The 494,484-nt window shown below is 45.6% G+C and overlaps 3 protein-coding genes and 1 long non-coding RNA gene across 8 annotated transcripts; 1 reads left to right on the top strand and 3 right to left on the bottom strand.

The window, feature by feature from the left end:
• Positions 1 to 8,946: 8,946 nt before the first annotated feature.
• LOC113593677 (uncharacterized) lies at positions 8,947 to 62,562 on the bottom strand. Of its 2 annotated transcripts, XR_008291116.1 has the most exons (8): positions 62,450 to 62,562; positions 55,148 to 55,206; positions 54,112 to 54,495; positions 25,393 to 25,495; positions 22,986 to 24,631; positions 15,077 to 15,120; positions 13,029 to 13,157; positions 8,947 to 10,975 (listed from the first exon to the last, which is right to left on the bottom strand). It is a non-coding gene; the product is annotated as an uncharacterized LOC113593677 (long non-coding RNA). The 2 variants fall into 2 exon arrangements; XR_008291117.1 differs by lacking the exon at positions 15,077 to 15,120.
• An 88-nt stretch (positions 62,563 to 62,650) lies between these two features.
• Positions 62,651 to 277,339, top strand: MELK (maternal embryonic leucine zipper kinase). 3 transcript variants are annotated; one of them, XR_008291115.1, is made up of 20 exons: positions 62,651 to 62,807; positions 69,633 to 69,728; positions 72,212 to 72,297; positions 74,232 to 74,348; positions 77,767 to 77,910; positions 79,848 to 79,916; positions 81,694 to 81,786; positions 86,297 to 86,395; positions 105,347 to 105,415; positions 106,999 to 107,097; positions 117,943 to 118,029; positions 125,188 to 125,319; positions 129,173 to 129,295; positions 134,844 to 135,075; positions 138,375 to 138,471; positions 140,066 to 140,234; positions 203,682 to 203,897; positions 230,656 to 230,889; positions 269,802 to 270,458; positions 271,880 to 277,339. XR_008291115.1 is itself a non-coding variant. In XM_027039452.2 (18 exons), the coding sequence occupies exons 2-18, from the start codon at positions 69,671 to 69,673 to the stop codon at positions 151,488 to 151,490; spliced, it is 1,956 nt and encodes a 651-aa protein (XP_026895253.2). In that variant the 5' UTR covers positions 62,652 to 62,807; positions 69,654 to 69,670; the 3' UTR covers positions 151,491 to 151,836. The 3 variants fall into 3 exon arrangements, 2 of the variants coding, with proteins under 2 accessions (XP_026895253.2, XP_014934963.3); XM_027039452.2 differs by lacking the exons at positions 203,682 to 203,897; positions 230,656 to 230,889; positions 269,802 to 270,458; positions 271,880 to 277,339 and adding exons at positions 149,064 to 149,167; positions 151,313 to 151,836 and having other exon boundaries at positions 62,652 to 62,807; positions 69,654 to 69,728; XM_015079477.3 differs by lacking the exons at positions 203,682 to 203,897; positions 230,656 to 230,889; positions 269,802 to 270,458; positions 271,880 to 277,339 and adding exons at positions 149,064 to 149,167; positions 151,313 to 151,836 and having other exon boundaries at positions 62,652 to 62,807.
• LOC106981227 (14-3-3 protein epsilon-like) lies at positions 102,792 to 104,450 on the bottom strand (the record flags this gene model as incomplete). The annotated part of the gene is given in 2 exon segments (XM_053205439.1): positions 102,792 to 103,976; positions 103,978 to 104,450. Coding segments are annotated over 2 exon segments (759 nt in total), but the record flags the coding sequence as incomplete, so codon positions are not given.
• Positions 277,340 to 277,362: 23 nt separating the features above from the next.
• PAX5 (paired box 5) lies at positions 277,363 to 471,200 on the bottom strand. 2 transcript variants are annotated; one of them, XM_027039454.2, is made up of 11 exons: positions 470,370 to 471,200; positions 456,823 to 456,988; positions 451,239 to 451,436; positions 443,544 to 443,608; positions 439,971 to 440,099; positions 407,161 to 407,336; positions 368,286 to 368,342; positions 362,149 to 362,278; positions 323,753 to 323,854; positions 290,409 to 290,495; positions 277,363 to 284,197 (listed from the first exon to the last, which is right to left on the bottom strand). In XM_027039454.2, the coding sequence occupies exons 1-11, from the start codon at positions 470,413 to 470,415 to the stop codon at positions 284,121 to 284,123; spliced, it is 1,233 nt and encodes a 410-aa protein (XP_026895255.1). In that variant the 5' UTR covers positions 470,416 to 471,200; the 3' UTR covers positions 277,363 to 284,120. The 2 variants fall into 2 exon arrangements, with proteins under 2 accessions (XP_026895255.1, XP_014934980.2); XM_015079494.3 differs by lacking the exon at positions 368,286 to 368,342 and having other exon boundaries at positions 470,370 to 471,196.
• Between the last annotated feature and the right edge of the window lie 23,284 nt (positions 471,201 to 494,484).

Genomic DNA, 494,484 nt, shown 5'->3' with positions numbered 1-494,484 from the left:
CTACACCACAGAATAACACTCTGCAGCCTTAGCAACTGAAGGACTCCAGATAAGGTAGAACTCAATGATAGTTGTTACCATGCCCAGCAAAGGCAGAGGAAATAGGAACACCAAATGGAAGGAGCTGGAGCAGGAAATGATGAATTTAACCCGCAATATCACGTGACTATACTCCTTCACCAGCACACACAAACACCTGTGAAACACCTCTGAGGCCTCCCTGAAACACCTAGGGGTGTGTACCTCAGGGTGTGTGTGAGAGCAATAGAACGCATGCTGCTCTTTTTTCTTACTGTTACAACGCTAATAAGCATAAGGTTCTATTTCCTTAGGCTAGATTCCTAAAAGAATTGCTATGTCTGGGCGCCTGGGTGGCTCAGTCGGTTAAGCCTCCGACTTCAGCTCAAGTCATGATCTTTGTGGGTTCAAGCCCCACATCAGGCTCTGTGCTGACAGCTCAGAGCCTGGGGCCTGCTTCAAGTTTTGTGTCTCTCTCTCTCCCTCTGCCCCTCCTTGCTCATACGTGCTTTCTCTCTCTCTCTCAAAAATAAATAAAAATAAACATTAAAAAAAGCCAGAGTTGCTAGGTCCATGTTTTTAAAGGTTTTACTTTCCGAAAACTATCACAATTTATTTATTTAATCATTTATTTATTTTTACCTAAATATAGGGGATTGACTTGATCCTCTTCCTCACTCGCAAAACTTCTCACATTGACTTTATTTATTATTCTCTTTTATCCGTATTCTCCAATCTCATTCCCCTTTTCCACCATAGGAAATCATTCCAGTATGTTAAGTATATATCTTTTTGTTTGTAGATGTTTATTTAAAATGTGTATTATTGTTTTAGATTCATGTATTTTTTTCCTTAAGTAAATAGTACTGTAAGATAGATTTTTTTTCTTTGTGTTCTTCCTTGCAGTAACATTTTTTTTAAGTTTATTTATTTTGAGAGAGAGAGTGCACACGAGCAGGGGAGGGACAGAGAGAAAGTGAGAGGGAGAATCCCAAGCACACTCTGTGCTCAGTGCAGAGCCCAATGCAGAGCTCGATCTCAGGACTGAGAGACTGAGACCTGAGCCACTATCAAGAGTCTGACACTTAACCAACTGAGCCACCCAGGGACCCCTGGAGTAATAGGTTTTTAAGATCGAGTCCACTGCTTCTAACTATTGACTAATACTCCACTCACCACATTTTGCTTAAGGACTTCTTCAGTTATGGACACACAAATTGCTTCTCACAACCAAAAACAACACTGTGAACATTTTCATGTGTGGCCCTTATGAGAACGATGAGAGAATTTCTCTGGGTTATATATCCAGTAGCAGAATTGGATATTTTACAGTTTTTTTTCTCTTTTATGTCATTTGATTTTCATTTTTTGATCACTGATAAGAATGCGTGTGTGTGGTGTGTGTATTTCTTTAACCACTGTATTCTTCCAGGAATTTTCTGATCACATCCTCAGCCCTATCCTCCATTGATTCTTTAAAGACTAATTTAGCCAGTAATTGATTGTAACACATTGAAAAAATGTGATACATGAGTCCACTCATGAATCCACAATGATACTTGAAGAGAAAGAGAGAGAAGAAAGGGAGGAAAAACTCATTTACCACCAATGGAAACACTATGACACTAACTCCTTTGTCAGAAAATTGGTAGTTAAAGAGAAAGAATGAAGCATTTAATGTGTCATTTTAGGAAGAAATTAGGTTCATCCCCAATTGATGAGGGAAAACTCTTCTTTGCAGAAGAATGTCAGCTAATAAATGTGGGACTGATAGAAATTCGTCATTTTGCGATCTCCAATGAGATAATTGATTCAGGTAAGAATCATCAGTGAATGTTAAACTGTTAAAAATAAAGCAAGAAAAAGGACAAATTTATCCTTGTATCTATATCCTACCACTCACTTGCACCAGGAACACTTCCATTTTGCCTTTGCTCCCACCACTCTATTGAAACTACAATGCTTGAAGGACAATACTGACTTCTCAATTGTGAAATACAAGGACCTTTCTCATCCTCCATGACCTCTTTATGGTATTCGACATTAGTGGCCACCTCCCTTTTCTTGCAATTCTCTCCTTTCATCCACAAGAGACTGCTTATCTATTGCTGTGTAACAAACCAACTTCATATAAAATGGCTTAAGACAAAAAAAAAAATGTGTTATTTCTTGTGGTTCTGCTGGCAGACTGGGCTCAGTTAGGTGGTTCTCACAAAGAATCTATTACAAGGTGGAGTGCTGGATGTTAGGATGTCCTTGGAACCACAGTAGAGGGGACGGCCGTCTTGCCAGCGCAACCCAATGAAAAGCCCCTAGTAGTGTGCCAGAATGAATTGGAGGTCAACCAATCACCAAGTGACAGCACGACCTGACGTGAAAAAGGGCCACCCGGACCTAAACCCGGAACCGCTGCAGCTTAAGAACCCCACCCCACCACACCTGGGTGCGACTTCCTTGACTCCTCTCTCTCCCTGAGTCATGGAACCTCGCCTGAGACCTTAGCTCCCAAAGAAAGCCTTTGACTGCTAAAATTTTTTAGCCTCTGACTCCTATCTTTACCCTGCCTCACGCCTGACCCTAACACTGGAATCATCTGAAAAGTCAACTGGGCTAGATATCCAAGATGCCTTTCTCACTCATTTGTCTGGTACCTGGCTAGAAGCCCTGGGGCTTAGCAGGGCATCTCTCTCTCTCTCAATGCTGCTAGCTTGGGCTTCCTAACAGTATGGTGGTCTCAGGATAGGTAGACTTCTTACCTAGTGCCTGGCTTCCCCTAGAACAAATGTTCCAATTGTCCCAGGTGGAAGCTACCAAGCTTTTTATGAGACAGCTAATGGTCTCTTTCACACCCATATGCATCATCCATTATTTCCAGCAACGGTTTCTTTTTTTTTTTTTAATAGTTTCATTTTTTTTTAAGTTTATTTATTTGAGAGAAAGAGAGAGAGCATGAGTGGAGGAGGGGCAGAGAGAGAAAGAGAGAGAGAATCCCAAGCAGGATCCACACGGTCAGCATGGAGCCCAATGCGGAGCTCAGACTTAGGACTCCATGACCAGAGCCGTGAGATCATGACCTGAGCCCAAATCAAGAGTCAGACACTTAACTGACTGAGCCACCCAGGTGCCCCCAACACCCCCAGCATTGGTCTTTAGAGGAGAAAAAGAACGTGAAGATGCTTCAAAAGTTGAGTATAAAACCCATCCATGTTTTTATTGTTTCATTTTTAAATACGTATGTATCCATATCTAACCCCAAAGCAATTTTTAAACACTCACTTTTTACCCAGGTTTTGAAAACATTTAACTTAATTTTCATAGAACCGGGAACTGTCTTTCCTTTTGTACTTGTATTTCTGCAGCTTACTTAATATTTAATTAAATAACGTAATTTCAGAAATAAATACAACTAACATAAACAAGTTTGGGGGCCATGTACCAGAAAGCAGAGTATTGGCTGTGAATGTTCAAGCACACAGAGGCATAAATTGGTATACTGTACACATAGGGGATGGAAAGCATTAGTTAATCAGTTAAAGGAGTTCCTAATCTATCTTTTATTGAATCTTTTGAGTTGGAAGCAACATAAACCACCTCAAGAAACTTAGAACTTATTGGCTCTTATACTCTGAAGTCTGGGATAGATCTCGCATGACTTGATTCAGGGGCTCATATGCACATCAACTCCCAATTTTCCTCCATCTCTCAGCTTTGCTCACCACCATGTTGGCTTCATAATGAGATTCTCTGTTAGTAACAAGATGGTGGTGGCAGTTTCTAGCACAGAAGAGAGAACATGTATTCCTGTCAGCAATTCTAGCAAAAGACTCCATACTTGTCATTGGCTGAGACTGGGTATGTGCCCACCTCGGTACCAATCTGTGGCCAGGGCAATGTGATGACCTGATGGATTAGGACTCAGTCTCATGCCTTCCTGGAGCCTTATGTAACTCCATGGACTGAGAAAAACTGCCTTGGAGTGTTCAAGCATGCTGTTATGGAAGTCCAGTCCTACAGTAACATTTGAAGGAAGAAACTGTGTGTTGCCGAAGGGCAAGTATAACATCCTGTTCCTCTCTGCACTCCCACCCCACATACATAGTACTCTGCATGTTTCCTGCACAGCAGGCATTGCTTATTGTGACCTAAAATCACAAGCATCTTTCTCTTCATTTACTGTGCACCTTAAGGCAGTTTGTAGGAGATTCGCCCTTGGTGTACAACATGCCAGTCCCCATTTGCCTGAATTTTGTTATCTTTTGATCTTTCATGCTGTCAAAAGGCCTCAAAGCATAGATTTGAATGGGGTTTGGACTCAAGGACTCACAGAGCTGAGCTCCATTGTAGAATTCCCTGAGTAAAGTCTTTCCTCTGTATCTCAAGTCTTGCGTGTTCCTTTATAATGCTGGTTATGGCAAGGCGGCTGTTTTAATTTCACCTTCTGGGTTTATACTAGAGCCATTTTTAAGGACTATCCTTGGGTCTTTCCCCTAGTTCCCCCCACCCCACCCCCACCCCTTCCCTTGTCCCTCCCTTCCCTGCAGCCACAGCTGCCTGGCTCCAGGGCACTCAGACGGCACTGTCGCCTAGGCAACCCAGAAGGGGGCTTCAATCTACTGTCTCCCCAGAGGGGCTGGGCTGGCCCTAAGCCAGGAAGAGGCAGGGGGCAGGGGACCTGACTGGCCCAACGCAGGGCATGTCGGGAAGTAAACAGACCACTGTTGTGCTGCCCGCCAGAAGGGAAGAGGGAGACCAGGAATGTCATGGGTGTAATTGTCTGAGGGTTGTACAAGCAGACCACCACGGAGAATATGGCCGGCTATGAGAACAGGAATGGGACAGGAGAAAAAAGGCCTGATTCATCTTGGGCTCAGATCTGCAGTGTGGTGGTTAAATGGCTGAGGCTCTGTATTAGTTTCCTGGGTGCATGACAACAAAGTATTACAAACTGGGTGGCATGAAATAGCAGAAATGTATTGTCTCAGAGCTTTGGAGGCTACAAGTCCCAAATCAAGTTGTCAGCAGAGCCACACTCCCTCTGAAATCTGCAGAGGTATGGTTCCTTGCTTCTTCCTAACTCCTGGTGGTTTACTGGCAATCTTTGGCCTTCCTTGGCTTGTGACTACCTAACTCCAAACTCTGCCTTTGTGGTCACTTTGATGAGATTTGGGGGGTGATGGTGGGGGTCAGAGCCAACAGCCAAGAAAGAATTCTTGAAAACATCTTTGGTGCAAAAAAGGCGGCGATTTTATTAACACATGGGGATAGGACCCATGGGCAGTAAGAGTTGCACTGGGGTTGTGAAGAGTGACTGATTACATAGCTTCAGTTTGGGAAGGGGTTAGGGACAGCATAAGTCTCTAAAGAATTTTGGAAGCAAGGTTTCCAGGACCTTGAGGGGCTAGCTGTTGTTAGGAAAATATCATTTATTACTGTTTAGTAAAACCTCAGTCATGAAATCCTTCAGATGTATATCAGGGGCCATATGCTTGGAGTATAACTGCCAACATATACTTGGGGGTTAAAGATAAAGGAGGTTTACAAAGGAATTCTTATGTGTCTAAGGAGACTCACAGGATCCTGGGCGGGTCAGGATAATGTTAAGCCACAATTCCCTTTCATCTCTAGCAAAGTGTCATCATTGAGGCAGCTGAGCTCCCAGAGAGAGATCATCTACTTGTTTCAAGACTTGTCAATGGGCCGTAGGCAGTAAGGGAATTTAATTTTTTTTTTAATTTTTTAGATATTTATTTTTGAAAGAGAGAGAGAGCAAGGGAGTGACAGAGAGAGAGGGAGACACAGAAACTGAAGCAGGCTCCAGGCTCTGAGCTGTCAGCACAGAGCCTGACACAAGGCTAGAACTCACGAGCTGCAAGACCATGACCTGAGGTGAAGTCAGACGCTCAGCCAATTGAGCTACCCAGGTGCCCCAAGGGAATTTAAATTTTTCATTTGCCTTTGTTTCCCACATCACCATGGCAAGCACGTAAACCCCCTCACATCTTGATGAGGGTGATATTAGGGGTCCAGAAAATGGAGTCTATAGGTTTCTGGAGGTTAGGCTATGGATAAGATTGCCTTTTTCTTGCAGTTTACTGAGTTGTCCGTAAATTGAAGGAGACTCCTGTCCTGCATGACCGTGATCTCTATCAGCCCCCCCTCTATCTTCTTGGACAGCCAAGAGTGTCTGAGGAATACCACACATATCTCACCTGCAAGGGGGTAGCTGGTACTTTGCCCTCAGCTTGCCCCAGACTCCCTCATCAACTTAGCCTTCTCTCTGTCTCTTTACATAGCCTCTTCTTATAAGGACACCAGTCATATTGGATTAGGGTACACCTAATTCCATTATGACTTCATCATAATTAATTACATCTGCAACAACTCTATTTCCAAACAAGTTCACAATCTGAGGTACTAGGGGCTAGGAATTTAACACACCTTTTTTTTTTTTTTTTTTTTTTTTTTTTTTTTTTAAGTAGGCTTTATGCCCAGTGCAGAGTCCAACGTGGGGCTTGAACTCACAACCCAAGATCAAGACCCGAGCTAAGATCAAGAGTCCAATACTTAACCAACTGAGCCACCCAGGTGCTCCTTCAACAAAGGCTTGGAAAGGTTGTTTGACTAGATGAAGGATGGCCTAGAACACCAGGCTGAGGAGTTTGGCTTTTATTTAGCAGAAGGGAGTCATGAAGGGTCTCATAGCAGGCAGCAGTATGACTACCTGTGTGACTACCTATGAGTTTCAGGGTTTTTGTCATTGGGTACTTTTTATCTTTTTTTTTTATGTTTATTTATTTATTTTTGACACACGCGCGCGCACACACACACACACACACACACACACACAGAATCCAAAGCACGCTCCAGGCTCCAAGTTGTCAGCACAGAGAGAGCCTGACACGTGGCTTGAACCCACAAACTGTGAGATCATGACCTGAGCCGAAATTGGACGCTCAACCGACTGAGCCACCCAGGTGCCCGTTATCTTTTAGTACCGGTGAATGAGCCACTTCTTTCTTCAATGCATATACTCCAACTGCCTGTTCAAGTCACAGGCCAACCACAGAGTTGAAGCATGGCAAAAGCCTCCAAAACGAATAGCACAGAGCTTGGTATAGCTCAGAAGTAAGACTGCCACTTGCTAAGTAAGTCGGACTCAGTCGCTGCATCAGTCAGACAAGAATAATAAGAGTTTCGCTCTTATAAATAATAACCTGTTTCACAGAATTGTTGAAGGGATAAATGAAGATATATATATATATATATATATTTACTATATAATATATATACATATATATGTATATGTATATATATGTATATGTGTGTGTGTATATATATATATTATATATATATCTTGGAAGAATGTAAGATAGCAAAGTAGGAACTCAACAAATGTTCATGATTATTATGCAAAGATGATCAGTTCATTTGGTGAAGAAAGGCAGGAAAAGCAATTATTATTAGTGTTGCTTGTTACACTTTAGACTCTGGAACTACCACCCTTCATTTCTCCCCTTCAGAAATAACAGTCTCTCACATTTGCACAGCACTTTTCAGTTCTCAAAGTACTCTGTCACCCATTCTCCTCTCCTTGTAATCTTCACAACAATCTGGTGAGGCAGTCAGGGCTTTTTCATTATCATTTCCATTTTGCAGATGAGAAACTGAGACCCAGATAGCTTAGGTTATTTGCTTTCAATATGCTTTTCTTCTGTAACACATATGACAAATGATTCTTTCAAATGCCCATGTGTAATTCCTGCCCCATCATTACCGCTTTCTCTCCCAAGGAAAAACATGTGATGCTGTGTTAAGAAGGGTAAGTTGAGGGGCACCTGGGTGGCTCAGTCGGTTAAGTGTCCAACTCTTGATTTCAGCTCAGGTCATGATCTCACAGTTTGTGGGTTCAAGCCCCACGTCAGGCTCTGCACTGACAGCTCAGAGCCTGCTTGGGATTTTCTCTCTCCCTCTCTCTCTGTCTCTGTCTCTCAAAAATAAATAAATAAACATTTAAAAAAAAAGAAGAAAGGTAAATTGAGCTATATGTAATTGATGTGGGAAGATATCTCAGATGTATTGTTTTGTTTTGTTTTGTTTTGTTTTACGTAGGCTTCAGATCATGCCCTCAGTTGGGATCAAGAGTCAGATGCTTGCGTGGCAGGGCACCTGGATGGCTCAGTCAGTTAAGCATCTGACTCTTGATTTCAGTTCAGATCATGATCTCACAGTTCACAGGTTTGAGTCCCATGTCAGGCTCTGTGCTGATGGCACAGAGCAGGCTTGGAATTCTCTCTCTTCTCTCTTCCTCCCTCTCTCTCTTTCTCTTTCTCAAAATAAATAAATAAACTTTAAAAAAATAATTGAAGCGTTAACCAAGTGAGTCACCCAGGTGTCCCTGATATATTGTTGATGAAAAAATTCAGATTGCAAATTTACTGTTTATAGCAATATTCTATGTATATTTACACATGCATACAGTTGTCAGGAAGGCACATCAAAAACTGTTAGCTCTAGAAACAGTGGTTAACTCTAGAATTGGGGAGTAAGATGTGGTACAGTGGGTTAGGGAGTTTTCACTTCTACTTTATACAATTTTAAATAAACATGTGTTATTTTTATAATGAAAACTTAATTCCATTTTGAAAATAAAATAAAGCATTCAATATATAAGCAACATCATTACAGGCATACCTTGTGATTTTCTGCAAGGACATACTTCATGAATATGCATAGACTCTGGGGTGCCTGGGTGGCACAGTTGGTTAAGCATCTGACTTCGGCTCAGGTCATGATCTCACAGTCTATGAGTTCGAGCCCCGCACTGGGCTCTGTGCTGACAGCACAGACCCTGGAGCCTGCTTCGGATTCTGTGTCTCCCTCTCTCTCTGCCCCTCCCCTGCTCACTCTCTGTCTTTCTCTCAAAAATAAATACACATTAAAAAAAATATGCATAGACTCTCTGGAATGATATTTAAGAAGCCAATGATAGTGGTTGTCTCTCAAGAGGGAGACTGAGGAACTGGTGTTTGGAGTCAGAAATGGGAGTAAAATAGATTTTTCACTGTATACAGTTCTATAAGGCTTAATTTGTAACCAAATGCATGTATCACGAATTGAAAGGAATTAATAGGAAAATATTAAAAGCTTCAGTGACTTACAATTACCAATGAATAATTTGTGGGGTACTTCATGACAGATCACAACATACCATGCTTCCCACTGGATTAGATACTAAGCACAGTGCTGAGATCCAAACTCAGGACTTTTGACTCCAAGTGTGTGGCTTTCTAACACTATATTATTCCCAGTGTGATTGCTTCAAAGGCTGCACCCCTCTACCCCTGACACCCTCCAGGCCCACTCCCCAGGCTCAACAAGCCATTATGGAATTAACTCCCCAACCAGTCTTCAGCTAAATTTTTTTTCAACCACCTTTTTTTTTTTTTAAAGAGAGAGAGAGTATGCATGTGAACGTGTGAGAAGGGCAGAGAGAGAGAGAGAGAGAGAGAGAGAGAATCCAAACAGGCTCCATGCCCAGCATGGAGTCCAACTCGGGGCTCGACTCCATGACCCTGGGATCATGACCCAAGCCAAAATCAAGAGTCCAACACTCAATCAACTGAGCCAGCCAGGTTCCCCTCAACCACACTTAAAAAAAATTTTTTTTTCTTAAGTAATCTCAACACCCATTGTGGGGCTGGAACTCACGACCCTGAGATCAAGAGTCACATGTTCTACCAACTGAGCCAGCCAGGTGCCCCTAGCCAACCACACTTCCATACGGTTTCCTTACTCTCTTTTCTCTCATTGAGATAGAACTTACATGTAGTAAAAGGTACAAATGTTAAATGTTCAGTGAATTTTTATGTATGGTGTAACCACCATCCAGTTCAAAACATAGACTTTTGGAAGGCTCCTTTGTGCTCCCCTCCAGTTAATATCTCCCCCAAATGTAACCATTATCTAGTTCCTATCATCACAGATTAATTTTGTCTGTTTTTGAACTTCTTATAAATGGAATCATAAAATATTCGTTGGTGTCTGGCTTCTTTTGCTTAACACTATTTCATGAGATTTATCCATGTTGTGTGTAGCAGTTGTCTGTCAATTCCAGGAGTGGAAATGCTGAACCCAGATGGCATACATATATATACCTACCTTTATTTATACCGCCAGAGCTGTTCAATATAGTTTTTCAATGTATACTCCTACCAGCAATATAAGAAAGCTCCAGGTACTCCAAATCCTCACCCATACTTGGTATGGTTAGTCCTTTTAATGTAATCCATGGTGATGGCAGTCACCAACTCTATTTTGACACCCCCCCCCACTTGGTTCTCTGGTTCCCCCATCTGCTCAGTCCTCTGATATGACAGCAACTCAGTGGACTCTTTGAACTTCTGACCAACACTTCCTGACCTTCTTTCCTGGAATAGAACCCTATCCTGCTATGAGCCCAGCCCCTGATTGAATCCTTGTGCCCACCACGAACAAATCTGATCTCTGCCACAGGCTGAGACCTGATTCCAGCACAGATGGAGCCCTAACACTAGTCACAGACAGGTCTCTACCCTAATCACAGATTATATTCATAGCCCACCATGATGGAGCTGTAATCACAGGGTGAACCCTGATCCCAACTGAAGTATAAGCCATGACCTCAGCGGCAGATTGAGCTCTCATCTTAGATATAACATGAGCCCTGACCTAACTCACAAACTGACCTGATCCAAACTCATACTGATAAATACAAATGGCTGAGAGCAATGTTAGAAATTATTAGAGAATATTAGGGGTGCCTGGATGGTTCAGTCGGTTAAACATTCCAACTTCGGCTCAGGTCATGATCTCGCCATTCCTGAGTTCAAGTCCCGTGTTGGGCTTTGCCTGGAGTCTGTTTCAAATTCTGTGTCTTCCTCTCCTTCTCTGTCCCTCCCGACTTGCACTCTGAGTGTCTCTTAAAAATAAACATAAAAAAAGAGAAATGATTAGAGAATATGAAATCGCAAGAATAAAATGCATTGTGAAGCGAACTACTATATAGTCTTTCCTTGGTTCACTTCAAATTTTAATTCTGACTGAATTTCGCTAAGTTAGGGAAAGAAACTATAATCAACCCCACCCTGACATGTTGTAAAGAACAGGCTGGAGGCGGGGGAGTGTGGCTCAAGGAAGCCTAAAGCTGAGCTAGCCCTACAGATGGAGATGGAAAGACGGGTAACCTTCTTCCTGTCCTCACAAGATGGCAGGTTTATTTTAAGGGTGTTTTTAACAGCTTAAAAAAAATGGATTCAAAGAACACTGGGGGAAGCCTCTGATTTTTGGGCTTCTGCCCATGGTGCTTTTTTTTTTTTTTTTTTTTTTTAACAATGGTATTTAACTCCCAGTGAGATTTGTTCTTTCATTACCTTCTGATCATATTGCTTTTCATATCCCCTTCTTGCAGTGGCTGTTGAAAAAGGAACCAGAGTCTTCAAGAATGAATGCTTGGAGGCTCTGTTTGCCCTTCATCTGCTAGTCAGCAGCAAGTTGAGAACATAAGTTTCACTTTTTCTTATGGCCTGGAGAAAAATCTTAATTTCACCCTTAACACCAGGAGAAGGGCATCTGAGTGGACTGTGTCCTGTGCAGGATGGGTGAACAGTCTACAGGGCAAAGTGGACCCTTCACAGAAGTTGTCTCTCTTGGACAAAAGTCCTGATTGTTTTGGGATGTTTGATTTCCTAAACAATAACTAGGTAAGACAACTTGTGAAAAGGGGCCACATGGTATCGTGGACAAGCACTGGGCTGGAAGTCAGGAGACCTGAACAGTTCTGCCACCATATGTAACCTGCTAACAAATCCCTTCTCTCTATATAGGCCTCCTCTCCATTTATAATAATGAAGTCTAGCTGTTTGTAACATCTTTTACATACATTATCTCATTTAATTCTTACAACAATCCCAATAAATTGGGAACAGTTATTATTTCCATTTCACAGAAGAGGTAACAGAAGTTAGGAGAAATTAAGATTCACCCAAGGTAACATAATAGTCATTTGGTTTGGTTTTGTTTTAGTTAAATGTTAAGAGTGAGGCAACTCTTTAATGTTGTTATTTGTCATAATTTACTCATTGGCAAACACTTACTAAGCATTTTCATACAGCAAATACTGTTTTTGACTCAAAGAGCAATTCATTTTCAGACCTAATCTCCTTGGTTAGTGTGTCAGCTGAAGAGAATATGAATATAGCATTTTCCCTTTCTCCTCCTTTCAGGACAAATTTGGGTTAACTTTATGTTCTGTCTCCCTGGAAATACAATAAAGGTACAATGAGGGCTATGATATTAGGCAGCATTGTTTGTGGTAAAAATAACTCCCAATTGGTAAAGTGCATATAAGTCAGGATATCTAAGGTAGGAAGCCATGACTTTGGATCTCCCTAAGTGCAGTAAACTAATCTCCACAGGGAATCTGAAAGGTGTGTCCATAGGATGCAAAGTATTGATTCTTATTTAAGATAGGTCATTTCTAAACTAAGGTTGTCACTACATGCACTGATGTAATCTTAACTCCTTGTACCTGAGCTGTCCCCTTGCAGGGGGAGGCAAAAGAAAACTAATTATTAGATTACTACAAGAACTACTGAGGAGAAGTACCAGATGCTGTTATCTTGGGCCTTTGTGAGTTAATTTGATGCCATGTAAGGCCTATAGTAATTAAGTGAAACTCAATACCTAATTGAGCCCAATGACCGTGAGAGTAGACATTTCAGGGGTGAATCCAGGTCAAATAATTTTGAAGATAGGATTCAACCCCTGTTTTTTCTGACTCTAGAGACGAGGTTCTCCATCTTGTCTATAGATTGGACTCAAATTGAAATAATGTTGAACACATTTGCCACAATGGACACAGCAATGGAAACGAACAAAATAGTGCTACTCACAACATGAGTGAATCTCTCCAACTTAATGATGAAGGAAAGAAGTCAGATGCAAAAGAGTACATACTGGATAATTCCACTTACCTGAAGTTCAAAAACAGGCAAACTCACTAGAATAGTGGCTGTCATTGACGGGTGAGTGTTCACTGAATGGAGGCACATAGGAGTCTTCTAGGTGGCTACAAATATTCTTTATCTTGGAATCCTTATGCACTGTTGGTGGGAATGTAAATTGGTACAGACAACGTGAAAAACAGTATGGAGGTTCCTCAAAAAATTAAAAATATAAATATTATACGATCCAATAATTCCACTACTGGATATTTACCCAAAGAAAACAAAACACTGATTTGAAAAGATATATGCACCCCTATGTTCATTGCAGCATTATTCACAATAGCCAAGATACTGAAACAACATTGGGTACCTAGGTGGCTCAGTCAGTTTAAGCCGCTGACTTTTGATTTCTTTTTTTTTTTTAATGTTTACTTATTTATTTTGAGAGAGAGAGAAAGCAGGGGAGGGGCAGGGAGAGAGAGCATCACAGAGCCTAATGTGGGCTTCAAACTCACAAACCATGAGATCATGACCTGAGTGGCAGTCAAGAGTTGGACTCTTAACCAACTGAGCCACCCAGGCACCCCCTCCCCCCCCCGACTGTCGATTTCTGCTCAGGTCATGATCTCATTGTGGGACGAAGCCTTGTGTCCGGCTCTGTGCTGACAGCATGGAGCCTGCTTGGGATTCTCTCTCTCGCTCTCTCTCTGCCCCTCACTTACTTGGTCTCTCTTTCTCTCTCTAAATAATTTTTTAATTAAAAAAAAATATGGAAACAACATAAGTGTCCATTGATAGATGAATGGATAAAGAAGATGTACACATAGATAATGGAGTATTATACAACCATTAAAATGAGATATTGCCAACTGTGACAACTTGGATGGACCTAGAGGGTATTTTGCAAGTAAAATAAGTCAGATTGAGAAATACAAATACCATATGATTTCACTCTAAAAAACAAAATAAATGAACAAACAAAAAGTAGAATCAGAACAAACTGATGGTTGCCAGAGGCAGTGGGGAGGGAGTAGGTAAAATGGGTGAAAGGGAGTGGAAGATACAAACTTTAAGTTATGATGAATAAGTCATGAGAATAAAGGGTACAGCATAGGAAATATAGTCAATGATATTATAATAGCTCTGTTTGGCGATAGATGGTAGCTACACTTGTGGTGAGCATAGCATAACGTAAAGAGATATTGAATCACTATTTGTATACCTGAAACTAATGTAACATATTTCAACTATACTCAAATACAATTTTTAAAAATTCTGTATCTTGATCTATGTATTGGCTACATGGGTGGGTGAATATATTCATAAAATATGTAAAGACAGAGTTAATCAGGGAACCCAGAAACAGTAAAATAGGCTGGATCAAGGGTGGGTGGGGTGCTTAATGGGAGGTCAGGCAAATTTGAGGCCTTGGGCTAAAGGCTAAATCTTCTAGGAAATTTCTTTCTGACTCTGCAGGGTAGAGAGTGCAAGCTCCATTGTGCAATAAGTGAACAATGTTTTAACTGGAAAGACGCAAGGCTTTGAGGAGAAGAGAAATAGGGGAATGGGACCTGAATGTTCAACTCCCAAGGAAAACAGGGAACAGAACCTGGGGCTGCAACCAAAAGGCAGCCCCAGTGTGCCAGGGGTTATTAATATGAAACACAGGGAAGTAACATTTTGTGAATTTCAAGTGACAATTTTGGGGATGATGGTTTACTTTTCATGTGTCTCTCTTTTTCCCTCATCTACTTTGTAAGAAGTTTAATTGCAAGGGAATTAAATAAAATAATTTATAAGGCCTTATTTTAGTCAGTACAAAGCCCAGACAGCACCTGAAGTTAGGTCCTGCCCATGGTTGAAATGGATTAATTAATTCCTGGCTCCAGGATGGGACAAAATTTCTGCCATGAGGGCCAAATTGGAAGGGAGAATCCAGGAGTCATGTCTTATAAGAAATTGCTGAAAAGATGGAGGTCATTGTCCTAGAGAAGCAAATACCTCAGAGAAAGAGACAGAACATGGGAAGTGTCTCTAGATAGCTGAAGGTTTTCCACATAAGACAAAGGACTTACTCAGAGTGACTTCAGAGGGGAAACAGGACCAGTGAGTAGAAATTCTGGAAAATAGAGTGCAATGAGAAAAACCTTTCATGAGGAATTGGAGATTTTGCAATTTTTCTAAAATGCAGTTTATTCATTTGCTGGGCTAAGCTCTAGGATACAAAGGAGAACATGACCCACAAGGTCCCTTAAAGAGCTTATTAAGTGTGGCAGAGACTACAGATTGTCTAATATTTATTCTCCTTTCCTACTAACAAAATTCTCATTTTGTTATGGACTGTAATATGTCCAGCTAAAATATCACATTCCCTGACTTCTCCTGCAGCAAGGAATGACCAGTAAAATGTAAACGGAAGTTGTAGGGTGGAATTGCCAGGGCACGTTCTTAAGAAGGACTGAGTTAGATAGTGGAGGTACCATTATAACTCTCCCCTTTATTTCTGCTGGGAATGCAGATGTGATGACTCAAGTTTTAGCTGCCATCATGAGTTACTCTCCACATTTGAATCCATTAAGGATAGTAGAAGAGAAAGACATAAGGATTTTGGGACTCTAATAACTGTGAAGTCTCCATATCAGCTCTATATTGATTTTCTTTGAATGTCTTTTATATGAAAGAAACAAACTTCCTTATTTTTAAGTTATTTAGGTTTTCTGTAATTCACAGTCCATATTAATCCTGATTCACTACGCAAAACTTTTTTCAAACTAAAATTGTATACAATGACAATTGAGATGTCTCTTAGCTCAAACAGCTGGATACCATGACTACTATTCTCCTAGGACCCAGTATCCTGTTACCTTCTGTAGGAAAATTTCCCAGATTCTTTAGGAAGATTCAATCTCTCCCTCCTTGGTTCTCTTACAACACTTTGTTTATTCTGCTAGGATAACACTAATTAAATTGAGTCTTATGGCATGTCCCTGACACATACATTTATGATTACTGTTCATAATTGGTTGCACAGGCATACCATGAGGAGAATGTTGAAATGGGGAGGGCACCTATGGTGCTGTCCAAGGTCCTGAACCTTCAAGCCACACTAGGGCAGTTTCTCGAGTCTCTGAAACACTAATTCTCGCCAAATAATTCTGGCGAGGTAAAGAAAAGGCAATAGCAGGCATAAGCAATAAGAGCTGAAATAAAGAAGCAAACAGACAGAGAATAGAGGCTGCTCTGAACACAGCCACTGAGAGGGGGTCAAAGAAGAAAAATTAAAACACTTTTGAGAATTTCAAATAATGTCATCAGAGTTAAAAAAGATTGACAACCAAAGATGCGTCATAAATTGTTCTAAGTGATACAAACTGTGCGAGTTTGATATGAACAACTATATTTGTGCAGAAGGGAAACAGATTGTCATCTAGGTGGAGATGGCAGGAGGAGTGCTCTTCACTGGATTTATATCAGCATGCTTATGCTTTTTCTTTTCAATCATTATGTTTCTTTTTTTTTAATCTTGATAAATAGTTTGTAATTTTTATAAATACTGCCACACAAGAACTTGGATTGTCACTTATGTTTTACAATTTGTGCTGCTGATTTCATGTATTTTTTAAATTGATGACAAGAAATGTTTTCCCTTCCCCAAATTTGGAGAATGGGGTATTCTATCTTCACTTCCCACCTCTTTACAACCCATTTTCTCTGTTTGGCTTGACTAGCCAAGTGAGTTCCTCCTGTACAAGATTTTTACAGTGCTCTTGATTCAAATTCATGCTGGGTGTTTAAAAATGCATTATCTCAGTTAATCCTCTCAACAGCCCACAATATCAGTGTAATTATTCTCATTACAATTAGATTCATGTCATGGATCTCTGAGGCTCTTCATGAATTGGATAGCCGAAACAATGAATAGTAATTCATAAATGCCAATGGTCTTTTGTAATTTACCTGTCTCTCTCCCAAAATAGCCTATAGAAACTTTGAGGTCATGAACTATATCTTATTCATCATTATATTTTCAACAATGTCTAGCATGGGTTCTGACACATAGTAGGGGCTCAAAAGTATTTTTGGAATAAATAAATGAATTAATAAAATATACAATAATTAGCATTGTATTTAAATCACTTAAATAGGATGCACTTATGAATAAAAGATCAAAGATACACAAGGGAAATCTCAAAATAGTCTTAACTGTGGTGAAAGGATTAGAAAAACATCCTATATGGCATATCTACTGTGTGAAATAATGTATTCTTGAAAATTAAGACAAAGAACAGAAATCGTGAAATAATCGTCCTTCACATCTAGGTGTCACTCCTGTGATGAGCCAAAATGATTTAGCCTATTCTAGAGAATAAAAGGATAAGCCCTCCAGTCCCATCTTTTTCTCTTCCCTCCTTTCTTCCATTGTCTCCCTTCTCCTTTCTCTCCTTCCCTTTGTGTTCCCATTTTCAAACATTTACTGTGGTCCTACTGCATTAATGCACTATGAGGATTTCATCCTACTTTCAAACAGCTTACTCTCTAGTCAAGAGAAAAAAAATTCACAGATACCGGTATCTATAAACATAGTGGTAACATCTGGCTTTATACAATAACATGAAATCCACAATTTTCCCCAGAGCTGCCCTCTTGCCCAATGTGAACCCTGTCTTGGGAGACTTGCCTGATCTTATCTCCTGAGTACAGGAGCAAAGAAAATTCTTTTTCTCAGTCTGTAAGTACCCATTTTATCTGGCTGAATTACAATAACAGCAAGGCTTTCCTCTGGGAGTAAGAGCTAGGGAAAGCTTCAGAATGGTATCTAAAATGACTAAAGCTACTCAAAAGAAAGATTGTTAACAACTGGATTGTAACAATCCAACACAGATTGGACAACAATGCAACAAAGATGGTAACAACTTTTTAGCTCTTCAGGTCAACCCCCCTCAATTCTCAGATCTGGAAGCTGGGGTCCAGAGAGATGAAAGGATCTACCCTCAATCACACTGTAAATCAGTGGCAGTGCCAGGGCTCAAGTACAGGTTTACAGACTCCCATTAAGTATCCTTTCTATTTTCCATTATTTCTTAAAGTTCCCAAGGTTTACTCAGGGCTAATGTGTATAGCCACAGCTTTGAACAGCTCTGACATGACCATGATGTAAATGGCACCCTTAGAGTTTTGCATGCAGCAGCCTTGGTTTCACCGATGTGCTCTTGAGATTATTTTAAGCAGTGCAGAACAAATGTTTATAGATACTATAATTATCCATTTATTTTAATATTTAGAACACATAAAGAGCACATCAAAATTTGGCATTACATATAGGGACACTATATAAAGATTTAAAGTTCGTCTTAAAATTTAAGTTAAAAAAGTAAATAAATTGAAATGAAAACAGGGTTTTTTAAAAGTTTATTCATTTACTCTGAGAGAGAGAGACAGAGAGTGAGAGAAAGAGAGAAAGAGAACGCGTCTTCATGGGGTAGGGGCAGAGAGAGCGAGAGAGAGGGAGAGAATCTCAAGTGGGCTCCTCCCTGTCAGCATGCAGCTCTATGCAGGGCTCAATCTCACAAATTGTGAAATCATGATCTGAGCCGAAATCAAGAGTTAGATGTTCAATCCACTGAGCCACCCAGGTACCCCAAAATTAAAACAGTTTTTTAAAGTGCTGTAAGTAGTTCAAGAATGTAGCAAAAATAATAAAAGTGGTATAGAGATTACTGACTTTTAGGAAACCTTGTTTTTTATATCATGCTGCATCCTCTGAGATAAGATAAAGGACTTTGACACATTTACCTGCTCAGGACATTATGAGAAGATAAAAAAAATTTTTTTTTGAGAAGACAACTTTTTTATGTGAAAGTGATGATTAAATAGTTGGAAAATACGTACATTTAGCAGAAACAGGTTAAACACAGTTAGGAGAGGATATTTTATACTTCATCCAAGAAGGATAGAAGGGAACTAGGTGGGAGAATTAGGCCTGCATTTTAGCCTGTAGTGGAAATGATATTTTCAAATATGCATTCATGTATTAGCAAAGGGTCAGATAGGAACCCTGTGACCTCTTTTCCTATAACTGAATGTGAATATTTATCAGACGAGCTAGGTTCAAATCGTGCTTCTGCTACTTCCCAGCTTGTGCCCTCTGTCATGTCCCTTAACCCATCTGAATTTACAAAAAAGCTGTGTGGTGAGGATTAACTATGAGATTGTAAAAATGCCTTGAAAGGAAGAGTGAGAGAAATCCTGAAGGAGAGAGGAAGAAAAAGAGAATAACGAAAGAGAGGAAAGCTAGGTTGGAGAGACTGTAAGAATGGTAGCTGGTAAAAGTGTCTCAGACTTTATGTGCCGAAATAGTCATTCTTGTCACAAGCTGCTAGATTCTCTTCTTATGAAAACATTTCTAAGGTGGCAGATGAATGTATTTTTAAAAAATTTCCTGAAACATAACACTCTAACAGGATGTGTTAGAGAAATGCCAAGAAAAGAAGGCAGAAGGAGGTAAAGTCCTTGGATGAAGAGGAAGATAAAGTGATTTATGTACGGACCTACAGAGGAAGAAGTCTCTCCTCCACAAAGTCCTCCTGACCCGTTGGGTAGATTTGACTATCTCCTTCTTCGACTCCCACTACACTTACACACCTTCTACTAGGGTTGGTGCAATGGTTTAGGGACTTCTTTGTCATTCCCACTAGAAGTAAAGCCCTTGAGTGTTAGGACTGTGTCTTCTTCACCTTGTGTATTCCCAGTTTTTCCCACGGAACATGGCACATATATGCCTCGCAAATGTTTGTTGAATGAATGAGCCCGGATCACGGGACCTGAAACCCTGTCTCTTGAGGGATGAATGGTGTGGTTCAAGGAACACTTATCCTGGAGAAGAGATAAATCTGGGGAGTTACATTCACTGTTTTCCAATATCTGAAGACTATTTTTTGGAAGTATATTTAAAATGGGCTCTATGGTTCCCATGGCACAGTTAGGTCTCAGAAAGCAAGTCTGACTCACTGTAAGAAATTCTATCCATGAGAACTGGCCAACAATGACATGGCCTGTCTCAAGGGGGCAAGAGCTTATTGCAGCAGAGACTAGATACCATTTTTCAGACACTAGATTAAATGATATCTGTAGTCTGCCTGTCTTCTATTCTTCATATGAGTCTCTTCTCTTTTGCTTGTTAAGTTTTTGGCTGATTTAAAACATTTCCCCCACTGGGCATCTATATCTATTCTTAGAACCATAGACCTCAGAGTTGGAAGGAACTTCAGAATTCATTTGGTCCAATCCCTTCTTTGTACCACTTTACATGGGAGAAAACCAAGACCCAAGTCAATTAGCTATATTAGGGTGGATGATAGCCTCACAACCCAGATCTCCAGGGTTCTCTTCATTGCTGACCAAGATATGGTACCCTTGTGTCTGAGCAGTATGACTCTCTTCCCTTTTCTTGCCCCTGCATCTTAGAGTCTCTCAGCAGGTACTCCGTTCCCCATTCTCTCACATCAGAATAAAGTTCAAAGAGAATTTGGAGAGTTAGTAAAGACGTATCATAATGAAAATGTCCTGATTTCTTTTTTTTTGATAAACCATATTGCAGAGTAGCTAAGGGCCATGCACTTGGAGGAGAACACACAGCCAATGCACTGTAGAACGTACCCACCATCTCCATGAGCTCTGGTGCTGGGCTTCATATGCCCAGAGGCAGAGGAAACCATTTTTAATTTACATGAGTGATATATGGGATTGAAACTTGAGGGTTATAGAGACCTGGATTCTAGTTACTCCACTTTTCTAGTTGTGTGATATTGGGCAAGTTAATTAACCCTCTGATCCCCAGTTTCCTCATGTTTAATATGAGAATAACTACACCTCCCTCCCAGGGGAGAGGTAAGGCTTACGTAAAAACAACAACAACAACAACAACAACAACAACAACAACATATATAAAACTCTGAGCATAGTCTTTTTTTCTTCCTGTCTTTTCTCAGATATAAAAATATCTGAGACTAAACGTTCTCCTCAACATTCCAGCCTCTTCCCTTTCTATAGGAAACAATCCTGCTCAATCCCAATGTCGATCTCCGTGAAAACTTGCCCTGCACTCTAACTAGGTGACAATGCATATCACTTCCCTCTACAAGCTTGTTTCTCCAGCTGTAAATGAAGGCAAGAGAGGAAGGAGTGTCTGCTTTCTATTTATAGCAATCTGTTAACACAAGTATATCCTAATTTTGAGATGTTAAGAAATAAAAGATGTATAAAAATTGGGTTAGAATGCTATCTAAGGTCCCTCCCTGCTCTGACATTATTTGAGCCTGAGAATTTAAATCTCCCTCTCATCCCCACCCCCACTCCCATTTCCTTTTTCCATTCGTACCCTCTTTTTGGCCTTAGAACACAGAACTCAGCAACAGTGTGCTGTGCAGGTGGAAGGATTTTAAGAAATTTAGCTTTCTCCCCTGGACCCCCAGTAGGAACCAGTCCCAGAAATTGCTGTGGCTGGAATGTAGGGAAGCCCAGAACAGATCTGGTTGCTTCACTCAGCTGGAACACAGCCTATCTTTTAAACTTGCACACTTTTCTTTATGATTTCACTGTGTCATCTTCAGCCAGTATGCAATTTCCTTTAAGGAAATCCAGCAGCTGAGTTAGAGAACTACAGACCTAAAAGGATATAAGCTGGATTATAAAGGAACCAAGTTTCTACAGAAGCCTTGTGACACACCGTGTTCCTGTTCTGGTCTCTGGTTTTGGTTTCATTTTGTTTTTGTTTTTGTTTTGTTTTTTTGTTTTTCCCTTTTTTCTCAAGAGCCGAGTGGCTTAAGCTTTTCTGACCAAATGACATTAATTACCGTTTCTTCTTTGGCCCACTTTAGTAAAGAGAGGCCACAAGCTAGTTCTCCTAAAGATTTATAATTAATTTAAAAATTAGGAATACATATGAAAAGGCATTTCTGACTTCTGTGGAAAAACTTACACAGGATCCAGTAACAGTGAGGCCGTATTTCCTCATGGCAAAAATTGGCCTAGACTAAGTAGCAGCTGCCTTCTTGGGGCCTGGCTCTCCAGTTGACCTGTGTCTGTTCCTCCCTTACATCACCTGACCTGCACGGTCAATATCAAATTTATACTGTTAAAGATAGCCCACTTCACTAGAGCCTCATCCTTGCAGACAAATGAGTTTGTGACTCCAGGAACAGATCATAACTGTGAATATCTGTGAATCACCAATCATACAAAGCTATTTGTAGTCAATTAGAAACATTTTAAATCCAGTTGATGACATTACAAGTGTCTGGATCTGGCACACAAAAGGCACTCACTAAAGAGTAGTTTCTACTGGGGTGCCTGGGTGGCTCAGTTGGTTAAGTGTCTGACTTCAGCTCAGGTCATGATATTGCGGTTTGTGGGTTCGAGCCCCGCGTTGGGCTCTGTGCTGACAGCTCAGAGCCTGGAGCCTGTTTCGGATTCTGTGTCTCCCTCTCTCTCTGACCCTCTCCCGTTGATGCTCTGTCTCTCTCTGTCTCAAAAATAAATAAATGTTTAAAAAATTTTTTTTTAAAGAGTAGATGCTATTAGTAGTAGTAGAAGTAGCATTATTATAACTTAACTGAGGCGTGTGTCGTCATTTTTAGGGCAGAATTGGGTCAGTGGTGCCTCTAAGAGAAACACAAATGAGACTCTACAAGAGCAGAAATCTTTACTGAATGCCCTTGGAAACAAGATGGGAATTATATCACAACACATACGATTATTTCACGAAACTTCTCACTACAAATCTCTCCCCAGAGCTCCATCCTTCAGGGTGACAGCTCATTTCATCTCCATCTCTTCCCACCACTCACCTCCACCCATTTGCCTCCTCTCTCCCCCTTTCCCTGCTTCCCTTCTTTCTCCTGAAAAGCATTCTGATCTGCTCTCAGCTTCTGTTATGCTCCTGTTTCCAGGGAAAAGACAGTAGGCAGAGTATTTGTAAATACTTACATTTAGTGTTCTCTTCTTTTGTCTTTATCTCAATTATTAATATTTAAAGAATAATTACTGAGAAACTGCAGAAATCCTTCATTCTTTGTCAAATATGGCAGAGAAGAGTTTATATAATTTAGACTGGGCTGGATTGATAAGACCTATGATAGAGGCCCGTATAAAGTACATTAAGGAGGTGGAGATGGGGGTACAAATGGAGGTAAATCCGTGAAATCCAGGCAATGCCCCACTTCCTCTCACTGCTCTGCTCTCCCAATACGTCACCCAGCAACTTCACAATGAGTTCAGAAAAAGGAGTGGGAGTTTCAGGCGAGGAGGATCATTCCTAGCTGGCTTCTGGGAGAAGGAGGGGCCTAAATGACGCTGAGTGGAATTCTGCCATCCAGAGCTTCTTCAGCCCTTCCCTTTCCTTTCATAAATCCCTGCTCAAACCCCTGTCCACCCCCACCCCAATAAATAGGCGGTTTGGTGGGATCTCTTTGCAAACAGACTGGAAGTGTTCTCAGCAGGAAAGCAACTACTCTTTTCACTTCCTTTCCTTTGCCTAGGGGTCTGTGGTGGGTGCAGGCTTAGGCCAAGAGGAATACAAAGCAATCTTTTTCTTTTTTTAATTTTTTTAAAATGTTTATTTATTTTTGAGATAGAGACAGAGCGTGAGCAGGAGAGAGGCAGAGAGAGAGGGAGACACAGAATCCAAAGCAGGCTCCAGGCTCTGAGCTGTCAGCCCAGAGCCGGATGCAGGGCTCAAGTCCACAAACCCCGACATCATGACCTGAGCCAAAGTCGAAGGCTTAACCGACTGAGCCACCCAGCCACCCCTAAAGCAATCTTTTGAGAAATACATTAGAGAGTCTTGGAACAACTCTCTGGTTGGGAATTTAAGGACTATGTGTTTCCTGTGTGACTTCAGGCTAGTTGCTTTCCTTCTCTGATTCTCAATTTTCTCTTCAACAAAATGGAGCTGTAATCCTATCTCTGATTACCTCACAAGACTGTTGGAAAACATATGCTGTAAAATGAGGTACTCACAGGGGAGTTGTCTCCTTGCTCTAATCCTGCTTTGCCACCCACAGTTACCAACGTGACATCTCTTCTTTCCATGATACTTGAAGACTCCTTCCCATTGTTTTGAGGGTTTGGCAGTCTTTCCTAGTCTATGTGAAAATAGTCATAGTTTCTCCCTTGGATGTTGCTATTGTGAGATATAGGTCTAGTTTTTCAGAAAGACCTAGAGATGAAGTCTGTGCCTTTTGACTCAACAGACCCGGGGCATATCTCCCTCCTTCATTCATTTATTCATTCATTTGATTAGAGGGCAACCATTGCTCATCCAACACACTTTCTTTTAGCCTTTAATCTGCCTGCTGTGATGGGGACAGACTTAAGCAAGTCCGGGATTCAGGGTTCTAGGAGCTTGGAGTCTTTCAGGGAGGCAGCTGAGTGACCACAGTTTGCAAAACATAAGATAATGGTGGCAAAGGGTCTCTATGAGCTTGCAGTTAAGATGTTGGCCTGAGACTGGTGGATTCATTTCCAAGATAGACTCACATAGCTGCTCAGGAGGCTTTAATTTCTTGCCATGTGGACCTCCCCTTGGTGCTGCTTGAGTGTCCTTAGAACTTGGCTGCTGGCTTCCTCCAGAGCTAGTGATCCAAGAAAGAGCAAGGCATAAAAGGCTGTCTTTTGTGACATCGCCTTGAAAATCACCCTCCATCATTACCATGATATTCTATAGGTTACACAGACCACCCAATTCATTGTAGGAAGGAGTGGAGAGGAGAAGGGAGAAGAGGAGAGTCACTGGGGGCCATCTTGGAGGCTGGTTACGACATGACCCTTGAAAAAATCTTTGGATAACTAAATATTTGGGTTCTCTTGGTCCTTTCATGGAAACTCTCTCAGTACTGGTACACTGTCTCTATTCCGCCCCTCATCACACCTGATCTTGAATCTCTGGCCCATCACCATTTTTACATGTGTATAAAAATTCACCCTCGTTAACATAGAGTAAATGGAGGTGGGGTGATATCAAACAAAATGCAACTTTCAGCTGCCTCTGACTCCATTTCTGACACTCCACCACCTTCTGAAAGCTCACTTTCCGGACACTCTATTCCTAGCTCCTTCTCTGATGGAGAGCAGGCTCAACATATCTTTTTGCAGTCCTCCGTGAATTCTGCTAAGTAATGTTTTCCCCACATTATTACAGAAGTGTTTATAAAGTGGGAGCCCAGAGTAGTTAATGACTGTATGAGGAGGAGGGAAAAGCATTGTTAAAGAAGGAACCTCCTTATCCCAGGTTTCTTGCATTCCTATGCTGGGAGTTCCTTAAAGGGAGGAATAGTAGCTTATGTGACTGGTGAGTTTGCAAGAAGGAATAATATATACAAGGCTCAGCACTTACCTCTCTTTTTTATCCTTTGGCACAAGCCCAGATGAACCTGGCAGATATTTTAGTCCATACTTTGACAACTCAAGTATTATAGGAGATCAGCAACTGCCTGGAGCTGAGTGAGGAAAAGGTCACAGACATATTAGGAAAGGGTATAGGATACTCAAGGTATGTTGATGGTTTTACAGCTATATAACACTGTCAAAACTCACCAAAGTGTACACTATAAGTATGTGCAGTTTGTTATGTCAATTATATGTCAATAAATGTGGAAAAAATTAAACAGATAAATGCAGAGAGAATTATGAAAAGAATTTTATAATTATGAAAAAGCATTTTATATAATTACATGATTTTATTATAAAAACCAATGGGAGTCACCTATAAAATTTATATACATGTACATAGAAAATGGGAAAAAATTGTTAACCAATTTAAAAATCTTTCAGATAAAAGCATCATTGTTTTTTAACTCATTTGTTAAAATTATTATAATTCCACATCTTCCAAATAGTTTGCAAGAAAAGAAAAACTGATTCATATGATGAAAGATGGATATTTACTAACCTGAATTTCAACAAAAAGCAATGGGAATATACAACTGAAAGGGGAAATCAAGTTTTGATATAGTCTTGGGTTTACATATCACCATGAGGCATCTTTTTTAGCTATGACAGCCTCAAAATAAAGCATCCAAAGAAGTTGAAATGAGAACAGACATTTACATTTCTATATCACAAATTATTTTTAAAAAATTTTCAAGTTTATTTATTTTGAGAGAGAGAGAGAGAGAGAGAGCAGGAGGGGCAGGCAGAGAGAGAATCCCAAGTACGCTCTGCATGCTGTCAGCGCAGAGCTCCATGTGGGGCTCAAACCCATGAACCTGTGAGATCATAACCAGAGCCAAAATCAAGAGTCAGATGCTTAACTAACTGAGCCACCCAGGTGCCCCTATTTTTTTAAAAATTTTTAAATAATGAAATTCATTTAACCACATGGTACTGAATATAATATCATCGCTAACAAAAATGTTTTTCTATAACTAGTAGATAAAATAAAAATAATTTAAAATAATCTTAGAAACAATACTTGTAATAGATAAAATAAAACTTTAAATACTTTTTAAAATGTCTGCCTAACTGTACGGCCAAATATTAACAAAGTCATTTGGCCTCAAACATAAGCCATATTCTCTTAGACTTTATTAATGATAAAAATGACATTTGTTATTCAATCAGCATATGAGATATGTTATCAATCTACATATGAAATAGTTCTTAATGGGGCCTTCCAGGTGGCTCACTCAGGTTGAATTTCTGACTCTTAGTTTCTGGCTCAGGTCATGATCTCATGGTTTGGTTCATGGGATCAAGCCTGAGTCAGGCTCTAGCCTGGAGCCTGCTAGGGATTCTCTCTCTCCCTCTCTCTCTCTGCCCCTCCCCTGTTCTCTTTCTCTGTCAAAACAAATTAAAAAAGAAAGAAAGAAAGAAAGAGAAATACAGTAGTTCCCAACTGAGCAGGGAAAATGTGGGAGTCATTTATTGACCTCCCCGTAATAGTAGTGACATTTTGCTTGATTTTTGAAGACTGGATAGAAGGTCATCAAATAAAAATGTGGGAGAGGGCATTACAGGCAGAAAGAGGAGAATAATAGAAGATATGTAAACATTAAGGAAAGAACCTAGTCCATGAGGGAAATGCATAACTGTGGTATTTAAGATATTTAAGGTATTAACTGTGTATGTTGGAAAGTGGCAGGATAAGAGGCTGTTGGGCTAAGCCCTGGGTCTAGATCCACATTAGACATATGTGTCTTGAAAGTAGGAGTTCCCACTGATTTCCTGGTACTTAGAACAATGTCTCACTGAGGGGGAAAAAATAAACGAACATTTCTATTATGTTTAATGAATTTGAATGTTTCCCTGTGGGTGATAGGGTTTTAGTTCTTCAGCCTTTCTTTTTCTTCTGTGAACTAGCCCATATATTTTTTTAAAGTTAGCCAGAGCTGGTTTCTGTTGCTTACAATCAAAGCAACAGTCTCCTCAACTGATTCAGTCTCCTCAATATCTCTGCCATGCAGTATATCAAGGGCCTCCAAAGTCCTTTCAGTAGTGGGCCAAAGTTCAGAAATCTCTGGGTGTGCAGCCATGGCATTTAAACTAATAAACATGGAAAGTTAAGAGGGTCCATGCATGTACTAGATGGAAGTCCAGTGTGTGTATTTAAGTCAAGTGTGTGGAACATATGAATGAGCAGAAACATTAAACACAACCTTTAGGAAAAGACAACAGCCAAGTGCAAACAAAAAGAAAGCAGAGTATGCATTATTCATATTACAAAATAAACTCAAGGAAAGCAAACTCTATTTAGATATTTACAAAAGAGAGAGCACTACATAACAAAGTTCATACAAATGGGCCAAATCTCTCCTTACAAGAAGATTAACAACCTTAAATTTCTTTATTATAGAAATAAGAATGAAAATACCTAAACTGAGCAGTCAGATTAAGAAACATGACAAAGAGAAGGGAGTAGACAGAAAGAGAAAAGTGTTTGGCTGCAGGCAGATTCATGTGTGTGGAGTAGGGGGATGAAGAAGGGACTCTCAAATGCACAGATCATATGGTCAGAGAGGTTCAAGGACAACCCAAAAAGCTCAGTGTCACAGAAGCAAGGGAAACTGTTTTAATGAAGAAGTAATGAGTTACAGGGGTGCCAGACTGGCTCAGTTGGTGGAGCATGTGGCTCTTGATCTGGGGTTGTGAGTTTCAGCCCCATGTTGGGAGTAGAGATGACTTAAAAATAAAATCTTTTTTTAAAAAAAGAAGTAAGGAGTTGCAGAAATAAAGGAATGATCGGGGCACCTGGGTGGCTCAGTCAGTTGAGTGTCCGACTTCGGCTCAGGTCATGCTCTCGCAGTTTGTGGGTTAGAGCCCCGCGTTGGGCTTTGTGCTGACAGCTCAGAGCCTGGAGCCTGTTTCGGATTCTGTGTCTCCCTCTCTCTCTGCCCCCCACCCCCACCCCGGCTCACACTCTGTCTCTCTCTCCTTCAAAAATAAATAAACATTAAAAAAAATTTTTTTTAAAGGAATGATCAATAGTATCCAATGCAAAAGAGAGATCCAATAAGAAAATTACTTAAATTACTACAGAATTTGGCAATTACTAGTAAGAAGTCACCAGGGTTTCTTCTGCACTTCCCACAGAAAGGAAAGACTTTTGCAGAATTCAAAGAAAGGTCTTTGAGGCAGTGGCCAGTTCTTATGTTTGCCATTCAGCATCTCATTAGCCTTCTTATGGTAAGTGTGCTCCAATTTTTCTATGAAAGAGACATCACTTCTTTCTTCAGCCATGTGATTTGGGTGAAGCAGATACACCTCTATGTCCAGGGGTTGATTTGACAGACTATGGGCTGGATAACTTAATGCTCTTTCCAACCCTCTTCTCCCTTGCCTGCCTCACCTGTACTCAGTTTCCCAACCACCTTAAGGTGAGCAGTGGCAATGTGATCTATGGCACCAAAGAGATATGATATCTCGACAGACATGATAACTAGAACGGGAACATCCATCTTTTTTAAAAAAATTTTTTAATGTTTATTTATTTTTGAGAGAGACAGAGACAGAATATGAATGGATTAGGGGCAGAGAGAGAGGGAGACACAGAATCCGAAGCAGGCTCCAGGCTCCACGCCGTCAGCACAGAGCCCGATGTGGGGCTCAAACTCACAGAGCCGTGAGATCATGACCTGAGCCGAAGTCAGACGCTCAACAGACTGAGCCACCCAGGCACCCCTGGAGCATTCATCTTTTGGAAAAAGTGGAAGGATCAAGAGAACCACAGCTCTACCTGTCTGAAACCATGGAAGCATGGGATGACACCAGTAGCTGTATGATCCCAGACTTTCTGTGCTATGAGAAATATAAACCCCTGTCCTCCTGTCCCTTGTCCCCTGTAAATTCTGTTCTCATCGCTGAATTAATCTCTGTTGTAGAAGACCTGTGACTTATGATGATGCTGACCTTGCCCCTGGTTCCGGAGGTGGCTGTGTGACTCAAGCCCATGGCAGTTCATGCAGTACATTTTCTTGATGACAGCAAATTGCTCAGGGATGGGCACCAGAGCAAAGTCAGGACAATTAGAGCCAAAGAAACTCAGTTTCTAGGATGTTCGTGTAAACTGTCATAGAAGCATATTTCTCTTTTCCTGCAGTAACTGAGCAAGAGATGGTGTGTAGGTGGAGCTGTGGCAGCATCTTGCCACCATGAAGGGAGAATCTGTCTGAGACTCAAGCTAGCATGGAAGAAGCTGAGCCCAGAGATGAAGAAAAGAGAAACTGGGTCTGAGGACATAGCTTGAGATTTATTCAAGCCTTATTTGGGGTCACCCCTACGCCTGGAGTTTTCATATGTGAGTCAATAAATTTCCTCTTAGTTTAAGCCAGTTAGTCTTGGGGTTTCTGTAAATGAAATTGAAAATGATTGTATTTTCCAGTGATGGCTGCATCAATATATTTATCCCACTGCACCAGTGCTTTTCTTGCAATGACTGATATCCTTTCCACCAAGGTGGGGTCTGTGTTCCCATCCCTTGAGTCTGGGTGGGGCTTGTGACTGCCCTGACCAGTGGAGGATGGTACAGTGATGCTATGTGACTTCTGAGGCTAAGACGTAAAAAGGTACAGATTCCATCTCTCTCTTTCTGTCTCTCTTCCAACGTTCGCCTTTGTAACCCACCCAGTATCTTGTGAGGAAACCTAATCCACTTAGAGAAGCCATGTGTAGCTGCAACCCACAAGCCCAGCTAAGGTATCAGCTGAGAGCCAGAATCTATCACTAGATGTGGGTGAATGAGCCTTCAGATGATGCCAGCCTCCAGTCTTCAAGTCTTCCAGCTAAGACTGAGACATCACAGAACAGAGAGGCAAGCCATTCTGGTGGTGCCCTGTGGTGCCCTCTCTGATGTCCTGACCCATAAAAAATGTGAAAGGTAATATATGATTATCATTGTTTTCATGCAAACTAAGTTTTAGGATAATTTGTCCTACAGTAATAGTTAAACTAATACAGAGTTCTAATTAATAGAATTCATCTTCTATGTGAGAGTGGTTTAAGAAGAATAGTGGAACGAGAAATAAGATTGCAGAGTGTGAGGAGTGAGTTGAAGATGAAGAACAAGATCTGGAAAGTAAGCTATTCTGGAAAATGTCCATGAAATCATGTCTGTGGGATTAGGAAAGGACTAAAAAACAAGTCTGAATCCAAAGCAAACAGCAGCCTTCATACTTCCGCTCATCATCAGAGGGCCAAGGCTCTGAGTTTGAAAGAATCCACGAGGAGGATCTTTGGCTAACAGGTTCTGTGCATTCCTCTGGATTCCATGAGGCATTAAGCATCACAGGTGGATCGGGGAAACCCTCAAGAAGAAGGCATTTATTTGAGAAGGATTGTCTATTCAAAACCTCTAGCAGACTCCACCGCCTACGATAAAGATCAAGCTCTTCCACCTGGCATTCAAGGGCTTCCTTGACATTTCTGTTTCCCAACTTCTCCTTCACATGCTCCACACTCCAGTAGAACCACAGCACTACAAACAGCACTACTTGATATTCTCCAAAGTGCCCTTCACTCTGCCACCTCTGAGCCATTGCCCTAATGGGGAAAGAGCTCTGGGGCACTAGCTGTGGTGAGAGGGCTCTTGAGAGCCAGTATTGGTTCTCACCTTGCCAAAGTCAAGAAGTTTCCTGGAGAGAGGGACCAACTATGTGTGGTCATAGGGCTTCCATTCTTCTTCTCATATAATTTTTTTTTTTTTAACGTTTATTTATTTTTGAGACAGAGAGAGACAGAGCATGAATGGGGGAGGGTCAGAGAGAGGGGGACACAGAATCTGAAACAGGCTCCAGGCTCTGAGCTGTCAGCACAGAGCCCGACGCGGGGCTCAAACTCACAGACCGTGAGATCATGACCTGAGCTGAAGTCGGCCGCTTAACCGACTGAGCCACCCAGGCGCCCCGTTCTCATATAATTTTTAAATACTTTACTTATGGGAGTATGATTTACATAGAATAAGATGCATAGACCTTAAGTGTACAGTTCTTTGAGTTTTGACAGTGGTAACCACCCAGGTGAATAGAATATTAGAATATTTCTATCACTCAAAAAAATTCCCTCATTCTCCTGTCCCTTTCTAGTCAACCCTTGTGTAGCTCCCCTCCCTGCCCCCAGAAAACAACTACTCTGATTTCTTTTTCTTTTCTTTTTTAATGTTTGTTTATTTTTGAGAGAGAGAGAGAGAGAGAGAGAGAGAACCAGAGAGGAAGGGGCAGAGAGAGAGGGAGGCACAGAATCCGAAGCAGGCTCCAGGCTCTGAGCTGTCAGCACAGAGCCCAACCTTGGGCTCGAACTCACAAACCGCGAGATCATGACCTAAGCTGAAGTCGGACGCTGAACCGACTGAGTCACCCAGGCGCCCCAACTACTCTGATTTCTATTACCAGAGATTAGTTTTGACTCCCTTTGAATTTTTTTTTGGATTTTTTTAGTTTTTAAGTAATCTGTACACCCAATGCGGGGCTCAAACTCACAACCCCAAGATCAAGAGTTGCACACTTGGGTGGCTCAGTTGGTTAAGCGTCCAACTCTTGGTTTCAGCTCTGGTCATGATCTCATGGTTTGTGGATTTGAGCCACGCATCGATGCTCTATGCTGACAGTGAGGAGCCTGCTTGGGATTCTCTCTCTGCCCCCTTCCATGCTCTCTCTCTCTCTCTCAAAATAAGTAAATAAACTTCAGAAAGAAAGAAAGAAAGAAAGAAAGAAAGAAAGAAAGAAAGAAAGAAAGAAAGAAAGAAAGAAAGAGAAAGAAAGAAAAAGAGTCGCAAGCTCTACCAACCGAGCTGGCCAGGCGCCCCTAGTTTGGCCTCTCTTTGAACCTCGTATAAATGGAATCACACCATATACATTCTGTGTCATTCATGCTTCTTTCCCTCAACATAATGTTTCTGAGATTCATCTGTGTTTTGCGTGCGCCAGTCATTTGTTCCTTTTTCTTGCTGAGTAGTATGCCATTGTGTGAATACAACACAATCTGTTAATTCATTTCCTTGTAGATGGACAATTGGAGTTGTTTGCAGTTTTTAACTATTGTGAATAAAGATACTATGAACATTCTTGAACATTCTAGTGAACATTGGTTTTTATTTCCTAGGAGGGGAATTGCTGGGTCATTAGACAAGTGAATATTTGACTTTATAAGAAACTGCTAGATGGTTATTCCAAGTAGTTGTGCCATTTCATGCTCTCACCAGCAGTGCACGGGAGTTCCAGTTGCTCTATCCTTGCCAATATTTGGTATCGTCAGTCTTTTGGAGTTGTCAGTGGGTGTGAAATTGTATCGCATTATGGTTTTAATATGTATTTCCCTGATGACTAAAGATGCTGAGAACCTTTCATGTGCTTATTCATCTTGTTCATATATTATCTTTTGCGAAGTGCCTATTCAAGTCTTTTTTCTATTTTTTAAATTGATTTGTACCTGCAGCATTCTTTGTTGCCAGGGTTATAGACACAGAATCCAGAAGCCCACCTGGAATTCACCGGGCCCTGGCACACAGGTTCAAGGCCAGGTGTCTATAATCAAAGCATCTGAATCTACTTAGGAGTCAGGCTACACAGAATTATGCAAGTGTTTCGAATTGTGTCATTTGGCATTGGACATGACACCCGAACAAAGGGCAAAAATTCTGAATATTATATTATAGTGGTGGTTCTCAACCATGGATACACATTATAATCACCTAGGGAGCTCTCATACTCCAGAGGTTCTGATTTAACTGGTAGAGGTGCACAGTCTGGGCGTTTAGAGTTTTAAAAGCTTTCCAGATGATTCTAATATGCAGCCAAGGTTGAGAATCACTTATCTAAAAGGAAAAGCATTCATTCATCACTGGGCATCTGCTATGCTATTTTTGCTAAGCTGTCAAGCTAATTTACACAAAATTTTAAGCCTCTTTTTCACATAGGTAAGTGGTTTGGAGAAGCCAGAGATTTTAATTTATTTATCAGTATCAAGTATCAAACTGCAGAAAATGGACCGTGATCAGTTACTTCTCTTCCTTGGCTTTGTAATTTTCTCAAGGCCTCATCTCATTTATAATAATCCTGTTTGAAATGAGGATTTAGTCTTCACAGTTCTAGACACATTCACACAGCAGTTAACAGGAGAGATGTAAGAATCATCTTTATTCTTGTCTTAAGCTGATGTGGAGACATCCTACGTATTTGTAACTAATTGCCAAGTTCCATCCCACCAAAAGCCAGATTTCCAATTTGGAAAAGGTTATGTCAAAGTTATAATCTAGGGTAAGGGTCAGCAAACTGTGGCCAGTAGCCAAATCCTTCCCATAGGCTAAACGAAGTCTGATTGTTTTGTAAATGATGCAAAACTGTGAACTAGAAATGGTTTTTACATTAAAAAAGTAATTATTTTTCAAGGAGACAGAGAGAGACAGAGCATGAGTGAGGGAGGGGTAGAAAGAGAGGGAGACAGAATCCGAAGGGGCTCTGGGTTCTGAGCTGTCAGCACAGAGACAGATGCAGGGCTCCAACTCACAAGCTGTGAGATCATGACCTGAACCAAAGTTAAAAGTTGGACACTCAATTGACTGAGCCACCCAGGAGCCCCTCAAAAGTCTTTTTGAAAGAGTAATAACATTTATTTGAAAGAAGTCATGGTTATTTGTCCAATAAAATATTTAGAATCTTTATAAAAGCATTTCATTATTTTGTGGGTGAGTAAAACGCTACAGATATTTTTGATGATTGAGAATTTGCCTGCATGGTATTTTGCAGTGTTTTATTATGGAGAGGCTGCTTTCCTCGTTGTATTCTTCCTTCTTAGGATAGATCCACATATTCATATCTATGCATTCATGGGGCCATGAACATGTCTTTCTAGGGATGCCTTTCTTGCTGTTCATCCCTGTATGATGAAGAAGGGAGGTGGGGGAGAAGGAAGAAGTTTCTGGTAGGCAGCAGCAAACCATCATTGCAAGCAAGGTAAAGACTACAAGGAATCCCATAAGCAGGATTTGTTCTGTGGTTTCCCAGTTCGCACAGTTAGTCCTGGCACCATTTATCCTGCATATCCACAGAGTTCTCCAAGATTACTTCACTGTGGGAATCTCCTAGTTATGGTTGCCACTTCTCTTCCCAGGCTGAAGCCACCACAGAGCAGTGAAAACTTAGGGGGTCCCCTTCAGGCTATCATGGTCCTAAATGGTACCTGTTATTTGCAGGGGGCTCAGGAGTATATTTAGCTTTTAGTGCTCTTGATGTGGCTGTGGCTTGTTTCCAGTCTCCAGGCAGGCTTGCAATGAGATGTGTTATCCACCTGGGTGGTCTGGTACAAAGTACAGCCAAGGGAGGGGTCAAAAGAATTTCATAAGGCTGAATAAATAGGCTTGGCAGGTCTTTCTCTAGAATTCCTTTTGTAGATCCAGTTCTTCCAGCTGGAATGGATGTGATGGTAATGGAATCCAATCTTGGCCTGGAAGCCCGCTGAAGCCCATGGTCTTTTAAATTGCAGTTTGCATGTATATTGTAATTTGAAATGGCTCCACTATTGAAGCCTGTCTTGTTACAAAGTTTACTCAGTCCTTGCTTTGCAGGCTACTTGCCAGAGTTTTGGGGGTGACACAGAATATGTGGTTGAAATTTGACATGAGGGGCGCCTGGATGGCTTAGTCAGTTAAGTGTCTGACTTCGGCTCAGGTCATTACCTCACAGTTTGTGAGTTCGAGCCCCGTATCGGGCCCTGTGCTGCCAGCTCAGAGCCTGGAACCTGCTTCAGATTCTGTATCTCCCTCTTTCTCTGCCCCTCCCCTGCTCATACTCTGTCTCTCTCTGTCTCTCAATAATAAATAAATGTTAAAAAAAATTTGACATGAAAGTTTTTATACACATGTTGGAAAGTTAGTCCTGTAAAGTAGGAATCTTGCTCTGTACCCCTAGATCATTGGTTCTCAAACTAGACCACATACTGAGATTGCCTAGGGAACCCATGCCTGGGTGCCTCCCTCAGAGATTCTAGTTTAATTGGTCTCTGATATGACCTGGCCATCAGGAATGTCAAAAGTTCCCTAAGCGATTTCAATGTACAAACAAATTCATGAACCACCAATTGCATTCTCATGACTCAGTCATTTTCGGACTAAAGTTTCAAGATCCTGTGAATGAGATAAATTCTAAGGGTTAATATCATTTTCTTCTGAATAAAGTAAGATTTAAAAACCAGAGCTGCATTATTTTTTCCAGCAGAATGTCAGTAGAGCTCAAAGTGGGAAGTCAAAGTGAGCATGGTCTAACAAGCCTTGTTACCAGAAGAACCTTTTTTAAATAGACTTATAAAAGACTCAAACCCAAACTGAATGATATCAAAACAAACCACAGATGTGTGGGCCACATTTTAATTCCTACAATGATGGTGTACAGGTGGTGAGAGGGTGGGCTTTGGAGTTAGAGGTCCACAATTATAGTTCTGGGTTTTCTGATTGAGCCAAGATACAGAACAGCATGGAAGGGTTTTTTTGGGGGGATCTTGTGTCCATGAAATACAGCCATATCAACACTAAATCATTCTGCACACCTAGAAAACTGATTTGAGGATTAACACAACAATCTGCACAACCTGAACCACAGAACTCAGCAGGTACGCAGGGCAGAGAGGTAAACTGGGGGAGAGAGAAGCTATGAAGGGCAGGGAGCTGTTTTTGCTTGTGGAGAAAGGACAGAGATGGGAGGGGGCAGGGAGAATATGGGAAAAGCATTCCCCCCCCCCCCCACCAAAGCAGCCGGAGAGAAAGTGGAAAAGTGGAAACAGCCACAGGGACTGAACTAAAAAGGGAGAAAGGAGAAAGGAGAGGGTTTAAATTCCATTAAGATTGAATAAACAGGGGGGTGCAGAGTCTGAAACTCCGCAGCTCGATAACTGGTGGTGCTCTGGTGGGAAGGGCAAATCACCAGGAGTAGAGTGAAGTCCAGGGTCTTTGGTCCACGAGGGGAGAGGTGGTTCCCCTGCTAGGAGGACATCTGGCAGAGGCTCTGTGGACCCGGGAGAACAACCACATTCGCTGGTACTGGAACAAGGTCCTTGGGGGGGGTGAAGCCTGGGTGCCAGATGTGTGTCGTGATTTGCCATAATCCCTGAAACACTGCTGCCACATGATTGCGTGAACTTTTTCTGGGGTGGACTGGTACCTGGCCACAGTCTCTGGGCATTGGCAGCAGCACAGTCCTGCAAACGTTCCTGGGTGTGGCTGGCACCCGGCCATTGCTAGGTGAGACCCTCCCGCAGAGGGGAAGAATGGGTCAAAGCCTCAGTACCTCAGAAATAAGGGGTCGGGAAACACAGCCGCATCTGAGATAAAACTCAGGAGGGAGGTGCTGCCTGGGGCTTGGTCACGGACAGTGTAAAAGTGGGAGTGGATGAAAGTCAAAGACAAAGGATGGTTGCGTGATTGCTGATCTGGAGAACTGAGTTCTGATACTAGAGACTGGGTAGCGGGGTGGCGCCATTTTCACTGCTCCCACACGTGCGCATGTGCACCTACAAGCACCACAACAATCCACCCCAGTAAGTTAAGTAGCGCCATCTAGTGGAGAACAAAGCCATTACACTAATCCCCACCCAACTGGGTCAACCTCACTTTTCAGGAACACAAGTCTCTCTGCCTGCTTAATTTACGGACTGTAAAGCACTTCATAGTTTGACTTCTAGGGTAAAATGAAGTAATTTCAATCCTATTTCAGTCTGTTTGCTGGTCCATATATTCAATTTTCTTTTTTTTCTCTTTTTTTTTTGTTTCTTTTCTTTTTCTTGAACACAGAAAGAGAAACAATTTATTTTTATTTTCAATTTTTATTAAAAATATTTTTCTTTAATTTTTTCTACTATATTTTTTACTTTTGTGTAAATTTTTTCAAATTCTATTTTACTTCCGTCATTTCATTTTATTCTATTTCATTGTATTTTTTCAAATTGTCAAATGATTTCCTTTTTCTTTTTTCTTTCCCCTTTTTTCTCTAATCTATTAAGCCCCTTTCAACACCCAGACCCAACACACCTAGCATCATTTATCTGATTTTTTTTGTGAGTGTTTGTTGTTTTTAATTTTTTAATTTTAATTTTTTAAAATTTTAATTAAAAAATTTTTTTCCCTCATTAGTTCCTTTTCTCCCTTCAAAATTATGAAACGAAGGAATTCACCCCAAAAGAAAGAGCAGGAAGAAACAACAGCCAGGGACTTAACTAACACAGATACAAGCAAGAAGTCTGAAACAGAATTTAGAATCATGATAATAAGAATACTAGCTGGAGTCAAAAATAGATTAGAATCCCTTTCTGCAGAGATAAAAGAAGTAAAACCTAGTCAGAATGAAATAAAACATGCTATAACTGAGCTGCAATCTCCAATGGATGCCATGGCGGCTAGGATGGATGAGGCAGAGCAGAGAATCAACGATATAGAGGACAAACTTATGGAGAATAATGAAGCAGAAAAAAAGAGGGAGACTAAGGCAAAAAAGCACAATTTAAGAATTAGAGAAATCAGTGACTCATCAAAAAGGAACAACATCAGAATCCTAGGGGTCCCAGAGGAGGAAGAGAGAGTAATAGGGGTAGAAGGGTTATGTGACCAAATCATAGCAGGAAACTTTCCTGACCTGGGGGAAGACAAAGACATCAAAATCCAGGAAGCACAGAGGACCCCCATTGGATGCAACAAAAACCGACCATCAACAAGGCATATCATAGTCAAATTCACAAAGTACTCAGGCAAGGAGAGAATCATGAAAGCAGCAAGGGAAAAAAAGTCCCTAACCTACAAGGGAAGACAGATCAGGTTTGCAGCAGACCTACCCACAGAAACTTTGCAGACCAGAAAGGAGTGGCAGGATATATTCAATGTGCTGAATCGGAAAAATGTGCAGCCAAGAATTCTTTATCTGGCAAGGCTGTCATTCAAAATAGAAGGAGAGATAAAAAGTTTCCCAGACAAACAAAAATTAAAGGAGTTTGTGACCACTAAACCAGCCCTGCAAGAAATTTTAAGGGGAACTCTCTGAGGGGAGAAAAGATGAAAATACATACATACATACATACATACATACATACATACATACATACATACCAAAAGCAACAAAGACTAGAAAGGACCAGAGAACACCACCAAACTCCAACTCTACAAGTAACATAATGGCAATAAATTCATATCTTTCAGTACTCACTCTAAATGTCAATGGACTCAATGCTGCAATCAAAAGACATAGGGTAACAGAATGGATAAGAAAACAAGATCCATCTATATGCTATTTACAAGAGACCCACTTTAGACCTAAAGACACCTTCAGAATGAAAGTGAGTGGATGGAGAAAAGTCAACAAAAGAAAGCCAGAGTAGCCATACTTATATCAGACAATCTAGACTTTAAAATAAAGACTGTAACAAGAGATGAAGAAGGGCATTATATCATAATTAAGGGGTCTATCCACCAAGAAGATCTAACAATTGTAAACATTTATGCTCCAAATGTGACAGCCCCCAAATATATAAATCAATTAATCACAAACATAAAGAAACTCATTGATACTAATACCATAATAGTAGGGGACTTCAACACCCCACTTACACCAATGGACAGATCATCTAATCAGAAAATCAATAAGGAAACAATGGCTTTGAATGACACATTGGACCAGATGGACTAAACCAATATATTCAGAACATTTCATCCTAAAGCAGGGGAATATACATTCTTCTCCAGTTCACATGGAACGTTCTCCACAATAGACCACATACTGGGACACAAATCAGTCCTCAAGTACAAAAAGATCGAGATCATACCGTGCATATTTTCAGACCACAACACTATGAAACTTGAAATCAACCACAAGAAAAATTTAGAAAGGTAACAAATACTTGGAGACTAAAGAACATCCTACTAAAGAATGAGTGGGCTAACCAAGAAGTTAAAGAGGAAATTAAAAAGTACATGGAAGCCAATGAAAATGATAACACCACAGTCCAAAATCTCTGGGACGCAGCAAAGGCAGTGATAAGAGGGAAGTATATAGCAATCCAGGCCTTCCAAAGAAGGAAGAAAGGTCTCAGATACACAACCTAACCTTACACCTTAAAGAGCTGGGAAAAGAATAGCAAATAAAACCCCAAACCAGCAGAAGACAGGAAATAACAAAGATTACAGCAGAAATTAATGCTATCTAAACCAAAAAGCAAAAACAAAAAACAAAAAACAGTAGAGCAGATCAATGAAAGCAGAAGCTGGTTCTTTGAAAGAATTAACAGGGGCACCTGGGTGGCTCAGTCGGTTAAGCCGCCGACTTCGGCTCAGGTCATGATCTCGCGGTTCGTGAGTTTGAGCCCGCGTCAGGCTCTGTGCGTGCTGACAGCTCAGAGCCTGGAGCCTGTTTCAGATTTTGTGTCGCTCTCTCTCTGACCCTCCCCTTTTCATGCTCTGTCTCTCCCTGCCTCAAAAATAAATAAAACGTTAAAAAAATTTTTTTGAAAGAATTAACAAAATTGATAAACCACTAGCCAGTTCAATCAAAACAGTTCTGGGTTTTCCGCTTAGGAGCTCTGGGATCTTTAATGAGTCATTTGGCCTCTCTGAAGTCTGGTTTATTCATCCCTGAAATCACTGTAACAATGGTTACTGTAGCGGCTTTTTGCAAAGATTAAACATGTTGATATGTACTATGCTTTTAATTATAACACACGGCAATTATGCTATCATTATTATTGATTAAAAAATAGGAATATTTGGGGCGCCTGGGTGGCTCGGTCGGTTAAGCGTCCGACTTCGGCTCAGGTCATGATCTCACGGTCTGTGAGTTCAAGCCCCGCGTTGGGCTCTGTGCTGACAGCTCAGAGCCTGGAGCCTGTTTTGGATTCTGTGTCTCCCTCTCTTTCTGCCCCTCCCCTGTTCATGCTCTGTCTCTCTGTCTCAAAAATAAACGTTTAAAAAAAATAAAAAAAATAGGAATATTTGTTATCTGGACAGCATCCAACTCACCCCAACCCGTGTTTAATGAGCATCTTGAAAAACTTTTTTTGGGGGCGCCTGGGTGGCTCAGTCGGTTAAGCATCCGACTTTGGCTCAGGTCATGATCTCGTGGTTTGTGAGTTCGAGCCCCATGTCGGGCTTTGTGCTGACAGCTCAGAGCCTGGAGCCTGCTTCAGATTCTGTGTCTCCTCTCTCTGCCCTTCCCCAACTTGTGCTCTGTCTCTCTATGTCTCTCAAAAAATAAATAAATGTAAAAATTAAAAAAATATTAAAAAAAAAGAAAAACTTTTTTTTTAGGTCTTTATTTTGAGAGAGACCAAGTGTGAGCAAGGGGAAGGGCAGAGAGAGAGGGAGATACGGAATCTGAAGCAGGCTCCAGGCTCTGAGTTGTCAGCACAGAGCCTGACATGGGGCTTGAATGCATGGACTGTGAGATTAATGAGTATCTTTGATGTAATATTCCTATACATATCAATTTTATTTTCATAATTTCTTTGTTTTTATAGCAGAAATTGCAAACATACCCCAAAGCAGAAAGAATCATATGATTCGGTGCTTCTCAAGCTTTAGTGTTTCTATGATTCACCTGGGGAGCCTGTTAAACTGCAAATTCTGACTGAGTAAATTTGCAGTGGTGGCCTGAGACTCTGCATTTCTAAAAGGATTCCCTGTGACACTCAGGTCTGCTGACCACAAATAGCATACATATGTGTTGCTATCATAAAAGACCTTAGTCTGGGGGGCTTAAACAACAGAGATTGAATCCTCACGATTCTGGAGGCTGGGAAGTCTGAGACCGGGATGCCAGAATGGTCTAGGTCTGGTGAGAACACTCTTATTGGCTTGCAGACTGCTCTTTTTGCTGCATCTTCCCATGGCAGAGAGAAAAAGCTGTGATATCTCTTCCTGTGCATATAAGGGCACAAATCCCATCATGGGGGCTCTACCCTCATGATTTCCTCTGAACTTAATTAACTCCCAAAGGTCCCACCTCCTAATACTATGGTGCTAGGAGTTAGGATTTTAGCATAAGAATTTTATTTTTAAAATTTTAAAATATTTATTTCTGAGAGAGAGAGCGACAGAGCACAAGTGGGGGAGGGGAAGATAGAGAGGGAGACACTGAATCTGAAGCAGGCTCCAGGCTCTGAGCTGTCAGCACAGTGCCTGATGCTGGGCTCGAACCCACGAACCCTGAGACCATGACCTGAGCCAAAGTCAGACATTCAACCGACTGAGCCACCCAGGTACCCCAAGAATTTTGGAGAGTCACAAACATACAGTCCATAACACAAGGGTAAAACGTACTTCTGAGCACTATTATTCAACTTCAACAGTAGTTAATTCCTGGCCAGTTTTGTTTCTGCCTTCTCTTCATTTATCCCCACCCCAGTTATTTTGAAATAAGTCCCAGATTCCTGTCACCACACGTATATTTCAGTATGTATCTCTTTAGAAAGAGATACAGTCATACCTTGGAGATATTGAAGATTCAGTTCCACATCACTGCAATAAAGCAAATCTCGCAAAAAGTGAGTCAAATGAATTTTTTGGTTTCCCAGTGCCTATAAAAGTCATGTTTACCCTATACTATAGTCTATTAAGCGTGAAATAACATTGTGACTAAAAAAACCCACAACAATGTACATACTTTAATCAGGAAATATTGGTGGGGCACCTGGTGGCTCCATTGGTTCAATGTCTGGCTCTTGGTTTTAGCTCAGGTCATGATCTCATGGTTTCATGGGTTCGGGCCTTGTGTCAGGCTCCGTGCTGACAGTGCGGAGCCTGCTTGGGATTCTCTCTCCCCTTGTCCCTTCCTTGCTTGTGCACTTTATCTCTCTCTCACAAAATAAATAAATAAACTTAAAAAAAAACTATTAAAAAAAGGAAATATTGCCGAAAATTGCTAACCATTACCTGAGCTTTCAGCGAATCACAATCACTGATCACAGATCACCAGAACAAACACAATACAATAATAATGAAAGATGAAATAATGAAAAAGATCAAAATATTGTGACGATTACCAAAATGTGACACAGAGACACAAAGTGAGCAAATGCTGTTGGAAAAATGGTGCCAAGAGACTTGTTTGGCCCAAGGTTGCTACAAATGCCCATTTTGTAAAAAAACCCAGTGTCTGCAAGGCACAATACAGCAAAGCACAGTAAGACAAGGTATGCCTGTGTCTTTGAAAAATATAACTGCAATACTAACACTGCCCCCCCCTAAAAAAATTCGACAGTGATTCTTTAATATCATCCCTATCCAGATAGCATTCATATTTCCCTGATTGTCCCATCAATGCTTTTTTATTGTGGTATGTTAATTTGTCTCCTCGGTCTCAATGAGTCTGAAGATTCCTATTCCAGCTTTTTTTTTTTTAAAAGACGCTAAGGTGAGAGATTTCCATAGTCTCACTTGCTGCCCTCCTGAAGTTGTTTTAGTAAGTCTCTTTCCTGTATTTTCTGTAAATTTTAAGTTGGAGCCTGAACCTTAATCAGAATCAGGCTGGATTTTCTCGGCAAGGGTACTTCATGGGTGGTGCTATACATTTCCTCAGGACGTCCTTAGAATGCCTGTGTCTTTCTATCTGTAGTCTTTTCAAAGAAGTCCCGCTAAACAATGGAATCCATGATTGGGGTATGCTGCCACCGGGTGGTAACAGCACACATAGTCACAGGTCGGAGCGGTGAAGCAAGAGAAACACTTTTGGTGTAAGGTGCCAAAAGGCTGGACTTGTCTTCTTCACTGAAACTTTATCAAATTACCACTGTTCTTAAGCATGACGCTTAAAAACTGCTTTTAAAATAACCGAAGGCTGTGTTTTTATAATAATAGCTACAATTTATTGAGTCCAAGAAACTTATATCTGTGATCTCATTTAATTCTCATGATACCCAAGAATATTAAATCATGGTGTCCATAGCAAAACAGCAGTGAGGCTGAGATTTGAGGTCTACATTCGTCCTCCTAACCATTTCTGTGCCTTGCTGCCTTCCCTTCTGGTCTATCCTCGCTCTGCTTGCTGTCCCCTACCCCGTGCCCAGCTTACAGCTGTGCTGATTTTGTTTGTTTGCTGTTTGTTTGTCCTGCTCCCCTCCACCTCCCAATCCATTCTCCATCCATCTTTGCTCTGGGAAACTGGCTTCTGTGGCTTCTATCACCAGGCTGCCTGAGCCACTGCCTTCCAATGGCTTCCAACCGAGTTCAGCCCAATTTATTCTTTGCGCTTCTTCCCTACTTTGCAGTGTTTCTGAATGGCTACTACCCTCAACAACTACGGCTTCCGCTCCAGGTGGTCCTCCTCCGTAGCTTCTCACCCAGCTTCAGTTAATACAGTTTGCTCCTCTTGCCCCTCAGACCTCAGGGTTTCGACAACTTCCTGCTATTCTGTTCCCTGGGAGTCTCAGCTTCCCCTTTGGTGCTTCTCCACCTACTTTAGTCAATAGTACCTTCAGCGACAAATCCCCCCCAAATCCCAGCTGAGGGTGCTGGCTGTTTCCCGCAGGGATTCTCTTCATTCACTTCCTCACCTCTCATCTTCTCCTCAGCCCACTTCAGTGAGGCAAGCACCCTGGCGTTTCACTGAGAAGTTACTGTGGTTTCCACCTTTCCTAGCCTGTGGTTAATTCTCAGTTCTCATCGTACTTTTCATCCACTAGGAGCTTTAAAGAAAACAGTTTTTAATTTGAATATAATTTACACACAATGTCCCATTAGTTTTGGGTGTACAACATGTGATCCGACAAGTTAAAAAAATTTTTTTTTAATGTTTATTCATTTTTTGACAGAGAGTGAGTGGGGGAGGGGCAGAGTGAGAGGAGGCACAGAATCTGAAGCAGGCTCCAGGCTCTGAACTGACAGCACAGAGCCTGATGTGGGGCTTGAACTCTAGGACCGTGAGATCATGACCTGAGCCGAAGTCGGACTGAGCCACCCAGGTGCCCCTAGTGGTCTGACAAGTTTATACATTATGCTATGTTCCCCACAAGAGTAGCTATCATCTCTGGCCATACAACACAATTACAGTATCATTGATTATATTCCCTATGCCGTGCCTTTTATTCTGTGACTTTTTCATTTCACAAGTGGCAGCCCATATCTCCCACTGCCCTTCACCCTTTTTGCCCATCCCCCACCTCCCTCCACGCAGGCCACCATCAGTTTGTTCTTGGTATTTACAGGTCTGATTGTGCCTGAACTGCTTCTGACACCCTCCTTGAATCACTTCCTTTCCAGGCTTCCCATCGCCACTTGGTTGACCTTTGTACCTTCTCAGCCACTCCTCTTCCTGACCACATCTTGGTGGCATGTTCAGGCATTCAATTCACAAACCTCTTCTCCATCCCTACTCTCTTCATATTCATCTCATCTAGTCCTGGAGCTTAAATGCCACCTCTGCTCAGATCACTCTCCGGTCTCTCTCTAGTCCCAACCTATCCCAGAGCTCCAGAACCACATATCTAATTGCCTACTTGCCATTGCAAAGTTAATTCTTATTTTTTTTAATGTTTATTTTTGATAGAGACAGAGCATGAGCAGGGGAGGGCAGAGAAAGAGAGGGAGACACAGAATCCAAGGCAGGCTTCAGGCTCTGAGCTGTCAGCACAGAGCTGGATGTGTGGCTTGGGCTCACAGACCACGAGATCATGACCTGAGCCAAAGTCGGATGCTTAACCAACTGAGCCACCCAGGAGCCCTGCAAAATTAATTCTTGATTCTAGACCCCCTCCCACCCTACTCCAACATACTACCTGCTGCTTAGTTGATGGCATCACCACTCACCCAGATGCTCAGCTCAAAACCCCTGAGTCATCCTTGACTCCTCTCCTCTCCTCACTCCCCAAGATCTACTCCATCAGCAAGTCCCATGGGGCCTGCCTCCAGAATGTGTCCAAGATCTCGACAACTTTTCACCATTCATCGCTGCCACCCATACCCAAGCCGCCATCATCTACTAGGACAGCAACTGCTTTCTTGTTGGGTCTCACCACTTAAGCTCTTCTCCCTTCCAGTCAATTCTCCACACAGCTGCCTTCTGGTCTTTTAAAAATGTAAATCAGGCCATGTCACTTCTCGGTTCATCTTGACCTTCCCTCACACCTGGAATGAAATCTGAAGTGCTTCCACGGGCTGCAGGGCACTACGCCATCTGGTTGCTCCCACCTCTCCCCCTAACTGCTGGCCTTCTGCTCTTGTTCCCTCTGTGCTGGCCACACAGGCCTTCTCTGAACATGCCAAGTTTGGTCCTGCTCAGAACCTGTCTCTGTTGCTCCCTGTGGAATGTTTTGTTTTGTTTTGTTTTGTTCCTATTTCTCATGGCTATTTTTCATCCTGCAGACCTTTGGTCTCCTGTCATCTCCTCAGAGGGGCCTTCTCAGACCAACTTATCTAAAATAGAGACTCTCCCTCCACTTCACTTTCCATCCCCTGTCCCTGCTTAGTTTTCTTAGGCAGCAAGGGTCATGTTCTGAAATGAAATCACTTCTATGTTGATGTATTTGTTCTCTGACTCTCCTCCTAGAGCAGGGACTTACAGGACCTCAATAACTATTTGTTAGGTGGGTTAACGAGTGAGTGGCATCACTTTTATCTCTGTCTCCACATACAGCAAGTGCTTGGTACATGTTTGCTCAGTGGAGAGCCTTGGAATCCAGACCCTTATTTGGAAGGCTCTAGGCCTGCTGCAGGCCCCTCCCAGTCTTGGGGGTTGGAGTTGTGTGAACTCACTGGGATTCCCCAAGGGCTCTCCATGCCCTTCTCAAGGACAACATGGTATCTTGGCCATGGGGTTGGGGGTTTGAGAGAACTGCCAGTGAGCCTTCTTACTGTGGACATGACCATTTCAAGCCCTCCTGTTTGTTCCTCAGTTCAGTTCTACACAGAGTCCTCTGCTGGCCCTGCTATGGGGAGCCAGAGCCAAGAACGCTTTGCTGTGAGGAATTCATGGCAAGATAGGATATCCAACAGCTGTCACAGGAGGCAAGGGGACTCAGTGTACAACAGAGGTGGAACAGTCAGGTCCAAAGGTGCTTGATCAGCCGTCCATCTGTTCCCAATATTCTGGCCTAAAACTTTCTGATCTTGGACCTGCTGGCTCACATTAAGTTGGAAACACTCCTCAGGGTGAACAGGTTGGGCTTTTCCTCTTCCAACCCAGCTTCAGGGATTCTGGGAATCCTGGCTGGTATGGATAACTTCTGAACTGGCAGTGAAAGCTATTTCAAGATTTATTGGTACCCAAGGAGGGTGATCTGTGGGCTCAGTTACCATAGATGACCCTCCAGCTGGCATCTTCTGATGGTCATGGCTCTCAGGCACACACAGTATGGCAGCCAGGTTGGAGCTGAGAGACAATGCAGGATAACTTTTTTCCTTGGCAGGGGTGAATGCTCATTCACTCACATGTCATTAAAAATGTAGTGAGTTGTTATATGTGCTGGAATATATATTTTTTGAGATGTTTAACAGTATTCCTTTCTCCATGTGTTTTACACCCTCCTCTCAAGTTATTCCCCTATCCACCTCCTCCTTTTTTGTTGTCTATGTCCCTAGGTAAGGGATGTAATAGAAATTAAAAAAAAAATCAAAGGAGTCTTTCTTGCTTTGCTGTCCAGAAATATATGCCTTTCCATAAATAGAGTAGACTCCAAAAATAGACAGAATCTCTATGAGAGAGAGCAGGGCTTTCCAAACCCTACCCTCAAACAAAGAAGAGGTTTCCCTGCAGCTGGGAGAAAGAAAAGACAGAGGGGAAGTAATGAAGATAGAGACCGTGGTGGTGTATGGAGGGACAAGCCCTGCCTTCCAGACAGAGCCTCAAGGGGCAAAGTTTAAGCTTGGGGATTCTTTCACTCCAAAAAAGGAGGAGCCTGATTTCCACACTCTTAGATGGCACAGAAGGGAAGAGAGCTTCCAGACTGGAAGGTTCTTTGCTGTCAGGAATGAGAGACATAGTGACAATCACTGGCATGGGCTGATGACCAATGGTCAGATGCTCGTCTCCATCATCCTAATGAAGTGGAAGAGAAATTGTGGGGTGGGCTCCAAAAGCCTGAGATTACATCTCTGCTTCCTTAGCAGAAAGGGAATTCAAACTCAAAAGTAAGCTGAGCTTTCACACACACACACACACACACACACACACACACACACACCCCTTACATTTCAAAAAGAAAGTTTATTGAGCTCCTGCTGTGTGCCAGGCTGGGAGCAGGCACACAGACATGGTCTCTGGCCTGTGTCTTACAGAGTCTCTCAAGGGGAGCAACATTTGAGCGGCCAAGCATCAGCCTTGGTGTTAAGTGGTGTATTGGAAAGGTGTGTCTAAGGCCGTATGATCACTGAGGTGAGTGTGCATTCTCCTGAGAATTACAGCTCAGGCTTCATAGACTCATAAGATGCCATTTTCAGGGTGCTCACAGCAGTCACTAAACCCCCAGAAGACTAGTAGGGAAAATCGGAGTTTGTGGATTCACACGAGGACAACAAACCTTTTGGAACTGACCATTGGAATAAAATTCAAAAGGTACTGTCAAATAACAAAACTAAAACAATTTAGTAACGAGCTTGATGTCCTTTGTGCAAAGGAAAACAATCCGTATATTGGGGGAGTATGGTGCCTCACAAGCAGTGAAGCACTCTTCCCATGGATTTGGGGCAAGAGTGAGTTTTACAGAGCATTAGAAGCAGCAATACTGAAACAGGGCATGACTGGCTAGGAGGCTGGGGGTTTCCTTCTAAGGCTAACAGGTCCCTAAAAGGTATCAGGTTTCCATGACAGGTGTTCTTGTAAGTGCAGGCTGATTTAGGCTTAGATCTGTGACGTGGGTCTGGCCACTGGGGCGTCCTTCATTTTGTGGGTCCTGACACACCAATGAACTTTATCAGGACAAAGCCAAAGTGGTGAAAAAATCTTCTTTTTCTCCCCTTTCCTCTAGACAGTCAGTGTCCCCCAGAGGCAATCTCAACTACCAGTTTATTTTGGCTAAGCTTAAATTGAAAATATTTCCCAGGGGGCGCCTGGGTGGCGCAGTCGGTTAAGCTTCCGACTTCAGCCAGGTCACGATCTCGCGGTCCGGGAGTTCGAGCCCCGCGTCAGGCTCTGGGCTGATGGCTCAGAGCCTGGAGCCTGTTTCCGATTCTGTGTCTCCCTCTCTCTCTGCCCCTCCCCTGTTCATACTCTGTCTCTCTCTGTCCCAAAAATAAATAAACGTTGAAAAAAAATTAAAAAAAAATTTCCCAGTTTATTGCTTTTCAGTTTATTTGTCTTTGTCATGTTGATGTTTTAACATTTTTACATAGGCTATTATTTTTAGATCTAAAAATTAGTTTAAAAATGCATGCAATAACCCTCACATAAATGTTCATAACAGCTTTATTTGTAATAGCTCCAAACTGGAATCATACCAGATGTCCTTCAACATGTGTGTACACACTCACACACGCATACATGCACATGTGTGCGCATACCATGGAAGGCTACTCAGCAATAAAAAGGAATGCACTATTGATACTTGTGACACTTTGGATGAATTTGTTTTGCAAAATGTGACCATTGGGGATATGGCAAAATAAGAAATATACATTTGCTGTCTGCCTACTCCCCTCCCCCTTCCCTGGCACACAGTTCCTAAAACCCTTGGAATCTCTGAAGAGGTAAAGGTATTTCTCTATGTTAATGAGATGACTAATGGCTGGAGTCTCCTGGAAAGCCCCTAAGGATGGAGAGGCTGGTTTTTGCCAGAGGAACCAACCTTGTGATTAGAGAATTGGGAATTTCAGCCCCATCCTCCAACCTGGAGGCTGGGACTTGAGCGACTCATGATTTAATCAATCATACCTACACAGTGAAGCCCCCATAGAAAACCCTAAGTGAAGCATTCTGAGAGCTTCCGGGAGCATAACGCCTGGAGGTGCTGGGAGGGTGATGTGCCTGGAGAGGGCCTGGACGAGCTGAGCCCCCTCCCACATACCTTCCCCTAGGCATCTCTTCAGTTGTATCCTTTTAGAATAAACCAGTAATGTAGTAAGTAAACTGTTTTCCTGAGTTCTGTGAGCTGCTCTAGCAAATTATCAAACCTGAGGAGGGGGGCATGGAAACTCCTGATTTATACCTGGTTGGTCTGAAGTACAGGAGGCCCGGACTCCAGACTGGCATCTGAAGTGGGTGGGAGTCTGTGGGACTGAGCTCTTAATCTGTGTTGTCTAATGCTAACTCCAGGTAGGTAGTGTCAGAATATATTTGAATTGTAGACATTCTGCTGGTGTCAGGGTATTTAGTGTGAGTAGTAATATAGAAAAATAAAAAAAGAGGTTTTGTTTTTTTGTTTTCTTATTTAGAGGGAAACAGAGCAAAGCATACAAGGGATCTCTCTGCATTCTCTCTCACTACTACTGCATGTGAATCTATAATTGTCTCAATAAATATTTCAACTAAAAATACACACAATAGGGGCTCCTGGGTGGCTCAGTTGGTTGAGTGGCTGACTTGGGCTCAGGTCATGATCTCACTGTGAGTTTGAGCCCCGCGTTGGACTCTGTGCTGACACCTCAGAGCCTGGAGCCTGCTTCGGATTCTGTCTCCCTCTCTCTCTGCCCCTCCCTTGTGCATGCTCTATCCCTGTCTCTCAGGAATAAATAAATGCTTAAAAAAAAATACATGCAATATAGTAGTAAAGTAAAAACTAAGAGTCTTCTCTCTATACTCTAATTCCATTTTCTAGAGAGAATGTTAACACTGCAACGAATATCCTTTCCAGACATTTTCTTATACTTACATGGTTTTTTAAAAAATGTTAAATACTTGGGGCGCCTGGGTGGCGCAGTCGGTTAAGCGTCCGACTTCAGCCAGGTCACGATCTCGCGGTCCGGGAGTTCGAGCCCCGCGTCAGGCTCTGGGCTGATGGCTCAGAGCCTGGAGCCTGTTTCCGATTCTGTGTCTCCCTCTCTCTCTGCCCCTCCCCCGTTCATGCTCTGTCTCTCTCTGTCCCAAAAATAAATAAACGTTGAAAAAAAAATTAAAAAAAAATGTTAAATACTAAAAAAAAAATTTTAATGTTTATTTATTTTTGAGAGAGCGAGCATGAGTGGAGTAGGGACAGAGAGCCAGAGAACCAGAGAGACACAATCTGAAGCAGGCTCCAGGCTCTGAGCTGTCAGCACAGAGCACGAGGCAGGGCTCAAACCTATGAACCGTAAGATCATGACCTGAGCCAAAGTCGGACACTTAACTGACTGAACCACCTGGGCGCCCCACTTATGCACATTCCCAAACAAAAATGGGGCTGTGCTATTTATCTATATAAGTACCTTATTATTTTTTTTACCGAAAAAGCAGACATTCTTCCATGGCATTTAGGGTTGCCAGACATAGCAATTAAAAATAAATATTATACCCTGTGAATATTGAATTTTAGATAAATAGTGGATAATATTTTAAATACAAATATGTCCCTACTATGTTCCTTTTACCTGGAAACCCCAGTGGCAGTATACTTACCTAATTCTTTTGAAAAACTGTTTGCATAATATTCCAATGTGTCATATTTAGCCTTTGCCTATTGATGAGGGTGCTCTTTTGGTCAAGGTGTTCATCATCATTCTTATTAATTCATAAAGTCTCTTAAATTTGTGTGTACCTTAATCTTTAATTGTTCAAACTTCTCTCATTCAATTCAGCAAACATTAACCCAACTACAGCAGGAAAAACCTGGGCTTTGGATCCCTGGCTCTGCTTCTTACCAGATAATTAAATTTCTTGAGCCTCAGTTTCCTCATCTATAAAATGGGAATAGGAATATCTGCTCTGCAGGATTAGAAATAACGTATATACAACCCCCAGAACAGTGTCTGCAGAGAATGGAAGCTTAAGAGATAAACCATTGTTTAAGGTAATGTTAAGATCCTGTGGTAGGTGCTAAGAGGCTAAGGAATAAACAGAATTAAAGAAATATATTCCTGATATTGTTTGCTTACTTTGTATTTTGATACAATTGCAAACTTATTGGAAAGTTGCAAGAATAGAACAGAACAAGGAACTCCCACACACCTTCCACCCAGATTCACTAATTCCACATTTTGCCCTATCATCATCATCATCGTCATTCTCTATCTCTCTCTCTGCTTTTCCAAGAACAGGGACATTCTTTTACATAACCAGTTTCATGATCAAAATTAGGAAATTTAATAAATTCCCAAAGTAGTTTTCAAAATCAAATTTCTAAGGTATTTTAATAGTTTTTTTTAGAGCTATCTCCTTTTCTAGCAGGACTATGGCCCAAAACTTAATTTTGTGTGGCTTCCCAATTTCTCTTGGATGGGATACAGGAATGTTTTTTAGCTTGGGGTCGTCTAACCTGGGCTTAGTCAGGAAAGCAGCATTGCTATGAAGGACTGAAGCCTTTGCTTCCCCGTCCCCACTGATGACTTAGCCACATGTAGTGCTGACATCCAGGCATCCATTCTGCCACCACAGAAGCACAGTTCCTACCCTGCTTTGCCAAGCCTGGATTCTCCTATGCTGGTGGAGTGGCTGCTTGGTCTTTCTCTGAAATGCACATCTGCTCATCTCCCTCTCCTGGTCAGCACCCCACCCAACTCTAGCCTGGCACACAAGGCCCTTCAAGGTGAGTCTCCGCTTACCTGCTCTTCCTTTCTTGCCACACCCCCTGTTCCCTGTGTTCTACCCAACCCCGTGTTCTGCCTTTCTCTGAAGAGACTTGTATTTTCTTGCCTCTGTGCTTCTGCATACATACCTTGCCCTGCTGTCTGGGGAATGTTCTTCCCTTGTCAGATTTTTTTTTTTTTCTTTTCTAAAGGCCTAACTCCAGTACAAAATATTTCATTCCCCTGGTCAGAAATTATTCTTCTCCTCTTTGAGCTCTAATCAGCATTGCTGTGTGCACTGATACTTAGTACTTTTGTGTGGCCCTTTATTAGAGTTGGTTGTCTATGAATTTGAATCTGGCTCTTCTGTCTGTGAGCTAGAGAAGCCACATCTCGGGCAGAAGCCACATCTCTTTTATTCCTTTCTCTGGCATTGCCCTGAACAGAGGGTCTGGCATAGGGTAGGCACTGGTGACTGATGGAAGAATGAATAGCACATATTACCCTGAGTGAGAGGGCAGACATTTGGATTAGAGATGATGTATGTAAGTGCACATTATCTGCTCAAAAAAATCATAGTGGATTTTATTATTGCTGCTAATGGTGTAATTACTGGTAGAGACGTTACATCCCAAATGGCCAGACCCACCCAGTTAAGTGACTCATGAAACAGGGAGCGGCACAATCGTAATCCGACCTCTTTCTTATTGGAAATAGGCCGGCAGAGGATCAGCCACTTCCTTCAGGCCTCGCAACTCAGAGCCCTGCCTCCTTGTACTGAACTGTTTTGCCTTGTGGCATAATTACTCTCCTTAATTCAGCAATATCCAAACTCTTTAAAATATGTATACTCAAAATAATTTTGAAAAAGTAGACATCTAAATTTTCTCCTAATTTTGAATGGTCAAAGGATGTAATTTTTGGATTATTATAAATATTTCTTTAAAAAGCTGGATTATTATGTACATTTTAGAATAAAGCTGTAACATCACTCCTTTAAACATCCACTTCCACTGGACTGGAAATACTGAGTGATTTGATACCCACCATCATCCATTAAAAAGTTACACAAATAAAAATACACAGCTTCTTTTTCTTCTTCTTCTTTTTTAATGTTTATTATTTTGAGAGAGAGAGAGAGAAAGTGAGCACACAAGAGGGAGTAAGGGAGAGAGAGAGGGAGACAGAATTCCAAGCAGGCTCTGTGATGACAGCACAGAGCCATACCGGGTTTGATTTCACCAACTGTGAGATTATGACCTGAGCCAAAATCAAGAGTCCAACACTCAACCAACTGAGCCACCCAGGCACCCCCACAGCTTCTTTTTAACACTTCTTCATTTCTCCTTTTTTCTCCCCTCCTGACTCATATTTCTATTCTATCTTAATGTAATTTTTTCTGCTTGAAAACCTCTTATCCAGCACCCTATTTTACTTCATTGCAGTAAAAAATTATATATGTATAACATATATGTATATAATTAATATAATTATATGTAAATACACGTGTGTACAATATATTATATATAATATCTTCATGTTATATACTAATATTGTATATTATATATTATATATTGTACACATAGAGAGGAGCCAAGATGGTGGAACAGCACGGAAGCTTTTTGTTTATCTTGCGTCCATGAAATACAGCCAGACCAACACTAAACCATCCTACACACCTAGAAAACTGATTGGAAGATTAACACAACAATCTGTACAACCTGAACCACAGAATTCCGCAGGTATGCAACACAAAGAGCTGAACTTGGGGAGCAAGAAGAACTGAACTTGGGGAGCAAGAAGCCACGAAACATAGGGAACCCCTTTTGCGGGCAGAGAGAGGGCAGAGACTGTGGAGGGGGGAAGCATATGGGAAAAGCACCCCTCCCCAAAAGTAGCTGGAGAGAAAGTGGAAAATTGGAAACAGCCACAGGGACTAAACTAAAAAGGGAGAAAGGAGAAAGGAGAGGGTTTAAATTCCATTAAGACTGTAAACAAGGGGAGCGCAAAGGCTGCAACTCTGCAGCTCGATACCTGGAGGTGCTCTGGTGGGAAGGACGAATCCCCAGGAACAGAGTGGGGTCCGGGAGGTTCTCAGGCCACACGGGGAAAAGCGGTTCCACTTCTGGAAGGACATTTGGTAGAGACTGTTGAAGCCACCTGGTCCCAGCAGACCCCAGAAGGCAGCCACATTCGCTGGTGCTGGGGCAAGGTCGTTGACGGAGAAGCCTGGTGCCAGATGTGTGCTGTGATTTTCCATAATCCCTGAAACGCTGATGCTACACTGTCTCGTGATCTTTTTTGGGGGCGGGCTGGCACCTGGCCGCAGTCTCAGGGCACCAGCAACAGCACTATCCAGTGGGCATTCCAGCTGACATTCGGCCATTGCTCATTCGGCCATTGCTCGGTGAGACCCTCCTGCAGGGGGGCGGAACGGGTCAAACTGCAGTCCTTCCGAAGTAAGGGATTGGGGAAAACAGCCGCATCTGAGACAAAACTTGGGAGAGAAGTACTGCCTGGGGCCTGGTCACGGAGAGTGGAAAAGCGGGGAATGGATGAGAGCTGAAGATGGAGGACCAGTGTGTGACTGCTGATCCGGGAGAACAGACTGGGTAGCTGGGTGGCGCCATTTTCACCATTCTTGCGCATGCGCACCTGCGGGCACCGCAACAATCCACCCCAGTAGGCTAGCAGCGCCATCTAGTGGAGAACAGAGCTGTTACACTGAGCCCCACCCAACCGGGCCAACTTTGCTCTTCAAGAAAACAAACCTCACCGCCGGATTAATTTATGGACTATAAAGAGCTACATGGATTGACCTCTAGGGGAAAATGAAGCAATTTCAGTCCTACTTCAATCTGTTAGCGGGTTCATCTATTCAATTTTTTTTTCTTTTTCCTTTTTCTCTTTTACAATTTTTTTCTTGAATACAGAAAGAGAAAAAACTCAATATTTTCAATTTTTATTAAAAATATGTCTTTAATTTTTATTACTATATTTTTTACTTTTGTGTAAATTTTTTCAAATTCTACTTCCATCATTTTATTTTAGTCTACTTCAGTGTACTCACCTTTTCAAATTTTCAAACAATTTCCTGTTTTTTCTTTTTCTTTTTTCTCTTTTTCATTTCTTTTTCTTGAATGCAGAAAGAGAAAAATTTCCTTTTTACTTTCAATTTCTTTTTTAAAAATTTTATTTAATTTTTATTACTATATTTTTTGCTTTTATGTAAATGTTTTCAAATTCTATCTTACTCCCATCATTTTATTTCAGTCTACTACAGTGTATTCACTTTTTCAAATTTTCAAACGATTTCTTTTTTCTTTTCTTTTTTTATCTTTTTTCTTTTTCGTTTCTTTTCTTTCTTCTTAAATACAGAAAATGAAAAAATTCATATTTCTTTTTAATTTTTATTAAAAATATTTTTCTTTAATTTTTTCTACTACTTTTGTGTATATTTTTTCAAATTCTACTTTACCCACATCATCCATTTTAGTCTACTTTACTGTATTCATTTTTTCAAATTCTTAAATGATTTCCTTTTTTTGTTCTACCCCTCCCTTTTTTTTTTCGTTTCTCTAATCTGTCAAACCACTTTCAACACCCAGACCAAAACACACCTAGGATCTAGCATCATCTATTCGATTTTTGTGTGTGTGTTTTTAATTTTTAATTTTAACATTTTTTAATTTTAATTTTTTTAATTTCAATTTTTCTACCTCGTTAATTCCTTTTCTCCCTTCAAAATGACAAAATGAAGGAATTCACCCCAAAAGAAACAGCACAAAGAAATGACAGCCAGGGATTTAACCAACACAGATACAAGCAAGATGTCTGAACCAGAATTTAGAATCATGATAATAAGAATACTAGCTGGAGTAAAAAATAGATTAGAATCCCTTTCTGCAGAGATAAAAGAAGTAAAAAATAGCCAGAATGAAATTAAAAATGCTATAACTGAGCTGCAATCATGGATGGATGCGGTGGCAGCAAGGATGGACAAGGCAGAACAGAGAATCAGTGATATAGAGGACAAACTTATGGAGAATAATGAAGCAGAAAAAAAGAGGGAGACTAAGGCAAAAGAGCATGATTTAAGAATTAGAGAAATCAGTGACTCATCAAAAAGGAACAACATCAGAATCCTAGGGGTCCCAGAGGAGGAAGAGAGAGTAATAGGGGTAGAAGGGTTATGTGACCAAATCATAGCAGGAAACTTTCCTGACCTGGGGGAAGACAAAGACATCAAAATCCAGGAAGCACAGAGGACCCCCATTGGATGCAACAAAAACCGACCATCAACAAGGCATATCATAGTCAAATTCACAAAGTACTCAGGCAAGGAGAGAATCATGAAAGCAGCAAGGGAAAAAAAGTCCCTAACCTACAAGGGAAGACAGATCAGGTTTGCAGCAGACCTGTCCACAGAAACGTGCAAGGCCAGAAAGGAGTGGCAGGATATATTCAATGTGCTGAATCGGAAAAATGTGCAGCCAAGAATTCTTTATCTGGCAAGGCTGTCATTCAAAATAGAAGGAGAGATAAAAAGTTTCCCAGACAAACAAAAATTAAAGGAGTTTGTGACCACTAAACCAGCCCTGCAAGAAATTTTAAGGGGAACTCTCTGAGGGGAGAAAAGATGAAAAAAAAAAAAAAATATATATATATATATATATATATATATATATATATATATATAAATAAATAAATACCAAAAGCAACAAAAGATTAGAAAGGACCAAAGAACACCACCAGAAACTTCAACTCTACAAGCATCATACTGGCAATAAATTCATATCTTTCAGTACTCTAAACGTCAATGGACTCAATGCTCCAATCAAAAGACATAGGGTAACAGAATGGATAAGAAAACAAGATCCATCTATATGCTATTTACAAGAGACCCACTTTAGACCTAAAGACACCTACAGATTGAAAATAAGGGGATGGAGAACCATCTATCATGCTAATGGTCAACACAAGAAAGCCGGAGTAGCCATACTTATATCAGACAATCTAGACTTTAAAATAAAGCCTGTATCAAGAGATGCAGAAGGGCATTATAATCAAGGGGTCTATAGCCAAGAAGACATAACAATTGTAAACATTTATGCACCAAATGTGGACGGACCCAAATATATAAATCAATTAATCACAAACATAAAGAAACTTGATAGTAATACCATAATAGTAGGAGACTTCAACACCCCACTCACAGCAATGGACAGATCATCTAATCAAAAAATCAACAAGGAAACAATGGCTTTGAATGACACATTGGACCAGATGGACTTAACAGATATATTCAGAACATTTCATCCTAAAGCAGGGGAATATACATTCTTCTCCAGTGCACATGGAACGTTCTCCAGAACAGACCATATACTGAAACACAAATCAGCCCAAGTAAGTACAAAAAGATCGAGATCATACTGTGCATATTTTCAGACCACAATGCTATGAAACTCGAAAACAACCATAAAAAATAATTTGGAAAGGTAACAAATACTTGGAGACTGAAGAACATCCTACTAAAGAATGAATGGGCTAACCAAGAAGTTAAAGAAGAAATTAAAAAGTATATGGAAGTCATTGAAAATAATAGCACCACAACCCCAAACCTCTGGGATGCAGCAGAGGCAGTCATAAGAGGAAAGTATATAGCAATCCAGGCCTTCCTAAAGAAGGAAGATCACAGATACAGAACCTAACCTTACGCCTTAAGGAGCTGGAAAAAGAACAGCAAATAAAACCCAAAACCAGCAGAAGATAGGAAATAATAAAGATTAGAGCAGAAATTAATGCTATCGAAACCAAAAAAAAAAACAAAAACAAAAACAAAAAAACAGAACAGATCAATGAAACCAGAAGCTGGTTCTTTGAAAGAATTAACAAAATTGATAAACCACTAGCCAGTTTGATCAAGAAGAAAAAGGAAAGGACCCAAATAAGCAAAATCAAGAATGAAAGAGGAGAGATCACAAGCAACACAACAGAAATAACAATAACAAGAGAATATTACGAGCAATTATATGCCAATAAAATGGGCAATCTGGAAGAAATGAACAAACTCCTGGAAAAATATACACTACCAAAACTGAAACAGGAAGAAACAGAAAATTTGAACAGACTCATAACCGGTAAGGAAATTGAATTAGTAATCAAAAATCTGCCAAAAAACAGGAGTCCAGGACCAGATGGCTTTCCAGGGGAATTCTACCAAACATTTAAGGAAGAGTTAACACCTATTCTCTTGAAGCTGCTCCAAAAAATAGAAATGGAAGGAAAACTTCCAAACTCTTTCTATGAAGCAGCATTACCTTGATTCCAAAACCAGACAGAGACCCCACTAAAAAGGAGAACTATAGATCAATTTCCCTGATGAACATGGAAGCAAAAATCCTCAACAAGACATTAGCCAACTGGATCCAACAATACATTAAAAAAATTATTCACCACGACCAAGTGGGATTTATACCTAGGATGCAGGGCTGGTTCAATATCCACAAAACAATGTGATTCATTACATCAATAAAAGAAAGGACAAGAACCATATGATCCTCTCAATAGATGCAGAGAAAGCATTTGACAAAATACAGCAAACTTTCTTGGTAAAAACCCTCAAGAAAGTAGGGATAGAAGGATCATACCTTGAGATCATAAAAGCCATACATGAACGACCCAATGCTAATATAATCCTTAATGGGGAAAACCTGAGAGCTTTCCCCCTAAGGTCAGGAACAAGACAGGGATGTCCACTCTTGCCACTGTTATTCAACATAGTATTGGAAGTCTTAGCCTCTGCAATCAGACAACACAAAGAAATAAAAGGCATCCAAATCGGCCAGGAGGAGATCAAACTTTCACTCTTCACAGATGACATGATACTCTATATGGAAAACCCAAAAGATTCCACCAAAAAACTGCTAGAACTGATTCATGAATTCAGCAAAGTTGCAGGATATAAAATCAATGCACAGAAATCGGTTGCATTCCTATACGCCAACAATGAAGCGACAGAAAGAGAAATCAAGGATTCAATCCCATTTACAGTTGCACAAAAAAACCCATAAAATACCTAGGAATAAATCTAACCAAAGAGGTGAAAAATCTATACACTGAAAACTATAGAAAGCTTATGAAAGAAATTGAAGAAGACACAAAGAAATGGAAAAAGATTCCATGCTCCTGGATAGGAAGAATAAATATTGTTAAAATGTCAATACTACCCAAAGCAATCTACATATTCAACGCAATCCCTATCAAAGTAACACCAGCAAAAAAACCCCACCAGAGCTAGAACAAATAATCCTAAAATATGTATGAAACCAGAAAAGACCCCGAATAGCCAAAGCAATCTTGAAAAAGAAAACCCAAGCAGGAGGCATCACAATTCCAGACTACAAGCTATACTGCAAAGCTGTAATCATCAAGACAGTATGGTACTGGCACAAGAACAGACACTCGGATCAATGGAACAGAAGAGAGAACCCAGAAATGGACCCACAAACGTATGGCCAACTAATCTTTGACAAAGCAGGAAAGAATATCCAATGGAATAAAGACAGTCTCTTCAGCAAGTGGTGCTGGGAAAACTGGACAGCGACATGCAGAAGAATGAACCTGGACCACTTTCTTACACCATACACAAAAATAAACTCAAAATGGATGAAAGACCTCAATTTAAGACAGGAAGCCATCAAAATCCTCAAGGAGAAAGCAGGCAAAAAGCTCTTTGATCTTGGCCGCAGCAACTTATTACTCAACACGTCTCCAAAGGCAAGGGAAACAAAAGCAAAAATGAACTACTGGGACCTTATCAAAATAAAAAGCTTCTGCACAGCAAAGAAAACAATCAGCAAAACTAAAATGTAACCGACAGAATGGGAGAAGATATTTGCAAATGACTTATCAGATGAAGGGTTAGTATCCAAAATCTATAAAGAACTTATCAACCTCAACACCCAAAAAACAAATAATCCAGTGAAGAAATGGGCAAAAGACATGAATAGACACTTCTCCAAAGACATCCAAATGGCCAAATGACACATGAAAAAATGCTCAACATCACTCATCATCAGGGAAATACAAACCAAAACCACAATGAGGTACTACCTTACACCTGTCAGAATGGCTAACATTAACAACTCAGGCAACAACAGATGTTGGTGAGGATGCGGAGAAAGAGGATCTCTTTTGCATTGTTGGTGGGAATGCAAGCTGGTGCAGCCACTCTGGAAAACAGTATTGAGGTTCCTCAAAAAACTAAAAATAGAACTACCCTACGACTCAGCAATTGTACTACTAGGCATTTATCCAAGGGATACAGGTGTGCTGTTTCCAAGGGACACATGCACCCCCATGTTTATAACAGCACTATCAACAATAGCCAAAGTATGGAAAGAGCCCAAATGTCCATCGATGGATGAATGGATAAAGAAAATGTGGTATATATACAATGGGAGTATTACTTGGCAATCAAAAAGAACAAAATCTTGCCATTTGCAACCAGGTGGATGGAACTGGAGGGTGTTATGCTAAGTGAAATTAGTCAGTCAGAGAAAGACAAAAATCATATGACTTCACTCATATGAGGACTTTAAGAGACAAAACAGATGAACATAAGGGAAGGGAAACAAAAATAATATAAAAACAGGGAGGGGGACAAAACAGAAGAGATTCATAAATATGGAGAACAAACTGAGGGTTTCTGGAGGGGTTGTGGGAGGGGAGATGGGCTAAATGGGTAAGGGGCATTAAGGAATCTACTCCTGAAATCATTGTTTCACTATATGCTAACTAATTTGGATGTAAATTTTAAAAATTAAAGTTAAAAAAATTATATATTGTACACATATATATTGTACACACATATATATTTGTATATAATTATATTAATTATACATATATTACATATTATGTACATAATTTTAAAAGAAATTTAACATTAATTATTGAGAGACAGAAAGATACAGAGCATGAGCATGGGAGGGGCACAGGGAGGAGGAGACGTGGAATCTGAAGCAGGCTCCACTGCTTTGAGGTGTCAGCACAGAGCCCGTCACGGGGCTGGAACTCACAAACTGGGAGATGGTGACCTGAGCCGAAGTCGGACGCTTAACCAACTGAGCCACCCAAGGCGCCCCTATATATAATGTTTTACTGCAATGAAGTAAAATAGAGTGCTGGATATATATAATGTATACTATATATATATGTATATACACACACACACACACACACACATATATATATTGTACAAATGTTATATATAGTACACATATATATTGTATATATAATTTGTTACTGCAATGAAGTAAAATAGGCATATACAATATAAGTAAAATAATAAATACCATATATACAATATATGTTATATATTATACAAATATATATTATATATGGGTAGGTAGAGCAGAGAATTTTTAGGGCAGTGAAACTACTCTGTATGATACTATAATGGTGGATACATGTCATTATACATTTGTCTAAACTCATAAAATGTACACACCAAGAGGGAACCCTGATATGAACTATGGTCTTTGGGTGTCAATGTAGGTTCATCAGTTGGAACGAATGTACCACTTTGGTGATTTGATGAGGGATATTAATAATGGGGGTGGCTATGCATGCGTGGGAGCAGAGTGTTTAGGAGCCCCTCAAACTTCCTGTGAACCTAAAACTGCTCTAAAAGTCAGGTCTATTTTAAAAATACATATGCAGGGGCACTTGGGTGGCTTAGTCAGTTAAGCCGTGGACTTCGGCTCAGGTCATGATCTCACAGTTCCCGAGCTCAAGCCCAGCGCTGGGCTCTGTGCTGACAGCTGAGCCTGGAGGCTGCTTTGGATTCTGTGTCTCCCTCTCTCTCTGCCCCTCCCCCACTCACACTCTGTCCTCTCTCTCTCAAAAATAAACATTAAAAAAATTTTAAAAATGCATATGCAAATTTATACTTAATGTTCTTTCCTGTGGCTATAATTTTTAATTTTTTCTTCCAGATAGAGTTACCATTACCATTGTAATTCATACAGCAATGAAAATCACATAAATAATGACCAGATAGTGAACTGTTTAAGAAAGATTTCCAGTGTGATGCTGGGTTAGTGATTTTGGTACCCTTAATAACCTAAAGGACAATTAATTTGGTCCCTGAGGGTTTTACCGCTGGTGGCAATACCTTTTAGTGTGATTTGGAGCGGTGAGAGTATACTAGTATTTGATGGGTGAGAGAAGGGCCACTAGGCAAGGGGAGGACGAAATGAGAACCATAAAGACCAGCGACTTTTCTGCAGATCAATTTTAGGAAGCAGGGCGTAAGAAGGTAGAATTATGTGGAAACTTTGTACGTCCACGCCCCCTGCAGACTCTTTACATACCCTCCGGTGAAGGCGTACCCCGTCGGAAGACCAATACGTCACGTCACAGGGCCTCGCCTAGTCGGAGAAAAACTGGCCGCCCGGTTCCCTGCCCAGCCCTTCCGGTCCCGGTTAGAGCGCGCCCGCGCGTCCCCGTCTCACCCGTTCCCGGCGCCGCGCGAACCCCCGCCGCGCCCCGCCCCTTCCGGCCCGGGAGTTTTGATTTCCTTGGCGGGCGGAAGCGGCCAGAACCAGACGATTCCAAAGCTTACCAGGGGCTCTGGGCGCTCGCTGCTTCGCTCGGGACGGCTGGCCGCCTTCTGTGTGCTTCTACCCGGCCCCGCCCCCCCGGCTCTCCACCCCTCTGCCCCTCAGGTCAGTGTCTCCCGCCGTAGATGAGGGCCAGGGTCGGAGCTATGCGCGGCGTGGGGGAGTGGCGGCGCGAGCCGGGCTTGTTCTTGGCTCTCCGGAGACTGGAGAATTTCCCCGGAACCCCACCTTGCGAACCCACTTCCCGGTTGATATAGTCAGCCTTTCCGACGCCCCAGTTTTCTCCTTTGTGAGTGGGGATAATGATCCTACCTACCTCAGGGTTACTGAGGTGCAGGCAAAGCGTTTGCCGCTGAGGAGACTGCGAGAGTTGTGAATTTCCATGCCTGCCACGTTTCCGTGACCCTGTCTCCGCGAAAAGAAGTTGAAGGAAGGGTTCCAAATTAATTCTGTTCGTACAACCCAGTTTACTGGGGCAGTGCAGTTCAAAAGGAAATGTGTTGTGTGTTACCACCCCCTTTTCAGAGTCCAAATCCTTCCTCTTCCTTCGCCTTCCCAAAGTAGTGGCTTAAGAGGCTCACGCAAAAAGGGATATGCCCTGACTGCCAAAGCAGTAAAAGGAGCAGCACCACCAAGAAACCGGTGGGAAAAAGGGAAACTCCTAGAGGCGAGCGTCCCAGGCAAGCACCTTGGATGAATAATCATACTTGAGCTTTACCTTTGGTATTTCTCTTTGGTGGTGGAACGGGGTAAAGTGGCGGTGGGTTTCAGAGGTACCTGGAGTTTTGCTTAGAAGCCAGTTTCCCCTTTTTTGTTCATATTTTGGTTTCTGTTTACTGTGTTGTTTGGGAGAAATCAGAAACTCCTTTACTACACCCTCACGGGCTTGTTTCACCAGTGGATCTATCTTTCCTCCTTATCTACTGTGGACCCACCAGATGGGCAAATGAGTCCCTGAACGTCTTTAGGAATGAATGCCTCTTCGTTGGTGCTCTCAGAAGCCAATGCAAGGGAGCAAGACAGGATGTTAAATGTATCAATTACAAGGCCACATTATAAGCTATTCAGTATTCTACTTCTCATTTGAAAGATCTTCAGCATCAGTATCTTACCAAGCTCATAGATGAAGTAAATGTATTACCCAGCAAGTAATAGCATAGACCAAATAATACTATTAGTAGGAAATTGCCCCTAATTTGTTGCTCTTCTGTAAAATTTAATAATAAACCTATTATCTAAGCAGTGCTTGTTTCCTCAGGGAAGTGCAACATCCCAATTGTTTATGCCCCAGTTCTTCTATTTAGTCACACTCAGAGGACGTTCAGGTAACTGATTGGAGTCTAGTTTTCTTCGTTATCCACAGGTGAGAGGCTGCTTGCCACATTGATCATACATCACCTTTAAGCAGATACAGAATTGGGTTCCTCCAGCCCTGTTCTTCTTGTGTTGTATATTTCCAAACTTTTGAGGATAAACAGGGCACTTAAGAATATTTGCAACCAGCTCCACATCCACAAAATTTGAAAACCAAGTAAAATCTGTTGTCATTAAAGCAGTTTGCCACGCAAACACCAGTTTTCTTCCAAAAGCAGCAAAAATGATGATCCCTGGATTCAGTAGATATAATTTAGGCCCACGTTTGTATTACTCATCCAAAAGCATGGTGTAATAGGAGGGTGGGGGGAGTAGATAAAAAGGAAAGAGAAAGGGAAGGTGCGTGGTTCCATCTTAAATTGGCACAAGTTGATCTCTGCTAGTTGACTCGAGGCCATGACCTGGAAGTTCAAAACTCACTTGGGAGAAATCTATTAAGAAAAGTTAATGGTGAATTCTTACATTCCTCATCGGGGTATGTGACTTTCAACATCATACAAATGATTTTCTCCTTTTGAGCGTGGCAATTGGAATCGCCCAGTCCTTTATATGGAATTATATATGGGCAGTGGTGGCAAGTAGGATTCTTACATTTTGTGAAGCTTTTGCCCATTTCCATTTCTTTGTCTTTAGGCTTTGAAATGTCTCTTTGTGTTTCCTCTTTAACCCATGTGTTCTCAATACCCAGTATTAGTTGGGCTTTGCTCTCTAATGAACCTGATTGTCTACTTTTATAGCAGGCAACTTTGTAAACAGATTTATAGCCTGACCTTCCCCCATTTCTAATCTGCTCTTTGTCCTCTCCCTCATGAAGATCCCAAAGATTTCCTTTCTTTTTCTTTCCTTTCTTTCTTTTTTTTTTTTTTTAAAGATTTTATTTTTCAGTAATCTCTACACCCACTGTGGGGCTCAGATTCACAACTGTGAGATCAGGAGTCGCATGCTTCACTGACTGAGCCAGTCCAGGCACCCCAGGAGCCCAAAGATTTTTTTATGTTGACTATACCTTTACTGCTGTTGTTGCCTATTTTGAAATTTCTTAGTTCCTATGTTTCCTGCCTTTTTGGGGTGGTTCCACTTCATTCCCATCTTTGCCCCGCTGACAAATACTCTTTTAAAGATTTCTTAATTAGTACTGCTGTTAAGGATATATTTTATCCTGTGCCTTAGGTGCCAGTGAGAATAAATATGACCACTGTGATATCTCCTTGCCTGAAGTAACTTGCCACTCCAGTGGAAGTAGAACTGTTCCATTGTGGGGGCACCTGGGTGGCTTTGACTCTTGATCTCAGCTCAGGTCATGATCTTGTGGTTTGTGAGTTTGAGTCTGGCTCTCTGCTAATGGTGCAGAGCCTGCTTGGGATTCTGTCTCTCTTAATCTCTGCCCCTCCCCTGCTTGTGCTCTCTGTCTCTCTCTCAAAATGAATAAATAAACTAAAAAAAAGTTCCTTTGTATATCCCCAACTTTACTGTGGCCTGACGTTGCTTCTTCTGTTGCCCAACCCCATTCATGCAGGTTCAGCTAGATTAAAAATTCAGTCTGCTTATTAAGTTGGTCCAGTGCCGTCTCTTCCTAGGAAATGGCTACTCTTTATTGGATCAGAATGTCTTTTGCCCATGATCTTTATCTTTCTTGCTATAATAGCTTTGACATTGAAATTAAAACTATTTTTTTTTTAAGGCTGATGTTTTTCCTTGAGTTTGAATTTCCCTTCCAGAGCTTCTGCTATAGCATTCTGTTCACTGACCAAATTTTTGAAGGCTTTATACTCACTGACCATAATTTATCTTTTATCTCTAAGCAAAATGATTCATGGAATCAGAGTGCTTTATGCATTTTAAAAGGAGATTTAAAAGGATTTTTGAAAAAATGTCCTTTGAGGCTCCTGGGCTTTTTTTGATTATTTCATTCAGTTTTTTCTCTACTTTGATTTAAGAAGATGCCCATCCTCACTGTGTTAAGGACCTCCTTTTCTAAAATTTTTTTTAATGTTTATTTTATTTTTGAGACAGAGACAGCAAGCGAGCATGAGCGGGGGAGGGGCAGAGAGAGAGACACACACAGAATCCAAAGCAGGCTCCAGGCTCTGAGCTGTCAGCACAGAGCCCAATGTGGGACGTGGGGCTCGAACTTGGCAACCGTGAGATCATGACCTGAGCTGAAGTTGGACGCTCAACCAAATGAGCCACCCAATCACCCCTCTCCTTTTCTTTTATAAACTTACCACACTTCTGAGGTTGAACGTGCATTCTAGATCTTCCAAAGTCATGACCGTTATTAAGGCTTAGTAACATGCTGGCCACTCAGCTCTGGATGAGACAGGACGAAGAACAGAGAATGTGAAGGTAGTGAACATGGTGCTGGCCGCCCATCAATCTGAGCCTTCGGTGGCTTGCTAGAGGTCTGCCTGTCGGTGAAGGGAGACTATCTGGTTCTAGAAATGAGCGCCAATACCAGGTGTTCACTACTGAGAGGCAGTAATGAAGTTTCCAGGTGGAACTTGCTTCCCAAGTCCCAGTTGGATATGCATGTACTCACTTAATTTTTGAAATGTTAGCGAGAATGGGTCTGAGGATCCTGAACCCTATTCTGTCACAGCTACTCCACTGCTAAGTCACCAAGGGAGATTTGTGCATAGGGGTGAGGCCAGGCAAAGGGAGGATTTCATCTCTAGCTGGGCATTGGCTTCAAACCCCTTTGTGAACTTTAGAGTCCTGGTGTGCTGTGCTGGCCTAGATGGGACATTCTTTGTGCCTGACTCAGTGATCTCCGCTTTCCTGGGCCTTCTGATTCCTGCTTGGCTTTCTAAGGGGTGTCAGGGCATCTCCTCCCAAGGTGAAATCCCTAGTCCTGTCCTTCCATACCACCCTCCGGAAAGGAGAGTCCCTTGAAGAAACCATTTCTCTGTAGGTTCAGAGATCTTTCACCCCATGTCTACTCATAATGAAAGCTCCACTTTGCAACGCCAGAACTCATGTCCTAGGACTTGACCTATATATAAATGCGCACTTTTAGAAAATTTTAGAAATCTGCTTCCTAGAAATTATCTTTTACTATTTTACCTTTTTCTTCCTTCTTGGCTTCTATGAAACGGTATTCTTTTAATTCTTACTTTTCTGTTTCTTTCTGCCTTTTCCCGCTCCTAGATATAGGTCTGGTGTGGGCAAGACCTTAGCTGTCTGCATTTTAAAGATTTGTCTTTCACTTTTAAGTCTTTGTACTAACTGTAACTGATTTTGTGTGTGGTGTGAGAGAGAGATCCAGTATTCTTTTTTTTTCATGTGGCTAACCCATTGTCCCTGCTCCAAATCTGCATTTCCATTTGCTGGTACCTCTAAAAGCAGTTTCAGTTCAGTACATGTCAACTTTTTTTTTTTTCCCCTGGAATCTTTGCACCTAAAATTCCCTCTTTTCCCAGTGCTCATCTTCTCATTCTTTTTGGGCTAATGACTCCTGTTAAGGTCTATCGACCAAAAACCACTAAGAACACATCTGTAGTAAAAAATATTAGGTGTAGTAAGCTTGCTGCAGCAAGAGAAACCATACTTACTAGGAATTGAGAAGGGCCTTCTAGGATCTGAGTTTATGGTGGTGATTTTAAGAAAGGATTAGGGAAGCAAGAACCCATTTTAGAATGGATACTGTCAAAGAGCTGGGGCATTTCAGCACATGGGTATCTTAGGAAGCAAGAGGTGGGAGGATGTCATGGATGAGAAAACAGCAATCAATGTAAGAAAGGATTATTATTTTAACCACCTCCAATTTGATTGCCTGAGGGCTGATTTTCTTTTTCTCACTTTTCATCCTTTGAATCGGATCTTGACTTAAATATTACCGTCTCAGCAACCCATTCTCACCATTGTTGCTTATTTCTTTCCCAGTACTTATGACAAATTTTAATTATTTGCTTACTGTCTTTTCCGCTAGAATGCGAGATTCATGAGGGCAGGAACCACCTTTCTTTCCTTCTGCATTTTAAGGCTTAGTGCAAAGCGCAGGTCTGGCACAGCATAGGTGCTCAGTAAACACATCTGTATGATAAATGAATAAACAAAAATTCAGGGTTGACAGTCTGATTGCAGTAGCACTTCTGTCAGATACTGCTAATCTCTAGTTAAAATCAACTAAGAGCATATCTTCCACAAATAAGACAAAGCTGATAAGAGTGTGACCTTATGCAGTCATGTACACAATAGGGCCCTACTTGTCCTTGTTTTTTTTTTAGATTCTACCTTATTTTAAAATGCAGGAAGACAAAATCAAACAATATCTACCAAAGACGTTTTTACAACTAATTTTTATATATTTTTTGTTACATGCTTGAAAGTATAGCTGACCCTGAACAACATGATTTTGAAATGTGTGAATCCACTTATACATGGATTTTTTTTTTGGTAAATAGGGTATAATACTGTAAATGTATTTTCTCTTCCTTATGATTTTCTTTTTTTTTTTAAGTTTATTTATTTATTTTGAGAGAGAGTGCATGTGAGCAGGAGGTGGGGGAGAGAGAGAGAGAGAGAGAGAGAGAGAGAATGAATGAATGAATCTCATGCAGGCTCTGTGTTCCACACAGGGCACAGAGCTCCACATGGGGCTTGATCCCACGAACCTTGAGATCATGACCTGAGCCAAAATCAAGAGTTGGACACTTAAGTGACTAAGCCACCCACATGCCCCTTCCTTATGATTTTCTTAATCAATTTTCTTTTTTCTAGCCTACTTTATTGTGAGAATATAGTATATAATGCATATGAAATACAAAATATGTGCTAATTAACTATGTTATTGATAGGGCTTCCTGTCAACAGTAGGCTGTTCGTAGTTAAGTTTTAGGGTAGTCAAAAGTTATATGTGGATTTTCAACTCTGCAAGGGAGTTGGTGCCCTTTACCCCTGCATTGTTCGAGGATCAACTGTATATGTAACATACATAAGTTGAGCATAGCAATAAAATATGTATCTCATATATTTTTTTAATTGTATATCATTGGAATCTTAATTTGCATTTCCCTGATAACTAATAAAATTGAATGTTTTTTCATGTTTTTATTGGTCCTTTGTGTTTCTTTATGAAATGCTTTTTATTTCATTTGCTTATTTTTTCTTTTGGGTTGCCTTCTATATTGTATATAGTATGTTCTGGATAAAAACCCATTGTTTATAAGTGTTACAAATATTTTCTCACATTTATGATTTTCGTTTTTTTTAAGGATGTCTTTAAATGGGCAAAAGTTCTTAGTTTTAACATTTTTTTTTATGATTAACACTTTATTTAAAAGATTCTCTTCTGTCCTGAAATCATGACAATATTCTTTAAAAATTTTTTAAAGTTTATCTTGCATATATAAGTCTTTGCTTGATCTAGAATTGATTTTTATGTGTGGTATGAGATAGGAATCCAGGTTTTTTGTTTGTTTGTTTGTTTTTTTACCATATAGTAAATCAGGTTTTTTTTGGGTATCATTTATATGCCTAAGACTTATTTATATTTGCACTTATAAGGTAATCTCATAGTAGTTCCTTTTTCGGTCATATACTATTTCTGTCTTACAGGTTCCTTTTGTGATTTTGTAGAAACTTCCAGGAGGACTATGAAAGATTATGATGAACTTCTCAAATACTATGAATTATATGAAACTGTTGGGACAGGTAATCTTTTTTCTTTCCTGGAGGCAGAGGACAGATCAACTATTTGGGAATAATAGTGCATTTGGGCAGTCATGAGCTTTTCAGTTTAACCTGTGTAGTTTTAAAATTCTTCAACTTACTTTAGAAAGAAAAAGCAGAGCAAGAGAGGAGAACAGTAGCAGGGGCCTTGTAGGTCATTTTATTTAGAATAAAAGTCACTGGAGAGTTTTGAGCCAAGGAATGATCTATCTGATTTTGTTTCTGCTTTTTTCTTTTTTTAAAAATTTTTTTATGTTTTAATTTTATTTTTGAGACAGAGACGGTGTGAGTGAGGGAGGGGCAGAGAGAGAGGGAGACACAGAAGCCAAAGCAGGCTCTAGGCTCTGAGCTATCAGCACAGAGCCCGATGCAGGGCTCGAACTCATGGACTGTGAGATCATGATGTGAGCCAAAGTCAGACGCTTAACCAACTGAGCCAACCAGGCACCCCTGACCTTTGTTTTTAAGGGTTACTCTAGCTGCTTGGCTGTGAAAAGATTAGCTGGGAAAGGCAGGGGTAGAAGCACAGATATGTTAAGAGATTATTGCATTAATTCAGGTGAGTGATGGTAGAGAATATGGTGACTTGGATGAGGGTGATAGCAGTGAAGGTAGTGAAAGGGGTGTGATTCTGTACGTATGTGTGTTTTAATTTATTGAGGTATAAGGGTAAAATATGCAAAGTGCATTAGTCTTGATGGAGTTTTTTGTTTTTTGTTTTTTAATTTTTTTTTTAACGTTTATTTATTTTTGAGACAGAGAGAAACAGAGCATGAAAGGGGGAGGGTCAGAGAGAGAGGGAGACACAGAATCTGAAACAGGCTCCAGGTTCTGAGCAGTCAGCACAGAGCCCGACACGGGGCTCGAACTCACGGACCGTGAGATCGTGACCTGAGCTGAAGTCGGACACTTAACCGACTGAGCCACCCAGGCGCCCCTGGAGTTTTTTTTTTAATGTTTGTTTATTTTGAGAGAGAGAGAGTGAGAGACCATGTGCGTGTGCGCACAGGGGAGGGGAGAAAGAGAGGGAGAGAGAGAATCCCAAGCAGGCTCTGTGCTGGGGGACCCAGTCTCACAAATCGTGGGATCATGACCTGAGCCAAAATCAGCGTCGGATGCTTAACCAACAGAGCCACTCAGGCGCCACTTGATGGAGTTTTACAAACACGTCCACCTATATGTTCCATGCTCAGATCAAGACAGATTTCTAGTCAATACCTGTCTGTTTGCCCCAAGGTAATGACTGATGTATTTTGAAGACAGAGCCAGTGGGATTTGTTAATGGGTTGGGTATGTAGTGGGAGACAAAAGAGAAGGGCTAAGGATGGCTTCCAGGTTTTTGGAAAATGTTGAGTTGCCATTTACTGAGATGGGGAAGACCATAGCAGGGACCACCAGAGCTTCTTTTTATTTATTTATTTTTAATGTTTATTTATTTTTGAGAGGGGGGCAAGGGGCAGAGAGAGGGGGTCAGAGGATATGAAGCAGGCTCTGTGCTGACAGCAGAGAGCCCAACATGGGGCTTGAACTCACAAACTGTGAAATCATGACCTGAGCCAAAGTCAGATGCTTAACTGACTGAGCTACCTGGGTGCCCCAGGAGCTTCTTTTTCAAAATATGAAGTTGGCAGTTTGTTTTAGATACCAAAGTGTAGACATTTATCTAGCATTTGATCCAGTTTTGAAAAATCATATCCTTTTGATTCAGTTTTATTTATTTAAAAAAAAATTTTTTTTTAATGTTTACTTATTTTTGAGACAGAGAGAGACAGAGCGTGAACAGGGGAGGGGCAGAGAGAGAGGGGGACACAGAATCTGAAACAGGCTCCAGGCTCTGAGCTGTCAGCACAGAGCCCGACACGGGGCTCGAACTCACAGACCGTGAGATCATGACCTGAGCCAAAGTCCGACGCTTAACCGACTAAGCCACCCAGGCTCCCCTGATCCAGTTTTAAAACAGTAGATGTTTCCCATTGTCTTTTATCTCAACAACTTTATATTGTGTTGTAGCAGTTTTAATTATAAAGCAAATTTATTTGCAATGTTACTTGTAAAGCAAATTTCTAAACAGTGAATTCCGTTTTCCTACTTCTTCATTACAAAGTTAAAGATTCTATCGTGGTAAAAATCTTCAGCTAGACATCGGATGAGGAGAGGTTAAAGTCATGGCTAGTGCTTTGGGAGCGATAGGAAGAAAGAGCCACAAACTTCCAGGAAAATATGGATTTATAGAGCTTTTTAGAAGCATATGGAGGGGCACTAGGCTGGCTCAGAGCATGCAACTTTTGATCTCGGGTTCAGTTTGAGCCCCATGTTGGGTGTAGAAATTACTTAAACATAAAATCTTAAAAAAAATAAAATAAAAGCATGTGGAGAGGTATTTGTGCCTGAGTCCTCAGGTTGCTCTGATGATGATTTTAGGTTACTCTTGCTTATCTCTTCGTAACACATTTTTCTATACTTAGGTGGCTTTGCAAAGGTCAAACTTGCCTGCCATATCCTCACTGGAGAAATGGTAGCTATAAAAATCATGGATAAAAATGCACTAGGGGTAAGTTAAAATTATTTAAAAAATATCTATAGATCAGTTTTGTAAATTAAAACCTGAATTTGCTCTATGTTCTAGTTACTACTTTCATTAGAATGATCTTTCTATAGCTTGTTGGGCTTGTTTTTTAGATTGCAAGTTATGTATAAATCTCTGGTTTTAAAAAGTAATCTGGGGAAGGGGTTACTTTGTCCTTAATTTTAATGCCAGGCCATGGTACATATCTGGTCTGTGTAGTCCATTTTCCTACAGATGTTTCATAGTATTACAGGTGTTCCTGGATATTAATATCTCCTGTACCTTCTCACGATCCCCTTACTAAGTGTTGATCTCTTTTATGATAGATAGATGTGAGTTCTAGAATTTTATTCAAATTGACGTTCGAAGTTATATCATTAAGTCCTTTTTGTAATCAGCCTCTTGCTCATATACATGGGTGTTTCCAGGACTGGGCTGATTGTTACCTCCTGAAACAGCTCATTCAATATGTGGTTTTGGTTTTAATGTACATAAAGTTTATTGTTTTTATATTAAGGGAAGATGGGTCTCTTTTGATGGTCTTTTGGGCCTATTAAACCCTTTCTAGTGTTTGAAGTCACCCTGAGTGGTCTTTTGTTTCTAATTTTTTTATTGTTGCTCATATCATTTGGTTTCTTAGTTTTGGTCTCCTGCTGAGAATTTACTAGTCTCTTTGTATATATCTGTGGCTGTTTCTTCTTTTTGTTTAAAAAAAAATTTTTTTTAATGTTATGTGTCTTTGAGAGAGAGAGTGTGAGCAGGGGAGGGGCAGAGAGAGAGAGACAGACAGGGAGACAGAATACGAAGCAGGCTCCAGGCTCCAAGCTGTCAGCACAGAGCCTAATGCAGGGCTCAAACCCAAATACTGCGAGATCATGACCTGAGCAGAAGTCTGACACTTAACCTAACTGACTGAGCAACCTAGGCACCACTGTTTCTTTTTTTTTGAAGATAAATTAGAAAACAGTAAAAAAGTTTTTTTCTCTAACCAAAAATCTGAGTGTTAAACATTTTTTTTCTTGTGGATTGAGTTAGCATTATAACTATTAGTAGTGTACCACTGAGTAAAACAACACAAACATTTTATAAATGTTGGTAATTATCAAACATAAAAAGTAACATTTTTTAATTTAGTGAAGATTTTAATAAAGTAAGATTTTTTAATTAGACACATAGGACTTTTTTTTGGACTCCCTTGTTGGAATGAGACAGAATTTAACATCAAGTGTTCATATCTATTTACTTTTATTTTTTTCTTATTTTTTATTTTTAAGGATGTAAGTGTTGGTTAACATGAATAAATAAGTCAGAGAGAATGTGAGGAGTTCTAGTACAGCAGTGTCCCTCAATTCTTTGAACTACTTCCAAATTATATGCCAAAATACAGTGACCTAATCAGAAATTATTTCTAATAATCCGTCAACTGACAATTCAGGCTCTCCTTCAATTTTTTTTTAAGTTTATGTATTCATTTATTTTGAGAGTGTGTGCGCATAAGCCAGGGAGGTAACAGAGAGAAAGAAAGAGAGAATCCCAAGTAGGTCCCACGCTTGCCAGCACAGAGCCCAAATCAGGGCTTAATCTCACAAACTGAGAGATCATGACCTGAGCCAGGATCAAGAGTTGGAAGCTTAACTGACTGAGCCATCCAGGCACCCCCCTGGAATGCTAACCTAAGGGGTTCTGAGACTGTTTTGATTTTTCTGGACATTGTATTATTCACCCATATCAAACTGTCTTTCATAAAACCCTCAAGGCCTTTCTTTATGTACACACAGATAATTTTTGTTGTATTTTTCTGTGCTGTTGAACAATTTGGCTATTGGTTGCTTTTGCTACTCAGTATTAAAGCTTTTGTTATTGGTGCTTGGAGCACTTCCAAAATAGGTTTATTGCTCATGTACTGTGTTTTGTCACAGAGTGATTTGCCCCGGATCAAAACGGAGATTGAGGCCTTGAAGAACTTGAGACATCAGCATATATGTCAACTCTACCATGTGCTGGAGACAGCCAACAAAATATTCATGGTTCTTGAGGTTAGTAGTATGGTCTAGAGACTGAAAGGTATTTGGTTTCTGTCTTAGTCCACTTGGGCTGCTATAACAAATATCACAGACTGAGTAGTTTATGAACAACAGAAATTTATTTCTCATAGTTCTGAAAGCTGGGAATTACAAAATTAAGGGGCTGGCATGGTCAGGTGAGGGCCTTCTTCCTGATCCATAGCTGGCACCTTCTTGCTGTGTCCTTAACGGTAAGAGGGACCAAGGGATCTCTCTGGAACCTCGTTTATAAGAGTCCACTTATACACAGATTTTTTTCAGTATGGTATTGTAAATGTATTTTGTCTTCCTTATGTGTTTCTTTTTTCCAGCTTGCTTTATTATAAGAATATAGTGTATAATACATGTAACATATAAAATATGTATTAATTGACTGTTTATGTTATTGGTAAGGCTTCCTGTCAACAGTAGGCTTTTAATAGTTAAATTTCAGGGAGTCAAAAGTTATGTGCATATATAAAAAATTTAAAAATAGAACTACCATATGATCCAGTAATTCCACTATTGGGTACTTACCGTAAGAATATGAAAACACTAATTCAAAAAGATATATGCACCCCTATTTTACAGCATTATTTATAGTAGTCAAATTATGGAAGCAGTCCAAGTGTCCATTGATAGACAAATGGATAAAGAATATATGGTATGTGTATGTACACACACATACACCACATGCGCACACACACTGTGGAATATTATTCTGCCATAAAAAAATGAAATCTTGTCATTTGCTACAACCTGGATGGATCTAAAGAGTATAATGCTAAGTGAAATAAGTCAGAGAAAGACAAATACCATATGATTTCACTCATGTGGAATTTAAGAAACGAACAAAAAAGAGACAAACCAAAAAACACTTTTTAAAAAGATTTATTTATTTTGAAAGAAGGAAAGAACAAGCGAAGGAGGGGCAGAGAGAGAGAGGGAGAGAGAGAGAATCCCAAGCAGGCTCTGCACTGTCAGCATGGAGCTTGATGCAGGGCTTGAATTCACAAACTGTGAGATCATGGCCTGAGCTGAAGAGTCAGACACTTAACTGACTGAACCACCCAGGTGCCCCTCTTAACTATAGAGAAAAACTGATGGTTACCAGATGGGAGGTGGGGGGGGGGGGGTGAAACAGGTGAAAGAGATTAAGAGTACTCTATCCTGATGAGTACTGAGTAATGTTTGGAATTGTTGAATCACTATATCCTACATCTGAAACTAATGTAACATATATGTTAACTATACTGGAATTAAAATTAAAAAAAAAGTTACATGCAGATTTTTGACTGTGAGAATGGTCAGCACCGCCAACCCCTGTGTTGTTCAAAGGTCAACTGTACTTACATACAAATCCCTACATGTATTTTAGGTGTGTGTGAATACATACATCTGTGTGTTTTCATATATATATAAATATATATACACACATAGGTGGCTTATTAGTTTCTGTCACACAAGTGGTTGCCTACTATAATATTCTGTACCTTTTTTTTTTTTTTTAATGCACTTAACATTTTAGCTTGGAGACCATCTGTGTATATTTGTAGAGGTTTTTAATGTTTTTGTTTCACTTCATTTTGCATTTCTTTCTTTGTGTATATAAAGTAGGCTGTTTATATAAATCTTATTGGATAGCATTTAAAAAATTGAGGTATAATTTTTATATGCTAAAATGCACACATTAGGTATACAGTTTGAAAAAGGTAGACATCTATGTACTTCCCACCCCAGCCTAGGGATAAAACGTATCCATTATGCCCGAAAGTTTTCTCCTGACCCTTTGAAGTTAATCCCTATAACCCTACCTGCCCACTGTACTTCTCAGTGACCAATGATTTGATTTTGGTCACCATAGGTTAGTGTTACCTGTTGTAGAACTTGATATAAATAGAATCATACAGTCTGTACTCTTTTGTGTTTGGTTTCTTTTGTTCAGCATAATGCTTTTTGCAAGTCACTGTATCAATGTATACTCTTTTATATCTTGCTTTTTCACTTAATACTGGAGATTGTTTCATATCAGTTTGTAAAGAGCTTCCTTTTTCTTATGGCTGCATAGAATTCCATTTTATAATGGAATTTAAATAGTGTGAACATATTTGGGTTGTTTCCAGGCTCTGTTACAAAACAATACTGCTGCAGTGGATAATCTTGAAAGTGTATCCTTTTTTAAAGATTTATTTTGTTTTTAGAGGGCGGGAGCAGAGGAGAGGGGTATGGGGGAGAGAGAGAGAGAGAAAGAGAGAAAGAGAGAATCCCAGGCAGGCTCCACACTCAGCATGGAGCTTGACACAGGACTTGATCCCATGACCCTGGGATCATGACCAGAGTTGAAATCAAGAGTCTGACGCTCAACCGACTTAGCCACCCAGGCACTCCCAAAGAGTATTGCTTTTGATGTTAGAGTATATCTGTAGGAACATTTTCTAAATGTGGAACTATGAGGTCAAAAGCTATAGATATCTGTGATTTTAATTGGTACTGCTAAGGTGAAATGAAATCTTGAAGGGAAACCCCAGTTTACAGAAAGGTAGAGTTGCTCTGGAGAAGGGATGGAAAGCTTAGAACTTTATATTCTGGTACCTCTTCTCCTGTAGCTTCTTATGAACCTCTGTAGAACTGGGCTCCTTCTGGTACAGACTAAATCTCTGGTCTTCAGGATGGAAAGCAATAATTGCTTCTGGGGTGCACCTGGCTGGCTCAGGTGGTAGAGCATGTGACTCTTAACCTTGGGTTGTGAGTTTGAGGCCTACATTGGGTATAGAGATTACTTAAAAATAAAATCTTTAAAAAAATCTTTAAAAAATTGTGCTTTTTAAAAATTGTTTTTGTTTTAGGGAACTACACTAAATATGAGTGCATTAAGATGAGAATGGGTTTTAATACTTTGCTATAAAAATATAAAACCCTGAGTGAACTTAAAAATCACAGCGTCAGGGGGTGCCTGGGTATCTCAGTCTGTTAAGCATCTGACTTTAGTTCAGGTCATGATCTCACAGTTCATGAGTTTGAGCCCCATTTTGGGCTCTGCGCTGCCAGTGCAGAGCCCGCTTGGGATCCTCTGTCTTCTTCTCTCTGCCCCTCCCCTGCCTGCATGTGCACGTGCTGTCTCTCTTTCAAAAATAAAATAAACATTAAAAAAAAAATCACAGTGTTAGTTGGTTCTACTTCTACTTACTGGTCATAAAACTGCTTGAGACCAAGAGCTGTTGTTCTGTGTCCTGGAGTAATTGTTGACCTGTTTGATCGTGACAGTGTATTTTTGACTATTCTTCACTTGGTTCCCTTGCCTGTAAGTTGAATTAAAGATATCTCTGAGTTAAGTATAATTTTTTGTTTTAATTCCTCTGAAGTGATTTTTGTCAGTAGTAATCATACCTGCATGCCTCTGTTGTTATTGAAGTATTGCCCCGGAGGAGAGCTGTTTGACTACATAATTTCCCAGGATCGCCTATCCGAGGAGGAGACCCGAGTTGTCTTCCGTCAGATAGTATCTGCAGTTGCTTATGTGCACAGCCAGGGTTATGCTCACAGAGACCTCAAACCGGTAAGTGACTATCACAGATGCTCACCTGAGAGTTCAACATCATTTACCAGTTTTTACTAGTGTTCTGCAGGTTCTTTCTGTTTAGGGTCTATCTTGGCTTTGCTTCTTTTTTTGTTCCACTGATAATGTATCACTTTTCTTTCTTTTCTTTTGACTGCCGGTAGGCTTTTTTGGATCTACCTAATTGTTGATATTCTGTATGTTTGTCAGTTGTGGGTGACATTATGAATGTCTTTGTAATCAACTGGGGAATATAAACTTCAGGATTTTATCTCTAGGAAAGAAGAGTTTTGAGTATTTTCTTTGAGAATATTGTCATTGAGTATTTTCCCTTTAATACTCTTTTCCTGACCTCATCTTCCTTTAATTTTAATTCCATTACATCTCAGAAAGGAATAGTTCAATGGAATGAACATTCTCTAATTTTCAAGGACAGAATAAAAATGCAAATACTTTTAAGGCTGCAGGCTCTGACTAATATGGATGGTAGTGAACATGGGTTTTATGTTACTTGGTATTAGGGCCAGGAGTCTAGAATTGGTTGACAAAACATGGCAATGTTACTTTCCTTTTGCCTCTGTTTATACACAGCCCTCTGATTTGAGCTCATTCTTTTGGTTTGGTACACGTTGTGTTTGCTTGTAGTTGAATCTCAGGGTAACACAGAGGGGATGGTTTATGCTGAAGTGTCTCAAGGGGAAGCAGAATAGTTCTCGCCATTCCTCCTCTTTCCCTTTCCTTACTTCTTGTCATTTCATTCTTTTTTAGTGATTTTCATTCTGTTGTTCCCAGGCTGCTTGGTATAAACGATCTTAAATCTTATCTATTGGTTTTGCTGCTGCCTGGACTGCATCACACAGAGCCTCCAGCAGCAGGGCCTGCAGGCAGAGAATGTAACTGTGACAGAGGGCTTTAGAAGAGTGGAAAGTGCTTATTTTATGGAAGCAGAGGTCTGCGTTACATTTACTGAATTTGGAAAAGTGTAAAATATTTGTAACTTTGTTAGTGAAAAGCTAGATAGCTCTGTTGTCATCAGCCAGCTCCATTTGCATCATCCTCCAGCTTCTGTTGAATATCTAAGATGTCAGGCCTGTCTTATTGCCAACGTGTGGTGCAAAGCTCAAGATGTCTGTAACCTTATTGGCCAAACTCCAGGAACACCTTTATTCATCAAAGAAGAAACAATAGGGGCGCCTGGGTGGCTTGGTCGGTTAAGTGTCCGACTTCGGTTCAGGTCATGATCTCACGGTCCGTGAGTTCCGTGAGTTCGAGCCCCGCGTTGGGCTCTGTGCTGACAGCTCAGAGCCTGGAGCCTGTTTTGGATTCTGTGTCTCGCTCTCTCTCTGCTCCTCCCCTGTTCATGCTCTGTCTCTCTCTGTCTCAAAAATAAATAAACGTTAAAAAAAAAAAAGAAAGTAACTGCTTTCTAAAAAAAAAAAAAAAAAAAAAAAAAAAGAAACAATAGAATGGGAAGGCCAAATAGATGATCCCCAGTCATCCAGACTCTCAAGTTCATTAACTGTACAAGCAAAAATCAAAAGTGCAGCAATATATGCTGCTTCAGAAGTATTCATAACTGTTGAGGTAAAGGGGAAGAGAGGAAAAAAAATCTCTGAAATTCCAACCAAAATACATTGTGTTTGTATCTTTTTATTTTTGTACTTTTTATAATGTTTGCTTTTGTCCTGAATATATATATATTGTATAAAGTATTTCCCCCCCCAAAAGATGTCACTCCTTGAATAAAGTCCCACAGAATACTCAAGTTTACTTTCTATTTTTAAAAACTTACTATGGGAAATACTCCGGAAATAAATGTCTTATATGTGGAAAAAATAAATCTTGTTCATTTAGAAACTGTTTTTAGAAATGGCTAGAGGTAGGATGTGATATAAGGAAGTCAATATACAGTTATGAAAATATCTTTGTTTCCCCAGGAAAATTTGTTGTTTGATGAATATCATAAATTAAAACTGATTGACTTTGGTCTCTGTGCAAAACCCAAGGTAAGTACAGAAATAAAAATGTATTTATTTCCTTTGTAAATGTACCTTTTTAGGGTATTATCTTGCAGTGGCTTCCACTTAGCCTTTGTTGAGCGTGGTTGCAACCATTGAGAAGAATGTTAAATTGCATCCCCTTTAGAAGTTCTCTAGATGATTTGAATAGGTAGCCAAGATTGAGAACCACTGCTCTAGGTCCAGGGTTGGCCCTGCTGAAGCCCCCATGGATGTGCTGTGAGAGAATTTGCAGTGCTGAGGTGACATGAGGTCATTACAACATGAATTCTAAATTGATTCTATGTTTGCAGTTTGAGTATGTTGCCACTAGGTGAAGCTTTTGTTCATTTAGATAGGAGTTTTGGGAATTTAGTGCAAATCTATTCTTTGTTATCCAAATGGTTCTATAACTAATGGTTACGTTTTGAGAGGCAATCCTCTTTCCTTATAAAAGAAGAAGGAAAAAGTCCATATGCACTATTAAATGTATATGGGTATATATTTCCTTAATTTGTACCCCACAGTTAAGTACTGGTGTTCTCCAGCGTACCTTCTCTTTGAGGTGACTTTGAACTTTCCAGCTGCGCTGTCTGCAGAGCTCCTGTGTGACTGCCTGTTGGAGGCTTCCTCCTGAGTTCTCTAATGATGGTACTCACAGTCTCTAAAATGAGCTGTCTACACTCATTAGGAATGTTGAAATTGCAGACCTGTCTTAGCCCTTTGTAGTCCCATGATTATTTCCTGCCCCAATCAGAATTAGCTAAATGCAAAGGGAAGCAGATTTTGCCCCTTCAGCTGAATGTCTGATTCTTTCTGATTTTCCTCTCCTTCCCTTGGCTCTTCAGAGATTGTCAGTGGAGCCTTGTGTCTGGGAGCCAAATGCTCTATGGCATTTTTTTGATCGGCAGTCGTATAAAGATAAAACATACTTTGAGCAGATAAACTGGTTTAAGTCATGTTCTCCACAGGAGGCAGTGGAGAAGGTTTGTGACAGACTCCATTAGCTTTTATTTATGGCTGCCACAGATTCGACACACACAGACACCATCTGAGAAAGCAGCCTTGGCTGGGAGAGGATTGCCTCTGCTTTCTGCTGAGAAGTTCACTTCTGGGCACGTTGTTGCAGTTGTAAATGAAATTTCGCAGTTTCACAAGTCATTTGCCAGTTGTAGGACTACACAAATGTTGGGTAGTCGTATCATGTTCATTATGTCTTGATGTTTCTGTGCGAGAGCAGAGGATGTCGAGCAGATTCTCATTTTCACAGATCTGGAAGTTCAGGTGTTTTTTATTTGTGTTACGACTGGGTCTAGAAAACAGACTCCTAAGGCACTGTTCTATGTAGCAGATTCCTCTCTTCCCTCTAAGGAAAGAGAAACTTTTCTGTATCTGTAAAGATTTGATATTGGAGATAGAGTCCAGGAAAGAAATAGTCCTTTTTCTTGGAGTACTTTGGAGTGGGCAGACATGGGTGCTTGGATGTTTGTTAAGCTGATTATTTTGTGAATGGATGTCTAGGAGAGTATGAACCTGACTTGATTGAGCTAAGGGGAAGAAGATTTTGTTCATGTCAGGTTGTAGTGGTATTGGAAATCCGGAGAAGAGTAAACTACACGTGTTTGCATGCATATAGCATAGTATGGGGTTGGCTGCACAGAGTCTCTCATTCTTTGAGATAATTCTTCATCTAGTTTCTCTCTGCTTGTGCCAAAAGAATGTTTATCAAGGTTTCAATTTCTTCAGGGCCGTAATTAAGGAGTATTTCATTTTTTCTTGTTGGCAGGGTAACAAGGATTACCATCTTCAGACATGTTGTGGGAGTCTTGCTTATGCAGCACCTGAATTAATACAAGGCAAATCATACCTGGGATCGGAGGTAATTATTCATTGATTAATTCAATATGTAATCAATATACATTTATTGGTGACCTGTAGTGAGTCAGACATTGTGCACTGGGGATATTACAATAAGGTAAGAAATAATCTTGTTAATCAAAGAGTTCAGTTTATTCAGAGAGTAAGACTTAAAGTAACACATGAAATGAATAACTTGCAATAAATATAATAATATATATTATACTTATGAAGCAAAGGTATATTTCTGGTATCCTTGTTTTGGTTACTTTCATGTTAAAACAATACGTAGTTTAGACTGGTTAGCCCAGCCAGGTAGAGCACAAGGCCAGGGTTGCAGCCTCAGTTTTCAGAGATGCTTCCTGGTTAGCTCTGAGAAAACTTGGACTTTGTTCATAGCCAGATAGTTATCTGAGGCCAGCAGTCCTTTGCAGGAGGCCCAGGCTCAGAAGGCCTGGGCACTGCCTGTTTTACTTACCATTAGCTACTGCGAGCCCGTCAGTCCTTTCCATTCTGTGGAGTACGAATACTGCTAATATTAGTATTATAAGACAAAGTTGAGTTATCAAAAGCTCAGGAAATGCTGGATTGAATAATTTTTTTAGTTTAGGACATCTCTAGATCTTTAATATGTTCTCATCCAATGTGATCCTCTGGGAGGGGAGCATCATAGATAGCAGCTGGCCTTGATTTTACTTGCCTACAGAGTCCATTTTTTATGTGCTGCATCTTTTGGAACTAGTGTTATGTTGGAGAAACCTTGACATATGCCCATTTACTTAATTGTAACAAGAGAAGATGGGAACTGACTTCTTTTGGTGATTTTTGATGTGGATATAATCTCAAACTTACAGAACAGTTGCAAATATGGAATGAGGAACTTCTGTATACATTTAGTCCTATTCACAGTTGTTGGCATTTTTTTTCATTCTGTTTGCTTTTTCATTCTCCTTCTATGTTTGTATATATGCATATTCTTAACCAATTAAGAATAATTTTTAGACATTATTCCCCTTTATCATTAAATACTATGTATATATTTCCTAAAAGCAAGGGCTTTCTCTTTTATACCTACACTATAGTTATCAAAATCGGGGATTTAATATTGATACAACTTATTTAATTCATAATTCATAGTCACGTGCTGTTAATTGTACCACTAGTGTCCTTAGCTATATTTTCCCTCCAGTCCAGGATTCAGTTCAGGATCACGTATTGCTCCTTTGGCCTGCTTTTTCATTTTATTAAAAAAAATTTTTTTTGAATGTTTATTATTTTTGAAGAAGAGAGAGAGACAGAGTGTGAGCAGGGGAGGAACAGAGAGAAAGGGAGACACAAAATCCAAAGCACGCTCCAGGCTCCGAGCTGTCAGCACAGAGCCTGACACGGGGCTCAAACTCACAAACCATGAGATCATGACCTGACATGTCCGACCTGACAAGTTGGACGCTTAGCTGCCTGAGCCACCCAGGCACCCCATCCTTTGGTCTTCTTTAATCTGGAAGAGTTCCTTATCCTTTATCTTACTTGACCTTGACATTTATGAGGAATCCACTTATTTTGTAGAAAGTATCTCAATTTGAATTTATCTGATGCTTATGATTAGATTTAGCTTATGCCTTTTTGGCAGAAATACCACAGAGGTGATATTGTGGCCTTCTCAGTGCATCATAGGAAAAGGAACAAACTTTTACTGAGCATTTATTATAGTCCTGGAATCATGCTAGATCCTTTTCTTGTTCAGTTGTGGTATAAATACATATTACATAAAATTTACCATCTTAATTTTAACTATCTTAACCATTTTTAAGTGTACAGTTCAATAGTGTTAGGCACATTTAGGGGCACCTGGGTGGCTCAGTCGGTTAAGTGCCTGACTTCGGCTCAGGTCATGATCTCATGGTTGGTGAGTTTGAGTGACACATCAGGCTTTGTGCTGGCAGCTCAGAGCCCAGAATGTGCTTCGGGTTCTGTGTCTTCCTCTCTCTGTCTGCCCCTCCCCTGCTGATGCTCTGTCTCCCTCTCTTTCTCAAAAATAAATAAATAAAAAAAAAGAAATAGTGATAGACACCTTTATATTGTGCAAGCAATCTCCAGAGCTCTTTTCATTTTGCAAAATGCAACTCTATACCCATTAAATAATTATTCTATTCTTCCTTCCTCCCACCACTGGCAGCTACCCTTCTACGTTCTGTCTATATGAATTTGACTACTCTAGGTACCTTATATCGTGGAGTCCTACAATATTTGTCTTTTCGTGACTGGCTTATTTCACTTCACACAGTATCCTCAAGACTCATACATGTTGTAGCATGTGTCAGAATTGTTTTCCTTTTTTTTTTTTTCAAACATTTGTTTATTTTGGGAGAGGACGTGCGTGTGCACAGGGGAGGGGCAGTGAGAGAGGGAGAGAGAGTCTCAAGCAGGTTCCGTGCTGTCAGTGCAGAGGCTGACATGGGGCTTGAACCCACAAACTGTGAGATCATGACCTGTGCCGAAATCAAGAGTCAGATGCTTAACTGGCGGAGCCATCCAGGCGTCCCAATGCTAGATGCTTTTTATAATTTTCATTTAAATGAAATCCAAAAATCCTTTGGAGTGAATACTGTCATTCATTTCATTAAGGTAAGAAGTTGAAGAAACTGAGGCTCAGAAATTAAGTGCCTTTGCAAGGTCACAGACCTGGTAAACAACAGGTCAAGATTTGAACTGAGGGAGGCTTTACTGCATACCTGTACATTCTCTTTCTCTCTCTCTTCTAAATTATATGGTAATTTTTTTAAATAGGCTCCACACCCAATGTGGTGCTTAAACCCACGACCCTGAGATCAAGAGTCACATGCTCTACCAACTGAGCCAGCCAGGCACCCCAATAATTTTTAATAGAATTTTAAAAGCATTTTTAACCGCTTTTATTTTAATTTTTTAAAGGTTTATTTATTTTGAGAGAGAGAAAGAGAAAGAAGGAGGGGCAGAGAGAGAGAGAGAGAGAGACAGAGAATCCCAAGCAGGCTCCATGCTGTCAGCACAGACTCCCCCTACACTGACTTGATCTCATGGTCTCATGAGATCATGACCTGAGCTGAAACCAAGAGTTGGATGCTTAGCCAGCAGAGCCACCCAGGTGCTCCTTTCCTTATCTTTTTGTTTAACCTCAGATATAACCTCTCTGTTGACCTCTTCTTGTGGCATTTGATGAGGCCATGCTAGCCCAGTATTTCCTGTGCAGCCTCTTTGCTTTGAATTGAACACCCTGGTCAGGGGTGCCATACTATCCAGGCTGAATTTATAGATCAATTATTTGACATCTCTGAGTCGTAAATAGTTAATTTCTGACCTCCTGCAACTGGGAAGAAAAAAACGAGGTGTTTGCCTGAAAGTAGATCATTCACTTGGGGCATCTTAATAATTTGATGTGACTCGGTAGACAGGACCAGGCATTAGATTTGGGTTACTAAGTATAGGTATTACTTAGATGTGATGCCGCTTGAGTTATTTTAACTCTTGTTTCTCTCCTCTGCCTACCCCTCCTGCCTTAAAAAAAAAATGCTGCTCTTTTTACCTCTTAAAATTTTCCTAAGTCTCAAGTGATAGTGGGAGCTGTGATTTCTCCTCAGTCAGCAGCCGTGTCATTATTGACTAAGGCCAAATACCGCTTGAATTAGTAGTTCGTGCTTAGGACTCACGGGACACATGGATATCTTATACAAAGGTTAAGCTCCTTTCTGGGATTTTGAGATTTGTAGGGGTGTTTGTGCTGGCAGGCTAATTTCTAGCTTCTATATTTGAGAAGTCAATCGTTGAACTTTATTAAGTTTTCTTTACGTAGAGAGGAATTTACAGCACAGCTTAGTTACATTTATAGATTATCAGTAGTAAATTTTAAGGCTTGTTTTGACATCCTCATGCATGTTTATATAACCCTCAACAGCACTACAGAATTGTCTTTCAGAATCAGAGACCTGGCCTCATCTCCTTTCTTTCTTTTTTTTTTTTTTTTTAATTTTTTTTTTAACATTTATTCACTTTTGAGAGAGAGAGACAGAGGGTGAGCAGGGGAGGTTACAGAGAGAGAGACACAGAATCTGAAGCAGACTCCAGGCTCTGAGCTGTCAGCACAGAGCCCGACGTGGGGCTTGAACCCATGAACTGCAGATTCATGACCTGAGCCCAATCAGATGCTCAACCAACTGAGCCACCCAGGTGCCCCCTCATCTCCTTTCTTATCATACCCAATCCAGCCCAGCCAACTGGGAATTATTTTCTATTGAACATTACAGTCCAACACTGGAAGAGAGTGCACTGAACTAAAAGTCGGGAGACCTACCTGGGTAGCCTGCCATTGACTGGGTGACTTTGAACAAGCCTTCCTTTCTGGGCTTTAGGTTCCTTGTCTGTAGAATGAGCAGGTTGAATTGGATGATCTCTGCACCATTTTTCAGCTCTGTGAAGATTCTGTTAAGTGTACTGTCGCTTAATATGTCTGTAATATGTTCTCAATTTTTAAAAAATTATTTCTTTCTCCCACTCAGGCAGATGTTTGGAGTATGGGCATACTCTTATATGTACTTATGTGTGGCTTTCTACCATTCGATGATGATAATGTCATGGCTTTGTACAAGAAGATTACGGTGAGTGTTACAAGGCATGCGTAGAATTTCACTGTAACAGTTCTGTTAACTATTTGCTTCTATTTATAAGGCAAAAACAGGCAGAAGTAATGTATGCTGTTAGAAGTCAAGATGGTGGTTACACTTTGGAGGAGGGGAGTGACTGGAAGAGGGGTATGGAGGGGGATTCTGTTCTTTCTTGATCTGGATGTTGGTTATGTGTGTGTATTCAATTTTTGAAAACTTGCCATGGTGGACCCTCAATACATATACTGTTCTGTATGTATATTATACTTCTGTAGTAAAATGCTTAACAGAACAAAAACAAATGGGAACACAAACATGGAAGATGATTTTTCTGGTAACAGTTTTTACTTTGTATCCTGAAATGATACCTTAGTAAGTTACTGTGTTAAATCACATTTTTCTGTTGGGTTCTGATAAAATAAGAAACTGCTTCTTTTTGAAGGTAACATTTGGCTTTAAGGTTTAATAAAACCATAGTTAAGAGTGCTGTAGGCTTTGTTAAAATCATATATATCAGAGACAGAAAGATTTGTGGTTGTGGGGCTTGGGGATGGAGTGGCAGTGGGGAGTAACCCTTAATGAACACAGGGTTTATTTTGGGGGTGATGAGAACATCCTGGAATTATATGGTGGTAATGATTGCACAACTTTATGAATATAAAAACTAAAAATCACTGAATTGTACACTTTTAAAGGGTGAATTTTATGTTTGTGACTTAAATTCAATTTAAAAACCCCTCAAAACCATATATACCAAGGAAACAGTAAAATTCATTTTAAAGATTTAACATTCAAAGCAAGCTAACACAAGATATGTAAAGAGGAAGAAAGAACACCATTTTGTATCCCTGGCAAACCAGGATCAGACCAACAGGGCAACTTCTCTGTGTGTGACTTGAATTCAGTTCTGTTGAACAAATATTTCCTGAAGGTTTTCTTTGTATAAGATACTGGAAGGCATGAACAAGAATCTGTGAAACTTGATCGTTGTCCACCAGGGCCTGATTTCTTGTTGGAGACAGATACAAGGCTATCTAAAAAGGACAAAGGGTCAGGGATGCCGTATTATTACAGAGATATAAATGAATGTAATACAGGAATGGGTGAGGGGTTTGGGAGAACATGTTAGAGGAAGTGAGGTTTGAGCAAGGCTTTCATAAGGGGTAGAAGTGCTTCAGAAAGGGATGTGGGAGAGAGCATGTTTGGTAGAGTAGACAGTATGAGCAAAGACAGAGGATAGGAGAAGCATGGGGGAAGATGGTCGGATATTTTATGTGGCTGGACCACTGGGTCTCTAGCACCCTTTAGGTAGGGAGACTACCTAAATCAGCTCGCATTTTGGGGACACGGTACACTGAATTGAAAGTGGTAATCCCAGTTGGCTCATTGCTTGCCCTATAGAACAAGTTTAAAGGCACTGAGTTCAATCTTCAATTTTTAAATTTACTTGACTTAATAGTTGTTTCCTATATCCCCTTCTCCCAGAAAAACCTTTAAAATCTATGCCAAAATTAGAAATCGAATTGTAGTAGTTTCAACTCCTCGAAGGCTAGGAGTTCTAATTCTGCAGAGTCAAACGGAAGTTAGGTCGACATAGCTGTTACCACTGCTTTGGGGAACTGTGTGTATATGCTTCTTCTTGGGAAGAAGAGATGGATGAGGCAGGAGGCTGGAGGCCAGCTTCCTGGGGCTGGCTGGGGTAGCCAAGACAGCCTGTATTTCCTCCCATCCCCTCTCAAGAAGCCTCCCCTAAGCTTCGCAGGGTAGCAGTTGTTGCTTTGGCTGAACTTGCTCACTGTGGCCGCAATTCTGACTACACAGAGCCACACCCTACTGTGTCAACAGCAGGATACGGGAGAGAGCAGCGTTAGGATCGCTTCGTAGCCTCAGCTTGCTTTAACAGAAGTAGAGTGGGAAGGAGGCTGGTCTTTGGGCAGCTCAGCAACAATTTTCCAGTTACGCTTTTTTAGAAAAATATTAGGTTGGCCTCTTCAATTATTCACTCTTTTTGCTACTCTTTTCTGTAAAGCAGAGCTATGTTTCTCGCTCTGAAAATAATTTTAGTATTATAAGCTACTAGTATATTTTACTACACTCTTTTTTTGGGCATTCCATGTCAGAAATAAGCTGACAGACAAATTTCTCCAAAGATGAACTGGAATTGGATCTGTTAGGTGGTGTAGCATGAAATCTTACACCTTTTAGAATTCTAGAAAGTGTGGGGACACATAATCATAGAATTGCACTGTTGGAAAGGATCTTATAAATCATGTTTTCTCACCTCTGCTTTTTGTTTCATATTTAAATCTTGACTAAAACATCTGCCTTAGCTTTGTCCATGTAATTTCTCTCAGGGTGGGGGAAGCCTTAGATACTGGATGTAGAACGGTGGTTCACAACACTGGCTGCACATTAGCCTCACTTGGCTGCTTTAAAATATATTGGGTCCAGCCCTCAGAGCAATGAAATCAGAATCTCATTGGTATTACTAAAATCCAGGATCTCTGCTTTCTGTCTGTGGCCAGAATTTGGCAAGTTACTTTGCCTTTCTGAGCCTTAGTTTCTTCCCCTATAAAATGGGTAGAATGATAGTTTTTACGGTATAGGGTTGTTAGGGTTAAATGAGTTAAGCCATGCACAGTATTTAGAGTAGTGCTAAGTAAATGTATTTTTTTTAATTTATTTATTTTTGAGAGAGAGCATAAGCAGGGGAGGGGCAGAGAAAGATGGAGACACAGAATCTGAAGCAGGCTCCAGGCTCTGAGCTGTCAGCCCAGAGCCTGACGCAGGGCTCAAACCCATGAAACCGTGAGATCATGACCTGAGCCAGAGTCAGATGCCCAACCAACTAAGCCACCCAGGAGCCCCCCAAAATTATATTTATTTATTTATGTATTTATGTATGTATGTATGTATTTTTAATGTTTATTTATTTTTGAGAGAGTGAGAGCATGAGCAGGGGAGGGGCAGAGAGAGAGGGAGACACAGAATCAGAAGCAGGCTCCAGGCTCTGAGCTGTCAGCCCAGAGCCCGATGTGGGGCTCTAACCACAAACTATGAGATCGTGACCTGAGCCGAAGTCAGACGCTCAACCAACTGAGCAACCCAGGTGCCCCCAAAATTATTTTTAAATTAACAGAGTCAAATTTACTTTTTGTGTATGTGTACAGGTCTACAAATTTTAACATGTATCTAGATTCATTTAACCACCACCACAGTCATGACACATGTTTAGACTAGTCCATAGTCTTTTGAAGGTATAGGTAACATGATTTGCTGATAGATAGGATGGGAGAAATAACCTGAGCGATTAGAAAGTTGGAGCTTCCATGAACTGAGATGGGGAAGACTCTTGGTAGAGCAGGTACAATCAAGAGCTCAGTTTTGGACACAAAAAAATGTGCCCAATTTGTCTAATTTCTCAAAGTTATTGGTATAAAGTTATTTACCTGTGACAGAGTATCAGAATTTTATGTACTTTTTCTGCTTATATTCATATAAGGAATTATGTATTTTATCTCTTTATGCTATTCCCTTTCCAGTTTTTTTCCCACAGATGGGAGCATACAACAAACACTGCTCTGCATCTTGTTTTCCTCCCTTCCCAGTGGGTCTTGGAAATCATACCCCTTCAGAACAGCTCAGAATAGAATCGAGGTATATACATGTACCTTAATTGTTTTAACCAGTCCTAGGTTAATGGACATTTAAGTAATTTCCAAGTAGTCATTTTTTGTACATTGTGAATAGATCTGTAAGAAAATTCCCTGAAGAGTTTCTGGGTTAAAGGGTATGTGAATTAGTAATTTTGATAGATATTTCTAAATTGCTTCCTGATGAAGTTCTATCAGTTTTAGCAATAGCATGAAAATGTATGTTTCTCTATATCCACATCAATAAAGTGTACCTTTTTTTTTTTTAAGTTTCTTTATTTTGAGAGAGAGCAAGAGTGAGTGCATGCACAAGTGGGGGAGGGGCAGAGAGAGAGGGAGAGAGAGAATACCAAGTAGGCTCTGTGCTGTCAGCTCAGATCCCAACATGGGGCTCAGTCTCACAACTGTGATGTCATGACCTGAGCCAAAATCAAGAGTTGGATGCTTAATCAACTGAGCCACCCAGGTGTCACTGAGGCTAATTTTTAACAGTAATGTGCATAAGTCTGTATTTCAAATAGTCTTGGTAATTTCAGGGTTTGAGACAACTTGTTAGATTTGTTTAGGTCTTTTTTTTTTTTTTTACTTTGTGTTTTGGCTGGTGGGCTCACACTAACCATTGAGGTGTAAACTCTGGTAATATTCACTTGTGCTTATATTCCTAGTCTTTAATCTGTGGGTTTTTGTTTTTTTTTTATAAGAATCTTTATAAGCCATTTGGCTATTTTGTGAGGATTTAGTTTAAATTAAGTACTATGATCTGTAATTAATTTAACTGGGCTCAGGTAAAGCACAGTACTTTGCAGTATATGGAGAGTGGTGCAAGATGGAGCCACTCTCTGTCTGATGTCACTCTCAGTCAAGGAAGAATTACCATATATTATAGGTTATATAGGACTAGTGAAGGTGCCAGTGCCAAATGATATAGCAAATATTAATAAAGAGTAATTTTTGTTTTTAGATAGAACATGAATATAAATAGAAGTCCTAATACACTCTTTCCACATCTTACTGTATCTTTTTTGTATGTAAATTTTTAAATTTTCATTGCTTCCAAATAGTATTTTGTCTTGACTTTTTTCCATACCATTATTTATTTAGTTATTTTTATTGAATTATAATTGGTGTACAATATTATTAGTTTCAGGTGTACAACATGATTTGACCTTTGTATACATTGCAAAGTGATCACATCAATAATTCTAGTTATCATTCATGACATACAAGTTAATACAATATTATTGCCTGTATTGCCCATTTTGTACATTACATGTACTTACATTACATGTACATTACATGACTTATTTTAAAACTGGGAGTTTGTACTTCTTGATCTCCTTCACCCATTTTGCACTCTCCCTCAAGCAGCTCTCCCCTCAGGCAACCATCCATCTATTCACTGTATCGATGAGTTGGGGTTTTGTTTTGTTCTGTTTGTTTTGTTTTTTAGATTTAAGTAAAATCATACAATGTCTTTCTCTGACTCATTTCATTTAATGTAAAAACCTCAAGGTCAATGCTGTCACAAACGGCCAGATTTCATGCTTTTTTATTGCTGAGCAGTATTCCATTGCATGTGCATGCACACAGACACACACACACACACACACACACACACACACACACACACACACTCTTTATTCATCTGTTGATGGGCACTTAGGTTGTTTCCATATCCCTGCTATTTGCTAATTGCAAATAATGCTGCAGTGAACATAAGGGTACATATATCTTTTCCAATTAGTTTTGTTTTTGTTTTCTTTGGGTAGATACCCAGAAGGGGAATTATTGGATCATGTAGTAGTTCTGTTTTTCAAGTTTTGAGGAGCCTCCGTATTGTTTTCTATGGTGGTTGCACCAGTTTATATTCCCACCAACGCTGCACTTTTTTCTACATCCTTACCAAAACTTGTAATTTCTTGCCTTTTAGGTAATAGCTATGTTGACAGATGTAAGGTGATATTTCATTATGGTGCATGTGTACTTGAGACAGATGTGTATTTTGCTGTTGTCGGATAGAATGTTCTATATATGTCTGTTAGGTATATTCAAATGTACCTGACAACAAATGTCTGTTGTTCAGATCTACAGTTTCCTTATTGAATATCTGTCTTTATGATCCACACAGTGATGAGATTTGGGGTATTAAAATCCACTACTATTGTATTTCTGTCCATTTATCCCTTCATGTCCGTTAGTATTTGCTTTATAAATTTAGGTGCTTCTGTTTTAGATGCACAAATAGTTCAGTTGTTATATCCTTTTGTTGGGATTGACCTCTTTACGTAGTGTATCTTCTTACATTCCTTCTGGGGTGCACATGCCCCACCTTTGAAGACCACCATTCAGGGAGAATGGATGGTTGACTCTATATATTCTTTTTTTTTTTTTTTTTTTTAAGTTTAAGAGAGGGGGGAGGGGCAGAGAGACAGGGAGAGACAGAAAATCCTAAGCAGGTTCTGCACTGTCCATGCGGAGCCTGATGCGGGGCTTGAACTCAGGAACCATGAGATCATGACCTGAGCTGAAATCAAGAGTTGGATGCTTAATCGACTAAGCCACCCAGACATCCCGACCCTATATATTCTTTAGTAGACCCTCAATTGATGTAATCTCTCTCAGCCAAGTTATTGAGTGTGTCAGTAAATTAGGGATTATCGTCCCTGGAAATTTCCTGAAGTTATGGCTATGCTAAGGGCAAAAGTGACTGTCAGTATAACCAGGGCTAGGATTGACATTCTTTGGTGAACATGGAGTCTTCTAAGGATACTTGGCTTCATGATAATGACTGTTTGGGAATTTCAGTAAGACATTATGCCATAAAGGATCACTACAATGATTTTATCCAGGAAAAGGTTTGAATTCTCACCTTGGCTGTACAAAGTCTTAATAAAGATATCTGACTTTGAAAAGTCTAATTTCTATATACTCCGTAGATAATACACCTAGTAAAACAAAATGAGGTACTGTATGGATTTGCCAACTATAAACTTTAATTTTAGAATAATTATATCTCTTCTTTATAGTGATGAGTATACAGGCTGTAATCTTTGATTTGCAATGTTAAAACGATGTAATCCACATGTAAGGACACTACTTGGCAGGAGGGCATGCATTCAGCTCTTCCAAGTAATATCCAGCCATTAGGGGCAAGTTAAACAGAAGAGGTAGGTGGGCCAAGGATTGAGGGGGGGATATATTGTTGTCTTATCCTATTAGAAAATACTGGTTGATCTGTCAGGAAATTTTTCCTACGGACCCTGACTCAAGTAAGTAGCATGATGCAAAATCCTTACAGATATGTGAATAGCTGGGAATCTGTGTTGCAGCTTAACTTATTCCTTTCTAGGGTGCTAAAGGCAAGGAAAGGTTGGTTGAAACTTCAATCAGTCTTCTTGGCCAGGTGATATAAAGTAGAGGATGGCAAACTATGCTACAAGCCAAGTCTGGCCCACCACCTGTTTGTTTAAATAAAATTTTTATTGGAACATAGCCATACCTGTCTGTTTATGTGTCATCTGTGGCTGCTTTTGCACAACAGTGGTGGAGTTGAGTAGTTGTGACAGAGATTGTATGGCTCACAAAACCAAAAATATTTACTATCTGTCCCTTTTCAGAAAAAGTTTGCTGACTCCTGGCTTAGTTGTAGTGACCTGTAGCAGAATGATCTTTCCCAGAGCCTGCCTGGTCTTTTCCTAGAAAATTGGTCTGAAATGCCCAGGCTTGTAGCTTATCAAGAGCTGACATTTAGTTAGTTCTTTTTATAGTGAGACATTTAGTTGATTGTTTTTATAGTGAAAAACAAAGCATATATGGTAAAATGCTAAAACAGTACTAAGAAGTATATAGTTAAACCCCAAAACATCCTGCTCACCTAGCCCTCTGTTTTCTTCCACAGAGACAACTAGTTAGAGATTTCTTCTATACGTTTATAAGAATTATTTGTACTTATGCAAATCTTTATATATCTGTATATATCCTTTGGGATTATATAATCTGCACAGTGTATGCATCTTGCCCCCTCCTCCTCTTTAATTTTAATACTTTGAAGATTGTTTCATATTGGTACTTAGCAGCATGTGTAGGTTTTCATTGTTTGTTTAATGGCTGCATAGTATTTATTGTGAAATTTCCTTTATTCTAAGTTTGTGGACGTCATTTAAAAAGTTTTTTAATTACACAAGTAGTGTGTGAAAACATTCTCCGTATAAAGAACTAACACATCACTGGTAACTGAAGTTCTCTTGGCCTCTCACATAGGTAATTACAGTTAACACTTTGGTTCTTCCAGATGTTTTATTTCTATTTGTAGTCATTTATATTTTTTTCTTAATGTAAATTGTATCATACTGATATTATTTTATATCTGTCTTTCTTTACTCAATATTGTATGTGCCATTGTACATATAATATTAACTCATTTTTACAAATAGTTTAACCATTTTCTTGTTGAACATTTTAGGTTATTTTCTAATTTTTTCACTAATATAAGTGATGCTCAGTGAGCATCCCTGTGCATATCTTCTTGCATGTGCATACTGAGTAGTAGAATTGCTGGATCCTAGGGTATGACATTTGAAAACTTAACAGATATTGTCAAATTGTGCTCCAGCCTTTTTTCCCCCACATTACACTTCCACCAGCAGTGGTTGAGAGTAGCTGTTTCCCCGTGCTGTCTTTAACATTATTATTTATAAAAATTTTGGATATTTATAAAACTTTTGGATCTTGGTCAGTTGAATGGGTGAAAATGGCATTTGATTTTTTAAAAATTTATGCCATCTGATGTTTTATTCATGTCTTTAGTAATTAGAGTTTGAACAGAGTTCCCATATATTCCTCACCCAGTTTTCCTATTATTAACATCTTACATTACTATGGTACTTTGTTACAACTAAGGAACCAATGGTGGAATATGACTATTCACTAAACTGTTCACATTATTTCTGTTTCACTAGTTTTTCCCTATGTCCTTTTTCTGTTCTAGGATTCTTTCAGAATATCATATTATATTTAGTTATCATATCTTCTTAGCCCTCTCTGATCTGTGATAGTTTCTAGGGATCTTTATTTTTAAATAAATAACGACTTACTTATTTTAAAACAAGTAATTTGTTGTCCTAAGACTTCTTACTCAATAGTCCATCACTTTCCTATTGATTTGAAAGGATAGTTTTATTATATATTGAATTTCTACATTTACTATTTTTCATGGTTTTTAATTTTCTGTCTATTTTTGTCTGATACATAATTATTTTAGTTGCTGTATCTTTATAATACCATTTCTTTAATGTCTCGTAGAATTAGCCTTTCCTTATTCTATTTTTCCTTGGTGTACTGTTTGTGCCACTTTGCATGTTTCTTAAACATCTCTAATCCAAATTGTCGATTAAAAACCTGAATAGAATAAGTGTTTTGAGAATTGGGTTTTGGTCTGTATAAGGTACACTTAACCTAGGTTTTGTGGTCTTATCCACAACGATAAACTGACTATTAATGCCTTACTGAAATTGAACTTTATTACGATGTTCCTCATTTACCAACTTAACTGTAAACTTGGCTTTTTTTTTTTTAAACCTGTCTGGACCTAAGTTTCCATACTGTTTATTTGCCTTTGCTTGCTGCTCTTTCAAGTTCACATTTATGTGGCAGCCATGGCATCGGTACCCTTGATTATTAATATATTATTTCACTGCTACAAGGTGAATGCATCAACACGTAATAATCTTCAGTGTTCTTTACATTTATTTATTTGTTTGTTTATTTTAATCCTTTGGGAGGGTAATTTGATATTTTTGGTAAATCAAATATTTCTTCTGTGGAATAAATATGGTATAAAATGTCTAATTCTTGTTCAGTAGAGATTTAACCTTCCTAATTAATATTATTTACTAATGCTGTATATTCTTTGTTTCCCCTACTCTGAATTTCATCTTTTAGTTTTTCATGTATTTGCAAGTTGAAAATTGATTCAAATTAGGACTTTTATGCATTATTGTGGAATTTAATTTCACACATTATAGATTTTGAAATTTATTGTAATCTTGGCTCAGAACTATTGTTCCGAGGCGCGGTGTAATACAGTCTGCTGGTTGAATCTAATTAAGGTGTCGTATCACTTGCATGCAGTATGTATCTTTGTCTAGAATGTTCTAAAATTCCTCAGTTGGGAATAACACTTCCTTCGGTTCTTGGTCGATAGAAAACCCCAGCAATATTTGATATACTATATGTAACTATTTAAGAAGCAGACTTTGTTTATCTTTTGCATTTTTTGATTATTTTAACCAAGATGCTCAGTTGCAGTTTCTAGCATGATTACCGATAGATTGGGCATTAATCTTATTAATGTCACCTATATTCATTTACCATCACCGTGTTCAAAGACAAGCATGACCATACTCCAGTTTGGGGTACACAAATATTATAGAAGTATAAATAATTTAGTAAATGAAAGTTGAATAGCTTGCAAGTAAAATTGCTTTCTAACAAGTATAATTTATAATTTTAAAGAAAATGAGCACATTATCTTTTTATGAGATTATATTTTACAATTATTGAGTTGACTATATACTGTAATTATGTGTTGGAGAGATGGCCTACCTTTCTTACAACCATGTGAAAACGAGCAATTTCAAGCTGTCTAGAATTCCCAGGATTATCTTGCTTGGCCCACAGGGTTTTTTCCCCCCTCTTTCTTGGTTTCTGTCTCTATTACCCATTTCTTGCTCTCATTTGCAAGGTAATCGTCCCTTAAATAAACAAGAATTCTCTAAAGACTGAGCAGAAACCAGGGTTAAGTTGCACAGCCTGGCTGACAGGGCCTTTTGTGGACATGTTCTTCTCCAGCAGAATTGCTTGTCTCGAGGTCTTTTCTATTTGCTTTTTGCGTATGCTTCCAATATTTAAATAAGGAGCCTTTTCTCCCTGTTTACGTCTAGGCTTCCTTAGACTTTCCAGCACAGTACAATAGAATAAGTATTGTATGTCTCTCCTACTCCCATCTCCACCCCTTTTTACAGTGTTTTCAACTTAGGCACTATTGACATTTTGGACTACATGATTCTTTGCTGCGGGGGCTGTCGTATGCATTGCAAGAAGTTTAGCAGCGTCCCTGCCCTTTACTCACTAGATGCCAGTAGTAACTCCCAAGTCATGACAGTAAGAAATGTCTCCAATTGCTAAGAGAGTAGATCTTAAAAGTTTTCATCATAAGAAAAACACTAAGCAAACAAAACTAGTAACTATGTGTGGTGATGGGTATGAACTAAACTTATTGTGGTAATCATTTCATAATATATACATATATCAAATCATTATGTGGCACACATAAAAAAGTCTCCACACAGTGCTAGATGTCTCCTAGCAGTGGGGAACAAAATCGCGCCAGCTGAGAACCAGTGCCTTATGATATTGAACAAATGCTTGAATTCCCTGGCTGAGACTTAGATTCTTCATCTGTGTTATGTGGTTAATAATCCTTGCTTACTGCACAGGTTAAAATACAATAAAAATGTATTTTAAAGTATCATGTACAAATAAGAGGTTGGGTTAAGCCTGGCAGCAGAACTCGGCTCTGAATTCCGTTTCTGTCATATCCCAGTGCAGAGAATGAAGCTGAGAATGTCAGGTCTTGGTGATGGGTCACAGGCCTCATGACTTCCAGTAGATGGTACTCTGCAGAGCTCTTCTGTCCAAACAGGGAAAGTGGGTGGGTACACTTCAGGAAGTAAAAGGAGCAGCGCTTGACTAGATGATGTATGTGTTCCTTCCCAGGCTGTCTGGTGGCAGCTGCAGTGGGGCAGGGCTCCATTGGGAGGACACGTGGCATTCCTCAGAATGACTCTAGCCTTTCTTATGATACTGAGTATTTAGCACTCTGGCGTGCATGGTTTTTGGCCAGCCTACCCATCTCTGGTCCGTTACTATTTTGGGCATCCCTATCTCCTTCCTATGTATTTCGGGTTCAACAAACATTTATTGTGTCTAATGTGCAAGGCATTGTGTTGAGTGCTTTCACATATTCTCTTTTACTCCTTTTATAATCCTATAGGTGGAATTACTTGTTTCACAGGTAGTAACAACAGTAGTAGTGATGCTAGTATTAGTAGTAGAGGCAGCAGTAGTAGAAACTAACATACATGGAGTTCTTACTGTATGCCTGGCACTGTGCTCAGTGCTTTTCTGTATTAAAGCACTGAATCCTAGCAACATTTTTTTTGTGTGGGCACTATTATTTTGCTTCTTTTTACAGGTGTGGAAACCAAGGCACAGTGAAATTCAAAGGCTCATCCACACGGCTAGTAAGAGGTAGATTTTGGATTCGAATCTAGGCAAATTGTCTCCAGAGCCTATTTTCTTAGGAAACAATGTCAGAGAGATTAAGTAACTTGTACAAGTTCATGGAACTACTATGAAGTAGGCTGGGATTCACATGATGACTCCGGTCCATCGCCGTTTCCAGTGTGCCAAGCACCACACTTATCATTCACCTGTTCTTGCCTCTTTCTGGGTAGGATAGCTTCTGTGGTGCTAACTTATAGCACAATAAGAGGATCTATTAGAAGATAGGTCATGAATTCAAGATGGGATGATAAAAGGGGTGATAAAAAGAGGCAGAGAGGAACTTGGAATCAGCCTGGTGGAGCTTTTCTTATTCAGTACTTTGGTCTGGAAGGTACTTTCTGAATTTAAAGTCATAACATTTCTTTTATTTTGATAGATCTGGTGATGGGCCTATTATCTGTGTTGGAGCAGACCAGAAAGGGCCAGAACCTAGAACCAGACTTATCCCCGGGGTGGGCAGGTGCTGGTGGGAGAGAAGTATGCGAGGAGTTAAACCCTTATAGATGGTGTATTAGTTTCCTAGGGTTGTTGTAACAAAGCACTGCAAGGTAGTGCCTTAAAGTAACAAAAATTTATTCTCTCACAGTTCTGGAGGCTAGAAGTCCAAATCAAGGTGTCGATAGGGCCATGTTCTCTTTGAAGGTTCCAGGGGAGAATCCTTCTTGGCCTCTTTCTAGCTTCTGGTGTTTTCTGGCAATCTTTGGAAGTCCTTGAATTGTAGACGCATCACTCTAGTCTCTGCCTCTGTCTTCACACGGCCTACTTCCTTGTGTGTTTGTGTCTTTGTGTCCAGATTTTCTTCTTTATAAGGACACCAGTCATACTGAATTTAGGGTCTACTCCTACCCAGTATGACCTCATATGGATTTAATTACATCTGCAAAAGACTGTATTTTAAAATAAAAATGCATTCACAGGTTCTGAGTGGACATGTGTTTTGAGGACAGCATTTAACCCAGTGCAGATGGTATCCAGGGAATAAGCAGCAAAAGGCTCCACAATCAGCTTGAGGGGAGACCCACCAGAGTACATGGGGGTTTTGACCAGTGAGTGAAGCATGACAGAGGATATCTAGGAACAGGTTGTGATCAGAGATTCAGCTATGTCAAAACCATTTATTTGATCAGTGTAAGCAGATAGGAGAATCTTTACCCTAGGCCGGTCTTTACTTTCTTTAGGACAATGGCAAGAGCAAGCCAAACTGTTTGAGAGAACAGGCAAATGATCAGGTTGTTAAGAAAGAGAACAAGTTAAGACACCCAGGATTTGAATCATGAGAGGCCTTGGTCTCAGGAATAAGGAAAAGCTCAGGCATGAGGGTGGGACCAACTAGGTCAGGGCCAGTCCCACAGCAATTGATTTACTGCTCAGTCCTAGAGAGTTGGCAGAAGCAGCTAAAAATCCCCACTTCCTAGGGATGTGCCTGGAGACCAGGTGGCATGGAGCAAGGAGTGAATGAAAGTCTTTATCAATGTAATTTGGAAACAGATTGTCAGTTTTCAACACTGGCTAGTGTTAAGGTGCCCTAGTAAGGTGTAAGTAATAGTGGGCTCTCTGGATGATACTGAGTGTGCTGGACAAAGGATCTTGAAAAACTTAATGATATTAAATGTCATTTGTAAAATGAAAGAAAGCTCTTATCCCTGGGAAACACTAGCCTCTCTGCTCTAATCAGAGAAGCTGAGTCAGAGACTGAGTTGTTTTGACATTGACACCTTTTCTTTTTTTAAAAAAAATTTTCTTAATGTTTGTTTATTTTTGAGAGAGAGAGAGAGCGAGCACGAGTTGGGGAGGGGCAGAGAGAGAGAGAGGGAGACAGAATCTGAGAGAGAGAGCTTCAGCACAGAGCCCGATGCGGGGCTCAAACCCAGGAACCCTGAGCTGATGTTGGATGCCTAACCGACTGAGTCACCCAGGTGCCCCATCGATACCTTTTCTTTTAAAATTTATTGCTTGATAATGCTTCTTTGGAACTTTGATTATTTCTTTAATACAATTAAAATCCAGCCTGCCATGTAGTTCTAGGACTCTGAGCAACCCATATTGTGTCTGTTTCTCCTCTTACCTTGGAGTTGGGCTGGTTTCTGTGAGGATTGTGTCCTTATAAGAACAGAGAACCCCAATGCTTGTGCTAGTCAATGGCTTCTCCATCTACCTGCCTCTACTCTTCTAGCCTTATTTAAACACTAGGCTTTATGCACGCACGTGCATGTTCATGTGTGCTTGCCTTTGTCTCCCTGGATGTATATCATATTTATTTCATTTTTTTTTTTTTTTGGGAGAGAGAGAGAGGGCGTAAGTGAGTGAGGGGCAGAGAGAGAGAGAGAGAGAGAGAGAGAGAGAGAGAGAAGTGGGGTTTACCTGAAGCGGGCTTGTATTTACCTGAACTGGGGATCAAACTCACCTGATGTGGGACTTGAGCTCATGAATCGTGAGATCATGACCTGAGTCAAAATCAGATGCTTAATGACTAAGGCACCCAGGTGCTCTTGTATATTATATAACTCAGGATCCTTTAAAAAATTTTTTTTTGACATTTATTCATTTTTTGAGAGAGAGAGACAGAGCATGAGCAGGGGTGGGGCAGAGAGAGAGGGAGACACAGCATCCAAAGCAGGCTCCAGGCTCCAAGCTGTCAGCACAGAGCCTGATGTGGGGCTCGAACACACAAACTGTGAGATCATGACCAGAGCTGAAGTCGGTCTCTCAACTGACTGGGCCACTCAGGTGCCCCTCTAATTCAGGATCCTTATTCAGTACATTTTGTCTTCTGTCATTAGTTTTGGTGACCCTCTAGAATTTGCCAGTAGTCTATGTCCCTTAGTTCCCAAAATTATCATAAGCAATTCTGTGATGAATGTTACTGTTCATATATTTTATATACCAAATTGTTTGCTTAGGATAAATTGCTAGAAGTGAAATTGCTGGATCAAGGATATGCAGTTTTGAATGTTTTTTAAATGTATTTCACAATTATTCTCCGGGAAAGCTTATATTCTCTAGTTGTATATATATAAGCCCTCTTGTTCCTGAACTCTTAGTAATACTAAATGTTTTTCTTAAGTTTGTCAGTTTGATAGATAACAGATGGTACCATATTCTTGTTTAAATTATTACTTTTTAATTACTTATTTGGACATATTTTCATGTTTATTGGCCATTTAAAAGTTCTTGTTTTAGGAATTACCTGTGAATAGTTATTGCTCATTTTCCTTTGGAGTGTGCTTTTCATCCTCTTCCTTCATTTATTAAACAAATATTAATTGAGTACCTTTTCTGTGCCAGGACCAGGTAGTATTCTTTGTGAGCAGCCCTGATAAGATCTCTGTGATTAAGGAGCTTACATTCTATTGTAGTGAGACAGAAAATAAACAAATATGTAATACGATGAGTGGGGATAAGGACTGAAGGTAAAGTAGGCATGAAAGGGAGGTAGCAAATGATTGTGGGGGATGCTGTGTTATGAAATGGGTCATGGGAGTCCTCACTGACACCACTAGTATATAAGTGGAGACCTGAAGCTAAAGGCAAAAGCTCTGCTGATTTTGGGGGAAAGCATTATAAGACAGAGGAGATAACCAGTGCAAAGGCCCTGAGGTTGGACTGTGTTTGACATGTGACCATAGTTTGGTGAATGAAGGGGAGAGTTAGGAGGCGAGTCTGAGAGGCAGACTCAGCAGCAAGGAGTTGAATGGATGTGGGGATGTAGAGCATGCATGCAGGGCTTTGGAACCAGAGTAAGGTATTTGGATTTTATTCTGAGTGATCTGGGGGAGCACTGAAGAGTTTTGAGTGGTGAAGTGGCATATTTTAAGAGATGTTTTAAGAGAACATTGGTGGTAGTAAGTGGAGACTAGACTGGGAGGTGGTCAGTAGTGGAATCTGGAAGATCAGTCAGGAGCCTCTTGCAATATGCCAGATGGGAGACACTAGTGGTGTGGTGGAAGTGACAAGTGATTCTGGATAGATTTTCCAACATAGAACCAATGGATTTTGCTGATGGAGATGATGTGAAGTGTGAGAGAAAGAGGAGTTAAAGATGACTCTGGTTTTTGGCCATTTGAGGAGATGGGGGAAATGTGGGCAGAACAGGTTGGCTGGTAAAATCTTAGTGATTTGTAAGAGCTTTTTATGTGATGAAGTTTATTAATATTTAGTCATTTAGGTGGAAAAAGTTTTTTTTTCTCAATTTGTTGTTAGTTAACTTTGTTAGTGCTGTTTTGTTGTACAGAAATGTCAACTGTTAGTCTTTACAGGTTTTGGTTTTGCTGTCATGTTTAGAAAGATTCTAAAAATAATCACCTAGTCTCAATCCTCTATGGTTTTGTATTTGCATTCACTCTTTAATCTGGATGGAGTTAATTTTGGTATAAGCTTAATTAAAATCTTAATTTTTTTTGGCATTTTTAATTTAGGTTTGTTTTATTTAAGTTTAATGTTAATTCCATGCTGTGTTTCAGTAAGAACAATTCAGATTCTGTATCTGTGGCTCCAGTCAGATATCCAGTAGTACAAATTAGCTTCAAGTTACACATACTGAACAAAAGAGGTTGAGCGAGCGAAGTAGGGAAGGGGGGGCCCTGGGGGAGAGGGAAGGAGAAGAAACAAAGAATTGAACACGCATGCAGGCTTTTCCATACCACCTTCAATGCTAACCTGCTTTAGAGGGAGAGTGAAAGTAGGCAGGAATGAGCAGCCACGGATTGTTGAACTGTTACCAGCACCATGCTTTTCAGCAACATTTCAGCAGAGTTTGAAACACTTTTTACAGCAAAACCATTACAACTCTCCGAACAACTTTTAACCACCTCAAGCTAACACCCAATTAATTTTAAACATTGGTATAAAACTCAATTTAAACAATTAGAAAAAGGAAAAATAATACCACAATGCCTCATAGTGTGATTAACCTCTCTCTTAGATGCTCACGTCACCTAGAAGTCTAATAGCTTTCAGATACCATTTCCATTTCTAATGGTGATCTTGACCCACCTGGCAGGAGACAATACAGTAATGCTGAAAAAGCCTCTATGCAGTCCTGTTAGTGTCTTAAAGAACCTAAAAGCTGGGACCAGTAAAATCCACAGAAATTCACTCTTGCCTTTATGAACTTTTGAAAATGGTTAAAAAAAAAAAAAAAAAAACCCAGCAGGGCAGGAACCTAAATTCTGAGACCAAATGTAAAAGTCAGATTTGGTGGTTCTCAGTGACAATGGGGGAATTTCCAATGGGGGTGGGATGGGAAGGAATGGGGTGGTCAGAGATGGTTTCTCTTGTTGGCTTTTATGTCTCACTGATTTTCGTCTTCCACATCCTGCAGCGCTTCTTTATTCCGCTCTTCACCATCACCCTGCATGTCTGAAGTCCATAGTGTCAGATTATCACGTAACAACTGCATGATAAGTGTAGAGTCCTTATGGCTTTCTTCATTCAGCGTATCCAGTTCTGCAATTGCATCATCAAAAGCTGCTTTTGCCAACCTGCAGGCACGGTCAGGGGAATTAAGAATTTCATAGGAGAATACGGAGAAATTGAGAGCAAGACCTAGGCGAATAGGATGCGTTGGTGGAAGTTGTCATTGCAATATCACTAGCAGCTTTATAAGCCACTAGGCTGTTCTCCGCAGCCTCCTTCCTGTCATTTCCTGTGGCAAATTCAGCCAGATACCTGTGGTAGTCCCCTTTCATTTTATAATAGAAAACCTTGGACTCGCCAGTGTTAGCTGCTGGAATGAGGTGTTTGTCCAGTACATCCAGAATGTCACAACAGATTAACTTTAGCTCAGTCTCAACCATTTGCCGATATTCCCGAATCATTTTTAGTTTGTCTTCTCCTCTCTTGTTTTCTTCTTTCTGTTCAATGCTGCTGATTATTCTCCAGGAAGCTCTTCTGGCTCCAATCACATTTTTATATGCAACAGATAGGAGGTTTCTTTCTTCAACTGTCAACTCCACATCCATCCCTGCTACTTTCTTCATCGATTCCACCATTTCGTCGTATCGCTCAGCCTGCTCTGCCAGCTTCGCCTGGTACACCAGATCCTCCCGATTAGATTATCCGTAGCGGAAGTGGCTCCGGAAGGGTCTGCGCGACGGATGGAAGCGGATAGTGTGTCCGACTCTCTCAGCCTCTCGCTCCGTGTCTGGGCAGCAAAAATGGCGGCGCCTCCAAATCTTAATTTTTTTCAAATACTTAACCTTTTATTCTAGCATCATTAAACAATTTGTTCTTTGCTAAGAGAAATGATTGTATCATTGCCTCTGAATTGGGAAAGAGGGGTATGTGGCAAATTGTGTGAAAAGATATTTTATTGCATATTAGTGTTTGGCAAGCCCCTTGTCTTATCTTTGGCTGATGACTTGGTGCCTATAATTTCTGATTATCCTAGATTGTAAACATTTGTCTCCTGAGTCTCTTCGATCCCCAAAGAAGGTACTTGGCTTAGAAAATGGCTTGCATCAGTTTCCCTCATTGATTGTGAATTCTGTCCTGTGGATGAAATGTGACCTGTTTTTAACCACAGCTTATGACTTGCCACCAAATACTATTTTCTACTACTTAATTTTTTGTCAACTGATAATTGTTCTGAGATTATGAACTAAAATTTGCTCTAGCAATGCAAAAATTGACTACAATGTATACTTGTTGTCCATTGAATCACACTACAGATTCCAAAGCCCTCCACATTTATGTATTCCATACATTCTCTCTGCTCTAGTCCTTCTCTGATATGTGGATAATTTAGAGGGGACGATATTTAATTTACTGAATTTTCTTCTTTAGGGTAAGAAATATATTTCCTATGTTGTTAATAATGTTTACCAAATCTTATAGTTGGGTTAAGTCTTCAAGCTTGGAAGTACACCTCCAGCATTTTGTTACTTAGAAATTTATTTCAAGGCTGATTGAACCTAAATCTCTTAACTGTTTCTTTGTTTTTTTGTAGCGAGGGAAATATGAGGTTCCTAAGTGGCTCTCTTCTAGTAGCGTTCTGCTTCTTCAACAGATGCTACAGGTAAACTTTGTTATTTATATTTAAATAATAGAAGTCTACTGCAGTTGTTTGATCCAACTTTAAGATGTCTGTGGTGCTGCTGTATTTGGAAGACAACACCGTTTTCCTATTGGCTTAAAAAAATTCCCTACTGCCCTCTACTAGATACTTTCTTTTCTTTTTATTTATTCTAAAGTTTTATTTACTTAAGTAATCTCTATACCCAGTGTGGGGCCTGAACTCTCATGACCCCGAGGTCAAGAGTTGTATGCTCTTCCAACTGAACCAGCCAGGTGCCCCTTTTTGAAAATGTATTTTTATTTTATTTTTTTTAAGTTAGATGTTTTCTTAATTATGTTGCAAATGCATTTTCTTTTAGACCTCTACCATGTCTTTGCTGATGTGGTTTCTCTTCCTTTTTCTTGAGCATTGTCTGTCTTCTCTGACTAACTTGACCACCGTGTTCCATTTTCTTGCTCCCGCTCTTGCACATTAAGTGTATAGTAGATAGGGAATAAATGCTTGAATGAGCTGTTACACAGTCAAGTGGACCCTATGAACTAATGCGATGATTCTCAAGCTTTAGCATGTATCAGAATTGCCAGGGGCTCGTTAAAACACAGACTGCTAGGTGCCACCCTGAGAGAGTGGCTGATTCAGTAGATCTGGGGCAGGACTAGGAATTTGCCTTTCTAACAAGCTACCAGATGCTGCTGATGCTGCTGGTCTTGGGACCACACTTTGAGAACCACTGATTTAGGGGAATGGCTTCTGAGGTCTAGGTATCCACCCTGGCAATCAGTAGGCATGCCACTAACCTGGTTCTCATCTGTCAAATGGGGATTCTGACACTGGCCTTACTGCTATGTAGTGTTATGAGGGTAAAATGAGATAAATAGGAAACACTTTGAAAATAGGAGTACCTTATTAGTGCAATATTTTTTTCATTATTATGTATTCAGAATATCTTCCAGTTTTTCCATCTATTAAGCCATCTCCAGTTTTTATTCAAAATTTACTTCAGGCTCACCCACCTTGATTAAGTAGGGCCAGACCACCAAATGTCCATAATGAGATTGAAAACACCTCATCTTTCTTCTGGACTCCAAAAAACTTAATCTTTGTTGATTAATTCTCCTCTCCTCACATTTGAAAATTACAAATGGAAAAGAAAGGTGTGCTTTTCAACTTGTTCTATGTGATTGTAAGCTCATCAGAGGTAGAGATTGCATATTCACTATGAATGCCCTGCATTGTGGCTGCTTGAATATTAAATTGGTGAATATTTCCTGTGAATAGGTTTTCCAGCAAAGACTATTACATCATACAATAGATTGACTGAACTTCATGAATAATGTCCATACCAATGAAGTTCATGTTTGTTAAACATTATCTTCTAAGCCCGTGTTGGTTGCTATAGTTTTCTTGCCTCTATTGCCTTTTTTAAAGAATTTATTCCAAGGCCATTTTAAGGTCTTTGACAGCATTTTTGTGATGATAAAAGTTTACATCTGTTCTGATGAATTTTGAGTTCTCAGGAGTAAAGGAGTTCTGTGTTCCCTATTTGAAATGTTAACCTCTAGCTACTTCTCAATGGCCACTAGGTGGACCCAAAGAAACGGATTTCTGTGAAAAATCTATTGAGCCATCCCTGGATCATGCATGATTACAACTGTCCTGTTGAGTGGCAAAGCAAGAATTCTGTAAGTAAAATGAAGTCTGGTAGAATTTTTCAAAAAACCTTGTTTGATCTTTCTGTGGATTCAGGAACTACATTGACGTGGTTTAAATATAAAAGAAAATGTAGTTTGTAGACTTGTTCATCAGATTGGTGTTTGTGAGGCTTGTAACCTAATTATATATTTGCCTGTAAATCTCTAGGACAGTGGCTCTTAACTTAGGCTGCACATGAGAATCATTGGGACCTTAAAAAAAAATGTCAGGGCATCTGGGTGGTTCAGTTGGTTGGGTATCTGACTTCAGCTCATGTCATGATCTCATGATTTGTGAGTTCGAGCCCCGTGTTGGGCTCTGTGCTCACAGCTCGGAGCCTGGAGCCTGCTTCCGATTCTGTGTCTCCCATCCCTCTGTCCCTCCCCAGCTTGTGCTGTCTCTCTGTCTCTTTCAAAAAAAATAAAGAAATATTAGAAAAAAAAATGCCTGTGCCCCATCCCAGAACAATTAGTGGATATTTTTAAACCCTTCCATGTGTTTCTTGCCTGTAGTCAGGATTGTGAACAGTGCTCTGGAAACCAAAGCAAGTTGCCTAACTCTGCCAAATCTATTTATTTGTCTATAAAAAGCAGATTAAACCAGTTCTGTCTACTTCCCAGAGTAGTTATGAGGTTATAGTGGTTCTCAAACTTTTAAGTCAGAGGACTCCTTTATACTCTTAATATTTATTGATTGATTCATTTAAAAGTAACAGTAGCAAACCTATTATATTTTGTCTCAAATTAATATCTTCTGAAAAATAACCTTAAAAAATAAATGTAGCAAAAAGAGTAGCATCTTTGCAAGCTTCTTTGTAGTCTAGCTTGATAGAAGACATTTGGATCTCATCTGCTTCTGTATTCAGTCTGTTTTGATATGTTGTTTTGATTGAAGCATATGAAGAAAAAGCCTCACAGATATGTACTAGGAAAAGAGATAAACACTTTAAAAACTTTTTCAGATAATTAGGGATATTCTGTGCTAGTCCATTAAAACTTGACAACTGGTAGTTTCTGAAAGGTTACTTGATTGTGGAATATGAAAGCACATCAATGAAGCTGTTGTACTCTGTTCCATTCAAATCCATCGGTCTGTCCATTGGATTCCTTCCTCATGTAATATTATGCATTCGTCATTTGGAAACTATTGGTTCACTGAGTTATGCATATCTTCCAAATGTTAACACCTTTCAATCATACACTAGAAAAAAATCATATTCCTTTTTTTTTTTAAAGTTTATTGATTTGAGAGAGAGAGAGAGAGAGAGAGCACGCATGTACTAGTGGGGGAGGAGCAGAGAGAGGGGGGAGAGAGAATCCCAAGCAGGTTCTGTGCTGTCAGTGCAGAGGCTGATGCAGGGCTCGATTCCACAAACCGTTAGATTGTGACCTGAGCTGAGATCAAGAGTTGGATGCTTAACCGACTGAGCCATCCAGGCACCCCAGAATCACATTCCTTAAAATCACTATTGATCTCATCAGAAAAGTCTTTAAGATTTGGAAAGCTGTTAAACTAATAGTGGCAGATACAAATTTTTCAAAATGTTAATTTTTGCTTGAAAGCTCAAATTATATCATTGGCAGCAAATACTGTCAGTTTGTTTTCCTTGAAGTGGCAAATTCATTTTGTTCATTTTTGAGAAAATGCCAAATACCCAAGTCTAAATAATTATAGTTTGCCATTGTTCTTTCAAGTAAAAATGGTGTTTTATGAAGAAAACAGGTAATTCAACTCATAACTCAGTTACACAGGCACTTTTCCTCTAAGAACCATCATATTTTGGTGTACATAAGTGCTTTATGCACAGTTCCCATTTTGTCACACAGAATGTAAAAAATACATGTACTCAGTGTCCAAGATTTAATAAAATTAGTACTTTTTACTGCTTCATCAATGATATTTTTTTTTTTTTTGAATGTTTATTCATTTTGAGAGAGAGAACGTGCATAAGCTGAGGAAGGGCTGAGAGAGAGAATCCCAAGCAGGCTCTGAGCTGTCAGCACAGAGCCCAAAGTGGGGCTTGATCCCACGAAACATGAGATCATGACGAGCCAAAACCAATAGTCGGATGCTTAACTGACTGAGCCACTCAGGCGTCCTACATTAATGATCTTCTTAATTGAAACTGACTTAAAAAAATTTTTTTTGAACTGTAAGTGCATGACAAAGAATATAGTATTTTAGTATAGTTTGGTGCCACTGCGTTGATTTGTACTAAGGCACAGCAGTGTTACTCATCATTGCTTTTGCACCATCACTGCAAATGTTAACATTGTGAAAAATGAAAAACAGTATTATTATAAAAAATAGTTTTGACCTTGGAGATCCTCAAGTGGTCTGTGGACTACACCTTGAGAACTAGTCTAATATATATATGAAATATATATATGTGAGCTATTTAAATAATTATCATTATATTAATATTTAAGTCTTTTTTAACCAATAACAACTTGAACTTGGCAAAAATGTGATTATTGCGAAAGGATATGTGCTTTGATATTAACTATTAGTATGTAAAATAAAATCTTAAAATTTAGTGACTTAAAATAATTATAACCTCTAATTTTGTGGATCAGCAATTTGGGTTGGCTCAACTGGGCAGTTCTTGCACCCGTCTTACCTGGGGTCACTCATGTGTCTGTAGTCACCTGTGACTTACTTGTGGCTGTATGGTCCAAGCCTTACTCAGAAGATCAGCTGTTTGTGCTGGCTGTTTGTGGGGCTGCATTGTGTGCAGCAGGCTAGTTGGGGCTTCTTGAAATGGTGGCTGGATTCCAAAAGAGGCAAGAAAGTGGGAACGCTCTAATACTTTTCAAGCATTTTCCAAGTCTCTGCTTGCATCATGTTTGCTTATATCCCAGTCACCAAAGTGAGCCACCTGGCAAAGCCTGGAGCCACTATGAAAGGTGTGCCATTCTAAGTCCAGACAATTCTTATCCCCTATGTATAGATAAGGAAATCAAGAAATGAAAAATAATGACTTAAAAAATAAATTTGAAAGAGTGGCATCACTTTACATCTTTGCAGATTAAGTCCGACTTAATAGAAGACACTTGGATTTGTATCTGCTTTTGCATTCAGTCTGTTTTGCATTCTGTTGTTTTGATTGAAGCATATGAAGAAAATGTAGCCTCACATAGGTATGTGGTTAGAAAAGTATTTTAATACTTTAAAGGAGAAGTATTTTAATGGCCTTTTCAGATAATTTGGCATGTTCTCTGATAATCAGCTAAAACTTAGGCAGCGTAGTGGGGTATGTGCATGGGTCAACAGAATAGCTTGGATGTTTCTCAGACATGTCACAGTATGGACTTGGTACAGCTGTGAGGTATTTGCTTTCTGGAGTAATCACCTTAATCCATGCAGATACTCTTCCCAGTGGCTACCTGGTCTTGGAAAAATAAATGAAGCTTGTTTTTAGCTTCTTCTTACTAGTTTGCCCACTGTTAGAAATCCCTTCTGATTCTCCTATGACTGTCAGCTCCTAACATTTTTCTTCTCCATGTTCCCTTCAGTCCTCCAGGACATCTTTAGTATTTATTGAGCAAATGCAGTTAGAGAAGCAACTTAATTCTTTTTTTTTTTTTTTTAAGTTTTTATTCACATTCCAGTTTGTTAACATACAGTGTAATATTAGTTTCAGGTGTACAACATAGTGATTCAGCACTTCCATATAGCACCCAGTGCTCATCAAACAAGGGTACTTCTTAATCCCCATCACTTATTTAACCCATCCCCCCACCCACCTCCCTTCTGGTATCCATTAGTTTGTTCTCTGTAGTTAAGAGTCTGTTTCTTGGTTTGCCTCTCTCTCTCTCTCTCTCTCTCTCTCTCTCTCTCTTTCCCTTTGCTCATTTGTTTCTTAGATTCCACATATGAATGAAATCATGTGGTATTTGTCTTTCTGTGACTGACTTACTATGTTGTTGCAAATGGCAAGATTTCATTCTTTTTTTATGGCTGAGTAATATTCCATTGTATATATATATGTATATGTGTGTGCATGTATATTTACGCATGTGTGTGTATATATATATGTATATATATGTGTGTATATATATATACGTATATACACACATACCACATCTTCAGTTGATGAATTGATGGACACTTGGGATCTTTCTGTAATTTGGCTATATGCTGCTATAAACATTGGGATGCATGTATCCCTTTGAATTAGTATTTTTGTATTCTTTGGGTAAATACCTAGTAGTGTGATTGCCAGATCGTAGGGTAGTTCTATTTTTAACTTTTTGAGGAACCTCCACATTTTCCATAGTGGCTGCACCAGTTTGCATTGCCACCAACAGTGTACAAGTGTTCGCCTTTCTCCACATCCTTGACAACACCTGTTGTTTCTTGTGTTACTGATTTTAGCCATTCTGAAAGGTGTGAGGTGATAGCTCATTGTAGTTTTGATTTGCATTTCCCTGATGATGTGCAGAGTTGAGCATCTTTTCACATGTCTGTTGGCTCTCTGTGTGTCTTCCTTATAAAAATGTCTATTCATTTTCTGCCCATTTTTTAATTAGATCATTCATTTTTGGGGGTTTTGAGTTTGGTAAGTTCTTTATATAATTTGGAAACTAACCTTTTATCAGAATATGTCATTTGTAAATATCTTCTCCCATTCCCTAGGTTGTCTTTTAGTTCTATTGATTGTTTCTTTTGCTGTGCAGAAGCTTTTTTATTTTGATGTAGTTCCAATAGTTTATTTTTGATTTTGTTTCCTCTGCCTCAGGAGATATATCTAGAAAGAAGTTGCTACTGCTGATGTCAAAGAAGTTACTGCCTGTGTTCTCTTTTAGGATTCTTATGGTTTTAGGTTTCATATTTAGGTCTTTAATCCATTTTGAATTTATTTTTGTGTATGGTGTAAGAAAATGGTCCAGTTTTATCCTTTTGCATGTCGCTGTCCAGTTTTCTCAATAGCATTTGTTGAAGAGACATTCTTTTTCCCATTGGATATTCTTTACTGCTTTGTTAAAGATATAATTGTGGATTCATTTCTGGGTTTTCTCTTCTGTTCTGTTGATCTATGTATCTGTTTTTGTGCCAGTACAATACTGTTTTGATTACTATAGGTTTGTAATATAACTTGAAGTCTGAAATTGTGATGTCTCCAGCTTTGTCTTTCCTTTTCAAAGTTGCTTTGGCTACTTGGGTTCTTTTGTGCTTCCATACATATTTTGGGGTTGGTTCTGGCTCTGTGAAAAATACTTCGGTAGTTTGATAGGGATTGCATTAAATGTGTAGATTGCTTTGGGTAATATAGACATTTTAACAATATTTGTTTGTCCAGTCAGTGAGCATGGAATGTCTTTCCATTTCCTTGTGTCTTCTTCTTCAATGTCTTTCATCAGTATTTTATAGTTTTCAGAGTACAAGTCTTTTACCTCTTTGGTTAGGTTTATTCTTAGATATCTTATGCGTTTTTGTGCACTTGTAAATGGGATTGAGTCCTTAATTTCTTTTTCTGCTGCTTCATTATTGGTGTATGGAAATGGAGCAGGTTTCTGTACATTTTTATCTTGTGACTTTAGTGAATTCGTGTATCAATTCTAGCAGTTTTTTGGTGGGGTCTTTTGGGTTTTCTATATACAGTATCATGTCATTTGCAAATAGTAAAAATTTGACTTCTTCCTTGCCAATTTGGATGCCTTTTCGTTTCTTGTTATCTGCTGTGGCTAGAACTTCTAGTATCATGTTGAATAAAAGTGATGAGAGTGAACATCCTTGTCTTTTTCCTGACATTAGAGGAAAAGCTCTCATTTTTCCCCATTGAGGATGATATTAACTGTGGGTTTTTCATATATGGCCTTTTATTATGTTGAGATATATTCCCTCTAAACCTACTTTGTTGAGGGTTTTTATCATGAATGGATGTTGTACTTTGTCAAATGCTTTTTTCTGTGTCTACTGGTCGTATGGTTCTTATCCTTTCTCTTATTGATGTGCTGTGTCACGTTGATTGATTTGTGAATATTGAACCAGCCTTGTAACCGACTAATAAATCCCATTTGATCGTGGTAAATGATTTTTTTAATGTATTGTTGAATTTCGTTTGCTAGTATTTTATTGAGAATTTTTGCATCTATGTTCATCAGCAATATTGGCCTGCAGTTCTCTTTTTCAGTGGAGTCTTTATCTGGTTTTGGTATCAGGGTAATTCTGGCCTCATAGAATGAATTTGGAAGTTTTCCTTTTTTATGTTTTGGAATAGTTGGAGTAGTATAGGTATTAACTCTTTAAATGTTTAGTAGACTTCTCCTGTGAAGCCATCTGGTCCAGCTCTTTTGTTTGTTGGGAGTTTTTGATTACTGATTCACTTTCTTTGCTGGTTATTGGTCTGTTCAAGTTTTCTATTTCTTCCTGTTCCAGTTTTGGTAGTTTATATGTTTCTGGGAATTTATCCGTTTCTTCTAAGCTGTCCAATTTGTTGGCATATAGTTTTTCATAATATTCTCTTTTAATTGTTTGTATTTTTGTGGTGTTATTTCTCCTCTCTCATTTGTGATTTTATTTATTTGAGTCTTTTTTTGATCAGTCTGGCTAGAGGTTTATCACTTTTATTAATATTTTTCAAAGCACCAGCTCCTGGTTTCATTGATCTGTTCTATTTTTTTTTTTAGTTTTTATATCATTTATTTCTGCTCTAAAATGTATTATGTCCTTCCTTCTGCTGGCTTTAGTCTTCATTTGTTAATCTTTTTCTACCTCCTTTGGGTGTAAGGTTAGGTTGTTGAGCAGCAACTTCATTCTAACAACTATCAACACTGAGAGCCTAAGAAAAGCAGAGTGTGCAGGTGTGAGAACGGTGCAGTAGCAGGGCGGGGAAACTGGGATGTGCCCCTTGTGAGGTGGAGGGAGTGGGTGGTGCAAATGCCTGTGTTCAACCATTGGGGGTCATTGTTTCTCCATGTGTGGGAGGGCTTTGCATGTCTTCTCAGCCGTAATCCTAATAGAGGATCCACTATACTTGCAGTAGAACAGATGCCTAAATGAAGAAGGTCTCTGATTTCACCAACACAAAAATTATTTTAAATTTGGGTGCAGTATAAAGTAAAATATATAGTTTTGAGTGTTCAAAGAATTTGTAAATTTTCTCATATCTTAGTATAGTAATTGTTTTTTACTGAATACTTACTATAATCATATAGTGTGCTATTATAGTAAGAACTCTCTGTGTATTATACCACAATGTAATACAGAGCCCTTAGGGTATTACCTATAAGAGTCAGGTGATATTCTATGGCTTTGTGTTTTTAACTCTTTTAACTCATTTAATCCACATACCAACCCTCTGAGGTAGATAGTATTGTTGTCCCCATTTTGCAAATGAAGCAACTGAGACACAGAATCATAAGGTAACTTCCCCAAGATCAAACAATTAGTAAGTGTAGAACCAGGATTTGAACCTAGACATAAGGCCTCCAGAATGAAATGGATCTGGTAGGTCAAATAATTCAAATTTAGGGCCTGCATCCTGCATAGCTGTGGCCTTTGTGACGAGGACCAGGCCATGCATCTGGTTTCTGTTGAAATAGCTATTGGAGCAGCGTCATGGAGAGGTGGCACTGTGGTGTGACAGAACAAACTCTGGGCTAGGAATGAAAAATGCCAGTCTTAGGTACATCACAGGAATTTTTCTGAGTATTTTCTCACCTCTAATGTGGGTATTCTAACATCAGTCTCTTGTGTATATTTGGGTTATATTTTCCCCTTTATAGAGTGCCTTTACATGTTGTGTCATTCATCTGTCTCGCCTGCCTTATAGTATTGCTTCAGGGATCAAATGAGTTATATACAGAAGAGCTATAAGGGTTTATTGTTGCTTTTCAAAGTATTTGCTTTTTCTCCCTCATTATTATGTTTTGTCAAGAGTGAATTATAAAAAATAATTCAGATTTACTTGGATATTTAATGTATAGGTGCTATTCTATAACTCTATGCATGATCTCCTTCTATCATTTTCACACATAACTCTAGTACCCAAGTGTTGTATCAAATAGAAGTTATATTCAGTTCCATTTTCTGCCCTACTGAACAGGAAATGTAGTAGGCACGGATAATCCAAAATAATTGGCTAGCTTTTGGTATTCATTTTTGTACTTAATTTAACTTGAGTCCGTGTGGCTGAGAATTTAGAGTACGGATCTTCCTTGACTTAAAGGGTTACACCCCAATAAACCTGTCATAAGTTGAAAATATCTTAAGTCGAAGATGCATTTAATACACCTAACCTGCTGAACAGCATAGCTTAGCCTGACCTACCTTAAACATGCTCAGAACACTTACATTAGCCTACAGTTGGGCAAAATCATATAACACAAAGCCTATAATAAAGTGTTTAATATCTCTTGTAATTTGTTGATTATTGTACTGAAAGTGAAAAACAGAATGATTATATGGGTACAGAATGGTTGTAAGTGTATTGGCTCTTTACTCATGTGGTCGCGTGGCTGACTGGGAGCTACAGCTTGTTGCTGCCCAACATCACAGAGAGGATCATACCGTATATTGTTAGCCTGGGCAAACATCAAAATTCAAAATTTGAAGTATGGTTTCTACTGAATGTGTATCACTTTTGCACCATTGTAAAGTTGAAAAGTCATAAGTTGAACCATTGTAAGCCTGGGACCATCTAAAAGTATTGAGCCTCTTTGGAAAACCCAGCTGGAGACAAGCCAAATCTATATATTTAATGTTTATTTATATTCGAGAGAGAGAGATAGAGACAGACAGACAGAGTGTGAGCTGGGGAGGGGTAGGGAGAGTAGGAGACACAGAATTTGAAGCAGGCTCCAGGCTCCACAGAGCCCGATGTGGGGCTCAAACTCTCGAACCATGAGATCGTGACCTGAGCTGAAGTCGGATGGTTAACTGACTGAGCCACCCAGGTGCCCCTAGACAAGCCATAGTTTTAAGACTTGATGTCTTGTCTACCACACTCTTCATTCGTTCCAGTTCAAGAGTCCAGTAAAGAAGCTAGCACCTTCTTCCTACCCTTCCCTCCTTTCCCACACACACCTGTGGTAAAGGCACAAAGTAGGAGGCTATGGGAGAGAGAGAAAGATTGTTTGTTTGTTTGTTTGTTTGTTTGTTTTTAGGATAGTAACTTACAATTATGGAGGGAACCCCAGAAATATTTTCCTTCTCATTTGAGCAGTGGTGGCATCAACTGGTGTCAAAGAAGATGCCCAACTGGTGGTAAAGTGTCTGGGCTTCTGAGGTTGGGACCTTCCTGAAGGGGGAATCTATAGTAGGGGAAACTGCTAAGGTCAAAGCAATACAGTGAAAACTTACCTTAGCATTTTGGACTTTTATAGAGCCATTAGTATAAGCGTCTGTGTCTCCACATTCTCTGTAGCCCATGAGGTTGTGCTTATACAATGTTGTTTCCAGTGTTCTTCTATTTTCATGATGGCAGCATGACTTTCTCTTGAGTCCGTTATTACAAGTGTGGGGTCCGGAACAAGGGAAGGTTCATGATATTGCTCTGCTTTGCGCTGGGCAAACCTCTCTTGGCATACTAGGTTTGGTTCTCAGCACTTCACACTGAGGGTCAGTGACAGCCTAGTGTGTGTGATCTAAAGAAAGGGCCAAGATGGTAAGGGACGTTAATCATTGGAATGGTGGTTAAAGGAAGTGGAAAAGAGAAAACTTGAAGAGGAAATATTCTTATAATAGGAATATTCAAATTTCTGAAAAGCTCTTACACCAAAGAGGAAGTAAAATTATGATTGTTAGTAAAATTAGTTAACCACTTTTTGAGAGTCTGCTCTGTTTAGATATTGTACTAGGCATTCCACGTATGTTGTATGTATTGCAAGACAAAGTTCCATTTCTATTTTATAGATGATGGAACTGATCCTCCGAGAGGTATAGTAACCTGCTGAAGGCCACACAGTTATTTAATGATTTCACAATTCAAACCAAGGTTTTTCTGATTCCAAAGCCTGTTAGCTGTAAGAGTGTATGGACTCACAGCAAATACAGATCATAGGGAGACAGACCTTAGGGGACAGGTGCGAGAAGCTAGCCATCCCTGTTCCCTGGAGAGGAGGGCTAGGGCAGAAAGTGAGAGATCACTTATTGGGACTGCTGTGAAGAGAATTCATACATGGAGAAGATGACTTTAAAATTACATTCCTTTGAATCTCTTCCACTGTGATCTCCTGAACTCCTGTTCCAGGTCCAGTCTAGGCCCATTTGGCCTTTTGGTTCTCAGTGATTCTCATTTGGTTCTCAGAACCTACTTCTGTCCCCTTGTGCATGGGTCAGCATACTTGGATAACTTCTATCCTGAAGCAAAATAAAGCTTGTACAGAGGCTGTTTTTTTTTTTTAAATCATGCTTTGCTAGTACCTTCAGCATAATGGTGATTGTGTATCACCTATGGCACCATCACAAGGGCTTCTTGGATTGTTGTGGAACCCAAACACAGTGCACGGTACTGCAAGTTTGAGCCACTCTGACCAGTCTGTTGTGTAGCTGCTGATTTTAGTGCCTAGATGCTCTTTGCTGAAGATGCCATGCTGGCCTTACCATGTAGGGAAGGAGCATGTAGGGCCTTGGCTAGATAATAGTTTTAGCAATCGATCACATGGTGATGGAATGTGAAAGGCTGGGAAAGAACTCTTCTTGAACTGCTTATTGTCATCTGTTGATATCTTAAAAAATTCTGGAGAATGTTTATTGTTACTGAAGAATTTGACGAACTCCTGTTTTTTTACATATTGGCATTGATTTTACAAGGCAGTTTTGCTAGTTTAAAAAGTTTAAAAACAAATATGTTTATAATTTTTTGTTAATAAAATTTGTTTTTTTTGTAGCTTATTCACCTTGATGAAGATTGTGTAACAGAACTAGCTGTATATCACAGAAATAACAGGCAAACAATGGAGGATTTAATTTCATTGGTAAGAAATATGACATGAATTTGAGAATAATATCTTTTGTTTTATTGTTCTTTATTGATAAAAGAAATTTCCTGATAAAGTACATGGAAAATAGTATAGCGTTTTTCAGACCTATGATTTTGTCATGGATGTAACTATTCCACTCAATTCTTTTCTCATGTCTGCTGGAGATCCTCTTTAAAAATGACATTGATTTGGGTCTGACTCTTGATTTTGGCTCAGATCATGATCTCTTGGTTCATAGGATCGAGACCTACATCAGGCTCTGTGCTGAGCATGCAGCCTGCTTGGGATTCCCTCCTTTCCTCCCTCCCTCTCTCCCTCCCTCCCTCTCTCCCTCTCCTTTCTCTCCCCCTTCCTCCCTCCCTCCACCCCCCATGCATGTGCACTCTCTCTCAAATAAAGTTTAAAATAAAAAAATATGACATTGATTAAAGAGAATTACAGTGGGAAAAAAAAATAAAGAAATAGAAAAAACTAGTCCACAGAGAATTGACAGAGTTCTGATTTTACTACTTGAAATTCTATACATGGAACTATGATTCTGCTGTAGGAATAGGTAAACACAAAGCAGCTTTCTTCTTACCCGAAAGCAACTCAATAGCACCACATCACCCCTAAGCTTGTGAAGCAAATACCATGAAATCATTATCAAGTTATTTCAGAAGCTTAATCTCTAGATCATACATGTGTTTTTTTTTCCTAGAGATGGAGGCACTCATAGTTGACTCCGAGTATAATTGAACTTGATAGGCAGGGATTGAGCCCAACTTTGCTCCTGGTTCAGTACTGTCTTTCATTGTCTCTGATTTGTGTTTTGTTTTGTTTTTTTTCTTTCCTAATTTGCAAGGTAAAGACTTAAGCAAAAATTTTTTTTCTAAACAAAGCTTTGCTAAGCCACAATTCTTCTCAATGAGGAGGAGATATAAAAAATTTCTTTTGGATGACATAATAAGCAAAGGTTCCAGAATGTGTATACAAAACAGAATGATAATGTGTTTTGCATGGAAAATGCCTTTGAAGGAATGACAAGAATTGGGAATTGCTGCAAGGCCCTTCCTTAGTCTTTTATAATGAGAACTTGAAGTTTCCGTTTAAGCAACTTAAAAATAAAAGTATGACTTTTTCTTTAGGATGATCTTTCATAGAGACTTTCAGGTACCTAAGATTTCTTTTAAATTTTTCATTTTAGAAGTTTTTAAATGCCTGCAAAAGTAGAACAGTTTAACAGTGATCTTCCATGTACTCATCATCCAGGTTCAACAGCTAATGACATTTTGCCAGTTTTATCTATATCCCAGTCCCCTCTCCCATTTGCCTTTTCTAACTAGGATATTTCAAAGCTCGGCCCAAGACATCCTGTCATTTTATTGAGAAAAGATTTGGTGTGTGATCACAGACTTTTATTTATTTATTTTTAAACGTTTATTTATTTTTGAGAGAGAGAAGAGAGAGAGCTGAGCAGGGGAGGGGGAGAAAGAGAGACACACACACAGAATCCGAAGCAGGCTGTAGGCTCTGAGCTGTCAGCACAGAGCCCGATGCGGGGCTCGAACCCCCAAACTGTGAGATCGTGACCTGAGCCAAAATCAAGAGTCAGATGCTTAACTGACTGAGCCATCCAGGTGCCCCATATCACAGACTTTTAAAATCTGAATCCTAAAAGTAATATACGTAGAATTTCAAGAACTATTGAAAAATTATCTTTAAAATAGTATCCTTTATGTGATCTTTACATAATTTTCAAACTTAAAAGTGAAATGGGAATAGGAATTATTTTCTTTCCTTCTGATACAGGAAAAGTAGATAATGAAGCACGATATTGTTTTCTGGTGTTACATCTCTAAAGCTCTCAGTGATTCTGAAAGCTAGGCACGAACAACATCAAGAATGCTGTGAAAAAAAGGAATAGTTTTTCTTCCTTTGGACTCTTCTTTCATTCTTAAATGTCTGCTTATACTTACTTTCCAGTCCTAGGGATGAGTAGAATATAGGCTATTCATTCTAAATGTGAGATTCTCAACCTTGTGTGGATCCTCTGGGAATCTAAACTAATCCTGATGCCTAGGACCCATCCCCGGAGATTACGGTTTAATTGGTTTAGTGTGTGGCCTAAACATCAGAATTTTTAAAAGCTTTCCCAGTGATTGCAGTATGCAGCCAGGAGTTGAGAAGTACTACTCTAAATTCTTGCTATTCAAAGTATGCTTTGACCAGCAGCATTAGCGTCACTTGGTGCTTATTAGAAATGCAAATTCTCAGAGCCTACTTCAGACTTATTGAATCAGAATCTGTATCTTAATAAAATCCCTAAGTGATACATATGTACATTAAAAGTTGAGAAGCATTGGTCTCAGTCAGTGGTTTTCAACTGGGAGTGATTTTGCCCCTCGGGACATTTTTGGTTGTCACAACTGGGGTGTGTGTACATGATATTGGAATCTAGTGGTTAGAGGCCAGGATGCTGCTAAATATCCCACAATGCACAGAACAGACCCTCACAAGAAAGAATTATCCAGGTCAAACATCAGTAGTGTTGGTTGGAGAAATCTTGGTTTAGGTAGTCTCAGGGAATTCACATTGGTCCTAAGAACTTTCCAGTTTAAGGAGCCTCAGGAACAGCAGGTTTGAGATCAGCTGTGTCTGTTATACTTGTTTTTGGCACCTCAGGAGCTTTGCCTTTACTTTGGGGTCTGGTTAGACAGGACAGACAGAGATCAGGTTAGTGTGATCCATCCTGGGATGGTGCTGCTGATCTTTGTGCAGAGAGAGAAACACTATTATTGTCAAACATTGGCCTCCTAGAAGTCCCGCTTTTATATTATATACATGAGCACTCTTAATCTGCTTTTTATATGCAGCAGTTAGAGTTTCACTGTGTCATGATTTCGGGCTATCCCGCTGTAGCCTGCCCGAGAGCTTCCAGTAGTGGTGCCAGAGCTTCCTTCCACCTGATTGCTTTCCTTACTGCTCCCCTCTTCTTCCAGCTGTGAGTGTCTGTGATTTGTGGGGGCAGCCAGTCATCTGGTATGGAGACTTCATTGAAGGTCACAAGTGCATATGAGAACCAATTCAGACCAAGACAGATCCCTTCCCCCATCCCTGTAGTGCAAATCTCCCTGTATTCTGGTGGCAGAAGTTTAAAGGCCTCAAGGACCAAGGTCAAGGGAATGATAGTGAGCCACTCCTCAGTTTCTCAAAACACTCTGTACCAGTAACTTGCCTGCCCTCAGCCCAGGTGCCTGGGCAGTTCTTTAACATTTAGCCTGTGTGAGCAACAGCTGGGGATTTTTAAATGTTTTTTCTTTTTTTTTTAAATGTTTTTAGTTGTTGTTGTTGTTTTTAGAAATGCAACCTTCTTCATAATAGGTAAACCTGTTGGAGCTGCCTAAAAGATAATGGAGACATTGGTTGTGTTAGACTTGTGGATTGACATCACCTGAAAATGTAACTAATGTGCTGACTCATCTGTTATTGAACACAGAACTCCCCTGTGTATCTGATTGTGACGAGTTGTATGCAGTGGCTATGGCCAAAAAAAGTTATAAAAAGGATGCTTTTTTTTTGCTTAGGGGTAAAGAGGGGTTAGAGTATGGTTGTAAAACTCTAGGCAGCTTTAGAAAACTCCATCGAAAACTGTCCAGGTATTGTTTACAGTGCCTGGATTGTGCCAGACCATTGTTGGTACGCAAATGGCAACTTGTTTCTGAGCCATTCTGTAATCAGTTTATGGCATCTCTTTCAAAGAGGTAGGGCTATCATCCGTGAGACCATAGATGTGGCAGGTGGGGAAAAAAAAAATCTTGAATGTAGTTTTTGGAAAGTGGAGAGTGGTTATAACTACATAGTTTTTACCCAGTTCCCAAGTACCTTCTCCATGAAACCTTTTCTGACCTTCCCCTGATCCTGTCTGGATTAAAGGCAACATTCTGTGATAATTTATCACAGTATTTTATACCTCTTCCACTCGATTGGTAGGTCTGTTATAGATTTCAAAGCATACATGATGACTGTGGCCATCTAAAATATTAACTGATAAAATTTAATAAAAACAGGGTTTTTATTTAGACCTTTTTGGTAGTAGACCTCTTTGGATCATGTGCCTTTTGAGGAGATACATGCATTAAATATTACTCAATGTTGGGGCGCCTGGGTGGCTCAGTCAGTTAAGCGTCCGACTTCGGCTCGGGTCATGATCTCACGAGCCCCGCACTGGGCTCTGTGCTCACAGCTCAGAACCTGGAGCCTGTTTTAGATTGTGTGTCTCCCTCTCTCTCTCTACCTCTACCCTGCTCATGCTCTGTCTCTCTCTGTCTCAAAAATAAATAAACATTAAAAAAATATTATTCAATGTTATTAAAATTTAACGCTCTTATAGGGTAGAGTCTCCTAGTCTTATGAGTGCATTATTTAGAAACTTTCAGTTATACATAATGGATTGAACAGATATGTTTACATCCAACACTTGCTAAAACCTCACTAAAATAATAATAAAGGGGTAAAAAGGTAAAACATTTCACAAGGGTGATTGGAATAAAAGAGGAGACAAAAAGTAATGTGAGTAAAATTTTGGGAGTTATAAAATAGGTAAGTGGCAGCTGACATAGCATTTTAGAGAAAGCTGAAAGCTAAGTGCCTGCATTGGGAAAAGAAAATAAAGAAATTGATTAGGACCTTAGGCTCCAGAAAAGCTTACGAATTAGAGGTACTCAGAACCTCTGAAGTTAGGGAAGTAAGTAGGGCAGAACAGGAAGATTGGTTGAAAGTCTGTATGAGAAACAATTGGACCCCTAAATCCCTTTCTTTACCTTGAGCTGCATGATAGCCACGTCTTCCTCACCCCAGCGGAAGATAGGAGATATTGACCAAGAGGCACTGTTGTACCACACACAGCTTGTCCATTTTGAAATGGACGCATGGGCACATGCAGTCCTCATATTTAACAGTGAACCACTACCTCTAACCCCTTTCCCTCTTCAACTCTGAGAATGCTGGAACCAGGAATTTATCCTGTTTGCAGTGGGGGTGGGGAAGATATTGGAAGACTCATTTCTAGGGAAAAGCCAAGGGGGAGGACCTACTATACCTAATGGTTGGGAGTTTAGATTCCTGTCTGTTCATTATAGAGGGAAGCCCCCAAGCTGATGAGCAGCCTCAAACTACACACAGACCCTTTAATTAGCTGTGCTTTATAATTCCTGCCCTTTAAATAGAGACAGGCAGCCAAGATTACTAGACATTTGAGGAAAGCCTGTAACATGAAAATCAGAGATCAAAACAAGTGGTGGGGACCAGGGGTGGGGGAAGAGAAAGAAAAGTAAAGATATTCAGAAATAGAAGATAATGCAGGGAGTGGAAGAAAATGGCTAAGAAATGATAATTAATATTCTCAGAGATAAGAGAAGCTATTTCTTTTTCGAAATAAGAATAAGATGACTAAAAAGGAACATTTCAAGAGATAGCTCTTGAAAGTTTAAGATATGACGACAGAAATGAAAAGCTTAGTAGAAATGATTGAAAATGAAATTAAAGGAAAATCTTTCAAAAGTAGAACTTAAAGACAAAGAGATGCATAAATAGAAGAGAATGGGTAAGAAAGGTCCAACATACAAATAATAGAAGTTGCAGGAAGACAAAACAGAAGGAAGAAGGGAAGAAAGCATCAAAGAAATAATACAAGAAGAAATATTCCAGAACTGAAGGTTTCTAAGGTAGTAGAACTGAGTTTTTAAGAATGAAGGGGCTTAGCCAGGGTTTGGAAATGTGGATGAAAATAGATCTCCACAAAGTGGAATTTCAGAAAACTGGGGGAAAAGGGAATATCCAAAAAATATCTAGAGCCAAAAACAATCCCCAAAAGATCATAAACAAAGGCTTGGAATCGGAAAGACTTTGGATTTTTCATTAGTTATATAAGAAGTGAGAAGACCATGGAATAGTGTTTTCAAAACTGAAAATTATTATCATCCTAAAATTGTATATTCAGCCAAACCAGAATCAAGTGTGAGGATGAAATGCAGTCAGTCACCAGGCATGCAAGATCGCAAAAAATTTACCTCCCATCCGTCTACCTTCAGGAAGTTACTGGAGAATACATTGCACCCAAACAAGTGACCAAGAAAGAGGAATCCTTAGGATCTAGGAAACTGGGGACACATTGTAGAATAGAGGTGAAGGGAATCCCTAGACTGGCAGTTAAGTTGCAGGTTGAGAAAGAAGCCAGTCCAGAGTGGAGCATGGAATGCACACATCAGGTGGAATGTCTCCAAAATGGCAGCGGAGTGGGGGCCAGATCAGCTGGTATATGTGGACATGTTGAGGGGAGGTGAAGAGTGCTGGAGAGTGTGCAGATGAATTAGTAAGATGAATAACTGCCTCTTTTTTATTTAACTTCAGGAAAAACCAAGATATTAAAGAAGGAAATGCGAAGATAGTACCCTGCATGGTTTAAGTGCAATTCCATATTGGTTGTTAAGATGTTAGAATACCTATATACTCACTGGTAAAGAACTGCTACGAGTGCCCTCCCTGTAGCCCATTACCTCCCTTAGGTCCCGTGGGCACCTCCCTCCAGTCTCCCCTGGAACCCAGTGATTAAAAGGTTAATAATTGTCATGGCACAGGTCCCCCAGGACCCTACTCACTCTCAGCCTCTGTTCTAATTGCTTAGAGTCAGGGTACCAATTAAATATTTCGAACATTACCCTTACTTAGTTGTGAATACTATTTACATAATCATAGTAGTATAAATATTGATTTAACTAAAAATTGTCATAAAATTATAGTGGGAGGATACAGGAGGAAGAATGTATGGGGCAGGAAGGAAAGTTCTTATTTTCTATACTAGGAAATTCACAGATAATATCTGAAGCTGAAGAAAAATTTTAAAGCCATTTAAATTTAAATTAAATTATAAGCAACATAGAAACATAGACAAAATAGCTTAAAGTATTTAAAAGTGGTTCCCTCTGGGGAGTGGAAAGTGTGTGTGTGTGTGTGTGTCTGTGTCTGTCTGTCTGTGTGTGTATGAGAGAGTGAAGGAGACATGGTACAAGGGACGGTTATTTTTTCTGAATGGAAAAAAGTTAATGTAAAATAAAGCATTATTTCAAAAAACAACTTTAGTCTTGTAAACAACTTTGATTTTCTTTTTTCCAGTGGCAGTATGATCACCTCACAGCTACCTATCTTCTGCTGCTAGCCAAGAAGGCTCGGGGAAAACCAGTTCGTTTAAGGCTTCCTTCTTTTTCCTGTGGACAAGCCAGTGATACCCCGTTCACAAACACCAAGGTAAATGTTAGAACCTTTTGTGTGAACACCGACTGCTCTGGCCTCACGCCTGCTCCATTCATGAGTGGGTCCACCACTGGTGTCAAGGAGCCAGAGGCAAGACATTTTATGATTTAAATATTTTTGGTGAGGAAAATGGGACATTCAGAACTTGAACTCTAAAAATTTCAAAGTTAACATGGCATGGAAATAATCCTCTCTTCCCCTTTGTTTTTCACGAAAATAATTTTTGAGTGTTGTAGAAGAATTTTAAGTCACAGATAAGCTAAAGGAAAATAGAACTTATGCATAAACCTACTCCCTGTAGATAATATAGTTTTATTTGACTGTGACTTTCCATTCTTCTTTGGTGTGTTTGTTTATATAATTTATTTAAAAAAAATTTTATTTTAAATATTTAGTTTTGAGAGGCAAAGTGTGAGCGGGGGAGGGGCAGAGAGAGAGGGAGACACAGAATCTGAAGCAGGCTCCAGGCTCTGACCTATCAGCACAGAGTCTGACACGGGGCTTGAACTTATGAACCACAACACCATGGCCTGAGCCGAAGTTGGATGCTTAACTGACTGAGCCACCCAGGTGCCCCTATTTATATAATTTATGTATATAATTAATACAAGTGCTTTTAAAGGACACTTGTATTATTGGGTTGGGGATAAAAATTTTTAAAAATTATTGGGAGTAAGATTTCTGAAAATAGGATGTATTGTCTTTTATATGACATGAAATACTTTAATGAATATTTTGATACTCATTTATGTTGATGGTTTAGGTTTTTGTTTTGAGCAATAGTTATAGCTCATATAACTCAAATACCTTGTATGAATTTGTTGTGACCATATTTTTTCTACTTTTGTCCTTTTTGTTTCATTTTTCTTTGCATTAGTGTTTAGAATGATGGAGAAGCTTTACATTTTTGGAAGCACCATGTCATTCCTAAGAACTCCCATTAGTCTCTATCTTCTGAGTTTTTGTTACCTCCCATGGTTTAAAATACTGCCTTCCAAATCTTTTGCTGGATGGGTGTGGGAACTTTGGAATATAATCAGTCTGATTAATTTAGGTTGCAGTTTAAATTATTCTAACACTAGGAAATTGTACTTTTATTATTCTCAGAGAGAGAGGTAGTTAGCTCTCTTTATTTAATCCAGTATAGCCCAAATGACTATGTGTGAGGTGATTTTATTTCTCTGCCTCTCAAAATTATGTCAAAAGAAAAGCTACCCTTTTCATGATCTTGTGTTGAATCTCCCTCTGACCTCCCTGAATTCCTTTAATGTTTTATTTAGATCTCTCTCTCTCTTTTTTTTTTTAATGTTTATTTATTATTGAGAGACAGGGACACAGAGCGTGAGCAGGGGAGGGGTAGAGAGAGGGGGAGACATAGAATCTGAAGCAGGCTCCAGGCTCTGAGCTGTCAGCACAGAGCCTGATGCGGGGCTCGAACTCACAAACTGCAAGATCATGACCTGAGCCGAAGTCGGTCGCTTAACCAACTGAGCCACCCAGGCGCCCCTAGATCTCTCTTTATGGCACTTACGAATCATGTGCTACAGGTATAGGGAATCTTATGTCCCTTCCAGACCCTGTCAGTCTCTGCCTCTCTCCTTTCCTCCCTAGTTGGTCTTTTGGCCAAACTAAGCACTAAAAGTGCCAGGAGCTTTACTTAAAAGTGTACGGGTTTTTTTTTTTAAGTACCAGGAGCTACACTTAAAAGTGTAAAGGGATCTCTGAAGTGAAATAATGTCATTCCTGGGATGGTTTTCTAGTCTATTCTTGGAGAGTTTTGTTGGATTGGTGAATACACCATGCCCAGACAGATCTTTTGCCCATGGACTCCATGAGTTGTCCTGTCACTCATCCTGCCCACATTTCCAGACCCTTTAAACTTTCAGACTGAAGTGAAGATCTTGGGGTCAAAGAGAACACAAAATCATGAACTCTGTTTCTGATCAAGGTAATTGCAGAATGGCATTAGATAAGTCTGTACCTAGAATAAACTTCAGCAAAATTTTTACATTTATAACACCTTTGTTAACAGTTCTGAGATATTTTCCTAAGCCATTGAATTTTCTTACATCTGGATTGGCCCAATCTCAATTCATCTGCTTCTAAGAATTATGAAGTATTCAAGTATCTGGGAAGATACTTACTCTTCTCTTTCAACTAATGAGCATTGACCCTGATCATGTAATTATTTGGGCATTATTGAATCAATTTTTATGGTAGGTAGATATTTTAATAATAAGAAATAGTGTAGAAATAAAATTTTGGGTTATTTTCTGCTTTTTACGCAAATCATTAAAACTTGAAACATAGTTTCTTTGTACTGTTCTCCCCTTTGGTAGAATCACCCTTTTTTCTCTGAGGTGTTGTTTATAAAAAAGTAAGTAATCCTGAACTGCTAATCAGCAGATGGCATTTTCAGCAAGACAATAATACAGTCTGATCCAGGAATCAGATTGGTTAAAGATTTGGTTTGGCTAAAGATTGAGAGGTCAAGAGGGCGAAAGTAAGAGGAAGAGAAGGAGGGAGTGAGTTGGGAGGGTAGGTGAGAGCTAGATTGTAGAGAGCTTTGAAATGCCATGTCAGAAGGGTTAGACTTTATGCTATAGGTAATGGGAACCATTGATTTTTGAGCAAGATAGGATAAGTCACTTGACAGGACTGTAATTTTGAAAAATGTATTCAGTGGTATATAGACTTGTTCAGTTAGGGATGTGTGTGTGCTGTTACTCTCTATGGCAGTGCTCGGGATGGCCATCGTTCGTTACTTTTCTCCACTGAGCCTAGATTTAGCTTTAGTATTTTTCTCCGGCTAGCACTCCATGTAGCCAGTTCTAGTTGATGATAATTGGAGAACTCTGTCATCCCTGGTTGAGAGGGTAGAAACACTGGTGGCACAGACCATACTGTCTGTTTGAATAGTTCAGGTCTGAGAAGATGTGTCCTTGAATTAGAACAGTGGTAGTGGGACTGGAAAGTAAATGGTGACGTATGAGAAATTCAAGTAAAATTGTCTGGCTGGCTTAACTAGATGTTGAATTTCGGAAATGGAAGGAGGGAGAAATAAAAGATCCAATTACACTCCATAGTCTTAGAATTTAGGGTGTGTCTAGTATACCCTTAGTTTATGGAGGGGGGGGGAGATAAATGACTGTGGGGGTATTGTTAGCACAGGACCCCAAATACTCTGTCCCCAGCTGACCTGTCTTAAACCTAGTTTATTCCTACTGGGAAAAATTGCTACATATTCTGCATGTATTTGCAAAAAAAGAAACCTGTATTTCAAAGTCATTTCTTTTATGTTTTCTACTTTGTGACAGCGCTTTTTTTTTTTTTGAAACATTTATTTATTTTTTGAGAGACAGAGTGAGCAGGAGAGGGGCAGAGAGAGAGGGATTCACAGATTCCGAAGCTGGCTCCAGGCTTGAGCTGTGAGTACAGAGTCCAATGGGGGGCTTGAACTCACGAACCATGAGATCATGACCTGAGCCAAAGTCAGATGTTTAACTGACTGAGGCACCCAGGCACCCCAGAGCTTTTTTATTTGTAGATTTGCAGTCGAGTTGTTTCTCTGGTGTTATAGTGATTATCTGATAATAAAGCCAAATTTATCTTTGGCTAAAGAGTATATATGTAAACATGTTCCAAGACATGTTTGAGAGTCAGAGATTCTCCTCATAATTTGTGTTGGCATTTTTGACTTCCTGTTTCCTGTCCTGGACGGTGAGCTCCTTTAGTATACTATCTGATTTGTTTCTGCTTCCAGGGCCTTGCCCTGTGCCTCGAACATAATCTTTTAAAAATTGAACCATGATGGCGTTGTCTCTGAGTTCTTCTATTTTTTGAATAGTCAAAGAATCTGAGTCTAGAAGATATGACAACAAGTGATGAAAATGATGTGGCTGGATTGATAGACTATGACTGGTGTGGAGACAGTTCATCAATAGGTGTGACCACCCCACAAACACCACAGGTTGGTTATTTATTTTACTATTTAAAGCAGTGTATGTTGCCTAAATTATAAAAACATCTAGACTCTAATGTGAGTATGTGTAGTAAGTCTGTGTAATATACGGTATTGGGTGTGTGCTTGCAAATTTAATGAATTCCTAAGCCATTGAAGACATTAATGAGAGATTTGTTGGAATATGAACAAAAGGGAAGCCATTTATTTCCAAGTTGAACAAAGCCAATATTCCATTTTAGAGCACTGTTCCTCTTTTCGCTTGTCTTTTTTCCCCCTGCCCTCCCTTCCCCTCCCCCTCCCTCTTTCCAAAAATGACGTACAGCTTACATATAGTTAACTATTTGTTAACACTGTTTTAGTGTGCAGTTCTGTGTGTTTTGACAAATGCATACAGTCCTGTGACCACCATCAAAATCAAGAACAGTTCTGTTGCCCCCTCTCCTAGAGTCCCTCATTGTAGCCAACTCCCTATTCCCCCCCAACTCAGAGCAGCAACTGATCTGTTTTCTTCTCCTTTTGATAATCTTTTTTTTTTTTTAATCTTATTTGGCATTTGTTGAACTTATTGGATGTACAGTGAATGTTATTTCTCCACTCTCTCTGAGGGGGCCACGCAGAGTGCACTCTCTTTGACAGCAGTGAAATACAGGAGCAGGTGTGCATGTTTCTACTCAGGGAAGCTCACTAGAGACTTAGAATCCAAAGTTTTTACTGGGGCCGGTTACACAGGCTCTCTATGTTGGTGGAATTCGTCACAATCACAGAAATTCTAGACTTCTAGAAGAAAAGCTGTCGTTCATCATAAATCACACTGCTTGTAGTCTGTACAGTCTGGTACAGCAGGGTTTGGTGCTCCAGCCATACAAACAAACTTATCCCAACAATGTTGGGAATTTTCTAAAAGCTGGGTTACCCAGCTTCCATCCAGGACCTGCTAGGCTAACTCTTGTGTGCAGCAGGGCCCCTATTACATATATGTAAGAGTGCTATCACATATATACTTAGGAGTGGAATGAGTATCTTCAGCGTTAACAGATAATGCCAGTTTTTTCCCCAAAGTGGTTTTATTAAGTATACTTCAACCAGAAGTAGAAGACTGTTCCCATTGCTTTACATATTTATTAATACTTGATATTTTGGGCTATTTAATATTTTAATATTTAAATATTTTGTAATCTGGTGAGTATAAAGTTATATCTCCTACATTGAAAAGTTCATTCTTTCACCACCAGATCTACAGTGGTGCTTTGATCATATATCAAGTTGTCATAGGAGTGTATCTGTTTCTGGGCTATATTTTGTTTTATTGATTTTTTTTCACCACTACTACACATCTTAATTACTTTAATTTTGTAATAGTTCTTCTCTCTGGTTGGCCAATTCTTCTTTAAGAATGTCTTGGCTATTCTTGTCCCTTTGAATTTCCATATACATTTTAGAATCATTTGGACAAACTTCACATACACTCAAAAATTGAAATTGCATTGAATTTAAGATTCAACTTGGGAAAAGTTGAAATCTAGACCCTCAAATCCCCCTATCCATAAACATAGTATGTCTCTTCCTTTATTAGGTTTTAGTTAATTGCTTTTAATAAAGTTTTATAAATTTCCCCAGAAAGGTCTTATATTTTTATTAGATTTATTCCTAAATACTCTTATTTTTTTATTGCTGTTGGGAGTGGTAGGTTTTTTAAAATCACAGTTTTGTATCTGTTACTGGTGTATAGATATGAAATTGATTTTTGTGAATGATCTTATATTCAATCACTTTCCTAAACTCTTAAATTCTTATAATGTGTCTGTATATTTTTTTGAGTGTTCTGTGTACAAAAGTATATCATCTATGGGTGGCAGTTTTGTTTCTGCTTTCTAATTCTTTTATTAACATTTAAAAAATTTTTTTTTTTTTGAGTGATAGAGAGAGAGACTGTGAGTAGGAGAAGGGCAGAGAGAGAGGGAGACACAGAATCCAAGCAGGCTTCAGACTCTGAGCTGTCAGCACAGACCCTGATACGAGGCTCGAACTCATGAACCATGAGTTCATGACTTGAGCCAAAGTCAGATGCTTAACCAACTGAACCACCCAGGCACCCCTCTTCCTTTCTAATTCTTAAACCTTTAATATCTTTTGTTTTTTTTTTTTTTTATTACTGCACTTAGTAGACCTAGCAATATAGCAGACACTGTTTTTCCAAGTTGTAAAAAAGAATACTTCTTTTATCATTAAGTATGATGTATGTTCTCCCTCTCCCTCTTAAACCTTTCCCTTCCCACTCTCCCTCACTCTCCTTCTCCTTGTCAGCCTTCCTCTCTCTCCACTGCACCTCCCACCCTGTCTTTTTCAAGTTAAGACCTGTTTTTCATTTAGTTCTGGTTTGCTAAGATTTGTTTAAATTTTTCTTTTATAGTGTTTGTTTATTTTTGAGACACAGAGTGTGAGCAGGGGAGGGGCAGAGAGGGAGGGAGACATAGAATCTGAAGCAGGCTTCAGGCTCTGAGCTGTCAGCATAGAGCCTGACGCGGGACTTTGAACTCACCAATATGCGAGATCGTGACCTGAGCCTGTGTTGGACACTTAACCAACTGAGCCACCAGGCATCCATCCCTAAGATTTGTTTAAAGTCATGAATCTGTATTGTAGAAAATACCTATTGAGAAAATCATCTATTTTTGTTTCTTTCACTAGTTGATATAATTAACTACATTAAATAATGTAGTTTGTTATATGTTATATCAATAGTTATGATGTTAAGCCAGTCTTGTATTCTTTATATAAGCCCAGTTTACTATCTTTTTAATACACTGCTGGGGTTAGTTTGCTAATGTTTTGTTTAGAATTTTTGCTTCTTTGTTCTTAAATGAAAATGTCCTATAGTTTTCTGTCTCATATAAGTCTTTTTTTCTTTTGAAAATTTTAGTTTTATTATTACAGACATTATACATGGATACATTCATCTTGTAAAACATTTAGACAATATAGAACAATGTCAAATAATGCATGAAAGTCTTTCTTCTCCTCTACTTGCATTCTGTTCCATCCATCCATCTGATTTTGGTATTGTGATTATAGTAGTCTTCTAAAATGAATTGGGATGTGTTCCTTTTTTATTCTCTGGAATGGTTTTTAAGAGCTAGGATTGTATTTTCCTTGAATGCACATAGGACCATGCAGAAAGTATGAATTTGGTCCCTAAACTTATGTGAAATTGCAAATTATTAAAGGAGAATTTTGCTTCTCCAGAGTTAAGCCTAGGACAGACAACATTGTTGTGCTGTCCTCTTTACAGGGCGGATTTATATTTAATTCACAGTTTGATTTTAGATTTTTTATTTTATTTTATTTTATTTTTTTATTTTTTTCAATATATGAAATTTATTGTCATATTGGTTTCCATACAACACCCAGTGCTCATCCCAAAAGGTGCCCTCCTCAATACCCATCACCCACCCTCCCCTTCCTCCCACCCCCCATCAATCCTCAGTTTGTTCTCAGTTTTTAAGAGTCTTTTATGCTTTGGCTCTCTCCCCCTCTAACCTCTTTTTTTTTTTTTTCCTTCCCCTCCCCCATGGGTTTCTGTTAGGTTTCTCAGGATCCACATAAGAGTGAAAACATATGGTATCTGTCTTTCTCTGTATGGCTTATTTCACTTAGCATCACACTCTCCAGTTCCATCCACGTTGCTACAAAGGGCCATATTTCGTTCTTTCTCATTGCCACGTAGTACTCCATTGTGTATATAAACCACAATTTCTTTATCCATTCATCAGTTGATGGACATTTAGGCTCTTTCCATAATTTGACTGTTGTTGAGAGTGCTGCTATAAACATTGGGGTACAAGTGCCCCTATGCATCAGTACTCCTGTATCCCTTGGGTAAATTCCGAGCAGTGCTATTGCTGGGTCATAGGGTAGGTCTATTTTTAATTTTCTGAGGAACCTCCACACTGTTTTCCAGGGTGGCTGCACCAGTTTTCATTCCCACCAACAGTGCAAGAGGGTTCCTGTTTCTCCACATCCTCTCCAGCATATATAGTCTCCTGATTTGTTCATTTTGGCCACTCTGACTGGCGTGAGGTGATACCTGAGTGTGGTTTTGATTTGTATTTCCCTGATGAGGAGCGACGTTGAGCATTTTCATGTGCCTGTTGGCCATCCGGATGTCTTCTTTAGAGAAGTGTCTATTCATGTTTTCTGCCCTGATTTTAGATTTTTTAAAATAATTTTTTTAATGTTTAATTAATTAATTAATTATTATTTTTAATGTTTATTTATTTTTGAGACAGTGCAAGCAGCGGAGGGGCAGACAGTGGGAGACACAGAATCTGAAGCAGGCTCCAGGCTGTGAGCTCTCAGCCCAGAGCCTGATGCGGGGCTCGAACTCACAAACCGCGAGATCATGACCTGAGATGAAGTTGGACGCTTAACCGACTGAGCCACTCAGTCACCCCAATGTTTATTTATTTTTGAGAGAGAGGGAGAGAGAGAGAGGAAGAGTGGGAGGGGAAGAGAGAGAGGGAGACACAGAATCTGAAGCAGACTTCAGGCTCTGCACTGTTAGCACAAAGCCTGATGTGGGGCTCGAACCCATGAACCATGAGATCATGACCTGAGCCAAAGTCAGAGGCTTAACTGACTGAGCCACCCTGGTGCCCTAGTTTTGTTTTGTTTTTTAAGTCTATTTGTTTTGGAGAGAGAGAAACCACAAGTGGGGGAGGGGCAGAGAGAGGGAGAGAGAGAATCCCAAGCAGGTTGTGTCCTATCAGCAGGGAGCCTGACAAAGGCTTGTCGTGATCGTGGGGCAACCGTGAGATCAAGACCTGAGCTGAAGTAGGATGCTTCACTGACCGAGCCACCCCACCCGCCTTTCATTTTAGTTATAGCCCCCTCTGGCTTTTCATGAGCACTTTGGTTCTAACTTACCACCTTGCATAGGCCTAAGGCTTCCATGGCTGTTAACGTCCATGCTGCCGGTTATCTGAGGTGGTAGGTAGATGGCCTTAGAGCAATGGACAGCTTCAGCCTTTATTATATCTCTGGATTCGTGCTCCTCTTCTTTAGCCTCTGAGGATTTTCCTTACTTTTTTGCAAGCTCAACCATAAATCCAAAATGATTAAAAAATATTTTGTGTGCAACATTTCTGTTAAGAGTATTTTAACATGGTTTTTCTGCTGTAATCACTAAACACTTAGTTTTTGGTACACATTAGAGACAAACCATGGGAATCTAGGCATGGGAAACAATTCCTCAGGGATTTAATTGTGACCATTCTCAGTATTGCCTGAGATCTGGGTGTGTTTGATTTAACACTCAGCCTAAAACATGTTGAAAATGATCTGTCAGTAGAACAGACTAAAGTGATCTACGTGTACTAAAGAGAATTGAATATACATTTTTAAATTTCCTGGTATTGCCAATAATATCCTTTTGAGAGTATTTCATTTTAGTAAAAATGGTGCATGGTAATTTGCAAATGATTAAGGCATGTTGTAGAGAAATTGACTTTTCTTCTTCTTCATTGTGCTTTATCCAGTAACTTTTTTTTTTTTCCAGTTTGCCAAGCATTGGACAGAATCAAATGGTCTGGAATCTAAATCATTAACTCCAGTATTATGCAGAGCATCTGCCAATAAATTAAAGAACAAAGAGAATGTATATACACCTAAGTCTGCTGTAAAGAATGATGAGTGCTTTGTATTTCCTGAGCCAAAGACTCCAGTTAATAAGAACCAGCATAAGAGAGAAATACTCTCCACACCAAATCATTACACTACACCCTCAAAAGGTATTTGCTATACGTACTGATCAGGGTAAAGTACCTTCAAATTCTATTCTTACCATCTAAGCACATAATAGGTCGGAAATGGCTAGCATTGCCCTCAGGAATTTATGCTTTTTTTTATCCTATATTATTTGCATTGGTTGAAATGAAAGCATATTAGTCAAATTCTATTGATATTTTTTCTCTTTTTCACATATGTAAAGTTGAAGTACAGCATCATAGAATATCAAAGCCGAAAGGCAAGTTAGAGCTCATTTCATCCACCTGTTTTTTTCACAGCTGAAGAACACAAGGCTCAGACGAGTGATTTGCCCAAGGTCATATATCCAGATTTAGACTTTGTTTTCTCCTTTGCCCCCACTTATGGTGACTAAAACTGAAGTCTCTGCTGAGCCCTGAGATCTCACTCATCTGGATCTCTAGTTCTGGTATCTGATCCTGCTCTTGCTCATATTTCAGAAGCACTCATAGTCATGTCCTTCTAGAGATCTAGATCTGCGTCCAGATATTACAACTTTCTCATTGCCCTTGGTTTCCTTATCAGCTCAGTCTTCACCAATTATTTAAGTGGTTTCTTTTATGACACCTCAGTGTTTTCTTGCTGGCCTCATTTGGGCACATTCTATTTTGTCAGTTCCTAGAACTGAACCCAGTTTTCTAGTGCTGGTCTCATCAGGATAAGACTGTAAGCATCATGAGAGTAGAGATTCTGTCTGCCATTTTTGCAACATGGCATAGTATATGGTAGGGGTCGTCTTTATTGTCTGGTACTTAGTAGGTGCCCAGTGCCTGGTATATAGTGGGGCCATATCTGTTGAAAGAAAGAATGAATTAGAGCCTGAAGGGGTTTTATTTATTGTGATCTAGTCTATGTCACTTTTTAAAAAAATTGTTATTTTTAGAGAGCGTGAGCGTGAGTGGGGGAGAGGGGCAGAGGGAGAGAGGGAGAGGGAGAGAGAGAGAGAGAGAGAGAGAATGAATCTTAAGCAGGCTCCACGTTCAGCATGGAGCCTGACACAGGGCTCGTTCCCACGACCCTGGGATCATGAACTGAGCCCAAATCAAGAGTCGGATGCTCAACTGACTGAGCCACCTAGGTGCCCCCAAGTCACTTTTTAAAATGACTCCTAAACCTTTTTGGCCTTTTTTTCTAGCAATTGTAACCTACTCTTGTTTTATGTTAAGAGCCTAATGAACCCAAACTCCAAGACCTTGCCATGTGAAGTACTGCTAAATCATGTCCTGCCATTGTGCTTCTAATTTGCTAATGGGCCTGATAGCCAGTTCCAGAGCTCTACTTCTTGTAAAGATATTATGATCAACTTTGTCAGAATATTTACTGGAAGTTCTGTTATTCTGTTAACTGCATTATCTCGTTCATCAGCTCAAACAACACTTTCCCCAGAATTGTGAAGCTAGCTAGTTTGGTGTGATAAGCATGTATAGCTGCCTGGGGTTGTTATGAGGGTTCAGTGAGGTAACGTTTGGATACTAAGGTCAGATGTTACTAGTAGTAGCTGCTATTGCATTTTTTTCCTAATGGGGTATTTCTCTTCTGTTACTTGTTAATATAGCTACAGTATTGTTTGTGAATCGGGGTTGGGTAGGGAGATAAGATGGACTTTAACTCATTGAGGGCTTTTTTTTTTTTAAATTTTAAATGTTAATTTATTTTTGAGAGAGACAGAGACAGACTGTGAGTGGATTAGGGGCAGAGAGAGAGGGAAACACAGAATCCGAAGCAGGCTCCAGGCTCCGAGCTGTCAGCACAGAGCCCGATGCGGGGTTCAAACCCACGAGCTGTGAGATCATGACCTGAGCTGAAGTCGGAGGCTCAATAGACTGAGCCACCCAGGCGCCCCAGAGGGCTTTTTTTTTTTTTTTAAGCCTTTGATGCTTATAGTTCCTTCTATTATTGAGTATGTGTTTTTAACTTAAAAAAATTTTTTTTTAAATGTTTATCTTTGAGAGAGAGAGACAGACAGAGTGTGAGCGGGGGAGGGACAGAGAAAGAGAGAGGGAGACACAGAATCTGAAGCAGGCTTCAGGCTCTGAGCTGTCCGCACAGAGCCCGACACGGGGCTTGAACCCACAAACCACGAGATTATGATCTGGGCTGAAGTTGGATACTTAACCAACTTAGCCACCCAAGCGCCCTGTGTGTTTTAACTTTTTATGTAATTCTGAAAGTTTTGAAACATGGATAGTTTGGAGTTTATAATCTTAATGTATCATCAGTTTGCATAGAAAACTTCCTCTCAGTTTGTGAGAAAGATTGTGTTGGTCTAAAGTTATTATTGGCTATTTTTCTTTAAACATAAGAGCCACCTACAGAAGCTACTGGCTAAAGCCCCGATTGATAGCTTCCATTAGTGCTGTGTACTTTACTTTCTTTCATCTGAGTCATTTTTCACATAAGCATTAATCACTTAACCTGGTACAATACAGTCAGCAATACTTCATCAACGAGTAACTGTGTATAATAGTAGATACTCCTTGTATACAAAGATGAAAATATTTTCAGAGATATTATTTTCTTGTTCTCATGGAACCAGTGAAAATAGTCCTGATAGTCATAAACAAAACAAAACAAAATATTTAATTTCATCTTAAAAACTTGATATCATATGCTTGTTATAAAGTGTTGTTCCCTCTAAAGGGTATGCAACTTTTAGATCATAAACAAAAAGTTAACTAAATAGTGGTAACCAGATTTGTTATTGTGAATTTGTCACAAATTATCTGGATACAAATACCCTACTAGAATGAAACACAAAATTCTAGAATAGAATTTATATTCTAGAATAGAAAAATAACAAAAGCTCACACTGTTTAAAGCTTTTGTCAAGCCTTCACGGGGACTGTTCTCTTTGCCTAACAGGAGTTGAGTAGGGCAAAGAATTGAATGAATACCTCTCAATACTATTTTCAATTAAAAGCACAAATTGGATCCTTGTATAAATACAGATTGACTTTTGTTTATAGAAAGGAGAATCAGTAGTCATAAAATCTGTATTTATATGATCTATTTAAATTTGTCATATAATATTTATAATAAAATTTTAATCATGGACTCGGTTTTGTAGTGAAGGAAAAGAAGAGCCACACATGCAAAGCCAAAATGATTTTGTTTTTATTATAAATCACATGGAAATAATTCTTTAAATAAGTAGAGCCTTAACACCACTGGCCAAGTGATTACAGTATTTTTGAGTCAATGAATAAGTGATGTATGCATTATTGACAGAAATTTTGAAACCATGTCAGCTACATATGGTTTGTGTTTGTTGTTTTTCTAATAGCCAGAAACCAGTGCCTGAAAGAAACTCCAGTTAAAATGCCAATAAATTCAGCAGGAACAGAGAAGTTAGTGACAGGTGTCATTAGCCCTGAGAGGCGGTAAGTGTTCTGTTTTTTAGATTCTTTGATCTTTAGTATATGTAGCCAGATTTTCTTTTTTCACGTATGATCAGCCTGATTAAGGTAACAAGCCATTGTGTAAATTATGTCGGAGACTGCAGAAATGTCTAGCTGAATGTGGATGGTCTGTGGCCATTACTGTAGCTGTTGTTGCTGCCTTCCTCATGGGGAAGAAATCTGAAACTCTTCAGCAGTAGGACTGGCATCTTAATTTACAGCAGCTTGGGAAGACAGTGCTCTGGCCCCATCCACATAGTCCCCTTTCTGAGGCCCATCTTTTCTGATGCTTCTCCCGGTAGAGTGTAGACATCCACTGATAGCAGTTCTTCATATAGTAAAGATACCAACTGGTGTGTCAAAGAAAACTCATCCCTCTTGTATGGACATGGACAGTTTGGCAGCATTGGCGTCCCTTCATTGTCTTTATTTTTTAATTTTAAAAAATGTTTATATTATTTATTTAAGTAATCCCTGCGTCCTGTGTGGGGCTCAAACTCATGACCCTGAAATCAAGAGTTGCATGCTCCTCTGAGCGAGCCAGCCAGACACCCCTCATCGTCTATAATAGCTATTTTTTATTTTTATTTTTAAATGTTTTTAAAGTTTATTTTGAGAGAAAGATAGTGTAGGCACATGAACAGGGACAGGGGCAGGGAAGAGAGAGAGGGAGAGAGAATCCCAAGCAGGCTCCACACTGTCAGCACAGAGCATGACATGGGGCATGATCAGACACTTAACCAACTGAGTCACCAAGGCACCCCTATAATAGCTATTTTTTATTTATTAAAAAAATTTTTTAATGTTTATTTATTTTTGAGAGAGAGAGAGACTGAGTGTGAACAGGTGAGGGGCAGAGAGAGAGAGGGAGACACAGAATCTGAAGCAGGCTCCAGGCTCTGAACTGTCAGCACAAAGCCCGATGTGGGGCTCAAACCCACAAACTGCAAGATCATGACCTGAGTGAAAGTCGGATGCTTAACCGACAGAGCCACCCAGGCACCCCAGTGTAATAGCTATTTTTTAAAGCAGGATCCATTTTGAGGGCAGTTGAGGAAATTAGACTGTGAACTAGATATTAGACAGTGCTGTGGCATTATTATCAATTGTCTTGATGGTATTGTGGTTATGTAGAAAATGTCGTTATTTGTTGGGTATGTGTGCTTAAGTGTTTCAGAGTGAAGTCTCATGGTATCTTCAGATGGGTTACCTTTAGATGGTTCAGCAAAGATGTGCATATATTTAATGTATTCATTTATATATGTAGAGAAGGCAAATGTGGTTAGACATTAACAACTGTTGAATCTAAGAGGATATATATATGGGGTTCATTGTACTCTTCACCCAACTTTTCTGTATATTTTTTTTTAAAAAGCTAGGGGAAAAATAGTTTTGCCAAGGGGCAGTTGGCTGAGGGGAGGGGTGATGGCTGTGTTCCAGTGGGAGATGGCTTTTGTGCTTCCTGAGTAGTGAGCTGGACTGGCCTTGGCATTCGCCTTGGCATACTTGAACGGCTTGTGACAGCCCCGACTGGCAGGAGGCCCAGTTTTACTCATGGATTTTTTTTCTTTTTAAGATGTCGCTCAGTGGAACTGGATCTCAACCAAGCACACGTAGAGGATACTCCAAAAAGAAAAGGAACCAAAGTGTTTGGGAGCCTTGAAAGGGGGTTGGATAAGGTTATCACTGTGCTTACCAGGAGCAGAAGGAAGGGCTCTGCCAAAGATGGGCCAAGAAGACTAAAGGTAAGTGCACTGGAATTGTTTAGTATGGATTTCAGAAGCTGGCTGCTAACCAGACTATTTTTCTTTTCCAAGAGAAGTACTGAATGAATGAACGAATGAATGAATGATTTTTTATTTTATGTGTTTTGATGCAGTGGGCTTTGAGAATGCAGAGGTAAATTATACAAACTTGCTCTTTCCAAGGAGCGAATAACTATAATCCAAATATTCAAGTGGAGAGATTAATCACAGCGGCAATATGGAGGCAGGGAAACATGGGGCATATGGAGGAACTGAGAGCTGCCTTAAGGATGGGGACTTGAGCTTAATTGTCATATCTCTGGCATGTAGAAGAGTCTCTGACACATGGATATCTCTGTAGGCCCTCACAAAATATTTGAATGCATGGGAAGTGAATTTGAACTTTGAGTGTGGTGTATGTGAAGAAAATACTGAGCAGCACACTGGGAAGGTAGGCTGAGAGGTCCTCACAGGCCTAAGAGGTTTGGAACTTTGATAGTCCTGTCATGCTTTCAAAAGGCTTAATGTGTCAGTGGTATGGGCAATATGTTCAATGGGGAAAGGAAAGGAAAAAGAAGTGATTAGTAGATATAAAATACTTCTTACTCCCTTGGATTCTCTCTGAGCATTCCTTCAAACATCTAATGAATGACATTTTTGTTTGGGGGAAGTAAGAGGTAAAGGTATAAATAAGACTCCACTTGGAAATGACATAGTCCATGTCATTGAGGATCTCATAGAGTGGCAGTGAAGACAGGCAGGGATATTACTCTGTGCTGTAATAAAAACATGTTCCAAGAGGAGGGAAGTGGAGATGGTAGTGTTCTCTGTGATTTGGGGACTGGGTCTTTTCAGGTTTTGCACTGAGACTCTCATTTGGGACAAATCTGGGCCTGTTTGGGGAAGGAAAATGATGAGCTGTTGGATAGAAGTGTGCTTCCGGGGAGAATATTCAGATATGTCCTGTTTTAAAGTGGAAGAAGATAGGACTTATCCATTAATATCTGTTGCCTGTTGAATTTGTATAATGTACTGAAAAGTTTTGCATATGGCTGTTTATTAGGTATATTTTGTTCTTTTGTTCTAAGATTTCTGTAGATGGAGACAGTTATGAAATATTTCAAACACTGACATTGGGATCAAGAACACCATAGTGCTGGGGCGCCAGGGTGCCTTGGTTGGTTAAGTGTCCGACTTCAGCTCAGGTCATAATCTCATGGTTCATGGGTTCGAGCCCCACATTGGGCTCTGTGCTGACAGCTCAGAGCTTGGAGCCTGCTTCAGATTCCATGTCTCCCTCTCTCTCTGCCCCTCCCCTGCTTGCGCTCTGTCTCTTTCTCAAACGTGAATAAACGTTAAAAAAAAAAATTAAGAAAACCATAATGCCATTTTCCTGAAAAACATTAGATAAAGAAAATTAAGGAAACATGTCCAATCATATACATTATTGAGAAGCTAAGCAGTTGTCAAATACTAGTGGATAATACCCTAAAAATGTTCACCTGTGTAAATTGGTTGGCCCCTGAATGCATTTTCCAGTAGGAACTGCTAAGATGTTAGTTGATTTTCTAGGGATTCTCCACTACTTTCCGGATGTAGGAGAAAACACACAGATTGGGAATGAGAAGACCTGAGTTCTAGCTTCAGCTTCGTACTTTGTAGCTTGGATAAGTCGTTTTATCCCTGCCTGCCTCAATTTCCTTATTTGTAAAAACTGGAGATAATTTCTACCCCAGCACCTTCATAGAGCCGGGATGCATAAACAAAGCTGCCTCTGTGAAATATACGTGAATGCTCTATTATATAAGGTATTCCAGTTTTTTTAAAATTTTTATTACTGAAGTATAGTTGACATACCATGTTACATTAGTTTCATGTGTACAACATAGTGACTTCATGATTGTGTACATTATGCAGTGCTCACCATGATGAGTGTGGTTATCATCTGGCACTATACTATGTTATTAAAATGTTTTTGACTGTATTCCTTATGCTGTACTTTTCAGAGAGAGAGCATATGCACAAGTGGGGAAATAGGGCAGAGAGAGAGAGAGAGACAGAGAGAGAGAGAGAGAGAGAGAGAGAGAGAGAGAAAGAGAATCTTAAGTAGGCTTCATGCTTAGTGTGGAGTCTGATATGGGGCTCTATCCCACAACCCTGGCATCATGCTTGAACCTAAATCAAGAGTCAGATGCTCAACTGACTGAGCCACCCAGGCATACCACAGGTGTTCCAGTGTTGAGTGAAATTATCATCCATGTTGAGCATTTTTAACCCCAATGTAGCAGAACCATAGTCCTCATTAACACACATCTAACATCAGAAACTTGATCTAACTTTGGATCTGTAACCCTTTTAAATGGTTTAAGTTTTTGCAGAACTGCAGGCCTCGCTTTAGGAAATTTGTTTCATTTTTTCTACCTACTTCTTTTTATTTTTTAATGTTTATTTATTCATTTTTGAGAGAGAGAAAGAGAGGCACAAGTGGGAGAGGAGCAGAGAGAGAGAGAGGGAAACAGAATCTGAAGCAGGCTCTGAGCTGTCAGCACAGAGCCTGACACGGGGCTCAAACCCACAAACCGCGAGAGATCATGACCTGAGGCAAAGTCAGACTCTTAACCCGACTGAGCCACCCAGGCACCCTTCTACCTATTTCTCACGTTAAAAAATTATAAACTTAGAAAAGTTAGAAGGATGGTACAAAGAACACCTTAGTTTGTTAAGATGAAGATCACGTATAGTTAAGCCTCTTGTAGGCTTTTTACAGATTGTTGAAAAAATCTGAAATTTGAACAGATAAATTAGGATTAATTTTTTTAAATGTGTATTTATTTATTTTGAGAGAGAGAGAGAGAGAGTGAGCATGTGCACAAATGGGAGGGGCAGAGACAGAGGGAGAGAGAGAATCCCAAGCAGGCTCCATGCTGACAGTGTAGAGTCTGACATGGGGCTCGATCTCACAAACCATGAGATCATCACCTGAGCCGAAATCAAGAGTTGGATGGCACCCAGGCGCCCCAGATTAATTCTTTATTTTACACAAGGAATCACTTAAATTGTATTTGGAAGTGTTCTGTTTATTATCTTGACAAAGCCAATTTAGTTTGGTGAAACAGCCCTGGATGGGGACCCAGCAGACAGAGAGGGTCCTTGTCATAGCTGTGCCACTTGTTCCTTTTATAACTTGAAGCTGGGTCCCTGAACTCTGGTCATTGAACACTAACCTGCAGATGGGCATATCATCTGCACTGCTATTTATCTGGTATTTTCTTTATACTGACTCTTAAAAAAAAAAAAAGATTTATAGAGGTATAATTGACCTAAATAAATGACCTGTACCTCTTAAAAAGGTGTGATTAATGTACTTTGGCATTATATAGACACCTGTGAAACTGTCAACACAATCAGGAGGACTAGCTTTTTAAAATCTTAAGTCTATTTATTTAAAAGTTTATTTATTTATTTTGAGAGTGAACGAGTGAGTGCAAACAGAGGGGCAGAAAGAGAGGTGAACAGAGGACCTGAAGTGGGCTGTGTACTGACAGCAGAGAGCCCAATGTGTGGGCTCAAACTCATGAACTGTTAGACCATGACCTGAGCTGAAGTTGGACTCAAAATTTTAATTTTTTTTTACATTTATTTTTGAGAGAGAGAGATTGAGAGAGAGAGAGAGAGAGAGAGAGAGAGAGAGAGAGAGACAGTGCGAGTAGGGGAGTGGCAGATAGAGAAGGAGACACACAATCAGAAATAAGCTCCAGGCTCCGAGCTGTCAGCACGGAGCCTGATGTCGGGCTTGAACCCGTGAACTGTGAGATCATGACCTGAACTGAAGTCAGACTCTTAACTGACTGAGCTACCCAGGTGTCTGATCTTAAGTTTACTTTTAAAGAAACTGTATGTTACTAGTTTTTGCTGATTATGTTTTTCTAAATCAGATTGGAACAAATATATAAATACTAAATAAAAATACAGTTAACCCTTGAATGACATGGGTTTGAACTGCATGGGTCATTTACATGTATATTGTTTTAAACAGGTATATTGGGAAAATTTGGGGGGACTTGCAACAATTTGGAAAAACTCAAAAACGGCGTGGCCTAGAAATATCAAAAAAATTAAGAAAAAGATATGTAGATATTAGTCTATTTGATCATTTACCCTACCATAAGATATAAACAGATATAAAAAGTTAAAATTTATCAAAACTTATGCACACAAACACGTACTGTACATGGTGCCATTCACAGTTGAGAGAAATGTAAACAAACTTAAAGATGCAGTATTAAATCATAACTGCATAAAATCAACTGTAATACATGCTTTACTACTGTAATAATTTCGTAGCTATTCTTCTGTTGCTCTTGCGGTGAGCTTGTGTTATGAGTATCTGCTTAAAAACGCTGTGTGATGCTAATCGTCTCCACGTGAGCAATTGGTCCCTTCAGTGAATTGCATATCACAGTCAAAAATGATCTTTTGTGGTTCTTGCATATTTTTCACTTTTAAATACGTTTAAATCGTATAAATCACATGTAGCTCAATGCCATACACCTTGAGTAACACCAGGGGACCTGTATGAAGTGCCAGTAGTGATGCTGGATGTGCTCCCGAGAAGCAGAGAGAAGTCATGACTTTACAATAAAAAGTTGAATTGCTTGATATGTACCATAGATTGATGTCTGTGGCTGCGGTTGCCCACCATTTCCAGATAAATGAATCCATTGTTTAAAAAAAAGAAAAGGGAAACTCATGAAGCCATTGTGGCAGCTATGCCAACAGGCACAAAAACCTTGCATTTTTTGCGAAATACTTTTTTTTAATCTCGTATTGAAAATGCAGCTTTAACGTGGGTGTAGGTTTGCTGTAAGAAGGGCATACCTATAAGCTTTATATGATTTGAGAAAAGATGAAGTCATGTTATGACTACTTAAAGCAAAAAGAAGGTGAGGTATCTAAAGCTGGAGAATTTAATGCCAGCAAAGCATGGTTTGATGATTTTAGAAAGAGATTTGGTTTAAAAATGTTAAGATAAGGGGCGCCTGGGTGGCTCAGTCGGTTGAGTGTCGGCTTGGGTCATGATCTCGCAGTTGACTAGTTCGAGCCCCGCATTGGGCTCTGTGCTGACAGCTCAGAGCCTGGAGCCTGCTTCGGATTCTGTGTCTCCCTCTCTGTCTGCCTCTCCCCCGCTCATGCTCTGTCTCTCTCTGTCTCAAAAGTAAAGATAAACATTAAAAAAAAAAAGTTAAGATAACAAGAGAATCAACTTCTGCTGACCAAGAGGCAGTAGATACTGGTTCCCAGATGCCATTAAGAAAATCATTGAGGAAAAAGAATATCTTCCTGAACAGCAGACAAAATTACCCTATTCCGGAAAAAAAAAAATGCCACAAAAGACATTGACTAGTAAGGAAGAAAAAGAAGCATTAGCCTTTAAGGCAGGAAGGGATAGGCTAGCTCTACTATTCTATGCAAATGCAGTTGGGTTTATGATCAGCACTGCCCTTGTCTTATAAAGCTGCTAACCCCTGAGTCTTGAAGGGAAAATATGACCATCAACTGCCAGTCTTTTGATTGTACAAGAAGGTATAGACAATGAGAATTCTCTTTCTGGATAGATTTCATCAATGAAGTCAAAAAGTACCTTGCCAGTAAGGGACTGCCTTAATTTTTTTATTTCATTTTATTTCTTTTTAGAGAGAGGGCAGGGGAGAGGGGCAGAAGGAGAGAGAGAGAGGGAGAGAGGGAGGAAGGAAGGATCGATCTTAGGTAGGCTCCATGCTCAGTGCAGAGCTGAACGTGAGGCTCCATCTCACCACCGTGAGATGATGACCTGAGCCGAAATCAAGAATCCGAATCAGATGCTTAACCGACCGAATCACCTAGGTGCCCAAGGACTGCCTTTTAAAGTTCTTTTGAACAAACTGAGGGTTGATGGCGGGTGGGAGGGAGGGGAGGGTGAGTGATGGTATTGAAGAGGGCAACTTTTGGGATGAGCACTGGGTGTTGTATGGAAACCAATTTGACAATAAATTTCATATATTAAAAAAAAAACAAAAAAAACCCCCCAAAAACCAAAAAAACAACAACAAAAAAAATTCTTTTGATATTGGACAATGCCACTGACCACCCAGAATCCTATGAGATCAACACTGAAGGTGTCGAAGTGGTGTGCTTGTCCCCAGACATGGCATCTCTAATTCATCCCCTAGAAGAGGGGGTCATAAGGACCTTTAAGGCTCATTACACACAGTACTATGGAAAGGGTTGTCAGCATTATGGAAGAGAATGTCATGAAGGTCTAGAAGGATTACATCATTGAAGATGCCATTGTTGTAACAGAAAAATCATGAAAGCCTAAGCCTAAAACAAATTTCTGCTGGAGAAAACTGTCCACATGTTGTGCATAACTTCACAGGGTTTACGGCAGAGCCAAACAGAGAAATTATGAAAGAGTTTGTGGATATGGCAAAAAAGGGTGTTTATGGGGCTTCAAGATATGGGGAGAAAGTCAAGAGCTGATAGACACCACGCCAGAAGAATTAACAGAAGATAAGTTGATGGAGATAAGTGATCTGAACCAGTGACACGATGAGGAAGAACATGTAGAAGAAGCAGTGCTAGAAACCAAATTGACATTAGACAAACTGGCAAAAGGGTTTTGATAATTCAGGACTACTTTTTACCTCTTTTATGACATGGAGCCTTTTATGATATGGGCACTGAAACTGAAGCAAATGATAGGAGGAGGATTGGTACTGGACAGAAACATTTTTTAGAAAAATGAAAAAGCATGAAGTCAGACAAATTGCGACCTATTTCCAGGAAGTTCCACCAAGTGTGCCTGCCCCTTCTCATCCCCTTCTACCTCTTCCACCTCTGCCACCCTGAGACAGCAAGAACAACCTCTCCTCCTCAGCCGACTCAACATGAAAAAGAGGAGGATGAAGGACTTTATGATGATCCACTTCTACCTGATGAGCAGTAAATAATCACCATGGCATACACTTAATAAACTTACCTGTGGTGTATGTGTGTGAGTGTCATGTGAACGTGTAGTAACTGTATGACAAGAGCCACAGGAGACGTTTTTGTGCCATCATCATCATTACCTAAGTGTTCCTCATGTAGAACCTTGTGTGCAAGACTCATATGGAAGTGGATAGCCTATCTTTACTTAGACACAAGGTGAGTGGTATTTAATATAAAATTAATAATGTGTTAGTTTTCTTACTGTTTCATGACTTTGTTTTCAAAGAATAACATTACTGTACAGTATGCTTCTCTTGTCTTTGGAGAAACTGCTTATCAGCCTATCATCACCAGTAGGTGTTTTTAAAAATATATATAACAGTGTTTCTAATACTGTATTATGAATGTGACTGTATTACTGTATCCCATAAAATTTTATAACCATTTATTCATTAGTGTGTAGGCTAAGCTACTGTGAAGCAATCATATTGATTACACCAGGCTACCATGAAGCAGTCATATTGCTGGTTTTTCGTTATCAATGCATGAGTAAATAAATAAATATACCTGTAAATAAATATGAATTTCTTTTGCATATTATCTTTTCATTTTTGATATCTAGTGTGAGTAATACATGTAACATCTGTCATGTTTTGTATCATATAAGACAGTATTTTTGTAGGTACTAATAGAAGATAGAGGATTCATCTTGTAAACAGTGTAAACTTACAGTATTGATAAATATGGTACAGTACTGTAAATATATGTTCCCTTCCCTTTTTAAAAAAAATTAAAAAAAAAATTTTTTTTTAATGTTTTTATTTATCTTTGAGACAGAGAGAGACAAAGCATGAGCGGGGAAGGGGCAAAGAGAGAGGGAGACACAGAATCCGAAGCAGGCTCCAGGCTCTGAGCTGTCAGCACAGAGCCCGACGCGGGGCTCGAACTCACAGACTGTGAGATCATGACCTGAGCTGAAGTCGGACACTTAACCAACTGAGCCACCCAGGCACCCCTAAAAAAAATTTTTTTTAACGTTTATTTATTTTGAGAGACAGAGAAATAGAGCATGAGTGGGGGAGGGGCAGAGAGAGAAGGAGACACAGAATCTGAAGCAGGCTCCAGGCTCCCAGCTGTCAGCACAGAGCCCGATACGGGGCTTGAACTCACGAACCACGAGATCAGAACCTGAGCTAAAGTCGGACGCATAACCGACCTAGCCACCCAGCCTCCCCCTTCCCTTTTTATTTTCTTAACATTTTCTTTTCTCTAGCTTATTAAATTGTACGAACTTAGAATATAATACACATAACATACAGAATATGTGTTAACTGATTGTTATGATATCTGTAAGGCTTTCGGTCAACAGGCTATTAAGTTTTGTGGGAGTCAAAAGTTATTTGTGGATTTTTAACTGCATGAAGAGTCAGTACTCCTAGCCCTTGCGTTTTTCAAGGGTCAGGTATATATTCAAACCACATTTCTTGGGCCATTTGTTTCATCTCTCACAGTTTACATCTTAGGACAATTAATGTTTCTGGCATAGCACAAGAAGGGAGGAACAAGTAAAGGTCAAACAGATAGATGTTAATATTTATTTCATTAAAAAGATTGGTAGGAGAAGAGGATGAAAAGTTAAAAAGGATGATATGGATGTACTTACTAGTGAAAGTTAATTTCCAAGCTTTCCAGTGCCATCTTATTCCAGCTTACCAAGAATTGGTTGTAAATGCAGTATTTTTCTGGAAATGCTTCCATTTGAACTGGTGCTATAATGATTTTGGGATCTCTGAGTTAGGTAGGAAGGTGTTTGTGTTGATGTAAAGATTTACTTCATACCCCTTCTTTTTCTTTTTTAAGCTTCACTATAATGTGACTACAACCAAACTAGTGAATCCAGATCAACTCTTGAATGAAATAATGTCTGTTCTTCCAAAGAAGCATGTTGACTTTGTACAAAAGGGGTAAGAAGCACACTTAGAGGCTGTTGCATTTATTACTTGATATCTTTTGAGCTTTGAGAAGACATGTATTGATTCTTCTCTTTTTAAAAAAATTTTTTTCCCCACCTCATTTTCATCAAAAAAGCTTTTATGGCAGTGTCATTGTTCATAATTTAGCTTCTTTGGTTTTGTATGAGCTAGTGCCATATTGTCACCACTTTCAAAATTAGACTTTTCAAAATAGGAAAAATCTGAACTCCTTCCAGTTTTTTTTCCAGTCGAGACACCTCAGACCAATCAGGGGTTTATAGAATCCTTTTGTTTATGACTTGCTGTTGGACAGGACTGGGTTTTCACCATTTTAGGAAATTATTTCACCTTAACTCTTTCCCACCGTTCAGTGAGCTGCCGGCAAAGCCTCCGTGGCTGTGATCTCATGGTCTGAATGGCCAGACCTCTTCTCGTTACCTAAGATGTTCATATTTCTAAGTATTTCCAGTTATGTCTTTCAAATTTCATTATTGAGGCAGATAAAAAGAGCCACTAATTGATATAAAAAACATTTAACTAGATTTCAACGTTCAATAAAAAACATTTAACTAGATGTTCAATTTAGAGGAAGATTTTAAAAAACAATCTTTTGCAAAAGTAATTTTACTTTTCATTATCTGTACATGTTGGTAAGCATTCCTTACCTGGACCCTGACTTTCTTCTTTAGACGTCATCAGAACACATATAACTCACTCTGACCCGTTCTTCACGCTTGCAGTTTAGCGGTGGTTCCAGAACCTCTAGCCAAATCTATGTTAGAAAGCCTTCAATAATTCCTTCAGCATGTGATCTTTCTATCAGATCGCCAACTAGCTGTTAACCAATAATTTATCCATCTAACTTACTCATCAACGGCAAAGTGTCTGCCTTGATCCCTTTTTTTCCCTTTTTATCTCTTCTGTTTGTTTTTAACTTCTTTGTGACAAAGAAGAACATCAAAAGCTAAGTTTTTCAGGGATGTGATGTTACTAATCTCAGGTATATTCTATTATTATCTTTTTTCATTCATGAAGAATTGGCTTTTCTCTCCATATGACTGAATTGCCCTATGCTTCATCTTCCCGTCAGGAACCTTAACTACAGAATACTTCTTTTGGCATGTCTGATGATGACTGCTCATTTTTAAGAGATGAAGACCCCAAACACATAACTAAGTAAGAGAAAGAATGATATTTTGTAAAACCTCAAATACATAACAGATACAAGTAATTTCTCCACGCTTCTGTGGAACAGTACCTAATCACGTGCCCCACATATTTAGGGAACTGATATTTAAAATTGATCCTGTTGTCTATTATTTAGTAAGACAAATAAAATGAAAATATTTTGCAAACTAATTAAAAAGTTGATTTACATGAATTCAGTTTATGTAACTTTGCAAGAACATACCTGATTCTTAAGTCTTAAGATGTCTTTAAGGCTTCATTTGGCCTGGGCTTTTCCATTTTCAGAATTGTTATATGGCAGTTCTAATTTTATTTCTACACACACACACACACACACACACACACACACACACACACCATGTGTTTCAACCATGGAAATGGACCATCTCCATGGGCTTTCTGTTATAACTCTGCCATAAAGTGTAATGATCATAACCTCTTATTACTATTAGAAAACCTCAGAAACACATACCCTTCTGACAGTTGGTGGCTTCAGCTTTATTTATATGAAAGAATTTTCTGATGAGGTGCATACAAAAAAATATTCTTAATCTTCCCTGTGCTTTCCTTTGTTGTGAACATTGTGGAAATGGCCTACTGTTCATGGATTACACTGTTGAAAGAGTTGCATAAGGAAGACCAGAAGATTTCTTGAGCATAAATGGCATTGGTAGCTATGAAAGGAAGGCTTTTCTTTGGACAAGAGAAAGTTCTGGTAAAGCCTTTCATCTTTATTCTTTCTTAAGATCTTAGTTCAGCTTTTGCAAAAACACTAGTCATGCTCCATGATTAAGGTATAGCTAAGTCATTTGGAAACTGTAAGCAGTAAGATATTGCTTAATGAAATAATGGTTCGTTTTCTCCACTGGCCTCCTATGGGCTTAGAGATTTCTTATACAGAATATTCATGGTTCTGCTACTAACTGGCTTCTTATCTTGTTTTCATAGGTATACACTGAAGTGTCAAACACAGTCAGACTTTGGTAAAGTGACAATGCAGTTTGAACTAGAAGTGTGCCAGCTTCAGAAACCCGACGTGGTGGGTATCAAGAGGCAGAGGCTTAAGGGTGATGCCTGGGTTTACAAGAGATTAGTGGAAGACATCCTGTCTAGCTGCAAGGTATAATTGTTGGCTGGTTTACCCCTGCTGGATGAGTATGGGTGTGATACAGCCTGTGTGGAGAATGGTATGATTGGTTTGATTTTTAAAGTCCATTGGAACTCTAGACTTGTTTCTAAAGAGCTGTCTTAAAGACAAATATCTTTTTGTTTTTAAACAAAAGATATTTTGCAGATGAGTCTAAGGCAAGCCCATCTGTCATTATCTATTACTGTCTTTTTTAATCATGTGGTTTTGTATATTAATAACTGTTGACTTTCCTAGATTCACTTCCATATGTGAAAATAGTCTCTCAACTATGTCTCCTTTTAATGTGTAATTTCTTTCTGAATAAAATCATTTGTGAATATGGCAGGCTTCTCCTTTTCTTTGTATTTGGTTTTGATACAAATAAAACCTCAAATGGCTTCCTGACAATTAAGTAGAGACTATTTGGAGATGTTTTATCTGTTATCAAATATGCCTTGGGCAGAAAAAAACAGATAAGAATTCATTTGCATAATTTTTTCCTGTCTCTGATTTAAGTAGGATTTATTGAGATCGTTAACTAAGTCACAGCTGTGGTTACCAGAGTTAAACAACACATTTAATATGTTGAATAAAAGCGTATTGACTTCAGTAAGTGTGTTCGGTCAACAATGATAAGTATCTGAACTATGAGCCCCTATGAAATGTTACTTTATGGTAATTTTCCTTAAGTCTCAATGTTGGCCCCAAATTTGTATTTTTATTTCATTTTATTGGTCTCTAAAGGCTAGCACTCAAGTTGTATTTGTATGGATTTTACCAATTAAACTAGTTGGAGAAAAAATAGCTGACTACTTCTAGTCAGTAGTGAGGGAGTATTCTGTCACTCATTTATTCAGTAAACATTTACTAAATGGTTTAGGTCCTGGGGCTGAAGATAATACTGTCTAGTAAACTCAAGGAGTTCAGAATCTATTAAGGGGAGATGCTTAAACTAGTATTTATAGCATAGAGGGGATGACCAACTTTGTCTGGAGGACTAAGTGTGATTTTTTGGAGGAAACAGTATTTGTCTTGAAGGATATATAGACGTTCATCAGAAAGAGAAGAGGGAATATGACATTCTTGACAACAAGAAGTGTATGTGCAAAGGCATGGAAATCTAAAATGGTCATGCCGTGTTGAGGGCGGAGGCAGAAGGTGGTGCAAGGGGGAAATAGTAGGAGACGAGGGTTAAACATTGAGTTGGAAGTAAGTGACAAAAGAATTTGAAGGAACCTCAGTGCTCCAATAAACTGTTTTGGCAAAGGGAAGACGTTCAAGGGTTTTACATTTTTTATAATAGCTCTATTGAAATATAATTCACATATTGTAATATTCACCTCTTTAAAGTGTACAATTCAGTGGGTTTAATTATAATCACATTTGTGCAGCTATCCCCATAATCTAATTTTAGAACATTTTCATCATGTCAAAGAGAAACCCTGTATCCAGTAGTGGTCACTCCCAGTTCCCCCACCTTACAGCTCCTGGCACCCACTAATCTACTTTCTGTCTCTGGATTTGAGTATTCTGGACATTTCATATGAATGGACTCATACAATATGTGCCTGTTGCGTCTGGCTTCTTTTTCAAGATTCATTATTTTCTATCATGTGTCACTACTTCATTCCATTTTACAGCTTAATATCCCATTGTATGGATATATCACATTTTGTTTATCCATTTATCAATTGGTAGACATTTGGTTTGTTTATACTTCTTGGCTATTGTGAATAATGTTGCTGTGAACATTTGTGTACAGATTTTTGTGTGGTCATATGTTTCCAGTTCTCTTGTGTGTATGTATACCTAGGAGTGGAATTGCTGAGTCATTTAACATTTTGAGGAACTGACGAACTGCTTACCATTTTATGATCCCACCAGTGATCTATGAGGGTTCTAATTTTTCTCCGTTCTCTATAACATTTGTTATTGTCTGCCCATTTTATTTTAGCTCTGTGAAGTGGTATCTCATTATGGTTTTGATTTGCTTTTCCCTAGTGACTAATGATGTTGAGCATCTTTTCATGTGCTTATTGGTCGTACATCTTTTTGGAGAAATATCTATTCAGATCCTTTGGCCATTTTTAATTGGGTTGTTTATCTTTTTATTATTGAGTTGCAAGAAGTCTATAGCTCCAGCTATAAGTCCCTTATCAATTATATGATTTGCAAATTTTTTCTCTCATTCTTGTAGGTAGTTTTTTTACTTTCTTGATGGTATCTTTTGAAAAACAAAAGTTTAAAATTTTCTAAAGTCCATCTATTTTTATTTTTATAAAACATAAGAGAAGAATCACTCTTCTATCCCAATGGCAGATGGCATGGTCTGGAACAGTGTTTTTCAAAAACTTTTCGCCGTGAACCACAGTAAGAAGTCTGTTTTACTTTGGGATGCATTACACATAAATATATTTATAAAACACTGCTTAGCCTTACTATAAGCGTGATACTATTTTCTATCCTTTTTTCCTTTGTAAACATCTATCTTACAATTGCAATCCTTACATTGTAGTTTTTTAGTATATTTACTTTAAAAATTAAAATTAAAAACAATTTTTTTTGGTATTAATTCAGCCTAGAAATGCTGTTATTGGCTCCATCAGACTGGATCAAGTAAAAACAGACACCCTGACTGCTATTTAGCCTAAATCTTCCTTTTCTTTAAGGAAAAGAAATGTTAATGTTTGCCATATCATCTAAGATCTATCACTTAGCTCAAATATTATAGAACCACTTGGAAAATTAAGGGAGTATAGTTGTGAGTTGAGGAAATGAGGCTGCCTTTGTTCGTTTAGATTGTTGGTGCTAAGCTAAATGTGCATAGTTTTAGGTTGGCTTCACTTTCCGTTGTCCAGCCACACCTGGACTTCTTTGGAGGGTGTGTGTGCATTTTATGTCCAGAGGAAGGCAGTGTGAAATGGGGAGGGAGCCTCTGAGGAACGGTTGAAGGAATTGGGAGTTTGGGGAACAACTTAGGGCACCAACCTCCGAACACCTGAATGTCTGTCATGAAGGGAGAACATGAGGCTTGTTTGGGTGACAGTGGCAGACAAAGTCCAGTGAGAAGTTGGAGGTAGAGGTTATATCTTATTCATCTTTGTGGTCTCAGCATTTACTCAGTATATACTTATGAAGTTGAACCATATTGAAGTTAAGCTTACAATAAAAGGGCTTTCAGAAAAAGTCCAAGCTACCTGACAAGAGAAAGGGTGCTAGGAATTTGGTGGTTTCCCTGTCATTGGGGGTGTTCAGACATGTTGGACAGCCATTCATAGGACAGGTCATAAAAGGGATTTAAGTATTGAACTGAACCAGTAGTCCTGAACCTCCTATCTGAACCTCTGTCTGTGATCCAGATGACAGTGTGGAAGATAATGAATCACTTGTTTGCATACAGGGAATAGAGTGACTGAGAAACTTTGGCAGCAGCAGTTTAGGTAATATTGAATATTTTACAAATTGGGAATGATAGAATGGTGAATGAGTCGTATGAGCAATAAAGGATTGTGTTTGTTGGCTGTGATAGGGAAAAAGAGAGTAATGATCATAGTACCTAGTATTTAACACCCACTATGTGCCAGCCGCTGCACTGGATGATTTATGTCAGGCATTAGCAGACTATGGCCTATGGGCCACCTCTATAGCCTCTTCTGATAGTTCTATTGAAACTCATCTATGACTGTTTCTGTGCTACAGTGGCAGAGTTGAGTAAATGTGACAGACTGTATGTCCTGCAAAGAATATTTACAATGATAAAGTGTTTACAGAAAAAGTTTGCTGACCCTTGATTTAGATAAATGTTTTTAAATCTAAACATATGAACTCATTTAGTCTTTACACTAACTCTGCACTGCATGGTTGGTGGTATCCCTTTTTACAGAGGAGAAAGCTGAGTCTCAGGCAAAGTAATGACTCTCTCAAGGTCGTAAAACCTGTAAGTGTATTGGATTTGAATCAGGCATGACAGGCTCCAAAGTCCATGTTCTTTCCTATACTAGAAACAGATGTAATACCTCTCTCCTGAACTTGTATCATATAGGAAAGCATTATTATATATGATACTTATCAAAAGATTGCTTCTTTCTATAGCAGCAATCTTATACCTGTTAAGATGTAGGAAAACTTGGCTAATTCAGACCTTATTACAGTGTAATTTACTACAGCTGAGTGTGTTATGTGATTCTTCTTGGTGAAAGTAATTAGTAAGAATATAGTCTACTAAGGAAATAAGAACTGAAAGACTTTCAGCTTCTTGGTTCCACAGTGATTTTATGCATTTTTAAAGAGCTTGTTTTTGATTATTATGTAATATGGACCTGTAGAATTATATATTTTAAAGCCTTTCTGTAGGTTCTGGGTTAGGATCCATTTCCTTACATTTTCTAATTTCTGGAGGCTGCCCACATTTCTCAGTTCATGGCCGTCTTCCTCCATCTTCACATGAAGGCAAGTTGGGTCCTTTTTGCATCACATCACTCCCTCCACAGTCACGTTTCCCTCTGACTCAGAACTTTTCTCTCCCTCTTCCACTTTTAAAGACCGTAACGATTACATTGGACCCACTCATGTAATGCAGGAGTATTTCCCTGTCTTAAGGTTAGCTGTTGGCAACCTTAACTCTGTTTGCAAGCTTAATTCTCTTTTGACATGTAATATCATATTCCTAGATCCCAGGAATTAGGATGCAATGTCTATGGTGCAGGGGCATTCTGCCCGTCACAATTGTCAACTGATTTTTGACAAAGACAACTCCGTGGGGTAAAAGAACAAATGGTGTTCAACAAATGGTGTTCAGGGGCTCCTGGCTGGCTCAATTGGTAGAACATGCAACTTTTGAACTTAAGGTTGTGACTTCGTGGGTGTGGAGATTCCTTAAAAATAAAATCTTAAAAAAAAAAAAAATGGTGTTCCGCTAATTGGATATCCACATGCAAAAAATGAAGTTGGACCCCTCACACCATATTGAAAAAATTAACTTAAAATGGATCAGAACCTAAATGTAAAGGCTAAAATGATAAAAATTCTTAGAAAAAAAAATGTGGGAGTAAAAGAAACCTTTGATTAGGCAATGGTTATATAGAGAAGATATGAAAAGCAGAAGCAACAAGTGGAAAAATAGATACATTGGACTTCACCAAAATGAAAAACTTTTGTGCTTCAGAGGACACCATCAAAAAAAAAAAATGAAAAGAGAACCTACAGAATGGGAGAAAATATTTGCTAAATACATCTGATAAATGACTTGTATCCAAAATATAAAAGAATTCTTGTACGCCTGGGTGGCTCAGTCGGTTAAGCGTCCAACTCTCGTTTCAGCTCAGGTCATGATCTCACAATTTGTGAGTTCAAGCCTTGTAGAGGGCTCTCTCTCTGTGCCCCTCCCACACGCCCCTCCTCTCAAAATAAATAAATAAACCTTAAAAAAAAAAAGAATCTGAAAACTGTACGAAAACAGCACAAAAAATGGGCAAAAGATCTGAACAATACTTCACCAAAGTAGATACATGGATGGCAAATAAATGTATGACAAGATGCTCAACATCATTTGTCTTTAGAGAATTTCAAGTTAAAATAAGATGCCACTACATACCTATTACAATGGCTAAAATCCAAGAAATGGACAATACCAAATGCCGCAAAGGATGTGGAGCAACAGGAACTCTCATTTACTGCCGCTAGAGTGCAAAATAACACATCCACTTTGGAAGACAGTTTGACAGTGTCTTATAAAGCTAAACATAACTTCACTATGTAATTCAGTAATTGTGCTCCTAGGTCTTTGCCCAATGGATTTGAAAACCTAGGTCCACAAAAACTTGTGTGTGAATGTTTATTCATAATTGTCAAAAATTGGAAGCCACAAAAATATTCTTCAATATGTGAGTGGATAAACACACTTTGGTACATCCATGTAATTGAATATTTTTCAACACTAAAAAGAAATGAGGTATCAAACCACAAAAGGACCTGAAGGAATATTAAATGCATATTACTAAGCGAAAAAAAGCCAATCTGAAGAGGCTACCCATTGTACGATTATAATTATATGGCATTCTGGAAGGGGTAAAACTGTAGAGACATTAAAAAAAATCAGTGGTTGCCAGGGGATGGGAAGTAGTATTGAATCAGTGAAGCATGGGAATTTTTAGGGTGGTAAAACTATTCTGTATGATACTGTAATGGTGGATAAGTACTATTACACATTTGTGAAATCCTATCGAACTTTATAGCACAAAGAGTAAACTCTAGTTTGTCTGAATCTGTTCAGGCTGCTATAGCAAAGTACCATAGACTGGATGGCTTAAACAGCACTTATTTAAGGGGCTCCTGGGTGGCTCAGTCTGTTAAGCATCCTACTTTGGCTCAGGTCATGATTTCACGGCTCGTGAGTTCAAGCCCTAAATTGGGCTCTGTGCTGACAGCTCAGAGCCTGGAGCCTGCTTCATGGTCTATGTTTCCCTCTCTCTCTGCCCCTCCCCTGCTCATGCTGTCTCTCTCTGTCTCTCAAAAATAAATAAACGTTAAACAGCACTTATTTTTCACAGTTCTGGAGGCTGAGAAATCCCCCAAGATCAAGGTGCTGGCAGATGCCTGCTGCCTAGTTCAGGCAGCTATCTTCTCCCTGTGACCCTACATGGTGGAAGAAATGAGGAAGGTCTCTGGGTCTCTTTTGTAAAGGCACGAATCCCATTCATAACGGCTCCATCCTCATGACCTAATCACCTCCCAAAGCCCTACCTCTGGACACCATCACATTGGAGATGAAGTTTCAACATATGAATTGGGGATGGAGGGCAGACACAAACATTCAGTCTGTAGTATTACTGTATGTGAATTACATCATTTGAGAAGTTGGGCTATCTCAGGAAGGAATGTATACTGTGACAAGAGAAACTATTAAAAAATGTATGAAATAACCTCACTGAAGGGGGTGGGGGGAAAGGTACAGATCCGAGTAACTTTGGAAGTGAGGAGAATGTGTAAGAATCAAGACAAAAGGAGTCACACATAAACATTGATGACAAAATGGTTTCCCATGAGAAGACAGGTTAACAGTTCTGATACTTGTATACTGGAATTGAAGTAGATGGATGGTAAATGGTAGAAGCTAGATTTCTCACTGTTGGAGTGGGAATTTACAGATAAGCAAAGGAAGGGGGCTAGAAAGATCGATGCCCATGTGGTGATGGATTAGGGAAGGAGACATTAGTAAGAACTCATTTACCTTAATATAGATACAGATGGTTGCATATAGAAATAGTTATAGATATGTATATATTTACAACTTAGTGTTTCTTTGTTCTGTTAGCTGAGAAGGTCTGAAAGGCACTCTGGTAGTAACAAGCAGACCTACTGCCCAGATCTTGGTTTTTCATACCATTCTCCAATAAAAGGTACTAGGACTCCTTGGAGAAATGGCTGACCCTAGGACTGAGGCAGGAAATATGCAAGATGGGTCTGAAACAGTGCCGGAAAGTAAGGAAATGCTGATAACAGCAACACTCACCTTGATGGGAATGTGTCAGTAAGTGGAGAGAACTTGGAGCTGTTGGCAGATTTTTAAAAATGTAAGATTTTTGAAATGACAGTTATTGTGAAAGCTCTGTTACGTCTGAGCAGAGAGACTTGGGCAGTTGCTTGGCTTCGGGAAGCTTTAGGTTTTCAGCTGTTAAAGGGGAAAAAAAACTGACTCATAATACAGGATCTGTCCAAAGTAAGCCCAGAAGATGAGTTTCACAGCATCCTAACTGCACTCTATGTGGAGTGGTCTTGTTAAAACATAAATCTGTTATGCATGCCCATTCCCAGTCCTTCCACTACTGATCTTAATGCCTTCCAAATGATTAGCCTGTTGACTCAAGGCCATTTGTTGAATATGCATTCATTCTTGACTCACTTTTAACTTCATTTAGTTCAGTTATTCAGTTGACATTTATTGAAATTGAACTCCACAGTTGGTGCTAGGTGAGACATGGGAAAGAATACATGTATTGTACTGCCATCAGGGTGCTTAGGGTGTCCATGAGGAACCTGTTGGATAGCGCCAAGATGCATTGAAGTTCTCACATGCGGTTTGGGCGTCTCCTTTCCACGGGATCCTCTAAGCCAACTTCCCAAGAGCCACTTGTTTCTCATAGCATATGAGAAGGGTCTAGAGTATGACCTCTTGTTCCTACTTTAAGCATTTTGAAGACTTCTCTAAGACCAGCTCTGGCGTTTTGTATCACTGTGAGACTGTGCGCTTTAGCAGGAAGAACACTAGATTCTGGAACTCAGGTAGATGGACTTCAGAGCTGATTCTGCTTATGACCTTAGGTAGGTTTCTAGCCATCTCTAGGTTTGTTTTTATAAACATGATACACACATGCAAACACATACAAACCTCTTAGGGTCTCTCCTAGCTGGTGACACAAATGACATTGATGTTTGATGTGTAATTAGGAGTGACGATTTAAAGTTTCAGCTATGATAAGTAGCTCCAACAGAGCAGCTACAAACACCTCACCATGTGACATAAGTGTATACTAAAAATACAACAGTCCTTACAAAGGACACTCTGGCTTATCCAGAGGACACTCATCCTCTATATTTAGGTGTTTATTCTGCTGATCTGTTTGGTGTTCTGAATTCCCAGTCTGGTTTATACATGCTGAGAAGCCTCAGGCATTCACTTGATGGAGAGAAATAACTTGCATAGGAAAAATATTTAGAATTACTTAGCACAGAGTTATAGAGCAGAAAGATTTAATTCCAAGGGAAACCACAAAGTTTGGTGGTTGATGGGAAATTTCTTGCATTTGTTCTAAAAGACATAAATCATCCAGAAGTCTCGTGTAGTCAGGGTGTACACAGAAATGAGAGTGATACACTTTGATATTTTAATGTCAGAGCTGCAAAAAAAAAAAAAGCCTTTGGAGAAGGGTATATCTCTCAGGATTTAATATTTTTATTTTAATATTTTAATGTATTTTTAATGTTAAATTGTATTGTTTTGGGCTAGATATTAGAAGGAGGAAACATTGATTTATACAATTTCAGAGCTGAAAGTGGCCCTTGAAATAAAAGCCTACTGCCCTTCTCCCCACCCTACCCTGTCCCTGCCATGTCCTTAGCTGAGAGGAGGATCTTTTTTTTTAGAGAGAGATGGAAAGAAATCATAGGGGACAAGTCCAGGGTGACAAGATCCACCATCCATCATTGCTCCTGACCACGAACAGTTGGAGCCTTTCTCTTTACTCTGTGGGTTTTTTTTTAATTAACCTTTTTTCATTTTTCCTACTTTAGAATTTCACATTATAGTCCTTTGTTCATTCTCCTCTTTTCTCTCGATAATGAAAATGGATATAATATGAACTTAAACTCACTTGCCCTGGGTCATTGCCAGTGCTTAATAAAAGTGTATTAGTATTTGTAGTAATGATAATAACCCGCAGATAATGATGTCGCTAAAGACCAAAGGGTCCCCTTGCATGAGAAGCCCCCCCTTTCAGTCTCCTAGCTTTGCTGGATTTAACGGAGACCTTGACTGCTTCAGATAGTCATTGTCCCTTTTAAATTATCAAGGTTTCATGGAGACAAGCATTCTTCACTTAAGAGTTTTCCAGACTGTCTGATGTGCTGGGCTCTGGATAACCTTGTTCCTATGTCATCATATGTCATGCTGCCTCTTGGAAATTGTTCCCTGATGTTTGCAAAAATGAACTACTTAAGGGAAAACCAGAAGAAATTCCCTTTGTTCACTTACACACACACACACACACACACACACACACACGCACGCACACACACCTCACTATTGGAAATGGTTACACTCAGATAAGTGAGTCAGGGTCATGAGGAGATTTGAAGGTGTGTGATATGAGGAATGGCAGAAGGAATGGAGATAGCCAGACTTTACAGAGACAAGACAAAGGAGCAGATGTGTGCATCCTCAAAAATCTTCAAAAATCTGAAGATATGTGGAAGCGCATTTGGACTTTCTGGGTGGACCTATTGGGTATAAAGAAGACCAAAGGTATGGGTATAATAAGCTGGATTTGGTTTGATTCGAGGTAGGCCTTTCTTCTTAGTTGTCTAAGAAGGAAACATGCTTGCCCGGAAAGTGGCCAGTCCCTTATCCCTGGAGTGCTCAAACAGCAGCCTCCCAACTGGGACTGTTGAGGGTTATAAGGAGTAGGTGATGTTTGAAATAAATCCCTCAAGGTTCCTTCTAACCCTGAGGGGCAATAATTCTGTTAGGTTCTTGCTATGAGAATTGAGGATCCAATTTCTACATTGTGGAGAGGGGGCCCCAGGGTTTCTTGGTAAAATGTTCAAGTCTGGGATCTGGGCTTAAGAAGGGGAAAATGGCCCTTTCCAATGGCCCAGTATCTCCCCTGGCCCCAGGGTTATATGAGTAGATCTAAGCCCTGGACAAACTGCAGCCATTGCCAACTACATGTCTGAAGAAGAGCGGAAGGAGTTGAAGAGACACAGGAGAGGAAACAACAAATCATCAAAGTTAAGAGAGGAGGCCTTTGAGGGAAAGATAGACAGCAGTCCTGGAGGCTTCTGAGAGGACGAGAAGGCTAAGGAATGAGAAAGGGGCCTTGGATTTGTCAAGCAGGAACCAGGGGTAGGTTCAAGAGTGTGCTGGGACAGAAGCTTGACCTCTGGAACACAAGAGAATTGCTGAGAAGTAGAGGCAAAAAGTTCAGATGACATGTTCATGGATTTGGCTGCAAGAGTGATTGGATGGAGGCTAGACAGGTAAGACCTATGCAGATGAAGACTGCAGGCAGGAGGGAAGGAGAATGAAAATGAGGAGAAATAGCTGATGTTGGAGGCAGAAAGGATGCTGGGTAGGGGAAAAGGATAGAGAGTGAGAGATCATTTCTGTTTCTCGGATCCACAGATAGACTCCATGCAGATGGGTTTAGGTTTAAAGGGAAGGGGAGAAATCCTTTGGTCTAGGGGCACCTGGGTGGCTCAGTCAGTTGAGTGTCCGACTTCAGATCAGGTCATGATCTTGCAGTTTGTGGGTTCAAGCCCCTTATTGGGCTCTGTGCTGACAGCTCAGAGCCTGGAGCCTGCTTCAGATTCTGTGTCTGCCCTTGTCCTGCTTGCTCTCTGTCTCTTTCTCTCTCTCTCTCTCAAAAACAAATATTAAAAAAAAATCCTTTTGTCTAAAGAGGATATGGAGGGGTACCTGGGTGGCTCAGTTGGTTAAGCATCCCACTTTTGATTTTGGCTCAGGTCGTGATCTGTTTGTGAGTTCAAGCCCTGCATCGGGCTCTGCACTGACAGTGTGGAGCCTGCTCAGCATTCCCCTTCCCTCTCTGCCTCTCCCCCACCTCAAAATAAAAAAATAAACTTAAAAAAAATAATAAAGAGGATATTGGAGTGTCACTGTGGAGGGAACTGCCCAGAGGTACAGCATCTGAGGGTACCATTGTCATGCTTGTTGCTGAGCTCAGTGACTGCGTTGGCTGTTCCCGGCCCCTGACACTGTTGACCATTTCCTCCATTTGGAACTCTCTCTGCTTTTGATTTTATTCTCTTCTGTTTTTCCAGTCATTCTTCAGCCTCACCCTCTGTCTGCCCTTTAGATGTTAATTCCAGGCTTCTGGCTTTGACCCACTTCTCTTCTTGCTCTTCACATTTCTCGTTTCTCTGTGGCTCATGGTGGCTCCCAAATCTGCATCTCTGGCCCAGACCCCTCTCCTCTCAGCTCCATCTTCCTCCTTACTCCACCTTCACCACATAGCTCCATTTGAATCTTCCATAGGCACTTAAAAGGCAACACTTCTAGACCCACACTTATTATACCCCCAGACTCTATTTTTTTCCCGTAGTCCCCATCCTTAGGGTGACCATACATCCCGGGTTGCTGAAATAGTCTTGCTTGAAGCCTGTTGTCCCAGCATAATTATTAATAATCTGTCTTTTCCTTTCAGAAATGTTCTGGTTTGAATGATATGTTATAAGGTCACTTTACCCATTTTGGACAACAGCATGACTGCTTAAATGCCCAGGCCAGAAATTTCTTGCTGTCTGAAACCTCCTCTTGCTCAATTCTCATGTTCCATATCATTTGCCTCATTCCAGTAGGCTCGGGCAGGGTCCACCAGATGACGTGGACAGTGTCTTATGCACTTGGATAGTCCAGTGCCAGGCAGAGAAACTGGCCTATAGAAGATGCTCAGTAAACGTCAAGTAAAGCACATGAAGATGGAGGTAAGGGATGGAATTAGAAGCCATAGACTGTTAGCTCTGGAAAGAGTGAGCTGTTAAGCCTATCTACTCATTTTGTAGATAAGAAAATTAAGGCACAGTGTGGTGAATGGACTTGACCAAAGTCATATGGCCCATTAATGGCAGGGTCAGCGTTGGACTCCAGATCTGCCAGAACCTATCTAAGGTTCTTTTCTAGGTGGTTTAAATCTTCTTCATTAAGTAGAGAGTAGAGGGACAGCTCAGCAGTCTGCCTTCATTAGACCCTGTGTGTGTGTGTGTGTGTGTGTGTGTGTGTGTGTGTGTGTGTCCTGAGGGTTCGGGGATGTGGCATGGAGGGGAAGAATAGATATTCTTGCTTCTAGTAATGTTCAAAGGAGCTGAGGAGGCCCGTCAGGGTTTATTTGGGAGGTGCTACACTGCATTTCCGCTGGAGACATTTTCACTTTCTTAACATTGCCAGACCAGGTTAAAATAAAATCTGATCTGACAGTAGCTCAGGTGGAGTGTTTTGTTTTTGTTTTTAAACAGAGAATCAGATGCTGCGAAACACATCCTCAGTAAGGCGGGTAATGGGAGGCTATCATATCATTTACTGCTCAATCTGACACTTTTTTGGTGGGCGTGGGGATTCTGGGAAAGAGGATGTCTGCCCACCTTCAGTGAAGTCATTCCCCCTTCTTTTAGTTCACCTCCAATTCTTCCCTTAGCCCGGTCTTGGTAAATATATAATTTGATTTAAAAAAAAAAAATCTCCTTTCTTAACTTTGAGTTCCTTATTTGTAAATGAGTAGGTTAGACTAGATACTCTCATAGCTGCATCTAGCCCTGAGTTCCATCATGTTAAGGCTCCACTGCCCATTGCTCGGAGCCGACTTAGACATTCGTATCTACCACATGTATTTCTAATACACACACACACACACACACACACACACACACACACGCACACACACACACATTTAAACCATCAAAATCTATGTCTCTGTTTTGTTCTTGGCCAGACTGAATCTCTCCCCTCCTCTTATAGTTGATACTTAAATCCATCATTCCTTAAATGCCCAGTCCTCTTTCTTTATAAAACACTCTAAAATGCTTATTATTTCAACCATTTATATTTAACATTAAAGTTTAATCATGAAGTTGTTAACCATAGAAAATTATTAAATAAGTGAGTTTGGAATGAGCATAGAACAGCTGAAAAAAATGAGTGAGTATTTCAGAATGAGTACTTTGGAAAAGAAATTTATGCATAGAAAACAATGGAGAATTACAATTAAGAGCTCTGGGGATCTCAAACTGATTTGTCCAGCTATTACATAGTCATTTCAATTTAAATTAAAATTGTAACTATTTTCTAGTCTACTAAAAATATGAGGTGTCACATTAAGAGTTTTAATGGTGCGTTCTCTGGGGAATGCAAAAATGTGAGATTGTAGCACATAAATAACTATATAGTGAAGAGTGAATAAATTCTCTGCCAAAAATGAATATGATAAAAACAGAAATGACAGTGGATTATTTTATTCCCTCTAGTGAAGCGCAGCTCACACATTAGAGCAAAGAAACAGTTCACAGGGTGTCTAATTCCATATCACTTTGTCAGAGCTGATGAAAAGAACAACACAAAAAATTTTAACTGGTTGATGAACTCAGGCATAAATGAGGCCATATATTTTGTTCCCAAAGTAAAAAAAATTTTTTTAGCCATAGAAAGCAGGTTGATATTAATATTTGATAGCCCTGATTCATAGAAAATTGGATTAGTCAAGGTTTTAACCACTGTAGAACATGTTTAAGGCAATCAAAAACTTCTGGAGGGGGAAAAAAAAAAAGATTAATGTCAAAGTAGATGTGGCTTCCTGGAGTAGGTTGAATCCTGGCGCGCACATGTGTGTGTGTGTGTGTGTTCATGTGTGTTCATGTATGTTAGAATGGTTGGTTAGAGTGTGTGAAAGGTCTGGTGATAGGACACAGAAGATTTGGGATTACCCTAGTATAGTGAATTATACACGAAAGAAGTGACATCTGGACATCTGGATAATGGAGAGAGTTAACTGAAGTAAGAACTAGGGGCAAGAGAGTTACTATAATTAAGTTTGGTTGAGCTTCCAGGTAGCTAGAATAAAAAGGAAATTGGTGGGTTTCATAAATCTTGTCGTCGTATCAATGTTTTCCTGTTCCTAAGCTCTTGGAGGAATTTGTTGTTTAGAGCAGTGGTTCTCAAACTTGAGTACACTTAAGAATTATCTGGCCTCTAGAGATTCTGTTTAATTTGTCTAGGACGGGACATGTGCATCAATATTTTTTTAAAAGCTCCTCAGATGGGGAAAAAAAAAAGAAAAGAAAAGCTCCTCAGGTGGGTTTGATGCACAGCAAGGCTTGTGGGTTAGTGGTGTAGAACCTCACGGAGAATAAGTGAGTAATTGCTGTTCAGCAGAAGATGCAGAAACTCTTAATACAACCAATTATCATATTGATTCTTAATACAAGAGGAGTATTGATTTGTAGTTCAGTGAAGGCATCTCTAAAACAATTCAAATTTAGTTTTCCTGCCACATAAAATTACAGGCATCTGTACTTTGAGTAATCCATTCCTGAAAATCAGACATTTTGCACACACATGCTAAGTGGGAGCCAATTTTTATTATTTTAAATAGGAAAAAAAAATGCAATATGCTCCATGCAGTCCAAATCCCTCAATTAAATTTACTAAAACAATCAAATGCCTTTATAAATTTGAGTTACAAATTATCACATTAGGATATGAAAAGGCTTACAACATTCCATCCTGTCGTGAAATGATAAATAAGGTTTTGAGCAGTCATCTGTGCACGGTGACAAAGCTCCTTTTCCGGCCAGCTCCGTCTGAGACACACCTCCTTTTTATTGTTTCCTGATGTGCTGTTCGAAATTTTGTGAAACTCTGATGGTCTACCAATTGTAGTTGGAAGAAATTTGAGGCTTTTCTCAAGCATAAGGTCACAATGAGTTTTTGTGATAAAGTGTTCAATGAGTTAAAATTTTTTTTCCTTTATGAATATTAGCTTACATATTATATTGAAAGATATGTATATTCTATGATATTTGGGCATTCCTATTCCAAGAGGCATTCTACCAATAAAATGCTAAACAAGGAGAATTCTATTTAGAAATGTACTTAAGGGGCACCTGGGTGGTTCAGTCAGTTGAGCGTCTGGCTTTGACTCGGGTCATGATCTCGTGGTTCGTGAGTTCAAGCCCCACGTCAGGTTCTCTGCTGTCAGCACAGAACCTGCTTCAGATCCTCTGTCTCCCTCTCTCTCTGCCCCTCCCTCCCCCCCCTCAAAAAAAAATAGACATTAAAAAAATGTATGTAAAAAGTTCAACCTGGATAATCAGGGTTGAGAATTGAATTAGTGAGGATCTTTTTTGGCTGCAAGTAACATAACAGCCTCCCTCATTAAAGTGGGTATTCATGGCATGAAGTCCAGAGATGGAAGGTCACAGAGTTGGTCCAGCAACTTAATGTTGTAATCAAGGGCTATGGCTATTCCCACCTGCTTGATGCTTTACTCAATTCATGGTATTTGTGATGTCTCCCCTCTCAGTCACAAGATGACTGCAGCAGCCCAGATACCATGCCTTCTGTCAGCAGAGTCCAGAAGTAGGAAGGGAGGGCAGTGAGAGAACTCATCTTATTCAGTCTGTCTCTGTATCAGGAGCAAAGTCCTTCTCACAAGCCTTGAAACAGAATTCTAACATCTCATTAGCAGAAATGGGTTATATGGCCATCCATAGCTATAAAGGAGACTGGGAGAGTGGTTATCTTGCATCTGCAACCTCTATCATGCAGGGAAGATGGGGGAGAGGAAAGGCCAGTGAGAAGGTCAATAGAGTCCGAATTCTATCATTAATGAGCTGTGTGTCCTTGGGCAGGTCTCTTACCCTCCATAAATTGACAGGGTTTTCTGACAGAACATTTGCTTGCATTTTAAGACGTTACTTATAAAGGTTTGTCTTGATTGGAAAAGAATCTCTTTGGAGATAGTCAGGACACCTTGGCATATAAAAATTGCTAACAAGTTCTGCAGCAAAGAGAACAATTTAACTGTCCAACCCAGTGTTTCTAAAATGGATTTGACTGTAGAACCTTTTTTTTTTTTAATGTTTACTTATTTATTTTTGAGGGAGGAAGGGAGAGAGAGAGATAGAGCACAAGCGGAGGAGCAGAGAGAGAGGGAGACACAGAATTCGAAGTAAGCTTCAGACTCAGAGCTGTCAGCACAGAGCCTGATGTGGGGTTTGAACCTATGAACCATGAGATCATGACCTGAGATGAAGCTGGAGCTTAACTGACTGAGCCACCCAGGTGCCCCTGACTATAGAACCTTTTATAGAAACCAGGAACTTGTGCATCCGGTATTCTATGGAACTCATCAGGAATCACTGATGAGTGAAGTTTAAACTTCAGTTAGACTGAAGTTTCTTAAAAATAGGGTCTTCATCTCTAAATGTCCCAGAGTCCGCAGCAGTTTCCAGATACACTACTTATCCCTCAGGCAAGGCTTTAACCTCACTTCCTCAGGGAAGATATCTCATCCATCCAAACTAGGTTAGTATATATCCTGACCTATATTGGCATGTATCCCGTATAAATATATCCTGTCCTCCTCCTTTATGACACCTCAATTGCAAAAAATTGTGATTTGTTATTATGATTATGTACAGTCTGTCTTGCCAGTGGACTGTAAGCTCCCTGAAAGCAGCGGTACTGTCTTATTTACTGCCTTGAACCCACTGCCTACTGTAGTGGCTAACACATACATGCTCAATATATATTTTTAAATGAATGCCTCACACATGGTGGACTATGATCCCAGCACTGATGCCCCAACCATTCTCTTTTAGGATTGCTGCCTCCCACTCCATTCCATCTGTAAGGTTGTTCCCACTAGTGATTGGCTCAGGAGATGGGTCCCTGGGCCAGTAAGCCCTCTCTTAGGGCTTATAAAATTTGGGAAAGAAGAAGGGCCAGATTTATTTCTTCCCAACGGTTGAAAACATAGGTGGTAAAACTCAGGAACTGTTGACCACCATATTTCCTTCTGTTTGAACCAGAGAAGTGGAGAAGACGATCAGGGAAGACAGAGAGAGAGAGAGATGATAGATAGATAGATAGATAGATAGATAGATAGATAGATAGATAGATAGATAATACAGAGAGAGAGAGAGAGAGCGATACAGAGACAGAGAAAGAGAAGTCACTGATACCCAGCCAGAGAAGGGAGATGAAGACAGTGCTAAGCAAGACTGAGCTGCTAGGTTTTATACCTGGGACCCTGCCACCTTCTCATTCTTGGGTTTCATGAGACCTTCTTTAATACTTCCTCTTTTTTGCTTAAGCTTATTTGAGTTGGTTTTTGGCTTCTTGGGAATCCTAACTAGTTTAATTTGCCAAATGAATTAATTATTGAGTATGGATAAAGAAAGGAGATCTAGGGCATTTGGGTTCATGAGTGTATATAAAACAGTCAGCAGAGGGACCGAGTTGAATTCAAACTTGGTGAACAAGGACGCAAGCAGAGCGTGCCAAATTCAGGATAAGGAAACATTCAATCTATTTATGTACAAGGTGGTTTTGAGGATCAAATGAGTTAGGAGGCGTAAATGTGCTTTAAAAACTGAAATGGAATTTTTTCAATACACCCAAAATATGCAGTCGGGGGTGGGTAGAGGTAAAAGACTATAAAGAGCCCCAACCACAGGCCTTACCATGAAACCTGATGGCCATCATTCTGCAGCCGTCATCATCCCCTTGAATGCCTAGACCTCTCCTGCCTCCTCTGCAAAGAGCACTCAGCCCCACGCTGCCACAGCACCTGGCTTGTCTGCACTCTGCAGGTGTGTTCAAAGTCATTCCGCTTCTTATTCCTTGTCTGCCCTACCTGGAGACACTCAGACTGTGTGAAGGACACCATCAGGGCCACTGTGGGGTGACTCTGGTGACTGAATAATGCATGAAACCAGCAGTGGCCAAGGGGGAGCCTTCCGAAGTGGGTGGTGGGTTGAGGACAGGGTCTGGTCTCCATCTGTGGGGACCCGACTTTCCTATCCATGGGGTTTTTCAGATTGATGGCTCAGTCCATATGGATGAGGTTCCTTTAGTAGGTTTCCTGAAATGTTTATTAGCCGTGCTGGAAACAGGTATGGACTGACAAATTAGACAGCAGTGCTTAACGGTTTGCAAAGGATGTTCATGTCCCTCCAGTTCATTTCATCTGGGCCTCACAAATGCTCTGGGAGATAGAGGGGTCAAGGGTTGTTGCCTCTCATCTGTTGACAAGGGAACTGAGACCCCAAGAAAGCATGACTTGCTCAAGAGAAGATCAATCTTCTGGGGTGACTTATTTTTTCTTAATGTTCCTAGATTAACTGAATTCACAGTATTTTTCTGTTCTTAAAGCAAATTGGAATGCTTTGCCTGCTCTCCTATTCCTATTTAATGTTTTTAAAACTCGTGGTGAAGTATACATAACAAAATTTATCATCTTAACCATTGTTAAGTGTATGATTGAGTAGCATTAAGTACTTTCGCAATGTTGTGCGTCCATCACTTCTAATTTCAGAGCTTTTTCGTCATCCCACATAGAAACCCTGTACATTAAACATTAACACCCCAACCTTCCTTCCTGCTAGCCCCTGGCACCCATCATTCTACTTTCTTCTCCATGAGTTTGCCTGTCTTCGGTCCCTCATGTAAGAGGAGTCATACACTATTTGTCTTTTGTCTCTGGCTTTTTTCACTCAGTGTAATGTTCTCAAGGTTCATCCGTGTTGTAGCATGTATCAGGCAGGATAGCCTTCCTTTTTAAGGCTGAATAATATTCCATTGTAGGTGTATACCACATTTTGTTTATCTGTTCGTCCATTGATGGATCTTTGGGTTGCTTTCACCTTTTGGTTCCTGTGAAAAATGCTGCTGTGAACATGTGTACAAGTATCTGTTAGAGTCCCTTTCAGTTCTTTTGGGTATATGCCTAGGAGTGGAATTGTTGGATCATGTGGTAATTCTATTTAACTTTTTGAGGAACTGCCATACTGTTTCCACAGTGGCTGCCCCATTTTTACATTCCCATCATCCTTTTCTATTTTTAAGCCAAAATTCATCCTCTGCCATGGCTCTCCAGCATCTCCCATTCATCTCCACTCCCCAAACATCCACCCTGTGTACAAAGCGGATGTGCCTGTCCCACTTATTAGAGAAAAAAAAAGTTGCATTAATAGTTAAAAGTGTGGTATTACGCTGGGTCTGGCAGTAGGTGATTGATGGCCTCTATTACACCCCATTAGATATTTTATTCTTGTTAAATGAAGAGCAGCCAACTTTGTCAAGTATTTTTAGTTCCCTCTGGTCTTATTGGTCCGATCTATTCTTCAGGATGGCCTGTAAATGGCCACATATGGCTGAATGTCTGCAGGACGGATGGCCGTGCAGCTGGCGTTCATTGGCCACCAATTTACCCCGGCCCCCTTCATTGTGAGCCTGACAGCGCCAGGGAGCCTTGTAGATCTAACCAAATATATCTATTTTCTAATTGTCTATTTATCACCTTCTGGGGATGTGTGGCCTCCTATCTGAAGGCAAAGGGGGATGGCCTTGAACAATGATCCTTGTCAAGGCTCTCGCTCGCTCTAAATTAGGGCCTAGTTGCTAAATAACTAATTTAGTCCTGCTATCAAGCTGAAAAAGTGGGTATTCAGCGCAAAGTGCCAGCTGGGGAATTGATTATGTCTTCTCTCAGCGAGTGTGATAAACCTGCCGCCGAGCCACTGTGGAAGGCTGGAGATGGCTCCCCCGGGGCAGCAGCATTTCATCATGGAGAATTGGCAGGGGGTGCCAGGCCCACTGCCCACGTGGCAGCTGAAGTCCGGGGCAGAGGACCTGCCCTGTCAGAGTGCCCACGGGGAGTCTGGCCAGCCCAGCACCCTCCTGGTCTGTGGCTTCTGGTTGGAGCCACGGGGACGTTTGCATCTGTCAGAGACAGGACCAAGGTGAGAATTAGGGAGGGGAGAGGAAAGTCATCCTGACAGCCCCAATTCCAATTAGAGTGAGATTATGGAAGGTAGCTCAGGCCTGGGGTGGGGGAGGTGGGAAGAAATAAAAGGGAATAGGAGCTTCTTAGGATATGTATTAATAACAGCTGCCAGATTGGAACAGCCTGCTAGCTGAAAATAGAGAGTTATGGTTTACTGCCTGAGAAACCTAACAACAACAAAAACAATAACAGCCGTCAATTACTCAGCCCTCCCTTATATCAGGCACTGTGCCAGGAATTTTCAGATCTTTGATCTCTTTGAATCTTCTTAGTATCCAGACAGATCAGGGTTCCTAGCTCAGTGGTACCTGGGGAAAAGGAATTTCAGAAATGTTACCTAATCAACTTGTTGAAGGCTGAACTCTGCTGGTAAATCTTTCCCCAACTCAATTTTTTTTTTTTTTTTTACAAATGCCCAAAATGCCTCTATCATTCCTTTACTCAACTGGTCTGGGTGCTGGGGGCCAGAGTGGGGATTCAGTCAGACCAGGCCCTGCCTTCATGGAGCTGATCTTTCAGTGGAGGAGACAGACCACACCAGTGGCTCTCAATCCAATCAGACCCAAAGGCCCCTGTGTAACTCAAATGTTTTGAATGGCACCTTTATCATGCTGAAATTAAATCACAGATAATACATTACACTTATTTGCATAATTAAAAATCAGTATATCATTTTCACTGTAACTTAATGGATAAGTGAAAGTAATTGTAATAAAATAATGTGTATTTCAGTGTTCATATGTTTGGTCATAAGTGCACCAGAAAGCATCATGACACATTTAGATGCTTATACTTACTTATAATGAATGTTTGAATTTAACAAAGGAGATAATGTCAAACTGAATGCTGATGACTTTTACTCTTTCTCTTTGACAATTTGAAATAAGGGCTAAAAAAAAAGATATTGGTCAATATATTTAGAATTGCTTTGAATGTGAAAGCTGTAAGTTCAGACAAGGTAAAAGATTCAAACACCATGAACGTTGGTATCATTTTCTGAAATGAGAAAACTCCAAATTAAAGAAAGTAAAATAATCTTTGTGTTTCCATGGTGGTTGTATACCTGGGAAAGCCAGTGTAAGTTAAGCCAAACATAGTGTTCTTGTGTTTGTGTGTAAGATGGAGTTTGAGTCTAGGTTTAGAGAAATGTTTTTTTTTTCTTTTTGAGAAAGAGAGAGAGCACAAGAAAGAGTGCATGAGTGGGAGAGGGGCAGAAGGGGAGAGAGAGAGGGAGAGGGAGTGGGAATGGGAGAGAGAGAGAGAGAGAGAGAGAGAGAGAGAATCCCAAGCAGGCCCCATGCTCAGTGGGGAGCCCAATACGGAGCTTGATCCCGTGACCCTAGGATCATGACCTGAGCTGAAATCAAGAGTCAGATGCTCAACTGACTGAGCTACTCAGGGACTCCAATGAGAACTATAAGTGATGTTTGACCCACACAGATGTTATAAGTTTGCGACACAACCCGTGCCTTGCCTCCCGATCATTGGGGGTTGGTTCTGCCCCACTGAGAATCACTGGGCTATATAAAAGACAAGTAAATAAACAAGAAAATAATAAGCAGCAGTAACTACAATGATCAAAAGAAAACTGAGTGGTGGGTTAGAGAGTGTTTGAGTAGCTACTTGGATTGGGAGGTCAGGATTTCTGTTTTGGGTTAAGGGGCCCCTCTCAGCCCAGATGTTCATGGGGAGGAAGAGGCAGAACAGGCATAAGCATCCTTTGGATGATTCATTACTCCATGAGGGCGGGGATGGGGGAAAGAGGGTCAGGAAATTAGCCTGGCTGGAGGCCCAGAAGACCCAGATTGGGAGCTGCTCTACCAGTTACTGAGTGACCTTGGGCAAACCATTTTTTTCTTCTGAGCCCCAGTTTCCTCATCTGTCAAATGGAAAGAGTGATGATCTCATTGCGCATTGAGCAAGTGCATTGTACGCCCTAGAATTTGAACAGGCTTTAGTTTGCAATGGGAAACATTGGGAACAACTCAAAAACTTCCAAAAAGGAGGACTGAAAACAAAGGCATGACAAAATCACTTAGTAGAGCATTATGTAATCATTAAAATGTTGTAAAATAACAGTTAATTCTGTAGAAATGTTCACATGGTGAGAAAAGCAAGTGACAAAATGATATGGAGAGTATGGTCCTTTGTTTGTAGTTAGAAGAGGAAGAGTAAGCAAACAAAAAACTAACCAAAAAACAAACAGAAAAAGAATTGGAAAGATATATACTGAAATACTAACTGATATTATCTCTGGGAATTAGAGTTGATTGTAATTTTCTTTTTGCTCCACTGTATAATGAACTGTATCATTTTTGTATTAAGAGAACAAGCCACAAACACAATTTTTAAGATGCTTGTCACACACCAAGACCCATGCTAGAATTACTGGTGCTGCGTCTGGGTTGGGGGGCCAGGATGCCGTCTTCTTTCTTGCATTTCACATGTGCAGAGAGAAACACTGTGGCCACTTGCTGTCCAGTGAAGCTATGTCCTCCCCAGAAGCAACTGGCTCTCTTTTTGTATTACATTCTCTGCCTTCAGAGCTTGAGTCAGGCAGCTCCAGGGACTAACAGACAGAGCTTATGATATACCAGATTCTGAGCTAGGTGCCATTATTTTAATCCCGATAACCCTATGAGGTAGATATCACCCCCATTTTATAGGTAAGAAAAAGAAAATTAACGGCTAGAAGATTAAATGAATCAGTACTTGCCATATGTCTTCTAAGTGGAAGAACAAAGATTTTAACTCAGGATTTGTAGCTCTGAGCCACCGGCATACATTTGTAACCACTTGGGAGATTAATTATTGGCCAAGTTTCCATGTCTCTATACATGCGGGTGAAAAATGTGTCGAGCTTCCATGTTGGTAAACACCCACCTCACAGCCTGGCTGGGAGATAGGGGATTAGAGAAGGGTCCAGTGCTCTGTGTGTACAGAGGACGCACGTGGTTAACATGACTTCCTTTCTCTGGCTTGGGTCTGTGTCCGAATTACAGCCCTGCCACCAGGCTGCCTCTGCCCAAACTGGAACCCATCATGCTGGTTCCAATGAAGGAAACTAGAGACCTGGGAGGCAGCCCCTATTAAGCCCCAACGTGGAAGGGGGGTGGGGGGGGGTCTCTTGAATTTAGCCCAAGGCTCCAGTATCCAACTGCTCTTCCACCCAGCCACTCACTCATTATCATCTCTGAGAAAAGGGAGATTTACCTTCTGTGCAAGTCCTTACTCAGTTCTCATGTTATGAGGCTTTCTCTCATGTAATTTTGACCCAAAAGCACTATTTGGGGAGGACATACTCATCCCCAATAACTCCAGTGTGATGCTTCCAATGCTTATAAAGCAAAAATGGAGACAGAAACACTAAGCACAGATTTAGTCATTTTTCCTTATAATTGCAAGTATTGTACATTATAAACAAGCCTTTTAAAGATCACTTTAAAAAACAATACACTAAGTGTTTACTTTGCAGAGCTCGTAAATAGAGAATGGGTACTTGGGGCTAGGAGTGTCATTTCCAGTGACAGCATCATCCACAGATCCAAAACATCCTGTATCTTCAATGATTTGGATGGAAGTGAAGATGATGCGCTCTGGAAAGTGGTGTTAGATGACTTGAAAAGTGGCTCTAGGGGTGACAGAGATACCAGTGTGAAAGAGGTATGTGAAGAGAATGGATATAATTGTTTCATGACTTAAATGTGAGCCGGGAAAAAAAGCAATGTCTCTAAATAGCTTTCTAATTAATATAAGACTTGAGGTTAACATGTTAATTTTACTGAACATATTGATTTATAATTACTACTTTCCTATATTAATATATTTTATGTAAATTACTTCACATGAAACTAAATTTTTAAGTTTATTAGTAGTTAGAGCTTTGACTATCCCATCCATATTGCTAGAAGTTGATACATGCAAGTTGGTCAAAGCTTTGTTTTGGAACTCTCTGTTGGCAAAAGGCAGATCTGTCTATACTGGGGTCGTCACACGGATAGGCATGTTTACTGTGGGCCTACTATGTGCCAGGCGTGGTGTCAGGCACACAGTGAGGGAGCCCTGGGGGAGGAGAAACCAGAGTTCCAAACCACCACCCGAGTCCTGAGGGTCTGTATGGGAAGAGGCCTGATTGAACCCCTTAATCTTTGCCCTCCCAAAAGGTGAAATGTATTCTGCTGTGGAGAGGATGTACCCAGCTGCTGGGGTAGCCTGTCTAACATGGTGTTGGCATCAGTGGGGTTAACCGTTTTTGCTCAATGCTCCCTAAGATAATTTTGCAAATCTATGTCCGTTCTTGAGCATTTTAATGTTGACGTCTAGAATATCGTAAACAATTTGAAATAATTTTAAATAAGCAGTTTTAAATAACTACAAAGGATATAATGTCTGGTGTATTATAAATATATAAACTGTGAGATAAGACTCTCCCATTGCTGTTTAAATGTGTCCAATAAAATACAAATATCATAGCAATTTGATACCCACCACCATCCTCTTAAAAAATACACGAATGAGCTCTTATTTAACAGTAGGAAATTGTATTTCCAATCCACTTCCCCTACAGAATTTTATTCTAATGTAATGTATTTTTATGCTTGAAAGTCTTTTATTGATTTTCCTATCATACTTCTCTGCAACAAAAAGATGTATATAAATTGAACTTTTTTATTTCCTAAGACCATAAGCCTGTAAGAATTAAAAAAAAAATTCTTCTGGATTGAGTTATCATTTCAACTATTAGTAATACAAACCTGATAAAAATAACATGAATGTACTGCCAATTTTGATAAATAATTATTAAAGAGTTAAAAATTATTAAACAGAACAGGAAAAACTTCTCTTAATGGGGGCATATAGCCATGTTTTCTGTCTACTACAAAACTCCACGGAGAACCATTCATATAGACTGCGATATAGATGACAACCCCTGGAATTATGCAGTGAACAACCTACACAACTGTATGTGGGAGGCCTGGATTTGGGCAGTGGTGGTTATAATGCCTTGATTAAAGGTGACATTGAGAACACCATTTGTTGAAGTGTCCCTTTATATGATGCCCCAGGTTTTTTGACGAAAAGGACAATGCAACCATAATAAGCTTCAGGGTGAAAAGATACATGAGTCTGTTTGTACAGTAGAAGAAGGGGGATTATAGAAGGTAGGATGGGAATGGAAAGCTGGCATGATGTTTCCATCACAGGCAGATCAGTTTTAGGAAAGAAATTCATATGGAAGTGGGGAACCAGGAAATTGATTCCCTCAAAGTTATCTTTGCTGGATATGCCTTGGAAAATTTTTATAGCCCCAGGGGGCTGTGAACCCCTTGGGTATCTCCACAGTCCAGCCGGTCATGCCTGCAGAGCTCTTTGTGGTGCTGACCAGACTGGAGGCTTTCTGCCATTAACCAGCTCCTCTGCCTCGTGGTCTTGGCAGGCACTCTCAGCCAGGATCCCCAAATCCACTGAGCCCACTGCAAAGCCCAACCCTGTCTGTGGGCCTGGTTGATCCTCATACCGCCCTAAGAAAGAGCATGATAATAGCTCCCACTTGTTTAGAATTGAATAAATTCCAGACAATATTCTTTGCATTTTGCTAATCTCATTTAATCTTCCCTCAAACCCAATAAAGTACGTCCTATTACCCTCATTCTACAGACAAGTGAACAGAGGCTTCCATCTATGAAATAACTTACTCAACATCACAAGTACATGTGGAGAAGGGTGCTTTCAAACCTAGTGCAGGTCAGCGAAGCTCTGAAGCCTGAGCCTTTTTCTATCCTACCATGTCTCTTTGAAACATGAAAGGAACTGTTTTACTTAGGAGGCTGCTACGAGCCAGGTGCTTTGCACATTATTGAACTTAAATCTCACTACTATCCTACAAGGTAAATACTATTACCTTTTTGTTGCAGATGAGGAAAATGAAGCCCAAGGGAATAAGCGGTAGAGCTGGAGTTGACCCTAGGTCTGTCCATTGCCTAAAGAACAGTCTTTTTCCCCTCCTGGAGGCAGCTTCCTGGGCTGGGCTGACGACTCTCTAGCCACTGCCAATCCCATGACTGAACAGGTCCATTACCTTTACTATAAGCTCTTCGGTATGAACTACCTTGGATTTCCCTACAGAGAATAAGAGATATAAAAACAGTAAAACCGCCTTTGGAAAATTTGGCCTCTGAGTCCATTTGGCCCAGCCCCACATTTCCCACAATTATTTAATTTAATTCTGAGAATGCTTTGGAACCCTGGCCATGTGCCAGGTACCAGCTAGACGCTGCTAAAGGCACTGGGGATAAAGGGAAAGGTGGTCTCTGACCTCAGCTGTTGCCACTTGACACGCGGTCTTGTCTTAAATTTCCACAAAGACGGCGGTCAACATGGGGTTGCAGCAGGACGTGGAGGAGGAGTTGATTGTGATGGGGATTTCGGGAAGACTGTATGAACATGGCAGAATTTAAGCTGGGGTATCACTGCTGTTTGGTTAATTCAGTCAAAACAGGTGAACCAGTCTGAAGAATCTAGAGAAGGTGGGGCCATGTGTCTAAGCCTGGAGTGCCTGAGCCTGTCTGGTCTGCTGACTGGGAGTTCCTAGGTCATGTCTGTGCAAGAGCTCTAAGCATAATAGTTCCTTGGGCAATAGACTGCTAAGCTCTTCATGGTATTATTTTGTGAAAATAATTCCAGCTAAATACACTTTGGCTTCTCACAGGACTAGGACTAGAATTAGCTCTTGACCAGGCTACTCTTGTCATTTCCCTTGCAAGTAGGATTACTCAGGGGTCCTGCTGAATGGAGCCACCTCAGGGCTCTGTGCGTGGGGATTTCCAAACTTGACCTCCACAAAATCCTCTGCCCTAGCCTGACAGCCGCTGCAGGACCGCTCCTGGGCTGGCCCTGGGACAACAGTGCCTCCCTGGGGCCCCTGCAGCGGGAAGTAGGACCTCCTCACCAGGGCCCCTCTTGCCTGTTTCCCCCGAACCACACCCACACAAGTGAACCCCAGTCCCCTGCAGAGTGGACACCTCCAGTTACAGGGGCAGTGTTCTGTAGAGGGACCCCCATGGCCAGGACGTGGGGAAGTGGGGGTCCTAGTCCTCAGGAGCACCTCAAGGACCTAGCTAGGAAAGAGAGGCCAGTGCTTCCTCAGGCAGAACCCACTGTTGGAGTATATTTTTTCTGTAATCCTGGGATATTTGACTTCTCTGAGGAAAGATAAAGTGTTGGGCCACACTTCATTCCTAATTTCTTTCTGGCAAACCTCTAGTTCTGTCATGCTGTTTTTGTTTTCCTTTTATTGCCATTAAAAGGTTTTTGTTGTTTTTTTTTTCTTTTTGGGCAACTATAGAGTTTGAAGGTAATGAATTCTGGTCATGCCTGTGACATTAGTGCCATTTACTGAGTTCCTACCAAGTACAAGGTACCTTTCCCGGGATATCTCATTTCATTCTGCAAAGTAGGCAGTGTTGGCCCCATTTTACTGATAAGGAGACTGAAGCTCAGAAAGATGGGGTGACTTACAAGATCACAGCTCGTAAGTGGTAGGGTGAGAATTTGATTTTAGAAAAGTGCCTGACTCCAGAAAGTGTGTTCTCTGCATGGAGACTCTTGAGCTAGCTCCTCTAGGCCTGTCCCCTACCTGTCAGCACCCCTAAGATATAACCCCTGTCACTAAACCCAGCTCAGAGTTGGATGGAACCATGACTAGATGCACATGTGGCATGAATGCAGCATAAAGATCAGTACCCACCTTGCTGTGTGGCCTTAGGCAGGTCACTCACCCTCTCTGGCCCTGAGGTTCTTCCACTATAGGAAAAGAGCAAGGAATGGATGATTTCTCAGGGACTTTGTACTTCCATAGTCCTGTGCTTCAAATGCCACAGTAAATTTAGGAGCTTTGTGGAGCTATAGCCCATCTGATATTCTCCCCAACTTGACCTTTTCTTAAATTCATTTCATTAATTCTCTTATTCATAAGAATGCGTTTTCATTTCATGGTTCCTATGTTTAGTGCTTTCTCCTGATGATGCTTCTCTTCCCCGGCATAATTTTTTGTTCCATTAATTTCCAAGGACCATTTTGCCAGATCAGAGTGTTAAGAATCATTCACACCTCTTCCATTTGTCTAACCAACCGCTCATCCATTTCTCTCCAGAAATAATTGTATATGGTTCAATAAGTTTATTGTTCAAATCTGTTTACACTTCAGGATGCATCTCATCAGGATTTGCTATAAAGGGTGGAAAGCCAGTTTCCAATTATCATTATTATATCTGTTTCTCCAAGTTCTCCAAATATACTTTTTCCTCATCTTCGGGAGCTATTTTTAATTTTTTAAAAAATGTATCTTTCTTTTATCCCAAAGACAGACTTTAAACAAAAAAAGCACTAATTCTTTTCAGTGTTTCTTTGCCTCTGTTTCCCTGACTCACCAGGGCTAGCGAATCATCTGGGTGTGATGCTGGGCTTTTTCTGGCTCCAGCCACAACTCCTGCCTTTATTTTGAGAAGTTCCCCATCAAGGGCACACCGGATCTTTGCGACTCTCTCAGGCTGCAGGCACAGTGGGCAAAGGAGGTCTGAGAGGGAAAGGGGGGTGGGGACAAAAGAAAAAAAGAGAAGCAGAAACGGAACTCCAGGAGCAAGAACAGGAGAGAGAATTTGCAAGTGAAGACACTGCCTGGTCTCGGGACAGCTGGCAAAGGCAAACCAGTTCCCTAAGTAGCCCCAGGTCTGGCTGCTCCTGAACCCACCTCCAGGTAGAAGTAGAGCTTGGGGTTTTGAGGCCGGCAAAGTGGGTTTCAAGGCTGTTCTGCCAATTAGTGGCTAGGCAGTGTGAGTCCATTCTGTCACCTCTGCCTTGGTGCCTTAACTGTAAAAGTGGGGATAATAATAGTTCTTCATAGGTTAATGTGGGGATCTAGTCATATAGCCATTTATTCAGTTATTTATTAGGTTCCTACAGTGTTCCAGACTCTGTACTGATCAAGGAGGAGATAGTAGAGAGCAAACCCCAGGCCCCATCCTTGTATTTATGGAATTGAGCTCAGGGTGGGATGACATATTAATATGTTAATTACTCATAAAAAATTTACCAGGACTATGGAGGACCCACGATGCCCTTTGGGGAACTCTGGGAGTATACCAGTTGAGGGGAGGGGAGAGCCAGCGGGCAGGTGTGGCTGTGGGGTAGAAAGGATGGGGAGCCCAGGTCCATGTGAGGCCGGTGGGAGAGGGCACCAGGCAGGCCTGTACGTGATAAGTACAGTAGTGCCCAGCTCTGAGTAGCTGCTTCTCTGAGTACTTGAACTGTGCAGGCTTCCCAGGGACTGCAGCCATTGCCCTCTAAGTGCAAATGGAGCTATTTAATGCCTCCTGCCCAACCAAGGGATGCAGTGATAGACCCAGGAGGAAAGAGCTGGGGTCAAGGGTCCCAGTGGTTGGGGCACTAGAAATCTGGATCTATCTGAATTCCTGAAGGGGCCCAGCTTCAGGAGTGCCCGGAGTGAGGTGACATAAAGCAGGGCCACGAGATTTTCTGCAGCTGTCCTCAGCTGTGGTTTCAACTTTTGGCCCATATCAGAACCACCAGCAGAGTTTATTGCAGATGCAGACGTCTGGGCTCCATTCCTGGAGGTTGGTTTTTCATGTTTGGGCCAGGGGCCAAGAATCTACATTGTCATGAGAACCCTAGTTTGGGATCCCCCAGAGGAGCACTGCCCAGTGGCAGCTTGGCCTTCTGAACAAACTGGGGCCTTGTCCAGATTCCTGCAACCTCAGCGGACCTAGGAGGCTTCTCGCTGGACAGGACTGTTCCCACTTTGGTTCGAATGTGCTAGTATTAGCAGTTTCCCAGAACCTGAAAACATTGAGCTTCTTGTCAAAGCCACGTGGCAGCATGAAGCCAGAACTGAGGAACCGTAGCCTGGTCCCTAATTTCAATGAGCCCAGCCAGATGTGTCGTAAGCTGTGGGAATGGTCCAGCAGGTCCACTGAACATCCAGATCTGGCATCAGTGGGTGGCAGACATTCAAGGAAGGTGGGACATGGACAGCTTCCTTGCCTCTGATGAGTGGTGAGCCACCACTGATTCGGAGAGGGACCCAGCCCTGGGAATCCTGCCTGGCCTAGGGTCTGTTCAGGTACAGGCCCTGGAGGAGGTGGAGGCAGAGAAGGACAGAGGGAATAGAGGACTCTTAGACCTGGTGGCAGGGGGACCAATTTATCCTGGTCTTTTCCTAGTTTTAGCTCTGAAGTCCCATGTTTTTGGAGATCCCTCAGACCAAGGCAAACCCAGATTGTTGGTCATGCTATTTGTGGATAAGGGAATGGCATTCTCCTGGGAAAGCTGGGTTTCTTAGTGGTCACCACAGACGCTGTCTACCGTGACTGTGTGATCTTGGGCAAGTGTCTTAACTGTTCTAGGTTTTCATTTTCTGACTGTCGTATGGGAATAACATTCCTTCCTGCATAGGATTTTGTGAAGGAGTAAACGAAATGATGTACATAGAACCTTGGCACATTTATTCATTTGACAGATCTGTTTTGGCCACTATTGCCATATTTCACCAAATTTCACTGAATCGAAGATGCATCAATTGTATGAGGCACAATGGTTGACCAATTAAGGAAAAAATGCTGCCAATTAAACTTTGACTTGCAGTTGATCGCAAGGTATATAGCCCATTTCCAGAGATGTGAAATGTGAGAAGATGCCCACCTGAGAATCTGTGAACCAGGTAGCACACTGGGAACCACCGAGGCCACAGGGGTGAACCAGGCTTTGCAGTCTCTGCCTTGGCTCAGTTTTCAGCACAGGGCAAGCTTCCAGGTGGAGATATTTAAACAAACAAAAACTAAAACTAAAACTAAACAAAACAACAACAAAAACCAACCCTGAAGTGTAATATGTCTCTGAAGAACATGGCCAGTGTTCTGTGTTCAATTTAAAACATCACAATGGGGGGCGCCTGGGTGGCTCAGTCAGTTAAGTGTCCAACTTCCACTCAGGTCATGATCTCACAGTTTATGAGTTCGAGCCCTATGTTGGACTCCCTGCTGTCAGCACAGAGCCTGCTTAGGATCCTCTGTCTCCCTCTCTCTCTGCCCCTCCCCTGCTTGTGCTCTCTCTCTCTCTCTCTCTCTCTCTCTCTCAAAAAAAAATCACAATGGGAGGCACAGTTTCAGGCTATGTGGTGTGCGGGAGAGAAAATTCTCCGGTAGAACTCTGAGTCTCATGTGGAAAAGAAGTTGATTCAGTTCTGACACCCTCCTGGCTTTGTCCTTCGGGGGCCCCCTAGATTACAGGGTGACAATGGCCTCTTTCCCAATTCCAGGAAGCACTTTCCACCAGTGAGACTGCCTGGCTGGAGCCAGCAGCCCGCACTCACTGCCAGTGCCAGACTGGGAGGGCAGCGACAGGTGTCAGAGCTTCACTGGGATTGGATGAGACCATCCTGCCTTCTCCACCTCTGCTGTTTTCCCTGGAGAAACGCAGTTTTTTTTTCCCCTTCATTGTCGGTTTGCTTGATGGGGAAATTACATCTGCCAGACTCAAGAACTGATCCGTAGAACCGTAACAGCACCTCCACTCCCCCCCAGTGTGCTTGATCATCTTCCAGAGGAGGCTTCTGGAAGGTCAGGTGGTGGGTCGTTCGGCCCTGTCATGAGGGAGATGCCAGGGAGGGCACCTAGTCTCCACCTGGTAGCTCTGAGTTAAATGCTTTGCGGGGTGGAGGGAACCCAAGCTGAGATCGCTGTTTGCTAGGAGTGTGGCCCACGAGGCATTCAGGGACAGCTTTATGTAATCTCATTAGCTGACACTGATGCCAGCAAGAGGGGAAAGTGCTCAGTGCGGGCTGAGGCTGGAGCCACACTTGGGTCCCTCCTGCTGAAAGTCTGGGGTGATGGCGGGAGCAGAGGGGCAGAATTAGAAACCTGTCCCAGGACCCTGGGACCCTGGTTGAGGGTAGGAAGTCATTCTAAGTTGGGATGGGATTGGAGAGTTGCCCTGGTAAAGATGCAACGTTTGAAAATATACACTTACTGTGTTGTTTTTTTTTTTCTGACAAGTTTTATTGTTTTGTTTTGTTTTTACTATAGAAAATCTGGAAAAAATGCAAAGGAAAAATAACATAAAATAAAATGAAATAAAATAAAATAAAATTAAATTAAATTAAATAAGATAAAATAAGATAAGATAGATAAAACAAAACCTGGCAACCCCACAATCTAAAGTCATCCTTCAAAATTCTGGTGTGTTTTCTCTGGGTATCTTTTTCTAAATACAGACCTAACTCATACATCTGAGGGGCCCCGGGCAAGAGTACTATTGGTATTCCCACCTACCACACGTTTAAATATTTAATGTTTAAATCATTTTTCTGAGAGTTACTTTTATTCTAAAATATGCAAAATTATTAGGATGAAAAGGCAAAACTCAAATTACAATTAGTAAATATTAAAAATTTAGATCAAAATTATTTTAATAAAGCTGAAATTTAGATTTAATTTTTAAACAGTTGATTAAATTAAATAAAATATTAAAAATATTAAAACTATGCTGTTTTAATGGCCAGGGTTCATCTAGTTGTCCATGTAAAGGGTTGACATCATGCCTCATCCATATTTGCCTAGATCTACATATATACAGATTTAAGGGTAAAATGAATTATTTAACATTGTGGGCGATTTCTCAGCTGTTACATACAGCTGTCCCAGGTATTGTGCTAATTAGTGAGTATTTCTGGAACCATGAATTAGAACATGAAGAAAAGCAAAGAAACGGACCCTTGGCACTACAGGGAGATGATACTAGGCTATGCAAGAAAGGATTGCATTTCATGCTATCTGAGAGAAGGTATTTGATGAATTAATCTGTCTTTTCTCTTACTTAAGCACGTCCGCCGCTCAAATCTTCCCTGTAGTCTGCAGTGGTGTCTGTGATGTCAGCAGCAGCAGTGTTGTGGCACAGGGACTCAGTCCTCTTTTGTTTCAAGGACGGAGGGCAAGAGATTGAGACACATCTCCTGGGGTTTGAGTGATGTTAGTGGACAGTTGATCTTTCTGGTTATGCTTTGCAACACCGGGCCCCAGATCCTAAGTAACAGAAGTGCCCATGTCTTCTGTAATAACTGTTTATATGAATGTGTGTGTTTAAGAAATGCAGAACAGCCTGAATTGTGGGACCTAAGGCAGAGACCACCCTTGCTGAGATATAAAGTCCAAGGATATATATGTATAATAATATGTATATAATCGTGTATGATTTCCCCCCAATTTTCTGTCATGAACACTTTCTTTATATTCTTCTGAAAATTTATTTTTAATATTTATTTTTAGCAATATTCCATAAAACAGACCTATCATCATTTATTAAACCAGACCCCCTACTGTTGAAATTTATGTTGTTTTCAATTTTTCTCTCTTATAAACAACACCACAGTGAACATCCTTACGCACATCTGGGGTACATTTCCGGAAGCATCGCTAGGTCAAAGGGGACGTACATTGTGTACATAGAATTAAATCAAGAGGGGCCCCTTTAGAAGTCCAATGGTGAATTGATAAGCTGTTTTATCCTTTGTTAAAGATTGGTCCCAGGAAGACTGACAGCACTAGAATTGGCCCAGGGAATGGCATATGGTGTTTTGGATCCTCTCTGTGTGAATTTGGGCAAAGTTCTTTCCGTCTGGGTCTCTGTTTCTCCATCTGTACAAGGAGAAGTTGAACTAGATTTTTTTCTCAGAGTCCTTGCGATTGGAAGCGCTCTGATTCTGGGAGGTTTTGCCTGCTGGGTGTGAGCAGAGCCCAGCTCAACCCTGTGGGACTCCATCCATAAGACCACCCTGCCCCCTGCTGGCCAGTTGCCAGATGCCAGTCCTGTCCCTGACTTGCGAGAGAGGCCCTGGAATCTTGCTGAGCTCATAGAAAGTCAGCTACCCACTGTGAAAGCAGCAGGTTATGAGAGGTTGAGAAGTGGTTGCTGTTTTCTTATCAGAAATAACGTTCTTCGGGCTGTGCTCCCAAGTGTCTCATTTCATCTATTTGTTCAGCAAACGTTTCTAAGTTCCTCCTTGGTGCCAGGGCTGGGAACTCATTTTTGCCCTCGAGGAACACACAGTTGAAGAAGGGCAGAACTGGCCACATGTCACTACCATATACAGAGCAGAAAGAAAGATGTAGAGAAAATGCTCCAGCATTTAGTGATTTGGCTGTTTCTGGGTTCTTAAGCCCTTGATATTCATTTATTTGGATAAGGAGCCCAAAGAGATAGCTGTTCTGGGTTGAATGGTGTCTCTCCTGGAACCTGTGAATGTGCTATAGGGTCTTTGCAGATGTATTCGAGCTAAGATGGCATCATGGTAGTGGGCCCTAGTCCAACAACTTGTGTCCTTATAAGAAGAGGAAACAGAGACACACGGGGGAAAAGGCCCTGTGACAACAAAGGCAGAGACTGGAGGGATGTGTCTACAAGCCAAGGATTGCCAAGGATTGCCAGGAGCCACCGGAGGGAAGCCAGGGAGAGGCAGGGAAGGATTCTTCTGTAGAGCCTTCAGAGAGAGCATGGCCCTGGCTGACACCTTGATTTGGGACTTTTAGCCTCTGGAACTGTGCTTGAATAAATTTCTGTTGTTTAAAACCATCCAGTTTGTGGATATTAGCCCTGGGAAATTAATATCACCGTGACTCCCTGGGGATGAAAGTTGGCACACCCAGGAGGACTGGGGATCTAAGTGAGAGAGAAAGAAAGAGGGAGAGGGAGAACGTGTGAGTGGGAGAAGCTGGAAGGCCCCAGTTGTGGCCCCAGGCGGCTGCTGGGTGTTGGTTTGTTTGCCTAGAGAGAGAGAGAGAGAGAGAGAGAGAGAGAGAGAGAGAGAGAACATGTGAGTGGGAGAAGCTGGAAGGCCCCCAGTTGTAGCCCTAGGTGGCTGCTGGGTGTTGTTTTGTTGGCCTATATAGGAAAGCATTGGAATGGACCAGTTACAGGTTAAAATGTTTCATTTCCTAAAATTATTCTTTGGACTATGCCAAAACTTTTTCTTTTTCTTTTTTTTTTTTCTTTCTGAGATCAGAACACTTTTCTTAAACAAAAGCAAACATAGCACCCCATATATAAAAGAGGAGGTTTTGTGTGCCCGTTATAGGGTCCTGGGGCTTGGTGGGCACTGTTGAGAGCTCCTAACCCATGTCCAAGGGTGCTGAGGTTTTGCTTGATCCTGTACCTGCCCCTCTGGTGTTGAGAAGAGTACAGTTGATGTCAAATGGATAACAACCCAGAGGTGAGTAACTTTCTTCATTATTTAACAGGAAGATTTGTTTCGCCCGTAGGGTTCACAGAACTTTCCCATGGCCTCATAGAGAGTAAGTGTATTTGTTTCCTGTGGCCGCTGTAACAAGTTCCTGGTGGCTTCAAACAACGAAATTTATCCTCTTGTGGTTCTTGAGGTCAGAAGTCCAAAATCAATTTCACTGGGCCAAAGTCAAGGTGTTGGCAAGGCCACACCCCCTCAGGAGGCTCTAAGGGAGAATCTGTTGTTTGCCACTTTAGTCTGGGTGGTGGCCGCCAGCATCCCTTGGCCTGTGGCCGTCTCTGCCTCTGTGGTCACATCGTCACATGTCCCATGTCAAATCTCTGCGTCTCTCTTATAAGGACACTTGTGACTGCATTTAGGGCCCACCTGGATAATCAAGGATGATCTCTTCATCTCCAGGTCGTTAATTTAATCATATTGGCAAAGTCTACTTTGCTATGCAAGGTAAGATTTACAGTCTAATTCAGGAGTTAGGACCTGATATTTGGGAGGGCCATTTTTTTCTTTTACTTTTTTTAAATTTAATTAATTAACTAATTAATTAATTAATTATTTAACATTTATTTTTTGAGAGAGAGAGATACACACAGTGCAAGTGGGGGAGGGGCAGATAGAGAGAGGGAGACACCGAATCTGAAGCAGACTCCAGGCTCTGAGCTGTCAGCACAGAGCCAGACGCGGGGCTCAAACTCACAAACCCTGAGATCATGACCTGAGCTGAAGTCAGATGCTTAACCAACTGAGCCACCCAGGTGCCCAGGAGAGGGCCATTTCTCATCCCACTATACAAGTGACATGTCTATGAGTGAGTCAGTGGCAGAGACATACTCAGCCAGTCACCTCGTCTCTTATCCTCATTACTCCCATCTTCCCTCTCTGCTCAGTAAAGAAGCTGTAGAAGGAATTTGGAGCCCTTTTCTGGGTGACAGGTGAGGGAGGAGGCTGTCTACCATCAGCCTTCTGTTGAGCTGGGGGCACACAGAAGGCAGAGCCATTCCCGTGGAGAAGCACAGAAGGAGGCCCAGCCAGGCAGCAGTGTCTGGAGGGGGGCTTTTGTAAAGGTTCATCTGACCACAGAGGAATTTGCATGAGTTAGATCCTGTGTCAGAAGCTTCCCCTCTGATGTAATCCCTCAACAACCCTCTGAGATATTATCTGTCTACAGGCTTCAGAATATCCATTCGGGTCTGAGTTTCTGTTGCCCTGAGCTAAGAAGCATGCTCTGAGCACAGGGTTAGAGCACTGGACTTGAGTCTGGGAGCACAGGCTGCTTTTCTAAGTTGTTTTATGCGCAACTCATTACAGTTCTCAGAGCCTCTGTTTCCTTATCTGTAAAATGGGGCTGAGAATCCTTAACCCTGCTGGGTTGTTATGAGGTTCCAAGGAAATCATGTCTTGTACCCCCACTGCCTGGAGAGGAGGGGCTGGAGGTTAGGTTTCCATGGACTAGCAAGCTGTAGGCAGTCTTCTGGATGAATGAAGGTGAGAACAGGGGTTGCATGTGTGCCTATTCTGGGCTTGGCACAGATCAGATAAGGGCAACTGACTCATCTTGAAGGTGCCAGCAGGCAGGGTGGTGCATCCAAGGGGATCTAGCTCTAGCTGATGGCCATTTAGATCAATTCAACAGATATTCAGTGGGTAGCTCTGACTGGGTGGTGATGGCAAGGCATGGTAGCCCCTACATCAGTGACCTCTAGGCCATGAGGAGGGATGGGTATGTAAATTATGTAAGAGAAATGTGTGGCCAGAACTGGGAGAGACAGAAACAGGTAAATGGCGGGGAGGGGGGATACTGAGAAAGAACTGATCAACTCTGACCTGGCACAGGGGCCTCAGGGAGGGCAGTGGGCTCCTAATCCTCTATGTGGCTCAGTTTCCGTGGCATTTGCAGTTTGAGCCTCACTCCCACCTTGGGGAGACAGAGTAAGGATAGTTATTAGTACCATAAATAACTTTGATTCTTTTATTTATTTATTTTCTAATTTTTTAAGTGTTTACTTATTTTTGAGAGAGAGAGGGAGAGACAGACAGAGCACGAGCAGGGGAGGGGCAGAGAGAGAGGGAGATGCAGAATCCGAAGCAGGCTCCAGGCTCTGAGCTGTCAGTGCAGAGTAGGGCTTGAACTCACGAACTGCGAGATCATGACCTGAGTCAAAGTCAGACACTTAACCGACTGAGCCACCCAGGTGCCCCACTCTGATTCTTTTAAAATTAAGAATGTAACGACCACTGTAGAACATGTTGAAGATGCAAATAAGCAAAAAGAAGAAAATTAAAAAATCGCTTACAAGCCCATTGCCTGCTGACTCTCCATCGTCAATATCCTGGTGTATTTCCTTTTAGTATTTTGTTCTGCATAGATTTCATGCTACCTCCTGTCTTGTAGCCTGCCTTTTACCAAACTAGACAGTGAATAATTTTGTGTTACTAATGATTTTGGACAGTTAAATGTTAAATTGGATATATAATATTCATTCTTTAGCTAATTACTAAAAATCAGATACTTACATTGTTTCCTTTTTAAAAAAACTATTATAAGCAGATTCTGTAATAAAATTCTTGAAATTTTTACCTCTTTGTTCACTCAGTTAATTATTTCCACAGGACAAATTCCTGGGTTTGGAGTTGCTGTGTCAGAGGGGAAGCTCATTGTAACAGCCAAATTTGCCCTCCACAAAGGTCCTTCTGATTTATATTCTCAGCAACAGTGTTTCAAAGTGCTGGTATCTCCCCACATTCACCAATGCTGGCTTTTATCACCTTTTGATTTTTGTGAATTTGATAATCAAAAATGCCCCCTGGCTGGTTTAATCTATATTTCTAAGATGATTAGGATTTGGAACATTTTTTCCTGGGTTTATAGGGTGTGTGTGTGTGTGTGTGTGTGTGTGTGTGTGTGTGTATTTTTCCTGGCAAAATGTCTGGTTTGTGTTTCTTTGATCTATTTGTAAGACCATCTGACATACCAGGACAGGAAATAGTGACCCTCTTTATTGATGAGGAAGCTGAGGTTCAATGAGGGTAAGTGACTTTCCCAAGGTCACTTGGGCAACTAAGTGCTAGAAGCTGAGCCCTCCATCCTGGGCTTTAAGTCACTCTCTAGCACTGCACCCACTGCGTCTGCTGATAGATGACCCTCTTCTATAGTTCTGGGAGAAAAAAAATCAAGCCTGCCTTGTTTCAATTTAGTCTTGATTCTTAAAATAATCTATCCTGTAACATATAGTAGTGTTAGCAGAGAAAATATGTTCCGCCACTTACTGCTAAAGGAGCCGGAGTCCACAGTGAGCTGTGACCCTGTAAGAGCGTGCCCTCCATTCTGATAAATCAGGTCCTGGAAGGAGATTAGTGCTGACGGGTCTGGGGACAGTTAGCACGATTATTAACAGGACACCATGGCCGAAGACAGCTGGCTCAGCATGCACGTGTGCTCCTGGAGACCCCAAGTCAGGGCTAGACTCTGGGAGCAGACTGGACTGGGGGTTGTTCACCCACCTAGCCACACCCCCTAGGGATGGCTCTGCACTGCCCATTCACCCACCCCATTTGGCCCTGTTCGCACTGTGGCCACTTGTAGTGCCTGAGGTTAGAAAGAACTTGGTCCGAAACGTGGCTCCACCATGGGTTTACCTGTGCCCCTAAGCACCTCCCTGCTTCTCTCTGCCTCAGTTTCCCCACCTGTCCAGCCAGGATTTTGGGCATAATAATTTCCAAGAGCCCCTCCAGATCTAGCTCCACCTGCCCTGTCCACCTGTTGCCTGGCCTTTCCTGTCTGATCACCTGAGAAGATGCAGACCCACAAACGTGCTCAGTGGGACCTTGCCATCCTCTCACCCAATTCCAGGTGACAAACTGCTTTGCACGAAAGGTGACTTTATCTTTTCCTCCAGAGCTTACTTTCTCTTTTGAGCTATCTTTAAGCTGCATGGCTAGTCTCCATGAATTACAAGCAGTCTCATTAATCTGGGGTCTCTCTCCCCACTCTTCATCCATTAGATGGTGTCGAAATTTGGGGTGGGGCTCACTTAGTGCCTTGACATAAGAGAGTTGGTGGCTGGCTGTGTGCTGAGAGACACCCATGCCAACTGTCAGCCCTTGAGACACATGGTCCTACAGGCATCAGTGCTGATGCCCACAGGCTGTGGTTATCCCTCCCTCCCAGGGCAGACCTCTCCAGAAGTGGGGTGGCCTCAGCTACACTAGAGGCCGCTGGGGCATGGGAAAATCCAGCCGCCCTCTCATGAGGCAGGAAGCTCCCCAGTCTTCCCGAGGCCCTCTCAGCTCAGGCACACCACACAGCCATCTCTGCTCCATGCCCGCACTCCTACGTAGGCGCTCTACCAGGCTTCCCTGGACTCCCTCTCGGAAGAGGCCCAGGCCCTCCTCGCTTTCAGATCTCTGCAAATCCATCTGAGATTTCTGTTATGCCTTAACCCCCCCCGGGTTTGGCTGGGTTCCTGGCCCTTCTCAAGGACCCACCCCTACAGCATCTGACCTCTGATCCTCTTCTCTCCTCCAGCCCAGGGAGTTTTTAATATTCGTTGGGGTGGAAAAAAATGGCCAATGAGGCATCATTCTCAATCCTTTTGCCTTATACTTTTTCCCTTGTTCTTCGTAATTGCTCTCTGATTCTGCCGAAACAACCTTCTTGTCTGTGGTGCAGTGTGGGTGAGGCAAGAGCAGAAGTCATAAGGAAATATGGAAGCAGACGCCCCGATGTAAGGCCCGGATGTTTTCTGGCCACACTGAGACAGAACACTGAGAGGTTGTGGAGAGTTAGCGGCAGATCTGTGGTTGACCTTGGTTTACCCACTCTGCCTTGCTCAGAGCCACGCTCACGTGCTAGAAATCCAGCTTTTCTTCAGATGAAAACCATCCTTGTACATGGGCTTCCTAGTCCTCTTGCTTTTGCTGCAAGGCCAAGCCCCAGGCAGTCAGAGAGCTCCCCATAGTCCCGGCAGCTGCCCAGATCATGTGTCCCAAGAGGGTGACTCGGCACCATCCTGGCCTGCTGCCCCTTCTCAGAGCTCCTGACATGCCTCCCCTACCTGCCTCCAGCCTGCATCAAAGCATGGAGGCAAGTGTGCAGGTTGGGCTGCAGTAGGCCGGTCTCCTCTCCCGGCTTTGATCAGTTAGCATCTCCCGATTCATCTCTGGGCCTCATACTTTATTATTGCGGTTTTTACCCTTTATTGCTTACTTCTATTACTATACAAGCAATGCACATGTTATAACATAGGAAAATACAGATAAGCCAAAAGAAGAAAATAAAAACCATGCACAATATTGATATCAAGGGAAAACCCTTTGAACATCTTGGGGCCTGTCCTTATCTCTGCGTGCTTGTTTTTCATTCTGACAGAAAAAGGATCAGACTATATACATTCTTTTTTATTTAATATAATCTTTAGGTCTTCACATTCTACCAAATATACTTCTGTGATATCATTTCCAACAGCAACATCGTATTCCAGTAAGCTCTGAAATGTAGCCAGCCATCCCATTTACTGGGCATTTAGGTATTTCTAATTTTTTTTATATTATTAAACTGAACAATATGAAATTTCTGACATTTGGTTGCCCTTGACCTAAGAATGGCAATTTCAGTTGGTTTGACATAATGTAAATAATACTATGATGAACATCCTTAAGACTAATCTTCGTATGTTTTTCAATGACTTGCTTGTATTCCTAGACATTTCTAGAAATGCATTTGCTGGACCAAAAAGGATGCATACTTTTAGGCAGACCTACCCTTTAGTACACTGACCTCCAGGTATGTGTCCAAAGCAGACAAGAGAACCAAGGGATGAGGGTGAGGAACAGTTTTAGGAGAGGACTGTTGGGTGTCCTGGAAAGAGGCTTGGGCTTGGTTTCAGATGATGGACAGAAGTCCCAGCTGCTTCCTGCATGAGGCTGTGACCCTGGACCAGTTAGAGACTCACTCTGGAGAGCAATCAGCAGGGTTTTCATAATGGGACAACTGGTGTTTGTGTCAACAATATGGGTGGTTTGCCTAAGGTTTGGGCATTCCAAACTCTGTTGGACTTCCGTCATCCTTTGAAACTCTTTGCCTGAGCTTAGGACTCTCTGAGCCTTGAGATCAGAAATCCCCTTTTCCTGGGAAAGGTGATATAGAGATGAGGGCTTTTTAAAGGACTCACAATCGCCTCCATGGTTTTGAATGTTTAAAAATGCAGCTTGGCCTTGAGGGTGGACCCAGGCCTGGCTGTGGAGGGAGGTTCTGATGGATTCTGAGGCGGCAGGCCTCCTGAACCATTGAAGCGTGCAGGCTGAATTTTAAAAATAATTGTCCTTTTTAATGATGTAAAACATGTCATCTAGATTAAAAAATAAACACACTTTATTACTTTCCCAGTCCTTTCTTCCTCCCTCCCAGGGCCAGATGGGGATTGCTTGAATATTTCTGGCGTATTTCACATATTTAATAACGCCCTTGGAGGTTCTTCCAGATCTGATGAAATGTGGGATTGAACTCTGCCCATAGACACTGTTCACAGAAAAGAACGCTGGTGGTAGGGGTGTGTGTGCGTGTGTGTGTGTGTGTGTGTGTGTGTGTGTGTGTGTGTTGGGGGTGGGGACCCATCCTATTTTGGAAGCAGCTGGGTCTACAAGTCAACAATTTTGAGCAACAAAGCAAATTGTCCCACCCCGCCGCCTTGTGCCTTTTGAGGGGGTGGGGTGGGGAGACAGGAAAAAAGAAATCACTGCAGCTAAGCAGACTAGAGCAGCTTCTGGAGAGAGTCAGGCCTTCCCCGACAGCTTTCTGCTAGCTCTCTTGAGCTGCAGCGAATCCAAGAAAATAATTAAAGCTTTAATTTATTTATACATCTTCTCTATAGATATTATAGATCCAACAATTGCCGCCTCCTAATTTATGCGCGCGGAGCCCCCCCCCCCCCCCACCCCGGAGCCCGCGGCGGCCGAGCGCGTGCGGGGCCGCCCGCAGCAGCAGCGGCGGCGGCGGCGGCGGCGGCAGCGGCGGCAGCAGCGGCGGCGGGCCGAGGCCCCTTCCGAGCGGCGCGGCGACGGTCGAACAATGGCCTGCGGTGGCGAGCCCGCCCGGGCCGCCTCGGAGCGGGCGCACCTGGGTGATGGGCACCTCCCGAGACTCCCCGGGCCTGCGGGCCTGACAGGCGCGAGGCGGCTCCTTAATAGACTGCGGGAGTGTTCTCCGGGAGAAGTCTGCGGCGGTCCCCGAGGAGAGATCATCAGGCAGAGTGGTCCCCGGAGCAGGATTTATTAGCAGACAGGATGGGGAAGTTGATTAGCCTCCGCGGCTGAACGGACATCCTGTCAGACAGGCCTCTTAATCCAATCACTTACCTGTCGAGGGGGAGCCTCCCGCCTGCCGCCCGCCGCCCGCGGGGCCCCTGCTAACCTGCTCGCCGCAGAGCGGGAGCTGCGGGCCTCGGGCGTGGGCCCACCGAGGCGACAAACGCGCGAGGCTCGCCGTCTCGCCCTTGCCGGACCTGCTCTCTCAGTCACTGGGTCTTGCTGTCGAGGCAACCTCAAGGTGCGCGCCCTGGCGGTGACCCTCTCCTGCACGGAAACCTTACCTTTGGTGGCTCCCTATTCCCCACTCAGGAAAATACCTGCTCCTGGGTCTTGCCTCACCTGACCCTGAACCCCCTTTCCAGCGTCATCCCCCACGGCTCCCTCTCCCTGTGGCCTCTGCTCTGTGCAAACCCAGCTACCCTCCTCCTTTTTCTGAATCCTGTTGCTTCCCTTGCTCCAGTCATGGGATTTGGCTAGAATGCCCTCCCTCTTCCCCGCCTCCCCACCCCCCCCCCCCCCCAAATCCAACTTGTCCTTGGAGATCTGACTCACAAGCCTCATCTCCCCTAATTTCAGCTCTCCTTCCTCTGTGCCCAGGTAATCTCTCCCTCCTGTAAAACTTTGTGCACTCTAGCCCCCCAGTCCTGCCTCCACCAACTTCCTAGCTCTGTGACCTTGGCCAAGTGACCTCACCTGTGCTTCTCCCTTCTGTAAAACAGCATGATAGCAATAAGTTCCCCATAGGTTTGTCGTGAGGACAGAGGTTTGTGAGAGGACGTGTGTAGAAAGTTGCGTGTAATGCGTGGTGCATAGCAGAGCTCAGTGCTCAGCATGTGTCTTAGTCTGCGTTGGGTAGTGCTGGACCTATTACCTCCTTCACTGCTCCAAGTTCCATTATGATGGGGGCCAGACCTTCACCATCTCTCGCCCTCCCTTGTCTCTACCTGCCCCCAAGACCAAGGACAGTGCTTTACAGATAACACTGCTAAATGTTTGTTGAGTGAAGGAAGGAACCACTGCCACACTGCAGACAAAATATTGTGAATCATTTCAATGAGTGACCCCAGGAGGCCCCATCCTGGTTGATCTGACCACAGCAGAAGCAGAAAATTGAGGGACAGGGCCCCCATCTGCTTTTGTGTGGTGGGCATTGAGATGTGTGTGAGTTCTTGTCAAGAGTTTAGGAATTCAGACCCTATTGATCTACTGCATCTTCAAAGCCATCAATCATCATTAAGAAACAGGACCTGAGCCCCTGGATGGGGTGGCTGATACTGGGTAATTTAGAGGATTTTACACACAACACACACACACACACACACACACACACACACGCACACACGCACACACACACACACTTGGCTAAAAGAGGTCAGCTAAGACAAGCACTGAACAGTTAGCAGACAGGCAGGGGAAAACCTGGGGAACTTGTAGAGACCAAGGGTAACTGACCAGGAAATACATCAAATTCCACTTCCAAGTGGAATCGCAGATTTTTGTGGTTGGTTGTAACTGTCTAATGAGCATTTCACTTTGGTAAATGTGGATGCTGAGGTCTCACCCTAGTCCTGCCACCTCCTACTGATGGCTGCCTTTCACAATTCGTCAGTTTTGCCTGGGTCAGTGTCAAGGTCACTTGTCTGTGGTTTGGGCCATCTTCCTTATTTCCTTAAAAAAGAAAAAAACAAAACAGAATAAAACAGAATAGCATTTTCCTGGCCTGATGACTGCATCAGGCAATGTTCCCATGCCTTGATGTTTTTCAGATTTCTAAACATGCCCCGTGATCTTGATGTGACAGAACACACCCCTGGAATTCAGAGCACCTTGGGCCTGGTCAGGCCCTGCTACTGACTAGTTGTGTGATCTTGGTGGGGAGGCAATCAATCTCACTGAATTTAGTTTTTTTGTATCCATCAAATAGTGTAATATTTGGCTTATCTTTATAGGAGGAGAAACTGAAGTTTACAGTGAAGTAATTGATAGGAACGTGATTTGAAGAACACAGTACTATACAAAATTAAAGCAGAATTGCTGTCATAAAATCATTCCTAAAATATTGATTGCCCTCAATGCTAGGTGCTGGGAAAGTAGAGGTGGTCAAGCCTCAGCCTGTCCTCAGTGGGTTCACCAGTAATGTGCTAGGAAAGGGCAATGAAACACCCCCTTCCCAGTCCCTGGGGCTGGCAAGGCTTCACAGAGGGAAGGGATTAGAATAGTTGAGGAAGAGGATCACAGGCAGAAGGACAGGAAGTTGTGGGTGGGAAAGTGGGAAGATGAAGTGGGAAAAGCAGATGGAAGCCAGATATGCAGGGCCTCGTAGCCTATGAACGAAGCTCACATCAGGGAAATGACAGAGTCAGGCGCATTCTGGAGTTCTGGGAAGATGGCAGCCTGTGTGGAGCATGGGCTGTGTGGAGCCTGAGATGGAACATAGGCTGGAGAGGAGACAGGAGACATGAGGCAGGGAGGGAGCTAGTGCAATGTCCAGGGGAGAGATGGTGAGGCCTGAGAACCTAGGAAGTCTGGGGCCCACCTGCTGACCCTATGGCCTGGGCAGAGAGTAAGAGGGAGCAGAGGCAGGGGTGAGGGTGGGTGAGGTGATTCGGGAATCCTATGGAGTAGAGCTGAGGAAACTCTCCTGCATTATAAACTGAGGCTGGGAAGAGGGAAGGGGAACACTCATCCCAGCCCCTCCCACCCTGAGTCTCCCTCTGCTCAGCCTGTGGGCACTTCCTTGTGACTCTAGAACCCTTCTGGATAGGCAGGAGTGGGTAAGATGTGACGCCAGTGAGACTGATGTTGCTTAGGAAAAAAATCCTGTTGTTGAGGGAAACACTTCAAGTTTCCAAGATGATTATGGCTTTAAATCAGAGCCATGTGCACAATGTAGATTGGGTGTTGTGAGGCACAGGTCCCAGTTTCTCTGCCTCTTAGGGGTTGACTTCTCCATATAAGGCAAGGGGCTGTGGCCCAGCTCTGAGGAGAATAAACCATGATTTTCCTGAGTCACTGAACCATCATTTGAAACCAGGGGCCTGGCTCCTGAATATTCTGAGGTCTGGAAGTTGTCCAGTGTGAACTTGGGACTGTGGGGGCTCCTTGGTTCCCTGTGCAGAGCCCCCTGCTGCTCCTCTGTGCCCCTCCCCGTTCCTGCCAGGGGCTCTGGGCAAGAGCAGCAGGCAGACCCCTGTGCCTGCTCACAGCCTGAGTGAGGGTGGAAGACGAGCCAGTGTTCTGAACGGGAGGAGTGGGGAGAATGATCACCGCTCTGGTCTCTCCAGAGTGTGATGTTGGCTGGCTGTGCTCAGGAGCCCTGGCTGTGGGAAGAGGAGGGAAACCACTGGTTGGGGTTTCAGGGGAAGGGTCAATATTTTAGTAACTTCCGTATCCTCAGCACAGACTAGGTACTCAGCAAATGTGTTGTTGGACCAAAGACTCGCTGAGGAGGGGTAGTGCAGGTAGCAGAGCAGCAGAAGGGCACTCCAGACGGAAGAAGCCGCATGAGGCCTGGAGGTGGTCATAGTGGGAGATGGAGCTGAAGTGTGAGGGTCAGAGAGCTCAGGGGTGGAGGCACATAGGAACCACCCTGTTCAAATTCTCTCCTCATTTTGAACCCATTCTAGGGCAGCCTTCCAGGAGATATTCTGGCTGCCCTTGAATGCCTCTGGAGGCAGGGGGCTCATTCTTCCCTTGACATTTCTTTGTGTCTTAGAGCATCTCTGACTATGAAAAAATGAATTATTTTTAAAACTAAGTGGGCACTGATTCTTTTAGGGGCCCCTGCTGTTCCTTAAACTGCCTGCTTCTTTGGTGCCACATTGCCAAGGGCCTTGAGTGCCAGGCCGGTGTGTGTGTGTGGGGGGGGTTGATCTTTATTTTGCATACAGAAGGAGTCCTGGAGGCCTCTGAGCAGGAGGACTGTGAACAGGCTGAGCTTTACACAGGAAGACAACCTTCCTGGCCAGGCTGGGGCTGGAGCCCTAGTAATAAGGCAACCGATGTCTGTCTGTCTGTACCTATTCATACCCATAGCATTAACTAACAGACTTGAGGGCAGATAACCAGTGATAACCATTTCTCTTGCACAGGTGCAAGGCCAGTGGCCATGGATGGGTATGGATTGAGAGGAAGCACATGTAAAAGTTAGTATGTTAGGTTTGTCCCAAATCTGGGCATCACGGAAGTCAGTGCCCCCCCAAACCCCACTGGGCCCCTGACATCTGTCCTTCTGCAGAATCAGAGATGGCAGTCAGGTGTAGGAACCTGGGATCTTGCAGTGAAGGGCATCTCCAGTTCTCCTCTGGACCTGATAGAGACAGGGGGCTGGAGGGCTGCAGCAGATGGCAATGGTGAGGATTGGCACTTGGTGGGAGAGGCGGTCAGCCCTCCACCCTGAGATCAGGGCTTCCCCCACCCCAGGATCCCTTCTGACCTTTGTGTTCTCCAAAAAAAAAGTCAAGGTGATGACAAGACACATCTATCGCATCTCAGCCATCATTGCAGTTGAAAGATGGGCCCGGAGCAGGTGGACTGCTTCAATTATGATGGATGAGGACGGTGACAGCTCTCGGGAGAGCCACGGGAACCTGGCAAGTGTTCACTCAGCTATGACTCCTCTGGTAGCAATTTGACAAGATCAGAGCACTTTACAGAAGTGGCAAGTTTGGGGACCTCGGGGTTTGCTTGGCCCGGGGACTCTGTCTGCGGAAGCCCTCAGCCAGCAACGCAGGGCAGGCTGCCCTCCAAGGAGGACCAACCCTGGGGAGGCAGGAGCAGCTGGTGGGAGGGGCTCTGCCTCATGAGGCCTCAGGGCCCCGGGCCTGGGCCTGGAATTTGCCTGCTTCAATCCCTTCCAGCTGCTGACCGGAAGACCCCAGCATAGTTACAGCCACAACCTCCCAGACCAACTGGGCATCTTTGAGCCAGGCCGCCTGCTGGGTCCTGGGGGACAACGGTGGACAGTGAGATTCACATCCTGCTTCATGGCACTTTCTGTGTAGACTTTAAGTGAGGGGAGGGTCTGGGGCCAGACAGCCCCATCTGTTATTAACTGTGAAGCTCCTCTTTGAGCTTCAGTTGAATCACCTCTTTTTAGGTATGGTGGCTGCGGCTTCGGTGAGGTAACTTTCAAAAAATGTCCAGCTTGTCACAGGTGTTCAGCCAGTGCTGGTTTTCCTCCCTCACTGACACCATTGTCCTCTGGCACATTTCTTTATTCATTCAGCAAACCGGCCAGAGCACTTCTGTGTGCCGGGCATTGGGCCTGGCCCCAGAGAATTCGCTGTGGTCCTATAGATGAAGGACTCACATCTTGATCTGCTCAGGGAATGAGGATGCGGTTGGATCGGGTAGTCCCTTGGCCTCACCACCCCTTGGTGGTTGCTGGGTGGAGGTGCCCACCTTGCAGACTGATGGCCAGCACAGCCCTGGCTGCAGTGCTCCTGGACGCCTATGCCTTCCAGGTACCAATAGGCTCCTCTGCATCTGTTCTGCTCGGAAGTCAGGATCTGAGAGTTCCTCACACCAGAGGGTCATCTCCCTAGAGTTGGGGGGACCCCTGGTGTGGGCATTTCACCTTAGAGGTGGTTCTGTTCCTCCAATTCTTATTAAGTAACTTCTGTCTGCCCTGGGGGTAGGGGTAGGGACTGGGGAGGACTAGAGAAGACTCGGGTCCTGCCCTCCGGGGGCTCTCAGGCTGCAGAATGGGAGTGCAGCATCAGGCACTGAAGACCATGCATGAGCTGGTAAGGTGGTCCAGTAAGGCATGGGCGAACTCTGAGGGGGGTGTTGTCCGTTCTGGCAGGGAGTCAGGGAAGGCTCAGAGAAGGGGCATTTTCTCTGGACTCAGAGGGATACCCCTAGAAGGAGCTGAGGAAGCTCTGCACTCAGGCAGGCAAAGCCTCCTGGGCAATTCTGCTCCCCTAAGCCTCAGTGTCTCCATCTGCACAGTGACAGGGCTGCCTCCAGGGGTTTGAAGGCCCTCCTGGCATAGACATTGGTGGGTTCATCCCATCACTTTCCCCTCAGAATATATTCCCAAGGGAGCTGGCCTATATCCTCCTCAGTAATTTGGGAGTGACTTTACTCGGGACTTCCCTCTGCACCCCAGACATACCTCCCCCCTACCCTGGATATATGCCATAGTCCTTTTCGCTTGCTTTGGAAGATTCTTGGTGTAGTTATGCCCCCAGAGATATTGAATTACTACTTTTATGTGTTTTAACAAATGCTTGTCATTTTGGCTGGACAAGAGGAGATTTAATGATGATGACAAGAATTTTTAAATCGCTCACTAGCTGTGTGTCTTTGGGAAAGTCACAACCCCTCTGGGCCTTAATATGCTCCTCAGTAAAACAGGGGTGTCAGTCCTGCCCGGCCCCATCCTGGGATTGGGTAAAGTGCCATCTCCAGGAAACAGAAGAGGAGACCTGGGGAGGGAAGGGTGGTGGGGACAGATAGAACGAGGGGCCAGCGTGCCAAAGGGGCTCTGGCCTGTTCTTTTAGCTTCTTGTTGGCTGCAGGTGGCTGTGACAATCTGAGACTCCTTGTAAGTGGTGGGAGGGGTGGCTTGCAATTTTTGCCTCCCTGACCCCTGTGACCAGATAAGGACAGGGCTGGTTTCTCTCTCAGGCCACTCAGAGTACTGCTCATCGGAGACCAGATCTTCATCAAGCTCGGAGGAGCCCACAGAATCAAGCCCACAAGCTTACTTGGGCTCTTACCTCCTTCTCCTTTTGTTGCCTGGTCTTTACCCTAACAGAGCAGAGCTTTGTTCCTTCCGGGCCAATGGAACAGGCCCAATTCAGATGCCACAGACTAGGTCTGCAGGCTGAGAGGATCTGGTCACACTCCCCCCGTGCCCACCCCCTCCCCACCATGTCTCCGTCTACTATCCAAAACTCTTCAAGTCCTTCTGAGACCGAGTCTCTTTCAACTTGCCAGGTTCATGTTTCATGTTTCAAAGAACACAGGCTTAGGAATTCAGCTGACCTGGGTCTGATACCTGCCTCTGCCCCTTGCTAGCTGGGTGACATCGGGCAATCATTTGATCTTTCTGGGTCTGTTTCCTCACCTGAAAAGTGAATAGGGCCTATTTCAGTGGGTGGTTGTGAGGAATAACAAGAGAGCATATGTGGTGTTTGAAGAACCTTTATGGTGTTTATACTCAGTCAAGTATCCCCCTTCCCCAACAAGTACTCCCTGCAGGTCCCAGGGCTGCACCTCTGTGACTGAGCATATGACCAAGTGGAGCTAATCACAGTCCATCCTTGGGATTTTATACTCTAGCTGGGGAAACCAGGCCTCTTTCCTCTCTGTTGTAAAGATATAAGATGTAATCTTTAAGATGCCTGCAGACATGGCTCTGGCCTTGGGGACAGGGACTCATCAGAAAAAAACAAGCTGAAGAGAAGCAGAGAAGTGCGGAGAGAGAGAGAGCCCTGTTTGCACTTGAATCCCTGGCCCAAATAATCTGTCCGTCCAGCATCAACCCTTCTGTCCTGCAGTTGCACCACTTGAGTGAATGCCTATAACAATTCCTTTTTGGATTAAGCCGCTTGGAGCTGGTTTTCTGTCATTAGCAATATTATATTCATATTTATATTCATATTTATATTTATATAAATATACTTAACACAGAAGCTGGTTATACAACAGCTCAGTAAGTGGAAGCTCTCAGAATTAACTGAAGTCAGGCCCTGTGTGGCTTGACGTTGGTGCTGAATTTCCATCCTCGTTGACCTCTGGCCACCTTGTCAAGAGAACTTGTGTATCCTCCCTGCCACCCAGCCCAGACTCTAGAGCTGCCTCCGCAAAGCACGAAGCTGGCAGCAGCTCAGGCCCATGTAAAACAGCACCATGGACAGTGGCAGCCCAGACTACAGGCGCCTGCCACAGGACACAGACACAATCAAGCGGCCGACATCCTTCCCCATGTCGCCGCCTGATAATGAACAAGTAATTTATGTCCAAGAGTCAGTGGAGCCTGTCGCAGGCCAGGGCTGAAATGTTACTACGAGGGATTCCTATGAAGGTCATTGCCCTGCTCTTGTTGCTGTTAAGGGTTGTCTGTAAATGGCGTCCCCTTGGAGGTGTCCCCTTGTTCTCCTGGCTTCTTTGGGGGGAGAAGGGTGCACCTATGAGGAGCTGGGCTGGGAAAAGCATTGGGCTTCTTTTGAGCCACGCCCTTGCAGTGGCCCTGGGAGCCTTGCAAAGTTTGACTTTAAGTGGTCCACGGATGAGAAAGGGAGATCCAGGGCAGAATGGTGTGTGAATGGCTGTGTGGGACCTGGGAATGGGATCTGTGAATGGGAAGGGCAGGAATTGGGCATCTCTCTTTGAGGACAAAAAATGGCTCCTAAGACCTACCGTGTGAATTAATTTGAATCAAATGTTAGATATGATGGGAATAGTGTTCTGGGGACAAGGTAAGAGAGTATCTCTTTAAGAGCATGAAAAAAGGAGGGGTGCCTGGGTAGCTCAGTCAGTTAAGTGTCCAGCTTCGGCTCAGTTTGATCCCCACATCTGCTTGGGGTCCTATTTCTCTCCTTCTCTCTCTCTGCTCCTGCCCTGCTTGTACTGTCTCTCTTTCTCAAAATAAATAATAAAATAAACTTAAAAAAAAAAGCATGAAGAAAGGAAAAGGGATAAAGCTGGGCTAGTGAGTAGGTGAATCACTCAACCCCTTCTTATGGGCCTTAGCTACCCTGCCTGTTCCTGGACTAGAGAGTCTTCCCCATCTGGAATGAAGGCAGAGCATGTTTTAACAGTCCCATTTCATGGATGACAAAACTGAGGCTCAGAAGTTAAGTCATGTAGCTTTTATGTTGCAGAGTTAGGCCTTTAGCCTTTGAATAAGCCAGTGCTCCATTCATTGCCCAGCCCTGTCTGCTATTCACAGAAATTGTGGGACAAGCAGTCGCATAGGGTCCTCCCCAGCAGAGGCTCAGAGGCCCCCTGTCTTTCCATCATTTCAGAGCAGAGGCCCCTCTGGAAGCTGAATGGCTGACTTCTGTTATAAGAGGGGAAGGCACCCCTTGAGAAAGGCCCTTGTCTCCTCGAGGAGGTTTGGCTGCTTGTGTGTGCAATGCCTCAGCTCAGCTGGGCCAGCTTCCATGGAGGGTCTGCAAGTGAGATCAGTCTCTGGTTCTGCACCATGGGGTCCCCTGTCAGAGGCCTCCTTTCAGCTCCATCCCCCCTTTCCACATTGGATGCTGCGGTTTCTGGCCTGAGACATGATCAGTGCACCCTGAGCTGAGTGCTGTTTTCTTTTCCTCCCAGGTGAGGACGATGTTTAAATTTACTTGAAGGTCCTATGAAGGGGATGAAAAGTAAATAACAGAGTGGGAACTTACCTACTAGAAAGAGAACATGCTAACTCAAGCCCAATGAGCCCTACTTGCTGCTCACCTCACCGCCATGTGGCCTGCGCTTCTAGAAAATCTCCCTTAACCCGGCTTTTCCTGGATGTCTTCTTGACAGAACTCTGGGAGGCAGGTAAGACCTGGATTATCAAGACTGCTTCACAGATAAGGAGATGGGGCTCAGAGAGAGAGAGAGTGGAGGGGACCGGAAGCTGGGCTGTGGGCCCTCACACAGGGCCTTTTCTTTTGCATCTCTGCCCACCCCAGCCCCAACAGCAGGTGCAGAAAGGGCTGCCCAGATGCACAGGGCTCTGAGGCACCCAGTCAGATGCTCCCTGAGCAGGGCTGGGGGAGGCAAAATGTCTCTATAATGAGCACTTTCATCTGCAAGGGCATCCCCATCACCAACTATTGGTTTTTATTTTTAATGGAGAGATTTGTAAAAGGGGTGCATATTTATTTTGAAATATTGGGAAAGTAAAGATGGAAGGGGTCTGATCTCACCCTTACCTCTCCTGTCTGGCTGACAGTCCTTTCCTTGCCTATATCTCATGACCATGCCCTTCTCTATTGCTTGCTAACCACTTGCACCTCCCGAGTCAGATAGACTGAGGCCAGTGTTCAGCCCCTCCACATTCTAGCTGTGTGACCTGGGGAAAGTTACCTAACTTCTCTGAGTCTCCATACCTTCAGCTATAAAAGGGGGGTAATAATTAAGGTGACTGTTGAGGTCATCCAGACTGGGACACTAGGTCAGGACAACAGGCATAAAGCAAGATTGTTCCAGCAAACCAGGATATGCGGATGCTTAGTGCTAAGAGGAGTTACCTATTCAGGGGTTGTTAAAAGGATGAAATGATAAAATGCACAGATTAATGAGCATAAAGCTGAGAGTTCAAGTTCTCAATATAAGACAGCTTTCCTGTTATTATTTTGCATTCTTTCCATGCCAGGACATGTGGTGACTTTCTTTTTTTTATTGGTTATTATTATTGGCATTTCATTTTTATTTATTATTGGTATTTTTAATAATTTATTGTCATGTTAGCTAAAATATAGTGTATACAGTGTCGTCTTGGCTTCAGGAATAGATTCCCACGATACATCACTTACATACAACACCCAATGCTCATCCCAACAAGTGGCTTCCTCAATGCCCATCTCCTATCTTCCCCTCTCTCTGCTCCCATCAACCTTCAGTTTGTTCTCTGTATTTAAGAGTCTCTTATGGTTTGCCTCCCTCTCTTTTTGTAACTTATTTTTCCTTCCCTTTCCCTATGACCTTCTGTTAAGTTTCTCAAATCCCGCATATGAGTGAAAACATATGATATCTGTCTTTTTCTGACTGGCTTATTTCACTTAGCATAATACTCTCCAGTTCCATTCATGTTGTTGCAAATGGCAAGATTTCATTCTTTTTCATTGCCAAGTAGCATTCCATTGTGTATATGTGTATATATATGTGTGTGTGTGTGTGTGTGTGTGTGTGTGTGTGTGTGTGTATACACACCACATCTTCTTTATCCATTCATCAGTTGATGGACATTTGGGCTCTTTTCATAATTTGGCTGTTGTTGATAGCTCTGCTATAAACATTGGGGTGCATGTGCCCCTGTGAATCAGCACTCCTGTGTCCTTCCTAGTAGTGCTGTTGCTGGGTCATAGGGTAATCCTATTTTTAATTTTTTGAGGAGCCTCCACGCCATTTTTTCAGAGTGGCTGCACCAATTTGCCTTCCCAGCAATAGTGCAAGACAGTTCCCCTTTCTCCACATCCTCTCCAACATCTGTCGTTTCCTGAGTTGTTCATTTCAGCCACTCTGACTGGTGTGGCATGGTATCTCAGTGTGATTTGTGTTGAGCATCTTTTCATGTGTCTGTTAGCCATCTGGATGTCTTCTTTGGAAAATTGTCTATTCATGTCTTCTGCCCATTTCTTCACTGGATTATTTGCTTTTGGGGGGTTGAGTTTGGTAAGTTCTTTATAGATTTTTGATACTAACCCTTTATCTGGTATGTCATTTGCAAATATCTTCTACCATTCTGTTGGTTGCCTTTGAATTTGGTTGACTGTTTCCTTTGCTGTACAGAAGGTTTTTATTGTGATGAGGTCCCAATAGTTCATTTTTGCTTTTATTTCCCTCGCCTTTGGAGACATGTCAAGTAAGAGATGCTGCGGCTGATGGTGACCTTCTTTTGAGGGAGAATAAAATGTCTGAGCTGAGACTCCTCACCTTCAGCTCATGTGTAATTCCACACAGTGTTCAGTGTTGGCATTTGATTCTCTTTTAAGGCTGGGTTGGGAATGATCCTGATGGCTCTGAAGTGCCCCTGCCTGGAGGCCTTGGGCTATGATGGGATGAAGTCATATATGGTCACTGGCCAAGATCCTGGAGGGCATACATCTGAATTGGGGATGAAGGCCATGTTTGTAGGAGTATTCCTCTGTCTTCTGCTAATACTTGTCATTGCTTATGACAGGATGTAGGTTGTGAGGTGGGCGGGTGGTGGGAAAGACCGTGCTGCTCAGTTAAGCCTAGAAAATGCTTCTGGAAAGGTCACTCCTGGGAGTTGGTCTTGGGGGCTGGGATTGGATAGCCCTGATGCCATACCCTGGAGAATTCCAGAGAAGCTGCTGAGGGGTCCCGGTAATTCAGAGAAGCCACAGAAGAACAATTAGGAATCCTTCATCCCTGGGTGTTGTTAACCACAGTTACCATCTAAGGCTGGGCCTTCCAGTCTGATGCAGGTATATACGTGTGCTCTAAGGGAAGGCATTTCATAGCTCAAGGTGGATACACCCAGATGTAACTTTTTTTTTCTTGTAAGTGCCCCGGTTTCCTCACTTGTGCTCCTGTTCTGCCTGATTGAAAAAAAAAAAAATCAATCTAGTGATTTCTTATGGAAGTCATTAATATTCAGGGACTTCTCAGTGACTTCAGGTTTTAGAGCTTTGTCATGCTCAGGATTGTTCCCTCATCAGGATTTTCTGTCTGACCCACCCTGTGGGTTGAGACTAAGTGGTGAGAAGGCACTGTTACTCATCCTCTATCTCCTTGGTCCCTTCTGGCCTGTGTAGACAGGTCCCTTTGGGCTGAAAACCCACTGAGTATGGCTGCAGCCAACTCTGAGGGTCATTCTGGCCACAAAACTCTGATTGGCTCACAACCTTCTCTTCCAGCCAACTTCAGTGCCCACTTTGGGAGCCATGAGAATTTTCTGAATGTCTTGCTCTGTAGTCTGGGGCTGCAGAAAACTGTGGGGTTGGGGGCAGCACTGGCTGTCTCATGTCTAGGTCTACCACATCACCCACCCTTTCTCTAGCCACTGCTTTCTTTCCAGCACTGGGTGCAGGCACACAGGATCTCTGCTCTGGGGTCTCCACGCTTGTCTGGGGGCCTCTAGCATTTTCTCCCCTCCTGTGAGATTTCATTTGAAGAGGGTGGATGTCAGGGGCCTGAGTGCCTTTTCTCTAATCTGGGTGGGCAGGTGGATCCTGCCTTGTCTATCCTACACTTGGGCCGTAGCTCCTGAACTTAAAACCTAAGAACTTGGGACTTTTATTCTTTGGTCCTATTCAGACAACTGCCCTCTGGGGTAATGATGAGAGTGGAGTGGGGCATGAACGCTCTCATGTGGGGTGGGGGCCATGGAACTAAAGGAGTACGAGGGAGACAGTGAGAACAAACTGATTAATGTCTCAAATTCATGTCTTGTCACAGGGATGTTAAAAATAGAGTAGTATTGCATATACTCTTTTATTAACTTCTTTTATACATCATGAATATTTACCAGGGTCATTATATGTTCTTTTGTAATATCATTTTAGTGACTGCACTGCATTTCATTGTGTACAAGTCTCCGAATCAAGCCATTTCCCTTTTGTTGGACGTTCAGGTTGTTTTTCACCTTTTTTAGTCTCAGAAAAAAATGCTGGGACAAGTTTCCTTGGACATAATCTTTGTGCACATCTCTGTTTCCTCAGAATACATAAGGATGTTTATTTTAACATAGCCATGGGAGGATATTCCCACCTCATCTCAACACAAGCTCCTGTGCACATCTCCACAGACACACATGCACACACACACGCACACACATGCACAGGCACACACTGCCGCACACAGTCTTGAGGTTGTGTCTGGCACAGCGCTCGGCACAGAGCGGCTGCTCCAGTGAAAGTGTTCATGGTTCTAAGGGAGCGGGAGACACGGGGCTGTGGAAGGGGGGGCAGGGGAAAGGGATCGTACATATTCTGAAGAAGATGCCCAGAACTTGGCTTTGAAGGAGCAGCGGGGTAGAAAATAAACAGAGACAGAGAAATGGGTAGTTCAGGCAGAGGAAATGGTGCAGGAAAAGGCCCAGAGGTAGAAAAGTGTGTGTTTAGGGAAAAGCAAGGAGTCTTGTTGTGGAAGGGCATGGGGGGTGCAGATGTCCAAAAAAGACAGCTTTGAATGTGGCAGAGTAGAACCCCCAGTTCTTGCCCGATTATGAAAACTCTCCAGCCGGGAGCGATGCAGGTGCGCTGGGAGTATGGGTGAGTATAGTTGTCAGATAAAACACAGGATACTGTTAAACTTGAATTTCAGATATAAAAATGAGTCTTTTTTTTTTTTTGTACAAATATGCTCCAAATAAGCATGGGGCACGCTTATCCTAAAAAATGACTCATTATTTATCTGTAATTTGGACTTAACCGGGCATCCTGTATTTTTATTCACTAAATCTGGCAAGCCTGTGTGTAAAGAATGCAGGAATGCTGTAGCGTCAGAGGCGTCATTACCATTTTTTGGGCCATTGCTTCATGAGCAAAGACAGATCGAAGTGTGTGAATCCCCACTGCACCTAAATGCAGATAAACATGACGAACGGTAATGGCTCCAGAGGAGCCAACGGGAGCATTTCCAGGAGCAGGTGAGCGATGGGCATGCTGGAAACGAGCATCTGGGCGCTGGAGCTCAGGCCCCACCTGCCGTTCCTGCAGTGAGAGCTTCCCAGGGAGTCTCTTCTGAAGGAGCGAGGCTCTGATCTGGAGAAACAAGGCTGGAAGTGGCCATTGTGTCCCAGGCTAGCCTACTTAAAGTCCATTCTGCTCATACAGGGCAGAGTTTTAGCAATATTATGAGAGGCTTGTGTGGGGACTTGCCTGGAGCCCAACTTCTATTTGGAACCTTCTTTCTATGGTGATAGGAACTCTGTGGTCCTTGACTGGAGGGGAAGATGGAGGCATCAGAAACGTACCCCCTTCAGTGCAACACTGGCTGCAGTGGTCTCTGGACTAGGAGAGTCAGGGGAGGGAAGAAAGGGGAGGGCATGCGTATTATTCTCTCCAGCAGTCAGACCCTCAGGGGAGGAAGTATCATTTACCATACACCAACTAAGAGCTAAATTCTTCCGGTACATTATCTTAGGTAATTTTACAACACTTGTTTGTGTTAGCCCATTTTACAGAGGTGGAAACTGAGGCCCAGAGTGGTGAAAGAACCTACCTAAAGTGCAAAAACAGCAGAGCCAGGACTTGATTTATGTCTACATAGCTCCAAAATCTTGGTTCTTTTTTTCTGGGTCACACTAGCAATAACTCCCACCATGTGCTTCAGGACTAGATGTCAAGATCCCACATTCCTGACTCTCTGAGCTGCCCATAGCTCCTGATCCAGACTGTTCCAGCATGTACTGGCCAGTCATTTATCTACCAAGACTCTTGCTCTGTGAATGCCAAAACTGGTGGCTCTTGTCATGTGCCCAGGAGGAGCTCAGTGTCGCTCCTTCTTTTCCCACAACCCCTTTCACCTCTGACTACTTAGTCTCTGGGCTTTCTGAGCCTCAGTTTGCACCTGTTCATGAACCTTCTGGAATTATTGGTGACCCCTAGGGGAGAGCTTCCAGGGTGAGGGATGGGGCAGGAACTGAATTGGTTCTCTCTTCCTCTTGGCTGCTCCAGATGTGTCCATAGAGAGGAGAGAGGTGAAAGCCTCACAGGCTACAGCTGTCCAGGCAAGAAGAGCTGGTCCACTTGCTTAAATGCTGATCATTCTACACTGAGCTCATCTGCCTGGACTGTTTGATATCTGATGCCTCAGTAGGCATCAGAGGTCTCATTCCTATGAAGTACTAAGATAGTTGTCCTGATGGGGGCAAGGTTGCCAGATCAGATATAGGATACCTAGTTAAATGTGAATTTCAGATAAATAGCAAATAACTTTTTAGTATAAGTAGGTCTCAAATAATAACCATCTTCCCAGTGATCCTGAGGGCCTATGGCTGATCCAGAAAGGTGACTGGGGTTGTTGCCTTTGTCCCCAAATTGTCCCAAAAATATACTAAAAATTATTCATTACTTATTTGAAATTCACATTTAGCTGGGTGTCCTTTCTGGAAACTGTAGATAGGTGGGTGATCCTCCTTCCTTACTAGTTCAGGGACCCAGGCTCTAACACTTTCTGGACCTGTCACCTTTAACCTGTGGCTGTCAAGGTTCATGATGCTTATTTGCACGAGACTGATGGAAAAGGAATATGCATGGAGGATCACATGGGGTTTATATGTGAATAGACCACATGGTTCTGCTGTCATGGTTCTGCTGTCATTCCATTCACCAGAACCAAGGACATGGCCGTGCCCAACTTCAAGGAACTCTGGAAAATGTAGTCTAGCTCAGTGCTCAGGAGAAGTGGAAAGAGGTTTCACAAAGAGCTGGTCAGTTTCTACTATTAGAAGGGGCAAGGGGTGCTTTTAAAAGAAGGAATGCTGTCTTCTCTAGGGTCATCTTTTTAAGTCTACAGTTTATTTCAGCAAACACTCACTCCAGGAGGGAACAAACCTGTGCCTGTGTTTGTTGATGATAATTCTTCCCTCTGCTTCCCTGGCAGCAAACAAACAAACAGAACATTTATTTCCTCTGTGTTGAGAATAGTTTTCTCTAGACAAAGGCTTGGTAATGGATTATCAAGTTTTATGTTCTTAAACAAGCAGCAGGAGGGAGAGTTAAAACTTGAATCTTGGCATCCGACAGAACTGGGATGGATCCTGGTAGAGCCTGGTATCATCTACTAGCTGTGGGACCTTGGACAAGTTATTTAACCTCTAAGGGCTGCAGTTCTATCTGTGAAATGGGGCTAATGGCATTTATCTAGTTGGTTTCTATGAGGACACAGCATGGTCCAGCACTTGGCGTGTGACTGGAGCTCAACAAACAAGAGTGACCTCCCTGCTCCTGTCCCTTCTATGTTCCTGTACCAGGGCCTTGTCTTGATCCTGAGCTGAGCCTGTCTGGGGGACTGATTGGAGGGTCCTCCAGGAATCTGACTGCAGCACTGCGGCAAATCGATAAACTCAGCTTGGCAATAAGCCTGGAGTCATTAGCAAGGAGTAAATATCTGTCTGAGGACTTTTATCCTGGTCTAAGTCCACCATGGACTCATGTATAGGGCCTGTGGGGAGGGAGCTGCACTGGGTAAGCATGAAAAGGACTGTTCTAATCAAACCTCTGCAAATCACTGGAACACAAGCCTCCTTGCAGCAGCAGAGTAGGGAAGAGGCAGTCCCCAGAGAGATACAGACCGGCTGCGGACTACCTACGGTTCCCAGCACATCTGTGGTGGAGAAGGCCTGGTGGAAGGTGGCTTACGGGTGGCCCCAAAACAGGGGTGGGGTGTTCTCCTATGATTTGGTGGGCGCTGAAGGAGGAGATGAAGCAGTAGCTGATAGGACTTGCTGATAAAAATACATGAGCTTTCCGGGACCAGTTAAGGAGGTACTGAAAGCAGCTAGAAATTTGGAATTATCAGGTGAAGGGAGTACAATGAATCATTGAAACATTGGCATCAGTAATGATGTGATTCTATTTTAAACCCAGAGCTGGCATGGCTGGGCTAACCCAGGTTACTTTATCTTCGTCAAAGAATACCTCCCCCCAAATGGTACATATATACAGCGAAATAAATTATTCAACTATAAAAAAGAAGGAAATCTTGCCATTTGCAGCAGCTTGATGGACATGGAGGGCATTATGCTAAGTGAAATAAATCAGACAGGGAAAGACAAATATCATATGATCTCACTTATAGGTGGAACCTGGAAAAAAAAAAACCCAAAATAAAAAATGATCTTGTAGATACAGAGAACAGATTGGTGGTTGACAGAAGCAGGGGTTGGGAAGTGAGAGAAATGCATGAAGAGGTCAAAAGGTACAAACTTCCAGTTATAAAATAAATACGTCACAGGGATATGATATACAGTATGGTGACTATAGTTAACAATACCGTATTGTATATTTGAAAGTTGCTGAGAGAGTAGATCTTAAAAGTTCTCATCACAAGAAAGAAAAATTACAACCTTGTGAGATGATGGATGTTAACTAGACTCACTGTGAGCATTTCACAATCTATACAAATATCAAATCATTGTTATGTATCTGAAACTAATATAACATTATATATCAATTATATCGCAATAAAATTTTTGTAAGTAGTTTGAAGGAAAAAAAAAAAGAATAGCTCCCTCAACCAAGTCTGATTGTTTGTTGCATGAGTGTGTCCCCCTTGACTCCCAGCCCTCAAATGGTTTGCCTTCCCCTTGGGGGTCTCTGCCCTTCAGAGATGGTTTGCCAGCTTTGATTCAGACTCAACCTCTCCATTCTTTTCCTGCTTGCACCCCACAGCCCTCCTCGTGGAAAGATTGTCTTCTGGTTTCTGAATCATTCATTTTGGTTGTGTGGCTCTTGCCTGGCAGAGCTTTTTCTGTCTGAAAAACTCCGATTGCAAATAGTTCAATAATACATGTCCTCCTGAGTTTTAAGATTCGGGCTTATGTAATTGGAAATCTGGATGTGAAGCAAGTTAAAGTTGATGCCAGAAAGACAGTAAAATAATTAATCACATTGCTCTGTTTAATAGATTCAAGGGCACAGGGACAGCTTTTCAGCCAGGGTGAGTCCTCAGGAGTGGCCCTCACTGTCATGGTGATCTTGGCAGGCCCTGGGGAGAGGGCCCCAGAAATCAGCCTCAGGGGTCAGAGGATGGGGCCTCCTCAGGGTGTGCTCACAAAGCACACCACAGCCCTGCTTATAAAGGTGTCAGGCGTCTGTTACCCTCTGTTCATCCCTCCTTCTGCCAGCAGCTCCCTGTCCCTGGATTCTGGCATGGTGTGTATTTCCTTATGCACACGCAAGCCTGGTCCAGCCTGCCCAGCTGACTCTCTAGATGCAGTGCTCTGATTAGAATAATCCCTGTGTAGCTCACCAAGGACGTTTACATCCACTGCCTTGTTCTATCCTCACAACGCTCTGCGAAGCAGGCAGAGCAGTTATTCTTTCCCTCCCTACTCATCCTAAGGGAAAACGGAGGCTCTGCTGGGTTCTGGGGGAAATGGTCCATTTCACATCTATCTTCCTCAAAGTTACGCAGCTGGTTGGGAGAGCCGGGTCTTACATTCCCCTTTGGGTGACTTCTCAGCCTGTGCTCTCTTGGCTCTGCCTCACTGGCTGTCGGAGGGATCAGGAGCACAAGGGCATCCTTGAGGAGGGCGTCCACCTGAGGGAGGGCCAGCCTCGAGCTAGAGAGCTGTCATTATTTGCACATATGTAACGTGCCAGGCGCTATTCTAAACCACATTCACACATTACTTTGTTTATTCTTCAAATCACCCTCTGACATAGCTGCTGTTATTATTTCCATTTTATAGATAAAGAAATGGAGGCACAGGGAGGGTAGGACACTGGTGCAAGGTCACACAGCTAGTAAGTGGTAGTGATGGGATTTGAACGTGTGTTCTTAATCACTGTATCCTCCGGGCTCCTTGGAAACAGATGAGCAACATGGAGGAAGGGTTGTTCTCTCACATGACTTGGTGCTTCAGTGTCTAGCCTGGAGCCTGGCACAGAGAAGGGGTTCATGAGGTATTTATTGGAGAACTGGAAAACCCAGCTTGGTGGGGCGCTCCTGCCTCTGGACTGGCCAGCTCCTCACCGTCTTCACTCATTTATTCTTATCACAAGTGTTTCCTGATCTGTCAGGCCCTGTCCTGGCCCTGGGGACACAGTGGTGGCTGAGCCGGTCTCTGCTTCTGTGGAGGCAGGTGGGGTCCGGTGGGCCAGCTGATAATAAAGGGGTGTGGTAAGTGCAAAGATGGGAGCACCGTGGGTGCCGAAAGAGGGCCATCTGACTCAGCCCAGAGGGGGCAGCCAGGCGAGAGGACAGTATGTCAGGTGGAGGCGACAGTATCAACAGGCCTGGGGGCAGGACACAGTGTGGGGAGAGTAGAATGCACACGAGGCGAAGCTGCTGGGGGACAGAGTTCAGGGCTGGGAGTGGCAGGGGATGACCTGAGATTGTCAGGGCGAGCGACATTTTAGGAAGCTCTAGAGAGAAACGGGAGCACACGAGGTCAGCAAGGACAGAACGTGGCATGGGAATTCGGGCAGTGGCGGTGGTGGGGGGGAAGTAGGGGGAAGACTGGGGCCTGGGTTGGCTTATGTTTGTCCCTCCCAACCCCTGCCCAGGCCCGGGCCAGTTTTATGGTTGTAAGTGAGCTCTGGCAAGGGGCTGAAGCCATGGATTTGAGACCCGCAACCAGCACCTGCCTTTCAGACCCTCGTGCCCTGTGAGAGGAGCAGCTCTTCTTTCAGGGTTTTTGGAACATTTTGCCTTTGTCTGTCCCAGGTGACTTCCGAAGTGAGTGCCCTGAGGGCAGGGAGAACCCAAGGCAGCCGAGATAATCTCTGAAACCAGACTGATGTGGGTTTCAATCTCAGTCCCACCACTTAGAAGCTATGTGACGTTGGAGAAGTAATGTCCCCTTTCTGAGCCTCGGTTTTCTTATCTGTAAAGGGGAGGTGATAATGATGCAGCTCTTATAGCACTTATGAGGCTTTTTAAAAAAAGTTTTAAAAATCTATTTATTTGCGGGGGGGGGGGGGCAGGGAGAGAATGCGCAAGAGCAGGGGAGGAGCAGAGAGAGAGAGAGAGAGAGAGACAGAGAGAGGGAGAGGGAGGCAGACTTGATTGGGGCTTGATCTCATGAACCATGAGATCATGACCCAAGCTGAAATCAGGAGTCAGACACAGTTGTGGGCTTAAATGAGCTCTATCTGGGAAGTGTCTGGATGGTTGCAGGTCACTCCCAAGATCTTTGCCATCATGTCTTCCTGTGTGGGCCAGCACATAGTAGGTGCCCAGGAAGTAATTAAGAGGTTGCAAAGGGATGCTGTTTGCCTGGTTGAGTACCTGAGGCAGATAGGCCAGGGTGACCGGGGCTTCTGAGGTGGGGTGTCTTCCAGAGGAGGGTTGTTGGGGTTGGGGGCTGGTGCTGGGGGAGCAGCAGGGTCTGATATCTCATCCCTCTGAGATGAGCAGTCTCTGATGGGGCTGGTCCCCTCTATCCCCCCATGGTCCAGTGCCCCAGTCCTTCCCCAGCAACTGTGTGGGGAGGGAGGCAAGGCTGCACTGCACCCCCATTCTACAGAAGGGGGAAGCAGAGATGCAAAGAGGCAATGAGACTTGCTCAAGTTTCCTCTGGAGGCAGGAGGGAGGTCTGGGTTCCTCTGTGGGGATCACAGAGGACCTCGAAGTCACCTTGTGGCAGGCTAGCGCACAGAGAGTAGGTGTACAAAATGAGCACTCCTGCCACCTGTAGTGAGGGATTTGCTGCTCAGGTGAGGAGGGCCTTGCTTGAGGTGATGGTGAGCTCCCAGCTTCCCAGCATGCTGCGAATGGACTCTAGCCATCCTGGGGAGGGAGGAAGCCCAGGCCCTTGTCCTGCACAGCTGGCCTGTGTGTGCTGCGAGCTCCCAGAATAGCAGGAAGAGCATGATGACCAGCTCGCTTGGGATCTGGAAGCTGAGGATGATGCCCAACTCCCAGCTGCCTGGGCAACCTGGGGGACTGGGTAACCTTGATGACTGAGGAACAGGGCTTAATCACAGGATGGCGGAGGGTGAGGCTAGCATGTGTGTAGAGGGGCTGTATCTTCCCAAATTCCTTGAGGGGAGGAGGGTATTCAGCTAGCCTTGGTCTCCTCCTGGGTCCTGTGGGGAAACCTGGTGGGGGAGGAATGACCCAGGGATGGTCCATCCAAAGGTGCTCCCTGAGGTCTGAACTGGAACCCACCTCTGTTGAATCTGACTCATCTATCTACCCACAATTAGTTATTCCCATAATAATTGTTAACAGGCTGAGTCAAGCACTGTTTAAGTATATCACATATATAATCAACCCAGTCAATCCCTGTTTTACAGAGGGGAAAACTGAGGCACACAAGGATCAAATGGTCCAAGGTCACACAGTTCACAAGTAACAGAGTTGGGATTTGGAGCCTGTTCCTAACCCTCACAAGTTACTCCCTCCCACCCACCGCCACAGAGGGCCACATGGATCAGACAGAGCTCTTGTCTTGAAGCAGCTCATCATCTGTTTGGGGGCCAAGAGAAGAACAGGTGAAGTACTATGGGCCTTCAGAGAAGGAAACAGTACCATCGTGACAGGTGTGTGTGTGTGTGTGTGTGTGTGTGTGTGTGTGTGTGTGGGGTTATGGAGCAGGTGGCATGGGCACTTAGACACAGAAGTGGGGAGGGCATTCCGGATAAGGGAACAGCATGAGCAGAAGTATAGAGGCAATAAAATGCTGTGAATATAGGCCTGGTTAGGATATTGGGAGTGCAAAATATTGTCATGAGAAAAAAGATTGGGGGTGGTTGGTTAAAATTGTGGAGGATGCTGATTACCAGTCTGCGAATAATGGGATTTGTTCAGAGAGTACTTGGTAATGACTGCAGGGCTTTAAGCAGGAGAGTGTTGTGGTCTGAAGTGTGTTTCTGGAAGGCCAATCTGGCAGTGATGGGTGAAGACGAATTAGAAGGGCACAAGTGTCAAGATAAGAGAGAGGTGGCCTGAATGTGAGCAAGGAAGAGACTGGCCCAAGAGGGGCATGAGATTACAGTCAACAGGGCCAGAGCAGGAAGAGCTGGGGACTCTGGGTTGTCTGCTCAAGAAAACTGAGAGGTCAAAGATGCTACTGATAGAAAAGGGGAAACAAGTTTGGGGAGACTTGATGTTTCTCTGACCAGAGCCATCCACTCAAACACTACCTGTTCAGTCGGGCTCAGCTTTCTTTCCTTCCAACAGTGATTACTTTATGGGAAATCATCACAGTCACATATTTGTTTTTTGTGTTTGCTCAACTAGCCTGTAGGAGAGCCTTGTTCACAGAACTATTTCCAGTACCTAGTACAGTCTGGCACATAGTAGGTGATCACTAAATATTTTTTGAATAAATAAACGGATGAATGACATGTGTTGTGTTTGAAGGGAACTGTGGAAAAAGTATACAGCTGGACTGAAAATCAGGAAGGACATCTGAACAAACAAGAAGCTCCCACACTTGGGGTCAGCAGCCCTAAGCCCAGAGTGTCAGAGACAGTCCAAAGAGAGAATGGACAGGAAGCAGAAGTTGAGGATTAACCTTGGGTGGAGGGCTGTGAGGAAATTCGTGTGTGTGTGTGTGTGTGTGTGTGTGTGTGTGTGTGTGTGTGTGTATGCGTGTGGTCACTGGGCTACCAATTTGGGACAATGGACACCTGACTGGACTGGTTCACTAGTTGTGCCCCAGTGCCTAGTACAGAGTCTGGCACCAATGTGTTCGGTGTTTGTTGACTGAATTAATGTGTGAATGTGCTCTTCAGCCCTGAGTGAATCTTCCTGTGCATTAAGAGGCTAGAGCAGGAGGCAAAGGTTAGCCTGTGAACTGGGGTCAGTAAGGTTGCCTCAGCTGCACCTGTGGTCTTTCCGGATTCTGGTCAGGAATAAGTAGGTCCCCGCTTGGAGTGCTCCCATTTGGTCCCCACCCTGGCTCCCAAGTGAGCAGAGCCTGGCCAAGAGTGCAGAGGTGGAACTTCCCAGTGGGTGGCCAATGAGGAGGTGCACTACATTAAAGCCCGCCCCGGAACTGAGCTGTTGGCCTGCTCCGCCCACCAAGGAAGCCCCGCCCCAGGCTCTACCCAGCAGGGTGTGGTGGCCAGACCCACCACAACTCTTCAGGGTGCTTGGTCCTTTTTCGTTTAGAGAGAGGCCTTCAAGGATTAGTTTTGTGAGTCTGGTTCCGTTGTTCTTTCGTTCAACAAAATGTCAAGCGCCGTTCTAGGTACCGAGGATACTGCTTCAGACCCTTTCCTTAGGGACTTTACAGTCTATAAGAATGGAAAAAGGAAGTAAACCAACTCTCAGCTTACTCTACAGTTACCCACTGTTGTAAGTGTGACAAGAAACAAAATAATGGGGGCATAATTTATATTGAAGGCAACATTGGAGCTGGCCTTGAAAGGATCTCATTCAGTAAGCAAAAGATGGTTGGACGTTGGAGAAAGGCCTGGAGCTGAAATGCATTTGCTACATTGAGGGCCCAGCAGCCAGGCTGCAGGGGAAAGCCCAAGAGGAGGGGAGAGGAAGGCAGGTAATGCTGGACTCTGGCCGTTTTCAGTTTAGATTTTTTCCAAAAGATACTAGGAAGGCACTGAAGATTTTTACAGGGAAGGGCCATGTGTTTTTAAAACATTCACTCTGACTTTGTGTGTAGAATGGATTGGGGAAGAGGAAGAAGATTTTTATTGGGGGGTCTGATTTTCCCGTTCACCATAACTGGTAACTAAAGGGCATCTGAGACAAGGCAATGTTCACAACCGTGAGCTGAAGGGCTGTGCATCGGAGGAGGCACAGATTAGCCCTAATCCTCTCCAGAAATACATGTGTTCACCAGGTGGCCTTGGGAAAGCAACTTTCAGGACTCAGATCAGCAGTGGAGGGAGGAGAGAAAGGACATGGAATGTGTCACAAACCACACACACCTCCCACCCAGGTGCCTCCCACAGTCAAGTGTGTTCCTTACGTACTTTCTGAGGCCAGTTTTCCTTTCCTATTACAATACTGCCACCCAAATTTCCTCTCTAGTCCTGGTTAGTTGTGAAACAGAACTCAGGTTTCTGGGTTCCTCCATTCCTGTGCTATGGTGTTCTGGTTTCTGAGAGTCATTTGCCTACCAGAAATCTGGCTACCTGGATCCATAGCTGAAGCAGAGTCCACACAGTCCGCACAGCAAGTGAAAAATGTCCTGTGTAGCCGGCCAGCCATGGTTGGACAGGAGGTTGCACTGAAGATCTTCTAGACTGTGGAGACCACAGGAGCGGAGACGGCCTGTTTCTACCCATCACTACATTCCCAGCACCCAGCCTGTAATGTGATAAGTCCTTAATACATATTTGTTGCATAGAATGATGCTTTATCATGTTTTTTTCAAGTCTAAGGCATCATCAACTATAAGAAATACTGTGATTTCATTTGTAACTTTGCAGGAAATACAAAGAAGGGGCTGATGTTAAGTATGCACATCGGTTGTAAGAGGCATCCTGACAATAGGAATGCTAAAAGGGGAAAAGACAATACATGCATGCTAGAGTCGGGCACTTGTGTGATAACAATCATCCTTCCCTACACCAACTCTTGCGGCCAATTCAGCTGTCAAGAGCCCGTTGTTTTTCCTTCCCCTGCCGGTGCTTGTTTTTATGTAGACACATCCCTAGGCCTGTGGATGTTTTGAGCCCAGTTTTCCTTTCCTCCGGGAAGTAGCCACCAGCCCCCAGTCAGCAGTTGTGCATGGATGAGCCCCCTGTGTCATCTCGCCATGACTTTGTGAAGGACCAGCCCACAACATATTTTCTTCGGAGTTTATAGGAATAATGGAAGTGACACAAAACTGCAGCCAGACTCAAATGAAAGGACAAATGTAGTTGGCCAAAATGAACAATTATAGGAAACAAAGGGAAAATAACGATTAAAGATCTTTCATTACAGCCAGCTAATTATCATGAGTTCTGGACTTAACTGTTCAGGCATAGAATTAAAAACCTTAATTATATTGTCACCTTTGTCTCTCAGCTCCCATTGCCACAAATGAATCCATTTACTGTAAGTGCCGCTGATGAGCAGAAATTGATGGCAGTCCCAGCGAGGTGGGAGAGGGGGCCCCGGCGCGGTGGTGGGGGGTGTGCACCAGGCAGCACTACCAGGCCCGCACAGCTGGGCGGCAACTGCATTCCAGGACATTATAAATTAGAAACACTTTTAATGAGACAAATACAGGTTTGATGGATTTTATGATTTCTTCTCCCCTTCAAACCGCTAACAATGCTCCTCCTCTTCCTTTCTATTAGAGCCGGCCTCTTGTTAAGTGATTGCATTAATGGTCTTTGGAGACAGTCTGAGTGTGGGAGGACAAGGGGGACTTCCCTTGCGAGGGTACTGGAAGGCTCTTCTCTCTCAAGGAAGACAATTCCCAGCTGTTGTTCCAAATGGGGGCCTTTTAAGGCCCGGAGCAATGAGTGGAAACGTGAGCTTACTTTGCGAGTGAGCGAAATTGGAAAAGAAAGATGCAGGATGGTTGGGAAGATAAAATCCTCAAAACTAGCCAGTTTCTTGGTTTGAGAAGCCAGCCAGTTCAGTGAGCGAAGCCAGGCATGGCTACAGGAGGTGGTCAGGTGGTCAATTTCTTGACTTCAGGGTGAGATGGGGTACAGCTGGGAGTTAAAACCTCAGAGTTATAATCAAGCATGGTATAGTGGTTACGGACACAAACTCGGAAGCCAAACTGCCTGGGCTTGACTCCAGGCTCTACCACATTCTGTGTGACTCTGGGCAACTTACTTAACTTCTCTGGGCCTTGATATCCTCGTCTGTAAGGTGGAGCTATTGATAGTACCTACCTCATCGGACTGTTATGAGGTTGAAAAGAGTTAATATGCATAAAGCACAGAACAGCACCTGGCGTATCGTAAGAACTACGCGTCAGATATACCAAGTGAAAAACAGCCCTGAAATTCAAGTATTGTCTTCATTTAACAGCAGTGTGACTTTGGACATGCTACTTAACCTCTCGATTTCTTCTATAAAATGGGAGGAACGGCCATACATACTTTGGAGGTTTCCACCGTGGAGTCAATGAAAACACGGGAGTGTATTAGCCACTACATACTGTCACTGTGTTAGCCCCAGCTCTGCTATGAGCCTGCTTGGATTTCAGAGCTGTGGGGAGAAAAGGCAGGTACGCAGTCATGGAGAAACTTGGCGTAAAAAAAAGCTGAAAGCCATCCGCTAACACACTCAGTGGCTGTGGGTGTCTGGGGCGTGTGGGGGTTTCTGCGGGGCAGACACCGGGGACACAGCAGATCAGGCGAGCGGCTGTCCTGACTGGAGACGAGTCGAGGTCTCTGGCTCTCCTGCGCGTGTGGAGAAGGGGTGCAGGCCTGCCCTGGCACGGGCACTCCTATCTCCCATCTTTGGAAGAGTCGGGAGCCTGTGTTGCCATGGTGACGTGGAGGCATTAATGGGATGGAACTCCTCACAGGGCTGGTGGTGGGATGGCAGCGGCAGCTCCACGGTGCGAAGATGCCCAAAACAAAAGGGGCGTACCTCGGCCGTGCAGGGTCACGGCCAAATCCAGCTTGGGAGATTTCCAGCTTTGCCGCCCAGAGAGCAGGAATGAGATTCACTGCTGAGGGGCTTTCCTTCTGTATCTGGGCACCCCTTCTGCCTCCGCCGGCCAGGATAAAAGACTAGGATAGGGGAGGTGTCAGGGGGATGCCAAACAGGCTGGGCAGGGGGATGAGGGGGGTGTAGAGAGAGGCAGGAAACAAGGGACAAGGGAGGAAAATTCCCACTCTGGGGTGAGTGTATGGAAGAGGCCCCCTCCTGGCCACCCTCCCCCCCCCCCCCCCCCCCCGCCCATTCCTCCATTCCTCAGGTGAAGATCCCTGACTGCCAGGTCTATGGGTGACCAGAGGCTTTTAGATCCTTTATCACATGTGTTTCTCCCCAAACCCTGAAGGTAACCAAAGCAAAATTTGTTATCCCCATTTTACTGTTGAGCAAGCTGAGACCCAGACTCAGTGTGGTGATGAGCCTTTCCTGGAGCTGGGAGCAGACTGGGATCAGATCCTGTGTCTGTTTTCCTTATAACCATGATAACTGGCAGGACTTGGGGTTTGGGGGGTAGGCTGAACCCTATGCTGCCTTCACTCCAGGCCTTTCTGTCTTTGTGGCCCCGGCTTTCAGCGCAGAAGCCCAGGACCCTTCTTCAGCCCTTGGATCAGGTCCCTACCAAGCAGGTGAAAGCCTCAGCTTGCAGTTACTCCGTTGGCAGGCCCAGCTCCGCCCCCTGAGCTGCGTCCCGCCCACTGACAGGGGTCGTCGCGCAGAAAAGCTGGGCTGGAAGGCAGAGAACTGGCTCTTACCCTTTCTCCCCCACTGAACTCCCTGTGTGCCCATGCGTCAGCTTCTTGCCTCTGAGCCTCAGCTTTCTCGTCTATAAAATGGGGCAAACGTGACTTGCCTCTCACCTCACAGGTTGGCTGTGGATGTTGAAACACTTAGGTTGTAAAGAGGCAGGAGTTGGGATGGCAGCAGGTATGGAGGGTTGGCTGCTACCACCGTGGCCCCAGAGGGTCTGGCCCTGTCCTCCTGAGGATTCTTCCCCATTGGGCTCTCCTCTTCTCTGCCCTACACTTTCCTGTTTCCCAAACTTCCAAGACTCTCATACATTTGTATCTCTTCTCAAATGGTTCTTCCGTCTATAACTCTGCCTTTCCTGTCCCCAGCCTATCAATGCCAACTCCCTCTCTGGATGCTCTTATGATTCCCCCACCTCTCCCCAGGAACTGTCTCTCCTCTGTGTCCCACTATACTGCAGAATCATCTGTCAGGACAACCGAGATACTGTATAGCCCCCATTTCCCTACTAGTAGCTCCTCTCCTTGGCTAGACTAAGCTTCTGAAGGACTGGTGTTTGCTGAAAGCCCAATGTGGGTGGTCCTCACTTTACAGATGTGAAGGTTGAGGCTCAAATTAGGCAAGTGTTTCACCCAAGTGCCCGCTGCAAGCTGGAGGCAGAGCTCACCGTCTCTGGCCCCTGGTTCAGGGCAGTACTGCTTCCCCTTATTCATGTAGGTCTCACAGTCAAAGCCAGGTAAGTTGGTAGGAGTCTACATTTAGTCGCAGATAATAGAAGTAGCCTTAGCTGTTTAAGAAGAAAGGGATTTAAGACAGGAAACTAGGTACTTACTGTTCGTTTGGAGGGCGAGCAGAGTAGACCCTTGGCCGGGTCTGCAGAAATAACTCCTAGAACAACACTGCAGAACCGACCTGCCAGAGGAGCCCCACCTCTGCCACAGTCAGGAGAGTGGAGGAATGTGCTGGATCCATAGCTGCAAAGCAACAGTGCCTTGACTGTGCTTCTTGACGTATGACGGCTCTTGCAGATAATGTAGCATGAGCTGAAGGGGCAGGAGCAGCAGACACGCAGCCCTGCCTCCCCCTCACCTGCCACATGCACTACTCAGGTGCATCTGATTGGCTGGACCTAAATCACATCTGGACCCTCAGCTGCAAGGGCATCCAGTAAACGCAGCTTTGGGCCTTCTTGGCTCTATAGCACAGGAAGGCCAACTGGAAGGGACTGGAAAAGATGTTGAGCACCAAGCCTCTGCACCCACCCTGCACCCACGAGGCTGAGCTAAGGCCAAGAGTCCAGGTCCAAATTGGACCAGGAGGCTTATGTACCTTGCAAGAACCTGCCCTTGGCCAAAGCTCCCACAGTATCCCTGTCTTAAGAAAAGAAGCACTATACTTTGAGTTCAGCATCTTGGGATCCTGAGCTCTATCAGTAACTGGCAAGGGACCTTGGACAGCTCACCCACATACATACACGTACACACCCACATGCAACTTTCAGTGGGGCGTCCGTGAAGGACTGATGGGGAACAAACTCTATAGCTTAATCTCAGGCCGAGCCCGTGTATTACAGTCATGAAGATCTTGGTCTCGGAGATCAGGCCCCTGACCATCCAGGTCACCAGTCTGTGGGCCCACCTCATTCTGCCGTCATCAACGTGAAAGCCAGGGCCCAGGCATGGTGAAAAGCACAGGTGTGAATGCACATCTGGTTGGCAGCTAAGCACCCACCCTTTGTACTACACCAGAGCGACTTCAAAGCTGGGGCTGGGGCTCATGGCCCCCCTCCTTAACCGAGACAGGAACTGGTGCACAGAGAGATAGGGTGAGGAACATGCCCCAGCCTGAGACCAGAGGCAAAATTCTCTTCTGCCACATGGTAGCCTCTAAGCCTCAGTGCTCCCATCGGTAAAATTGTCTTCCTATCAGTGCCACCTCAAGGGTCATGAGAAGGATTAAGAGACACAATCCACACCCAGCAAGCAGTATAGAACCTCGCATTCAAACAGGCTCAATAAACATCTGCTACACTGTCGTCAGCTTGTGGGCTTCAAGCCACAGTCCTTACTGATGTGTCTTAACCAGTATGTCATCATTCCTCTGTCTCTCCTGGGAAGGCCACTGCAGGGCTGCCCCTGAGCCAACAAGCATGTGTTGATCATTTAGAGCCTGACAAGGAGCTGACCCCGGGGTCTGAGGAAAGGAGTGAGCAAGTGAGCAAACTGGACCACAGCTTCTCGGCCCTTGGCTACACACTGAGAAATACCGGTGCCAGCCCCACTGGCAGAGATGGGATATAATTGGTTCAGGCTGGAAGTCAGGCACCGTGTTTCATTTGTTATTTATTTTATGGCTTCCCAGTGATGGCTTCGTGCAGTGGGAGCTGAGACCCACTGGGCCAGGTGTCCTGATGTGATCTGCTGGGTTAGGACAGACTAATAATGAGCTGTGCATCTATCTTACCAGTGTCTATGCTTCGCCTCTCTGAATCCTTGCAGGATAGGAATTAAGATCCCCATTTTATGGGTGAGGAAATTGTGGCTCATGGAGTTTGGATGACCCTGATCCACGGGCCTGGAAGATCAGCGAAGAGACAGAGGGGGTAACTTTTGCGGCCTTGCTTTGTTAATATCCCCAGGAAGAATTACTAGCAATAGAGAATCCTTCTCGAGGTTCAATTCTAGCCTTTTTGCAGGAGCTGAGTTTGGGGTATCTACCAGAGCCATGCTGCCTGTCCGGCCTTCCTTCCTCTGATCCCAGCCAGTCCTTGTCTCCTACTGTAGGGGACATGGAAGGGGCTTCGCCGTTCTGCAGGGCAGGCTTCAGCCTGTCCAGGCCCAGGTAGACAGGTCTGATGTGGGGATGACAGGACTCCTACTTGGAGCCTAGTGTGGTTCCTTGCAGGGGACCCATCTGTGTGGTGGCTTCTGGAACTCAGCTGGCCCAGAGAGAAGGTTGTCACTTGGGCCTGGCCCTCAGATTGGCTGCTAGGTCCTCCCAGTGAGGATTTCACCTCTCTCCCAAGACTGGAGCACATTCATTACCCCAAGTGTCTCAAACAGTGAAAGAGATGGGATTATAGATGGCACCGGGAGAAAAATGGAGATTTAGCTCCCGAGTAAATGAATTTATCTATTCCCAGACCCGGGTCGGACAACGCTGGCTGGAGGAACTCATTTATCTCTTTGAGAGATGATTTTAGAAATATAGTCATGGACGTGTCAGTGCGGTACTTTCCAACTTCAGGGTGAGATGGGAAGAGCCGAAGTGTCTTCTGCCACTGGAAGACAGCAGGAGGCCCCGCGGTGACCAACTGCTCTGCCTGACAGCGGGGTCCAGGCATCGGGTGCTAATTACCACATCCTCTTCTCAACTGGAGTCTGTGTTGTTCCCCTTCACTTCCTTTTGATTATCTCAGGGCAATTTTGAGAGAGCCAGGGACGAATGTAAGCAGAGCTGGTGCGCACATTATTACGGCCTCTCTCTGGGCTTAAATGGCTCTCTTGAAAATAGGCCTTTTTATTTATCTTCTCTTCTCCTCTCTTTAAATTGTAGCCCAGCCCTAAAGGCGTGGATTGATTGTGCATTTCCTTTGCCTTGGAATGAGCCTGTTTATCACTTCTGTGGGTCTGAAAATAGGAGAGGAGGTAGGGATGTAGGGGACATCGCTCCTCCCACCACCCTCTCCTGCCCGCTCAGACCAAAGGCAGCTCTGCCTCCAACTTTGAGTTTTACAGAAGCCACGTGCAGTTTGCATTGGGGACTGGTAGGTGCAGAGTTCCTGCGGTGGTAACGGGAGTAGTTCCAGTTTATTTCCTTCAGAGCAGATGGACCTCAGCCCCACAACAGGTGCTATTAAAGGCCAGTTTAGATGAGGGAAGCAGCCCCAGAAAACCTCCCGGCCGCAGGCTGCAGGTGGAGTCAGAAGAGATGGGCTCTGCCCCCAGGACAGGGGGCACTATCCTGCCAGTGACCTAGGAATTTTGTTCCAGGACAATCATCTTCACCCTGACTTCTGATCTGGGAGTTAATGCCAAAGCTGCGACCAGAGGCTGGGTCACTGACACTTTCTACAACATCCTTCTAGTCTCTCCTAACCTTGACTTTGTCAACACTTTAACTCTTTTGACAACTTTTTTGGGGAGGATTGGAGTGACAGAGCCCACACACTGTGCCTTGGCTTATGCCCGTTGCTGATTCAGATGGTCCTGCACGCAACATGCTACTGTGGCACAGGGCACTGTGGGTGGACTTCCAGTGGCAGGAAATAATGCCAGCTAACCTGTACTGCTACTCTATATGAGGCCCTGTTCACAAGTGCTTCACATCTATCGACTCATCCTCTCAACAGCTCTATGATAGCGTATTATTATCTTCACTATACAGATGAAAACCCTGGGGGACAGAAGGGTTTTGTCCTTTCCTCTGGTCACACGGCTAGTGAGTGGTGAAGCCAGGATCAAACCAGGCAATCTGGCTCCTCAGCTGGAGCTCTTAATCACCTCCCCAGGGAACCTGTGCTGGACCTTGGGGAATGTTCCTTGGGTGGCCGGACTGCCACTGCCCCGGGCTTGGCCCACTTATTTCCACCTGGCCATATTCTAGCCTCTCTACTGGATGCCATATTTGTAGTATGGCCATCCAACACCCTCTGCTCCAGCCTGCGGTGACCATTCTAACACAGAGAGCTCTTCTGCACACCAGTGCCCTCAGGTCCCTCCCCACCTCCCTTTTATGTCCCCCAGTCCTCTGATTCTGGATCCTCCAGACCCTTTTAGTCTGGTCTACCTTTCACGGGTTCTAATCAGCCAAATAAGAGGATCCACCAACTTTTCCAAACAATGGATTTCCCTGCTCGGAGCGTTCTTCCTTCCTGGAACACCTGTTCTCCTTCCCCAGCTAAGCTCTTTCCTCCATCACGCCTTCCCAGACCCTGAACATATAAGCACTAACCAACTGGGTGCCATGTGTGACGGTTGCTTTATTTGTAAAGGAAGTTTTATTGTTTTTTTTGGGGGGGGGGAAGAAATCTTAAAAAGAATTCAAGTGTATTTAAGAAAATTTGAAAAATATGGACACTCTTTCCGAAGAAAATAAAAACAACTTGGGATCCTGCATCTGCTGTCAATATTTTGGCATGTATGTATTCAATCTTTTTTTTTTCACTTTTTTATTGTGAAATATTTCAAATACAGACAGGATAGAGAATAATACCTTTCCCTGGGCATCCACCACCTCTTTCATCAATCCAGTAATTTTGTTATGCATATGTGCAAATTTAGTTTTAAATACTTTGGGATGATGGTGTACAAAATGTCCACACTGTTTTGAAAGCTGCTTCCTCCCCATCCCCCACTTCATAAATCACACATACTTTCCCATGACTGACGAGTGTTCTTTGAAAATATGTGCAGTAGCTTATTCAGTTAACCAATCCCCTATTTCTGGACATTTGTAGGCATATATAACAGCATATAAAAATATCAATTTTAATGCATCTTGGCGAGCATTGAGTATTACCATTTTTAGAAGATATTGTCAGTTATGAATGAAAAGAATGAATGATAGGAGCTCTTTCTTGGGAGTGATAGGGTCTCCTTGAAATGTTGTCATCACATTGCCTTTCTCCTTGTGGCCAGCTCAGTTGCCACTGCCTGGGTGAGTAAGTACGGTGGTGCTTGGGGTGAGGTCAGAGCAGAAGGCTGATTTCTCGGGGTGGCTTTTAGTCTGCAGCCAAGTCTGTAAAGTGACCATGCAGCCAAAGTAATGACCCTTCTGTGGGCCAGGCTAATGTGCTCCTCCCTTGCTGCTTGGATCAATACCATACTTACTGCAGATTAGCTAAATGAGCCAGCGCAGCTGGGAATGAGCTTCTAGAGACAATTACTATGGAAAATGCAGCCATATTTTAGTGGGCACCACATGCAGGGAAGCTTTTTGCAAATATCAATATATATTTGCTTGCTTGACAAAAACAGATCAAACCAAAGTCAAGAAATTAATCCAAATGGTCGGACTGTAAATGATCCTTGTTGTGCCAAGTGTGGTGAAACCTTGACCTTTTCAGTGGTTGCTGTTGTCCAGATTGTGCTGGAAATAACCAGCCTGGCAAAACTGGCTGTTGGTTGGCCCATGCTCAGGTCTGCACGTTCATCTCGGCTAGAAATAGTGATGATGCTGACAATGAGAGCCATTCATATTTGCACAGTACTGCCTCACTCATTCTTCACCGCAACCTTGGAATGCTCAATAAATGCTTACTTGATAAATCCACTCATTCGTTTCACTAATAATTACTGAGTAGCCTATGGGTAGCCTGGCATTGTTCTAGGTGCTGGGGAAACAGTAGTGAACGAGGCAGCGTCCTTTTCAGTGGAACTTGCAGCCTTGTGGGGCGAGACTGAGGATAAACCAGAAGAGAAGCAAATCACTGTTAGGGGAAGTGCTGCAAAGAGAGGGAGGTGGTGATGCCTCATTTCAGCGGGTGGTTGGAGAGGGAGGCTTCTCCAAGGAGGCGACATTTAAGTTGAAATTTGAAGAATGGGAAGAAACAAGCCAGGGGTGAGCTGGGGCAAGAGGAGAGGGGGTGTTCCAGGCCGAGGGCCCAGCTTGTGCGAAGGGTGAGAGCTGGCAAGGAGACGGAGACCATCAGTTCAGGGAGCGCAGAGTGGCCGTGCGGGGCTGGGGTGGCAAAGAAAGGGAAGGACAGCATGTCCTCAGGCAGCCAGAAGCCAGCACACACGGGGCCCTGTGAGGCACGGTAAGGAATTTGGATTTTGTCTTAAGGGGGCTGAGGTGAGAAGCCATCAAGGGGCTTTATAAAGGGGAAGGATAAGACCCCATCTACATTCTAAAAAGCTCACTCTAGGTCCTGAGTAGGGAATGAAAAATACCCTCTATTCGTTTGGCTAGCTGGTTCCAGAAGAATAACAAATGTAAGCAGCCGGGCTGGCCAGATGCGGGGAACCTCAGGTAGATCCTCTGAAGGGCTTTCTGGGATTTGAGGACCTGCCAAGGCTGCGGGCTCTGGTTCTGGCTTTTGTCCGATTTCAGGTCTCGTCTCAGTTTCTCTTGCCTGTGGGAGGGTTTGTCACCGGCATGATTCTTGGCTCAGTTAAATGAAAGGCAAAGAATGGAAGGAAAAGGGAGAGCTGGGAACCCTCGAGTGCGTGTAGCAGGAATATCCGTCGTGCCCTCCCAGGCTGGGGTGCTCCAGTGTGCTAGTTTTCACCCCAGAGAAGAGCACGGGAGCCCCTTCCCACTCCCTGCTTGGGGCCCTGGGGCATGTGGGGAGGTGTCCTCCAAGGGGGAGCCCCGCAATGAGTTGGGCAAAGGCTCTCCCTTGCTCAATCATGGGGCTGTTGCTGACCAGGGTTCAGGGAGTGGGTGGTCTGAAGTTTCTCTCTCAGGAAGAGTGGAGGGCTTCTGGCCAGAGCCCCCTGGCCCTCAGGCTGTGCCTGGGTTCTTGCAGTCACCACCCAGCACTGCCCTGGCCACAGCCCGCTCTTGGGCAGCCATCTGTGATTGGCTCTGGTGTCCTGCCTGGGACCCAGCAGCTCCCCTCTGGTGGCTCCCCAAAGTCTCCTCGGTTCCCACCACACCTTCCTTCCTGCTCCACATGGCTGTCAAGTGGAGAACTGCCTCAATGCCTCTCTCGTGTTTGCAGACAGGCTTCCATTCTAGACCAAGAAGTCTGGAGCATGGGGAATATGAAGGCAGGAGGACGAAGATACCAGTTCCCTTTAAGCTTTTAGCAAAGTATACAGTCAAACAAGCACTCAAATGTTTAAAGGGTCAACACTGAAAGACTGGGAGTAGAATGTACAACTTCCACAATGATAGTAGGGAAGGGGCTGGAGAAAACATGGCCAAGCAGGTGGTTAGATGCCTTAGGATATAGCAAGTGATAGAGAATGGGGGAGAACTCAAAAGAGAGAAAGAAAGAGAACAAGTTGAATTTCATTTCCTTAACAGGCTGAACATTCTTATCCAGCCCCAGGAAACCTGGAGGCATAGTCTCTCAGGAGGTTGATGGGTGTGGGGAGGCCATGACAGGCATCTCTAGTGCCCGTGTGTGCCAGTCAATGACATACACATCTGTTACTCCACAGTTTTAAAGTCCTTGGGGGCAAGGTCTAACCCAATTCGTCTCTTTATGTTCTCAGAACAGGGAGGTCCAGCTCCTGCAGAAGGACTATGAGTGTGTATTATTGTTATCCAGCGCATGCTTCCTTTAGGCTCTTTGGCCATCTTCTGAAAGCAGTGAATTCTGATCCCACTCTGAGGGTAAAGGAACAAAATGAACAGAGAAGCTCAGGGACCCATGCGAATGTGAACCTGCCATGGATGAGACCAAAAGACAGAAGACTCTGGGTTTGGGGGCATATGAAGCTTTCTTATCACACTGGCTTCCTTTTCCAGTTCCTTCCCTCTCCTCTTTTGACATTTAGTTAGCAGGTTGAAACAGAGCAGTTCCCTGAAAGGGATGTGTGAATTTCCCCTTGTGAGTATAAGAAACTTGAGGGCCTCTATTAAATTCTCTCAGCCCCAGAGCATGGGGAACCATGTGAGACCTCTGACGTCCCAGAGCTGTGGTGACAATGGTAATGTCCATCGTTCTCAGGAGCCTTCAGGATGAGGCATCGCAAAGATGGCTCGTACCCAGACCGGTGACCTCCAACAGAGACACGCCAGGAAGGTGGAAGGGGCCGTGCGGCAGGATCATGTTCTGGACTGGAAAGTACGTCTGCTCATTACCTGACCTTTACTAAGTACACCAACTAATGGAGCGAGAGACGTGAAAGATCTTCACAGGCCATGTGGAAATGTAATTCAAACCCAGCTCGAGGAGGTCACCGTAAGTTAGATTAATTTTCATCCAGCCTTTCCTTACAAAGCTAACCTTTGCCTTACAGAAAAGTTCTTTAAAAAGAGATAAGTCAGCGTTTATTTGGCATTTGAAGGAGTTTTAATCCTAGCAACCCTGTTGGAAGCGTCCCCTTTTTTGGGGGATTCAGGCCAGGGAACTGTTTACTGATCCTTTACGTCAAAGATAATTGTCCTGGGTTTGAAATCTATCAAGTATTGGAAATTCAAATTAAGCCATTTGTGAAGTTCTGTTTAACGAGGGTTATCAACTGCGAGAGTCATTTATTAGCAGCATGTGTCGGCCTCCTGGCCTCCTCTGCCACTCCTGCAGGAGCCGAGGCCGCTCTCCAGGTGCCCTGGGCTGCGGTCGGTGGGCCCTTTCTTTCGTCCGGGCACCTCTGCCCCACAAATGATGGCACCTGTCACTCTGCCAGTCCCCCACCAGTTCTCTCTCCATCCTGACCCTTCCGTGTCTTCTCTTCCCCTTTCATCTTCCACTCTGTCTCTCCTCTCCCCTCTCTGTATTTCCTGTCCCTCTCTTCTGGCTCCCGTCCTGTCTTTCAGTTTCCTGCCTCTTTCCCACTTTGGTCTATATCCATCCCTCTCTGCTGTCAGCGTTAAGACCAACAAGCTTTACCAAACCATCTCACATCAGAGGCCTCTGAGACTCTCTAAATCCTTCAACATGCTGCAATTTGACAGCAAGAGATCCTGTTATCGAAGTTTATCACCCATTTTTTGTTCCTAGCACTTTTTATTTTGGCCTGAAACTATCTTTCACCTGCTACAGGCTGCCTCCTAAGCGCTGGGTCTGGGGCTGATGGTCAGTTTCCCATACCTCTTCCTTGGCTCTCTGGGTTCTCTGGAGTGTGACCTTGTGTTCTCTCAGCTCTAGACTGGAAAGTTCTACTGCTCATCGGAAGCCTCCCTTCCTTTGGAGCACTTTAACTATCTGTTCACAAGATTTTGTCAGTCGTGAGGTTTCTTGTAGGAGATAAAGGGCCAGATTGGAGAGATGCTTGGAGAGAGATGGTTGACTGGACCTGGAGAGGCATGTGGGAACAGGAGACACTGGAGAGGCATCCTCTTTCTCCTCATCCTCTCCCTTCCCTTCCCTCTTTCCCTCCTCCTCCCTCTCCTCCCCTTCCACTTCCTCCCCCTCCTCCTAGCCCTCTTCCTCCTCCCCCTCCTCTTTCCCTCTTCCCTGTTCCCCTCCTTCCACTCCCCCTCCTCCTCCCCCCCTCTCTTTTACATGTCTTCCAGTCAACCCTCAAATCTTTGTTCATGCCCAGTCCCCTGTAAAACCCCATATGAATTTCTTGCATGTTTGGCTTCATTCCTCTTTCTTCTACTTCTCTCTGCCTTAGACTTAGGAGGGAGAATTTCCCTAATGAATTTTTCAGAAAGCTCCCTCCAGCCTTCTTGCTGCTCCTTGCTAGCCACTCTCTGCCTTTTGGTCCTTGAGGACCAACCAGAGAGCCAGTGTGTCATTTTTAAGAACCTTGGTTTGTTTTAAGGCAAGGAATCAAGAAGGCCACCCCCTGGTGGCAGTGTACAGGGAATGGGGGTGGGGGTGAAGACGGTAAGGATGACAAAGCATCTGGGAACCAGGCTGTAGAACAAAGCTCTACGGAGCTGGGATGCCTCCAGGGTGGGTTCGTTGGCAACAGAAACCCAAATCAAAAGAACTTGAGCTCTGGATATTTCTTGGCTCCTGTAATTGGCTTCTAGCCATTGGATCCAGAGCCTCCACAGCGTCATCAAGACACTACCTCTCTTGAGAGGCAGTATTGCCTAATGGCCAGCCAATGCCTGCATTCGAATCCTGTCCCTGCCTCTTATAAGCTAAGTGACCATGGGCAAGTTACTTAACATCTTTGTACTTCCATTTCTTCATTTGTAAAACGGGGGTAAAAACAGTACTACCTTATAGGGCTGTGAATATTAAGTAGGTTAATGTATGTAAAATGCTTACACACGGTAAGTGCTCTATAAGTATATGCAGCTGTGTTAGTGTCTTGGGGCTGGCGGGACAAAGCATCACAAACTGGGTGGCAAACAACAGCAATGTACTGTCTCGCGGTTCCAGATGCTGGACATCAAGATGTCGGCAGGTCCACAGTCCCCCTGGAAATGTAGGGGAATCCTTCTTTACCTCTTCCGAGCTTCTGGAAGTTTGCCAGACATGTTTGGAGATCCTTGTCTTGCAGATGTGTCACTCCAGCCCTCTGTCTTCATGTGGAATTCTCCCTGTGTGTCTTCACAGCATTTTCTCTCCTTGCACATCTGTCTGTGTGTCTAAATCCTTTCCTTCTTATAAGGACATCAGCCATATTGGATGAAGGCCCACCCTCATGACCTCATTTTAACTTCATTACCTCTGTGAAGACACTGTTTCCAAATAAGTCACATTCAGAGGTACTGAGGGTTAGGACTGCAACATAACTGGGGGGGAGGGAGCACATTTCAGCCCATCACAGCAACTATTATTCTCTCTCTTGCTCTTGCTTTCTTTCTCCATCCCCTTTAGTTACCTCGGTGTTGGCTTCATTCAGTGACACATTTTCCCTAGGCTTTGGCAAAGATGGTCATTGCACTTCTGGGTTTATAGTCCACCGTCTTAGCACTGTATCATTTGTTCTAATAGTTTCAGCGAAAGTCCCTGATTGTCTCTGTCTCTGCTTGGACCGTGTTCCTGCCCTGGAGCCAAGTCCCTATGACCAAGGGGATGTGGCGCTCACACTGGCCATCTCTGGAGCCAGGGGTTGGGGTTCTGGCCATTGAAACTGAGTAGATTATGAGTTGGGAGGTGGTCACCCAAAATGAGCTCCCGGATCGTGCTTCCCAGAGAAGAGGTGCCGGGCAGACATGAGAAATACATGAGCTTAGCGCCTTGAAAGAACACAGTCAAGAGGCCTGTAAACTTGTCTCCCATTCTTTCAATGCGGTTATCTGAAGTCAGACTGGGTTTATTTGGGGGAAGATGGTCAAAGAACTGGGGAAGACCAATGGACAGGAGGACAAAAGGCAAATCTGAGCTCAGCGTGAGGAAGTGCTTTTGATGCACAGAGCATTGCCTTGAGAGGGGTCGTCATCCTATTCCCAGAGATGAACAAGAGAGGTCGTGCATTTTATTGAGAATGCTGTAAACACAGTTCACACAGGGCAGAGGGAGTGGACTTTACCAGTGAATTTCAAACATTCATTACCGTGACCCACGGAAGTGGATTTATATTTTGAATCAACACACACACTCAAAACAAAAGTTTCATAAAGCAATTTTATCTTTACTACAAGCAGTGCACTCTGACCTAGTCCCTTCTCTTCTATTTCATTTTAAAAACACTCTTACCTCAGTAAATTGATTTCCCAGGCCGGAGTTTGGAAATCTGGACTAGATGACCTCTGAGGTCCCTGGCAGCTCTGTGATTCTGGGACTCGATGACAGGTGCCATTGGGCCAAGAGGGAGGAGACGTGGTTTGGTATTACTGAACATCACCAGTATGATTAGTGGTGACACTGGGACTGGGGCGCAGCTCTCTGGACACCCAAATTAGTGTTCCTTTCATACAACCTGCCGGCTGACTTCTAATTGTTCTTCTGGGCCTTCTCCTCCATCTTTGGGTGACGGCCCTGTCGGCCTATGAAATAGAGCATTTGTGACCACATCAGCCCTTTGCCCAGACACCTTCAGGAGTTCTGCCATTGTCCACAGGGTAGAAGTCCAATGTCTTCATCTACTGAACACCCTGATTCTCCCAGGAATCTCTCCCACTGTTTCCCAAAGCTCTATCCCTTTGAGCTGCCCCTCCCCCTCACCCAGGCCTTCAATCCCATCCTCCTCTGGGCCTGGGTGTCCTTCCTCCCTTTTCCTTGTCCACATTCTCCCTGCCCTACCAGGAGCAGCACCATGCCCCTCTTCTGGGAAGCTCCCCTCTTCTGGAGGGGATGAGCCCACATTCCTTAGTGGAGTCTGGGAACCAAGCCTTGTAGACCAACATGAGGCCCCCGCTGTCACTCTGGGTAGCACAGAGAGACGCTGGAGGGCTTTGAGAAGGTAACTGGACTCATGCTGTGAAAGCATCGCTCAGGCTGCCATGTGGAGAAGAAAGAGTAGGTGAATGAGGAAGCAGAGGGAGAGCAGGGAGCCTGCTTTTCCAGATGAGGATGGAGGTGGCTCGGACAGGCTGACAGTGTGACAAGTGGTCTGATTCTGGACAGATTCTGAAAGCAGAGCCAATTTGGTTTGCAGACAGATTTGATGTGGGACTTGAGACAGGTAGAGGAAGCAAGGGTGATTCTGAGGATTTTAGTCTGAGCAACTCAAAGGGAGGAGCTGCAGTGAACTAAGACGAGGAAGCCTGGGTATAGAGGCAGCCAGCGGGGAGCAGATGCTCCGCTCTGTACAAGTTAAGGCTGAGACCCCGTTAGCCCTCCATAGCTGAGGCAAGTGGCCTGCACACCAGGGACCAGAGGGCAGGGCAGAAGCACTCCAGGGCTGGATCAATCGGCATATAGACTCTCTGTTGGTGGGGTGTGTGTGCACACACATGTGCGTGTGAAGGATGTGCAGGAGCAGTTGGGGTAACCCATGATGGCTGTCCTGGACTCAGGGCTGCCTTTTCCTGGTGTGTTTGAGGCCAGGCGCCAAGGGAACATTTCAGGGGCTGCCCATGCCCCCCTAGAATGCCACGATGGGCTCAGCAGTGATGGGCCCCTGTCCCTGAAGTGAGGGACTGAGGAGTGGTTTCGACACTGTGGGGTGGGACAGGTTGCCTCCAAGGTCCCTTCCCAGTGTGATTCTGGGATTTTCTGCAGCACCAAGGGCTCCTCCCCCCTCATTCTTCTGGGTTCACACACCTTGCCCTTGCCCTGCCTTGTGTCCGGTTTGTTCTAATGTGGAGATGTTCCTGGTACTTCCCTCGTTTTATTCTCAGTCTCCTCAAACTTTTGAAAGATATTAGTAGCGTGCAACCTGAAGAAGAGAGGGATGCTGACAAAATGAAATCTGACAAAGATAATTGCGTGAATCCTTTGTAGCTCAGCCCTGAACATGGCTCCACACTGTCAGTTTTTATTCCATTCAAATCTGGAGTCGAACGTCCGTCTGCAGGTGAGGCAGTGCTGGGAGATGAGGAGGACAGGAGAGGGGGCGCAGGCCAAAGGCAAGATTTAACCCCCTGTGGCAGGAGCCTTCTGGGGACAGGGCCACAGCCCCATGTCCTGGGGGCTTCCTTTGGCCTGGGGACCACGAGAGTCTCTGGGATGAGCGGAAAGACAGACAAGTGAAAGGCTTAGGGGACCACCACAGTGGCACCACCTGCCAGGCTGGGAATCGCAGCCTTAATGAACATTGAGTTTCTTGATGAAACGGGCATAGGCTTGTCCCCGGTGGGTGAGAAGAGGGAGCCACTGGCAGGAGGGGGGGTCATAGTGACCTTGCAGAATTGCACTGCAGCCGCGGTCCGCAGGGTTCCCTGCCGTCATAGCTGACTGGGGCCACCACTGCTATAAAGCATGTCTGTCGTGTCCAAATGCTCTCAATCCAAATTTCCCAGCTGTTGTTCATTGGACTGTACCCCAACACCCAGGCTTGTGGTCTTTTTTTGGATCAGGAGCCAGTGCTCTCAGGGTACTTGGTGCACATGTCCCCAAGGGTGGACCAGTGGTTGAGCCTTTATCTGTCCTGGCCCCTTGGCCTGGAGTAACCTTCCTCAGTGTCCCAGTTTCCACCCTGTGAAATCCAAGTCACCCATCAGCACTTTACTCTGGGCCTCAGAATCTTTCTCAACACAGGCTCTAAGCAAGTGCCACTGAACAATGAGCATTGATAAGAGAAATGAAGCATATTTAGCATCCCTGATCTAGAAAAAGGACCAAAAACTTAACCAACATTAGTGTTTTAGTGATGTTGGAATTTAGTTTACATGTAACCTACGCTGTGGGTATCAGAAGTTGGTCTGGCCCCTGTTATGACAAAGTTTTTCATAATTGTTTGGTGATGAACATTTGATCATTCTGTGTGATATTCTTAATTAAGACCACTGAGACGAAAGGGGCTGATGGAGAAGCCATCCTCCTGGGGGTCGTGCTGAACCACTCCTTTGCTGGTTAACACTATGAGAAAAGCATATGGGCAAACACCTGAGTTCTCCGAATTAGAGGTCCAAACATCTAGGTGATTATGTCTTATCAATCACTTCAGTGAACAAATCAGTCAAGCCAGTAAAACTGGCCCAAGCCCTTATCCAGGCAATTTTCATAGAAATCGGCCACCCAGCGCTAGCTAGGGCCTTTCCTTACTTCTTTATTTGGGATGTTCTCCTGGCCACCATTGCCCAGAATAATATCGCACAGAGCTAGGGGTGTACTGGGAGGAAGAAGGTGTTTAATACAGCCGAGTCACCTGAGATGGCTTTCTGGCAAAATGAGAGTAGTCGGATTGGAAAAGTAGCAAGTCAAGGTGCACTGTCTATCAGCTAATTCTCACAGCTGTGGGGTCCTTTTTTTGTAATGAGGGCTTGTGCCCAGTCACATTCCAGAACATTCTGGAGACTTGGTGTTTGATTCCACAGCTTTGAATGAGCACCCACAAGAGGTTAGACTTGTTGGAGATCAAAAATATGGTCTAAATGTGTGTCAAGGGACTCCTTCCAAAACTAGTTATCACCTGGTTGGTGCCAGGCACTGGGCAGGTGAACTAGGTGAGCGGGAGTCAGCTTCTGCTCTCAGGAACCTCACATACTAGTAAAGGTTGAGCCTGGGATGCACAGAACTGTAAGACAGGCAGAATGCCCAAATAGAGATGCAGAAGCTATTTCATGGGAGTCTGGGGGAGGGAGAGCCCAACTCTGGGGAGTGTATGTGTATGTGCATAGATCTGGGAAGATTTCAAGGAAGTGGCGGCACCGAGCAGAGCCCTCACAGCTGGTGAGGGTTTGGAAATGGAGAGGAAAGGACACCCTTCTGTCCTTTACTCGGGACCTGGCACACTGGAGATGCCCAGGAAATGCTTGATAATGAACTGCTGAATCCCTGAACTTCTAGTTTTCTCCTTTGGGCCCTTTAGGCCATCATATGGTATTTACAAAAGTCAGTTCTGGAAGCAGGATGGGCAAGACAGACACAATCCATCACTTTATCGGAGCTCTGTTTTGAGACAATGAAAGCCTGGTCAAAATCATTTGGAGGCAAGGTACAGAAACCTACTTGGAGGGCAGGTAAAAAGAGGAAGTTAGGAAAACACTAGAGACTCCATGAGCATCCAGTTATAAAAAGTGTGGACCTCACAGGAACCGGAAAGACCTCAGGTGTCTAATTTTTCCACTTGGTCACTTGTCCATTCTCCCCTCTACCACAGAATGCTTGGTTTCTTTTCCATCTCTTGGACTTCTATTACATTCTGTTGGCTCTGCAGACTGGCTTTTCTCCTTGTTCATCTTCTCACATATAACCCATCAAGACATCCCCAAAATGGTACCTTTAGCCCACAAGCCTCCAAGGCCTTCTCACTCCATTCCCTATGGCTCATTGGCCAGTGTCAGTGTCCTGGATCCAGAGTCTCAGGAGACAATCTGCTGGTGTCAGCTTATGTTAGATATCTGCCCAGTCAGCTGGGAGCAGGGACACAGCCATCACACATTGTGGATGTCCCCTTCCCAGCTATTTTTCCAAGAAAAAGGTAAAGAGGAAATGATGGGCTTCTCCAGCAGGAAGAGTATCCATTTCCTGGGCTTCCACACCCAACCTTTCATGGACTTGAACTACACAGAGGGTGGGTGCTATTCCTACCACTATCAGTGTGATTGATAGTAACATACCATGAATAGCTTAGCAAATGCAAGGATAGTTGTCTTTGTCTAACACAATCTACCTGGCATCTTTTCTCCCTAGAGTTAATCAGGCAATTTTAAAAGAACAGTTTATGATGGCACTGAAAGAAGGAATTATGGGAGATATTTCCCCCTCCTCACTGCCAGGCCAGCTTTTAAATGTTGATACCTGCTCTCCTAGGCTCCTGGGTGGGAGCTGATGTCTATGTGCTGACTGCCCCAATGGAGACACAGCCAACATTTGGACCTCAGAGTGCAGATTCCTACAGAAATAGATATTAAGTGTTTGTTCTGCGCCCGTAAAGCCTATGTAATAAACGTTTTGTGGACCCTAATGGCCATTTAATACAAGCTTCTCTACATTCATGTGATGGAAAACAGATCTAGAAGCAAAACTTTTCTTAGAGCTAAAAGGAGACTCTTAGTAATTCTCTGCAATCCTGCCTCCTGCGGGAGGCCCAGGAGAGAAAGGAATGTATTCAAGGTCACACAGCTCTTCAGTAGCTGGACCGGCAGCTGAACTAACAATGGAGCTGCATCACTGGTAAGTAAACAAAATTCCAAGTCCCTAGAACTGTGTAACAAATAGGTGGTTGTTTATCTTGAATATTGATGTTTGAGAAAAAGCAGGTTGAATTAGATCGTAGATGATTGTCAGATACCTTCATGAAGTACCAAAAGATTTCCAAATACCAAGTATTTTAAATAAATTCAATGTTATAATGCATGAAAACCTTCTCTCTCTAGATTGATAGATACAGAGATAATTTTATTATATAAAGTATGTACAGATATAGATAGGTAGATAGACATATCTGACATATATATACAGAAAGGAAACAACTAGTGCTTTATTTTGTCTGTTCCTTTTAGAAGCTGAAATTACATTTCCTTCTTATCTAGAGGAATGTAGAGCAGTGTTGCATAAACATAGAACTTTCTGCAAATGATGGAAATGTTCTGTATCCAGTACAGTAGCCCCTAGCCACATGTAGCTATTGAACGCTTGAAGTATAGGTAGTAAAAGAGAGGAGCTGAATTTTTAATTTTATTTAGTTTTAATGAATTTGAATTTAAATGTGAATAGCCACTCATGGTTAGTGGCTATCAGTGGACAGTGCAGCATAGCATTACTATCAAGCTTATTAGCCAAAATACACTTGGAGCTCTCAGGTGGACCAAAACGAGATAGAATGGGGAGAGCAAAAGATAACAGAGATGAAGAAAGATGTTTAATTAAAGGTGACCGGATGAAAGTTAGGGAGAATGCATGTTTATATATGAGAGGGCATCTGAGTTGGTGTAAACCGAGTCATTAACGTTAAGAGGCAAGGAAGGGGGGTGCTGGATATATTCAGTATTCTTGCGTGGGCTTAAATGAGCAAGATGGTGAAACAGCAATGATTAGACAGTTCCTGTCTTGGCCACCAGGGGCCCCCATTGGCTCAGCACAGTTTGGTTGCTGAGGTGAAGTGTGTGTGATGGGAGAAGGAAGGTGAGACTCAGAAAAGAGTGGGGGTAATGGCTCATCAGTCTGTGGTAAGCAGTGCTCCAAGTACCTTACAAATAACAATCCTATGAGGTATGTCAGTACCATTTTATCACCCCCATTTTACAGATGGGCAAGTAAGGCACAAAGGAGATAGGTAACTTAGCCAAAGTCACAGAGCAGTGAACTTCATAGTCAGAAAGTAAACTGAACCACCTGGTTCCAGAGTCTGGGTTAACTATTATGCTCTGCTATTCCCACGAGGAGCCTGCCTCCACATGGTTCTAGGCCAGCCTAGAATGTGTAAGTATATTGGCACTCAACTGGATTATCTTCATTCATCCCTTAGCATTAAGCTGTTGTGAGGGTACATGAGATATTGTATTCTTTTTACCTTTTTTTTTTTTTTTTTTTGCCTATAGCCACTTCTCATTCATTTATGCACTCATGTATTTTTTTTAATGTTTATTTTTGAAGGAGAGAGAGACAGAGTGTGAGTGGGGGAGGGGCAGAGAGCGAGGGAGACACAGAATCCGAAGGAGGCTCCAGGCTCCGAGCTGTCAGCACAGAGCCTGACTATGTACTCATGTATTAACAAGTAAACATGAAAGATGATACGAGCTGAGGATAGGAATATGAAGGATCAAAGGAGCCTGTCCTTGGAACTTACAGCTCAGCAGGGGCGACATAAAATGGGCAGAAATACCTGCCACACAGGGTATGAAGGGCTGACTGTCCAGTATGAAGGGGCAGAAACAAGAGGAGAGAGGGCATCCCGACAAGGTGGATTGTTTCAGAAGGCTTCTTGGAGGAGGGGGCCCTGGAGCTGAACCTTGAGGACCAGTAGCATTCAAACACGTCCACGTGTCTCCATTTGTGGTGTCAGTGCCCTCCTGCCGCGCACTGACAAACTTCGTTGTTGCTGGGAGGATGACCTGTGAACTCAGCCTCGTCCGACCCTAACGGCCCCTGGTGCCAAATCCCTCACTGTCACAGCCTGGTGTGCTGGTAGGAAGCACACTGCCCGGGCTCCTCCCGCCTCCACCGCACGCTGACCTCTTTCAAACTCGAAAGAGCAGCGAGAGCTTCCCTCCAAGGCCCGACTTTCAGCACAGGTCTGGCCCGCACTCCGGGCGCCTGGATTCCTCAGAAGCCGGCTCCCGGGGCCTGTCCAGCAAGGCTTGGAAGCCCAGGTCCCCGCAGACCTGCTAGTTAATGAGTTCTGCAAAAACTAGGTCTGTCTGTAATCGAAATGGGAGTCCAAGCCTCGCACGGTCCCTGAATTAATTCAGTCGTGTTAGAAAAGGAGCCAGGCAGTGCTTCCGCCGCTGCCTGCAGGACCCACGGAAGGGGTTCCGTGTGCTGTTACTTCCATTTTGGGACCCGTTGTTTTTCATCACTTCAGCACAATCTGGAAAACACTCTCCAAGTCTATTATTCCTGTCTCCTGCTGCCACACCGAGGCAGTTGTTAACAATGCCCTCTGCCCACCCCAGACCCCTCCTCTATTTAAATACCAGTCTGATGGGCAAAGAGAGCATTTGATGACTGCTCCAGACTAAAAAGTTCCTATTATTTTATTCCCTTCTTACTCTCACTCAATTTCCTTCCAGATGGGGACAGGTGGGTATAAAATAAATGGGGCTGGAATTACAATTACAAGAAGACAGGTTCGGATGCAGCAGGGAAATTAGATGTGGCTGGGAAATTTGTCTAGGGCCCGATGGGTATGTCCCCTGGGGGTTTGCAGGCCACCACTACCACCACGCCCAGCCTGGCTGTGCTCTGAATGGTCTGAGAATGGGGAATCAGAGTGACCAAACTTCCTCCCCCGACTTTAGAGTGGTCTGAGTATCCTGACTACAAGAAAGCAGAAATTCAGGAAGGATATCTTCTCTCCTGTCTTTACTCAAATACCATCTCCTCCGGGAAGCCTTCCTGGATTACCCCTCCTCTGCACTTCCCCCTCACACTCTGTTTATATCTCCATTAAATGTGTTATTGGTCTATGGTGCCCTTCTGCATTATGAGCCTGTCTCCACTGTCAATGGCTGGTGGCTTCCTGTACAGAAGAGGCTTTGGTGACAAGTGTGTTGGAGAATGACTCTTCTCTCCCCCTTGCTTGCTGTGTGACATTCTTTATGTCTCTGGTCCTCAGCAACTTCGTTTGCAATATAGGTGACAAGACTCACCTTACAAGGCTGTTATGAGGAATAAATGAGATACCAGCCCTCTTCTCTCTTCCTCACAACCCTTTGTATCCACTATTATTAGGGCACTGGGGTTCTGGAGCCAGACTGACCTGGCTTTGAATTTTGGATTCCACCATTTTCTAGCTGTGTCTTCAGTTTTGCTGCAACCTCTCTGCGTCTCAGTTTCTTCATCTCTAAGATGATAATGATAACCCTGTCTCATATACTTGTTGGGAGGGTAAAATGGGATAGTGCATGTCATGTGCTTAGCCTAGGTCTGGCACAGAATAAACACTCGAAAGGTTAGCTATTATTATTGTTATTGTTGTTATTAAAATTGTGAGCTGGTGGGGGCAGCAATACCAGCCCTGTGGTCAGTGAGTGTTGAGTATGAAGAAAAGGAAAATGTTTTCATCCTAAACTGGGGAGCACTGTGCAACTGTAATGCTCAATCATGTTACCCTTTGTCAATCAGGGATGATTGGGACGTGATGCAGGTAATCAGAGAATATGGTCCTGGAGGTGTACCCGGGGGTACCTGCCCCTTCCTGGTTGTCACAGTGCCCCTCAGCCTCCCAGCTCTTCTAGCCTCTGCCAGATGCAGGGGAGCCGGAGGTGACAGATACTCACTCACTGATAGCCAGAAATTTAACCCAGAAGGAAAGAAAATCCATGACTGCCAGCTCACATGCAACCAGGAGCAATTGCTAATGAGTCAAGGTCGATGGCCGGACAGACAAGAAGAACCAAGGGAAGGGTTGGCATCTGCTGAGGATGCTGATTTCCAAGCTCCGTCCTGTGGTAGAGCAGCAGAAATGTGCTTGTGGAGTCCTTGGCCTTCCTTCCAGGCTGTGGTGGCCTGGGGCTGCCCAGAGCCGTACCTTGGAGCCATGGGCTGTGTCCGTGTTTGTGTCCATGACTGTGTCTGTACCTATCATAGCTAGAGTTTCAGAAGGGCTTATTGTACACTAGTTTACATAGACCAGACTATGTAATATTCAGTCTTACCATGACATAGATACTAGTTTCCTTACCATGAAATGGGGACAATAGGCCCCACGGGCATTAGTCAGATCAGCTAAGTTATGCTGTGGTAACGGGCACCTCTCAGGTCTCAGTGGCCTGAAGTGTCCCCGGTAACATTGCAAGTCCTTCCTGGATCAGCCACGGGCACTGGGTCTGTGCCATTGCCATTGTTACCCTGGGGCCCAGACTCCCAGAACAATAGTCGTGTGGAACGCTACTGGTCTCTTGACAGAGGGTGAGAGTGGATCATGCACCATCATGAGGCTTCCTCCTGGACGGTACTGCTGCTAACGTTTCACTGGCCAAAGTGAGTCATGTGGCTACCTCTGACTCCAGGGGGTGGGCATGTGTAAGACTACTAAGTGCCTGGAAAGAGAACTGGAAGTATTTGGTGAACAGCAAAAGGCTACCATGTTACTGTCTAATGCGGTTTTGGGATTGAATGAGTTCATATACATCATATACTTAAAATAGTGCCTGGCCCTCAGAAAGCTCTGCATGGATATTAGCTAGGAACAACACTACTATTTCTATCATTTGTTTTAAAGATGAGTAAATAGCACAGAGAGGCCAAGTAACTTGCCCAAGGTCACACAGGTAGGGAGCAGAGATTCCCTAGGGATTATATTCCTAACTGTACAACCCCGCCCCCAGAGCATCAGGCCCACTCTGAGAGCCAAGGGTGGGTCAGGATGGGCATGACGTGCTCTCAAAGAACACCCAGTCTATTGGAGGAAGAAGAGGGAAGCTATCATTTAGTGAGTGCCACAAACACAGTCTCACGGAATTCTCACAACAGCCCTGAGGTAGGGATTATTATTCCCATGGCTGGGATGGGGAGACTGAGGCTCAGAAATGTGAAGTGATTTGTTAAAAACTAAAGGCTAGTGGAGGGTAGAACCAGGATTTGTGTCCCACCTTTTGGATTCTAAAGTCTGTTGGACTCTAAACCAACGTGGCACATGGCCAGTGGCTTCTCGGATGCTTTCACAGGGGACAGCATTGGCTGTTGGAGGGCACTTGGGGTGAATTCAGAGATGAACAAACCCCATGGTATTGACTCGCTGTGGAAGATGTATAGGGGAGGCTCTGTGAGGATCCCTGAGGAGGCAGACATGGCTTCCAGTTGGTGAAACCAGGCAGGCTTCAAGGAGGAGACAGCATTTTCCCTGGGCTTTCTGGATTGGATGTACAGTGATGATGGGGAGGAAGTTGCAGAGGAGGGAGCCATGATCTGGAGAAGCAGGACTTCTGTTCAGGTTGTTTGGGGAGCCAGACTGTGGGCTGTTTGGGGGAGAAGTGAGACCAGCATCAGACCTGATGACAGCGGGATGAGCACTGATGGGTGCACAAACCAACTTCAGGGCCACTATCTATGTTGGAATCACAGAGTAGAATGTGTCTCATGACATTCCGGCAGATGACAGCAAATGTCTGGAGGAAGGGGTACTCTGCTGGCCATCTCTGTGCTCAGATGTTTTCTCTCTACCCTTCTCCTTCTTCTCTGTGACCTAGAAGGCCGAAGTCCGTGGCCTGCATCCACCAGGCTTCCTCCTCTCTGGCTTCCTATGTAGCCAGTGGGAGGCGCCAGCACAAGACGGTGGGGTGGGGGGGTGGCAGAGAGAGAAGCTGGGGTATTTATCCCCTCAGCTGCCCCCCCTGCTGGCTTGGTGGTGGCTGTGCCTATGAAGGTCCACTGCTCCTGTCAGGTATCCCTTACCATAGATGCAGCCTCCTGACGTCCCTTCTGGCCCAACAGTGGTACCACGGCTCCCTTCTGCTGCTAGGGTGTTCCACCATCCCATGCTGGTTTTTCTTACCCCTGGCCACACCTTAATAAACAACCTTTTCACTAAACTCTCTCCAATCAACTCTTTGGAGTGAGCCCTCTGTCTCCTTCCAATACAAGGCTCTTTCCTAATTGACACAAAGATGCCATGGGACTAGCCACAGCTTCAAAAGCCTTCTGACCTTATTCTATGGCATTTGGGGAGTTATTCCCAGCAGGGGGATCAGCGAGCAACCCAGACTCCATCACCGATGCGGTGGCCAAAACAAAAGTGCAGGGATAGAGCAGGGCGTGGTGACATTTTCTGCCCTCCTTCTCCTTCTCCTTCTCCTTCTCCTTCTCCTTCTCCTTCTCCTTCTCCTTCTCCTTCTCCTTCTCCTTCTCCTTCTCCTTCTCCTCCTCCTCCTCCTCCTCCTCCTCCTCCTCCTCCTCCTCCTCCTCCTTCTTCTTTTTTGCAAGACTCCCGGCACCTAGTAGCACCCCTGTGAATGTTTGTCATACTGAGATCAATGAATTCTGCAAGCCGGAGCAGCAGAGGCAGGGGCTTAGGGCATTGGTAACGGTGACCCCCAGGTGATTGTCCCTCGCTGCTCTCCCCTGTAGGTGCCCCCTTAGACTGTGAGCCCTCTGAGGACAATCTGGGCCTCTTCCCTTCCCACCTGTGCCAGCACAGCCCTGTGGAAGCAGACGGGGGTGGCTGGCGAAGTGACCTGAGCTGAGTTGAGCTGGCTTGAGATGGCCTAAAAAACCCCTTTGGGGCAGTCCCCTGGTTTTCACTGGAAGATGAGAACCTGAATCAGAGAGAAGACTGACTTAAAAGGATTTTAGAAAACACCATTTTATTCTTTTTCAAAATGTACAGCAAGTAATCAAGAACATTCCTCCTGAGTCCAGTGCTATTTCCTCTTCAGTTCACTGCCCCTCAAGCCAAATCCCAAGTCTGCTTTAATGAATATAGAAAACTCACTTGTCATTAGTTGGACAAAAGCTAATGGACTGGAGTCCTTGAGGACAGTGGGTCTCTTGAGCAAATTAAACACTCCCCTTGCAGTCTTGAAGCCTATGTTAAATTGTTTATCAAACTCTGCTTTCCCAGGTAGCATTCAGGTGAAATTTCTGGCCATTAAGTCAGAAAATTTTATTGAGCTGGAGACAGTCAGAAGGAGGTAATTTCAAAATGGTTTTGTTTTAAAGAGGAAAAGGCATATTAGTTAGAGTCTGGGGAATGATCCATGAATACACTTCACCTATAGTATGGCTCTTAAACCCTCGCTCATAGCAGACATTACTAATCAACCACATACTCTTTCCTATTCATGCAAAACAAAACCCACTTGCAAACCAGGCCGTAGAAATGGATCTCCATGATTTTGGTAGTCAGAAAAAAGATTCTGGAAATCATTTGGCAAAGGAATGAGCACTGAGCCTGGTATCAGGAACCCTGGCTCAGTTCTCTTGTGGTCTCGCTCTCTGAGTCTGGTTCCCCCTTTGCTCAAAGAGGAATCCCTCCTCGCCTACCAGCTGCGGCTGCTGTGATGATGGTCAAGGTCACGGCTGAAGGATCTTGCAGGGCTATCGAGTACCGTCGTGCCAGCTGGATGGTTGTGGTTGTTCTGGGCACTGCCATTCACACATGCACAAATGAACTCTCCAAGGAATAGAGGTAGGTCTTGGGAGGTTTCCTCCTCATGCAGCTGTTGACGTTCAGGTTCTGTGTGCTGTGTAGCCACGTGTGGCTGTGGGGTGAGGGATGTGACTTGGGAGGAGGTCTTGGATCCAGGGACCCCAGAGCAGGGTCAGAGAAGCAGAGTAGTGGAATATACCACCTAAGTGGCAGCAATTCACGCAACTGCTTATTCATTCAGTCATAAACATTTTCTTCCAGAGCCTGAGCTGGGCTCCGGTGACTGACCAGCAGCTCAAGTTGTTGTTGGCTGACATCCTTCAAGGGTCCTGCAGTCTCATGGGTGACAGGGGCCTGAGAAAGGGCATGGCTCTGGAGAAAGGCTGTGTGTCCTTGGGCAAGCCTTTCACCTCTCTGAGTCTCAGTTTCCTCATCTGTGAAGTGGACGTAATATCTCCTCAGAGGGTTTATGTGAGGGTTTAATATTCCCCCCAGGGGATTAAATGAGATCGTACACCTGGAAATGCCTGGCACGTGGTAAGTACTCAAGGAACGTTAGCCAACTGCCAGGCATCAAGGCCAGTGACACCTCAGCAAATGCTTACGGAAATGGAATTCAGAGATTTTCGGAGCACTGGAAACATTTTTATATTTGTGCAGGGCGAAAACAAATATTATTTGCCCTAAAACTATGAGAAGGATGCTAAAAGAATGAGGCTGTTGGAAAAAGAATAACTTAATTTGCAGATAAAGCATCAGTTTTTTTTCAATTTGTAAGCACTTGTCTCTGTATTTGGGAGGAAAAATGAATTCATCTCAATCAGTCAGCCTGTTCCTGGGTGGTTTGGGGGGAAGCCACCGTCTCTCCAAGACCCAGGAGGCTCCGTGCCGCCTGGAGCAGAGTGACTGGAACCTGGTTGTTTTCATGGTGAGCTGGGACTAGAACATGCTTAATCATAACTGTGCTCTTTTTCTGTGCTCCCAAACCAGGCACAAGTAGGAAACAGCTTTGCGAAGGTATCTCAATCCTGTGTTGGGGAGCTTTCACAGACGGTCAAGGAGGGCATCCGATGGCTGCTCCTGGGGCCACAGAACGATGGCTTGGGAATAACCCATTGAGCACAGTGGGGACATATTCACCCGGGAAAGACAAAGAGTAGATGGTAGGGAATTCCAGGAAGCAGCCACTGTTTCTCTTGATCCTTTCTTCTTACCTTTGTTTCACAGTACATAGCCTGAATTGCCCCCTGAGTATGCCCTGATCATGGTCATGTACAGAAATAGGACTTTGTTGGACATGGATATTGCTGAAGAGGAATCTAGAAACCGGGTCTCCAGTACTCACCTGTCATTCCTGCCCTGGCCCATGAGTAAACGTTAAAACCAGAAACTTGAAAGGTAGGAAGGTCCTAAACATAGATCCCCTTTACAACAACTTCGTATGTCCCTTTGTGATCTTTCTCCTTTCTCTCCCCTTTTCCAAACATTTGGGCTGCCTCGGATTCCACTGGGATTCTTTAAGTTAGGATTTTCCACCATGAGCTGCACTTCTGTAAAGTGAATGTGCAGGTATAACAGTAGCTAAAGACACGAAGACATGAAAATGACCTATATTCCCCAGTCCCTGGCCGCTGACTGCTGTGTAGTGATGGGTAGGTAAGAACACTTAATGAGGCTGAGGTGTGTGGCCAGGGTGGGTAGGAGAGGGGGACATTCAAATGGGGCCAGTGTGTGCATTAGTCTTGCCCTACCTCCTTGATAAAAGGAAAATAGGGATGGGATGGAGGAGTGTGGGGGAGGAGATTCTCCCGGGAGAATCCCGCCCGCCCCCTAGGCATTTGTGCTCAGCCCTGCCAGCTTCTCACCCCCACCGCCCCCAGGATGGAACAAGCTCTGATTGTGTTAAATGTTGACTATTCTCGTGCCACGGCCCCCTCAGGGACAGATTCTGGCAAAGATGATAGATAGACCTTGGAGCAGGAAAGCAGATGATGTTTGAAAGCACAGCGCTGGGGGAGAACAGTCTGGGGCTTAGAGAAGAGAGCACGTTTTGTTTGTTTTTGTTTGTTTCCGCTGGATTTTGTTCAAGGGAGGTGGAGGGGACATTACAAAACGCCCTTTTTGATCTGTGGAAGCTCAGGCCTCGGGTAGCTCCCTGTTAACATCCTATGCCACAGTGTCAGAAGCCCTCACTCTGGGCCGGGCTTTGTGGGGTCACTGGGGATGCAGACAGAAGTCAGCCGTGGCCGCTGGCCTGAGGGCCTCAGTCCGGGGGAGACCGAGCATGCACAGACAGGGATGAGGCGGAGTAAGTCATTCTCTGATAGAGGTGGGTACAGGGAGCTGGGGGATGGAGGGGAGGGGACAACTGATGTGCTTGTGTGTGTGACTGGCAGAAGAAGACAGAAAAGCTCAGGGAGGAGGAGATTTCTACACATTTGTGCCTGGGAGGTCTGGGTGATAAGAGGTTGCTCATGGATGGTGGCCAGTGCAAGGGTCTCCTGTGGAGGAAAGACAGGAATAAAAAGTGGAAAGGAAGCAGGAACCAGTTCATGGTGGCCCTTGAGTGTCAGGCCTCTTTCAGGAGGGCAATGAGAAGACATGAAGTGTTTTTCATAAAGCGAGCAACCAGTGCAGTTGGAGTTTTAGGGGAAGGGTCTTCCCAGATGGGAGAGAGGGTAACGTGCACAAGAGGATGGCCAGGGTTCTGAGTCTGAGGGGGCTCCATTCATTTCCTCCCTTGCCCTTGGGTCCCAGGCTGTCTTTGTAAAAAGCCATGGGGAGTCCAGGAGAATTTCCAGGGGGCAGGGAAGTACTTACTCCCAGACAGAGTGGAGTGAGAGCTTTATCCTTAGAGCATCATTACTGAACCTGCAGGCTGGGATGGGGAAGGTGGTGAGTGGAGAACTGGGGAGGTAGGAAGAAAGGAGATGGTGTAATCCTGTATAGGTGGGAGCACAAGTTTTGAAATCAGACAAACTTGGCTTCTAATTCCAGCTCCACAGCTGTGTAACTTTATATATGTTATTTAATATTTCTGTATCAGTCAGGATAGTCCAGGTTACGTTGCAGTAACAAACAGCGCCAAAATCTAAGTGGTTTTAAATCACAGAGGTTTATCCCTGGTTCATGTTACAGTTTCATTAAAGGTTTGCTGCAGGCTCTACTCATACTAGTAACTCCAGAACCCAGGTTTATGGAAGCTCCTTTTCATTACTGCTTCTACAATGACTAAGGGAACGTGGAGCAAGCATGGTGACTCAGTTACTAGTTCTTAAAATGAGCCACCTCACTTCCACTCTCATTTTATTGGCCAAAGGTTGTTTGGCTGTGCCTAACTTCATAGAGTGTGTGGAAATGAGAATTGGAATAGTGATGGAATAGTGATAGAATTGGAATAGTGACTTTACACATGCACACAATAAGTCTCAACTGCCTTATCTATAAAATGGGAATAAAACTACCAGCCTCAGTTAGGCATTGTGAGTCTAATGAGAGAATGAATGTGAAGGTCTAGTCATACTCAAATAATAACAGCTGGAAAAAAAAAGTGTGGGTAAAAACAGTTTGAAAAAAGGGAGGCATTTATTCCTTTGGAGTTTCCTAGACAGCATGGCCTATTTGCCCAGAAAAAGGTGCTGTGCCTGGAACAGCTATATCTGAAGGTTTTGCTTTGCTTGTGATCCCAGGAGTCCCTGCTGCTCCAGGAACTCCTGCTTATGAAAGGCTTCCCCATTCTCTATGAGTCTCAGGGCTGAGTGGGGGTGTTCTCAGAGGCACCCCCAGGCTTTCTCTCCAAGCCTGTGCATTTCAAACACCGACCTAATGTTTTTGCTGCTGCTGCTGAGGCCCTGTGGAAATGGCATTTCTATTCCAAGAATCAGTTCCCATTCATCACCGTGAAGCGCGATACCTGGGGGGAAATGGTAACTGAGACTTTGTGGGTCTCCAAAGACAGGAATGTGTCTGCACGAGCTGAGTAATTAGAGCAGTTTTCTGCACACGTGCCTAATCTTTATTTAAGACATTTCACTTAGGTACACATCTAAGTTATTCAAAAGTCAGTTAGATTTGAGACATGTATGTCATCCAACAATCTCTCTTCTCTATTTTCAAATAGTTAAATAAGCACCAATAACCATAATTGCAAATATTTATTGGGACTAGGTGCTAAGCAACTGTACTCTGCACCTTATTTGAAATAACCCATTTGATTTTCATAACAACACTATATTCTTTCTGGTACCTGACCTAAGAAACTCATATGACTCCCAAGTTGTTTCCACATGGGATTCTTAAATAATCTTTAAAAGGAAAGCGGTGAATCAATGAGAGTATTTGGCCTGTGAGACTAAGCAAATAATGGCAGCTAGCATGTATATAGAGCTTATTATGTACCAGGCACTGTCCTAAATGCCTCTCACGTATTAGCCTACTAATCGTCTCAGTAATCCATGCAACAGACATTATTATTGCCATTTTACAGTTGTGGTAAGTGAGGTTGGTCAAGATTACATAACTCTCTAGACATAAACATAGCCAACAGGTGGTAGACCCAGCACTTGAAACCAAATAGGCTCTTAACCACTATATTGTACTGTCTCTTGGGACCTAGTAACCTCAATGTCTTTGAGCTACTGTGAGGACTGTCACCTGGAAGATGATGACAGAAAGGCTGTTCACTCACTTTTAGATCAGCAGAAGCAGGACCAACGGTGTCAGCCACACAGGCAGATTTGGATTCCACCTAGGAAAGAACTGTCCTGCATTAGTGTTGCTCACAGATCAGAGTTCCTGGTAGGTAGTAAGCTCCCCATCACCAGAAGTCCTCAACAGACTGGATGATGACCTCTCCCAGAGAGGCACGAGTGGAATCCTTCCTTGGGCTGTAGGTTGACCCAAAATGGCTCCTGTGATCTTTTGACACAATGATTTACTAACAACTGTCAGGACATCTGAGTATGGCAGGAAGTTTTTAAACGAATATATCCTCTTCCTACTTAAAATTGGAAGCAGATGATGAAGCTACATTAGTGGCAAATACAAAGGCCCAGGATACTTTTCCAGAGCTCAGTAGTATCATCAAATTAAACTCATAGCAAAGCTACTCTGACACATGGTAATGATGCAAATAATTGTTGTTACCTGGATGATCAATTAACCTAAGTTCACTTCATTGACTCTAAGCAGTATAATTTTCATTAGTCAAACATGCATTTTTATGTTTTTCTTTTCTAGCTTTATTAATCTACCTGACTTTTAAAGCAGTGCTGAATTGGGAAGTTTTTCTTGATGCGCTGTAGGGTTTGTAGGGTTTTATCTTTCTTGGAGAAGCCGTTAGAGGATGGGAAGCTTGGAGGTGGGGGATCACTCCTTGGTTGGATAGGAAGAGCCAGGCAAAAGCCAAGGACCTGCCTGGTGATCAGGAGCTATGGGTAGGGAAGACCTGACAGGAACATGGGTCAGAGCTTGGGAGTCTGGGAGGAGCAATCAAGCTCTCAGCAGAAACTACAGTGATCCCACAAAATGGCCCAGCCCCTTGGGACCAAAGTCCAGGGCAATGGTCAGAGGTGATAAAATAGGGCAAATGCAGGAGGAATGGTATGAATAATATGTGGCCCCTGCCTCAGCATCTGGGCCTTTGTCTGGATCCCCTGGGGGCAGGAGCCAGTTCCACATGGGTGGGCATAGGTTCTGGATACAAGGGCAAGAAATTGTAATGGATAAGCAAAAAGACCCAGTACAGGGGTCCCAGGAGCTCCTGGTAGTAAATCCAGACCAATGTTTGCAAGCAAACCTCCTCCCTCCCCAAGATCTTACCCCCATGGGGGTGGTGGTTGGGGGTACAGGGCCGTGATTCCAGTCCCAGCACTGTCCCAACAGTGCATAGCTTTGGCAACATCCCTTCTTTCTCAGGCCTCAGTTCTTCATCTCTACAGTGGGAGAATTGGTCCAGACGTTCCCTAAGGACCTCCCAGTTCTAAATCATGATGGGAGTGGCTCTCAAACATCTTCTTCTCCTTCTAAAGGGCTGTCGGGAAGATTAAACCAACCATGAGTCTTTTGCTCTTCTGCTTAAGAATTGAGGATTTCTATGAACTAGAGTTTTTGATGTGCAGTCCCAAGAGCAAACTGGTTCAAGAGGGAATAATAAGCTCTTTTGCCTTGGAAGCTCCTACAAGTAATGATGGATGTCCCGAAGGGATGGTACATCCAGGAAAGTGTCCCCAGCCCCCGAGCAGAAATCATCTCCCCATCCCCTGAATGCCCAGCATCTCCCTAATAGCATTTTCTACCTAGTATTTTGAGCAACTGCTTTATGGGTCGTATATCCACCAACTAGGTCCTAAGCCTCCTGAGCTCAGCAACTGTGTACCTAGTAGGCTCTCGGGCAAGATTTGTGGTACAGCTGATGACTGGCTGGATGACTGGACATCTCTGATTTCAACCAAGTGTCCCACCTCATTTTGTTAGGAAGATCTACTAGGATCTGCACTGCTTAAATGCACAGAAGCCCTCCTACTCTGGCATTCCTGAAAATAGAAAAAATCCACATGGGTAGGAGAGGGGTGTGCTAGGTAGAAACTATCCAGGCATTCCCTGGAATGCAGACTCCTAGAAGCTTTGTTTCTTCCACTGGTGATCTTAATCCTGGTGACACTCCAGAGCAGACCCCTGGGGGTGGCACCTGGGCTGGCCTGGGGGCTTCCAAAAAAGGCTCCATGCCATCTTCTTATGGTTGGAGGCCCAAGAGCTGGGGTTTGGTGATGTTATGCTCTAAATAATAAAAAGTAATCATTGATGGTGAATTTACATTTTGGCAAAGTCTGTGCTCAGCCTTTTACCTACTGAATCCTCGTCACAACCTTATGATGAGAGAACTATTGTCACTCCCAATTCTTAGAGAACTAAGACCCAAATCCATACAGCAAGTGATACTTTTCCTCTGGCACCTCACATGAATCCTTCTCATTCCTGTCTCAGCCTTGAGCGTCCCTTCCTCAGACCAGCCATCCAGATCACTCCTCAATCAAGAGGTCCCCATGCTACCCCATCATTCTATATCCAAAGTCCTCAAAGTTGAGCATGTAACAGAGTCTCCCAGAGAGCTTAAGACATACATTGCTGGGCTCCACCCTAGAGGTTCTGATTCAGTTCTCCAGCAGGGCTGGCTCATGCCTAGGTAAACCAGCCCCAAATTTCTGATTGTGTGCAAAGGGGCTGTTCTGCCATGGTCCGGTCATGTATATCCTAGAAACTACCTGGAACCTAGAGAGGCCAAGAGGCCCGGTGAACAGTGGGGATAATGTTATAGTCACAGCCTCCAGTTTCTGACTACCCACATGTAGCAGGGCAGCTGAAAGCCCAGGAGGAACTGACCCAGCACAGCACCGGCCCATCTGGTACTTGGAGCTGTGTAGGCCCAGTCAGAGGGCCCCAGAGACCCAGGTATGACCAGAGAGGACAGCTGATGGCAATGGGACTGCTGGCTGCATGTTGAAGCATATAGCCTTGTAGATTCTCACTCCTGAAGAGGAAAGCACAGGAAGAAGAAAGCGGAGAGGAAGGACAGAAAGAGGATAATAGAAGCACATCGCGCACTGTGCTTCTCTTTGGCAAACTAAATGCTTATTGAAATTAAGATAAGCTTGACAGACTTTTGTTAGCAGTTTTGGGGCCTATCTGAGAATATCTTGCCTTGAGAGACTTCTATTAGAACTGACTCCACAACTAATAATGTAGTCTCTGTCACTTAACTCAAAAGTCCCTCCTGGACCCGCACAGTGAAGCGTTAAGGAAATGAAATCTTTTTTTTTTTTTTTTTTTTAACATATACAGCAAAGTTTGATTTGTTGAGAACATTTCTTCAACTGACAAGTTACAAGCCATGTCTGAGAGGCCCACTGGGAACTTTCAAATTTTGAGCAGCAGTTTCTAATCACTGATGATCATTAGCATTTTAGTGAATAGATTTTTGATAAGAAAAATCTTTGCTCTGTGGGTAGAAAAAAAAAAACCTGACATTTGATAATGCAAACAGAGTAGCAATTTTAATTAGGCCTGCAGTCCTTCTTGGTGTGGCAAACATTGCACAAGATCCAGATGTTTTCCATCTTACAGGATGTGAACTTAAGGCTGTGTCAAGCCACTGGTGCCAGGCGCTTTGCTGATTGGATCTCCAGGGTGAACATAATAACCACTATTTACTGAGCACTTACTACATGCCAGATTCTCTGCTGTTTCACATGCATGATCTCAATTGGTTCTCAAATCTATCTGATGAGATAACTTATTATTTTCATTCCCATTTTACAGGTGAGAAAACTAAAGACCAGAAAGGTTCACTAACCCAAAGTCACCCAGCTCATTATTGGTGGAGATACTAACCAATGTCTGTGTGACTTAAGAATCTCCATGTTTACCCACTAAGCCATGCCTCCTCTCAGAGTCATGTGACCTCTCCCAGCCTCAATCTGCTAGTCTGTGGGATGGGGGTGTGATCAGTCATATTTCCTTCACTGGACTCTGGCAGAACTCTGAGGAAGGGGTGGCTGTACTTAGAACATTTTTTCCTCTCAGGGAGCTAGAACCTAACACTTTGTTTTTTCCATTGATCCTAGCCTTACCTTCTGGGGTCACCCAGAAGAACCCCGATTCTCTTTCCTGGTGATATTCAGAAATTTGTAATCGGCTCTTGCTGGGCCATTGGATAGATAGATGTTTAGCTTTTCAAGAAACCACAGAACACTTTTCAAAAGGAGCTGTACCATATTACACTCCAAACTGCAATGTGTATGAGTTAGAGCTGCTGTATATCCTCTCCAGCATCTGGTGTTTTAGCCATTCTAGGTGTGCAGTGCTATCTCACTGCAGTTGTGATTTGCATTTTCCCAATGACTAATGATGTTAAAAGACTTTCCATGTATTTCTTAGTCACTTGTATATCTTCTTTTGTGAAGTGTGTTTTCGGACTTTGTCTTTTGTTCATTTTTTTAAAAATTGTGCTGCTTGTCTTTATTATTGAGTTGTAGGGGTTTATGTATTCTGGGTACAAATCTTTTGTCAGGTAAATATGTTGTGAATATCTTCTCTCATTTTATGGTTTACCTATTTCTTTTTTTTTCTTTTTTTTTTCTTTTTTTAGAAATAGAGAGAAGCACAAGTAGGGGAGAGGGGCAGAGGGAGAGAGAGAATCTTAAGCAGGCTCCATGCCCAGTGGCCCCTCACAGAGCCTGATGTGGGGCTCGATCTTACAACTGTGAGATCATGACCTGAGCCTTGATCAAGAGTTGGACACTTAACCACCGACTGAGCCACCCAGGCGCCCCCACGTATTTATTTTCTGAATGGTGGTTTTTCGATGAGCAGATGTTTTAATTTTAATCAAGTCGATTTTCTCACATTTCCCCCCTATGATTTAGACTCTGTGTACTTTCTAAGAAATCATTAGGTCACAAAGATATGCTTTCTGCTTTCAGTTTTACTTTTAGGTCTATAATCCATCTTAAGTTTATTTTTCTGTACGGTGTGACACAAGGTCAGAGTTCTTAGTTTTTCATATGGATATTCATTTGTCCCAGCACCATTTGTCAAAGACTTTTTCCTTTCCTCATTTAATTGTTTTGGCATCTTTGTTAAAAATCAAATGACAATAAATGTACAGACCTATCTCTGAACCTTCTATTCTGTTCCATGGATCTGTGTGTCTATCCTTTCACCAAAACCATACAGTTTTGATATTTTTAGCTTTATAGTAAATCTTAAAATCTGGTAGGTTAAGTCTTCTTATTTTGTAATTCATTTTCAAGGTTGTTTTGTCTATTATTGGTCCTTTGTCTTTCTGAATGTTAAAATCATCTTGAGTGGGCTTACAATGGATCTTTCAATCAATTTGAGGAAAATTGACATTATGATAATATTGAGTCTTACAATCCATGATTTTTTCATTCAATTTTTAATTTACTCAATTTATTTAGGTCTTTTTGATTCCTTTTGGTATTATTTTATAGTTTCACTATAGAATAATTTCACATCTTTTGTTAAATTTTTCCCTAAGTGTTTGATGCTTCTGAATGCTATTATAAATGGTATTTATTTTTAGTATAATTTTCTGATTGTTCATTTCTAATATATAGGTGTGCAGTTGATTTCTATATCAATTTTATATATTGTTACATCTTAAATTCACTTATTAGTTCTAGTAGTTTTCCTTCTTTCTTTGTAGGTTCCTTAGGATCTCCTATGTACACAGTCATGTCATCAACAAATAGAGACACATTTAGTTCTTTCTTTGCACTCTATATGCCTTTTATTTATTTTTCTTGTCTTATTGCATTAACTAAACATTTTCCCTTTAATGCATCTTAAGAAAATCTTGATTTTGGTAAAAGTCAGTCTTTGCACAGGTTTCAGTGTTTTTTGCCTTCATAAAAAAAATCACAAATAATCAGTTGCGAAAATCCCTTCTACTCACAGGGGTAGTGTTTTTCCAGACTTAACAGCAAACTCAAGAACTTGGCTGTCCTTTTTCTTCTTGACATGGGATGAAATTTAACTTGCATAGTAGTTTTTAGAGCTGTTTGCCGAATGTTCCTTGTCTTTCCACTTTCTGGACACAAGATAGCACTGCACTTCTTTGGTAGCTCATGGTTAGGTGGAGCTGTGTGACTGGTTTCAGCCAATATGTGAGTGATGAAATGATATGTGTCATTTCTGCACCAGGGCATTGAACTACTACTAATCCAAGAGTCTCCAGAGCTCTCTTCTTCCTCTAGCACATTAACAAGTGATGTTTGAGATGGAAGCCACTCCATCTGCCTAGATCTCTGAATGCCTACAATGAGCAGAGTCTCCCCAGTCCTCCCCCTCTCCCGTTCCCTCCACTACCACTGACCCACAATGGACATATGGCTTAAGGTAGAAATAAAATTTTATTGTTTTGAGGGACTGAGACTTTTTTTTTGTTGTTATAGTAGCATTACCTAGCCTATCCTGACTGATACAACTTGCATGAAGTTTTAAAGAGAGATGACTAAGCAAAATGATAGGTGGAGGCAATGTAAGAAAACACATTGTTTTAGTTTTCTTTTAGTGAGACAAAGGACATATACTTCCAGAGAAACCAGCAGTGAGCCAAAGCCCAGAATCTTATGTGAGTTTTGAATACAACCAGATCCCCAGTGCCCAGCACATAGTATACATTCAAAAGAGGTAATTGCTTGCATTCAATTAAGCCGGAGTTCTCCCTTCAGCTTGTGCTTGGTAAAGTAGAAGCGTGGCATTTTCCTTCTCTTTCCTGCACTACTTTCTTGCCTGCAAGTGGGAATGGCAAAAACAACTTGTCCGTGAGAATTGTTGGGAAAAATTGTGCTGATTACAAAATGCTTTGCAAAATGTAAAATCCTATCTAAGTGGCAATTTTCTCCATTGCTCTGCCAATTGTAATAAATAAATATTGTTTTTAAAGCTGGCTCCTGGCTTGCTTTCCAGTGACCATCCCATCAAACACTCTAACATGCCTAGGGTTATTGTCCACTCTGGATTTGCATGTGTGTGCATGGCATTTGTGTAATGCTGTTTACCGAGGAGTTGAGTAAGCCCATCTTGTAGCAATAAAACTTGAGAACAATGTCATACTCCATTGGAGAGGTGATGGGTCAGAACAACTCGCTCAGGACAACTGTGCTATATGCTCCCCAAGGGCACAGGAGCTTGTTTCAAGTCATTTCTGTAGCTCCAGTGTACCTGGATTAAGGGATGTCCTCTGTGGTTATTAAAATTTTTCAGTTCTTTGCCCAGCTTGGATTGAGACCCTAGGTTCCTGGTTCATATTATAGCACCATGGGCAGAGTTCTAGAACTCCCATAAATTATGTAACTGCTGACCACATGGTAGGACCATGTTCACTGACCACCTACTATTGACCACATGCTAGGAACCATGAGAGATGTAAAGATTGCTGACATAGTCTCTGATCTCAATGAGCTTCCAGTTAGTAAGGGGCTAAGGGAGACGTTCATTCATCCATTCATTCGTTCACCTGTGCAGTCATTGATCCTACTAATACTAATTCCATAATATTGACTGATATTCCAGGTACCATTCTAGCTACAAAACAGAGTCTCAGCTCTCATAGGAGCATATATTCTAATAGGGGGATACAGACATTTATCAAATAATTACAGTAACAGATACTTTATTCTAAGCTGTGATAAGCACTGTTGAAGAAGACTTTAGAGTGCTGTAAGAACAAGAAAACAAGAGGAATAGACTTTGTCAGGGAGAATCAGCCAAGAAAGACTTCTCTGAGTAAGTGACCTTTGAGTTGAGATCTACAGGATGAATTAAGAGTTGCCCAGTCTGGGTGTTGGTGGGAGGAGGGAAAAGCCAGGCAAAAGAAACACTACATTTAGTACAAGACAGACTATATGATGAGCTACAAAAGAGGGAGAGATAACATGCTAGAGGAGGTCCCAGAACAAGTTTAATTATTACTAGGGGAATGAGAAAGACTGCCTACAAGAGGTGGTGCTTGGGCTGGGCCTGGAATGACAGGAAGGACTTTTGCAGGTGGAAGGAGAAAGTACAAGCAAAGAGCCAGAAATACAAAGAGTAGAGGGTGAAAAATCTAGGACAGACTGTGAAGAGTCTTTAATGCAGACTAAGGAGTCTGGTCCTTACCAACTGTTGGTGGTGGAGAGTCACTGAAGGTGTCAGAACAGGACAGTGATGTAATCAGAGTAATTGAGTGAGAGAGACTTCTTTGTCTCCCTGGAGACAACTTTGTCTGTAACCAGAAAGGATCTCAGAGCCCCTGGCCTCCCTGGAGCCCAGATACCCCCTTGGGGTTCCAGTGGTCAGCTCTCTCTCTGCCCACAAGGAGAAACCCCAAGGTCCTGAGGATACAGTGCAGGAGAGGCAGGGAGTGGGGGACACAGGGTCCTAAAGCTAGGACCTTCTTCCCTAGTGGCAACAGAATGTATTTATGAGCACTGTTTCCAAAGTGACTCAGAGCAGAGAGCTGTGTGTGTGCCAACCATTGTGTGAAACAGGCTGACATGAGAAAGGGCCTTGTATTAGTTTTAGGACTCTTTTATGTGCAAGGGAAAGAATCCCAATTCAATCTAAAACAAAGACTAAACAGAAGTAATTGAGCCATGGAACTGGGTACCTTCAGGGGATTGCCCTGGTTTCAAGTACAGCTGAATCCAGGGATTAAACCAAGTCGTCAGGATTCTCTCTCTCTCCATCTCTTGGGTTTGTTTCCATCTGTCTTTGCAGTTGGACTTCCTTTATGCAGGTGAAGAAAAGAGCTGTTGAAAGTCCTAGTCTTACACTCCAGCAGATAGAGGGAGTTTCTATGTCAGTACGTAAGTCCCAGGGAAGCACTCTGATTGGCCCTGATGAGTCACATGTGCATTTCTTGGACCAATCACTGGTGCCACAGAGAGGAGGTACTGTGGTTGGTACCATCCTGAGATTGACTGGCAACCCCAGCCAAATCACATACAATGGAGGAGAGCACAGCCCCAGTGAAAGCAAAGCTGAGCTAACAAAAATAACCCAGAGCCATTATGGTTCTTTCCTCCGGTTGTCCACTGTAGAGCAAATCATGGGAGAGTATTTATATTCATCCTAGAAATCTGGGAGGCTGAATCATTTAAGGAGAGCATAATACTAATTATATATATTTAAATGAGATTTTGAAGACAGGTATAGTAAATAGTTTCCATATGACAAGATTAATTGAAGTTGTGGAGTTATTTTTTTTAATGTTTATTTATTTTTGAGAGAGAGAGAGAGAGAACATGAGCAGGGAGGGGCAGAGAGAGGGAGACAGAATCCCAAGCAGGCTCCATGCTGTCAGTGCAGAGCCTGATGCTGGGCTTGAATTCACAGCGCAGAGCCTGATGCAAGGCTAATATGCATGAATGCTGAGATCATGGCCTGAGCTGAAATCAAGAGCTGGACGCCCAACTGACTGAACCGCCCAGGCGCCCCTGTGGAGTTGTTTTCAGTAGGGTTTTAGTTGCTCCTCCAAGGGGTTTTGATGCAAAGGGTTTGATGGTGCTTTTATTTTGAGGGAGGAGCCTCAGAGGGAGTTCAGGTGACCTGGGCTCTGCCTCTGGGCCTGCGCACAGCTCACTTTGTGATTTTAGACAAGTCCTTTCCTCTCCCTGGACCTCAGTTTGCCCAGTTTTACAATGAGAGCCATGGTGTCTGCTGGTATATCTGATGGATCTACCACAAAGCCATGGATCTGTCATAAAGCCCACTCCTGTACTATCCGCTCTCTCTTAGTTAAATCACATTGCAGGAGAGACCTGTTGGTCCCACAAGCACAGGATGCCCCAACAAGGAGCACATGAATTCTGCCCCTGCCAGCTTCTATCTGAAGACTTAGAGAGGCTTGTGCTGGGATTAAGACTGAACCAAAGGTCAGTATTCCTGAAGTGCCTGGCCCTGGTCCTGGCCCCGCTGACAGGGGCTCACAAAGAGGGCATTTACCCAACTATGATTTCTAAGAAGCAGATACACAGAGTCATAGAGACTCTGGGCTAGAAGTTCCCACGAGGTCCCTGAGCCAAGACTGCTGTCCTATGCTGGAGGCTCCTCCCCAGTAGCCAGGAGAGTGCTCCTCCAGTTGCTGCTGCACACCTCCCATGACATGGGCACACTTCCATCTAGACCCCTCTGAAGTCCAATCTGCCCTGAAGCTTGCTACAAGTCTCAGTGGCAGAGGAGAGTATCCCAGTCACAGATTTGGGGGACAAAAAGCTCAAGATGTCCGGAGCACTGAGCAAGTACGTGGCAGGAGTAGGAGACGAGGGGCAAGAGAAGGCAGGCCTTGAAGACTAAAAAGGAAGCTGAATTCTGCCTCGAGGGCAAGGGGATACCTCTGGAGGACATTAGGTGAGAGAGAAAGTTGATCCTTCGGAAAGGCCTCTAAACTGTGGTTTGGAAGACATTGGGGCCAAGCTGGTGCCTAAACCCAAGAAAGATGATGGATGCCCACACTATGGAGTTGATAAGAGAAGACCCAAAGGCTGACTACGTGGCATTTGGTGACCCAGTAGTCATAGGATGGCGCCCAAATCAGAGGACAGAAGCTGAGATACCATTGGCTGGGATGGAAACCCAGGGAGGCAGCTTTGAAGGACTAAGTTCATTAGTAGACACAGGGCGTGTGAAATTCCTGGCTGGCCATCTGGAGGTTTCAGGGATCGTAGTGGAGGTCGGAGGTTCAGACCAACTTCTCAGATCCCAGAAGACCCCTGGAGGCCTCAGCAATGCCTTACCTACCCCGGACATCTGATAGAAAGATGGAGTCCAGTTCTAGCTGAGGGCCATCATTTCTGAACAGGGATTTCAGTGCCTTTCTTCCTTTGGGAAGGTTCTTGATCACAGAGTCCTGAAGGGCTCCTGACTCTCTGGGATCAAGGAGATCCTGCAGTTTCCCTTCCTCATGACTGCTCCAGGCCAGCTTGGAAGGTGGGTGGAGGTTGCAGGGGAAGGAGGGCAGGCAGGTGTGCAGGTGTGCAGGCTGCCCAGGGTGGAGGGGCAGGGCTTGCACCAGTACAACCTGTGAGTGTGCGTTCCTGTTTTATTAAACACTCCTGGTGAAGTATTTCTCATCTGCAAGGGGCCACACCAGAGGATCTTAGCACTCACCTCTGCTTAAAAATGGAGACTAGTTCCTTGAGTCTGAATTTAAAGAAACTTCCCGTCAAAGCCATTTAAAAGGCTGAGGAACTGCTGAGAGGGGAGAAGATTGGATCAGAAGCCTGTAAAAATGAGTTTAAATAAAAGAAAAAAAGGAAACAAAATGATTATACAAGCAGTATGTATTTGTGAAATAGAAAGTGCAATGTGTATTGAAGAAAAGGAGAGTGTCTTTCCTGGCCTCCCTACTTTCCTTTAGGTGGTTGCTGGGGTGGGGGGGCGCTGGGTTCCCCACCTTTGGTCCTGGAGGTTTGGCCCAGTGGGGGGAGGGAGGGAGGCTGGGGGGCAGGCAGGGTTGGGAAGGCCACACCTCCTGGTGGGTGGCATGAGCCCTGGATCTGTAGCCTGTGACGTCAGGCTCTGGCTGGACTGCCCCTCTCTGGCCTTGGCTGCTTCCTCCGGAAAATGGGGCGAGGTGCCCGTGGGGCCTCCAGCCAGGGGGCTTAGCTGATGATGGGCATGAGGGAAGGGATCAGGGAGCTGGCTGGAAGCTGGTAATTAATAAATGAAATGCCCTGGGACTGCTGCCGAGCCGCCTCAGATGACATATCTGTCGCGGGCTCGGCAAACCATTAAATGACCATTTTCTGACAGAACGACTTCCCTGCTTGCCAGGACATATTTTCTCTTCTTGCCCTCTTTTCTCCTCCACTCCCCTCCCCCATTTCTCCCTCACCCTGGACTCTGCCCTCCCTGCTGTGCCACTGTCCTGGATGTCTCTCTTTCTGTCTCGGCACGTGTCTCTGGCTATCTCTCCATCTCTCTGCCTCTCCCTGTATATGTGTGTCTCTGTGTGTCTGTCCTCCCCTAGTCTCTCAGTGTCTCTATCTCCCTCTATCTCTGTGTGTCTCTGTCTGTCCCCTGCCGTCCCCCCCACCCGCCCGCCCCCCCCCCATCTTTTCTCTTTGTGGCTGCCTCTCTCTTTCTCAGGTCTCTGGCCCTCTCTTCTCCCAGGCTGCTCTCTCTCTCCCCCACCTCCCCTCCCTCTGCTTCTCCCCGTCTGTATAAGGTTTAACTACCCCCCCCACCCCCCCTTGTCTGGCTCAGCCTACCCCCTCCCTGCCTCCCCCCTCCCCGGCTGCCTGACGGCTCCAGTTCATTTCTGCCTGTTTAATTGGGCCCCGGATGAGTTTGGTCGACAGGGCCATTCATCATGTGGCCGCGGCTGGCGGCGGAGCCCGGGGGAGCGGGGCTGACAGCTCCGCCAGGCTGGGATGCGGCCTGCGTCGGGAAGTTCACATATTTGGGCATTAGTGCAGCTATTAGTTTAACAAGCTTCGTTTATCCTTGTCACTACCACTTCAGCTTCCCATGTAATCATTTGAAATGTAGATTACAGCCAGACAAATGGGACAGCGCAAGACACGCAGGGTGGAGGGAGTGACACGCAGCTCGTTAGGGCCGCCTTCCCAGCCCCATCCCTTTCCAGGCAAGTCTTTGATTAGCTTAATATTCACATGATTTCAGTGGGAAGCGCCAGTCACCTGTGCCAAGCCCCCAGTGCTGGGCCGAGGTGCCCAGGGTGTACCTAGGTGAGGGTCCAGGTCCTGCCAGGGTGGGGTTCCTCTGGTTCAAAGACTACCCACGCTGCAAGGAAACGTGGGTGGCCAGGGCCTCAGAGTCTGCCCTCCCAAAGTGGTCTTCCAGGATGAGATGAGGTGGTTTCCAGACCCTGGCTGTGCCCTCCAGCTCTGATTTTGGCATCGTGGGCTATTGTCTTCTTGTGTGACCTGAACAAGGTCTGGCCTTCTCTGGGCCTTGTGTCCCCATCTGGAAAGTGAGGGTTCCAGATTGGATTGGGTGGGCCTGCTTTTCTCCATTCCCCTGCCAAGACCCCTCACCTTGGTTCTTTTGAACCCAGTTTCCAGTCATTTCTATTCTTTACTCAGTAGATTTAGGGCTCCTTTCAAAATGTAAACCTGTCTCTGTCTGTGTCCTGCTCCGAAGGCCCTCATGGCCCTCAGAATGAAGGCTGAACCCCTTCCGAGGTCTTGGAGCGAAGGTGGGGAAAAGGAAGGCTTCGATATCTCCTACTGCCCGCCCTCCAGCTTGACCTCCTCTGTTTATGCACTTCAGTTCCCTGCAGGCCTGGAAGTTGTCAAATGCCCCGAGCCCTCTCTCAGCTCTGGGGTTTTGTGCATGCTGTTTTCTCTGCCAGCAATACCATTCTCCCTGTGCCCCCTTCCCCAACCCCTTTTCTCAATCCTCTTTCTTATCCTTCTCATTCTTAGTTTAGATGTTCCTTCCTCCAGGAAATCTTGTGCCCCGCCCCGGGGTCCTTCTGCCCAGTGCCTGCCCTATGTGCGTCTCAGAACCCTACCTACAATAGCACTTAGCACGTGCAAACTGTCTGCTTGTGTCCCCCACTGGACTGTGAATTCCATGAGGGCAGGGCCTGCCTAGCACAGGACCTGGCCCTGGAAGCTGAAAGAGTAGGTGGACCACCAGCAGCGCCGTGCCTGAGCAGCCTTGGACAGAGAGGCCCTCACACACCAACATTCCTCGTGCAGCAAGTTCATTATGCCTAGCCTCCTTCTTCCTGACCCCCCGTCCCCCATCCTGCTGACACAGCCCACCTCCCTCCACCCGTACACACAGCTCCAGAAGTCAGAGTCTGGTTCCCTGGGAGGACCTCCTGAATCAGTCAGGGTCCAGGAGAAAATGGTTGGCCCTCTCAAAGAGTTCAACCGAGGAGAGTTTACTGACAGGACTCTGCAGAGCTGTGAGCCGAGCTAGGGAAACCAGTATGGGATAGTGAGGCATCGGTGGGGAGCCATCACACTTTAAGGCCTGAAGGGCAAGGGCGAGGGAGCGTTGTTGCCAGAACCTGGAGAAAGCAGGAGCCGCGGGACAGGGGCTGTAAGAAGATGTAAACCTTATAAAGCAGTCACCATAGAGTTGGGGTGAGGCAAGGAACGACTAGGGGTAAATCTTCTGACTCCTCACTCTTCTCTCCCTCTACTGTCTGTCTGGTGCCTCCCAGAGGGCCAGGGGGCTCTGAGTGCTGTGGTCCACGGAGATTAACCTCCTGGGATACAGAGCAGGGAAGAGAATAAAAGAAGGGGATGACCTGGTAGAGGTGGGGGTATGGGACAGATAGAGAATACCCCGCATACCCCCCAACATTGCCACAGGCCAGCCCCTCTGCAGAGAGGCCAGAAGGGCCCTAAGCAGACTCGCCTCTGGAGAAAGTGGAGATATCCTCTACAGAGGGCTCCACAGGGCATGGACATGAGTGCCAGCTGCCTTTTACATCATCCCTTCACTGGGACATCTCCCTGCTCAACCCAGCCAGGCCAGGGCAGTCCTAAACGGTTTCTTTTTTCACCTCTCCCCCTGCTGAGCAGCTTGTCTCTGTTTTCTTCCTGACACCTTCTGAATAATGACACCAGACCTTGAAGCCAACGAGTCGTGAATCAAAGTGGCTTCTCGATATCATAAAAGAGATGTTCTAAACCCCAAACATAAAGATCGTTTTATCTTTATTAATAGTTTAATGCATCTGAGAAAGCTATTTGACATTTTTTACACCTCCAACTCTTTCCTTCATGCATTGCTGGTCAGATTACACCAGGGTTCAGCCACTTAAATCCACTTAATAACTGACTAAATTCTACACTGAATTTACATTGAGCTACAAGCTGATTCGCAGATATAGGGGAAATTTCTAGCAAAAACAAACAAATAAACAAACAAAAAACCCTACACCAATGTCCTGACTCCAAAGTTGTAAATCTGCTTTAATAATGAAAAAGGAGTTAAAGTATTGGGATTGATGTCACATTTAATAGTACTTCCTGATGAAGACTCTGCAACACAAAGTGAAGAAATGTATCTCAATTAATAACTGGGAGTGAGTATTTTCTGCATCTATTTAATTAAATTATTGCACTTGCAAACACATAATGTGGAATTAATTAAAAACACATAGAATTTGGGAAATGGAGACTAATTCAACTCCTCCCAGTTGCTGTCAGGCCCAGTACACATCAATGCATGACACTGAGAGGAGAAAGGTTTGGTTACTAATGACATCTGAATTGGAATAACATCTAATTAATTGGCTAATTGTTTCTATCATACACACCGCCGCCACCACTGCCATTGCCACATCACAAAAACGTATCCAAACAATATGACTACACTTAATATGTACATGTACACACACTGGAGCCCAGCACACACCTACAAACATACAACCCCACATGCTGGGCACTTACATGCAAATATTCTCTCATAGGAGATACACATGCATAAATTTATATATCACACACAAATACTCCCAAGTAAAGGTTAGTGGAGAAGAGAGAAAAACCTATTCTCTGCTTCTCCCCACCTTCCCAGAAAGGAAAAAAAAAATGTAACTGTCAGAAATGTGATAGGACTGTCGAAGACATATAGAAAAAGCTCAAACAAACCATGTAAGTTGTGAAACATAAATCCCAATTCTATTTGTTCTGCGACATTGTATAAACCACACATTTTTCAATAAGATAGAAAATTAAAATCCTCACCAGGTTCAGAATTGCTTGGGGAAGTTAGATAGAAAGCCTACTGTCCTGGCAAAAGGAGAAGCAACTGTTGGCTGGTTAAGTACTGAAGGATTCTTCAGGACCACGGACAGCAGGGCCTCCCTTCCTCCTCATTTTAGAGCCGCTATAAATGCGTTCACACACCCAGGGCTGTGATTGGCCAGATATTCCATATGCATAGTCTCTACTTAAAAGATTACTCAATTCCTTGATTCCTTCAATTTCTGGGGAGTCCTTGAGCATCTCTAATCTACACATAGCTCCTGGGGTGTGCCTTCTACTCCCCCAAATCTGTAGTCTGTCCTTTCCCACCCCTCCCCCACCCCACTGAAGTTCACTTGATTCATTTAAATGCTTTAGTTCCAAATGGCTTAACATCTTCCTCACAAGGAATTCTCCCCAATGACTATCAAATATTAAGTAAAGCCAGTTAACCCCACACCCTAGAGAATTGTATAATGTTACTATATTCTGTTCAGAGAAGTTTTATTTATCACATTTGGTTTCCCTTTCCCTAAGCCAATTTGTTACTCATGAAGAAATGTTTCAAGACTTCTTGAAAAGCTCATTGTTTTTAGTGTGTTTTCTGTGGAATGTCCCCAAGCCATTTGAAGACTAAATAATGACATCCGTTGGTTCGTTCTCATCCAAACATCATTCTTCCTCAAACAAGCTTCCTTGATCAGGCAGACAGGCTTCTCTTTGCAAGAGCCTCACTCCCCCCTCCCCATGGTTTGTCCCTCATGGACCTCCAAGCCACTATTTTTAATAGTTTCCCCCAGACACTTTCTGTTGACAAGCAGTCTGCTGCCGTGGCAGCCTGACCCTTCTTTGGCTTAGGGGTAATTTTCAATGACAGGTACCTCATTGTAGCCAGAGTTCTACAGTTTCATTCTTCACTTTCTTCCCAGCCCTTGGGTTGGTGCCAGTGTTGATTGAGATCTAGCTCATTGCCTAAGCAGGATCAAGTGCCTGGGGGCTTCAGCCCTTTTGTGGGATGGAGATTACCACAGGTAAGGCCAGACCCAGAGATCCCTCAGTCTCTTTGATCTCTCATCTTTGACTCTGAGTCCTTGTGGTCAATGCTTGGTCCCTTGCCTTTGATTCATTTAGAATCACAGACTCATTGTCACTTTGAGATGGAAGGGCTGGAGGGCATGTCATTAAACCTTATGTCCTCCACCCCATTGTGCATATGGAGAGCCTGAGCCCCAGGTAAGGACCTTCTGACAGGGGTGTGAGAAGAATAGGACAGGAAGATGCCATTTCTCTCAGTGAGGGTAGAGGGGGGTCCCAGCCAGTCCCTCTTGAGTTTCTGAAGCAGAAACTCTGGGTCCTCTACCATCTTCATACAAGTCTGCCCTATCTCCCATCTTCCTTCAATTTAATTCAATGAATGCTTATTCAGTATGGACTAGTTGAATAAAAAGGAAGGAATCTCTTCTCTGAACCAGGCAGTGTGCTACAGGCAATGGAGACAAGGTGGTGTGGCAAAAACTTCTGCTTATGTTCCAATATCCACTCTCTCCCCTTCCCATAGCAATAGAATTTGTAGCTGGACAAATAGGGCCACTCAGAATAAAGATCACATTCTCCAGTTTCCCTTGCAGCTAGACGTGGTCATGTGATTTAGTTGTGGCCAATGGGATATAGGCAGAAGTGTCAGGTACCAGCTTCCTGGAACCTTACTTAAGAGACAGCTGGTTCTCTTTTGTCTCCTTTATCCTGATCCCTGCAATCCTGATGCTGCCATCTTGGACCTTGGGGCTGAGGAACTAAAAGGAGGTCTCTGTGGGCCTCCTGCTGCCAAGTTGCCTTATCAGCCCTGATCACCAGCCTCCAGACTCCATATGTGACAGAGGGTAATCTTCTGCTTGTTTAAACCACTGTTATTCTGGGTTTTTCAGTCATTCATAGCTGATGTATTCTAATATGGGTAGTAAAATAAATACTTTTTTAATTTTTAATTTTTTTTTCTATTCTTTCTAGCTTTGCCAAGAAAACATGGGTCTCTTTCAAAAGGAAATTTTATTCCTAGGGGCTCAGTCAGTTAAGCGTCCGACTTTGGCTCAGGTCATGATCTCATGGTTTGTGAGTTGGAGCCCTGTGTCAGGCTCTGTGCTGAGAGCTCAGAGCCTGGAGCCTGCTTCAGATTCTGTGTCTCCCTCTCTCTCTCTCTGTCCCTCCCCTGCTTGCACTCACTCTCTCTCTCTCTCTCTCTCTCTCTCTCTCTCTCTCTCAGAAATAAGAAAACATTAAAAAAATTTAAAGGAAATTTTATTAAGAAACTAGATTCTCTAACTAAAAATATTTTAAATAAAGCGATGTGGGGGCGCCTGGCTGGCTCAGTTGGTTGAGCATCTAACTCTTGATTTTGGCTCTGATCATGATCCCATTGTTGTGGGATCAAACCCCACATCAGGCTCCATGCTCAGCATGGAGTCTGATTAAGATTCTCTCTCTCCCACTCCCTCTGCCCAACTCATTCTCTCTCACTAAAAATAAAGGCAAAATTTTTAAAAAGAGATGTGTATATACATATGATGTCTATATATGCATAAATTATCTCTGGAAGAATAAAAAGAGACTGTAGTCATGGGAAAGAACTGGGGGCTTCAGAGGTGGGAATGAGACTTACTGCCTACTTTTTTGCTCTGGATTTTTTCACACAAGTATGTGTTATCTTTTTTTAGTGCAAAGACCTAAAAATGAATGAAATACCATTTTACACCTTGGAGGCCCCCAGTCCAGTCACTCTCAGAGGAACCTTTTCAGTGTTGCCAAATGGACATCTATTCAGCTCCTCTTTCAGCCCACCTCCTCCCGGGACAGCTTAATCTCTCTGTGGAAAAGGAGGAAAACGACAAACACGCCAACCTCCGAACCTGTTTGCGCATCTGGGGAAGATAGAGGCCCCTCTTCAGGGCTGTGGCAGCTATACCTGGCGAGCTGACACATCCTAACTGCTCAGCAAAGGCGATGATGACTGTTACCACATCCTGTGCCTGCTTGTCGTTCCTGGGTGTCCCACAGCACCTCACAGACACCACTTGCTCGTGCAACCATTGTCCTGATATGGTTTGCCTCCTCACTACCAGAGGGGGAGCTCCATGAGGGCAGGGTTCATATTCCATTCATCTCTGTCCCCAGCCCTGGTGCCCAGACCAGACCCTGGCATGGAGCAGAAATCAAGGAGCATTTATTGGCTGGAGGAAGGAGAAAACAACAGGCAGTTCATTTTAAAAATGCAGACCTGATGGTTCCCAGAAATTCCAGTTGATTCACGGTTTTTGACTGGAATTGTAGTTTTCCCTGGATTCAACATTCAGCTGAACCCAAGGAGTGACAAGGTGAGGCATGTTAGGATAAGGGAACCCTGGAACTCTGCCCAGAGGTATCACCCAGGGAGTACTTTTCTTAAGAGGAGTAACAAAATCCTCTTGGTGTCTCCATGAGGACTTCACCGTCTGTGGCTGGACCAGGGCACTGAGCACTCACAAACTCAGCCCACAGCCAGAGTGCAATGACTCTCAGAGACTCTGCTCTGGGGTCTGCTTGGCTTCTTATCTTGACCCCACCGTTCACCAGCTGTGTGAGCTGGGGCAAGATATCTGAGCTCTCCAGGCTTAGTTTCCTCACCTATAAAAGTGAGGATCCTAACAATTGTACTTACCTCATAGGGTTAATGTAAGGATTTTAATGAGATAATGCATGTGAAATCCATTTATTAAGGAGTCACAATTCTTTGAGGTATGAACATGGTTTAACTTTTCCCCCAGCTGCTCCAGCTGTGCTCTATGGAACTATCCCCTCCCCCACCTTTTCTGGTAGGGGAGCAGTCTCTTTACTGACATCTTAGGCATATTTTAGAACTTTCTAGTAAGTTCGTTATTAGAACAGTTTCATTCTGGAATTTAACACTCAGTCCTGTTGTTTTTGGAACTTTAGTCTCAAACGTAACTCAATACGGATATTCTACCCTCATCCTCCCAAGTAGACAGCATCTTTATGTAGCTCCCATAACCTGCAGAGAAACTGTATTAGTTTTCTATTGCTGCATAACAACCCCAAACTCAGTGGCTTAAAACAACATAAATATATTATCTCACAGTTTCTGTGGGTCAGGAGTTTGGTCCTTTCCTTGAAGCCTCACGAGACTGAACTCAAATATTGGCTGGGGCTGCAATCTCATTTAAGGCTTGGGATCCTCTTCCAAGTTCACTGATTATTGACAGAATTTGGTTCCTTGTGGTTATACAACTGATGCCCTCAGCTCCTAGAGGCTGCCCACCATTCCCTGCCACATGGCCCTCTCCACAACATGACACTCTGCTTCTTCAAGGCCAAAAGTAGGGCATCTGCTTCTCTGACATCTAGATACTCTTAAAGAAATCACCTACTTATGTCAGGCCCACCAGGGTAATCTCCCCTTTGATTAACTTAAAGTCCACTGATTAGGGACTTTAATAACATCTGTAGACTCTCCTCACCTTTACCATAATTTGGAAAGCCTGTGTGCCTCCCCTCCCTGACTCCTGGATGTGGGAGATCTGACTCTGCTTCTTCTCCTTCCCCCAGCCCCACCAAAGATGGTCATCACACACCACATGACACAGCCTCCAGCTGACAGCCTTCAGATGTCCCCTCACCAGGGAGAGGCTCTTTGGGGCAGGGTTCCAGTAAGGCGTTGTAAAGGTGACAAGTAACTATAGTGCCCACAACCCATAAGGCTTACCCATATTTTTGTCTGGTTTCCTTTCCCCTTCTTCAGTAAACACAGGCACAGGTCACCAAATCTTCAGGCCATACAAGGAGTGAAATTCCAGTCTTCGTTTCTTGAAAATACCTCCAAACTTCCAAGGGATGCTCTTGGAGATAGGAAGCAGCAGTTCTGCCCCAGGACACCTGAACCTGCATTTTGCCCAAGCTGGCCACCTGTTTCTGTCTCAGTCTTCTTATATTTGTACTGGAGGGATGAAGGTAGGAGGATGTTACTGATAGTCATTCTTTAAATTGTCATCTCTCAGGTAGCACTGTAGAAGGTGACTGGACCCAACTGGTAGAGGCTCCAAGAACTTTGGGTTTCAACTTTGGGTCTTGGCTGTGCAATGTGGGGACAACAGGAAAAATTCTACTAAGTCTCAGCACCTGATAAACAGTGCTTAATAAGTGCTAATGGGTATTATTGATCAGAGCTCAACTCGAAGAGTCTTGCATTGAGAAGCAGGGCGGACCAGGAGTCAGAGTGGACCAGGAGCAAAGCTGCAGATGACAAGCGGTGGGACTCCTTCAGTACCTGCAGGCCAGGAATACACTTGTTCTCCAAACCTGGTGTCAGTTGGAGTCCAGGCGAGGGTAGGGCAAAGGTGAGGAGCGGAGAGGGCAGGACATATTCATGCCATTCTTTTGCTTCAGCCTGTTCATCCTTCACTGCCTCAGAGGTGGCAGGAAAGAGCTGAGTGAAGCTGAGATTGAAATGCTCTGGAATTCGTGGCGTCATGAAGATACAGCCTGGCTAACTATCCCCAGACCCATTTCCTCTTTTTCTTCAGCACACAGGTAGACTACATTTCTCAGCCTGTCTTGCAGTTGGGTCTGGCCACAAGACAGAGCTGTGGCCGATAGCATGTGAGTGAAGATGTCTCCCATTTCCAGCCCTGCCCGTGGAAATCTTCCAAGGCATGATACTCCAGATGCTTATCTTTTTTGCAGCCTTGATGCAGACAAACAACTTTGGAGGCTACACATAAAGATGGCAGAGCCAAAAGATACAAGGGACCTCGATCCCTGAGTCACTTTGTGGAAGGCTGCCTCCCTACCAGGAACACCCACATTTAACTGTCATGTGAGTGAAAGGTGTATGCTTTTGTGTGGAGACATTTCAGTTATAGGGTATGTTTGTTGCATCAGCTGGCACTGCCTTATCGGACACACGAGTTCACAGAGCAAATGAGAAAATTAGCTTGCATCCGCACTGTCCACACTGTAAGAATTTCTACGAGTTTCAGGAATGTATCTGCCATGCTCTACAAAGTACGCACAATGTTTTAATTCCACTTCACAGAAAGGTTTTCTTTCCAAACCCTCTTCAGGGGCCTTCCCTATTAAAAAGTCCCATTTATAGAAACTACTACTTAGCATTTTTGGAACTTGTTATCCTATTCAGCAGAGTCTAAGTCAGGAGGCTTTGAACTCGGACAATTACTGCTCTTGATTAACAACAAGAACTGATGAGTTGGCCTTTCCAGTGTGCTAAGCAAACTCAGCCAAGCAGAAAATATCACTGAAGGGGAAACAATGGGAAGTGATTTTCTTGGTTACATTATGAGCCGTCGTGATATTTACACATGTTTGTGGATAATGTGGGAAACTCTGCTGCTTGCGTGCCCTTGCAGATGACACTGTTGGGCTTGAAACACCATGTTTCCCACTTGATCTGGGCTGCAGATGTCATCCTGCAGGCAGCCAGCCTAGTGGAAAAACCACAGACCTGGGAGTGGGCAGGTGTGGGTGCAGGATACCTGAACAGCGTCTTTGGAGCACCTGTTCCTCCAGGTGTCCCTGGGGCCAGCACCCAGGCCTGGAGCCTCATATTGTCAGACAGCCCAGTGGCAGCATAAGTGTCCATTTCTTTATACCCTTGACACAACTGGGTATTTTAATTTTTTTAAATGTTTGTTTATTTTTGAGAGAGACAGACAGACAGAATGTGAGTGGGGGAGGAGCAGAGAGAGGGAGACACAGAATCCAAAGCAGGCTCCAGGCTCTGAGCTCTCAGCACAGAGCCTGATGCGGGGCTCGAACCCGTCAACTGCGAGATCATGACCTGAGCCGAAGTCAGACGCGCAACCTACTGAGCCACCCAGGCACCCCAACAGAACTGGGTATTTTAAAAGAGATCTTTGTGAAGTTGAGTCATGTTGCTTTTAATCCCAGATTGCACATTTACTTATATTTAATATGTCCGCATTTGTGAGTGATCTATGTAAGTCCTTTATCCATTTCTCCTTTGGGGATAGTAGTAGTTTTCATATCATTGCATACAAAATTTTCATTTATTAAGGGCATTGCACCTCTTCATGTTACTTAGGTTTATTTTTCCAAGTTATTTGTCCTTTTTTTGTTCATTTTTTGTGCATTTAAAGTTAAAAAAATTAAGTAGCCAAAATTCTATTTTTTCCATCTTTTTAAGCTTCCAAAGTCACATTTCATAAGGAAGTTTGAGATATATTCATCTGTAAACCCTACTAGATTTATTTTAAATATTTAAAATGTAACTGGTTAGGGACCCCTGGCTGGCTCAGTCAGTAGGGTATGTGACTGTTGATCTCAGAGTCGTGAGTTTGAAGTCTATTTAAAGAAAAAAAAAAGTAACCCTTCAATCCACCAGGGGCTTATTTGAGTGGAAGATGTGAGGTAAAGATCTTCCTAGGGCTTCAGTAGGTTCCTTGATAGTTCATTTCTGCATTCTACCTTTGTCTCAGTCTGCTCCAAGTCCTATAACAAAAATACCACAGATTATGTGGCTTAAACAACAAACATTTATTTCTTGCAGTGTGGGAGGCTGGGGATCCAAGATCAAGGCATCAGCAGATTTGGTATCTAGTGAGGGCCTCTTTCCTATGTCCATAAGGGTGGGAGGGATGAGGGAACTCTCCAGAGTCTCTTTAAAAGAGCACTAATCCCATTCATGAGGGCTCCACCCTCATGACCTAATGACCTCCAAAAGTTCTCTTCTACTAAAACCATCATACTGGGGATTAAGTTTCAATATAGGAATTTTGCCTGGACACAAACGTTCAGTCTGCAGCAACCCTCCTCCTGAGTTTGGTAGTGAGCCTGGCTCAAAGAAGCTTCCGCCTAGAGTTTAACCTTTGGATGTAAAAATCTGGCTTCCTTACAAGTGAGGAAAGAGGTTGGCAAACTCACACTGGTCATTTAGAAAAAAATTTTGCACAGCACATGTATTCCTCACGTCTTCAAAATAAATGTTATGAGATTTATACCCATTGTGCAGAAGAAAAAAACCAAGGCTCCTAGAAGTGAGGAGACTCCTCATACCAGCAAACTGACTCCCAAGATATAGAGCTGAGACCCAGCCCAGGCACTTAGGAGCCTTTATCCTTCTGCCTTTTTCACAGCCCTGATGCAGCCTGATCCCTCCACGGATCACCTCTTTACCCAGCACCTAGCATGGTAGGAGCTTGGGGAACGAATGGGCCTAAGGCTTAAGTCTCACATGGCAGATCAGCCATCCCCCTCTCCTCCTCTTTGTGATGGTCACTGAGGCTGCTGAAGGCTGCCTGAGCGTACTCAAGGTTGGCATTTCCACCCTCCTAACTGGAGGCCTCGCCGTGGCCTCCTTTCTGCCGTCATGTGGGGACTGCACGTGCCCGGGTTACTGCATATACTAGTGTCCCATAGCTGAGGAGGGCAGGCTTGAGGCCCCTCTGTCCCAGGGGAGCCAGGAACGAGGGCCATGGCATCAGAGACAGAGGGGCCTGCTCTGAAAGGGTCCATGTTTCAGTTCCAAAATGCTGCCACTTGTCTTTGAAGCTCGAGCCCCTATGCCTCGAGCGCTGGGAAGAAAGGAGCTGGGCCAGTGCTCCGCTGCACCAGCATCCTTCTCTCTCCCTCAGGAATCACCTTCGTCACCATCCATTGCCAAAATGAATGGAAGCTGCACAGCCGGCTTTATTAAATATGAATGAGTCACAGCCCACGGCCCCCACGCGGTCACTCACCCACTCCATCTCTGGCAATTACCGCGTCGCACACACTGTGCCAAGGGGCGCCGCGGTCCCTGCCTGCCCTTGCAGACTGACACCGCCCAGCAGGGGCAGGGCTCAGGTCTGCAGCTGCCCCTGATGGAAAGCCACTCCTGGGCTCCTATGCAGTCCAAATGCTCTGCTCTGAAGCTATAGGGATAGGGCACCTTCCGCAGAAGGATCGTGGACGCTTGGGCTCTGAGGTCTGGCTGGGGATAGCCTGTGACTTTGGAGCCCAAGGTCTCCTGGCATGACGGACTCCTAAGCTCTGTCTGCATGTCAAGGGTGTGTGGGTAACAGATATTTTAGATTTCAGGCAGTTTTAAGATCCAGCCTGGATCAAGGTTAAAAGCATGTGTGCAAGGGCACATGGTCACCGAGCACACGTGCAGTGTGTGTTCACGTTCCCCGCACAGGAGCCCAGTAGATTGTTGAGTTTCATGTCACTGGGGTCCTTGTTAACCCCGTCCACTGCTGTGTCCTCGGTGTTTGTTGAATGAATAAATGAGGCAGATGTTACCGACCATTTTGGAGCTACTGAAGTTGAGTTACGGAACTCACCAAGGTTCCACGGCTGTGGAATATCAGAGCTAGGTGTCAAATCCAGGGTTGGGCTCCATCCTGCCAAGTGGCTGGTGGCTTGCCTGGGAACCCCTGCCCTGCCCAGGCCACGGTCCGATGCCTCAACACAGCACTCTAGTTGCATAGATTTGTTTGACCCTGGTTTCATCAGGAGAGCCAATAAAGTTCCCCACAGCCCCATGTGGCTTCGTCAAAGGTTAAAAACAAATGCAAGTTGTACAAAGTTGTAAAAACAAATGAGATACAATTCTTTTCCTGAACTTAAAAAATTACTTTTATTTTAGGAACCAATAAAATTATGGCAAATATTTACAAATAATTATCTCACATAAAGGTTACATAAAATCAATCCTTCACAAGTAACAGTCACTCATGAAAAGACACACAGATATTGAAACTACGCCAATCTTATTGCAAGTTTCTCCAACTAATCTAAAAGAAAAGTGTTGCAGTCAACCATTTAACTTAGAATGAAACCACAAATTCCAAGTTTGACAAGAAAAAAAAGGTAAAAAATGAAACCAAAATCCCACCCCTGTTTTCTCCCAAGTCCCACCCCAAGCCCCTGCCCTCCTCCCAACAAAAGAAAAATATGTCCAACATCTTTGGCAAATCGGCACTGCTGTAATTACATTCAAATATTATTACACACAAAAGCAACACACGTCACTAAGAAAAAAAAAACCACCAATATTTCAAGTCAGGTATTTCTACTAGAAAAAAAGAATACAAAACATACACATTTTTAAGAAGCATTTTTTTTTCAATCTGTTGGAGACAGATCATCTCCTACTTTCAAAGGCAATTCAATTGTGGTTTTTTGTTTTTTTGTACTTTTTTTGTACTTTTTTTTTTTTTTTTTTTTACAAGTAAGCGTCTATGCAGGCATCACAAACTTTGGCGGATATAGTAGATATGTATTTCTTTGATGCTGGAAGGTCAGTCCCTAAGACAAAGTCAACTGTCTCAAAGAATGAAAAGCTAAATCCATGTGTCTTCCTGGCAAAGAGTTCCATTTGCAATGTAATCTGCATTTATTTCTATAAATAGTCAATGTCCAAAGGCCACTAGAGGGTGAAGAACCGGGGCAGCATCTTCCAGCAAGAGTCAGGGCAACACCCAAGTCAGATTTCCACCCTCTTCCCAGACTTAGAGGCCCAGCAGCTGGGGCCAAGGAGGGGGCCCTCAGTGCCCACAATACCCCACTCTGAGCTGGTGGCTCGGGGCCAAGGGATGGGCTGCTGCTAGGTCTGCTCACCATCTCTGACCAAAGGCGAGGAGAGCAGGCAAGAATTGGCATGAGGAGACTCAGCACGATCTCTGAGTTTCAAGTATGTCTGAGGTACAGGGGTGCGCGTGTGTATGTGCATGTACACATTCACATGCACACATATGGAGGGGAAGGCCTGATCCGGAGGCTTTGAGCTTTGCAGGGCATTTCAAAAAGACTCAGGACTTATTTATTTTTAGCTTTATAGCAATTAATTGGCTATTGATTGGTTGGAATGTTCAACTCTCCATTTCCTCAAATACAATAAAATAGTTTCATTAAAATGTATTCATGCTTGAAAATAGGGAGCCATTAAATGGTTTCCTTTCTGTTCCACTCCAAGGGAAATGCACCGTTTGTAAATCAAAAATCCATCATCCAAAATCACTTGTTCTTAATGGTGCTTTTAGAGAAGATGAGAGACATGGTCGTAAGCATGGTGCTTTGGGGGATAAGGGTGGCCTGGTGGCCATAGTTGCAGGACTGGGTGGGCCCGCAGTTGGGACGGGTGAGGCTCAGCTTGGCCTCCTCCAGCCAGGCCTCCGAGTCAGGGAAGGGAGCACAGAACTCCCGGTCTCGCCCTTCCCCTGCTATTTCACACTTCCTTCCGCACGCCATGCTCAGAGCTGTCTAAAGCTGAAAGGTGGGATTCCTGCCCACAGGCCAAATACACTACCTGAGACTGACCCCATTTTAGAATTCATTAAGATTTCCTCAATAAATATATAAACAGCTGCATTTTCTCCTTATGCCGCTCAGGGGTCTAAGATGTGGGAAGAGGAATATCTAGATTTACTGCACGGTGATTACATTTGCCCCTAACTCAGAGATGGGCTAAATGGGACCCCTGGGAACACGTGGACTCAAACTCTAGATTGGCAGGGACATGATCCTGACGTCTCCTTTGATCCTGGGGTGGGGGTGGTCCAGGAACGGGACCCCAGTGTTGAGAAATTACAGTGAATGAAAGAAAGTCTGGTGCCTGCCTGCTCCTGGCAGCAGCCCACGTCAGAGACACTGCAGACCCCTCCTCAGGAGAGCGGGCAGGCTAGGGACTTGCTTCCAGTCCTCCCCACAGCCCCTCGGGACCTGGCCGCCACTCTGGAGGTGCAGCCATGAGCTGACAGTGGGGAAGTGCAGATCAACACCATGGCTCCACCATGAATATGCAAGAGGGAATCCTGAGGTAAGGGGACATCAGGGGACAAGGGGCTGAAGGGGCTGCTGGGAGGTGGGGCAGACTGCAGGCTAGGAGTCATGGCCTGACTGTCCAATTTTCCAATAATGTGTTTTGTTACCTTTTAAGAAATGCACTTGCCTTGGACCTCTGTGAGGCCAAAAGAAGTAAAGGAATAAATTCTCCAGGAGCACCGATGTGCGTGCCTGGAAACCATCAGAGACAGGCTCCTAGATGGGTGACAAGGCCAAGGCTGCAGAGCCAGGTTCTTAGTGGGGCCACCGAGGAGCTGGTCTAGCTGAGTGCTATGGGATCCACCCACACCAGCCTGGGCCTGGCCTATCCAGGGACCTGGATTTTTCTCTACCCTCGGGGCAGCTGTGTCTCAGACATATCTTGTTTCTAGGTATTTGTCAGGAGTGCTTGGTTTGTTTTTAAGATTTGCTCCCCATAGCTTGGAGCTAAATTCTAGCTGAAATGTCATCCAGAAGGGGGTAGCTGGTGTCAGAGGCTGCAAAAGGCAGGGCAAATTGCTCTGGGATGTGACTTCTCATAAAGGGATTTCACCCCTCAGTGCCCTGTGGCCACATCTGGGGCTCTTCCCTGCACAGAGGAAACGCCCCAGCAGCACTGACCTCCTCTCAAAACCAACAATCCCTCCACCCCCCACCACCTCCAACTGTTCTACCGCACCCACCTTCAAAGCCCAAACGGCCTGCAAGAACCCAGGTAAGGAGGGAGGTGGAAAGGACTGGGGTGCCTGTTCCTGACAGCGACTGGCCAATCTGAACCGCATCTTCCATCTCTCTGGGCTCCCATCTCCCCCCAAATCTTCAATGAAGAGCAAGGAGGTGGAGAACAGGGGCGCCTGGGGGCTCAGTTGGTTAAGTGTCCACCTTTGGCTCAGGTCATGATCTCACAGTTTGTGGGTTTGAGGCTCTGCATCGGGCTCTCTGCTGTCAGCACAGAGCCTGCTTCAGATCCTCTGTCCCCCTCTCTCTCTGCCCCTCCCTTGCTCACTGTCTCTCTCTCTCTCTCAAAACAAATACACTTAAAAAAAAAAAGGAGGTGAAGAAGAAAGGGAGCACTGAACAAAAATTGAGGGCCACAGGGGCACCTGGGTGGTTTGGTCGATTAAGCGTCTGACTCTTGGTTTTGGCTCAGGTCACGATCTTGTGGTTCATGAGTTCGAGCCCCACACTGGGCTCTGTGCTGACAGTCACAAAGCTAGTTGCCAGTGAGTGGGTCAAATTTCGCCCATATTTTTTGGCCGGAAGAGCATTTTAAAAGCTTTCACATTTGAATGCCATTGAGTGGGGTAAGCAACTGGGTTGTCTTAGGTCCCACTACCCCATGCGGCCTCATGCCCTGCCTGAGTGGCAAGATTACTCCACCTGCCTGACCTGGAAAGTAGCAGTTTGGGGCCCTTGAGATTGTGATCTGTGTTTCCCAGGCCTGTGAGTACCCTAATGGGCCTGCTAGGGGACTCCTGCATATTGTCACAGCCAGGCCTAGAGTCTGAACCACAGCGGGATAGGTAAAGAAAAGAGTGAGGGACATCTCATAACATCTCACGACAGACATCTCATGCCACTGGAAACTTAGACCCCAGGGGTCAGATCTGGGCCCATGTCCAGGCCCTGCCAGGGCTGATGGTACAGTCCTGGACAAGATCTGATCCCACTGGAGTCTCGGGACACAGCAGGGAAGGAGTCTGACGAAACCTCAGAAGCACTGATGTGAGTGAATCTGGGCAAAGACTTTGTAGGTCTTGGTGTTAATGGGAATCAAGTCAGACCAGCAAAACTACCAGCCTGCAGGGCCTTTGGTCAGGCCAGCCTCTGAGTCCCTGTTCTTTCTTTCCTCATTGTGGGACTAGGGGGTTTCTAAGGGATTGAAGGGTGTGTCTAAGTCATAGGCTCCCATGACAGGAGCGCAATTCTGTGGAGGGTGAACGGGGCCTGGAGATCTGAGAATTCATTTCAGCTCTGTCTTACTGTGCAAGCCCCAAATCTCAGTTTTCCCATTTGTAAAATGGGCATTGTGATCTTTGCCCCAGAGAATGGTCAAGGATGGCAAAGCACCATACGAATGTCAGTTATGAAAAGGCTAACCCTAACTAAGGCGCCTTGGGAAAGGGATGTTGGATTTGATATGTCATCAAATTTTCAAGGCTGGAGCTAGACTAATGGTATGAAACTTTTTCATAAAATTCACAAGGTCCTTTTCCAAAAGTCAGAGCTGGAACATAGGGCTGAAGGTCCCTAGGCCTCCAGCCACGATGCTGGTGAAAGCCCCGACCTTGTGTTTTTCATTCAGAATTCTCTGGCATTTACTCAACGGCTTGTGTCCTTCAGAACCGTTCTCTCTGAGCTCCCGGGCAGCTCAACCAGTGCGGGAACTCTGAGCTGGGGAGAGCAGGTACATGTGTGAGAACATGCGTGTGCGTCCATGTGCTCTTGTGCTTCTGCCTGGCAGTCCAGGAATCAAGTGCTTGTCTAATATATACCAATGCGATCTGAAGACCAGCAGAGCTTCAGAGAGGAAAGGCATGGAGGGAGCTCATCACAGGGCAAGGAGAAAGAACAGTATGGGGCCAGATGGGCTTTAGTGTGCGCTTCAGGCTGTTGGTTCAGGGAAGGCTGACCTCCCAACAGCCTGAGACCACAAGGAGCGACAAGGATCCAAAGATGAGGATGCAAGAGGTCAAAGGCCTGACCCCATCACTTCCTAAGAAGGGAGGGAGGAAGGGAAGGAGGAAAGGAGAGGCCAGCTAACATACCTTCTCCTACCTTGTCTGGCAGGTAGAGGCTGGAGCTTGTTCATCCTGTTTTCAGAGGTGGGCTCTGCCCCAGCTGCCTCCTTTCTTTGCCCAGAAGGTTCCAAGATGGTGGGTGTGCCTGCAGTGAGCTCACTGGCTCCACTTCTGCCCTGGGTGATGGGCTCCCTCAGCAGTGCTAACAGCCCAGGACACTCCATCTGTGGCAGTGGACACAGAGCAACCTCCCACTGCCCTCACTCTCAACTGCCCTCCCCAAGGATGGGAGGATCACCCTGTTCCTGGGGTCAGGGGGCTGAATGCCAGCTCCACCTCTGCCAGTCACTGCTTGGGGACTCCACCTTGTTGAGCCTCAGTTTCCTCTTCTGTCCTACCGCCTCGTAGGATGTTGGGGAGAAAACACTTGGTGGTGGCCAGAGGAGGTCTGTTCTATCTCCCTGCATGGTCCTGGGCTTCCCCAAATGGGGCCTCAGTTTCCCCTGAGGGAAGTTGGACTAGGTCTTCCCCAAGGCTGATTCCCACGCCTCTGGGTGTTCTTATTTCCTATTTGGTCCAAATATTAGTAGGACTCGGGTGCCCACCCTGTATGGTTGCTCAGAAATGGAAGACATGCCCCAGATGACTCTGTTACAGCCCCAGCATCCTGGTAAAGAGGAAGGCAAGGAGAGAGCTGTAGGATGACCCTGCAGGTGACCCTGCTATACCAAGGCAGCTGAGGCTCAGAGAGGTGAACGTCTTGTCTGAGGTCCCACAGCAAGGAAAAGGTACGGCCAGGACAAGACCTCTCAGGCCCAATAACGTCAAGTTCAGGCTCTCTCCACCCCAGCTCTTTGCCAATTTGGTGATGTGCCAACATTGGGGACACTGTCGCATGAGGTGGCAACATCCATTGTTCTCACTGTAATTCAGCCCAGATTCGGGTAGTGCCTCACCTTGCTGTTCTGAGTTGGCAAAAGAAACTATTCAAGGAATTGAGGCCCTGGGAGAAGAGATGGTGGCCCCTGGTACCCCTATTTCAAAACCACTCCCAGTTCAGACACCAGTTCCTCACTGCCTGTCCTAATCTTCCCAGAAGGCCTTCCTCTGTCCCCTGCATCCTCCCAGGTGGGTTTTTCTGATCTCACCAGCCCACAGTGAGTTCTCCAAGCTCCCCTCTCCAGGCTTCTGGGGCCACTGGCCATGGCTCTGACCATCACAACCCCTTGCATCAATAGGTACATACCCACTGTGCAAGGTTAGGCATCTGCTCCCACCCCAGCACCTCTATTCCCAGCTGCACACTAGGCTCCACGAGGGTGGGGAGGGGTTGATCAGGAAGTTCTGGCTGACTTCTGTAGGTGTTTGTGGTCCTTAGTGCAGGAAAGTCCTTTTTGTTAATCATTGTCTACATGGAAGGGACAGGCTTGCCCAGAATCCACTCTCTGGCATCCTGGAGGGTGGGAGAAATGTCCACGGTGGGTGTCCGGTGTGATATGAACCTGGGAATTCCTCAGAAAACACGTCCCAGTTCAGTTCAGTGGTTCCAGGGGCTTGGGGTTCCCGCCTAGGACTATGGTCTCCTGGGTCCTGTCCAGCCCTAGCATTCAAAGTCCGCAATGCAGTCAGCACCTTGGACAGCATCTTACTTTAGAGTAGTAGCTGAAGACTCTCCCAGACAGTTCTCTTTGAGTCCTTTGATATGGAAAAGAGCTGCTCACACTGCATTGGGCCCAGGGAAATGAAGTCAGGAAGCCAGGGCATCTCTCCAGAGTGTGTTTCTCCTGAGGAGGGTTCTCAGGGGGGAAGCTTGAAGCATAACTAGCCCAATGAGACTCCTAGTCCAGACGTTAAAGAAGTAGCAATGAGCAGGAGGCTGGGCCCTGAGGTGGGCATCCTTAGTCTCAAGGAAAACTCCAAGCCCACCCTTGGGGGGCAGCCAGAACAGAGGGGATACTCTGCACACAGGTCTAAGATTTCCTGTGACACATCGGGAGTAGTGGATGCATAATGGGTGGGCTGTCTGCTCAGCTGGACCCTCAGGCCCACAAAAAAGCAAGAAGGTATTTACATGGGTGCTGTTGAAGCGACAAAAGCAAGCTCTCCTTCCCAGGCCTGGGGCAGGAAGACAGGTGGATGGTCAGACAGCTGGGGACTGGCAGGCTAGGCTGGGGCTACAGTTGTCTGAAGAATAGTCCATTGGTTTGCAGAGACCCAGCTGCTGTTGGGAGAAGCTCACCGATTGACTCTTAGAAATGGACGCATGTCTACAAGTCCAACAGCCTTACCATGGAACCCCAGAGTCCCTGGCAGGAAAAGGTTGGGAGGGAGCTTCAGGTGAGTGGGGGTTGCTGGGGGATGGTCTCGTTGGGCCCCTCTGGCCATCTTCAGAGGGGCTGAGAGGCTATCGCCCTCAGTGATATGTGTTATAAGTGCTTGGCGCCTGCCTGGCTCCGAGGGTCAGTGACGGTCATAGGCAGTGGCGGCTGCAGGTGGGGCAGCCCCTCGGGCAGCGGCGCTGTAATAGTATGGGGAGCCTGCGAGAGACAGAAGAGAGCACAGAGTTTGAGGGTGACCTCGTGCCCCATACCTGGGGTCCCCTTTCCACCAGTGTCCCCCACCCCTGCCCCTTCCTCCCTCCCAGCTAGTCCAGGCCAGTCTGTCCCAGTCTGTTCCCCAAATTGCAAACCTGATCAGGGTTGCTTCCTGCTCACAAGATTTCAAGGCCTCCTCACCGCCTAGAGCTGGAGTGGGCAGACTGGGGCCCTCAGGTCAAATCCTCCCTGCCGCCTATTTCAGTAAACAATGTTTTACTGGAACTCAGCCTTGCCCATTTGTTCCCTGTGTTGTCTGCGGATGCTCTCATGCAACTACAGAAGAGCTGAATATTGCAACTGAGACCACACAGGCTGCAAAGCCTTAAACTATTTACCATCCAGCCCTTGACAGAACGAGTTTGCCAACTTTTGACCTAGAGGATGGAAAGTCATCACTTCTCAGTTTGCCCTTTGGATACGTCGGGACCTAGCTCTGCCGACCTCTCTGGATTTACCTCCTACAACCACTGCTTCCCACTCCACACCGCTCACACATCACACTCCGGTGAAATCAGACTCTGCAGGCGTCTCACACAGACCCTAATGCTAATAGTAACTACCACTGGATGAGCATTTCTTCTGCCCCACACCGCAGTGTCCTTCACATGTGTTGTCTCACTTCAACCTCACTTCGGCCCATTTTATCATACTCTCTGCCCCTGTGCCTTTTCCCACCCTCTGCTTCCCGAAGCCCCTTGCCCTGAGCTCACACTCTGCCGCAGCCTGGACCATGTGCTCTTATCACCTCTTCAGTTGCTTCTTCCTCTGCCCGTGGATAGAGAGCCCCACAAAGGCAGAGGCTGGGCGCTGCTCTTCTTGGCGTCTTTCTTTAGTCCCCATTGTGTAACCTGGCACATGACATGTGCTCACAGCCAGGTTTGTTGAGTCAGTGAACAAAAGCACTGAGTAAACGAACAACAGTGAAGACCCCTGCCTGGTCGTTCATTTATTTTCTGGCTCGACTGCAGCAAGGGGCAATGCTGCACAAATATCACACACAGACCAATGTTCAGAGTCAGGAGGGGGATTTGAGCTCCGAGAGAAGAGCTCTGGGGAATTCAAGATTATTCTGGCAGGGTCAGGCTTCCTGGAGGATGTGGGTTGGACTGGGTTTGGAGGACAGGAAGATATGGACATGGGAAGACTGAGGTATGTGAGTACATGGGAGAAGGGCCAGGTGCTGCCCGTGACTTCCAGACAGAGCCAGTGTGAGGGCCAAGCTGGATTCCTCCCACTGTCTCTACATGTGACTACATGCCTTGGATGAGGCCTCCAGGAGGCTTATTCTGTGCCCTGACTCCTCCCCAGGGATGAAAGAGTCTGAGGGGAGTCCAGCAGATTCTCAGAACCACAAAGACTAGGCTGTTGCCTCCTTCTACAGATGAGGAAACTAAGCTCAACAAACCAAAACCATGTGCCCAAAGTCACAGGACCTCTCAGTGCCACCGCCTGGCCTGGATTCAGGACACTTTCCACCACAGTGCAATTCATGGCCTACACAATGCTGGAGGCTGTGTTTATCCAAGTGGACAGCAGTGGGGGTCCTCGTTGCCATCGTAGATCAATACATCTCTTGGGGTGGGAATAGTGAGCTTCTTAATTCCCCAAGGGAACCGGCCCATATTTATTCTGAAATCTCAGCCAAATCCAAACCAATCCTGAAAATTCTCCCGGATACCATAACTGAGCACCTAGGCCTGGAGGTGGCTAGTCAGGCTCTATCACTCTTGGCTGAGTGACCTTGAACAAGTGGCTTCACTCCCTTGAGCCTCATTTTTGTCATCTGTAAAAGGGGGTCACAATGGAGCTATATGAGGGCACCATGAGAAAAGGCTGTGAGAGTGCCTTGGAAATAGGCACTTTTCTAAGCCCTTTATAGCCATTAACTCTTTCCATTTCCAAAACCATTCCATCAGGGAGGAACTAGTATTGTCCCCGTGTAGTAGATGAGGGAACTGAGGCGCAGAGAGAATAAGCAGCTTCCCCAAGATCACACAGCTAGTCTGTAATCACGAGGGCAAGCTGGGGCGGGGAGGCACTCTAGCATGTGCCACAGTGGCCCTCCAAACCCAGTCCCAACTAGCAGATACACTACTTCCTCCCTTTGCCTCCCTGGGAGGCAATATGGCTCAGGCAGCAATGACAACAGATGAGGAGCAGGCAGTGCCTTGCTATGCTGTTCCAGAGGCAAAGACGCCAATCCCAGCCTACGTATTCCCAGAGATGCGTTTTCTGATGCCTCCTCTGTGACCTTCCTAGTTGGAGCCCTGACTCAGAGACACCTGTCAGCCGGCCTCCTCTGCTCTCTCTTCTGGGATGGGGACAGCATTAAGACAGTCACCCACAGAGCATCTGCAGTGCTAGCCCTGCCTGCTGCCTGAGCCCAAGCGAGAGGAACGTGTGTGTGTGTGCCTATGGTGGGGGCATCCCTGCACACCTGGGCATGGCACGGGAGCAGGAAAACCACAGGAGCTGTCCTCGCAAATGGGCCTTGAGGGACAGGAAATGGAAGTAAGGCTTCTTGGATGATCCTGGCTCAGCCCTCTGAGCTCCCCACTGGCCACCTCTCACCCTCGGCTCTGACTCACTCCCTTCTCGAAGCCTAATCTCTTGGCCAGCCTATCCTGCAAAATCAAAACTGCTTGCATTTACCATAAGAAATAAAAACAGCACCTTACAAAGCACTCTGTCTTTCTGGTGCCCATTAGACCTCCTTCTAGAATAAACTTGTCCTTTTATTCTGTCATTTTTCCTAATTCTCATTATCATCAATTTACTTCTTGGCACAATCATTCCAGGCTCCTGCTCACTCTCTCATACCCTTAGAGTGGCCACAGGCACACCCCATTCTAATCCTAATTGACCACCGCTTTCTTCCCCACGGCCTGCCTCTGTGCCTTCCCAGCCTGATCACCGTGCCCTGGCTGGGCCTTGTATGGACAATCTACAGGCAGTTCCTGCAGAGGAGGCTCAGTGGGGAGGGAAGTTCACCTGAGCAGTCAGTGTGCAGCTTCATTAGGCAGCACTGTCCCTCCACTTTGGTGGTGTTTCTGTGAAGGGGGCTTCAACCAGGCTGGCCAAGGTTGGACAGTGTGGGCAAGGGTGTGAGTGTGTGTGCGTGTGTGTGTGTATGTGTGTAGGGTCTCACCTGTTTCCACAGCTCCCATGGATCTAGCAGGAGCACCATGGAACCACGGAACAAGTTTCCACACCCCTGATGCCCTCCCCAGAAATAGTCTAGCTCCCTGGTGCAGTGGGATTCTTTCAGCTTAAAGCCCTGAAGACGCTCTGGGTAAAGGGAAATCTGGGAGATGTGAGTGGGCCTGGAGCTTATTTGCAAGACTATGGTAGAGGGAACCTGGCATCTCACCCATCTTCAGGAAAGTGGGATCCCTGCTCATTCAGGGCTGTGGGCCTCAAGAGAGCATCATATCAGCTCCTTGCTTGAATGAAGCTGCCACTGGCAATCACCCTCACTTTACACCTGAGGCAGCTGAGGCCCAGACTGGTTGATGACCTGACTGTGATTCCCCAGGTCATAGAGCTGGATGGTGCAGGGGCCACCTCTCACGTCTGTAACTGCCCAACATTGTTTAAGCTTTTGCTGTATCTGCAGGGTCTCCTGTGGTATGAGGCCTGCCTCTTCGAGCTAGAAGTCAGAACTCGTTCTCCCAGTCGTGTGCTGCTAGGGCACAGGTATATCACCTAGGCTCTGCCATTTAGACTCCCTGGCAAATGGTTTTGACTGGAAAGGGAGCAGCCCGAGGAGGCGAGTGGGCTGAGGGACTCGATCTGCTCGGATCGCCCAGCAGCCTGGCTAGTGCAGCAGCATAGAGCACAGGGCCAACTGGCAGCACCAGGAGGCTAGAGCGGCCCTGGGAGTGTGGCTGCGTGTTGTTCCTGGCTGTGTGTCCCGACCCGTGTCTCTTTGGTCCTCCTGGAGATTCTGGAAGCTCACAATATCCCTCAACAAATTGGTTTTCTGCTTAAACTAGCCAGAGTGGATTCTGTTGTTTGCAACTGAAATTCTGACAGGTGAATACAATAACATGGCTTTCAAAAATTGACCAGAGCTATTCTCATCACATACATAGTCTGTATTTAGGACCCGCAAAGCTTCCTATGGAGGGATAAGGCTGAAGTACTGTTGGGACGTAACTGTTCAGGGGATGAGAGCGCCACATCACACACTGGTTACGAAAATAGGCTCTGGGCTCCGCGTAACCTGAGTCTGAGACCTCATTCTGCAACCTGCATGCTGTGTGACCTCAGGTAAGCTAATTAACCTTTCTGAGTCTCACTGCCTTAATATGTATGTGATGAGATAGTAGTATGTGCTCCCTTGGGCTGCTGAAATGATAAAATAATGTAACCCACATGAAGAGTTTTTGCCTGGTGTCCACACAATTATCAGGTACTCATTTAGATGGACAGGATTTTGTTTCTTCTTCCTTCTCTCCATACTGGTTCTGGTCCCTCTCAAGGCACTAAGCACCTCCCAGCACAGACACACTTGCCTGAGGCTCCCTCACCTCCAGCCTGGGAGTGACCTGACACAGAGTCTACATCCTTTCCATACCAGAAACACAGCCCGTGCCTGGTAACTGGGGATGTGAACTGGATTTCACTTGAGCTTGAGCAGCTAAGGCCTCAGATGTGGTCTAGTCCCACCCTCCCCTTGCCATCCTCTTGGGCTCCAGACCCATCCCTCTGCCCCTACCCCTGCTAGAATCCTGGTTCAGGGAGACCATAGTTAGCCCTTGCCTCCTGAGACTGACAGCTGGGCCTGAGGCTGAGACCCAGGTCTCTCAGGGGGTTTGTTTAAGGAAAAGCATTAGGTAAGTGGAGACATGGCTCCATACTTAGAATTAATTTTTACCAAAACCAAAAAAGAAGTCTGAGACATAGTCCACAGATGAGCCCCTCTGGGAGGCCATAAAAAAGACCCTGGTCTTCTATGAGTGACATCGCCAGACATAGGGATCGGGAGTACTAACCAGCACTGTTCTTTATTGTACCCACAAGTTTTGCATAATATGCCAAAATGCTTTGGGCAGCCTGAGGCCCAAGTACATGAGAGGGTGGTCTATGTGTCTATGTCACGTGTCTGTCCTAATCACCTAATCACGATCGTGACTTCAAGGCCTCCTTCAAAGACCCATGACCTGGCAATTTGAGTCTGAAGGTACCAGGTTCTTGCTTTCTTGATGAAGTCTGTTTTCCAGTCCTAAAATAATTTAGGATCCAGGAATTAATAGGTTCTGACTTAAGCAGGCCTTAGTAAGCTGGACGGACAGACCTGGATGGTCTCTGAGGCTCTTCCTGACCTGTGTAGAATTCCTCAGCTGACTGCTGGGGCAGGATTAGTGTTGTCACTTGCAGGCTCATTGGCTAGCGCTGCCCCCACGTGGTGAGTGACATCTGTCAGCCCTGGGCCCTGGTTTTATGCTCCAGAAACTTGAGCTCCCATTATCACTCGCCAGCTGGTTTCATGTAAGTTAATTTCAACAAAACAAAAGGCTCTCCTTGGCTTTTTGAGGGCTGAGTTACCCCTGCTTGATCTTTGGAGTGGCCAGATATCCTTGATGATGTACACAGATCAGGCTGGCCCCAGCAATGGATAATCTGGGCTCCAACTGAGCTCAGAATGGCATGACTTGGAAGGCCTTCAGCCACAGGGCAATCAGTTTCCAAATGGAGCTGGCTCTGCTGATGTCCATGGCAGACATCACTAATCAATCACTAAGCCTCAGAGTCCTTATCAAGATGGGTAGCCACTACCAATCAATCCAAGTCGGTCTCCTCACTGCCTCTTACTTAGAAATTTCTCACTGGAATATTCAATGATTCTTAAGAAATATGTTACTCTTGGGCAGGCAATTTTTCTACATTCCTTTCATTTCTTCAATGCCCTTTTTTCTGTTTCCCTTCTCTGCCATTTTCCCTTATCCACCAAAACCTCTGGGGGAGGGATAAGGGTACATGGTGGGCTGCAGTGTGTTTACTGTCTGAAGCTCCCATCACAACCCCCAGACTACCCACCCCCAATCACTGACCAAAACTCAGGCTGTCAAGGACCCTGGCCCAAAGAGGAGTCCTAATGGGGCAGCTGATGACCCAGGGGCCCCATAGGGCCTCTACCAGTACTCACCAAGCAGCCCCGGGTTGGGGAACCTCCAGGAGTCGTTGTATGAGGGATACTGAGGGTGGCTGTAGGGGCTCCCGGAAAACTCACTCCCTGTATGTGGTGGGTGGGGAGAGAAACAGGAACCAAATGTCAAATCAGGTTTGGAAAATGCCAATGGCATGTGCCTCTTATGTAAACGGCAGGTATTTTTTGTAACCAATAAAGGCAAGTCTGGTCCACATCCTGACTCAGTGGACAGCTATCATTGGTATTGTATTTCCCCCATAACATTTTTCTCAGCAGTGGGAGTACATACTGGCCTCTAACATGTGTACCGTGAAACTACTATGAGCCAGGTGTTCCCTGGGGTTCTTGGACCATTTTACAGGTGAAAGGGTCTCTCACAAAATGACTTTGACCCAAGTTCAAAGCTCCAGGCTGCCTGGTTCTCAGCCCTGACTGAGGCACTCCAGTGCCCCAGTGTGGATTCGATTTCACTTCCCATGTGTTTCCCGAGTGGCTCTGAACTGAGAAGCCAAAGTGACCTCAACTGTAGTCTGGCCCTCTGTGTGGTAAACCTAGAGGTGGCTTCTCCTTGGGCCTTGGTCTAATGGGGAGGATGAGACACAAACTCAGACCCAAAGCCAGGAGAAGGCAGATGGCACTTGACTGAGATGAAGGGACAAGCCAGAGGGCTGGGGAGCACAGAAGGGGGAGTGGGTGGGGGGCTTGCAGGCACTGGAAAGGTGTGCTCAGGCAGGAACTACAAGCTGGGCTGGGGGGCAGGGGGGCGGGCAGCGCTGGGGAAAAGGGCATAGCAGGCCTGGAGGACAGCTCACTCTTACCCAGCTGCTCATGGGGCAGGGGTTCTTGCATCCAGCCCTTCCCTGTGCTCTTTCTTCAGCCCCACAAGAGCCTGTTTACCACCAGCCAGTCATAGGAAAGGAGTTCAAAATCCCTGCCCTCAAACCTTGCTGTCCTGGCTCTGTAGCAGGAGGGCCCTGCACGTCTTGTCCCTGTGGCTGGGACTCCAGAGGGCCTGGTTTGGGCCTGATGCATAGCAGAGACCTCAATGCCTGGCCCAGGCTGTTGGTAGCTGGCCATTGACTGGCTTTTTAAGCCACTGGTTACAGAGTTGTGCACCCCTCCCTGGCAGTGGTGATGGGAGTTATACAGCCCCGTGAGACCACCCTGGGCCCAAACATGCTTCCATGGAGTCTTCTCAAGGACGCCAAAGGGCCAAAGGGCAGGGGCCTCCAGAAGGACCAACCAGAAGTCAGGACCTGGAGCACTGCTCTTTGGCATGCTGGGCCAGCAGCCAGGCCCAGATGTAGGGTCCCTGGGGGCTCCACCAGGTTGGGCAGGAACAATAAAGGAGGCCTGAGGGGCCAGCCGCTCCCACCCCTTGGGCCCAGCTAGCCTCCTCCCCATTTCTACAGGCAACCACAGGCAGAGCGTGCGACAGACACACACACACACACACACACACACACACACACAGACACACACACACGTGCTCCTCCTCAGGCCTCTCTGGGGGCCACTCCCAGCCTGACAGGCTGAGCCTTCCAATTCTCTGTTTTTTATGCCTCAGTGGTCAGCGTGTCAGGTTCCGGCGTAGGGAGGGAGAGCATGGTGACAGTGCTGGGCCGCAGCAGCCCAGCCTCCGCATATCCATCAGTGCCTCCTCCTCCTCCTAGGGGGCAGGGTGGGGGATCAGAGAGACCGAGCAGCCTGGAGAAGGGGGACAGCCACCCTCCCCTCAGGGCTCCGGGCTGCCCCATCAGAGGCACTTCCTGACAGCGTTGCGCCTGGGCCCAGGGCATCTGCTGGCAAAGGCTGTCTCTGCTTCTCCATCCAGCAGCATCATGCCTGCCGGCCAGCTCAGCTCCAAGGCCACCTCTTCCGGGAAGCCTCCTGGATCTCCAGCCCCCGGGAGTGCAGGTCTTGGGTTCATTTGGCCAGAGTTTACTGTGTCTGTGTTATCTGCCCTGCACCCCCCACCACCTCCACCCTGTCCCCAAATTGGCTCTCTGATACCTCTTTCTCTGGGAAGCTGCCTCTTCAGATGCACTCAGTTTCCCACAGCACTTACATGGGAGTTTCCTGTGATGAGGAAGTGTCTGCCCTGCAGGTCTGGGTGTGGTTCCTCTTTACACCTGTGTGCTGCCTCCCCCCATACCCCGCCCCCTGCGTGACGCCCCAGCCACCAAAGACAGTCCGTGTTCCATGAATCACTGCTAACTCGCCTGCCTCTACCTGTAACACAACAGTCTTGCACATATGTCTGCACGACTCTCTCCCTCACTGCCTTCTAGGCTTTTTCAATTTTATCTCCAGACCACTGAATTTATTTTTTTTATGTTTTTTTAATGTTTGTTTATTTTTGAGAGAGAGAGAGAGAGAGAGACAGAGCACGAGCAGGGGAGGAGCAGAGAGAGAGGGAGACACAGAATCTGAAATAGGCTCCAGGCTCTGAGCTGTCAGCACAGAGGCCGACGTGGGGCTCGAACTCACAAACAGTGAGATCATGACCTGAGCCGAAGCTGGACGCTCAACCGACTGAGCCACCCAGGTGCACCCAGACCGCTGAATTTAAAATGGTAACTCCTCCCACCTGATCCCTCTTTCCTGCTTTATTTTTTTTTCCCCCATAGAACTGATCACAATCCAACATATCTTGTTTTTTGTGCTTATCTTTTTAATTCTGCCTCCTCCAGTATGAGGTAAGCTCCATGGGGGCAGGAGTTTTGTCTGTCAAATTCATGTCTCCATCTCAATGTCTAGTACAGGGCCTGGCATCTAGCAGGCATTGAAAACTATTTGTTTTGTTTTTTTTAATGTTTATTTATTTTTGAGAAAAATAGAGAGAGTGCAAGCAGGGGAGGGGCAGAAAGAGAGGGAGACACAGAATCCGAAGCAGGCTCCAGGCTCTGAGCTGTCAGCACGGAGGCCGATGCTGGGCTTGAACCCACGAACTGTGAGATCACGACCTGAGCTGAAGTCAGACACTCAACTGACTGAGCCACCCAGGCGCCCCTAAAATTTTTTTTAATGTTTATTTATATTATTTCTGAGAGAGAGATAGACAGAACGTGAGTGGGGGAGGGACAGACAGAGAGGGAGACACAGAATCCGAAGCAGGCTCCAGGCTCTGAGCTGTCAGAGCGGGGCTCGAACCCACAAACCGTGAGATCGTGATCTAAGCTGCAGTCAGACACTTAACCGACTGAGCCACCCAGGTGCCCCTGAAAACTATTTGTTGAATGGCTGAATAGGTACTCCCTGGTCAACTAGGGACACAGATGGTGGCTCCCGTCTGTTATTAGTACTGACGGCCAGGATTCAGGCCAGTTTATCTGATCCACTGTCAGGTTCCACTCACCACAGTATCCTGCTCCTGAGCAGAAGATGTGAACCCCGAGGGACCCCCTGCCGGTCTGTTGAGTAGGGGCACGGTGGGCGTCCTCGGCAAGCCCTGCTCTGTGAGATGCCCTGGGAGAGTGAGCATTCTGGGGGAGGGGAGCTTGACCATCTTGGGGCATGAGGCTGACCTGTGGGCGTGGTCAGCCTCCCCCACTCATGCTCTGTCTCTGGGATGCTCCAAGGTGCCACTCAGAAAGCTAGTGTAGGGAGCCCTCAGCCCATGAGATGTGGGGAGGCCGGGTCCTCAACCACCCAGGAAGCTGCCCGTCTATAAACCTGGCCTCGCCTGGCCCCAAAGACAGCTGGGAAGCAGCACACTGCCTAGGTTCAAGCCCGCGTGCTACCACTGAACCCTCAAGTCAGTTTGGCACAGAGGCTGGGAGCAAGGGCTCTAGAGCCAAACTGCCTGGGTTTAAATCCCGAGTCGGCCTCTTCTGAACTCTGTGATCTTCGGCAGAGTTAAGATCATGCAGCCTCTTCATGCCTCAGTGTCCTCCCCAGTAAAGTAGGGGCAACTAACAGATGCCTCTGATCTGGTCATTGTAAAGACTGAATGAGTGCTACACAGAGTGCCTGGTGCACAGTAAATGCTCAGCAATGATGACCATGATCTGAGACCGGCCGCCAGAGCCTCCCTGGCATCCAAAATCTCATTTAACCCTCCTGACGATCCTGTGAAGCTCACAGGTGGGTGCAAATGTCTGCATTTTACATGTGAGGAGACGGAGCCTCAGGAAGGCGGGGGGCGGGGGGGCGGGCTCCCAAACGGGCGTCCTGCCTTCCAGCCCAGGACCCTCTGCCTATGTGACCTGCCCTCCCATTTTGGCCTCTGTCTTGTTTTCGAGGCCCTTGTCAGCTGAGTTTCATTTTCACTTCTCAGGAGCCATGGTGCAGAGAAGGAGGCCTTGTCCGTAGGGCTCACTGAGTCCCACCTGCTGCTGGCTTCTCCGGGTCTGGAGGCTCCAACCTCCTGCTTCATCTCCCTGCTTAAATTCACCACCGACACGACACCCCGGGAGCATTCACCTTCTTTCCTTTCAAACTTCACAACAGCAGCTTAGAAGAGGGAATCTTGCCCAACTAGGAGAAGGCCTGGGGAAAGCACGGGGGGTAATTTCTGGCATGCAGCGGGGAGCATGTGAGCCAGGATAGATAGGATGTTGATATGCAGAGGGGAGGCAGGGCATCCCAGGCACAAGCAGAGGTCTGGGGTGGGTCTGGTCAGAGTGTGAACCTCTGCACGGCCAGGTCATCGTGAGGCCCTGGCGGAGGCAAGTCACAGAGCAGAGCTGGTGGGGCAACAACGCTGTGCTTTTCTCCCATTACAGCCGGTACCCGGGGAAGACCAGGCAGTGCCAGAATCTGGAGGACAGCGGGAGAAGGGGAGCCTTGGTCAGGGAGACCAGCCAGGTGACGGCAGCCACAGTCCAAGCAAGCGGGAACAACCACATGGCTACAATAACCATAGGTACAAAATGATGCTCCTTGGGGCAGAAAACGGAAGTCCCCAGTTCTGGCTCATCCTTAGGACCCTCAGCTACCCTCCGGCTAGCTGGCCACAGACACAGATCACACAATAAGCACCTGCTCAGATGGTAGCTACCCTTGCAGTGAGCGTATAAACATGTTGAATCACTACGTTGTGCACCTGAAACAAATGTAACGTTGTGTGTCAGCTACACTCAAACACAAAAATGAATTGAAAAAAATAATAAAAACCTTCTCTTATGACTGCACAGCACAAAGGACAGCATGGGCCCCTTGTCTCATTCCACTAACTTACCCATGCTTTTGGCACTTCTCAAAAATACCACCCCCTTCAACTGGGAAACCTTTACTTTTTATGCATTAATAGAAAAGTCCCTATGAGGCGGAATGGGTGCCAGCTCATCTCATGTCCAGGTGGCCGTCACTCAGTGGCCAGTGACACCTCCATCTGGAAGACACGCGGCACATGGGCCCTCCTCAGAGACAGCTCCTGGCCTGTCTGGAGGTGGTCACAGATAAGCCCCCAGGAACTCTCACCAACCAAACATGTCATCATCTTCTCCATCTCGGACCTCCTGGGAGGGAGCAGTCCCAAGGGGAAACCAGGATGGAGTGAGAGCAGAGTTGGAGTCAGCACTGCAGGTTGGGTCCCTGATGCTTTGTGGGAGCAGAAAGTAGGCAGGGGTGGGGGAAGGCGGGCCCACAGGTGGGTGTGGACATTTCTGTGGGAGGGCCGGGCTCTGCACTCAGCCCTTCCCTTACTGGCTGCATGGCCTTGAGTAAGTGATCGAACCTCTCTGGGCAGAGTCTCCTCATCTTGAATATGGGCCTAAGAAAAGCACCTGTATCATAGGAATGGTGAGAGGGAAACAAGATAATGTTACTGGGAGAACAGAACTTCCCTCTACCCATACCTGGGAGTCTGAGGAAGCTGGGGAGAGAGGGAGGAGGAAGAGTCTCTTCTAAAAACCGAGAAGGCCCTGAAAGGAATTTTACAACATTCACTGAGCTCTTGAATATGCAAAAGAAAGCCCATACTAGTTTAGGAGTGGAGTTTAGAGACCCAAGTGCTGTGCATGAGAAAGGACCTGTATCATGGGAGGTTCTACTATTGAGAGGGATAAAGGGAAAAGAGGATGTGTATATCCCATCACGTGTATGTGGAGGGTAGGAGGGTGAAGAACATTTAAGTGGGGGTCTAGATTCCCATTTTAAATCATCCGTATTGGGGGCTGGAACCCTTCCCCTCCCGCAGCCACTATCTCAAATACATTTAAGCCCGCCGCATATCCCAGTGCCTTTCACGACTAGGTTGGCGGTTTCTCCGTACGTGGAAATCAAAGGAGGTGGCTGAGTCCTGTGGTTTGGTGGCCAGAGGGGTTGACACGAAGGACGTGGTCCAAAAGCAACATAGATCACAGAGCCCAAGAATTCTGTGACGTCAGGAGGCCTGAGCCATCGTGTGCAACAGTGAGCTGCCCCTGGAAATGTGGCAGAAGTCTAGGGGAGGACAGGACCTTTCCACGAGGCAGGGAATAAGGGTTCGAGTCAAGCTTACTTGGTCTCCAGGTGCCAGAGACACCAGCTGGCTGTTGTTGGCATTCTGCACTGGGTAAGGCAGTGGTGGGGCCTGAGGGGGCAACTGCCTGGGCAAATGCAGGGAGGTGGGACCAGGCAGATGGGACATGGTGGGACTCTGGGGCACCTGAAGCAGATTCCCCCCTCCTCGGCACTGTCAGCAGGACCAACGACAGAGGGCTGGCCCCTTTCAGGCTCCCACCCAGGGCCACACCCAAAGGTATGCTCCACCTTCATCTCTGCCCAGAGCTGTCTACCCTGGAGAAGACGACAAAAAAAATGGCCTTTAGAGTCAGACAGACCCACGGTCCAGGCCAGACTCTGCCACCCACAGGCTGGGTGGCCTTGGGCATGTGAATTTCTCTCCTGCGCTTCAGCTTTCTCATCTGTAAAATGGAGGGAAGGAAAATCTCTATTTCTGAAGCTCGTGGAAATCGGCTGACTTAATGGTGACAGATCTTTGCACACCCTCCTGTGGGGAGGATCCGGTGCCTCCTCATCACTGATGGTAGAGAAAACAAATTCGGTCGTCCCTGCTCCCACCCCAAACCCTCTGACCACAGCCCCGACTGCTGAAAGAGGCCCCTGACACACATCAAAAGTCCTTCCAAAGCAGAATAAAGGTGAGGAATATATGTTCTTCCCTCAAAGACTCAGAAAGGAAGCAGAGGCTTGAGACATTTAGGATAAATGGTGGGCATCCCCCCAAACAATGCTGTCTTCCAAGTACAGAAGAACTAGCGATAAAAATCAATGAGGTAACTAGTAGCGAACATGTGTTTTCCCGGAGAGTCCAGAGCCAGGAACATTGTCAGCATCAGAGATGTTTTGTTTCTCCTTCGCTACAAAGCTCAGAGACGGCAAGAAAGTCGAAGTTTCCTAAAATTCTCAGAAGTGACAGGTAACTGGCTCAGTGTAGCTCTTAATTAACCCAAAACGACACCTGCCAGATGATGGGGATTTGCAGAGCTCGCCGGGGGCCGACCCCATCTGCAGATGGTGGGCTCCCACCTCTGCTCGAGACCTTGGCTGGCTGTAATTAACATACGGAAAGTCTTTCAAAGTGACTTCGCGGCCAAGTTCTATTTCTGAAGGATTGAAACTGGGCTTTGAGAGAAAATCTTTGCAGAGGAGGAGGAGGAAGGAAAGACTTGAAAAGGACCGTGAGATTTCTCCAGCTCCTCCCCATGGTTTTGCAGAACCGCATGATGTGCCGTGGCTTGAGGGGCTTGAGGGTCACTGGGTACTCGGTGCGTTGCTGTCTATAGTCAGAGAGATGATAACTGCAGCATCCCACACAGGCACAAACTCTCAAATATATATATATATACATACTCTATAATTGTATATACATTGTATTACTATCCTAGGTATTACATGTGTAACATACATGTGTATACACATAACCTATATATATATACACATATATACATGAATATAGACATGTACATACATACACATGTGTATACATGGATGTGCATGTTGTGCACACACACTGAAGTCTGGGGCTCTGTCAAAGCCTCCCTGAGTGATTTTGACCAAGCCCCTTCTCACCAAGCCTCAGTTTTCTCACCTGTAAAGAAAGTGTGTGCTGCAGAGATTTAAATAACTGACCCCAAAGGGTGTTCAGCACTAACACTTTCCCCTTTCCTACTCTCACTGCACCCACCCCCAGATGGGCCCCCTTGAAGGCCAAGGCTTCTCAACCTCCCTCTCTCCAGAGCAAGACCTTCATGGACTCCCAACAGGGAAAGGAAAACCCGAGCCAACTCAGTAAAGGTCAGCCCTGTCAGCCCAGACAGCCTGGTACACAGAGCATCGATCCATTCCTGGGAAAAACCTCTTCTCCCACCAGCTCAAGCCAGCCACGAAGGCCTTCAGAAAAACAGAGAAGAGAAAAACCGAGAGAGAGGGCAAGTGTGAGAGAGTGAATGCTGAATGTGTCTCACTTCTGTTTCTCAAGAGAGCCGTGGGCTTTGCAATCAGACAGAGACTGGGCTGGAGACCAGGGCCGAGCCCTGGCTCTCTGCCACTGACTGGCCTTGAGGCAGCTGAGTGACCATTCTGAACCTCAGCTTGGTCCTCTGTTGTGCCGTTAGCTTGACTCCTGCTGTCTACCGCAAGAACCTGAATGCAAGGGCCCTTCGGGGAACTCAAGGGAAACAACCCCACTGTCGCATTACAGCACCTCCACCGTGGGCTACAGGGTGCACAGCAGACCCCACCAGCTGGCCGTCGTCAGAGGCAGGAACTGGGGCCTTCTGGCCACGTGGGGCCAGTCAAAATATCCTGATGGTCAGTCCAGTGTTTGAAAGGGGCAAATGTGTCATCAGTCACAAGCAATTTACAACCATTGTCTTGTCCCCCAAGGCTGACTTCCCATCTTCCTGTAACCTGTCTGGGCCCCTGTAGACATTTCAATTTGAGACACTTGGCTATGCTATGGCACGTTTGGAGCAGTTCTGGGTCAATTTTAATCTGCTCACCCGCTGTGGTATTATTCCAGAATTCCGTCTCCATGCCCTCATGTAAGCAAACAACGGGCAAGACAATGTGCAGTGTGCAAACTGCTCTTGCAGCCTCTCTAGGGCACAACACCTGATTTGTGTGCGTGGCGGGGGGGGGGGGGAGGCAAGGGAGTTCCCAGTCTCTGGGGCGCCTCACCCGGGAGTGCCCACAGGCAGCACAGTTGTGATGACAAAGCCGCAAGACGATGACCAGAAGCTCCATGGTGCCATTCAAGACCCTGTAGGGTCTGGTCCCAGTGAGCTTCTGAGCCACACCTCCCATTCCCCGCTTGCCCCAAAGACCAATTGCCAGTCCCCTGATGCTCCACGGGGCCCATCGCCATCCACTCATGCTGTGCCTTTCATCTGAAATACCACCTTCCTCTTCCTCTTCGTGTCTAATCTCCCAACTTGTCAAGACCCAGCTCAAATACTGCTTTCTCCAGGAAGCCTTTCTGGAGTGATCGTGCCAGCTGAGAGCATTCCCCCAGTTTCCTCTGAATCCTCAGCCCCATGGTCCAGAGCACTTCCTGCCCAGACTTAGGGTAGTTGTGACCCTGTCTCCATTCGTCTGTTGGTAAGTCCAGCTCCTCCTCGAGGGCGTGAACCAAGACTATCACCAAGTGATCACCAGGACTAGCAGATCCTGGCAACCTTCCCTGCCCCCAGCACAGGGCCCCACCCACAGCATAAATGCACCGCTCCTTCCTTAGGCCAGCTCCTATGGGTGTCAGACCTAACAGGGTCATGGAATCATACTAGAAAAGCAGTAGTAAAACTCTGGTTCTTGATCTTTGGTAGAAGCATGAGACAGACAGAGGAAGGCAGCAAAACACACAAGGAAAGGGAAGTGGGCTACATTTGTTGCAGGGGCCAGGGTGCAGGTCCCATGGGGGAAAGGAGCCCCGGATGGGTGCTCTCCTGAGGGGCTGGGCCAGGCCTGGCCAGGCCTCTCTGACATACAACAATGGCACCGAGTTTGGCTCCCTGCAGGAGGGTCTAAGAGAAGTGTGGTTCTTGCTATCATTTTGCTTTGGTGTTTTTAAAAGGCAAGAGCAAAACCCACTGGTAGTTAAGAGCTCAGAAAAGAGCAAGAGCAAACTGCATTCCTTGGGGCTGCAGCTGGGCTGGATAACTAGGAAGGTTTTTTCCTTACCACTCCCTTGGCCATCGGAAGATGCTCAGTCTGGAAACCTGAAGGTTTTCTTCGAGTGACCTTGCCGGAAGCCCCTATTCCATGACCTAAACTTCGAGGCTCCAGATTCTGCAGAATTCAGCTGGCGTTAACACTGAATCGTATCCACCCCCCACCCCAAATCCAGTTCACATATCTGTGATGGATGTCTAAAAAAGTCATTATGATTTTGGTAAATCTATTCAATTCAGCACTGACAGTGGCCCTACTCTATTCAGAGCTCTGTGCTTAGCCCCCGGGAGGGTCTCATACTCCAGTTCTCAGGAACTCCTTGCATCTAAGGGGTTCTTAGACCCTGAACTAGAAATTTGGGTACAAGAAAAGGGCAACGTGAGTTTAAAATCGGAGAGGAAGTTAAAATTTATTCTAGCTGGGGTATTCAGGAGGGCTTCCTGTAGGAAGTGGCTGAGAAGTGGGCCTCAGTGAACATTCATGCTTCATCGTTTAGTAGGTTACCAAAACCTGTCTCTATGTGCCTCCTGCCAGCCCTGGCTGCATTCAAAAGAGTCAAAGTGTGAGGCCCGCATCACCAGGGAAGGGAACCTGGGGGTGAGGTCAGTCTCCCAAACAGGAGGCCAGTTTAGCAGGACGCAGCGTGTCCTGGCATGGGACAAGCCACAGAGGCCCAACGAGGCAACTGCTAATGTAGCACACTGCCCAATAAACCCCAGACACTTTTGGGGCGCCTGGGTGCCTCAGGTGGTTAGTCCAACTTCAGCTCAGGTTGTGATCTCATGATTCATGCGTTCAAGCCCTGCATCAGGCTCCACACCGACCATGACAGCCTGCTTGGGATTCTCTCTCTCTCTCTCTCTCTCTCTCTCTCTCTTCCTCTCTCTCTGCCTCTCCCAGGCTCATGCACTTGCTCGCTCTCTCTCTCAAAATAAATAAATAAACTTAAAAAAAAAAATCCAGAAACTCTTTAACTGCTTGGAAACACATCGCGATTTTTGTTGTTTTTTTTTTTAATTTTTTTTTTTACGTTTATTTATTTTTGAGAGACAGAGAGAGACAGAGCACAAGCGGGAGAGGGGTGGAGAGAGAAGGAGACACAGAATCGGAAGCAGGCTCCAGGCTCTGTGCTGTCAGCACAGAGTCCAACACGGGGCTTGAACTCACGGACTGTGAGATCATGACCTGAGCCGAAGTTAGATGCTCAACTGACTGAGCCCCTTTTATTTTTTTGTAATTAATTGTAAACGGCGGGCCTGATGTTCTGCACAGGCCCTGACAGCAGCAATGGCTGCCACACCGTGTTGATAGCAGAGGGGATGGGAAGACCGTGGGCTTGCAGCCGGCCAGTCCCTGTCAAAGCCCCTCGGCCACTTAGCTGAGTGGCTTGGAGAGGTCACTTTACCTCCTGAACCTGACTTCCTCATTTGCTACATGGTATTACAACACTAAATAATACTGGTGCATGTCAAAGTCCTGTGGGAATCAAAAGCATTCTACAGATGTGAGGGGCTATTTAATGTTTAACTCAGTCTTCGGCACACAGCACATGCTCTGTGTGATTGTTGAAAAAATGGATGCACTCACGCTTATTTTCTTAATAAAAATTGTATTTCTAGGTAGATTCCTCATATTTCAACAAGTGCCCCAAATACTTGATTGCAGAGAAAGTCTTAATCTAGGAGTTAGGCCCCTGATCTCATTCTGTCTCTACCACAGTGTGACCCTGAACATGGCTCTTTCAGGTTCACCTAGCCTCAGTTTCCCCAAATGGACAATGGCGGGGTGGGAAGTAGACAAGGCTGGGTTCCAATCTAAATACTTTTTCTTCCCAGACTCCTTTGTTTGCTCAAATGATGAGTTTAATGCTGTGCCCTTTTAAAGTGTTCTACGAGGCCTTTTTGGGGGCAAATGGACAATTTCCACCAGGCAGTCTATAAAGCTGAAACGAGTCCCCAGCCCTTATTATTGGCTCCCAGACTCAAAAAATGGCTCAAGCCTCCTCCAGCTCAGAGGCCATCTAGCCTCTGGGAACATTCCCAGGGCCTTCAGGGACTCTACCTCTCAGCCCAACGTCAGCCCAAAGCTGACTTACTCTTCTGTGGTCTAGACCTTGGCCTGTCCCTCAGAGCAGCCAGGGGTCCTCCCCGGAAGAAATCACCTCCCCCTGGCTGGGCCCAGCTCCATGCAGAGGTCCACGCATCCTGCCGCTGACTAATGAGAGGGAGGTGATGGTGTCATACCTTGCTGGGAAGTCACAGTGCTAGTCCCGACCTGAGCCGCCTGCCATCAAATTTTAATGCTGCTGCTGACATATTTATGGAAAGCCTCACCAAGTGTTTGCGAGGAGACCAGACAAGATTTACCTTCACAATTACTACCACGACGCGCAGGCTTTGCTGTGCCCTGGGAACTCAGTAGCACAGAGGCCCTGAGCACCACTGCGCCCGGAGGAATACACTCCATTCCACACACCTTTCCTACCCCCAGCACGCAGGGCCTGGGGCCTGGGGAGGCAGAGATGAATCAGACACGGTCCCTGCCCACCAAGAGCCCACAGTCTGCAGGAGGGGGAAACATACACATAAATTACATGGGTCCTGGGTGGTTGGGGACCAGTGCAGGGGTACAGGTAGAGACGCAGAGAGGCAGGCTAGGCTGAAGAGGGGGAAGGGAGTTATTTTGCTGTCAGAGGCAGGGTTAGGATTGAAGCCAGAGACCAGGGCTCTGAGGGGCCATTCAGCTGCTTCACCTCTCCTGGTGGCTTCTCTGCCTGGGAGGGCTTCCCAGGCTCTCTCTATCCCTCCCTCACTGCTGGCATCCAGACACAGCAGCCCCATCCTTTGGTATCCATGCCCCCCATTGCATCCTTGGGTGCCCTCTCCTGTGCCCAGGAGCGGGATGCAGCCTCCCAGCTCCTCACTCCTCCTCGTTGTGTCAACCCCCCACCTTTGTCTTTCGGTTGTATTGCTTCCCCAGAGCGGAGCTGCCCCGGGTGCAGGGATGATGTGCAGTGACCCAGGCCAGTGGTTCCCGAACCTTGCTGCCTGTTAGAATCATCTGGGGAGTTTTGAAAACCCCAGGTGACCAGGACATACCTCATCCCAGTTGAATCGGCCTCTCCGCGGTGGGGCCAGATATCACGATTTACCCAAACTTCAGAGGTGACTGCAACGTGCAGTGAGCAGGAGCACCAGTGGATAGCGACTTGAATGTAGCCACGTCAGCATCACTGGGGAGCTTGTTCAAATGCAGCATCCTGGGCCCTACTCTGGGCTTACTGGACCAGAATCTACTCTGGGAGATGATCCCCAGCTGGCCTTGTGCAGTCAAGTTTGAGAAGCACTGCCCCACATGAAGGAGTCGCCCAATGGCCCCAGGGGCACACAGGTGTCTAGTCCCCAGGTCCTAAGGAGGCCAACCTCTAATTACACTACGAAGGGCTTGGCTGGTGTGGCTGAACTCCAAGCAGGTCATTGGGCAGCCATCACCACTACTCAGTGAGCTGATAAGGCACAGGTTCTGCGGGGGGAGCTGAGTCAGGACTGCCCCTCAGGCCAGTCTCACAACTCTAAGGACCAGGAGGGAGTCTCTTCTCTACCCCAAACTCAGTTCAGGCCTCAGTTTCCCCAGGAGTGTACTGAATGGATCAGCCCTGAAGTTGGCTGTGCTGATGGAGATCTCTTCTTTCTTAAATTCAACTGACATGTTCATCTGTGTCCTCTGTGACCAGCCCACAGACCTGGCTGAGAGGCGTCTTCTGGGGGGAACAAGCTAGGGGCAGGAGAAGAGGGGAGAGATCTTTGGGGGCTAAGGAAGGAAGAGTCGAGAAGCCTCCTAAGGGAGCAAATGCAGGGCTAGGTGGGGGAGCACCACAGATGTGCTGGGACATCCCGTCTGTGTTGACCTTGACGCAAGGCACACAGCAGCTCGTCCACTTATCCACTGACTTATTCCTCAGCTATTGACTGAGTACGTACTAAATACCTGGCACTGTTCCAGACACCGAGGATACAGCCATGAACAACACAGATAAAAGACCCTGCCCTCACAGAGCTCATATTCTAGTACTACAAAGAGACAATAAACAAAACAAATAAGTAAAACTACAGCATATAGCATGTGTTATGGGGAAAACATAAAGTGGTAAAATTTTAGATAGACCGGGTAAGGACGGCTTCACCAGAAAGGTGACTTTTGAATAACAAGCTGAAGGAAGTGAGAATTAGCTATGTGGATATCAGAGGGAAGAGCAAGTGCAAAGGCCCTGAGGCAGGAGCGCAGGCAGTGTGTTGGAAGAGCAGTGAGGAGGTCTGCATGGCGGGAGAGGAGAAGTGAAGGGGAGGAGGTAGAAGATGAGGTGAAGGAGGGAAGTGGGGAGGGAGAGATGATATAAGGATTTTGGCTTCTACTCTAAGTGAGCAAAACAGGGACATGTCCTGACTCAGACTGTAATGGCTTACTCTGGCTGCCATGTTGGGAATGGACTAAAGGGGCAACATTGGCGGCGGGGAGGCCAGTAAGGAGGCTACTGCAAAGGTACTGAAAGACTGCCCTATCCACAGAGTGGTCCCTTCTGGCCACTTGGGGAAGAAGTGCCACGAGGCCAAGAAGGGCCAGGCTGTGTGGTCACGCAAGCAGATGGTCAGCTGGCCAAAGCCAAGGACACTCGGGGAATGAGGCCAGATGTGGGTTGTTGGTGGAAGGAAAAGTACCTGGCTCTGTATGACCTCGGGCCAGCCCCTTCCACTCAGTCTCTAACAAAAGCGATAACCAAGGGTACCCACAACCAAGGGGTGGTGACAAGGATTCCAGGAGAGTATGCACGTACCAGCCGTGGGTAAACTGAGAAAGGCTGTGGCGGCAGGAAGCATTCCTGCCGGGTCCTGCCACATACCAGGAACGCAGCAGAGCATCGCACCCCAATTCTCCACTAGGGGGAGCCTGGGCAATTCTTCCTAGAGCAGAAATGCAGTTTGCAGGCATCCATCCGTTCTCATTCAGGGAACTTAGGATGTCTCCAGGACGGCCTCTGGGGTGGGAGTGAGTGTGCCCCTGAACTGTCCTCATAGTGCCTGAGACCCTGTGGTTGGAAGGACTTGTTCTCTTCAAGAGCCCAATAGCAGCTATTGAGAGATTGGTACATACAGCCCTAAAGTTCCATCAGGCTCATGCCATGGGCCCCCAATAAACAAACCAAAGACTGGATGGAAAGAAAAATCCACATGGAAATGAAAGTCACAGCTGGCTGAAGGTGTTTGGTCTGAGGTACACAGGTTGGATGACCTGGCACATATTTGCATATTTTAGTTCATCCTGGCACATATTTGCATTTTTTTTTTCTTAGTCCGCGTGTTATTAAATGTGGCTTCTAAACCTTTACTGAGCGTCTGCTCTGTCCCAGGCTCTGTGCTGAGCAGTGGGTGGTGCTGGGATGCGGCAGGGACTCAAGCTCATGAGCCTGCTTCTGCCCCCCAGACAGCCAGGAGCCAGCTGGGGTTTTGGATTTCTCAGCATCTCTCTTACCTCTGTGTTTGTTTACCTGAAAGCTCAAAAGGCCCAGTGAGATTCCCTTAAAACAGACAAAGGGGCAGGCAGCCATGTAAGGATGAGTAGGTTGTTCACTGCATAAGAGCTACCAGCTGATGGACTGAAATCCATCCCGCTGTCCACTCACCAAACCCTGCCATTTGGCATGGGGCTGCATCTGGCTGATGGCGAGGAAGGAGCAAGCTCTTGAGAAACAGCATGAGGGAACTTCAACATAAGCCTTGTGGCTCCCCCTCTTTCTCCTGCAGTAGCTTCTTCATTCTGCTGTCACAGATCAGGAGGGGAACATAAGAATGGATAGTGGGGATCCCAAAGACAGTCACACCCGGGCCCACCTGGTTCTCTTCCTTCACACGTTTATTTAGTATTGAGGATGTGCCAAACCCCGTAAGAGCGTGATTCACCTGCAAGGTGGTGTCCTGGTGCTTTTCTCAGAAGTAGACCCGGCTCTCAATGCCCTGCGCTTTCTCCTGTTAAAAGGGCTCTGGAGCAAGCAAGACTGGACTGTCCTGGCCCTGCCTCTTGGGCAGGTTCCTCTGTATGAGCGGAGGCCTCAGCCTCCTCCTCTGTGAAAGAGGGTAAGATCAACACCCGCCCCGTGGGGTTCTTGTGAAGGGCAAGCAGGCTGGGAAGTGACCAGCACACGGAGGTTCTCACTACACGTCAGCTACTAACTACTAGACAGCAGGGCCTTCTCCCTCTCTCTTACCCTCACGACAGCCCTGAGAGGAACACCATAAAGATGTCCCCACTATAAAGATGCAGAGACTGAGGTCCAGAGAGGAGAAGGTGACTTGCCCCAAAGGCTGGTAAACCTGGAGGCAGGACTGAGGCCCAAGGGTGTGGAGTCCAGTCTAGGACACCCTGCCCAAAGCACACACTGTCTTAGCCACCCTCCCCCCCAGTTCTCCAATATGGCTGAAGGAAGTCCATGCAGAATTTGCACAGAGCTGTTCCAGGTGTGGGGGAAGGGCAGTCCTACGTTAAGTCAGACCGGGAAGACAAAGAAGGGAGAGCAAGGCAGGATTTGAATTGGCTCCTTGTGGATGTGCACGTGGGGGAAGGGGCCCAGAGTCCCCACTCTCAGAACCTGCCAGCAGGGAGGGTCCCTGCGTCCCAACGGGGCCCTGAGTCAGGGGGCCACAGCTCCACCCTCCCTCTCTCCCATTGCCCCAGTCAAGCCCAGGCTGGTGGACCTGAGCGTTGGCCAGCCTCCCCCACCAGCCCACCTGCCTACTTGCCTCCTTCGGCCGGCAGGCACGGTGGCAGACCCTGCCTGCTCCCTGGGGAGCCCGCCGCCAGGCCTGATGGCGCTGACGGAGGGAGGGAGGCCGCCAAGCTGTCAGTCTCGAGGTGCCCCTCAGAGCCCCTCCCGGCTGGAGCGAGGAGGGTGGGCCGGCGCTGGAGCCAGGCTGTCAGGGCCTTCACGGAGACGAGGCCGGAGAGGCGCTGCCTGACAGCTCGCCCACCGAATTAGGACCATTTGCATGCTAATTTCCAGCACTGTAACGGGCTGGCAGGCTGGCTGGGGTGTGTAGAGTGTGCAGAGAGAGGCGCCATGGCCTCCCTGCCCGCGATGGAACAATGCTTGACTGATCTAGCTGCGTTAACGAGCAAATTATGGTAATTTTGTTATTACAAATGCATAGAAATTTCCAAAGCGGGCAGCCATTCAGGGCAGCTCCCTGCTCCTCCCCACTCCTAAATACTGAGTCCCCTGTTTGTACACACGGGTCTGGCACCCACTTCAGGGTGAAGATTTCCAGGGACCAGGCTTCCCTCGGAGCCCTCCTGGGGAGGCCCAGGGTCAGCTGGCCACAGGCCAGAGCATCCCTTCCTGTCAGCAGGCGAGCCCTCGGCTCCTGCATCCCCCAAACCTCACCTTCCTATCCCCCCTTCCCCCCTCCCCAGGGTCCCTGCTTGGTCTCTGGGCCTAGTGATCCCACAAACTGCCACAATCAAGCTGGTTTCTTTCCATTCTGAGTAGGTAACATGGGTGATGTGCCCCACAAATGCTCCAAGGACTTGAGAAATTCAATTATTTCTGTGCCCACTCTGTGAACTGGGCTCAGCACCCAGGAAGAGCTGAGGGATTGTCTGATGAAGAAAGGAAGGCAGGAAGGAAGGAGGAAAAGGAGGGAGAAAAGGAAGATCAGAACTTATCCCACAGTTGAGGACCATTAAGAGACCCCACCCACTCAGCTCGCTGGTGGTGTAATTAATCAAAGACCTCACCGGAGGAGTTTATTTGCCAACTGGCAACTCCTCTTGGCATTTATAATCGTCCACTGTCAAAAAAAAAAAATCACAATTTGTCCCAGTTTTTCTGGTGATCTTCTTTTTGATTAAAAGTATGTTTTTGGAAGCATGCTCTGGAACCTATCCAGACAGAAACTGTTTCCAAGAAAGTGAGTTCCCTGCTCCAGCAGCGAAGCATGGGCAACTCCAGGTGCAGAGCTGGGCACAAAGCATGGGCTCGATGGTGGGACCCTGTCCAGCAGTCCACTCATGGAGGGGGGGGTGGAGTGTGCAACAGCAGCCTCGCTCCCGGGCCTCTGCACAAGACCCACCTATTGTATAACAGGGATTTCAGGTTTGGGCCGATGCTATTGAAAGGTCAAGAAGCTGTCTCAAATCCATTTTGGAAGTCAGTGGGGAATAAAGCATCAATTACAGAGGAGCATGACACTGAGGAAGGTCTGCTCCAGGTGGCCAAGGAAGCCTGAGCCAGCCAGGACTCACAGGAGAGCGTCGGAGGTAGAGACCTAAATGCGAGCAGAGACTTTATAACCTCAGCTGGGGTCATGGCCAGATTTTTCTATTTGTCTGATTTTCTAATTGGGTCACAACTTCCAGAGGGAAACTGAACCCAGGAAAAGAAAACAATCATTTCTTTTTTGTCTAGCTGCTTGACTCCGGAGGAAAAGCAGAGAGCGGGAGGAGCTGGGTCCTGGCCTACAGGTCCCAGGCAGAAGCTCTGATGGGGACAGGAATGGGGACGGGGACGGTCCGGATCCCAGGAGATGCTCTTGCAGCTGGCCAGGTCCCAGGCTGGGGAAAGAGGTGGGCTCAGGAAGAACACGACAAGGCGGGAGTAGGTAAGAGTCCTGCTTTGAGTTGTTCTAGAAGCCAGGTCATCCCGGGCCACCTCAGGAATACCAGGCCTGCCTGAGGTCAAGAGACGAAATGCTTTCTTTTCATTGCTTCAGGGAAGCGCTGAAAGGTGGGGAGGGCATTAGTATTTCCCCAGTGGGAACCACAGGGCAGGCTGCTACCACGGCAAGGGCCAGCCTGGCTCTTCCTCTGATTTGCTGTGTGACCCTGAGCAAGTGCTTTTCCTTGACCTCGTCTGCACCCTGGCAGGCTGATTTCTAAGGGTGAGTCCAGCCCTGTCCACTCATGACAGAGGGAGTTGTAGCTACAGAATGTACTACGGTCCTCTGTGAGATACGTGCTAGAACAGACCCCTGCCCACACCACAGGAACACTCCCCGATCTAGACCTGTGCTAACTGCCTTCAGTGCTTTTCCTACATGCAGATTCCACCAAAGCCAAGGGCAGGGCCCCCACTGAGTCATTGTCTTTGCTGCTGCCCCCAGTAACCTGCTCCACACCCCACCACAAGATCCTAGGTCATGGCAGATGATACCTAGCTGGTCTCCAGGTTCTGTTCCCTTGCAGCCATTGTCCCAAGTGTCTCTGGCTTCTTCCCGGGGAGTTCTGTTTCCAGAAATCCCCTACCCAAAGCACTCTCAGAAAGTCTGCACATAGACAAAGCCGTGATGGAAAGTTCCAGAGGCTGTGGGGATTTGCTTCAATCCAAGACTCCTGGGGACAGACATGGTACCTCCCCTTACCCAGATCTGCTCATGTGCACCCTTCTCTAAAAGCGATTTCTAACAGTGTTTCTGAGAGTCAAACACCAAATTGCAAAGTCCCCTTGTCATCTGGACTGGACCACGTGCTAGCTGTGTGCCCGTATGCAAACCACTTTTCCTAAGCCTCAGTTTTCATCTCTGTGAAATGGGGCTACGAACTGTGCCCTCCTAACACTATGGTACGGATCCTTTGAGATGATGCACGAAAGAGGCTTGTAAATTGTAAAGATCCGTCCAGATAGTGATTCGTATTCTTCGCATTGTTGTGAACAAGACCTCAAAATGGCCACAACTGTCATGCATCCTGCTCTGGCAGGACAATGCCCAAGGCATTTGTGACCTGGGATTGCTCTTTAGACAAAAGGACATGATAACACAGTTGTCATTTTAGAATTTCCCTTCCTCCCTCTTTCATCTCTCTTGCTCTCTTTTCCACTCCTTCCCTCTTTCTTTCTCTCTTTTTTCCAACCCTGGATCTAAGTCTCCCTGATCTGGGTCCTTTATGTGTGCCGTTGCACATAGACTCCTTATAAAGAAAATTCATTTGTTCAGGGTCACCGCGTGGTTTTTCATTAAAAACAAATTACCCGCATTCAGGGAGGACATCTGGGCTTCGCGGGTCCCATTAATGACTATATTTCCAGCCTCCCTGGCCCGGTTGGGCTCCCCTTGCCTGTCACCCCGCGTTCCTGGCCCCGGGAGGACAATGAGAGTGACAGTCAAGTGAAAGGGAAAACATGAGGGATGAGGGCGAGAGGCGAGTCCCCTGAGAGGGGAAGGAGGGAAAAGTGAAAAAAATAAATAACTCAAACAGAGGGTAACAAGGGCCATTGTCTCGGCGTCTTCCAGCGAGAAGCCAGAGCAAATATTGGAAGAAAGAGTGAGGGCATGGAAGTCAAGCTGAAGCCCTGTTTAATTACACATATTTGGGCCCTAAGCCCCTGACTCTGGGTCGGACACGGTAGGGAGGGGCATGTGTCCAATTCAAATGAATTCCACCCATATCCATCGAGCGCCTACTGTGTTCAGGGACCACGTAGGTGGAGGATTCCAAGAGGAGCAACCAGGATATGAGAGCACTCAGTCACCACAGCTCTGACGAGGTAGACCATGGGCAGTGCCCTGGGGTATGCTCAAGGGAGAGATGAGGCCCGGGGGTGTGTGTGTGTGGCGGGGGAGGTGGTGGTAGCAGGCTTCCTATAAGACAGAGCGTTAGATTTGGGGTCTAGGAGGACGGGTCAAACATGCACAGGGGAAGGTGGGGAGTAGAGGGAATGTACTGGAATCTGAAGTGTGGTTCCCTGGTGTCCTAGCTGGGAAGAGCCTCATCTGGACCATAAAAAGGTCTCTGGGTCAGGAAGGCCATCCACAGCCCTGATGGACCACCAGGAAAACCACAACTGTCTCCAGGGCCCAGAGCCCATTCCTTCTCACTCTCCATGGGCACCAGGAGCTGGGTGAACTTGAGACATGAGTGCCAGTTTCCAGGCCCAGCCGCTCCCCTGTTGGCTGTGCACTCCTGGCAAGGCATGCTACCTCTCTGAACTCAGCTAGCATGCCTCTGAAGTGGGCCTAAACACTCCAACCTCACAAGGTGCTTTCAAACTGCAACTAGGGATAACAGATAGGGCTCCTTTTGTACCACCGTGCAGGCTGGCGGGAAGGCTTGCTGGTGGAAATTACATTATGGACGTAAGCAATTCGGCCTCATTAAGAAGTCTTTTGGAGGGCAGAAGCCAAGGCCTACTGGCTCTCCCTGACCCTGAAGGCTCAGAGCACTGTCCAGAAGTTCTGGAGAGAACTTCTCTCTTCCGGAGAGAAGTCCCAGGTGGAGTGACTCACAGACTTGGAGAGGGTGGTCAAGCCAGCTAAGGGCTGACGGCTGATGAGGTCTTGTAGATGTGGGCTGCAGATTCCAGCAAATCAAAGGGAGGAAAACACAGATAACTCCCAGCAGATTCAGTCTGGTTTGGGGGAAGGACTCTAGTATGTGTAGAGGAAGAGCATACCTTTTGTCCTTACCGTCCCCCACCTGCGACCCATTCATTTTCTCCCTCCTCACTCCACATTCCATTGGCTAACATATGCTTCATCCCCAGTGACAAGCCAAGCCAGAGACTCATCTCTTCCTAGATCCCTCTCCTGACCCAGGGTTAGCTACACCTCTAGCCTCTTTCGTTCTTTGATGCGGACAGTATTTCACAGTTTTAGCCAAACTCTGCAAAAGCAGCTTCAGACATGCCCTCCCCACTCCAACCCTCCTACAGAAAAATTCTGGAGCCCTCCATGCCTGACATCCCCAGTCTAGGCTGTACCCCCCCCTTCTCTGTACTCCCAGAGTCCCTGAGTTTACCTGTTACCACATTCGTCCCCCTAGACCCTTACTGACTTGCCCATCTGTGCTGTAGACTAAGAGCTTTTCATGGACAACGGTCATGGCTTTCACCTTTATATCCCTAGGCTCACGCTTGGGATGTGCAGATAGTCAATAAATGTTGGAAGGGAGGGAGAGAGCGATGGGGGAGGAAAGAAAAAAGGATGGATGGATGGCTGGCTGGATGGCTGCTGGCACCAGCTCAACCTGATCAGCTCAAGGCCCCACCATTATTTTTTATGTTCAATACGGCTCAACAGGAAACCAGGGTGTCTCACGCCTCTTCTTCCCGACCACGTACCTTCCTATGGAAGCATGTCTCCAACCCACCTTACGGCACTGCACACATAAAAGTACCACAATGATGATACTTTTCAGTAAAAATAAGAAAGACTTACTTTTATAATTCCGCCTTGGAAATTATTTGGCCACAGTCATTTATCTAATCTATGGGTGGCTACGACTTCTCAGCAATTAAGACACAGAGTAGGGAATTCTTGCAAAGTGAGAAAATCTAACTTAAAAATTATTTTCAAATGTCATGAAATTTTTATGAGCACTAAATGTAATAGTTAATGAAGTTAACATAATGTTATAAGTTGTAGAAACTAAACTTAACATTTATTAATGCCAGTTTCCCAGCTTCATTTTTGAGTTTCAGAGGCAAAAACAGTTTGGGTCAGGTCTCATATTATTGTACATTCCCGAAAAACTCTTAGGCTTTTAGTCCGGGACCTCTCGGGGACCCTGCCATCCCCTATTGCTGTCCCGTGGAAGTCCCGGCTAGGATGTCAATCTCCTTCAGGAGTTTAAGTCTGATTGGGGCTAAGGTACACTCACAGATAATGTCATAAAAACTAAAAGGAAAGTTAGCTGGAAGAAGTGGGCTGGGCCCTGAGCTTCAAATGGCTAGACAGCTAGGGGGCTTGTCTGAGCCCTGGCCACCGTGGGGCGCTGGCTCCTGCATGGGGAGCCCTTCCAAGAGGCCTCTCCCTTGCCCACCCAGCTGAGCCAGGCCCAAAGCACCTTTTCCTCATTTGCCCCTAACCAGGACTCAACCATTTAACCAGAGAGAACTGTCACCCAGCCCTCTCGGCAGACCTTCGGGCAAGAAGTGATACTGGGAGGCAGTGGAACAGAGTGGCTTAAAATCCCAGGGGCTCGAGGCAGGCTGTGCTGCCACTTCCTGTGGGCCAGGTGCTCAGGATGACCCCCTGTCGCTGCTCTCCAAGGGCCTGTGCCTACGTGAGCGTGAGCGGCAGCCCTTGTCCAATCCTGAGGGTGTATCTCCTAGAATCTGACTCAGCCACCAGGATTTAGGAGGATGAAGTCCCCAGGCCCAGCAAGGCCGCCCATTCTCCTCAGGACACCCACACTCTAGGGCTGTGCACCTGCACTGTTTCTGCACCAGCCTGGGAACCCAACCTCTTAGGGCAGGAAATGCCACCCACTGCTCAGATGCCCTCCAAACACTCCATTTCTTCTAAAGCCAATCCTGATCGTATTCCCCGATTTCCTAAAAAGGCATCATAATCCAGTTTTTTGTTTGCTTGTTTGTTTAAAAAACACATGAGGCACATGAGGGGGAAACTGGATGTCAGGAGCCCAGACATATGGTGTCCTGTACTCATGACTGCCTCTCAGTAACCGCCATCAGAAGGAGCAGAGTGGGGGTAAAGGTAACAAGTGCACGAGACAGAGTAGCCGCAGGAGGTGAGATGTCCCCAGCTCTTGCTCCAAGCTCCCAGTGCTGGACATTTCCTAGGCAGCCAGTGAGCTCCTGGCTCTGGGCAGGGCCCTCCTCCCTAGCTAGGATTCGACTTCTCACCTGTTCCTGTCATGGGCTATGTGAGAAAGGCCCGTGATGTGTTCCCTCCGCCTCCTCCCATGATCCCCAAAAGGACACTCTGTTGAGATGGAACGAGGGGCACCTGGGTGGCTCAGTCAGGCATCGGACTTTGGCTCAGGTCATGATCTCGCAGTATGTGAGTTCAAGCCCTGCGTCAGGCTCTGTCCTGACAGCTTAGAGCCTGGAGCCTGCTTCAGATTCTGTGTCTCCCTCTCTCTCTCCTGCCCCTCCCCCAACTGCACTCTGTCTCTGTCTCTGTCCCTCTCTCAAAACTAAATAAACATTAAAAAAGTTTTTTTTAAAAGATGGAACAAATCACGGTGGCCTTTGCTGCTTCTAAAATTTGCCCTAAAATTCTAGACTCTAAAGTCTGTAAGAACCCATCCCAGGTGTGGAGGCCCTGAAGGCTAGTCTTTGTGTTAGGGGAGGACCTTCCCTGTGGAGACAAGGATTCCCTGTGGGTGAATAGGATTGGCACATCCTGAGGCCCCCTTCCTTCAGCTCTACCCCTTGGAAGTCATTATCAAATGACACATGATAGCCCAGGGCCACCGCCTTGTCACATCACAGACCCAGTCCTGAGGGGGACTCGGAAGCATTTGCTGCCCACTTAGAACAGAGGTGGCGGTGCTCAGCCAGGCTTCCAGTCCAGCTGGGAGGTGATACCTGCAGGCAGGGATGTCACAGACTTAGAAGCCCTTGAATGGCCGACCAGAAAGGCCCTTAGAGAGCATCTTATCTAATCTCCCCACCCACCGCCTCCCGTTTTAAGAGAGAGCCAAGGAAGCCCCAAGGCCATGTCCCAAGGTCACACTGTGAGTACTTGGAAGCTGGAATCAGAACCCAGATCTCTGAAATTCCAAAAAGACCTTCATGCTTCTGGCATGTTTTCCATCTGAGTCTTTGATTTTGCAATTCTTCTTTCCCCAATACAACAAAGACATCATTAGGCTCACACCGGGTATCAGTTTCTCCCCAATCCCAGCATCACTTCAACGCAGGGTTCCCAGGAGCTAGCTGGATAGACTGTCCAGATCAGACCACTCCAGACCCCTCAATGCTCCGTTCTGTGAGGGCACAGCCGCCTCACCCTGACTCCTATCCAGATCGGCCTGAGCAGAGCCTGCCATCTGTCAAGGCTGCTGACTGCACTATGTCATGCACTCCAGGTTTCCAGGGGGTTGACGTCTGGGTGCTGGGAGAGGCCCTTCTTCATTCAGCTCGGCCTGTCCTTCCTGCTTGTCCCTGCCAGCACCCCAAAGTCTTGGTCACACCCAGCTCCTGCATGGATGCCCATGCTCTCTGGTCCTTCTGTCTTCTCACGCACTCGTCCCCCACCCTACAACACCCTTTCAATTTCTCAGACTGCAAAATTACCTTTCAAGGTCCAGCCCAAGTGGCCTCCTCTGGGAAGCCTTCCCTGATTTCCCCCACCTGGCCCCATGGCCCCAGCAAATTCAGCAGCACCCTCCTTTGCATTTCCTCAGCACATTCCTACATTTTAGCTCCTGACACAGCATGCAGGGATGACTTTTTATATCTGTCTCCCCAACTAGTCTGTGAACTCCCTGAAGGCAGGGACTGTGTCTGCAACACCACACCTAGCCTAGACTGGCACTTCCAGGAAACGTTTGAAGAATGAACAAATGACTAGCCGGCTGTTGTTTCACACTGGTTGTGCCTGGTATTCCCCGCCCACCCTCCACCCCTCACCGTCCACCCCCAGTCAGTTCCTGGTGTGGTAGAGTGACTAGAGGCCACTAGAGGGCAGTAAAGAGTCAGGAAGGAGCAACAGGTGGGCGATGGGGAGCCCAAGGTGAGCTTTGAAAGGTGTGGAGGGAGCTTCAAAAGTACCCAGGCCACAGGACCACCAGAAGTCCCGGTGAGGGAGAAGTAAGAGCTAAGGCCCAAGGCCATTCATTCTCTGAGCAAACACTCTCCAAGCCTGATACTTAGGCCTGGGAGGCACTTGGGGGGCACTGGTCCAACCCCCCACCTTGATGCTCCAGTCCCTCCACCAGATCCTTGCTGGCTTCTGCTAGCCCCTTCTCTCCCAAACCTGCCCGTGTGCCTATCTTCAGTTCTAATTCTGGGGAAGCGTCTTCATACAAGGCTGAAAAGGGATCCCTCTGGCTCCCATTCATGGTCCCAGCCATGACTTACAGAATTGTACAGTGTATTCTACCCGTGGCCCACGTGCCAAATGAGGCCCAGAGAGTGGAAATGTCATGTCAGATCACACAGCGAGTTCCTGGCTGACTCTGGCCACCATCCATTGCCTCCCTGCCTGGTGCTGGGCCCCCCCTCCCCCAAACCTTGGCTTCCAGAGAGCAGGCCTGCCCAGCAGTGGAGGCTCAAAGTCAGGGAGGGGCTTGCTACAGATAGGGAAAAGAAGCCCTCCTCCCCTACTCTCCTGCCTCGTGTGGCTGGTGTTTCGGTAACATTACCACCATCATTTCAAATGATTCTCGAAAACAGCAGGCAAGGCAGACTCAGGTCATGGGGCTTGTGCGTAGTCACATAGATAGTCAGTGGTGAAGCCACCCTCCTTCCATGGTAGTCCTCACTTTTCTTGGGGAACTCTCTCTCTGTCTCTCTCTGGGCCAGATCTTGGCCCTGGTATTCCTGACCTGCTTTGACACCCGCAGAGGACCCTGCCTGGATATCTGCTTGGCCTCTAAAAGTCGAAAACTTGAATCCTAATCTCGCTGGTCACCAGCATCCTCCTCCTCAACCAGCTCTCCTTCCTGCCAACTTTATTTACTCATTTACCGGGGTAGCTGTGCCATGCTCCACACACGTGAACCCACTCCAACCACTGGGCTCAACCCTGCCCCACCCCCAATGCCCCCGCCCTCCTGCTCAGATGGCCAAGGATACACTTGTCACAGCCCAGCCTAAGGGCTCCCTTCAACAGGACACCTTTCTCAACTGAACCACCCCCAGGTGTCTTTCTGTTTTCTCCAAGCGGGCAGCATTCAGGGTCTGCCCCCACCCCTGCTTGACAACACTCTTGTCTGTGACTGGATTCTCTTTTGTTCTCCAACTGATCCATGGGCTCCACTGGGCCATGAACTCTGCTGGAGAGCCCTCAGTCTGATGTCAGCCCGAGTCAGGCCAACTTTAGGCATGCTAGCTAGGTGTCTCCTCTCACCGCCACACCCAGCTCAGCCCCCTGTATAAACAACAATCATCATCATCATCATCATCAACACTTGCATGGCACGTAATATGTACCAGGCAAAAATCCAATAACAGTGTTTACATGCATTACATCATTTAATGCTCACTCTTATTCCCATCACCCCATTTTACAGATGAGGAGGAAACCAGGGCACCAAGAAGTTATGTAACTTGCCCCAAGTCACACAGCTAGTGAGAAACAGGATGGTGATTCAAAACTAGGCAACCTGGGGGTGCCTGGGTGGCTCTAAGCCTCCAACTTGGGCTCAGGTCATGATCTCACGGTTCGTGAGTTCGAGCCCCTCATCGAGCTCTGTGCTTCACAGCTCAGAGCCTGGAGCCTGCTTCAGATTCTGTGTCTCCCTCTCTCTCTGCCTATCTCCTGCTTGCTCTCACTCTCTCTCTCTCAAAAATAAATAAACATTAAAAACCTTAAAAAAACAACAACAACAATGGGCAGTCTGGTTCCAGAGTCCATGCTCTTAACCACACAGCCTCCCTGCTTCGCCACGTGGCTGCCCCAGCATCTTTGGCTACAAATGCTCTGGCAGTGGGTTGAGCTCTCACTGGCAGCGCAGCCCAAAGCCCCCCCCCCCCTTTATATTTCAACTACTATTCCCTGAGTGCTACCATGGGTCAGGCACTCTGCCAGGAACTGGGACACAGCAGTGAACAAAATACATAGCTTTGGGTACCACACAACCCCTGTAAACTGCACAGGCCTGAGGGGAAAGCAGATGAGGAAGGAGTAAACCACTAATTAAATTCCTTCAACTGTGCTTAGTATGACGAATGAAAGGAACACGATGCTTTGTGACAGGAGTGATGGGGTTCCTGGTTTAGATGGTGTGGTAGGCAGAATGATGCCCAACCCCCCCCCCAAAGAGGTCTGCATCCTAATCCCTGGAACCTGGGAACACGGAAAGTTAGATAGCAAAGGAGGATTGCTAAATAGCTGGCTGAAGATCAGGGGAGTGCCCTGGATTATCCAGGTGGGTCCAATAAAATCCCACGAGTCCTTCGAAGTGGAAGAGGGAGGCTGGAGAGAGAAGCAGGAAGATGGTGTCACCATGAAGATTTGGCTCAGCGTCGCCAGCTTTGAAGATGGGGCACTGTGGCCACGAGGCAAGGAGTGCAGGTAGCATCTGCTCTCTGGAAAAGGCAAGGAAACGATTCTCCCCCAGAGCCTCCTGGAGGAACACAGCCCTGCAGATGCCTTGACTTTCGCCCGTTGAGACCCACTTTGGACTTCTGACCTCCAGAACTGTAAGACGGTGAATGTATACATCATATTCTTTGTGGTACTCATTAGAAACAGGAAAGTCATGTGCATTTGTTACGGGGAAGGCCCCTCGGAGGAGGTGAAATGCCCGGTCCAGTGACAGCAGCAGAGAGGGCTGAGAGGAAGCTGCACCTGCACCTCATCCCCTCGCCCCAGTCCACCAGGCACTATGCCTGCCCACCTCTCACTGTTGTTCTAGACCTCTGCACTGGCCTCAGGTTCCTGTTCCATCCACCCTCCCCTCCTTCCTCATGAAAATAAAAGGCATCAGCGAATTGGGCGATTTCAGTGAAAAGCAGCTAAGAAACACTGTACACCTATCCATGGCAAGGAGAGTGCCCAGGACGGGAGGAACCTGCCACGCACCTTCTAACACCTCCAATTGGCTTCTTGTCTATTGCAGCCCAAGGAAGGCAAACAGGACGTGGTCAGGATTTCTGGGCACTCTGGCCTATAGCTCCAAAATGGGGCCGTACGTGGGGGCCATCCCTTACCGGTTCCTCTAAAAGCCCATTCCCTTGCTGCTGAGACTCACCGGAACCAAAGGGCAGCGAACACCCTTCTTTCTCACCTGGCCTAGAAAATTTAAGGGTTTCAAATGCCATGTCGATCGATATCTGTTAGGTTGTATAAATATCTCCAGGCAGGAATCAACTAGTTACACCCATCAGGACACTGTGGAATCTTTGGTGCAAAACTTTTGGCATTTGCTAGGACTTGATGAACAATAAAACTGAACTGTTTCCGTTCTAAGCTGATATGTGCCCTCTTTGCTTTATTCAACGTGGGGGATCAACAAAGGGCAGTACAGATTTTGCAGACCTGCAGAAACTGAATCTCCAAATACCAGGGAATATCAAGAAGCCCTGTTTTGCAGACATGGGGGTACCCCGAAGCCAGAAATGTCAGACGACACTCGGATGGCAGAAGCAGGATTGAAACAGAGTCCAAGCCCACAAGCTGGAATTTACAGAAAAATGCAATGCTGACTTTCTTCAGGGCCACGAGGTCAATTGCCCAAATGTACTCTGGAGGCAGTCCCTCCTCACTGTGTCCTAAAAGCAAACCTTCCACATGAAAGTCTTCCCTTAAAAAGAAGAGGTGGCAGCCAAATTTCCTAAAACCTAGAATGGAAAAAACAATTCAGAAGATGTCTGGTCTCCCTCTGGATTCACTGCTAGGCGAGGCAGGAGGACAGTTCCATAGAGTGAAACAGCCCGTTGCCATGTTACAGCCTCAGACAAAAGCAGATAAACAATCTCCTATTTTTTTTTTTAATATTTATTTTGGGAGAGGAGGATTGGAGACAGTCCCAAGCAGGCTCTGAGCTGTCACAGCAGAGCCCAATGAGGGGCTCAAACTCACGAACCATGCGAGCATAAAGAGTCAGATGCTTAACCAATTGAGCCACTCAGTCACCTCTTCTCTCTCTCTCTCTCTCTCTCTCTCTCTCTCTCTCTCTCCAAATGTTAAAAAAAAAAAAAATCTTCTAAGGCCTTTCTCAGTTTGGAGAAACAAATAGTACCGACATGCCCCTGGGGGCCTATGACATGGCACCAACTTCAGCACTGCCACAATCAAATGAATACCTCCCAGATTCAGAAGTCCAAGAGATTATGAATTTGAAATCTGGACAAATACAAAGTTGAAATCCTCAAACAGGTTGTGGTATATTCATGCCCTAATCCCTGGAACCTGTGAATGTTACTTACATGGACAAAAAGGAGGAGTGGGGGGTTCCCTTTGTAAATATGATTAAGGACTTTAAAATGGGAAGAGTACCCTGGGTTACCCAGTTAGGCCCTAAATGCAGTCACGTGTGTCCTTCCAAGGGAGAGGGAGATGCGAAGGTGGAGTGAGGTGGCCACAGGCCAAGGAGCACCAGGGCTCCAAGGAGCACCACATGAATGGATCCTTCCATAAAGCCTCCAGAGGGAGCACAGCCCTGAGCTCCAAGACTGTGGGACCATCCATTTCTATTATTTTAAGCCAAGGTTTGCTGACTTGTCACAGGAACTGATACACGGTTTAGTATTAATTTTCTCTGCCTCTCTCCCTCAGCCACCACACACAAAAGGGCCTATTATGTGCCAGGGACTGTGAGGGGTACAGAAGACAAGAGGGCCTGGCCTTTATGAGCCCACCATCCAGTAGCATAGCTGACAAGGCCACAAATGTGCTGGGCTATGAGGCATAACAAAGCCAAGCATCCAGCATTATCCCCCAGGGGACGGCCACGCTGGAAGGTTTCATGGGGCAGGTGATGTTTCCACTTGGCTCTGAAGGGTAAAGCTGGATCCTGACAGGTGGAGGCAGGAAGTAGTCTAAACCAAGGTCAAAGAGTGACACTGACTAATAAGTATGTGAGGCATGCTAGGAACCAGTGGGAGGTCAAGGAGAGGACAGGCTGGGAGACTTGACCAGAAAGGTAAGTTGAGGACAGATTGTGTGACGCCTGAATGGCAGGCCCAAGACCTACTCTCCTGTAAGGTGAGCTCTCTTTGTGCCAGCCCTGAGGGCAGTTCAGCAAACACCATGCATGTGAGCCAGCATCCATGAAGCCACTCAAAAAACGGATTTGGTGGGGTGCATGGGTGGCTCAGTCAGTTAAGCATCCAACTCTTGATTTTGGCTCAGGTCATGATCTCACAGTCGTAAGATTGAGCCTTACATTGGGCTCTATGCTGAGCATGGGACCTGCCTGGGATTCTCTCCCTCTCTCTCTCTCTCTGCTTCTACCCTGCTCCCACGTGTGTTCACCCCCTGCCTCTCTCTCTGTCTCTCAAAAAAAAAAAAAAAAAAAAAGGTTTGGCAATCATGTTGGAAACAGAGTTCCAAAGGCGTGCCATAGTTTGGACATTGAGGAAAAAGAACTAAGGATCGTGCCCACTGAGCGTGGAGTCCCAGCCCTGACACTGGGTCTGAAAATGAATGAGTGCTGGGGGGTGTATGAGAAGAAAAAGCATAAGGAGAAGAAAGGGAGAGAGGAGGAGGCAGACCTGGGGCTTCCTGCCAGAATGTCTGTGTTCCTCCCTCCACATTGTGTACCCTCCCTCTGTGCCAGGAAACCACGCCAGCAGGCCAAGCCTCTGATGGTACCTGTCCAGCTGCTGCCAGCAGGTTTGGTTAGACTGTGCCTTTGCTCAGGCCTGTGACTCCTGCTGCTGCTCTTAATAGGTGAGGAACCACCATCGGTTCCCACTGGGGTCTCTGCCAGGTCCGTGCCCATTTGGATCTTGAGCCTAGTAATTAGGTCTAGAGGAATCACAGGGGCCAGGGGGCAGCTCTGTTTGGATAGACTCAAGAAAGCTCAACTGCTTCTCTGAACTTGGCCTCTTTGGGGTCTGCAGTGGGGAGCCTGCGAGGCCGGCCGGGAGGCTTCAGCCTTACCTGCCAACGTGTCCTCAGGAGAGGGCCTGGGGCGGCTGCCTCCCCGTCTGCCATCAGTGAGAAGCTTGTGTTGATGGAACCAGAGCACACAGAGGAGCACGGGACAGAGGAACGAGTGCTGAACCGGGGGGCAAAGACCCAGACCCAAGCCCTCCCACCTGTAAGTTGTGTGGCCCTGGGCAATTCCCTAATCGCTCTGAGTCTCCGCTTCCCCTTTTGGAAAATGGGGATTCGATTCCTACCCAGCCTGCTTCACAGGGTTGGAACAATGAAGGGTTCCTGGGAAAGCATTTTGCCTTTTATAAAGTGCCACGTTAAGTATGAGGGGCCGTTAGCAGAGAGGACTTGGGCTCCATCTCCTGAGAGTGGGGGTGGGCAAGAGTTTGGGTCCCACTGCCTCTGTCCGTCTCACGCACAGTACTTCCCTATGCTCTGAGGGGCTGTGGGCCCCTCCTCACAGCAGAAAGACAGAGGCTTCTCGCAGGTGTGCACCTGGCAGGCCTCCCTGGCACTGGCAAGGCCCGGGGCAAGGGCCCACACAAAGGCCATTTCCCATATGTCTCATATTTAAAAGTCATAAATCAAGCTAACAAACCGTTAAATGAAATATGCTCTGTCCTCCTACCTTGTTAAATACATCTCTGTAGCAACCTGGAAGGCCAAGAGTGAATTCAGAACTCTGGGATTCCTTGGTATCCGTGCCAGGACCTGGCTGAGTGGAGAAGCCTGGCCAGGCGCTGATCTGCCCCGCCTCCCTTCCCACCCCTAGCCTCGCTCATCATCCTACAGGGCTTCACACGCAGATGTGAACATCCAATCTCACATTCAAGTTCTGTCCACATCCCCCACCAGTCCTTGGGCCCAGGGTGCACATGCCCATGACATGGGCTGGGGAAGAGGCTGGGAGAGGCATGGGGCTATTTGGGCCGGACCACTAGGGTGGGCTAGAAGGAGGGGCTCAAGCACCAGGTAAATGACTCAGAAAAAGAGACTTAAAAGAAGTGTCACAACATCCAACCCTGTCCTGATTTTTCCCCTGATTTTTTTAAACATTTTTCAAAAAACGATACTTTGGGTTTCTCTACTATGCTCATGCCCTTTAGTACACAGCCAGCCAGCACCGTGATGATGTGCTGTCCTTCCCCATACCTTTCTACAAGAGAAGGAGACGCGGTGGCCTCCTTTCCAATGTCTTTAAAGAAACTGACACATTGCTGGCCCGAGGGGATAAGGTTTCAGTGGCCACAGCGTATTCAGCTTAGAATCAAGTGACAAACCCATCAGCCAACATCCTGTCTGTGCTGAGCACATGGTCCTCAACCCCAAGGAGTCAGGCTGCTGGGAGCGCCTGGGGATGGGGTCTCCTGGTGTTTGAGTCATTTAAATTGGGTGGGGGAGGATGGAGGAGGATCCCTACTGAGCACTGACTGGGCAACCTTTGGCCAGGTCCTGCACCCTTCTGTTCAGGTTATCTGTGTGGCCAACAAGGGACTGTGTGAGTGACAGTCAAAGCTCCCCTTGCTTCTCCTGAGTTCACCGCTGGCCCCACCGAAGGCCCAGTTGCAGAGAAAGAGGCTGAGAGCGCAGACCTCTGCCTGATTTATTCAGGTCCACTTCTCAGAAGCGCAGAGGTCACAGGCTGTTTGGGGGGATGCCCCCCCCCCCCCGAAACCCCATCCACTGCCTGCTGCGGAGACGCCGACAGTGCAAACTCACCAGGCACCATCCCTGTCAGTGTCGGTGCTGAGTAGCTGCCCTGTCCGGCGGGGGGGACGTGCGGAGGGTACCCGGGGAGGGTCGTGCTCGCCAAGTCACGGCCTGAGGAATCAAAGCAACAAATCACGGGGTGAGTGTCTCCGTGGCCAGCCGCTCATGTCCACAGCTCCTGGGACATCTGCACATTTGTCACGTCTGGGCGCTGAACGCCAGCGTGCGGCACCCCCCCCCCCACCATCACTCATGCATGCACACACACACATGCACACACGCACACACGCACACCCCTCCAGCCACCCTGGCTCCACTCAGCAGGAACCCAGGCCAGCTCTGCTGCTTCCCTGGGAAAATGGAGCTCAGGCCAGCTCACTTTTCAAGAGCTAGAGTAGCACTTGGACTTCTCCCCCTCCACACCTTTGCTTCTGCTGTGCCTCAGCACGAAGCACCCTCTCCTCCAACCGCGGGCAACCCAATACCGCCCACCTTCAAAGCCCAGCTCAAACACCTCCCTCCTCCTCCTGCTCCTCCTCAGACCCCTGACTGAATTCCTCCTTCGGCCTCCAGCTAGTCAGTCACTCAACAAAGGTGCAGGAAATGTACTTCCTCACACCAGACACTGTTCCGGGCCCGGGACGTGGAGATTCAGGCCTCAGCTGTTGCAGGCAGACCCTCTGTGCTCCTCTCTCTTTGCAGGCTACCAGCTCCCAGGTGGCAGGGCATTCATGCACCACAGAGGTTGGAGCCTGGTGGGCCCTGAGTAAATGCAGAATGAATGGTGTGCAAATGTGCTGGATTTCACGCGATGCAGAAGAAACCGCAGGCAGCAGAACTCGGCGAGGGAGGTGCCACTGAGGTGCGCCTGCCACTTAGGGAAAAAGAGCCACAGCCCTTTCAGGCATTGCCAGTTACGTGAACGTGACAAGGTGTTCATGGGTAAGGCAGTACCCCGGCTGTTGGGCAATCAGACTGTTCTGTGGTTATATGTGTTGGGCCCTGAGGACAAAACCCCACCCTAGTGGGTGGAAGTAGGTTGCTCCTGGAAAGAAGGAGATGCACTGGCCTTAGCCATCCCGGGAAGCAGGTGGGAAACGAGGTAGCCTTGGGACAAGGGAGGGAAAGTGGATCCTTGACCTCCTCTGAATGTGGACACTGAAGACTGGGTGGGGGCTCCTGACCATGAAGAGCCAGACCAGGTACCAGGACCCTCCCCTGGGGCCCAGCAAGGTGGTGCAGGCTCTACCACAAGTAGATGGCTCTGAGTTCAGCCCCATTAGCAGGTGGCCCAAGGGGAGGGACCAAAGAATCACTCCAAACACTCCCCAAAGAAGCCAAGCCAGCACATGGTATGAGCTGTGAATGTTCCCCAGATAAACCAACAGCCTTTCTAGTGCCAGTCATTCAAAGACTGTCTGGCCAGCAGCCAGAGGCTGCCTCATTTCACAGGGTTCTGCTTACCTTCCAGAACCTTATGGAACACCAGGCATGTGGCTGCCCCTTTCCTCTGCTCGCCACCACCCTGGCTTTGGACTGGGCATCCTAGCTTGTGACAAGCACTGCTCATGTCTTGTTGTATGAGGCATTGTAAGGGGAGCAAATGAACTGCACACATGACTCCCCACAAGAGCTGACATTAAACAGAAAACTGGAATTGGCAGAACTGACCGTTTGCAAAGTGATTTAAGGAGGTCCCCCCACCTGCCCTCTTATACCTTCCCATCTCATCCTCCTCAAACCCAGCACCCACAGCCCTCTATGGCAGCTCCTCTCTCTAGAGTGTAAGCTCCAGGGTCAAGTTGCTAAGGTCTTTGTGCGCTAAGGTCGGATGGCATAGGCCTGCAAAAATCTACTGTCTCATTAATCAAACGAGGTTAGAAAGAAATATATGTTAAATGAATGAAGGAAGAGGTCCTGTTGGAGCAGCAGAGCTCTCTGGAGCCTAGAAAAGTCCCTCCATTTGTGGTCAAGAATCAGTGAAGGGAGGGCCCTTGAAGCTCTTCTTGACCAACCCCTGTTGCCATTCTGCAGATGGAAAAGCTGAGACCCACGGTGGGTGGGGAGCAAATGGCTCAGGTTCCACAGGGAGCAGATGGCAGAGCAGGGACCTCAGCCCACATTTCCTAACATCAACCCAGGACCCTCCTCTACCTTAAGCAACATCGTGGTGGGGGTGGGAAGAGCACTCACACCCAACACAGAGCCCTCTCCACACTGTCACGGAGCCTTGGTGACCCGAGGGCTGCTGCAAAGGAAGAGGAGCGACCATAAGTGTCAGACTAGTTGGTACAAGATCAAAATGCCAGGGGACAGACCGTGAGACGTGTAGAGAAAGCAGCCATGGCTGGGCTGTTCCGATGGGTGTGGAGCTCTGGTCCCCAGCACCACCCCCAGGCTCATGCCCCCTGCCCCTGATGATGTCAACAAACCATAAACATTTACACTGAAATTATGAATGCCAGTCTCTGGGGGCGCCTGGGTGGCTCAGTCGGTTAAGCATCCGACTTTGACTCAGGTCATGATCTCGCAGTCTGTGGGTTCGAGCCCCACATCAGGCTCTGTGCTGATAGCTCAGAGCCTGGAGCCTACTTCGGATTCTGTGTGTGTGTCTCTCTCTGCCCCTCCCCCACTTGTGCTCGCTCTCTCTCTCTCTCTCTCTCTCTCTCTCTCTCTCTCTCTCTCTCAATAGTAAATAAACATTAAAAAAAAATACATACATACATACATACCAGTCCCTGTTCTCAGTCTCTGAAATCATTAGCTCATTTAACCCTCAGCAACCCTGAAAGGTAAGGTGCTGATACTTCTCCCATTTCACTGGATAATGAGACAGAGAAAGGGCAAGTACTTTGTTCAAGGTTGCACAGTAAGGACCAGGATTTGAAGCCAAGTGGCCCAATGTCAGAGGTCACACGTTTAGCCACTCCACTTCACTGCCATGCACATACACCTGCTATGCTTCTGACCACGAGTCCAGAGGCTCCAGGTATCTCTCAGCTGGGACACCAGGCTGAGCCTTGCCTTCGGCACACTGTCACCATTGCTTATTGGCTCTATCATGCAAAAGAAAATTCAGCTACACAGATTTTGTGGATATATGTGTAGGGATAGGAGCCAAGACCACATCAGAGGGAGGCCAAATCTGCCTCTTGAAAGACAGTGGGTGCTGGGGCGCCTGTGTGGCTCAGTCAGTTAAGCGTCCGACTTCGGCTCAGGTCATGATCTCACGGTTCATGAGTTCAAGTCCCACATCAGATTCTCTGCTGTCAGCACAGAGCCCACTTTGGACCTTCTGTCCCCCCTCTCTCTGCACCTCTCTTGCTCGTGCTCCTTCTCTCAAAAATAAATAAACATTAAAAAAACAAAAGAGGGCATTATCCTGACAGGAGGCCTCCTGTGCAGGTAGTGCATGGGGGCCAAGCCTCATGAGGTCCACATCCCACCTGGTTGCCTGAGATTTGGGAAAGAGGGTCCTGGGCTGAGAATGGACTTGCCCAAGGACACTCAGATGATTTCAGAAAAGGCTGGGACTGGATCGCAGCTCTCCTGCCTCCTGAGATTAGGTTCTTTCTTGAACAGAGGCTGTGCCTTTAGTCAGAACCCCAACAGTTTCTGCCACTCTTACACATGCTTTAAAACCTTGATCCCTAAAGCAGAAAATGCAGTGCCTCACCAAAGCACTTAACTCAAGAAGCCAGATAAAAAAGTAATAAAATGAACTGAAGGAAAGAAGGAGGAAGGAATCGATAAAGAAAAAGCAGAAAATAATGAATCAGGAAAGTGAAAAAAGCAGACACAACAATAAATGCAACCAAGAATTGTTATTTGAAAAGACCAATAAGATAGACAAACCCAGGGCAAGATCCAAAAAGGAAGACACAAACATCGAGATAAGGAATGAGAAGACACAACCACAGACGTGGAAGAGATGATATTTAAAAATATTTTTTAAATGCAAAAGATGCTCTACATTAATAAATGTGGAAATCTCAACAAAAAGTATATTTTTCTAGGAAAACATGAATTACCAAAATTAACTCAAGAAGTAGAAAACATGAACACCCCAACTGCCTTGGCAGAAATAGAAAAAGTTGTGTTTTTTTTAAATTATTTTTTTAATATAAGATGATTTATTCACTTAGCTTTCACGCAAGTTTCTTGTTTGTTTTGTTTTGGGGAAGTTCTTTGAAACCTTCGAAGGACACATACTTTTGTTATTAAACTGTTCCAGGATATATAAAACTAAAGGAAATCTTCCCAATTCATTTTCCCAGCTAGCATAATCCTGCTATGAAAACTTAACAAAGGTGTACAAAAATGAAAATTAAAGGGTAATGTCACAATTTATTAATATACATGCAAAAAATCTACTGTCTCGATAATCAAATGAGGTTAGAAAGAATAATATACCATGAACAAATAAGGTTTATTCCAGGTATGCAAGGATGATTCAGTATTAAAGCATTGGTTGGGAAATCATAGTAACACATCAAAAGTTGAAAAACATATGATTATATCAAAGCTGATGGAAAGCTTTTCTTATGTGGAAAAGGCATTGGCTAATAAATTCAATACTAATTCCTTCCAATATCTCTCGGTAAGTATACTTCTTTGATCTGGTATTGATCTTAAATCCTGAATCAACATCATACTTAATTGGTGAAATACTTGAAACATTCTTTATTAAAATAAAAAAAACATGTCAAGGAAACCTGTTATCACTTCTGAAAGTTTTAGCCAGTACAAGAAGACAAGATAGAGACACAAGGATAAGCACTGGGAGTAGGGGAAACACCAAAATTTCAGTGGCTGGGTATACCGTGAGCCTGGAAAGTCAGCTCATCTGAACCAGTGAAAAGGTTTGGCAAGGCAGCTGGGTAATGGATGTCTAGAATCGGACACTTAACCGACTGAGCCACCCAGGCGCCCCAGCACCCTCTGTCTTTCAAGAGGCAGATTTGGCCTCTCTCTGATGTGGTCCTGGCTCCTATCCCTACACATACATCATCTTGAATGAATGGTAATCTCACACCAAAGTGTAGGGAAAACATAATATGAAACTATTTTAGACCAGGTAAATTTAGTTTTATGAAAAACAGAAAAGAAACCCTTTGAAGTTCTTCCTACTAGAGGCAGTGAGTGCCTCTTTGCCCTTTCAGTTTGGGCTCAGTCACGTTCCTCGCCTTGGCCAATGACATGTTAGTAGACACTCAGCAAGCAGAAGCTTATTATATGCTTGTGTGGCTGCGTGTGCGCCTGTGCACTTCTGCCATCGCCATGAGAATAGGCTCGGGCTAGCTTACCACAAACAGGAAGGGAACGTGTGGGCAGACCTGGACCCAGTCTACCACTGGAGCCAAGCCCAGCCTTGATCAGCCAACCCCCAGCCAACCTCCAGGTACATGAGCAAGAAGAAACGACTGTTGTTTTAAGCCCTGAACATTGGGGTGGAGTTTGCTAAGCAGCAGTATTGTGGCAATAGTTGATTGATACAACACTTCGTAAATGTTAACTGTTCTTGTTTTCATCATTATTCTCTGCTTGAGAATACTCTGCCTGGGACTTTCTAAGGACATCTGTCTAAATCTGAGCAGAGGATGGACACCATCTGGTGGGAACCCACAGAGTAAATTTAACCCTCACATTTGCTTTGATGCCCAAGAGGACTCTCCTGGCACTGAGCTGGGCATGTCACCACAAGACCAGTCAACACAAGATAGCTAAGAGGCTACTGCTCTTTAGCTCTAATTCAAGCCTCTAGACTCAATGGAATACCAGAATTAATGCTTCTGAATTCAATATAAAACTTCAAAACACATAGTTACGTCATTTTTTTTTTGCCAAGGAAGAAATGGCTTATATCATTTGCAATAGCACTGAATATTATTGATAGCATATAATATATTTGCAAATAATTGATCTGGGTTCTTAACATAACTGTTCCTATTAATGGCACATAAGTACATCCTGGACAATTCATGTGTTGCTTCCTCTTCCCAGACAGAATAATCAAGACTTGGCCTTGTTCACTATCACCAAGGAGTCCATATGGATCTTTCATCAAGACAAAGGATGCTCTCTGAATTAATTTAAAATAACTCGTCTTTTTCAACCCTGAGGGAAGGAACCTACCCCTGTTATATGAACGAGGAAACTGAGGCTCAAAGATGAGTCTGACTGACCTACAGTCACAGAGTAAGGGGTAGAACAGCTCATGACACACGACTTCTAGTTAAATGCTATTTCTGAAGGATTACTCAGAATGTACCCCCTCAAGGAGACAAGCCCTCCTGGAGGTTAAAACAGTCTACAAAGTCTTCATAATTAAAAGTGTGATACCAGCACATGAATAGACAGAAAACCAATGGAACAGAATAAAAAGTCTAGAAACAGACCCAACTATTATATATGGAAATCTAACATATGACAAAGGCAAGGTCTCAAATCACTTGGAAAAATATGGGCTTTTTATTAAGTGGCGTTAGGATGACTGGAGAGCCATTAAAAAAGAAAAAGATAAAATAGACTCTTCATACTATATACCAGAATAGACTCCATATGATTCTGAGATCTAAATGCAAAAACTAAAACTATGCAAATACTAAAAGAAAATATCGGTGAATTCCCCTCCTGTTTGTAGGGAGAGGCTTTCTAACCATGACTCAAAACCAGATGCACACACCAGCTACAAAAATTAACTCAAAATGGGTCAAAGACCAAAATGTAAGAGCTAAAACCATAGCACTCACAGAAGAAAACAGAGGCATACAGCCTTATGGCTGTGGATTAGGCAATCGTTTCTTAGATATGACAAAGACAACAAAATAAAAATTAGCTCCACTGAACTTTATAGAAATTACAAACTTATGTGCTTCAAAGGACATCATCAAGAAAGTAAAAAGACCCAGAGAATGGGAGAAGAATATTCGCAAGTCCTATATCTGATAAAGGACTTGTTTCTAGAAAATACAAAGCATTCTTACAGCTCAATAATAAAGACAACCCAATTTAAAAATGGGCAAAGGATCTGAATAAAATAAGATATACAAATGGCCAATAAATACACGAAGAGACATTCAACATCATTAGCTATCAACGAAATGCATATCAAAACCACAACGAGACACCACTTCATATTCACTAGGATGGCCATAATCAAAAAGGTTATGACAAGCATTGACCAAAGATGTGGAAAATTTGAACCATTATACACCTCTGGTGAGAATGTAAAACTGTGCAACCATTTGGAAAAGCTTGGCAGTTCCTCAAAACGTTAAATGTAGAGTTACCATGTGACCCAGCAATTCCACTCCTAGGTATATACCCACAAGATATAAAAAACTGTGTCTCTACAAAAATGTGTACATGAATGTGCAAAGCTGTATTATTCATAATAGCCAAAAAGTGGAATCGATAGCTACTATGCCTATGTATCAAGAACCTGTAAGAATTAAAGCGAAAAGGCCAAAAATCCCATGGAAAATTGGGCAAAATTCATGAACAGAAAACTCACCAGAATATATATATATACACCCGTATGTGCATTTACCCTTCCAAAATGGAATCCTACTTCTAAGGATCTACCTTACACATACACACACCTTCAGCAATGCACAAATGCATATGCACAGGTTAGTCACTGCAACATTATCTGTAATTACAAAATACCAGAAACTATATCTAAAGGCCTGGACATAGAGAAATGAGTGAATAAACGGTGGTGCATATACACGATGGAGTACTGTGCAACTGTACAAAAGATGAGGTGGACCTGTGCCAGGCACAGCTGAAGCCCAGGAGCGAAACGCTGGCCTCCCCAGGTCAAAGTCCTTATGGAAGTTCAAGTTCAGGTTCTAAATGGCCAATGGAAAGCCTTGGAGGGACAATGGTAGGGAAGAGAGAAGAGTAGATTACTAATCCTGGAGGTGCATGAGTTTGGAATGCTCAAAATACAAAGAAGTGAAGGGAAGGTGTGAATTCTCAGGATGCATCTGCATCTGGGGAGAGGGTGAGACTAAGGCAGGCCTGGCCGACACTGTGGAGGAAGTGACCTCCAGAGGGCAGACCCATCCCCACGGAGGAGATGCTCAAGCCAGCACTGAGGGTGTCGGGCTCGAATGGGCCATAAAGCCATCTGCCTTTCACACAGGCCCGCCAGGTGCCTCCAGAGCTGCATCTGGACTCCTGATTGGCAGCAGAGAGGGGCGGGGGAGGAAGGGGTTTGGAATTTGGAGTCACACAGGCCTAGGTTCAAATCTTAGCACCACCGGGGCACCTGGGTGGCTTGGTCGGTTAAGAATTCGACTTTGGCTCAGGTCATGATCTCACGGTTTGTGGGTTCGAGCCCCGCATCAGGCTCTGTGCTCTGGCTCAGAGCCTGGAGCCTGCTTCGGATTCTGTGTGTGTCTCTCTCTCCCTGCCCCTTCCCTGCTCTCTCTCTCTCTCTCTCAGAAATGAATAAACATTAAAAAAATGAATTTAAAAAAAATATTAGCACCACCAATTACTAGCTGTGTGAACTTTGGCAAGTAATAATACAATCATTCGAACCTCGGTCTTCCTTTTATAATTAGAGAAAGAGAGTATCTATTGGGACTGAAACAGTGGTCCTTGCTGTGAAAGTGTTAAACATGTCTGCAAATACTTTGCCACCCTTCTCATGGGACAGTGGGGTCTACATCCCCTTGCCTTGAATCTGGGCCACCTTGGTGACTGGTCAACCAAGAGAACAACAGCTTCCCTAGAGGTTCCTAGGAGTCAGGCCCTGGGCACCTGTATGTGCCTTATGTCAGTCAGCACTCACAACAATCCCAGAGGTGGGTGCTGTTATTATCCTCATTTTATAGATGAGGAAACAAAGCCTCCAAACAGTTGATGGGCCCTAAGTTCCCACAGCTGATAGTCATGAAAGCTAACATTTTTGTAGCACTTACTATAAACCAGGCCCTGTTCTAACACTAGGTGGTGTTCTAAACACTGTTCACTGTGCTTTTTAGATATCAACTCCTTTAATCCTCAAAAATTCTGTAAGATAAATTCTATTATTATGCCCATTTTATGGATGTGGAAATTAAAACAGAGAGATTAGTTACCTGTCCAAGGTCCCACAGCTAGTAAGAAATGGAGCCATATCCACGCCTAGGCATTCTGGCACCAGATTCCCTCACATTGCTCCAAAATACGGGGCACTTGTGCTTTTCCTGCCTCCAGACTGGAGGTCCCCGAAAGCAAGAGCTGCTTGAGTCCCTCCTTCCGCTATCCTGGCCCAGCACATAACAGGTGCTCAGAAAATGTCTGGCAAGACGAAATTAGTCAAATGACATTGGTTTTACCATCTGAAAGAAACTTTGGATATCTCACCAACATCTCAGAAAGCCTTTCATCATGAACTCCACAGAATAACCAGGCCTAATGTATCTTTTTTTTTTTTTTTTTTTTTGCTTGGATACAACTTTTTCTTTTTTATACAGCCCATTTCTAGGTAGGCTCTATGTACACTAATGGGGGGAAATGTGAATCCAATTAACTTCAAATTTAGCTCGTAATGAACTTATCTCATTTTGCTACCAGCTCAGTTCTCATCGTGTGGCAGTAATTAACCACTGGGGGTTGTCACTCCCAGACACATGACACGGAGATCCTCCCAGCCCCTTGCTTCAAACCCTTCCAGAATTCATTACCCTGACAGTATGAAAACCCTTCACTTTGAATACCACAGGGCACCAACCAAACTCCCCCTCTATCTACCTGACTGTGTGAGTGAGAGAAGGAAAGCCACTGAGAAGCGTGAATTATTGGGGACAAGATGGCAGGTGAGAGCAGGAGGCTGATAATGACTCGATGGCCAGAGAGGGTCCACCAGCCTTGACAGCCCTGGGCCAGGGGTCCTACCAGAGGAGAGGGATCTCCACACACAAGCTATGAGGAATATGGTGCAGCTGGTCGAGAAAGGCAAAGTCCCAAACTGGCCGTGCCATTCACTGGGGGCTCTGAATGCCCAGGAAACCTGCACACTCCAGACAGGGGCAATGGTAACTTGATGTGTGACCACAGGTCAGCTCCACCTCCTCTTGAGGCTCTGGCTAATTTTCAAAAGAAGTTGGAACTCTAGTATTCTCTTCATCTGGAAATCTCCTGCCTTTGTGGATGTTGACATCAATCAAAATACACACCGAGGGCCAAAGAAAACCTGCCCAAGGGTCATGTTTAGCCCTCAGACTGCCACTTTTCAATGCTTACCCAACCTCCAGCCCTCGAGTCCTGTCTGAACCCCCCACCGTCACCATTCCCACCAGCATCACCGGCTGCCAGGCCTTTCAAGGACTTAAGCCCTTCCTGGGTGCCCAGGTAACTGCCAAAGAGGTAACCATCTTGCAGGGTTGAACAGGCCAGAGCACAGAGTAAAAGCATTGCAAAAGTGATTTCTGGGAAACGGACATGAGCCCATGGGCTGCCTAAACCCCATGCCATCTGCCTTATTTCTCTGGTGACAGTCCCGACCTCCCAGCCATGCCGGCTTCAAAGACCCTCACCCCCCTGCTCCCTCATGTCCAGTCAGGCCCCAAGCCCCTCCTGACTCTCTATCCCCTCAGTCCCCTCTCCTCCATGGCCCCAACCTGCCCTGTTCTTCCCTTTTCCCTGTTTCCTGGCAACCTCCCCCCAGGCCTCCCGCCTCAGCCCTGCTCCGGACTGCCTGTCAAGGCTCCTCTGCCAGCACCCCACATCCAGCCACAGAGCCACTTAGCTCACTCTGAAGGACACCTGGAATCGCCGAGGAACTCAGGCAGTGAGGGCTCCGAAGCCAACGCTTCTGATTCTGTCTCAGTTCAAACCATTAAACCAAATCTTGCAGACACTTCTACTTCTCCAACATTTTCCCAGAATACCCTTCCTCAGAGTCACAGAACCGTAAGAAACCTTTTTGTGTATTAAGAAACATTATTTAAAACTCCAAAAAATGGTCATAAAGATGGGAAGTAGAGCCTTTCAATGTCACGGGCACTTTTTAACAGGCACACCCAAGGATCGTACCTCTAAGAGAATATGCCCGTGTTTGACAATTCTTTACTATTTGAACAGAGCTCAGACACGGGAAGCTACATGTCTATGTTTATGTGTAGATTTCTATCGAGTAGAAAAGATAAACCTAAAGGTTTGGGGGTTTTTTGTCCTGTAGGACATTAACCAACTTTGTGTCTAATCTAGCAATTTTATTCCAGCATTTTTTTTTAAATGCTGCCCTTGATAGAAGATATAAACCCCTGATCCTCAAATGCTCTTGAAACCACTTTTTACAGGTTCCCTTGTTAATTTACGAGCTGAATAAAACCTTCACATAGTCATTCTGTATTTGCACATGAGGCATCGTCTTAACTTTTTAAAGGAAAAAGTCAACTGCGCCGGAGTGACATGAGCTGAAGATCTTCAAACAACATCAAAGCAGATGACAGTACACAACTGCCACCTAAGGGGAGGGGGAGGGATCAGCCCAACACTGCGGATGCGGGGTACGGGAGGGGGTGCGTCCCGCTCCACACACCCCTGCGTATGAACACGCGGCGCGTTCGCCACCGGGCCTGCTTGCTCCAGCTGGCGTTTGAAATATGTGACAGTTTGAACAGGGCTGCTCTGAGGTCTCCCTTTGTTTGGACCTGCCATGAGTACGGGGTGCGCTGAGCTGGGGAGCGCAGAAGGGGGGTGTTTCACCTGGAGGGGAAAGGCCGTCCCAGGGCTGTAACAGCCCAACCCGGCCGGCAGGAATGGACATGCTGCACATCACAGAGGAGCCACGTGCAGTCATTCTGGCCTCTCCGAGTAACAGGCTCATTAGCCATTGGATTAGGTGCTGTTATTTACTTAAATTTTTTTAATGTTTATTTATTTTTGAGAGAGAGAGAGACAGAGCGCGAGCAGGGGAGGGGCAGAGAGAGAGGGAGACGGAGACTCTGAAGCAGGCTCCAGGCTCCGGGCTGTGAGCACAGAGCCGGACGCGGGGCTCAAACTCCCGGACTGCGAGATCATGACCTGAGCTGAAGTTGGCCGATTAACCCACTGAGCCGCCCAGGCACCCCAGGTGGTGTTATTTACTAACCCTACATTTCTTTTCCCAAAAATTGCTTGTTCCCTACTTTTCACTATTCCCGACTGGCCTTCCTCTAACTGCCCTGGCTGGAGAGCTAATCTGGCTTTGTAGAGCAGGGAAGACAAGTTGGAGAATTCACTAGCCAGGGCGCTGCTTACTTTGCAGTCTCAATCCTCCCCATTCCTTCGTTTGAACCAACCCCATCTCCTTCCTGGAATCCCCATGAATTTCCAGACTCCAACACTGTGTTTCAGTTTTGAGAGGGTGTTTGAATAGTATCTGCCTGGGCATTTTAGAGCAGGCACTGGGGCTCGATCAATATTTCCATGTCATTTACGACACGATCGGCCCGAACTAGCAACTGTTGATCCAACGTAATAATCCTATGAAGGTGGGGTTCTAATGAGGCAAGGCTGCAAAACGGCTCTGCCGTGCTCGTGGCTCACAGCCTCCCTGCCAGGATAGGCACGGCTCCAGGGACAAACGGAGGCCAGTATTTACAGCAGGAGGATGGTGAGGGCAACTGCAGGCCAGCTCATGTCTTCATTTATTCATTTGTCCACGCATTCATTCGTCGTGCGTTATCTGATACCTCCTAAGTTCTAAGCATGTTCCTGAGTGCTCCAGAGGACCCTGGAGAGCACGATAATAGTAATAATAATATCCATAAAATAACTATACTTTATCATTTATCCAGCTCTTACCATGTGTCAGGCACCATTCTAAGTGCCTGCATGCATTATCTCATTTAAGCATTACAGACACCCTGGGAGATAGAAACCTTTAAAATCCCCAATTGGCAAGTAAGACACCTAGCTGGAAAGAGGTAGGGCTGGATGTAAACTGAGGCTGTCTGATGCTAGAGTCTTGGACCTCTCCCACCCCCTCCCCACACTATTCTGCTTTAAGAGGTGAACTGCAAAATACAAAACACACCTCTCCTTTGACCAGCAATTCTACTTCTGGAACTTTACCGCTGGAAATGCACAGAAAGGTACACCAAGATTTACATGTAGTGGAAGGAAAAGAGATGGGGCGGGGAGTTGGGGAGGGGGGACTACCATAATGGCTGGGTTCGATAAATTATGATGTTTCCCTATGATGGAATGTTACAGAGTTTTGAAAAATGAGGTAGATCTGAATGTGTGGAAAGAGCTCCAAGACACATGACTGTGTGAATAAAACAAAGTACAGAAGAAATCTGTGTAAAGTATGATTCCACATGTGCTAGTAGAAAACAGATAAAAGTTATATGCTGATAGATGCATAAAAATGCTACTGAAGTATACACAAGACACTTAACTTTGGGGTGAGGGGCTATGGATGCGAGGACTGAGGTTGGAGGAAGGAGATTTAGTTTTCATTTTATATTTTTTTGTGTGGTTTGAATATTTAACCATGTGCACATATGACTTTTTATTTGAAATTAACTTTTTGACTTAAAATTAACTTCTTCTTAGGAACCAGACACCGTCTGTGCCCCAGGGGCCCACTCACAGTCTCAGAGGAGAGATCATAATGAATCCAAGATGCACAAAGTACACAGATCCTCCCTGTCCTGTGCTCCCACCTCAGCAGGTCTCAGCCTAGAGCTGTCTCGGAAGGAATTTCTTCCCTTTGAGGACAGCATCATGATGGCAGGAGCACCTTGGCCAAGTCACATATTCACAGCTCATGGTCCCACCAGGCTCCCCTAAGCCAGCATCCAGCCCTCACATAAACAGTAAACACCGTGATGTCCCGCCATGCTGAAATGTGCCATCAGGCAATCTCAGCCCCAACAATCTGGCTGTGAGTAGCCAAGGTGGACACAAAGCCTGTCCCTAGAGTCCGTCTGGGCACCAGCTCTAGGGGGTCCAACCATTTGCACACAGTTCCAAAGAGGTCAGTGGCTTGGTTTCCCAGACCCCAGCAGAATGAAAAGGGGGAGAGAGACTTCTAGAGCCAGGCAAACTGACATTAGAAGTGACAGGTGACAGGTGAACCAGCAAGGGTAGAGACAGGAAAACAATATAATTAGACACAAGCAGTCCAAACCTCAGCAGTCTGGGGTACTCGGAGGAAGGACACGCGGCCTGCTCACAGATCTCCAGAGGCTTCGCCACCCCCTTGGGCGAGGTTCAGTAGTGCCAGTACTCAGAGATGAACCTGGGTGCTGTCACTGGGAAGGGTTAGCCTATGTCACTCCAGCATGATCATGTGCATCTCTTAGCCAGGAAACTGGTATGACAAGTGTTTGGAGAGTTGGCCTGGGACCTATATAATCATATGGAGCAGATGGAGAAAAGCCCGATTGTCCAATTCAGTCTGGGATGTGTCCCCCGAGAACCCTTGTACAGTGCAGGGCAACAGAAAAGACCACCAGGAGATTAGCTTGCTGATGGAGACCCACCAGGCCTCCAGGCCTGGTTACGGTACGTACGTGCCTACCCAAGCTTGATAGAAAATACTGAAAATGTACCTTTGCCTCATAATGTTTCAGAGTCATGGAGTCCCATGGCGGGGCTAACATGTGGATGTGTCCCAGTCCTCCCCTGCCACACGCATTCCCGATTCAGGGCTAACGGTAATCTCATCACGGTTTCCCACCGCCAGGTTGCTAATGCAGAACACAGTTCCCAATTCTAATGGTTGGGAAAGTCTGTCTTCCTGAGAGTTGGATTCTACATAAACTAAGATGACTGTTAAATGGCAAAGAGATCGAAGGAGGTCAGGAAATACACAGAAATCATCGAGTCTCCCTGAGGTGACCTTCCAGACTGGGGGACATTACATCTCTGTAAAGAGGGCAGCATGGAATGGTTGTTAGGGACAGGGGGCACAAGCCGGCAGTATTGATGCAGACCCTGGCTCCCTGCTTGCCGGCTGTGTGATCTTGAGAGTTGCTAGCCTCTCTGTGTCTCCATTTTCTCATCCGTAAACAAACATCTGCCTCATAGAGTTGCTGAGCGGATTAAATTAACAAATGTATGTAAAGCCCCTCAATAATGCCACTCTCGTTCCACAGCTCACCCGAGAGTGCAACCAAGTCAGTCTCTGAAAGTGCGCTCTGCTCACATCAAGCGGCTGTCACGTATGCCATGGCTCCCCACTGCTGACACAGCCACGAGCCATCAGCTAAGAGCACAGGGTCCCGAGCTCTGCCTCTTGCCAGCTGTGTGACCTTGGGCAGATGCCCCAAGCTCCCTCTTCACATGTTGAAGGAAGGTGGAACAGCACCCCAACGGTTCCCCTCTAGTGGGGCGACTGTGCTCACCCAGCAAGCCCGATGCCTGGCCTCAAGCCCCTCACTGCCCACTCCCCACGCCATGTACACACTGCGCCTTCCTGTCGCCACCTTTCTTTGTGCCGCACTCCCGCCCACTGCTGCACCCACGTAAACCACCAGAGACCGAAACGTGAAAGGTGACGGGTAAAGAAGGAAATAGTACTTCACACGAAGGAGGAAAGCCTCAGAAGCGCTCACCCACCCACCGCTGTGTGTGCCCCCGGAATCACTGAACATGCATGACGTGGACAGATGGTAGAAGCTAACTCAGTTGAGCTCTATTTCCCAGACACTCTTCCAAGTGCTTTGTGCACATTATCTCATTTAATCATCAAACAACCCTACAAAGTAGAAAGCATCATTATTGTTGGTGTTGTTGCGAGGCTGAGCCTAGCGATTAAGAGCACAGACTCCAGGAACATGCTTCCTGGATCCAAATCCCGCTCTGCTCCTCACTGGTTGTTGTGTAACATTGGGCAAGATACACCTCTGTCTTCTCATCTGTACAATGGGGCTAATGATAACACCATCTCTTGAGACTGCTTGAAAGGACTTGAAGAGTCAGGACAAAAAGTGCTCCCAAATATCAGCTAAGTCTGTTATTACCTCCAGTACTCAGAGGAGGCAACCGAGGCTCAGAGAGGTGAATAAACTTACCCAAGGTTGCACAGGTAGAAACTGGACCAGGTCGAGGTGGTGGGGGCAGGGTTAGAATCCCAGGCAGCCTGTGCCCTCAATCGCCAAGTTCCACATCAAAAATGGGTTTGAAATGAAGTCAAGCATGATTGAGAGGGACCTACTGGATCTTCCTAAGGGTAAGGTCAGGGCTGAAGGATCAAGTTGAAAGCTCACTGAGGCACAGCCAGTGCCTTCAGGCAGGTCCTCTCCTCTCTCTGAACATTTTCATCTGTGAACCTGAGTCCCAATCCCAGGCCAGCTACCTAGGAGATCAAACAATGCTGGAGATGTGAGGAATGCCTGTTACCAGGTTCTCTGTTTCACGTCTGGCTGACAGCCTGTTTGTTTCAAGAAACGGTCAATAGGTGAATGTCTAAGCCAGAAAAGCCTCAGATAGGCTTCTGATCTCTTCTAAGGGACTGAAGCCCATCACAACTCCTAAACCAGTGCCTCAGCTGATCCACTTCTGGTCCAGAGGGTAACAGGATGGTGGATGTCACAGGGATCCAGGCCTGGAACTGAGAAAGCCCAACCAGACAAGCCTCCCGCCCCAGCGATTGTTTCCCCAAACTAAACAGTGAGGCCATGCATTAGAGGCAGGCTGGGCAGGTGCACTGCTTGTCAGGGAAAACCAAACCCACCCCGCAGAGGCACCTCCCAGGGTGCATGGCAAATTAATGTGCTGCAGAGAACACGCATTAAATTGCGCTGCTGGCGCTGCAGGCTGCAGAGACTGCAGCCCAGCCCTCCCTGGCCCTCCCTTCCCAGAGAGGCTGAATCAGGTGCCAGGGCTTCCGAGAGGCTCCACACAGCTCCAGCTCTTGCTCGCAAGCCATTGCCGGTTCTGGGATCATCCCCGCCCTGCCTCCTTCAGGGGCCACTGGGAGTCCTAAAGGGGATCGCAGAAGTGAGAGTGCTTCACATAACACGGAGAGGGAAGGGGCACTACTGAGTGGGATGCATTATGTGGGGACAAGTGCAGGAGTCAGTCAGGCCTGGGGTTCATTTGCTAGTTATTTGCCCTCTCAGTGCCCACAGCTGGGAAACTGAAGGTATCCGAGTCCTGCCCAAGACCCCATAGATAGCAAAGAGCAGACCTGAGATTCCATTCCAGCAGCTGGACTGCAGGCTTCCTGGAGGAGAAGGCACTGGAGCTGGGTCTCAGTAGGTACGGTTCCTCCAGTGGGGTTGGGATTGGGACTCAGGCTGAGTCGTGGTGAGTTAGGCAGTACTGGTATTGCCGTTGCACCTGTGGATGAACCTCAAGGAGCCGTGTGCTCGAGGCTGGGTCTGAGCTTCCTCAGGCGCAGGCAGAGGTTGGGGTGAGGTGGGCGGGCAGCCGGGGTGTAATATCAGAGGCCTGGGGTCCCCGAGGCGGGAACTGAGAACCAGGCTGAGCAAAGGACACACCCATTCTGTGAGCTGATTTCACACTGGCTCAAGACCACTCTGGCGGTGGAGAGCACCAGAGCCCAAAGGACGCTACAGGTGAGCCAGTGCAGGGGGTTCCAGCTGTGCTCCTCTGGTCCTCCTGGGGGATCTTCAGGGCCTCTGGGGCTCCCATTAATCAGTGAACCCTGCTTCCAACTGGTTCACATAAAGGGCTTCCCATGAAGGTTTTATCTGAACAAAAGCCTTCTTGATAAAAATTTTAAAACTTAACAATTGCTGGGAAATCACAAATGGCCTACTCTGCAGGTGAGTGAAGAGTCCCCCTCAAGGGTCAGGCCTTGCCCAAAGAGCCACGCACAGCCAGGCCTGGGCCCTAGAACCACCATGGTCCCTGATCCAAATTTCCTTTTCTCATTCTGTATTCATTTCCCGCCTCTTCCCTCTCTCAGAACACCCCTCAAGCTCCAGAAACTGATTCTCAATTTTTTCCCTCCCAGTAGTCTAGGGCATGAATGTTCCTAATGAAGTAAACAGAACGCTCTCCTTGGTGAACGTGTCTAAAGACACGGGCATCTTCTTGAGCTCCACAGATGAGGCTGGGGTCAGCAGTGACACTGGAGCCCAGGACAGGGCTGAACTCTCCTGGGGGGAGCAGGTGCAAAGAGTGGACTGGGGCCGAAGGGGTGTGTGTGTGTGTGTGTGTGTGTGTGTGTGTTAGAGACAGAGAAAGAGATTTTGTCACATCTTTATATTTATTGACCTTTGTGGTCAGGAGCATGCAGGGGGAACACACACAGGAATCAGACTTCACAGGATATTCCACTGACTTCCTCCCTCTGGGCCACCAACAAATGATCATACCTGGCTGAGCCTCGCTTTCCAAATCTGCAAAATGGAGTCATAACCCTTGCCCTGCCTCCGTGGGTTCCTGGGCTTTAGAGGAAGGAGAGAAGGAGGGAATGAGAAGAGGAGGAAGAGGAGGAAGAGGAAGGCAGAGCCTTCTGGTGCAAAAAAAAAAAAGAAAAAAAAAGGAAACATTTGCAAGTGTAACCCAGCGTGCCATCAGCTTGAGTTTTAAAGTCGGACGGGTCAGTGCTAAGTCAGACAGGTCAGTGCTTGCCACCTTGGCCGGGTCACCCAGGAGATGGAACCTGGACTCATGGCCTCTCTCCCCACCCCAGTCCCAGTCCCCAGGTCAAGCTCCTTCAGGCTCCAGCCTTCCCCACCAAAATGAACCTCACCGGGGCAGGAGGACTCTGAGAATTAAAACACACAATCAAACAGCTTCTTGACGGGAAATGCTTTGGAAATTTTCGGCTCCATTTACTTCTCAATCTAATTTTGTCCTCGGATGCACATTATGCTCGAGATGGGATCTCATGTGGTTTGCCTGGCGCTCCGCACACCAGCAGGAGGCAGCCGGCGTCTCGATTGCTGCTCTCGTCTCTCGCCGCCCGTGAGCGGCATAATGAGGGCACCCAGCAGGCTCCAGAGTGGCCCTGGGCGAGAAGGCCCCGCCTGGACACCCCGGCACCCACGGCACCCACAGGCCCAGCCCCTCCCACCAACACTCCAGGGGGAAGGTTGGGGGGGCACAACAACCAAGTCGCAGCCCCTCTGTATCCACAGCCAACTCTGGCCACAGTTCAGACTCCCATGGCCACCGCACCCACAACTGTCTCCCTGCCTGGCCCCAGCCTCCCCCAACATGCCAGACCCTCTGCTCCCACCCTAAGGCTCCCCCATGGCCTCTGGATCAAATCCAAACTCCTTGCTACCCTCTGTTCCTACTGGAGTGGTGTAGCCTCCACCCCACCCCACCCCCACCCCTACTCAGGCCCTAAACAGCTTGTTTTTCCCCATCTCACCTCCACCCTTTGCAAATGTTGCCGCCCCACCCTGGCAGCATCTAGTAAAGTCCACCAAAGTCACCTCCTGCAGAAAACCTTCCCCGATGCCCCGCCCTGCCCACCCAAGGTCACACACTCCCTCCTTACTGCTCTCAAGAGCCCCTGGGCCCAGCTCCACATCACAGCACTGGTCGGATGGCCTAGGGCGGCTGTTTCCACACCTACTGAACCCTTCCCAGACAAGGGCTGTGTCCTATTCACGTTTCCCCGTGGTGCCAGCACAAAGCTCAGCACAGAGCTGAGGCCAAACGTATGTATACTGGTCCGTTCATTTGTTCATTTGCTCAGAAAACATTTTCCAAGCCACTCTTCTGGGCCCAACACGTCAGGTGCTAGGGATTTTGTGCCTTGTTTCTTAGGAAAAGGAAGCTTTCTCTTCAAGCCTCAGAAGTAATACTTTTGATCCTCTTCCCTGAAGAGAAGCCACCATCCCAAACTTAGAAGCTACCCAAGTTCTAACCAAAGGAAATGCCTCCCAGCCACCCCAGGGTTGGGGCTGGGCCTCAGGGCCCTTGGGTCTTCCCTTTCCCTATTCCTTCCTCCCAGGCCAGCCACTTGCCAAAGGTCATTCAAGTCCAGAAAAAACAGCCCAACCCCACAGCCTCCCAGTCCAGCTGCCTCTCCTCACCAGGGCTTTCCTGGCACCCAGTACAATAATTTCTCCCTTTCTGTCAGCGGTTTCTGGCCTGTCTGCAGATGGCCTTGAGTTTGAACTTAATGCCACCTTAAATCCTGTGGGAAGAGATGGACACATGTCAATAAATGACTCCAAGAACAAGGCCCTCCTAACTGCCATTGTCCCCCAATTCTTCAAGGTTTTTGGCCACCTGATACCACTGAACACCCCTCTTTTGGGAATTTTCTACCTGAATAATTTAGTCTCAGGTACCTGGGTGGCTCAGCTGGTTAAGTGTCCAACTCTTGATTTCGGCTCTGGTCATGATCTCATCGTTTGTGAGATCGAGCCCGGGGAGATAGAGCCCCACACGGAGTGTGGAGCCATTCGTTTATTCGTTTTTGAGACAGAGATCATGAGCGGAGCAGAGAGATAAGGAGGCAGAGGATCTGAAGCGGCCTCTGCACTGACAGCAGAGACCCAGATGCAAGGCTCGAACTCATGAACTGTGAGATCGTGACCCGAGCGGAAGTCGGATGCTCGAGGGACTGAGCCACGCAGGTGCCCTGAGCAATCCAGGTGCCCTGAGCATGAAGCCTGCTGAAGATTCTCTCTTTCCTTCTCCCTCTGCCCCTCTCCTGCTCCTGCTCTCTCTCTCTCTCTCTCTTAAAAAACAAATAAAAAAGTTTAGTCTCCTCAAGGCAGAAGCCAGAAGCCTGATCTCCCAGCCTCCTTTGCAGACAGGGCACAGGCACCTTACTGGCTCTACCAAGTAGACACATGGTATGGGTTGTTAACTCAGAAGCTGGTGACACAAAGAAGCAGGAGCCCATGCGGTCCATCTGCTGAGGCCGAGGTTCCGGTGGTGACATCCAGTGTCCAGTGACAGCAGTGTGAGCCAAGTGCTCTGTGTCCACAGGCCAAGGTGCGGCATCTCATCAGGCGCAGTCCTGATGTGTGGGCTCCTGGCTGTGAGGCCTCTAAGCCTCTTAAATGTCCTAATATCCTTTGGAAAATCCCTCTTCTGCTTAAGCAGCCACAGAGAATTCTGTTGGTCTCAACTAAGAGCTGTGACTGCTACAGTCTCCAAGATGGAGGGCTTTGGTGGCCCGCTTTGTCCTTCATAAATCACCTCTTCCCAGGCTTCTCCATGGCTTCCTCTCTCCAGACATCAGTGTTTCCCCAGAGACTCTTCCTAGATCTCCACTCCTCTCTACACTTCCTGTCTACACATCTTCACTGGGTGACTCATCTCCTCCATGGGCATGATTTCCAAATCCTCATCCCCGGCACTGACCCCTCCCCCACTTCCCTCTGGGGGTTCCTGCCTGGGTGTCCCTGGGATACCACAAAGTCCACGTATCCAACCCAGCTCCTTTTCCCATTGCCTTTGCCTCAGCTGGTGCCTCCGTTATCCACACAGCCCCCCAGACTCCAACCAGGGAAGCCAGCCTTGACTTCTGCAGCTCACCTGTCCCCGACATTTGACTACTGCCAATTCTACTCCTCAAAATGTTTTCTCCATTCTCATCGCTGCTGCCTGGGTCCAGGTCCTCATCCTTCCTCTCCTGGACTTTTACAACCACCTTCAACGGGTTGGGCTTTCTTGCTCAGACTTGTCCTCATTATGTCCGCCCTCTGTCAAGACCCCAGAGAGATTTCTTTGAAGATGCTACTCCCGGCTTAAAGCCCTCCGAAGCCCCCTGGCATCTGGAGGTTATGACCTCAGGTCACTGGTAGCCTCCCTGGTCCCACCCCTGCCCCACGGCCAGCGGCACGTCTCACCAATCCTGGAGCAGTTGCACTTCCGATGTCGTTTTTGCGTTTATCACGTTCTCTCTGCCTGGTATGCTTTTCCTTCCTGCCCTCGCAGCCTGGCTAATCCCTGCTTGTTCCAATCAACTCATGTTTCACCTCCTATGGGAAGCCTTCCTTGGCCACCTCCCCGCACAACCTCAGGGAGGCATAGGCAACCATCCTCTTGCTCCTGCAACACCTACCAGATTCTTCTATTGTAGTTTTACCTTTAAAAAACATTTATTGAGCACTTACATGCATTATCTCACTTAATTCTCATAACAGCCCTACGAGGAAAGTGTTGTTCTCATTTTTACATGAGGAAATTGAAGCTCAGAAAATAGGGACCGGGACGCCTGGGTGGCTCAGTTGGTTAAGCGTCCAACTTTGGCTCGGGTCGCGATCTTGTGGTTTGTGGGTTCGAGCCCCGCATTGAGCTCTGTGCTGACAGCTTGGAGCCTGGAGCCTGCTTCAGACTCTGTGTCTCCTCATCTCTCTGCCCCTCCCCGATTCATGATCTGTCTCTCTCTGTCTCTCAATAATAAATACACATTAAAAAAATTTTTTTTTATTAAAAAAAAAAAAAAGAAAATAGAAGGGACCGTCCCAAGATCAGCAGCTGGACAGGGGTGAGTCCAGGGCTCTCTGACTCTGCTCAGAGTGCCTAGTGGCCGTGTCCTATTGCTTCACCCAGGGAGTTGCCCTCTGCATCTGCAACCTGGCCAAGCCACTTTGCCTTACTGAGCCTCGGTTTCGTCTTCTATAACATGGGGATCAAGCCTCTCCCTTCCACCCTCCCAAGGATAGGAGTAAGACCTGAAAAATAGCAGATGTAAAATCACTCGGTAAACTATAAAGGGTGATACACCCTTTGCAGTAATGCAGGAGGTATTAGCATACTTTTAGAATTTGCCCACCTTAGAATCAAAGCCCTGCCATCTCCTCCTTCCTTTAGGGTGGAGAGGACTCCCACTTTCCTCTCCGGCCCAGGTTGCCCCTGGGATATTTAAAGGCATCATCCAGCTGTTCCCATCCCCCCTCCCAAAACACAATTGTGACAGTCAAGCAAAGAAAGGCAAGGGGAAAAATCCATAAAGGCTCAGCAAAGCGGCGGCCGGTGGAATTCTCCAGCTCCTGACCACCAGTTAGTGACGTCAGGATTTATAACTGTATTAAATGGTGTGACAGGCAGCCTTGATATATCAGTTCCCCCTTCTTCCCAAATCACAGACAATAAAAGCTTTGGCAGTGAAAGTCATTCATCATCATAAAGACCTGAGACATCCCAGTCATCAATTTCACTCACATCCTTAATACACTGGAGAGAGTGCAGGAGTTGAGCACCTCGAAAGGGGTGGTGGGGGGAGGAAAAAAACATGAAGGAAGATTGAACAGGAATAATTACAAAGGTCAAAGAAGGGATTCCTCGGGGGGGGGGGGGGCATGGGCTGGGCCAGTCCCTACCAGAGGTGTGCTCGGCCCACGAAGAAGCTGGGCAGTTGCTGGGCAAGTTCTAGGCAGTCTAGATCAGCATAGATCAGGCTTAGTGAGCCTGGGGAGGGGCCCAGCTAAAATGGGCTGCAGGACCAGAGGGGGACAGGGAGCCAGACCCTGGGCTCTGTGGCTCCAGGCTGGATTCTATGGGAATCTTTTACTCCATCAGTCTCATTAGTACAAAAGAGATTTAGAGATAATAATAAAACCACAGGTTTTTGTTTTTTTGTTTTTTTGTTTTTTGTAACCTACCCTCTTATTGGCACAGATGGCTATTTGTGCCAGCTATGGTCTTCTTTTGGGCAACACCTTTTGACCAACTATACAGATTGACACTGCTGGTTATAAAAGATATTGTAATCCTACCAGGCCAACTGGGAAAAAGACACATCTCTTGTTTGTGGTCTGTTCTCCAGATGAGGCTCTGCCTGACTCAGAGCTCTGCTGGCCACCAGCACCAGGTTGGTGAGAAGTGGTGTGGCACAGTGGTCAAATGTGTGGCTGCTGGAACGTGACTACATGCATTTGAAACCTGGCTTCACCACTTAGGAGCTGTGCAACACTAAGCAAACTTCTGTGCCCTGTGCCTCAGTTTTTGCAGTAGTAAAATGAGGGCAATACCTCTTTCATAGGGTAGTTATGCAGACTAGACAAGTTAACATACGTCAAGTGCTCAGAATGATTTCTGGTGCCTGGTGAGTGGGAGACAAGTATCATCACTCCTGCTGGTGACTCTGGCCTCCCCAGAGATGAGCTCTGGGGAAAAGGCCCTTACCCTCACGTGACCCCACCCTACACACCCACTCCCCAGATAGACTATCTGACCACCCTTCTCTTGAGGTGTGCTTGTGACACCTTCGCAGACCTGAGTTAAAAGACACTGACAAAAGGAAGCAGTGCGTTTGGAAAGGTAAACATATCTCTGGATGGGCAAGTTGGACAGACAACAGGTGCCTGTTAAGGATCCATGCCCAAACCAGCCTTACCAAACATGTATAGAAGATCTAGGATGGGAGTAGAACTTCTACAGCCTCTTAGTTAATGAAAATAAGAACTAATTGAGATAAATTAGAGACAGATTTTTTCTGGGCTGTGAACACTGCGGGGGGGGATCGGGGGAAGGTGGCAGACGAGAAGTTTATGCATTTGAAGAAAAATAATATCGCAATAATACATTACATTCAAATGTGACTTATGCCTATCAAAGTGATTCCAGTGTGTGAATAATAATAATCTAGGGGGTTGATAACCTTGGTAATAACCTAGGAGAGTGGAGTTTGGGGCAATTAGTAACAATCAATCACGTAGACAACTCATTTGTTCATCCATCCGTCCATCCATTCAACAAATACTTCCTGAGTACCTACTATGTTCAAGTTCCATGCTAGGCTGTTCCGGGGAAGGCAGATATCACTCAGAACCTCAAAGTCTAAGGAGAAAGTTAGGCTGGTAACAAAGAGTGATAAATCAAGGCACAACATTATAACAGGTGGGCTGGTCCCCAGAGGCCAGGTGAGGTGGACATCACTCTGACTGTGGGGTAACCGAGAGGACTTCTTGGAGAAGGTGGCACCTGGGGACTACTCCCTGCAGACACTCCCTGAAGGCGTACAGGCAAAGACTGCCAGCAGGCCTGCTAACTCCTCGGTTCCTCAGTAGGTGTCATGAAAGCCTTTTACAGGCAAAGCCCTGCATCAACTCACATTTTCCTTCTTGACGGGAGACAGGACCTGAGCACCTGGCGCAGTCAAGGTGGCACGGGCTCCATGAAGTCCTAAGAAAGGGCACAGATCCTTACAGCTTATAGTTCATGTGCACTTCACCACAGTGCTGCAAGAAGGGATGAGCCCAGATTATAATTCCCATCGGCAGATGTGAAAACTGAGACTCAGACAGGTGAAGGATGTTCCCAAAGTCACCAAGGAGCATGGCAGAGCTGGGATGAAGATCTGTGACCCTGACTCCAAGTCAACCCAGTGCTCATCCTTTCACAGCACATTACTACTACCTCTGAGCAAATGACAAGCATTCTAAGCCAGAGGAACCAGCAGAAGTAAAAGGCTTTGAGTGAGACCAGGCATGGCTGAGTTGGATGGTAGTAAATAGATAAGCCTGGATAAAGGGTTCCATTGGACAGCTTCACAGAGGAAGTAGACAGATGGCAGTGACCAGGCAGGCTGAGAAACAAGGAGAGGAAAGGGAAACAGTTGCATCCTGGAAGAACGAAGGCTAAGTCTGGCACGGAGGAGAAGCACTAGGTAGAAAAGGAGTCAAGGGATATGGATTCCAGAGCTGTCTCACTTTGGAGACCCTGAGTTCTCAGTCCCCAGTGTTCCTATCTGCTCACCCAGGAAGTTGCACTAGATGATCTCCAAGAGCCCATCCAGGACCAAAATTCCAGTCTCTTGGCCCTGGGCACCTGGGGAGGGCACGATTGTCACAACAGTGGGTCAGATGGAGGAGACAGAGTGAGGACCAGCAGTGCTTACAGACATGGTGGGGACAGGTCAGAGAGAAACAGAGCAAAAGAGGTACCTGATTCCCTCCCAGATGATGGGTCAGGCCAAGTATGAAGGGACGTGGAGTCTTCAAGAAGACCTTTATAGTGAGCTCAGGGGAGGTAAGGGTAGGTATGATGGACATCTCCCCCTCCACCAAATATGCCTACATCCTAATCTCTAGAACCTGTGCCTACGTTACCTTACGAAGCAAAAGAAACTTCGCAGGGGTGATTAAATCAAGGGTTTTGAGACGTGGAGGAGATCCTGGATTTTCCAGGTGGGCTCAATGTAATTACCAAGGGTCTCTATACAGGGAGGTAGAAAGGTCAGAGTCACAGCGAGAAGAGGTGACAGCGGGAGCAGAGGTCAAAGGGGAGAAAAGATGCTACCCTGCTGGTTTTGAAAATGGGGTAAGGGGCCACGAGCCAAGGAATGCAGGCAACCTCTCGAAAAAGCTGGAAAAGGTTAAAAAAGAAAAAAGAAAAAAAAAAAAAGATTCTCCCCTAGAGCCTCCGGAAGGTAATGCAGTTCCTTGATGCTAGGACTCTTGCCACCTCCCCCCCCCCCAGAATGGTAAGAAAATAAATTTATGTTGGTTTAAGCCCCAAGCTTGTGGTAGTTACAGCAGCAAGTAAAAACTAACAGAGGAGACCAGTGGAATATCCAGAAGAGGGAGCCATCAGGCCTGCTCAACGCGGGACACATCCCACTCTTAGTAAGGTCTTCCACCATCCTCTTGTCATGGCGGACCCCTAGGCTCTCTGGCTCCGGCTCCTTTCCTGAGCTCCAAAATTTTATTTTATCTTATTTTTAATCAAAAATTAGGGGTGCCTGGGTGGCTCAGTTAAGTGTTCGACTTCAGCTCAGGTCATGATCTTGCGGTTCATGGGTTTGAGCCCCATATCGGGCACTGTGCTGACAGTTAGAGCCTGGAGCCTGCTTCAGATTCTGTGTCTCCCTCTCTCTCTCTCTCTCTCTCTCTCTGCCCCTTTCTCTCTCTCTCTCAAAAATAAGTAAACATTAAACATTTTTTTTTAATTTAAAATCAATACTTACACAGCATTTATTGTGCTCCAAGCCAGGGTTTTTGTGTGTGTGCCTTTGAAATATCAACTCATTTTATCCATATAATGAGTTTCTATCCCCATTTTATAGATGAGGAAACTGAGGCACACACACTCACATGCAAACAATTGAGCACCTGAGGTCACCACTTCATAAGTGGCAGAGCTGGGATCCAAAGATAGGCAGTCTGGCTTCAGAGTCTATATGAGAGATTGTGCAGTGTGATCAGCTTCTGCAGACCCCAGTGGCTGCTAGTTTAACTGTGCTGCCGTTAAATGTGAGAGAGCTCTGCGTGGATACCTCTGATGACATGGAGCTTACTACCTACAGGAACCATACCGTACAAAAGTAAGAAGAAAACCAGCTTTGTTACTTACTGGTGTGTGAATTCAGGCAGTTTCTTTAACTGTTAGTTGGGACAAAAATAGTACCTGTGTTCCACAGAATAAGGGATGAAATGAACCAAAGCACATAACAAATGCTCAATAAACATTAGCTATCATTGTTATTATCTCCTGAGGCAGCCTATTCCAGTTTCAGAGAGCTCTAACTATTAAAAGTTCTTCTTTGCACTCAACTAAAGCTTGCTTCCCTGTGGCTTTCCCTGATGCACTCCCAACAACCACGCCTCTCCCCCTACAGCCCTGAGCGCAGGGGAGGTAGCAGCCAGGCCCCAAGTCGGCTGTCGTAAGCCAACAGCACTGGGGGACAAGGTACCCTGCCTGCCCTCCTCCCTGGACGCTATCCTTCTCTGTCTGAAGCCCCAGTATTGAATACTGAGAGGGATTCCCCCTCCCTAGCCCTGAGAATATGGATTCTCTAGCTTGTATTGCTCGAGAAAAGTTAAGAACATTAGAGAGGATAGAAGTTCTGTCCCTATCGACATGTTGGGTATCCATAAAACGTGAAATACAATTTTCAAAAATTGAACAACAGTATGAGGAGTAAAAACACATTTGTAGGAAATAAGCTACATATATATAATTTATATATATATACATATATATATATGTATATATATATATATATATATATATATATATATATATATATATATATATAGAAAAGCTTCTGGAAGAACATATACCAAACCATCAACTCTGATGGCATCAGCAGAAGAGGTTAGGAATGGGGTGAGGGGATATGGTCATATGAAGCTATACACACTTTCACGCCATTTGGCTTTATTGTACCATGGGCACGTGTTGTGTTGTGACTAAAAAGGAATTAGGAAAGGGGGATTGCAAGAGAACAAGCCAAGCTTCAGAACAGAAAACAGAAGCCTGGAGTGCTTGGCTCTCCCAGAACAGCCTAGACATGGCCTTCTCCACAAAATGTCCCCAAAGCCCACAGTCAGAGACACGCCATCATTCCCTCTTCAGTGCCCTCACATATCATGGCTTCTCCCATGGAATCTCCCTTGTTTTTCTTGTTGGTTTTGTTTTGCTTTGTACGTGCAACCACCTTTGCCTCCCCCATCAGACTGTAAGCATGTTAAGGGCAGGGACTCTATAACCCTCATGACTCAGGCTAGGCTACAGTCTGACAGGAAGGAGGAGTTGGTTTTGGTGAAGAGATAAGTGAGTGAGTGAATAATGAATGGCAGCAATCTGCAAATTGCCAGGCACTACAGTCTGGTATGCTTTCTCCTGCAGATAATGGCAAGGCAGTGGAGATCTCTGACCAGGAGAACAAGCTAATGAAATCACTATTTTAGGAAGATGGATCACAGCAGGATGGGCTGGGAAGCCGGAGGCCCAGAGACCTGCTCGAAGGCTATTTGGAAAGGTCGGCTTCCAAGCTGCTCGCAAGTGTAAAAATCTATGAGTGCATTACCAGGACGGCCATCCAGCTTTGTTTATTTTTATCCTACGAGATACAAGGTCAGAAACAACCAGAGTCCTTTCTGCTGAAATTATTTTTTTTAATTGACACTGCACTTTCCACAAATATTAATTCATTTATTCAACAAATAGTTCTTAGGAACACTATGCTAACCTGAAAGCAAATCATATTTTCCTTTGATGTGCATTTTAATTACGGAGATGCTTGAATTTCATTTTGGCTTTAAAATGATCAGAGCTTCAGCTTCTCTGAACCTCTGAGTATCCTTTTAAACACAAACATTCCAAAATTCCAGGTTTCTATAGAATCTACAACTCTAAGTCTATTTAGCAATCCCATACCAAATACTTTAAACCCCAATCGTATTCGCCTTGAATCTTTCTGGAATGCAAATAGCCTTGTATCTACGGGGAAGGTTCCAGTCTCAGATGCTGAGTTTTCTCTCTGGGTCGTGCTCCCCTGAAACACAACGTCTCGTTTGGAGAGAGTGTGACATCACTGCACTGGGATGAAATTCCATGTTGTTGCACATTCTTGGGACCTTTGCACTCAGTCCTCCAGGCCTTCCCCACTGCATGGGTTACACGCTGAGCTGATATTTGGGGAAAGCCATTCCAGGTGGGCAGAACAGCCTGACCTAAGACCTGGAGTCGGAAACAGGCAAGGCCAGTTGGACACCTGTGGCCAGCCCTTTCTGACTTGACAGAAGGGTTTTCTGTTGGACAGAAGTAGGAGCAAAAGGAGACAAGGAAGGATGGGGCTGGAGCAAAGTCAAGAACTCGTAAATTCACAGGGGCTACAAACATGGTAAATTAGTGAGCTGTCCGGGAATCTGGGGCAAACAGAAGACTCACGTGTAGGGGGAGCCACTTCTCCGCTATACTGAGTGTAGTAGTATGGGGATGTGGACCGAAAGTGGACAAGTTTTTCAATTAAAAAAATTTTTTTAACGTTTACTTATTTTTGAAAGATAGAGACGGAGCACAAGCAGGGAAGGCGCAGAGAGAGAGGAAGCCACAGAATCTGAAGCAGGCTCCAGGCTCTGAGCTGTCAGCACAGAGCCCGACACGGGACTCGAACTCATGGACCGCGAGATCATGACTTGAGCTCAAGTCAGACGTTTAACCAACTGAGCCACCCAGGTGCCTCAAGTTTTTCAACTTTTTAAAGAAAGGTTAGACATTTTAATCTTTATGCTAAATCTCCTGATTTTGAGGCGCTTTTAACAATTTTTTTCAAAGTTTATTTTTGAGAGAGAGAGAAAGAGACAGAGACAGAGTGTGAGTGGTGGAGGGGCAGAGAGAGGGAGACACAGAATCCGAAGCAGGCTCCAGGCTCTGACCTGTCAGCACAGAGCCTGACTCAGGGCTTGAACCCATGGACCACAAGATCATGACCTGAGCCTAAGTGGGACACTTAACCGACTGAGCCAGCCAGGCACTTTTAATTTAACGTTTTGATAGTCATATATTGACAACATTTGAAAAACTAAAAACGCAAATGGTATTCAGTAAAAAACTCCTCTTCCCACATCCAGTTCACGGCTTCTGCCTAAACGCGGTTATTAAGTTCCTGAGTATCCTTCCAGGGTTTCTTTATGCACGTGTGCACAAATACAAATGCATTCCCATTGTCCCTCTGTTCTTTACACAAAAGGTAGCATTCTGTACACAGTAGTCTTGCTTTTCTCATGAATAATGTATCTCAAAGCTCCTTCCCTATCAGGACATAGAGAGCTTCCTCATTCTTTCCTATAGCTGCACAACGTTCCATTGTACGGATAAGCTACTCTTTACTTAAACAGTTCCCTACTGATGGACATTTGGGTTGTTCTCCAATCTGTAAAATGTTAGTCTAAGTTGTTTTTTTTGTAAGTTCAAAAAACACTATGCGGACCAAACAATCTTTGGGCTTCATAGTGGGTACATAGAATGCCATTGAGGGAGGTGCTGGGCAGTGGCTGGGTCTACGAGTTCATACCATGGATGTCCATCTGGACTTTGGAGACACTTGGGGCCTGGGTTGCTAACGGGAATGGAAATCACTTTCAGTGGAAAACAGCTGCAAGTACGTACTGTTTGAAGATTCTTTGCCTTTGAGGTGGCGAAATCATCATCACCAGAGGTGACCAAGCCCTGATATAGAATAGATCCTCGGGGGGTGGGGGTTGAAGGAATGGACTACTCAACCTCTGAAGTTCATTTCCACTGACTGCAAGAGTCCCCAAAGCCTGATTATGGGCTGAGCCCAACTAACAGCAGAGAAAGAACCAAGAAATGGCCTCCTCCTTTCCACATCTCATTCACTCGTTCATTTTACAGCTAAAAGGCATTTACCGAGGCTGTATCTTGTTAGGAATACCTTGCCCCCACATCTTCCCAAAGCCTCTCATCACTGGGATCTCAGATCAAATGCTACCCGTTAGAGAGGCTGTGCTCCACCCCCCGCCCCACTCATCAACCATCTCTTCAACCAGCTAGTTTCTTCAAAGCACATGCCATTACGAGATGAAACTGCACATTCCCCCCCACCCCCCATTTGCTGTGAATTGTCCAGCTTTTCCCAGCAAGCAAGCCCAGTGAGGGCAGGGACTGTCCACCAAGATCACCATCGTTCTCCCAGCTGGGCACAGAGTGAGTCCAGTGAACAGTAACTGTTCACGTTACACTCTTTTCCTGCGCACACAACTTTGACATCCCAGCATCTTCCACAGGATTCCGAGGAAATCTCCATGGCTGAGCCTTTTGTTGTAAGATGTTATGCTGTACTGTAGCTTTAATTATATTTTTTTGAAGCACCTTTGGCAAACTGGATACATAAGGAATTTCTCATATTTTAGTTTTTGTTATTTACTATGATTTCACTCTGAAGGAAGAGATACTTAGTTGAGCCTAGTTGAGCCTCAAAGGCTCATAAAAAACAGATCTAAGAGGTGTTCCCCATGGAAAGATGAACAAATGGCCATTCAGAGTGGCTTGGTGCTGGCCAGACATCTTGGTACAAGAGCTCCGAAACATACTAATAACTACCATTTGTTGAGCGTTTACTCGTGCCAAGCACTGTGCTAAGGTTCCGCATGGACCATTCGTGTTATCCTCACAGGAAGCCTACAGTGAGTTCTGTTTGGGCCTCATTTATAGATGGAGAACTTGGGCATGGAGGCTGGTAACCTGCCCAAGGTCAACCAGCTAGAACACGGTGACACTGGGCTTCAAGCTAAGCAGTCTGGCTTTCCTGCTGACATTCTCAATTACATGCTAGAAGAGGCACCCTCTGGAACTTTAAACTGGGATATTGTTTGTTTGTTGTGTTTTGTTTTTTGCCCATCCCATCACATAACGGCAGCAGGCCACAAAGGTCAGGGCCCTGGGCGAGCCCTAGTTCCAGCTCTAATTCACTGGATGTGGCCCTGAGCAGGGCATCTCCCCTCTCTGGACCTAGGTCTCCCGAGCTGAGCTGTCGGGTGAGCAGCTGGACGGCACGACACTCCCACCCTGCCCATCTGCGGTCGAGATATTTGTCCTGAGGGAGGCTGGGAAGTGCCAACACTGGATCCTGGACCCGCCAGATTACCTTCTCCCTCAACTCCCCACACACACTCAGATGCCCCCGTGGTGGCTCTCAAACTCTCTCCCCCCACTGCCTCATTATATCCTTGCAACAGCCAAAGGAGGCATGCAGGGCAGGAACTGCCATCCCCTTTTCATTGATTGGAAAACTGAGGCTCAGAGAGGACAATCTATTTGCCGAAGGACAGGACAATTAAGGGGGGAAAGTCCAGGCTTACGCCCATTCCTCTGACTCTTAATCTAGTGCTCTTTCCTCCAACCCTCAGCTGTTGCTCAGATGTAAAAGGCAGAAGAGGGTGGACTTTCTTGGGCTTCCAGGTTTGGGATATTGAGGCTCCGAACATTGAACCTGGGGGCACAGCAAATCAGAGCCGGTGGTCCTGGGGACTTGGTGGCATTCTGTCTGTCCTTGTAGGCGCCTATCTGCTGCCCCACTAGTGGTGTCTTTTACTTAGAGGGGACAGTGCCCAGGGGGAGCCTCATACCCCGACAGGTATCCACCACGCCAGTGTTGCCCAAACTTATTTGATGAGAAGCCTCCCTCAGTCTCCTCCCTCCATTCTAACTGCTGATGCAAAAAGACAGTCCTCAGGGGAAGAGGCCAGCAAGGACACAGGCTGGCCCCATTCCTTTGTTCTTTCAGGCAAGGGTCAGGGGGGCACAGTGGAGGGCAAGACTGCCAGGCCCTTTACCAGTAGGGGGGTGAGCAGGGGGCCTGGCACCCCAGCCGCTGTCCTCCCTGGCAGGTGGGCACAGTGGCTGCCCCATGGGCAGGCCTGTGGCCCAAGGACACACCTGCCGAGAATTAGTCCCAATCAGGATGGCCCCAAACTGCTGATGATGCAGGAGCAAGCTGGCCATGTCACTGGTTTGCAAATGGTGAGCCGCTTCTGAACCGTGGCCCGGGCTGGTAGAGCAGGAGTTTAAGTTAATATTTAATGTGGCATATAAACGATGGAGAGAAATCGACTCATTCTCTAATGAGACCTTCCCTGCACAGCATGGAGTGTAAGGGCCGAGATGGAGCAGGACGGAGGCCACCTCCTCCCCCGGCCCCGCACTCCAGGCTGGCACTGCCCAGCTAGAGTCCTGGGCTGGCTCACAGTCCAACTGAGCGCCAACTATGCTCTGGGCTTTGTGGGGAGGGGAGAAGGTAAGGCGTGGGGCCAGAAGACTCAAGGTCTCCCTGAAGAGTTCAGAACTGTGTCAACACATCCATGAACACAAGGGAATAAAATTACTGCCATCCTAACAGCTCCTGGAGGCATTCCTTCAAGGTGTTCTAACACTTCTCAGTAGGGTCAGCAACTGCCCCCTAGAGGGTACTCTGAAAACTTGTGGGGGCTTTTCTATAATTGAGAGGCATCCCTGCCTTGCAGAGGAAGAGTCACCACAGCGACGTTTCCTTTCATCTTGCATTCTGTCATGTCCTGCCAAACAGGACAGGTGAAAAATCTGTTTATAATTATTTGAGTCTAGCACTGAACTTCATTTACATATAAATGTGAACTTGCAATCTCCATGGTCTTAATATACACTGAATTTTCTAGGAATGCAACTACTGTGTAAACCGAGAAAAGCTCATATCTTATTTTACTTGGAATTTTGCCAAGAGTTCCTCACCTAATTCATAAAATCAGGCTCTCAGTATGAGTAAATAGGAGTCCCTAAGTCTGCGTTCAGGGCCGTGGCATTCATAGTGATTCTGTGCATGGGGCAAGCCCCGAACTACTTCATTATTTCTTGCAGTTCAAACACGCAGGGTATTTGCTTATCAAAGTACATAGTATTTCATTATAAACAATTTCACTTTCATTCTTCCCATATCTCATGATTAAGGCTTTATTTTGATTTAACTTGAAGTCAGATGTCCGGAGAGTAAAGGGGCATTGTTAATATTTGCTATCCCAGGGCGCCCGGGTGGCACAGTCAGTTGAGTGCCCAACTCTTGATATTGGCTCAGGTCATGATCCCCAAGGTTGTGGGATTGAGCCCTGCATCAGGTACTGTGGAGCCCGCTGGGGATTCTCTTTCTCTCTCCCTCTGCCTCTCTCCTCAGCTCATGCGTGCACACACACTCTCTCTCTCTCAAATAAATAAAATGAAAAAAAAATACTTGCTATCCCAAGGGGATGCTAGGTGGGACTGGAAAGAGAACCCCAACACCACAATGCCCCATAAAGCAGGAGAAGAGCTGGAGATCTTCTAAAGAATCCTCATTACACAAGCCTCTGACCTGCCTGTGTGTGCCTCTGCCCCTGTGTGTATGTCCTTTGTATTTTTTCACACCAATGGGATCATACTTAACATAGTATTATACAAATTGCTTATTTATTTAAAAATTTATCTTGGAGGGGCGCCTGGGTGTCTCAGTTGGTTAAGCGGCCGACTTCGGCTCAGGTCATGATCTCACGGTCCATGAGTTCGAGCCCCACATCGGGCTCTGTGCTCACAGCTCGGAGCCTGGAGCCTGCTTCAGATTCTGTCTCCCACTCTCTCTGACCCTCCCCCGTTCATGCTCTGTCTCACTCTGTCTCAAAAATAGATAAAACATTAAAAAAAGTTAAAAAAAATTTATCTTGGATTTATTCATTTCAGCACAGACAGCTCTACTTAATTATTTTTAATTGGTTTAATTGGTTTGCATAGTATTTTGTGTTATGAAGGAGCCATAATTTATTTAACCAGCTCCTATTGACAGACACTGCCTTGTGGCCATTTGTTTGCCGTTATAAATAATTCTATAATTATTATACAGATAAAGGTATCACTGTACATTCATGAATATATCTGTGACTTGATTATGAAAGTTCTGGGTTAGAGGGTAGGTAGGTGCATTTACATTTTTGATAGATATTGCCAAATTTCCTTCCAAAACAGGTTACACTGATTTGTAACAGTGGATGAAAATATTTGTTTCTCATACCTTCTCCAACACTTGGCCTCCAGAAACATTTCAATCTTCAGTAAGCTAATTGACTTTTTAAAGTGTCTCATGACTGTTTTAATTTGCAGTTTTAAAACTATGAGTCAGGTATGTACCTTTTCATGTGCTGTTGGACATCTGTATTTTTTCCAATGAATTTATCCAGTCTTGACCTGTTTTTCCTACTCATTTTTTTCTTATTCATTTCTAAAAGCCCTTTACGTATTAAGAAAATTAGTTTTGTCATCAGTGTTCCACTTTTTCCCCCTAATTTTGTTGTCTTTTGAATGTTTTTACATACAGACAAAAGACTTACATTTTTAACAGTCATTTAGACCAGTTTTCTTTGTCTTTTATATTTGGAACAGATTTTAAAAGGCCTTCCCTGCTCTAAGATTCTAAAAAAGTATCCCTCATTTTTTTCTAGTTTATTATGGTTTCATTTTTTACATTGAAAGTGTAGATCAACTAGGAATTTATTTTGATATAAAAAGTGAGGTATGTATCCAACAAGCCTAGTTGTCCCAACACCATTAACTGAACGATTTATCTTTTTCTCTACCTATTTGAAATATTACATTTATAAATACCCATATCTATTTGGATCTATTTAAGGACTCTCTAGGCCATTATATGTGTCTATAACTTCAGTTTCATTACTAATAGTTTTAGGGGTGTTTGGCTGGCTTAGTCGGGAAAGCAAATGATTCATGATCTTGGGGTCGTGGTTCAAGCCCCACACTGGGTGTAGAGATTACTTAGATAAATAAGTAAGTAAATAAATAAACTTAAAAAAACAAAAAATAGTTTTAAGTGCTGCTGCTTTATCATAATGTTTTTAAATAGGCTACAACTTTTGCTCATTTCCCTATTTCAGAATTTTTTAGCTATGCTTCAATGCTTATTTTTGCAGTATTTGGTATCATTTTGACATGTTCCCCCCAAAAATTCTGTTGCTATTTTGATTGGGATTCCTTTGAATTAGTAGATTACTTAGAAGAAACTGACAACTTTATGATATTGAGTCTTCCTCCCCAAGAACAAGTTATATCTCTCCATTTATTCTTTTATGTCCCTTGGTGGAGTTTAAAGTGAATTTTTCCTCAGCATTGGTTTTTTTGGTACTATTGTTAAAGGACTCTTCTATTATTTTTCTAGCTAGCTATTGTTTACTCACAAAAAAAGCTAATGATTATATTTATAATTAGAATACTTCCAATATTTCAACATCAAGCATACTGTTATGCGAAATCAAGCAAAATAAAGACATGGGTAAACTTTTTAAAAATAAACTAAATTTTACAGAATTTTAATAAAGTAAAATAGCTCAGAATTGCACATGATCACAATGTGGTCCTAGATACAGTAAGAGCTCTTCATTTAATGTAACCCTGACTTTCCCCTACAGCCTTCATCTGACACTGCGTATCTTTCTTTCATAGCCCTATGTGGTCCTCCAGAGAAATATCCCTTCGGCAATGAACACCCAGGAAAACACACCTTTCTGGAAGGGCATGCAAAAGAGCTCACTATCTCTACTTTCTGCACAGAAGGCAGAAAATATTTCTTCCAAAGTAGCCATCCACTACCTGAGTGCTTTTAAAATTCTACAGCAGGTAATTTCATGTGTTTTTAGGAAAGATGAAAGTGAAAAGCAACACAAGTAGTAACAATGGGTCAGAGACTAGAATTATCTCCAAAATTAATTTTTTTTTTTTTTTTTTTTTAAAGATCAAGCATGATTCTGACTTGGGTCTGGAGTACAAACAAGTCTTTGGTCAAAGGTTTACCTGAAAACCCAATCCACACCCAGACCCACTGCCTGGGTCAACTGAAACCTTCTGTGACATCAGGGGAGAGGACCTCATGGGACATCTGTGCTGTTAGTAAAGCCCCACTCTAACGGAGGCTCCCCACCCTCTATCCCTGTCCCAGTGCTGACACCTCCCCACCTGTGCTGGTTCAGCTGGCCCCAGAAGCTTGCCAAGATCTGCAAACAGGGCCTCCACTGCTTCTGTCTGAGTGAGCCCCACGAGCCTCAGTGCCAACCTATCAGCACAGGTCTCAGAGCTGGGTTCTCTCTGTCTCGGAACCTACGTGACATCAAGCCCCCTCCCCTAAAACTCAAACCTGAGCACAATCCCCAGCTTCCCCGACACAACCATAGCCCACCTGCACTTTTAAGAAGCCCTTGTCTCTGTTACTTCTTACTGTGTCCTGCCTACCAGCCTACAGGGACATCCTGCTACCCCCCGCTGGACCCCAAGGCTCTGGCCCAAGTGCTACCCTTGAGCCTCCTATTATCTGTCTGTATAATATCTGAGACTGCTTCCTGCCTGCCAGCTCCAACAAACTTCCAGGGTCTGTCCCCCCATGTTATCGCACTGCTGCTGGGGCAGGAGTGTCTGCCTAACTCAGCCCTTGTGGTCCAGACTTTTCTGCAGCAGCAAACCCAACAATGTGACCGGCCACCACGAGAAGGCTTTGAGAGGAATAACAGCAACATGTATTGGGTGCTTGCCGTGTGCTAAATAAGAGTCTAAACACTTTGTATGTATTAATGAATTAATCCTCACAATAACACCATTCCCACTGTAGAGATTTTTTTAAAAACATAGCCCAGAATCCTTATACATTTACCCAAGATTACACAGTTAGTCAATGGCAAGTTCAAATCCAGCAATGTGCCTCCAGGATCCAAACTCAATCTTTACACTGACGGCTAAAGAGGCTGGCCCTGGGCCTTCCAGAAAGGCAGCTACTTTGCATAGGCCAAGCACCTTCCAGCCGAAACCTCTTACCCTTTCTGACTCAGTCTCTGCCTGGAAACCCAAAATACCAATGCCAATCTGCCAGGAGTCTGCTCCTTCTCAAGTCCTACCAAGCAGGGTTGCCCTTCTCATGAGAGGGATAAATCCCAGACCTCTGAACCTCCTGGCTGTATCCATAGGAGATCCCGAAGTCACCATGGCCCTTCTTGTCATGGGCCTTTCTTGCCACCTGTCCCAGCCCACAGCCCGTTTGACACTCGCTCTCCGCTGGCTTTATCAGAGCAAATACAGCCATGATTCATCACAGCCGCAGCTCTGGGCCCCGGCAGTATCCTGCCTGACCGATTCCAGGGCCCCAGAACCTTACTAAAACAAAAATGGCCCATCAAGTCCAAAAGCACCAAGCCACTCTTCCCCCCGCCCATGCAGGCACTCTCAGTCTCCCTCTGTCAGTCTCTCTCTCTCTCCCCCACCCCAGGTGCCCTCACCTGTCACAATGGGGTAGGACTGTGGCCCGGGCACGCTGCTCCCAATGTCGGTGGGAGTGGGGCTGGTCAGGTTGGCCTTCATGTCATCCAGCCCTCCAGCCAGCGAGGCCATAGCTGAGTACTCAGTGGTCTGAAAGAGGAAACAAAACAGAAATGTCTCAGCATCAAGACTCCAAAGCACCCCAGCCAAACGCCACCGCCACATTCTGGGCTTCCGCCACCTCGCTGGGCTAGCCCAGGCCAGCGCCAGGGCCCACGGGGGGCTCGCAAACCCCCCAGTGTTGAGAAGGCAGATTCAGCTCAATAGAGCAAGACAGGTATCCAGAGTCGACAGTTCTCCCCGGGTGAGGAGGGAGGTGGGCAGGAGTCAGGTGCAGCTTCACAAGATTCAAACCTAGCTTCTTGTGGCCTGCAGGTTCCATCTGCCCAGCCCCAGTGGCCACCGACAATGTCTTGAATACGGGGAGGGAGATATCAGTAACTAAAAGCAAAGCGGAAATAACAGTCTTGTTGCCAAGAGGATAGAAAGAAAACTTCCTGATTTCAATGCTCTTAAGCCACAGATGCAGAATCACAGACACAAGGTTAAAAGGACTTTGAGACCTCATCCGTGCCAAACTCTCAATTCACAGATGACTAAACTGAGGCCCAAGGCAAAGAGGGCTTTGTCCATGGCCAATGGGGCAGAATCCCAGTCCAGGAAGTAGTCCACCAGAAACTCTCACTCAAAATCCAATACATCAAACCAAATGAACCACAGTTTGGTAAGTGTGTTGAATTCCGGCAGCATGTAAACTATGTGCTGCAAATTGTGAGGTGCACACATCTGATTTACCAAGTCCACAGCAGCCATGGGCACTTGGCCCAGGGTCATGCTCCTTCCTTTAAGCCATTTCATGAAATCAGAGCTTGTGATGAGTCATTTCCTTGACATCCTAGCCACTGTCAAATGGCCTCCAGAAGATGCCAACCTGGGCCTTCCCACTCAGAGACAGACCAAATTATAAGTGTGAGTTCCAGGTCTCTTCCTTCCACGCAACCCCCAGGCCTAGTTTTGGGTACAGAAAATATCTGCAAACGCCCAAGCCAAAGAATTTGGTTGTGTATGCCAAACTCTTGGCATGAGCAATTCCCTCCAGGATGCTGGCATCGCAATGGAGGGCACATCCTTGTCTGTCCAGGGTTACATCCTTGGCAGACAGGGACAGGGAAGGAAGCCGCCTTCTGAAAGGAGACACAGGCACCTTGGGGAGGATGCTGAGGACTGAGCCACAGGGAAGGGAACCAGGGGAGCCACTGAGCAAGTGGCAGGCAGAGGGGACTCAGACTCGGATATATTCCTGGTGCTTCTCTCTGCATCTGAACTAGAAAGTACTTCCTGGGCAGCTCAGCCTGGGGTGGTGGGCAACAGTGAGTCCATGAGGGTGCAAGGCCCAGGCACCCTGCCGTGAGTCTCACCGAGGACAGCTCTGTCCAGAGCTCTGGGGCTCTCAATCATCTCCAGCAGAGGCTGATTCGGAAACATGCAGAGAAGAGCACAGGCTTCTACAGGAGAAGGACATGATAGGGACACGCCTCCCCGACTATATCACTATAAAGCTGTAGTAATTAAGACAGGGTAGGATTGGCACAGGGACAGATAAATAGATCAATGAAACAGAAGCGAGTCCAGAAACTGATCTGTGCATAGATGGAACCTTGATATATGAGAGAGGTGATGTACAAATCAGCAGGGAAGGATGGACTCTAATAAACAGTGCGGGGGTAACTGGTTATCCATTCAGAAACAAGGGGGAAAAAAGAAATTGGATCTTTACTTTATACCAGACACAAAAATCAATTCCAGGTGGATTGGAGACCTAAATGGGAAAGGCAAAGGCATCTAACGTGGTCAGCTCTAGGTCCAGTCAAACATCCTTGGGAACAAACCTGCCCTTCAAGAGGAAACAAGTGGTTCTGGGATGCTCACCACAGGGTGGGTCCTAGTCATCCTGCCACCCTGATCCAGTGCCTCCTCCTCCAGGAAGTCCTTCCTAACTACCATTTCTTAGGAGGCAGGAGCCCTGCCTTTGCCCCACTGGCCTCACCATGAGGTGTCAGGGCAGTAAGAACCATAATCTTCACAATCACGTCAAAAGCTCACATTTGTTGATCAATTGCTCTGTGTCAGGAGCTTTACCTGAATCTTCCGTTTAATCCTCACAGTAACTCCACGAAATAGGTTCTATGTTATCCCCATTTTACAGATGACGAACTGAGACTTGTTATAGAAAGGAAGTAGCTTGCCTAAAGTCACACGGCTTCTAGGTGCCAGAGCCAGGATTCCAAACTGGATCGATCTGACTCCAAAGTCTTGACAGTTACTCTAATGATTTCCATACCATAAATCCTGTCCTATAAACAGATGTGAAATCAATTTGCTAGTGCCAATGTTTAAAAAAAAAATGAAATTAGAATGGACTAGAACAGAAAAATATCCAAGGTTCCCACACACAGAAAGAAGAAGTCCTGTTTTATAAATCTTTGTTTCACATAGAAGCGGAGATGAAAAGATCTTTCTTGCTTTAAGTCAGGACCAGCAAAGTCTTCATTCTATGCAGCAAGGAGCTGTTGGGAAAAGGTCACTGTCTAGACTTCATTCCCTGTAGAAGGAGACTTGGTCATGGCATTAGCCATTAGGCATTTGCTGAAAAAGGACCTTGGAAGTAAAGCTCACTGGACAGCTCCTTCAGCGTATCGCCATGAGCAAAGACAGGAGGTCAAAACACTTCTGTAAGAGTCTCTTCTGAGGTGGTGTCTTCTAGGGTTCCCGGGACCCTGGGGTAGGGGACAGGGCCCCTTCCTCTCTGTGTTACCAAGGGCGCTGGTGGAGGCCTGAACATAATGAATGTTCAGTATTTATTGAGCCTTTCTTGTCCACAAGATGCATGTGAAGCCCAGACATGCTCTTTGACTTTCATCCACAAACCCCAAGGGAAAAGATATGTGGCCCCAGAAGCTTTATCGAAGGGGAGCAGGAACACAGAGACATTAATTGACCATGGAGCAGGAAGCGGCCAGGAAAGTGTTCTTGCCCAGGCTTTATTCAGCCTGGGTCTGAGCTGTCCCGAACCCTCAAGGCCGATAAGAGCTGAAGAAAGGTTCAGAGGGAAGAGGACAGGAGTGGTCTGAAACAGGGCACATGACAATAGTTGAAGGAAGTGAAACTAGAAGAGGCAAAGACGGAAAGGTAGTCCAGCTGGGATCCGCCTGCGAAGGGTTTGCACAGTGAACACATGGATGAACAAATGAATGAGTGACCTTTAGGCAGTCCAGGCAGCAATCTCAATGAAGAGTCAGCATCCCTGCGCCCCTCCCCACCCCACTGCCAGACCTACCCTTCCTAGATGCCAGGCTGGGCAGCTGGGTCTGCAAGGGAGAGCCTTTATTTTCCCCAAGAAAGCAGAGCCCAACCTGAGTTTCAGAAAATTGCAAGAGGGTGGCCAATAGGGATATTTCTTCATTTCTTTGATGTCCCGTTGGAAGGGTCTTTTTGCTATTTGATTTTGTTTTAGTCCATAAATTCATCGTCAGAGTTTGCCCGGTCACTGGGCGCCTGGGTGGCTCAGTCGGTTGAGCGTCTGACCCTTGGTTTTGGCTCAGGTCATGATCTCACAGTTCATGAGCTCGAGCCCCACGTCGGGCTCTGCTCTGACGTCGCAGAGCCTGCTTGGGATTCTCTCTCTCCCTCTCTTTCTGCCCACCCCACCCCCCGGCTTGTTCTCTCTCTCAAAAATAAATAAACTAAAAAGCATTTTACAAAAAGTTTGCCCAGTCACTTTGACAGTTGAGTTTGGATCACCTTTCCAAGACACCAAATCTTTAACTTGTGTTACACATGTGCTAGGAGGTCTCAAAATCCAGTCTCCCAACCACCACTGGCTGCCAGAAGGTAAAGTGAATGTCCCTAAAGAGTGGGGACTCTGGGGACAGGGGACTTAGAAACCGGCCCTCAGCAGCCCTTTGCCAACTGTCCCTCTTACCATCACCACCTTGCAGGTCTTGCCCCCTGCCTAGTCTCTCCTCTTTGGTGGGATTCACAGTGCTCACCCTGCTCCTGTACAAGCCAGGGGATGCTGCCATTTAGGTTGGTGTGTACTTTTTCCCTAAGTCCTCGTCACTGCCTGTCCCTTTGAGCTGCTATGATTTTGAAAGGAAGCTGCACTCTCTCCAGTCTCCTGCTTCTTTGTTACAGTGGCTGCTCTACAGCCTGCCTCTGCGCGGAGGACTTGTCTCACTCAGTCACTTACAGAACTCCTACACTGTCCACAAGACCCAGCTCAAATGTCACCTCCTCAGTGAGGCCATTCCTGGGCCCCACATGCTACAATGAAATCATGACTCCCTTGTCTATGCTTCCACACTTGATGGCATTTTCCACAAACCTCCATGATCACTTTTCACCATGTTTAATGGCTGTTTGTCTAGCTCTTTCTAGGTTGCCTTGAGAGCATGGAACATCCCTAGAGCCCCTGAAGTGCTTTTTGAATGAATGAGTGAATATATGATCCAGTAGCATGACATCAACCACAACACTCCAAAATTAACTGAGAAGTGTTTCAACAAGAACTCCAAGTGATATGTCAACCTTCCCCTGCCCCCCTCCCACCTCTCCCCTCATCAAGTCAGGTGACCAGAAAACAATGCCCTTGTCCACCCTTAAACGCTCTGGGGAAGTGCTTTCACTCATCTGTGATAACATATCAGGCATTCAACATTTGTTAGAGGAAATAGAAGCACCATACAAAAAAAAAAAATTGTTAACCTCTGAAGACACTGCCACTGAATATTCAAAGTCCTTGCCAATCCCTCCTGCAATTCAGTACCCCAGAAGCCAGTTTTTTCTCCTGATAAATGGTTAACCTGCCTGCGGCTAAACAACAGGAACACTGGAAACCACTATATATCCCTTTTTGCATTGGCTGCCAGGAAGCTCAGTCTATTTCAGTGTTAAACCACCACAACCACATCATTGCTTGCACCTGGTGTTATGATCTTCCCTTTTTCACTACATAATTTCTGAACTTTCTTTTCAGCCTTAACTTACTAATTTAGATACATGTAATTGTTTATTTTTCAGGACACCTCAAGTCCTTTGTGAAAATGGAGGCTGGGAGAGGTAGAAAGAATGACAGAAAAAGAAAAAAAGGAAGATCAGGAGAGAAAAAGAGAAGAGAGAAGGCATTGTTGGTGCCTCTGGGAACCGTGGCAATTTACTTCTATTTCTCATAGTTATTTGGGAAGCCAAGGGCTGAAGATGACTGAACAAGGGCAGTCACATGCGCGGAAGTGTGCTGGTGCGCCTACGTTGGCAACATAGCTCTGCTCTCCTCCCCACCACTGACAGTCACAAGGCAACAGCTGCGTCCCACATTTCCAACTTCTCTGAGCTCTTAGGGTTCTTTCTTAGAGTATTATTTTGGGCTTCTGCTCCCTTCCCACCAGGGCCCCCTGGTGCCATCCTTGACTATGACCCAGAAAGATAAATGAACCGAAGTCGGCAATTCACAGACTGTCCACTCCAAGGCAACCAACTGGGATAAAACTCTCTGCCTGCTGCCACAGATTCTTGGGAGGGCTCAAGGTCAAGCCCACCAGGGATGCACACCCTCCTCACAGCGGACACCGTGCTCCAGATGATGGAAAGTCTTACACACTCCCGTGTCTGAGCCAGACGGATACTCAGGGTCATCTTCCCCAACCTGGAAAAACTGAGGTTTGGGGAGGGGAGTGGACTTCCTCAGCTCATGTCTATCTGTATCACTCACAGCCTTTGACCCTGTGGTAGAAAGAACAGTGAACTAGGAGCAATAACACAGGGCTCTCCCCCCCAGCGCTGCCTCTTTCTCACCTGTGTGACCTGAGGCAGGCCAGGCCAGCTCTCGGAGCCTCCTTGTCCTCATTAATAAAAGGAGATTTCAGTCGAACCCCTTGCTGCCTGCCTGCCAGGGCGAGCACGAGGATCTGAAGGATAAGGACAGGGACGGCACTTTGGAAACTAAGCACCACAAGGGATAAGGAATCCTAAAGGGGACTCCAGGAGGCACGTGCTCCTGGAACGTGGGTGCTGGGCGTCATTCGGGTCCCTAGGAAATTACCTGGAAAAGGACTGCCTGGGGCTGCACCAAGTATTGTCTCATCAGCACGGGGCACCACTGCCATAGCATGGAGGAGAGAAGAAACACAGACACGTGAGAAGGAGGGCAGCACGAAGAAGGGCAGGGCATGGGGACAAGGCTGCAGGGCTGGCTACCTCTGGTGGCTACCTCGGCCAGAGAGGCTTCCCCGTCACCTGCTGAGCTCCTCCAGGCTCGCTGCCGAGCTTCAGATGGCCTCGGCAGCTGGGCCAGTGCCAGGCCAACTGCTCCCAGCCTGTGGGACCACACACCTGCCCACCTACACACCTTCCCAGAGGAGGGCACAAGCTGGAGTGGGGGAGGTGTGTCCTCAGGGCCTGGTCCAATGACCTGAGATTGAGGAGGCAGAGGGGTCTGGATGCCTAAGGCAGCTGGGGTGGAGCCCGGCCCTGGGGGCAGGTGTCTCCCTTCCCGGGCCTCTGCCTCCCCAGCTGCCTGAGGATGTGCACGTGATCTCCACTCCCCCTGCCACTGCCGATGCTCTTTGTCTCTATAACTGGCCACATGACAAGGTGTGGGTGCCCTGTTCAACAGATGAATTCCAAGGCAAGAAAAGAGAGATGGAGGGAATCTTATAGGTTAGAGAAGACTTGACACGTATCAGTGGGTCGCAGTGTGGACCCTGATTCCAACAAATAAACTGTAAAAAATACAGCTGTGAAAGAATTATTATGACATATTATGAAACTATTGTAAATGCAAACACAAACTGTGTATTTGAAATATTTGAGGACATTACAGATTTGCTAACTTTTTAGATGTGATCATGGAGTCATGGTTATTATGCTTGTTAAGGCCTCATCTTTCATTATTTATTTTCATTTATTTATTTTTTCTGATGTTTATTTTTGAGAGAGAGAGAAAGAGACAGAGCATGAGCAGGAGAGGGGCAGAGAGAGAGGGAGACACAGAATCTGAAGCAGGCTCCCGGCTCTGAGCTGTCAGCACAGAGCCTGACACGGGGCTCGAACTCACGAGCCATGAGATCATGACCTGAGCCAAAGTCGGACGCTTCACCGACTGAGCCACCCAGGCACCCCAGGCCTCATCTTTTCAAGTCATTCTAAAACATTTGCAGATAAAGTGAAACGATGTCTGGAGTTTGCTTCCAAATAAAACTAAGAGAGTTCGCTGCAGTTACCCTGTGGTCTATGTACGCAATGGATAAATGTGGTCTCTCTATGCAGCGGAGTGCTGCTCAGCAGTAAAAAGGAACGAGGCTCTGAGGCATGCGACGATACAGGTGAGCCTCAGAAGCATGCTACGTGAAAGACGCCAGATGCTAAGTGGGACGTCCAGAACTGACAGAGCTACAGCCACAGAAAGCAGAGCAGGGGTCAGCTAGAGCTGGCGCGAGAACAGGGGTTGATTATGAATGCACACAAGGGATCTCCTTGGAGTGACAGGGTTGTTCTAAAACCGGGCTGTTGGTATTGGTGACACAGCTCCATAAATTACTAAAAATCGCTGACTTGTATACTTCAACTGAGTGAATCTTATGATATAAAAATCCAAATTCAATAAAGCTGTTACAAAATAAAGCAGAGTGTGGGGAGAAGTGGGGGTACCTATGGAACAGGTCTAGCCATGAGTTGAGAATCGTTGAATCCAGGGGCAGGATGCTTATAGGTTAATTAGACTATTTTGTCTACTTTTGAAATTCTCCATAATTAAAGTCAAAAACCCGAAATAGCACGTATTTGAGTCATGACCCCCACTTGCCAGCACCCATCAGCTGTCCAACAAACACCTGCAGAATAATGAGAGCACCCCAGAGGATGAGGAAACAGCCAGGAATTTGCTCTCTTGAAGTCTGTTCCCTCTCCATCTTCAGGGACTCCAAGGTTCCAAACACAGGAAGCATAAGGCTTCCGGTGTGCCTGGCCCTTTCCAGCCTGCAAAGTCCCTGCAGGCCCATTACGTCCTTGGGAATCCTGGGATGCAGGCAGACACAGGGACGGGGCTCAGAGAGGGGAGCCCAGGTGTGCCAGCTCCAAGCTCAGTGCTGGCCCGTTACCCCAGAAGCGGAGTTGGGATTAGAGAAGACTTTACTACCAGCCCTGAGGAGAAAGCTCACACACTTGCAGGGGGACGTCCTCCTCTCTGCAGTGCCCCACCTACAGGCTGAACTCCACTCCTCCAGCTAGGGAGAGAGCTCTGAGTCTGCAAGCATGGAGGAGGAAGGTTCCACACTTTTAAACCTGGGCACACAAAAACTGCACCTGCACAACATATGTTAAGGAATAGTTCTGTCTTGATTATAGTGGATCAGACCAATTGGCAGGGAGCCTGGAGACCGGACACTGCCTTGGACTCCCGTTCGACCTGAGGCAGACCCCGCCCTACTCTAGGTCTCAGTGACTCCAGCTGTCAAATGAGGGAGATGGACCAGAACTGTCAGGGCCGCTCTGCCTTTGAGGCCTCACCCAGGGTCTGTGCTCCACGCAGGTGTGGTCCTCACCGTGTGCACTGGGTTTCACCTTGACGTGGCTGAGGTCAGGCTTAGCCCACATTCTATGGGTCAGTGAAGGCGTCGCCCATTCTACCCAGGTCCCTGAATCCAGACGCCTGGCAGTCATCAGGGGCAGAATATGGCCTAGGAAGCCCACCAGCCCTGGATCCAGGAAGATAGGCCAAGTTCGTGCTATGTGGCACTAGGCCAGGCACGTTCTCTGTCCCTTTTCTCGTGTGTTACATGAGGATATATGACCCTCCTCACAAGGTTGTGAGAAGGCACAAGGTAGGTGATAAGAGTGTCAAGGCCTTGAGGGCAGTCCTTTTTATTCCCATTTTTTGATTCCTCGGGGCCAGACGTGTAAACAAACACTTGAAAAATGCCGAAGAGGGCAATAGGAGGGATCCCGTGTTGGGGGTACTGTTCTGTATCTTAAGTCTCTCAACACCACTATCCCGATGTGATATTGTACTATAGCTTTCCAAGATGTTACCACGGGGAGAGACTGGAAAAGGGTATACAGAATCCTTCTGTGTTATTTCTTATAAGTGCACGTGGACCTACAATAATCTCAAAATCAAAGTTTAATTTAAAAAAGAGTAAAAAATAAAAAACAAGGTTTTAGCATTCCATCCCCACTAAACCTAATAAAGATGAATTCAACTTCTGGGGCACCTGGGTGGTTCAGTAGGTTAAGCATCCGACTCTTGATTTCGGCTCAGGTCATGATCTCATGGTTCGTGGGTTTGAGCCCTGTGTCCGGCTCTGGGCTGACAGCACAGAGTTTGCTTGGGATTCTCCCTCCTGGTCTCTCTGCCCCTCCCCCACTTTCACGTGCACTCTCTCTCAAAATAAGTAAAGTTAAAAAAAATAAACATGAATTAAACTTTTAAAAAATGTTTGCTGTAAGCGAACATAAATGATGCTTTCAAGAGTACTCCATAACCTACACTGGTACAGTTAGTATTGACTGAGGGAAAGAACTGCCAAGGATTCTGAATGACCTGCCCCTTCCAGGAAGCTTTCCCCGATTTCCCCTCTTGTGTGTTCCTAGAACACCAAAGTGGTCATACCTCTGTCACCACCCTTATCACTTTGCATCATACACCTAATTGTTTAGGGCCCTGATGCCCCAACTAGAGTGTGAACTTCATGAGGATAGAACTATGTCTCCCTCATCTTAGTGACAACAGCTCCTGGCCCAGTGCCCAGCTCTGAACAGATGTGACATAAATGCCCGTGGAACCAAATGAACTGGGACAGGTACCCTGGCCCGGCTCTGCCGATAGTACCAGAGGTGCTTCCCAGGGTCACTGAGAGGATAAGTGATCTCAGGGTGCTTTTATTTATCAGAAAGTACTAGGGCGTGGGTGAGACATGCCCTCTATTCATTCGGCTCTCCAGCTCTGTGCCCGTGCTTGCGCCACAATGGATTGCAGTGAAATCAAGGGGCTTCCAAGAAGAGACCTGCGAAATGTAACTGACTCATCTCTCCTTATTCTGTTTGCAGCCTGCCGGCATACCCCCCACGACACACTCCCAGTGATGTGGAGTAGCAGGGAAAACCCCAGGGAGGGGGTTGAAATGAGATACTGTAGTTTCTGTCTGAGAGAAACTTTCCCAGCAATGACTAACCGGGAGGTCCCCTATTTCCTCCCTGACCACTTAGAGAATTTTATGGGCCCCAAATCTCAGGGCCCAAAGGAGCTCGGGAATTACGACAAAGGCTGATCTTTTATCTGATGCTTGAAACCCACTAGTGATGGAGAACTCACTGCTTCCTGAGGCAACCACTCCAAGGCCGCCCAGCTCAGCCTTGAGGAAGTGTTAAAACTGTCCCTTTAGGCTTCCGTGCACTGGTCTTGGGGCTCCAGTCCCAACAAATGTCCTCTCGGGCCACGGGTGGCAGCGTCCCTCCCTCCTGGGTCCAATGCAGGGCTCACAGTCGTCCACTCCTCCTTCTGGACATGTTCTCTCTGACTGGGGCATAAGAAGCTTCCTTCCGCTCTTCTGGTGACCTCATCACCTGGCTGACTCACGCTGTTCTCAATCAACTCAGGGCTCACTACAAGTTCATTAGAAATGGAAAGCGATTGTGCATATGATTTTTTTTAAGTGTTCCTTTTCTCCCGCCTCTAACCACTGTGCTATTTGCAACCAGAATGCTCTATGCTTATAAACTCTCTCTGGCTTCACGCTGCCTCCAGCTAATATTGAGCCGAACCATACCAGCCCCAATCCAAATTCCAATGGACCTTTCCAGCTTCAACTCCAATCCACCCGACTTCCAAAACAGCGTCCTCTACTCCAACCACGCTGCACACACTAATCCCTCAAAGTCCAGGTCACTGCACCCAATACCTTTGCTCACAGGGTCTTCCCATCCCCACCCCAGTCTAAATCCTTGTCCTCTAAGGTCAAGATCAAATGGCATCTGCTTCTGATGCTTTCCTTAGATTTTTGGTTGAAATAGATCATTTCCTTCTCTGAATTCCCAAGGCATTTTCCCTGCACTTCCTTTAGGACGTTCATTCCATGCTACTTTATCCTAGTAATTTGGGACCCCATCTGCTTCCCCACTGAGATGCCTATAGGCAGCATTCTGGCCTGGTTTGAAGCTGGATCCCACCAGTAGGCAGAGGGAGTGCCCTCTCTGTCACTCAGATAGGACCTATCCTGAGTGAAACTGAGCAAGAGAGGGAGAGAAGGGGCAAATGAATCTACGGCTCACCCTGAACCTTAAGAGTTCTGCCAGAAGAGGGAGAAGAGAAGGCCCTGGGCTCAGAGCATTCCAGCTCTTGCCTTCCCAAATGCAAGAAAAGAAATGACAAGGCTTGGAGCACTAAGCTCCACTTCTAGGATATGAGAGCCAGGATCCAGGGGTCAAGGCCTCCTAAGCGATAAGAAGATGTAGTGTAGGGCGGGGGGAAGGAAGGAAGGAAGGAAGGAAGGAAGGAAGGAAGGAAGGAAGGAAGGAAGGAAAGGGGGGAGGAAGGGAGGAAGGGAGGAAGGAAGGAAGGAAGGAAGGAAGGAAGGAAGGAAAGAAGAGAAGGAGGGAGGGATGGGAATCATTCAGGGGAGGAAGGAAGAGGACACCCTGACCTGGGAGCCCCAGGTCCTGCTCAGGCTCTGCCTATCTGTGTGATGAGCAGCTCCAGATCTTGACATGAAGAAGAGAGAGAGTTCCCAAATCAGAGCTCCATCTTTAGGCAGCCAAATCTCATGGACTTCTCCCAGGTGGTCCATGGCGTGGGGGGGGGGGGGCGCGGGGGGTCTGGGAGTGGGGGGACAGGGGGCGGGGCTCAATGTCCCACTCTGCTACAGGGCTAGGAAGGGAGCAGGGCAGAGACCCATTACCCCCCAAAGGAATGCAGGTCTATTGGCTAGCGAGGGCCCTGAACGGGGGCATGCCAAGGGAGCCCTCCCCCCATCCTAAAGTACCTGGTATGAGAGTGGAGGGGGCACCTCAAGATGCTCATAGTGCACTTTCTTTCGGACTGACTTCCCAGCTGCAGGAGGAGAGAGGTTATCTTGGGGCCATAAAGAAAGGAGATTTCCCTCTGGACTGCAAGATCAGTAGGGTGGGGGCAGGGAGGTAGGCCTGGATGCCCCTGCCCACCACCACCACCTCTGTCCTGCTGCTGCTGAGTGGTGACACACGTGCATGCACACACACACACACACACACACACACACACACACACACACACTCCCCAGGCCAGAGGCCACCTCTCCACCCCATCTGCTCCCTATCAGACAGAACTTTCTAAAGGGTGATATTCTGCAAAGGCAAACACAGGCAGTCTTGGGAGGGAGTGCCCTCTCTGTCACCAAGGTTTGCAAGGGCCAAACAGAAACCATGCAAGAGAAGCACCAGGAAAAAAAAGAAAAAAAGGCTGAGAAGACCAAGACCCCTTGGTTTGCAAGTCTGAAGCCTATACCGGCTCTCACCTAAACCCTTACATGCTTTTCATAACAGTCAGAATAACAGGACTTCCCCGGATGCTTGCTACACATCACGTGTGATTCTAGGTGTTAAAACACATTCATTTATTTCATCCTTACAACAACCCTGTGGATATTATTATCCCCCCTTCCGCAGATGATGAAAGTGAGGCACACCCAATCACCCCCTAGCAGTGAGACCCCAAGTCCAAGATCTTAAAGTTCTATGTACCACCTCTCTGCCAACTGTCATCAACCCCATCCTGGGACAGATGAGAGAACACAGGGCAGGGGAGTCGAGTGAGCTGGGGGGGGAGGGGGGATGTCAGACTAGGTTCTGTCCATGACTCCAAGTGCCTCATGAGGAGGTGCTGGGGCCCAGGGAGTGAGATGCCAACTCTTAGACCAGGGATGGTTTCACATGCTCCAGTCCTTTCAGACACCTACCTGGTCTTGACATTCCCCCTCCCTGAGTACCCTTTCCCTTCCTCTCAGCCGATCCTTGTCTATCCACCCCTTGAAACCCTGGCTCAAGAATGACCTCCCACAGGAAACATTTCCAGATGGGTTCAGCCACAGACGCCATTAACTTTATTCTTTCTTTTCCCCACTTAGACTCGGAGGACAGCCTACACGATAAACTCAGAGGACAGACATGCTCAGATTTATATGTCAGAATTAGCAATTAATCTTAACATCAGTGGAAAACAATAGAGAAACAAACAGAAACGTGACATTGCCAATACTGTTAAGGAAAAATCAAGCATCTGACTGCTTGGCCCAGGCACTGTGTTCTTTACAGAAGGTAATCTGGCTTTTAGAGAGATCAGAAACTGAAGGCGGGAGACACTAGGCTTAGGTTTTAGCTATTATGTCCGAGGCCAAATGTTAGCTCATGTAGATGATAGAAAAAAAACTAGCACAGTGACAACAGTGATTCTATTTATTTGCCTTTTTATCAAGGTTAACTTAGAGCTTCGCTTTTAATTATTGAAAATAGGTTCGCATTTTGCAGTTGTGTGTTAATTTCACAAATCTTGCATTTTGTACCTGGAAACAAAGCATAATAATCATTCTTCTGCGTTAATACCTATAATTTACTTAAATAAGCAAGCCCTTGGCCTTGAGACTGGACGTGTAAACAAACACACTTCTGAGAGCTTGGTTGGAGTTTGATTTTTAACAATTCCTTTTTCTCTCTGTTACACAGATATACATTAAATTTAGCCTCCTGGTCTTATTTCCTTCACCTCTCTCCCACAAATCAAACCTCAAATAATATAAAACTGCTGGCTAGGAACAGGCTTCACACAAACAAAAGCTTTCAAGGCACCTCTCCCCGTCCAACCATCTCTACCTCCTCTGCCTGCTCCAACAAAACAGCCTCTCTCTGCCCAACTGCCCTGGAAAACCCTGAAATACCTCATTTTCATTTCTGGGAGAGGAAGAGGTTTGATCCCCCAAATAAAAGAAAACTTCAGCAATAATAGTAAGCTGGGAAAACCCGGGCAGACTTCTCCTCGCAATCCGTGTCAAGCTCACAAAGAGAAAAAATCGTACCATCCGACATGGTTGGGAGAGTTTAATCCAAAGCAGTGCTAATTAATATCCCCGGCTTTCCAGAAGCCAGTGCCACATACAGCTGCGAGGGCAACAAGGCTGTTCTCCCTTCAATTTTATGGGAAGAACATTTTCATTACAAAGCCTCCTCCCAGACCCTCCTCCCTCAGCCAGATTAGCCTCGAGAAGGGAGCGGATGATCCATATATCAGAACTCTTTCTCTCCCCATTAATTTTATTATTTATATCCCATTTTAGAAGTTTATTGGTGCAAATCCTGGTGCACCTGGCCAGAGCCCTTCTGACAGACAGTGGTACCTTCACACGTCTCCTACTCAGGAGCAGTTGATGCACTGGTCACCAGGATGCGCCAACTTTTTGAAATTTGCCCAGGAGAGAGAGCGGACTCCAGTGGCATTTCCTGCCTCCCCACTGCAATACACACGCCATTTCTTAAAACGAACGTTGAAGGGTCTAAACTCACTCATTTGTGAAATACGTGTGGACTTGATGGCTTAGCATGAGCTATGGGTGATCCCCAGAGTCCCCTCAAAACCCTGAGGGATGCCCTACGTGCCCCCACCCAAATCAAGCATTCCCAGCTGACCCAGTGGAGCTCACCCATTTTTAACCCAGACTGCCAGACCATGGGCAGGCCTGACGAGGCCACGTGTCTCACCATTTTATTCTGAAACCCCACGTGTTCAGGGCTGTCTCTTTCCAGCCTCCTAAAGGGACCCCAAATCCAATCTAAATGTCTTGAATTTACCTGTTTGTCTTTTATACATATAAATAGCTGCATTTCCATTCTCTCTTTGTTTCTCATTTTCATTTGGTTCTAATATCTGCATGTAAATGTCGGAAAATAGCATCTGTAATTGGAGATTATGAAGTATGGCCAGCTCCTGACAGGCTGCTAAGGAAGATGGATTATCCTCATTTTTCTGTAAATTTTGTCAATTTTGGAATTCATAAGCTATCAACACTGATCAAAATGGGACTTCACAGCTGTGTCAAAAAAAAAAAAAAAGAAAGAGCAAGAGCGAGAGAGAGCTCTCGAAGGCAGGCGGTTGTGCGCAGGGGCTGGGCGGCAGGCGGCCGGTGGCATTGGCGCAGCAGATTGGATGCCCGGTGGTGTCGCCAGCAGCTACCTTCCTCCCCTGCACCCTCCCCTCCACGCTGGCGGCTCCCTCAGCAGAGGGAACCCCGGCACTCGGGGGTGTGGGCCTGCCTAGTCCCCTGGCTAAATCAAATAGCTAAATCACACAACTGGAAGGCCGCAAATCCTCCAAGGCACCCACTCAAACCTGGGGCTTGATTTATTGCTGGGCTCTGCCTTTCGTATTTATCCGGAGGGGTCCGCAGGCTCCCTCTGCGTGGGCCTCGGAGATGTACTCCTTCCTGACCATCACGGCACACTTGAGGCAATTGTGTTGGTGTCTCTGTCTCAATTTTCCCATTACTGGGAGTAAGTACTGTTGGGACTCTGTAATAGCCCGACTGCAGCCCATATCAATAACAGATGAGGTTTAATCGTCCAACACAGAAATTATTTAGGCGCAGTAAGGACATTCAATGTCATTTGCATAATGGCATTTCTATCGCACGCACCTAACCCGTCTTGCATAAACAAGGCCTTGGGACCATAAATAATAATAAATCATGACGTCTGCACGCCTCTTGCGGTAATAGGAGCCACTCTTTGTGGAAATTATTTCAGCAGGAAATGGGCACTGTAATTTTAAAGACATGTGGCGCTGTGAGGCGCGGTAAATCACACGGGCACGTGATCCCCAGGAGCAGCCAGGGGACCGTACAGAGCCTGCAGCGACATCCCCGGGGCAACTGGAGGAGGAAGGCCTGTCTCGAGTGGGAAACATTTGGGGCCTCTAGAACAAACACCAGGATGTGCTGCTGTCCCAGTAAATGGCAAGAAGGCAGGGTGCTCTGAGCTGGCCCTGGTAGAATAGGCTTTGGGCCTGCAGAAGCATGTAGGCCTCAGGGCAGAAGCCGTCTTCTTCCAGGAGAATAGAAGCTCCCTGAGGGCAGCCATTCTTCATTCTTGTCCTTTCTGCTTTACCTAGACTACCACCTGGCATCCAGCAGGGTGCAAAGAGGGGCATGTGGGGGGTGGGGTTTCAGTAGGTTAAGGGTCTGACTTTGGCTCACGTCATCATCTCACGGCTCATGAGTTCAAGCCCCGCATCAGGCTCTCTGCTGTCAGCACAGAGTCTGCTTCAGATCCTCTGTCTCCCTCTCTCTCTGCCTCTTTCAAAATAAATAAATGAATAAACTTTAAAAAAAAAAAAAAGAAGAAGAAGAAGAAGAAGTGTAAGGAGAGGAGAAGATAGTACCTGGGCTCAGGTGGTGAGCAGATACAAAAAGCCCTGAAAACAGGGTAAGGGGAGATAGATGGAGGCACTTGCCCAGGGGAAATTAAGGCAGGAACTGCACAGAAGCACTGGTCCCACTGATCTCGTGACTGTGACAGTGAAAATGACCAGTAAACTCTAAGCTGTGCTATCAGGCAGCTGTGGGCTGAGGAGGGCATAGGTCCAGAGCAGCGAAGCCTACAGACTCTGGCGGGGGAGGGGGGAGGGGGGAGGGCAGACACAACTGACTTAGGACCTCAGTTCCACCACCCCAGACCACCTGCCTCACCCGCAGCCCAGCTTCCTCACCTGCGGAACCAGCCCAAGAGCAGTATGTAGCTCACAGAGTTGTTCTGAGGGTTACATGCGACTGAGGTCACGTGTACACAGCTCCTAGCACCCGATCAAGCTTTGCTATCATCATTTCTGGTACCACTGCTATTTTTCAGGAAGCGACAACAGAACTAAGTTGCAGAACAACTCTGCCTCTTACTAGCTGTGCGACTTGGGGTTTGGGAAAAGCTTCCCCCTCCCACCCCCCACCCCGGCTCCTGGCCTCAGCTTCCTCTAGTCTGTCCAAGGAGAGCTTGATAAGATGGTCCCGCCCACCCCCTGGAGAGGCCAGAAGACTCAAATGGGTCGCGCCATGAAGCTGGCTATTAGTGTGAAGTGCTATCTGCATGGGAGGGGCGAATGTTAACAAAAAAAGAAGAGGAGAGTTCCCAAGGTCTGCCCGTGGTCATCGCCAGCCACCCCCACTGGTAACAGTGGTTGCCTCCCAGGAGGGGAACTGGGGGAGGGGGGAAAAGAGTGGGGAAAGGACTTTCTTTTCACTGCTAGCACCCTGAAAAGCTCACCTTTCCAGAAAAGTTCGGACAGGATACACACCAAAGCAACCACAGCATGGCCTCTGGGAGGGGAGAGAAGGGACTGACATGGAGTTGTTAGCTCAAGCCTTCTCTGTACTGTGTGAATTTCACTAGACAAGAAGGACTGCTTGTGTCCTGGGTTTGTTTTTTGTTTTTTTTAAATGTTTACTTATTTTTGAGAGAGAGAGAGACAGACGGAGAGAGTGCCAGTGGGGAAGGAGCTGAGAGGGAGACACAGAATCAAAGGCAGGCTCCAGGCTCGAGATGTCATCACAGAGCCTGACGCGGGGCTTGAACTCACACACGGTGAGATCATGACCTGAGCTGAAGTCGGACACTTAACCGACTGAGCCACCCAGGTGCCCTGTGTCCTGGGGTCTTTAAAGCTGGTGAAGTTTCATACCGCTATGCCTTGGCACATGCTATTCCCTCTACCTGAATACCAAGAGCTATGGAAATGCTGCAAAAAAGAGCCAATGCGGTGATTTAACAATAACTGCATTTCTCTCCCAGAGGAACTTAGAGAAACAGCAATCATTTCTCCACTGAGTCTGCCTTTCCAGCTCAGAGGCCTGGGCTGTGGGCTGCACTGTGCGGGGAATGATGTAAATCACGGTCACCCACAGCCTCTGGGTAGGGCAGTGGCTCTGGCATCTGCAACGCCACCTTCAGCTTACACATTTACCTTATGCTCACCAGTGTGAAAACTGCTCAAAAGCCAACTAAGGTCTGGAGTTTAGCTATTAGTAGAAACCAATGTTGGTTTCTTTGTTTTGGCAAATGAACCATGGTTATGTAAGGTGTTAATGACAGGGGAAATGGGGTGAGAAGTTTATGGGAACTCTCTGTACTACCTTTACAAATTTTCTAAATTTAAAAATTATTCCAAAATAAAAGTATGTGTAAAAAAAAAAAAAAGGCCAGACCTTACTCATAATAAGAGAAATTAAATTAAAGCCATAATGTCTCCTTTTTCATTTATAAGATTAGCAATAAGGGGCACCTGGGTGGCTCAGTTGGTTAAGCGTCCTGCTTTGGCTAAGGGCATGGTCTCACAGTTCATGGGTTCGAGCCCCACGTCGGGCTCTGTGCTGACAGTGTGGTGCAGGCTTCAGATCCTCTATCTCCCTCTCTTTCTGCCTCATCCACGCTCACCTGTGCTCTCTCTCTCTCAAAAATAAATAAACATTTTAAAAAACAGATTAGCAATGACTCAAGATGCTGATGCTACACTATGTAGGCAGACTGGGGAAACAGGTCTCACTTCAGGGGATGAACCTCTTTGGGGAATAGAGGCTGTATTTTTCAAAATTCACAGCATATACACACACACACTGATCTGGCCTTTCCACTTCTGGGAGTTTATCCTGCAGACATAGTCCCACCTGTGCAAAAATAAATGTGGAGAGGATGCTCAAGGCAGACTTTTTGGAAAATGAAAAAGATTGAAAGTGACCAACAGGTGACTTGTTATATAAATTATGATATTCCATACAGTGGAATACTATGTAGCTGTTAAAAAGAATGGAGCAGCACTCGATTGATAGGGAACAATCTCTAAGAAATAAAATCGAATCGAACGGTACATATACATTTATGTTCAAAAGGAAGGAGTTATAGGGGCGCCTGGGTGGCTCAGCCGGTTAATTGTCTGATTTCGGCTCAGGTCCTGACCTTGTGGTTCATGGGTTCCAGCCCCGCGTCAGGCTCTGTGCTGATGGCTCAGAGCCTGAAGCCTGCTTCAGATTCTGTGTCTCCCTCTCTCTCTCTCCCCTTCCTCCTCTCACACTCTGTCTCTCTCTCTTTCTCAAGAATAAACATTAAAAAAAAATTTTTTTAAAGGAAGGACTTATATATATTGTAATACACTTATTTATATACATATATCTTACTCTCATTCAAGTACTCTATGTAAATCTCTAAAGAACACAGAAGAAACTGTAACAATGGTTGCCTCCCAGGAGGGGAGCTGGGTGGGGGGAGAAAAGAGTGGGGAGAGGACTTGCTTTTCACTGTCTACGTTTGGTATTGTCTGAAAGCTTCACCATTTGCATGTACCACTCATTAAAATTTTTTGAATAGAAAACCAATGTTAGGTAAGTGGCAATGAGCACAGGCTGCCTGGACCTTAACAAGGCCATGGCTGTGCCTATGGGTGCCTTAGGGCCTCGTCTGTCTTGAGGGGCACCCTGCACACCTCTGTGTCACCCAGCGTGTCTGCCACCAGTCTCCCTGGCATTGTGCTCAGCAGCCGGCAGCTCTATCCATGAATTCATGTGCCCACCGTGTATCTAGAACCCTGGTTCACCCTTCCGCTCAGGGAAAGGCCTGAGGCTCTCCTGAGTCAGGCGCACGGCTCTAGACAGTGTCTAAGCTGGAAGGGATTTGGGGTGTCCCCACTCACCAATTTTCAGGAAGTTGAGGCCTGATGAGAGGAAGAGCTTTGCTCGGGTAGGTGGGCCCAAATCAGAGCGCAGGTCTCCGGAAAAGTGACATTTGCAGTTGGGAGTGGGAAAGAGACGGGCTCCATCTCTCTGGCTCTCCATTGCTTCCCTGGCAAAATGGGAGTAGGAGCTTCCGTCTGCCCTTCACATCCCAGAAGTGTTAACAGGGATCAGGTAGGGTCCCAGATATGAGAGCAATCAGAGAACTTCTGAGCAGAGAAAGCCCCACCGGGGTGCCGGGTAGGCCTTGAGGAAACTCTAGGATGGACACATTTGATACATTTACAGCTCCTATTTGTTGCACATGCTGTGCTTAGCCGCTCATGCACCTTTTATGCTGAGCTTTGATCCAACTCAATCAGGGAGGTGCTGTCATTATTATTCTTCCTTTCTGTAAGTGCAGAAATTGAGGCACGGAGGGATGGAGTGAGTCTCCCACGGTCACACAATAAAACTGCAAATGAGATCACGCAGCTGCAGTCGCTGATGCTGGGGCAGAGCTTTAGGCAGAGAAGCTGCTAGCAAAGGCTGGCTTCTCCCCCCGAGTGCGTGGGCACAGTAGCATGGGTTGCCACGAGAAGTCCCGGCCAACAGGCAGGGCCTAGTGGCTGGACAGCTACCTTCAGGACCGCGAACTCTACCCCAGGGAAGTGGGGATTCCTGCAAGCGTCCTGGCCTCTCCTGAAGGGAGTGGAACACCCACTGACCTTTCTCTCCCAGCCTCCTCCTCTGCAGCCAGCCCTCGGTTCCCCCCACGCAAGGCCTTCCCTGTCCTTGGGCTTCCCCTCCTCCACCGCACGTGCCATCTCAGCCAAACCCATCTATTCTTCTCCATTTCAGTCCCACCATTCCCCACTTCAACTGGTTCGCACTCTTCCCCCTGCCGCCCCTGACATGAGCAGGATCATCTTGCCTTGTGGATCTCTGGTCTGTCTGGAGGATGACTGAATATACCACCCCAGGGACACTGCCCTGAGGTAGACACAGCCTGAGGGTAAGCTCTGGTAGACAGGGGGAGTCTGAGGTCCCCAGACCTTTCCCAGTGTCTGGCTGGCTCCCAGCATCCAATCTATGTCCCGTCCTCTTCTATCCCTCATTTCAAATGGTTACGCCTGGCCTCCAGAACATGAGCCCGGAGTTTTACCATGCAACATTTCTTTCAAAAATCAGAACTTCATGGTGAGATAAAGCTGATGCTCCTTGCTTACTTCAGCTCTACTGAAGACACTGCTGAGGATTTGTGGATTAGTTTGACATACACACACACACACACACACACACACACACACACACACACACACAGAAGCCACATCTCTGCAAGCTATTTAATACCCGAACAGAAGGCCTAAGGATCTCTGTGTGAGGATTCAGGGTAAAATAATACTGCGAGAGAATTTTCATAATGAAATCAGAGAGGATACATGAAAGACTTTGAGAAGAGTTAAAGAGTCCCCAAACAACTGCTCCTATTAGCAACTGTTATTTTAACTTTATTCAATCACTCATTCTTTCATACCTCATCACTTTGCAGAAAAGATTTAAGGCAGCTCACAATGATGCACAAAATACAAGGAGGCGAAGAGGGCAGAAAGGGAAGCAAGAGGAGAGCACAGAATGGGACCAGTAGTAGTCAGCTGGAGCCAACAGTGAAGCATATGACATGCTTGGCCCGGGCTCTGCACCGCCCAGAGATCGTCGCTTAAACCTCACACAATCTTATAAAGCAAGAACTCACTCCTCCCATTTTGTAGGTAAACAAACTAAGGCTTAGCAAGGCCAAGCAACCTGCTCAAGACTACACAGTTAGTAGGTGATGGGGTTGGGACTGAACCCAGACAGTCTGGCTCTACAGCCCATGCTCCAACCCAAGACTGAGGCTACAGGCATTTGAACTTGTGACAAGAGGGGCCACATCTGGGCCTCCTCGCTGCCATCCAACTGGAGAGAGCTGATGTGATACTTCAGAGTCCATGAGACATAAACTGTCCATTGCTCACAGGTTCTCTTACTGACTCTTAGACCAAGCAGGGATCTCTCTGGGCCCTCCCTAAAAACCAAGCTGAGTGAATGCCCTCCAGACCCGGGGGCGGTTGCCAGAAGTTGTTTCTTAGGATATGCCTCATGCAGATTCAGGCATCACCCCAAAGAGTAGTGCAGTAAAAGTAACTCTAAGCGACCATGTGTGTGGTTTAGTTACCCAGTTGAATGGCTTGAGCTGGAAATTATTCAAATAAATGGAAGACTCAAAGATTATACGTTCTCCAAGCAATCCTCCCTAAATATTGCTTCTCTGAGCCAAACTAATAACAACGGGAAGCACTCTGATTCCTAACAAGTGGCAGGATGGAAGCTATTCTGCCCACAGCCGAATACAGACCCAGCTGGGAGTGACACTGAACTTGCTTATGAAAACTGAAGGGCTGGGTGGGGGCCTGAGGCCAGAGCCTTGCAGAAGTGAACAAACAGAGCAAAGATGCAGTGGCAGGGACAGGAAATCTCCTTAGAAAACTGTTTTGGATCCACTCCAACACACAGATATCTAGATGGTGGAGACCCCAGAGTTTTCCTCCAGTTAGCGCTGACACAGGTTAGGTCCCAGAAGACACTGGGGACAGGTGTAGCCACACTTCCGTCTCTGTCATTAAAAAAAAGGCAATAAAACTGCCTTTGGGCAACTAGCTATGATCAATGCTGCCTCCTGTACCTTCCAAGATGAAATCTATGCCAAGATAACCAAATCAAGTAGCTGGTTAAAAGGGATTGCTATTTGTAAATCTGTTCAAACATGGGAAACAGGCTTGTATTTTAGAAGACTTGGCCCACACCCATTCATTCTGCCAAATGGGATCAACGGATCTGATTGTTTGGGCCACTCCTTGAATGAGACAGAAGACCCTGTCTTCAAATCCCAGCACGACCACTCACTAGCTGCATGGCCCTGGGGAAGTTACTCAGTCATTTTGTTCCTCAGTTTCCTCATCTGTAAATTAAGATAGATAATAGAACCCCCCCCCCCCCCCCCGTTTCACAGGGCTGTACATGGGATGAAAGGAGTTAATACATGGTTAATGAGTTAAAACCAGTGCTTAGCACAACATGAGTGCTCACTTATTATAAAGCAGTGTGGTCGTGGACTGGAGAATATCCAACTTTGAGTTGTCTACACCAACACACACATACAATACACACACCATCCAAAAAAAAAAAATTTGAAGAAGAGTGCACAGGAAACTGTGCTGCCCCATCCCAAGGCCCACAAGGTGCCCCTGCCCACTTCCCCTGAGCTTCAGGAACCCTACGATGACCAGCAGTGCTGCTCTGAGCATTCCTGAATGTGTCTATGGGAGCACAGATGGCCAGCTTGACTTTTTAAATCAAGTAGGTGTTATGGGAACCAGTCCAAGATCTGGAGAAATCCAAACAGTTAACCTCAATTTGCAAAGCTAGGAAAAGAAACTTCCCCAGAACCAGCCAGAACCTGGATCCATATTCGCCAGGTTAAAACCTCTAGAGATTAGGTCCCCAAATCTGCCCTAGCATGGGATCTCATCGCCAGTTTTAGGTCCTCCCGTAGACTGTCTAGTCTTAGTTAAGCTTCTCCGAGGCAATGCAGGGTTGTCATTCAAGGTTGTGTGTAAACATGTCTGAGTTCTTTTGCCCCCCAGCACAGATGTGGATTTCTGACTCTAGGGAATGGAAGAGAAAACTGGGTGCTATAGTGGTGGGTCACAGGTTCACCAGGGCCCTTTGTGGTTAAAGTCTGCTTTAGGATATTAGGATTTCACTGGTGAGCTATGAGGCATCCCCAGGAGACACTTGAGGCAACTTATTTACCAGTAGGCAGGTCCCCAACGAAATCTGAAAGCCCCATGGCCCTCTTTCTACTTCCTAGCTCCTAACCTCCCAAACCACAAAGACTAAGTGATGAGGTAACCATGCCCAGAGTCAAAACAAGAGGGAAATGGCTACCCAAATATCTATCCTAGACAGGATCAGAAGCCTGGAAAAAGCTTATTACCAAGAGAAACTACAGTGCTGTCCCCCAAAGCGCAGAGAGCAAAGGATTTCTCTACTTTTACTCTAGGTTATAATTTACCACCTGGATCTGTTCATAAGGAATTTTTTGAGGACAACCTGTACAAATGGATACACCTATTCCCGAAAGAATGTCCCAGAGGGAAGCAGTGCCCCCTTTCTAGCAGCTCCCAATGCAGCCCCCATCGCCCACCACCAGCCCTCACACGGGGGCACCCCAAAGTGAGGAGCCCTGAAGTTGCAAATAGGATACAAATCACACCGTAACCAAACCTACCACGTGTGTCTCACCAGGCAACAGTACCGTAAACATGTGAGACTTCACTGTGTATCGAGTATCATCCTCTCGGTTTCCTCATCTTTTAAAGGAGGAAAATAAACACCAGCCAGAAGGGGACTGTTAGGAAGATTAAATGAGATAATTCAAAGTATTTAACTGACGCTTGCCTAGATATTATGTTATTATATGCCATACTATATTACATTTCATTATATCATATTGTGTGTGTTCCTCTGTGTGTGCGTGCGTGCGTGTGTGTGTGTGTGTGTGTTTAAACAGGCTTTCTGGAGTCATGGCACCCACCCACTCACACTCCAGCCACCTGCGACCACTCCCCCTTCCCTAAACTCCATAAGCACAGGTCTCCGGCTTTGGGTCCTTCTCTTCTCCACCTGGCACCCTCTTACACTCCTCACCACCCATGTCCTGGGCAGGCCTCCAGACTGCTCTGTCAGGGCAGCAGCCTCGTCTGTATCATTTGGCCATTCTCTGGGGGTGTAATTAATAAAGATAAATAGCATGGGCCAAGAGCTGTCCAAGACTACGCACGAGCCTCCCATTCTGTCCTCACACCAACTCCGCAGAGGGCACGCTAGCATCTCCATCTTCCTCTTTTGGATGGGGAAACCGAGGCTCAGCATGGTTGGGCAACTTGATCAGACCGCACAGCCAGTAGGCGCAGACAACTCCAGAACCGGGCAAACTCCAGAGACCTCAGAATGAACCACCTTACCATGCGGCCAACACAGGTGACCAGCACAGTGCCACCTGAGTTCCCAGATAGGCTGAGCATGAAGGCGGGTGGCAAGTATCCCCGGAAGTGTGGTCACAGGCACTGCCAGGCCCAGTCCTTCCTCCCAGGAGGGACATTCACAAGCTCGGAAGTTTCAGAGTCTGGATTTGAATACCCCCTTCTCTCTTCAAGACAAATCTAGGAGACCGGAGAATTCTGTCCTCTGTTGCACCAAGTGGGAAATATTAATTTGCTTGTTTATAGGGGAAAATTCTTATAATACAACCCAGAATTAATAATTTATTACAAAGATTTCTTAGCTCCTCAGGCAGAAGTTCTAAAAGTGATACAAATTGTTATTTTGATTACTTTAATGGGATTTTCCCCTCAAAGCCTGAGCTCATTTGCTGGTGTAATTTGGAGTCGGGCAAACAGTAAAAGCAGAGCCTGGGGAGGAGAAGTTGCCAGCACCTCCACAGTGCACTGCAGACCACAGCACCTCTGGTGCATCTCTCAACCCTCCCACCCGACAAGTTGGAACTCTGCCTCTCTCTGCAGCAAAAGCCCTCCTGCCTCCTCTCAAACTCGCATCCTGTTCAGCCAGCCCGGATCCCTTTGCCATCATAACCCCATCTCTGCCCTGAGGCTCCTCTGCTGTGGCAAAATGCCCCTTGATGATAATGATAAAAGTAACGTTAATAGAAATCACATTTATGGAGTGTCTGTTATGGGCTGGACCCTCTGCTAAGTTCTTTTCATGTCCATTTCATTTAATTTGCATAACCCAAGTGACGCAAGAGCTGTTACTATACCATTTTATGTATAAGACAACTGAGGTTAAAGCAGTGGTAAAGCCAAATTGGTTTAAAGTAATAACTCTGCACACAAAGGAAGAAAAGCTAGTGCTTGTTTAGGGAGTGATGGTGACCTGTGTGCTCAAACTCAGGCATAAAGAGAGAATCACACAGTCTCTGGAGGTAAGCCTACAACCACTTATTACCATAATGTCCCAAGAAGTTCAAAACTAACATAAAAGGGTGCAAAGTCCCAGGCAGCTCCTTGGGAAGCCTGTGCTCTCTGCCACAGCACTGTATTTCCTCCAGCAGTCCTCCACATATTGGTCCCTGAGGTCCTCTCCAGTGGGGAGCATGCCTCCCTCCTCTCCCCACCACTTTCTGCACAAGGCAGAGGGGTCTGCGTGCTCGCCGTGCCCAGGCACCAACTCCATCCAGGCCACAGCTCCACCACAACACCCTGCCCCTACTTCTCGGAACCCCTTGCCGCCTGCCCCAGCCAGTCCCTCCAAAATGTTAAGGAACTGCCTACCTCCCTCCTGACAGGTGTCCCCTTCCTGGGGACCTCCACCGACATCTTCATCTTTCAACCTCACTGAGCACACTTCTTTGACTCCGTTGATCTAAAACTCCATTCGCCTGCCCCAGCCCCATGGGTGGCCACAGGTCATTTAGACCTGTCATTTAGATCCTGTCCACCTCCCAGATCTCAAATCTCTAAGCGTCTTTGGAATATACTCTCATCCTCATGAGCCAGCTCCTGCCAGGAACCCCCAAAACTTACAACAGGTGCATAAAGTGATCTGCCCTCTTGGTGGCCCGAAACGATAATAACATGGCCAATTCCCTGATCTCAACCCTAGATTTGTCTATATTCTCTTAAAAGCACTGACACTGAACTGGAGGATGTGATCATCTTCAATAAATCCACACTGTTTTGTTTCATAGCCAAGTTATCAGGAAAGAATCAACAAACCATCTTTTCTCCCAAATGGGAGAGAGGAAAAGCAACCACGTCTGTCACAGAATGCTGACGCTCAGAGCTGCAAGGGTCATCTCTTCCAAGCCTCCATCTGATGCTTGAAAACCTTCCTCAGCCTTTCCCCCAAGTGTTTGCACTGCCCATGCCAGGTACTCCCAGCGACAGGAAACCCACAGCCCAACCCACATTTGGGCAGTTCTGTCTGTCTGGAAGGTTTCCTTTGACTGAGTTGAAAGCTGTCTCAGGGCGTCTGGGTGGCTCAGTCGATTCAGTGTCTGACCTCAGCTCAGGTCATTATCTCACAGCTCGCGAGTTTGAGCCCCACATTGGGTTCTTTGCGGAAAGCTCGGAGCCTGGAGCCTGCTTCGGATTCTGTGTCTCCCTCTCTCTCTGCTCCTCTCCCACTCATGCTCTGTCTCTCTCTGTCTCTCAAAAATAAAAATAAACATTAAAAAAATTTAGAAAACTGTAATTTCTACCTAGGGTCTGGGTCTGCCTACTGGACCCACAACTAAGTCTGCTCCCTCTCCACAGGAGCCCTTCTGAGATCAGACTACACTCTTGCGTATCCATTGCATTTTCTCTTCTCCAGGCCAACCAGTTCCCATTCCTCAAGTGCCTCACAAGACAGGTTCCCCACAAGAAGGTGGGAAAACAGGGGAGTGAGTGTGGGGGTAGGATAAATGGTGCTTCAAGGTATAGGCCCTGGACTCTGACCGCCTGGCTTTAAGATGCGGCTGCAGATATTCCCACCTATGCATGGGTCTTTGGACAAGCTGTCCTCTCTCTTCTTGGTTTTCTCATCTGTAAAATGGGAATGATATTACACCACCTACTTCATAGAGCACGGAGAGGGTGGGTAAGGGGCTACACAAAGGGTTCTGCACAGTCCCTGGCACATGGTGAGGGCTTAATAAATGTTAGCTCTTAGGTCTAGTCCCTTCCCCAACCCGGTCACCCGCTCTGCTCATGTTCCAGTTACATGCCATCCTTCTTAAGGTGGGGCCCTCACCTGGAGCCCCACACCACAGGCATGTCCTGACCGAAATAAAGGAGAGCCATCCAGAGCCCGCTTTCACGCTGGCAGACACATGACTGAATCCACAGACAACTAAAACCTCTGGATCTTTCTCCCCAGAGCGGCTCTGTATCTTCAGCTCCTCTTGCCTCAGTTTTCTGAAATATTACTTACATAACTACGAAATTATTATTATGAAACCACTGATCCCTTCCTATACCGAGGCTTATCCACTCACTGCTAGAGCTATAACTATTCACTGACTGCTAGTTTTAGAAAATACAAGTCTAGAAATTCTTCCTGCATTTGTTAACACTGGCTCTCTAAGCAGACACAGATTAAGCAAGGTGTAGGAAGACAGCCGTCGCTTTCTTTAGTGTGATTCTGTGTTGTTTGAATCTTTTGCAACACGTATGTGCTTCCACCCTGCCTTATTGGAATTTGCTACTCTTTTTGTAACTTCTTTCTTTTTTAATGTTTATTGATTATTGAGAGAGAGAGAGAGAGAGAGAGAGAGAGAGAGAGAGAGAGCGAGAGAGCGCATGAGCAGGGGAGGGGCAGAGAGAGAAGGAAACAGAATCCGAAGCAGGCTCCAGGCTCTGGGCTGCCAGCACAAAGCCCAATGCGGGGCTCGAACTCACGAATAGTGAGATCACGACCTGAGCAGAAATCAGACACTTAACCGACGAAGCCACCCAGGAGCCTCCCTTTTTGTACTTCTTGACTTACATGCTTAGCTTATTAGTTTTATCTTCTTTTTAAAATAAATTGCATTTAAAGCTATGCATTGCCCTCTAAGTACCACGTTAGATTCACTGCACAAGTTTTGATATGCAGTGCTGTTGCTGGGGGTTGGGTTTTTGGGGTTGTTCAGTTATATTTCATAATTTCCATTAGGATTTCTTTTTTGACCCATGGAGTTTTTTTGGAAAGTTGATTTTGTTTTTTTTTTAATTTTCAAACATACAGAAGATTAGAGATCATAATCTGCTTTGGACTACGAATTTTCAATTTTAGCACACTCTGATCAAAGAACGTGGTCTATGATGTGAATTTCTGGCATTGCTGAGATTTGCTTCCACAAATAGCACACAATCTCTGTAAGTGTTCCTTACATGTATGTTTGAAAAGCATGTGTAGTCTCTAATTGTTGGCCTTTTATACGTCTATTTGATTAAGCATATAATTATGTTGTACAGAGCTTACAAATATCCCTGCCAGTTTTTTATCAGCTTGACCTATCCATTAATAAGAGGGATATGTCTGGGCACCTGGGTAGCTCAGTTGGTTAAGCATCTGACTCTTGATTTCAGCTCAGGTCATGATCTCACGGTTCATGGGATTGAACCCGCATCAGGCTCTGCACTGACAGCGTGGAGCCTGCTTGGGATTCTCTCTTCCTCACTCTCCTCCCCTCTTCTGCTCACACACGCACTCCTGCACTCGCTCTCTCTCTCTCTCTCTCTCTCTCTCTCAAAATGAATAAATAAACATTGAAAAAAGTTCACTTCTAAAAAATAATAAATGAAAAATAAGAGGGATATATTAAAGTTTCCAAAATATATTATCAGATTTTTAAAGTTGGTTCATTGACATTTTTTTTGCTTTAAAAGTTTTGAGACTCTGTTACTAAGCACATACAGTTTCAGGATTGCTGTATCTTCCTATGAATGGTTCTTGACCCTCTTTGTCTTTGCAGATACTTTGGACCTTAAAGTTCATTTCATCTGAGAGTGATAATACTCTATCACATTTGATTTGGTTTGTATTTGCCTGGTCTATATTTTCCTATCTCCTTACTTGCAACCTTTGAGTACCATTTTATTTTAGGTTAATTTCTATAAACAGCATATTTCTGGGTTTTGGCTATTTTTCATATCTTCTGTATTATGTGACAAATTCAATCTACTTATATTTATTGAGACTACTCAAATAATTGTATTTATTTCTACTATCTATCACCTAAATTTTGTATTTTTAATTTACCATGCTTTTTTCTTGCTCCTTTCTTCTCTCCTGTCTTCTATTGGATTCACTGAGTATTCTATACCTTCTCTCTTTTGCCTCATCTGGTTCAGAAGTCCATTACTATGCTTTTAGTGATTACCTTAATTTGTTCATCCGTACCCTTGACATAACCAAATCTAAAGCTTATCTATATATCTATCCTCCTCCTGAGTAATACAAGGATCTTAGAATTTTTAATTCCCATCAGCCCATTCCTAATGTTACCTATTATTATTGTATTTTTTTCTATTGGTTTTTAAACCCACCAAAACTAGTCATGATTTTTACCATCCAGTTATTTAGATTATCCCTTATTTAGAGATGCCTGGATGGTTTAGTCAGTTAAGTGTTGGACTTTGGCTTGGGTCATGATCTCACGGTTTGTGAGTTCAAGTCCCACATTGGGCTTTGTGCTGATAGCATGGAGCCCACTTTGGATTCTCTGTCTCCCTCTCTCTCTGCCCCTCCCCCTGCTCACACATACTCTCTCTTTCTCTCTCTCTCAAAAATAAGCAAACATTAAAAAAATGTTTTTAAAGATTATCCCTTATTTATCAATGTGTTTGGTGGCCATTGCTCCTTAGATCCCATCCCTTCCTTCTGGGTTTCATGTTCTTGTAGTTAACATATAGTTTGGTCTTGTGTGTTTTTTTAATCCACTATGACAATCTTTGTCTTTTAATGGGTATATTTTTTTATTTATTTAAGTTTATTTATTTATTTTGAGAGAGAGAGAGAGCATGTGTGAGCAGGGGAGGGGGACAGAGAGAATCCCGAGCAGGCTCCACACTGTCAGCAAGGAGCCTTATGCAGGGCTCTGAGCCAAAATCAAGAGTTGGACTCTCAACCAACTGAGCCACCCAGGCGCCCATTAATGGGAATATTTAGATGATTCACGTCTAAAGCAAGCGATGTTCTTGTTGGATTAACATCTACTAAGTTTGTAACTATTTTTTATTTATTGAACTTGTTCTTTATTTCATTCCCCTCCCTTTTTCTTCTTTCTCTGGGTTTAATTAAATATAGTATATGATTCCAGTTTATCTGTTTCACACTACTGAAATGTACACTTATATATGTTTAAGAGGATAATTTTTACATTATGTGTTTTTCCCACAATTAAGAAAAAAATTTTAAGTTTAAAAAAAGAGCTTTAGTGGTTGTCCTCGAGTTTTCAATATACATTTAAAAAGTTCACCTTAATTAAACTGTATCTCTTCAGGTGTAGTACAGGTACCTTCTAACAGAGTATTCCCAATTCCCCCTTCCTGCCCCTTGTGACACTGCTGTCATTCATTTCACTTATCCCTATGTCACAATCACCCCCATACATTGTTACTATTATTACTTCAAACCGTTACCTTTCCGATCAACTAAGACTTAAAAAAAATCAAGTAGTTTATTTTATTTTCTTTTATTCCTTTTCCCCTGTCCTTCTAGAAGTAAGGTAGCTTTTCCCTCTGGCTTTCCTCAAGATTTTCTTTTTGTCTTTAGTCTTCTGATGTTTGAGTATGATATGTGTTGGTGTAGATATCAAAATATCTTGATATTCTCCAAGATTTCTGCATCTGTGGTTTGGTATCTGTCATTAACTTGGGAAAGTTCTCAGCCGTTACTACTTCAAATATTTCTTCTTCATTCTCTCTCTCCTTCTGGTGCTCCAATTATGCATGTGTTACTCCTCTTAAAACTATTCCACACCCCTTGGATGTTCTGTTTTGGTCATTTTGTTGATGTTTTTGTGTTCTCTTTTTTCCTCTCTGCATTTCGGCTTGGGAAGTCTCTATGGACACCTCTTCAAGCTCACTGATTCTTCACTTGGCTGTCCAATCTGCTGAGCAGTCCATCAAAGGCATTCTTCATTTCCGTTATTGTGCTTTTTCTTGTTAGCATTTCCCTTCAATTCTTAGAGTTTCCATATCTCTGCTTACATTACCTATCTGTCCTTTTGTGCCACCTGCTTTTTCCACTAGAGCCCTTAACATATCATAGTTATTTTAATTTTTTAAATTTATTTGTTTTGAGAGAGAGAGAGAGAGAGAGAGAGAGAGAGAGAGAGAGAGAAGGGGAAGGGCAGCCAGAAGGGGAAAGAGAATCTCAAGCAGGCTCTGTGCTGTCAGCACAGAGTGGGGCTCAAACTCACCAATCTCACGTGAGATCATGACCTGAGCTGAAATCAACAGTCAGAAGTTTAATCAACTGAGCCACCCGGGCACCCACTATCATAGTTGTTTTAAATTCCCTACATAAGAATTCTAAAATCTGTGTCACATCTGAGTGTGTTTCTCATGCTTACTTTGTCTCTCAGACTGTGTTTTTGCTTGCCTAACTTTTTGCCAAAAGCTGGGCATGAGAATTGGGTAGCAGAAACTGAGGTAAACAGGTCTTTAGTAGAGGCTTTATGTTAATCTGGAAGATATCAGCTGCAACTCTGTATGCTCCTATCTCTGCAGGTTTCAATAGCTGTTTGCCCTTCAACCTCAGATCTCTGATGGGTCAAGAAAAGGTGTTGATTTCAGCTTGCTCAGCTCTACTTGTTGTTGTAAATATGGGAGCAACGACTTCCTAGATCTTCATATGCCAGAGCTAAAACTGTAGGTCTCTCCTATCCTTCTTCCTGGAGTACCTCATTATCAGATCAGTAAGAGTGTCTGAGTGGTAAGCCCTCTTTGTATTTGTCTGAAAATGTCTTTATTTGCCTTCACTGTTAAATGATCATTTATCTGAGTACAGATCAATTGTTATTATCTCATAACACTTAACGATATTTTCTACTATTTTCTGGCTCCTGAAAAAAAAAGTGTTGTCAATCTAAAAGTTATATTTTCTTCATAGCAGCACTCTCAACAATAGCCAAATTATGGAAAGAGCCTAAATGTCCATCAACTGATGAATGGATAAAGAAATTGTGGTTTATATACACAATGGAATACTACGTGGCAATGAGAAAGAACGAAATATGGCCTTTTGTAGCAACGTGGATGGAACTGGAGAGTGTGATGCTAAGTGAAATAAGCCATACAGAGAAAGACAGATACCATATGGTTTCACTCTTATGTGGATCCTGAGAAACTTAACAGGAACCCATGGGGGAGGGGAAGGAAAAAAAAAAAAAAAGAGGTTAGAGGGGGAGAGAGCCAAAGCATAAGAGACTGTTAAAAACTGAGAACAAACTGAGGGTTGATGGGGGGTGGGAGGGAGAAGAGGGTGGGTGATGGGTATTGAGGAGGGCACCTTTTGGGATGAGCACTGGGTGTTGTATGGAAACCAATTTGACAATAAATTTCATATATTAAAAAAAATAAATAAATAAAAAATAAAAGTTATATTTTCTCTCTAGTTGCCTTTATAACTTTCTTTGTCTCTGACATTCTTCAGTTTCACTACCCCTTTGCCAAGATGTACATTTACTTTTATTTAACTTGCTGGGATTTAATTATGCTTCTTCAATCTAACGCCCCATGTCTTACAACAGTTCTATTCTATACATTCTTCAGTCAATATTTCTTCAAATATTGCCTCACCTCTATTTTTCCTATTTATTCCTCCAGAGCAACTACTAGATATAGTTTGGACCTTCTCGTGAAACTCTGCTTTATCTGTAACCCTCTCTTTAAGACTTCCCAACTCCTTAGACTTCTAGCCTGCATTCCCAGCAATTTCCTCAGCTCTGTTTCCCAAATCACTAATTTTCTACTCAGCTGTGTCTTACCTGGTATTTAATCCATGAATTGAAAATTTAATTTTGGTAACTAGTAAAATTTTTATTTCTAGAACATGCATTTGGCTCTTTTTCTAATCTGTGTTTTCCTATTCCATGGTGTTTTCTCCTTTTGTAGTATTTCCAGTCCTTTTTTCATCTCTGTAGTCATTTCACAGTCTGTTTCAGATTGTCTGTTATTTTAAGTTCTTGGAGCATTAATTCTTCTGGTTATGTCTCCCATACTCTCCCTCATTTCCTGGTGTGGTTTGCAATTTTTTTAAATCGTAAGCTCATCTTCAGCAGTTACCATTCACTCTGTAGGCAAGTTGTACAGACTGGACTGCGGAAGGATCCAGGTGAGAGTCTGTCAGGTGCTTCTGCTAGGCATCTCAAGGATTTCACTGATAGGAGCCTGCTTTTTATATTAATTTCTCTACTTGAGTTTCTTGGGAATAATATAAAGTGGATACCACACCTGTATGTGGCACAGCCTTGGGATTATAACTTCTCATGGGAAACCTTTGCTGTGTTTGGAGTCCTGTATGGAATCAGGGTTTCCACTGTTTTCATCAGTCTGGAGGTGAAATGGGCCCACTGCTCACTTCATGGAAAGTGCCATCCTTCCAGGTTTCAAGTTTTTTACAGACAGTTCACTTCCAACTCCCCTATCACGTAGGTCTCAAGCCAAATCTTCTGTCTCAGCACCAGCATCAACACCCCCAGACCCTGTTCACTATGAACTATGTCCAGGACCAGTAAGTACCCTGAGCCACTGGGATATTAGCTCATGCACTTCAAGTTCTGGCTCTGAGCTCCTTCCTAATTTCCAGCCCCCAAGGACTTCCCTCTCTTTAATGCAACATCAGATATATGTCAAAAATATTTCATTCTTATATTTGATCCAGTGTTTCTATTGTTTAAGAAGAAAGAGGTGCCTATAATAGCTGAGACCTTGTTATCAGAATCAGAAATCTGTGTTCTTTTTTTTATAATTTACAAAACAACAAAGTGTGCGTCTGTGTGTGTGTGCTTGAGAGCTTTGTAAACAGCCAAATTCCTTAAGCCAAACTTCCAGTGCACTCTCAAAACAAACAAGCTATGAGTAGAATATTCTGTTTGTTTTCTTTTTTGCCTTTTTTTTAAATTACAAATATTGCTTAGCCTTGTGTAGGGGGAAATATCTCTACCCCCAAAGTCAATTTTCACACAGCACCTTTGGTTGCGTCTATCGCTGTTACTTTATGCCACACGGCACAGCACAGGTGGTCAATGTCACTGACGTGGCATAGCCATAAAAATGTCTTGGATGAATGAATGAATAAATGAATGAAAGAACATCCCAGCAAGGCACAGGCAGCTCTTTGACAATTTGCTTGTAATCTTTAAACCCCACGATACACAGAATTTGACTGTCATCTAAAAGAGTGGAACAGACGGGAAGAAAAACTGTAAACAAGTCAAAATAAAAGTAAGAGATGGGTTTCTAATTTGTTTTATATCTCACAGAAATGTTAGAGCTGGAATGAATCCCAAGGATGACGCGGTCTAATCCCCCACCCCAAATGCAGAAACCATAACCCAGAGGGAAATGACGAGCCCAAGAGGCATCACGAAAGCCCGGGGGCCTGTCCGACACTTTTTCACTATGGCAACTTCCTCAGTGTTCCCTCAGACATTCCTCAATCTCGCCAAACAGACCCAATGACTTTTCTTGGGAAGCCACCCTTCTGCTTGACCCACAGGAACACAAAGAATACTCAGAACATTCCGTTGTTTAGGAAATATTTTAACAGCTGTTCAGGAAGAAACGGGCATCCCTAGGCAAGACTCTAAGGGAGTAGAGCAAGTGAAAAAGGTTGAGGCCTCAGAATCCATGTAGTTTCACCCCTGGGTCACTTTGAGATGACAACAGCAGAAGGCTAAGGGAGAATATGGCTGGTCTAGAGGCACCAAGAACCTCTAGGGATCTGGGAGCAAGAATTCCAGCACAGTCCTTGTTATTAACTCATTCCAAAGGCAAGATGACATCTAAGTTAAATCTTGCTTGCATCTCAGTGTTCAGAAAGGGGTTTTAGAGACGCCTGGGTGGCTCAGTCGGTTAAGTGTCTGACTCTTGGTTTCTGGCAGGTCATGATCTTGCGGTTCATGAGTTCGAACCCTGCATTGAGCTCTGTGCTGACAGTGCGGAGCCTGCTTGGGATTCTCTCTCTCTCTCTCTCTCTCTCTCTCCCCCTCTCTCTCTCTCTCTCTCTCTCTCCCCCTCTCTTTCTGTCCCTTCCCTGCTCATTCTCTCTGTGTCTCTCTCTCTTTCTCTTTCTCTTTCTCTCTCAAAATAAATAAATAAACTTTAAAAAAGAAAGGGTTTTCTGCCCTCAGGGAAGAACTGGGAAGAACTGGGAAGACAAGTGCCCTTATCCTTGCTGCTACCATCCTCTCCACTCTTATGGCTCTTTCCATGGTAAGAGTCACTCCTCTGACCCGTCAAAGCCCAGGACATTTACTGGGCCACCTCCACCATGCCTTGAGGTCAGAAGTCTTCCTCTGGCATCAGGCTTCTATGTACAACTAGGTCAGAAGGTACCTGCTTCCCATGGGAAGGCCTAGCCATGCCCTCTTACTTCCATCCTGTCCATCTGCAACTGCGTGGGTAAGCCCTCTGCTTCTTTCATCTCTAAAATTTATGATTCCTCCCTCCTTTAACATCCCCAAGTTCCTGCACAGCAAGCCCAAATGCAAAGTCAATGCAAAGAAGTCAAATGCAAAACTACTAAACTCTCTTTGTCGTCAAGAGCTGAGTTGATGATGAGGTACACTCTTATAGCCCAAACCTTCTGCTTAGGACATTTGCCCTGAGGTACCCTTGGGTGGCGGGAAGTCACAAAGCCCCAAGATAGTGGCACATCTTCCAAGCATCAAATTGGAAAATCTAGGAATGGTGCCCCAGAATGTCTGGGATTTTTCTTAGTTTAACTTAGGCTACTGGAAAAGCTGCATTCTCAAGCCCTATGGTCACAGCAGCCAGGCCCATGCAGAAATGCACTGATTAGCATGTGGCCATCACATTCATCCGTAAGACAGATCCCTTTGAAACCTTCTGCGGCACCTCTGTGGGTGTGGTTGAGGATTGTGCCCAGGGCCTCCACAGGGCCCCCACTGGAAACCCATGCGGCCATTCCCTTCCACCCTGTCCGAAAAAAACATGGCTTCCTTTGGGAGAAGTGTCCTATTTTCCCCTGGTGGATAATGAGAAGCACACAAATGACTGCTTCCCGCTTTGCTTTGACCATCAGAAAGCTCACAATCAAATCTGAGCTCAACTCTAGTAACCTGGGGGCCTGGCTGCAGAGTTGGGGGCTTTGGGGGTAGGTGGGAGGAGGTAAAGGAGCAGAGAAGAAAGGGGAGAAGCAATGCATCACAGGGCCACACAAGTTCCCAGTCAGCGCCCCAAGACTGGAGAGAAGGCCAACCCCAGCCAGGGCTGACAACTATCTCCAGGGGACCAGCGACTTGGTCTGCACCTGGCAAATAAGCCTCCTGGTCTCCCAACCCTCCAAGTCTCCTCATAGCAGCAGAATAACCTTCTAATCTGTATTGGATTAGATCCTGATAGTCCTGGTTTACAAATTACAATCTTCTCTTTGCTCTCAAGACAAAACCCAAAGCCATGGCCCTAGTCCACATCTGACCCCCACCACCTCATTACCTGCACCACAGGCCGCTTTCTGCCTCTCATGCTTACCAGCCCCACAGGACATCTTTTGGTTACTAGACCACCAAAGCCTTTATATAGGCTGTTCCCTCTGCCTAGAACACTGTTCCCTGCCACACTTCCCCTTCTTGAGCTCAAAGGTGCATCCTCAGAGAGACATTCCCTGATGCCCCTCCCCCCATATAGATGAGGTCCCACTCTTTACTCTTTGGTCTTTCTCTTCAGAGCACCTATCATACTCTGTGATACCTGGTAATGACACCATTTTTCCTGGTAGAATAATGTTGTCAAAATTTGTCGCCTTTGCTATAGGGTCAATTCTGGGAACGATGTTTGTCTTTGTTGCTGCTCTGTCCCAACGCTTAGCACAGTTCCTGGCACAGAGGGGGTGCTCAATAAATATCTGCTGAATGAAGCCAATAAATCAATCAGGAAGTGTCTGCACATGCAGAGTAAAGGGCGCTGACTCCAGAGGACAGTCTACACCCGCAAAAAGCAGGGAGCAGAGAATGGGGCAATCTTACGAGCTACATCATTTAGGGCATGTGACTTACTCTCTCTCTGCCTCAGTTTCCTTATCTGCCACATGAAGATCCCGCTCTGCTTTGCAGAGCCATTGCGAGCTAGACTCCCCTGCTAGCTGTTGTGGGTTTTAAGTAGTGATCCCTTTATCTTAAGTTATGCATCACTCTCCCAGCCCCTTGCAAGCTGGCACCTGTTGGCAGGACACAGGTCTGTTTAGTCCTCTCCACCCTCCTTCCCTGAGGGGTCTGGCTCTGAGCTCTTGGGCAGAGGATACCCAGTACCCTGTGTGCATGGTGAGGCTGGCGGCAGCCACCACTATCCAGACTTCCTCACCAGAAGCCTCCACCCTGCTCTGTGCACGAGAGGAGCTGGCTTCATCACTAGCCTCCCGAGAGCTTGCAGCCTCCAGCCCCTTGCCACTCAGGGCCACGGGTCCCGGGCCCCAGGCTGTCCCACCCCAGTGAGGATTCCTGAGGGGAAACATCCCTTGAGCGCCCCTTCCACCTGGCAGCTTTAAAGGTCTTTTTTCACCTTCCCACCCACCAAACCCCTCCTGCTCTCCATGCCTTAGAATTATTCTTTCAGGTTGGAAGAGCCTTGACATTTAGCTAATCAAGTCCTCAGTGGATTCTTAAACTTCTAATACAGCAAATATGAATAAGGATAGATTCTACTTACATGCCTCTGGTGACAGGAGGCTCACTACTTCACAAGGAGGCCCACTCCACTGGTTAGGAAGCTTGGGCTATGAGAAAGTTCTCTCAGCCTGCCTCCTTCCCTGCTCACATCCCCAAGTCTTCCCTTCTTCAGACCAAACAGCCCCAATTTCTCCAGTCATCCCTCCTAGGAAAGAGTTTTCAATCGTCTCTTCTAAATGTTCTCTACTGTATCCGCAAAGGAGGAGTCTGGTTCTGAGCACAGCCTTAGCAGGGGAAGGCTGGGGTAAGCAGAGCAAAACCAGATCAGAGTGGAACAGCACAGTCACTGCCCTCAGACTTCTGTTCATACCTCCAGAAACCACACTGGTGCCTGTGGCGGCCCCACCACTTTCTAACCCATGCTTGGCTTCCAGGATGAGTAGAGTGAACCCCCAGGTGTGTTCCCAGGAAACTGGTCACCTGTAAGAATCAGTGGGCAGCCTGACTGTGTTGCAATGGGAGCGACCCAGTGGCCACCAGCCTGGACTCTGGGGCCAGGGATTTGGGCTCCGATCTCGCCCCGGCACTTACTACATACCTTCGGCGACATTACTGCTAACCTCACTAAGCCATCCTGTCTGCACAAATAATAGCGTTGTTATGACTTTGTAATGACATGGGGCAAGGAAAGTGCTCCTCAGAACACAGCCAGACACACGGCAAGCAATGAATACATCATTGTTACAACCATCACTACAGTAATGATTAGGACTTGATGCTTTCATGAACTTAGACAAGAAGCAACTTAGTGCTGGCTGAACTGGGTCAGTGAAGGCCACTCCTGGTGGGCCCCGACAGGGTAGATTTAGAAACAGACCGAAGGAATAGTCTATGCAGGGCAACAGTGAGCAGGAGCTTGGAGTAAGACAACAACAGTAAGGGACACCTGAGTGGCCCAATCGGTTAAGCATCTGACTCTTGATTTCAGCTCAGGTCATGGTCTCACAGTTTGTGGGATCAAGCCCCTCATCGGGCTCTGTGCTGAGGGCGCTGAGCCTGCTTGGGATTCTCTCTTGCTCTCTCTCTGCCCTTCCCCTGCTGGCACACGCACCCACCCTCTCTCTCTCTCTCAATAAACAAATAAACATTTTTTTAAAAGAATAACAACATTAAGAAAGTAATAATAATCGCAGTAGTTGCCACTCTGCCTGCTCGGAGCTATCCCTGCTGTTCACGCACTCATATACATGCACACACATGCACCCCACACACAAGCCCATAGTCCGTGCACCCTCAAACAGAGAAGGAGCCCAGCCCACAAGGGGCAATGAGAGGTCAGGCCTGGCCATAGCCAGAGCATCCTGTGGGCAAGCAGAGGTGCATGGCGGGGGGGCAGTGAAGGGCCATGACGGGGATGAAGGGCCCAGGTTGGGGTCTCGAGTCGGTAAACCATGAGGGACTCCCAGGTGAGGATGGGCTTCAGAAAGAGAGATTTGACAATAGCAGCAGGGACAGGGCAAGAGGCAGGAGTCCCAGGGAAGGTCGCCTCCAGATGAGCAGAGTACTCCAGGCCACGGACACAAGGTTCTTTGGGGCCCACTCCCCCCACAGCGAAGTCAGACCTCCTCACCTCCACATGCCAGCCCTCTGGAGTTTGGCTGACCCACTACTTCTCCAGTCCTCTTATCCAGACTGCCTCTCACCCATCCTCCATTCAACTACCTAGACTGGCCCACAGTTCCCTGCTATCTTACACTGCTTCATGCCCTTGCCCACATTGTCCTTCTGCCTAGAATGCCCCCTCCGGCCATCTCTACCATCTCCACAGATCTAGATTCTGCCCATCCCTCAAGACACAGCACTAACAGCACCTCCTCCAGGAAGCCTTCCCCCTTCCTCAGCCCAGCACACTGGTCTCCTCAGTCCCTCCTCTCCGTACCTCACCTCCTTCTGATGGGCACGGACCCACTACAGAGGAAAACGAGCTCCTTGAAGAAAGGAAGCATGTCCAGCACCTCATCTTTTTCCCTACAGTCCCAGCCCTTTTTCTGAGTCAGGTAGGTGTTCAGACCATCTCTGATGATCAAGCTCAATTATGCTCAGAAACTCAGGAGTAGGACACCCACAGGAATAGGCAATGCTCGGCCCAGGGCCACCAGCCTGGAGAGAAACCACCATTCAGGGGGCAAAGCAGCATAAGCAAGTGGGAGGCATTTCTGGTGGCTTTCTCTTTCAGACAAGGGACAGGCCCTCTCCCAGTTTAACCCCCCATGACCTTTGAACTTCCCGGGAGGTCAGCAGCACGTCCCCTTCCCCAGCTGTCTTTCTGTCTCTGGCCCGATGGGAGGGAGGGCCCTGGGCCGGTTCCATTTTGCGCCCGTATTGATCTGTTGGCAGCAATGGGCTGGATAATTAGCCAGGAATTAGGGTTTCTATTACAGCCAGGAGGCTGCTCCAGCTGATTTATCACCTGAATAATTTACTGTGATTGAAAGGAAATTAAAATGAACTCCATTTGACAACTGTGAGCTTTTATGGGCTTTAGTGAAGGCTCAAAAGCCAGATTAATAGCCTGGTGTTGGTTAATAGTCTGCCGAGAGTAAATACGGCAGGCTGAGCTCCGAGGCGGCCTTCCTGCTGAGGCTGGAGGAGGGACCAGCTCCAGCTAGGAGCAGGCAGGCGACAGCGTCACCGCGAGTTTTACTGAAACAGATTCCACTGTTTCACTCACCACCAGCACTTGTTTCTTTCCTTTTCTTTTCTTTTTTTTTTTTTTTTCCTCTTCCCCTTCAGGGTGATTTTTACTCACTCCACATGTAGGGAAAACAGAATTGCTTTTTCAATAACCATTTTGAAAAGGAAGTGTTTCATTGCCCCAGAAGTATGTACACATTACACCCAGGGCCAAGGGTTTACTAAATTTCCATATAAAAGCAGGAAGCCTGCCCTACCCACCCAGGGCAGATCTGGGTGGCAACAGCAGCAAGGTGGGTGTGGGTGTGACTGGTAGGACCCCAGCCTGGCCTCGAATGTTCTTCCCATGAGTGGTTGGGCTGGGTAGGCAATTCAGGAGGATCTGACCACCAGAGCCCATGGGGAGGAAAGACTCTGAGGATTCTGGAATGACAGGCAGACTCCGGCTGCCAAAGGCCAGTCCCCAGAACCAGCCAGTTAGAAAACGCTCCTAGAATCTTTTGGGGACAGGGAGGCCCATGCAGCCATCTAGCACAGAATGAGGACAGAAGACCCCGAAGTCAAGTTCCAGCTCTGTGGCCTCAACAAGTCCTGGAAGCTCCCTGGGCTGAAAATGGGGTGAATGGGAAAAAATGTTCTAATCTGTGAAATGGAGCTTACCAATCTTGCCCACACTGTTCAGCAGGCACTTAAATTGTGAGTCCAAGGGGAGAATGGATGTGAAAGGGCTTTGAAAACAGTACAGTACCCTGCTTAGGTGGGGACGACCACTGTTGTTGGGTTGCTGCTGTGCTATTGTTGTTGTTGGCAAAATCACAATTACGGCCACCACAGATAAGGAACTGAGGTCCAGAGAAAAAGCCACCTGCCCAACAGGGCGGAGCCAGGACTCAAGTCGAACTCCCTCAACCCCAAAGCCAGATGAAGCTCTTTCTTCCCCACAGGCTGCTCAGTGAAACTGACAGCAAGACCCCACCAAGGCCACTAGGCCATGGAGACACAGGTCTGCTCACGTATAGAAGACACGCCACCCTTGGCTGCCGGAGCTCCAGGCCCCCTTCTCGGTGCCACCACCATGCCATGCTGCTCTGGGGCTCACAAGGCAAAGCAGAGAGTGGGCACAAGGGGGTTCATACCCTTGTGTGTCAACCTTGTACGGCAACTTGTACCCTTGACACACACTCTTTCCCGGTCTGTGGCCCCTTGCTTTGGCTGTCATTTGTCCAGTGACTGGGAACCAGGAGCGAGGGTACGTCATTCATAGTCCAGTGCCTGTGTGTGTGCCTGGCAGCCCTGTGGCCTCACCTTCCATCTCTCCTCATTACGGCACATTACGGGGAGGTGAAGCAGATTAACCAGAAAGCACTGAGTCAGTCATTATCCCGCCACACGCTGGCCCGCAGGCCCCGCCTCAGAGCCCACACAGACACAGGCCCGCGGTCGTGTCCGCGCCATTCTGAAGGACACTGCATAGCAAGACCATTAGGAACAGGGCCCTTGCAGAGTTTGTAACTCGGTCTCCTCCCCACCAGGCCGCATCTCTACAGGGGCCTATCAGGACCTGTCCCTCAATGTTGCCTCCTCTGTAACTCCTCCCCCGATGCTCCCAAATGAGGCAACCTCCCCATTCATCAGTGCCCGCAGAACCTTCTCCCTTGCCTTTCAGGTTCTGGATCCATGTCACATGGCCCCTGAGAGAGTGTGGGCAGACAGAGTTGACGCTTGACTCATCCCTCTGTCCCCCTGGGTGCCTGGCACTGTGCCAACCTCACAGGCAGCATGCGAGAAATACGTCGGATAAGTGAACATATGAATGTCTAAGCAAGTGAGGAAATACACGGATGGCTTCTGGACTCCTCCCAATTATGATGCCCTGCAGTCTCTGCCCAGATTTCCTGGGCATTCGAAGCTAAAATGATGCAGACTCTGAATTCCGTTAAGAATCAAGGGAAATCCAGTCTCTAACACTGAATGCCTGCCTGAAGTAAACAGGAACTTAGTACAAGTGCTAGAGGCTTCATGAAGTAGAGACCAGGTTGAGTGTAGATGCCTGGGCCCTCACTCTTCTCCACTCACTTGCTGGGTGACCCTGGACAAACCCTGTCCCCTCTCGGGGCCTCTAAAAAATGAGGGAGTTGAAAGCTTGCCTCTGTACCCTCTGCTAGTCTCTCAAATCATGTGATCTTGTCGATGGTTAGAAGATACATTTTCTCCCCAGTTCTGGAGGGAAAGGTAGGCTTCATCCAAGGAAGGCTCCTTTTCTTTCTCCTCCTGTGTCAGACGGAATGTGGCTTTGGCCACCTCTCAGAAGGGCTCTGAGCAGGGAGAGAGGCTGTTTGTGATGGAAACAGACTCTTTACCTGAAAGCTCAAGGTCTAAAATGTGTGGGATCAGCTCTGTCCAGCCCACAGGACCACCTCATTCCCACGGGACACTTTACGTGTAGAAGAAAGACCAAAATCTTGACCACAGCGTACGAGACCTGGCCCATCTCCCCAACACTCCCACGCCCCCACACCCTGAAGCCCAGGCACAGTGGCTCTCTTGGCCCTCTTTCCATTCCTCACCTTGCCGTGCCCCCTCTTACCTCGAGGCCCCTGCCCTTGTTGTTGCCTCTGCCAGGCACATTCCCCCCCACCCCGTGTCCCTTCTCCTGTCCTGCCCTACCCCTCAGGGCTCAGCATAAAAGCATTTCCCCCCAGAAGCCATGGTGGCCTCCAGGCTGGCTCAGCTTGTGCTTTATTCTTTCAGAGAACCTCAGCACCTAGCACATCTGTAATCCATGACCTTTGGGGTTATTCTTACTTATGGGATTCTTCCACATACCTATAGGTTCCCTGAGGGCAGGTCCAAGCCTGTCTTGTTCACTCACAGTACCTAGTGCCTGGTGCCATGCTTTGCACACAGGTGATACTCCTTGGTGTTTGTTGAGTGAATACATGACTTGCCGTGTGGCCTTCAGACAAGTCTCTGCCTCTCTGGGCCTCGGTTTCTCCATATGAAAACAAAGTGGCTAGATGGTCTGTGAGAGCCCTCACAAGAACTGCTCAGACAGCTAGACTGTCATAGGATGGTGGCCCTGGAGGCTTTGCTCACTCCTCCCTACTCAACATCCCCTCTGGTCCCTTTCCCCTCCGTGGGAGCTTGTGCACACAGCCTGCAGGGTTTTGACTGGCTCTATGGGAAAACTTCAGAAGCCCCATCTAATTAGCATGTAAAGGAAGCTCATCGAGGCCAGTCCTCAGCACCAGGATCAGCTAGCTAGGTCTCTGACTTGCTCACCAGATGGGAGCTCTCGGCAGGCGGGGACCATATCTGAGCCGCCTATGCCTGCCAGGTAACCAGCCCAGACTGGGCATCAGGAAATAGTCTCTCGAGTTGCATCTGGTACTTAGGGACCTTATCCAGGCCCCAGAAGCCTCTCACTGGGCAGATCTTTCTGGTCCCATAGCTAAAACAGTGACTGCTTGTCTGTCCACGGTCAGCAAGGGGTCATCCTTCTACTTCTCTCCCTGTCTTGCAAATGACCCGGCTGGGAGTTTGTCCAGTGAGACACTTCCCCCTCTCCAGACTCTTGGATTCGGTCTCTAAAAGCATGCCAGGGCGAGCTGACGCGTGGGCTGACGGTGGGGTACACGCTGGCACCACTATAACTTGCTTTGTGACCGTATTTCCATCTTCATCCTGACTGGCAGGATGGTGACCCAAGACCACCTCCAGTGGCCCAGAAGGTCATGACACCAGCTCTGTGCTGAGAGCCTGGGGAAAGGACGCCATTCAGCAAAAGCAGAGCAGCCAGACAAGTCATGTGACCATGCCCCACCCCGCCCCCACCCCACAGGCTGGCCAGGGAGACAGAGGCACCAGGGCAAGAAGTTGCCAGAACCCCAGACAAGTCCTTCTGACCTTAGGGGACGCTGCAACCGTCCAAGTCGGGCCGAGAACAACGAGAAGCCCGCCTCTGAGTAGAACCCGGCATTCCCGCCCACACCCCGCCAAACGCCTTCGGGAGGGCCCCCCCCCAGGTCTGCGACTGGCTGGGGGTACGGCAGGCAGGGAGCCGTGGGGCGTACCTGCTCGGGCTTGATGGGCTCTGTGGTGGTGAAGATGTCCGAGTAGTGCTGCCTCTCAAACACGCGGTCCAGCACCTCCAGCTGCTGCTGCGTGAACAGTTCTCCCCGCATCTGCTTCCGGAGGAAGTCTCTGCCTGGCAGTGAGTGGCCGTTCGGCACCGGAGACTCCTGAATACCTTTGATGAGCATGAGAGAGGAAGGGGTGGGGGGGGCAGGTTACACAAGTTGCTAAAGAAAGTCACGTCAGCTGGTGAGAGAAGACAGCCTGAGAGACCCACAAGCCCAGCTCCTTCCCTGACGAGAGAGGAAACAGACAGGGACTCAGACAAGGGGGCCCTCAGTCAAGGTTACCCTGCTGGTTAGTGCAGAGCCAGCCTCCCATAGCCACCTGCCAGGCACCATGTGAAGCCTTTTCTACATGCATCATCTCACCTAAAACTCACAACGACCCCAAGGTAGGTAACATTATTTTCCCCATTTTGCAGATGAGAAAATTGAGACCCGAGGAATTAAAGTCAATTCACCTGAAGATGAGAGCTCAGGTTGACTGGAAGGCTTAAGTACCAGGTGCCACTTCCTCTTCTATAATGAAGATTCCCCCACCCCATGGAGGTACGGTTTTGTCCCAGAGCCAAAGCCCTTAACCCAGAACATCTGCCACTACATCACATGACCAGTCACTAAAGCACCGTGCCAAGACGGCTGTGGGGAAGGACACCACTTTCGTACAATTCTGGTGGGAGCCCACCGGTCACACACCCACGATACACAACTTGACAAAATCCATCAAAGTCACAAATGCACATATCCTTTGATGACACAGTTGCGCCTCTGGAAATGTTTTTTTACCACTAGACCCACACGTACGGGAAGTGATATGCGTGCAAGGTTCTAGTTGCAAAAGACTGGAAACAACACATGAATTTATTTGCAGGGGCTGGTTAAATGAGTTACGGTGTGCTCACACGGTGAGCCGCTGCAAAAGGGAACAAGGACTCCCACCGTGAACTGATACAGAAAGATCTTCCAGATACACTGTCCTATGAAAAATAAACCAGGTACAGCACAGCATGTATAACATATAACCTTTTGTGTAAAAAATAAGAGGAAGAAAATAAGACTTCCCACGCATTTTGTGTATGCATATACAAAAGGAACTCTGGAGGGCACCATGAGAAACATTTAGAGCACTTACCCATTCCTTTCCGGGAGGTGGGAACTAAGGGGATAGAGGTGAAGGGGGGGATGCTTTTTTTGTTTTATGTTTTGTGTTACTGCAGAACTTTAAAGGTACCACTTACTCAAAAACACGAATTACCAAGGGTTAAATTCTGTATGTGTTCTATATTGTTAGCTCTCCACACTGTCACCATCTCTGGTGACGATGCTTACATTTCAAAGAAAATATTATGAATTACCAATAAAAAAGAAAACGGGAAGAAATATTTTTTGTGAGCCTTGAGCTTGAACCACTCAAAGTGAAAGACACAGCAAGGAGGGCAAAAGTTTCAAGCAAGGAAATGGCCTCGAGGGCCGTGCATCCCCCAGGGCCCTGTAGGACCCGGTTGCTCATGCAGGGCTGACCAGAGGTGAGGCGTCAGGCCCAGAGGTGAGGCATCTGCCTTTGCCACTGGGGAGCCCAAGGGAAACCAGCGCTTGTCAGATCTCTCACTGGCCCTCACACAGGCCTTGCCTGATTCTCTCCTACATCCCCCTCTGCCAGCACATGCTGCCCCAGACTTCATCCATCATGTCAGAGCCCCACTCGTGTGAGGAAGGAGGCCCAACCAAGGAGCTTGAAGCAGTGGGAAGCTGTGTCACTGAGATGAGCCAAAAGCTGGTGTCTCCCTAACTGTCCTATCTGGGGGCAAATGCAATGCAGGGTCTGACACTTGAGCGAAGTCACCAGCTTTGGGTGTTCACACGAATGCTGGCTTTCCAGTTTCCTCCATGGAGGCTGACAGCTCAGAGCACCTTCCTCTACGGGAAGGGCCTTCAGAGGCAGCTCATAAAGCCCCTTGAGAAAACAGATCCCAGCTCCATTTGGATCCAAGAGGATACCACAGGCTAGGCTACAGCCTGAATGACCACATACCCCAACACATGGACCACGATGAAAGCTGGGCTCTCTGGCTGATGTCCCCCAGCCTAGAGTTGGGGCGCCTCCACTGGCAACCTGGGACATTAGTCTTCCACAAGACCGGTCCCTGCCTGTTCCTGTCCATAGGATATCATCCTCAGAGTCCCTTTTTCCATCATGGCCCATCCCCATGGGGGCTATTCCTACAAGGACAGCAAGACTAGCAGAATGTGGGAGCTCACAGCCCTGTCTGTGCTCTCCCATTGGTTGGCATCTGCCAAATAACCCTATTATCAAAGGATCAAAGATACATGTACATGTGCACACACACACACACACACACACACGCACACACTCAAGAGGACAGCTCATCATGCTCCTCCTCAGTTATTGCTCTAGCCTGTCATCCTGGCCCCAGTCACTCCTGCTCAAGTATGATCTTGCCCGGGATCCCCAGTGCTCCCATCAAGTTTCTCCCTGTCAGAGGAACCACATCTGATCGTAAGAGACGTCTCTGCCCACCAACTTCACTGATACTCCCCAGCCCCATCCTGCCAGCCAGGCCCCAAACTCCTCATGAAGGCTCCTTCCTGATAATTCCCACCCAGGTCTTGCTCTGCCCCCAGTTGGACAGTGTCCACCTCCCCCCGCCCCACCAATTCAGTCTGCTCCACTAGATGTGCCAGCCAGACTGTCCTCCCACAGATGTCCTCAGGCTCGATCCCTCCCCCGTGGGATTCATAGGCTGGGTTCTTTGCACAGCCCATAGTTCTGGAAGGCAGAACTTCACCCCCGCTAAGGGAGCTGAGGGTGGCTCTGCTGAGGACCCCTGTGGGCAAGGTCACCACCTGGTCACTGAGTAGGTCCCGGCACAGAGTAAAGGCTCAGGGCACAGGGCCAACTCAGGTATATGCACTGGGGGTCCTTGGAGTCCTATCTCCCTGAGGACAGCTCTGGTACTCCAGGCACAGACAGCCTGGCGGGGCCCTGGCCATCTAGGAAGACTCACTACATCCCACTCTGGCTTTCTGAAAGTCAACCATAGCACCCATGGGCCAAGCCTGGGAGAGGGTCCTGGCTGTCCTGGTGACCCAGACGCTCCTCGTGGAAGACGGCAAGCTGGAAAGACCACCTCTCCAGGCATGTGCCCTGACCTATGACCCTGTTGCTGCCCTTGCCCCTCCAGCACCCCTGCTTTCTCCATTAGGAAGGGAGGCGAGGTAGGTCTACCCTGTCACCTAGTGCAGATGCCTAATGTCTGTCATTTCCTTAGGAGGCTGGGGACACTTCTACACGTATAATCACCCATTTAACAAGTATTGATGAAGTATTTACTCTGCACCAAGTGATGTTTAGAAAAAACAACAGAGGATCCAATGATGACTAAGACAGGCCCCTCTTTCCAAACAAGAAAGGGCAGCCACTGTAGCCAAGTACTCCCACAGACATACAGCTACAAACTGTGATTACTGCCAAGTAGAAAAAGGGTCCAGAAATATATGCATAGGACTATGGATAATGAATGGGGAAGGGGTGTGACCGCATGGGGAGGAGCCAGAGAAGTCTTCCAAGGGGAAGTCATGCTTGAAGTGAGAGTAGAGGACAAGGGTCAGCAGTGCAAAGAGGGTGGGGGTGGGGAGGGCATGCCAGGCAGAGGAGACCGCCTACAAAGGCTTAGACATGAGGAATCGAAAGGCCGGGGGAGAGATGGTGAGGGGAAGAGACCCCTGGGGACCATGGAGAGGCAGGCTGGGGATGGCCTAGCAGCCCTGGACCCCACAGAAGGCCACGGGGAAGATCTGAGTCCTGCTGGGGGAGCAGTGCAGGGACCACAGGAGGGGCTGGGGAACAATCACCCTCCACACTTCTCAGTCCCAGGACCTGAAATGCTAGTTCCTTTAGATCAGGCTGTTCTTTCGAAGCCCTGCTCCCAAGACTCATCTTTTGGAAAGACTCGGGGCTGGCCACGTGAAATTTGCATTTGTGGGCATCTGAATGTGATGCTTGGAGTCAGGCTGTCACCCACAGGTCGCCCACCATGCTCCTATGGAAGGTAAACCGTTCCTCGTTGACATGTGTACCCTGTTACTAGGACAGACACAGCCTGTGAGCAGGCGTGCCACCTCCTCCAGGATGCCCTCCTTCCTGCCCCAGCTGCTTCATCTCCCACTCTCTGGGCTCTGACCACTTTCTCCCTTTTCTCAGGTGTCAAGCCCCCTGGGCTCTTTACTCTGACACTGCGCTATTAGCCGCCTCAAGGGGAAGCCCCAGTTAATTCATCTCTGTCTGCTCCATGGGGAGTATTTATGGGATAAATGAACAAGTCAGGAATACCTGTGACAACCACTCTCATTCCGCAGGTCCGGTCTGCAAATGTCAGCATCCCTCTCTATCTGACCTCATTCATTCGATCATTCATTCTTCTCTTAACCAACCTCAGTGAGCAGGTGCCGTGCTAATGCCGGCATACAACGATGGGCAAAAGCCGCCCTGGCCCTGCCCTCATGGACTTATGTTCAGTGGAGGAGGGAAATGTTAATTGAAAAATAATCAGACCAGAAAAGGCGCACGTGTCAACCAAGATAAATACTCTGACAAAAAGATGCATAATTCTCCGGCCAGGGACACAGCTGACCTGCCTCTGGGAGCCACACGTAGTGGGTACACAGTGAGTATGAGCCAAACAAACCAATTGTATGCTAAGAGACAGCTATAAAAATGAATATCCGAAAATCATCCCTGGCACAAGGGCAGGTCTGAACCTCCAAGCCTCCAGTGGAAGTTTCCATAGCATTTCTCATCTGTGCTGCAAAGATGCTGTCTGACTTCGTTGGGGAATGTGGTCTTGGAGACAAGCTACAGAAATGCTCAGACCGATTTTATTCCAGGGAGAAAAATCTGAACTTGCAATGTGAATGGTATGCTTAAATATATGGATAGACATGGGCAAAGTACAAAGGTATACAGGGGGCATGGTATCTTTAAATCTTTTTTTCTACTCCAAATCAAATAATATGTAATAGACCCAGTGCTGGGCTTAGTCAACCATGGCTCGTAGAATTAACATTCTGGAAGCTAGCTTCAGGGGAGCAAGGGGCAGGAAGCCCCGTCTCGGGGAGCAGAGAAATGCTGGCTTTAAATTTCAGGTTAAACCAATGTTATTCACAACCCGGCTTTGAAGCTAAAAGCTTTACACAATCGGGTCTGGTCACGAAAAGGGGGAGGAAGCAAAATAGCCTCAGATTCCCATCTGTCAAGAGAAAGCTGTCTCTTGTGTGTCTTAAAAGATCATAAACCCATTGCGTTTTCTTCAGAGCACAGAAGACTCGGAGGTTTTGCATTTTTCTTGAAGGGTTCTGGTTTGTTTCTTTAAAAATCATCATGTACTTTATGTCTGCAGTTGCTCACTGGGAGGAAAAAAAAAATAAAAACAAACAGGAATCTCCATAATCCCTTCTGGTATCGTGGCCTTTGGGATGTAACTGTAGCCAAAGGCCTAGGAGCCCCAGGAAAGGAAGCTGGAGCCCGTGGGTCAGTTTTCAGCCTTTCTTGGGTCCTCTTTCTCTACAAACCCAGCCAAAGTCAGAGCCCTTAGTGAACCTCCTCTGTCCTCGCCCCAGCCCCTCTGCATGGCAGGGCAGTGGCAGGGCCCAGTGGGAAAAGGGTTGAGAGCCAGCAGACCTGGGTTCTAGCCCCAGCTCTGCCCTTACTTGCTGTGTGAGCCCAGGCAAGTTTCTCGCCCTCCCTGGGTCTCAGGGGCACCATCAACAAACTAAAGAGGCTGAGTCAGTCATTTCTAACCATTTTCTTCTCCAAAATCCACCCAGATTTTGTCTACTAAATAGTATTAAATAACCATTAACTTATTTTCCCATTTTGGTTGTTTTGTACAGTCTTTTCAGGGTATCCCCGTGCAGTATCCATTCCACCCCTAAACAACTGCCCACGCCTAGCCAGGGGATCCCATTCTCTTTGCCAATACTTGGTTTAGGAACAGACATGTGAAGAGCAAGGGGCTGCTGGGAGCTTCTGGGAGCAAGTCAGAGAGAGGAAGAAATCTCTTCTTCACTAGGATACACTTACCCTTAATCTTTTTGAATTTGTGAGAATAAGTCCCAGATCCCATTACTGCTGTATGCACTACAATGCCCCCTACCCTTACCCCAGGGCCCAAAGTCCTCTCCCCATCTGGCCTGCAGGGTTCCGTGGTAGTGACACCCAGCCAGTCTGCTGCCTCTGACCCACGCTGATATTCTGACACCCACCACGCTCCCAGGCCTGCCTCCCCCAGTGAAGATGGGGCAGAGCTGGGTCTTGGCGGATCAGGCTCAGAGAGGTTGAGTAACTGAGGTCGCTCAGCTGGGATGTGTACCTAGGCCTCTTCTCTGCTGTGTTCTTTCCACTTCCCTTTACCCTTCAGGTCAGCCACTAAAACTAATGCCCTCCATTTCCTCATCTGCAAACTGGCACAAAGGTCTGCAGGACAATCCCTGGGGCTTTGGTAAGGATTAATGAGATAATCTCCAGGAACGTGTTTAGCACGGTGCCTGGTGCAAAGTTAATGTCCAAAGAGTGTTAGTCACTGTCACCATCACTTTCACCAGGGAAACCCTTCCGAGGCTTCCTCAAGACAAAGTCCAAGACTTCAGGGCCTTCATGATCTGCCCCTGCAGTCACAGGCTCCCCTCAGTCACTCCACAATGTCGTCCCAGCAGGGTACGCCTCATTCCTCAAGTGTCCCTTCACGGCACTCCCCGATGCCACCATTCACTCCGTTCCCTCCGCCGGCTGGCCTTCACTCCTGCCCATCAAGGCTCAGCCTAAAAACCACCTCCTCTCTGAAGCCTGCCTCCAGATCCAAAGGCTGAACTACCTGCCCTTTCTTCTGGGTCTCCTCAGCAAGCTGCACAAGCCACCACTCTGGCCTGGATTTTACTCCTTACAACACATCCCGTGAGGCCAGTCCCCATTTCACAGCTGGCAAAGACATGAAGTATCTTGTTCAAGGCCACAGCAAATGCGTGTATACCTATTAACATGTCTTAGAGTGAAGCCAGGACTGTGGTAGACGTGGCTCACACACCAGGGAAGCCTGGGCACCCCAAACTCAGGCCCAGACGCAAATCCTCACTCTGTATCTTACAAGCCTATGATATTTGAGAAACTTCAATCTCTTGAATCCTCGATTTTGCCGTCTGTAAAATAGGACAATAATGAGACCTGGGGTTGACAAAAGAATGGGATGAGGGTACATGTAAAATGCTTAGCATAGTACCTGGTACACAGTAAGTGCTGAAAAAACACAAGCCATTTCTAGGATTATTCTTTCTTTCCTTCCCTGCGAAGAGTATGAGCTCTCTGAGGACAGAGGCCACGTCTGACTCACCTCAAGCACAGGAGATGCTAATCAAGGTTTGTTGACTGAATGCATAACCTAGGAAGACTTGAGGGGATGCAGGCCTGAATGACTTGGGGAACTCGGCAGCAGGACAGTCTCTGGCGTCATCAGAGAACTCGGGAGGAAACCTTCGGGAGTGACCTCCATGACATCAGTGATCCGGAGAAGGAAAGAGTGAAACAACTAAGGCCTTATGTTCTAAACTACTTCTAAGAAAGACCTGAGGCAGTTCATAAACTTTTAAATTTTAAACTCAGTTGAGCTCTAAGCTCCCAGCAACAACAACACAACGCCATTAATTCTTCTACTCTGCATGGGGGTGTCTGGATGCTGAGGGTGACCCAGAGATGACTAACAACAGGGAGGGGATCCTGCAGGAGGGGCCATCCGAGCCAGACCCCAGATAAAAAGAGGAGACAAAATGAGAAGATGAGGGGGATGGGATTCCTGGCACAGACAATAAGATTCAGCTGAGGACATTTCTAGAGCATCTACTACGAGCCAGGCCCTGTGCTGGGGACCAGGATGGCAGGGCTGGAAATATCCCGTGGCAGCGCCAAACCAAAATCGATGTTCTGGGTGATTGTATAAATACCATCTTAAAGGGGGGCCGCAGACTGAGAAAAATCAAAGTGGCGTGGAGGAAAATTCCATTGGAACTACCATTATTCAGCCATTAGTTTCGCTCAATCTTTCTTCTCAGAGAAGGAAAACGCAAAATTGTAAAATTGCCAAACACATTCGGGTTCGACCAGAGTGAATCTGATTGTGCCGTGTGTTACCCAATGTGTCATAGGCTGTCAGTGAGCAAAAGGCCCCAAGGGACCCACAATTCCACACTCCAGGATGGCAAAGGGATTTGTCCAGGGCCAGAAGGCAAGTCCAAAGTGAGCTGAGCCTGGGAACACAAGACTCCTGATTGCTGTTCCAAGCCTCATGGACCCATTCATTCCTGAGCAACATGCACCAAACTCCTGCTGGCAGTCTGGCCGTGAGTGTGGCACCTGAATTAGAGAAGGGTTTAAGTCACCCCCCTGCCCTTGAGTGGACGAGGTAGAGGAGTGAATAATTCCAATGTAGTAAGTGCTGGGAGCCGAAGAAGCAGAGACAGCCCCGGGAGCCAAATGGTGGTTGGCAGTCCTTATACAGAGCTTGCTCCGTGCCAGGCACTATTCTAAGCACCTTACCCACTTAGTCCCCATAACAACCAAATAATGGTAAGTCTGCTATTTCCCCCTCCCATTTTACAGATGAGGAAACTGAGGTGCGGGGAGGTTAAGTAACTTGCCCATGGCCACACAGCTAAGAGATGGAAGAGTTGGGATCCAAACCCAAGCAGTCTAACTCCAGAGTCTGCTCCTAAGCCTATACTAAACCACTCCACTTAATCCAGACTGGGGCAAGGGTGATCCAAAAAGCCACGTGGGAAAAATGGAGCCCAAGACTTAAGAAAGAATAGGAAGGAGGTAGCCAAAGAAAGGGGTGGAGAGAGGAAGGAAGTGCATTCCAACCAGAGGGAACAGCATATGCAAAGGCCCAGAAGCACGAGAAAACACGGTGTTTGGGAAATGGCTATAATTCAGTAGGACTGGAATGCAGGAATTGGGGGAGGGGGAAGAGGGCAAAGTGTGCAAGGCTCTCTCCTCTCTGTCTAGCTGCTCAGCGCTGCTATCCATTGTCCAGACTCTAATATATCCTGTGATGTACAAACAGCACAAATACATAATTGAAGCTCTCATGGTGTTGGTACGAAGAGATGGGATTTCTTTGTGCTTAATTAAATCAAGATGACCTCAACGAATAGGCAGGAAGGAATACCCAGTGCACTGCCACAGGACAAGTCTGTTTTCTCTAATCCATACTGTCCAAGTCCATTACCTTGCACAGTAGTACCTAATTCCTCCACCTTACAGAAATAGGCACACTAATGAGGGAAGATGTTAACCACCACGGTGAAAATATTCCAAAGCAAATGAAATATTACTAGCAGCAAAAGGGTGATTTGTTTCTATGAGTTGTGCTTTTAGATGAGATTAAAGAATGCTAAAGGCTTCATTTTAATTATACCTGGAAGGACTCCTTGTGCATGCATCCCCTTTTTTGGCTTTCACACAGCAGTCTGTCCCCCATCCCCACGGCACAGAAATAAATAAATAAAAGGGTTTAAAAATCATATTTACATTGATATCTTTGCATTACCCCCACTTGAGTTTTTAAATTACTGTCTTTATTTTTTTCCAAGGACAATATAACTAAAAAGAAGGTTCATATTTTGAAGTCTATCTATCTGATCATCGCACAAATATTTTCAAGAGAAATCACTATATTTCTCCAAGATGGGTATGGGTTTTGTCATAGATCAAAGTGAGAGGGAGGAAAAAAAGATAAATCATCAGAGATCCAAAAATACTTTTCATTTGGAGAAGATATCAGGCCATTTCGATGGGGCTGATGGAGTCCCTGTTCTGTCTCCATTACCCGAGGCAGGCAGCCCCAGCCAGGAGCCAACTACTGAGATTATATTCCCCATAAGATGGTCCCCGATATATATATATATATATATGATCTTCAACCTCTATTGATTGACCAATTTCACAAGCAAAGACTGGTGAAATGAAGCTGAAATGAACATCATGCTTTAACTCATTGAACCTATCAGGCCTGAGTTAATCTCACTGTCCACTGTCTCTGATAGAATTCAATTGATCAATCATGTTTCGGTGATAGTACCATTTCACTGGCTTATTGCTTCTTCATTTCAGAGCTTGACCTGTTAGATATACTCGGACTGGCTCGACTCCTCTTGGATACACAGAGATCAGCCTCTGTCTGCCAATGTGTGTCATCTCCTGTCCCAGTTGAAAAGAACTCAAGAGGCTTTTGTGTGGATCTGTGGTGTGTTTTTCCACCAAACACATGCACGTCGATGGTGGACTCAGGATAGCATGGAACTGAGCAAACTCTAAGCACAAACTCTAAGAGGGCTCTGCATTCTGCATGGAACCACCGTCAACTGCACTCAGAAGGGGCATGTGCTTATGTTATACTGGAAAGTGTGTGTGCCCACACCGGGTAAGGCACATCCAAAAATGGTAACCACAACAGCAACAGTAACAGCCGCCACTCAAGCATATGTTCTCGCCGACCTTTCACATTCCTCAGTTTATCTGACTCTCACAAGAGCCGGAAGAGTTGAGCAAGTGATTATCATTCCCATTTTACAGATGAGAAAATGGGCTCACAGAGGGGGAAGATGGTTTGCCCGAGGTCACACAGCAGCGTTATCAGGACAGGTGAGACTAAGAGGCCTAGGGACTCAGCTCCTGAGTGCCTCTGCCAACCTCCGGGCAATTTCAGGATTGCCAAGACATTCTGGGCACACCACTGTCTTCGACTACTTGGATAAAAGAAACATCTTCAAATCACACGTCCGAGAATTTTAGAGCTTAGGGTGGATCCTAAGATTGTCTGCAGCTTCACGTACAGCTTCGAAACTGAGGCCCAGAGGGCAGTAAACAGTTGTCCAAAGTCACTAAGACACTCAGCAGCCCAACCGGAACTCAAACTTGGATCCCAGGGGCTCAGCTCAGGACTCCGCACTTTCTCCGGACACCTCTCTGATTTGTGCCAAGCCAATGGGCTCCTACCAACAGAGAGAACCTCATTCTCCACTGTCAACATGGCCCAGTGTACTGTTATGGTTCCTTCACGGCATTTAATTTAAATTTCCCAACTGCAAGCCAAGATTCTGTGCTTTGGGAAATCAGGGGACAGGGGCTCTGCCCGGCTGTCTGCCTGGGGGAGGTGGTTCTTGGAGCCACAAGGCTGAGCCCAGCATGCGAGTCTCTGGAGGAGGCCAGGGCAATGACAGTTTGCAAATAAGCCTTGCATCTGCTCAGAGCTGGCAGAGTCGGCAAACACACTAATGGACTTTTCCTCTACCCGCGGGGAGCTGGGGAGAAGCTATAAATAAAGTAGGCGCCTCTGGGGGGAGCCATTGCTGAGGCCTGAGAGAGGGCTGAGACTAGGGGCTCACTGAGGGTGGGGGAAAGGGCTTTTGGGCCTCTCCCTGCAGCACACTGCCTCTCTTACCCACCAGATGACAGTCCACCTTCCAGTAACCCCAAGCCCCACATCCCAGATCCCCCCAGTCTGTTTTCCAAATAGTCGGGCCCTTGTGTGATCATATTAATATACTTAAAATTCATGCCTGGCACAGAAGGGTTATGGGGTGGAGGGGTTCATATGCTCTGATCTGGCCACAGTGTACAGACCTCATCAGAGGGAGATGTGACAGAGGCTCCGGGGCCAGACGATGGTCCCAGCCCAGGAGAGAGCTGACGACGGGAATGACTACCCAGTTCAGAGCCAGGCTCAGGAGACGATCAGGAGCGAAAATCTGCCGAATTTAGCGACTCACTGGTGGCCGGGGGCAAAACACACCTCTGAAGTTCCCCGTTAGACGTACTGGGCTGCCCCATCTCACTCCCAGCAAAATCCACAGTGGATCATGGCCTACAAGGCCCTTCAGCATCTGGGTGCCCTGCCCTGCAGCCCGGCCTTCCCGTCTCCCCTCCTCCCACTTTCCTCCACTCGGTCAGCTCTAGCCACACTGGCTTCCTTGCTGTCCCTCAGTTATGCCAAGCACACCCCTGCTTCGGATCTTCACATCCGCTGTTCCCTCTCTCTAGAAAGTTCCTCCCCAGATGTTGGCTCACTCCTCCCTCCTCAAATGTCATTTCATCATTATGACCACCCTCCAGAAACCAGCATGTACTCCCCACCCCCTCCCCGCCTCACTCTATCCCCTTACCCAGCTTCATTATCCACCAGAGCACTTAGCAACATGCTGCTTATTTTCCTTATTTACTTATTCTCTTTCTCTTATTAGAAGATGTCACTCATGAGGGCAGAGGTTTTTGTCTATCCTGTTCATCGCTGTGTCCCCAGTACCTAGAGCACTTAGCAGGCACAATATGAACACTTATGGAATGAATGGACAAAAGTGGACATTTCACTGAAAGTGACAAAATAAACAAGTACAAAGAAGACAGCCGCTCCTTGATGACCTGTTGGTAAAGGGTGGTCACTGGCCCACTCAGGGCATCCGATGCTGCCTTCCGTGCCTGGCCTGGGGCCTGGGAGACAGAACCCCCTGAGGGAAGTCAAAGGGGGCCACCATGCCGTGTCCACCATGGAGGCCACAGTGCCCAACACTGAGTCAGGAGCCATTAAAAAGATGAATGACTCCCTAGGAGAGAGGCCCAGGCTTGGAAATGTTTAAATGACACAGATGGTAATGTGCAGGCACCAGCTCGGGCTACGCCACTTGCCAGCTGTGTGACCTCCTCAGTTCATCTGTACAATGGGCTCAATAAATTGTGCCGAGTCCAAGCACTAGGTCGGAGCGAGCAAGCGGCTAGATCCCAAATGAGATTGCAATGTTTGCACAGCAAGCATCTCATGTCAGCTGATGAGGACAGGGAGTGAGGACAGGAGAAGGAAGCCATGTGCTTAATTAAAAGGACAAGATGTGTACAGAGAGGGATACTGGGCTAGGCTGCATCTCTTGGCTCAAGCATCCAACCATCTTTTCTGGTGTTCTGAGTCCAAGCTTAGCCCCATAAGGGAACCCAATCTCAGCTCTCAAGGGAGCCATCCTCTGGCAGGGAGACAAAGCCTAGAGATGCAGCTATGACACCAGCCTGGGAAAGTGCCCTAAGAGAACCCCAAACGGCAGACGGTGGGGGCCAAGAGACAGAAGTCATCTGGTACTAAATGGGGGGCCAGGGAAGGCTTCCTGGAGGGAGGAGGTGGCATCTGAGCCAAGATTTGGGCTTGGGAGGATGAAGAAGGGGGCAGAGGATATCCCGGTAGAGATAAGATGTGAGGAGGCTGTGCTCACTGACTGAGGGCTCCTGGGAGCTTGGCACCCATGGAGCAGGGGCTTATGTTTCACAGCCCGGATAGAAATCAGCTCATGTTTCTGTCTCCCTAATGCCAGGTCTTGCACACAATAGGTGCACAATATATGCAGATAGTGTTTTTTACCAGAGTCACAGAACTTCCCAAAGGAAGGGAGCCCAGAGACAAACTGTTTGTTCCAGTGGATCTCAACAAAGATGATCAGATCAGAGGAAATTTGGGTAATCTGTGCGTTTTTGTCACCAGGGAGGAATTATGGCATTTAGTGGGCAGAGTCAGGGGGGTACCCAGCCCCGTTCACACAGTGAAGAGTTGCCCTGAGCCCACATGTCTTTGGAATGACCCATCATACATTCAGGTTGGTGAAAACTTTTTTTTTAAGGTTTTATTTTTAAGTAGTCTTTACACCCAGTGCGGGGCTCAAACTCACAGCCCTAGGATCAAGAGCTGCCTGCTTCACTTACTGAGCCAGCCACATGCCCCCAAAACTCTCTTTATAAATATCTGGGCCATGAACCTAACTGTTTTACTTATAGACACAAACTTGCGTTTTAATTTACACTGACTTTTCCGGGAATGCAACCATCACATAAATTGAGAAAAGGTTATGCTTTGTTTTGGTTGGAATTGTATCCAGACATGTTCATAGTTTCAGAAAATCAGTTTACTGACGGCAACACCACCAGAAGTATTTGCATTGCCAAAAAACACAGCTGCCCACATTTGTAGCCACTGCATTCGTGGTGATTCTCTGCATAAGTGCAAAGCAACTGACTACTTTATTATGTCTTCTGGCGTAGTCATGCCTGAGCATTTACATAATGAAATACACCATTTTATTATGATTTTATTTTTCTTTCCCCCTTTTGTCACAATTGGGGCATTGAATTGATTTTTTAAAATTATGTGGGTAGGTAGCTTATATTGTTTCTAAATTTCATTTTCAGATAGCAAAGGAAGCACTACAAAACATTTGTTTTGTTTGTTTAAGGTTTTTTTTAATGTTCATTTATTTTTGTGAGAAAGAGAGAGAGAGAGTGTGTGTGCCGGGGTAGGGTAGAGAGAGATGGAGACAGGCTCCAAGCTTTCAGCACAGAGCCCGATGTGGGGCTTGAACCCACAAACCGCAAGATCATGACCGAGCCGAAGTTGGACACCCAACCAACGGAGTCACCCAGGAGCCCCCCAAATACTTGTCTTAAAGAGGGGATGCCAAGTTGACAGGTATTCACTGTGTATGCTTTCCAAGGCCCCTCCAGTTCTGCCTGTTAGGACTATCCCATGGCAGGGACTATCTTCCTAATCTGTCTTCCTGAAAAAGGGACGTATCTAGGGAAAGAAAGAGTTCTCCAGACACCTTTCGAGAGACAGGAAGACGAGTGCCACAATTAACTCTCAAATAAATGTACTTCCTCAACATGAACAGTGAGAGCTTGCTCCTAAAAGCCAACACCTGGAATCCCCCATCCTTTTTAGAAACCCATTTCCCAAACACAATAATCCAGCTAGAACAGAGCCAAGAGGAGACTAGGGTTCCACAGAAGCTTCTCCTTCCTTCCTGGGTCTCTAACAAAGGAAAGAGCAAAAGGCCAGGGGAAGAAAAGACACCTTGAGAAATCAGTGTTCCTGCTGTCCTGCAAACATGCAAAATGGGCCTGGAGTTGAGAGCGCTGGGGAGGTGGGACAAAGCTGGGGTGAGGGTGAGGTGAAAGAGTAGGGGAGTGGGGGAGGAGGCCCATGTGCTCCCCCTGCCACAAGCAGAGCAGGTAAGTGCACAGGCTCTGAAACAAGACTGCCTGGGTCTGAATCCCAGCCCTGCAACGTGCTAGCCTTGTGACCCTGGGCTGGTTATTTCATCTCTCATTTTTTCCATCTGCAAAAGGAAAACAGTAGTAGCACCTGCACTTCTCAAGGCTGCTGAGAGCACAGTGCCTGCCACATAGTGAGTGCTTCAGTCTCACTGCCAGCCTCATAAGGCTGAGAGAAAAAGAACATTTGCTCCTCCACTGGTCACACTGCAAGACCAGGGGGCTGTGGGCTGGGGACAGAGACCTGTGTCCTGGCTCCGTCTCCCCTGTGGACCACACTCATCCTCAGCTGACCCTCACAGATGATCAGTGGCAACTCCCCCATTTTACAGATGGGGATACTAGGGCGCAGAGGGGAGGAACGTGGACATCGCTCATATGGCAAACTAGTGCTGGATTCCCAAGCCAGACTCCTTCCACAGCATCAGGCTCCTTCTTAAACACTCTAAGCACCAGTCTGTACATCTGTGAATAAGAGTGATTGTCACAGGGTGGCACTAGGGATCACTGAATGCAATGACAGAGGGAAAAGCGCTCAGCAAGCCTTCATCAAGCTCAGCTGACTCAGAATTCTGGCCATTATGCAGCACACAGTAGGTTCCTGGTGTACTGATCACATGTACTGCATTATCCTCTCTCGCTGACCAGTAAGCTCCCCAAGGGCAGTGACCCGTTAGTAACAGGGTACCTAACACATGGTTGGCTCTCCGTACACATTTGTTGAGTGAATTAACGATAGCATGCCTGAAAAAAGAACTGGAAAAGGAAAAAAAAAAAAAAAAAGGAGAGAAGGAACTCTGGTGTCTCTAACCAGGGGGAAAGAAAGAGATTACAAGAAAGAGAGAGGTCCTGTCTCTTATCCACTCCTTCCACATCTGTGCTCTGTGCCAGGCTCCACGCTGGGTGCTGAGGAGGAATGGAAGGTGGCCCCTGTCCTTAGAATTCATGGTCTGAAGGGGGAGATAGTAGAAGGCTGCAGAGGCTCAGGGGCAGCCACCCGACTGAGTCTTCTCTGTAAGAGCAAGGAGGGCTTCCTGTGGGAGGTGCCATGCCGCAAAGCCCGGGGATGCAGACTGGGGATAGAGGTGGAGAGAAAGCCATCTCTCCAGGGCGGAGGGTATAGAGGCAATGCCCACACGTATGTTGGGCGGAAATCCGGCCCTGAATTTGTCAAGCCACCGCACTGGAACGAAGCAGGGATGCCTTTCTGCTTTTTTTCTACTTTCCACTCGTGCAAGAGACAAAAAGTTGATGTCAAAGCCTCACTCCGTCAGACCAGAAGCCCCTAGGCCCCAGGGGCCGAGGGAAGAAGGGGCCGCGGGGACACCCAGGAAGGCTGGCCGGTAGGACAAGCAAGCATCTTGCCATCCCAGTTCCGCACTGTGGTCCAAGGGGAGAGCGGTGTGCATCATCCACTTCGGTCCCAGGCGGCCCGGCAGCGCGGCCTCTCCTCCCCAGGCTCGGGGGTACGCAGCGTCCCCGGGTTCCTTACACTCGCTGGGCCGGGTCCCCGCCGCCGGCGCCCCTCGCCTCCGCGCGCATCATCTGCTCCGCTGCCCAGCTCGCGGCTGCCGCCGCGCCCGCGCTCCCCGGGGCCCGGAAAGCTGGCATCCGTTGTTACCATAACAAACTCAATTGTTCTCAGCAGGGCCCCGGCAAATAAAGTCATTCATTACGGGCCTCTCCCGGCCGCCGTGGGCTGCGCGGCAATCAGCGGGCCGCTCGCCGCCCCCTCGCGGGCCGAGACACGCGCCAGCGCCGTTACCTGCCGGGGCCGCCACGCTGTGCCCCGCGGCCCAGCCGAGGCCGCCGGCGGGGGGAGCGCCCGGCCGCCGGGTAGTTTTATCGCCGAACGTCAATTGACTTATACTGATTGGCTTCCTGCCGCCAAATGTCAATTAAATTGCAAATGCTTGGCGGAGCCGGGCGGCGGGCCGCCTCCTTCCCGAGGGCGCCGCGCGCTCCCTTCTTTTTGCGCCACGGCCTGAATCTGAGGTTGAATTTATTTCTCCTTCCACACCGCGGAGGAAAATCCCGATGCCCTCCCGGGAGAAGTGTACCCTCCGTTCCAGGCCGAGGGGGACCGGACCAGGAGGGCGGTCTGGCCTCTCTGTCGCAAGGCGGCACGACGGAATCTCTGGAAATTCCTCAAAGCTCCTGGCGCAGGAATCCTGGTGCGACCTTGAATAAACCCCTTCCCGCTCCGCTCAGGCCTGCTCTCTTCCACCTGCCTCGGGGGCTCGAAGGAGACCGCAGCCGGGGTCCCGCGTCTGGCTGTGCGGAGGGCGCAAGGTCCGGCGGCGGAATCACTAACATTCACCTGGCGCCGACCCTGGGTCGAGTCGTGTATGGGCACCGTCTAATGTTGTCAACAACCCTTTGAAGCAGATATTACTATGATCCTTTTTTTTACAGGGACGAGAATGGAGGCGCAGGTTAGGGAAGTTGTCTAAGCTCTCCGGCCAAGGAGCCGCCGCTCGAAGATTTGGCAGCCAGATTTTGGAAGCATGTAGCATAATTATTGTGCGCTGTGCTCACGGGGAAGGGCTGTGGAAAAATGAGAAAGGGAAAGGAACAGGGCGCTGACCTAGACCCGGGCACCTGCCACTGCCAAGAACTGTGCCAGGTGTTTTGCACTCTACGGAATTCTCACAGTGATTGTATGACCTAGGTACTACAGACCCCACTTTACAGATGGGAAAACTGACCTCTGGAGGAGTTAAGGAATTGTTCAGTCTGGGAACAGGCTCATGAACTGAATTATAGGAACCGTCTCATACCTACATAGAGCTTTACAGTTTACAAAGTACTTTCTCACGCGTTGCTTCTCACCGAGTCTGCACAAGACCTTGAGGAAGGCATTCTGTTCTCTTTTGCCAAGAAGAAAACTGAGGCCCAAAATGGCTTGCCCAATGTCACCAGCACTCAAAGCAGCACTTAAACCCTGTCCCTCCAAGTCCAGTGCTCCAAGCCCTACCTCAAAGAGGCCTTGAGGTGAGGGCCACCCAAGTGTGGGCTCTGTTCTTGCCCCCTCTCCCATTCTGCAGGGAGCTAAGGGGGGACAAAAGTCATAACTGGAGTCAAGCTGGAAAACGCTTAAGGTCATGGCAAGAGCAGGAAAGGGGGCTCTCAGGAAAGAAGGCATTTTCTGTAGGGACCATACATGAGGCCCCCAAAGAGATTTTGTTATTGTTCCTCCATTGTCTCCCATAAACGCCCTCCCCACCTTTGCAGCTTGTCTACTCCTTAAGGCTATGTCTTGGGAGAGAGGTTTGCAGGTTCTTAACTGATAAAACGTGCCAGCATTTAAAAGATACAAACCTGACCAATCATCCTTTTCAGAAAAGAGATGTTAGCAGAACAAAAGTACCATTCAAGAGTGCTGGATGGCGTTGTGTCTCAGACAGAAAGGAAACGGAAGAGAGAGAAGATGAGCAGGGAGGGGGGCAGTGGAGAGGGGGGGAGGAGGGAAAAGGAAGGATCCGGAGTTGGAAGGTTTGTCTGGGCTCAACTGAGGACCCAGAGGGGAGGGACCTGATCGAGATCACACAGCAAGACAGTGGCTGAACTGGGGTCAGGAACCCAGGCCTCTCCACCCCATGTCAGTCTCATCCTGCCTCTGCAAGCTGTCCTCATCCACAACTCGAATTATTAGCCTTTTGGAATACAGAGCTAAAGTTCTGCCAGTGTAAATTCTGGTGGGTATGTCTTCCTTTTTCTTTGGACCCCTTGCCTGAATGGTCCTATCATTAGTCCTAGCAATATAAATAAAATAATTATTAAAAAAAAAAAAAGAAAGAATGGGAACACAAAAAAGCTGGGAATTTAGAAAATTGTCAACAAGGTCATCAAGGAATCTGAATTCAGGGTAACAACTCTTTGCTTCGATGATAGAAATAATAATAGCTATTTTGAAACTTGCCACATGCCAGTGCCTGGTGAAATATCACAAGTAACATTTTTTAATCGCCAGGAAAAGCCAAAATTATTATCCCCTTTGACAGGCGAGGAAACTGAAACTCAGAGAAGACCCTTGTCAAAGCTCGCACAGCTGGTACCCGGAAGGGCTGGGTCCAAACTCTAGTCCACCCGCTGCACTACCCAGCTGTGGTTTAAAGCCTATGTGTGATCGGCCAATTATTGCGCTTGAAACTGACCAACTTGAAGGTGTGACAAGAAAGTGTGCACAGCGGTGCTGGGGGAAACCTCAGAAGTGGGGCACCTAATTAATAAAGCAGGCTCTGAGCCAAGGTCGCCCCCTGTGCTCAGACTGGCAGGAGGACAGGATGGCAGAAATGGACGGGGCGGGGGGGGGGGGGGGAGGTGGCATTGAGAGCTGGGGGAGTTCCCACTGATGCCATCCTTTGCGACACCATATGAGAGGAAGATCAGGATGGCGACCACCCAGGTGCCAGTCCCAGCACTGCCACTGTTGAATGTTGGGGCTATGTGACCTTGGGCAACTTCCCCAATCTCTTTGAATCTCTATAAAACAGGGATGATAGGAGTACCTACCTGGTATTGTGGTGGTGAGTATTAAATGCATTAATAAAATACATACAGTAAACAGTAAGTGCTACCCATTGGGGTTGTGCCGTGTTGTAGTTGCGATTTGGGGCCACACACTGGAACATATGCTCAGGTGCGGCAGGCAGGATAGGGGCTGAAGGCACCAGCATGCACGTATGTGTGTGCATGCGCATATGTACACGCGTATACGTGTATTTAGACCAAGGGAGAGAGAGCTCCCTTCCTTTCTGGAATGGTTGCCATGAGATCCTTTCTATGGGGCCAGACAGCAGCGGCTGGAGGACAGAGGCTTTGGGGTCAGGCAAGAATGGGTGGATGTTTGATGTGCAAGGCTCTGGGTTCTACACAGCCGCCAGCATCCACCGACCAGATGGGCTCCAGGCTTCTATGTCATCCAGAGTCCCTATTCAGTACATATTTGCTACCATGAACCGGTCCCTGTGCTGGGTACTAGGGCAACAGTGATGAGCACTGCAGACACAGTCTCACAGGGCAGACAATGACCAATGTGGTATTTTTATCAACAGGCAGGTTCTGTGTGCTGAGGGTGGGGCCAGGGGAGCCAGCAAGAGTGAGCACCAAGGAAGCCCTCACTTAGGAAGTGATATTCATGCTGGATCCTAAAGATTTGGGATGCCACCTGGGTAAATGGTTGGCAAGAAGGGACAATTTCCCAGGCAGTGAGAACAGCACCATGAGAGGCATCCTTTATTGAGCATGTATCACACACAGAGGCACTTTACACGCATTACCTCATACAATCCACATAAAAGCCCAATCATAGGCATAATTTGTGCCCTCATTCTATATATGGGGAAACTCAGGCTGAGGCTCAGGTCAAATAACTTGCCCAAAGTCACATGGGTAGGCATTGGTGGAGTCAGCATCAGAGCCCCCACTGCCTGATCCTACAACCCATGCACAGAAAGCTTGGGCTGCAAGCAGGAAAGAACAAGACATGGAAAGAGGTTTGGTGTGGCTGGAATAAGCATGAAAACAGGAGGGTGGAGAGAGATGAGGCTCCTGAGATGGGCAGGAGCCTGATCACGGAGGGCCTTGCAGCCTTGTTAAGTCTGCTGGGCTTCTGAGAACAACAGGCAGAGCTGAAGAGCAAAAGCCCTTTAGGTGAGTCACTGATCAGAACTATTTCAGAAGTGCATCTAGGGCTGCTCTGTGGAAAGTGGACTGTTTGGAGAAGTCAGAGACATTGGAGGTAGGGACCCACTAGGAAGCTATAAGCAATAGTTCAAATGAGAGAGTGCTTGGACTGAGGCAGTAGCAGTGGGGATGGAGAGAAATGAGGAGCTTCAAGAAATACAGTGACCTTGAGCAGCACCTGCCATAAGGCCTTTATTGGTGGTCACAGGCAGAGGCACAAACTTTCTACACTGTAAGGATTTGCCTCTGGCCAACTTCAATTCCAAGGGAAATAATAAATAGCGATCCTCTTTGTCCTACAGGAACAAAAAAGATTGCAAAGTCTTTTCAAGGCTGCTACTTTATCCAAAAAGTCTGAGGGAGATGTTACTATAATCCCCACAGATGGCAAGTGACCTGCCCAAGGTAATACAGCTGAATGATCCTGAATTTAACTCCAACTCCCTCCCGTGTTCCCTCAGGCACAGCACAGAATGTCAGAGCCCAAAAGACCACTAAAACTGCCTGTTCAAATCTCCACATTTTGACATGCAGAAAACAAGACTCAGAAAGAAATGACTTGGCCTGGGTGGCTCAGTCAGTTAAAGTGTCTGAATCTTGATCTCAGCTCAGGTCTTGATCTCAGGGTCATGAGTTCAAGCCCTGCACTGGGCACCATGCTGGGTGTGGAACAAAGAAAGAAGAGGAGAGAGAGAGAAGGGGGGGGGGGGGGGGCAAGTGGGGGAGGAGTTAGTGAGCGAGGAAGGAAGGAAGGAAGAAAAAAAAGAGAGAAATGACTTGCCCAAGGCCACACAACCAGTAAAGGCTTAGAATAGAACCAAAGACTTGACTCTCAGAAAGGTTTATATCTAGACATCTGCACCATGGAGGTGAGGAAAGACCAGACTGATCTCCAACAAGGATGGTCCAGCCTCTGCCTGCCCTGACTAAACTCTTTGAAAGAAGTCTCTAGGAAATAGCCTACCTGGCCACCGCCACCCCCCACTGAATTACAAACTCCCACATGGCCATTACACACTGCCCTGTTACCCCTCTTGTCCCCAACCCTGGACGGCAACTAAGCTGTCTTGGGTCAATGGTGCCACCTGGTGGCTAGTACAGGGAAGTGCCTGACCTTCTTGTCGCTTTTCATCCTCCTCCTTGAGTTTCTCCAGGGGCCATGGTTTTGTTTCCCCTCATACACAGCTCAGTTCATTACACTACAAGCAATCTCTTTCTCATATGCATCTTCTCTAACACCTTTAAGCCCTGGTCTCTCAGTTTTTCTCAGATTACCTTAGGACACCTCCCTCTCCTCCATTTTAGTCCATTAGTCCAAGGAAAGACTAGTACAAGTAATACGCTTGTACCAATGAAGAGGAAAACTGGACATTCCAAAGTGAAACTGTACACACACACACACACACGCACATGCACATAGATGCACACACACCAGTGCCCAACCACTGGCATTCCAGAAACATCTAGAAGCGCCTACGGAATCAGAACAAAAATCTCCCGTCTCAATTGCCTTTCAGACCTACTTTTCCTCAAATAGCAGGAGTTCAGATAAATACCAAACCTACTACTTTATTTCATTTTTTTTCATTCCTATTCAATATTATTGCCTGGTTGTTGTTTTTTTTTTCCCACCAAAACTATGCCCAGCGTGAGATCTCAGGGATCTGCCAGCTAGTGCAGAGCTGAGCTGGGTTGGGGAGACGTGGTTGGGTCTCAGAATGCCCGCTCTCCAGTCTCATAGGGAGCACTGGGTGGCTGCTTTTTACCCTGAAGAAAGCCTGCTGGAGGTAGGTCAGACCTCAAGCCCTACAGACATTCTGCTGGCAATGAAAGAAACCTCAGTAGCTGCGCCTTTCTGTGGGAGCTCACACCTGGGAGAGGAGCAAGCCCTGCATACCCAATGTGCTACAGGAGGATTTCCAAAGCCCAGCATGTCTTGTTACTCCCCCCCACCCCAGCTCAAAGACCTTCCATGGCTCCCCCTGCCTTCAGGAGCTAAAAATAGGGGGAACTGATGGCACCTTTCCTTTTAGTAAAAACTATTTAACTGCTTTCCCTCTCTGTATAAGCGATAAGTAAGCGAGCTCAGAGTCCCCAGTAGCCTGAAGCAGAGATTTTCAAAGTATAGTCCAGGGACCCCTTGAGGGACCCCAAGACCTTTTCAGGGGGTCCTGTAAGGCCAAAACTATTTTCATAATAAATCCAAGATTTTATTGGCCTCATTGACTCTCACCCTCTCACAAGTACACAGTGGAGTTTTCCAAACGCACTAGGACGTGTGGTATCACAGCAGCTTGGATACGGAAGCAGATCTGAGAATCCAGCTGTCTTCTATTAAGCCAGACACTACAGAGATTTGCAAAATCATAAAGCAATGCCACTCTGACTAAATTTTTTGGTATGGAAAATATGATTCTTTCTTATTTAAAACACGTTACTTATGTTACTTGTTTATTACTATTTTCTTTAATTTTTTAATGTTTATTTTTGAGAGAGAGAGAGAGAGAGAGACAGAGCATGAGCAGGGGAGGGGCAGAGAGAGAGGGAGACACAGAATCCGAAGCAGGCTCCAGAAGCGGGGCTTAAACTCACAAGCTGTGAGATTATAACCTGAGCTGAAGTTGGACGCTTAACCGACTGAGCCACCCAGGCACCCTTATTATTTTTTATGAATTAGTAAGTAAGTATTTAAACTTTTATGTTTTAAACTAAAAAGCTTCTTGGGGTCCTTGATAATTTTTAAGAGTTTAAAGGGGTCCCAAGACCAAAAATTGGAGAACCATTGTTCTAAAATACTACAACAGTATTTGAGATGGGACTAGGAGAAGCTCAGAATCTTGGTGCCACAAAAAAAAAACCTTAGGAATCCCTTGATCCCATATCACAGATGAGGAAATAGGCCTAGAGAGAGGAAGGTATTCCCTCCAAGGTCACCAGTAAGTTAGCCACAGAGTCAGGACAGGGGCCCAGAGGTCCTATCCCCCTCCTTCCGGGCTCCTGCACCTATCTTATAAGCTTCTAGTAGTTTGGAGCCCTGTGAAGCCCTGAGCCTCAGACTGTGGCCAAGGTTTAACCATATTCCAAAGCCAGAGAGAAGGGACTGTGGGATTTTCTGCCCCACAGGGCAGCAGGCACAGATCGGGGAAGAAAGCCAGTGGGAGCCCGTCCACTGTGGAGACTCTATCCCTTAAGCTGTCCCCTCAGCTGACCCCAGAACTCTTGTTCTGGCTGACCTCAGAACCAGCTCCCTGAACTGAGATCCCTCACACTCTGTCACCCTATCCTTTACATTCCCTAGGGTTCTCCAGAACACCAGACCACAGACCATGGGAAGGGGAGCTGGGGGGTGGGAAGGGAAGGTGTGGGCAAAGCAAGCGTGAAAACAGGGGCAGGGAGGGGTGGAGGGGGTATTCAGTGGTGCTGGCTCTCACACAGGCTTTCACTCACTGAATCAAAGTGAAACTCAGGGACCCGGGGGCCAGGAGGAACTGAAACTCGACCCCCCCACACACACCCAAGGGACAGGCCCTAGGCACTAGGGAAAGGCCCAAGGAGCCCTTCCAACTGGCCACCTGGCCTCAGGTCCTCTGCTTTACCAAGAAAGTCTCTGACACTTCTCAGAGTGCCAATGATGACACAGCCAGAAGGACACGGAGAGTGGCCAGCCAGGCTGGGAGATGGAAACCTGGGTCCCTATCACCACTGCCACTCAGCACGCCCTGCACGCCCGGAGGCAAAGCCTGGGACCTCTGTGCCTGTCCCATCTGGTAGGTGTGGACTGAATGACCTTGATTTCACTGCTCTTCTGGGCTACAGGAGGTGTGGCTCCTTGACCTCGCCCTACTGCCCTGCCTTACCCTACTCACCACTGGCCTAAGAACCTGACTGCCTACTTCCCTGACCACACGCACACGTGCACACACACACACACACACACACAGCTCCATTGGGCAGGTCATGGTGCTGCCCCGCACAGGCTTTATTGCATCGACTGGACTCATGCTTGTTCCTCCAAGTCCACTCTAGGACTCCAGAAACTCAAAGGCCTTCAGGTAGAGAAAAACGGAGCACGAATAACTGAGAGCAAGTTGAATAGGGAGCAGCCTGAGACCCGCAGGCCCAGCAGCCACAGACGGTCATGGCTACGTGGGAAAGTCTGCCCAGTGTTGCTAGATTGGAGTTTTGGGGGTTTTTTTCCCCCAAGAAAAGCCAAACATCCACATATGAAATCTGATTTTTAAATGTCAGTAACTAATCAAAAATTACTTTAACTCCAAGGCAAGCCAAGTAAAGCATGACTGCCAGGCTGGGAATTGCCACCTGGCTTCTAAGCGATCCCCCTCCCAGCGGGAACCTTGGTTCTGAGCCCTGCACAGATAGACAAAGAAAGAACTCAGAGAAGGGCCCCCTGCATGGGCAGCCTGAGGAGACCTCCAGGGGGCACCTCATGGAGGGCTGGGGAAGGGAGGCCTGCCCTGGTAAAGCCCCAGGAAAGACGGAGACAAAATGCTAGTCACTCCTTTCCCTCTCTGCAGAGGTTCTCTGGCTTCCAATGCTCCATCCTGGGCCTGGCTGTGAAGGACTCCTGGTCCAACACTGAAAATCCCTGCAGGGAGTGGGCTGGCTCTGGGAACCAGGCCAGGCCAACAGACCAGCCTCAAGGACAGCACTCCTGTGGGAGGGCCCCCTATGTGGATAATGGCCTGGAGACAGGAAAGCTCAAAGAACGCACAGGGAGCAGAAGCACAGAAGGGACAAGGAAGAGGAACAGGAGGCAAGGCAGGAAGGGCAAGGCTCATTGTCAAGAGTTGAGGTTCGCCCTGGGGATGAGTCAGGGGTCAGAGCCCCTCTGTCCCAGCACAGGCGGATGAGGTTCCTGGCGGCTTTCAACAGTGGGGGCAGCAGCCGGAAAGGAGAATGGGAAAGAAGGGACAGAAGAAACTGAGAGTTGCCACATCAAAAGGCAGCTGGATACCAAGGATGTTCTGAAGAGTCCATTCCCTCCCTCTGGGTTTTCCAGATTTTTACTACATGACCTGGTTAGACCCTTTCTCTTCTCCAAGTCTGTTTTCCCCTCTGGATCATGACTGGAATGACATGTCCTAGATGTTCTCCAAGGCCCTTTACTCCAACAGGGGAGCCCTGAGGTCCAAGCTGGTGACCCCACCCCCAGCCCTCCCAGGCCCAGGTGCTCTACCCTCTGCCCTCCATCTTGGAGCCTCTCTTGTGTACCTAGGGCCACTCTTTGTGGACTGAGACTTGATCCTTTTACTCTTTTCCATCAGGGGGCTGGAAGACCAAGGTCCTGAGGAAAGGAAGCAAAGGAAAGCAAGTGGCCCTTCGTCTTGCTGCCGACACCTGGGGGCACTGTTGTTCAGTCTCGATGCCACAGCAGAGGCCTTACAAACAGGAAGACTGCGGTGGGCAGATCCCTAGTTTCAGCCACCAAACAGAAGGCTAGCGACTGCTTGACTTCAGCCTGTGACTGGCCTCGCACCCTCCAGCCCCACTCTCCTCCGTGGCCATTTATTAAGCACTTACTATGACTGGCCCCTGGGGCTAAACCCTTTGAGGGTATGATTTCATTTTATCCTCACAATAACCCACAAGGCTTGTGCTACAGATATTTTCCAGATGACAAAGTGGAGGGTCAGAGAGATTAAGTCACTCGCCGAAGATTTCACGCCAGGAAGTCCTCATGTTGCTCTGTCCCTGGCCTGTGAGCCTGTGTCCTTGCCTCAACACCTCACCATCTCATCGTGGGCTCTCCAGAGATGAGCGATCTGTGGAATCAAGGGCTGCCGATAACTCTTTTCACACATCCATTCCCTTCTGGCAAATCCGAGAGGGGTCTCTGCACCTTCGTCCCCAGCCTTCCATCCCAAGCCAGGGAGCAGCAGATAGGATGGGAGTGTCCAGCAAGGAAAAGGGTCCTGATAGAGGAAGATCAGGGTCTGCCCGTGGTGGGGGAGGGGGGTCGGTCTGTGAGCTTCTGAAAGCCCTTCCCTCCCTGTGTGGGGTCCCATGGAGGTCTGCAGAGCAGGGATGAGCTGGGGCTCCCAACCTGGGAGAGAGAGGAGCAGAGAGTTGGCAAGAGGGAGAGCAAGAGTGAATACAAGAAAAGAAAAAGTGACTGAGCATGTGTGAGAGAAAGAGAGAGGAACGAGAGAGACAGAGAGGTGTGTGTGTGTGTGTGTGACAGTATGTGACAGTGTATGTCTGTGTGTGAGAGTGTGTGACAAAGACAGGGAGTGTGTATGTGTGTGAAAGAGTGTGTGAGAGAGAGCGGGTGTGCAACAGCGTGTGTATGTGTGAGACCGTGAGTGACAGAGTGTGAGTGTGTGTGCGTGAGAGAGAGAGAGAGAGAGCATGCACGCTAGACCAGGAGACAGAAGCAGACAGAAAAAGTCTATTAACAGGACACAAACAAAGGCAGATAACACTGGATAAGATGCACCCCCAAATGAAAGGCATGAGGAAGAGACAGGCACCCCCCAGAAAGGGGTAGACATAGTCATGACAGGAGCCCCTCCTAAATGCCCCCCAATCCTCTCCTTGAGAGTCATGCTGGACTTGGCATTTCTTGAAAAAGACAGGCCACCTAGGGATTTTGGATGCCTTTCCTGTGCCCTCTTCAGGCAGAGAGAAGCCGGGGGACAGAAGGCCAGAAATTCCACCTGCAGTGTACCTCTACTGCTCACAAAGGAGCTGTGGCTCCCACAGTCCTCACTGGTCCTGGACTGGGCAGCCTTCTGAGCTAGTGAAAGGGATTCTCGCTCAGCTGACCTTGGTGTGTGCTCATCAGAGCTTTTCAAATTCTGGGGGTTGGAGAGGAGGGGGGAGTCAAGGGGACCTTAACGGGGGCCCTGGAGATAGATGGTGGACAGAGACCCCACCGGAGATCCAAGGCCCAGGAAGAAACACAGGGTCTGGGGCTGCCCTTTCACCCATGGCCACTGTTCACAGCCGCTCCTGCCTGGCCCAGTCCAGCCTCCTAGTGGGGGAAGCACCGCATCAGGCTCTGTCCCCCTGGCCCAGTGGGATTCCTGAGGCCTACACCAGAGACTTCACGAAAGCTCTCAGTACCAGCCACAGAACTCCTGAGCACCTCTGGGCACTGTGCCTTGTGCCAAGGAGCTGACCAGGGAGAGAAACGCATGCGATGTGGCCTCTGCCCAGTCAAGTCCATGTGGACGGCCACCTCAGAGTCAGGTGGTAGAAGGGAAAAACAAGTAGGGAAAACTACTTGCAGACATAGGAGGTCACAGAAGCACCTGCTACCCAGATTGTAACAGGTCTCAAAGTCATGGGATCCAAATCAGAATGCCTTCTTTGGCTCTTCTGCCTCTCCTTTGTCTAGTCCCTGATCACACATCTGATGACAGGGAGCTCATTCCCTTCCCAACCTAATGCTTCCATCCTTGGCCTAGCCTGGCTGTTATCTGAAAGCAGTTCCTTGCACTGAGCTACAATCTGCTTCCTGTAGCTTCCCTCAGCCAGCCCCAGCTCTGCCCTCAGAGGCCCCAGGGCCTTCTCTGCCACCTGAACCGCACACAGCTCATCTGAGATCAGCACACAGCAGCCACATCCCCAAAGCTGATCTTGGAGGCAAGTGTCCCGGGGGAGAGTCCTAGAATTTCTAGACCAAAGGGGCCCCTGGCAATCCACTAGTCTAACAGTGCCCTAACTTTTTTGTTTTTGCTACAGAAGTCTTTATTCAAATAGAGCTTTCTGTGGAAGCCCAAAATACCAAACAGAAACCCTCCTGGTTGAGGAGATTGCCCACTCCCCCTCCTTACTAACTGTGAACCCTCCACAAGCATGTGACTGACCCATTCCACCAAGAAGCACTCTTCTTGAGCAGCTACTATGCGCCAAGCACTTGCATCAAAGCCATATCATCCAATACAGTGGCCACTCAGCACACGTGAGGCTACTGAGCGCTTTGAAATGTGGCGGGTGTAACTGAGGAACTAAAATTTAAATTTCATTCAATTTTTTTTTTAATTTTTTTTTCAACGTTTATTTATTTTTTTTGGGACAGAGAGAGACAGAGCATGAACGGGGGAGGGGCAGAGAGAGAGGGAGACACAGAATTGGAAACAGGCTCCAGGCTCTGAGCCATCAGCCCAGAGCCTGACGCGGGGCTCGAGCTCACGGACCGCGAGATCGTGACCTGGCTGAAGTCAGATGCTTAACCGACTGCGCCACCCAGGCGCCCCTTCGTTGGATTTTAAAAACAGAAGCAGGGGGCGCCTGGGTGGCTCAGTCAGTTGAGCGTCTGACTTCGGCTCAGGTCATGATCTCGTGGTATGTGAGTTGCAGCCCTGCGTCGGGCTCTGTGCTGACAGCTCAGCCTGGAGCCTACTTTGGATTCTGTGTCTCCCTCTCTCTCTGCCCCTCCCCCGCTCATGCTCTGTCTCTGTCTCTGTCAAAAATAAATAAACATTAAAAAAAAAAAAAACAGAAGCAGTATAAACTATTTTCCCCTTGATAAGGGCCACTTCCTAGGAGGAGCCTTCCTGGATCCCTTTGGTCAAAATCTGCCCCTCCCTGCCTTGCTCTTCTCCCCCTCTGGTGTCACCGCCCATCACAGCACCATCTTACACACTGACCATTGGAGGGACTTTGGGCTTGTCAGTCTTGACCCCAGCCTGTGAGCTCTAGAGGGCAGGCCCTTTGTGACTAGACTCTGTAACCACCCACCCCTGTCCTGAGGCCTGGGCATGAGAGTGGCAGCAGGAACTGCCCACAGGGCAAAACCCAAGTCCTAGCTGGAGATGACTGCAAAGTAGAATCCACCTTGCAGAGCCTCAGTCACCTCATCTGAGAAATGGGGGTGAGGATTCCTCTTGGCCTCTTCCTCTTGGCCCTTTGTGCCTCTCTTCCTCATAGCCCTTCCCTCAGGCTGTCAAGGGCTCCTATGAAACAGTGCCGTGGTCTTCCGAAAAAGGCCAGCCCTCCAGTGCGCCCAGCAATGCTGGTTTCTGACTTTTTCATCACGCTCTCGGCAGCATCCAACCTGCTGACCAGTCCCTTCTGCTTGAAACTCTTCCTCACACTGTCCCCAGGCTCTGCCCAGCCCCAGGCTGCTCTACCTCCCAAGCATCTCTTTGGAGGGACTGAGGGTAATGAGAGCTGGGGGGGGGGGGGGCGCGGATTCCAAGGAACTGGGGCCTTCAGGGCCTCCCCAGCTGCTCCCAGCTCCCCAGGCCACACCAGCTGTGTGGCTTTGACAATGTCACAGAACTCTTTGGGGCCTCAGTTTCCTCCCCTATAAGATAGGGGTGACAATTTCTGCCTCTTTAACTCCCCCTGAAGCCAATGCCAGGATTCAGGGAGATAGGGAGGGAGGGAGGGAAGGAGGGTGGGAAAGGGTATCCGGGAGCACTGGGGAGTAGTCCTTCAAGGCAGTTTGCTGATGTGAACAAGGGCACTTCTGCCCACCTCTCTGCTTTAACACACTCCTGGTGCTGCAAGGGGAGAAGGGGCTCTGGTTGCCATTTGGGGCTCCCACTCTTCCCAATCCTGTCGGCTTCCAGGACCATCAAATCATTGTCCCTTAGCCCCCGGAAAACGGACTAGATCACTTCCCAGGTCTTTCTGGAGATCAGTACTTGATCTCGAAGAGTATCCAATCCTACATCTGATCCTTGATGCTCTCATACAGCAGCCCCAGCCCATGGTCACCTAGGCTCTACTTACATACCTGTAGTGACAGGGCACTCACTACCTACCAAGGTAGCTCCCTTTGCCTCAGACCACTCTCATATCTACAAGTTTTTTCTTACACTGAGCTGAAATTCTGAATCTGCTGCAGACTGGCCTTGAAGGCCAGACAACAAAGTCTCATTCCTCTTACCTTCCAGGCCAGCTCTCCAAATATTTGAAGGCAACAGTCCAGTCCTGCTCATTCTTCTCTTTGTTGTATTGAAACAACCCTAGAGGCTCAAGGTGTTCTCCAGACGCTGTAATATCCAGATCCCTGCCATTCCAGGTGACACCCACCTGGACACATCTCAATCTGTCACTGTCCTTCTTAAAGGTCAATACCCCAACTGGGCCACAGTCCTTGAGAAATGATCTGATGGCACAGAGCAGTCTAGACCAACAACACCTGCATTCTGACCACTCGATAGCTTTTTAAATTTCTAAATGTTTATTTATTTTGAGAGACACAGTGCGTGCGAGCACAAGGCAGGGAGGGACAGAGAGAGGGGGAGAGGGAGAATCCCAAGCTGGCTCCGTGCTATCAGCACAGAGCCCCATGTGGGACTCCATCTCACAAACCTCGAGATCATGACCTGAGCCAAAATCAAGAGTCGGACACTTAACCGACTAAGCCACCTCAATGCCCCCCACTCGATACCTTTTAAAGCAGCACGAGAAGCTGAACAGTGGCCTCTGAGCAGAAGCTAAAAGCCAATATAATGCTCCACAAACACAGTAAAAGAGCTGCCCCCCCCCCCCAGTGCTCCACAAACACAGTAAAACAGCCCCCACCCCCTGCCAAATCAGGACCTGTTTGGTGATAAACATCAAACTAGATTTTTTTTTTTTTATTTCTCCAAAAGTCTGTGCCGGGATCCCTCGGCCTATGAGGGAGTCTCACACAACCTGCCCCTCCACTGTGATCAAACACAGCCGGGCCCCAGCTTGGGCACATCTGCTGTGAGTGCAGGTGACAATGGCAGAAAAGATGACAGCACCAACCCCATAAACCAACAGAGATGGTAGGCCCACTGCCTCCTGCGGTAACACAGCACAATCGCCCACTGAGTTAAAGACTTCTGACATCTGCTCCGAGTGTCTAGAACAGGGGAAAGGGGTGAGGGAAGTTCCAAAGCCGTGAATCATCCCCCCCCCGCCCCCGGCGCCCCCACAGCTCCAAGAGGAGGCCAGAGATCCAGCTTCCGCACTGCCCAGAACACGAAGACCACGGGCCAATCCACCGCTGGGCCGACTCAATTTTCTAGTTACAGATCTTAAGTACTTAGGCATGTGCTCACGAGAACACACATCCCTTACAGGGAGCCGAGAAAGGGAATTGTGCTGAGGAACAGAATAATTGAATCAAGATTTCTGTCACGCAGCTCTCAGGCCCTAGACCATAGGCGTTTTTTTTTTTTTTCTTCCCCCTCTCCTGGAGAAGGTCTTACAGACTCCCAGGGGTTCGTTTCTCCTCTCAAACCCATTAACGTCAGCTGCACTGGCAGCCCATCAGGGAACAGAAACCCAGGTTAAGGTGGGCCTGTGTGCAGGACAGAGATGGCCGGCTCCCGGGACCCAGGCAGCAGGCATACACACGGGTTCAGAAAAAGCAACTGGGAAGATTGTCATCTTTGTAATCCCCAGGAGGCCACTGCACTCCTTCCTTCCAGGCCCAAGGGCAGAGATGAGATGATTAACTTCCTCAGCCCCCCACCATCGCTGCCTTCGTCGTCATCGTCGTCGGAGGCCTTCTGGGAGAGCCAGCTGGGAGAACTCACCTGCTGACCCCCTCCGCCCAGGTGTGCGGCTCTCACTGCAGGGCACCCAGCACGCCCTCGGCTCCCACGCTCCCCAACAAAGGAGACAAAAGGCCTTGCACTGTACCCTGCACACCCTGCCCTTGGGCATCAGATCTGCACACAGGTTTCTTACAGACCACAAAGCTCAGAACACAAGGACTCTGCCAGGCCCTCTTTCCTTCACCCAAGGGGTGAAGATGAGGGCACACTGGTGAGAAATCCGCAATCCCAGCCAGTATCCTGCCTGCCTCTCCCAGGGCACCCAGCCCCTTCCCGTGTCCACCCGACCTGGGGACTCCGGTGCTCATCAGGCATCTTTGTTTCTACTCATCCCTGACGGCCCCACAGCAGATCCCGTCCGGTCGGTCCGCCCGGGACAGGACTGCAGAGGCATCTCTTACCTTCATCTCTCTTGCGCTTGTTGGTGTCTGCGCTGGGAGACGTGATGCCCAGGATACCGCTGATGGAGTACGAGGAGCCGGCCGAGTCCGTGCTCACCGACGACACCTGCGTCACGGAGCCCGTGGACACTGTGCAGAGGGAGAGGGGCTGGTCAGGGCCCGGCGGGAGGGCTGTGGGGGCGGGCGCTTTGCCGGGCAGCCGGCCAAAACAAAAGCACTCACCCTACACTGGGCTGGATGCCACTGTTTGCGGAGCAGCGGGAGCGCGGGATGCAGTGAGTGTTCGCTGAGGACACCCGCCCTATGGCAGCGTCTACACCTGGGCGATGGGGGCAGCCCTCGGGGCATTTGCCCCGGTTTTCTGCTGCTGGGGGGATGCAAGGGGGAGCACGGGCAGCTAGGAGGGCTGACGGTGCAGAAAGGCACACAGGACAGCGTGAGAAGAGCAGTAGCTCAAATCCTGTCCAAGAATGCAGGAAGCAGGGGGACGGCGAAGAGAGGGGGGAGCTGGGGCCTACCACCAGCCAGCCTAGACCGCTCATTAGGCAGCTTCATTCCCTGCTTACATATCCACCCATCCACACAGACATAAATACCTGCACACTCATACACTTAGCCAACAAAACTCCAAATGGCAAACTGTTCCTTCTCTTTATAGTTCCTCACCGGCTTTTCTCTTTCTAGTTTACCTGGATTTTCACATTCAATATTAATTATGTAATAATGATAGGCTATATAATAGAATATATATTGTGCACATATAATATATATTGATATGTATAATATCATAATGATAACTGATGTTTTCTGAGAACTTACTCTGTGCCAGGCATCATTGAGGCATTATTTTATTTAATTCTAAGAACAATCTTGTGAGGGAGGTGATGTTGTTATCTCATTGGAAAGGTAAGGGAACCCAGGCTTCAGGAAAGGTAAGCGACTTGCCCAAGGCCACAGAATCCAGAAACTGAAGTCTGAACCCTTACAGTAATCTGCCCCTCGTTAAGTAATAATGAAGAACAATAATACGCTTCACATTAATGCCTTGCTTTTCATTTGACGGTTGCAACAATGTCAAGTGCTGTTATTTATACTCCTGGGTCAAAGGAGGAAACTGAAGGCGCCATAAGGTGAAGTGATTCGCTAAATGTCATCTAGCCAATAAGCAGTAGCACCAGCACTTGGCCTCAGGTCTACTGACTTAAAGTCTTGATTTCCCCTGCCCAGAAACGTGGGCTGAGCTCAGTGACTTATTGTGACTAAGGCCAGGTCTCTACATTCCTAAGGATAAGAACAGGGGAGGGGAGGGGAGGGGAGGTTTTGCGCAAGTTTCACTTTAACTCCTAACCCCAGAGTCCAGGGGAAAAGAGCAGCCAAGTCGTCAGGGTCCTCTCAAGCTGTACAGCTGAATTTCCATTTCTGGGCTGTGGGAATTCTCTCTTGGTTCATTAAAACCTACAAACCAATCTCTGACACATTTCCTTGGGCTATAACTAGCTGGAGGCAGGTGGAGCTGCCTTTGACTCTAAAGTGTAGGAAATTACTAGAAATGGTGGTGTTGCGTGAGAAGCTGTTTGTTGCTTTCCTTGGAGCATATCCAGCTCTTGCTCCTACAGACCTAGAGGGAACAGTGCCTTTCTTCTTATATCTGAGTTAGATTTTAGATCTTCCTTAGGAGACACAGAAGTAGAAATCGTTAACTTCTCTTTTCCTTCACCAGAAGAAGCTCCTCAAAATAGATTTATGCAAATCTCACAACCTTTTCTGTATTAAGGTGCAAAGAACAGAGGAAGAAAGAAGATCACACGTCATTTGGTACTTTAAAAACCAACAACCACATATAACCAAGGCTCGCCATGTTGCTGACAGAGCCAGTGATAGTTCTGATTATCTTGTGATTGCGCCAGACTCCAAAGACCCAGGTTCCAATTCTGGCTCCGTCACTTATGAGCAATGTGACCTTGGGCTAGTTAGTTAATCTCTCTAACTTCCATTTCCTCACTCCTCAATAAGTCTGTAAACGATAAAGGCCTGTACGCATACAAGGTACATTTTTTTTAATAAAACTTTCTGAGACAAAGCATTCTGCTGACCTACAAGTAGAATTATTCCTCTAACCCAATTGCAAGAATATTATCGGGTATTCTTAGTCTCATATTCATTGCTCCGTCATCCGAAATAGTTAAAGCTACAAGGGAAATCTCAGCCACAAACATTTCCCCAGGAGCCCTCCTCAACCCTCTTCACACCAGCTCAACAGAGCTGGTAACAGTTCCCTTCCTTTGGCTCACACAGCATCCTGTATTTCCTTCTTGAGCCTTATCTCAGTGTTTTGCAAACTTCTCTTCGTTACATTCCCCTATTAGACCGAGAAGCCCATGAGAATGGAGATTCTGTCCTGCCTCCTTTATAACACTAGTCTCCATGCAAAGCAAGGGCATAGCAAACACTTTTTGAATGGATTCCTAAATAATTATTTTATGGAAGGGAGGAACTCTCTCTTACCTTTATTCACAGAGGCAACCATGGTGGATCAGAAACCTCAGGGAGCACCTAGTTTGTGTACGTCAGTCCACAAATGGGGAAACTGAGACTCGGAGAAGTAAAGGGACGTACTCACTGGATGAGTTAATGGCAGAGCTGGAACTATAAGCCTGCCTCTGCCCATCCCCCATCACTGCGGGGGGGGGGGGGCGGTTCTTCAGTTAAAGAGGGAGTGACAAAGGTGGGGAAACATTACACAGTCTGAGGCATTATTGAGTGACATTGACCGGGACTGTCAGAGGCTTACTGAACTGAATGGTCAGCACTTTCTTATAGTAGAATAACTTTCCCCCCAGAGGTGTTCCTTTTATCCCAAGTGGAGAAATAATATGTCTTAAATAGACACATGTCATTTTCATCTCACAGTCTTTTCGGGGAAAGGACAGGCAAGCAAAACTTCTGAACTCTTTATTAGTTGGAAATAGGACCCCCACCCTTATAAGTCATGCTCACTCAGACTATCTCCCATGAGTATCAAAAGCCCCACTGGCAGTCCTCGACAGTTCATGGAGTACATGAGATTGAAGTGAGCGAGAGAGAGAGAGAGAGAGAGAGAGAGAGAGAGAAAGTTTGGGAAGTTTTGCCACATCTTCACTCAAGACTGCAAGTGCACAAAGAATTGTAGAAGGGCTGGTTGATAGAAGAAAAAAACACATTCAAAACTACTTACTGACTAATGATGCAGAAAATGTTATGAATAAGTATCCCTTTCTTGATTTATTACTTTAATTATCTGACATTCTATAGACCCCCATTAGTGGATTTTTTTTTTTTTTGGCTTAGATTTCAATTTTCTGTCTCATGGTGAAAGCTATTTATCATAATAATCAGTAAAATTCAAAACCTTTTAGCAGTATTTATAAAATTCATTTACCAGGTTCAGCCCTTGGAGAATGACAAAGAAGGCGCATTAGTACGTGTGCCGAAGTGTTTTATGCAGAATTATCTGTCCATAAGAATGATTAAAAAGTTCTTTAGAATATTTGGAGCCCATTAGATTTTTAAATTTTTTTAAAAAGTTCTTCTTACCTATGCTGTGACTGGAAGCTGGGACCGGCTGGTTCGGGGGTTGCTGTACTTTAGTCCGGATGATCCTGTGGACAGTTGGGGGAAAAATTAATGGCTATTTACCACCACGGAGAAGGGATCTCAACCAGCTATGCACGGAAAAGGCCTGGCAAGCTGGGGCAGACGAGGAGGGAGGTTATGACCCCAGATTGGGAGTGTAGGGGGTTAGCAGCGCTATGGACTAGTCCCAATTCAGCCCCTAACTCCCTGGGTGTCTTTGGGTAACTTGTTCCCACCCCTCTCTGGGCTTCAAGTACCTCTTGTGTAGAAAAAGGATGACACATTAATGTTACAAACAGACATCTTTTTCTCTGGAGCAGCTCCAGATCCATAAGGAACTCCCTGAGGGACGCTAATAGGGACTTTCTTCCCTTTCCTGGACCTCTGCCCCCCCCTCGGTGGAATGAAGGGACTGAACCAGGTGACCTCTCTGTTCCCTGGGGGCCCACGTGCTCTGGTTTCTCTGCCGGAGAGAGCCACAGGAGAGAGCCACCTCCCCACCCATTAAAAATTACCAAGGAAGCAGATGCATGTTGCTCTGAAATTAGAAAGGGTTAAAGTGCTGCCGGGACAGGCTTGGCTTTGCTAAGAGGAAGACTCCAAAGCTGCCTTGTACAAAGCCACGTGGTTAGGCTCCAACAAGGCCAGGAGCCGGGGGTGTGCTGGCCTGTCTTTCCAGAGACCTTGCCCTAGTTCTAATATGATGAACTTGATTGTGACCCTGGGCAAGTCCATTCTGTTGCCGGCCTCAATACAATGAGGAAGTTGGAACAGACCACTCTAATTAAATCCTTTTTGGGGGGAAAAAAATCTTCAAACAAAGCCCACTGTATGAAAGGGATAATAGTGGTACTGCTTTTCCTTTGCCCCGGCAGCTCTGATGTTCTTCTGTAGGACCTTGGGCTCTGAGAAGCTTAGCTTATAAATTTCTGTCTAGAAGAGCACACTCATATGGGTCTCCTCCGTGAGACCCCAAGCCCTGTGTGTCATAGCGCAACCAACCAGGGCTGGGCCCAAAGTCCCTGTGGGATCTGCACGAAAGCTCCTTCCCTGAGAAGGGAAGCTTCTCCCTTCTCATTAGGGAGAAGGGTGGGTGGTAACAGAATGTTCAGCTTCTTTGGAGACGTTCTACTCCAGCCTCCAAGGATCACCTTTTAAAAGAACAGTTATTAGGGTTTTTCTTAATTATAAAAGTACTTTGTGCTCATTGTAGACTATTAGGACGAGAAATACAAAGAAGGTATCTAAAATCACATTTCGATGTACCTCCTTTATGCTAACATTCCTACGCATATTAGGAAATACACATTTCCTTTAACAAAATCAAGATTAAAACGCATCCATGGTTTTGTATCTGGCTCTCTTCACTCAGTGTTAGGTGAGAGGCTTTTTCACATTCCAGACCGTTATTTCTGGAAGTTCAAGTTTCAAGCTGCACTGAGTCTCCAGCTTGTACAAATGGAGAGGAGTAAGGATACCCTCATTGGGTTGTGCCCTCAGAGATCTCACAGCTCAGTGGCGGGCACCGAGGCCCCTCAGCATGCCCAGCTGAGAGCCTGAACGGACATTTCTGTTCACACCACAGCCCAACCACAGGTCCCCTGGAGTCCAGGCCCCTGGAGCCCCCAGGGCCTTTTGCCTTTTTCTTATGAGTCAGCTTAAGTGTTGCTTCAAATGCATTCAGGGTTGGTTTGTTTCCTCCAATATTCAAAATTCTTATTTTAACTAAACAAACATGGAGCATATTGACAAGGACCTGGGAGTGAGATAGTCTTTTGGACCACCTGGAATTAAGTTAGAATCTGATCTAATTTCTGTATTTGTGTGTATGTCACCTTTTCCAAGGATACATGTGTGTTTGTCTACAGAGATATAGCTAATGTGAATATCTGGCTATACAGATATAAATACAGTTTACCTATATTATGGGTTATGTACATATAAATGTATGGTAAAATATATGAGAACTATTTCTCATATTTATTTCCTATAAAGTCCTAGCTTTGCAGAGTATTGCCTGGCCATTAAGTTTGTACCTAGGCAGAGCAAAGAAAATTATGTTTTCCTTATTTTTCTTTTAAAATATTTATAAGCCACTTGGTAAAACATTATTAATTGTTACAAATCATTAAGAGGCCACTGCAGCATACTGATTAAAACCACAGGCTCCAGAATCAGACCACTAGAGTCTGAAGCCCAGTTTTCCAATTTGCCAGCTGCATGACCTTGAGTAAATTAACTCCTCTGTGCATCAGTTTCTTCATCTGCAAAATGGGACCAAGAATCATTCCTACATCATAGGGTTATGATGAGAATGAAACTAATCAATTACTTAGAATAGCAGCTGTTGCACAGTAAGTTTGCTATAAATGTTAGCTGTTATCTTCAGTAGTATCTTCAGAAAGATTAAAGACCAGCTTCAATCTCAAAAGGTTCATATTTTCCACAAATGCCTTAAAAACACATGAGATCCCCTTGGGAACTAGGGAGGGAAAAGTAGCCATCCCCACACCCTATTTTAAGGCTATAGAGGAGCTGTCCTTTTTAGGCGAGACCAGAATTGTAGGGAACCCTCCAAAGCTGTCCCCAGGGATAGAGATTTTGCCCATCTGCTTGCAGCAGCTGCCAAAAAAAAAAAAAAAAAAAGGAACAAAGAGCATTATCTTCCACTGAGAAGAAATGGTAGTGGGAAGGACAAGACTAATTGAATCATAGCAATTCTAAAAAAAATTTTAAATTAACAAGCAATCGTCAAGACGTGTCACAGTAAGAGTCATACTCCGGACCTCTTCTAAACCAGAGTCAGTCTGGCTACCTGGCAGTTAACACTAAAGGGTTTTGCCTTTACTTCGCTGAGCATGAGCATGATCCTGGGTGCCATGTGAGCATCCTAGATGGTCCAGCAGAGAAGGGAATTCAACAATCCACCAATTCCTGCAAATGAGGACACCAAAGCCCAGAGTGCTGAAGTGACTTGCCCAGGGTCACACAGCAGGTCAGCCCAGACTCCCAGCTCCCATGCTCGAGCAATTTCCTTTGCACCACATTCAAAAGAAGTGGCCCCTCTGCTAAATATTTCCTATAGGAGACATAAAGTCTATTTGGATTCCAAATCCATTTAGAAACTGAGGGACTAAACTTCAAGGGCTTCAGGTATTACAGGCATTTGTAAGGATCCTATTTCAACATCACCCTCACTTCTTTGAAAGGCTAGGTCTTCTCACACACATATTCCTCCATCCCCGCCCCCCATTACACAATTACATTGAAGGAGAAAATCATGGTGCCTTTAAAAAGGAAATAGGAAGACAGGGCTGAAGATATACCCACATCTACTGCACTGGTCAAACTGCCATTGGTGCAGTAAGAATCTTGGGTCATCAACTGTGCTAAGAATCCCAAACCAAGGGTCCAACTGGGCCATGTTGGGAGGGGGCCCACAGGTGACACCCAGGCCAGCAACTGATGTGGAGAAGAAAGAAGGGAATGGGTAAACACTCTCAGAAGTCTTGCTGCCCAAGTTCAGATTAAGAGTAGACTTTACAAACTGTCATCCCCAGGCCACATCAATTCCTGAGTGAGTTTTGTTTGGCCTGCACAGTCATTTGTTTTATTTGAATTAGTTGCCAATAATTGTAGGGTGGGAGCTTTTACATAAATACACGGATTTGTAGCTTCCCTTGAAAAATCCAAACACCTAGCAATCCTGATCCCACGTTCCCACATGACAACAACCAACTGTTGCTAAGTGGAACCGTCCTTCTAACTGGGAGTGCCACTCACAGTCCCCACCACTTGGCCCCTGATTTAGAGATCCGGGACTGGATTGGAAGGAAGGCTCCATTACCGGCTTCCGTCAGCTCTTGGACAGTCACCTCCCACTGACACTCGGGCTGGATTCTAAGAATCCTTGGTGCAGGTCGTGCAGCACCCCCAGCCCTTTTTTGTCCTTAGGAAGCCACATAAACATGATGGCTCGTGTCCCAGCAAATCTCCCACATGCTAAGCAAAACAGGTTCGATGTCGCTGAATTCCGTGTCAGTCACGGGTTCCCAGGCTGCTCTCCCAGAAGACAGGAGAAAGGCATACACTGGTAGGGGTGGATAGTGGAGACGACACTGCTGCCACCGGAATAGCTACAAATCCAGCCACCATTCCCTCCTTAGCTGTGTGAAGTAGGGGAAGAGTGAGAAGTTGCCCCCGGGAAGGCAAGAGCTGGGAGAGGAATCTGTGGACGCTCTTACATCATGATCGTGACGTTTGCGAGAAAGTTACTTGGAGACTGCACCCGTTTGAACGCAGCTTTGGAGAGCAGCTTTGCCTTCATATGGAAAATAAAACTGCACGCAGGGATGGCTCAGGCTTTCGTGGACGGGGCAGGGGGAGGCGGGTGGCGGTGGGAGGGAGGCACCAACAGTGTCCTTGTTCATCTGCATTGCTGGCTTGGTTGGCTAAAGACACAAAGAGCTCTGAGTGAAGTGCCACAGTGTGCCCCCAGAGAAGAGCCCCCAGCAGGGTGCCCAGGAGAGGGCTGTGGGCCACAGAGGGAGCTGCAGACAGGCAGCAAAGCGCAAAGGCTGCGAGGTGCGTGGACATGGTAGGAATGACCGTTTTACTTCTCCTTGCCTCTTTGCTCTTGGATCCTCAGTTCTGTCACGGGTAGAGTCCTACAGGGCAATGGTGGAAAGAGACAGGCCCTCCTCTTACTAACATCAGGGGTCCCGGACTCTACTCCCATCTCTACCTCAAAATCATCATTCCTCTACACCTCTCTTCTGGGCCTCAGTTTCTATACCTGCCAAAGAACAGAGTTAAGCCTCGAGGGCTACAGGAGACGACAGACCTGAAAACACCTCAGAGGCACAGCCACCGCTGTGGACACACAGGAGCCCCTGAGGCTAGCCACGGCCCCAGCAACCAGCAAGCAGCCGCCCAGCGCAACTCCAAGCACAAAGCACCAGCTGGTCCACGGCTTCCCTAGACACTCGTGTAAGTCCCGCCTCACGGCCTCCACCGCTCCGTCGGGCCACTGTGCTCTTTTCACTTCGTATCTTCTTTTCAAGTAACTTACGTTTTGACTTAGACTTACTTTATGAGGCAATACGAGTTCTTTACGGTAAATGGGAGGGATAGTTCATAAAGTTCACACTCACTGGCTTGGTGTTCCACTTATATTTTTCTAAAATACATTAAAGCAAATTCATCATAAATAGATGACCGTTTTCATCCTTGTATTACAGAAGATATAAGCTGGAGCCCTGCAAATGAGTTATGCTCATCCTGTAAGGCATTTTTTTTTTCACTGAAATTCATTGCCACCATTTAATAATATGGAGATTTGGAGGGCACCTGGGTGGCTCAGTCGGTAGAGCGTCCGACTCTTGATTTCGGGTCAGGTCACGATCTCCTGGTTATGAGACTGAGCCCCGTGTCGGGCTCCGAGCTGACAGCGCAGACTCTGCTTGGGATTCTCTCTCTCTCCCTCACTCTCTGCCCCTCCCCTGCTGGTGGACTCGCACGCTCGCGGGCGCATACACACTCTCCCTCCAAATAAATAAATAAACTTAAAAAAAAATCCTGGAGGCATTCGCCTGGAGCTGAGAAGCACCTACCCCTTCAGTAACTCTTGTGCTGTCTGGTTTCCCACAGACCCCACCTTTCCCTATCACCTCATACCTAGCCTTCCTCACTTGTTACATTACTGCCTGCCAACAGCAGGCATTAGGAGCTTGGGACCCCCACGGGCAAGCCAGGGTTATCTTTCAAACCACCAATTACACGTACACCCTACACTGGGAAATCTGCGGGCCCCCAAAGCCTGACCACGGGTTTGGTGGAGGTTCCTCTGAAGAGAAGGCTTCCGTTCCCTGATTGCTATAGGCATTGTATGCCTTACTCCACACGAGAGCTCTTGGAGACATGGGAAAAAGTCATGTTGCTCTGTGTGACGGTAATCCTGCAATGTGCCAGAAGTAGGGGACTCCCAAAGCACACTGGAGCCCCCATAACCCAGAAGAACAGAAGTTATCCCCCCCCACCCCAAACCCACCACAACCGTTGCTATCTCCTCAGCTAATTCAGGTTGACCAGAATTCTCATGCATGCCTGAATGCCATCCTACGCAAGGAGGCCCTCTAGAACGGAGACTATGAGACAGTGTACCTGGTGGCCCTCTCTGTGCTCTGTACCTCACATGATGTCAGGACCAAGATAAAGACTTGCTGAGAGAAAGGAAACAGGCTCATGGCTTATGAAATAGCAGGTCTCAAAACATCAAGAGATGAACTCACACAGTGATTCTGTGCATTCGAGTCATCACAGAAGGAACAACCATCAAGCCCAGAAGGGATCTCAGGGACATTCTAGTCTGACCACCTCTTTCTGCCGGGGGGTGAGGGGTCTGCTATGCCTGGACAGGCTCTGCACGGACAAGGGTAGTGTGTGACCTTAGAGAAATGGGAACCATTCAAGTTTTCAGTCAGCTGGTTCTCTTTTCTTTGTGGAGTTTAGAGAACAATCATTTCTGTTCACCTCACAACTTCATCCTTGACTTCTATAGGTTTAACGGATTTGAGACTTTGCCGTTTACAATAGAAAACTGTCTTTTAAAAAAAATTTTTTTTAATGTTTATTTATTTTTGAGAGAGAGAGACAGACAGAGCATGAGCCAGGGAAGGGCAGAGAGAGGGAGACACAGAATCCAAAGCGGGCTCCAGGCTCCAAGCTGTCAACACAGAGCCCGACACGGGGCTCCAACTCCCAGAACATGAGATCATGACCTGAGCCAAAGTCGGGGGCCTGCCCAGCTGAGCCACCCAGGTGCCCCTATAATAGAATACTTTCTTTCAGAAATTTTTTGAAGCTCTGAATGCTCCATTAGATATATCCTGGATCACACTTCAGAGAAGGTGCCGCTGTGGCTCCCAGGAAGATCCCATGCCTGGTACTCATGGTATTTCTCTGGTTCTTTCTCTCCATGGGTGACATTGAGGGAAACTGGGGAGAGGGCAGCTCCCTAACTCCACAGCATCTTGGTGTCCTGGACGTCACTCTTGGAGATCACTGACCTACATCAGGACCACCAAGGTTCTGAGCTCTTAAAGAGAGGAAGAGCTTTGTCAGGGTGACACTTGGAGTTTGTGGCAGAACTGGGACAAAGAACCAAATCTCTCAACTTCAAGTCCAGGCTCTGTTTTCCACATTCAACAGCTCAACCTCTGCCCAAACTGGAGGCAGGGATTTTCTTCCTTGGAAGCTCTGATTTATATCAGCCAGTGCGGAGACCCTGAGCACGGGCTTACAAAGAAGTGACATTTGTCAAGGCCTGATCAGAACAGTTTGCTGCTAAGTGTCCCACACACAGAGGTGGCGGTAAAGGGAGAGTGACAGAAATCACTCTGGGCTCAGAAGACTCTCAAGCAGCCTGGGTACTGACATGGCCTTCCCTCCTTGAGCCTAGGACCCCTGCCTACTTTGGAAAGATAAGAAGGGCAACAGAGAGATCAATCTAGCCCCATTAGCACCCCTCCTGTCCAATAACCCCTAAGGGGCCTGGATGAATGGAGAGACCAGACTTTTAGGAAAGGCACTCACAGAGCCTCCAGGATGCCCCACTCCCCCCCGATCCCTAGCCCCCCACAGGCACCAGCCCCTCACCTGTTGATGGAACTGACGCTGGGCACCGTGTCATTGTCACACACCCGTTCCGCCAGCAGCCGGTCCCTGATCTCCCAGGCAAACATGGTGGGATTTTGGCGTTTATACTCAGCAATTTTTTCCACCACTTTGGGCGTGGCGACCTTTGGTTTGGATCCTCCAATTACACCAGGCTTGATGCTCCCCGTCTCATAATACCTAGGACCCAAGCAGAAAGGAGCTTAGCCATGAGGAACCAGCAAAATGGATGTTTGCAACAAAATAGCTACTCTGTCCAGAAAACATCCAGATCTGTGCTGTCCAATTCAGCAGCCCTAGCCTAGCCATATGGGGCTTTGGAACATCTGAAACATGGCTCATTTGAATTAAGGTGTACCGTAAGCATAAAACACACACAAGATTGTCAAAATTTAGTATAGAAACAAGAAGGTAAAATATCTCATTAATAATTTTTATACTGGTTATATGCTAACGTGATCACATTTTTCATATACTGGGTTAAATAAAATATATAAAATCAATTATACCTGTTTATTTTTCCTTCTTTAATATGCTACCAGAAAATTTTAAATTTCAAACGTGGCTCGTGTTATATTTCTATTGGACAGTGCTGGTCCAGACGCTATGCATTAATTAGTTAATTAACTATCACATTTATCTATCATTTTACAGTTTACAGAAAACTTTGAAGTCAGCTTTCCCATTTGATCCCCACCACAGTTCTAAAGCACATACATATTTTGAATGAATAAATGAATGAATAAGTGAATGAACAGGTCCCCATCTACAGGTATAAAACAGAGATCCATGAAGGTTAAAAGGCTTGCCCAGGGTCACACAAGGCCCATTGGCCAAATCAGGACAGTGGCCTGGCCCCCGAGCTAAAATTTCCCCCAGAAAGTTGGCTTGTACCTTTAATTTACCAGTACTCACATCCCCTAGCAGATTCCATCTGCATTCTGTGACACTATCCCTTAAGTGCAACTTTTTTTTTGCCATAAGATTACAACGATAGCCCTAGCCTAAAATGAAAGGAAATGTTGGATTCCAGAGTTAAATGGAAATATGTGTTATATACAAGTCAAAACCCAAGCAATCAAAAAAATAAATAAATAAAAACCAACCACAAGTCACCGCAGCTCTTCCAGAGACCTCCCCTGAGGTAAATCGCTGTTTCTAAGGACATTTCCATGCTATCAGCTCTTCCTCGTTAACACAAATAGGATGTCAGGGTTTTACAGTAAAACCGAGACCAGGGAGAAGAGTGCCGTGAAAGATCATTTCAAGGGAAAAAAATTACTTGATTCCTTTTCTGAATCTGAGCCTTCACTGGATGTCTCTCAATATTTACAGAGGAATTCTTGACTTCCGCTTGCAAAAGAGATTATCTTGTAGTTGAGATTTTTTTTTTTTTTTTAGCTAAGGAGACATTTTAGAACTGACTGGTAATTTTTTTTTTTTTAGGTAAACTCTATGCCCAATGTGGTCTGGAACTCACGACCCCAAGATCTAGAGTCACATGCTCTACCAGCTGAGCCAGCCATGCACCCCAATGACTGGTAAATTTTCAACCTAAAGAGTTTATAATAGGTAAGGCAAAGAGACGATTCTCCCATGGGATGGGTGGGAAGTGTTACCCAAGACCCAATGACTAGTCACATTTAAAGAGATGCTGAAGGGTGCCTGGGTGGCTTAGTCAGTTAAGCATTCGACTTCAACTCGGGTCTTGATCTCTTGGTTCAAGAGTTCAAGCCCCACGTCTGGCTCTGTGCTGACAGTTCAGAGCCTGGAGCCTGCTTCAGATTCTGTGTCTTACTCTCTCTGTCTCTGAAAAATAAATAAACACTTAAAATAAATAAATAAAGAGATGCTGAAAGTCTCAGCCTGGGGAAATCTAGTTAGGGCCAACCTAATGGACATTCTAGAAACAGATGAAATAATTTGAGAGCAATGATATGGACATGGAAATTCTGTTTTTCATTGAGAAAAGTGAGTCATGTTTAAATTTGGACAATAAGGCAAAATGCAAACTATTCCCCCCTTCTGTAATGACTGAAAAATTATTAGTCACAGTCTTTAAGAAACATCCAAGAAAACACTATTTTGTCAGAAGTTTAGAAAGGCAGCTAAATCAAGGCACACAGCAATCTCTGCAGCTTCCAATTATCCTTCCAATTTTACAATAAAAAGTCATTTGTTACTATCAACACAATAACTCATTATCCAGCACAGGGCTCTAAAATTTACAGAGTTCTGCCTCAAATTATCTGGATCTCCACGTCAATCCTAAGGGGCCAGCGGGGTTTTACGGAGGGGAAACTGATGATTAGAACAAGTGCCTTGGCCAACTCCCTTTTGGAAGCCAGAGGCGGTCCCAGCTTTCGAGTCTGACTCTGGCCTCTTCCCACTAGAGCAAACTTCTGCTTTGATTGTGAAAATTAAAATGATAATGGGGATGATGACAATTGTAGGAAGCTCTACTGTTTACCAAGCATTTCACAGACCTCTTTTCACTCACTCACTCACTCACTCACTCCTCTCTGGGCACCTGTTAGGACAGGCACTGGCTTGGGGCAGCAGTTACAGACGCAAGGACAACCCTGGGCTAAGTACTCCAATTGTAATCACTCGAATGGGACTGCACTGTTCCTGCCGCAGCTGAGAGAGCAGCGGGGGTGGCAGGATCTGGGGCTCTCCACCCAGCCCACCTGAGCAGTGCCAACCATAGCAGGCTGTGGTGTTCACACGAAGAGGTCTCTGTCTGCCTTTTGACTGACACATCAGCCTGGCCCTTAGAAGGCAGTCCTGGAACCCCAGGGGAAACCCCGATTGGCAACTGTATAAAGTGAGGAATCAGACGGAAAAACTGCCCTTTCATCTCAGCAAAACAGCCATGCCACCTTTTGGCTTACACACGACAGACAAACAGCAGCCACCAACACAGTGTAGTTCCGTGCAAAGAACATTCATTTGGGAGTGAGGAGGTGGGCGTGTTAGTCAGTGGCTCTGTGTGACCCTGGCCAAATCACTTAGTGTCTCTGGGCCTCCAAGTGACCCCATTTGTATAATAAGGGGAGGATGTTTACCCTGCCTGCCTCCCAGGACACGGGCAGAAATGCAGAATGGTTGAGAAAAAGCTTTGCAAAACATAAAAAGCACGTGTTGCGGATTAAAATCCTCTGAGTGTTTCTTACTGTGTAACATACCACCCAATTCCAAACGGGCTGAACCTCCCAGCCAGGCTCCAGTGAAAGAAGACAAGAGCCAGGCTTTCTGGGTGGATTTAAATGGGCCTCACATGCCACTAGGCTGTGCCTCTCCAGCCCCTCCTGAGCCTCGAGCTCTGTGGACTGAATGCCCACACTCCTGGCAAATCGCCACCTTCCCAAGATGACGAGGGTCTCTGCCTGCCTTGTCATGAACCCTCTGAAAACCACGGCCACCACACACAACACACTCTCTATAATCTGTCGCTCCGAGCGCACCCACCAAATTCTTCGGTAACCGAAAAAATAAAATAAAATAAGTGGATGGAACAGCCCAGTTCAGAAATTCCCAGTTACACTGTTTTAGGGCTGAACTTGTTTCTTAAGAGGCAGTTCTAATTAGAGTGACATTTTGTCCACTGTGGTTCTTAGTTATGAAAATAATGAGCTATGAAATTCCAATTTATTGTTGACAACTTAAACGGCCAGGCACCAGAGCGGCGCATAACTTCCGAGTGCCACTCTACCTAGTGACAAATCTATTCTGGGCCTCCGGAGGCTGCCGGCTCTGCCTGGGAAGGTCCTTGTCCCCTTTGGTCTCCAGGGGAGATTTAGAGGGCTTCGGGGCACCAGAACATGAGGACCTGGCATCTGGACGTCCCCTCTAAGAAGGGCTCGGCATCTCGTCCTAAGAAGATTTCAGATAGCTAGCAAAATGTCGGCTCAGCAAAGATGTCTCAGCAAACACAAAGGAAGGGCCTTCTTTTTTCTCTCTCTCAATGCAATGAAGAGGCTTCCCAAGAAGATAGCGAAGATCCGCTTGGCTCTTGAAGCCTGACACTGGGATAATCTCAAATATTTCCTTCCTCTCTCTTTTTCTCTTTCCTTCTTTCTTGTCTTCATTTCTCTATTTCTCTCTCTTTCTCTCTCTTTTAAATGAATGATTCTCTTTTCTCTTCATCTCCCTCTCCTGTATTTTTCTTCTTTTATCCTCACTTTCGTCCTCCTGCCTCAAACCACCGTCTAACAAGAACACCGTGCTAATGTCCAGCCTTCCTCCTTGAACTCTGGCTGGGGCTCATTCGCTGCTGAGCGTTAAACAGGAGTGGAGCCCAGAGCCTCCCTGGCTGAGGCGACCCGAGGTAGGTAAGGGATAAGGAATTAACACAAGGATCAAGGTCCCCAAAGGGGACGCCAGACCCCTGGCCTTGAAACCTCTTCCTTTGGCCTCCAGCAAGGCTCCCCAAGGTTAGAAACTGTTATTCCTTCCATCTAAAAGAATTTCTTAAATTCCAGCAGATGAAAGGGAGAGAGCAAGAAAAAGTCACAATATCACTGACACACTGCAAAATATTTATTTTCTCTTCAGGCATCTGTTCTCAAATCATAATGCAAGCTACAGGACCAAGGTTATTTCCTGACCCAGGGAGAACAATCCTGAGAGAGCTCTAAACAACTAAACCTGAGAACACCCGTGGCTGCCAGAGCAGACTTCGAACAACTTCACGTGCCCCGAAACAAGCCTGTGGCTTTGGCTTTGCAGTATGGTAAGGTGCCAATGGTCTAAGAATCCTTGAGGCCTTTTCCCAGTCCGAGTACTGACTAGCTGGATAGACCTGGCTCAGGCACTTGGCCTCTGTAGATTTGTTTCCTTCTCAAAACAAGCTTCCCTGGACCATACTGAAGCTCTCCTGAGAAAACACACAGGAGTGCTCGAAGGCTGGGCTCTACAGCCCTCTGGGAGAATTGGCATTATTCGTATTTTGCTTGCTGCAAATCGACGGGTCAAGTGGCAACTTTCAAATGTCAGATTTGAGAGTTAGCGTTTGAGTTTTTTTCCCTCTCTAATATACGCTTAGGATGCCTGTCACTACAAAGGAAACAAAATGTGTAGAAGGAAAATACTACAGCCCAACATAATAAGGCTGGTGATAACCAAAAACTGAAAATGACAGCTGACTTTTAAAAATGGAATGTGCTTTTTGAAGACATTAAAATGAAACACTGAACTCTAATAACGTGATTTTATAACTTGTGGGTTTTCCACCCAGCCCTGCTTAGGCCCCAGACTCACCTAACATGTGTAGGGGAAATTCCCAAGAACCTCTTATTCTTGGGTTCTTTGGAATAATTCACCAGGCTTTCAAAAAACATGTCATTCCTGATTGAGTCACCTCATTCCACATGTCACTTGAAACAGGGGTTTCCCAGGACTACTTTGAATTGAATGGCTTGAGCTTTGCAAACTCTTAAGTATTATGCATGTGGGTGAAGTGCCACCGTGATTTTCAATGACACCCGCACGTTGGACAGCTACTGGGTCATGTTTTAGGTCGTTATTTGAAAAATCAAGGGAAGCCTGCAGCTTCTGCCTTTACCTGCCAAGAATTTTGCTGACACAACCATGGCTGACTCGAAGCTGCCTTGAGATGTCGCAGGGCCTGACACCTTGATGAGCAAGTTCCACTATCCTTTGGCGGACTACATCCGGGAGTGGCCGTCCATTCACAAAAACCCCCCCAAGCTGATTCACTCCTCCATGTCCTGAAACAGATCAAAAACAAAAGCAGAGAGAAAGGGTGGTTAGAACCAGTCACATAAGAGAAGAAGCGTGTTGTAAGCGCCCACAGCCCCTCTGATCAGAAATGGCCGCAGGCTGGAGATCTTGAGCCTGGAGTCTGATCGTGCAGGCTTCATGAGCCCCTCAGATTGCTTTTTAAAATTAACCTTTGCCTTTGTCCATCTTCAGCCAGTCGGGCTATTGATAACAAGCATCCCCATCCTTCAATTTTTGTTGTAATTTGCCTTGTAATTTTTTGTTAACAATGGACTATGTGAAAGACCCCAATCTATACTAGAGACCTAACTTATTACATGCATGATGCTGAGGTCTAAGAAAGATCCTGGGGAGAAAATGTTTTAGAATACATCAAATTTAAAGAGATTTTTAAAAATATAACTATTTTCCTTTTAGCAAATATCTGTAAAAGTGAAAAGGACTACTCCAATAAACCTAGATCTCAGGGGGGAAAATGGGTTTTGGGTTTTTTTAATCAGCAATCTGATTCAAAGGCTAAAGATTTTTTTTGTTAATTTAAATAGTGTCTGCAGAGTACTGAAACAAAACCCAACCACTGCCTTGATAAAAATCTTTTCTTTAACAAGATGGGGTGCATCGCTCAGTAAAGGCAAAAAATAAACAAACAAAAAAGGTGAGGTTGACATGCAGACTGTACCCTCTCAGAGCACACAAAAGAAATGGGTCAGAGGATCACATTCCACTCTACCACATCAGGATTTGTTATAAAAGAGTTTCCTTGGAATTGCTGAAGTGTTTTGCAAATGACAAGTAGCTTTAAGTTGGTTTAGGGGAAATAAAGAAGCTGGAGAAGGCTTCCAAGTCCCAGGTTTTACAAGGGCTCTGAGATGGATTTTAAGTAAAAGGAGTCCAGGAAAGTGTCTCCTCCACCCAATAAGCTCCCTTCTCTTACACCAAAGTCCATCTGGAGGGAAACAGGAATCCAAGTAAATGAATAGCAAAACCAATAAACACAGAGTGATCCAGTATAGCACCACTGTATATAACATCCAGTATGTAACATCATTGACCTTGTGGCTGTTAATCAGCCACTAACTGACATCACTAAGGACAGCCAAAAGCCAAAAGCCAAGTCCAAGCATTTATCAATGCTGCTGGCAGCTCAGAGGCCAATGATGGGGAAATCTCTATCTAAACTGGGACTTGCCTGAGACTAGACTGTACCAGGGAAGCTAGGGCATCTCAGATGTCACACATGCACACACACACACACACACACACACTCTCTCTCTCTCTCTCTCTCTCTCTCTGTCTCTCTCTCTGCCTCCAGCTCTAAAACATAAAATAGCCACCTCATTTCAGCAATCCCCCACCAAGCACTCAATTACTATCTAAGTTCATGAACAACATCTGAAATAAAAGGGTGGGGGGACACTCATAACACAACCTATTTCCTAAAAACTGCCAAAGCTATTCACTGAAGTTTCCCATGAGGGTCCTAATTGAATATTTCCCAAATTTCCAAGCTCAGACTGATTTCAAGGAAAAACATAATTTTATAGGTAATGACAGTACCTAATTCTAATTCTTAGCTGAATTTCTCTCTCATTTTTGAAACGAGCTTTCATTGGTTTTGATTGTTCTAAAACACCCCAAACATCAGAAAAAGGAAAATCATCCCCAACAGGATTTTGCAGTTAGAAAGAAAACTGCGTAGTTCACCCAAAACAGAAAGACTGCGGCCACCCCTGGTTGAGGGCCTTAAGAAGGCTTTGTTCTGGGGTTGGGAGCATCTAATAAAAAAGGATTGTACAGATCTTTAAAGAACAGGCTGGCCTGAAGAAGAAAGTAAATTCAAAATTGGTACAAGCCCATCTAAGAGGACAAGAAGGAAGCCAAAAGCATCCAGCACTTTTGAGATAACCTATAGCCCAGGCATTTTGACCCATTTGCAATCGCTTGTTCCCTATACCACTGGCAATGTAAAATTTCTGCCAAAAACAGAGTGGCAACCTTCAAGAGGACTTAACTTCCAAGAGCAGTCCTGCAGGACATTTGTGAGCTTCAGGGGCCGTTTGCACCAGGGAAAACCCCCCAGGGTCGGGCACTCTAGGTGGCAGCAAGGCCCCAAACTCTCTACTTTTGACCACAAAGACAAGGCTACCAATGTTCTTCCAGAGTCCGATCCAATAACCACAGCTGACCTCAGACTCAGGATGACCTTGGAGCCCCCAATCTCCCTCAACTTTCTGGGAAGACTCCCAAACTCACTTAGGTGAGCCCTTTCTGCCTAAGTCACAGTCCTATCCAACAGAGAGCATTTCAAGGGTGGTGGGGAGGTAATTTACCTGCTCAGAGAAGACAGTGTCTCCCATTTACCCTGAGATTAGAAAGAAGTAAAACCAGAGGCCTGAAAGAGGGAGGCAGGATGGGGAAAGAAGAGAGGAAAAGGGAGGGGAAGGTTGCAATGCATAGGAACTAAATGACACAGACAGCAAGGACAGAGAGCCCAGAAGGGAAGCCTCAGGTTAGAAAGGCAGAGGAAGAGAAAAAGGAATGGATCAGCTAGTTCAGGCAAGGAAAAGAAAGGTGAGTGTGGTGTACATGGGAGGCAAGAAGACCAGAAGAGAAAATGGAGGAAGCCCAGTAAAGGGGTATCTGGAAGACAGGGGACTTCTTTGGAGAAGAATCTTTGTTTTCTGGGACCCCGGCTCTGGCCCTGCATCTCCTCAGAGGACCCAAGTCCCAGCCCCTACTTCCTATGGACCTCAGCTGGGTGAGGGTTCACCTCCTGAGCGGTGCATGTTCTCAGCTACACTTCTCAAGGCCAAGTAGAATTTTCAGAGAGCCTGGCACAGAGACAGATGCAAACAAATCAAGGCAAAGACCAGGAAACAGACACACAGATACTGACCCCACAGGGAAGACTATTCAGGGTTTGGAGGAAGGTGAGGGGAGAAGGGTTGAAGATACCCCGAGGCCTCTGTGGCTCTGGTCTGGGAGGGCTGGCCTCCACAGATGCTCCTTAGGCCCTGATAAGGACATACTACCCACCAGGGACCCTATCCAAATCATGAAGACCACGACTGGGTAAAGAGTCCTGGGGAGAGGGTCTCTGCTGACTCAGAGGGAAGACTGAACTCCAGAACCCCACAGGGTTATTGAAATTCCTCCTAGTGGCACCAGAGAGGATAAATGAAGGGGCACACAGCCATGCAAACAGGGACACAGGGAAAGACGAGGGATGAAATTTCCTTAATGGGTTCTAACCGACAGACAGGTGCTGACACAGATGGACAGTCCGATCATGAGTACAGGTATAGTGAAACCAGACAGAGAGAGTGTCTTGCACATGTGTGTACTCACTCAGGCCACTGCCCTCTCTCTGGAATCTTGAGTCCCTCCCTCTCCCCTTCCATGAATCCAGGATACCCAAGAACCAGCTCCACCTCTGCCCATGTAAACTTCCTGTCAGTCCTTTTATCTATCTGGCTTCGATTATCATACTCTGTAAAATGGGTGTAGCAGAGGGTTTAGATGACACTTAGGTAGGAGATTGACCATGAAAGTGCTTTATAACTGGAAACCCTACCTGGGGGAAGGAGACATCTATGCGGGGATGGTGGGAGGACATTGTGCTGATGAAAAGGATGAGTCTAGAATAGGGAGTAGGGGCAAGAGAACACAGAAGCCAATTTCCCAGCACTGCCTTGCCCTCCCTCAATACCACCTCCCCACAGATGATGTCCTGCTCCACTGGGAATGGGGGAGATGGGGGAAGCAGGGGGAGAAGCTGACCCCCCTCAATAGCCAACAAATTGGGGGCCAGGGTGGGCCTACATTGTACAAGCAAATAGCTTTAGGCGTCAGAACCAAGGCACTTCCAGAGAAGCCAGCTCTGAAAGCTAGGCTGGCTGGGGCCCAGCCCCCCACCATGCTGCCGGGATGATTGAAAATGGGAGGAGGGAGCACTTCTCGAGGAGGGGGCAGATGAAGGCAGGGACAAGGAGGGACAGAGACACTGGCATTTTCGGTTGGCTAACCAGCACCTGGAAGGAGCTGCCTTCTCCACCCTCATGCATAAGCCAGGAGACCACTGGTTCTGATGCTATCTCCCCAAGGACCGGCACGACTTCTGGGGCTCCCGGCTCTCCGCAGGAGGCAGCGAGACTCTGTGAATTGTGGCTGGCGAGGAGAGAAGTGCAGGGGTCAACCCTCTCCATTTTGTCCCCCAATCGCCCGTTAGCTGAGCTAAAGGCTTGTCCACCTCTCAGAGTATTGACCCCAACTCATTTGTTCTCTCGCTCGCACTGCGAGAACAGATCCTCCCCAGAGCATGGCTCAAGTCTGCCCCAGAGAGGGCTGCCAGGAACGCTGGGGTCACCATGGACTGGAAACCGTTTTGGCACAGGCCCCAAATGGTGAAGAATCGTTTGGGGTAGGACCAGCACAAGCCGCTTCTGTACGCAAATCTCCTCACTGCTTTGGTGGATTACCTTGCACTCGGGAAATTGACACAAAGAGAAACTGACCTGCCCGCAACCAGCCCCTGCCGTTTATATCAGCATTTCCCTGCTTACCAGGCCACTCGGCCCTCCAGGGCAGAAACAAATCCGCCTCGGAAGCTTGCCTTCTCTCCAGCCGGGTCTGTGCTGCCTTTGTTAAATAGGGGACTCACGGCTGAGTAAGCAGGATCCTGGGCTGTCTGAAGGAAACCTGGCTTGGGTAAGCTCCCAGTCCGGGAGCAACTCCCTGACCTGCTGCCCGTGGGGACTCAAGCAGGCTACCCTGCTAGATGCCGCCAAAGCCTGGCGCCTTGCTCCGGCCCAGCTCTGCAGTGAGCAGAAGGGAAACGCGATTCGTTCCACTTGGAATTTCCTTGAAATCTCCGAATCTAATCCGGCGTTAACTCACCATGAGAGAAGCGCTCATCTCACAGGAAGCTGTGCTAAAGGGTGAACTGGCAGATCCCGAAGGGTCAGGCAGCTGGGTCGGCCTCGCCTGTGCCCAGAATGACCCTTCCCGTCTCCTACAGAAGCCACTGTTGGGGGGGGGGGTGCCTGTTATGACTAACTGACCTCTGGGTTTCTTTTTTTTAAGGGGTGAAGCCATCATGAGGCAAGTGCCCTGAAGAGAAGGACTTGATAGTGTCTTTAAGGGTCTCTGTATGAATCGGCAGCTTCTAAGCTCGGCTGAGGGAAAGCCACTTTGTTGATTTTTCAGATCCCACTCCTCAACTCCAGGGCGCCTTTAGAGCTCTGGACTTGGTGTCCTTGCTTACTTCTCAGCCTTTTCTTCCACACATACAAGTACACAGGTGCTGGTCAGGGCCCCAATTTCCCTCCAAGCCTCAGTCCCTTTCGATGCCCCACGGCTGTAAAAGGCACCACCCCAGGTTGGGGTGTGGGGCACTGTCTGAGACTTAGACTGACCTCTCCTACAACTTCGTGCCCTCCAACTAGCCAGGCCTGGAGCCCTCTTCAGGTCCGAGCCAGGATTCTCCCAACACGCTGGGATGTTGCTGCCCGGAACCCCTGGAGAGGCTGCAACTCGCTGCCTACACTACGCGTTGCTGGAGGCGGGATTCCCGGTACCAGGTGCTCTGGCCGAGCTCTGGGTCGGACAACCAGGCGCGTCGCTCCACATGCCCTGCCTGGGAGCACTGCACTTTGCCAACTTGACTGCGCTGCTACGGAAATCCTGAGTCCTCCTGGCCCTGGTACCTGCCCCGCGGTCCGGCACACCCAACCCCGTCCCGGCCGGAGAGTGAGAGAAGCGAGCTCGCCGCCTACTTACTATGCATGGATGCAAACGGGTCGTGCTTACAGTGTATTTCCATCGGGGCGCTCCAGACTGCAGGCCGGCCCACGCCGCCGCCTCCCGGCGCCAAGGGGCTGCCCAGCGCGGCTAGGGAGCCGAGCCGCCAGGCCGGGTTCTGTGCGATCTGGGTTCGGAAAAAGCTGCTGGAGCTGCCGGGCCTCTCTCAGAGCCTCTCCGCTGGAGATCGCCGAGAGCTGCGCCTAGAGGCGGGAAACGGTGCTAGTGCCGTCCGGCGGGGAGCGGGGCGCCCAAGTCCTGGTGGCTTCCCTGTCGGGCTGGCTCAGGCAGTGGCTGCGGACCCGGGCCGAAGTAGCTGCGGCCAAGCAGCCGGCAGCTTCGGGGGCATAGCGTAGGGGCCCGTCTCCGGGACGGCAAAGAGCCCCCGGCCTCCGGTAGGAGCGGCTTTTGAGGAGGCCTTCGGGACACACGGCCCTTGGCTTCACTCAGGGGGCAGCGAGGCCCGCGGACTGACAGGCTGGTTCCGCGGCCTCGCTGCCTCTGGAGTCTCTCCTCGACCCTTCGGTCTCCACCGGATCCTTTCTCTGCTTCTCTGAATCTCTGGGGCTTGGAGTTGCAGCCCCAGCCTCTCTCTACTCGGCTCTCCGACGTCTCGGACGAAGTTGCAAAGAACTTCCTCTCTGGCGGCGCTGGGGCCCCGGCGGGTTCGGAGACGCTTCCGTCACTGACGTTGGGGCCGTGACTCCTCAGTCCCCAGGAGCTTGCAGCTCTCACACCCCCGGAGCTTCTGCCTTCAAAGTTCCCCCGGCCCCCGATGCTCCCCCATCGCTGGGACCAGGAATGGGGACAACAGCTACAGTCGCCTCCTCGCCTGAGTATCTGCCTCACGCCCACCAACTCTTCGAGCCCCGCTGCCCTCTCTCAGGGGTCTGGTTCCACTGTTTTCCAGTTGCCTCTTCCGGGACGGCCGCCGCGCCTGCCCCTGGCGTGAAGCGAGGGACCGAGAGAGCGGAAGGTCCTCTCCACCAAGGCCGCTGGGACTGCCGGTGCTGAGATGGAGCCGCTGTCGGCTTTGACTGCCCGCGCTGTCGCCGCCGCCGCCGCCGCCGGCGCTAGCCCTCCGCCTGCTCGGCGCGCACAGTGCGCCACCGCGCCGCCCCGGAGCCGCTTTCAGGACCCGCTGCGTGTGGACAGCGCCGCCCGGGGCTCAGCCTCCCTCCGGGCGGGGGCGAGGCGGGGGCTGACCTGCCAATCACGCTTCATCAAGCCAATCAGAGCTGTGGCAGCCGGCCCTGGCCCGAGACAGCGTCCCATTGGCTAAGCAACCGGCGGGCTCCGCCTGATTAGCGGACACCTGGGCAATAGGAGAGAATGGGGGGCGGGGCCCAGGCGGCGGCGCCACGTTCATTGACAAACGCGCGGGGCGAAGGCCTAGCGGAGCGCGGATGGGGGGAGGGGTAAGGGGATCTACACAGGGCCTGGAGAGTCCCGCCGAAGATCCCGCGGGAGCCTGACCTCCCCGCCGCAGTGCTGGGAACTTGGAATGCCCTAAGAGATTGGGGCGGCCAAAGTGGGGATGGGGAGGTGAACGGTGAAGGTGGAGGAATAGTCTCCTGAAAATCTACACACGGATATTAGAGGAAAAATCGGAACGCAGTAAGAGATCCGGTTTTCAATCTAAGCACCACCAGATTCGCAATAGACTCGTAGTGTGAGCACATCTACCCGGTTCTGAGCTCAGTTTCTTCATCTGTAAAATGGGTAGAGTTGGCTTACCTAGTTTTTAATGGAACTCCTTCCAGAGGAAACATTTCACAATTTTAAACATTTCAAGAGCCTACTAAGCCGCTGCCGCCGCCGCCTCGTCCACCTCCCTCCCTCATTTTACCCCCAGGACACCCCAATTCTGAGCTAACAGAAATGCAGAGACGTTGAGAGGAAAGAAATCTCACACCCCTTTAAAGTTAGTAATCAGGGTGCTCCTGGGAGAGGAGACTAATTGAGGCTTTGGACCAGGTTGTCCAAGCACTGAGCCCTGAGCCTCTGTTTCCAGCTTCAGACCAGGAACTGCCAGACGCTTTGGGGGCTAGTGGTGCGCAGCTGAAGGATTCTGTTTCCAGGAGTAATACTGCATCTGACGCAAGACTTCTTGGGAACTGAATGAAGCCAGTCGTGTTAGTCCAGTGCTAACGAGGGTCCCTGAAGCAGGCAGGTGGGCAGGCCAGTTCTATCTGCAAGGGCTGCGCCAAGACAGGCGTGCTACACCAGGCTGCTGTAGAGAAAACTCCTCCTTCCCTTTTCCGGGGAATTTCTTGTTGCTTTTAAGACAAAATGCGTGCATTTCTAGCAGACTCCCCTGGTCCAGAAGACAACAAGCAAAGGAATGGACTTTGAAAAGGAAGCATGTGACAGCCATTCTACACCCAGGAGGCACTGGCAAATACACTGAAGATTCTAGCCCCAGCAGCTCATGGAAGTGGTCCCCAAACCCACCATTTGTAATTCACAAGTAATGATCCTCTGATATTAAACATAAAAAGGGGCTCTGAGATAACTTCTCCAGACCTAGGCTTGTAAGGAAGACAGAGCACAGATTGATTGCCCTTGAGAGGAATCCTGGTTCATTCTCTGCCTCAGTCTCCCTTCTCTCTACCTCTGCGCCACTTCCCTACACTGAGTTAGCCTTCGGTCTCACCTTCTGTTACTGTCCCAGACACAGCTGCCCCTAACCGGTAGATAAGTTTCCGGTGCTGACACCATCCCCACCCCCTCCAGGGCACAGCTGCGCAAAACGGCCCCAAGCGGCCTCTTGGGGCCCAGAAGGCTGCGGTGTGCATTGGGGTGGAGTGGCTGCGTTGTCTCTCCTTTGTCTGGGACCGTGCAGGTCCCGATCCTCGCCACCTCCCCACCATCCCTCTCCCACCCGCTCAAACCTGACCCCGTCTTGGAGCAGAAACCCCCATCTCTGCAAAAGCAGAGAGGAGCTACTCATCCTGGTTCCCATGTTCTTTCCACCCGGTGGCGCGAGGTGCATAAAAACTGACTAAAATTTGAAGTGGTGGCTCAGCGTTCCCACCGGAGAGTCGGGAGTGTGGGGACACCCTGAGGGACACCTCCAGCCACACTCGTTGAGTCTGGGCCTAGAACCACAACTTCTAAAGTCTTAGAGCCAAAAGGGCCCTGAGGCGTTGCTTTCCCCATTTTTCAGATGCATAACCTGAGGCCGAGGAGGGACTTGTCCAAGGTCACGTAGAAAGTCTAAGATAGAGGAAAAGCTGTGGGCTGGGAACCTCTCTCAGAAGAGAGCCACTCTTGGGATGGCAGGGAGTTTGGGGGAGAGGTGAGGGTGTGGATGCTGCCAAATCAAAGAACCCAGTTAGGATATGCCGGCACAAACCAGTTTTCTTCCCAATACCTGTGCAGCTTGGACAGAATCTTGGAAGTACTGCTGGAGAGGGATGGAACCACAGATATTAACTGAGCAGGAATAGCTTGGACTCCCACTTCACACAGAGGCGTGCTGCTTCAGGACAGGCTTTAGCTGGGCTGCCTAATTTGTTGGGCGACAGGTGCCCATGACAGAGGAAGTTTCCCTCTGGGTGGGGGTTATTCACCATCTCCAAGGCAGCCGTCTTCTGGGAACTTCTAACGCCAAGAGGCACCACCAGACCTAACATCCTGGCCACCTAGCCCAGCCTTACAGGCCACCAAACAATGGCCCCGACAAGTTATAGGACTAGTCCAAGATTACACAGCAATTCCATGAAGGAGCGGGGCTTCGGCGCCACAGTCGTGCCTCTGAGGGCTCATGAGCCCACGAGTCTGAGTGAGGCTAGTAGAGAGACAAGCAATGAGAGATGGAAAGGACTAGCAGGGAGTTGGTCTCAACGATGGCACTGAATGAGGTCGGGACTTGCTGTGTCCAACAGTCGCGGGGTTACGATCCCCAATGGTACAACTTTGAGCAGGGCTGGCAGGCCCTGTGCTAAGCACTGGAGGCAGGAAACTGGGAAAGGAAACCATCCAGGAAGAAACTCAATTTATGGAAGTGGAATCGCCTTTGAAAGTTCTGCTGTTGAAAAAAAAAGCCCATTGAGAATGTATGAGAGGCCAAAATACCTCCAGAGGAGCGTCCACCTCGGTATTCAGCCAGCAACCTGCCCTCACTCAGAACATACTCTCCCTTCCTCCTCTTTCTCTCTGCCCAGTCAGCCCCACCCGCCACGCAGGAGTTGGGACACAGGAGTCTGGGCTTGGGACTGCTAAAGGGCTCTAGGGGCTTGAAATCTACTCCTCCAGCCCATCTCTCTTCTCTTGTTTGAGGTGAAGGGAGGCCTACAGGGCTCAGATTAGTTGCTCAGTTTGAGGGAGTCAAAGATGCCGCTGCTATCGCTGTCTTAACTCAGTAGGTCCTCTCTCTCGAACCCTTATTTTATTTTATTTTATTTTTTATTTTTTAGTAATCTCTATACCCAGCGTGGGGCTCCAACTCATTCACCCTGAGATCAAGACTCCAGAGATCAAGAGACACATGCTCTTCCAACAGAGGCAGCCAGCTCCCTCCCACCCCCACCCCGCCCCCACCCCCACCTACCCTGGGTCTAATCCTCATTTTTAAAGTATCAAAGAGAGAAAGCAACTGACCTGGGTTACACAGCTTGTGGTGGCAGAGTGAATTCCTGTGTGATTCCTGCACCTGGATCAGGGTCTTTCTGTAGGAATCACTTATGTATGTGAAAAATAGAATTTAACAAAATTTTTCAAGAACCACGTAAACTGCCTTTGTCAGGGTTTGTTATCACTACCAGTGCACCCTGAAGGCCAGGGGTTCTGGAACTACCTTCCTCTCTCCCAAAGTCTTCAGGCTACAGGCCCCTTCTCTTAGGGCTCAGCTTCCCTATGTGTCTAATGGAGAGAAGACCCCTGAGATGAGGCCTCCCAAAGTTGTGAAAGATGAAGATCCATGGCTAGGGAGTATTATTATCATTCCACCACGTTCATCCCAGAGCTAGGGTGCTAGATGCCAATGCCCAGACAGTGCTCAGCCTCTCCTGGCCTTCCTGGCCTTGGACTCCTTAAGCTAGCTTGGCCAAGAATAGCTTTTCTCCAAGAGGGCCTTTGGAGGGTGGGGCTCTATCTCCTCTCCCAGCAAGAATGAGAGGTCTAATGGCAGGGAAGTCACCTGTCCGTCCTACTCCTTGTAGTACTTCTTGTACTACCTACTCCTGTACTTCTTGCTGTATGATGTCAGACAAGTCCCTGCCCCTCTCTGGCCGTCAGTTTTTCCTTTTTGGTACTACAATGATCAGAGGCTAGACAGGAGGGTCCTTAAGTGGCTCCCTGCTCAAGGCTGACCTCACCTGATCTTGGAATTAGAGCAAAAAGGGCATATACTCCTTCCCCATTGTACAGATGGGGAAACTGAAGTCAAGAGAGGGAATGGAATACAGTTGGAAGGAAGGAAAAGGAGGTCAAGTGGCCCATAAAAGGCTTCGAAGTTGAGAAATGGGAGAAGCCCACACAAATCCCTTAGAACCAGACCTAGATGCCCCGAGCCTGGCCAGCTTCTCAGCTGTCTCCTCTCCCCCCAGTTGGGGCGCAGGCTGGTACAGACAGGCGGAAGTGCAGTGTCACCTGAGATGTCCACCCTTGCCAGAGGAGGCGGCCCTTACCCCAGCCCAAAGGAGAAGATGGGGCGTGGCTCTCCAGATTTTAAAACTCGGGCCAGACTAGGGCCCCCCAGCCCCACCCAGGTCCGCCTCACTGAGGAATGAAATGCTTTATTGATTAAACGATTATTCAGGCGATTGAACTAATCAAAGAGCCCATCGACCGCCCTGAATTACATTCTGGGTAGACAGCTCGTAGGGAGAGGCTGCCTTGCCAGCCACCCAGACCCTCCCTCGGAGCCTCACATGCCTCTGACCCGTTCCCGACATACACACAACACCTAGTCCTCATTCCGACGCAGGCGACTCTCTGAGTCCTACCCTCTGAGGGACCCCAGTGGGGAAGGAGGAAGGGGATGGAGCAGAGGGGGTTTCCGATTCCTTTCCCTTCCTGATGCACCTTAACCTTGGGGAGTCCGCTTTAATTCCCCACCTCTTAGATTTCTGTCCTCATTTCTCCTGTTACAATTTTGGAAACCTATGTATGCCCAGGGAGTTGTCTGGGTTTAGAGTTGAAGTCCACCTCTCTCTCTCTCTCTCTCTCTCTCTCTCTCTCTCTCTCTCTCTCTCCCTCTCTGCTTTTTGACCAGTATTTAAGGCTGAGGTGGAGGTACGGCCTCAAAGATCCACGAGGATAATGGAAGTGGAATTCTTGCCCGCAGGGCCAGGAGTGTGTTTGGGTGGGGGGTTAGTACACATAGCCTAATGCGTAAAAGAGGCTCCTATACCCAGATTTAACCTCAGGGCAAACTGAGGCCTCCTGCTGCCTGCCACTTCCTCTTAGATATAAACACACTCTGCTACCACCGCCTGGGCCTGTGGGTGGCACACCAAGCTCTGTGCCAGGAAGGCCCGTGTTTATACAGGCACCAGAGTTGGATGCCCAGGCGAGGCATACATGTCCACCCACTGTGCTCTCCTCCACTGGAGCAGCACCCACAAGATAAAACCCTGCACACAGCATGCGCGCAAGAGCACACACACGCACACACCATGGTCAAAGGCTTGTCTAGGAAAAAGTGAAGGCAGGCTGGAGGTCCCTAGAAATGTCACAACTAGCCTGTAGGTTGCCTGCTGTCACCCGCCAAGGTTATGCCTTCCACAGGAGACACTTTCATACAAACGGTAGACTCAACAGAGCCCACAGAGTGAAGCAGTGCACCCCACACACCCAGGGACGGCACTCCCTGAAATCACGCCTCCATTCCGGGTTCTCCCAACATTATGTGACCACAGCCTGACCATCCGCAGGCTTAGCACAACACAACCCCACTGCCCTAGATCCACCTCTGTGCCTCCAGGCAGGCATTCTTGTGTACATTGGCATGTACACGGTGAACAGCTGTTGGCATCCAAAAATGGAGGAGTCAGCGTAACCACCTCATTCTCACTGCCAAAGTCACTTGGGATACGACAGGTAAACACAAGCCCTTAAAGGAGTAGATGTACACTGAGACACTTCTCCAAATTACATACACTCGGCTCACAGACACACATTTTGGATATGCAGAGTACAGTACCCAGAAATATGAACTCATAAACATGACTAACACCCATTAATATAAGGACACGCATACACACAGGCACATAAATTCTTAGGCACACAGACATTTTGAAAATACACATACAGGGACACACAAACTCACTGTCACTCACGCACACTCTGAGCCCCTATGTAAACACACGGACCCAAACGAACTTTCAGACCCCCAGATAGACATACAGAAACAGAGGAAGACACAAACTCACAGATACTTGGACGGATGCAGAAGTGTGTGAACAAATTGGTGAAAAGACATAAAAAACGCGCCGCAGACAGACACGCAGTCGATCCCTGAGAAAATGCGGCTCACTCCCTCCCCCAGGGCCGACGTGCGTGAGGACCAGAGCCGGCTGGGTCCTGGAGTTAGCATGCCTGAAGCCCGGATCGCAGTCCTACCTGTCCTGCCGGTCCGAGGAGTCGGGTAATTTTTCTCTAAATCCATTTTGATTTTCCAGAACTTGATGAAGTGGACAGGGAGAAAAAGTTTCCACTTTTTGTGTGTGCTTCTTTTTCTTTCTTTTCTTTTCCTTTTTTCCCCTTTCTTTTTCTTTTTTCTTTCTCTTTTCTTTTTTTTTCTTTTTCTTTCTTTCTTTTTTTTTTTTTTTCTGGTGCCAGGGGCCGCTCACAGGTCGGAATAATTCAAGCCTTCCGCTCCCCCGCCGAGCTGGGGTAGCTGATCACTGAGCTGAAACTAAACGTTTTAGGTGGAAAAAAAGCGTCCGAAGGCACCGTGAAATGATTAAGGAACTAAAGAGCTTCTCGCCATGTGAGATCATGTCCTGTTCTCGCCAACATCACAAGATGTCCCCAGACACGCCGCGCCCCCAGCGTGCCGCCCCGCACTGCCGGCCCCGAACAGGCAAAGGGTGTCCGCGTTGTGCCACCGGGCCTGCTCAGCTGGCCAGACGGGGCGGGCCGGGCCGGGCCGGGCCGGAGAAATGCGGGAGGCCGGGAGAGCAGCAGTGCCGCTGCCGCGCCGCCCTGGACTTTTATAGGGGGTTGGGGGGAGGGAAGGAAGGGTTCAAACGGAGCCGGGCGCTAGCCCGCGCGCCCACGAGAAGGTGCGGACCGAAGGCAAGCCGGGAAGCCCTGGCCTCGTGGCCGCACGTTCTACAAACCCCTGTGTCTCGATGTCTCGATGTCGCGGCCCTGTGCGGGTGACTCCTCTAGGTGTGAGCCCCGCCGCGTAGGCGGGTGCAGGCCGGGTTTTTGTTTTTTAAAAAATAACCACCTCGCCAAGCAGGTGTTTTTGAAGGGGGTGCAAAGGCAAGCAGCGTCGCCAGGCGTAGAGGGGGGCGTTCCAGTTTCCTCAGATTCACCCCTAGGGCGGCGCCAGCCCCCAGAAATCCTACCCCCACCCCAATTTGCAGCTCTAATAACATTGCCGGGTCCCTGACTTTAGGGTAGTGCCAGAACCCTAAAGCCCCCAGGTCCCCACTCAGCCTCCTGGTCCCAGAGCTCCCTCCCAAACCATGTCCCATTCTGGCCCGGAGCTTATAGAGGTTATAAGATGGAGATAAAATCCGGGCCTCGGCTTTGGAGCGCCCGAGCTGAGCAGAACCATCTCAGAGGTCCTGGAGATTGGCGGGAGTCCTGGACGCCTTACCCCGGCCCATAAATAGAATCCCTTTGCCCTCTAGCCCGGAGACGTTGCGGCGGGCCCGGCCCCGAGACCCGGGACTTGATTCCAAGAGGGGAAATCAGCCCGAGAGAGACCGGGCAGTGGTGTGGCACGTCCAGCCCGTTCTCTTCGGCCCAGGCTTAAAACTTCACTCCCCTTCCCCCTCCCCAGTCCCGAGTCCAGCTGCAAGGCTTGGCCACTGGAAGTCTGTGGGGCCCCCGCTGTGGGGTGGTCGCAGGGGCAAGGTTCTTCAGGGCGGGGGAGCGCTCTGCAGGAGGACTCTTGGCCCTCCGGACAATGGCAGTTTCGGAAAGTGAATCGCCCTCAGCAAGAGTGTTGTTTGTTTTTTGGAGGGGGTGGTCACGAGGCTGGGCCGCAACCTAGGGGGAAGAGCCCAGAGCTCGAGAAAAGGGGGGGGGGGAAGGCTGGCGGGAACCGGACATCTCTTATCCACTGAGCCGATTTCGCCACAATCGGAAACGTGGCTGTGGATTCCCCGGCGGCCCCCCCACCAAGTAATCTGCGCAGTCCCCCTGCGCCGCCTCCTTCTTGCACGCTTCGAGTCCGGGTACCTGCCCCGGCGATTCGATTTTTGGCCCTCTCCGAGAGCTCGACTCTTCCTTCCGCTGTCCAGCCCCAGCTCCTGCTTCCCGCCCTCTCGCCTAGCCCGCGCCGGGTGGCAGAGCCGAGGAGGAGCGGCCTGTCCGCGCCTAGAGATCAAAAGCCCTCCCGGAATTGACATTTCACCCCAGGCTGGGGGCGGGAGTTGTTGGGGTTGTTTTCGATTTAGAGGGTTTGTTTTGTTTTTATTTGTTTCCCGTGAATTTTCTTTTCTTTATCTCTGAGAGAGTCTTTTGTTTCGGGTGTTTTGCGTGTAGTTTTTTCGTGGATTTCATTTTAAGAGGGTTTTGCTCTGTGAGTCCTGGCCTTTCTGGTGGCCTTTGTTTTCTGTCTGGTGGGTTTTAATTTTACGTGTTTTGTACTTTGTCCTAGGAGACTGTCCTTTTGTGTGTCGTTTGGAAGACTGTTGCTTCTGCGCGGTGTTTTGATGTGTTTTGATTTTGTATTACTGGGTGTTCGTCTGTGTGTTTTGTGTTAGGTGAATTTTGTGTTTGTATGTGTTTTGTTTTCTTCGATTTTGATTTTATTTTTTAGGAGCCGAGCGTTTGGATGGGGGGTTGGGGTTATGTTTTCGTCTGTGGGCTTTAGTTTTTGTATTTGTGAGATGCTTTGGTGAGTTTTGCAAGTGTGTTTTGGCTTTGTGGGCTTTTGGATTAGGGAGGAGACACCGGCCACTACTCTGTTCCAGTCTGCACCCAGGAAGGGCGGAAGAATAGGCCAAGCATCAGAAATGATGGGTTCACGGTGCTCCGCAAAACCTGACCTCGGTGCCGCCGCGTCGTATTCTGCGCGCTCCAGACCAACGCGAAACAAATGTGCGTTCCCGAGGGGGCGCCCGCCTCTAGTCATAACCCTGCGGGTTGTGCGGGGCCAGTGCCAGGCTCAGAATTCACAGAGCCCCCCCTCGCGGGGTACCCATCCCCAGCCGCCGTTCCCTTGCGCACCCTGTCCGCTGTGGGTCGATCTCCCCTTGTGCCTGGCCAGCTTGCTCCGGACCTCCCTGACTCCAGCAGCATTGGACCGAGAGGCGGATCCCCACAGAAGAGCAAGTGGAGAAACTCTTCGGACCACACGGAATTGATGCTTCGGCCCTCGAGATACTTGGCAGATGGCTAGGGACGCGCGGACTCTAGAGGCAGATTCGCGTCGGAATCCCGGAAAAGTCCCCATATTACTTGCCCGCAGCCCTAGTATCCTAGGAACCCAACTCCGCTCAGCTTTCGGTTTGGAAAGGCTCTCCTGGTTTGCAACCACAGACACATAAATCCACACTCGAGCATACGCATACACAGCTAGAGAGCGAGAGAGCGAGCCAGCGCCTTGGTAGCAGCGGCCTGCATGGCGGTACCGGCGCTGGCATCACTTCAAGGAGAAGCCAAACTGTAGTGGCCGGAAATGTTACAAGGACAGAATAAGGCATTCTTTCTGTCCACGTCGCCAGAATTTCTCCAACCTCCATACACCTGGATTTGTTTAATGCTATACCCGGGAGAAAGGGAGAGGGAAATTTGGAGAGGCAGAGAGACATGCTGGCTAAACCCGCAGGGAAATGCGGGAAGAATCTATAGAGACAGAATTATGTTGAGGGAGAGGCAAGACCGTGGGGAAGGGCAGATTGGAGGCCCAGGAAAGGGGCTGGTGTGGAGGCTCCTTGGGGCCCCAGCGCTCTGTATTCTGTGAGAGCGAGAAAGCAGAAACCGAGAACAGAGAGTGACAGGAAAAGAAAAGAGTCGCAGAAGGGGTTGGCCTAGGCACTCTGCGAGCTTCCCTCCAGCTAAGACACTGAAGTCTAGGGAGGGGGAGGCCAACGACGGGAGGAGAGGAGCCTAGCTCGGGCTCTTCCACTCCGCCAGGAAACGCCCGATGACCCCAGGGCTTGTGGGCCGGAACTGGGGCCCGGTTCCGGCCCAGCGCCCCCAGAGATCCCCAACCCGGAATCCAGCAAGGGAAGGTTGGACCAGCGCGGTCCGCCGCTGGGCCTCGCTCTGTGCGAGCCTAGGGAGACGCTGCGGAGAACGACTCTGACCCTAGGGCTCTGGGCTGGGGCCTGAGCTGAGGGTGGGTGGGAGCCGACGTCCAGGCCAGAGGGAAGGAGGAGGCCCCGCCCCAAAGCTGGGGGCCGGGATCTGGGAGCGGCAGAGGCCGCAGCTGGACTTGCAGGATTCAGGGTCCTTGCAGCGCGCACGTGGCACCGCACCTTCCGCGGGCGGTGCCCCTAATGCCCAGCCCCGCCCTGCTTCGTTTGCCGACCCTGGATGGTGTTGGGATTGAGGGTGGACACCGAGTCGCGGCGAGTAGGTCCCTCGCGATATAAGCTTGGGGCTTGCCTGGGGGCGGCGCTCGGGTGGTTGGGGCGCCTCTCCACTGGCAACTCCCTGGGTGCAGAGCGCAAAAAGCGCGCAACGCAGGCCAGTCGCCGCCGCAAGTTTTCTAGCGGTGTCCGCAGCAGAAAGGGGCTGAGGACGGGTTTGGGTCAAAGCACCCATTTCTGCTGCCAGCGGGGTCCTCTGCGCCCAAAGGGCTTTGAGGTCTGGCTCCTGGTTCTCTAGGGCACCATGTACTAGCGGCTCGCCACCCAGGAATATTCGGGTAGCGCTGGAAATCGCGATGGGGCTGTGTTCGGGGAACCTGGCGCTCGTGGTGGGTTATCGCTATTGTTGTTTTACTTTACTGCTTTTCTTGTTTTAATTAAAGGTGTTATTGAGAGAAGCCTCGGGGAGGGCAGACCTGGGTCGTTTGGCTGGGTTCATTTCAACTCAATCCAGTAATCCAATTCAGTTCCACTATTGGTTTCTAGTGCACAGGTACACATGGCAGACGTCATGTATATGGCGTGTACATATGCACAGAGACGAGGTTTGAAGGAAACTCTAGGAGAAATTTGAGATAAAATTTACTCTCTTGGAGTTACACTTGCAATACGTGAATATGGAAAACCGGCAGTCAGTTGTATTTAACATTTGCCAACATTTTCCAGCAATCCACTATTACCTAAGAATTCCAAACAGGCATTGAAAAGATTTACTGGCACTCTGTTTAACATTGAGAACAAGCGTTAAGTCACTTCATTTCTTATTATATTTCCCCTTAAATTTAACAATGCCATAATTTGTAAATAATAAAATCTTATTTTGCTTAAGAAAGTTAATACATAGGATGTTTTATTTCTATCAATATACGATGAACTGTTAGCTCTCCCTCCCCTTTTTCTTCTGCTATTTCTCCGTGTAATGTGAGCTTTAAATATTCATGCGCCAGCCTAGACTTACATCCTATTTAATGTTTTAAACCAATAACATTTAAATGTGATATAATTTCATCCCGTGAAGTATTGGAACATAAAGGAGCCTACTTCACAAGCGATTTTGAGTGAGTGCACAGGTTAAACGATCTTTTTAGTTTTTGGACATAGATCAGGCTATTAAACGGAAGTGAAGCGCGCCTGTAAGTAGGCCCTTTAATGTTCTCACTTACTTCATTCTCCATTTTTCTGTAATAACTTCCGAGCTATGGCAGAGGATCACAGCAGGATTGGAGCGCTTTCCCTGGAGCCTGTAGAGTGACCTTGCAAATCGCCAAGCAAATACCTCAGACTCATGGCAGGTTGTGGACTGCTTTTTTTTTTTTTTTTTCCTTTCTTCCTTTTGAGGGGCAAAGGGGTAGAGAGGGGACTGCAGGATCTAAAGTCTGGATTTGAGAACATGCCTGTAATAAAACTGAGCTCTAAAAACCCTTCAGATTTGCTGCTGCTGACCTCTTATTAGCAACTTGACCAGCTATTCTTGGCTGGTAGCTTTCTCCAGGACTTAGCCCAGAGTGAGATGCAAGGGGAGCTGGCTGGATTTGGGTCCAGAGGACCTTTGAGGTGAGCCCTGCAGCCAGCCCCAGTCTCTAGTGACCAGAGACACTTCCCAAAGTGTTTAACTTCTCCTTTACTTAATCCTGGAGGTGGGGGCCAGACCTTCAGACATTGAATGGCAACTGGCTAAAAAATGGGCTACAAAAAGAAAAATTAAAACTGTCCCCTCATTCACTTTCAATCAGATGAAAGCCATTTGGCATATCAAGATGGTATGAGGAGGTTATGAAACACAGAACAAGAAAGTTGTTTTCCCCCTAAATCATGAAAATATTTCTAATGGGACATCATGACACTGTATTTTCCTTATAATCACCTAAGTGCCCACCTATCACATAGGGAAACTAGCAATACACTACTACTTGAGAATCCAAAATGGGGCATCGACAAAAATTGGAGGTCTAGAACAAAATCTTCTTACTAAATTCATACTAAAAGAACCATACCAAATCACTCGTACTAAAAATGCTGCTATATTTTCAATGAAAGCAATTTTTAGGACAAGCGTTGGTAATGTTTTGGAGAGAGAGATCTTTATAAATTCTCCCAGAAAAACAAGTAAGGACTATCTATTCCGAGTCTTTATTTGCAGTGTAAGTTGATATGTATATATAAAGGTTTGTGGATAGGCAGGCTAAGAGCCCCAGACGGGATTCTTGTTAGGCACAAATTCTTACCCACAAGGTGCGAGTTGGAAATAGTATGGTGAATTGAAAGGGGGACCGATTTTTTTTCCGAGTTTGGTACAGCAGTTGGTGTCTCATTTCTCATGCAATTTGCACGTAGACTCGTGTACCCCATGAAGTGACAAAAGAGAATTAGGCGGGGATGAAAACCTGCCGGTGTCTGCAGGCGGTGCCTCAAAGCGCTCCTTTGGATACACGTTCCTGGTGGTGGGGAGTTTGCTGCCTCTAAACCAGGACTGACCTTTTGTCTTTTGACCTCTGATGCATGAAATTAGGTGGCAAAAGAAGATGCGAAGAAAAGGATACAAAAACACGGAAAAACAGCCCTCCCTGACAATAGTGATTGTATCAGATCCTAGAGGAGCTGCCCAGCACAGCCCGAAGCGCTTGTTTTTAAGGCTTCGGGTCTTCCTGGCCACTGGCATTCCTGTTCTCCTTTGTGGGAGATCAGCATTTGTTGGGGGAGGGATTAAGCACTCTTTTTAATTAGGCTCAGAGCTAGGTTTTGTGTGGGCTCCTTTCACCAAAGCCTGCCCCCGTTTAGTGAGTACTTGGTTCCTCCATTTCCTCTGAGGCCCTCGTTGCAGGCTGGATGCCTGGGTTGTGCCATCGGTGGCAGCTTCGGAGACACCGAAAGCTCTGTCCCTAAAGCCCTTTTGGCCACCCAGGGGAGACCTGCTGCCCAGCAGGCATGGGGGAGGGGGAGCAGCGTGCTTCTGGGGCCAGAAGGGCCACATGCTCCGAGTAGATAGCCCTCCCTTCTTTCTCCGGACCTAGTGGGAGTATCTGATGCCTGCAGTGCTGGGGTGCCCTGTCCCCTTGGCCTAATGGGCCAGCCCCGTGCCCTCCGCTGTCACGGGTGTCAGGGAAGAGGGCAACAACATTTGCAGAGACACCCTCAGTGAGTGCACACAGCAGTCATTTGACCCTTGAAGCCATCCTGGGAAAGAGTACTCAGCCCTGTGTCAAGAGCCAGGGCATAACGTGGCTTGAGCCCTTGTCCAGAGGGGAGACAGATCTCTACTTGGACTGTAAAGAGTGTGAGGATGGGGGTAAGCAAAGAGGGCAGTGGGAAAACAGCAGGGTGATGAAGCCAGACTCTGGAAAGGCGGAGGAGGTTGGAGGAGACCTCTCTTGGGGGAGCAACCTAGACGATGTTGAGGGTTGAGTAAGACTTCACTGGATAATGACTGGGAGAGCATGATCAACATTCCCATTTTGCAGATGAGACTACTGTGTACCAACATATCAGTAAAATGCTATGAAAAGAGCTGACCAAGGGCTTGCGTGGGGGGACAGGAATGGTAAAGGCTCCTGAGGGAAGGAGTTCAGAGTGGTTTGGGGAATGGAGCAAAGTAAGGAGGAGGATGGATATGGTGGGCAAACTCCTGCCATACATCCCTTAAGATGGCCAGAGTAATGGCAGCAGGTATTCTCCCCTTACTGGAGGAGTGAGTGGACCCCAAGGGTCAAAGGCAGTTCAAAGAAAAGCTACAGGACCAAAGGAGACATACACAAGAACGCTTAACTTGTATCAACTTTTCATGGTCTGACCTGGAAAATTTGCAAAGTTCAGAAAAACGCCAGCCTGGGGACAAACAAAAGTATTTCAGCCTGCAATGTTCCTCGTCCATTTTAGTAAATCTTCCAGCTGTGGGACACCCTCCCAGAGCTACCACTGGTGGCCACCACTCACTGCTCAGGCCACATAGCCCTGAGTTCTCCCTTTCCTGTTTCCCTGTGCAATGGCAAATGAGTATGTGTGCCCAGTCCTCCCCCATCTTCCTAGGCTATGAGCTCCCGTGGGCAGGGCTCCACCTCTGGGACCTCGGCTCTTCTGGCAGTATGCCATTCTGGTTGTTAATAACAGTAACTTCTCAACTTCAGTGTGAGAAGGATTGCACGCAGATCCCTGGGCCCCAACTCTGGAGAGCTTGCTTTAGTGATATGGGACAGAGCTTGGAACCCAAATGTTTAATAACTTCCTCGGGGAAATCAGATGCAAGAGGTACCTGAACCATCCATTGAAAAACACTGACTTAAAAGCTTTTCCAGGGCAAGGACTGAATCCCTATGATTTACTGATTCCTGCCCACCCCCCACTTCACCAGGCCTCCACCTATCCAAACATTGGGAATTTGGAGCTGGTAAGGATCACAGTACTTAGATGCCCAAAGTACCAGCAAGTCTCTTTGCAAACCATCCCCAATGTGTCCCAAAAGAACCAAAGAACTGTCTCCTCCTCCCATTTTTTCATTCTGTTCCATTCAACAAAAAGAGTCCAGTGCTTAGGCTTAGAGAGAGACAAGACTCTCTTGCCCTCCAGTTGCTCACAGTCAGGTGAAAGAAATAAGCCTATAATATAAGGTAGAACCTGATGGAGCTTTTAATTGAATACAGTTAGGAAAATGAAGGAAGAGTCCTTTCCCACTAGGGGGAATCTATGAAAGTTTCTTGAAGGAGGTGGTATTTGATCTAAGCTTGGAAGACTGAGTTGGAGAAGATGGGGAGAAAGGTGTTTGCTACAGGCCAAGGGTTCAGTATAACCAATGGCTTAGAGGTAGACAATGCTTGGCCTGTTTAGGAAGTGGAAGGGCAGGAGCACACAGTGTTCCCTGGTGACCAAACTAGGGAGCTGAGAAAATGGAGTCCCCAAGGAGAAACAGTTAACTGCATTAGAGCAACCTTGAGATCTGGCCCAATCACCTACCACTCCCATGGGAACATATCACCTTCCCTCCGAACTTTGCAAGACCCACTTTCTTGCTGAGCCTCTCTGGTTGAGCAGAGGTTACTACTACCTGCTTCTGTGGGGTTTTGTGTCTGTATTATGCCTAGAGTCACTCCCTGAGTGAGTGTATTGGAGTCCCTCTGGGTCCCACACCTCTGCAAATGCCTTTGTCACACTATCATAGCAATTTGTCCTTGTGCCTTTCTCTCATGAGAGCAGGGACAGTATCTTATCTGTCTCTGCAACCCCAGAACAACACAGGACTTGCACATAAATCGAGAGTCTGATGAATGAATAAACGTGGTGAAGGGATGATCCTCTTTGGACTGAGCCTCTGTAGTCCACAACTCTAACTCCTGCTTTACCACATCCTAGCAGTGTGACCTCGCCTCTCTGCCCCTCAGTTTGCTAACCTGTGTGTTGGGGAGATTAACTGGCACCCACTCAACCCACCTCTCTGGCTTTTGTGAATATCAAATGACAGAATTGCTAGGCTCTTATCTCATGAGGTACTGTTAAGATGGGTTTACATCCCCCAGTGCCGTTTAAAGAAAATCTTTTTTTTTTTTTTGGTTGACTAAGTATATTTCTCCTTTGGTAGAGGAGCCAATGGCCCAGCATTTGACAGGAGCTGTGAGTGAGGGTTTGTATAGGAGGAGGCAGACAGTATTCACATGTTTAAAAAAATTGTGCCAGTCTTTTCAAAGTATCCTTTGCCAGCAGGCAAAAAATTCAACTCAAGCACATCTGAGAGCCATTGGTTAACAGCTGTCATGATACCACTGCTGAATTTCTGAAAAGACAATGTCGGATCTAGAATTGCTGGGGAAAAACACACGGCTGGGCAGAGCTGAACGGGGAAGAAAACCTCAGATCCTACAGGGAAAATGAAAAGGCATAATTGCAGTCAATAGTGCATTAATGAGGTGAAGTCTACTGTATACACACACACACACACACACACACACACCCTGTACATTATAGAATTTCACTCTGTGGGAAAGAAGGCGCAGAAAGATGAGTCATAAGTCATGTGTTCTGTCAGATTCTCCACAAACCCCCAATCCCAGGAGTCTTCCAGTGAGCATTCTCTTCAGAGAGCAACTAGAATAGGCCAGATTCTCTTAGATGGTACAGCTAGTAGTTCATCAATTAATGTATTAATAATTAAATCAGTAAATAGTTCATTAATAGCATGGGCACTTGGAGTAGAGGACCTCATTTAATTATATGAATTGTATCTAGCCTGGCCCGTCTATAGCATCCCAATAGACACTCAGCCTGAGCTTGAATACCTCTAGGGACAGTGAGCTCACTAGCTCTTTTCATTGTGGAATGGCTGCCAAGAACTCCTTTCCTTCATTGAGCACACGTCAGCTTTCATGTAATTTCTGCCCATTGGTCCTAGTTCTGCCCTCTGGGGGTCACTGCCCTCATGAAAGAACAAACAAGGTAACACAGTGAAGGTTCCTGTGAAAATATCAGTTTAGACAGTGCAAGGGGGGTTTCAACATCCTCCCTATGTCATTGGATGAATAATCCCAGCCTAAAAGGGTGGTCTTATAATGTCAACTAGGGAAAACACATTCAGGAGTAAAGCAGGGGTCGCCTGGCTGGCTCAGTCTGTGGAGCATGCAACTTTTGATCTTGTGATTATGAGTTCAAACCCCACGTTGGGTGCAGAGATGACTTAAAAATAGCTCTAGGGGCACGTGGGTTGTTCATTCAGTTGAGGATCTGACTCTTGATTTCGACTCAGGTCATGATCCCAGAGACATGGGATGGAGCCCTGAGTCTGGCTCCAAGCTGAGTGTGGAGCCTACTTAAGATTCTCTCTCTCTCTGTCTCTGTCTCTCTGTGTCTCTCTCTCCCTCTGCCCCTCCCCTCCCACGAGCATGCTCACGAATGCACACATGCACTCTCACTCTATCTCTAAAAACAAACCAAAAAAAAAAAAATTCTTTTTTTTTAAATTTTTTTTAACATTTATTTATTTTTGAGACAGAGAGAGACAGAACATGAATGGGGGAGGGGCAGAGAGAGAGAGAGAGGGAGACACAGAATCTGAAACAGGCTCCAGGCTCTGAGCTGGCAGCACAGAGCCCGACGTGGTGCTTGAACTCACGCACCGCAAGATCATGACCTGAGCTGAAGTCGGACGCTTAACCGACTGAGCCACCCAGGCGCCCCCCAAAAAAAAGATTCTTAAAAAAAAACAAAACAAAAAGGAGTAAAGCAGGAGCAGGATTATGGGGCCGAGAGGCCAGTCTACAGAACATTTCTGAAAACTCAATTCCATGGCTGCATCCCCACGGGCTACAGATTCCTGTGTAACTTTATCTTTAAAAGGACATTGGTACAACCACCACTGTGACACCACAGACTTGGCCTGTCTATGCTAAGAAAGACAGCCCTGAGAAGCCATTGAATCCAACCTCTTGCCCCATTTGACAGATGGGCACACTAAGGCCCCGAGAAGGAAACAGACTTGCCAAAGTTTCCACAGTGAGTTACTGGGAGGGGCAGGACTGATGAGAGTTCCTGACATTTCCTGAGTGCTTACTACTTGCTGCTCACCATGCTTTACAACATTATCACCATGAGTTAAGTAAAGCCACAGAGACTTGCCCAGGACCATCCGGTTAGGAAATGGCAGAGATGGAATTTGAAAGTCAGTTCTAACTTCACAGTCAAATTATACTACTTCCGTAAAACCCAGGACTCCTCCAGCCCCTACCTTTACCCTCACCCAGATTCTACCCCTGTGTGTCCTTCATGATGCTGCACTGACTCCCAAAGGAAAAAGATCCAACTGTATGCAGTTCCGGAGGATTTCCAAAGTGATTCTGGGTCACCCTACACGCATTATCTCAGGGGAGCCTGACCACAGACTCAGGTTGCAGCCTGGGCAGGAATTAGCATGCTCATTTCTCAAAGCAGGAGCAGTTGGGTTTCCTTCAGTCTCACTGGACCTTCTCCACCACTGTCTATACATCCAGAGGGAGGTCCTACAAGTTGGGAAATGCACAAGGTAGGAGTCAGGACCCAAGCTCCACCAACAGAGAACAGACATATGGAAACTGGCTGAGGAAATTTTTCATCCAAAAGAAAAAGGAGTGCATTTTCTTTCTTTATATGTTTTAAATAGAATGATGAGATAATCCTGGATTTTAAAAAATCAACTCTGGTGTTTATATTTTAATTTATTCCCAGAAGGGTAGGAGGGTCTGGAAGAAATGCAATATGTGCTTCTTATTTTATCATTTTCTATGGTAAACCACATTTAATCCCTTTCTTCACTGAAAGGATTTACAAAGGATATGACAAAATGTACCTATCTGTTGCTTTCATTGTATTTTTTTCCAGATTTTTTTTTTGTGGTTTACACTGTTATAACAATAAAGGAAATTAAAAGGGGAGAAAATTATCCATAATCCTACCATCCTAACAAATGAACTGTTCAGCTTTCCTTTTATGCCCTTATTTACATGCTGGCAAAATTTACATAAGGATTTTGTTAGTGTGGTTACAGTTTGTATTCAGCTTTCTCACTTAACAATTTATGATTATAATGCCACATGGTCTTCAAAAATTTTTTAAGTTTATTTATTTATTGAGAGAGAGAGAGAGAGAGAGAGAAATGAACATGCAGGGGAGGGGCAGAGAGAGACGGAGAGGTAGGATCCAAAGCAGGCTCCGTGAGGTCAGCACAGAGCCCGATGTGGGACTTGAACTCATGAACCCTGAGGTCATGACCTGAGCTGAAACCTAAGAGTCAGATGCTTAACTGATGAGCCACCAGGCGCCCCTGGTCTTCATAATTATTTAAAAAGAAATGGGGGTGCCTTGATGGCTCACTCAGTTAAGCATCTAACTATGGCACAGGTCATGATATCACAGCTTGTGGGTTCAAGCTCCGCATCGGGCTCTGTGCTGACTACTCAGAGCCTGGAGCCTGCTTCGGATTCTGTGTCTCCCTCTCTCTCTGCCCCTCCTCTGCTCACACTCTGTCTCTGTCTCTCTCAAAAATAAATAAACATTAAAAAAATTGTTTTAGGGGCACCTGGGTGGCTCAGTCAGTTAAGCATCCGACTTCAGCTCAGGTCATTATCTCATGGTCCGTGAGTTCGAGCCCCGCGTCGGGCTCTGTGCTGACAGCTCAGAGCCTGGAGCCTGTTTCAGATTCTGTGTCTCCCTCTCTCTCTGACCCTCCCCCTGTTCATGCTCTGTCTCTCTCTGTCTCAAAAATAAATAAACATTAAAAAAAAATTAAAAAATGTTTTTAATAAAAAAATAAAAATAAATGGGCTTCTGGTTTTTTTTAATGTTTTAATAATTATTTTAATGGCTGCTTAATACCCTTTTTAAGTAGATATATCATTCCTAGCATACTTTCAAAAAGACTCAATTTTTCACTATCACAGATAATCCCAAACTTCACGTCTTCATACTTCTGTCTCCTTTTTTTTTTTTTTTTATTATTTCCTAAAATCCCCAGATCTAGATTTGCTGGTTCAAGAACTTGCCCGGTTCTTGATATATATGGACAAATCACTTTGCAAAAGGCTTTTATAAATTTATTTTGCCTCCAGTAATGGATGAGTATGAGTATGATACTTTTGTACTACCCAAGGGAAATCTTCTGAAAAATAAAAGATAACTTGATAAGCAACATTTTCACTCATTGAAATAAATGGTTTGACAGAACTGTCATTGGCTGTCTATTCTCTTCTTTGTTGCTGTCATAAATTAAATGCCTTTACCGAAACTTTGGGGAAAGCAGCAAAGCAATTATTATACCCACTTTATAGCTGAGGAGACAGAGTCTCAACTCATGGTTTTGCCCAAGGATTCACAGAGAAAAATGGTCTTGCCTTTGGCACTATGAGTAGCTGCAGTGAACCAAAGATGATTTCATTGGTTTCTTATAACCTCCTGGAAGATTCTCAGGTTTGTTTTGCTTTGTTTTGTTTCGTTTTGCTTTGCTTTGTTTTGCTTTTGTTATCCCTGGGGTTTGGGGAGAAGCTAGGACAGTACATTCATATCAGGTAAGTTTGTAACTTCATAAACCTCCTTGCCTCCAGTTGCTACTGAGGCTCTCTTTGATGGGCTCTCTTTGATGTATTCTTGCCAGAGAATCTTTGAACTCCTGAGCTGGGAGGGATGTTAGAAAGAATCTCATACAGCTGATTCATTTTAGAGATGGGGAAACTGAGGCCCAGAGAAGAGAAAGGACTTGTCCAGGTCCATTCAGGGAGTTGGCAGCAGACTCAGTATCCACTCTCTCTGCTACCCTCTGATTTAAAATGTGCCCTAGGGGTGCCTGGGTTGCTCGGTCCATTAAGCATCTGACTCTTGATTTGCGTTCAGGTCATGATCTCATGGTCGTGAGATCAAACCATGTGTGGGGCTCTGGGTTGGGCCTGGGCCTGGAAACTGCTTCAGATTCTCTCTCTCCCTCTGCCTCTCCCTCCCTCCCTCCCTTCCTCCCTCTCTCTCTCTCTCTGTTTCTCTCTCTCTCCGGAAAAAAAAAAAAAAAGTTTTCCTAGAGCACATTAGTGGGGTCACTTGTGTTTTGTGAGACAGTAAAATTGGATATTTTGAAAAGGATTGTAGGGTCAAAATCACTTGGGAAATACTGGATACCTTATGTTTCTTTTGGAGCTCTCTGGTGACATGAGTCTGGTAACACAGAGTTAAAATTAAACAGGTTTACTTATTAAAGGACTTCCCAAAATCTTTAATACCCCAAATGACATTTGTTTATATTTATTTGTTTTATTTTTGTTCTGGTGTTTTGGGGTTTCTTTTGAGCAGATATTTCCTTTTTTACTAGATTTTATTTTTAAATTTAATATTTTATTGACTTGTTTGTTTGTTTGTTTTGACTCACTAATATATACATGTGGCTCAAATTCAAAAGGTACAAAAAGAACCTGAGGAAAAGTCTCTTCCTATCTCTGTCCCTCAGCTATCCCCCTTCCCCCCACCCCCTCCCACCCCCGTTCCCTCTCTTTGAACCTGCCAGTATATGTTCATATGTGTAGTCCATATGGGTACGCTTAATATATCTTGGTGATTATTCCCATTGGTACATAGAGAGGTTCCTCATTCTTTGCATTTTTCCCTTTGCAGTATGATATTTTGATCAGTATGCATTTGAATGTCCCGTTGGAATATAGTCTTCACCCTTGAGGGGCACACAGTCCCCTGGGAAAATGAGGCTCATTATGATCACTGCAAAAAGGTAGGAAGTGCTCACGGAAGAGTGTATGCAGTTGGGTGGCCATGTAGAAGAAGGAGGAGGTCACTTAGTAGGGCTTGGTTTGGAGCAGGAGCCTGGACCTGAGAAGGGTACCGGCTGCAGGTGAGTCTTGGCAGAGGGAGAGGGAGAGTGACAAGCAGTTATTCATCACATTGACCTTTGTTTTAAAACAAAGAAGGCCAGTATGCATGTTCTGGCCAACCCCAACATTTAGATGCTGAGCACAAAGGCTTGATTTTTATTAGCTATATTTGTTGCCCATATAATGGAACCGATCTTAAAGTGGAAGTCAGACGTGTATATCAGATATCATTTGGAGTAATGAGTGTATTTTCCTAATCTTTCCAACACCGACCTTACAACTCATCTCCAATAGTATGCATACTAATTAATTTGTTTTCCATATAGTAATAAGATTAACAGCCTTGCATTTACACGGGGTACTGAGTCATGTTCAAATAAAACAAGTTCTAATGAGAAAAATTGGATGCAGCAGCAAATCATGTCCCACTCGGCAATCCAGGTTTATGTGTGTTTGTCTGTCTTTGCTACACGTATTTTTGTCAGGATCTCACTGTAAACAAGACGATTTTTTTTTCATCGTTGGGTTAGTCTGAGTAAATTTGTTTAATGAACAACAAAGTCATTGTAAACATTGCACAAAGCTGAGTGCCTTGCCGCGTGGCGAGGAATCTTTTAAGCTGCTTCAAAAAAACACAATGTGTTAACCACAAAAACAGTGTTGGGGGTAACACTATTAACAAATCAAGGTTCCTAGAGATGCAGTCTGACTCAGTTGTCTCCTGGATAACTGAGGACTGTGTGGTGAAATGAGATGTCACCTCGTACAGATACTCTGCCTTCTCTAATCTGGGCCTCACCTCCTCCCTCCATCATGGGAGACAGTTGTCGAACCTTGTGAATGTCCCACGTGCTAATCATCAGAATCAACAAGGGGCTTTAAAAAATTACAGATGGCCACGCTGTCCTCCTAAAATCCCAGCCTCACTAAATTCCAATCTCTGGGGCCTGGGGTCCCAGAATCTATATTTTTTAAAATATTTATTTATGTTGGGGCGCCTGGGTGGCTCAGTCAGTTAAGTGTCTGACTTTGGCTCAGGTCATGATCTCAAGGTTCATGGGTTCAAGCCCCACATTGGGCTCCGTGCTGACAGCATGGAGCCTGCTTGGGATTCTCTCTCTCTCTCTCTCTCTCTCTCTCTCTCTCCCTCTCTTCTTATCCCTCCCCCACTCATGCTTGCTCTCCCTCTCAAAATAAATAAATAAACTATAAAAAATATTTTTAAAATATTTATGTATGTTAGGGGGAAGGAGGGGCAAAGACAGGGGGGACAGAGAATCTGAAGCGGGTTTTGTGCTGACAGCAGAGAGCCTGACGTAAGGCTCAAACTCACAAACCTGAGCTGAAGTCAGACATTTAACTAACTAAACCACCCAGAAGCCCCCCATAATTTGTATTTTTAAAAATAAGTTTGCGGGGCGCCTGGGTTCCTTGGTGGGTTAAGCGTCCAACTTCAGCTCAGGTCATGATCTCACAGTCCGTGAGTTCGAGCCCCACGTCGGGCTCTGTGCTGACCGCTCAGAGCCTGGAGCCTGTTTCGGATTCTGTGTCTCTCTCTCTCTCTGCCCCTCCCCTGTTCATGCTGTGTCTCTCTCTGTCTCAAAAATAAATAAACATTAAAAAAATTAAAAAAAATAAAAAAATAAAAATAAAAATAAGTTCCCCAGCTCATTAAAAATTTTTTTTTTTGATAAAAATTAAAAAAAATAAGTTTCCCAGCTGATTTGATGACCAACTTGGTTTGGACGCACTGGACTAGAGAGATTATCATTAAGATCTTTCCCAGCTCTTATGTTCTCCATGATTTCATGACCATAAAAACCCATGATACTAAAAATTCATCTTGAAAAATACTATTCCTCTTGTCTGGGCTGAGGAAGAGAACTGCTCAGGGAGTCAGAAACCTGAATTTTAGTCCTGGTTCCCCTCAAGCTCCCCACATGACCTGTGGAAAAGTGACTTTACTCTGCACCTCATTCGCTTCATTCACAGAACAAGGGCATCGGATCCTTCTTCTCTGACATTCTGGAGCCTGGTTTCTGACTGCTTCGGCATTCATCCATTTGTGCATAAAACGCCATCCACTTGACTTTTGAGAACAGAGATTGGTATGAAGGCTTGATTGCAGTCATCCACAGTAGCCTACTCATTCTTTTTGAGGCCAAGGTAGTCTCTCTCGGTCCCTCCCTCGTGATGGGTTTTGCCCCAGCTGGCTCTTTTTCAGAGGAGGGCAAGGCTATGTCCTGGCTGACAGCCAGGCACTTCCAAGACCCTTATTACTTCCCCCCATTTCAGACTCAATTCATTCCAGCTTTCGTTGATCCTTTGGGCCCATAGTTGTGCAAGATACTTCTATGCTATATACCCCACCATTCCCAGCCCAGAGGCCCCAAAGCATCTGAGGAATGAATGAATGAATGAATGAGTGATTTGAAGTCACACGAGGTGGCTCCCAGCTCTAACATTCAGTGTCTCTGTGCCTCTTAGTTTTTAGTGAGTTCTGTGCTCTGTGAGGTGGAAGAGGAAGAAAGCATCCCAGGTCTGTGTGGGAGTGATTACTTCTGCCTACACATTGAGTTTGTCAGTTTTCTAACTTCATATGAATGGGATCATACTGGATATATTCTCTGTGTCTTGCCTCTTTCGCTCACCATCGTACTTTGTTTTCTGACTGGGGTGGGAGTTGCCAGAGCTCACTTTTAATTATTCATTAAATGGTCTTCTGTACCTTATACATTTTTTCAGGATCTGGACTGTATTTCATAATACAAGAAGAAAAATTGAAGGAGCCCAAGACAGTTACTATTCAATTTTATCCTCAAGAGACAATCTAGACTGTTGTAGAAAAAGGGTCTTTTAGTCTTGGGGAAAAGTGACTTGGGAATTTACAATGATTTTTTTAAATTTTTTTAAAATGTTTATTAATTTTTGAGAGACAGAGAGAGACAGAGCACGAGTGGGGAAGGGGCAGAGAGAGAGGGAGACACAGAATCCGAAGCAGGCTCCAGGCTCTGAGCTGTCAGCACAGAGCCCAACGCGGGACTCGAACTCACAAACTGCAAGATCGTGACCTGAGCTGGTCAGACACTCAACCGACTGAGCCACCTAGGCGCCCCTACAATGATTTTTACAAATTTTCACAAAAGTTTAGCCTCAGAGCTTCCAGTTACCTTTCCTTTTTTTTCCCACCCCTTAGCAAACATTCCAAAACTTGGTCAACGGCAGCTCTACCCTCAATTCCTCCATCACACACCACCCCACGTGCCTCCCCCAGCAAGTCCACTGATCTGTCTGAGCTTCCATTTCCTCCCACGTAAAATCATGGCGTTGCTCACATCTGCTGGTGGTGTGGGCTGCGGGCTGTGTTGCATATAAATCAGTATCGGGACCCGACTTGCTATACCTATGACAGGGTCTGAATCTACACATGTGGCAAAGTAAGTGTGTGGAAAATGGGGGTTATAGGCTTTGTGTCGATAAACCTGAGAGAGTGGGGGGAAATCATTTTCCATTAGGAGACCCAGTTCAGCACCACTTTGGTATTACCTGCCTGGGCTGCGTTATGCATTGCTCTGTGGGGAGTCAGGGTTTAATGAAGTAGGATAAACCACACATGCACATTAGTTAGCCTCAGCACAGGCAGGATTAACTTTACACTCCATTTGCAAGAGCAAAGCTCCTCTCCTAGAGTTTGTTATAAAGGGATTTAGAATTACAGAATGATAGAGCTGGAAGAGAGCCCCTAAGACATCATCATAATCCTCCCCCGTCATTTTACAGAGGGTCAAAATAAAGTCCAGACAGCGGAAGGGACGTGCCCAAGGTCACCTACTGAATTAGTGGCAGAGCTCAGGTAGGAACCGGGGTCTCCTGCTCCCCAGCCCTGCGTCCTTTCCATTTTTTCTTTGATCACTTTACCGTAGCCTTGAAACAAAGACAAAGTAATGTGTTTCTCTTGATGGCTTTGCTCTGCACTCATTCATACATTCTTCATTCAGCTTGTCCTTCCCTCTCTATACATTCTTCGTATTCAGGTTTCATAGGTGTACAAACAAGCCAGGTCATGCTGGGGATGAGGAATCTGTGTGCTCAGTTTGCATTAGGAACATCGTGAGATCCTGGGTCCCATTCCAGGAGCTGTACCCAAACCCAAGGGCTAAAGGCAAATAGTCCTCACAATAACACCACTACCACCAGCAGCAGCAGCTAACACTTACGCAACACTCATTAGGTGCCAGGCTCTGTTTTAAGCACTTCCTATATTTTAATTCATTTAATCTTCACAACAATCCTGCAAGGCAGGTACTGCTATGTGCACACTAGCATCATCCTCATTTTACAGAAGAGGAAGCTGAAGCAGAGAGTTAAGTAACCATCTCACCATCACACAGATTGTAGATAGTTTAGTCAGTTCCAAAGCAGGCAGTCAGGCTGCAGAGTCTGGGCTTTCCTAATCCAGTTCAATCTGCCTTTGTTCATGGTCCACCTTTCTGCTGGATGCCACCCTCCAGTACACAAATACCGTTCCCCTCCTCTTCTTTGTGGCCTTCTGCTCTATCTTGTCCAGTTTATGGCTCCTTGAATATTCCCGGAGCTTTTACTCATGCACTTTCCTTTTCCTGGAAGACCCCTTTCCTATCTGTACAAGTCAAAGATATTCAAGGCCCAGTTCAGATGTTCCCCACCCATGAAGCCTTCAGGTCTAGAATTTCTCTCTCTTCTCTGTCATTCTTAACCTTTCAGAAAGGTGCTGAATGTTTTCAGGAGAAACAGATGCTCTTCCAAACCCACTCTTTACCCTTCTCCCCCACTTTTTGGTACCCTGGCAGGCTGACCTCTGTAGACTTCATTAACTAAGACTTCTTGCCCTTCGACTTCCTTTTGGGTTCAGCCAGTGAGAGGCACCAGATAGGAAGCAGAGGATGGGAAAACAGAGAAGTCAGAATACTTATTCCCTTGGGGTGCCTGGCTGGCTCAGTCAGCGAGTGTGGGTCTCTAGATCTCAGGGTCATGAGTTTGAGCCGCACATTGTGTATAGAGATTACTTAAATAAATAAATTTAAAAAAAATATGTATTCCTTTGGTGGTGTGAAAATAACAGCTGGTGCAGTGGGCTTAAAATAATGAAAAGCAAAATGCTGCTTGAAACCCTTCTATAGCTCTCTGATTCTTTAAGGGAAAGTGTAAACTCCTCAGCATGATATTCAAGGCCCTTTGTGGTCTGGGCCCTGCTCAGCTCTCACTTGTACATCTCCCTCTGGACCTGTCTGTGACACACCATACCAGAGGCTTTGCATTTACTCAGCGGAGCCAATCTCCCTTACATCAGTGTGGCTTTGCCCATTCTGTTCCCTTCGTCCAACTTGCCCTTCCCTCTCCATTGCTTCCAGAAAAACTGCTCGGTGTCACCTCCTTCGGGAAGACTGCTCTGAACCATGCCCTCTCCAACCCCATGAGACTGTAAGCTCCTCTAAAGTGGGAACTACTTGTTTTTGCATTCCCACTGCTTAACACAGGAATGCCATAGAGAATTACAATTCTGACAACTCTTAGTTGAAGAAGGGGCCTTCGGATGTCCCTTTTTTATATTCAGATTCCTGAAAGGGAAATTCAGGGAGTGTGTGTGTGTGTGTGTGTGTGTGTGTGTGTGTGTATAAACACCTACGTATATGGATATACCCACAGAATAAGAATTGAAATAGAAGTCAGGGGACTTGGGCTTCAGCCCCAAATTTGTCAGTGAAGTGGTTGAACATGTAGGCTCTGAAGCCTTATTACTGAGTTTGAATCCCAGCTCTACCCCTTCCTAGCTGCTCAGCCTTGAGTAAATTGCTTAGCATCTGTGTGCTTCAGCTCCTCATCTGTAAAATGGAGGTGATGATATTGCCTACCTCATAGGGCTGTCACGAAGCATAAATGAGGTAATATATGTAGTGTGCTTAGACTAGTGCCGGGAATTTAGTAAGTGTTACGTAAATGTTTATATATTATTATTACCTCAGAATCTTGCTTCATACTACCCCTTCTGCCTGGAATGTTCTCTGACTTTTTGCATACCCAGCCCCTTCTCATCTTTCAAGTCTTTGCTTACCGGTCATGTCCTGGAGAGACCTCCCTTAGCGACCTTATTTAGAAAAGATCTCCCACCCGCCCCAGTTATTTTCAATTGTAGCTCATGGTTTCATTCATAGCATACAACATAATTTATAATTGACTAATTAACTTACTTAATTGTTTGTTCCCTCTCCCCCTCCTCTAGACTGAGAACTCCAGAGGGGCAGGCTGGTTTTGCACAGCATTCCGAGCTCTCAGCACAGAGCCCAGCAGAATATAAGTTCTTGATAGATGTTTGGTGATTGAATGCCTGGACTATTCACTAAGTGACTGTGAAATGCTCATCTTCTCTCTGGCCTCACTCCTGCAGTAGATTGAAGGATCTGAGCTAGAAGCTTCTAGGGTTCTTAGAGTCTAGGATCTGCATGCTGGGCAACCAGATTCTTTTTTTTTTTTTAATTTTTTTATTAAGTACACTTTACACCCAGTGTGGGACTTGAACTCACCATCCTGAGATCAAGAATCCTATGCTCTACCGACTGAGCCAGCCAGGTGCCCTTGGGCAACATGATTCTTGAGGGAGTCTGGCTGGCTGCCATGTGTGTAAGGGTGGAGTGGGATGGGGAGGGAACTAGAAGTGTCCCATCAGCATCTGAAGCTGATGTTGGCCGAGGTGACTGGTGCTGCCCAGGATTCAGCTCTTCTCCTTTCAAAAAGGAGATCCAGTCAAAAGCCCTGGATCCACTCTAGGCTCAGCATCTAATTTGTTGTGTGGTTTTGAGTAAGCCCTTTCTTTCTCTAGGCGTTCCTCACTGCTTGTGAAGATTCCTCAACATGCCCTGAGGTAGGTGTGCTCTGAAAATCAAAGCCCAAATCATGTTTTGGCCACTTGCTTCACACTTTTAAAATTGGAATCTCGGGGCGCCTGGGTGGCTCAGTCGGTTAAGCGTCTGACTTCGGCTCAGGTCATGATCTCGTGGTTCGTGGGTTCAAGCCCTGCATCAGGCTCTGTGCTGACAGCTCAGAGCCTGGAGTCTGCTTCAGATTCTGTGTCTCTCCCTCTCTCTCTGCCCCTCCCCTGTTCATGCTCTGTCTCTGTCTCAAAAATAAACATTAAAAAAAAATTTTTTTAATAAAAAAAATAAAAAAAAATTGGAATCTCTTCACTCATCCATCTTTCTAGACCTTCTTTTCACAGATATCCATTCCCACTTGAATACCTCAGTCACCCTACACCGAGTTTCTGGCATGTCTACAGCCAGTGGGGCACATCAGGGCTTTGCAGCAGGGAAAGGTAGTCTCTCTCTCTCTTCTTTGGTTTCTAAAGCCATATGCAGTGGTGGAAAAGGGAGAGGGGTGGGGGATGGCTCCTTAAGTCCTGTTTAAGCCTCACCCTTTACCTGTGTGAGCTGGAGCAAGTTGCTTAACTTCTCTAGGTCTCAGTTTCCTCCTCTGAAACATAGGGGCAGCCACACCCCCTTTGCACGGTGTGTTATAATGATTAAAAAGTAAAAAGTAAATAAAGGTCTGGCAGAGTGCCCAGTAAATGGTCATGCCAGGTGGCTGTTCTCCCTAACTGGGAAGATGCCCATGTTTTAGTAGATTTGTGGTCACTTGGGCTGCTGCCTTCAAGGAACAGTGAACATTGGATCATCCCTAGGTCATCTGTAGATCTTTTGCTCTGAGTCTCCAGTGGTGGTGTAAAACCCATCACTGGAAGACACAGCACCCTGGTGACCATTCTGAACACATTCAGTGGAGATTATTGCCAGGCTACTCGAGAGCAGAGACCTCAAAATGCAAGGCATGCTTGAAGGCCGTAGGGTTCTAAGGTCCTGAGAGGAAAAGGAAGGTGAGGGTAACACAAAGGCTGCCTTCAGTCCCCAAAGTACCATGAAAAGAGAGTCATCAAATGCCCTTATTTGATAGGGAGGGTCAGGAGAGCTTCTGACCAGCCCCTGGCACTAGGGGCTGCCCATATCATATCTTGGGGAGAGGAGTCAAGGATGAGTCAGTAGCATGTCTGAAGATTGCCTGAGGGAAGCACTGGAAGCCAGTAGAGACAACAGGCAATGCGAAAGGGAGAAGGAGAACTTCAGGGACAGGGAGGGGAGATAGTGGGGTGTCCTTGATCCATACTATAGTTGGAAAAAGCTACATAGGGTGGGTAGGAGCCAAGAATGCTGTCTTCTCCATCCTGAGAACCAGGCTGATAATGGGGAGGATATGGAGAAGCAGATTTGGGGTTCTCAAGGGAATATTTTTCTACCAACTAAATCTCTGTTAGTCAGGCTTATTTTGGGGTTGCAAGTGACAGAAGCCCAAGTCAAGGAAATTTATGAGAAAAAGAGACCACTTTGGTTCATGTGAATGGATAGTTCAGGGTAGAGTTTCAGGGATTTTAGGAACTTGAAGATGGTGCCATTGGGTGTCTCCCCTCCCTATGCCAGTTCTTTCTCTAGCTAACTTCATTCTCCCGCTGTGCAGATGGGCACCATAGACATAGCTGCAGATTCCAATCTTACCCAGTCCAAGCTTAGCGACCCCCATTGAAAAGCGCACATACAGCCCTAGGAAAGGACTCTAACAGAT

The sequence above is a fragment of the Acinonyx jubatus genome, chromosome D4, assembly GCF_027475565.1.
Source record: "Acinonyx jubatus isolate Ajub_Pintada_27869175 chromosome D4, VMU_Ajub_asm_v1.0, whole genome shotgun sequence".
Classification (NCBI taxonomy): Eukaryota; Metazoa; Chordata; class Mammalia; order Carnivora; family Felidae; genus Acinonyx; species Acinonyx jubatus.
Note: the sequence above shows the minus strand (reverse complement) of the source record. Positions and strands in the feature narration are given on the sequence as shown.

Coding starts and splice junctions, on each gene's coding strand:
- MELK (XM_027039452.2), top strand. CDS start 69,671: ATGAAAGATTATGATGAACTTCTCAAATACTATGAATTATATGAAACT. Junction 79,917..81,693: donor GTCTCTGTGCAAAACCCAAG/GTAAGTACAGAA, acceptor TCTTGTTGGCAG/GGTAACAAGGATTACCATCT. Junction 118,030..125,187: donor TGGAGGATTTAATTTCATTG/GTAAGAAATATG, acceptor TCTTTTTTCCAG/TGGCAGTATGATCACCTCAC.
- PAX5 (XM_027039454.2), bottom strand. CDS start 470,415: ATGGATTTAGAGAAAAATTACCCGACTCCTCGGACCGGCAGGACAG. Junction 407,337..439,970: donor CAAGCGCAAGAGAGATGAAG/GTAAGAGATGCC, acceptor TGCTCATCAAAG/GTATTCAGGAGTCTCCGGTG. Junction 284,198..290,408: donor CCCCAACCCGGGGCTGCTTG/GTGAGTACTGGT, acceptor TGTCTCTCGCAG/GCTCCCCATACTATTACAGC.